Here is a 560,985-nt window from a genome sequence, read left to right on the forward strand (position 1 = left end):
GTACCTGTGAAAGCACTTCCAGTTACAGCACTAACACTGCTTGTGCTATGGGCACACAAGAGCACACACAGAGCCTTGCTCTGCTACAGTTACTGGAGAATTTACTCATGGAAGGAATATTTCAACACGGGAGAACTGTTAAATCCTCACAAAGGAACAACTTCCCCTTCACTGGGCATTACATGCTAATGTCAAGGGCACTGTTGCTCATTCACATTGACCATGGCAATACTAACTTTATGCAGGAGAAAGCATCCAGTTATCCTTTGATGTTTATTAAAGGCTTGTCTGAACCGTGAAGGTGCAGATGAGCCTGTGCTACTTGCACTGAACCAGGTGGCCATGGTTAATGCAGCACCAAGCCCCAGAAGATAAAAGGCAGAGGGCTCTTAAAGCTCAGGGCAGGTGCAGTGCTGACACAGACACAAGACTTGGAGCATGGCAGAACAGACTTGTACCTGTGTGCAAGTCATCCTGTAGATGGTGGTTATTACTTACCAGCACAGAAAAACCCTTAATATGTTTTAAATTAAGACAAGCAGTATCACTTCTTCTGTAGCTCAAAATCAGGACTTCAGGAAATGCATCAGCACTACCCTTTTGGGCTTCCTGCTTGGGGTGAAGTAGAGCACAACTAGATCTAGAGAGAGTCCTCACAGTTAGCAATGCAACAGCTGTAATAGTTTTGAGGTAGATTTTAAATAATGATGCTAATTGCAGAGGTCCCAGAGTGGACGCAATGAACCACACGGAAAATAGAAAAACAAAAAAACAAAACAAACAAAAACCACCCCCACACAACAAGCCTCCAGTTTTCTTTAGTAGTTCCTTTATTAAAGCTACAAAAACAAGTTAAAATTACTACAATATTCACATATGGCTAGCTAGTTTCTAACTTCATTGAACAAAGATCAGTGCCCAAAGAGGTACAGAAAACACTGACCATTTCATAGCTGCTAGCTAGTTTAAGACTAAAGACAGTGTCTCATTAAGATCAAGCACCATCAGAGCTCCTGTGGTAGCTTGGAACAGTTCCTCATTCTGCACTGGAAGAGACAGTGCCCCGATCGCCAGTGCAAATCCAAAGACTTTTTCAAGATCACAGATTAAAATCGTACACCCAGCGTGTTCACAGCTCAGGATGAGGAAGGCAACTGGAATGAGCAAACTGGATACAGCAATTCCACTCACTACAGAAATTCCAAAGAGGAAAGAGCTTTTCTCACCATCGTTCTGGTACAAGACATCCACCCAAGTCCCACCCACACAAATATTTAGAAAGAATTGGACACAATCTAGGAAGAACTAGTGTTCGATTCCCTTGCTGATGCCAGCAGCTGTCAGGCAAACCAGCCACCAGGCTTATTCTGCAGCAAGAGATCTCAACACCTTTTTAAGTCACCAGCATCTGTGGCATTCAAGAAGTGCAGCACAATCCACTTGTGGGGCATCTTACAGGTCCCTCAGTCAACTTCCTCTTTGACAGGGGTACAACCTGAGAAGAAGCTGGTAGTGCTGCTCAGCATTCTCTTCTTTCTCTTTACAAATGGTATCTGGTTCTCTTGGGACTCGTCGTCTCTCATGATCAGGGAAGCAGCGGTGCTGGGCTTCTTGATAAATACCTCCTGGTCCGTAATATCCTTCAGAACCTATCAGGAAAGCAAGGTAGATGATTTTGAAGAAAGCCAACCAGCTTTCACTAAAGCTTGGAGGCAGCACATATAAAATTCCCCTGGCCAATTTCAAAAGATTTGCTGAATTTCTTTACTCAGGTCAAAATCTAAAGACCAATTCACAGGCTGAGCTGGAGGAGACAGCACTAGGAATCAGTATCCTGAGGGTACACAGGAAGTTAATTGAATTAGTTTAGCTGAGGCAAAAACTACTCTGACTTCGCAGCTGAAGTTAAGAACAATAAGTTTAGATGTAAACAGATACAATTCTGTCCTAGTTCCCCAGTTCTGTCTCTCTTTTATTGCTAGAAGGTGCAGCAGGAAAGTAGGGGATGTGAGAGTTAGTGAGATTAGCACCTCGACTCCAATTCCTTTCACACGCACTGCACAGGAAGATGGTGTGCTTTAGTTTTCATACTAAACCTTAGGAGTTCAGCATGCTCAGAACTTAAATATCAGCTGCCCTGAGAGCTGCAGTGTCTTCAGAAGCTCCTGGCAGCTGTTTATTTTCTTTGGATTTTGTGTTCATCGCTAACCCTAAATGAGATGTGCACACATTCAGAACGACCTGTTCTTTCTCTCAGCTTTGAGCAGTACCTTGGTAGTTGGAGTGATAAACACTGGTTGAAAGAAGGTCTCTCCTGCAGTCACTTCAGTGGGGTCTTCTAGTTTGAAGGATCCTTCAGAGTTCCTTGTTTGGTCCTCACACAACGTGGCATCCTGAGGGGCAGCACTATTCTAAAGCACTTTTACAATATCCAGCTTTCCCTTTCCTACCAATAGTCAAAGAAATACTAGGGGTCTAAGTGACCTTCTCTCCAATTTCAAAGCAATTCTTAGAGCATCTGGCATCATCTACCATCAGGCAATTGGTTTCATAGAATAGTGAACAATTAAAGAATTGCTGCCTCTCAGCAACACAGTATGGGAGGTCTCTGCTTCAGATATCCAAGGGCAAGGCAGACCTTTCCAGCAAAACTTCTAGTGATCAGCAGTTGCTCATGAACCATCCTGATGCTACAGCCCCCCACCCTAACTTATTCCTTCCAACCTTTTAAAAACACCTAAAAATGAGTTAAGCTTTTTTGCAATTTGAGGCCAAAAATAAAGCTTTTACTTACTAAGTGTAAAAAAAGACTTAAATTTTTTTGTCCTCAGATTTCTGTCTGACAACTAGCAGTGAGTTATTCTAAGTGATTTGGGACATCACCTGAATTTCTGTACTTTAGTGCAAGAGTTCTGCAGTAGAAAAGCTGGGACTCTATTATCATGAATAAGCCATTGAGTTACCATGATATTTACAAAGGTTTCAGAGAGGTATGTATGATTTAGCTTGACAAATTGTGCATGTATGCTAGTAGCACAATTGCTTATGTATTCACCCAGGTTTGCTCAAACAAAACATAGGGTCTGGGTGCCTAGTGCAAGCACTTTCACATCCACAAATACAGCAGCACTCACCGAAAAGCCAGGGTCTCTGTTTCTGCATTTTGTTGAGTCACAGTTACAGCCTTCGGCGCAGCCCACCTTCTGCCTCCTGCAGCCACACTGTCTATTTCCACATCGGCCTTTGCAGGAGCACTAGATAAGAGAAAGTTTTGTGCAGAAAGAGCTTTGATATTTTATAAACTGCATCTAGATTTCCACAGCTATGAACACGTGAAGCAAGCTGAAGGACAGTACTATCCACAAGCTATCATGAACCTTCTAATTTCACTGTCAGTCTCCCATCCCAGGAGAAGAAATAAAGTCCTCTTTCCACCTCCTGAGCCATCTCTTGATCAAATAATCTCAAAACAAGCAGCTTTGATTTTGTAGTCCCTGACTTCAGGGTACCCAAAAGGAGGCCAGTCTCAGTGTCAGTTGAACAAGGTAACATATACACACAAGAAGACACATCAGTATCGCCATACTTAGGGTCCTCCATCTAGACTGAAGTGACCTGATTTAGCTACTTCATGGCATATTAGAGCAGTGAACCCCTTTGCATGGTCCAGCTTCTACAAGCGGCAGTTCTGCATTGAGAAGTAACTTGCACCAGGGTTCCACATATGGACTCAGAAAAGCAAACTGTTAAACACCCTACTTCCCGCAGTGTGACCAAAGCCAGATTAAACAAACAAAACCCCGCCACCCATACAACCCACCACACAAGCACAACAAACAGCCTCTTCCCCCCCCACCCCAAACACACACCACCACCACCCTTCAGTACTGCAATTCAAAATTCATCACTTCGGACAAGCAGTGAAAGAAACTAAAGTTAGATCTTAAAATGCATAGGCTGCTCTGTGGTAACTCCCAACAAAAGCAAAACATGTAGCGATTTACCCCTTAGTGAAAGGGGAAGAACACGTCTCATGATGGAGGTCTACCTTCATAGCAATTCAAGCCCGAAGAGGGCTGTTAGCTCACATTGACTCATATTCAGCACTTAGAAAGAGGAACCTTGCATATCACCTCTTCTACCCTGGCAGGAACTAATCGAGTGGAAAGCTGAAGCTTCAGGCTCAGCAGACTGATGTGAACAGAAGACAGAAGCTGTAGATTTTGTTGTGGTCCCATACAGTGGGACCAGGGACTGCAATACAACACAGTGGGACCAGTACCATGACAGTTCACCCCATTTTTCCCTTAAAACAGGCTCTATAGAGGGATACAGCAGCTGTTAGTGCACACTTTTGCTGTCATCTAAAATGTCTAGGCCAGTTGTGCAGCCAGAGGCAGTACAATAGAACGCATTTTGCTCATGGTAGAATCTATCTGATGAAAAATCATTTAGAAAAGTGTTGCTGAGACTGTACTTAACTTGCTTTTTCTGCCAGAAGATTATAAATAACCAATGCCAGGAGTAATATCAGCTTAAGACTGCTCAGAAGATTAGTGGAGACACCAGTCTCACTTTTTCCTCTGTACACACACTAGATCCTCAGGGACGCAAGCAAGTGGTTCCCTTGTAGGTAGTAACAAGTCAAAGGCAGACAGTTAGGTAACTGGATCTTACCCCCATCATGCTTTTCTTTGCTCCTCTGACTGCTTTTACTGGAACCCACTCTGCATCCTCCAGCTCCCCTCCAGACTCCCCCGAGTCAGAGAACAGCTCTTCCACATCCATTTCTGGGGTTGGTGCACGGGGTTTTGCTGTCGTTTGCTGGCGAGCCTTTGGCTGCACACAGAAATAAATAAGGGTTGAGGGCTCAGAAGAAGTGACAATAGGTCTGTATTTTATTAAGGTAGGGTTTTCAGAGTCCTGTCAGCCTAGCCCCATTTCCCTCAGACAGCCAAGGGAGATACAGAGTCAGGGAGAAGGCAAATCATCAGACTGGCAGTTCAAACACATATTTGGTTTAAATTGCTAAAGTTTTTAAAAACATAGTTGACAAATCCTTAGCAAATTAATAGATTTGTGTCACAGTCTTGGCAAAATGATTTTGGATCATTTATTCCTCCCAGCACTAAGATTTAGATCTTTTGCAGGGCAGTGATTAAATATTCTATGACAGAGGCCTTGCTCCATGATTCAGAGACTGGAAATGCTACAGAGATAACACCTGGATTACTGAAGAGGATACAGTCAGACATCATTAGACAGAGGGCACAGAGTTTTTAAAAACAGAAAAAAAGTACCAAATAATTCCAGAAATATTTTAAAAATGGAAGCCTTAAGGACTGCCTGAAGTAGAGACCAAGCCTACTTCAGTAAGCAGAACAAGATGCCTTGAAAAAAGCAAGCTGGCAGAAAGAAGCCAAGACTATTGTTAGTAGCCAACGTAAACATCCAGAAAGAACCCAGGCACAATAGAAGCACAACAACTAGTAGGCAGCTGCTCTTTACTTTGGGTGGAACGTAATCAAAAGGAGAATCTGGGGACTCAGATGGCACTTGCTGAATGCGTCGGAGCCTCTGTCCACTGGCAACTTGGAGAAGCAGCAGTTTCTGTTAAGACGGACAAAAGTTAGCTTTGCAATATATTCTTACCCCACTGCCAAGAAGCTCTTATACGGCTTAGGTCTGTACAGCTCTCTACCTGTTTAAGAGTCTCATTTTCCTGGAGAAGTTCTTGGTTCTTCTCACAGAGCGCTCTCATTTTCTCCAGCTCTTCCTCCTGTTTGCAAAACACAAGGAAATCTATAGGCTTACATGGGGGCAGCACAAATAGTTATTTGGGACAGATTTCTCTATTTGGATCTTTCTTTCAATGTCAAAGGGGTTTCTCTGTATTTTCCAACTGGACATCAGCTTTGGTTTCTAGAGCAGGAGAATCATTAGTGCCACTACTTACTTTTATGCATAACATTGTCAATACAACCGTGAAAGGATCCAGTCTAAGTGATCATTTCAGATCTAAAACTTCCTCTATTTTGAAGGCTTATCTCCAAATTAGGGTCACCTAGGACTGAAGTAACTTCAATACAATCACTATGTCCTTCCTCAGTAGCTTACTACATCACTTAATTCTCTTAGCTACAAGGCAAGAGGCAGCTTGTAACATGCTAACATCATCTTATAGACAGTTCTCCTCAAGCTAGAGTTCCTCCACTGCTGACAGCACAGACTGTGCTCAGCAAAGCACTAGTAACAGGGCATTGACTGTCCTAACTAAAGGTGTTCTGAACATGGAAGAAGTTTGCACGAGCTGGTCAGAGTGCAGCAGGCCTCGTTGCTGAAATTAAGTTTATTTTGTCTATGGAAGAAGATGCACAAGAACAAACAAACAAAAACAAAAAACCCCATAGGCTTAGTTCAACCTGTATAGCAGCTATCTCAAACTCCACATAATCAAGCAATCATAGTTACAGACGGAAACGCCCTTAGCAACAAACCCCTTTTGCACGTTCCTCACTCTAAAGCTACTATTTCAAATAACTGCATGTGCAACAGACACCCCAATGAGGAGACCCCAAAAAACCATATCCAAAAACTCTACCTGGAACTTGAGTCGCTCTTGTAGTTGTTTCTCCTGCTCATTTAGTGAATCTTCCAGTTTCTTCTCTGCTGCTTCTTTTTGCTGAAATTGGCTGAGGAGGTACAGAACCTACAAGCAAGATAACAGAGCAGAGACAAGCAAATGCAAATTCTTGAAGAGATATCTGGCAGATTTGACATTGAAGGCCTTGGCAGTTTTCTCAAAAACGTTGTTTTCTGCTATTTCCAGCATGATTCTGTTTCGATCCATTTTAAAAATTAACGTGCTCAGGCACTACAACCTCACCTCAAGCAATATGGAAAAGTTACTGGATTAAAAAAACTTGCAAGGGCCAGAAGATGAATAGGGAAAGTTTGGCGCTTTTGCCATCTATCCTGCAAGAGGCCAAAACTTAAACAGATAGATAGCAACAGATCAGTCTTGTCATGCCACTCTTGCCTTTTTCCCTGAGCAGATACGGGAATCAGAGTTCCAAGACATTTGCACAGGAGCTCCCAAGATTTCTGTCACTTGTGTTTTACCTTTTCCTGGTGCTGCTGCTCCTGCACCAAAAGTTGATTTTGGAACTCAGCCTCCAACTCTGTTACATGGTTTCGCTCTTCAATCAGCATCTTTTGTACGTCTGAACAGCTAGCTTTACTCTGCTGAAGATTGCTCTCCAGCTTGCTTTCCTGCACTTTTGAGGAGACCAGCTGAAAGACAACAGCAAGGAGGTTGCTTGGGTCGACGAGCTCCACATTGTGTAATGTATTTAAGACAGAAATGCTTCAGTGAGAGTAAAACAGTTCTGTTTAGCTTATAACCACCTTATGAAGGGGACCAGCCATCAGCAACAGAGGTAGCAGACAGGAGGTTCACAGCTGACAGCCAGTGTGGGAGCACAAAATGGAGATAACAGGAAATCTTGCTAACAGTTCCTAAATTAATCTCCTTTCCTGCAGCACTTGAGATGTGAGGACTAGAAGAAACCCAGTGAATGCTCTCCCATATTTCTTCCTTCATTCTTTTCCTTTAGTTTCTAAGCATCTGGGACTGCCATGTGATTTTGTCATTAAGTTACTCTGGCCTTAATTCCATATTAGCCTGATCTCTACTCTCTTCTACTCCCAGTCTTCTTCAAGCTTCTCTCATCCCAACATGCATTTCAGTGTTCCCTCATCTGACCTCAGGAAATACTCCTCTTGCTTTTCTCCAGATTGCCTACTTATTCTGGAATTATTTTTAGGTACTTTTTATGTTTTCTTCCACTTCTGAAATTTGTCTCTTCCCTTTTACTGTTCCCAAGCAAGGCTCCTACAAGCACAGCTTTAGCCGATACCGCCAAAACAGTGTCTGTTGTTTCCCTGTTCCCTGTTCTTTTTGGATTTCACTCCCCAAAATGATCTCGAGTACAGGAGAACATTTTAATCAGAAAACATGAAGGAAGTTAACCTAATCCAGTACAACAGTGCTTCACTTCAATTTATCCCTGCTCTCAGCCTATTAGTCACTTCCTTTCATTCTTGGCTCAGAAGGATGAGGTTTTAGCAATGAAAATTGGAAGACTCAGGATTTACCTCTCCAAGGAGATACTTCAAAGCACATTTGGCCTCCAGAATTGTTGCAATGTTGTCCCAACGCTGTTTCACACGATCACCATTGTCTGCATCCAAGAGTTTCTGCTGTAGATCTGCTATCTGAGCACTCCTTTGGAAGAATACATGCATTTGAGATGAAAGCAGACAAGAACCTGACCTAGTGCCTGAGCTAGAACTACCGTTATCAGAATGTTAGACAAAATAGTACAATTTAAAATTTTACTACTTAGTATGGCCACTGGAGTGTGCAGTTCTGCACTACGGACTCTCTCCTCCCTTCTACACCTCCAATTAAAGCAAGAGTACGGTGTTCACCTCATTTGAAGGGGATCACAAACAACTAAGATGAGAGCAACCTTATTTTTGCCTGAGTAGTATCCTCAGCTCCCCATATTTTGGAAATTTTCAAGCCAGGAAAACCACACACTCTTACTTCATAACTTTTTTATGTTAATGTTATGAGCTACTTGCGTTTCTCTTGTTTCACAAAACAGCTATAGAGATGAGGAAAAAATAGAGGTAAGGCACAGGCTGTACACATCAGCTTTGTAGTGCTGCTTTACCTTAGCTCCATCTCAGTTTCCAGGCTCTCTATCTGCTTTGATATGGAAAGGTCCATCTCCGATAACTGCAAATCCGCGATGGAGTAGGTACGTCTCTAAAGAATTGCAGCAATAGACAGAAGTGAACAATGGCTGGAAAAATGTTATGAAATAAACAGCATGCAAGACAGGGCTTTCATTTGTAGACATTTCAAGAGAGGAACAACATTATTATAAAAGCTTCCAAGTATCTTTTAATAGCTTAAATCCTATTGCTCCTTTGCAATAGAATAAAGTCTTCAGTATGGGCTGTGACCTGCTCACACCTGTCAGATTCACTGTACCAACACGTCACACCAGCACCTATGTTCCCTGACGTGCCAGAAGACAGTGAGAACATTAACCCTTACTTCCAGAAAAGGAACCATCTCCATCTCCCTTCTCCGGGGGAAAGGATTAAATAGCAGTGAACTAGACTAAGTTACAGCCAGTGGTTTGGGACAGGGGACACTATTTCCCTCTCTTACCCGGAGCTTTGGAGGTGGGTTCTCCCCAGCTTCTTTCTTCTCTTTAAGCTGAAGGAGCTCCTGTGCCAAGATCTTTCTATCCTCCAGAAGGTCAGCAAGGTGCCGTCGAGCTTCCTCAGTACTAACAAGGACCTCTACTTCATTTGCAAGCCAGCTCTGGAGGAAAAAGAATAAAGTGGTTCACTGTAGTCTTAACTTGGGACTGGCTCCTTCTCCGAAATGCCTTCACAGCTATACTGAATAATTAACACTGCCTCCCTTCATGGTAATAACTCACTCCATGTTCCTTCCCTTTGATCTCCAGCTGTCAAGCCCCAGCAGCATCTAACAAGTTCACAAAGCCCTTTACCTATTTTTTTGTAGGGATGCACAATGCAGTTACCCACCTTTACTCGTGCAGCGACTCCTTCCATTCCCCGATTTTGACTCTCCTTCCGTTTGTCCGCAGCCTCCCGTTGTTTCTGCAGAGCATCCTTTAGACGCTTGTTAGCAGCTGCTGCCTGCAAAACATTTTACACAAAAGCTTAACAATAGTCACCTCACCTAGGAATCCTGCGACAGTTAAAAAAAACAAGACATTCACAATGCAAGCCACTGACAGCCAGTGAGAAAAGAGTGCATAGTTTCAGATTAACACATCCTAAACACAACTTTAGAATTAATCAGGGACTAGAGTCCCTTAGTTTATTTCTTTTGCTGAAAGTCTCAATTTATAAAGAATCTGCTTAGAAATTAGAATGGCCTAATAGCAGAAGAAAACATCCAAAAAAATAGTGTCAGATGTATGTCTTCTCTGCAGCTATCCTGAAATAAATTTGAACTCCAATCTAGCAAATCTATTAGAGCTGATTTTCTATTTTCTAGCTTGGGTATCCATAATAGACAACAGCCTGATGCTCAAAGGGTAATTTATCCTTTAAGGGGCAGATTTAATTAGAATCCCTCAAAGGATACCAGACAGAAGCACAATGTTTTCTACAGAAAGAAAAACGATTATTTCCAGACCTCCAAACTGCTTTTAAGAAGTTTCTGCATAGTCCACTACAACCTCCAACAACATTTTGCAATCCTTTAGAAATTGGTCAGGAGTTTCTAGCATGTACTGGCTCCTTACCTCTTCTGTTTTGCGCCGAAGTACATTAGCCTGCTTCTGGAAGTCTCGTTCTAGCTTAAGTAGCTCATATTGCCTCTTGCGATCCTGCAGAGAAATACGTTAGATAGAAAAATGACACGTCATTTTAATAATTATGGCCAATTTCACATTTCATGACAATTTCACACTTCATGGAACAAAATGGTTGCATAGTAGAATGGCAAGTTTTAGTGCTTCTTGATGATGATTTTGCTGAACATTACAAGGTTAAGCCACATAGTGCCTTTATGAAAAAAAATGGCCATTAGGCTTAAAGCAACTAGAAAGGGCTCCACACTTTCTACCAAGAAAGTTTAGGAACCGGAAGGTTGTAAGAGATTGGAAGTCACAAGTCTAAGACATAGCGTCCCAAAGCATTTAGGAGCTAACTTCTTACAGTAAGAATTTTTGCAAGACCAGAAATCAAGAGGTGCAGATGTCTGCTGTCCATTAAACTTGAATGCTGCAAGCATTGAATTTCATTAACAATTCTTGCTGCTTACTTGCAGATTCAATATTCCTTAATATATTACATACCTCCCACTCTGTGACCAAAACCTATGACTTTAAATACTTAAAAATATTTAACGCTTTTGCCTTTTGCTTCAGGTCTGAACGATGACGACTGTCTTGACAGCTTTAAGATCTCCAGATATAAGCGAGTGCATTTATGACAACTGGTGAAAGGTGGCAACCATATGAGCTAATATTTTGTTATCTTCAAAGCATTCCCCAGATGTTTTTCAGATGCCTGTTAAGCTAAACAAAGCCTTGCAGCAAACCCTGATTAATTGTTTCACTCTTCAGAGGGAGGTACAGTTTGGGGGCTTATTGTTTGCTCACCCGTTCTTTTAGTTGGATCACTTCCTTGTCCTTCTGTTGTTTCCACTGCCTAAATTTCTCAGCATCATCTTTCATCTGGCGTATCAGCTGTACCCTTTGGTTTTTCATTTCCTGAAAAATATGAACAGCTAGGAAAATCGTGCAGTTCTTACTTTCTGGATAGTTTCAACCTACACTGCCCTGGTGTGTGTGGGGAGAGTGCAGGAAATATTACAGTACGCTGCCCACTCAGAGGACATGCCTAAACCCAGGAATTCATCTTTAAAGCCATAAAGGGAAAAAAACAAAACAAAACAAAAAAAAAACAAAAAAAACCCCACCACACACACAAAATCACATGCACAACACACATGCGGAAATCAAAGTGAAGTAAAGTGACTTGACTGAGGCAACAAATTCTCAAAATAGCCTGATACTTTAGACTTCTTTTCTCTACCCAAATCTCAGTGGTTGCCTGCCTATTTCATCATCAGCAATTGCACTCATGTAGGAGTCACAGAGGAATCTTGGAGGGGGGGGAAACGACACCATACACCACACCCTGGTGTTCTCAGTCTAACAAAACAGAAATCATCAGCATCTTCCACCTGGAAGTTGCTCTGTCTATACTAGGACTAGTCTGAAATCTGCATGTCAGGATTATTTACCCTGATCTCCTGGTTCAGTTTAGAGACTGTACGTTCTGTGGATTCCTTCAGCTTTAAGAGCTTTGATTGCTCATTCAGCTTCTTCTTCAGCTCATTAATTTGCCCTTCCAACTCCTGAAGTCTTTTCCGACGCCGTTCACTCAGTCTGTAAAGAAATTCCATTTTAAATACAGACCCCTAACTACTGTCATTCTCAAGCAAATTTAGAGGCTCCTTATGAAAGATGAGACAATGCTGTATTATCGTCTTTCCTACTAATCCTATCACATTTTTCAGCAATTCATTCACCTGCTCTGATATGTTGAAGGGAAGCTAGAGCCTAGGAAGCCCACAGTACCTCACAATTCAATAGCTACTTATCCAAAATTGTCAGGGGAACAGTCTTCTGTAAACTAAGAAAGACTCGGACATAAGCTCAGTTATTTTCAACTGACTCAGCACTAAGAGGGAGTTAAAGCGTAGAACAACCTTGTTGTGACCACAAGGTGGGCAAGAGAGGGCCAGATACCAGCAGAGAGACACTCGATGTTCATGAGGGGTTTAAACAGGATAGATTTAATGAAGGACTTCCACTCCAAGCTGAACCCAGGAACCACAATGGGGGGGTCCCCGGCAGGAGGCTGCTGGAGGCATAGGTCTGATGCACAGGTCAAGTGCCCAGGTGGGACTCCCCCATGTAACCCAAGGGGCTCCCCCCTTTTATCTACTAGAACTATTTCCTTATCTTAGCTGTGCTAACTGTGAGAAACTACTGCCTGGGAAGCAGCTAGACATTGTAGACAAAACAGAATATGCATGCCTGGTTCAGATGGGAACTTGGTCAGTGTGTAGTTTCACATGCTGGGCCTGCTACTACGTACTCTGCCAGTCACCAACTCCTCACCAGATCTTCCATAGGTGTTCTCACTACACTTCTGCTCATCCCTAGTCCTGTTACAAGAACCAATACTTTCCACAGACTGTCAAGAGTCACAACCAAGAGATCAGTGCTACTGAAAGAAGCCAGGGCACAAAGGGCGAGAGAGTTGTCCAAGCTCAAAGCCTACAGCAAATCTAGATTTTCTTTATACTCTAGTTCTTTAGTTATTTTTAATTCACAAGTGAATTGTAAAGGGCCTCCTTTTCAAATCCTCAGAACAGCAACAGCAGACAGGCTAGCCTCCTCCTAGTGTATATACATATGTATTTTGTTTAATGTTTGGAAAAATATACATAGCTGCTCCTTTGAATTGTATGACTAGTCCAGATCTTTATGTCAGTTTAGGATAAAAGTTTCCAACACTCTGCCATGGATCAGTGGTGCAGTGTTCTTTATCTTGTTTGCATCAAAATAAGAACTATTCCAAATGGCTGAAGTAAGGCCAACACAATGAGTTTTCATAGGTGTGTTAATCACAATGATTTTCAGTACTACAAGCCACATAGCTTGTGCAGTCACTCTTACTTGGCTTGGTTGACATCCTTCTTTGCCATATGCAGGGCGAGGATCAGGTCCTCCTTTTCTTTTTGCAAACTGCTAACCTCTGATTCTAGGTCCTTGATATTAGTCTGAAAAGAAGGACAGGAGTAGTAAGCCCCCAAAATAAAAACTTTGAAACTCTACTCCCAGAGACAAAACTTTGAGACAGGGGACCTTAAGGAGTCCTGTTTCTTCCCAATAGGCTGCAAAACACCCTGTCTGAAAACAGCATCAAAAAGGCTAGTCCTCCATACACGGAAACTGTAGTCAGTCCATAGAACCACTGTAATACAAACTAAAAGTTATGACTGAACAATTTCAGAGATGGGAGATACCAGCACAGCTGATGAATAGGGGAAGCCAGCTCAGATGGCTACATGATGGAAGTTAACAATGAAGTACTTTCATTTTGGCTTGGTGCAGCCAAGCAAATCTGAGTTAAAAAACAAAAAAAAAAAAAAAACCCACACTGTTCTATTTCACACAGAACAGCCAGTGACTACTGGCTTATTTCAAGGAAAAGACCATCTTCTGGTAGTAGAGTTGTTTGTAGACAACCAGGAATGTTTCTTCCTCTCCCTCCCCTCCATTCTCCACCAACACTTGTAGCTAACACCCCTGAATCTGCCCTGCGCCCAAGCCAGCAGTGAGTGACCCAGCTTCAGTAAGTGGACATAACTAAAGACATGCTCACAAAAGGATAGATCTTCTTCCTGCTTCTCTCTTCAGCAGGGAAGAGACTGCTTTAATTGGGAAAAAGAAATTGAGCAGATCCTTACAAGAGCCATTTTGGAAAGAGTTTACCTGGTATTGAGACTGAATAGGCTCCAGCTGACTATCGTTCTGCGTCATTTTTTTGGCAAGAGCCTCCTTTAGAGCCAGGGCTTTATTCAGTTCAGTCAGCTCTTTGGACATCTGTGCTTGACGGAGGGCATGTTGAGTGGTGAAGTCACCTGGAGATCTCTTGGTATCCTGGCCCATTTCTGCTTGCTGGAGGAGAGACAGCCATGAGCTAGAGGCACCAATCCCAAGGTCTCTAACTATGCAAACACAGTTTCTGCAGAACATTTCAAATTCATTTTTTACAGAAAACAATTAGATTCTCAGAGATGAGAACAGGTTATTGATCTTAAACTAATTTAATAAAGAAGGGTGCAGAAAAGCAGCACACACGAGTGGCACACTTGTAATTTAAATGCTTGGTAAATAGACTAGTGTAGGGATGCAAAGAAAGGAGAAGTAATATGGGATAAATCATTCCCCTTGGCAAGGTCTATGCTGTTGGACTCCCCTCACTTACAGCTGAAGCATCTTGTTCAGTGTCTGCCATCTCTGCAGCAGCTTCCATCATGGCAGCACTTTCACTCTGTACGGAACAAACAGAGAAAACTTTGGCATAAAGTGAAAGCTAGAGAAGTAAGATAAATTAATAGTGGCGTGTTGGTGCAGGATGACAAAGCCCAAGTTATTCTCCTCTGTCCAAAAAGCTGTCTCTGGAAAGAGACCACCACCTTTCTACTCTAGTAGTGAGCAGACCCCTCCCAGACTGGCTGGGCAAGGCATTCTTTATAGAGGCATACCTTGGAGATACTGTGGGTTCAGTTCCAGACCACCAGAATAAAGCAAATGTCACAATAAAATGAGTCACACAAGTTTTTTGGTTTCCCAGTGCATATAAAAGTTACATTTACACTATACTGTAGTCTATTAACTGTGCAATAGCATTATGTCTAAAAAGAACAATGTACGTACCTTAATTAAAAAAAAACTTCATGGCTAAAAATTGCTAGCCATCATCTGAGCCTTCAGTGAGTCAATCTTTTCACTGTTGGAGGGTCTTGCCTCAATGTTGATGACTGCTGACTGATCAGGGTGGCGGTTGCTGAAGGCTGTGACAATTTCTTAATACAACAATGAAATTTGCCACATCAATTGACTCTTCCTTTCATGAAGGATTTCTCCGTAGCACGCAATGCTGTTTGCTAGCATCTTACCTACAATAGAATTTCTTTCAAAATTGCAGTCAGTCTTCTCAAACCCTGCCACTGCTTTATCAGCTAAGTTTATGTAATATTCTAAATCCTTTGTTGTCATTTCAACAGTGTTCACAGCATCTTCGCCAGGAGTAGATTCCATCTCAAGAAAACACTTTCTTTGCTCATCCATAAGAAGCAACTCCTCATCTGTTAAAGTTTTATCACGAGATTACAGCAATTCAGTCTCATCTTCAGGGTACACTTCTAATTCTCTTGCTATTTCCACCACATCTGCAGTTTCCTCCTCCACTGAAGTCTTGAACCCCTCAAAGTCATCCATGAGGGTTGGAATCAACTTCTTCCAAACTCCTGTTAACGTTGATATTCTGACCTCCTCCCAGGAATCACGAATGTTCTTAATGGCATCTAGAATGGTGAATCCTTTCCAGAAGGTTTTTAATTTACTTTGCCCAGATCCAGAGGAATCACTATCTACGGCAGCTATAGCCTTATGAAGTGTATTTCTTAAATAATAAGACTTGAAGGTCAAAATTACTCCTTGATCCATGGGCTGCAGAAAGGATGTTGTGTTAGCAGGCACAAAAACATTAATCTCATGTACATCTCCATTAGAGCTCTTGGGTGACCAGGTGCATTGTCAATGAGCAGTAATATTTTGAAAGGAATCTTTTTTCTGAGCAGTAGGTCTCAACAGTGGGCTTAAAATATTCAGTAAACCATGTTGTAAACAGATGTGCTGTCATCCAGGCTTTGTTGTTCCATTTATAGAGCACAGGCAGAGTAGATTTAGCATAATTCTTACGGGCCCTTGGATTATGGGAATGGTAAATGAGCATTGACTTCATCTTAAAGTCACCAGCTGCATTAGCCCCCAACAAGAGGGTCAGTCTGTCCTTTGAAGCCAGGCATTGACTTCTCCTCTCTAACTATAGGAGTCCTAGATAGCATCTGCTTCCAATATAAGGCTGTTTTGTCTACATTGAAAGTGTGTCGTTTAGCGTAGTCCACCTTCATCATTATCTTAGCTAGATCTTCTGGATAACTTGCTGCAGCTTCTACATCAGCACATGCTGCTTCACCTTGCACTTTTATGTTATGGAGACGGCTTCTTCCCTTAAACCTCATGAACCAACCTGTGCTAGCTTCAAACTTTCCTTCTGCAGCTTCCTCACCTCTCTCAGCCTTCATAGAACTGAAGGGAGTTAGGGCCTTGCTCTGGGTTAGGCTTTGGCTTAAGGGAATGTTGTGGTTGGTTTGACCTTCTATCCACTAAAACTTTCTCCATATCAACAATAAGGCTGTTTTGCTTTCCTATCATTCGTGCATTCACTGGAGTAGCACTTTTAATTTCCTTCAAGAACTTTTCCTTTGCATTCATAACCTGGCTAACTGCTTGGTGCAAGAGGCCTTGTTTTCAGCCTGTCTCTGCTTTCAACATGCGTTCCTTGCTGAGCTTAATCATTTCTAGCTTTTGATTTAAAGTGAGAGACATGCAACTTTTCCTTTCACTTGAACACTTAGAGACCATTGTAGGGTTATTAATTGGCCCAGTTTCAATATTGTTGTGTCTCAGGGAATCGGGAGGCCCGAGGAGAGGAGGCAAGATGGGGGAACAGCCGGTCGGTGCAGCAGTCAGAACACACACAACATTTATCGATTAAGTTCACCATCATCTGGGTGCAGTTTGTGGAGCCCCAAAACAATTACAATAGTAACATCAAAGAACAGTGATCAGATCACCCTAACAGATATAATAATAAATAATGGAAATTTGAAATATTGCAAGAATTAGCAAAATGTAACACAGAGATGTGAAGTGAGCACATGCTGTTGGAAAAATGGCACTGATAGACTTGCTCGACGCAGGGTTGCCACAAACCTTCAGTTTGTAAAGACTGCAACATCTGCGAAGCGCAATAAAGCGAGGTATGCCTGTAATCTCTCCCAGACTCCAGCACTGCCAGCCAGTTCCTCACAAGGGTAAGGAGTCTAGGGACAGGGAGAAATGTCTAGCAAGGGAGAACAGAAGTTCTCAATTAGACAAAGATTTGGCAACTTCTATTAACAACTCCATGTCTCCGCAATTCAGGCTGCTGATTAAAAATACTGAATTTATAATGCAACTTCTAGCTTCTGGATTGTAAATCCATGCTAATCTCCCAACATAGGTTTCTTTTCTGGAGACTCATTTATTCTCCATGTGCAGCCACTCAAGCACAGGTGGCCTTTCTGTAGCATTAAAAGAGCAGCAGGATGGCTTGCTTTAAAGTAGATATCAAAAGTCATTTAGTGTTTATAAATCCTGGGGCCTTAAGCAAGGTTTCTGCCGAGTGGAATCCACTGCTCAGCAGATTGGCAGAATAGCACTAGGTTTCATTAGTGACCTCATTTGACACACTGTCTTCTTTCCCTGGATTCATTCTTACCTGCAACTGAACCAACACTTGCTGCAGATTGCGAATCACCTCTACGTTTTCTTTGAGTTCCTGATCTTCCACAGTCTCTACCAGCTTCTGCAGATCAAGCTTGCATCTGAAACACAGACACAGGAATGAGTCCACCAGTCTTACATGGCATGTTTGTGTCACACATGTCAATATATAACAGCTTTCCCCACCCTATATACAAATGAGTTCTGGATGAATGAACACAAGTTTTCTGTATCCAGTTCATCCCAGCAAGAACTTCTGATGCTGAAAGGCATTTCCTCAGCACAGACAGGGTGTGGAAACAGACTTACACAGCATGTTGCTGAAGTTGCTCTAGTTTGGCATTCATCTTCTCATTTTCTTGTTCTGTCTAAAAAAAGACAGAATTATACTGAATTGTAGGAAATGCAAGATGAAAATAAGGAGCCAGAAGACACAGAAAATAAGTTATTTGTAGCAAAAGATACATTGTTAGTCCATGGCAAATCTATGCACTGAAACATCTTCCATTATTACTTCCATCAGTTTTAGACTTAACTTTTTTGGTAAGAAAACAGATAAGAATAAGGATATACACTGCAAAGAATCAAGAAGAGAAATAGCGCATGAGCAAGTACTGGCACTTAAAAAGCATTTAAGCAAAGGAAAAGCTGAATGACTTAGGTCAACTCTTCCCCCTGAAGTCACCAGATCTGACTACCTGATAGCTGGGTATTTCAGATGAATGTGAAAGTAATACTAAAGAGATTCTTAGTGTGTCATTAGTACAAGAGCTGCTATTGACTAACCACCAGCTAAGAGGAAAGTGATGCAACTTAAACTCTTCTCAGGTAATTGAGCCTTACCAGAATCATCCTTTCCAATATCTGCGCTGTCTGACCAGCAGCCTCACTCATCCCTCTGCTCAACTTTTCATTCTCTTCCATTAGTGACTGATTCTTCTCCATCAAGGACTGCAGATTCTCTGAAGGCGCCATACTGCTGAAATATCAAGGACCAGCTTGGTTGTGAACATGACTTCGCTAGAGTTTTGCGATGGCATTAAAATTACCTCCAAGTTTCCTAAATAACTTGCAATGAATATAGTTTGCAGCAGTGGAACAAAAATAACTGGAGGAAGTCTAATATGAAGTCAAAATTGCTGAGCAATACAGCATACCAAATGTAGACTTTTGCAAGAAAAAGAAAGAGACTTTTAAACAATAATGCTGGTTGGTTATAGCCAACAGCAGGTCTAGAAACTGCATTTATTTGGGTTTTGAAACATCCTTAAGACAACACCCATGCATGTCACCTTTTCCCTGCATTTTGTGCTTTTAAGGACAATGGAGGTGGATTTGGGGCATGCAGGCAGAAGAGAAGAGGTGGGGATGGGTCTAAGAAACAGATACCTATGTTCTCTCAAATTTCCTACAATTTATTTTTGCAGTCTTAGGGGTTTTGCTACAAAAATAAACAAGCCGTAGATGCATGGAATTTCAGTAAGCATAACCAAAACCCTCACCCTACAGCACTGTCACCTACAGCAAAGATCTAGTGCTTTTGGCAGTGTATGGTGTGTATCAGCTACATTGAGCTTGAATCTACAAAGCTTACTTGATAGACACTGGGAGGGTGCCTCCATGGGCCTGCAACAGTAACACCTGTAGTTGTTGCACCTAGAAACAGAAACAGTTACTACTTGTAAATCTTTCATACAGTCACTATATTGTTGAAGGAATTACTATTAAGGTACTTAGTCTTAATGTGTCACCTGCTCCAGAACAATTGCCCTTTCATTGTTTTCTGGGGAAGGGATCATGTCTCTCTCTATGGTACCCAAAGGAGTTTGCTTCTAAAAAACAAAAGCTACCTCCCACTCACAGAATCAGAGGAGAGGTCTCCCACTTTGTTAGTGCTGAACCAATGGTCCCTTGCTGCCTTTCACACGAGATAAAAAGTCAGATTGCTTTTATTCCTCAGCTGTGTGAATATGTGATTTGGATTTACAGTATCTTAATAAACATTCACTAAATTCTGGTGAAATCTCATATGAAAAACACTTTACTTGCTCCATTTTAGAACCAAATCATTGAGTGCTCCTATGGAGGGTTGGCATGGAAGAGTAAGTATATTATATGCTTACTGCCAAGTGCGTGCAGCAAACCTGGTTTAACTGCCATTGGTAGACAAGCCCTTCAGCACTTCTAGCTTTAGATTTAACCAGTTCATTCCAGTTTACGCAGTTTAAGTCCCCCTGAAGCTAAACCCACAGGAACACTCCTCACTTCCCACTCTGTGCTAGACATAGCTGCATAAAGTGAGCAAGGCAACCATCACTGCTGGTCTGTCCTTGGCTGTAGGCTCATGGGCAGGCAATGATACATTCAGCAGAAGGGAAACGCAGACTGCACTAACATAACCATTTTTCTGTGACCTCAGTGGTTGCTGTAGAATTACAGGAAATATTCAGTTCCCTTCATAGTACTTACACAGCCATCTCAAGAGACAGAGAGACACATACTGAATAGTTTTCATATGTTCAGCAGCTAGACATCCTATAACTTTGCTTGCTCTTTAATGAGCTTACTTCCACAGGGATAGACCTACTCTTGTCACATGAAGAAAGGACCAAGTACCTGTTGCTTTAGATGATGTAACTCAGCTGCCTGAGGATCCAGATTGACGATTGGCTTATTTTTTATTTTTCTTGCCCTGTCAGCATAACGCAGAGTATTTAAAGTTTCTTCTAGATTGGAATCCGCTGGGCTTACACAAGCAATCATAAGAGTGTGGCTGTTACCACCCAGAGAATCTGAAAATGGGATATAATTGATGCTTTGAGAGAGCACAAGAATGACCTAGTAAGGCATCATCATACCTAAGATAACGTGAGTGCATCGCCATACAACAGATAAAAGAAATCTAGCTGAAATTTTCTGTCATTGTCATCTACTTTCTCCTCTGCTCCAGCAAGTGCTAAAGAGCATTCTTTGCTTGTCAAAGTCCCAGAGTTGCGTTTCAGCTCTAAGCACTGGTGATTTCACACCAGAAGCCTCTGAAACATTGTCACTGTGTTGAGTATATGTAACTTCCCATACGGTTCTTTCAGGTTCTTTCCCCTCCCTTCTCTCACACAGCAATAGGCAAGACCTTCATGGCTATCCAGACATCTGAATTCTTATTATTATTTTCCAGTTTAAAGAAATAATGACTAAGAACACATCTGTTCAGATGATTAAGGTGCATGGTGTTTTATCCTTTGTTTTTACACTAACACGTATTTCTAATCAAAAGTTTTAGGTATGCAAAGAGGGCCCCAAACCCAACTCTGCATAGTCCAAGTTCCTTACATTCGATATTTTCAGATATCTAAAATACTGAAGAGTCTAGCTTTTGGTAGCAATTTAACTATCAAAAAACAAACAAAAATCCATTCAGTTGCATTATTATGGCTATGCCCATATTAAAATATTAAGACTAAGTTATATTAAAAGACTTACAACGATTGAAAAATAAGCACTATAACAAACAGATTCAGACTAAGAAATTCTAAACACAAAGATATGAAGTGCACATTTAAGGCATAGACAGCCTGAGCTTCCTTCTGGCTGTGATATCCTCCAGTAAGTAGCTACAATCAGGATATAATAATAGGTCTCTGCTTCCAGACTAAACTTCTCACCTTCCTTCTCCCTACCAAAAAAGGATGCACTAAGTTTATCATGTTTCTTCCCATCACAGAGGAACTGCAGGACCGGAACTTATTTAAGTGCCTGTCTCAGTGCAATTGTAACCTAAAAATCAGAGTACAGAAAAGGTCTAGCTACAGCAAGAAGGGGAACGAAGTCAATAAAAGCAATCACATTGTCAGCAGCAGCCTCCCATTTCAGAACATAGCCGTATGGCTTTCAGTATTTTTTTTTTTTTTTTAAATACTTTGTTATTTAAAATGCCTCTGTAGATTTAGGCTTTATCGTTATCTGGTTCTTACCTTGCAGCAGTCTTGTTAACTTTGAGTCTCTGTAGGGGACAAAACCACCCTTTTTATTTTCATCACCAAGAGCACTAATTACATTCCCCAGGCAGAGAAGACCTCTGTTAATATTGATACCTGCATACAAACAGATGACAATGAGTAGAGCTACCTCAATAGCTAGAAATTGGTTATTTCCTGTCCTTTTATAAAAATGCAAAAAGGTAAAAGAAAAAATGCATTATACCTAAAGAACTGCTTTGCTTCTCCTGACAAGGACTCAATTTACAAACTCAAAAGTGGTAAGAAACACAAGCTATACCTGTCCTCTACTTACTGACCTTCCTTGAGTCGGTCTCCCTCAGCCTTGGTCTTCTTCTGTCTCTCAGATCCGGCAAGATCAACCAGGTGTAGCTTGGAGTGAAAACTGCTGTTCCTATGGCAGAAACAGAGTATTTTACTCTCTCAGGTAAACATGTAGCTAGGAACAGAACAGTCTAGCTGTTAGTATAGTTGAGCTACTGGGCTGAAAAGTACAGTTCACAAAGACAGCCAAATAAAGGAACTGCCTCAACTGTAGCTTGGCTGAGTTCATCCAAGACTAGAATAACAGACTACAAAATTTGCAGTAAGTCTGACTCCTAACTGCTGCTAGAAGTAGCTGTGCTGTCACACTTACTTGTCATTTTTCTTCTTCTGATCAACAGAAATGGTGAAGATGGCATGTGACCGGGAGGACTGGGAGTTCATTGCTGTGGAGGCCACTGTTCTGGAATTGTTCCCTTGCTCTAGGCAGAATACAGTATCCTGGGCACAGGTGACGTTTCTTTCTGTTAACCCTATAATCTGTATTCAGGAAGAAAGCATCATTTATCCTCTCTTTCCTGTTTGCTCCTTACTTACTGCTTCACAAAAATTCTCTCGTCTCAGACTACAGCTGATGAAGCAAAGTCCATGCAAACATACGTTCACACAAAGCAGTCTCATTTTAAGGGAGAAGTTTAGTATAGCTGCCCTAGCAAAAATCTGCTCTGAGCTTCACATCAGTATCTTCTAAATCACATCACCTCTGTCTCACCCCACTCCTGCATACACATACCAAGCTCTTCTGTGCCTGAGAGCCAGCTGGGCAATGGGATGGAAGCAGGGCTGCTCAGTACTCCATGGAGAAACCCACAGCAGCCCTGGGATATCCCCTCGCCCGGCTGGTACCACAGCATCTAGGCAGGGGCTGAAAGCTGTGCCAGTCACAGGAGGAGGAAAAGGAGACTGAATGATGGGGGCAGAGGAATTGCGTGAAAAGCATAAGAGTGGCAGGTATTAGGGACATAGAGGACAGAGGGGACTAAGTAGTAGGGACTAGTAGGGTCTACTGGTCTCTGTTCTTGGCAAGCTTGAGCTTTCCTGAAAAAGCCTGGAAATCCTATCTCCCCGGAACATGATGCTACTACTAACTGCTTAATTACCATACAAGTAGGTAGAGCAAGCAGCAGCATGAGGTTTTTCTGCACTATACTATAAATACACATCTATAGGAAACCGTTAAAAGAACACGGTAGTCATTTGAATAGCTCGTGTCAGGATCCTTTTGTTACACACAATTTCTGCTAAACTGAAGAGCACAATTGCAACAGTGAAATTTGATTAAAGGACCTAAAGTACATATTCGTCTAAATCAGTCTTCAAGAAGAGCCATAAGACTTGCAAACAGCTTTGTCATGAATGTCTAACCCTATTGGTCTTACTTTTTGGGAAAACTTAAAAGCTCAGCAACAGGTCTGTTTTGAGATGAGCTAGCAGTTGTGATGATTTTATACGAATATGTTTATACAGAGAGCAGTGTGAGAACAGTCCTTAACAAGACAGACAATTGTTTTATTGAAACATTTGTCCCTAGCCACGCTGCTTGTGTACCCAGCATGCATCCATTTTTAACACAACAGACCTTTATCCCTTCTTTAGGATCTTCCCGGATACTGATTTGAGCAGACCGTTCTCTAGATGGGCACAGTAGGTCTAGAATATCTTCATTGTAGATCTGAAAATATCAGAATAGCAGCTCAGAATTAGCAGCCTTGCAAGAGAACAGCTTACATAAAGAACAATGTACAATTAGGCTCAGATCGGAGCTAACTTTGCAGGACACCGTACCATTTTACTTTTAGTGGGAGATAAACAGGACTCAGAATTCAGATTCTGAAGACAAGACCTTATAAAATTTTAAGTTTTGATTTCATAAATTCCTATTACCTGAATGAGGCAGCCTCACTAAGGCTCACTTTGCTTACAATTCACAATGTTGTAATATTTTGGGGGGAAAAATAAAACAAAACAACTTTTACCTCTAAATAGGAAACTTTGAGGATGAATTCCCAATCCTGCCTCTGCTCCTTTTCTTTAAATAGCAGTTTGATTACGCGAGGGATGACCCCCACACTAGGTTCATGCTCTTGATTGGCAGTGTAGGTACCTCCCATGGAGTATGTTTTTCCAGATCCTGTCTGTCCATAGGCTAAGACAGTAGCATTATACCCTACAGAAATAAATAATGCCTAGATTAGAAAATCAGGTGGAGGCCAGCAGAATACTTTGACAAACTAAGCAGCATTCCAGTAAAAGTATCCTTCCAAAAAAGTACTACTGCTCACCACCAGTTTACACAACCTTGATGCACAAGTCACAGTTAACAACATCAGAGGAAAAAAAAAAAAAGTCAATGAAAAACACCCCAAAGCATAGATACAATTATTTTTCTAGCTTTTTAAGGACAATGCTACTGCTTTAACTAAAGAGAGCCATAGATACTCTGTCATCCCAACTCCACTCTGGCATCAGTTAAGCTTTCTAGTATAGGATGCTTATCAACTCATCATATTACTCTTAACAAAACTCTCTTACCTTTAGTAAATATCTTCAAGAACCAAAATGACTCAATGAACATGTGTAAATTGTCTTGAAAGCCCTATAGAAACCTACAGGTTATAAACAGGCAAGATTTGGCACTTCTCACTGCAGGCTAGAATCAGGGTCTAGAGAGCAGAGAGTTTTAATTTCCAGGAAGATAGAAGAAAAAAGGACTCAGAACAGAGAACTGAACAGTGTCTTCTTTCACACACTTGAACCCACTAGATACCCCAGCACTTTAAAACAGAGTTTGAATTCAGTCACTACAAACCTTTGAAGATGCCTCGTATGAGAGGAGCAACAGCCGTGTTGAAGACTTCCTCTTGCTCAACCAAGGGATCAAAAACATAGTCATATGTGAATGATTTATCATTGCCTACGATTACCTGCAAAGAAGATGAGAGCGAACACTGCTGACTACACTGCTGTAGGGGCTTGAGGCTGCATTCAGCATAGAAAGACATAGGTATATACATCTATATAGAGATATATAGATACATGTAGGTGTATATATATACAGGTATATGCAAGGCTGACCCGTCAAGCGCAGCAGGCCGGCTCCCCTACCTGAGGCTCCCCCGGCACGAAGGAAAGGCACATCTGGCACCCTTCGCTGGTCTCCTTAGGCACCAAGGGCCGGCAGCGCAGTGCCACACGCACGGGGATCACCTTGTCATCTTCTCTCACCATTTTCAGCTGCGTGGGCTGCCCTGAGGACGAGCAGAGAGGGATGAGGCTCTCCGGGAGCAGCGCCCGCCGCTGCCATTACGGTATTAGCCGGGTCCGCTCAGTGTCGGACCACGCGAGGCCTAGTGCTGAGGCGCGGGAGCCCCGTTACGGCCCCGGAGCCTCCCGGCCGGGAGGCTCCGGGGCCGTAACGGGGCTCCCGCGCCAGGCCTAGCCGATCCGCAGCCCTCCCCAGCCCCGCAGCCGCCTCCAGGCGCCATCCCGCACCCACCTGCCTCCGCCGGCCGTTGCGATGGCGGCTCCCTAACGGCCAACATTCAAATCGGCGGCGGCGCGGCGCGGCGGCCAATGGCGGGGCGCCACGTCACGGCGCGCGCGGGGCGGGGCAGGGCGGGAGGCGCGCGCGGCGTGACGCAGCGCGGCCGCTGAGGCGGGCGCGGCAGCATGGAGGCGCGGCTGCCCTACGACGACTACCCGGTGGTCTTCCTGCCGCCCTACGAGAGCCCGCCCGCCTGGGTGCCGCCGCACGAGGTGAGCCCGCTTGGGCGGGGAGCCGGGGACCGGGGCCCGCGGGGGAGGCCGCTCACGGCGCCTTGTCTTGCAGCGCGTTTATCACCCCGACTACAACAACGAGCTGACGCAGTTCTTGCCCCGCACCATCGTCCTCAAGAAGCCCCCCGGGGCGCAGGTGAGCCCCCCCCCCCGGTACTTTCCTCCCCTTACTGCTTTGGACAGGGCAAGGAGAAGCCGTGCTGCTGCCCTGCCGTGCTGCAAAGGCAGGGGAGGCTTGGTGGGTTAGGCAGAGAACTGCCATAACTCATGACATGGATCCCCTCAGGGACAGGGAGGAGCCCTCAAGGTGGGATGGCCGTAGAGGTTTGCAGGGAGGGAGCGTGCTCACAGCTCCCTGCGCAATCACTGCGGCTGTGACACCTTTGCCCCATGATGGAGGGACACATTAGCAGTAGGCAGAGTGCTGGGCCAAGGGGATGGTCACACTTCGCTGCTGACCTGGTTTCTCACACAGCTGGGTTTCAACATCCGTGGAGGAAAGGCCTCGCAGCTGGGGATCTTCATCTCTAAGGTGGGTCTCTGCTTCTGCTGCTCCCTCCCTGTGTTCTCTGTTCCCTGGCGTGTTGCCGAGCTGCCTGTTGCACGCACAGCTCACAGCCGTGAGCTGCCACTTGCCAAGCAGCAACCACAATCCCACACCTATTCCTTACCTGTGCCCGACCCGTGACTTGCTGCACTGCAGTCCTCACGCTCTCCGTCCCCTCCTAGTCCCACATAAGCGCACTGGATGCAGGCGCTGTGGGGCTGGGCTGTGTGCTGAGGGGAGCCCCAGCGCTGCCCGCGCAGAGGGTCAGTGCTGCTGCGTCTGCTCCTGCGTTCTCAGGTGATCCCCGACTCGGATGCACACAGAGCTGGGCTGCAGGAAGGAGACCAGGTGCTCTCAGTGAACGATGTGGATTTCCAGGACATTGAGCACAGCAAGGTGAGTGCTCCTGCTCTCCGGCTGCTGGGGCAGGGACACAGCTCGGCCTGGGCCCCAGCACGCTCTCACCTCCGGAGCAGGAAGAGAAGGGCAACATGTGCTTGCCTTGTCCTTCAGGCCTCTCAGCCTGCACCAACTCAGTACCTAACTGGCAACCTGCCACCATTGTCTAACAGTTAGGATGAGTGTGAGGCAAGCACCTAGATACCTTCACTGACAACATCAATCTTTTCTCTGTAATTCCCCCTCACCTCATCTGTACAGTAGGCAAAGTAATTCACAGTGCAAAGGGCACATATCTAATTTTAAAGAAAATACCCTCACTGATGAGGAAGAGCAGAGGAACGTTAACCTGGGGGGGCATAAGTCTCAGTGTTCCTCCTGAAACATCTGACATCAGATCCTGTGCAAAACAAGCCATTGCATTGCATAGCTGATGCACTGCTCTTACCTCTCCTCCAACCCAGTGCAGTCACCGAGCAACTCTTTCTGCTTTCAGGCTGTGGAGATCCTGAAGACAGCCCGTGAAATCACCATGCGCGTACGTTACTTCCCCTACAGTAAGTGCCTGCTAGCTTCTGAGTGCAGTGGGCTGGCAGCACTTCTCCTTGGGAAGCAGACTGCCGTGCATCCCTGCCAATTCCACCTGAACTTAGCTGTTTTGAGTCTAAGGTCATATGAGGTGTCAAACTAGAAGCCTGCAGGTCAGAAAGGGGGTTAGATTTTGATTTGGGGTTGAGGACAGCTACCAAGTCAAAACAGTAAGGAATGGCTTCAGCTGCCCACATACAAACTTGTAGAGCAGGGCTTAGCAGAGCAATGCTAAAAGCTAGAATGACTGCTTATGAAAGTGTTAATTTTAGAGCTGCAGAAGGAGCTACTTATCCTCAAATAACACAGGAATTAATTTTGTCACTAACAGAACCATGCTGATGGTGGACACTGCTTGTAGTTTTATCCCTCCCCATGTATGTTCAAATTTTGTTGGGGGGGTGGGGAGAGGGAATAGCCAAATTATTAACTCCAGGTTTCTGCACCCATGAAGTCTGGCAATAAGCAGGGGAGCAGCAAAAAAATTCAAGAAGTCAAGGAAACAAGTATTCTTTGTAAAAATGGAAATTGACCCTTGAATGAAAGCCAAAAAAGTAAAAGTAAGGAGCAAGGGAAGAGATGACTTTAAAACATACTTTTCTTATAAATGCTTTAAAAGAACTTGAAATGACTGGCTGGGATGCTAGCATACTATTTTAAAGCCAGCTGCTCTCCAGGAGAGAAACAAGCACTGCATCTATTTAAGGAGGTGTAAACAGAATTCATTTTGGCTGACTTCCCTCACCATCAGTGACCACTTCTGCCCTTTCAGCCTTGCCGTCTCTTTCCCTTCCAGATTACCAGAGACAGAAGGAAAGAACTGTCCACTAATAAAGAGCTGCCTGCTGGGGCCTCTCCAGAGTGGCTGTCCTGCAAAACTGTCTCCACTACCTTTCCTCAATATCCAAGATGACGCATCAAGTTTCAGCTGTCACTGGAGGTACAACTGTCCTGTTGGCTGCATGGGCACCAGCTCCGCTTCCTACTTGGAGGGACACTACAGAGTCTTAATTATCTGGAAGATGGATGGAGCTTTAGTCTGCACTCCTTGATTTAGGTCTTGAAACAAGCTCTTGGTGCTGATGTGGAAATGGGTACTGGAGGGCAGCGTCTTTAGTGATACCTGTGTTTCTATTCTAGTAGGACTTACTTTCAAAGAGTGCTCTGATGGTTCTGGATCAACCCTTGCTTCTAAGGTGTAAGGCCAAGAACATTCAAGTGTGCTCAAGCAGAGCATGGCCATAGTTTCCAAGGGATCAGCCGGTTCATTTCCTTTCTGGTGACACAAAATCCTTTCCCCCTGCACTGTCCTACCTCTGCTCTAGACTACTGGGTTTCAAGGAAAAGGAGTAAAATCCAGTCAAAGTCAAAGCACATCTCTAGCTGTTCTGCACTGCTCTACCAAGGCATTGTGTTTGTACCTCTCTGCTGGTTAGAGCCCCCGCATTACGGGATCAGGATGCTTGGAGCATGTTTCTAAACTCTGCTGTGGACACTTGGCAAGGTCCCTTCTGATGCACTGCTTGTGTGTTTAAGGGTTTCACCTGCGGGAGCTGCTTCCTTCACTTGGCACAGCCCTGTCTGTCCCTCTCAATCAGAACTCCCTGCCACTTTGCGGGAAACTCCTCCCCTTCCCTGTTCCTCACACACCATATCTCCTGCTGGGGCAATTCACCCACCTGCTATTAAATCGGTCAGATGCTGGCTGTTCTACACAGAAAAGAGAAAGCCTGCTGTGCCCTGTGCAGGGAGAGCACAGATGAAAGAACACACTAGTTACCAGCAAAGCTGGGCGCAAATGCACAGGGCTACACCACTTAGCATATGGGATGGGAACAGCCCTTGCTCTGACCTTCTATGCACTGTTTTCCATTTGCCTGTAATAACTGAAATAAAACTAGTATAGCAACTGGACTTTATTCTGAAAGTCTCTGCGGAGGGTTGGGTTTGTTATCGCTGTCAGTGCTACCCAGAAGAAATGCACAGAGCATAGCTGACGCAAGGACCAGCTCCGCTTGTCCCTGCAGCCCGTAGGAGGAATGTGTTGGACCCATGCCAGCTGCCTTCTCTCCATGATAAGGGTATTTTTCCACCATAACCAGTGGTTCAAGTCAGCCCCAGATAAGCATGGAGTGGCATTTTAACACTGTCAGAAAGATTAATAGCTGCAAGGGAGGATTTTGTCCATTTGTCAGGGCACTAACTTGAGATAGCTAAGAGCAGCAGCCCTAACGTAGCCAGGTTAGCTTAATGCAGAACATGGGGCAGAAAGCTGAGCCAGGCTGAAGTAGAATTAAAGACAAATAATAACTATTTTTTTCGGCCAGGAACAATAAGCACCTGGGAAACTTTATAGAGAGCTCTTATCTTACCTCCTCAATGAGTTACAAATAGAGAGACAGGCCTGCGGGTCTCACACAACATTCACCTCTAATCTCACACCATTCTTCCAGCATTTACCCATTCTGTGGGGAAGGAATACACCCTAGTTACTACAGTGCAACACTTCTCACTACTCTGTCCTCTTCATCCATCTGTTGTGCCCCGACTTGCTGGGCTGAAGGCTCCGTGAGCAGTCCCTGGCCCCACAGCTAGACCCTGTGCTCTGCTGCCTGGTGGAAACATGGCAAGCAAATGCATGCATCGGGCTTTTGGCACGCAGCGGTACTGCTGAGGAGCTAAGAGGTACCTCGAACACTGCCACAGAGGGGACTCGAAGTACAGGCCTGCAATCTGTCAGCGTTCAATCTGTTCATCCTGCCTCAGAGGGGACCCTCTGCAGCAGCTCCAGGAAGATCGGCTGTGGCCGGGGCAGCTTCCTCTCCCTGCCGTTACTCAGAGGGTCGGATGCTCTCAGCCATCACGCTGCCCCCGTAACTGTCTTGCTGTGGGCTGATAGGAATGAGTGGATTCCTCCTCAAGACACATTCATGCCTTAGATTATCCTGACTGACCAAGCAGTAATACGGTTTGCACTGCTCGCTAGAGTCCATGTCATCCTTCTTCCTGAACTGGAGGGAAAGGCTGGATTAATTACTGATTCCTGCAGGGAAAACAACAGGTCCAACAACATCAGATTTTTTTTTTGCTGCTCACAGAGGCAGTCACATGCACTGGAACAGCCTTAGCTTGTCAATGAATAACTCTCCAGTCAATAAAGCAGTGAGCCAGAAGTACTGCAGGTAACTTGACCTTCTGGAGCAACAGTAACCGTCCCAGAACAAGCTGTATTGTGTTAAGGCACAGCAGATTATACCTGAGAAATGTACTGTACAATGCCTTTCCCTGAGCATAACACAGTCAAGACAGTACAGGCAGCCTGTGTGCTCCTGGCCCCATTCAGTTGCTGTACTGAATGGGTCCAGTGTGCGAGGATCCACAGCGCCACTTCATGAGAGGAAAAGCTACCGCCCCAGAGATTTTTTTTTTTTAAACAGTCCCCTACCCCTCCTTTTAATGTAAAGCACGCAGATGAGCCGGAGCAGCATCACATAGTGTTCCTTCCCACAGCAACAGGAGCAGCATCAGTTCTCCGAGCCACTGTGGTCGCCTCTTTCTTCCTTCACTTCGGACAGGCCGCTCTCATCTATGTTCTCCAGCGAGGCGGCACGCTGCAGCACCAGCTCCGACAGCGCCAAGGCAGGAAGCTTGTTCTGCTCAGGATACAGCCAGGGTTTCATGCTCACATTGTGCTGCTGCTTCCAGGCAGGATACTTCACACAGGCCTTGTGCAATTTCTTCAACATCTGACCAGAAATAGGGAAGCAGAGGGGAAAAACAACCATGGAAGCTTAAAAGAGGTCTAGGCACATTTCCCATCTAGCCACTACTAACACCTGATCCGTTTCTTTTCTGGTTGCTTAAGGGGCTTGGGGCCCAATACAGAAAAGGGCAGGGCAGTTAAACTCCTTTAGGGGACCATTTTCTGTTTGCCTAGACCCCCTGAAGACACCAGCTGCTTTAGGAAGTGTGAAATTGAAGATTTCCCACACATCAGCTAGGGACTGGAATCCTCTGGTGTCACAGCAGGACAGAGTGGCAGAGACGCCCTCAAGCACAGCTCTGCCGCTCAGTTCAGGAGCTCCAAAAGCTACTGAGCCTCAGGATCCGGTTCAGATGGAGCATGAACAGTGGGGATAAGGCAGATCATTGTGCAAAAGTGGACCAGAGCTGTGCTATTATTCACTTCCTGCTGGCTTCAGAAGTGAAATCAGTCAGCTGGTGGGACTGGTAAGGCTGGCATAACGTAATACCACACCAGACATTAGCTAAAACACTCATTTCTAGTGCAGCCCTGCCGCAGAGGGAGGCCCATCCTCTGCAGCCCTTTGCTCCAACTGCAGGGGTGAGGCTTGGCACACGCACGCCGGAAATGCTCCACTCACCCGTGGTGCCAGGTACTGGGAAGCTTTATTTACAACCCACTTCGGCAACGACCCTAATATATCGAGGGGGAAAACCAGAAGTTAGTGTGGCAGAAAGTAGCTGTGCTCCTACCAACCACCCAGCAGCCCCCACAGCAGGCATTAACATCAGTGCATGCCAAAGGGGGTCTGGAAGGGAAGTGCTGCAGACTTACCTTTTGGATCCACCTGAGCCAGGTAAGTCAGACTGCAGCTGCTGGGCCCAGTTGAATGCACCAGGTATCCCGTTAAGAGGGATACTGCCCTTACCAGATCCTTCCGTGGAGGATATTTCTGTGCAGACACATTAGACAGTCAGATACCACCTTCCATCTTCCCTGATCTCTCCCTCCCTCAGCTCTAGCACTGAATACACAGGGCAAACAGACTAGGTGAGAGGCACAGAGGAGGTGCCTCAAGATAAGGGCTCATAAAGAAATTGCACAGCTACCTGGGTAGGTGCTTGGAAGTCCTAATATATCCCAGATGCAGGCAGGATCTTGCTGTCTACAGATATCCTGCTGCACTTGTGAGAGGATGGCACTGAGCAAGTGTAGCTCAGCTATAAGTTGTATCCTATTCAACAGGCCATCCTGACTCCTAATCCAGGAGAATTCATGCAGCTAGGGACTAACCAACCCTGGGATGGCATTTTTGTCCTGCACAGGACTGTCCAGGCCCTGTGATCACTGAAACTACATGGCCATCCAGCCCAGCCGGCTCTTCACTCACCGGGTGTTTGACAGAGAAGTTGATGATGGTGTGATACCCATCCTGAACCTGCCAGGATCGCAGTGTCACCACATCCCTGTTCTTTAAAGGCTTTGGGCACCGCCCTGGACAACAAAAGAAAGAAAACCGCCTTATCTTCCTGAGCAAGACATAGGGTCTGCACAGACCTGCAGTCACTCTACAGGCTTCTGCCTTGCCTGAGTGTCCTCCTTTAGTTCACTTATCACTTCAGTTCACTCTCACTGCATCCTACAAGCAGCACCTCTCCCACCCCTCACCAGCCCAGCTGCGGCTGGGTCCTGTAGCAGAGGTCCCAAGGGGTATCCCGGACCCCAGGTGTCTTTCTCCTGCCAGGAAGCCGGGCCAGGACGGGCCTCTGTTTAAGAGGAGACAAGATTCTGGCTGAGGAGGGTCAGTCCCGTCTCCTGTTGCCCCCCAGCCCGCACTCACAGGCGTAGTAGCCCACGTCGGCGTTGGCGGCCACCTGGGCGATGTCATGCGTGTCGATGACATTGGTGTCCCACTTCGGGCGGTACTCGACGTCGTGCAGCACGTCGTACACCGTCTCCGCCGGCACGTCCGGGATGTCGATGCGGCACTGCGGGCGGGAGCGCCAAGGATCGGGACGTGCTCTCCCGCCCGGGGATGGGGCACCTCCGTCAGGGAAGCGGATCAGCCAGGCAGAAAGGCCCCTTCGCGCCCCCGGCACGCTCCAGGCTCCGGTTCCCGAAATACCGCGCAAGCGAGGAGGAGGAAGAGGCTCACCGAGGGCGCGGAGGGGGGATCCCGTCACGCCACTCATCCCGGGGAGCGAGGAAGAAGCAGAGCAAGAGAAGCAGAGCCACCAGCCCCGCCGCCTGCCCCCGGGGCGAGGGGGGAAGCCGCTCGGCCGCCGCCCCGGTGTCGCCCGCCCCGGGGGAAGCGGCCCCCGGCCCCGAGGCGCCTCGACGGCGCGGCGCCGCCGCCCCACCTTGAGCCGGTGCACGTCGGAGCCCGGCGGCGGCGCCTGGATGCAGACGGCGAGGCCGTCGCGGCCGTAGCAGCTCTGCCAGCCGCCGTCGCCCTCGCACTGCTGCCGGAAGGCGCGGAAGGCGGCGGCGTCGGGCACCCGCGCCGGCTCCATGCGGGGCCGCCCTCTGCCCGCCGCCGCCCTGCGCGCTCTGCGTAGGCGGCCCGGCCCTGCCCACGCCCACGCCTCCGCCTCCGCGCAGCGCCCGTCGTGAATACCGCCCCCCGCAACAGGTGCGCGGACGCCCGGGCTCCGCCCCCGCCTAGGCAGCCGCCAGTCAGCGAGCGAGCCCGGGCAGGTGGGGCTCCGCCGCCCGCGGATTGGCCGCCGTGGGTCGGGCCGGCTTCAACGGATTGGGTACGCCGGAAACGGCGGCCGCGCTCTGATTGGTGGGTTTCAAAAACTAGAGGGGGCGCAACGGTCTCGCGGCAGCCCCGTTAGCACCTCGCATTGGCTAGGGCGGGGGGAACGCCGTGCGCGCCACGTGGGCGCAGCAGCGCCGGCAGCTGCCGGGCGGGCGGGGCCGGAAGTGACGTGAGAGCTCCGCCCCGGCGGGGAGAGCTGCGGTCCGGCGCTCCCGGGGGAGCAGCGGGCTCGGGGGCGGTGCGGGGCGTCTCCGCCGCGGACGCCGGGACCTGCGAGCCAGGGCTCCCCAAGACAGGCTCTCACCCCCAGTCGCTGCCTGTCCCCGGTGCTTGGCAGCTCTGTGATGCCTCGGAGGCCAGGCTGCTCCTTTTGCGAAGGTCTCCCTGCTTTCCAGTTCAAAATCAAGATTAAACTTGCAAAATGCTCCAAATCCAAGTAATTAGCAAAAATGCCTATGCTCGAGACTCTCTGGATAGTTCATAAAAACAAAGAAATAGGGCAGTCTGTATTTTCACTAGAACAGAGGTTATGGGCAGGATTCCTGGACCAGCGCTCAGTGAACACCTCACTGCTCACAGTAAGAGAAGCGACCCACACTCCCCAGCCCCACAGGCCTTCCCTTCTGAACTCCTTCACTGCCAGAGCAATGCTTAAATCTGATAAATACATTCTTTTTCTATAAATACACAACATGGGACAGAGGCTTCTTAAATACAAGCAAGCAAAAGCAGCACAAGCTTCCTCTTCCGAAGGAGGACAGAGAAGGCGTTGGTGAAATAACTTTATTTAGTGTGATACACGGCTGTGGTCAGACAGTCCATATTCATATTAATAGTCACACTTACTTGGCTAACAGCTAGGAGACAGCGGGGCCAGAGACACACACTCAATATTATACACATCCATAGAGAAGACAGTGGGAAGTGAACTATTTCGTTTCACTAGTTACCCCCCCCATGACTTAAGGTCTCCCCTCCCCCCCACTTCCCTCCCACCAAAGTCCAGTGACTCCGAACAATACGACAGCAGTGGCAGGGCACATCTGCCTGTGAGAAGGGGACAGCAAAACCTGTTCTACGGCAGACACAGACACACTGACAGAACATCAGCAATTCCCACACAACAGGGAGTATGTACAGAGGAGGGGACTGAACTTCCCACCGCTGTGAGGTTCAGAGGGCTCCAACTACGCCAACTATCTGGGGCGAGAAGGGGGGACACTCCAGAGTGAAATGGGAAACATCCCAGCTTCCTCCTGCAGGCCAGCTCACATGGAGAGGAAGGGACAAGGCTCTCGGGAACACGAGGTAAGTCACCTGCAGCTAAGTAACTTGCAGCAAATAAGTCACCGCGGCCGGAGAGCAGCTCTGGCACCACGTGAGCAGGATGCTCCTCCAGCAAGGACCGCCAGGCGCCAGGTCATTACAAGAGCGACGGTTCCTTCCCTGCTCTGCAAGCTCTGCAGGCTTCAAAGTGCACACACAGACGTCACTGACCGACAAGGCCTCCTGCGAGGGGAATGTCATTAACCTACCAGACGCTGTAGCCCCGGTTTGCACCCTTCACACTGCGCTGCCCCTTCTCATCCCACCAGGATTCCCCTGCCAGCATGACACAGGCCAGGTGATCAGAAGAGCAGTGAACGGCTTAGAACCATCTTACCTATTTTTTTCTCCTGTCAATGGACAAACCTATTGACTTCTGGATGGGAAAGATGGACAAGACCTCCACTACAGTTTCTGAAGAGCTCTGTTAAAGTAGTTAGAAACAAGGGGTGTAGAGCAGGGGAAAGATGAAAGTATTCCTGAAACTCAGAGGTTCAGAAATGACTACAAAAGTCACTTCAACAGTGTACATTCCTCTACCCCCAGGTCTGATAATAAACCCATGTCACTACTCATCTCAGTTTTGGCAATGTTACAGCTTTAACACTATTCCAAAAGTGAAACTGCTACTACATGCTCCCCCCCAGTCTACTACCAGAAGCAAGTAGCTACGACGTAGTATATGATTTCATTAAGTAGCAACCTGGATAGGAAAGTAAAACAGCTGTCACTGACATTCAATCTGCTGTAGCTCTCCTGCTTCATGTGAAGAAATTCCCAGCCTAGGTGAAGAGGAACAGAAGACAGACCAGGAAAGGAACCTGAACAGCACCAATGACGCCCACGGCAGATATTGCCACTAGTGAGGAATTCTAGGGGATTGTTTGCCTTTGCTATCAACAGAAAGGACCCAGGTCCCCACAAACCGCTCCGAGGATCTCTTTCCACTCAACCTCATGCTGCAAGGCCTCCGCACCCTCTCCTTTCCCCATACCTGACAGCCAACATTCACCAAGCACCAACAGCCTCAAGGAAGATGGGAAGAAATTCCAACTGAAGAGAGCAATCTGTGCGATGTCTCTGCCACAGGAATGGGAGCAACAAGGCCCAAGCTATCAGAGTTGAGGGGTTTCCAGTGTTTTGTGTCACATAAGGGGCTGAGTGTAGGGCAAACCTTAGAAGTGATGAGCAAGAGTTAGCCAAGACCATCCGCAGAGAGGAGAAACTGAGCAGCTAGTATTGTGTGCGCCCTGCAGGAAGCAAAGTCTAGAAATAGATCACCTGCACTGTCAAAAAAAAGGCAAGGCCAAGTCAAACTGTGACTAGTTTAAAAGGAGTAGCCTTTAAAAAGAGGAAGTAGGGATGTAGGACAGAAAGACATGGCTGGAGTGGACAGGGAAGTAGTTAAGATGCAAGGCAATGAGGAAGGGGGAAAGCCCACCCCCAAACTTTGCTTTTGTTTTCCCTAACTTGGTGGCTTTTTCATTGCATTCACAAAAAGGTATATCTGAGCAGAGGGGCTCAAAGTGGGGAGAGGGAAGAGAGAGGAAGAGAGAGAGAGAGAGAGAGAGAGAGAGAGAGAGAGAGAAACAGAGAAAGAGAGAGAGAGAAAGAGAGAGAAAGAGACAGAGAGTGTGTAAAGGGCACTACAGTGCCAAAGTGCAACAACATAAAAAAATAAAAATAAAAGACAGGACACTCATTCTGCACTCAGGGCTCATACCATGCAGTAAGAGGGGCGGCCGGGGCTGCTCCCCACCAGTAAACAGGGAGTTCACTTGCTTAGTAGATTGGTTTTTCAGCCCACGAAGTAGGTTTGCCTAGCCAATGAGCAGTGATGTTCTTCAGTGAGACTGGCCGGTTGGGGAATGTGCTGCTACACGATGGGCCTGTTAGCAGGAGCAACCGCTCTCCGTTACTGGCTGCTCAGGAGGTTTCTCTAGTTTGATGTCAATCACTGGAGGAGACAAGTTAAGGAAGTCACCTGGTTCAAGAGGAAAAAAAGTAGAGAACAGGGAAAGTGATCAACTTAGCCTTTTTTGGGTGCCAGAGACAGACACGGGCTTCATACAAAGAGAAGCCAGGCTGACAGCTTCCAGTCAAAAAGTGTACAGATGTTTATATGTCATCCAAACATGACTTTAAACCCAGCCCTGATGACGCTGGCCATAACGTTTGGAAGAGCCGATAGCACTAACTTCTTTAAGGGTGAGGCAGAACTGAAGGGTCAGTTACACTCGCCACTTCTGATACTGGCTGAATTGCCTCAAACAGCATCTGTTCCTCCTGTTCCAGCCTTCAGCTCAGCATATTTTGCCAATTGTTAATTTAAAACTAGCTGCATTTGGAAGTATGGATGCTATGGATTTTATCTAGCCTTTTACACAGGCAGAATATGACAAATTGCTAGCACAATCACTTGTGTGCTCTATTACTAGACGCATGTAGCATGCAAAACTGCAGCAGCATTCAGTGGTTACAATGACAGCTCTGCCCTGTGAAGATTACTACTGTCAGAAGTCATGGATTTGGCTTCTTAGCCTGTTTAGAGTTGGTATAAAAATAAAAAAAGCAAAACAAAAACTGAGCTTAACAGATTCTATTAACAGTTATTTCTCTCCTACAATTTTGAAAAGCTTGTCAGCTGTCCATTCTTGGTGATGGCAGATGCTCTAGCAGAGCAGCACACATCTTGCCTGAAGAGGATGATTAGTAATACCAGTGGACTGGGTATGTCAAGACCATTTGGAGGACAGTTCATTCTGCCCACAAGACAGCCCTGTGCAAAGAGAAGAAAATACCAAGGCATTTTGAAGCTATGCAAATTTTGTCCTTAAGCAGACAAGCTTAAAGAGAGAATGCAAAACTTGCCCTTGCAGTTATAAATTGCAAGGGCATAAGTAGGGTCTTAATTTATATCCATAGGTAAGCACCACACTATACAAGCTGTTCCAGCCGTGTGTCTGCAAAACCCCAATAATGCCCACATTCACAATGTACCAAAGAGTCAGCAAGTCCAACCTGACAAAAAGATAATTGCCAAATCCTACAAGAACAGGAAAGCTACTGAAAAGAAAGCAAGGATACTGTCTTCTTTGCTCTTCTCTGGTGTGCTGTCCATCCCAGGTAAAGCAGCAGCCACACGACGGAAAAGCTGAAAAGTAACAACAGGTAAATGGAAAGCTTGTCAGAAAGAATGCATGTTAAAAAAATAGCTTTACAAGAGAACTTAGAGTCAGAATTTTACAGACTTGTTACTTGGACTTTTTTTTTTTTCCAAGCAAAGCAATGATCAGCAAATGCCATGAGAATTCTACCCAAGATATTTGGGTAGGTACCTGAGATAAACCCAAGGTTGGTAACAAAATGATTACGTTACCAAATGACTACAGACATGAAGTTTTATTTTATCTGTTGCTAGTTAACTGAACATGGCATTTTTCTTTATTAATAACAGTGTTCTAAGGATACACAGAACAGTTCCCTCCTGTGCTCAGTAAGCATGTCAGAGGCTGCAATTTACCATTTTCAGCCTCAACTGGTTTTGTATACAGGAACGTTACACTGCACAACCCAGGAGTTCTGATAAGCAACCTTGCAACACACTGGAAGTTTAAGAGTAAGTTTAAGAATAGCCTAGCTTTTTAAAGCCCACCCTTTAAGTTCTGCTTCAAAACAGTCATCTAAGCAGAATGGCTGGCTCAAGTGAGCTGCATCTAAGCTATGAAGGATTTGCTAAAGCTAGGAAGGACTATCGTATCCCCATATAAAACAGACAATGCTTTCGCATAATTTTTCAAGTTGATGCCTAGAGCTTCTTCTGCTGACACTAATACAGCAGCTAACAAATCAGATAATGCTAGACAAGTCCGGTGGACAGAGCTGTAGAAAGATGTATTTCTACTTGAAAAACCAGAGGAAGGAGACTGATGAGTGCCAGCCAGTGACGATCTTTCTCAAAGTACTTTGGCAAGGGCTTATCATCCACCTCTCCAAATCGTATTACGTGGAAAATCAAACCGTTGAGGTACCAGCAAAGCCCTGCAGTTACTGTCTTCCCTCAACACCTTTAGTCACAGAAGTTCTCGTTACCAACACCCGCATGGCAAATAAAGCAACAGTAAGTTAGAACCAAAGATTAAACTGAATTATATCCATAGGAGTTTAAAAACACTCCCTCTCCCCGCCACAACTAAACCTCCTAACATCATTATGATGACCTCCTAACCATCTGGTGTGCTGCAAACTAAGTTCATGTGCCAGTTGGGTGACTTCCTGACATCAGTAGTACTTAAGCTCCCTGCAAATCTTTGGGCCCTATAGTTGCCTTAATCCCCAAACTCTGTCATGCTTCAGAACAATGCTTCCTGAACTAATGGGGAGTGGGCTCACAAGCTCCTAGGAAGAAGCAATGGGCACAAATTGAAACACAAAAAAGAACTGATCACCAATTTGAAATCTATGATCTCCAGAGGTCCCTTCCAACCTCAACTATTCTACAGTTTTCTATGTTTTTATATTCTATGGTATTCTATGTTTTTTCTGCCAAGCTTGAAAACAGAACCAGGAACATCTACTCTGGTGCATCAGCATACACTATCAGCCTGACTGCTGTCAACACTGATTTTAGAAAACACTGCATTAACTGTTAACAAAAGCAAAGGGAACGTACAAAATTATGTTTGACATGCTGTACTGCAGAGTGACATTCCTATCCCTCAGCAAATTCCATTTTTAGATTCTCCTTCCTTTCAAGGTAGGTTAAGTTTGCTTAGCTTTAACAAGGTACCACGAGCTTGACAGGAAAGAAGCTTCCACTAGATAAAGCAGCAGCACTGGTCATTAAGCAAGAAGGATTTCAGGATCTGACAAAGATAACAGGTAAGTACCTGATGGAGCACAAACTGTAAGCCGAAACTTATTCCTCTCCCTTCAAAGCAGTGAAGTACAGATTTACTGATCTTTAAAACATAACATAGATCTACCTGTTTCACATTGTATCCAGTCTTTGCACTGGTCTCAATAAACATCACATTCAGCTCTTTGGCTCTTTGTTCACCTTCTTCTGTAGTGATTTGCCTGGACAAAGGTGCAAACAGAAGCAGAAAGACAGAAGGGAAAGACAGGAAGAATTAGAGATATCTGTGACTGAGACACTTTTCAATGGAGGTCCTCTTCACCACCCGTTACAAGAGTGCATAATCTACAAACGGAGACCTCTGGACCTCTGAGTTTTTAAGACCCCCAGGTTCCTCATTAGGTTCCAGCTAGAGAAGAAACAACCTCAGGTAAGTAGTTCAGGGAGCGCTTGGACTATGACTATTAAAAAAAGGATCATCAGCACAGGATGAAGTTTGTGTAGCACATCTGAGTCTCATTCACAGCATCCTCAAGGGAAAAGAAGAATCCCCATTAGCTGCACCTAATGCAAAAAGCAGTTCCCCAGAAGTCAAGTTGCAGCAACAGTGCTGCTGCTTGAGAGAAAGCACCTGCAAATGCATCTCTGATCAATATCCTGTACATACCTGTTTCACATTATATCCTGCTTTAGCACTGGTTTCAATATACATCACATTCAGTTCTTGGGCTTTTCTCTCACCCTCCTGTATAGAAACCTGTCTACAGTAATGAGAACAAATCACAGAAAAGAAAAAAATAAAACAAAAAAATAGTCCAAGAAAAAAAAGTAGAAAAACCAGCAACCAACTGAAGCAACATTAGCAAGAAAGCTAAACTTAACAGGCTACACCAAATAAAAACAGTGCTATTAGCAGTTCAATTCTTCAACCATGTTCGACAGTAGAACTTAATTTTCATCATCACTTGGTTTTAACCATAGGATGAATGGTTTCCTGTAGGCTCTATTTAATTTCAGAAAACGTGACCAATCTCAGACCGATCTGTGGTTTTGTCCAGTCTTAAGAGGCCCAGTATTTCAGCTTGTCACAAATCTCTTAAAAGCAAGAATTCATAGGTAAGACAAGGAGGCTTCTTTTAGTGATAGCTTGTGCTGATCAGCACAGCTGAATACACCCCCTAACTCCAAATTCTAGGCTAGTCCAGGGCTACTGTCACTTACATTGAACTTCTACAATAGGAATTTCTGCTGCCACATGAACTCCAACTTTAGCTGTGATGCAAACAAGTTTCTAGTTGCCTTATTCTTACGACAATGCTGGACAAGCTATCCTGCACACGCGCGCACACACACACTATTTCTGAACCATCAAAAATAATCAAAGGCAGCAATTACCCCATTTGGTTTTTCAGTTCCAGAAGAAACAGGAGTTTGTTAGAAATTAGAAAGCCTCAAATCTAACTTCCAGATCAATCAGTTAGGAAGCTGGAGTTATTTTCAGCTCCCAGTAGGGCATAAGAGATGCTAATTTGTCAACATACGGAGCTGTCTTAAGTAGAACAGCTTCTCAAATTTTGCTCAGTTGCTTTCACAAGCTGATTTGCAAGCTGACCAGACTGCTCTGAATTCTTGCCACCTGGATTTCTTAATTCAAGCCATCTATACACATTTATCTATTTGTGAAGCTCTGAGCACCAAATTTTCCCAAAATTTCTGAAGTACATTGCACAAGATACTTCAAATGGCCTGCAAAGGAACTGGGGAAAGCCAAACAGTTATCAACACTAAAGTGGTCCCGCTGGTAGACACAACACATTTCCAAGAGTATCAGCAGCACAAAGACCACACGGCACTCAATATCTAACTTCATTTTTCCTCCGCTTGCTCAAACCACATACCAGTAATAGAACTGTCTCTACTTTTCCTGCTAGGCACAGCAAACTAAAAACTAACAGTGTGGCTTGTACAGAGACAAAGGATGAAGAACAACTCCTGATACCAATTTGTGTAGCCAAAGATGCTGGGTATTATCTCTCATGTGAGCATTTAGGCAACACCAAAACCACAGGGGAAAAACAGGTCATAACACATTTTGAAGCAATATTTACACATCGGGAATAAAATCAGGTTTAGAATTTAAAATGTGACAGCACCCAACAAGGAAACAGGCAGATCCCTATTAGGCCCATCATGCTAAGAAGCAGAGTAAACAAACTGGCAACTCAGGTATTAGTGCAAATTTTTTTTGATAAAACTTTTAGATTCCATCTGTAAGGCTTTTCAGACTGTCTTTCGATCAGAAGTGTGTTATTAACCGCAAAAGGTTAGACTTTTGATTTTGTAAGAGTATTTAACTATGAGATCCAAGTGTTTCCCATTTCTGCCTTTTTTACATGGTTTCTTTTGTGACAGTTAAAAATTCCCATCACTTCAATGCTTCGTATGTTCTACAGATTAAACCATACAGTTTAGAGTAACTAACTGGCATATCTGAAGTGATTCAGTTCAAAGTATTGAATTTGTAAGGAACTGTGTGGCTTATTCCCATCATTCCTTTGCCAACTGTTACTGAAGCTAACCACTAATAGGAAGACTTTTTCTTATCTACACTATTTCTAATGTCCTCATAAAGAATGAAAATCTCTCAATATAAGAAGTTCTACTAATTCAACAGTCAAGAAAAGAAATAGAAATGCAGAAGTGCAAAACTCTGGTCTTCTAAGAAGCTATTACATTGCTTACACTGGTTGCAGTAATATTGTAGGATTATGAGTTTTAAAACTAAAATGCTTTATCTCTCAAAACATTGAATCTCTGTGGTTTTAAAAATTTAATTCATTTTCTCCATCTCTTGGGGAAATCTGTTTTCACTTATCTGGTTTCCCCTCACACTTCCACAGTATCACAGTTTATGCTACATGTGACATGAAATTTATCCTCGAGGGAAACCTTCTAGACTCATACTACTAAAATCTCATGCTGCATCTTACAATAAGAAAAAAAACTTTACTATAATCTTTTAGATTTGCACATTCAGAAAGAGTCACATAAATATGACTGAAAAAAAGGCAGACTTCCTTGCTTTTGAAGATATCTTTTCAGTTTTATCTCAGCACAAAAAGAAAAATTAGACAAAATACACTATGAGAAAGATGGCACAGAGAGATACTTAATTTAAGTAAAAGGAAAATTTTTAGGTGGGTCTATTTTATCCCAAACTATTTGTAGAATAATAAAACAGAATAAATGTGCATATTCTGACATCAGAAATCTGAATATCATTACAAGCTATGTTATGACTATATATGACTTCAAACGCAAGCTATTCTTGCTTTTGAAGACAGAGAAGTCAGCCAGTTCCCTGCTTTTACTGGTCACAGCAGCAGGGCCAGCAGTTCCCCATCATTACCTCTTGTCTGCCAGATCAGTTTTATTCCCCACCAACATGATGATGACATCACTTCCTCTCTCTGTTCGAACATCATCAATCCACTTGGAGGTTTGCTGGAAAGAATTCAAGTCTGTAGGGGAGAAACAAATTGAGAATGCTGAGGACCAAATTTCTTCCAAGTGAGGGGGAATGCTTATGAAACTGGCCGTGCCTGTCCATGTGTTTCTCCAAGTCTTCCCGCACCACATATAAACAACCCACAAATTGTTTTCTACCCAGACAGAAAAATAGGGGGAAGAAAGGAAGAAAACAAAACCAAAAACAAACAGTTTCCAATGTTAATTATCTTTCTGCAGAACTACTGGCTGTAACATACCAGTTCTGCTTACATGTAGTATTTCAAATAATGAGACACCAAAGCATCACTCACTTGTAATGTCATAGACTACCACAGCAATGGTGGAGTCGCGGATGTAGCTGGGAATGAGACTGCGGAACCGCTCCTGGCCTGCTGTGTCCCAAAGCTGCAGCCGAACCTGCTGGTACCAGGCCAGGGAGAGCAGAGAGGCAGCAAGAGAGAAAAGAAAGGAGGAAACTGTCCTTTAGAGAAAAGGCCATTTCTAGAATTCACTGTATGCAGCTCCATCTGAGAAGCTGAGACTGACCTTGTAAACTTGCTCCCAAACATCCAAAGAGCACAGAAGCTGGCTTTGCTGGTTTTCAGTTTATACTAAATGCGTTTTAATTACCTCCTTTGTTTGTCTAGAGATCCTGCCATTCCCCCAGTCACCACATCCCAAAGAGCTCTACATTACAGCTGCTGCCCCAGTTATCGCTGCTAATGGTAGCTAACGAGCAATACTGAGTTGGTCTTCCTTACCCAGGACCATGTATGGTGTCTCCACAGTACTCCCAAACTACACAGTCTCGCATCAAAGCTCTCTAGGCAATTCCCACACGACAGACATGCAGTTTCCTCAGCACAGACACCAAGTAGTGAAACAGCATCCAGAAGGTGTAACAAGGATTTTCACGCAAGATTAAGGCAATCAATAAGTTAAGCCGTAGCAGAAACAAAAGCAAATGCTGCCAACTGTAGGCCACATGTGACACAAAGGGCATTGGATGCGCCCCTTTCAGATAAGCACAAGAATCAGAAACAAGCATCAAATTCTATGAGAAAGAGATGCAGTTTGATCTCCAGCACCAGAGCTATGCCCAAAATACAAATTGAGCTATTATACGATAGCTCTAAAGTCTGCTTTATTTCTCTTCTTTCACCTATCTTCTAATCCACATGAACATCTTGTGCGTATATTAAAGTAATAACAATCATTATGTCCACACAATGCTGGGACTTGCCTATTTGAAACAGAAATGGTCAAAAAATACCCAGCTACCACAACAAATGCTAAACAAAAGCTTTTAACAATGAGCAATCGGGATTGATGCCATTTCCTTCCAAGTTATCATTCCACACAGCTGGCTGTACAAGCAGTGCTACACAGCCAGAAAACAAGATTGCTGTTGACATTCTCAGTGGCCACAAGTTCCATACAAGGGTAGATATTCTCTCCCAAAATAATCTGGCTGGATTATATGAATTAAGTTAGAAGTTCTCACAAAGCTACTCGCTCAACAATGAGGGATAACAGCTTTTTAAGTTTAGAACATCTGTTAATATGAGAGCTTGCAGAAGACTGGCTACAAGGGAGAAAATAGTTTAAGAAGGACCAATAGTTATTTGGCTTAGAAGAGAAGTTTAAACAGAAGCTGGACAGAGTACATGTCTGCAAAGCACCCTGCTACAAGCACATTCAAAACAACATGATACCTACATCAGGATAGCCACACTGCTGCCATCAGTGTTCAGGACAACTAGGGCTTATAGTTGAAGCAATTAGCTCATATGAATTGTTCTCTTCATTTTGGAGACAACCTTGATTACATCAGCAAGAATTGGGGCTCTTCAGCAGCCCAGGAAAATGCAGGGCAATGAACTCCCAGCACTTGGACAATATTACACCAGTGCTGGCAGATCAGATTGGTAATAACAGCTTTAGGCTCTCGCTTCTGGACTACACAATGAGCTACCACAGAGAGTCCCGAGACATTGCTGGTTCACCCAGAAAGTTTACCAAGCTGGTAGTTTAAATACTCCAAGCTTCAGACTCATGATCAAAAATGTAGCTAAAGGAAGTACTACAGACTTGGCGGAAGACTGATGATCTTGTTGTAGCGAAGGGTACCACTGTTTGAGGGAAATCATTCAGCTAGTCTGGAGGTACTGTGAAGGCATCCCTGAAGGGACCTAAGGAGGAAAGTTAGCTACAATATTCCTGTAGCCTCTGGTTTCTAGAGGTCAAAGTTGTACAGCCATTTTTTGGAGACGAAGAGAAAAATACAACCCTCCCAAACAAGACAGCTTGCTAATGACAACACTGGTCTGGAAAGATGAGAGGTTCTCAATCAAGCATTAATCTGAACTCATGCAGAAATCAGCACAAAAGGTAACTTGTTCTGCAAGGGGCCAAGTTGCAGTATACCTCACCATTTTTCTTTCTATAGCCAACTAATACTTCAAAATGCCCAGCAGATTAACACAAGCAATTTTTCTTCTTCTCGGCCCACCACATAACCAGCTAACAGTCTCGTTCTACTGGTTAACATCTTGGCTGGTACTTAGGTATGTCATATGGAGCTGTCACTATTTTACCCTGCCATGATGCTGACCAGCATTAACTTATAGGAGACTCTCTGAGGTTCCTGAGTACAGTGACTACTAAAAGACAATGCATATATACAGCTCTTTACAGGGTAAAGAAAATTAAATGTGTATTCCCAATATTAATAGGGTTCACCATTATCATCACCTCAGAAGTATACAAGCATGTTCCTTCACAAACACAAGAGATTTAAAAGCCTCTCCCTGGCTAAGAACAGATCAAACAGTAGGAAGAAGAAAAATTAAATTATCTGAAAAGATCAGACTATTACCAAGGCATGATGAGATCAGCTATCACTAAATCATTTCTGATAGGTCTGGAAACTTAAGAACAGCCTAGACTGCGACAGATTCTTCAACCTGCCTATGTAAACAGCATCTTTTACCTGTCCCAACAGGAGGACAAAAAAAGTGCCAACTTCTGCAGCATGCCACTCTCTCTCATTTAGATCTGTTCCCCAAAAAAGTAATCATGCGCACGTCTCGTTGCTCCTCAAACCCCAAGCAGATCACTTCAGTTTTATATTTTTATTTTGTACCAAACCAGAAATCCTCCCCAAGTATTTAAGCTACAGGATTGGAATTTCAAAGACCATTTTACTATGTGCCTTCACTGAATAAGAGAAATGGTAACAGAATTTTGTTATTACCCGTTAAGCATTTCTGTTTACCAAAGTGCAATAAAACCCTGATCTGTAAAGACTCACTATAACCTAGAGTTTGTGACAGAATAAGAGTGGGCCACAGGTTTTTCATCTGTGCTTCGTTCTTTACTTAGACTTTGTCTACACAGTATCAGCTCACTGGTACAAATCCTGCGTACATATTTATGCTGCTACTATAGCTTAACTGAAAAAAAAAGAACAAGTGGAATAAATAACAAGGAATTATAGTGAAATAATTATTATATTCATATTGTATTTTATACTAAAACTCTCTGTACAAGAGTTACAGAAAAGTGGCCTCCAAGTTTGTTCATTCTTTAGAAGTTATGGTAATTATAAACTTGCCTCTTCTATTTCAGAAGCTCCCTGGTGGCTCGTATGACCAGCAAGCTCTCATCTTCAATGAAATCAAAGTTCTGAATCCTCACAAGTTTCTAGGTAGCTTTTATTTAAACAGGTGTTGTACTGTTTTACATAGTATGACAATGTTTCATTATTTTTGCATCTGTTGTTGCTACTTTTATTAATTCTCTAATTATCCAGAACAGGGGAAATTTTCATTTCAACGTTAAAAAAAAACAGAAAAAGTAAAAACCTTTACAAAGGCTATCAATCACCAAGGACACACGAGAAGATATAAACCCAGTTCACCTACCTGATAATCCTCTGCATGTCCCTTCCAGTTTGAGTGGACAAGAGATTCCCCAGTTTCTATGTCATGGAATGCAGTTACTACTGGGTGTGGGGTAAGATGCTCAGCTACTTCCCCTCAGTAAAAGCAGATCCATCCATGAAATACCTACAGTCCTGGGGCAGAGGGCCTATCTTAGCTCCTTTCAGAAAACAGCCTTTTCTGAAAACACCACCACTTCCAGTGCATAAAAGGTACATGTTAACAGCAAGGCCTCTGCAGACACCCAGGCTCAATACCTACTTGTAATGTCAAAGACAATGACAGCCACAGCAGAGTCACGGATGTAGCTGGGAATGAGGCTGCGGAACCTCTCCTGGCCGGCTGTATCCCACAGCTGCAGCCTGATCTGGGAAACGGAAAAGTGTAGGGGAAGAGGGAAGGGAAAGAGCAGGAAAAATGGAAAACAAAACCAAAACTCAAGTGAAATAAAAAGAAAAAAATTGCAAGGCAAAAATAACCCAACAAAAGGATAGTTAAAATGGAACAGAAGTATGAAAAGAGCCAACGATACTTCTAACCCCATCCTTGTGGTAGCCTCAGTCTAACACATCAGAGAAACCTCCCTCCCTCCACAAGCTCATTAATCCATCTTGCACACACATGATCAAGCTTCTCCTTTTCAACGGGAGAGCAAGATATTCCTAACATATCTTCTAACACCATCCACTGATGGAAACAAGCATGCATACCTACCTCAGTGCATCCTGCCACGTCAGGATTCTGCCTACAATGATTATACAAGCAGATGGCAGCCTATGTGTAGCTAGATGTGGTCACACCTAGTTGTAAGGACTAGAACACCCAGCTACTAATTAATCCGCTGGAAAGCCTGATGTGAAGTGCTGAAACATCGTAGTGACGTCCAAGCCAGGACAGCAAACATCCTCTAGATAAGCCTATCTTTCACTCAAGCCCAACGAGTCTGCGAAGGTACTGCGACACAGACAAGGAAGTACCATTCAGCCTTTCAAAACTGAGGTTGCAGCTGTGACACAGAACCGTCAGCCTGACAGCCAGGAGTGAGGATGGGGCTTCTCATGGCTCCAATCCACTTAGTGCCATAGCTCCCATTGTACTAGCAAAGTGCTGTAAATGACACACTCACGATTGCAGTCTACCCAGAGCTGATTTTGAAGAACTCCACTCCACAGGTATTTGTTCCTTCTGCTGCCTAGTATGTGCTACTCAAGCCATATTTAGAGCTGAGTGATCTGGCACAGGTGTATTTTTAAGGGAGGGATACATCAGACATGGTAAAGCATACACTGCAGTTACAGGCTTATTCTTCATTTCAAGCATGACAGTCAAAGCCTCTTCTAAAATGCAGCACTAGCCATATCTGAAAAATTACTTTAGTGTCTGAATTCTCCTAGCTTCTATGCTGCTATTTCTCCTTCATCTATAATCAGGACCTCTGTTATTTAACAGGCTTTATGGGCTCTGCTGGACCACTTACATAATGAAGAAGGCTTATATCAGATATTTGAAAGAGAAGGATGTTTTCTGGATAGCACGTGAGTGGGTGACCTACACAACCATAAGAGTTCAAGACTACCCTTGAGAATTACGGACTATTGAAAATGACATACAGGTATTCCAACTTGCCTTCGCAGGTGTCAAGCAGCATTCCCAAGATGGCTTTTTTCTTCTACTACTGCTAGCACAGTTGGAGAACGTTATCAAAGTAGTTTCTTCCATTCAAAGATTAAGCAAGGTCTTTTCTAACAGTGAACCACTGGTAAGATGGCAGAGAAGCGATCAGGAGACCCACCATACTCACTGGGCAGAGACTGCTCCAGAAGCAACACACCAAAGCGACACAAAACTTGCATCACACCTCCGACCCCCAAACAGTTTCATCCTTAGCCAAGGGCAAAACTAGCAAAAAGGCAAGTACTACTGAACATGAACTACTGAAAAGACAAATATTGAAAGACAGAGTAGAGGGATTTGAGAGGTCTCTTTATGCAAAAAGGAATCTCATGCAAGCTAAACCCAAAATTGCTTTATTAACAACAAGCCAGAATTGCGTTACTGACTGAATCTTTTTACAAGGATGAATTCCACCACCACCGGTAATCTTGAATGATTTCAGAACTACCTTGGGCCCATTCAGACCCACTTATACCAACAATCCCAGAGGCAGAGCTGCAAATCCTGTGAGCAAACTATGTCTACAGTACATGTGGCAGACAGCCCACTCCCCTGTGACATGGACATTAGCTTGCCCCAATTTTGCATGAAAGGTTTTGACTGCATTCTAGAAGTATCAAATATTACTAAGTAGCAGAAAACAGGAGACTGGGTCAATGATTTGATTCAAACACAAGAAAAGCATTCATATAGCATGAATTAACTGCCTGAGGAGTCCGGTGTCTCAAAGGCTGTCCCTCTGAAAGCTGCTGTGGGATTTCAACAGCCATTGGAGGAACAGCCAGGCAAAACAGCATGCACAGCAACTGCTGCTCCCATGACTGCAGTTGCCATGCTATCACACAGATGCCTCACTTACCGTGCGATCTTCAAGATACATTGTTTTTGACAGGAAATCAATTCCAATGGTTGCCTGAAAAGAAAAAAAGCGTTAGTAACTGCAACTTGCCTTCCATATCTGCAAACCTGATCTTGCTATGCAATCTCTCAAAAATGTTCACAAACTTACAATTAAGCTCTTCAAGTCATTTCCCTTCAATACAATTAATAAAAAACAAGCAATATAGGTATCTGCACCATCTTCAGTTCACAGCACTCTTCAAACACTTCTCAACTGCACAAGATCCTTTGAGTTTCTGATTTTACCTCTCAAACATTCATGCACCTTAACACATATCATATCAGAACTGGCATCTCCCTTCCGTCTACAGCAATTCAGTCTAGTAAGAATTCTATTAGAAATAACCAAAAGGCAAAGCAAATGTTATTTTGAATACTGCTGAGAAATTACATGCATAAATTGTGGGTGACTGTGCTGAAACCTAAAAAGCGATGTTTATTCAGGGCTTTTCAGTTGAGAATGCGCTTTCCTTTCAGTGAGATTCAAAGGCTTCATTTCCCAGACAGCTCTTTGCAAGTCTCCTCCCATTCACATTCCCATTGCTGTAAAGCAATTGTGGCATGGAGACATATGGAGTAATTTACGAAGTTAGATGTATTAAACATTTCTCTGGCACTTAAACCAAGCAGGTGTCCTAGTCCACCATAACCCAGGGAGAGAAGACAGAATACTGATGTAGCAGATTTAAGTGTAGTATTTTAGGGGCCTTCTATACCCAGTATTATGCAACAAACAGACAGCATAAACACTGGTCTGGAAGGCCTCCATCAAAACACGAACCTGGTAAGATTAGAAGAGACCGCAACAGTCAGTTTCTGTAGCTAGCACTAATTTCTAGGAGCCCTATTTCCTGGAGCCAGGACACAATTTACAATAACTATGACAGCTAGATAAAAACACAAGAGCACTTTAAGAAAGTCAGAAAGCAGAAGAGGATCCAGTTTTACTGAATGACTTATCCTCTAGACACCCATCTTTCTTCCTTTTTTCTATTTGCAGCTTAAAATTATTCCGGTTTAAGAATAGTAACTCTTTCTGTCCTGAATTAAGAGAGAGCACCATAATCTCATCTTCCTGGAAGCCAGTTTGTATTTCCTTGAAGCTACTTCATATTTTCTTGAAATACCCAATATTCTTGATGCAACCAACTCCTCATGAAATCCTCAGTTTCTGTGATTACCCCAATTCTGCATTCAGCCCTCTTACACATCTTTAGCTTTTAATCTGAAGGCTCCTCATCCCTGCCCTACTCACTGTCAGAATTTCCCTGGCTTTTTCTATCTACAGCATTTTAGGTAAAACAAACAAACAAAATCTATGCCAACATCTTGCATATTTATCTATGCACTCTGGACCCAACTACTACTATATACATGGAAAAAGTCTACAAAGACTCTAGAGACCAAGAAGCGCATGAGCACAATTCATCCATTATTGTGTTTCCTGACACTTCTGCATCCATATTCAGTCTTCACCATCACCTTGTGATCCAGCTCCATAGACGAACGGCTTCTTTACCCTTTCTACTCCAGATTCTCACATATCCAGACAGCATCTCAGTCTTGCTGCTTTTCTCTACACTGCATATCCTCACATCATACTAGATGCTTGGGCTTAGTCATAAAGTCTCATCTCCATTTCAAGGCACATTACAACCTCACATATGATACTGAATTGACATCTCACAGAGAAGTGTGTTTGCCCCTAGATCTTAAATGCATATATTTTAATGGCGGGGAGTAGATTTACCTCTTTTTCAAAAAAGACTACCACGTACCTGGTAAGTATTGTCGAAACTGTCATACATAAACCTGGTGATCAGAGAGGTTTTCCCAACTACAAAAGAAGAGAAAAATTACTTTCAAGCAGCCGGGCGGGGGTGGGGGGCAGCACTGCTTTGGGAGTGGCACTGTGGTAGCGCTGTTCATAAGAATGAAGTTTCCCATCTAAAGCTATTTCCCAGCTACTCCCTCCTGTGAAATAACTAGCTAAGAAATTCATTCACAAAATGATAGGAGTGTACTAAGCCAAATCAATTTAAGTAGGTCAAAAATTAATCAAGATGAAAACTTGGTCTGTAATTTTGGTGTGTTGTGATGTACATGACAAAAAAATTATTTGTTTGCTCTTTCTTTGAGCAAGCAATACATCTATTGTTTTACACATTTGATACTTAGAAAACCACCAAGTCTAAGACCTCTAGCCACAAAACCTCAGAGAAGGAGATGATCATGGTCTGGACACTATTTAGCTGCCTCTGACTGGATAGAAAAGCAACGTTTAAGATGTAGATCCTTTCTTCAAAACAAAACTTTACAGACTGCGTAAACTTTGATGACTTGCCTAAAAGCTTTAAACCTTTGTCTGCGATATTATCAAGAGGCACAGAACGAGAAATGGGGACCAAAGATAAGATCCCTGTATTTCTCTCCAAGTTGGAGGAAGCCAAGAAAAATTCAAAGGACATGGATGGAAGAGAACATGGAAAAGGAATAAATTGCCCAGAAAGGTTGTGAAATTGTAAGCATTGGAGAGGGTTAAAAAGGGGTCAGATAAATGTCTATCAGGAGCAAAGCTGATCCTGCTTCAACGAGGTAGGTGAATTAGATGCCTTCTAGAAATCCCTTTCTGTCCTACAGTTCCGTGATTAAGAAATAGGTAACCAATAAGAGATCTAAAAGAGAGTCACAGAGCAAAGCAGACTGCAATTTCAAGGAAAATATACTATTCATCCTTATATTATGAGGGCAGGGAAACAAATGGGAGTCAACCTTCAAGTAAAAGACAAAATAGAAGAGGGAGCACAAAAAGGGTGCAACAACCGTTCTATAAAAATAATACTGCTTTACCATTTATTTTTTCCTTTCCAGTATATGTCATGCACACAGTGACAAGAATAGGGCACAAGAAGAGGTACAACGTAATGGGCTGCAGCAGCAGCGTAAGAGCCAGCATATTCCTCCAAGAGGCCAGAAACGCGCACCTGCCTGGACCGGGCCCCACCGGCCGCGCGCAGCCGCCCAGCACGGCTCCGGCGCACTGCAGGCGAGCCTTGGGAGGAGGCCCGGCCGCCTCCACCGCCGCGCCGAGCCAGCCGGGCCCGCAGCCGGGGGGCCGGCGCGGCCTGCTGCGTGCGCCGGCAGGGGAAGGGGGAACGCAGCGCTTGCCGGGCTCGTGCCTCTGGCCGGCGGCGGCCTAGCGCCCTTCCCGCGGCGAGGAGAGGCCGGGGCCGCCCCGCCCTCGGGCAGACGCCCTGCGACTGACGCCCCCGCCGCCCTCCGCCCCGCGCGGCCGCCTTCCGGCTCCCCAACCCCCGCTACCGGCTCCCCACCGCCCCCGGGGCCTCTCTAACGGCTCCTCACCCCCCCCCCCTCCCCGCACAGCTCCCCACCGGCTCCTCGTTCTCCCACCGCCCCGCCCGGCGCAAGGCCCTACCAGTTCCTCACCGCCCCCCCCCGCCTCCTCCCCGGGCCCCCAACGGCTCCTCCCCCGCCTCTAAGTCGCTAACGGCCCCTCTCCGCCCCCCCCAGCCCCCCTAACGGCTCCTCACCCCGCCCCCCAACCGCCCTAACGGCTCCTCTCCGCCCCCCCAACCCCCCTAACGGCTCCTCACCCCGCCCCCCCCAACCCCCCTAACGGCTCCTCACCCCGCCCCCCCCAACCCCCCTAACGGCTCCTCACCCCGCTCCCCAACCCCCCCAACAGCTCCTCGTCTCTGCGCCCCTAACGGCTCCTCTCGCCCCCCCCCCCAGCCCCCAATGGCTCCTTTTCGGCGCCCCCCAGCCCCTAACGGCTCCTCGCCGCCCCCCCCCAAACGACCGCTCGCGCCCGCGCTCCTAACGGCTCCTTCCCCCCCCCCCCCGCCCCCCGCGGCTCCTCCCCGGCCTCCGGGCCGCTGGCGGCTCCTCCCTCCGCCGCCGGGGCCGCCGCCGCCCCGCTCACCGCTCTGCTCGCCCAGGAAGACCAGCTTGAACTTCCGCAGCGGGTTCCCGAACTCGCCGCCGCTGCCGGGCGCCGACATGGCGGAGCGGGGAGGCCGAGCCGGAGCCGTGACTGAGGAGCAGGAGACACCGCCGCGCGCACCGGCACCCGCCGACCGCCCCACCCGCCGCCGCCGCCGCGCGCGCGTCACTTCCGCCGCCCGCCTTCCGCCGAGCGAGTGACGCCACGGCGCCGCCGGTGACGTCACGGCGGCGCCCGCGCTGCGCCCGTGTCGTCATCGCAGCACAACGGCGGCAGGTTTCGGGGCTGCCGCCCGCGGGGGGCGCCGCGCCCTGCCAGGCCCCGCGGCCTGGGGCCGTGGTGACGCGGCGGGGACACGAAGCGGGTCGTTTCGCGTAGATTTATTTATAAAGGTGCCACAGGCAGGGGACGCGGTGGGGCAGCCCCACAGCGGCGGCCCGGCCCGCCTCGCCCCGGCCCTCCCCGCGCCTCTGCGTCCGGCCGGGGGAGCGGAGCGGAGCGGGCCCGGCCGCTTGGGCCGCACGAGGCCACCGAGGACCCCGCTGGCCTCGTTTTTCTATTGTAAAAAAGTAGAAGAGAGAGAAACGTTCCTCTCTGACACCGTCTTCCGCAATACAGAGGGGGGAGTGACTGCACCCTTGGGAGACGACTGGGTGGGGGTGCGGGAGCAGCACGCGCACCCTCCCAGCGACGTGACCGCTCTGCTTCGCCTTGCCTTACCCAGCAACGCTCGTGCCCAGGAGCTGGGGAAGTCAGGCGGGCTCTCCGTGAGACCCCAGAGAATGCCTCAAATGAGCCGGGTGTTGTCCCTTCCCTTCACAAATCCTATCTTACACTTGGCCTGGGCAAAAGGGGGAGCAGTGAGATGAGACCCACAGGGAGGTAAAACTGGCTCATCCCCACCTCTGAGTGAACGTTGCATCTGTGGATGCAAAGAAGTAGAAACGCCTGGGGTTTCTGTTCTACAGGGAACCGTGATTTCAAATATAATATCATGAGTAAACACATCAGCTGGTTTTGCCGCTGGACTCAGGACTTGGAGTCAGCACAAGGGGTGGTGTTTGAGGGAGGAGGATACACCTACAGGGATATATTACACCACGGGTACAGGACGGAGGTTTGCTGGAATACTTGCACTGCGCTAGCTATACTGGGGAATGCGCTACGGAGATCTGCGTCCCAAATTCTGGTGCACGGGACCGCTTGCTACCATGCTAGCCAGGCAGCTGGTTAGCTCTCTTCTTTGTCAGCTTCCTCCTTCTCGTCTTCATCGTCCTTTTCCCCCTTGAGTTTCTGGCGAGCGAATTCCTCGATCACAATGTCCTCCTCGCTGGAAAGGAGAGCGCAGCGCAGTGAGGTCTGGGGACCAGGCCTGAGCGCGCGTCCCCCCGCCCAAGCCAGCCGGGCCCCGGGGAGCCAGAGAAAAGGGCAAAACCCCTGCGTGCACCCAAAAACACCTGCTCCCACTCGGGGACAGTGCGTGCATCCCGGAGGCGCCCGGCACACGGATGCGTAGCAGGGAGCAATGCGGTATAGACGCATTCCTCCTCCCCGCAAGGGCTGCGAGCAGCAGGTAAAGCCAGAGCAGCCGGAGACACTTGCTGACCAGAATACACAAAATCGAGGATTGATGGCGCCGGGAAGCTCCTGGCACTCGGCCGGCTGCTGTGCGGGTGTGAGCGGAGATGGGGGAGAGCCTGCAACTTCAGGCATTTAACACAATGCTTTGCATTGTCAAGGGGAGAAAAGGGAAGGAAAAAAATAAAATGGAGATTAGTTACCTCCTTGCAAAAGGGAGGACATCAAGGGAGAGCCACAAAGTGAAAAGCGGGAGAAGAAAACAGAAGAAAAGAATCAGCAAAACAGATTCCAAAAGGCTGCGAATGTGAAACGACTTGGCAAATTCTGCGGGGAGCGACGGTGGGGACCGGCCAAGAGGTTTAACTGTCGGGAAGCTGAAATATCCTCCCGGAGCTGGGGAAGTGGGTCTGGCGCGAAAGCCCTGGAGTCGCAGAGCGAGTTTCCAGACTCTGAGTGCCAGTGCTCGTGTCCCCGTGCAGGGTGTAACCAGCCACAAAAGCCGTGTTTTGGGGCTTTGCAGCCAGGGGATGAATGCAAGGCTGCTCGGAGGCCGCGGCCGCTGCCAGGAATGGCTTTGGCACGCGGCGGCGCCCAGAGGGAAGCAGCCCCAGCCCTGTGTTTTGGCTGCAATAAGCCTGTGTCACGAGAGAGGAGGAACGTGACAGCGGCGAGCGTGCCGAGGGCGCAGGCTTAGCCCGGGTGGTCCCGGGGGACGGTGCTTAGCTCCGCGGCTGCTGGCTGCACGGGCTCTGCTGGCGCGCTCTCGCTCGCAGAGGCCTGGAGCTGTGCGAGGCACCGTTTGCTGCACGCTAAATTTTCCTGCCTGTGCTAGTTCATGCTGCCTGCAACGTCGCGGCGATATCGTGCGGCTTGTTTTGACACAGGGGGCACAGGATTTTGAGGTCTGGGTGTTTTGATCCAAGGACAGCACCGTAATTCCAAGCGGGAATGGGGCATCATGTCCATCTGTGATGGATTCGTATAGTTTATTTGTTAGAGAAAATACTAGTTTATAGCATAAGAAATTTTTTCCTTACCTTGGCTTATCTGTAGTCCATTTATAAGCACATCACAGGGAGGCAAGGATTGAGAGAGACACACACGGGTTAATACAGAAATGACATTTCAGCAAGCATCTGCTTCCTTCTCAGATGTTTCTTCTGGAAAGACAGTTCCCCCGCATGAGGCTTTCTGAGGTTTAGGCCATCGCAGGATGGTCTTTGGAGCAGTAATGCGATAACGCAGTCGTGTGATCGTTTTCTGCACACCTCCCCTCCCCTTTGGGACTGTCCCCTGCCACCGGCCTGAGCAGGTCCCCCCTGAGCAGGGCTTGCCCCGTGCCCCCCGTGTTCCTGCAGCGTTGCTCACCCTCCACGGGCTTCGGGTGCATCAGGATGACCGGCAGCTCCACGCCGACGTCGCTGGAAGGAAAAGCGCTTCGGTCAGCGAATCGGCCCGGGTGGCACCAAGCCCCGCGCAGCCGCACGCTGCAGCCGCCCGCGTCGTCCCCAGCTGCGATAGCAGCGTCGGTGCTGCCGCGTCCCCCCGCGCAGCTCCGTGCAGGGCTCCCCCCGGCTCCCTTACCTCGAGGTGAGGTCCCCCAGGATGCTGCGCAGCGGAAGCAAAGGCAGAGGATTAGTGGAGGGAGAGCAAAGCCGGCGTGCGGGGAGCGCTGCGGATGCTCCTCGAGGCAGCGGCTCCCTTCCCGGCCCTGCCATCCCGGGGAGATGGGTCTGGCAGAGCGTGTTGCTGTGTCGAGGGACCCCGCGGCGGGTGCTGCCGGCAGAGACCGCCTCGAGGGCTGGGGCTGGCGTCCCCTGCGCGGGACCCGACACCCACGGCCGATGCATTTCTGCCAGCCCCTCTTTGCCGCTCCCCGGTGCCAGGGAAGGCTAGAAGCGCTTTGTAATAAAGCAGAAGATGCTTTATAGTATGTTAGATGGTGCTTTTTACTGAGGGCGAAGGGCAGGGGATGTGGGGACACGCGGTGGGGAGGGAGGGGAGGGAATCGCCATGCACAGCATGGGCGGGAGAGCATCCCTGGCAGGAGCCGCTCCGCGGTCCCATCCCTCCGGCATCCGCCCGCCCCGGGGCCGCCCGAGCACCACGGGCTCCGCGCTGGGAGCTCCTCACCCTCCTCGGGACACCACCAGGTTGACCTTCACTTTGTACGACACCAGGATCCCCAGCACCTCCTTGTCCATGCCGGGCCTCAGGCTAGGAGGAAAGGGGGAGCGAAGCTGTGAGTGGTGTCATCTCCCCCCCAAGATGGATAAGTGGGGCTGTGTCCACGCCACAAACCCCTCTGCTTTTTCAGCAGCATGGGGTCACCTCTGGCATGGGGACAGCGGGCAGAGGAGACGCACGGATCCTTGCTGGGAGTGAAAGGGGAAAACACCCAGAACAGCGGGAAACGGCAGGGAAGGGGGAAGAGCTGGGGCTGTCCCCATGCTGGCGATGCTGGGGCCAAGCCGTGGGGCGAGGGAGGGTGCCGGGAGCCCGCCCCGCTCTTACATGGTGGTGGAGGCCAGGTTGGTGTCCTCGTGCTTGAGCTTGCCGTCGAGAGCCAGGCCTCGCTTCTCGCGGTTGGCCGAGAGCAGGGGCGTCACGGAGTAGGTTTTGGAGAAGGTGGAGTTGGCCGCCACGTTCTCGCTGCGGGGAGCAGAGGGGAGGTGCTGAGCACCGGCACCGTGCTGGACCGGGGCACGTCCACGCAGCAGCACGGTCAGGGCAGGTCTACGCAGCGGCAACCCGGGCAAGGCGGGCGGCCACCTCCTCTGTACTTACTTGATCTCCTCGTTGCACACAGTCTTTGTGTATTTGTCCAGCGAATAGAGGACCACGTCTGTGATCTGGTCCACTGCAGAGAGAGAAGACGGAGCAATGTTGGGTGCACGGAGGATGTTGCACGGGCGCACACCAGTGCAGAATCCCCACCACCCCAGCAGCCAAAGAGGCAGCGTCTCCCATCAGTGGGCTGGGAGGGAGGTTCCTGCAGACTTTTCCCACCACTGACTTTACCCAGGTGACTACTGAATATGTGATGTTTCACATGGGCTGACGGTCTCATGGTCACATTACCCCACTTCTCCCTGCTGACAACCAACAGCTCTCAGCAGGACACAGACAAGATGCCTGGGCTGCAGCTTCAGCGCTGGCAGCAGGTTTCTTGTGCCCATCAGCATCGGTCAGTGACAGCTCTGCCCCGTGTTCAGGCCACCCCGGGGCGCGTGGGCCCCAGGGCAGGGTGGGGGCCTGGATGTGCCCCTCGTGCCTGCTCTCACCTGAGATCTTAATCTTCTTCACGATCTTGCTGGTGGTGTTGTTGATGTTGACAGTCACACTGATGGGGTCTCCGTGGTAGTAGATCTGCGGTCAGAAGAGACTCGGTTACACAACCGGCAAGCAGGGAACAGCCACGTTTCGGGTGCCTGAGCAATGCCTTGGTGTGGCGAGGGCAAGGACTGCGGTGGGGAGGGAAGGAGCTCTGGGATGCACCAAGGAGTGACAACCGTCAGGTAGCGGAGGGCACTGGGGGAAATGCATCTATGCATCGCACGCGAGACTTTCCCTTCCAGGGAGGCAAGAAATTCGCAGGTCCTGGGGAGGGGAGGAGGGCTGCAGCCAAACCGCGGAGCCCCTGAACCCTTGGGCTTGCAGGGCATATTGCAGGTGGGATGCTGCACATCCCGGGAATCCAAACATGGAGAATTTCCAGTTTGAACTTTGGCTCCAGCCTAAGGTTGCACCCTGGTATCCAAACGGTCCTGGCCAGTTGCAGGCTGCAAAAGAGCTGCGAAGCAGAGCGATCGCCCACGGGGTGCCGCGGGCAGGAGGAGACCCCGGCCGCGGCGGGACGGAGGGAGCCGGCGGCCCGCGCTGCGGCAGCCTCGCCTTGCAGTGGCTGCTGGCTCCGGCGGTGGAGCCCCCGGTACCGACCTCCTTGTCCAGCGAGGCCTCGAGGTGCAAGGGCTTGTCGGACATCATGAACTGCCGCGTGGTCTCCGACTTCGGCGCGGGCCCCATTTTCACGGGCGCGAACTGGATCTTTCGGATGATGAGCCGCACCGAGTTCCTGCGGGGACGAGAGCCGGTCACCCCTACGGATGCAGTGGACCTGTCCCACCCCGCCGGCCCCCTCCTCCCCCGGGCACTGAAAAGGGACTGGAGCCTCTTCTGCCGTCAAAGACCGAATCCGGACATTTCAGAGGCTGGAAGCGGGGCCCGGGATCGGCCCGCGAGCCGGCCCCCGACAAGCAGCCTGGCCGTTGGGCTGCAGGGCCCCGGGAGGAGAGGGATGCGCTGGAAATACCTCTTGTGAATTTTCTCCTCCAGATTTTCAGCGCAAAATCCTTTGACCTCAAAGTCCACTCCGCAGGCCTGCGGGAAACGCGTGGTCACAACGCGGGACGGGCTCCGAGTTCCCTGACGTTCAGGTTTATTCACCTCCTTTTTCCCCCTCATCACCACTTCTGCTCGCCCGGAGAAGCCGGCTCTGCTCCCCAGCATCCCCGTACGGGCAGCCGCTCTCTTTTGGCCCCACTGAATTGATCATCCCTCCCTCCGCGGCCACGGGTCCGAGGCAGCAGCTCACCTTTCCCACATCGTCTGGTCCAGGCTGGAGGGTGACCGAGCAGGGCAGGTTGGTCGCGATCTGGGGAGAAAGGGGCCGGAGGAGACCTTCTCACTGAGCTGCCCGCGCGTGACCCGGACGAACAGGGTGGTCGGTGCCCCGAGGGGACCGCCCGGGGCTGCCGGGGGCATTCGTCACGCGGTGACGGCCACGCCGCGAGGTCAGCCCCGGCCACGCGGTCCCTACCTCGAACGTGAAGGGGTAGGCGTTCTCGCCCAGCTTCTTCAGCAGCTTCTCCTGCAAAGGCGTGAGGGTTTTGGGCACCTGGTCCGGCACCGGAGGGAAGAGCTGAGTGGTCAGGACGTAGAGGTCCTTCCTGAAGGTCAACCCAATGACGTCGAGGTCGTCCCGGCCGTAGCGAAACGCACACGTCAGCGTCACGTACACTGGCGTCGGTGCAGGGCGGGTGGAAATTAGGGGAAGGGAAGGAGTACGGGAAAATAAAAGGCACAGGGGAAAAGGGTTGAGAAGAGAAAGAAACTATCTTAAGGAACTCCAGCATGAAAAGTAAATTCTTTACAGAAACAGAATCAACTCTTATCTCGACCTGGATCTCAGGCGCCAAGTAGAGAGTTAAAAAGACTCATCGCCTCTTTCTTCGAGGCACTGGTAGCTCCAGAGTCAGTGCCCAGGACCCAAGAGGTGGAAGGGAGGCACGAAGCAAGAGGCAGTTCTCCTCTCCGGGTGAGCAGTCGTTGCCCAGAAGTGTGACAACCAGTAGACAACCCACTGCAGTTTTACCATCTCCACAGTCCCAGGTTGCTCGTGGACTTTGCACCAGCTTTTAGCCCTTCCCACTATAACATCAATTTTTGTGTCTTAGTACCTTTTCTGTCCTTGAGGTACTCCGGGTCAATCAAGCAGACACCATCTGCAAAGAAGCAAAGAAGAGCAGGTGAGGTCCATGTCCCTGCAGGAGGGAGCGAGGAGGGCAACATCCTTCCAAAATACAGCCCTGCTTAAAGACACCGAGATCATCTGTGTCCACCAGTGACTTAGGGAGCTGCCTGTCAAAGAGCTTCGATGCCTCCCAAAGTGTCTCCACCAAGAGTGCAACAGGTTTGTTTGCAAAGCCCAGGCTTCGTCCCTCTCCCCAACACCTGCCTTTAAAGGTACTGCAGGAAAACGGGATCTTTGCTCCTCTGGAGCTGCCCCTGCTCCTCCTGTTCCCAGTGGGGAGCAGAGGCGAATGGGGTGTGGAGGCACCAGCAGAGGAGCCAGGTCTCCGAAGCCGCTGGGGACACGCGTGTCCCAGCACCGGGCAGGCAGCGGCAGGGACTGCTCTGGCCGGGGGGGGGGGGGGGGTACGGCCTCGCTCACCGACAGCTTCCACGGACTCCACGTGATCCACAAAGTCTCTCTTCCCCAGGTAGATGGATAACTGGAGGCAGCACGGGGTGAAAAACGAGAAGAAATGGGGTTAGTGTTCGCCATCGAATTGGCAGGAATTTTTGAGCCCCAGTTTGCATCATGGAGACCTTTAGCACCGCGGTCCTTCAGCGTGGCGGACCGCGATCAGATTTAAGGACTCATGTAGGTCTGTTTAATTTCTATTTTGAAAGCAAGCCCCGCGGTGGCTTTGTGGCAGGGTAGAAGTCAGTGGAGAGAGGCCAAAGGGAAGGGAAACGTCCTGCGTCCCCCCCCCGCCAGCGCGGCGTCCCCGCAGCCCCGCTGCAAGCCCGGGAACGAGCCCATGCCACGGACGGGCCGCTCCGCGCCTGCCTTCTCCTGCACGGACTCACCTTGGTGTTGGGGCTGGTCTTCTTGAACACTCTGCGGAGGGAACAAACACAGAGGCGTTGGGAAGCCGCGGAGAGGCTGGGAGCAGCTCGCCCCTTGCCAGGGCGCGCGGTCGGGGAGGGGACCGAGGAGGGGACCGAGGAGGGGACGGGGGCACACGGCCAGGCTGGTGGACCAGGCAGCGCGAGCGAGGATGGACGGACACCTACTTTGCTCCTTCGGCCATTTCGGATCGGTCGTGGTGCAGCGGGGACCTGCAGGAGAAACGCAGGGAGACGCTGGGGGAGCTCGTGGGGATGGGGACAGCCGGCCGTTGCCAGGAGGCAGCCAGGAATCAGGACAAAATCACTAATACGCAGATAAATTAGAGTCCTCAGGCTACAGCTCTTCAGGGCCTTTCATGTCTCCCACCAGCCCAACGTCTAGGCTTTGCAGAGTGCGGATATTCTGATTTTAACGGGGCTTTGCCCTGTTTCCCCGGGACCGTGCGGACGTGGGGACACACGTGAGACGTGTGCTGGTGGCTGAGCTCTCCGGACACAGAGGCCCGGCGGGGACAGCCCGGCCGAGCAAGCCCTCCCCTCCCGGGCCAAGAGGCGACGAAGAGGAAGAGGTGAGAAAAGGAAGAGGCAGAAGAAGTGAGACCGACACGCAAGGCAGGGCAGGCTTCAGAAAATGGAAGGGGAAACCTCAGGGGTCGCTCCCGAGGGAGCGAGCTCAAGGCTGGGAAAGGCAAGAAGAGGAACAGGACAGTGCAGGGCATTGCCGTTTTATGTATTTTCGTGTCTGCAGGGAAGCTGCTGTCACGACTGAGGAGGAGGAACGTGCTCGTTTTGCACAGTCACTCGCAAGGAGAGCGAGGAAACCACAGCCAGAAAGGTCAAGAGCAGTTTGATGCTGGTGAGCTGGCAGGGGGGTCTGAAAGCGCGCGGCAGCGCTGGCCTCCGCGGAGCATCCGTCCCCCGAGGACCCCTTCCTGCCCCAACACACAAAATAATGCCCTCAAAAAGCTCCCGTGCTGGAGGAGCCAGAGTTGGGGACACCTTGGAGCCTGTCGGTCTCCCGTCTGCAGCCGGTTTCTCCGGCCATGGGAAATGCCGGCCCGGCGCTCGCTCCCAGGTGTGGGACCTCGCTGATCCTCGGGCGATTTGCAGGGGGATTAGAAGGGATGAGCTCGGCTTCCTAAACTTAGGCAGCTCGGCCGCGAGCAGGGCTTAAACCGCGGCAGGCTGCTAAGCCCCAGCGGTGCCGGGGCAGCCTCCGGCGCTGGGGAGAGCGAGGAGACCGCTGTCGCAGCGGGGAGCTGATCCTCTTCCCCACTGGAAGGGGACGGATTAGTCCCAACCGCGGGATCTTGGATTGCCCTCTGCCAATCAAAGGTTATGATGGATGGTGACGTTCATATGGGATCTGCAGATGGACGATGAAGCTGAGGCATCCTCCTCATCGGCAGGGTTTCCTGGGCAGGAGGTGCGAAGCCTCCGCTGGCCCGGGAGCCTGGGAATCAGGCGGGGGGCATAAAAAGCAGGAGGGAAGGGAAGAGCCGAGCTCCTCCACTGAGTCCCAAGGCTCGGAGAGGAGGGATTCGGAGACTTGTCCTGGCTTGGCGAAGCTCTCCTGCTCTGCTAACGTGGTACCTCTGTCCGTGCCCTCCTTCCAAACCCTTTTGGCCGGATTCTGGCTCTTCCAGCCCCAAGCTGCCCCCCTTCCAGCCAGGCGCCCGGCGCCGACGTCCCCGCTCTGCAGCCCTTTACCAAGCGGCGGGTCCGCGGCGCAGGGAGCTCGTACCTGCGGGCCGGACCGGCAGCCTCCTCTTCCTCGCCGGCGCCGCCCTTCGTCGCCGCTCGCTGCGGCTCCCGCTCCTGCCGCTCTTATACCCCGCGCGGCTCCGGCGGGGCTTTGCCGGCAGATGTGCGGCGTGTGTGTGCGCGTCGCCGCCCAGGTATTTTCGGGCTGGAATCCTATTAGTTTCTTAATTCGGGAGGCGCTTCGCGAGTAAGAGTGGGCTATAAATGCCGCTCTTGCCGGGGCCCTGCGAAAGCGGCTTAGGAGATCGGCAAAGCAGGCTTAGGGGCGAGGTGACGGTAATTGGGGGGGATGCTCTGCTCCCGGCCGGCGAAGGCTCCGCGCCGGGGGGCTTCCACATGGCTGCCGGCTCACGTGGCGGCTTTCGGGGCCGGGACGCCCCGGGCACCCGCGGGAGCCAGCGACCTGCCTGATGCTGTTCCTCCCTCCTGCGCTTTTTGAGCGGCTGCTGGGGAGGTGGGAGGTGCAGGCGGCTTCTCGCAGGGCCGGTGTGGTCCATCAGCCCGGTCACCTCCAAGCCCAGGACCTGCCACCGCCTCCATCCCTCCAGGGCAGCAGAACCGGAGCGGTGGCCGCGGTCCCGGGAAAGGGTCTGGAAGCACATCCGAGGCAGCGGGAGGGAGGAAACACCCCACTGCGATGCCAATTTGCGGGCAGGGGGGCAGAGGCCCACGGCAGCCTGCGGATGCGCCGAGGAGGGGGGGTTTCGCCTCCATCCGGAGCGGCCCGCGGAGGTCCGGCAGGACCGGCGACCGCCCCACGCCGTTTCGTAACGCCCAGCTTTGGCCTCGCCTGACCCGATTAGCACGTCGTTAATTCAAGGTTTGCTGCTGCAAATAGAAAACTTGAAACTTAACAACCATCACCACTTGTGCACCGACCCCTCCCATACTCAGCCCCGTGCCGCGAGCCGCCGCGGGGGGTCCCGGCCGTGCCGGCCGTGCCGGGGGGGCTTTAGCGATGGGAACACGTTGTCCACGGCTGGGACGTGTGATCTCTTTAATTGCACGCAGCAGAGCGGCTTAGCGCCTAGATTAGCGGGCGCTATTTCTGCCAAGGTCAGGGGACACGCGACCCGCGACCCGTGGGGCGGCGGGGGCAGCGGCGCTTCGATGCCGACGACGCTGCGGCGCTTCCCGAGCGGCAGAGACGGGCGGCCGGCTCCGGCGGGAGCGGGTCTCCGGCGGGACGGGGTTTCCAGCGGGACCCTCGCAAAGACCCTCTCGCCAGGCGGTCGGCGCTTTCTGCTCCAGCCGCTTTGCAGGCGGCGAGCAGCCGGGCCCTGCCCGTCGCGGCCGGGCTCTGGAGGCGACGAGAGATGCAAATGCCGAACCGCCAGCCCAAAATAAACGAGACTGCCGAATTTCTCGGCAGCGCAGCCCACAGCTTCCCCCTGCGACGGCGGAGAGCCCAGGTGGCCCCGGCCCAGGAGGAAGCCCGGGACGGGGGGACGGGGGCCGCGGTCACGTCCCAGCAGCGCTGGGCGCACGACTGGGGCCTCCTGTTTGCCTTTGGGTCCCAGTGCAAAGCAAGGCGGTGCAGCCGGGTGCACAGCAGTGACGGGAGCCAGGTACCTGCCTTGCACCCTGGCTTGGGCCGTGCAAAGAAACCGGCTGGCAGTGGGGAAAAATGCAGGGTGCAAGGGTGGAAAACGCCTCGGTCCTCCTCCTCCGGCAGGCCCTGCGCTTCCCCGGCGCCCGGCAGCAGATGGTGGCTGCTGCTCATCTGTAATTAACCAGGTGCCGTGCGGATAATCATCCCGACGGGGCTGGCACTAGCTGCACGAGCCTCCCCGGTGCTCCCGCCACACGCGCGGCAAAGGCGCCCGCTCCACGGCTGCAGCGTGCAGCAAGATGCTCCGGGGCAGCGTCGCCCCGGGAGCAGCATCGCCCCGGGAGCAGCGTCACCCCGGGAGCAGCGTCACCCCGGGAGCAGCGTCGCCCCGGGAGCAGCGTCGCCCCGGGAGCAGCATCACCCCAGGAGCAGCGTCACCCCGGGAGCAGCATCGCCCCGGGAGCAGCGTCGCCCCGGGAGCAGCGTCACCCCGGGAGCAGCATCGCCCCGGGAGCAGCATCACCCCGGGAGCAGCGTCGCCCCGGGAGCAGCGTCGCCCCGGGAGCAGCATCACCCCAGGAGCAGCGTCGCCCCGGGAGCAGCATCGCCCCGGGAGCAGCGTCGCCCCGGGAGCAGCGTCGCCCCGGGAGCAGCGTCGTCCCAGGGCCGTTGGCAGCTCCCGTTGCTGCGGCTCGTTTCGCAGGCTCGCTCCCAGCAAATGCCCCCGGCTTTCCCTGGACCTCATCCCCAGGAAAAACAGCCGGCGAGGCGCCAGCGCTGCTCTGGCCGGGCTGCTTTCTGCAGGGGGGGTCAGCCGGGTCCCTTTGCTGAGCGTCCGCCAGCTTTTAGCCATTTTGTCCCATCCAAAATCGGGCTTTGCTCACGGCCAGAGAGCGTCGGGAAAGGCCGGGGCCGCGACGGCCAGACCCAGCAGCCCCATCGCCCCGCCGTGCAAACCGCCCCCACCCCGGGCCGGGTTTGCACCCTCCGAAACATCTGCTGTGCAGGCGGCCGGCGCGGTGCTGGGCCCCGGCCGGGGCGGCTCGCCAGCTGCACCGGGGCTTTCCGGGCCGAGGAAGCTCCCGCGCTCGGTCTCGGGACCCGGCCGCGCTCCGGCTCTGGGCCCTGCGGATGCTGCCGGGACAAAGTCCTGCGCCCCGCGGCCCCCTGCCCGGGGGGGGGACCAGCCCCAGCGCCCGCAGCACCCACATGACTGCGCCGCTTCCTCCGGGCGCCGCGGGGGAGGAGGAGCGAGGAGGCTGGTCCTGACAGCGGGGCCAGGGAAGTGCAGCGAAGGAGGAAGCGCGGCGGCGGGGAGCCCGGCGTGCCGAGCGGAGCAGGCCCGGCGGCGGGGCCGGGGGGCCGGGGGTGGCGGTGCCCCGGCGCGGGGAAGCGCGGGGTCGGGGCGGCAGCGCGGCGGAGGAAGCCGCCGTCGGGCCCTGCATCCTCCCGGCTCCGCCGCCCCAGCGGAGGGAAGGTGAGAGCATCCCCGGGAGCCGGGGCGGGAGCTGGGCGGCCGCGGTGGGATGCTGCCTTGGGAATGGCCCGGTTCGCTGATCCGCACCTCTTCCCCGCTCCGGACAGGCCGGCCGGAGCCAGGTGGATGGAGAGCATCTGCACCCGCAGCCGCTCCCGGCAAAGCCCGGTGCCCGGCACCGCCTGACCCGCTGCATCCCTTGCTGCCGCCTGCATCAGCACCCGGCCAGGATGCGGCCGTGCCCGTGAGCAGCCGGCCCGCGGCCGCCGGGATCTGCAGCGCCCGGCTCGCCCTTGCTCCATCCTCATCCTCCCATCGCGGCCGTGGGGAGCCAGCGCTGATGCCGGGCTGGGCCCCGGAGGATGGCGGCAGCCGGCTGGTACCACCGCGACATCAGCCGGGTGGTGGCTGAGGACCTGCTGGCCAAAGCGGGCAAGGACGGCTGCTTCCTGGTGCGGGACAGCGAGTCGGTGTCGGGGGCGTACGCCCTGTGCCTCCTGTGAGTTACCCCCCCTCCTCGTCCCCCTCCGGCTCCCTCTCCGACCCACGGGCCCCGGGCGGAGCGGGCGGCACGGGCCAGGCTGCCGGCGGCCGCGTGGGGAAGCTCCCGGCGATGCCCAGCTCCGGCCGCGGGAGATGCCGTGTCCCGGGGGGCCGGCAGCAGCCCCGGCCGGGAGCCCTGGAGGGATGACCCAAAACTCGCTCCGGCCCAAGGGGGTCGATGCCGGGGGCGGAGGGGGCCGCCCAGCGTTGCCTCTCCATCCCATCCCAAATCAGCAGCATCCGGAGCGCGGGGCGCTGCAAGCAGCGGGATGCACAGCCTCGGGCGCTGCCCGGGGGGAGCACGGCTTGCACGGCCCCCGGGAACGGTGCCGGAGCCCCAGCGTGCCGGGAAGGGAGCCCTTTCTGCCCTTTCCTCCTCCCCGCAGCGAGCGGCAGAGCATCCGTCCTCTCCGCGCTCGGGGAGGCACCGCCGGGGGGTCGCGGAGGGCGGCGGGGGGCTGCCGGAGGCCGCGGCGCGGCGACACGTCCGCACCCACGAGCGGGCGGTGCCTCTCGCCAGGCTGGATGGATGCCGCCCCGTTTCCTATGGTTTTCCTGGCCCGGCGCGTGGTGCAAATTGCAAACACATGGTGCCGAGGAGCGCGGGGCGGGGCGGGGGGGGGGTGCAGGGGACTAACCCGGTGCCCCCCCAGCCTCGCCGGGGTCCAGCGCGTGCCCTGGTGCTGCGGCGATGGCTGGCAGGGAGCTGAGCAGCGGCAGCAGCCCGAGCCGCGGCCCCGCTGCCGGGAAGGCGGCGCGCGTCGCCCGGAGCAGGGAGCGCGCGGGGCGGGCGCCGCTGAGACCTTGCGCGCTCGTGGCAGGTTCCAGCGGCACGTGCACACCTACCGCATCCTCCCCGACGACGAGGGGCTGCTCTCCGTCCAGGTGGGTGGAGCGGGGCTGTGGGGCAGGGGGGCACCCGGGGCGGGGGCAGCTCGCGCGGGCGGCGTTTGCACTTCCAGGCACGCCGGAGCTGCAAGCGAGCGGTGCGGTTTTCTCTTCGCATGAGCCGGCTGCGGCGCGCGGCCCCACAGGATGTGAATTCTCTGCGCGGAGCCTTTTTTGCAGCGCGGCCTCGCAGCGGTTTGCAGCTGCAGCCTGCGAACGCCGGTGCCCGGCGCGGCGCTGGGCGACGCCGCGGCGACGTCCCGTCCTCCCCCTTCCCCAGACCGTCCAGGGCATCCAGGCGAAGTGCTTCCGCACCCTCACCGACCTGGTCGGCGCCTACCAGCAGCCCAACAACGGCCTGGTGACGCCGCTGCTCTACCCCGTGCACCGGGCGCGGGAGGCGGCCGACGAGGACTCGGGTGCGCGGGGGCCGGGGGCCGGGGGCGGCCGGGGAGGAGGAGGAGGAGGAGGAGGAGGAGGAAGAGGAGGACGGAGCGGGCGAGCCGTGCCCCGTCCCCCTGAGCCGTGCCCGTCTGCCGCAGATGGGGACGATGGCCGCGGTGTCGTCCCCGCCAACGCGTCCCCCCCCGGCGCCCGGGCCGGCGGTGCTCCCGCGGGCCGGACCCCCATCTCGCAGCAGCTGCACCTGCGGCTGCAGGAGCAGGTCCACAGCAGGTAACGCTGCCCCGGCCCCCCCGCCGCGGTTCCTGCTGGCGGAGATGCCGCGGGGGGGGACTTCGCACCCGGCCCCGGGGGCAGGAGAAGGCTGCCGCGCTCTCAGCCCCCTCCCGCCCTCGCAGCCCAGCCAGCGACTTCATGGGCTTCATGGCCGAGTACCTCACCCACCACCTGCAGCTGGACCTGGAGGCTCTGCGCAACGGGAACCTGCAGCTGCGGCACCTCAGCACCGCGCTCGTCACCGCGTGCCGGGGGCTGCACAGGCGAGTGGCCCCGGTCCCCGTCCCCTTCCCCGTCCCCGTCCCGGCGGCGGCGGCTCCCGTGCAGGACCGCGGGCGGGATGCACGGCCCCGCCACGCCGCGGACGCCCTGCTGCACGGCTCACGCGCGCTCACGCTCCTCCTCGTCCCTCTGCAGCGAGATCGACTTCACGCTGGCTGGTTTGGAGACGCTGGCCAAGGTGTTCGACCCTCCCGCTTCCCCCCGCAGCCCCGCCAGGGACCAGGTGAGCCCCCGGGGGGAGCGCGGCCGGCCCCGGCCTGGCGCTGGGGGCCGCAGACGCCTCGTCGCGTGCGGGCGAGAGTGGGGACGGCGAGGAGCCGCGCGGGGCGGTTTCGGTGCCCATGTGCCCTGCAAAGGTGCTGCGGGCCCTGCGGGGACGGGGCCCCGGCGTGGTGCATCCTCAGCGGTGGGACCGGCCGGGGAGCAACCCAGCAGCCGGATCCGACTGTGCCGCTCCGAAAGCCTCCGCCGCCAGCCAGCGTCCGTCTCTCTCCCCAGGGCCTCCTGGCCAGCGACCCGGACCTGGAGCTGCTCCTCAGCAAGATCTCCGCTGTCAACCATCTTCTCTCTTCCCTGGAGAAAAAGGTGCCCGATGCGCCCGGCCTCATCGCCGAGACGGGGCAAGGCGCGCTGCAGAGCTGGGGGGCTGCAGACGGGGCAGCGGGACAGAAGTTCGGGATGCTAAGGCGGAGGACTGCCATTCCCAGACCCCCTCAGAGGGGTGGGGGTCCCTCTGCCACCCCCGGGGGCGTCACCGTCTCCCTGCTTCGCGCCCGTCTCTCTCCACAGGTGCTGAGGTCGCTGCAGGAGACGGTGTCCAAGCACAACCTGGCGCTGCCCAGCGTGGCCCCGGCCCCCCCGCCGGCCACCAAGCCCCTGGCCGTGCAGAGCTTCGAGGTGAGGCCGGGCCGGGCCAACTGTGGCCCCGGGGGGGCAGACGGAGCAGGGGCGGGCGCTGACCCCCGCGCGCGTGTCCCCGTGGCGCAGGTGAAGGTGGGCAAGTCGCAGCGAGCCACCCTCACGGTGGACGTGGAGTCGGGCACGGTGGCCGTCACCAAGAAGGGCGGCGGGACCCCGGAAGAGACCATCCCTCAGGACAAGAGTAAGGAGCCCCCGACCCCCTGCCACTCCCCGGGGGACAGTGCAGGGCTGGGGGTTCCCGCTGCAAGGGACCTCCCTGGGACACCCCCCCTGGGGACAGGCCTGATGCTGAGGTGATGGGCTCCTTCCTCTCCGGAGACCATGGGGACAGCGGGGAGCGGGCTGCGCGTGCCCCCAGCCCCACGCGGCCGAGGCCGGGGGGTGCCGGATTGGGGGGGGCACGACTTGGGGGCCCTGCCGTTGCCCCGCTCACGCCCGCGGGCGTCCAGTCCTGCAGCTGATCAAATACCAGAGCGTGCAGAGCAAGGTGAGACTGGTGTACGACCGGGACCAGCACAAGAGCCTGAGCAGAGACTTCGTCTTCCCGAGCGCGCGGGTAAGAGGACCACGCTGCGTCCCCAGGTCAATAGCGCTGCATGTCCCTGGCTCCCACGCCTGGGGGTCAATGTCCCCGCGGCCCGGCCGCAGCTCCGCAGACCTGGCCGTCGGCATCTCTTGTGGTGCCGCGTTTCCCAGTGCCCTGGGTCCTGCGCCGGGGCTCTGGGGACACCCCTGTCTTCCCGCAGAAGCGAGAAGCCTTCTGCCAGCTGCTGCAGCTCATGAAGATCCAGCACTCCAGCCTGGACGAGCCCGACCTCATCTCGGTGTACGTCGGGACATGGAACATGGGTAAGGGGCCGGGAGCGCTCACGTCATGCGGGGAGGCCGTGGTGGCTGGTTGCGTGTCCAGGGAGGGCTTTGGAAGGGGAGGCCTGCAGGAGCTGCCCTGGGACGTCTGGTGTTGGAGCTGCTCCTTGCTGAGACGAGAAGCCTGGAGAAGGTCCCAGCCGGGCCTTTTTCAGCTTTGTCAGTCCTGTCGTGATCCACTGATTTTGTGGTTGTGTGGAGCAAACAGAGGAGCTGGGATACTGGGAGGGTTTTGGAGCGTAGCAGGAAATCTCAGCACAGGTCTGGGCTGTGCATGGGTGGACCGTGTGGTTGACATGATACTTTCCATCCCCCGTGGGGCCTTGACCCGTGCAGGGCCCGGGGCTCAGGGAACCAGCCCTGGAGGCAGCCCCGCGCTGTCATCCCACCAGGAAATGCTGCTTGGTGACCGCTGTCCCCTCTGCCCCCAGGCAGCACCCCGCCGCCCCGGTCCCTCGCGTCCTGGCTGACATCACGGGGCCTGGGGCGCACTCCGGACGAGACCACAGCCTGCATCCCGCACGACATCTACGTGGTGGGCACCCAGGAGAACTCCCTGGGCGATCGCGAGTGGGTGGAGTTCCTGCGAGCATCCCTGAAGACGCTGATGGCCATAGACTACCGAGTGGTAATGGCGTGGGCCAAAGCTCGAAGGGGACACGTCTTGGGGTCTTAGCTGCCCTCTCCAGCCTTGTCAGGGGCACGTCCACTTGACAAAAAGGCTGAAGACTTCCACAGATAGGTTCAGGAAGCTGATTACCCAGTGGTAATTGAGCTGGGGCTCTCACACCCAAACCCAATGTCCTCTTCATCTCTGCTCCTTCACCCTTTCCCGCTCGTCGGGGGCAGCGGGCAGGCATGGGCAGGGGCCGGGCACCCCAGGTGACCCCCGTCCCTGGCCGGCTCACCGCTGTCTCCCGCAGGTCGCCCTGCAGTGCCTCTGGAGCATCAAGATAGTGGTGCTGGTGAAACCAGAGCACGAGCGGCGCATCAGCCACGTGAACACGTCCAGCGTGAAGACGGGCATTGCCAACACCCTCGGTGGGGGCTGCGAAGGGGCCGCGAGTCCTCCGGGTGGGACGAGGCAGGGTGGGCTGTTGTGGTCAGGGATGCCTCAAGCTGGGGTGGCAGCCGGGGGGGGCACGGCGTGGGGACCACCGCATGCCACCTCTGCCGTGCCGTGAGGGAGCATCGTCCCCCCCTCCCCGGCTGCTCAGTGCCCCGCGTGTCCCCGCAGGCAACAAGGGAGCTGTGGGCGTCTCCTTCCTTTTCAACGGGACATCCTTCGGGTTCGTGAACTGCCACCTGGCCTCAGGGAGTGAGAAGACCCACAGGTGATGGAGGGAGCGGGGCGGGGGGACGAACCCGCTGGGGTTGGCGGTAGCAAGGCATAATGGTCGAGGTGGGTCCCTGTTTGGACGGGTCACTTGCAAAGCGATCACAGAGATTTTTGGATGAACCACAGAGGAAACAGCAATAAAACACAAAACAAAAAAGCCGCCCAGTAACAAAGGATATCCTTCCTCATGGGTCTCTGTTTCCTCTGCGTTACGGCAAGCTTACACACAGCTTCTCCGGCCGTGTTTCCCGCTCGCTGCTTGCAAGCGCAGCTGGAAGGGAGCTGGGGTTGCACCCAGGGCCCTTTGCAGGGAGAGAAGTTTTGGTCCCTGAATGTCAGACACTGGGTTCAGGGCTGCTGCTCCCTGTCCCCATCCTGGGTGGGCTGCCCCCACCATACGGGGCCCAGCGGCTGGGTGGGATGGGGCTGGCCCTGGGGCCGGGGCCGGTGGTGGGGCTGCCTCACCCGCTCTGCTGCCGTCCCCCCGCGCGGTGCAGGAGGAACCAGAACTACAGTGACATCCTGCGCTCGCTGGTGCTGGGTGACAAGCGGCTCAGCGCCTTCGACCTCACCCTGCGCTTCACCCACCTCTTCTGGTTCGGGGACCTCAACTACCGCCTCAACATGGACGTGCAGGTAGGAGCGCGTGTAGGATGGGCATGTGCGGGAGCACCGCAGGGACGAGGGGCCGTGCTGGAGCTGTCACTGGGGCAGGGCAACACCAGCGAGGCACCGTCCCGGTCCCCAAGAAAGCAGGCATGGAGGGAAGCCCAGGGCGTGCACTCAGGGTCCCTGCTGTGGCTGGTACCGAGGAGGAACCAGAAAGGGCCCTGGATGCCCGTCAGGATGCTGAAGCAGAGGGAGGGGTGAAGAAAAGCCTAGATGCTCACGGCCTCTTTCCTCCTCCCTGCCCAGGACATCCTAGCCCATGTAACCAAGAGGGAGTTTGAAGCCCTCCTGGCTGTGGACCAGCTCAACCTGGAGCGGGAGAAGAGCAAGGTCTTCCTACGATTCAGTGAGTGCTGGCACAAGGTGCCAAAAACGGGAGGGACCTTGATGTGCACCAAGGACAGCCCCCCCCGGGCAGTGCAGCTGGGTGGGGAGGGAGGCTGGCCTCCACCCTGGCACTCGCGTGCCACTGGGACACAGCCGTGCTGCTCCCAGCATGGGAATGGGGAATGCTGCTCGGGAGAGCCCCGGCAGGACGGGAGCATGGTGGACGATGTCCCCAGCCCGGTTCCAGCCATGGGGACAGCCACGACACCTGCCCTGGCTCAGCTCCGCATCTGGGTTTCCAGGAGAGGGTGACATCTCCTTCCCTCCCACCTACCGGTACGAACGAGGCTCCCGGGACAACTACATCTGGCAGAAGTTCAAGACCACAGGGGTGAGTTCCCACGCTCTCACGCCAAGGCCAGGGCCCCGGATGTCCAGGACTGTGCTGGGGAAATGGGGACAGCAGCTGGGGACAGTGCCAGGCAGGCTGCGTGGCAAGCGCAGATCCTGCTCCATGCTCAGCCCTTCGCCTTTGCCGAAGAGGGTTTGGGCAGGAGGGAAACATCTTTTAGGGGTCCTCGATCCATTCCCTTGGTGGGGAACAAGAGAAAACAACTGGGGTGGGAGAAGCACTGGGTTGGTGGGAGAAAGCAGCCATATTTGAGGACTGTGGGAACACAATTTTTCCCATTCCTAGATGAGGATCAACGTCCCCTCGTGGTGCGACCGCATCCTGTGGAAGTCGCACCCGGAGACCCACGTGGTCTGTAACTCGTATGGTGAGTGAGGTCCCCCAGGGCCCTGCCGGGGACCTGGGGGGAGCTGAGCCGCAGCAGGGCTGCCGGGGGTGCTGGGGGTCAGTGGCCGTCACTTGTCTCCCCCTTCTTGCGTTTCAGGCTGCACCGATGACATTGTGACCAGTGACCACTCGCCGGTCTTTGCCACCTTCGAGGTGGGAGTGACATCGCAGTTTGTGCCCAAGAAGGGTAAGAGAGATGGTGATGGTGATGGTGAGAGTGAGGGTGAGGGTGAGGGTGATGGTGATGGTGATGATGAGGGTGAGGGTGAGGGTCATGGTCATGGTGATGGTGGGGGTGAGGGTGAGGGTGATGGTGAGGGTGACGGTGAGGGTGACGGTGAGGGTGAGGGTAATGGTGACGGCGATGGTGAGGGTAATGGTGACGGCGATGGTGATGGTGACGGCGATGGCGATGGTGATGGCGATGGTGATGGCGATGGTGATGGTGATGGCGATGGTGACGGCGATGGTGATGGTGATGGCGATGGCGATGGCGATGGTGATGGTGATGGCGATGGTGACGGCGATGGTGATGGTGATGGCGATGGTGATGGTGAGGGTGAGGGTGAGGGTGAGGGTGAAGGTGAGGAGCACCCTCTCCGGGAGGGTGATTGCCTCTGGAGCAATCGGGCCCAGGGACAGCTCTCAGCCCTGCTTCTTCCTGGGTTTGTCACCTCCTACCACCCCAACGTGCGGGGCCCCGAGCGCGGTGCTCAGCCAGCTCGCGCTGAGCTGCTGGTGCCGCCCTGCAGTGCCCGGCTCCAGCGCCGAGTGCCTGGCCTGCATCGAGTGGGAGAGCATCGAGGTGATCGTGAAAACCGCCAGCCGCAGCAAGTGCTACATCGAGTTTCACTCCTACTGCCTGGAGGGTGAGCTGGGGCCGGGGCCGGGGCCGGGGCACGGCACGGAGGCACCGGCTCGCCTCCGGTTAGGGCTGGGGCGCGGTGGGGCAGGGCGGTGGGGCGGGGCGGGGGGGAGCGGCCGCCCCTCATGCTCTCCCGCCGGCAGAGCCCCAGCGGAGCGGGGAGAACACGTCCCAGAGCTGCGACATCCCCGGCTTCCTCAAGCTCGGCTGGTCGGCTAAGCACTTGCCCGTGGTGAGCGCCGGGGAGAGGGGGGGGTCCGGGCCGCAGCGGCAGGGCAGGGGCGGGTGAACGAGGCACCCGCTGCCCCTCCGCGCCGGCTCCCGAGCACCCCCGTCGCCCCCCTTCCCTATCCCTCCCGCCTGGGGCGGCCCGGGGCGCTGCCAGCACCCGCTCTGCCCGCCCGCAGCTGCACCCCATCCTCTCGGACCTGGAGTACCTGGGGGACCAGCACCTGCTGCTCGGCATCAAGGGCGTGGAGAGCTGCGAGTCCTACGGTGCGTCCCCGGGGGATTTGGCGGCAGGGACCCCGGCATCCCCCCTCCCCAGCGCAGCACCCGCTCCGGGCTGCTGCTGGAAGGGTTCCCGCGCCGGGAGACGGGGCCGCCCTGCTCCGGCTCCGCTAACTCCTCCGCGCTGCGGGCGCAGGCGAGTGCTGCATCGCCATGAGGTCCATGATTGGCAGCATGGCCCAGCAGTTCGAGACCTTCCTCTTCCACCGCGGCGAGGAGACGGGCTCCATGCGCGGCTGGATGAAGGTCCGCGTCCCCAAGGACAGGCGCAGCACCCGCGAGAGGCTCTACGGTAACGTCGCCGCGCTCTTCGGCTGCCCCCGCTTCGCCTGGGGTGGGTCGAGGGTGGCTGAGCGCTCCCCATGCCCTCCCCATCCCCGGCAGCGAGCGGAGGCCGTGCACGGACCAGCTCATCCTCCGTGCTCCTCTTGAAAGAGGCCAGGACTTGAACATCCGCACGCAGCTCTTTAACGGTGCCCTTTCTGCCTCGAATCTCTTGCAAGCCTTCAGCAGCCTTCTTGTTTGCAGAGTGGATCAGCTTCGAGGAGGAGGATGCCGAAGCGGCTGCCGACGAGCCGACGTGCTCCAAGCCGCCCGTGCACCGCCTCAGGTACCCGCCGCAGAGCCCGGCCCCGCCGCCGGCCCCGCCGCCCCCGCGGCGCTAAGGCCGCCTCGCCCCGCCGTGCGTTGCAGGAGCCGGCCCCGCAGCGTCCCGGACGCGGCCAGCAGCTACACCAACCCGGCCTACTTCATATTCGAGGGGCTGCCCACCACCTGGGCCCTGGCGTCCGGCGGCCCCGCCGCCCTCCGGCGTCCCCGCGGCGAGAGGCAGACGGAGACCCCGCGGCCCCGCGGCCCGGCCCCGCCGCCCGCCGAGCAGGAGCCGTGGGGCGGGGGGCCCCGAAGCGGGGCGGGGGGCCCCGGCCGCGGGCGCCAGCTCAGCCCCCTCCCCGCCGGCAGGCAGAAGCGGCCCAAATCGGCCGTCCTGGAGAGGGAGGCGGCGGTGGGCGACTGCTCGCTGACGGCGCTGCACATGGCGAGGTGCCTCAGCGAGCTGGACCGGGCGGCCCCCGAGCAGCGCGGCCGCCCCGACGGCACCGCGGCCGGCGGCCCCAAGGCGCAGCTGCGCCAGACCCGCAGCGCCCTGGAGCCGCCGCCGCGGGGATGCCCGGAGGCGCCGGGGCCGGCGCGGGATGCGCGGCGGCACGGCCGCGCCACGGAGGTACCGCCGGGCTGCGTGCGGCACCGCGGGGATCGGGCAGGGCAGGGGACTTGGCCTTGGGGACCTGCTTTGGGACACGAGGCCACCGGCAAAGCCTGGCACGGTCTCCCGGCGTCGCTCTGCCGGGGCAGCGGGATAGCGAGGGAAGGCGGAGGAGCAGCAACGCTGGGATCCTGCTTCTTACGGATGGGGGAAGTGCGGGCGGCCGTGCCGTGGTCCTCTGTCGCGACACTGCTGGGTCGTGTCCTCGTTCTTCTCTCCCCAGTGGCCCTGCGACAGAGGGGACCGCTCCCGCAGCATCGGCGCGTGGCTGAGTCACCTCGGCCTGGAGCAATACAAGGAGGGGCTGTACGAAAACGGCTGGGATGACCTCGAGTTCTTCAGGTATCCAGCAAGTCCTGGAGCTCATAGAGGGGCACAGGACAGGCGCAATCGGTCCCCAAGTGCCAAAGCAGTAGTGGAGCAGGTCAGGCCAGCTCCTGTGTCCCCTAGGTCCCTGAGCCCGGAGGGAGGGAGGAAAGGTAGAGTGCAGAAGAGGGGACCATTAGCCGATCAAGCCCCCAATTCCTTCTGGATCCCTGAGGACACTGTGTCCTTGCACCCTCTCATGGCTTCCCCACGGCTGCTCTCTCTCACCCCACCGTGCAGAGACATCACTGAGCAGGACCTGCTGGAAGCCGGGGTGCTGAGCCCTACTCACCGCAAGCTCATCCAAGCCAAGCTCCGTGAGGGCACCACTGGAAGCCCGCAGCAGAGACCCTACCTGAAACCAAACGCCTAGACGCCAGCGTGGCACGTGCCACGTGCAGGTTTCCTCCAAGGAGCTTCTTGGGGAGCTTCTGCTCTAAAGCGCCCGGAGCCCAGAGCAGAAGGAGGCAGGACTGGAGGTCGCAGGGATAAACCTGTGATTGGGAAACACGCTCTTGGCTGGCTTCCTCTGCAGTCTTCACCACCACCGCCGATGTCTTGCTGAACGTGCTCCAGTGACAGCTGCAGCACCCACCCGTGCCATGCCTGCACCCAGCTCCGGACCTGCAGCACCCACCCGTGCCATGCCTGCACCCAGCTCCGGACCTACTGGCCTTGCGGTGAAACCAGCCACGCTGCCAAGCTGCCTGGCCTCACCAGTAAGCAACTGGATGTTTCTCCACTGGAAAGTCTCAGGGAGTTTCTGTGGCCGTCGAGACTGACGCTGTCCGGGTCTCACCCCGTGTCCTTCCTTCCCCAAAGCAACGGAAGGACCATGCTGACCCTCGCCAGCCTGTGGGACAGGGACGCGGGACACGCTGGAGGTGAGGACCATCCACGCTGCACCCCCCACGTGAGCTGGGGCGGGATGTGCCCTGGCAGGCGGGGACACGCTCTCGTGGTTGCCCCGAACGCAGGCGCCGAAGCACCGTCAGGGAGCCCGATGCTGCGGACCTCAAGGCCCAGCTTCTGCGGGTGGTCGCCTGGGCACCGGGAGCTGCCCGGCCCCCGCTCTCGCGGCTCTGGTCCGTGCATGGCCGCAGAGGGCAACACCTTTGCCCAGCACCACTGATGGACCCAAACCGACACCCCGAAACTCTCAGGCGTCCCCAGCGAGAGGCCGGGCCCCGCTGCCGGGTGCTTCCCTCCGCCCTGCCCCGCTCTGCCGTTCCCAAGTGCCTTTTTTCACACCCTTTCGAAGACTGCGTCGCTGTTTCCTCACTCCTCTTGCTGTTGCAATCGAGAATAAAGTCTCAGGGCTCGGACGGTGCCGCGGGCCGTGGTCTTTGATGGTGGCCGCGATGCGGTGACAGCTGGCCCGGGCGGCCTTGCTCCCTCCTAGCGCCCGGCTGCTCTGGCACGTGCCGCTTCCCCGGGCTGCGGGTTTAGGACCTTCTGCTGCTGGGGTGCAAACGCGCTCCTAAACCCACGGCTTTGGCTGGGTCCTCCGCAAGCAGCACTGACGTGTCCAGGCACCAGCCGCCCTTTGCGCCGATCCACCTTCTCCCGGGGAAATTAAAGCCGCCGGGATGCAGGGTGCTGGGGTGCTGGTGCGGAGCAGTATCCTGGTGGGATGCAGGGTGCCGGGGTGCCAGTGCGGAGCAGCATCCCGGCGGGATGCAGGGTGCCGGTGCGGAGCATCCTCCCGGCGGGATGCAGGGTGCTGGGGTGCCGGTGCGGAGCATCCTCCCGGCGGGATGCAGGGTGCCGGGGTGCCGGTGCGGAGCAGCGTTGGGGACACTATGCCCAGGGTGGCCTCAAGGTGGCAGTGGCCACCTTTGTCCCCAGGAGAGGGCTCGGCCCGTGCAAGCGGGTCACCCCAGGGGTGCAGGGTTGGGGGGCAGCAAGGCGGGAGCCATCCCTGTGCCGGTGCCGGCGTCGGGGCAGCCCCGGCCCCGCTGGTGGGGCAGGACGGGGCGGCCCCGGGGGCCATGTGCCCGGCCTTGGGGGGCGCGAGGGGCTGCGGCATGCGGCCGAGACCCATCGTGGTGGCCCTGGCGGCAACGAGGACGGCGTCCTGGGCCCCACGGCGGGCACAGCCCCACGCCCGCGCCCCACGGCCCCTCTCGCGGTCGGGGGGCCGAGGCGGCGGGCGGCGAGGGGAGCTGGCGGCGGTGGCAGTGGCCTCGGGCGCCTGCCCCCGCCTCCGCCCGCCTCCGGCCCTGCCTCTCCCTGGCACTTTGCTCCCGGAGCCGGGCCCCGGCCCCGCAGAGCGGGAGCGGGAGCGACGCCGCTCGAGGGCCCCGGCCCAGCATGGGCCCCGCTCCGGGACCGCAGGTGAGGTGGCAGCGGCGGGGGCGCGGACGGGGGGCCGCGCGGGCAGGGTGTCGGGGGGCCGACGTCCTCGCCGTCACCCTCGCCCCAGCCGGGCCCGGGCGTTCTCCCTGCCGGCTGCAGGGCCTTCATCCCTCCCCACGCGCTGCCTCCTCCTCCTCCTCTTCCCCCTCTCCCTCGCTCCGAGGGGTCGTCCCCTCCGGAGGTGAGCTGCCCTCCGGCTCTGCCTCGTGCTAGGGCTCCCCGAAGAGGCGGGGGGGGGGGGGTTGGGGAAACCCTGACGAAATGGCAAAATTAGTAAAAAAGACGACCCCAGTGTCACCTCCCACCCCACTGGGAAATGGTGTCACCTCGGAGAGGACCCGCGGGCTTTGGGAGGCACCGGGCAGCACTGAGAGCATCCAGCCCCGGCGAGCCCCGGCTCTGCTGGCATTCCTGCAGGGAAAGCGTCCGGCCCCAGCTCTGCTGGCATTCGCGGGGGAGGAAGCATCGGCTCCGGAGGCAGCGACTTGGCGTTCGCCTTTCGGCTGCAGCTGCACTAGCAGCCGAAGGAAAAAGGGATCAAAACGAAATTAGGTCACACGCCCCTTGTGCCAGGGCTTTGGCTGTGCGAACCACGTGGCGATTAGGGACAAGGGTCCTTGTGCGGGATGTTTTGCATAATTTCCCCTTGTTTTGCAATTTCCCAGCGTTTGGGCGAGAAGCAAAGCCCTGCGTTTCCCGCGCTTCCAGCGGCAGCCGGGTTTGGGGCACCCCTGCCCCAGCGGCTCGGCCGCCCCTCTCCGCGATTCGCTTTTCCGTCGGCGGCTCCCAAAGCGCCGCCCGGCCCTGCCCCGGACACCCGGCACGACGGCGCGGGGCAGCCCGGCGTCCCCCGTGCTCCCGGGGCGGCAGGACCTTTGGCTCCCGAGCGGAGTGCGGCATCGGCACCGCCAGGCTCATTCATTTTATTGGTGCCTTTCCGCCGCCCACGTAAACTCGACACGCGGGAGGCCCGGGAAACGCTGCGGCGCGCCGGGGTCCAGGCGAGCCGCTCCGCGTCCTTTTCCTCCGGGGCTTTTCATCCCCCTGACCAGCTCCCAGGCATCTGGCCGGGACACGGCTGAGATGGAGCTCGGAGCCGTGATGGAGCTCGGAGCCCCGCTGCAGCGGCGCTTCCTCCCTCCGGAAAAAGTCCACACGTGGCCAGGGAAAACGGTGCTGCTGAAGTTACCTAGAAATGGGAACAGGCCCGGCGATGACGTGTCCTCAGCGTGGACTAATGTAAATCAGAGCAGCTTAAACCACTGATTTTGATCATGACTAAGATGAGGAAGCAGGAAACCTCAGCTGTGAAGATTAAGAGTGTCAAATGTAGTCGTCTCACATTTTTGTCTTTCGGTTTTCCTGAAGAAAACTTGCTTAGGAACAGCTAAAAGATGTTGCTAAATATTGACTATGCTCAAGACTTTGTATTTTGGGGTGATAGACACCGCGAACCTATGCTCCCATCTAACAGCCCTCCACCAGGCAGCTACTCAGATGTTTTCTCCCTTTCCTTTTGTCTTTCTCTTTTCTTTTTGGTGTTAGTTTTTTTAAATCCACTGTTTTTTTTCTGTTTTCCTCGTCATCGTTGACCCATGTTTCGTGGAAATTGGCTTTGGTCGCCGAATCCTTCAGCATGTCCGGTCTGGTAGGTCTCGTTTCATGCTCCGTTTATTCAGAGGTTAGAAGAGGCAAACAAATCTCCTGGTTCTTCACATCCTCAGCTGCTGGCCAGACCGGTGCAACAAACCCCAGCGACGACGAGAGTCTGGCTGCACCCGAGACAGAGGTGGCTGCTGCTTTCTTCCCCCCCGAGGGGGTTCCAGGTGCTCAGCCCAGGCCTGGCACAAGCTCAGGGGTTTCAGTGCTTGGATTTTCTTGACAGTCCTGCCAGCAAAAATGTACTGAAAATTTTATTTTGTGATAAATTTAGACCGGTTTAATGGGATGCTGGAAGGTGAGTCTTCCAAGGCGCTGTGTTATACCCAGAGCTAGACTCTCCCTGCAAGCCCAGTCCCTCCTTTCCTGGCTTTGCAGGGGCAGAGCAGCCCAGCAGAGCTCTGTATGTTCTGATGGAGTCAGGAAATTCCCACGGACACCCATCTCGGGCCTGGGATTCCCAGCATCTCCCCTTATTTCTGTTCTGAAACTTGCTCTGACATGGCCTTGTGCTGCAGCATTAGGAAAACCGCAGCTGAAGGACATCATGTAATAGTGACTTCCTCATGATCCTGCTCTGCCTGGGGGGTGAAGCCACCTTTCAGGTGCAGACACCTGGAGCAGCAGGGTTTTCCCAGGAGGAACGCGTCACCAGGTCCCTTAAAGGCAGGTGAACTGATGGGTTGATGTCTTTTCTGGAAGGTAGCTCAGTAACTGGATCCACTCTGCAAAGGCCTTCCCCTGTGTGCGTCTCCCTGCCCTTTCTCTAAGGACACGGCTGTCAAAAAGATTCATAGACCCAACTTCAGACTCGACGTGGCTGGGGCTGGGGAATGGGGACCAAGGCCTGCAGCTGGGGTGGGAAGCTGAGCAGACGCCGGTGCGAGGAAGGCTTGAGCACAGATGGGGTATGTGCACGCTCGGTCCGAACCGCAGCTGGGTGGTACAGGCACCGCTTTGATCCCACTGAGCCGCTCCCTGTTCCCTGTTCTCTCCAGAGTATTCGCTGCTCTGCCGCACAGCCACTGCTCAGCTTTGCCGTGCGGGCTCTGGTGGGGATGGCTTTGCTGGCAGAAAGAGTCCGAATCTTATTACTTTCTCAGGCCTTGCGTCTTGCCAGCTACGTGCTTATCAGCTGGTGTTTATCTGTGAATCGTGGTAATCGTCTGAGATGGTCTTGCACAAAGGATGGAAGTGGTAGAGAAGAATAGGCAACTGCATTTCGTTATTAACTCCCTGGCACGCCAGCTTTCTATCCAGGGCTCGTTCTTCTTACCCAAGCTGAGAACATACAATGTTCCACAGTCTTCGTGGGTGAAGCAGCATTATTTGCTCATTTCTCCAGGACAATGAATAACTGTATAGTTGAAGTTGGGAAAAAATATCCAGGCTAGATCTGGTCAGAGACTGCCTGAAATAAGCTTATTAGAAAGGAGGCTCTGCCAGCAGCTTTGCAGCTGAGCAAGCTCCTCAGTCCTCACTACACCGATGGTGCAATTTCGGTCTTCCTCCACTTCCTTACAGGCGTGTCTGGGCAGCAGAGCAGCTGTCCAGGCTCAAGTCAGGATAACACCGTAAAACACACCCAAGAATGCCAAGGGAGCTGGACACACCACCCCAAAACAGCCCGGGGCTGGGGGATCTTCTCAGCTCCCAGACATGTGGAAACTTCTGCCCTGCACATATCTGAAATGTGGCTGATGGACACGGCCCAGGGACGAGACCTGGTGAAACTGGCTAAACTAAGTGGCAGAGACCGTTTGATTCTTGATAGCCCCAGTGCCCTGGGACCTCTCAGATGGGTGTTTTAACCACGTAGGTGAGGGCGACCTGGGTGTACCCTCCTCACAGGATGCCCCACGTCCCCTTCAGCGGGATGCTGGCGTTGCCCAGCAGCTCCTGGTGCTGCAGCCCGTGCTGGCAGCAAAGACAGGCCACTTCCCAAATCCCTGCCACCGTCCTCTCCCAGCACCTGGGATTTCCGTGGAGGTGTTTCTGCAAGGCTGTCCAAGCCAAGATTGCAAGACACAGCTGGTACCAGAGCCCAGAGGCTGCTAGGGTTTCCCATGAGCTGGTTTTATCTCCTGTTTCCGGGGGAATTGACTGAGTTTCCTTTGTTAATGTTTGATCTGGACCTGCCTGTTGCTCTCTGAACTCATCTCTGTAATAAAGCTGTGAAGCAATCTGCACTTTCTGTAACTGGAAAGCAATTGCAGAGTGTTTGATTTGGGGCTGAGGCTCCAGCTCAGCCCAGAACTCAAACAAATGGTGCAGAGCGTGTGTAGCCGCGGAGGCTGGCCCGGCACGGACACCCTCCTGTCTCTCAGCCCGTCTGCCTGCTGATTAATTTATGATCATGACAACTGTAAATCTAGGAATGCCAATCTATCCAGGCAAGGCTCTGCAGAGCAAAGTGACAAAATGGATCAAATCTGACCTGACCCTGGGGCCATGAATGAAAGGGATAAATGGGCCATGAGGAAGAGGCAATCAAGGGAGGAGAGCAGAAGACAATGCAGCCTTCAACCTCGTATCACTGAAACCAGCATCCCATCGGCGTGTGTCATCTCCCCGGACCTGGAGTCCTCCTCTGTCCTAACTTCATCTCCCGGATGAGCCCTGAACCAGCACAAACCGAATGCACACTGCGCAACCCCTGCTGTGAGATGCAGCATTCAGATGCACCCTCAGCTCTCCCTACAGCACGGCAGAAGCCAACTCCTGCTCCCGCTTCAGATTTCCCTGGTTACTCATCTAAGGACACCATGGACCCTAGTCACTTGCCCCCAGAACGGGGAGATGGTGTTGAGCCTGCCCAGAGTCAGTCTTCGTCCTTTCCAGCACCACTGTGTACAGAAGCACCAGCCTCAGGTTACACGTGCAGCCTGCCTTTCCTGGCTCTCCAAATAAGCCCTTGCTTTTGGTTATGTTTAAAACTCCAGGATTCGATGCAGCCCACCGCGAAAATGCAGCTTAGCCTGTGTAACTGGCCAGGCCCTATTACTTTTGAATCTTCTGAAATATTACCAGCAATAGCTTTATATTTTCCCCTTGACCTTTGGTAGATGCCACTGGCCCAGGAGCAAATCTTTACTGGACCCCTATAGATGCACATGCATGAGATAAGAATATATGGCTTTACAATTACGTTTTTTTGAGCATCTCTAATTATGGTTTTAACCTACCAGGTGGAAATAAAAATGGCATATCTAGTGAGAGCACAAAATGCAGTTAAAATGTTCTGGTGTTGTGTCCTTGCTTAAGGTATGACTTTGGCCTGCTGTTAGCAAAGCTGCAGAAGCACTGGCTGGCACCAAGCTTGTGCACCGGGCCAAAGCCAGAATATACAAATTGCCCAATTGGACTTGCAGCAGCTGACAGCTAAAAGAGGATTGTTTTTTTTTTTTTTTTACTCCAGTTTGCTGCTCTTTTACCCTCCATCATTGTGGGGCCAACTGTTGAGTTGCCTCTGTCCACCCTGCCTGTGGCTTCTCCGTCTGCTGCCTTGGCCGATGGAAGCAGCTGCTCTGGAAGTGCTTTGCAAGGAAGCAAGGCAATCTTGGAAGAACTGAGATGCTGAAACGCTTCTGAGACCCAAGGCTTTGTAGGATGTGACAACTGTGGTAGAAGCTCCCTCTTTCTTCTGGAGAAGTGGACTCTGAACTTCAGACATCTTGAGATGCAGATGCAATCATTTTATAGTTTGCCCCCACATTTCACCCTGGGGATTAATTTGCCAGGACGATGAGACTCCCAGTCTTTGATCCTAACAATGTGCAACGGGGAGATGTCCTGCCTGGCTTGTGAACTTGCACTCTCTTGGGCTGGGACTTGGCTCTGTCGCAGCTCCTCTCTGCACCGCTTAGATCACCGCTCTCCTATTGAGAACACCCGGCAGCCGGAGGCCCCTCACTGTCCAGGGACACGCTCTCCCAGAGGCTCCTTTAACAGCCCCCAAGGATTTCTGCAGGCCATAACATCCCCCAGACAAGCCTTTCTTCTCCTCCAGCCTTTCTTCTGTCAAGGACCCCCCCGGGACGAGCAGCATTGTCAGGATGGTGCCAATTAGACTGAGCTGGTTTCCAGCGGCTGTGCTGGCACCGAGCAGGGGGTTGCTGTGGCTCACAAAGGTTTCTTTGTCGGCGGCACGGTGGGTTTGCTGGCCCGGCGGCTGGGGCCCGGCGTGGCGGGGGGGGACGCAGGCCTTGCTGTCTGAGGCGTGCTTCCCGGGCTCTCATGCAGCGCTGGTGTCGCTGCGCGGTGCTCAAAGGGATGATTAACGGGTGTCGTTGTGGGGGCTCCGAAGGGGAGGATTTGTCAAGCCTTTCTTGGCCGAGTGCAAGGCCCAAATGTGAGAGCTGAGAAAAAACAGAATCATCAAAGTGGCTGGACCTCCTGGAGGGGGGGGGGGGGGGGGAATCTGGCATCTTTGGCTCCCTTCCACTCTTTGTGCCTGACAATGGTTGCGATCGACAACTAATGTGTTTTTATTTACTGCTCTTCTAGATCTGGCTTTGTGAACATGGCCACTTCAGCGAGGACATCCCCAGTTGCCCTGTGGACACCAACGCCCGCTTCCTGGCTGGTAGGGAACACCACCGCTGCGGCAGAAGAAAAGTGTGTGTTCAACGAGGAGTTCAAGTTCATCCTGCTACCCATCTCCTACGCGTTCGTGTTTGTGGTGGGGCTGCTGCTCAATTCTTGGGCCTTGTGGATTTTCGTCTCCAGGATGAGGCCATGGAATGCCACCACGACCTACATGTTTAACCTGGCTGTCTCTGACACCCTCTACGTGCTCTCCCTCCCCACCTTGGTCTACTACTATGCTGACCGCAACAACTGGCCGTTTGGGGAAGGGCTCTGCAAGATAGTGCGCTTCCTTTTCTACGCGAACCTCTACAGCAGCATCCTTTTCCTCACGTGTATCAGTGTCCACCGCTACATGGGCATCTGTCACCCTATCCGCTCCCTGAAGTGGGCGAAGACCAAGCATGCGCGCCTCGTTTGCACGGGTGTGTGGCTTGTCGTCACTGTCTGCCTCATCCCCAACCTCGTCTTTGTTACCATCAGCTCCAGTGACAACAGCACCATTTGCCACGACACCACCAAGCCCAAGGACTTCGATCACTATGTGCACTACAGCTCCTCCATCATGGCTCTCCTCTTCGGGGTGCCCTTCATGGTCATTGTCGTGTGCTACTGCCTGATGGCCAAGAAGCTTTGCAAATCCAGCTTCTCCAGCCCCAGCCCCCGAATGCCCTCCTACAAGAAGCGCTCCATCAAGATGATCATCATCGTGCTCACCGTCTTCGCGATCTGCTTTGTGCCTTTCCACATCACCCGGACCCTCTACTACACCTCCCGCTACTTCCAAGCGGACTGCCGGACCCTCAACATCATCAACTTCACCTACAAGATCACGCGGCCCCTGGCCAGCATCAACAGCTGCCTCGACCCCATTTTGTACTTCATGGCTGGGGACAAGTACCGGGGCAGGCTGCGCCGGGGGGCAGCCCAGAGGCCCCACCCGGGGCCCCAGTCTGCCCTGGCCCTGGTGTCCAGCTCCAAGGAGGAGGCCATGGGCAGCAGCCGTGCCACCACCTACCGCATCCGCGACGCCTGAGGGAAAGGGACAACGCGGAGGCAGAGGAGGGGGCCGAGAGCCTGTCGAGGGGGAGCCGGTGGGGTTGCAGCGTTGGTGTCATCCCTAGTCTCTCTGACTTACACCCTCCCGGTGCTCTGGTGTCCTCTACATCCCCGAACCCTTTCCCCTTGCCCTGCCCCTGCCCAGGGTCAGCCTCTGCCTCGGAGCCGGGACTGAAGCAGAGCCCTACAAGTCTGGGGGAGGAAGGATAGGTCTGCAGCAACATGCAGAAGGCAGAACTGGACTAGATAAGGGCGATGAGGAGCTCTCAGCGCATTTTGGGTGCGGTTGGTGTGTGGGGTCTAAAGCTAGGCAATGCTGAGGTCCCCCTTCCCACCAGGTCCAGGGGCCTGCAGACCTGGCCGATGCCCATGCCCAGGATCTTGCCTGAGCTTCACCCGAATGCTGCTTGCACAGGGGAGAGGGAAGTGGGAGCTGAACCGTCCATCTGTCCATGCTCCTTTTGCAGGGTAAATCTTGTAGATGAACCACTTGCCTTGCTTCCTTCAGTGCCCCAAGAACGGCGCGTGGGAGCTGGTCCACCGAAGCCGGGACACAGCCGTGCGAGTGGGGCCCTGCCACCGTGGCAAGCGGGAAGGGCGTGGGACAGGGATGGATGAGCAGCAGGGCGCCCGGCTGACAGCTGTGGCATCCTGCGTGCGTTACAGAGGCTGTTAGAGATGTTCCTGTCACAATATTGTCCTTGGGTGAGGCAAGGGAGTGACCCACTGTGGGGCTGGTGATGCCTGCAGCACCATCGTCCCCGTGCCCAGCTCGGGCAGTGACGGGGAAGCACTTGTTGCTAACCAGCCCACCAATAAAGTGTATTTTCTTTCTCTAAGCCCAGGCCTATTTCTCCCCATATCAGAAGAAATAAATATCAGGTGGTCACATCAGACCACTTGCAAGGGGATGTTGCAGGAAAGGGGGAGCCCACATAGCACTTTTTCCTCCTTCTCCCTTCCCCGTGCAGTATGCCCCATTACTTAAATGATCTTTAAAGGACATTAAAAATCTCTTTGATCTCCAAAGAGCCGTTGGCACAAGCCAAGCCACTCCCTGAGTCTTTACGAGCCGTTCCCATCAAACGAGAGCAGCTCATGCCCAGCCGCAGCCTTGGCCGCGGCACAGAGCGCCTTGCCCGGCAGCGCGGTCTCGTCCGCGCAGGCACTGCCGTTGCAGCCCCACGCCAGGCTCCCCCCACTCGCTTACAGCCTGGGCCAGCAGAGATCCCGCTTTTAGACTGCACATTTTTTGCTGGGAACGGATCCGGCCTGGGAAAGTGTTTCTGAGCGCGGAGGAAAGCTTTCTCCAGCTTTCTTCATGCTCATAACATCGTCTTATCCGACACCGATGCTGACAGAGGCTTGTGTGCCACGTTAACGTTAGCGTTGCAATGGATTTCAAGAACGAGGCATTTGGAGCGGTGAAATACCAAGGTGACGAGTGATGGGAGGTTAATGAGTCCTCAGGAATCTGTTCTTTATGGGTGTTTGCTTTCTAAATGTTTACCCAGATCTGCTGTTTAACTGAGCGCCTGCGTAAAGAAGAGCAGGCCAGAGATGATTATCAGCGTTATTGACTTTCCCCCACCGGCCCATCAAGGATGGCATGTCCCACTTCCTGGGGGACAGGGATGGGGCAGGGCTTGGTCACCATCCGAGGGGCCACCTGCACCAGGAGGGTCATGATGCCTCACGCACCGCCTGCCCCAGGTGGGACCCGGTGCGAGTGCCCCAGCCAAGCCCCGCGCCCCGGTGCACCCCGAGACCTGCAAACGGGCCGGGAGCGAAGCCTCAGGAGCCGCGTGCGTGGGCCGCGGGGGCTGCCCGGCCCCCGTTCCCTCCCTCCCCACCACAACCAGGCAAATCTGGGGGTTGTAAGTCTGTATTGGGTGCAGAACCAGTCACGGTGGTGGGGAAGGCTCATCGCCTGGGGCCACAACCGGCCCCGTCCCTCCAGTAGGGTAACGTGGTCTTAGGTTTCGTAGAGGCCAGTTGAATACGTCCCAAGGCCTGAGATTCCCACCCCATCCCCGCGGGAGACCTCTCTCCAGCCCACACCTCGCACCGACGGAGGGCTGCCCCTAAGAGCTGCTCTCCTTAGCCATTTTCCCTCTTCCTCCTCCTCACTGCACCGGGTCTCCTGCTCGTCGTGGGAGGGAGCACGCCTGGTCCAGCACCGAGTTTGCCCATTCCCTCCTCCCCCTTGCCAAAACACCTTCGTCTGACGGGATGAGACTGTGGAAAGGCCACCGATGCACCCGGCTGCATAAACCCTGTTTGCCAAGGTAAACATCGCGGTGCGAGCCGTCATGCTCAAAAACCTTGGCTGAAAATACTCCCTGGAAGGGACCACCTCCCCCTTGCCCCACGGTGCTGCCGCGGCCTGACGTGCCACCAGCGCGGCCCGGGGGGACATCGCTGCCTCCCGCGCTGCAGCCCCACGAGCCCCCGTCCCGCGGGAACCGCTGCCAGACCACGGAGCAGCGGGGAGGCGGCTGCTCGCCCCGGCGATACCCCGGGGGCCCTCTGCCAGTTTTCCCCTCCCTTCCCCTGGTTTCTCCTTTCCTCCCATGCAACCCCTCCATTCTCCTTTCCTCGCTCTGCCTTTTTCCGTCGTCTTCCTTTCTTAAGCTGCCGTGGAGGAGCGCGGGCTGGAGCGGAGATGGCAAGGTAAGGAGGCAAGGGGCAGCGGTGGTGCCCGGCGCACGGGAAGGGTCTCCGGGGCCGGGGGGTGCCCGCGAGCGCGGGGCCCGTCCTTCCGTGCCCGCCTGAGGGGCGGGCTGAAATCCCCACCCGCAAGAGCCGGCCGCCCTTGCGAGTCAGGACTTGGCCGCCCACCTCGGCCCGCGGCCTCCGCCCGGCCTCGCTCAGGCGATCCGCAGCTCGTCCGTCTCCGACAGCCCGTACTTGGTCTTGTTCTCGTTGAAGAGCTTGAGCAGGGAGCGGACGTACATCTCGTGGTAGAGGTCCACCGTCTCGCGGCTCGGGTCCTCGATCTTGGGCACCGTCACGGGCTCCCCCACTGCCGGAGCCGGCGCGAGGGAGGCCCGTGAGCCCGCGATGAGCCGCTGCCGGCCGCGGTGCCGGATCTCCCCCCGCGCACCATCCCGCCCTCCCGGCATGCGGCGAAGCCAGGGAAAGGGTCTGCCGGCACGGAGATGCTCACCGACAGTCGTGATGGGCCTGGGGTAGGGCAGAAAGCCCCGGGACTGGATGGAGGTGATGCCCCGGCCGTAGAAGACGACGGGGGCGAAGCCCATCATCTTCTGGAAGCGCTGCTGGACGCTCCTCATCCAGCCGCCCTCCTTGAAAACCACCTGCCGGAAGAGGTCGTTCTCGCCGAAGGAGAAGGAGGGCACCAGGTACGCGCTGCGGAGGAGAGGCGTTGCCACCGGACCGGGCGCCCGCAGCACCCCGGGGCCGCGAGGACCGCGCAGCGTCCCCTCGCCCGCGGGCAGGAGCGGCCCTGTCCCTCGCCGCGGCCGCCCGCCCGGCTCACCCGTGCTCCAGGGCCATGCGCACGAAGCCCTTGCGGTTCTTCAGGATTAAGGTGGTGACTCCCGGCTGGCAGGAGAGCGACTCGGCCGCGCCGCCGATGACGATGGCCACGGCGTTCCCGGTGCCGTTCTTGGACAGGAGGTACCCTATGGCCTGGCGCGTCACGGGGCACAGGCCTGGGGAGCAGAGCAGGGAGTTGCAACGGAGACGGCGGAGAGGCGCCTGCCCAGGGGGGAGCTGCATTTTGGGGGGGCTGAGCCACGTCTGGGGTGGGATGACAGGCAGCAGAAAGCCTCCCCGCACTCGGGGTGTAGACGGCACGTCCCGGCACCAAAGCGGGAGTGGGCTGGGCTGGCACCGAGCACCTGCCCAGCGGTGACCCAGGCCGTGCTGCCCCGTGGGTGCAGCCCTTCCTCGAGCCGGCCCGCGTGGGGCAAGGGCAAGGGCAAGGGCAAGGGCAAGGGCAAGGGCAAGGGCAAGGGCAAGGGCAAGGGCAAGGGCAAGGGCAAGGGCAAGGGCAAGGGCAAGGGCAAGGGCAAGGGCAAGGGCAAGGGCCTCCCTGCACAGCCCCAGGCGTGGGGCAGAGCTGGGGGAGCAGGGCAGGAGCGGGGCAGGCAGGGACAGCCACCCCCGGCCCTTGGGACACCCAGTTTAAGCCAGAGAAGAGGAGGGGACCAGAGCAGGATGAGCCCCCCGGGGGGTCCCCAGGGCGGCTGGCAGTGGCCCCCGGCACGCTCACCCCCGCTCATCAGGTACTCCCTGAAGACGGGCAGGCGGAAGTTGCCGGCCAGGGTGGTCAGGAAGGGTCTGATGCCGGGGAACATCTCCGAGAAGCCCGTCGACCCCGTGATGAAGTTGCAGAAGGCCCCGACGCAGAGGATGCCGTGGGGGTGCGAGCCGATGATGTAGTTGTGGCTTGGCGACAGGTCGTGGGTCTTCACCAGCTGCAGGAGCCGGGGGGATCAGAGGCCACCAGCCCGGCCACGACGGAGCTGCCGGCCGGCCGCCACGGAGCTGGGAGCAGACCACCACCCTGCACCGGGCCGTGAGCCCCCCCTTCCCAGCCCAGCTCCTCCACCTCTGCTTTTCTGGGAGGTGGGAGATGGTTCCCGCTGGAGCTGCTCCACAGGGAGCTGGGCTTGCACCAGGGCGTGGGGGGGTCTGCTGGGCGCAGGCGGCACGAACGCCCTGGCCCCCTGCCCGCCCATGGCTTACCTGGACCGGGAAATAGTCCCGAAAGTGCTTCCACACGGGCCATTTCCGCAAGCACGTCAGCCTCCGCCCGCCTGCAAACACACACCCACGGGGGTAAGTAAATCCGCTCCGGGGGTCTTGCTAAACAGCTTGCAGCGCATCCCTCTTTTCTACCTAGATGAAATTTCTGGACAGAAGATGGGCCCCTTGCAGTGGTGGAAAGGTCGTTCGTTGCAGAAGGGGCTGATCGGGGAGGAGAAGACCACAGGAGCAAACAGGACATGGCACGCTCAATCCAATGTGCTGGGATGGGACCCTGTGGTGCATCTGCTCCCGACCAATATCCCTAGACTTACCTTCACCGCAAGTGCAATTAGCTATTCACATGGGTCCCTGCCCAAAATCCAGCAAGCTACACGTGCAGATCGATGCAAAGGCTTTGACATACCCAGCAGCACAAATTACCCCATCCCCTTCCCCTCCTTTCTGCGTTGGTCCCACCACCACGTCCCAGGCGACCCAGAGGTAATTCAGTGACAGGCGGAGAAAAGCGAAACCCCACATTTCCTGGGGGACGTCTCTGTGCTGCCACAAAGACGCAGGAAACGGAGCTGTGAGCTGTGTCCATCCGTACCTTTCTCCGGCGTGTCCCAGTCAAAGATGATCCAGGCCAGATACAGGGCGGAAATGGGCCAGAAGCTGGTGAACACCAGGTAGATGAGCAGAAGCAGACTGACCACCCCTGCGGGAGCCGGGGAGAAGGGGTGAGCGTGCGGCCAGCTCGCGACATCCCGTCCTCAGAGCCACCAGCACCTGGGCACCACTTTCCCATATTCCAATAAAACCCAGCAAACAGCGGGGTTAAGGACAAGAGTGTTTTTCCTAAGCGGGATGGGATAAAGCCTCCACCGAATCCCAGCTGGAGGCAACGTAAAGCGCGGACGGAAACCGCCCCATCCACGGGAGCATCGTCCCCTCGCGCCCTCGGCGCGGCCCCACTCACCCAGGAGAAGGAAGCTGAGGACCCACTGGAGGACGGCGAGGAGCTGCAGCCACGCGCGGATGTCCCGCTGCGAGGGCCACGGTGCCGTGAGCAGGGTGCGGAGGGCGGCCTGGACGCTGGCACGACTCCCTGCAAAGCACGGACACCCGCTGGCCCCCGGCTCCCTCCCACGCGCTGCGACAGCCCCGACCCACCTCCCTCCGGCCACGGGGCCCGAAACGGAGCGAAGCCCGAGGTCGCGCCCCAGCGGTGGCTGTCCCCGGCGGCGGCGGTCCCCGGCGGTGGCCCTCGCTGCTTCGTTGCCCGCCACCTCCCCCTTTCTCCTCCCCGGCCCGCCGACCTTGGTGAACCATTAACCGTCCCAGAGCGGGCCGGGAGCCAGGATCCAAACTCCACGCGCGTCCCCGTCCCCTCCTCCCCGGCACCAGCCCGCCGCGCTTGTCTTGCCGGCCAAAGGTCCACCGCGGGCTGAGGCCACCCGCCTTGGCCGCCACCACCACCACGGGCTCTTTGGCCGTGCGGCTGCAAAATAACCCCAAACCCAAGTGCCGGCCAAACAGAGACCCCTCTACGGAGAGACCCACCACGCTCTCCTGGCCTGGGAGGACCCAGAAGGACGTTCAAGTTGGAGAAAAACCACCGAAACCCAGATTTAGGCCAGGCCAGGATGATGGAGGTTCACCTCTTTCCAGTTCAATCCAAACCAGGAGTGGGACAATTGAAATAACTTAAACGCTGGAGCCATCACCAGCGTTGAAGAATTATTTTTCCTCTCCCTACGCCCCTGAGCAATTTGCTGTGCTTTAAACAATCCCTCCTGCCTGTCCCTGACACGTGCCCCATGACATATTCCCAGAAATCTTAGAGCCCTTGGAGCCCTGTGGTTTTCAACTTTCCAAATCCCAATGTTTTTCCAGTGAAGACACAAGAGCTCTGCCTAGTAATTTGTGCCTACCAAAAAGTTGCTTTTTTTAGTTACTTTTTATAACCGTCCCCCAGAAGCACTTCATGAATTTCCAGACCACAGAATGAAAACCATCAGCTGAGTAATGGACAAACCCCAGTGGCTCTGCTCACGCCCACGCAGGTCTCCGTCCTGTGCAACAGGGACTTTTCTGAAGGCAACCCACCAGAAATTTGACCTCCGCAGCTCGGAAGCAGCAACGAAACATGAAGGAGAATTTGCTCTGCTTCGTAGCATTTTGCAGGAGTAACATTATCTAACACATCGCCAGTATTAATTTAAGAAATTTCATTCCTGTTGAGCAACTTTATGTTTTCTTCTCGTGCTGCTAACCCCAAATTGCTCCGAACACCTCCCTTTCCCCTAAGCAGTCTACAGCAAATAGACAATAGCGACAACAAACATTAATTGCCTGACTAGATACTCGCAACTCCACAGCATTAGAAACCATTCAAACACGCTTTGGAAATTTCTTACCACTACGATTTTGGGAATAGGCTGCAATAATTGTTTTCATGGTGGCAAGAAGTTCTGCTCCAGACTCTGGTTCTGCAGGTTAAAAGGCAAGTTTGGAAATACCGGACTGAGATTGTGTATCCAGCTACTTTAACTGCACCAGCTGATCCAGGATAAACTGTCCACTGCGGAGGGGAGTGGATGGGCTCCGGCCTCAGCCTGCAGCGTGAGGAGCGAAGCTGGTGCTCCTCAGGGGGAGAAGGAGGTTGTGCTGAGCGTCGAGGAGCTGCTTTCATAAAGGGTGGTGTGCTCTTCCTCCAAAGTGCACAATTACCACAACTCTTCATCGCTACCGGAGGTCACTGAGCAGGTGCTGCCATCCCCCCTGCGGGAAATGGTACCGTCCACACTTTGGGTATTTCACAAACCGCTGTCATGCCTTACTGGTGTGACTCCCCCCGGGGCTGCCTGCAGCCGTCATCCCCAAGTCTCCTGCTCTGAGCTACAGGAATGCACTTTGCCAGGTGGATCCCGACCATTAGCCCCACTGTCAAACACAAAATCCCATCCTTTTCCATGGCCACAGTCCAGCGGAGGAGAAAGCACGCTGCCTGAGACCAGGAGAGGCACCAAAGCCAGCGAGCTGGCACCGTTTCCCTAATGTTCTTGAGACTGTGGCTGTTTTTTCCCTTTCACCCTTCTCCCTCTGAGGCTGCTGGAAGTGATAGGAAAGGAGACTGAATGTGAAGCCTAATTCCTTGTTGTTTCAACTCAAGGCTGATCCACCCAGGCAAAAATTTTCCACATTCTGTGCTAGAATAAGATCAAAAATTAATGCTTATGAGAAGATAATCATCTTTGAGGATAACTGGTGAACAGTGATCAGGCATATGGCTATGGCCCGCTGGACCACGAATACTGAAGTAGTGCTCACAGAGGATGGGAGACCCAAAGTATTTTTCTGCTTAGAAAAATCTGCATCAAGCTTCCCTGGATCCTACTGTGAAGGTTGGAGGAGGGTTAGGGTGTGAGACCATCTTCAGGAATTCATTGGAATAGCCTTAATGTAGGGATTCTGGCTCTGGCTGGAATTACAGCTCATCGAAACACTAGCACAGAAGGCTGAAAGGAGGATTGGGTGTAGCTAAATCAAACAACTTTAGGCAAGATTCCCTTGCAAACGCACACAGGAAAAAAAAAAAGCCAACAAACAAACCAGAAGTAGCACAGAAGTATCACCGAGACGTGGCTCCAGGCTAACAATGACAGGAGTAGTAACGATCTGCAGGATCTAATTCACTAGAACTAATTCTCAGATCTACCTTTCCAGAAGTAATCAGTAAGAGCAGGAAAGGCATAAATCCATGCATAAGATTGCAGGAGTGTTAGAGCAAAACACGTTTCAGAGGAGAGATCTGAAGCCCACAAAAATCCACAGACAAAAATCTGTTAAGTTATAGAGATTTGAAACCTAAAAAAAGGGGTATAATAGATCCATTGCAAGCCACGGCTTCACAAATGTGGATTAGCTAAGAGAAGTCGAGATTGCTTCATACTGCTAAGAATAAAACATCTGAACTCCAGCGCAGCCTAGCTGGTCCCTGACCTGTGCCTGAGTCATGTTAACATGAAGGAAAAAATGATAGACCCTCGCTAAATCATCATCCCTAAAGATAAGGAAAAAGCCTGCAGATGAAAACCCCTGACTGAATTTCAAAAGTCAGACAGTAAATACCTTGTGGCCTGCTCTGGATAACACACATGACCACATTAGCAGCTGCCACAGGAATTAGGCTTTGTTTTTTACCTGACATTTGTAACATAGCTTCCATTAGCAGAATGTCGCTTTAGAACAACCTCAGAATGACAGATGTTCACCGTGCCAGGCGAGCCCAGAATTTCCAGCAGCGTTCTTTCAGGTTTCTTACCCAGCAATGCTACTTCCGTGATCCAGGTCAGTGCTAGGTATGGCAGAACAGTCATGACCTCTCTTCTCTGTCAGTTCAGGATTATTACCAACAGCTATTTAAGCCACCTTTAGAGGAATCCAGTCAAGGTTTTCGCCACTACAGGGCTATTCTGTAAGTAGATTTCAAAGCACACCGGCAGTCAGTGCACTACTCCTCTTTTGAACATTGCACAATTTCTCCCAGCGTTAGCCCTAGGACACTAGGTTGGTTGAGCATGCACACAGAATTGATATTATGTATAGTATACTATGTTGTAGCCACAAAATCTCCCTATTAAACTAAGTGGAAGGATAAACGTTTCTATTATGGCATTTGTACTATGTGTATTATCAACACTTCACAACACAGCCCTTGAAATACCTGATCTACTTAACACACAAAAATCCAAAACACTTTTGTCTGCCACTTAGGGAAGAATGAAGGGATGAGACTGTGGAAAGGCCGCCAATACACCTGGCTGCATAAGGCCCATTTGACAAGGTAAATATTGCAGTGCAAGCTGTCATGCTCAAAAGTCTTGACTGAAAATACTCCCTGGAAGAGCCTAGGACAAATAGCAAGGGATTTTACACCAAGAACTAGTCAGGACAAGAGATTTTATTTTGTTTAAAATATAGAGGAAAAATAAATACATCCACCAACAATACAAAGAGCTGTTTTCAAATTCATATACTTTCAAGGACTTCCTCTGACTGGGAGAACAGAGGTAGTCCAATCCCTCAGAAAGAGCTCCACTTGACAAGAGCTCCTGTGTTATCACTGCACATGACAAGTGCACTCTCAGTCTGACATGTACGTAAACCAAAACAAACTGTCCTGTTCACTCCTCGGACCCCGATGACTCCCAGAGAAGTCAAGGATACCTCTGCGTATGTACAGTGCATTTGCTCCTACATCTCCAGGACATAGGCATTCTTACGGGATTTCCAAGCCCTACTCTTTCTGCAGCTGGAGCGTCAGCCCATATTCTGTCGGTTGCCATAGCCTCTTGGGTGTGTATCTTTCCAGTCATCCCAGTTCCGAGCTTTCTGAAGAGCTTCCTCGTCATCCTCTTCCTCTTTTTTCTCCTGCTGCTTCTTCTGCAGTTCTTCATCAGCTACACCTGCTATAGCTCAAGCATAAAAGTGAGGGGCAGTAAGGCAGTGGAAGATCACTAGCCCAGTTCTCAGAATAGAAGTCCATCTGGGAGCCAGTACAGACAGAAAGCAGGAATTAACAACCAACAGCAACCTAGCACTCACAGCCTAATAGGGAAAGTTTGTTCTCACTCTTCATCAGTCAGTGGGTGTTTTGTACCTTGAACATACCCCCGTTCACTCTTCCCCTCGCAATGGTTCCCAAACTCTCTATGCCAAATTTTACTTTCCACTCCATACCTGGTGTTCTCTGAGGGACGCTCTGACCAGGCATGACTCCTTGCCTTCTGCGCTGTTCATACCAATCATCGACTGTCATAGTAGGCACGCCAGGATATCCAGCACCAAACACTCTATGGGGAAAAAAAGTCAGGGAATGCACTTTATGTACCCTTATTAACTAACAGAAGCAGAAAACAATACAGAGAAATACTCTGTACTCCGATCTGTACTGTAATAGAAGACATTCTGTCATGGATAGTTTGGGAACAGATGTATTTCTAGGGTCTGGGCCTTCAGCAACAGGCTTGCCAGTAACCTAGCCATAACAGAATTTAAACAGTTCATCCAGTAAGTTTAGAGAGATAAAGACTGTTCTATTCCAAAGGCCTTGAACCACTTCTTCTATTCAAAGGAGAAAGCTCTCTGCTAGCTTAACTTGCCAAGCAGGCCACTAGGAACTGAATTAGGCACTGCTTAGCTAGATATATTGAAGGCTCAGGACAAGTTATGTCAAAAGCATGACAAGAAACCTTGTTTCTATCCCATTTTGTGCTTTAGCTGCCATATTCTTTAGAAGAATCTGACAGTGCCACAAAGTGTTAAGATCTTGATCCCCTAGGGAGAGCCTTACAGTCAGAAACTGTAAATAACAGGCATACCGTGACTGACAAATCTCTGGTTGGTATCAGATCTTCCCAGCCACTAAGATCACTTATTTGAATTCACTGAAATCTTCTAGAGTGCAACATTAGATTAACAGACACCACATGTGCTTTTCACTACCAGGCTCTTAAAGAGTGAAGAACAATCCTGTTATACCATACAGAGGTTCAGAGGGTGAGATAAGCCTTGCCTCTCCACAGCTAACTAAAGAGCAAGCACATCGTCTAAAAACTAACACGGTTGTATTTGCCTCCTACAGTCTTCTCTCCTGCTACTCCAACAGGAGGAAACAGCATTAACAAAGGATTAACAAAGACACTGCAGCATGCTGTAAACAAAAGAAATTACAGAGAAGGTGGAGGAAATAAATTAGGAGCTTCTGCCATCCCCTGCCCCAGATGTACAAAACATGCCACACTTCTTAAGAATAACCATTGGTTTTCTGCATTTGAAAGAATATCCTAGGGTTGATATGACAACAGAGCACTGCATCATACTGTGTCTAAATAATCAGAAAAACAACATACTTAGCCTGAGCAGCATCCCGGGTAAGAATGAAAGGTTTCAATGGAGCCCTGACTTGCCGAGAAGTACCGTGTGGTGGTGCTGAAGACTGAAGTTGCAAACAATAGTCAAAAGATAATCACGTAGATGGCAGCCCCCTTCTTTCCTTTCCAACCCAAACAAGTTATTAAAGGTCTTGCACATGAGAAATGCCTCTGCTGTCAGAGCAACATCCTGAGACGGACAAATCAGGCCCTAATCCAGTTTAAATCATGAACTCCATCTGTGAGCTTCTACAAATCACTTCTATTTGTGTGTTTGTTATACCAGTTCTGATCAAAGCACAAAGCTGACAGAGCTGAACCAGATCAGCTCAGACGGAAGCATGAAGTGTAGCTTATTTTTTCCAGGGATCAAACAGTACTTTCTGCAGCAAGCAGAATCATCATTCACAATGAGGTTATTATCTGGGCACTACAGAAAAGCAGACTTCTACAGTGCCAGATAATGAACTGCACAGATAAGTCACACCAAAAAAACTAGGCTATGGCACATTTATGCACGTTATGAATTTTTAATTCCAGACAGACATTTAGGTGAGCAGCACAAAGCCCAGAAACACTAGCCTGCACAAGATTTGAAAGTTCATGAGAAGCTTCAATCATTCAGAACAAGCATTTCTGGAATGTTTTGACATTTTCTAAACTAGAACTGCATGCTGGGGGCAGGGGAACAAAACAACCCAAGGTTCTTATTTTTAAAAATCCACTTAGTTCTTTAGTGTTAAGGGACTGGCACAATCAAGCAAAGCGAAGAAAAGCCCCTGCACACAGAACAGACCAGCTTTGATATTCAATGCTCTAGTATTTCACAAGCTCTGACTGTCTAGGACATGTGGTGGCACCAGACAGTGACTAATCCAAAAAACCAGACCACCACTGATTCGGAATTAAACCAAAACCCATCCGTTGAGGTCATATGTGAGCTAGATTTTAATCCAGAACTTCACAGAATAAAACTTACAAAACTCTGCCTCTGAGGTTCATTTACTCACAACAGTGTCCATCATCAGGTCTGAGTATCCACAGACCACAGGACCTGCAGTTTAAAAGAGATCTCGTACCTGTTTTATTGTACCTCTGCTCCTCAAAATGACCATTTCTTGGTCAATACTCTCAACTTCCTCAAGGCTGATGTTGATCCATTTCTGGGTTTGCAGGATGTAAAATTCTCGCATCTGATCCTCATCTGCTTGCCCACTCTCCACAAAGGTTCTCATAGAGGCCAGTCGGTTCTCCAGTTCCTTCTTCTGCTTATATCTAGCTCACAGAGAATGAAATGAGATCATTAAGTAACCCTTCTCTGGCATAACCCAGATACTGTGCTTTCTAAAAATAAACAACTTGCTATTTCTTGAAATTCATTCAAACTCAGTTAAAGAGCTACCTGCTGCCCCAATCCCCTTTTAACCGCTTTTTACAGAGGTGCCAGTTGGTGACCAGTGCTCATCAGGGTAAGCAAATCCCAGACATTCATAGAGCTCCCCATATCTTAGAAAAAATTCCCTGTGAAAGCAATTCCCATTCATTTAACAGAGTAACATTCCTGCAATGGCTCACAGAAAAATTTCCATTATGAAGAGGACCATTGGCAGCACCAGATCATACTGGCAGTTAGTTGCTGGTGACCTCTAAAGTGTAAGCACAACGGTATCCACCCACTTCAATTAGAAACACCTGAGTGAGGATTTAAGTTTTTTAACACAGGAAAAATACAGAAATCAGAAAGGATTCGCTTTACTTGCAAAAGCTTTCAAAATGCAGTCATATACAAACATACAGTGCTAATATCTTTTCCTCACATCTCTCCCATCACTTTCATCTGTCCACTCAAGTTTAGACTTGACTTTGGATCTTTGTTACTTTTTATAGAATGTTTTAACACCATGTCAGGTATTTAAGAAGAGAATGGTGTACAGAAAGGGAAGTTTACTGTTGCAATTTAAAGTAGCTCCTGACTGTTAAGAGTAGTTAAAATAAGGCAGTTAAAATGCCTTTTCTCCCCCCCCCCCTTTTTTTTTGTGTGTGTGCTAGGAGGTCAGCAAACCTAAAACGTTAAGCCTCCCAGGTAAAATTAGGAAAACCTGGCAAGGCTAATCTGCTGGAAGAAAAGGAATTAAGTTCTTCAGCTCCTTCACTGAGATAACCAACACAATATCTATTCTGAACTGTCTCTACACTACATGAAGATATCAAAAAGCTGCTTATAAGGCAGATTAATTCATGAAGAGTTCTGGTCTGCAGAAAACTAAAACTATGTTAAAAAAACACCTGCGATAGGAATTGGAAAAGTGTTTTAGTTATTGGAGGTGTGCGTGTGTGGGGGGGAAATCAGCCTAAATAATACATTTTGTCTAAATGATTGTGTCCAACTTCCTTTCGAGTGAGAAATGAACAGTAAAAACAAAGGACTAGAGAATGACAGGAGCTGAAAGGAGCAGCAGCCTGGAAGAGTCCTGCAGCAGGGCATGTTTGCTTCAGCTTTGAAGCAGGTTTGCTTCAGCTGGCCTGCTGCAACGCTGGCCTGCTCCCCAGGCTGCAGGGCACCGGTGCGCCACACTCATGTACGGCGTGGAGAGCGAGGGCAAGGCAGCCAGGATGACACAGGTCTGGACTAGACACAGGCCTCCTTAAGAAAAGGCGTTCATACAGTCTACAGTTTTTCCTGAAAGCAAATATAATTGCGACTCCTCACCTTGCAGCCAGATCGAGTAACGACCTGCTTCCAGCCAAGCTCACAGCTCCGGTTTTGGGTGGATGATGCCCTGCGCAGCTGCGCTCGCAGGATCACCCACAGCTCTGAGAGGGCCAACACCCATCCCATGTCGCAAAGGCTTTGCTGTGCTGACCCAGACGTCTCCAGCTTGGCCTCCTACCCCAAAGCAGTCATATTCAGACAGCTTTCTAGAGTAGGAAGCACATTTTGCCTTTGCGCAAGGTAAGCACTTTTTGAGCCCAGCTGGGGCCTTTCAGGGCTGCTACAGTAAGCAATGACTTTATTATCAAAAGCCCCAGAGTAAAGCATGAGGAAGAGGCTTCATATCTCTTAGCTAAAGATCTATCGATAAATTCATTGGTAAAAAAAATTCCAGTGTGCAGCTTTACGCAGTTAGCGGTGACTAAGGAACCAATAACGAAGAAAGCTCGTACAATACTTACTGGAAGACTGGAAACCCAAGACGTGCCTCTCCCCGCCGTGACAAAACACAAGACTATTAGGCGGTGCGTGGCAGCGTTTTAAGACAGAGCGAACCTGGTGACGAGGACGGCTATTCCCGAGGCCCCGCACGGCCGGACCTACCTCTCGATCTTGGCCTGCCGGGCCGACGCCATGGCCACCAGCCCGCCCGGGGCAGCGGGGGGCGGCGGGCTGCCGGCGGGGCCGGGCGCCGGCGCGGCGGCGGGCAGGGCGAAGCTGCCCAGGCCGTAGCTCTTGCAGAGCCGCAGGAAGCGGCAGAAGTGGCCGCGGGCGCTTTCCAGGTGCTCCAGCCGCCGGCTCGGGTTCACCTGCCGCAGCGTCAGGGCCCCCAGCAGCGCGGGCAGCAGCAGGTAGCGCAGGTCGGCCGACGCGATCTCCTCCAGGTCCTCGTTCTCGCTGCGGGACGAGAGAGGCGAGCCCGTCCCGCACCCGCGTCCGCACCCGCCGCGGGCCCGGCCCGGTCTCGGGGGGCCCCGCGCGGCGCAGCCCGCCTCGCCCCTCACCTGAACAGGTCCAGCTGCGCCACCATGGCGGCCGCCTGCTGCAGGGCGTCCAGCCCCCGCCGCACCTTGTCCTGCACGGCCGGGGCCGCCGAGGACGGCTCGGTGCCGGCCTCCACCTCCTCCCACAGCCGCCAGCCCGTCGCCAGCAGCTCCGCCAGCCGCGGCGCCTCCGCCCCGGCCCCCTCCGCCATCTTGGGCCGGGAGCGCAGTCGTTGCCGCCGCGCCGCTTCCGGGCCCGCCCCCGGCCGCCATCTTAGTGGCGGCGCCGAGCCCCGCCGCAGCGGCCGTGCCGCCATCTTGGTAGGGGCAGCGCGGGCGCCGATGTCGGAGCGGGGCGCCATGTGGGGAGGGGAGCGGAGAGGGGCGGCGCGGAGCAGCGGCCGCGGCCGGCCTGGTGGGGGGCTCCGTGAGGCGGGGGGAGCCCCGTGAGGCGGGGGGGGTCCCGGGCTGCCACCCTGGGGGCCAGGGCGTCGAGCAGCCACCTTCAACCGCAGTGCAGCCCCCCAAAATCGAGGCTGCGCGCCCGCCTCAGGGAGTCGGCGTCGCCTCGCCCTCACGCAGACCCGTCGCTTGCAAAATCCATCCTGCCCATCCCCGTCCAGCTCACCAGCTCCTCAAATACCGCACGCACCGAGGTGTTAAACCGCTCCTGGCAACGTGGGTCCTACCGAACAAGTGAAAATGATGATAATGGGAGAAATTGTCAGAAAAGGTGCTTTCTCCCTGCTCGGAAATTGATCGAGAATGGCAAAAAGGCAATTGCCATGTTAAAATAGCATAGTGTTTGTGAAACAACATCTATGCTAAACAAATCACTTCAAAATTGGGCTCTTATGAGAATAGAGAGCCCAAAGAATACAAAGAAGACAGGTTATGTGAGAAATTAAATTGGAAGGGACACAGTGAAGTTGAAGATGCAGCCAGCCACTTTTCCTTTAGCTCTGCCGATTCGGCTCTCACCATTACCAGTCATACTGATTTTAATACGACACGTAGTTACACCAGTTAAGGTTGTCGCCATAGCGGCGTTCTGGATCACAACAGAAAATAAGACCTGGTCCAGCTCTCCACAACTTGCAGCGTCTGTAGACAAGGTGACGCACCGTGGGACGAGGGTTGCAAGGCACCAGCAGAGCAACCTGCGTCCGGCAGCAAGCGGCATGTTAATAACACAGTGCTCAGGGAGGAACAGGGAGAGAAAGGGAGCTGGACAGTGCCTTTAGTTATGAAGAGAGAAGCTGAAGGCAGGGCAGAAGAGAGCAGATGACGAAGAGTGCAGCCAAGGTGCCCCAGTGACCAGGAGGCAGAAGGGCATCAAACAGTTGATCGATCCAGGGCAGGGCAATACCACTCCTAAGGCCATCCTCAAATGTCAGCACTCTGCTTGCATGGACTGAGCTGCCATGGAGGACATCACCCCTTTGAAAGACATTGTATTTCTGTTCTCCTTTTAAAGTAAAACACGCTGTTGTACCTGTCTGAAGCAGTGATTCACGTCTTTGGCCATAAGAGGTTCTTCAACAGTGGGGCTACCCTCCCTTGGCCAGGTATAGAGCAATGTCTCACGTTCAGTGTGCTCAAGCAGATGAGCCATGAATATAAAGAGACTTTACAGAGGAAAACGGCAGAAGTTTGTTGCTGTTGGACTACTCTGGTTTTCCCTTCCAACGGATGCTTTTGCTCATGAGCTGTCTTACTTTAAGTGTATCCACATATATAACAGCAGTTCCTCATTGTTTTAGGCGCTGGGTTTTTTTTGTAGATAGCTTTAAATACAAGCTCACTAGAGTTCTTCATCCTAAACCAAGAGGACCTGGATTTCTGAAAACTTGTGTCACTACCTCCCTTTTGACTTTTGCTCCAATACTTGAATATTATTGATTTGGTGTGGTTTTTTTTTTTTTAATATTGTGGGTCTCTTTCCATTAATCTTACCAGAAGAAAAATGCAGTGCAAGGTTGGCATTTGTCTGCATAACATAATATGGTGCTATGCAGCACCAGCCAAGCTGTAATCAAATTCTTCAGCTCTGGAACCATAAGCTTTATATCAGTATGATCAATATTGTCCTGACGAGCACATCGGAAGATCAGGCTAGTTAGCCATTCTGCATCTAAACTCTCTGCTAGCTTTTCTGCATGATGCTCAGCTCCCGTCTCCCAGCGCAGCGGTTTGCGTGGCGGTGGCCTGCACATTTCTGTGCGGCGAAGGTGTTGGTGTGTGCCTGGGTGTGTTTTATCTGTGCGGCTGCACCAGAGGGAGCTAAGTCATTGCTAGCAGCCGGGCCCTGCAAGCCCTCCCTGAAGGCCACCTGAAGTCACAGCAGCTGTGGCAAGGCTGTCCCAGGCAAACGTACAGGTCATCACAGATGGACATACAGGTTTTGCCCTGGGTACTAGAGCAGTTGTTAGCTCTGTGGTGGCAGGTACTGTGTGTGGTCCTCTCCTACTCTTGGAAGAGTCAGGATGACATTAAGCCGCAGAGCACTGAGGCCAGTGCCACAGCTGGGATTCACTAGCGGCTCATACTGGACTGCACTCTTACTGCCTAGCATGGGATCTAAATCTGACAGGCAGTCCAGACAACGCAATGCACAGCATGTCAATACATACAGGCAGTGCAGTATTTTATAAGTGCAATGCCTCCCGTTTCTTCTGGGTTTTTTTTTGAAACAAAAGTAAGACAAAAAGCTTTTCATGTTTCCTTGCTTTTAGCTCCCAAGTCCTTTCTTACAATATCTCTGAAATTAAAATAGGGATACGACAGATAAGAGTTAAAGCTGGACTTCTACAAACTGACATTGGTCCATAAGAAGTGCAGTAAAAATAACTGACCTAGCTGTGAAAAATTTATATGGTGCAACAGTAATGCAGGGTAGGCTTGAAGCAATTAACCTACAAGATTGAGTCAGTTTATCATCTGCTGTATTTGTTTTCTTCATATATACATGAGGAAGCTTGATAAAAAGTTAATCATAAAAAACAGAACAGCTGTGGGTTTAGATTCCTGTACGCTTTGTCCTGAACAGACCCCCAATGGTTTTACTATCCTGTCATCCTCTCTCTGTGTGACCATTTTGCTTCTGCCCAAAAATGCAGACACCAGTACTGTGAGATGTGTAAACAGTTTTACACATCATTATATGGTATTCCTGCATACCAGGCAGGAAGTGAAGAACAACACGCTGTCCAGCAGTGGGAAAATTAATTAATATAATTATTGGAAGCAGAATGGGGCCAGGAATCAACAGCCATTTGTTCTTCACTAGCACAAAACGCAATTACAGCTAGTTCCCTTTCAACAAAAAGGCAATGCCACTATAAATACAGCATCTTCTCCTTACACACAGATTAATTAAAAGTTACAATAAACCTATCAATCATCACCCCTTGTAACTAAGAGCCAAGATTTCAGCAGCACTTTTTTCCTAAGGATCAGAGCAAAAGAGACTGCTAGAGTGAACTCCTTCACCTTTGTGTTATCCAGAGATTCTCTGAGCAGTTCAGAGATCACCTTTCCCATAGGAAATCTCTGTTAAATCGTTAACAAGCATCTCCTCTCCTTTTGAGGCCTTCACCCCTCAGAGCAAACCAGAGCAGCAGTTCGCAGAGCTATAGGCTTGCTCTCCAAATAATTGCAAGCAGCCTGATGCTGGGGCATGGGGCTCCAGCCCAGCTTCCCTTCCCTGAGCATTGCGTGGGGGCCGTTTTCACCCAGATTTCCAGGGGCGGCACAGGACAGCGTTCAGACACACACTATCACTGCTCACCAGACATGAGCTAGACTGAGAGAGGAAGAAATCTGTGCAAGGCCCTGTTTCCTCTGAGACAGAGAAGGCCTTGCCCCTAAGAGCCAAGTGGGTCAGCTCACCTGTTGGCTGGTTGGAAGTTCATGAATTTCCTTGGTAGGAGTTAATCAGCCTTATTTTTATCTGTTGCTCCAATTGGTCAAGAATAGGTTTTACTTACAGAACAGGAACATGAAATAAGTAAGAGCTACTGACCAAAATCACCCACAATCTGCTGGTCTCCAGTCCCAGGATAACAAATTACAAGTACCCGCACATGTTGTTCTCCTACTGACTGAGGTCTGCTTGGCAGGACATGTTTTTCTGAGCTGCCCTTTCCAATTACAGAGCTAATGTTCTTAACACAAGGAAAAAATAAATGGTTCTTTGGCAGGCATAATTATCTAGCAAGCCCCTATTCACACCACAATGAGCCTCAAGCTGGGGACTACAGGAATAGTAGCTGTGATTAGTTCCACTGTGTGTGAAAAGGGGGAGTTCCCAGGCTTTTGACAGGAAGGTGATCAATCTTTTCCACTCTCCAGCTCTACCAAGTGTCTTGGTGTGGTAGGTTTTCAGCATGGAGTTAATGTCTAGGGATCATTCTCACCTCAGGTTCTGCAGTGTCCTTATATTTCCACCCATCATTTCCCAGACATGAAACATGCCCACATGCTTTGCATTATATAGGTAGTAAAACCAGGACTGCCACGGTGTATTCCATTTAATGCACATGTGCAGAACATCTGGCTTTGCACATCCAGGGGGTCTGTCCAGTGCTTCCGAGGAGCACCAGATACATTACAAGTACGTCCAGTTCTCCTGGAAGGTGTTCAAGCTTCTGCACGTGGCCCTACAGCACGGTACACGCAAATAACGCTCCAGCCAGGCTGAAGCATGCCTGGAAATTCCTTACTCTACCACACAGCACATGCACAGTGGTCACAGCTGACACAAACACAAGCTGAGAAAGTCCTCAAAGTCTGAGTGGACTGAGTTCCAGGGTTGGGAGGAGCATGTGTCTGGAAAAGCCCAGTTGTGTGGCAGCCCTAAGGCGGCTCAGAGGCCTAAGTCAGCCTCTGCTTTGGAGACGAGACTGTTCTGCACATCCTTCCCTACTTAACTCACCTTCTGACTGGCTTTGGAGGCAGTTTCTTCAGGAATGCACACAGGGAAGATGCTATTATTTAGTGATTCAACAATAAGGCCATGGCACCTTCTCTGCAATTTGAAAAGTCCTCCACGAGCAACCTCCAGTGCGCTACCCACACTATAAAGCAATGAGTTCAAACTAGGCCCTATTGCCCAGAAAACAAGTGAGAGGGAGAAAAATGAGCTGGTGAAAGGACACCAAGGTGCTTAGAAATGTAGCAGCCCTACTCTCTTCCCAGCCCCTCTGGCTGTGATACAGATACCACAACATGAAGTTGGCCTGTTCTGTCCCCGAGCCAGATGAGGGTTCATGAAGCAGAAGGTAATGACAGCAGTCTACCATACTCTGAAGAGGACTGATTGTGAAACTGAGGCAAAAGAAATGTTGGAGGGAACATCTGACAGGCTGCGAAGCCACAGCCATTACAGACATCTCAGTTACAGGGACAGTGCTACCTTCCTGGTCCAGATCTAATCAGGTCCTGAAGTGGTATCTACCAGAGCTTGAAACATTTGTGGTGGAACAGAAGCTATAAGAGGGTTGGAGAAAAAGCTTCCTGTACTGAATTCTCTGGCAGAAGGCATTGCACTGACTAGCACCGGAAGCCACTGAAGGGTGACATCCACATTCACGTTGTTCCCATCTTTTACCTCAGAGGGTTCTTGTGCCAGCCTGGGCAGAGGGAAAAGGGCTCCATGTTCCTCTGGCAATTTCCTACTGGTATTTCTGTCCAGGCAGGGTTAGAGATAGAAAATGCATTCTGTCAGATGGATCCCCTCAAGTGCACAGTTTATTCCTTCTGGCTCCATCATTAGTATTAATTGCCTTGTTCTGGCTCTTTGTCCCTGGGAGACTCTCCCAGTCTAGCAGATCTCACAAGCCCGGTAATTCCAGATGTGGGCCCAAGATTACAACACCTCCCACTCAAAACATTGTCATTTGACTGTCATCTCCCCACCACAGTCCTTCCTGTCAGCCTGACCCTTTGCATCCTTCAACTTATTAGTGCTTTCCAATTTCCTCCAAGACGTAAATGGAGCCCAACATCTTCACTGCCAAATGACCCCTCCAATCCTTTCTCAATTCTTCCCTGTTGGGCCTGCAGTCAAAATGCAAGAAGTGAGGGAAGGAGAGGACTCTGCATATTCAGCACTTGACCCTGCCTTTTCCCAGGCAGAAATTCAAATAGGACCTCTGTAGGAGAGGATCACACCTCCCCAGGGCATTCCTAGCTATTGTAGCTCTTCTCCTCTACCCCAGGCTATGTATGTTTGTAGTTACCAAATGCAAATCACATTTCCCACCCTCCTGGCCGAATCTCTCACTCTACAATATCCTTCCCCTGTTTTTTCTCACCAGCTCATTTTGCAATGCTCTGCAGAGTTCACAGCCCCTCCCAGTTTCACCTCCCTCTGATCTGGCAATGAACAGTGAGGTGGCTATAGAGAAGGTATTTAAGCAATCCTCCTAATTAAGTAGCTGCATCACCTCTCCACTTAGCCTGGTTCTAGATACAGGAACTTCACCCGTTTTGCAACCTAGCAGCTTGAAGACTCCCCTTTTTCTGAGGAATGTTGGTGACTAACTCCTAATTGCATTTTAAAAGAAAAACTTGAGAGATAGCTTTTTGGCCTCGCAGCTGTGACAGAGACCTTGCAGCTGTGGCTTTGCTGTCACTCTGGGAAGGCTATATGCCAGCAGCCTGATCAAGTCGATGGCACATTAACAACTGATAATGATAGTTAACTCACTTAGTTAACTATGTGAGCATATGCTTCACCCCTGAGCATTTCAACTTCCAGCTCCCAGGCTTGTCTCAAACCACCTTTGACTCTCAGCTCTTACTCACTCTTAATATAGAAACCTGGAGCACATTAAATGGAGGGGACAATTTACAATAAAAGCTTATGAATTGATTCCATGACCCAGCAGAGGCTATTAAGATGATTGAATGAATATGGAAATGAGTAATCTTACAGCTGGACGCAGGGCTGAACACAGTCAATTCCATTCAATGCAAACCACAAATAAAACAAGATGCATGCAAAGCCGCCAGAGTCCCTAGGTCACAGTGTGAACTGCAGGGAGTTGTCTTAGGATTTCAGTCACATTTACCTGTATTCCTCATGCTGTAGGTTTTCTGAGCACGTGTATTTAGACTCATCCTTTCTCTCCAAAGCCTGCATGAACTGGAATCATATTCCATGCAAAGACTTGGCCAGCTTCAGTGCTAGAATAAATCAGGGCAACAGAGGGAAGGAAAAGGTGCATCAGGCTCCCCATCCTGTGACTTCTGACTTCTTGCTGTTCACACGCAGTTAGTCCAGCCCACATTCACAAGGATCAGAAAATAAGCCCACACATCCTCAGTTTCCAGCTAACAAAACTAAACCCCAGAAGGCTGAATTCTTAGCTTGTTGGTCAGAGGCCCAAGGAAGTATTCCACAAGGTTTTCTGTATGTGCATGATAGCTGAGGCTGACTGGCAATAATTATAGGTTAAAGGCAAACCTGGACCAATGAGCAGCAAAAAGAGTAAAAATGTGTTAGAACAGAACCAGTTCTCTGCCATACGGGTTGTGGCACCACTGTGTGAGGGTGCAAAAACAGTGCTTCACTTCCCTTACAGCCTCATTTTCCCTGTGGCCAGCTGAATTCCAGAGTGGAGGAATGAGGCTGTCCTAGGAAACACGTAGGTCTGTCACCAGAAGAGATGCTGTAATATGTTTATTTAAGAAAACACACACCAGAATCCCACTTACATTAAATAAGCAAGTACAGAGACTAAAAGTTCATTCTTATTTCTCTAGGGCCCTGAAGTCATGTCCTCTCTCCAGGCCAGAGTGCCAGCACACCCAGTATTAAGAGGGGTGGTGATGGTGGGAATAAGCTGAATACCCTTGTGATCGCACAGAAGGGGTAGGAAGGACGAGTAAGCACACTTGTTGAATGGGCTTCCATCTCCAACACAAGTTCAGAGGGCAGAAACTACAGGGCTACCATGGTCATTTTCTTAATACAAGGTCAATGTGTGCAGTGTTGCCACACCAAGCTGCCTAGGCAGCCTTCAAGACCCCTCCTGTCCGTAGGCTTGTATGTTAGCATCAGTCACAGATGAAGTCTCTCATTACTGAGGAGCTATCTTCATGCAGATCTTGGAGAAGATTGATGAGTCTCCTGGAGCAATAATTGTTTCTCCCTGTATCCAAACATGGTCTTCATTTCAGATTCAGTGAAAGACACTGGACAAATATCTGCCCCCGAGGAGGAACATTTAGTGGTGCGGGGGTGAGCCCACAGCTGAAACCTGCCCCCCAGAGCAACTGCTCATGACCCCCTCACCCTAAGCAGCAGCTTTCTTCCCCTGCAACCTTCTCCCAGTGGGCAGCTCTTTACTCCCTTTCCCATCCATCACTCCTAGCTTTCAGGCCACTGTCAAAAACCTCCTGCAAAGAGACAATGGCAGCCCCCAGGGTCCCCATTCACCCCTGGAGAAAAGGGTCTGTGCATGCGAAGTGATAAATGGGTTGTCCCCAGCAGGAGACAGAGGGCTGGACACTCCTGATCAGCTACAGAAGGGCAGCCCTTTGTCTCGCTCTGGAGAGATGGAGGAAAGGTCGGCCTCGGGTTTTAGACTCCCCCTCATCACTTGGTTTGTGGTCTACCACGGTAATGCCAGAGTCCAGGCTTCCAGCACAGCCCCCCTCTTGCCATAGCTCAGAGCCTCCCTTGCGGTTGGCGTTCGGTCTCCAGATGCACGCTGAAGGGTACCAGCACAAGGAGTCCTCCCCTCCCGCCGTGAAGCCTCCCGCGTTATTTACAGACGTATCTCTCCACCATCCGCCGGCACTTCTTGCACACCACGTAGCAGCACCAGTGATACTTGCAGTGACACCTCTCCACCACCTCTTCAGTGTAGGTGTTGTAGCCACGGCCGCAGCACATCAGGTTGCAGCCGTCGCTGCCCACAGAGGTCTTGTTGCACTGCCTGCCAACGGGAGGACGTACAAGCGAGGATTCAGAGAACGTACGTGTCCACCCATTACGGTGGCAGAAGAGGGTTCAGGCCACAGCTGTCTGCCCTGGCTTCCTGCCGAAGATTTCTTGCCCATAGCAAGAGGCAGCAAGATACAGGGGGAAAGCAGGGGCTGCTTGTGGCACACTAACTGGAGTTGATTTCTGCTCATGTTACCATGACAGTGCAAACACTGTGCCAGCAGCTGTGACTGAGGATGGACACACACTGTATCATGCTGGTGCAGGAAATTCCAGTGGAGAAGGAAGGGAGGATGGCTAGGACCAGTTACTTCTGTTATTGCTAGATCTAACAGGGATTGCAAGTCACAGCCCTGAGGCAACCCTGGCTCAGCCTTCAGACGATGCTTCCCCACCCTTCTAGTCCAGCCCCGCCCCCCCCCCCCCCCCAAAAAAAAAAAAAACACACACAAATACACCCCAGAAAGAAGACCTCCGGGAAGCACCACAGACTCCAAGGACTGCTGAACCTTCCTCCCCTGGTTACAGGCATGCAGCACCCATAGGTTTTCAGGGCAGGGCGAGATTTTTCCTTCCTGACTCCACTCACTGAAATGGCCGGATCCTGTCCTGGAGCAGAGTGGAGGTGATGGACTATCAGTGCTAGACTCCCAATTGCCTCCGCTCACTCATAGCTCCATAAAAGCAACATCTGCCATCCTGCTCATGGGGCTTAAAATATGCAAAGGCTTCCCAGCAATCCCCGTGCTGTCCACATCCAACTGGCGACTGTCCATCCACATGACCTTCCTAGAGCCTGCTCTCAAACCCAACGGTGCAGGCACTCACAAATGGGCAGGTGTTAGTTTAGGCCACAGAAGGTGCCACATGAGACAACACAACGGAAAGGATGTTCTCCCTGCCCACGTCCTTGGTGGGTCTGCTCATAGTCTGCCTCTGCAGGTACAGGGGGCTACAGAACTTACTACAGCAGAAGTAAGAAGTGCTCCAGTCTGCATAAAGCTATGACAGTTGCATCCCTTTCCAAACTGCTGAGAGACTGCAGAGACTGTCCAGTGAGTATTTCTGGTTACACATACCTAACAGAAGCTCTCTATATTGGAGGCTGATTTATTACATATTTGTAGCAGTTTCTTACCTATCCTGTGTCCCCAGAGACCCCAGCTGGAGATTCACGGTGCAGTAGTCTGGAGAGTTGATTAGATAAACCAAATCGGTCTCTTTCACTGGCCTCACATCCATTTCTTTGGGTATCAGCTGCTTCCTGGGCCCCAGGAGCCGGTGGGTCACCTTGATAGCTGCCAGGTACTTGGATTTGAGGTCAGAGGCAATTTCACCCAGGTTTGATAGACCCTTCCAACAGGTCTTCACTGAACAGGAACCTGAAACACCATGGCATTTGCACTTGGTTTCCAAGGAGTCGCTCAGTACCTGCAGAAGACAGGAAAACAGATGAATTTACTTCTGCTTTCTCCTGGTACTCACCCTACTGATTTATTTACAAGAGCATCCACAGGAGGCTTTGAGAGATGAAAAAGCTCTGCTTTCTGCCACCTGAGGAACTTTTTACTGTTTGAAGGCAAAAGAAAACAATGCTATTGGGACAACAAGAGAATGCTTTCTTTGCAGTGAATATAATGGGGCAATCAAGGACTCAGCCCTTCTTCATTCCCCTGGTGATAAGAATGTAACCTTCGGGAAAATACCAGCTGGGATTTGCAGTGGGGCCAGACACTTCCCTAACTTACATGTGCTGGCCACAGAGATGGCCAAGTCCTCATCTGGGGAACACGACTGCATGAAAGCACGAAGGAATCTGCAGTTCTCAGCACAGCTGACAGCATTCCTTGAGCAGAGCAGCCACGAAGCAGGATGGGCCTCTGCTTTCCATTAGAAGGGCATAAAGAAGTAATGTGAAGTGGCAAGTATCTCCCTAGTTGTGTAAGGGATACAGGAATACACGTGTGTGTGCATCTGCAAACAGATGTAGCTCCATTTTAACAATTTAGTTGTTAAATTGTTGTTAAAGCTCCTCACTTTAAGGACAGCATCCCAACAGCCTGGCCGGAGTCTACAACCTTACATTAGGCTGCCGGCCATCCAAGGTGCATCATTATGTGCCCCGTTACAATCTGTGGCCAGTGACCATACCCACCTGTCGGCCCACGGCATTGTTATGCAGATTCATGGCCTTGACAGCTTGTGTTCTCAGCTTGCTGGATTTTAAGGGACTGTCAGCAAAAGCGGCGCCGAGCTGGAGGCCATAGCGCAGGTTGTCCCCGCAGCCACCCCATCGGAAGTCAGGCCCTGGGACCTCGGATGGGACAGATCCGCACGAACAGAGAGGGAGTTCTCCAGAGGCGCAGGCCTGAGCAATAGAGTGCGTGACAGCAGCCGCAGCAAGAGCGTGGACAAAGGCAGATTCCCTGGTTCCTGCAAAGGAAAGGGGGAAAATGTTGCACCCGCCTAAGCACACCAAGTCACAAACCTTGCAATGCAAAGGGGCTTCCCAGTGCCAGGCAAGTCACCCACGATCACTTCCATTTCTACCCGCTACCAACAGGTGCCTTTTGGAGAGGTCTCAGCACAAAAGCAACTGCACTTCCCCGCACACAGTGGGGACAGGGAAAATGTGACTCGTTAGGGCTGACGCTCGGATACGCTGGGCTGCAGCACGCCATGGCTAGCGCTGCTCAGCCTCAGAAGTCCTTACAAGGCACAACACTGTATGCATGTCCTGCACTGCTTTCCACAGCACTTGTCCCACCAGCATGGATCTTAAGTCCCTGCACCTCTGAAGTCCCCCCAGCACTTCACAGATTTGCTGTGTAAGTCAGCACCAGGCATTTTCTGTTTCCTTTCTCTTTCCCATCTGACTCGATCCGACTTAGCCACCTTCATACCTCTGCAATAAACCCCACCGTATCAGCCTTATGCTCTTTGAGAGACTTTTTCATGTCTTCAATACTGCCTATCCCTGGTAAACACTGCTACATGCCACTGAAGACAGACTCAGGAGAATATTTTCAACGCAAATGCTACTTGCTTTCTTGCAACAAGATAAAGCTTAGGCTTACCACATTTTTCTTGTGCTCCGTATTTTTAACCTGTGCCCTCTATTACATTATCCGCCCACTATATAACCTCTGTTTCCGCTGGATTAGAGCTCTTCCCCCTTTTTCAGGGCCTCTAGCAATTGGTTTTGCCTGAAATCAGAGTTAGTCTGTCCCATCCTGACAGAGCTTCAGCCAGCCCTCTGCAGCATGCTCCGGTCAGGCCCTGAGCTAAGCTGCGTGGGATTAACACCAGCCTAACAGCAGCAAGTTTCTCCAATGAATCTGATGCCCATCAAACGAACAAGCTGTTTGTTAAAGCGCTATTTGCCCCAAAAGCTATGAGAAGCAGAAAGACAGGCACGAAAGCACCAGACAAAGCCTCCTTTACCTTTTAGCAGGTCCGGACCGAAGGCGGGGGCACGCTGGACGGAGGAGCAGTTCCACCGCATGTCCGCGAAGGCTTTCTGGCAGGCGCCCTTGGTCGCGGCGGCGGCCCGGACGATGCTGTGCATGACCTCCAGGTTCCTCCGGCACATGGGCAGCTGCTCGGGCACCGTGCCCGCGAGCAGCCGGCAGTGCTGCGTTTCGTTCCAGGCCACCCGGCCGCCGCTCTCCGTCAGCCCGCTGCGGGGAGGGGGGCCAGGCGTGAGGGGGGGGCACACGGACACCCCCTCCGAGGGACGGGGGAGAGCCGGGGACCGAGGGGACCCGGCTGTGCCCCAGTTAGGGCTGGTCTGGCCCCGAGGGGGCAGCCGTGGCGGGGAGCCATGAGGGGAGCTGCTCGGAGGGGGAGGCAGCCATAGGGCAGGGAAGGGGGCCATGAGGGGAGCCCCGAGGGGGAGAGCCCTGATGGGGGGCGGCTGTGAGGGGGGAGAGCCCTGATGGGGGGGGTCACGAGGGGGGAGTCCACTGGGGGTCCCTGAGGGGAGCTGTGAGGGGGTCAACCCCTGGGGGGGGTCAGAGCCCTGATGGGGGGAAGAAAGAGCCCTGGGGGTCCCTCATGGGCGCTGTGAGGGGGCAGAGCCCTGGGGGGGGGGGAGTCCACTGGGGGTCCCTGAGGGGAGCTGTGAGGGGGTCGACCCCTGGGGGGGGGTCAGAGCCCTGATGGGGGGAGGGAAGAGCCCTGGGGGTCCCTCATGGGAGCTGTGAGGGGGCAGAGCCCTGGGGGGGAGCCCTGGGGGGGGGAGTCCACTGGGGGTCGAGCCCTGGGGGGGGGGGGCAGAGCCCTGGGGGGGGAGTCCACTGGGGGTCGAGTCCTGGGGGGGGGGGGGCAGAGCCCTGGGGGGGGAGTCCACTGGGGGTCGAGCCCTGGGGGGGGGGGGCAGAGCCCTGGGGGGGGAGTCCACTGGGGGTCGAGTCCTGGGGGGGGGGGCAGAGCCCTGGGGGGGGGGAGTCCACTGGGGGTCAAGCCCTGGGGGGGGGGAAGTCCACTGGGGGTCAAGCCCTGGGGGGGGGGGGAAGTCCACTGGGGGTCAAGCCCTGGGGGGGGGGGGAAGTCCACTGGGGGTCAAGCCCTGGGGGGGGGGGGGCAGAGGGGGCAGAGCCCTGGGGGGGGAGTCCACTGGGGGTCGAGCCCTGGGGGGGGCAGAGCCCTGGGGGGGGGGGGGGGAGTCCACTGGGGGTCGAGCCCTGGTGGGGGGGGGCAGAGCCCTGGGGGGGGGGGAGTCCACTGGGGGTCGAGCCCTGGGGGGGGGGGGGGGGGCAGAGCCCTGGGGGGGGAGTCCACTGGGGGTCGAGCCCTGGGGGGGGGGGGGCAGAGCCCTGGGGGGGGAGTCCACTGGGGGTCGAGTCCTGGGGGGGGGGCAGAGCCCTGGGGGGGGGGAGTCCACTGGGGGTCAAGCCCTGGGGGGGGGGGGGAAGTCCACTGGGGGTCAAGCCCTGGGGGGGGGGGGGAAGTCCACTGGGGGTCAAGCCCTGGGGGGGGGGGGGCAGAGGGGGCAGAGCCCTGGGGGGGGAGTCCACTGGGGGTCGAGCCCTGGGGGGGGCAGAGCCCTGGGGGGGGGGGGGGGAGTCCACTGGGGGTCGAGCCCTGGTGGGGGGGGGCAGAGCCCTGGGGGGGGGGGGAGTCCACTGGGGGTCGAGCCCTGGGGGGGGGGGGGGGGCAGAGCCCTGGGGGGGGAGTCCACTGGGGGTCGAGCCCTGGGGGGGGGGGGGCAGAGCCCTGGGGGGGGAGTCCACTGGGGGTCGAGCCCTGGGGGGGGGCAGAGCCCTGGGGGGGGGGAGTCCACTGGGGGTCGAGCCCTGGGGGGGGGCAGAGCCCTGGGGGGGGGGGAAGAGCCCTGGGGGTCCCTGATGGGAGCTGTGAGGGGGCAGAGCCCTGGGGGGGGGGGCAGCCCCAAAGAGGAGCCGCGAGTGGGGGTGGGGGGGCAGAGGGGGCTCTGCCCGCCGCAGGGCGCCCAGGACCCGCGTCCCCCCCCCGGCCCCGCTACTCACAGCCACCGGATGGCCGCCGAGAGGCCCAGCTGGCAGAGCAGCGCGGCGGCGGCGGGCACGGCGGGGCGGCCCATGGCTGGAGCTGGGGCCGGGGCCGGGGCCGCCCCCTTTTATAGCCCGCGGGCGCCGGGCTCCTTCCCCCCCCGGGGAGGGGAACAAAGGCGGTTTCGGGGCCATTCGCGGCTCCCGGCCGCGGGCCGAGCGCCTTAGGGCCGTCGGGGCGCCGAGCCGGCCCCCTCCCTGCAGATGCCCCGGGAACCGCGGCCTAACGGGCGGTTAAACCCGGCCTTAGTCGCGATTGCTCCCCAAACAGCATCAGGGGCAGTCGCTCCCCTAAGGGCCCAGCACCACCGTCGGGGCACGAAGCAGCAGGCGTCCGCCCGGAGCCGTCCGGGCTACGCTACGCGGCAGTTGTCCCCACGGAGTCCTCGCCTGCCACATGCCCCCCCAGCATGGCAGGGCGAGCTGGTCGCAGCGGCCCCCGGCACGGCCGTACCCGGCACCTCCTGCGTGTAGGGAGCATCGCCTTTCGCATCCCCTCTGCAAGAGGGAGGTGGCTGCACCGCAAAGCCAGGCACATCTCTCTGCTCTGCAGATGGGAACTCATCCACGCGGCTGGCTGGCCGGAGCCAGAAGGCGCTGACATAAGTAGGGGACGCAAGGGGCTGGCAAGGGCTGCTCTGATTTCCTGGCTTTTTCTCACTTTCTTTGCAGGAAGCTTTAAACGTTCATTTTCCGCGACCCAGGTAAAGTGAGAGTCCCGGCCATCTGCCCCCTCAGCCCCACGACGAGAGCGGGCTCTCCAACCCCAAGCAGGGCTCCAGACGCAGCCGACCCCCGTGGAGAATGGGCAAAGCCGGCCAGACGTGGAGGTTTCTCCCGCATCTGGGATCCCCCGTGACTCCACGAGTCAAATGCTGTTCTGGGACTGAAGCTGATTGAATGTGGGGAAATCCTGCCCCCGGACATCTCCTTCCCGGCTTCAGCCCTATCCCCCTCTTTTAGCAGACAAACCATGTTATTGACCTACTGTCTCAGTCGGGACATTAGCAGCTGCTAATAGGTTTCATAACTGTCTGAGGGCCAAACTGCAGAGAACTGGGGTGAGCAGAGGAGGACACGGAGGGCTCTCAGCATGCAGCCAGCAAGCACATTTCAAAGTAATCCTGTTAAAATTTCTCCCTCCTGCGGGAAGGTGATGGGCTGCAAAGCAACTTCTCCCTCCTCTGCACTCCCCTGTAAAGCTTTGCACATACAAACCCGAGAAACAGCCCTAAAACTAATTAATTGGTTAAACCATTAGAAATTAATGTGCTCAAAGCAGGAACTAACTCAGCATGGTGCTGTCTTAAGCTTGCAAGCACTGCGAACCCCTGGTCCATGATTGACACCGTTTTTTCTGTTGCCTCCAGCCTTCTCAAAGTGTGTGTGTGGGGGGGGGGGGGCAGAAGGGACACCTAAAGGACTTTGACTTGACTATGTCACTGGGCTTTCCAGACCAGGACCAGTGCCTTGGTCTGTACTGCTAATTCCTTACCCAAAAGTCCTGAACACAGCAGGACCAGGTTCCTCAGCACGTTGCCTGTCCAGGCCAAGAAAATCAGCTTAAAATCCATCACTTATCTCGCAGACAGCCCAAGGAAAGGAGGTGGCACAGCACAGCACAGCAGTGCCCAAAGGGGAGTTTGCCTGGTGGGTCACTCATGTCGGTGAGCCAGCAGTGGGCTGCAGAAGTGCCTGTGTCATTACAGGGACGAGCTTATAGGTGGCAAAAGTGATACAGCAGGGAAAACAGTGCCTCCTTCAACATAAGCTGCCTTGATGTGACGTTTTCATGGCTTGCACGTGCTCACCTGAGTTGTTTTTTCTGGAGGGGAGACAAGGCCTCAGTGAATCTTTCCCTTCAGAAAGTGGAAAACCAGAAGTGACACCTTGCTGCTGTGGAGAGCTTCAGGAATCAGGTAGCCTGATGTCTTCCCGCAGCTGGAGATGACACTGGATAGAGAAATCCGGCTGACCACTTTTCTGAGGCATGCCCGGGGCTGTGGTTTGGCCTAGCAACATCCCAGGAAAGACTTGCAGCAGAGCTTGCTGGCCGTGGGCACTCTCTTTTGGAAAAGGTTGCTTCCTCATGTTTTCCTAAACCACTGTGCTGTCCCCTGAAAGTGGCACCAGTTCTGACCATGTAGTGGGAGGTTTTCTCCATGCTCAAGCTACGCATCTTGAAATGCCCGTGGTGGATCTGTTTGATGTCCCAGCACAAACCATGTTTGAGCAGAGGGACTTCCACTGCGTCCTGTCAGCTGTGCTTGAACCCGTGTTCTTGTGAAATCAAACCGATCTATTTTGGAAATAGCCAGAGGTCTAAGATCTCTACCTGGGGCTTTCACTCCTTCCCTTGCTGTGTAACTTCCCTCCTAACTGGAGGGGGCTTTCCCTTCACAGGACGTAATTAAGTGTTTTGTTAGTACCCCCCGCCCCCGACCTCCCTTTGACTTACTATCATGTGAACTAAAACTATGAAACACAGCTTGAATTTTTGACCTTCCCAAGCTGCTCCCCTGGGATGAGAAGGCCAAGGTGCATTGTGCCTGAGCAATGGCCCGTGAGGAAGGGTCCTACTCGGAAAGGCTGAGGACACTCCCAAATCTCAGGCAGAGGCACAAGGGGCTTAATTAAAAGACAGCAAGAAAAGAAAGAAAGAAACACTATATTATGGCTCTCTGCAATCAGCTGATTCTGGTCCCATTAACCCCCCTGCTCCTGGCCTCTCCTTGAGGACTGTGTGTTGACACCTAAGGGCTCTAAGGTTATAGCAAGCTCTTGCAAACTGAGGAATGATTTTTCAGCAGAGGGAGAAAAGACCACAGCTGGGAGTAGGAAAGATAAAGGAAAAAAGTAAATCCAGCGAGCTGTTCTACAAAGCGCGCAGCTTGGATGCCTCTGCAGAGATCACGTGGAGGCCAGCAAGTACAATCCACTCCAATTTCTGCCTCAGTCGTCCAAGCAGGAAGCCTGTTCCAGCTCCAGATGTGACACTGCCTCTGTTTCCACTGGTCCCTGCTGGAGAGAACAAGGAGTAACCCAGGTCGATATTCCCTAAACAACAAACCCCATGTTTTAGTTTCTGTCTCCAAAATGAGGACTAATCTGATCAAAATAACAACAATCTGCCTATTTTTACAGTATAAGATGAAACAAGAAAGCAATGAGCACTACTTCTCCTGCAGCATGTGCTGCTGCCAACCACTACAGACTGGGCACCAGGTATGTAAGTGTCCTCCAGCACCTCTGGGGCAGCAGGGCTGGTCCTCCCCCTCTGCTGCTCCCTCCAGCCCCAGTTATTGCCCAGGGGAGAGAAGGGGCAGGAGGGATAGAGGGCAAGTCAGACCCGCTGGCTGCGGCTATCAGCCAGCCCTGCTTGTGATCCCCTGCTGCAGGGTGAGTAACCTACAACCTGCCTGGGGGTCAAGCATCTGGGCTGACTTCATCCGCAGGTGCGATGTGGTCTGCTGGCGGTGCACCCAGCTCCAGGGGAAGGGAGTTCAGCAGCAACGGCAATGCCCAGGAAAGCCTGCAAGAAGCAGACAAGCAACCATCAGGACTTGCTGTGCTCTTTCTATCCGAGCAGCCTCTAGAGAAGCTTTCTCTTTCTCTCTGATTCCTATGGGCTGAGACACATTTCGGGCACCTGACCATTTCCACAGTGCAATTTACATTTTTTTGTCACCGTTAGGTGGTAGCTGTGAAATGACCCTCACTTGAGAGACCTGCCCTTGGCCTTGGAGTACGTGTGATGAGATCCAGAAACTGATTTGAGACAGAAGTGTCTACAAGGGGTTAGGGCTGTGTCTTGCCAGGGGGGTGGGGGTCAGAAGTGACGGGGCAGGGTCTCACCAGTATCCAGCTCACATACCCGGTATGATCTGCCGGAAAGACCCACCTCCCACGCTGATCCTGAGCCTCAGTGCACCTTGGCAAGGGTCACATATCAGCTCAGCACTGTAGGGCAGAAGACAAGTTTCTTAGTTTGCTGCAAGCCCCCAGATCTTCAGCCCAGCTCGGTTGCTCCCTTCGGCAGCCCAACATCTCCTCCAGCCATCCCTGCTATTTAAGGAAGCTGAATGCTTTTTTCCCATGTAGGATCAAACTCTCTCTGGGCCATTTGCTCCATTCCCAGATGGCATCTGGCAGAGATGAACCTGATGTGCGACCCTGGTCCTCTTCTCCTGAGAGCTCTGAAATGATAAATAATCTCTGTTAACTCCCTGACATGATGGATACTGAGGGCTGAGGCAGAAAAGTCCTATGAAGCACCTGTCACTGGGGGCCAGATGCTGGTACTGTGTGGGACAGGGTGACGGCACTGCCGTGTCTGGTGCCCTATCGCATCACCACCAGCTTCGTATCCCCAGGCCCTGGGGTAAAGCTGTGCCTGCTGGGGTTCTCGGCTATGAAGTTATTCGTGAGAAACTCAAGTTAAACCAGTTTCACCACCATGACATAGTTCAGCTTTCATCTTTCTTTACTCAGTTCTGTCCTGCTAGTACTTACTGTGCTCTGGAAGTCCCTGATATTTTTTGCCATCTCACCTTCCCAGTATGGCTTTTGCAGATCCTTCTCTTACCTTGACCAGAGATCAGATATGGTGTCCACACTTCTCCCTCATAATGGCCCATATGATCCTTTCACTCCAGCCCATAAGATTTTGATGTTATGAAATCATACTTTCCGTAAGTTCCTTTTTTCAGCCTTTGGAAATGGGGAAATGCCTTGGGCTCAGAGGGGGACATTAAGGGAAAATCTCAACAGCCCTTGGAGGGATTAGGAGTTTTCTGACCAGGAAGAGTAGATTTTGTCCGTGTTAGCAAGTGCTTGGGTGCTTTTCTGCCCATCATGTGCTCAGTCCGTGTTTCACCAAGCATGTGCAAGCCAGGAATTGCCAAGCAAAGGCGAGCTGGCACTGGCCTTCTCAGACATGGGCTGCCACATTTCCTCTCCCGGCAGGCCGCTCTGCCAAACTCGGCCGGAGATGTGCGGGAAGTCCAGCGGCTTGCAGTCCCTCCTGGTTGCAGACACGCGGCCCTGGATTTCTCCGTACACGTGTACCCTGCATCCAGCCTGCCAGGAAGAGCTTCTTCACTTGTTGTTTTTCTAACTTCTCCCAATGCCACAGCTTTGCTAAGGGAGCTGGTGGCGGAGACCCTGGTCTAACGACGAGGCTAACCCTGCTCTGAAGAGGTCCCCATGCCACTGGTGTTTCAGTTACGCTACGACTCCCACCGATGCCAGCACAGCAAGAGCTGCATCCCTGAGAGGAACAGTGGGATGCTGCGGGACAGGGAGGTCCCAGCAGGAACACGGGCTGCCAGAGGAGCTAATCCTCCTTGCATGATTCCTAGTGTTATCTCATTAGCTGCCTGGAACAGCCCCACACAGTCCGAGGAAAAGTGGCCATCAGCACAATTACACCCTATTACAGAGGATTTCAGACAAGAAGGTCAGGGAGGCCAGCAGGCCCCTAATCCCTCCTGAGTGATACACAAAGGTGGGCAAAGTGCAATCCCACTTCTATGCAGGTGGGGAGGAGGAGGAAGGGCCGGTGCTCCAGCTCCCGGGTGCCAGCGGGGCCCTGTGCTGGGGGGTTGTTAGCTGGACGGGCCACGGGGTGCTTCCTCCTGCCAGCAGCTCCTGCTCGGAGAGCAGCATGGCCACGCAGCCGCCTGTGCTGCAGTTTTGGGACCTGCTGCCTTGCCCACAACGCTCTGAGGCTTTCACTGCCTCAGACGAAGGGTGCTGTGGCAGGTCGGAGTGCTCGGGGACAGCGCTGAGAAACACCTGCGAGGCAGAGGCCAAGGTGGGGATGGCCTCTTGCTGGGGGACATCAAAAGCACCGGAGGCGGTGGTGGTAGTATGTGCCGTGGTGTTCACAACGCCAGTGCCCGCTCTGGCTGGCATGGCCTGCAGGCTGAGCTTCAGCAGACGGACATCACGGACGCTCGCCCACCTCTTTGGGACATGGAGCGTTGTCCTGCCACTGCCCGAGCTGTCCCTGCTCTGTAGACACTCTACAGGCCCTGGAGTTACCAAGCCAGCTCTTTACCCCTTCAAAACTTGCTAAAATTAAGCCATTCATACTTTGGCCTGTTCTTCCCCATACTGTGAGATGCCCTTCTGTATACACTGGATCTTCTGCTTCCTTCCCCAGCAGGAATTCCTCTGCCACGTGCTGAAGCTGTGTCCTGCAGGGAGAAGCCAGTGCCATACGAGCTGTTCGTCCCTCGGCTGGGAATGCTGTGCGTGCAGCCAGGCCCCTTACAGCCACCTCCCTGCCAGGGCCAGGAAAGGGCGTCTGGGATGTTCAGCAGTGCTGAGCTGAGCTCAGCATCCCAGACATCCTCTCCTGGTCCTAGATGGCAAAAGGTTGAGACAAGGAGGTTTTGCAGCAGCTGGGGCTGAAACCTTGGACTATCTCACAAAAACAATCCAAAACTCAATCCAAAGCCAGGTCTGAGCTGGGTTAGAGTTTCCAAACCAATATGGACCGTTCCCTGCTCGGGGGCTCGACCCCTTCTCTGGGCTGCTCTGAGCAGTGTCAGGCCCGGGAAGGAGAGCCGAGATTGCCACCTTCTGGCAAAGCCCATCCCTTTCCCGCTGGTTTTGCTCTGAGGGCCACAGTCTCCCTGTTTCCTCCCTGGAGCACCTGCTTTCACCTTGCTCCTGCCTGCCCTGTTGGTGCTGGCAGGTCTCACATTGCAACAAGGCCCTTTTTCCGCGTTAGCTGTGCTGGTTTTAGGCAGACTGCTCAAGGTGTGGCTGGCACCTTATTCCGGGATCTGGAGGCTCTTGGATGAATGAACTGTCATATGCCGTGACGAACCACTGCTGGGATCGGACGGGAAGGCAGGAACACCTGGGTGCCTGAGCAGCCGTTTCAAGGACCCTGCTTCACCTCTGTCCCTCCAGGCCGGGAAGGTGGTACCACAACAGGGTTCACACGCCACCGCCTGTGGCTGCCGCTGACGGTGACCAGAGCTGGGGGCAGAGGTGATTAGTGGCACCCTGTCCCCTCACTCTGGGATGCAAGGTCAAGGCAGGAGCTGGCCAAGCCCATGAGACGCCAGCGGCAGTACAGGGAAGAGTGTCCAGAGATTTCTGATGTCCTGCCCTCAATATCCTGCTAAAATCTGCTGCCTCCTATAAAAGGTGATTTCTACCAGCCCCTCTTTGCAGACAAATTTTGCAATGACTGAGTAGCGGAGGAAAAAAAAGGTTTCCTTTTAAAGCCAAAGCCATTCTTCATTTGATGTCAGTTCCTCTTCTGAGCTTAATCCTTGAAACAAACACAGGGTAAGTGCTAAAAATGCCCCTTCCACTTCCGTGTCAGAGTCTCTCCTGGGGAAGGCGGCGGGTGAGGAAGGGGAATCCCAGCTCAGGGAAAGGCTTCCCTTTCTGGACCTCCCCGGGGCTGGAGAGCCACAGCAGGGAGAAAGTGAAGCGGCGCGCTGCTCGGCTGATCTGCCTGCGGTGCTGTGCGGAGGGGACGCGCATACGGGAGCAGGGAAAGGCCGCTTGGAAAATGTGACCACACGACTCCTCGTCTTTCTGGCAAATGTGTCTCCTAGGGATACGGCTAGGAGAGGCTGCGGTAGGCTAGTCCAGGGAACGCTCGGGGTGGCAACAGCCTCACCGGAGGGCCAAGAGAAGCCCTGCTCCTGGGTCACGGCTTGTCTGCACACAGAGCTTGCTGCTGGGATTAAGCTAAGCATCCAGTTATGCTGAGAGCAGGAGCATTGAGAGGCAGCGTCTCAAGTCAAGAGGACAAAAAGTGATGGCCACAGCAGCAGTGACCACAGCTTGCTGACCACCACACCTGAGCCCAAAGGTCTGGCCTGCGGGCATGGGCAAAACTCTAACTGTTCACCGGGCTGAAGACCAGACAAGGGGTGATGCAAAAAAGAGCCCAGACCCTCCGGGAGAGCCCGTCTGCATGGGGCTGGGCCGTGCTCCCGGGTAAGCTGGAGCCCTTGGGGCAGCGATGGCAGCTGGTGCTTCCTGCGGGACCACGCCAGGACGGGGAGTGCAGAGCAGACCTGGCTGCGGGAGCTGCCCAGGGAGGAGTGTGAGAGGTGTCCTGCGATGCCCCTTTCCCACCCCACAGCGAAAGCTGCTCATTACGCAGAGAGAGGCCAAGGAGGGGGATAGTGGAGGAACATAAACACAGGCCTGGATGTCCAACACTTCGTGTGTCCCGGTATTGTGACTCTGACAGCAGCCAAACTGAACACCCATGAACGGTTGGAGAACAGAGCAAGCACAGGGAGATACCTCCCCCGTGGACCTCCCAGCGCCCAGCTGCTTGCCCCTTTCTGAGTCAGAAGAGGCAGCTTCGTATTTTGTGACTTCCATGGTTTTCTCTTCTATGAACTTGTCCAGCCTCCCCTCAAACCTCTGGAAACTCGGTGGCCTCCCCGTTGCGCTCACTGAAGAACCACATCCTTTCGTCTGGGAGGATCTGACAGCGCTGAGCCGTGGTGACGCAGAGCCCGCCGGTGGCACGCTGTCATGTGATGCCGACCTCTCGGCCCTCCCTCCGGCACAGCTCGGCAACGAGGCAATTTCTGCACCCCGCCAGCTCCAGTGACATCCCCGGGGGTACGAGCGGACACGCTGTGTGTGTGTCTGGGGGTCTCTGCTCCCCGCTGGAGCTGCGAAGGTTGGTGCTGCCTGGTAGAGCCACCCTCGGTACCAGGTGACTGTCCCGCTGCGGAGGGCTGCCCTTCCTTCAGTGGAGTTGTCCTTCCTCTTTCCGATTTATTAGTGGAGTCAGTGATCTTACGACAGGAAAGATACTAAGAAACAGGCTGTGGGAGGTGGTGACCTGCCAGCAGTTGCTCCTATCAGCTGACCTCCTGCGGAGACAGCAACGCAAGACGCTGACTTCCAGCCTCACGTGGTGCTGTGGCTTCCCCGTCTTGCTGGGAAGATGCTCCCTTAGGTCTGCCTGGGGCAGCAGTGATTTAAAGCTGGAAACCGGGACCGTGAGCATGGAGCTGCTTGTGGGCTCGAGGTCTGAGGAAACCAGAATACGGGGGCTGCTGGCGGCAGTGGCACTGTCCCACCGCGGGCATCGCACACGGCACAGCCCCGTCCCCAGGGCACCAGGACAGCCGAGCCGGTGGGTCCAGCGGCAGAGCACGTGGATGCGTCTGTGCGTCCAGGCCTAGCAGCCTGGGACAACACGGGCGCTTGCAGAGGCACCACGGGATGCAGGAGGGATGTCGCAAGCAGGGGAACCGCTGGGAGCTGCTCTCAGTCTGTTTGTTCCCTGCAAGACTGAAAGTCTGAGTGCTGGAGGCTCAAGGGCAGGTCCCAGCCTGGCCAGAGCCCCCCCAGAGAGGAAGAAAGTGCCATGAAAAACACATCCAACCTCGCTAACTTGGACAGAAACAGCTGCCCGGGGAGTTTTGTTGAGTCACGCAGAGCAGGCGGTGGCAGCGAGTGATAGTGGCAGGCGGACCGGGAGGGAAAGGCGGCCTCATCTCCCGGAGGCAGCTGGGGCCCAGCCGGGAGCGGGGAGAGACACGGCCACCACCCTCCGTCCCCGGCCTGTGCATCGAATACCGCGTTAGCTAGAAAGACGTAAAACCCACCCTGCCACGGGGAGCCAGGTTATGATAAGAAGGCAGCGGTTCGTAAGATCAACTGCATTTGAGAACGCGGCAATAGCAGCAAAAAGAAGTGGGGGGAAAAAAAGTGTGTTCCTAATTCAACTTAGCTGCAGAGAAGGTAATTTCCGCATGAGTTAGCACAACAACCAGTTGGGAATTTCTGACAAAATCTATTTTTCTTTGAAAATACAGATTCAGTGAAATTTGAAAGCTTTCCACTGGAAAGAAATAGTTTTGCTGGATTTCTCAACCAGAAAAAAAATCTCCAGAAAATTTGTAAACTGTCAGAGTATTTTAACTACAACTACTTTTTTTCAGACCACGATTTAAACTCATGCTTTCTTAAAGCTTGACGCTAAAATGCAACATGTTGCCATAACCATTTTATTTGTTCAAACTTCACTATTTTACAGCTCTTGTAAGCTCATTTTGGATCAAGGGAATTCTGAGACTTCCGTGGGATGAGGAAGCCGTTTCCCAGTGAACTGCGGTGAGCTCAGGCCCAGGGCTGAAGCAAAACCTGTTCAGCCTCCTCCAGGAGCACCGCCAGCTCCGGCAGCTTCCCCAGCCCCTAGCGAAGCTCCTCCACCTCGCTTAGCCTGTTTTGTGTGTCTCCAGGAGCCCTTGCTGCTCCTTTCTTCCAGCTGTAGTACACGTCCATGGCTCCAATGCCCCAACTTCGACCCACAGGGAAAGCTTCGGGACCCCCCGGCCCCGGAGGGCTCCATCCCTGTAGCCAACCGCTGGGATTTGGCAACCGGCCGCCGCTCTTGCTCCGCGGGGACACGACGCAGCCTCGACGAACGGCACTGGGAAGCCCTCGGGAAACAGGGAACTGCGGCGGCCGACCCGTGCCCGGACGCGGGAGCAAGGCGAGGGGAGGCCGCGTAAGCCCTCGAGCGGGAGGCCCGGCTCCCGCTGCCGCTGCGGGCAGACCCCGAACCCCGCGAGGGAAAATCCCTGCCCGTGACCAGGGGCAGGAGCACCAGGCTTCGGAAGCCGCTTGCCACAGCACAGCTCCGCAGCCCTGCTCGGATCGAAGGGAAACCGAGGCGAGCGGGTGAACGCGGGGCCATCGCAGGCGCCGGCCCGGGCCCCGCCGGAGGCCGCAGAGCTGGGCGGGTACCAGAGCGCAGCAAGCAGCATCCCGGCAGCAACGCGCACAGCATGCGGAAAGCGTATGCTTTACAGCAAAAATGCCCTTTGCTTTGCGGTAAAACCATGGTAAGTTAAGAAAAAAAAAGTTAGGTAATTGGGATTTTAAGTTAGTTCCAAGCCCTTTTGCTCTCACATCCTCTAACGCCGCAGGTGTGTGGACACGTACGCGGCCTGCGCTGGGCTGGCTGGGGACTTTCAAGGTGGAACCAACGTGATAACAGATGTAAGTGCTGCCTCGCGCCTCTGCTTGCTGCAGCCAAGGTCCCACTTCTTTATGTGAAACGCTGACTGTGCACGGCCGAGACGCACCGGGGATACGGCCTTCTCCTGCAGAGCTGTGACAAGCTGCTGCCAGTGTCACCTGCATCTTTCTTGCGGCCGTGCCTGCCCCGGGGGCTGGACGGTCCTGCTCGTCCCCCTCTGCTGCGGATCCAGCCGCCCCTGCCTCCGCGGATTTAGGCGCTGGGGGCAGTGAAGGTGGGGAGGTCCTGCCGCCCGCACACTCTCAAAGAGCTTGTAACCAAGCACCACGCAGGGAGAGCAGATTTTTTCCCCCCCCATTCTTGCTATCTACCCCAATGGTGAGGACAGGACAGATCGCCTTCCTGTACCCTTACAGGTGCCTGGGGTCATTTTAAGACCTGCCGACTCAGCAGCATTGTTCAGATGAAAGCGATAAAGGAAAAGGAGCAAGAAAGGAGCGTAGGGCTGCACAGAAATCCCCTCCCCTCCGCCTGACACACAGCACCGTAATCACCGCTGGATGCCCAGCAGCGCTGGGGCCGTTCCCCCAGCAAGTGCTTCGGCACTTCTCTGAAAAAGCTCATTTTCCTGACACAGGCCAGCCCTTGCCAGGCTGGGCCAGGGAATGTGTTTGTGTGCAGGTATTTAGCCGAGCTATTAAACCGACTTAAAAGGCAGATATTGACGCCTGGGAAAGCTGTGAAATGCTCTAGTAGCACCGATACTCTCTGCTGTAGAGATAATTATCTTTTCACAAGCAGACCGTGATGGACTGAGGAGGGGCAGATCAATGCAAACAGCCCAGGCCCTGTTTTCTTGTCCGCAGTGATGAAAACAGAGTGGAGGGCAGGGCAGAAAACCCACCCACAACTACTTACACCACATGTAATTTCTTCCACAAAATAGAGCAGATGGGAGCCACCTCCATTCTCAGTATGGAGAGGTGCCCACAGAGATCATGACATCTGGCTGGCTGCAGCAGCACGGAGCACAGTGCTGGATTTGGCACTGACAGTTTCTGTTTTATCGTTTTTGCAAATCATGTAGGATATTGGTGACAGGAGGATGCCTAAAATACAATAATTTTATTATTAAAGTTACAGAATCACAGAATGGCTGAGGTTGGAATGGACCTCTGGAGATCAGCTAGTCCAACCCCCCCTGCTCAAGCAGGGTCACCTAGAGCACGTTGCCCAGGACGGTGTCCAGATGGCTTCTGAGCATCTCCAAGGATGGAGACTCCACAACCTCTCTCAGGTTGTGCTCAGTCACCTCACAGTAAAGAAGTTTTTCCTCACGTTGAGATGAAACTTCCTGTGGTTCAGTTTGTGCCCACTGCCTCTCGTCCGATCGTTGGGTGCTGCTGAGAAGAGACTGGCCTCATCCTCTCTACACCTTCCCTTCAGATACTACCTATACGCCTTGATGAGATCCCCTGTCAGTCTTCTCTTCTCCAGGCTGAACATGCCCAGCTCTCTCAGCCTTTCCTCACATGAGAGCTGCTCCAGTCCCTTCATCATCTTAGTAGCCCTCTGCTGCACTTGCTCCAGTAGCTCCATGTCTCTCTTGGGGAGCCCAACACTGACACAGTACACAGGCCTCACCAGGACTTAGTACAGGGGAAAGACTACCTCCCTTGACCTGCTGGCAATGCTCTTCCTAATGCACCACAGGATACCACTGGCCTTCTCTGCCACAAGGGCACACTGCTGGCTCACGGTCCACTTGTTGTCCTCCAGGCCCCCCAGGTCCTTCTCTGCAGAGCTGCTTTCCAGCAGGTCAGCCCCAGCCTGTACTGGTGCATGGGGTTATTCCTCCCTAGCTGCAGGACCCTGCACTTCCCTTGGTTGAACTTCATGAGGTTCCCTTCTGCCCATCTCCAGCCTGTCGAGGTCCCTCTGAATGGCAGCACAGCCCTCTCGGGTATCACCCTCTCCTCCCAGTTCTGTATAATCAGCAAACTTGCTGAGGAGGCACTCTGTCCCTTCATCCAGGTCACTGATGAGTAAGTTGAACAATACTGGACCCGGTATTGACCCCTGGGAGACACTGCTAGCTACAGGCCTCCAACCAGACTTTGTGCCATTGATCACAACCCTCTGAGCTCTGCCGTTCAGCCAGTTCTCAGTCCATCTCACTGTCCACTCACCTAACCCACACCTCCTGGGCTTGCCTATGAAGATGCTATGGGAGACAGTGTTGAAAGCCTTGCTGAAGTCAAGGCAGACAACATGAACCGCTCTGCCCTCATCTACCCAGCCAGTAATGCCATTGTAGAAGGCTATCAGATTGGCTAAGCATGATTTCCACTTTATAAATCCATGCTGACTGCTCCTGATCACCTTACCCTTCACATGCTTAGAGACAGCATCCAGGATGAGCTGTTGCATCACCTTTCCAGGGATCAAGGTGAGGCTGACTGCCCTGTAGTTCCCTGGGTCCTCCTTCTTGCCCTTTTTGAGGACTGGAGTGACATTTGCTTTCTTCCAGTCCTCAGGCACCTCTCCTGTTCTCCATGTGCTTTCAAAGATGATGGAGAGTAGCCTAGCAATGACATCTGCCAACTCCCTCAGCACTCATGGGTGCATCCCATCAGGGCCCATGGACTTGTGGATGTCAAGTTTGCCTAAACGATCTCCAACCTGATCCTCCTCCACCAAGGGAAAGTCCTTCTTTCTCCAGACTTCCTCCCTGGTCTCCAGGGTCTGGGATTCCTGAGGGCTGGTCTCAGCAGTAAAGACTGAAGCAAAGAAGGCATCCAGTATCTCTGCCTTCTCTGCATCCCTCGTCACCAAGGCCCCTGCCCCATTCAGTCGCGGGCCCACATTTTCCCTAATCTTCCTTTTGTTACTGATGCATTTAAAGAAGCCCTTCTTGCTGTCCTTGACATCCCTTGCCAAATTATTATTAATAGAGTTCTGACCAATAGCTACAGCTCCTCCTCCCCAGCACTGGGCTATACTTTCGTAACGCTGTCTGCTGGCCTCGCCTCAACTGTCTTTTCTCTTTCTGGACGGGGTGGCATGACATCCACCCTATTGCTTCTGAAACTCAAACACCCAGGCAACTTCTGTCCTTTCTTCAGAAGGCAGTAAGCCCCATAGCTGAAAAACAAAAGGCTAATCACTACCACCAGCACAGCCAGAGAGCTGTTTCCTTTGGGATGCGGACAAAGCCACCGAGGACTGCTGGTTATCTTGACCGAGAAGTTCTTTGTCTTATCTCGGTAGGAGCAGAGCGTTTCATTCAGGTCCAGCACGCTCACGCTGGTCGCCTGCAGCACATCCAGCCAGGCCAGCGTGCAACAGTTAAACGGGTTTCCAGCAACGGACACGTGCTTGAGGCTGTGGGACCAGCTCGCGAGAGCCAGCTTTTCAAAGGCCATCAGGTTGTTACTGCGAACGTCCAGGCTTTCCAGTGGGGAGCAGAAAAGGCCTGTGGGAAGAAGGCTCAAATTATTGCCTGATAGGTCCAAAACTTTCAGCATGTCCAGACAGGGGAATTCTGTCTGGCCATCACGCATTTGGTTTCCTTTCAGAGAGAGTTTCTGCAAGGAAAATTCCAGCCCCTCCAGAGCTTCTTTGGGCATGAACAAATCCTTGTTCTCAGACAGATCTAATGAGATCAGAGGAGTTTGGCTGAACGTGTAGGGATACAGCCTTGTAATGTTATTCTTACAAAGGCTCAGATGCTTCAAGCTAGGTATGTTATAAAATGCAGTGCAGGTACCTCCTGGGTGCATCCCATGCACACGAGAGCCCCCTCCTGAAATCTCTCCTTTATTGATTTCCTGGCTCTCACAAGGTTGGAGGCTGTTGGAACCAAGATCGATTGTTTCCAAATCAGGCAGAAAATCAAAAAACCAATGTGGCAATAAGTGGATGAAATTGCCGTGGAGATCCAGTGAGCGTACAGACAGAAACGCATGCTCCTGAGGCACAAGCGAGTTGTCACTTTCTGTGTCACCTGTAAGTGACTCCTTGGTTATATTCTGGAGACAATTCATAGCCACACTGAGATTGTGCAGAGAGCTCAGACTGTGAAAAAAAGTAAATGGAAACAGATGCAGCTGGTTATTGCTGAGATCTAAGTCAGCTACCTGGGTCAGACCAGCCACGGTACTCAAGGACTTACTAAGCCTTGCCATCTCATCATATTGCAGTACAAATTCTGCTGGATGGTGGGACCTTGGGACCAGAGAAGTAATAGCGTTGTTGGAGAGGTTTAAGTGTGTGAGATAATGTGCTTTGGGGAGCTCTGGAAAATAGAGAAGTCTGTTATGGCTCAAGTCTAGCACTTGAAGCAGGTAGCGCTCTCCCTCCTCCGAGACGAAGAGCTCCAGGGCGTTGTGGCTGAGGTTTAAAACTCGCAGCTGTGTGAGAGTGAAGCCAGAGATACAGTGGAGGGAATTCAAAGCTAAGTTCAGCACCTTCAGGTCTCTCAGAGCCTCAAAAGCTCCCTCCTCTATTTCCATGATATAGTTGTTGCTGAGGTTGAGCTCACTCAGCTGTGGTGTACTCCAGAAGATACCTGCCGGCAGCCTTGTCATCTTGTTCCCAGACAGATCCAGCTTTTTCAGTGTGGTGAGATTGCTGAAGTACCAGCCTGCCATGTGGCTCTCCAGATTATTTGCTGACAGATCCAGGACCTCTATATTCCTGAGCAACCTGAAGGCCCTCCCATTAGTGAGGTAATTGCGATCGAGGTGGTTTGATCCCAGGAGGAGAGAGTGGAGATGGGGTAGCTGAGCCAGGGTCATTTCAGACACAGCCTCCAGCTGGTTGAAGCATATGTCCAGGTACTCAAGCTGCCCAAACCGAGGCATGCGGCTCTCTGACAGGTTTTGGATGAAGTTGTTGGAGAGCTCAAGGTACTTAACTCCTTGGCTGAGCTCCTTTGGAAACCTGCGCAGGCCAGCACCTTTGCACGACACCTTCGTGGGGCTCTACAAGAAACGGGAAAAGCCATCAGCATGAGAGAAGGTGTACAAACCAGACTTCAGCCAAGTGAGCTGCTGTTCAAGATGTGCATGAGAAGTGTGAAACTGTAGAAATGAGCACCACTACCAATTTCTAAGCCCAGGACAGGATGGGGCCAGTCCATCTAAAGCCAGTCTTTGGGAGACAAGAAGCTTGTCCACAGGATTAAGGTGAACTTTCTGAGACTCTGCTTCAGAGGTAAAGGGGAAACTAGCTTCCGTGGTTTCTTTTTGTGTAAGATGCAGTTCACTGGTTTGCGCTGCTCTACGACACAGTGTCATCTGAGCCAGCAGTGTGGCTCACGTGCCTCTCAGCCTCGCTCCTCTGCCTGCCCCTGGAACAAGGCCAGCGACAAGCAGAGAACAGCAGCTCCTGACAAAGGACCCAGGCTGGTGTCACTCGTGGCTGGGCACAGGTACTGCTCTAGTGACCCGCACTCCCCAGGCTGCAGACGGGTGCAAACTCAAACGGGATCCACAAAATGTTATCCGGCAGCCTGTGCCGTTAAATTGCACCAATGCTTCTTCCATCTCAGCCTCAGCCCCCAGGGAAACGTGCGTTCTGGCAGAGCGCAGAGCGGGAGGGAAACCTCTGGATGGATCTACTCTGTTGCTGCTGATGCCACAGGGAGAAACATCAATCTCTGACCCCACAGGCTGTCCTCACACGCTGCCCAGCAAGCGAGATGGGTGAAAGTGCTGCAAGCACTGATAAAGCTGCCCTTCACCCAGCAGTCTGCTGGGGCGAGCCCAGCCTTTGAAGGGCACTAAGGAAAGACCGGGAGAGCCCAGGGGCTGTTCCAGGAACCTCCCTTCCCAACCGGGCAGAGAAGGGCACCATTCCGGTGGGCTGCGCTTTCCCGCTCCCTCCAGACTGGATCCATAGGAGAGCACCCCAGGGGATCAACTGGGTGGTGGGAGACAGAAACCAGCTGGAGATTCAGAAGTGCTGCTGCATGACCAGGCTCCTGCCTCATCGCATCGGCAGCTGCTGCCTGGAGGTGCACACAGAAACCTGCTCTCCGTCCTGCTTCTGAGTGAACATCTAGAGATGATGCCCCGCGGCAGGGACTGCTGAGAGATGACACCAGCCCAGCAGTGACACGAGAGCAGTGGGGTGCTGGGAACGGCCAGGCTACAGTCAAGCAGGAGAACGGCTTAAAGAGAGGATGACGAAGAGGAGTACGAAGGTGGAAAGAAAGGGAAGGTTAAAGAGATGGAGGCTGAAATGGTATTAGAGCTATGGAGGAAAAGTTTCACCCTCTCATTCTAAACCTGTGTCCTCTCTCCACTGCACTGAGGGATGTTCGCAGACCCAGTGGGGAATACTCTGGCTACTAAATCCCAAAGGATCCTTGGTAATCAGCCTTACCTGCTGGCATGGTAGAGGCTTGGGCCTCACTTCCCCACTAGACTGGGCTTTGAGAATAGATGGGAGCAGCCAGAGCAGCAAACATCCTCGTTCAGCGAGCCGGTGTTCAAAGAAAAGCATGTCGGGCTCCGGGAGCAAGCAGCCCCTTCCCACTCCTCCAGGGCTCTCCTGTAAGCTCGGCAGGAGAAGGGCTTTATATAAATAGGCTTCAGCATGGGATGGGGGAAGGAGATAATACATGTGGGTGTTCGTAGCTACGGAAGTGGGAAAAGAAAGACATAAGCCTACAGAGGGGAAAAACAGTGCCCAAAGCCACAAGGAAGGGAAAGAGAAACCACTGGATAGGGGGAGGAGGCAGTGCTGCACAGGGACTCAGGTGATCGACTGAAACTATCAAGGAAATAAAATCCCAGGAAGGTGAGCCGGTACCTGAGAAAGCCGGGAGCTTTTGCAGGAGTTCCCCTGCTTGGAACTGCTCTTGCTCAGGTTTCCTCCGCCCTGTGCCAGGGCTTTGGGCCAAGTGCCTGTGCGCTGTATGCCAGGCCAGCTCTCGCAGGGCAGCAGCGAGGATCCCAAAAAAGCAGGTGACGGCTCTGGGCCAGCCGGAGCGCGGGAGCTGCTCCTGGCCCAGGGCAGCCGGGCTGCCTGGGAAACACCCTGGGACTTCCGGAGCATCCGGAGGCTGCAGGTGAGCTCAGCACCGAAAGCAGGGCAGCAGCTCTCCGAGAGAGCGCAAATTCCCCGCTCCCAGCACTGCCGCAGCCCAGCTGGCGGGGAATTCTCCCGCGGCACCTGCCCTTCCTCTGGGGAAGGATCGCTCCCGGGGATGACTCACCCGCGCAGCAGGGCAGCGGAGCCTCAAACCCTCCCGACCGGTTTCCAGGTCCCTGAGATCACGCAGGTATCTCTTACAGCAGAGACTCGTGCCCTTGCCTGAAGCAGAAACTTCTCCGCGGGTCGGAGCGGATGAACGTGTCCCCTGGCCTCCGCAGGCAGCAGCACGGCACCCGAGCCCAGGCAGGAGCAAACAAAGGTGGGACCATGCTCTGACCGACCCTCGTCCCAGACGTTCCCAGTTCCCATGAGCCGTTCCCCGGTTCGCAGCCGGCGGGTGAGCAGGTGGTGCAGCCGCCTTCCCACTCCTCCTCCGCAGGGGTTCGGTGTGTCGCCACTGCTGCTTTTAGTCCCAGTGTCCCCTCCAGGCCTGGAGATGGGTGCTGTGTCACCTACTCATCGTGGGGGCTGCAACAAGACGGGGCTTTTCCAAGGGCAGCTCCAGGTGGTATCTGGGCTCCCAGAGCTGCACGCCGCCGAAACGGAGCGTTTTTTGCTGCCACATTCTCCAGGTCCCTGTGCCATCTAGCGGTGACACGCGCCCCGGGGACGCGCGGCTGCCGCCGAGTCCGGCCAGCTCGCAGGAAAGTTCACGGGGCATCCTGCAAAACAGACTCTGTTTTCTTTGGCTTCACGTGTCCGATTTCCTTTCCTTCCAAAGGAGCACCTCTGGACTGCTGCACAGGTTGCTCCAGAACATATTTTGCAGTTGTTTCCACAGGTTTGAATGTCGCTTTATTCCTGGAAGGGTCTGGCAGAAACCCTGCCGACCCTCACGGAAGATGAAGCAGCCTGGTTCTGCACCCTGCCCTGCTGACAGCTAGCCACGACGTTTTTGGCTCAGATACACATTCAGGTTCCCCTCTCAAGGCCAGGGCATCCGTGACAATGTTTTAAACCCAACCTCTGCATGCTCTGCTAAAGACCGTGGATCTGATCAGCCTCGCTAGGTCAGTGGGGGTCTGTTAACAGCCTGGGCCAAAGGCAGCTATTAGAGAACAAACCTTGATTGTTTTCAGAGGCAATCTGAGGATATCGCATCTGTACAGATGTAAAACCATGAAGTCTCTGTCCAGGGAAACACTGACCTCTGGATGAACCTTAACGTCCAACATCCCTGCTCTGTCATCGGCAACCCAGTGAGGAGCAGTGAAAGCGGAAGGAGGCAAGGGAGAGGAACTGTGTAATTCAATTGCTTTGGCCCAGAAGTGCAACTGCCTGGCCCATGACCAGCGCACTGACCACACTCCGGCCTTTGACATCCCGGAGCGTGATGGGGAACGCCGGCCTTCTCCTCCAGGCACTTTTAATACTGAGCCTGGGTCTGCAGAGCAGGCATGGCAGATGAAATCAGCTGAAAGTCCCTGATCAAAATCAAGTTCAGGGACTTCTGTGGAGAATCCCTGGGCGTTTGCATCCCAAGCCTGTGAACTCCCTTGGCCAATGCACATCTGCTTTGCTCTCTGGAAGAGCAAGAGACTTCCCAGAAGCCTCAGGGCAGGCGCGCCTGGCAGAGCGCGATCCGGGTGGGGACAGAGCAACCCGAGGCGCTCTGCAAACACCAAGCGGCATTTCATGGATGGTGCTGAGGACAGAGCAGGCTGCACAGCATGCAATGGGAAGCGATTTGCTCCTGCAAGAAGTGGAGTATGAAATACAGAGGTGGTGCTTTTGGAAAGGATATACACACTTTGTGAAAACACCAGCTGTGTAACAGCCCCCTGGGACAGGGAGAGGATAGACACCCGCTACTAGGTGTCTTGAAGATACAATTTTTTCCCTGTGTTTCTTGCCACTTCTGGCTTCCAGGATGGTTCCCAGATCTCTGCTTTTCAGAAGAAAATGTTTTATAAAAACACCTCTTGGGAGTGCTCTTTTAAAGATGCTCATGCTCCCGCAGAGGTTTCCCGTGAGAGGTCTCCAGGGGAGGTGAGGAGATGAGCAGCAGCACAGAGGCTCCGTATAAAATCAGACAGAGCAGCAGGGCCTGACAACACGCAACGCTCTGATCCACACCACCGACAGAGAGGAGAAGGGAGTCCAGACTTTCTGACATTTTACTAAAATGATCTTCAGGCTGGCAGAGAGGATGACTTGATGAGGGGACCTGCTTACATCTCAAATGTTTTTAGTTTTCTTGTTAAAATGAGTCTGGAAATGGCTATTGCCTTCAAGCCCCTCTCACAAGCCCAAGACGACCCAGCTGCCCTTGAGCAGCCAGGGAGAGCCCTGGGGACCAGACTACCCCTTTTGGTTTGTCCAGAGTGCCATCCCTCCGAGCACAATAAAAGCTGGAGCCCGAGAGAGGCAAATTTGGACCAATTCTGAGCGCATGCATCTGTCTGACAGCACCGCCTGCTCTGATCATTTAGCTACAATATTAGAAGCTGCCATCAGAGCAGGTCCTCTTTAGAGATTAATCTTTTTTCAGCAACCAAACCAAAGTTTCTAACTTCTTTTCGCTTTTCAGGAAAAGAGCCTTGGATGGTTACATGAAGTTGCAGATGTACCACAGTGCAACAGACACATGCTCCCACCCTGGGAATTAAGGAGGCAGAAGGGTATCTGGTTATCTAATTACGTCAAACCTACCTATCTTTCCCAGTAAGTATGGTGACAGAAATGCTGTTTTCTGTAACTTTCTCCTGACTGCAAAGAGCAGCACAGAACTGGAAGTCCAATACTGAACAACTGTGAGGCTGAATATTGGACTAGTGCTTCTTCAATCATGTGAGGAGGCCACAGGAGAGATATACTGAAAACTCCTAGAAAGATGGAAAGATGCCTTGCTTTTCAGCTGTGTCATATCACAAAAGCACAAAACAATTTGCTGTAGTTGTACAGACTTTCCACAGAAATTCCTGCAACTGTTTGTTTGGCTGGAGGAGGAAGTGCCAGGCGGGTCCTCAGCTGAGATACCGTTTCTATCTCTGCGATCCATTTCCTCCAAGGGACAGTCCTCCCAGTCATCACATACCTAGTGATCAACAGGCCAACAACGGCATCAATGGCATACACCGGATTTGGCCCAAACTCAGATACAGGCTGGAACAAAACCTGTATGTCAGCAGCATGGAAAGTACTAGACTGAATTTTGCAGTGTTTAAGAAAGACTTTCATAGTGAGGAATTAAAAAAAACCAATATCTGAGGTCTCAGCACTACTGTGATGTCCACGTGATCTGGACTGAAGATGTAAGACGATACTCTTCCTAAGCAATGCTGGCACTAGAATAAAACTTCTGCCAGAAGCAGAAAAGCAAAGCAAAGTGCCTTGTGTTTTCTCCTCCACCTTCTGCTTCCTCAGAAATCTGGGAGGCTTCCTCTTCTCCTTGGTCCCCGCCATGTGTGGTTGGCCCAGTTCAGGTACCATTCAACCAGCGACCTGGAGCTTTTCCCTAGCAGCACGTCAGTTCTGGAGCTTGTGGCATTACAGATCAGAAAGCAAGACAAACCAGGGGGCCTAAGCTCCTTCACGGAGCAGAGAGCCAAGAACTATTAGTAATAAGCTAAGTCCCCTCTGTCTTAGGGAACGGGCAGGGGCTCTAGGGGATGCAGATTACCTTTGGACGCTCTCGGGACGAGGAGCCTTGGAGGCAGGCATGCCTCAGCGGCCTGTGGTGCTGGAGAGAGAACGGACAGTTGGGAGGGCTGGAGCTGGAGCAGCTTCCCTCCTGCAGGAGCGAGGGCCTGGCACGACAGCAGGGAAAGGACAAGAACCAAAAGTGCAATCTGCAGTTCAAGAAACGCTCCTGCAAAGAGAACAGCTCTGTTTGAGAAAGCAGGGCATTTTCCAAAGAGCTAGTTCATTAACTCCCATCCTGGTTTTGTCCATCTCATCCCAGGCCACGTCTCCCTCTCACTCTGGACAGCAGCATCTCGCCTGCTACCTACCTGACCGAGGCACCTGCGGTCACAGCGCTGAACATCCAAGGACACTGAGAGATCAGGAAAAAGCTTTATTTGCAAAGAAAATATTGACAATTTACATAAACTTACATCCTAATTTATATACATTATGTATATTTTATATACAGATAGTGTCTTGAATAAAGATTTCGAAGCACAAAACAGCATCAGTGTGTCACTGTGCAGTTCAAACAGAGTAACAGGCTTGGAGTTGTTGCCTTTTTTCCCCACAACTCTTCTCTCATTATATTTTTGTTAGGGAGTCTGAGGAACGGCTTCCTCCTAAACCTGGAAATGATGAATACAAACATTGCATGGGTGTGTGTGGGTCAGACTTGTAAATGGACGCAGCAGCAAAACATAACTGCACTTGAACAGGGAAGCACGTACGGTCTGTGAGCCAGAAAAGCTTATCGAGCAGAGAAATCAAAATCAAGCAACCAACCCAAAAGACAACTTCAGCCACACCACAGGCTGAGGTTCAGCTCACAGATGGGGAACGACAGGGGCTTCCTTTGAGCCTTTGTGTTCCTGAACTCTGAGTCAACACTTTTGGAAAAGAAAGCTGCTTGTTTTGAGGTGGGGGTGAGTCTCTGTACAAATGCAGGACTGAATGCATGGAACAAAAGAACTACTTGCAATCTGACTAGATTTCACAGAGACTTGAAAGATGCATACCTGAGAACACCTTCCAGATGTAAATTTACCCCCACACCTTTTTTAGGCCGTAAAATACAAAATAACTTCCATTTTCTCCAAAAGCCTGCACCAGGACTGCGTGGGGCAGCGAAGGTGGAATTCAGGGTAGGTGCACAATTACCTTGAAGTCACTTAGTGGGAAGAACCAGCAAGTACGAGAAAGTTTCTGACTGCCTTCACAGTAATTCTCTGCGCTCCACTTCTTCCAACAGAAAAAAAAAAAGAAGCAAAGGAAAATTAGCAGGAAGAGGGGCTGCCCCACCAGCTGAGAGAGAAATGAACTCACTAACATAGCTTGCTCATCTCAGGGTGCCCCTTTCTAAGCAGCTAACACTGCTTATTCTGTGGAAGGAAGATCCCGAGGCCGAAGATGACCTGGCACAGTGGGCAGCAGGAAAACCACAGCTGGTACTGTGCTCACCTGCGTAAGAAAGTCCCTGGAGAGAAGCAAAGGGCAGTTCTTTGTGGGTAGGCAGACATGACCGAAAAGCATCTACTGAAGATGCTTTCTAGCGTCTATCCTTCAGATGCCCTGAATGTCACAGCAGAGCTGGCTTCCCTATAAATGGTATCTGTACAGAGAATCTTGGGAGGGAGAAGGGTTTAAAATGACAAATTCTACACGGATTAGCCGCTTGCTACATTTCTGCAACTGGAATCCAGCCAAAAGTTGAGCAGCAGATCTAAGGCACATAGGTAAGAGCACAGCTAGCAAGTACCACCGGAGAGGAAAGGCTGGCACGTAAGATGACAACAGTGACTGTTTTCATGGAGGGCTGTGCCAGTGTCTCTGCTACGCAGACATTTGCCTGTAAGTGAAGCACTTCTTGTCAACCAGACTAGAAACTGATATACATCAAAATTAAAAGACACCGGAGGGAAAGACTGGAGCAAGGTCCTGTTCTTGGTGGAGTTTGTTAAAATCTTCCCTAAGCATCTCCCTGCTCCTACGAGCTGCTTCCAGGCCTCTTCTGCTCCAGTTAAGGGAAACCACAGAGGCTCCAAAGACGGTGGCACAGAGAAGGATCCTACAGAAGCTGATCTATAGCCTAGGTAACCTACACTGTAATACTTCATTAATGAGAACTTGTTGCTAGAGAGGCTAAAGGGTTTCAAGTATAAAAGACTCTCCACAGTTGCTACAGGACTGGTGATTCATTCACTCATACCAGTGCTGAACGTGGCTCTCAGATACGAAGGCCACCCCAAGTCAGGCATTCTCCAGCCTCCGACTGTGCTGCGGAGCTCGGGCTGTGCTGAGCTCACCCTTTGGTGTAACACAAACACTGGGAAAAGCACATTCACAACCTGAACACCGTCCATTCCTTGCGATGAGGGAGGCAGGGATCACTTCCCTCCGCTGTCCCCTACGCCGTCCCATGCACACGCCGGAGAGGGAACTTGACGGAGCTGCATGGGGTTTCTCGAGAAACAAGGGATTCTCCCTTTGCCTACTCCTGCTCACAGTCATAGTCAGAACTGAACCACAGATCCTACCAGCGGGGGACAAAGAAAGCGAACTACATCCATCGTGCTCTCAGAAGTCATTTCATTATTTATGCTTGCCCCTAAGTACTGCTGTTCAGACCATATTCTAAAGCAATTCTGTTAATGATTTGCTTCATGTTCTCACTGTACAGTTGTCCTGATTCATTCTAGTCAGAGGAACATGTCCTTCATAATCCATTTTAGAGGAAATGAACCACAAAGACCAGTTACGTGCCCCTAAGGCTCTTGCTAGTCCAACATGTTTAGGCTAGAAAGGAGGAGAACATATTGGAAAAGAAATAGCACGCAATTTTTCATGCAGTTATTTTATAAACTGCACGCCTCCTGTGAATAGCAAGGCTGAAGCCAAAGCTGGGTGCCCCCAAGAAATATTTATCTCCCAATAACTGCAATACTTGGCAAGTGAGATCAGCAGCTACAGATGGGGAAAAGCAACGCAGCCAAGAACACTTCAGCCAGGGTGGATCCGTCTGCGCTCAGACCAGCCGCCAAGCACGGCACTGACTACGTTCGCTCTCCTGTCTCTACAGGTGATCACTGCTGAGCCACCTCTATGGGCAGAGATGAAGGCTACGACCAGGATGTCATTTCAGGACTTGCTCCCAATCCGGCTATTCACATCTGCTCTACCAGCTGAAATTTCACTATCCTCTTTAGTTCAAAAAATACACTCTAAAAAGAAATCCAGTTTTTTTAAAAAACCAATCCAACACAAACCAAGGCATGACACAAAAGAGCAATTACTGTTTCAGCCTCTTCCTCAGCTCAAGCACATCTTACAGCTTTAGATCTCACCAGTTGAGGGGAGGTAATGGGAGAGAGTTGCTCAAGAAGCCAAAAGAAACAATAGCGTCGCAGCAATTCTCTTAGTCACCAGAAATCGAGTTATGACTAGACTCAGCAGGGCTCAGAGAAAAGAAAAAGTGGTGACTTCATGCTGGACCACACTTATTAAATACAAATTTTTGCTAGCGACTCCATCACCACGTATTAGAGCATTTTAGATAGAAGACTGCCAAAAAAGAAGGGGAGGGGGATAAAGACCACATCTTAAAAGCAGGACAGTTGCTATTAAAACAGAAAGAAAATTCCTTTTGAATATTTTATTCTTAAACATGACAAACGTCTTAAGGGTGTTTTCACAAGTACTTGTGTCTGCTCTACGTGGCTCTGTGAAGCCTGTAGAAATGTGTTCCGCTTTGCAAAATATTAATTAAAAAGACAAAAAAACAAAACACAAATTGCTGTAACAGCAGCAGTACTTTAAGGCAGCCCCGTTAGGGCAAGGTACACCTCTGGGGTAATGGCAGGAACTGGAAGTAGCAGAGGCTTTGAACTGTACTTGTCATTATCTTTGGGACTTCTCAATTCATGGAATGTAGAGGCAGTTTCATATGTGCTAAGCCTGTTCTATTACATATACGTTTTCCTCTCAAACTTTCTGCTTTTGCAGCCTGCTTCCAAGCTCTAGATAGTGGCACTTCACCTTCTTTTCTCACGCTCCTGAGGATGAACGTAAACACCACTGACTGTCTTATTCACCTCCTTCCCCGCTACGTTGCCATTCCAGTTAGAACTGAGAAGGCAGAAAAACAGAAACTCCATTTCTTGCTTTCATTAGTGTGCAGAAGCAGGAGTGCCTAGGTAGACTTCTGTCAAAATTGTTCTATCTTCTCCTGCTACTGCCTGGGATGCTCTTGCTAGTGCAACATAAAAGCAGAGACCCACATCATTCTCAACAAGCCTCATGTGAAGATCACAGAGCAGAATATCAGTGCAGTAATACTTGAAATACTGAGACAAGGCAGACACAACAGCCTTTTTTCCTCACAACGCCTTTTCAGCTAGCTTTTTGATCCAAGTCTCCATGCACGTCACAGAAGACACTGTGCTTCCTGTATTCACATATAGGAATAAATAGCTCTGGATCAGTTTTCTTTATGGCCGGATTATAGAACCCCCTGAAATACTGATACGCTTATGAACAGCAGCACTGTGCAGTTCTGTGAGTATCCTTGGACATGCCAAGTTCATCTAGGATGCTGGTGCATCTCCTAGGCGTATGGCCCCAAAGAAAGTTGTGTGCTTGCTCATGTTGATGGAGATGTCAGCATGGACCATTTTCACAGCAATCTTCTGCCTGGCTTTGAGGAGGCAGACCCCAGCTGTATAGCAGGTATTGAAGTTGGTCTTGCCGGTCTCAATACTCCGAGTGCATTGCAGAAAGGGTTTTTCATCCACCACCACCTCATAGCTGGCAAAATCTGTGAAGTTTATGTAGTATACCTGATGTGAAGCAGGAAGAAGAAAGGATATTAGGGAGTGTATTTGTGCACCAGGAACAATTCCACATTCCTTTCAGTGCATATATATGCTTCCTGAGCTAACAGTAGCCTCCTTGGCCCCTCTAACCTCTATTCGTTTGAGGCAGAAGGAGCCTCAGGCCAATCGCATAGAGCAAAACCTTGTATTCCACTTCATACTAACAGAAGCATGCGAGTGTCCATGATTCCAGGTATCTCTAAGGCTGAGCTACAAATCCTCACATACACCCCGTTTATTACAGAAAAATATTACAAACCTGCTGCACAGAAAATGTTAATATAAAGACCTAGCTACAAAAACCTGTAAACAAACCTATCTGCTACAAACAGCCTTTCATCCAACAAGCAAACAAACAATTTTAACTCAAGTCCTCTTTCACTTACCTTCCAAGTCCTGCTTTCTGGGTCCCATGAGCCTCCTTTAGTGTTGACATCAAAAATGCCCTAAGATGTACTGGGAGCTGCCTTCTTTGTGATTGTACTTGAGGTGCTTTCAAAGGCATAAGCTATTACAGGGAAGACACTCTCCCGGTCCCCACAGCTTGGCAGGCAAGTGATCTTATAATATTTGTTTGGAATTTAACACTTGGTTAGCTCTAGTCTCCATGATTCCAATATGGATTCAGTTACTTAACCATCTCTCCCACACTGATTTTGAAGAACTGCAAGACATATGAGAAAGACTGCACAAAGAGATGCAAGTCTCAGGGATCTGCTTCTTCCTGACAGAAAAAAACTAGTCATTTTGGAAGTATCTGCTAGTTCTTAGTCTATAATCTGTGACCACAGAAGCTAAGCAAGACTGATTCTCCATTTTCCTTGATGGACTACAAAAGACGGAGGCTTCAGAGACATGATGACGTAGCCAGCAATTAGCACTATGCGCTTAGAGAAGTGATTTACCTTCAGCCCACGTAGAGTTATTTTTCCTGTCTCCATCCAAACTAGACACATAACCAGTTCCATGGAAGAGCCTCTGATTAACCTGGCATTCACAGCCTGTTTTATCTGACTTGGTACAGGCCCAATGGGACTGCTGACTGAATATAGGTAAATCATGCGCAGGAAATAACATCACAAGCCTGGAGCAAGGTGGTAGTTGCTTAATTGTGATTGTGACATGGAAACCCTCTTGTCAGCTGCAGAAGTGCTAAAATCTGTCCCAGAATCTAGCTGATGTTTCTGTCCACAGGTGACTGCACACCCTGCATGCTCTGGCAGGACTGGGTAGAGCTTAGTAGCCCTGCAGCCACCTTGTTTTCCATGTAGCTCAGAAACTCTGTTCAGAGATTTACAGGAAACTGGGAGCACTGCATTAAATGACAGCCTAGCTCCTATATTTTATTTGAATGGGGAGAGGAAACGAGGTCTTAATTAGCTGTCTACTAAATAATAATAAAATAAAATGTTACTTTATTTAGTACTTTTTACATAAGCAGGTGTGTATATCCATTGTTGGTACTGCCTACTGCAGTTGCTGAGCCATCCTGCTACACAAGGAGGTTGCTGGGCATCGCATCAATCTGAAGCTACACAAAGAAGGTGGAGACAGAATGGAATTACCTGGGCAGGAACTTGGCCAAGCCACCTGGGCTAAGAGTCCTACGGTTATAAACAGTGACACGGGTTCTTAATGATCACAAGTTGTCAGGGGTTTGGTTCTACATCTCTCCTAAAGCACAGAGCCCAGCTTCCTGCCGGGACTCTTGTTCAGCACTGAACTGCAATACGGTGTAGATTTGCTGGTGAATGACTGCAGAGACAATATGGAGGAGAAAAAAGGCACGGATGGCATATGGAATTTGGTTGTGTGTCTGTGCATGTGTTTCAGTAACTAATCTCTTGCAGCCGGTATCCTGGTGAAACATGTGACCTTGCACTTCAAAACTCTAACATCTTCCTCTGATACACATCTCCTAGAGCATGAAGTGGTTAAAAGTACATACAAGTTCTTGGCATTTGCTAGTTGTCTGGAGCCCTCTCGTGGTTCATGCAAGGCTTCCATTGGAACACAAGAATAGGAGTTAGGCCTAGGACCGTACTCACTTCTACCTGACTATAGATGAAGTATGTGCCGTCCACCAGTACCTCCAGCTCCCCGCTGCGGGCATGCAGCTTAAACACCTTGGGGTTCATAGTGATGCGAGACCAGTCATTGAGGACTCCACCTGAAAGATCTCAGTATGAGAAAATGGCAGTCACTCAGTACCCGTCAGAATGAAAAGCGCAGGAGCACAGAAATACAGTTACATAGCAATGTTTCATACACAATGGCTGATAAAGACTAGAGCTGAATAGTCATGTAACTCAATAGTAAGAAAATCCCAGAATTAAAGACTGATGGTGCCTTATTTTTGACTCCTTTCTATGACACTGGCTCTAGTTACATGATCACTTCCTGCTGTTTGAACATGACATCCATTTCACTCAGGGCACAGGACAAGCAATTTGTATCTCTACCTAGCCTCAGTTAGAGTAGTTCTTCTCACCCTTGAAATTCTGTGTATGGCCTTTTATACCATGCCATCTTCAGCTCAAGCATCAGACACAGACGAGCTTGTCTCTTCCTGGCACTAAGCTGATCTTATTATCACACCTGGGTGTTTTACAGGCATGACAGGATGGTCCCATCAGAGTAAGTGGTATCATCCCCTGCTCCGCAGCACAGAAACTAAGGCACATGGAAATCAGTGTCAAAACTCTAAGGTATTTGCTAAGTTTTCTTAAGTCATCTGAGATGCTAGGGTCTAATTTTCAGACTTTTTTTCATGTTCAGCCACAAATCACAAATGACTTTTACTGCAGCTATGGTTGTAACAGCACTTTTGCAAAGCAGTCTCCAGGTGCCTTCTGAAGACGGTATCATTTGTGGCCCTTGTCAGAGTTTCGTTATTGGCAACTTCCCTCTACCACGGAAGAAACTCCGCAGCAGAGATGGGACCAGAATCCAATTCTCCAAGAAAGATCCTCAACTGATATAACTCAGCCATGAGACCAACACTTCTCTTCCTCTAACTTCCATACTTTTCACTTCTCCCTTCGCACCTCTCTACCCAGCTTCTACACTAAACGAAACAGAAGTTACGCAGATGATGTGCTGAAGACTACATCAGCAGATACCTTCTTGAGGACCATAGCAAGACTAGGATGAGAAAGGTGACTCCTGTCCTAATGGGAATGGGACTGTATGTGGCAAATCTGTCTGCTCCCCTCTCTCTGCTGCTGAGCAGGAAGATGCTCTCAACAGTAATGCTGTGATACAGCCTTGACCCCCATTTCAAACCCTAGGATCATGCCTGCAAGAAGACTAGTCCTTGCAGCAAAAGAGACGTGGTATTATGAAAAAAATTCTGTGCAACCATAGGATTAAACACTCTCTCAGGACTCATATGTGCATGGAGGTCAATTTAGGGTTACACAATAAATTTTAATTCTGGTATTCCTTGACTTCTACATTTTTGATTTTGTAACTAGCGTTATTTTAACAAATGCTTTGTCATTACATTTCCTTGGTTAAAAAATAACCAAAATAGCAACAAAGGATGAAAGTGCATCATGTCACACCACATTAATCCATACCAGAGTCCTCAACCAGGTTAGGGATTTGTAGACCCAACACCCAGATCTCTGTCATTGGAGTCAGTGGAATAACTGACAATATTAATAGAGTTTTATTCCCTATATAGGCCAATAAGCAGAGGAGATGCACTTTGATATGAACTGATGACAAGAGGTGTTCTGTAGGTGCCTTGTTTTATCAAATGCAACTCTTTTTCTCCTGGTTTTCAGCTGCTCCTTTGCTACCAGCCCCCCTTTGCAAACCAGCCAGGCTATTTTTTCTGCTCATTGTCAGCCGCACAACATTAATTTTTTAGAGCCCAAGAAAGTCGGGCTCGCTGCAGCAGATTGTTCCCAAGCAGCAGGGAAGGGAAGACACCACTCTTAGAGAGTAGTGTACGCTCTGCAAACATAGAAGGTTCCCATTAATACTGGGATAATTACTCTTTGAACATAGGCAAAACAGTATCTTTTCCCTAGCACTGTTTGTAGAAACAGCTGATTTCCTTTTTGTTTTGGAGAGCTTCCCCCTACTGAAGAAATTCAGCTTGAAGCATACTTTCCTAATCATGAGAAATTTCAGCTCCCAAAGCTCAAGTTTGGTGAAAAAGATAAACAGTCTTTGAATAGAAGTTCTGGCCCATGCTCATCGTACCATATGAGCGGGAGTTAGTGAATAAAGGTCCTGCAGCCCTGGTCCTGTCCCACCAACTGTCCTGCTGGTCATGGGCTGCAGCCTTCTAGGTATGACAGTGGGGTATCTGCACTACTGCTGCCCCTGGCCCTTTCCCGGGAACGAGTGCGCTGAAGCGCTTCACAGGGAAGCGAGCAGGAGCCCGATGACTCAGCCTGGGTCCAGGCAGGGGATAACGAAACGAGCTCCTCACAGGCACAGTGAGACATCATGAGCCGAAAGGCAGCAGCTAATGAATGAGACCCAGCTGTTGGCAAGAAGAGCAAGAACTTAAACAGAAATCGGACAGGGATTTGAGGAGGAAGGAGGACAGCAAAGAACAGCTTGTGGTCATGAAATGGCTTGAGAGGACTTGAGCTTAAACGCTGGATTATAGATGTTGATTGAGGATTGGGATGCACAAGGGGCCATGGAAGCTGCACGGTGCGCACACCTGCAGCAGTGTAATGCAGCGGGAGCTCGTGCCTGTGCATCTGTGTTTCCTCTCAGTTCACACTACAGCTGCGCTTTTCCCTAAAATAAATTATTGGGGAAAATGGAGAATAACACAGGCTAATGGGGCTGAAACAGGAAAAGGATACACGGAAGGCTTAAAATAGAAGAAAACAGATTGTGAAAGAAGGCTGATGAGTCAAGGGGCTGATGAAAATTGATGATATAACAGGTCTGAGGCGGCAGACAATGTGTCTGGCAGTCAAGGAGAAGCTGAGATAGAGCGGGACAGAATTACTGGGAGATGCACAGAGTAGAGAAAGACTGGGAGATAAATATGAACATAGGAGAAAAGGGGATGGATGATGAACAGAAGACTGGTCTGAGGGTGGCTGGGCAACAGAAAATCAAACTAGCACAGGGTGATGCCAACAGCAGGCCACATAGGTAACTAGTGATCAGTGCTATAGGATGGGCGGCTTAAATCCAAGCTACGAAATGAAGGGAGCAGGAGGGACTCTTTACAGTAACAATCAATATCATGAGATCCTTACCATTCTTTACTTGAATTGCTGAGCCTTGGCCTTGAAGATGAACCACAGCTGGCTGCAAATAAAATTACAGGGATTTAAAATTAGCCAGAAACACTGCATCATTTTACTGTAACTTGACATTGCTCCACAGAATTGGCAACCAGTACATAAGCATGACGGCACTCTGAAGCCAGTACTGCTTTTGGTAAACAAAAAAGGAGATCAGAGCAGCTGACAATGGTCAACGACAAGATAATGTTAAAGTACTGGAAAAGAGATGAGAACACCACGCCAGATGAACACTGCTTTCCTCTGAGCAATGAGAAAGGTGAGCTCAGCCAATTATTTGGTTTAGCTATGGTTTAGCACGTACAGGAAGGGATTTTTTTGGTGCTATGCCATCAAATACACCTTAGCAAACATAACTGGTAACTTTTACAAAAATCCAGACAGCCTCAAAGCTGACATTTTCCCTTGAAAGAAGATCAACCAACCTGGATGTCTCTGGAGCCTGCCTTGTCTGTGGCACCTGCAAAATGCAATTTCACATAATTGAAGATGAAGCTTGAAAGAGCTGCAGTAAATACTCCTATGCATAAACCTCCTCTTACCCCTAATAAACATTAAAGAGCCATTTTAACAGGAAAGGAGGAAAATAATAGCTGTATAATGCACAGCTTAATGTTAGAGAGTAAATAAATAAGAAAAAGCTTCATGGACTTTTTCCTATTAATCTGCATTTCTGTCTAATATAATCAAAATACCCCAACTTTATTCCACAAGTTTCCATTAGAAGGAAAAACTGAAACAACTCTTTTCCTGATCAGTAGTGGTAATAGGACTCTTGGCTGCGAAGATTACAAGTTCCACTCTGCAGTAACTCAGGCCATTCATTGCATTCAAGCTACATGCTGAAATCTCTTTTATCTGAGTGCCAAATCTGTGTTAACGAAGAGAAGATTGTGGGCAGCACTCTGGAGTGCTAAGGACCTCATGCTGCTCCTGGCCTGTGCTTTGGCAATTTCTGAGATATAAACTGAAAGTCAATCAAGACTTCTTTTAAGAGCCACACAAGTTATAGGGTAATAGCCTTGATATCTCTGAAGAAGTATTTTCAATACTGGATTGTTAAAATATACATACATAAAACAAACAACATTAATGTTCACTTCCATTAGTCTGTATTTTCAAGAGTTGTTAAATTCAGGGATTTCTGCAAAATAGCGGACACACGATTCCATGGAGAAACAATACAGTGCACATACAAGAAATACAAAGAAAACTGAAAACAGGAACTGCAGGAGAAAAACATTTTCATGACTTGTATGGGAGGCAAACTGATTTGTTTAATGTGATTCCTGAGATCATTTAACACTTATGTTAAGCGGCAACCTTCCTGATCCTGGAGAACTAGGGTTTGTGCTAGTCTAAAAGGAATTAAAGCAAACACCCAACCACGACAGAGGAGAGACAGCTTGCAGGCCCTGTTCCTACACAGAAATCACTCATTTGAAGATTTCAATACTGGTGAAATCCAGGCTCATAAGAAGCTTAACTGTAACTAAGGCTCTGCAGCTCATTCGCACTCTTTCTCAGTACCTATATTTGAATGCTTATGTATTTTTATGTTTTCAGATGGATAGTCACAAAGCTTCTGCTTCCCCGTAATGCTGAAAAGCAGCGTACACATCTCAGGGATTCAGAAAACCGCACAGTTCAGTGGCACACAGAGAAAGAAAATTTATTACTAGAAACAATACCAAGATTTGGAGTCTTGTGCTTTAACCATTAAACTGTTCTTCCTTTCTAGGCGGGACAAAGTAATTGATAAGCGCGAGAGGCAGCCAGGAGCCTGGGCTCCCGCAGCCGGTTTGGGTCACTTTGTGCCGGCGGCCCCTGCAATTCCCTTCCACACGCTCCCCGGGGAACCGCTGCCTCCGGGGAGGTTAAGCAACCTCCTGCTCCCCTCACACAGATGTTCGAGAACAGTACATTAAGCCCTGCTTGGGGATCCTGCATCGCGTTTGGACACTAAGTGGGCTTCAGACTGTGCCACTGTCACAGACAGGAGCGTTTATTTTTTATTTTTTCTTTTTTTTTTTTTTTTTTTTTTTTTTACAGTAACAGTGCCACTGGGATATGTGCCCCATCACCACGGCTTACGAAGGCTCTGCCCACAGAGAAGTGAAACGAAAGCGTTACCTGAAGGACCCTGCAGTCCAGGTGGTCCCTGAGGGCCCGGTGGGCCAGGAGGGCCAGGCGGTCCCATTACAGTTGTGCCGGGGATCCCGGGGATCCCAGGAATCCCGGGGGGGCCCTGGGGCCCAGGAGGGCCTGGTGGCCCCTGGGGACCATTGGGCCCTGGAGGACCAGCCTTTTTACCTGGAAAAAACAAGGTCAAATATTAGCTTCTCTGCATATTGAGCATGACACTGTCTTTTACGTAAAAGAAAGCACCGAGAAGGCACAAAGAGGAAGAGCCACCAACCAGCTGAACCACGGGGGCCACCAAGGCTCAGACACATGAAGATGACGTTGTTGGCAGAATGGAAGCAGGCTGCCTTCCTGCGGGTTCCTTCTGGCGTATAAAACTACATTTAAACACAGAACATGCACTCTACAAGGCCATCTTTGTGGAGTGGAGCGGAGTCACCTGCTGCGGAGCCCATAAACAGGGACCACAAACTTCTGCTCTCTGTTTGAAGCTACACCCTTCTGAAAGGCAGAATGCTTAAGAGGTGGTCAACAGATCAACTGAGTTTTCAAAGCAAAATATTCTGAAAATATTTGCTGTGATAAGGTTAAAATAGTTCATTTTAAGAATCACAAACTACAACGCAACGCAATGGAAGTTGAAATCGTATAAATCAAGATTAAACGCTCTGCAATTTCTCAATTTTATGATGGAAAATAGTTGTAATCTCATCAACCAGCTGTATGCGTATGGATTATTACATAATCTTTAATGACGTGATAACGTCTCATTTGATCTCCGTGTTTGAGGGAGAGAGACTCCTGCAGAGGGCAGTTCGGAGCTAAGCCCAGCTCCTGCTCTCAGCAGCCCTCCCTTCCCCGCGCAGCCCAGCCGGCAAACCCAGGGCCCAAACTTGCGGGTGGGACGTAGCACTTCCCCCCCGGGCTTCCTAACCGTTAAGACAGACAAAGCAGCATGTTTTTATGTTGCGAGGAGGATGCATTTGTTAACATGCACGAAGCAGTTAGAGACAACAGTAAACACTGCCTTCAAATAATTAAATATTCATTTTGGGCTTTGGATAGAGGGATAAGGGAAGGACTAATTCAAACATGAGGATGAAAACGCTGAAGATGGATGGGTCCCACGGAAAACAAGTAGTGCAGCCATATAAGTAAAAATTCTTATAAGGCATATACACAACGGACTGAAGTGAGATCTGCAGGGAAAGCCTAACCTGTGATTTCCTAATTTTCCAGATCCTTGATAGGAATTATATTTGTTTAATGCAGTTTTTAAAATGCTGCTTTGTAATAACTCTTATGCCGAAGAGCTTTATAAACAGCAAAATCATTTCATCAAAAGCTGAAGCAAAGGCAGCCGTAGGACAGACTTCAACAGCTTTTTCAGACAGCAGCAGTTAGGATATGAGATAAAGACTACTGGAATGGTTTCTAAGCACATTTATGTACTTGTTTCTCTACTAAATGTGGATCATTGTCATGGAACAGAACTACAAAAAACCCTGGTGTAGTCAGACAGGACTGGAAGGATCCAACTCTCCACTGGATGCACCATGGCCACCGGCCGTTAACAAGGGCACACCAGTCTCCTTAGGGAAAACTGTGCTGTTTTAGTTAATATGCCACAGCGTCCCTCCCCAAGCTGTCTGATCAAGCATTCACTGTCTTCTTCCTTCATTAGATCATGAAAAAACTTGTACTTTGCCTGCAGCTGGAAGAGACGTTAGTCTCTCAACTTCTTTAGGCAATGGGCATAGACTGAGAGTCATTCAACTGCACACGATTAATCTCAGTGCCTTTATTTCTGTGTGTCTTTCTCAGTGTCTTTATTTCTACATCTAAAGAAAACAGAACGTTATCTTGTTTTTATTTAAAGCAGAAAACTATTTTAAAGCAAGTACAGGTGATTAAAGTAATATTAAAGTAATACTGGTATCCTACAAAAATGGGGCAAAAGATTTAAGGGGACAAATTGTTAACAGCAGCACTTCTGTTCAGGTTAGTGGACATGTGCCTTCAAATCTGAGCTGGCAACAAGCCAACGTCCTTCCACTCCAGCAACTCTCCTCTTCCTTAGGATAACGACATGCTTTGGAAATTATCACCTTGAATTAACATCCTTACCTATCACCCCTAAAGCATACTTAGTAAATTCTTTTCATTCATTACCCCTTCAATCTAGATTACTCTAATGAAGGATCATACGTATTAAGTCAGGATCCTGCTGCTGTCTCTCCTCGCTTTACTTCCCAGGAGGAATACACATTACAGCTGTTTTAACTAATCTGTCTCAGGGATCTGCTCTGCTACTAAATTAGCTGCTATTTTAGCAGTAAAACAATTGCACATAATTCTGAAGCTGCACAGGGACACTTATTTTCTATGCACTCCTTCAAGTAACTCCAATTACTTTGCTGTGTTACTGGAATCCTGCTCGTTAAAGTCACAAGGCAAAAAGCAGTTACAGGGTAAGTATGAAGCTCATGATTCATCTACTAATGAATGAGACCATCCACAGCTAAGTTATCACGTACAACAAATCCTGCACTTGGAAGCTAAGTAGGACTCTTTGGACATTTTTAGTAGGTTATGTGTGGAATGAGATACTTCTCTCTCCTTTTCTCTCTCTAAACTTCTCTAAGAGTCACTTTCTTGGGCAGCACACATGGCATCCAAGAAGTCCTTGCCCACCAGAACAAGCACTTCACCACGCAGATGTGTGTCTGCATTAGTGCGCGCATGTCACTCAAGGGAAGAAACCGAGAAATGGGAACAGGCTGACGTAGCCTCTCGAAATCCAACTCTTGAGAGCATTTACTGTTCAGCAATGAACCAAAACAGAAAGTCGATCCTTCTGGTTAAGCAGATAGCATCTGCGGCGCTTGCACAGCAAACAACGCTCTTATGTAGAAGTTGCCATATCTCATAAATCTACATAGGTTTAAAAGTGTCCTCCGGCAATCACCAGCACCACCACAAAATACCTTTGCAGTGAGTGTCTCGATCATCCAGTTCCTAACTTGCCAGGTCTCTATCCTTAGCCAAATTACTAGGCAGAACCCAAAACTCAAACTTGGCAGAAGCAATATATTTTCCTTAATCATTATATACCAAGCAATAAGCTACAATTCTTTAAAAAAAAAAAGTACCATAAAATTATAGAACTGTACACAGCACTACAGCTGTATATAATACAGTACTATGAGATCCCTCTGCTACTCCAAAATTGCTATGAATACTGCAATCATCACTTGCTATTAATTCAGCTGATTTAACATGGGTTTAGGGTTTCAGAGTTTTGTCAGGACAAATTTTCAGAACATAAAATTTTATGCTACTTTTGAGGGTAAATATAAACTAAGTTTCTAACTATAGCCTGTCTCAGCTTCTCAGCCATAAGTTTTGAGTTTGTACGCAATGAGTAAAAATGATTTGATGTGCTATTAAAGTAGTATAAACATGCAAACAACACAGAAGCTGAGCCGCTGCCTGTTGTTGCATACAATTATTGCAGTCTGGGGTCTATGCGAAACTCTGGGACGCATGGAAATTTCTTTCGAGTGACAGAGCATAACGTAAAGTGGATAAAGAGCTAACTTTTCTTTTAACCAAATAAGAATTAAGTACAGTAGGGCCCCAAGTAATAAGCACAAACTTGACATTAAGTATACGTATAAACGCTTTGTTGCATAGGCTTGGACATTAGCATGTGCTTCACTTAAATGCCTCCATAAGCCACTTGACAAATTAAGCCTTGTATCAGTGGTGAGCTTCATGTGTTTCAAAGAAAGTACATCTGGGGGAGCCCATGAGTTGCACACAGTTTGTTTATGCGTTTCTTGCAACCTATAACGCTTTGTAAGTGCACACCACAGTTCTTAAAATGTACACAAAAGTATACTGATGGTTATGAGGAGCAAAAACGGGCAGTCAGACTACGCTTGTTGAAATCGGTAGCGTAACGTTATTTTGAGAAAAAGTTTATATGGCAGCTCAGATACTTTGACTTGCTCAAGTTCCTGGAAACAAGAGCGTAAGTGTCAGTATTCCCCAGGACCGTTACACAAACAGGGACAACACCAGATACCGCCACTGAAATGCAGACCTGTGTGCCAAAGAACACAGCTCACTGATGAGCATTTTCAAAAGCACTTACGTGCTCCAAACAGCTTGAAGAACATGGTAAGAAAGTCAAAGTATCTGTGGACTGACCAACACCGAATGGACACATAAAATGGTACTTCTGAATTTAATAAGCATCTGGAAGCCAGATGCAGAGCGTATTTAATTCGGAAGGTTTGAACGAGACAGAGTTTGCCAAAGACTGATCCACAGTAGAAGAGTCAGAGACGAAAACTAAGGGCGTTTCACTGCAGAGAGCCTGGCAAAGGGCAGGCAGCTCACGAGACCCGGCACAAGACTCGGTTCCGCTCAGCCGTCAAACTACAGCATCTCGGGGTTTAGCACGTACGTCTGTACGACGCAATTAACTTTCCAGTAGCTTTCAAGGAGAACTTCAATGAACACCCGTCCTCCCGAAGCCCGGCTAGCTCATGCAATCCCGCCACAGCACGGAGGGAGCACGGGAGCACGGATATCCCCCCGTTCAAAAATGCACTTGGACCTTGCTATCCCTCACCATTCACGGAGAGGGGAAAGGGCATTCGTCCGCTCATTCACATTGACCAAAGAGAAGCATAGCCAGGGTAGTTCAACACAGGCACAGAAAGGAGTCATTACAGTAAAATTAAGTTAAAATTCAAACTTACCCTTTTTCTTGTTTTTAACTGAACTTGGACCTACAAAGAAAAAGAAAAGCTGGTGAAATTCAGTGACCCCTTCATCTGAAATAATAAGAAATAGCCTTCTTTTTGGCTACCACCAAAAAGAAGGCTGTCTAGAGCTGCAACAAAATGGGTAACAAAAACGCTAAGCCAAAGATGCACTTTTTTCTGCCATCTACAATCAAATGCTGTGGAGGTAGAAAGAGCCTACCAGGACCCCGGGTTGCTTTGCCTTCACTCAAACCAGCAACCTATGGCCCGTCCGGCTGATATAACGCAATACAGTGAATTTTGGGGCACGCTTCGAGAATGAACGTCTCTCTCTCGCTTTCTGGCAAGGGCAAGTTAAATCACCTGCTTCTGGACAACAGCAAAGCTCAGGTGCCGGAGGCTTCCCCACCTTGGAGTCAGAGCTCTAGTCACTGATAAGGTCTTGTTTTACTGTACGCGTCCGCTGAATTTGCGGATACTGGCATGACAAGCTAAACTTTCAGACAGCAGAAACCCTGAGACTTAACAGATGCCATTTAAAAATGACTCATACAAACTAAGTCATTTTTCAAGTGGATAATGGATTCATTTATGGTCTAAGTAGTGATACATGAATTTTCTGTGTCGTTAAACCTGACTCCAACAGCCCATTATGCACTAGAGAAACTTTTAAAAACCTAAGCTCTTTTCTTTTCCTCTGTGATGGACTTGTAAACCAAACTTTATCTTTGTTCTTCCTAGCCAAGCAACGGACAAGAGAGAGATTGAGATTTCTTCTAAAATCTATCTCCTAAATCATAAAAAGGCTTTGCATTTTAAAAGGCCAGTAACGTCTTGCTGCGGACAGTGTAACAGAAACTTTTCAACATAAAGAAATAGTGTTAAAAAAAAAAAAAAAACACAAAAGTACAAAATTAAAATCCAGCTACACCTGCAACGGCTGTCGAGAAGGTGGAGGATCACCCCGGTGAGCTGCTCAGCACGGTGGACGTCACCGGACAGCTCTCCCAAGACGGGCCAAGACCCTGCGTGCCGGCCGCTCCGCGGGATGGCCTTGGGACCAGCCGGGGGGCTACCACTAATAATTTGCTACATGACGGCATTTTTTTCATCAGATCAATCCCAAAACCAGAACACCAATCTGTTTACAAAATAAAGGTATCAGCTCAAAGCGGCCAAGCTTGGGAAACGGTGGGTCAGAGCCGACGTGCTCTGCTCCACCGCCGGGACGGTCGGAAGGGAGCTCACGCGACTGCTCGCCGGGGAAAGCGCCAGCTCAATGCCTGCAAGCCAAGCTGTTTAGCAGCAATAACAAAATAATAAAAAAAATCAAAGAATTAGTATAAACTGGGTAACTTAAACACTGGAAATACAAGCCTCCCAAAGCAAGAACTGAAAATATTTATAGCAAAACTGAGAAACTACAGGACTTTTTGAGCATCAAAACACCAGTGGAAAGTGAAGTGAGAGACATGTGCTGCTGTTTCCTCAAAAATTAATCAGGGATTAGAAGTAAACTGAAGAAATCCCCAGACACTACCTTGCCAGGGAGGGAAAAGGGTTTATCAGTCCAATGTACCTAAAATCTGGGTTTGAACATACACTGAGGACTGAAGTCACCTTTGCAAGGAGGCATGTATTGGAAAAAGCAAATCAATTTTGTAAGAAGCTCTATTTACTGCTCCTCTTGCAGGGAAGTAGAGAAAAAGGCACGAGGTGCATTCACAAGGTAACTCTGCTTGTAAAACGCTGTAATTCAGGACTCGTCTCTTCCAATACCAAAGCACCATGAAACAAAAGTGCACCTTGTAATTTATATTTGGGCCGACGTTTAGTCAGACGCTAGAGCGTTGAAGAAGCAACGCAACCATCGCTTTCGGCTGCGGCTCGCCGCACGCCCTCGGCCGCGATGCCTTCCCGGCACGACCGGCTCCGCGTGCCCCCACGCGCCCCTCGAGCACGGACCGAGCTGCACCTTTGGCAAAGGACCACAGCGCTTCTGCGCGTCTCGAGTCAGCAACAGAAATATCCAGGAATCTTACTCATGTCTTTTCAACAGCAGTCCTGATTGCCATGCATTATACTATGGTGTGATGGGAAATTTCTGGTATTATCTATATTAGTTTTAATTTACTATGACTTCATATGTTCAAAACAACATGCAGATGGGACACCACAGAGGTTTCCAGTAATGCTAGCACTAATACCTCGCTAAGGTGTAACAGCGAAACAAAACATCAGGACCAGTATAAAAAGGTGAACTGTAAAACCTTTCACGTTTTGCAAACACCAAACGGCTCCTCTCTTTTTGCATTTTCTGAGCTCCGACGCTTCCCGCAATGCGGAATTAGCGACGATGGCACCAGCGATCTCTGCGGGCCCTCATCTCCGGCACCAGCTCGTTAATAACACTTGCAGAGAAGAGAAAAAATTGTCTGGGGGTGTAATTTAAAAAAAATGCCGAGCAAAACGCGAGTGCTGCGTATGTGTCTCTTCAGACCTTGGAGTCACGAGAGTTTATTTCATGTTATATATATCACACCACCAGCGCTATAACCAGAGTGAAAGTACAAATAACTGCGGCAAGCCAAACACATTTGAAATGGATGGAACCAATTAGCTTCAAAGATGAATGGGACGAATGAGAACCACATGCGATGTCAATGTTCACAGTCCATATTACAACAGGCGCATCTGTTCCAGGCACGGCAGAGAGGGATGTTACGGCTGTGCAAGTGGATCTTTCGACAAACACAAAAATACTTCTGACATGAAAAACCAGTATTATTAGCCTTGGGAGCTTCTGAGTCTCTGGGGTTTGCATCTGCTCGTCTCCCAACAGAAGGGGATGGATAATTTAATTGCAGCGGAGAGCTGTAAGATTCATCCGATACAACACAAGATGGAACTTGCCTAATTTTTGCTCAAAAAGGTAAACTCATCTGACCTTCCTGAATTTACTCTAAAATGCTAACAAAGCCTCGCACTGAGTTTGGGCAGCAGAGCTCCACTGCAATGGCAGATGTATTCGTCCTTTGAGACGAAAGGCGCCGAGGCGCAGGGCTTGAACACTTTGCTGTACTTGGTATACATAGCCCAACATCTGCGTGAGGAGGAACAAATCCTTTCTGCCATACTTTGCTAAGGCCATGCCTCAATATTTAAACAATAAAACCAGTTAAATGCTGCAATAGTTTAACGCATATTACCCTTTGGTTATCTAGTTTTATCTATTAGCAATAAACACCAGAAAACGTATGAGCAGCAAAATCAGCCTGTACAGTGTCTGTATTAAAAAACAATCAAGAAAATGCTAGGCAATTTATTTAAAGTATGTGGACTTTTGTTACAAGAGAGAGTGGCAGCATCTTCTGGACGGACGGACGGACGGACGGACACACACACACACACACACACACACACACACACACAGAGTCATCACTGGAAGAGACACAAATGATTCTTGTATTTAAAATATACCCAGACCCACTTATCTTCCAAGTTCTTTTTGCCAAAGGAAATAAATATCATCTCATGAGAGACATTAAGATATTTTCACAGGTATTTGCACAGGCAGTGACACGAGTTTCATGTTACTGTAGTAATTCTTTAATATTTTCTTTAAAGATATTTTAATACGGAAGCATACAGAAAAGGATGATCAATAACATATTAAGAAAGATTAACTACATTTAGATTATTCTTAACAAGCATTTGCCTGACTTGTTCTCCAGGACCTCCAAAGATGAAGCCTTCAGAGGAAATCCATAATCACTCTTGAAACTTCTCACAGTGTCTAGCTTAAATCTCCCTAACTACAATTTTATCATCCTGCTTCATATGCCAGGGACACTGAAATTATTTCCTTACTTCCTCCTTGCACGAGACCTCTGTAACTGAAGACCCATCTTCCCACTCAGTTGTGTTCTCCAGGGTAAACCACCACAGTCCATTGAATCCTTCATCCCAGGTGCCCATTCCAGATTTTTGATCTTTAATAGCAGTCTTCTAGATGCCTTCTGCCACTTTTTGATCAATACATTTCCCGAACTTTGGCGCCCCAAACTAGACGCAGTCCTCTAGATGAGGTCTCATCAGTGCTGACGTACATCTTCTAGGCTAAAGTCCTGTTCATGTATTTCAATATTTCGTTTGCATTTTTCCTCAATATTTGATGTCATCCACTTGTATTCAGGCTTTGACTCAATATAGCATGTGATCTTTTTCAACACAGCTATTAGCAGGTCCCTCCACTCTGTCTTTATGCAGTTGATTAACCTTGGAAGAAACTTAGTGCAGGGTATCATCCTTTCATTTCAGTCTGTTCTCCAATTTGCCAATATTATGTTTACTTTCCATCTGACATCACCTCTGTTCTCCATAAATTTTCACAAGCATCTAGCCTGTCCACACACCTTCGTGCCATACCGTTGTACTTCCTCCTAGTATCTCACCTAGCTTCTCCTTCCACTCTGCATGCTTTCTGCTTGTGTTGGAGGCCAAGGCAGATGCCAAGATTTAGGGAAGATTATCCCTTTCTATACTTCCCGTCTTTCATCTGAAATTAAATCTATGCCTGTGCTCTAACAATCCCTCCTCGGAGGAGCTATCAGCTCTATTTAACCCTTCTATTCAGCTCTTCTTGGCGCAGGAAAGAAAGTTGAGAAGAACTGCTAATACAGAGGAGGACTAGGATATCACAGAGGAAAAAATGTATGGCTTTGAAGAATACCATAATAAGCATGGAACGAGACTCAGTCGTACAAAATGCACAGCCCTATAAATTAGACATAGGGAGTAATAAACATTTCTGTTGTATGGTGGAGCTGCTCAGCTGGAGCCGAGGAAAAAACAGTGCGTATGCAATGATTTTCTCCAATGCAGCCAGGAAAGAGGGAAATGCAATCCTACAAATTATCAGTGGAAATATTTCCAGCAGAGAGAGGGAAATACTGAACCACTTTGTAAACAGGGGTGAAAAATCTGGAGTAATTCATTCAATCCTGATACAAAAATACTGATTTAAATGAGAACAAGATGACAGAATAACTCCTGCAAAGGTCAGACAGACATGACTGCACTGCCTGTCTTCAGAAAATAAAAAAGAAGAGCCTGTCTGGTTAGAGATGCGACTGTCCACCCTGAGAAAGAAATGAGTACTGCTATAAACACATTACCGGGGAGCAGGCAGGGAGGAAGATGACTTATTAAGGCTTAAAGGACAGCTCTGGCACACATCACATGCAAGTTAGTCACAAAGATGGTTAAGCTGGAAATTAGAAGGCTTTTTCCTACCTCCTGAATGGAGAGATCGTGGAATGCAGGGTTGGAGGGCATCTTCTGGCTCAAAGCCGAGTTCTCTGGCATCACAGGAGCTCCTTAAAGTCTCTCAAAAATTTGTCTGTCCCTTTGGAAAGTAGTTATGCTGTTGTTGTCTACTCCTATTGAAAGCCATAATTTCAAAACCACCACTACCACTGCACCTGTGGCACAGTAAGCAGCAGCAGACACCTCACTGAGCTTCGGAGAACAGGTTCTAGCCCCCAGCTCTGCAGACCTAACATCTGCTGGATCACTGCCAAAGTTTTTAGAAAAAAACAGACGGCGATGCAACTCAAAGATATTACATTTGACATGTTTTCTCTTATAAAGATGAATAGAGCTTACATTTCTTTTCCAGTTTTACTTTCTGCGTGCTACATACTGCTATGATTTACTATAAATATAAAAATATCAAAAACTTCTTTAGGACATGTGCTGATACACATAGGATATTAAAAAAAAAAACCTGTGTTCACTCATTAGTTATGTGTGTGGATTAACAAGAAATAGTTCAAATTCCTTCAAAGCAGTTCAAACTAATATTATTGATGGGAACAGATCTCTAATTATGTCTGCTTCATATAAAACCAATAAAAGGTAGACATAATAGGAATCCGTCAAACGAAGGATTAGTACCTGAGAAAGCTGCTGAATTTTCTCCAATTCTCAGCTGCAAAGAGCAGAACGATGTCAGTGAGCTTTGCTAATGTACTCTACCAGCATGCACATTAAATTCAGAGCAAAGAGTTTCTGGGGTGAGGGAAGAATAGGGTTACGCTTTACAGAGAAACTTGGAGAGGTTAAATATCTGACTTCCTCCAAGGTCTGTTGGAGAAAGTTAAGAAATACCCACGCTTTACACTTCAGATGTAATTATAACTATATTCACAGAGCACCAAGAAGGCCGTAACAACCAGTTGGCACAGAGAGAGGCATCTGGGCCATATCTGGTAGATCTGCCAGGTGATTAGCTATATTTAACCACATTGAAACAAAATGAAGAAAATCCACTCATGTCTTTAAGGTGACTTATGTTTATCTCAGAAACCAATTATGAAGAGACACGCTACAAGAACTGTAATAGCATCTATAGACCGCACCAACCCATTTCCAGAATTCACTCTATTTTCACTGCTTGCTCCTGGGATTATTATGACATTCCTTTTCTACCTTCCTAGGCCAAAGTTACCATGATACTATCTTCTCGCCTAAGCACAGTTCTCATTCGGGAGATAAGTAAGACCAGGTAACACAACTGAACCGTTCACATCAGCCCCTGTGAGGGTGGACACAGAGCTCTCCACATTACTGTCCCCCTTCTGCCTTCTGCAGAGGAGAAAACAGAGGTACTGAGAAATTAATCTTGATCCCAGGTTGAAAAGGCAAACTGAATCAGAGAGAAAATCCTGATGATTAATGAGATGTTAGCGGCTTCCAGAAATGTCACTTAACTTGTTTCCCTTCATACTCATTTGTAAAATAAGCATGACGTAACTTCTAGGTGAAATCATTAAGTCTATAGCTACTTCCAACAAGAACATCTACCTTAATTTTGAAGAGAAACATAGAAGCAGGGAGCTCCACATAACTTATCTAATATGTGCATTTTCAAAACTACACCATCTTTGTGAACTGCAAAGAAAATTACAGCTTTTCTTTGAAGTGTGAACGTTTGGCTGTAGTTGGAAGAAGAATATTAGTGACCACTGTTCTCAACAGCTACGGAAATTTGTGTTAACCCTGTTAATCATCTGCTTTAAGAAAGAGCCCACTTGATAAATCTCAGACAAAGCTCTGAATACTGCCCAAATCCACGAGTAACTCCTAGAGAATAGAAAGTTAACAGGATTTGAGTCTAGCTCCTGGACATTAGTTGGGAAACCATTATTAATGGCATTCTGGAAGCATATAAAAGTCCCAGCCGATGCCCCATTTGCACACAAGGATTTTTGTCTTCAAGGAGCCTGGAATCGAAACAGACAAAACGGAGAGTGGGAGAGAGAAGAAACAGAAGCAGAGAGCAACAACCCAGGCTCCACGGTGCAGTGGGCGAGTGCCACAGGATTCACATCTTATTACCAGCAGGCTGTTATTCTGCCTAATAATCCATAATAAATTCCATCTTTCATATAAGCCTCTGACCAGCAAGTGTCTACCAACCTTGAAAGTTTCCACCTTTCCAGGAAGGAAGTTCTCTGCCACTTGAAGCTTTCCAAAAAAATAGCAGCAAACCAACTGTTCAGGTAATTTTTACAATTCCAAGGTCTATGCCTTGTCTAACCAGCCTTGTCAACTTTCACAAACATTAAGACCCAAAAGAACCATCATGATGATCAAGTATACAAGAAGTCCTACCTAACAAGCCTTCTGTCAATCACTTTGTCTTCTATTTGACCAATTTTAAGGCAAAAAGAAAAAAAGAAAAAAAAAAGAAAAGCTGAAGCGTTACTTCAAAGATAAAAAATCCCAAGCAATGGAGAATCTACTACATTCTTTGGTAAGTTGTCTCAAAGGACAAGATCAAACAAATCCCCTTTGTTCAAACCTCTGAAACTCCATTCTTTGGTTTACAGAACTAGTGTAACAATATTTGCTTCATTCACATGGGTATGAGATATGTAACACTTTTCAAATATTTTTAAGTGCAATGTTATTAATGCCAGACTACGGTGGAGCTGGGGAAAGAAGGATGCTAGCTCTCAAACGCATACTTAATCTAGAACATGTGATTTGGGGAGATTTGGAACCAATACATTTTCAACATTTTCAGGAAATTTGGTCTAGCCAGATGAAAGCTTCTTGGACCCTACTGAAATATTAGTCAGTGATACAAATACTGAAACGAGATGAGTTTTTTCCTTTCCCCTAAAAATAAAGTGTTTCTCTACTAATTCCAAAGAACAAGGCAACAGATATTGAAGAGCAGATCAAATTTAGTATTATCACTCCAAAATATTTAGAAAAAATGATGAACTATAAATCCAGGAAAATATCCCATAAGTAAAACACATCATGTATTTCTCAAAACTTCTGGTTTGACTTGCCAGAGTATTGGCGGGGGGGGGGTGGATGAAGAGGGGTAGTCTTCCCTCAAGTGTGGAGGAAAGATACTGTCTGCAATTACAGGCAAAATGGCTGGATCCAAGTTAGGGTCGGAATGGGATGTCCCAGGTACAAGGCTATTACTAACTCCAATATATCTGAATATATTGTATAACTGAACGTGGAGTTCACCATACAAAGTGGAAAAAAAAGGATGAAGAAACAGCAGTGCTTGATATATAAGTACACAGGGCAGAGGCCAGTGCCATTCATTTATTCTCAACCATCACTGTCGCTTCTCTCTCTGCTTTTGCTTCAATTTTGTTTTAAACTCCTTAAAATTCACCTGCGGACACAGTCACCCGTAATTCTCTTTTTCTGGCTACGTCTTAAATTGAGACACTCCATGCTGGCCTCCCATAAAATGGCATACCCTCCTTGTCCTCTGTCTAGTGCTATCCTCCTTCAACAGCACTACCGAGGATTCACCCTACCCTGCTGCTCAGTTCCTTTAACCTCTACGTACAGCAGACCTGCAAGTCCTGTAAGTTGCTTCAGAAGATAATGGTACCCCATCATACTCTAGAATGAGAGGCCGCTAAGTCCCCAAAACTGGCTGGGTGCCAGTTTACAGCTGACACTCTTTGTTTATGATACCTCACCCCTGCGGGGAATTAAACTGCCTAACACTCACAGCCAGTTTCCTCCAGCCCTTGAGATCAAGAAGTTTGCAGCTCATCTTGTAGTCTTTTGAGGCACTCCCTTGGCTACGTCCACTTTTGAAGCTATTCTTCATCTCCTTCAAGGACTTTTCCTATGTCTCCATATGTCTCAAGGGGAAGTGTCCCGCACTGAGGTCTCCTCTGAGACTTCTGGGGACACTGTGCTTCTTGGCCGGAGGGTCTGGGAAGAGTTTGTGTATCAACAGCAGAGGCTGAGAATCATTCCTCTTGTGGCGAGTTAGGTATGAGAGCTGCTTTCTGCTGCCTCGCTATTCTTCTCTTCTGAGCCATCTGTCAAAGGACAAGCCTGCACGCATGTGCCATCCAGATGATCAGATCCTGTTCCAGGAGCTCTGTGAATCAGTAGCCTGCTCTCTCCTTACTCCTCTGATCCCATACACTAGACTTCAGTTTGACCCCATCAGTCTAAAAATGAACAGAGAGAAGTCACAGCTCGTTCCTGCCCAGTCTCCAGGGTCACCGGAGTGTCACTAGAAGCCAGAGTGCCAAGAGCTCCCTTCCTCAGACAGCTTCAGACTATGAGAGATCTCATCGCACAACTGCAGGCTTTATGTTGCTGCTGTTTTTTCCTCCTCACAGTAACCCAGAGAGATTTTTACCTGGTTTGACCACTAAGAAATGGGGCTCTTCACATGTAGGAATAACTCAGCCAAACTCATAAGGAATTTGAGGACGGTTAAATCCCAAAATGCTGAGATACTGGGGGACAGAGAGAGTACGTCGTGATGTATTTTAAAGCGACCCTTAATTACATTAAAGGGAAAAAGTCCTTAGTTAGAGCAGTTCAGGATAATCAGAATGGAAGCGCGAGCAAGAGAGACAAACCTAAGAAAAGATCAGTCAAAAACCTGTTTCATTTTGTCCACGTAAAGGTATCTTGTAGAGCAACCATGCTCTACCCTATTTGGGCTGGAGGAAGGAGAAGGATGACTGTAACTGCTCTCATGCATTGTCCAGGTTTTTCCACCTTAAAAAGGACTGTGCAATTTGTAGACTGCCAGGTGCCATGTGAGGGGGGGACATACCGGAGCGGGCACAGACCCACCCAGCCCTGCACATCTCACAAGGGCTTTTTGGCATGAGGAACAACATAGGTGTGTGGGTCTCAGAAGAACTGGACCAAAACAGCAACAGTCCTGGAGCCATCTGCCACCTTTGCTGTCTTGTCACATGTGTCACAACATTGGTCCTGCTCTGGGGGAGAGGGTTGGACCCCATGACGTCCTGAGGTCCCTTCCACCCTCAATTACTCCATGATCTTAGCTCTGCTTCTCTAACAACCAGAAGAATTCTACTGAAAATCACTACTCTATTTTTTTTTCCTCAGAAAAGCATACTTACCCTCATTTACTGCAACAGGAATTTTAATCACTTTGTAGGACATAAAGAAGGATCAGCTGACTTTAATTTCTTTCCTCAATCCCACTGGATCCACTTCAGCCTCCGGGGCAGAGCTTGCAGTGTTGCTCCAGGAGGCCAGCACGTACTCTGCTCCGTCCCGCAGCTGATGCCTGCCTTCTCCACGAGACCAGAGAGTTACATGGGCAGCACGAGACTCCATCCTCCCAAATGGCTTGAGAAATCCCGTGAAACCTTGCCATTTGATAATCTGAAAGTCAGGGAACTTTGTTTCTTCATTGTGCTGAAGCCTCTCATTTTCATTGCTCTTGAAAAACTGAAAAATTGCAGCAAACTAAAATGAAACACCTCAATTCTGAAGGATTTGAAATGAAACTGAAGCAAGAGAGAGGCACCAGGGATGGCTGGGAAGAACTGAGGTGGGCTCTACTCCTGCATACTTATATATTGCTTAGAGCAGGCAAGATATCAGGACACCCTATCGATAACGTGAAGATTAAAAAACAAAGCAACCCCTCCAGTCTCCACTGACGAGGTGTAAGCACACCACAGTGTGAATGTGTTCATGAGCAAAGACAATATCCTGCTCCCAATTAACTGCAGAGCCAGTGTTGCTGGCTCAATACTGTTGCACTGACTTCTCAAAAAATGAAAAAAACAATCATACATCTCCACCGTTCTTAACTCCGCTCCCACACAATCAATCCCAAACAAGTTCCTGGGGTTCACACCAGAACCCGTGGCCACTGTATTTCGTTTTCTGCACTCCCGCTGGCTGTGGAAGAAGAATAGGATGTGCCTCTGCCTCCAGGCATTTAGGTTGCATTCCAAAAGCTGCATCTTTACAGCAGAACTGACAGACACCACTACTATTTCCAACTCAAGTATCTACAGGCTTTTTTTCAGCTTGCTGGCTGGACTTGCAGGGCTTATTTTCTATACATCACTGCAGCCTATTGCTTACTTTATCAATACCTCCTATTTGAATCTAACAATTTAAAGCCTAGTATTACAGCTGTGTTTTTATTTTGTTTGTTTTACTCAGTTGTTGCTTAACACAAAACATTCTGACATTTTAAGTCATATCCCACTAAGATAAACAACTAACATATGTCATGAATTCCAGCAGAAACGATTCCCAAGTGGTTCTGCAGCAAGGTTTTAACCAAGTGCATTAAAGGCTCTCTTAAATTGTTTGCTGGCGATTTAAAAAACACATTTCCCCACTACAGTCATCCATAAGGAATCAAGGACAGGTGTCAGGGAATCTGTTCAGCTATCTCATCTCTGCAGCAGTTTACGTATGTTTTTCTTCCTCTTGTATGTAACTGTAGAATTGGACTGAAAGCTTCTACGAACATTCCTCAAATACAGTGCCTGCTAAGTAATCTGACAGTTTAATTACATGGAATAGCACAGATGTCTGTCTGAAGATGTATGCGTGCGCATATACGTATACTGACGTTTGCAGGAGTCTGAAAGGAATCGGAGCGAGAGAGCCTATTCTGCTCCTTGCAAAGCCTGGGCCTCCTGCAGCGGTCATGTCCTTAGAGCAGTCATGACAGCGCAGTGTTATTTGGCCCAGCCAGCTCTGAGTTTACCCATTCACGTCATTTCAAAGAGATTAACGTACTTAACAAAACCCTGCTCATATTAATGAGATCAGTTATGAATGCAACAATGTTGCTATACATCACAGCCAACAAAGCCCTAATGAAAGCACCGAATTACCATGTCACATTCACAGCTTTTGCCCTGAATAATTTCCTGGTGGTAGCGTTTTTTAGCTTTGTGCAATACTACACTTCCTTTCTTATAGTTGATGCATCTGGTCTAATATAACTGAGTGGATTTTTAATGTGAGGCCAGAAAGGCACAATTGATCACAACTCCACAATTCCCATCAGCAGAGCAGCAAGAATAAGTTTGTCTATTCAATCCCCACCCCTGCTCCCAAAGACAGAAAAATAAGCTTGTTCTATCTGATCTGCTGAAGTTGGATATTATGTAATGACGACAGCAGACCCCCGAATCTGAATACAACACCCGGGCCCTCAGAAAGGCACGCAGGCTCAGCACCAGCTACACAGCTTTTGTGTTAGAGCCGACCTGCGACCAGACGGACTTGGAGCATGTGCTAAGCAAACTTGTGTCTGCCTGCAAAATACTGTGTAGAGGTGGCCAAAGAGCCAGTTTATTCACAAAAATCAAAGCTCAGCTGCAAACGTTTCAGGAAGACAGACAACAGAGCCTCTCTCATACTGTGGGAAAGAAATCACCAACTACTAGTTTATTTTACCATTTACAGAGCCTGGTACGTGGCATCCGTCATCAGGCATACACAGTTCAGATGCAGTCACATTCCTGCACTGCTGTAGCATCTGTTTTCTTCTCATTAGTACTGACCATGTTTTGTAAAAGAAGAAACTATTTAATATTCTTAAACTTTTCAATACTTGACCTGAGGCATTATATGAAAAGCCCCAGTTTTTAGAAATAAAATTCATATGGAATCACAGTCGATCCTGAAAATTTTGGTCCCTGTTTAAAATGAAGTTTTAAAAAAGTTTAAGAATTTAATTCAAGTTTTAGCAAAGCCTGCTGAAGCACATACCTTAGACCAAGCAGTGGGAATCTATCAGGACAACCCTGGAATCCATCCAAAAGTTCCATCAGCATAAGGAACTAAAAATGCAACCTAGATCCCCCTTCTCAAGCTTTCTGAATAACCCCAGCATCTCAAAATCTTTCAGCTGTGATGCTCCTACATGGCCCAAAGCAGACAGGAGATGAGGGGGAGGTACCAGGATGGGAGAGACAAACACACCAAGGAAGCTTTACAGATAGAGTGAATCTAATCACTGCTTTAAATATATCACGAACAATAAAGTGAGGGTTACTTCTGGAGCAATCCAGATCCAACAGGAAGAGCTGGTGACAGAGGCACACGAAGGTCATATATAGATCAGGGCACTCTGACTGCTGCACTGGGATCTCCATGACCTGGACCAGTTCCTCCCTCTGCTGCTCCTCATGGCTACCACACTATTAGGTTCGTATCTCTCTCCAAGTTGATTGCTTTTAATACCGAACGGCTGAGTTGGGATGCTGTTGGGGCAGCAATGTGCCAACGGAGTAGGATGAAGAGTTCTGGACTCCATTAGCTTTCGAACCCTGGTGCGTTCTTGCTGGCTGAGGTCGTACAGCCTCGTGGAGTCCTCGCCATCCGTGCACGCTGCAGGAATGAGTCCCACCACTCGGGCTGTCAACATCCCGCACTTCCCAGATAGCTGGTTCAAAATCTCTGAGTGGAAATAACAACTATGCTTCAGCAACTAAGCTAACACTTCTGCTTTCCTAACACTCTCTACCTGCATGGAGCTCCCCTGAAATTATGTCTTGTCTGGATATCTACAGGGTCATGCTTTGGGATGATAATTGTTTCTCTATGGTTTCCCAAGATATGCTTCAGCAAAGATTGTTCATGGATACTTCAATGAATTTGCCTTACAGTAATTTCAGTATTGGAAAAAAAAGAAAAAAAAGAATACAGAGTATTTTGAACCAAGGACACTGTTAATATTTCAGCTGTCTGAAAAAAAAATATTTTCTTAAAAGTTATACCTAAAGCAGGAAGATCCCCTTTCTCTAGAGAACCTTCACCTTTAGTTTCACCTGTTTCCAGAAGTGACCTGGTATTAATCTACCACTACTGTAACAGAGCTGAAAACCACAACTTAAACTTCATTCTGCATTTTTAGACAGTTGTTAAGCTCCTTTGGATCTTGTCTCAGTGGAAATGCTCATGAGAAATGAGCACAGACACAAGCCTGTGGTCAAAGATAAGTTACCTAAATTTTTATCAATGTATCTTCATAGCAGAAAAGGGCCCAAAGTACAGGAGCTTACACAAATAGGCTGCCTTATAATTAGCACAGGTGAAAGATATGTGAATGACAAGTAAGGATCTGCAAATAATCTTTAGTCATAATTTCACCACAGTAGTTTTAAGTGCTGACAGTGATGTCACAGGAAAGAGACTGAGGTTGTACATGGAGGTTCACACATCTGCAATGGCATCATCTTAATTCCTCCCTTCTCCCACTTTGGAAGAAATCACAGAGAAATTCTGGGGGAAATCAGAGAAATTTAAGTATTTTCTGGTGAGCCTTTCTTTTGGGACCGTCTCCTATGCTCCAGTATCCAGGAAATGTTCTTGTTCTTTATTTATTGAGTGCTCATCACCATGGTTTCTGAGCACAATGAGGCTCTATCGCCCTTAATACATCTGCGTTTCTGAGAATTCCTAGACTTTGGGGAATTGCATGTGGCCGACACAAAGGAACCAATTGTTCCAGGGCTCTGGAGTCAGATGGATATATCTTTTCTTTTAGACGGAGAGGAAGCAAGCAGGAAAAGTTGCTATTGTGATCTGTGTAACAAAAAGCCCTACTATATCATCAGCAGCATTACGTAAGGAGGGGATAACAGACAAGCACGAAACACGGAGCTCGCAGGACCTGCCAGCTCTGCCCGGGACAGCCCAGCAGAGACGCTCGGAGAAGGGAGCCCTTCTCAGGCCGGGAGTAACCTGGAGGCTTCTCCTCCCGCGAGGCAGAGGGAAACGGGGAAACAAAATCCACGCTCTGGCTGCTGCTGCCTGATTCCTCACTGCTGCCAAAACCATCTTAAAACACAGAAACAAATCCGAACAACAGTGCTCCGAACGAGAAAAGGTTGAAAGACTGAACCCACGTGGTTGGCATATTATTTTCAAAGCTCCAGGTAAAAGCAGGGATCTAGACCAACTTCTGCTATCCCAGTGAGAGGAATTTAATTTTCATTGCAACAAAACCCATTTGCAGCACTAAACCCAATGAGTTCTCATCAAGGACTTTCCTCGGCAGTAAGGACTGCCAAAGTAGTAGGAACCAAATTGTTGTCAGCTTAAGGACAGCCATCTGCTCAGCCTCTTTCCAGCTGCCATGCTCCAAATCTGGGGGTGGATAATGATCATTTATGCTTCTCACCAAGCTCAATGGGAAAAAAATCTAGGAAGGAAAAAAAACCCCAAACCAAAAAACAAAAACCAAACAAACCAGGAAAGCAACACTGCAGGGATCTAACTGGGAACAGAGATGGAAGTAGGAGAAAAAGAAATTAGTTTTTTTTAAAACAATGTTTTTTAAAGAGTCCTATTGACATCTGCTTTGTAAATGTTCTGTCATTATTTATGGCCTCAAGAGCACGGAATTGTCTCTGTAGTTACAACCATGCTACTCCCATGTTTTGGCTTCGCTAGCAAAGACCCGGCAGCGTTTCACACACAGTTTAGTTAAAAGTGGACTAATTTAACATTCTTGATGGTTCCTTTTAGCGCAACTGTTGCTAATTACCAGCTCCAGAATGATCTGTTAATCTGGGAGCCAAAGTGGTTCCACAGCAGCATTAAATACGCCAAGACAAAAAGGAGTGAGGGAAGAAAAAGAAAAAAAAGAGGCATTGGAGAGGGTCAAGTTTTAGTGAACTAAAACGAATTATGTGGCAGGTGGAGTTGGTAATACACAGTACATCCTAAATTGGACCTGTGAAGAGAATAATTCTGTTCCTTGAAAAGTGGAAAAAAAAGGTGACGGTTTGTAAAGCTGTGCAAATGCTGGTTTTGGTGGCACGTGCAGGAAGCTGGCTTGAAACGTGATATATGCTCCTCGGGATCGGGGGAGGCATTAATCTGCGCTCACTGCTCTTCGCCTGCGGCAGAGCGACCCATTGCACAGCAGCGCTGGAAGCTGCCTACGGCGCGGGAGCGAGCCGGAGCAGCAAGCGCCTGCGGTGCCCGCGTCCGCGTAGGAACCTCATCCCAGGACACGACCTCGGCTTGCTAAGTTGGTTCCTGGGCACTGCACATGGAGGGATATAAACCAAAATTAAGCAGGGTGGGAAGAGCAGCACTAGCCCCCTCCGAGGAAGGGACCAGAGTGGGTCGGACCCCGCTGCAGAGGGGGGCTGCCGTATCCCACACTTTGATGAGACACAACTTTGTCCTCAGTTTAACTTGACCTGCCCGAGGTTTTGCCTTTCTTTCCATCCATCTTCTGGAGGCTCTTTTGAGATTGGAGATTTGTACAATTTTCCCATTACAAAAGTCATGAAGAAAGCAGTGTTACCAATGCCACGACATGATTTTTTTTTTTTAAATGATTCATTGGGCCTCTCACAAAATAAGATTCCTGCACGCATACCTAAAACAAACAACAGAAGTCACCTAGAAAAGAAAGGGATTTTTTTTTTTGGTTTAACCGTTATTACAAAGACAACCTCTACGCTGAAAGCTTACAGGTGCTATGTACTGCTCTGCCTAACACAACTCCGTTGGCCATATGGAGGCTCTTGGGCTACGCGTAGCTGAAACCGCTCCAGCGCGGCTCCCCGCTGGGGCTGCCTCGCGTGATGCATACGGCCGGCCGCGCATCACGGGGGAACGGCCTGCGGCTGCGCACGGATGCACGCCAGCACACACAGCTCCACGCTCGCAAAACCGCCGCCGTGGGGTTACCCGAAACCCCAGGGGGAAGCCTGGTCCCGCAACGAGGAAGCAACAGAATCTGGGACTCGGGATACTTTTTCCCACAGTATGTAATCTTGCTCTTCCTTTTTTTTTTTTAAAAAATAAAAAAGTGGTGCACTTTTATAATGCAAAAAATACCTGGTTTTCCCCAAGCTATTTTGAAGACTAAGCTAGTGCTTACAAACAAACTGTCCCACTAATGTCACGAGGAAAATGACCTGCCACTATGACAATTCTGCACATCGCCTTCACCTTAAGGGATCAAAAACCTAATTTACAAGAAGACATACAGTTGGTGGGAATGTGCTGCATTTCTGGAACAATTTGACTTTATTACATTCAGGGAACATAAAACAACTTTGGGAACGCACTGCAAGTTGCTGAAGCATTACAGAAGAATTACAAGTTTTCGTTTAGCAGCAAAGATGATGAGATAGCAGTCTCTACAGCCTGCCGACTTTCAGCAACTACTTCTCACGATAACATAAGTCTCGGCACATCTGCCGCTGTAAAAGCGGTATTTAGACAGCATAACGGACTCGACTGATTCTATCGAACATCTGCCTGCAGCACTAACTTTAAACAGTTCACACACAGCGGAAAGTTGCTACTCATACAAGTGACTTGCAGAGATACTGGAACAGATTTCAAGGAGTCAGTGCAGAAGGATTTGGAACCTGGCTGCAAGTCGTCTGAGCACCAGCCTTAAATTGATTCTAAAAACGACGGACCACATTTAGCTGGAATCACTCAGTGAGTCTGTACCAAATGCATCATACTTGTCAACATTTCGGAAGGAAGAACCCTGGGAGTTTCATGAAGCTATTTCTTGGAGCACAGCCACAGTGAAACATTTTCCACTGTGAAATTGTGATGTTTTCAGGGAACATGGGAAACTCATGGAGCCAGGAATGCTGAAGAGGAAAACTAACGATAGCTAGGAAGATTATAAGCACAGTTAGGACTTGACAAGCTTAGTGGGCATGAGGCCATACACAGACCACTATTTAATTATGTCTCTCTCTCCCTCATATCCTAGATGATGGCACATGGAAGCGGGTCCTCTCCTTGCCTTCAAACAGGACAAACACAGATTTTAACAACACATGTTCTAACAAAACGTGCGCACATTCATTTGGCAGATAAGCAGCTCAAATTTTACTGGTTGAACTTAGTGGTGGGCTGACTGTTCAATTAGCTGCTTTAATTATTTTAAAATTGTTCTAATGCATCTCTTACTCCAAATTCTGTTTTGTTTAAAATAGCAGCTTCTGCTGTTAGGGGAGAAACATCAGCAGTAGCAACAGTTTCATTGAAAGACATGAAGAAAACGCAGTCACCAAGCGCTGAACGAGAGATGCTTCCAAGCGTGGTTTCGAATCAAGGTGAGTGACCTATAATCTAAACTCCTGGGCACCTCCCGGGCCTCTCCTCTGCTCACACCTCTGCCTATTCCTGGGTCTCCAAGGAGAATCTCAATCTCCTTTTCTTCTCCCTACAGAAATTTTCTCCAGTAAGAAAGCTAGCAAGCTCTTCCAAGGACCCTATACAGAAGGTGATCTTCACATCTCAATTTCAGAACTGGAGAATCATGAAAAGACAGCATTTGAAATTCAATTATTAGTGTCAAAAATAGGCAGGATCTGGGTTGGGGAAGGGGCTGAAGGTGAAGTTACAGATTTAATTTTGGCATTTATTACTTATGTTCTCAACAAGAGTTGGGAGTTGTGTTTTTGGCACAATAAAGGTGTACTACTCACCCTAAGTTATACTTTACCTAAATATTTTGGCCCTTACAAGAACATAAAGGTGACATTACATGACCTCAAGCATGATATATAATTTTGGCAACACTCATTTTTAGTTTTAAAACGCACTTTGAACATTCAAGAGTTTCAGAGAACAACTGCTGTGTGAAGAACCAAGCTTTCGGTGTCCAGAATACAATTGTTGGAGAACACAGAAGAACGACGGTGTCAAAAGTGTCGTACAAAATCAACAGTTCAAAGGACATGCCCTCTCTTTCTACTTCCATTTCCCTATAGATACAGTGCTTTTGGAGCTCATAATCTTGCCGTATGAGTAACTTCAAAACCAGAGTAAATTGAGGTTCATACCACTATGTTTCACACATCACGAATGACAGCAATGCTGTCCCCTCCCTCCTTCCTGAAGCATATGGTTTTCTGTCTCCAGTTTTCCTGGCCCGTATCATGCATGTCTTACACACGTGCCAGACCTCAGGATATCTATGGGGGGCTGCGCTTGCAGGCAGAGCATGAACGATCCCCAGCTTTCCCTACAGACTTCCTACAGTCTCTGCACTGTGAAGCCGTAAATGACCCACAAAGCCTGGCTCCCGCTTCCACTACTTTTTTTTTTTCCCCGTAGCATCTCAGCATCTGCGGAATCATCTGAAACAGCCTCCATCTCCCAGACATTTCCAGATTACAGAATAAAGTAGAAATCCATGCTTAAAAAAAAACAAAAACAAAAAAATCCCACCTAATAGATAGTAACAAGGTGCATTTACAACTGCATTATGATAGAGCCCATCAAGAGCTGGATGATGAGGGTGTCTGCCTAGGGAAGGAGTGCTGTCACACCAAGTCTAACCGATTGCAGGGTCTGAAACAAAGAGACCAGACGCAAGAAGAGAGGTCATTTGGCATCTGAGCATAAGGAAACAGGAGACTTGAAGGACAAGGCTCTCCCCAAGGGACAGTGACAGCACAAGGGAAGCGGCAGCTGATGCCCAGAGGACACAACACAGAACCTCCTTCTGTACCATAACACCAGAGAGGTCTAGCAGTCATCCAACACCTATGCCTCCAAGGAAGCCCAAGACGCCTGTGGTTTGAGTCACAGATCCTCATTTTTATATTTATCAAATCACAGATAAATATTTCACATTTTTGGTATTTTTCCACTCTCTTAATACAAGCTCTATACAACTCTCATTCCTCTTAATACGGGCTTCAAATCCATCTGTGACCCTCCACTGCACTGAGAAGGCCAATTACAGTGCGGTTGCTGTTTTGTAATGCAGACATACTCACAGCTGATTTTTAAAACTACTTAGAAAAGCAACTTCATTATTTTAATCCCAGACAGATGCATAGAACAAAAATATAGGTACAAATGTACAAATTACACCCTTAAATGAGCTTAGAGTCTCTCTAATAGAGAAGTAGTCAAGGATAAAATTACCAAGCAACATTAATTTGAGTAAACTTATTAGAAGTACAGTTGCAGAAATTAGCACTACTGGAACTAGTAATCTGGAAGGCAATCAAAGTTAGACAGAAGCTACCACAAGGCACAGATGTCACTTTTTTTTTCCCCACATGCACAATTCTGTATATAACCACGATCTGAAAAAGTGTCAGTCTTCTGCTTGTTTGCGAAAACACAGCAAATGCAGCAGTAACAAGTAAAACTAGAGACTCACCATCAGGCCCTTCGCTACCTTTACTTCTTTTATTTCGACGGACGCGTCTACTTTCTTCTCCAACATGCAACTTTTCTTCAGGATGAAAGAAGTTCAGCAAGGCCAGCTGGAAGAACAAGAACAAGTTTAAGCATCCTTGGAAGCAAACTGGCTTAGCTGCGTATCCTGGAGCGCGGAGTCGGAACACCAGCTCCTCCCAAACGCAACCACTTCCGTTAAACTGGGAGGGAAAGCTGAAGCGAAACGCTGGAGAGCCCCTTAGGAACGCCTCATTCATCTGAACTGGAGCTGCAAGACGCTTTGTCATGTACGATACGTGGCTTGTCACACATGAGCTGTGATATCCCCCAGAGGACTTGTGTTTGCAACCAGCACGTGCGCATCCGCGGTGCAAAGACCAGGGAAGAAGAAACAAGAGCTTGCGAGCTCTAATGTCAATTCTCTTGAACAACACTATTTGGGCAACTTAAAACGTGGGAATTAATAATGCTCTCTGCTGCAAGCAGGTTGTGGTGAATGACAAGGTCCCTGTTTGAACACACCCCGAAGAGTTAAAGCACCAGCACATACACATTCATTAAAGGAAACACCGTAATGTTCATGATATTTAGATGTGTAACACAAAGTGACGGGTAAAGTTGGGAATTTCATGCAAGAACTCCAGCACCTACGCAGCCTGCAGCAGGATCGTGTGTTTCTGTAAGGGAACAGTCCCTCTGCTACCAAACTCCCCTCAAAGTGGGCCAATCCGTACTGAAAAAGTTATTTCTGTCATCCTTCTCAAAACGGCATCCACTTTCCCTAACTAAATAAAAATCACCTTGGAAGCATTGTAAAACTTCTAAAAATTCAATCTTAATAATGAATGTGATCCCAAAAAGCAGCAGCACATTTCAGCTTCGAGTGAAAGCACGTTCCCCACTGAGGGCACACGACCTGACCCAAATGTCTGCAAAGTCGAGAAAACGCCATATCGAACGTACAGCCACGAGCACGAATCACTATAAACACAGAAAGAGTTTCGAAACACGGAGTTCTGTAGTCGCTACCTTGAGGCTTATTTTCAGAAATAAGCCTCAAATTCTGCCCATGTTTCGTTCTCGTTTTTCCCCCCAAGACCCAGCTTGCTTTAGGAACGCAGTTAAAAGAGGACCCGGGAGCGCCGGAGCTGCTTGAGCCCGGATGGCACCGGGGACAGGGACGGGCACAGCACAGCGCGCTGGGGGTGACGACAGCAACGCCGCCCCGAGCCCCCGCACCCCCCGCTGCCGGCAGATTTTCTAATTTCCTGCCGTAGACTGAGTTACTAACACCGGGATTATGGAGGGGCTGGCAATCATCAAAACCCCAAACGTTGATGCAATCGCTTCCAATTCTCTGCAGAACTTGCCCAATCCTTGAGCTCCTTCGCCAGTGCTTACTCACTGCTGGCAAGTTCTGCTCTCCCGAGCTCTCTCCTGCGAGCCTCATTAGCCACCACGATGCAAAGGTCTTCAGGGACCTTTAAATCCAATTCAGTATACCGCATAAATTAACACTTTAAACCTAGAGCAAGTACGTCTTTGTAACATGATTTTTGCCAAGAGGTGAAAATTTTACGTAGTGACGTCTTATCCATGAAAAATGGTTACTGCATTAAGGACACTTGGACAGTTATTAAATAACCATTCCTACCAGAAATCTGAATTTCAGTTTAAAGGCTTTACCAGTCTTCCCAGTTACTCCAAGAAAGAGATGCTCCTCACCCAGCCGCCTTTCCTCCAGGTATTTCCATGCCGTAAGACACACGACCGCGAGACAGACGGATGAGCTCGGGGAGCCAAACACGAGCTCTGCACGGTGCTGCACCCACCGATTGTCGGGGCTGCTTCTGCCCAGCGTGTGATATTCCCCTTTAAACTTGAGACCTTTGACTGCTGTTACTTGATTCACACATACGCACGCAAATCAGATGCACGCGTCTAGGAGAGGAACGGAGAGGCTTCAGAAAAGCAGCCCCACAGGTCACCGACTTGGTTCCTCTCCCAAGGACAAACCCTACGGGATCGAAGCAGCACTCAGACAGCGGAGAACAACAAACTCCTTTCCTGCATCACTAGCTAAAGCAGGGGCTCGTTAAGCTGGAGGTCATGACGGTCCCTACCAAAAGCAATGACCGTTAGCGGCCGCTCTGCTTGTGCCGTGGAGGGAGCAGGCAGGTTGAGGACGAGGGAGTTTGGTCTCCAAGTGCTCTCCGACAGGGCAGTATCGAGACCATTCTGGCACATGCTCTTCTTTCCAACAGCTAGGATTACAATTCACTGTACAGAGGCTATAAACTCACTACACAGGTGCTAAAGCCAGTGTAAAACTTCCAGAAGATGAAGATACCTCACTGCAGAGGAATGCACGATCCCCCGGGGTCGTTTGCTCCTCAGCCCCCAGCTGCGAGCCCTGGGCCGCAGCGAGTTATCCCCTCTGCTGACAGTCTTCTTCCAGGTTGAGAGTGGCACGTTCCTGCTTCTTAATGAACAACTGCCGCATTTGGCACTTGTAGCTTTATTCCAGTTTGGCTTTGAAGCTCATACAAGCCCTGATACACTATTTCACATTCTTCTTTTTTAGAAAAACCTGAACCAAAAGGTTTCCCGGTCCAAGTGGTTGCTATTCAATCCCACCTGTCCACAGGTAGATCTGAATTTAATAAAACTCTTGAGGTTTTATCCTTTGGCTCCTTGCTGCAACGATGCCGTGCTACCAAAGGAAGCAAAATTAGGCCCCGTGAACCACTCGAGGGCAGCCTGGGACCTGGCATGGGTCCCCTCCACCGCCTGAACGCAATCACACTGATAAAACACAGCGAAAAAGCAGTGTCAAGTAAAAGCAGGCACTTATGGACCTAAGGGAGGACTACTTACAGTGCCGGATGGGGAACAATTGCATGCTCTCATTTACACTCAAAGAAACGACGTAACTAAGTCTTCTCAGCCAACTGAGAAGACAAGCCAACGTCCTCGCTGTGTTTTATAGCATCAGGCATCTGAGCGCGCCAGCCCAGACAAAGAGCAACAGCGTGAGTGGAAGGATGCGCCGCCGTGGCTGCTGAGGATATCTCAAAGCAGGAGGCCTGATGAGCAAAAAGACTGAAAGTTTTTTTAAACTTGATTTAAATCAAGTCAAAACACTGTCAACCTAGTCTGAGAAACACATCACACTATAACACAGGTTAAAATGTCAATGAAATCACCAGTACCGCTTTTGGGTGCCATTACTGCTTGGCTCTCCTATTTGAGCTTCACAAAGCATGAACAAATAAAAGCACTGAACATTACATGTTTGTGGAACCAGCATGTTGAAATGTGCAGCTTCACTCAAAAAGAAAAAAAAGAAAAAAAAGAAATCCTACTAACTTCAATGAAGTGACATGAACTGCTTCTGGCACTAATGTTAAAAATGAAATCTTTCATTTTAAGAAAATTTGGACATATGTCAAATCATCATTTTAAGAGTTGGGAGGTGACAAAAGCAGAAGGAAACTAAACATGCCACTAAAATCGCTCAGTGCTGGGTCTTTTTAAAGGTAGCTGAATGTGCTGAAGATTAATTGTTGGGAATAAGGAATCATATTTTAGGCAGTATCTATCCAGCTATGAACTCTTAATGATAAAAGATTATTGGATAGCTTCAGTGTTACTTTATGGGCAGGGAAAAGAAAAGCAGCAGCACTGTTCAGGCTGATATGCTTCCGGTATATTCTTGTCAAAATTCAGACTGTCAGGACCTGGAGACACAGAGAACTTTGAGCATCACTTACTACTAGATAACAAAGGACTCAGCCCTGATTTCTTTTTTTAAATAAATTGCATTTTCTTTTACTTAATTTGATCTCAGAACTCTTAATTACCAACATAAAGAATATTTTCTTTAATTACTTGGTAATGTTCTTCAAGTACTGTTCCACGGTTACCTTAGAAAAAATCCCCCCAAGCAATGGGAAAAGCAACTTAAAATGAAAACGAGAGATTACAGAACGTGTTAACTCAATGCTCTTCCTTTGGAAGAGATGTGAGGTGAGAAAGCATAGCTCACTGTAACTAATAAGAAAGGTAAAAATATATATAACTTGCTTAGCACTCATATCAGAATGGAATAAGAGCATTCTTAAAAGTCAAACACATATAGGTACATTCTTCAAAAGCGTCGCTGTTTTTTTTAGGGAAACATGACATCAGTCCGATGCTTGAGCTGGCACTAAAAGGAACCGGCAAGTTCTCAAAGCTGCAGAGAACTGATTTTCGCCACTTCTGCGTTCGCCGAGCTAGAGACTACGTCTGAGGAGCCCAACAAGCACCTACCTGTTTCCAGAACAGAAGTATTTGCTCCCACATAATTAAGCAATAGCTATGTAAAAGTTTGGAACAATCACTGTTCCCCTCCCTCCAACCTAAAGCCTCAAATTACCTTAATTTTAGAAACACCATGTAAATCTATTATGACTCTGTACTTTCAATCAAGAAAATAAAGTCACTGGAGGATGCTTAAAAGGTCAAAAAGTGAAGAGAAAAATAATCCCAAGGGAAAACATACCTTAAAATAACCTGTAAAACAATAGTAAAAGCATGCCTTACCAGAATGAATCAGTTATACCTTGGTTTCTCTCAGCAAAATAAAGAAAAACAAAGGCCTGCATACAAAAGCACTTATTTTCTCTGCAGCAACATGCCGAATCCTCTCTGGAAATGCTGAACAATAACGCTCCGGAATGTCAAAAGAACACAATAGGAATTACCAAAATAACATTGCCTGCAGTTAGTCAGAAACTAATCTCTTTTGTAAAGAGCGACATTCCACAGTCTACAGAAGTGAGACTAAAGACACTTCACATATTTTTTTCTTAAAAAGTACCATAAAATAGGAAGCTTTCTTCAGGATATGAAACCCAGATGTATCATGGAGTTCTTACTGGATATGCAAACTATGTGCAATAAAACACAACACTGCAGTGCTAAAATAATTGTTACAGTTTGAATATTTAATTGCATCCCTCTGCAAATACCTTAAATAACATGCATCCCTCAAAAATACATTTTATAGGCATGAAGATCCACTGGAAACCAAGGGAACATATTTCAGTGGGCTCAAACAGCATGAAAATGAGAGAGGTGAAAAAACACAACCCAATCTATGTAATCATGTGCAAATGGCACATTTTTTCCTTAAGCAGAATGGTCCATAGGAAGAACTAATATTTTTACCTAAAAGCAACAGAATTGGAAAAAGCTGACAAGCTTTTGGGTGCACAAACCCTAGTCCTGAAGAAACCTTATGCTCCTGCTGAGCTCCACCAACAGCAAGAGCCTTCTGGCTGCGTCACTCTGGATGAGGCTAAACGACTGCACGTGTACACAATTTTGGTTTCCGAAAAGCGTTAGCATGACGGGGCAAAAAAGCAGCTGAAAGGTCAGGTTACAGGTTTACAGGAGCCCCTTAAAACAAAAAGCAATACTACCTGCAGCTTCTGGGTTTGCTTTTCAGATTAGGTAAATTATCGATACACATTTTGGAGTATACCTCCTATGCATTCTTACAATGAGACTCAAAGCAAATTCATTATGTCAAAAACAAAAAAACCACCCTGATCTGCACGCTGTATTTCTTAGAGTTTGCTTCTAATTAATAATGAGAACGCTGCAGCAGCCAGCTTTAGATCTAGTCAAAAAACCTCACGCTCTCCTGCAGCACAGTATCTCAAAGCACCAGAGAACAAGCATGAAATCATCCTCTTACACTCCTGTTTAATGTTATTGTTAAAGTCAAATTCCCTCATTCATCTGCAGTTTTGGAGATTATTAGCATGAGAAGACTAATAACCAAACTAAGCTCTTTAGAGACATTCTTTGCAAGTAGTGCTGTCGCTTTTCTGGCACTCTGAAGTTCAGCAGTCGGAATTTGCGGTTCAGAGTAACAGCAAATTGAGCATTAACCCCATCGTCCTACATCAGAAACACCCCTGTGGTATCACGTGGCGTAAAAAGCCAAACAGATTTTGTATTTCCAAGCAGACTAGAAAAGAAGTTCTGCGAGTAGCTTTGTTTTACTGAAAAAAAGCATTCCACATACTTTAAGCCTTGCTTTCGTCATCGTTACTTTTCCTTATGAAAACGCAAGAAGAGTAAACAATTCACATCTCAGCATGATAAAACAGGACAAAAATTTCCACAAGGAGTCTTGTTTGCAAGACGCCACAGTTCTGAATGCAAAATTCTTGTAACATGATACATATCATGAGATAAAACATGGCCAGAGATAGTAAACAAGAAAGTAACAATTAAAATTTCTATAAACCATAATTCTCAAATCCCATCTTACACCTCCAAATCTTCTCTTTTCAGCCCAACTCCTCTGCACACTTCCTTTCCAGGGGATTTGAAGTAGGTTACATTCGGTCCCCTCCAAATCCCCCACTGGCTTCTTTTCTGCACGAAAGCTCAATACCATCCGCTCCTTCAAGACTGTCCATAACTCTTCCTAGCCCCATTGCTCCATCCCTCTCATCGCTCCCTGTCGTCCTTCCTCCGCGGTGCTCCGACGCCGGCAGACCGCTCTTTTTGCCAGCTATTCACACTGAAGCCTGAGGTCCCAAAGGCACAAAACATTGGTTTTGAATTGATAGGAAAAACACAATTCCCCCCATTCTAATCTGCACGTAATGATCCCGACTGAGGCTTTTTGGACTCAACAGTCATCTTCAATTTATTTTTATTCTTTACGTCCCAAAGCTATGAGATAAAGGGATTCTGTTATCTCCATCTTCTACCTAGGGAATTAAGGCATCGGAGATACCACGCAGCCTATCCAGACCCACATGGGAAGTCTGCGCGGGAGGAGGGCCTGGAACCCTGCCTCCGAGCTGGGGCTGCGACGGCGGAGCCCCCTCTGTCGCAACACTCAGGAGACCCTTTGCAACGAGTGGTGACTCCGTGGCCAGCCAAGCAAGCCTGGGGCAATTATAAAATCGGACACAACCTTGGCCTGAGGGGTGGAACGGGAACAGGTCACCCAACAGGGACCGGCGCGCTGCACCCGCTGCTGCCTCCGCGGAGAGCTAACGCCCTTCTTGGTAAATCCATGGCCACGAACAGAGCACAACCACTTTTAAAAAACAGATCTGAGTTGCTTCTGAGTGTTTCTATCCTTTGGTTGAAAAGCCTTTCAACAGAGGACTGTGCAATCATATCCTTTACATATGGAGCCCAATAAGTCATCTTCTTGGGTCTTCTAGGCACTGTGGTAATTGAAAGTTATTAAACAACGATAAAAGAGAAGGGAGCATATTTTCCTAAGTTTTAATTGGTATTTTGTTATTCAGGAAAGCCACTGTATTTTTCAGCACAGATCATTAAACTGATTCCCAATTTATCAATTCAATCCTTGTTACAGACTGACCAACATAGTGAATTAATAGTCACTAGAGACTACAACGCAACTCAAACTTTCCTTCAGAACTGAACCATTACCAAAAGCTTTACTCTTCATTCTTCCTTTTTATGGGCAGCATTTGTTAGGGAATGGGACAAGACCTTCAGGGAACGCTGGCAGAGCAGCGCGCAATCCTGCCGGAAAAGCATCTGCGTCCAGCTGCCTGGCCCGCAGTCCTGGGCACCGCGAGCCAGAGCCGCTGCCGAGGTGAAGACTAATCCCTGTCCTTGGGCGACCCGGGCAGCACAGTACCATCCTACAGCTCCAACGGGGAAGGAGGAGCTAGTCCAAGAGAAGGCCTGCAAAGGAGAAATTTCTTCATTAATGTAGAGAGCTCCTCCAGGGTAGGAAGCAGAGTAGGAAAAACGGATTAAAAGAGGCCACTTCAGGAAAGGATTTCCCTCTCAGTGCGTATGACCAACTTTACAACGTTAAATAATCCAGAAGACTCCGTCCTTTCCATCTTTTCAAATAATTGCTGGACACCCAAATGTATCAATACTGTCTTTTTTCAGAGAGGACTTTTTTCTCCCAAATCTTTATCTCAGCAGAAAATAAGTGATTTTCTAACTAGAGCTTTTAATAGTAGTCCTGGCTATACGGCAGTCGTTTTGTTTTCACATGCTGAAAACTCCCACAATTACAGCGACCAAGCTTTCACTAGGAAAACTAGTATCCTCTCAGAATGAAAGGAAACTAGAACAAGACTAAATATTTTAAATGATAGTACCTGCTCTCAGCAGTCCTAATTGGGAATAGCAACAGGACTTGGTCTTGGCACTGACTGGAAGCAAGGGAAAGCCGCCTCCTGCGAAGGCTCTCTCTTGGCCTGGGGACATACAGTGTTTACTATCCAAGCTGTGATTGCTCTTCCATATCTCCAGCTGCTGATACACGATTTTAGCCTGGCAAGAGAGTTTCACTCATGCAAAAACCTCAGCCACAGTTTTTAAGGCATGCACTATATAGACACAGCTGAGGAGACAAAACTTCAGAGGCTAAAGTCAGAGCTACAGACTACAGGCAAGACAAAAACCGTTCTGTGACAACATCTAGATCAAGTAGCCTTAGAGAACAACTCCTTATGCAACTAATGTCAAGGTTTCCATTAGCAGCCACCTCTGGGCTGCAGGTCAAAGCATCAGAGCTGTCAACGGTCATGCAGAAGGTCCCCTCCATTCATCTGGAAATCGAGAGCGCTGACTGTGGGCATGGGGCCCACAGCCCCATGTGCGGATGGCTAGCCAAGGGTTTTGCTGGGGCACGTCCAAAGCAGAAGTCAACCGCAAGAGCACTGACTTCAATGAACAACTCTAAGGGTGACTTTCTCTGCACTTAAAAAAAAAAAAAAAGAAAATAAAGGTATAAGCAAAGGGAACACCTGACCCACACTGGAGATAACACTTGCTTCTTACTTTCTGTGAACTCAGGGAAGCTGAAGCAAATACATTTAAACTTTGGAAAGCAGGAACACGGCACCAGTAGCAAACATGAATTTCTTTCACGTGGAAGCTGGGAGGAAGAGTCTTACTTTGGAGAGTGAAGGGTTCTGACATACATTCAATGCAGGCAGAATAGACCATATAAACTCAGGAAAGCCAGTTTTTGTCATATTTTTCTAGTCTTGTCAGTCTTTGGCAAGGTCTTGTATACAATTGCTAGTTCTCCATATAAAATTTGTTTTCAGAATAAAACGGAACCAGTTACAGATTCCAAATTCCTCAGTTACACACACACACGTGCAGCTTTAACTGACTTTGTAAGAGCACTTGAGTACCCGAGACCTAAATTTGTTAACAAAGCAACATAACCTAGAGCCTAAAAGACTGTGGTTTGGTTTACAAGGCTGCTTGTCTCAACACACACTTCTGTTTTGGTCTGTATTTTAGTTGCTGACTCCTAAGTGAAAGCTTCATCCAAGGGTACTATGCTGTTAATGCTCCAACTAGACAGAAACCTGAGGGAATCATATACTACATCTAATATAAAGCAATGGTTTAGTTTTGCAATTTATTACACCTGTTGGCACTGAAAGAGCTAAAAACACAACCCAGATGTTAGGTAAAACAAGGTCAAAGTGAAGTTTAACAGCATATACAAAGACACCTGCACTAAATATTTTAATGGTAGCAAGACTAAGAGATTCCTGCTTGAGATTTCCACATCCTGGTAGACCTGCCGTAAGTTCTGGGAACATATTGGTTAAACTGCTGAAAAGTATCAATATCAGTTTAAGGTAAGGAGCCTAAATCAGTTCCTTTTGTTTCCCAGGGAAATCAGACTTAGCTGTGAACCAGAGCCAGACAAAGATCTGCTGTCTATTACCACAAATTCTCAGTTTTTCACATTTTAATTAGCCTTCATGGTCTTTTTCAATCCCATTTTCAGCCAGCTGGGCTACTTCCCCCTCCATATGTAGGTCACAGCTTCTTCTCTTACATACCCATGGTAATTTTTTTCTTATTTTAGCATTCTATATCATCAAAGCATTTGTGCACTGCTATAAAGCACTGAGCACGCTTGCTTTGGAAGGGGGTGGAGGGGAACACTATACGCTGAAATGTCTCTATTTTAGCCCTATTTCCTCCTTTTGTCTGTTTTTCTCCATCTGTGCCTTTGCTTATGCTTTCTCACTGCCTGGATCTTCTCCAGTATGTCCAGAACAGCAAGAAATCAACAGCATAAACCTCCTTGAAGCAGTAATGCCTCTCGAATGTCCTAACATTAGGCATCAAGCCAGCAAAGAGTTTCAGGGCCTGCTCTGTGCCCTGTGAAACTAGAGACTGGAGTCTCTCAAACCTACAAAAGCTTGTATCCAAGCACAGCTATGTCTTCTCAGGAGGCAATTTCCTTTTACTATGTTTGAAATCTTTTTTTAAGAACACCCGACACGTTCCACTAGCCATGACGGACCACTGAGTCTGTGTTGCCTCCACAACTGAATCCCATCACCTGCAACACACCAGAGAGAGCAGAAGATGCAGTTTTCCCACTCCCTACTAAAGCATGCTTCTCTTCCACTCAATGGCCTCCGTTTGCACTGCCTTCAGGTGTTTCTCCTAAGAGAAGGGAGCTCTGAAGTACTACTATCTCAGACAGTTGAGCAGACTGGCTTCTTGAAAGAATAATGAGTTCTCTCTTTTCTGAAAGCCACCTCCAAAGCAGGTACACCCTGATAGTGATAAAGCCATCTCTTGCAAAAACTAACGAACCAGCAGAAGACGGAAAACTGGATCGTGCTCTGGAGCGTTCCACTGAAGATACAGCTGTGGTACCTGAACAGAATACATTTTTAAGTTTTCTGATATTTTTCCATTTATCTTTCAAAGTTCTACATATCTAAATCCATTACTTGAGTTGCTACTAGTTACAGTGAAGTACCAATTTGGATTTTCTCATTGAGATGATCCCTGAAGTAGAAAGTTACAGGACACATGTCAAACACTGGAAAGTCAAGAGTCTGAGGAACTGATACTTTCTCCGCAAACTTAATCCTGCCCTTGATATCAGAGATCTACTGCTACCCTCTCCTTCCCCAAATGAAACTTGCTGTTTTCTCTGTGAGGATCACAGCTCCAAACCAGCACTCCTCCTCCCAGCCACACGGTGCCAGCCGTGGAGCACAAGGGACGAGGACGTCATCTCCGCACGCTGCACCAGCCTGCGCTGTCACTCCTGGGGAACCGACCGTCTAGTCCGGTGGGGGAAGCTTGGCCACGGCTGCCGTGCCGGGGGATCGGACACCCGTGATATAGGCTGGCTTCCTTAGGCCAGCACACGGGGTAGGGGATGGAAAGTCAGGTGTGTAACTCAGTTTGCCAGTGTTTAAAGTTTAAGGATTATACTCATGTTCTGTAAGATCCTGAACAGTTCATGGCAATACCAGAGTCACATAACCATTCCATATTAATAATTTTTTTTCCTATTTATTCCAGATTAACAGAATTTTGAGAACTTTTGGCTCTAAACTGTTCAGGTTGATAAAGCCTTTATAAATATATGTGTGTGTGTGTATACAAACACACACATTTTTTTTTCCTTGCTCCACAACAAACAAAGACTTCCTGTTAGAGGGCATTTCTATTTTCAGCTCAGGGGTTTTAAAAGCCCATTTTCTAAAACTGGATCTTAAAATAGGCCTTCAACGTGGATTAATTTTTATGAGATTTCATTGAAAGGAGGAAAATGGCAGGGAGAGATAAGGAGGGATTCAAATAGTCCACATGAAACTCTATTACCATTTAAAAAAACAAAACAAGTCTCCTGTAAATACAATGTCCATTAAATAATGGATCCACTATATAAAAAAAATCTGCTACAGCGTAGTAACTGAGGAGAATCTCAACCAAATTATTGCCTATGCATTTCAAATAGTCTTCATATTGATGTTTTCTCAATGAAAGAGCTAGAAAAACAAGAGTAAATTACAGATAGCAACATACTTGACTAATTTTCAATTGCTGATTCATTTCCTGCAGCAGGGCATCGCCGCTCATGCAGGTTAGAAAATGCCAGCGCAGTATGTTTGGACCTGTCAAGCAGCCGAGGCGATACAGGACAAGGACATCAGAGAGCTCACAACCTTGCACTTGAACTGGTGGTGTAAAGCATTCTGTTCCGACTAGGAAGGTTTTGATGCCAATTCCCGTAGCGGCAGGAACTCGCGGTATTGTGGTGGGACACAGTTGCTGCCAATTTATTTCTGTAAAATGGATCGATTCAAATGAATTATGCCTTGTTGCCTAATTAATCAGATCCAGTGATTACTGCTGAAAGAGACTGATCTCATACAAATGTGATCCAGTGCTTTTAAAGCATTTGTTCCCTTCCAGGGCATGGCTATGCAAACAAGTCACCGCAAGGTAGAGCTAGGGTGTGGATTTACAGCATGTTAACGATACCGCTGTAATGGCCAACGTGCATGCCCCTACCATGCAGAGGTTACAAAAGAGCTTATCCCTTAATGAGAGCACTCACTGATGCTGTGCAAACTAGACTCTTCAGATTTTCAGAAGCGAGATCTCAAGTGATTCAGCAATTCTCACACCGCGGGGCGCATCATCTCAGGTTTGTGTTGTGCCTTACGCAGAACAGGGAAAAAACTAGTTTCCACCAAAAAGAAACGAGGGAGATGACCTGTTCCAAGCTGCTGAAGCCACCTGGTCTACTGGCTGCAGCTCCACCTGAGCTCATCATCTTGTACATAAACAGGAACAGGACATAGCATGAGAACAAGGAGAAGGAGGAAACGTTCCCCTGTGCCTCCACTCTGGAAAGCAGAGAGAGCCAAGATAATCCTCAACTCATGGCACCTGGGAAACAAATTATTTCGTCTCCAGATAAATGTAATTCTTGCCAGAAACTGAAATTAAATTGCTGTTTATTTTCCTCCTAGTTTGGTTTCCCCTGGCTGCATTAGCTTAACTGGCAGAAGACGTTTCCTCTGGAAGCCTGCAGAGACGCCCTTGGACACCTCTCCCACACACGCCGAACAGCCCCGGCACACGCCGCTCGTGCCAAAACCACAAGCACAAGGGGGAAAAAAAAACCCAACGGCATTTTACATATGGCTTCCTAAAGAAGTAAAGCTTGTGCTGTCACGATCTCCTGTGCCATCTCGTCACCTCTCCAGACCTAGGAATCCATTGTCCTGTTTTAACCAAATAGGGAAAATAGTTTGGCAAAAGCAAGCAAACAAATCAAACCCTTAAGCTCTCCAAAAGTTTCAAGATAATCAGCAGATACAACAGACACAAAACATAACGCCCCTGTCCTCGAGCGGAAAGCTGCAGCGTGCGTACTCCAACAGCCGGCAGAGCACGAGGAAGAGGAGCGGTGCTCGGACACGCCACTGCCCACGCCGTCCTTGCCCAACGCGGCACACCGCTACCGGCACGGCACCGACCTGGGAGCACGCGGGGCCTATTGGCAAGCGCAAATTAAGAGCACAAGAAGGGAGATACGGAACAACCCCCTGGAAACAGCGTTCCACACATTTCGCTGCTCTTGGAGCAACTTGCCTCCTTTAGGATCTCCGACAGCTCTACCAAGGCAAAGGCTGTTTGCTGCGTTGGCAAACCAACGGGGCAGAAGCAAGTCCTCCTGACCGCGCAACGCGCTCCCATGCTGGACCAGCGCCCTGCCACTACGGATTTTGGGATGTACTCGGCCCTTTAATATGCTGCCTGTGCTACAGAGGTTGATAACGTGAGTGTCGTTGGGTCAATCCACAGATTTCATATGATACCAGCATAAGAAAACAGCAGAAACCTGAGCTTTGAAAAGCTGCTAATGGTTTCCAACCAATCTAAGTAAGAAACATTAGGATGTACTGTAGAAGTGGAAATTCCAAAAAACAATCTGGGAATAACACAGGAACTCTAATTCATTCACATCTAGATATTCCATAAAATACCGTATCTCACACAGCTGGTCCTAAATACAGGCAATGCCACATCCCGAGCCATCCTCTAGGCTGGGCTTCAGCACTGCCAAATAACCCCGTTCCACTTGCTGGAGCCATCATACAGATTCATAATCAGAAAAACAATCTCAGTTTACTGTCCACATAAAAGCAAAGTGACTGCTGGTAATCAAAAGAAAATGCATCAAACCGCCCACTAGTCTGATCAGCGGTCAATCGAGTTCGAGTTCCAGCTCGACCAGTACTTGCAAGCACATTCTGAAGTTAACCATCGTCTTTCCAGCAAGTGAACTTGATTATGACTTTCAGTCTTTGGTTATGAGCAAAACACAGTAATACAAGAAAGGAGAGGTGTTATTATATATTTATATATACATACATATAAATATATATTGTATTATATATCCTTATTATATCCTTTGTGCAAGCCAAGCCTCTCTGTTTTAAACTTTGATGTGATGAAATAGAGAGCATGTCTTTTAAACAGGCAAGATCAGTGACAGAAATGATGCTGCACAAAACAGCAGTCAGCACAACTTTTCATGGCATAAGGGTCCACTAGGTTGTCAGCCCAGCCAGATGTTTCCATCTAGCAAGCCAGGCCAGATGGTGCACAGCTGTTCAAAATCTGTCCTCGTTAGTTCTTCTGTATGATAACGCTGGGGAGGTCAGTTACTTATAACTCTCTTCTTACAGGTTTTTGCTTTCTGAGACTGGAACAATTTGACTTTGTACATGCCTTCTAGTCTGTCAAGATGGGTAAAAATATTTAGGTATTTAATTCTAAGTTTGCATGTGCTACTTCTGGAACTTTGGTAGTTATTTTCTCCATTACACAGATACAGCACACCAAGGCACAGCAAGATTAACTGACTTTTTGAAGGTTAAGAAAATAAGTCACACAAAAAACAAAATATGATTTTTTTCCATAAGCCATTCTGTTCATAACAAATTCCAAAAAGCTTGTTTAATCACTAAGATTTGCAAGCTGGCCTTTAAGTCTTTCTGAATACTACTTACCCCAGTTTATTTCCAATCATTTAAGGTTCAAAATTCAATTTTAAGTGTATGTATAACACAACACAGCTATTCCTTACTTGCTTCTCTGAAATGGACCTCACTGACTCTTTCACAGGAAAATATAATATTGCCTGTCTTTTTTTCCAACCATTCATTTTATCATTATCCTTTTCTCTCCTCCTACTATTTTTTCTTTCTTGCTTAGTTATTCTTATTCTATTACACAGTCAATATTTCCCTCTTTGTGTGTTCAACAGAACCATACACTTACAGCAAACTCACTTCAGAAGGAACTCCCTAACCTTTATTCTTCTAGGAAACAAAAGAAACTCTGAATAATGACCAAACTGCAATAGGGGCAGCTATTGCTAGTAACAAAGATTAACACAGTCTGTCGGAAGGGCCTGCCCCCGTGGGCTGGCAAACAGTCCAAAGCCAAAGCATCCGGGCATCTGCTCAAACTGCACGGTCGGATGTGAGTGCTCTTGCAAAGGAGGCAACGAGAGCAGACTGCGTTGTACGCTACACTAAAATCACAACCTCGGACTAGTGCCCTGGCCCACTCTGCATCTTCACTGCTGAGAAGTCCTCGACAGGATCCAGAACGCCTGAGCTGGGTTTCAGACTTGCCAAGCCAGCAGGAGTGGGCAAGCACACTGAGAGATGAATCAAAGCGGGATTCGCTGCGCCAAAAAGCTGTCACTGGTTGGTAGGACATGGGTGTGTGTGCACACACATGCAATTTAGAGTCAGGCCACTGGAGAGCATCTCCGACGCTCCCGCAGCCAGCACACGTTTCCCGAAGCCTGACCCTTCCTTGCTCCGGTTGCCCATTCCCAACCACCAGCGATGACAGCTTCCCGTGCGTGCACAGCAAGACCTGCCACGCCAGAAGGCTTTCATCCCTGGCCACATTAGAGTGCCAAGCCCTGATCCCAAATCCAAGGCAATCAGAGCTGAGCACGCTCAGCATCTCGCACAGAAAAACTGTTCGAGTACATCTGGGGAACCCACAGCTAACACTAATTCATGACTTGCTCTGTGCTGCTGCATTAGCAAGTACTATGTCAGATCACTGAACGTTCAGGTTTATCATACCCTGGAAACCGTCAGCGGCACATCGAAGCCAGAAGAACTTCTGGGACTACCGGACGTAGCCAGCAGCCTCCTAGCTGACATCTGGCGTTGGAAAATAGGCAACAAGCTGAGCAGCAGAGGACGGGAGATTTGCCACTGTGTCTCACGATCTCCAAACATGCAGCCTGGGCACCCACACTGGAAGCCTCATCTAGACACTGCACACTTGCTATTGATAGAAAACACTGCTGTAGCAGAGAAAATAAGGAAGGGAAGAAAACCAAACCAACCCAAAACCTCCTGCAGCCAGCAGTCACTGCTCCTCTGGGTGAGATGAACTGCTGCACGGCTTTGGGCTCAGTGTAAGGCAAAATGTTGTTTAAAGATAGAATTTTGAAACTATTTTGAACGTCACCTCACATTATAATTTGCCCACGGATGGGGATGAGAAAGCCTGAGCAAACCCCGATTTTGTGCATCCCAAGGCACCGTCCTGGCAGCAAGGCAGGAGATGACGGGCAGCAGCAGGCTCTGCGGAAGCCCCCACAAGCATTTTCGCTTTTTGAAACTGAAGGATGACAGAAACTGTTTAATTTTTGCCAGGAAAAGGTATCAAACACATCCTCACTGGGGTTTTTCGGTCAGTTTTGTTTCTATTTTGGGTTTTCTTTTTAAGCTGAAACTGGCTTTCTAAATCATCCTGGACAACCACCAGGAACATCACACCGATTACATACCCAAACCAAAACACTTCAACCAGCCAGGTTTTACCACAAATTCATTCTGCTCGAAACTCTTCCATTCTTCAGTAATCCACGCTGAATGTGCTAAGAACTGGCCTCCAAGGAAGACAGGGACACAACATGCAAAGCCCAGGGCGGGCAACGGGCAGGGTACGGCTAACGACCCGCACCGCTGCGCTCCCCAGCAGCAGTGGTGCTGGAAACCGGCAAACCAGCAACGCGCGATACCGCCTCGGCCAACTGAAGCTCTCGGGGTGATCTTAGTGTCATTATGTTTTATTCCCTTGACCTCGGGGATCAGCCAAACAGCGGGACAGATCCCCCCATGCCCGCCAAATGAAAGAAGTATTTCACCATAACTTTAAATAAACAAAAAAGCAGAGAAAGCAAGATGCTGCTGGGAACTACAAAAGGCAACTGTAAACGCAACTGCAGATAAAGCCAATGAACGTTCCCAACAAGGTTCTGTGCTGTATAAGCAGAAGGATTTTGCTTTCCAGTTAAGACAGGGGGATGGAAGGGAAATGAAGGTTGTAACTACAGAATTAATCATCGAATCTCAGCAGCATGCAAGGCTCCAAAATAAAATTCTAGATGACAAAAAATATTAGAGTCATGGAAATAAGCTGAAGAATGGAAATCCTGCCTGCATTTTATCCCAAGATTGATCTTGCCCAGACTAGTCATTTGGGAAATTACTGATTTAGCTAGAGAAAACAGAAACTAGCTTAGGAGCTGGAATACTGGCATGGAAACTGTATAAAGGGAAGAGACAAACCAGTTATCCTTAAAAAACTATTGGAAAGAAGAAAGTTTGGTTAAGGATTGATCTTTACAACAGATACTTGCTTTAATAGCTTTGGCGAGTTTGTTGATAGTGTAAAGTGAGAGACATCTGTGATGCTGAGGAAGACCAGAATATCAGACAGCAACCAATGACCGTGAGGACTGCTTTTGCCTTGTTGCTTCTCCTGCATGCCAGTCAACCACCAGAAGACTAGGAGCCACCAGGAAACAAGAAAATAAAGTCTTTAAAGTTTATTAAAGCAGTAAAGGTAGGAAAACCTTAAGTCACTGTTCAAGGAACGAAGAGACTTCTCCATCCTAGTTGTACTTTTTCATTCAAAAGTCAGGAAGAGTAAGGCTCTCAACTCTCTGATGGTAAAAAAGTCTAAGTTTAGCAACACTGAAGAGAAAAAAACTCAAAATGACCAAGAAAGTTTTTATTAAAAAAAAAAAAGTGAAGATTGCTTCAGAGACAGAAATGGGGTTTGCTGGGCATGCTGAATTAGGCAGCAAGCTTTAGGGAGCTCTTTCTGTGGGTCAGTCTTAACTGCAGGCTCAAAGCAAAGATCTCTGCCCTCCTTCACTCTGCAAGGTACCTTCGTTCTCTTCATACAAATTTACATTTTCTATGGGTCTCAGTTACTCTGTTAACAACTTATCTGAGTATTTATTCTAACAAGTGTACGTTGTTCTATTTTATCGTATTAATATGACAAAAAAACTCTTTAAATTAAATACAACACAGGCTATATCTGCCATGATTACGTAATCAAATTGCAGGTTACAAATATTACTCATTTACCCTAAAAAAGCCCACAGCTAGCAGCCAGGAGAGCAAAAACAAGTAACATTGCAATGAGAAAACAGAATAATCAGACACTTATTTCGGCAAGCATGCTAGAAACCCTGATTCAAAGTTCTTAATATACCTAAGGTAAGAAATGATTTTTTGTTTGTTTTTATTAACACTGACATCTATTCAAAATGAAATCGAGAAAAGCTGTCTGGATTGCATTTTAATGTTTAGCTTTTCTTAGTACACAGTTTTTCCCCTTATTATCTCTCCTTTTCTCTTCATATCGCCTCAGGCCTAAAGTCACGTCATAACAATGTTTGCAAACACTTAAGTATTTGACAAATAACACTGGATACCTGCAAGAGGTTTTCCTGAGCTGCCTCATGGAAAGCAGAGAGCACAGCATACCACACCCGGCTAAAAGGCACGAGGCTCCCAGCAGAGCTCACAGCCAGGTCTCTCCTGATCTACCACGACAGCAGATCACGGCCAGAAGAGCGGACAAACCTCCTTACATTTCGGTGGCACTCCAGATTTGAATCTCTCCTCAATGAATCAACCCAGTTCTAACGACAAAACTCAAACACAAAAGCTGTGCCTTGGAAAATCATAAATCACAGCTGCACCACTAAGAAAACCTGGTGCCTCTACAAAATGCAGTCAAGTGCCTGGTGGTTAGAGACCTCCGGATGCTTCCAAAGATTTGGACAGAAGATTCAAAGTTCTCATAACTCTATTAAGAGTTTGTAACTCTTGCAAAGGTTTGTATTCACATTCAGTTCTGTCCCTCCTTAGCCTTTTTTGCACGTAGAGAACAATTTGGTTTCTTATTAGCAAACTGAAAAACTGTTACTTTATGATAGGAAGCACAGTTAATACTTACCAGTGTGAGAAACAAGTTTCTTTTGCTAGATCTTATTGTCCTTATTAAAAAAAAAAAAAGAAAACCCATAAACAAGAAGTAGCAAAAAAAAAGAAACTAATAAAACAGCCTTATAAAATGGATTATTTGGAATCACACAAACATTTAGATTATGGAAAGTTTTAGTAGCAGTAATACACAGGATGCATATTTCTTGGGAATGAAGTTCCTGTCCCGCCTGTGTTACTTTAACCTGCAGGTTACCTTTTGTGATCTGTTTAGCACCTGGAAGCCAGGACAGTACAAGTCAGTTTTCCCAACATACTAATTAACAGAGTCCATTGACCTTTCATGGGATTTTTTGATCAAAACATTTTCAAAAGCTGTATCTGTTATCAAGGAGACACCTGCATGACCCCACGCAGAGCCTGAAAAGCTGATTGCTTTGGGTATGGTAATGCATGCTGAAAGAGAGCATATATCACATTACTGGCTATTGTACGTCCTATTAATCTGAATGAGCTGCTATTTTAATAAAGTACCATTTTAATTATTGGAGATGACAACAAAGATATTTGTGAATCCAGGAGAATCTTGTAAGATCAGTTTAAACAGTTAAAATAATAAAAAGGAGAAATATGGTCAACATCAAGCCAGTAACTCCTAAACTTTCAGGATATGCTTTTTTGTGCCCCCCCCCGCAAAGGCTCCTCTCCAAGGAGCGAGGAGGAGGGTGCAGGAGGGCAGGCAGCTCGCTCGGCTTTGGCACGGGGCGTGCAGACCCCAGCTCTGGTGACAAGGGCCTCTAGTTGTCCACGAGGCCATAGCGTAGTAACTTGGTACGGTGCGCATCATCCTAAACGCCAGAGAAAGCCAGACCATCTGTGACTGCCTCAGGCCAGATTGCTGCCTTACACCTTTTAATCCAAGGAATCCCTGAATATTTCCACCCATTTCTCTCAATTATACCGACTACGTGATCTTCCGCAAGTCTCTCAGAGCCTTTAATCATTCTGGGAGAGCTGCGAAGAAACAGCATCGCACGCCGCTGAGAGCGGGGACGTGCAGCTCACTACCGATTCCTCAGGTCCTTCTGCACATGCATCCCGAGAAACAGCAAGGAGCGGAAAAACCTGTCCTGAATTAGAAGACACTGACATTTTGGGGATTGGTTCTTCTCCAGTTGTAACAACTGAGAGACCCTGGGCAAGGTGGGGGTTTTGGCTTTTTTTAAATTAACGCTCCTTTATTATTGACGAGGATCTGGGGCATTCTGTCTGTTCCGTAGTTCTCTTCTTCCCAATGAGTATCTTCCTCCCCAGAGGCACAACGAAATTCATCCTCCAAACACGCAGCTACTCAGAAAAGGCACTCAAGCACCGGACAAGGTAAATATTTATCTAGACTGAGGTTAACCCTTTTAAAGTATAACTACGCTTCTTACCACAAACTCAATTGACTGAGCTTTGTTGACACCTGATTGTGTCAACAACTGATTGCAAAGCTTAGCCAACATTTAATTTCAATCACATTTGTGGGAAGCAAATGACCTACAACTGTCCTAGGAAAGGAGTGCTGCTCACTCAGGGAGTGAAGCTGGAAGCTTTAACACAAGGAAATTTCTTGATAGCCAGGTGTCAGAGCAACCCAAAATCAGAATGCCAAATACAAGTAGCTAGTCTCCCCACTTTCTGTGCCAAAACCAGACTGAATATAGTCTTTTGTCAGCACACAGAATACCTCTATTAAAGAAGCTGAGTTAGCCCTATAATCAAGTGTATCAGTACAGTGTGATGCTTAGACGTGGCGATGATGAGAACGTACACATACAGAGCAACGCAGAGTCGCAGCTGCTTCTGTCCCAAGACGTTAGGATGAACAGATGAAAGGGCACTTACACCCCTTGCCGCTGGATGAGATGGTATCTCACGTGAGACCAGGCTGACATTTGCAGGGCTGCTGACGCAAAATTTGTACAGATAGCTCAAGAAAGCTGTGACTGCAAAAGAGCAGATGAAGAGCAAAGAAGGAAAAATTCTTCTTTCGGAAGAACAGGAGGAAAGGAAGAAAGGCAAGCTGGCTTCCCTTTTTCTATTAACTATCTCCAAAGATCAGATGAGGTCAAATTTTTAACAGGTGAGCACAAAACAACCCTAAAGATTCTCTGGCTTTGTGAGGGCTTTGCAGTGTAGATCCCCAGTGAAACTGAAGCTTCTTTTCAAGTCAACAGTACTGAAATGGTATGGTGGGGGCAAAGAGGGGGACTCCTGCAAACCACCTTCTGAACTGACCTGGGAGGCGGCACTGCTCCCTAGAACGTGCACACTCGTACCTCAAACGACACAGGAGTCCCAGAGGTATTGCCAGACTCCTTACCTGCCTAGCAAAGTCCAGTTCTTGTTACTTCCAACAGCAGCACAGGGAGAGTACAAGGAAATCTACTGTTAGAACAAGCGCACAGGATCAGTGATCTATAGCCCTTCCAAATGTACACAGTGGTTTTAATCTCAGCTTCACTTGCCAGCAACTTCTGCCTCCTTTTGAGATGTGTATGTTCTCTCAGTAATCCTCAGGACTGCTCAAACCAGAGCCTAGAGTTTCCCTTTCGCTTAGAATTCCTTCGACTGAATAAAAAGGGAACACTAAAGACTTCATAATACTAATACTAATGAAATGACCACTACTAATGCCATACAACAGCCTACTAAAACAAACCAAATACATTCAGTGAGACAGAGGAGACCATATTGTCTTAAATCACAGACGTGAACTCAGATAATGGAATGCATGAATATACTGGACTAATTCAGATATTCTTAGCAGTACAAAAGTATGCACAAACACTTTATGGATTTAACACCATTAATATTATGTTGGAAGAGGGTTTTGAATTCTGTCAAAGTGATGGTAAACAATCAATAGTTCTATGCAGGGGCATATAAAGAAAGCTTGAGCTCTTGGGTTATAGCTGTCCACAGATAAATATATCATCTAGAAGGAAAACTATTAGGAACCTTGCAAATTCCAAAAGGTAGCAAAAAAGTCCAGGCCTCTGTCAGCTTCTGGTTAGCATTAACAACGTCAAGGCGCACAAAGAGTCACGATCTTTGACTGGCAGCTGTACCATCAGATGCCTGCACACAAGACACCTCAACCACCAAAAGTGCACCTCTACCACTTCAGTTTGCTTTGCTCAGAGGGGAGGTTCTGCCCATGATGCTATGAAGCATGGCTTTGCAAACAGACTTGGGTCTGAAATAGGAACACTTTGCTAATACACTTACACTGGCAAGAGACCCTGATGTACACACATGTAATCTCAGTTGCAGGAATTTGGAAAAATTAATAATCAGCCCCCCTTCTTACCGGATGCTCCTATACACCACTTGGAAGGGAGAGCAGAAAGTTACACAACCTTGCGCAGTAAGGTCAGCATTTAAAAGGAGAAGAAACAGAAGCCCTCTTTCAACTTTTAGAGTTGAGAAAAAAAGAGAAGAGGAGAAAGAGTATCTGAAAGGAATGAAATGTGCAGCATCCTAGAAGCACAAATGTAAAATTCAAAGTAACATCAGCTAATTCAGTTAAGAAACCAATTATGCTTCAACTGAAAGTATAAGTCACTCTGCACCTCCTTAACTTGCTGTCTTCTGGGATACTGTGTTTTCTATTAACAAAAGAGAGCATGGATTTATAAAACAGCTGTTTTTGTGCAGACTTGATATCCAACTGCATGTCCCAACACTTACTTGTTCTGTCTTGGTTTATCATTTCAACCACACACCCTTAAGTGGCTCTTTGTCAAACACCTGAGTGTTGACATATCCCATTCTGCAGAATTATGCAAAATGGAAAGCAACAAAAGGTCGGGCTGTACAAGTTTTTGTGGATTAGCTGCTACCATTCTAGCCAGGAGCAGTACTTGTAATGCCATTTATCAAAATAATTCCCTTATACATGCATTAGGCAGAATATCAAATAAAAGTTAACACCAGTTTAAAGCACCGTAACAATTGGTGGCTATTGCTCTTGCGCTGCACAGTGATACAGGACATGCACAGATTTTCATCAACACCCTCTCAAATTAAATGTGCTTAACCTCAACAACTTTAACAAAAAAAGCAAGAAATCACCACACTTATCATATCCAGATAGCTGAAAAACTGAAGGCAAGGGGAGGTGCAAGAAGCCAGTGATGGAAGCTGTTATTCCGCTGTGTTTATGATTTACCTTCTTTAAGTCAGCTTCTGGCGTATCTCGTACCGCCTCACTTGCGCTGCATTCAAACCTAACCTAGTTCACCCATTTTCAGGCATCCCTTCTTAACATGAATGCAAGAGCGCATCTTTGAAGAGAGGTTAGTTACCAGCAGGCAGATTTCAAGCTGCGTTGTCTGTCTGGTACGTGGAGTACTTCCATTGCCGCAGGCAGAATAATCAACAGCTTCTCTCGTCGTACCCTGGGCAGGAACCCTCTGAACCAGGGCAAAGAAAACTGTACCAACAAAATCCCCAGCTGCAAGCCTGAGCAGACCAGAATACAAGATAAATATCAGCTTCCACCACTGCCGCATCCCGTAGGAGTGCCAGAAAGAGTCACTAGGGTCACGTCCCACTGCCTGAAAGCCCTGCAGAAGCCGGGAAGTCTTGCTGATACGGAGCCAGCTCTCTCTCAGGGCAGGATGGGAACGGGACATGCTGTCAGCACCATCTCTAGACAAGCGCAAGCTGGAGATCTGGGTACACATAAGTTTGGATGGTGACGTGCTTGGTCTTTGCAGTTATGGGCTAGCAGCACATCTAGAAGCCTTGGTTAATGCTTACAAGGGAGCAGCATGGTAAACCCCACCAGAGCAGCTGTGACAGACCCAGAAACCACCGGCTGAGGACAGATGGTGCCGTTACTCCCTCCCAAAGACTTCCCAAAGCCTGGGCTCTGTTCCCGCAGGCAGACTGACAGTGTCCCCCAGCTGACGTCCCAGGCACCTGCGGGGCAGCAGTGCCCAAGGCAAACTCAGACAACTGCTAAAGAAACTCAGGCTTGAGGAGCAAAGACTTGCAGATGGCCTATCATTCAAAGGTAAGCTGTTTGCGTAACTGCTATCTTCAAGGAGAGGACCTTGATGAAAGCACTCCCCATCAGGCTGGAAACACTGGAGCCACAAAAGGAGCCTTCAAGCCTCTGCCGGCTCTGAGGCTCAGCATCAGGCCCCGCAGCAGTGTTACGTACCAGCTCCTAACTTGTATGAGGTAGCAGCAGATTTGTCATTTCTTAATATGACCAACAGAACACAGATACATATTTAAATAAACTTCAGACTGCAAATAACTAGGAAACAGAAGTTTAGTGCATTAAAGCAGGCAGAGAGAAGCAAGTAGTTTGGAAGCAGAAAATGTCTGAGTTATGAATAATTCTTTAGTTAATGCCCTTAATAGCTACTCTACTCCCAACTTCACTTCTGCCGTTTGCCCAGACATGCACCAAGACATGTGCTTTTCACAACACAACGTTCAGCACAGATTTAAGATGATGCTACAAATATTTTGTCTAATATTAGGTATGCGTGATGTGGCACATCAGGTGTGCCGCTGACAGCCATGGACTGCTCAAGGACTCCTGATCCCAGGACCGAGGCTCCATTGTCTGAACCAAAGGAAAAAAAAAAGAAAAGAAAAAAAGGCAAACAAAAAACCTCTTCACAAAGTTGTTACTGAATTTTCATTTCTAAATAATGGTGCCACTGGAAAAAGTCAGAGTACCTCACGGTGAAAGTGTAGAGCAACTGTTAATAAAAAGAAAAAAAAAAAAAGCAGCCCCCCCAGCCCTCTGTGCCCCCCCCCAAACCACCCGCACACATAGTAGGAAAAAAACCAATCAAATGAAAGCCCTGCGTCACTGAAGTATTCAGCGAGTTTGTCATGGATACAGGATACATCTCTAACTTCGATTTTTTTCATTATCATCAAGGTTAAAAAAAGTTGCAAAAAACCCCCCGCATCATCCAGGTAAGACTATTACCATCAACATTTTAGATTTCTAAATGTTTCAAATATTTCCCAATAGTAACAATTCTCTTTAAGAACCTCCACAGCACAAGGCAGAATAAGGGAGGGAAAGGGCTTTACATGTTTTTTAAAAAACCCAAACACTATTACCAGCATAAAAGCATTAAAGCATCTCCACTAGTTTCACAACTGTCCTTTCCTTAGCAACCGATTAAGAGACTTAAACCCCAGAACAGAAGTCTAAGTGGCTCATTACATTAAAAGCAAAACCAAACAAGACAGGGAAAAACCACTTTATTTATGCTTTTTTTTTATTTATGCTATCACATGTGCACAACAATGAGTAGTTTGAGCATGAAAATCCTTCTTATTACCGTGAAATGTGCTCTGTTACAGGGGACTGTCCTGGTTAGTGTGGCGCTCATTCCTTTTTATCCAATTCAAACAAGTTGTTCAAAACTAATTTTTATTTTCTGGAGAGCAAACACTCAGAAGTAACATTACTCATCTTCTAAGGGCTGTCTTCCTCCTCACACATCAACCAAACCGCAGAACTTAAAGAAGCTCATTTTTTTCCGTTCCTTCTTAAGAGTTTGAGATCATCTTCCCCTTTATTCTGCAGAGGCATAACGCTCATCTCAAGGGCACTGGGTGTACGGGACACTCAGCAGAGATTAAACAGAAGTAGAAAGGCAGAGAGATTTTTCAATTTTTTATTACAGTGAACATAAAAAAAATTAGCATTGGAAGGAAATAAAAAACTTATGCAGACGTAAACACAAAACCAGTTCTGTTGAGAAATCTGCATCCTTACGAGACGAAGTGAACGGAGCTGCGGGAATCTTCATTTCTAGGACCCTCGTAGAGCCACCACTGGCATGAGAAGGAATTGTGTACTGCGTTTGAACAGTCTTAAGTAACACTCACCCATGAGTAGATTTACAGTGCTATTACTCATTTTCAAGCAGAGACTAGGGAGCAATGTAATTCCAAGATTCTTTAAAATTGGTTTAAAGAAAATATACATATGGGTTGGAAATGTATTTACCCAGCTTGAAGTCATATGTTGCCTAAGAGAATTTACAATATAATCTGGAGAAAGAACACCACATAAATGCAGTGCCTACATAAGCACAGAGCCTCAAAAAAAGTCACAATATTCTCTGGCAAGATTTGAAAGAGATTTAGCAACAACTGACAATCTTTTCAGATTAACACAGATAATACCAGCACTGATATTTGAACTTTAAAGACATGTTATTTCTAAAATAGCAAAAAGCAATCATAAGCCTGAGAAGCAACATAATGTCAATTAAAAAAAAATTAAAAGGCAGAAGAAACCAACACTAAAAGGTACCTGCTTCAAAGACGAGACTAAAAACGCAGTATCAAAAAATTTACTGTGTGTGACATGCCCGTGAAAATCTAAGCTCTAATGCCATTACTTGAGACACGATCACACTCCAGAGAGGGATTTCGGCTGGGACCCATACAAGTTTGGCAGGCGCCGTGCAGCTCCCAGCGAGCAGTCCGGGAGGTACACGTGTGGCGAGCAGAACTCAAGACGCTCCTTCCAGCTGCTCGAGACAATAAAGAAAAACAATGCACACGCACAGGCACTCCTGCCAAGCTTCCCTTCCCACAACTGAGCCATGCGTTAGGAGCCTATCAAGAAAAGAGTTTCTCAAAATGAAAACAGCAGTTCCTGACTCATCCAGTAAAATGACGGCTAATACAGTAACACTGCTTTGGGGGGAAATGAATGAAATGCTCCCGAAATCCTACAGGTTGTTTAAGTAGGTAAGAGAAGAGAGCTAATGAGGAGAATGAAAGCCCAGACTACTGCCACGGTATTTAACCACCCTGACACCGTCATAAAGCATTTTCATTTATCACAACTGTATTTTAAAGGTACAAGTGCTGTAATTAAGCTAGCATAGCAAAGAAGATTAAGCAAGATAGTATGTAGAGCTAGTGTACGGTTTGCCAAAGCTCATCACTAATTGCAAATTAGCTGCATGCATTTAAAAGCACATTTGCATCCATTTTTCCTAGGTAATGGATGGGCAATTACTTTAGCTCATTTTTTATAGCTCAGTATTTTCAGGACACGTGCAGTGTCATACAGTTGCCTTAGCTAAATTACTTACATTACGAGGATTCTGCCAATTCTTTGGATCACGGCCACCGAGCTCACTTTCTTCTGTTTGGATCCTATAATACTGTCTGTTAACTATACAATTAGTGTACAGAAAAGCAACCTGAGGCTATTCCTTTTTTCCTCTGGCTGCCATTATTTTTCTTGCTGCCGTGTCAAGCCTTCATCTACAGAGCAGATTGGCAAAAAAAGCATTAACATCACTTCCAACCCAGTTCAGTTAGAGCCACCGCAAAATACCGCGGGCTCAGAGACACCACCTTTCCTTGGAGCAGGCACTCGTCCGCACCTCCCCTGCCGTCCCCTCTCGCTGGGCATCAGCCCGCAGCGACGTCCGACACCCGAGCCAGCTCGCAGCTTCCCAGCTACAGAAGCAAAGCCGGGTCCTGCCTCCCCAAAGACAAGCAGCCAGACGCTCGCATTGAAGGGGAAGAGAACCGCAGAAGAGGCTACGAGCATACTTCATGACCAGGTTTTTGTAAAGATTAAAATAAGCAGTGAATCAAAGAAAATTATCATCAAAAAGCAGAAGTTAACAGCATAAATGAAGCAAACTGTCATTAGAAAAGCTGACTCACCTGCCTGTTTGCTAAACTGTAGGGAGGCCACCATCTAATCAAAAGAAATCCAACATATTTTTGGAGAAAATTTACACTATCTTGTTCAAGTAGCAACTGCAATTAATCTGAAAAACAAGTATTTATTTCTACCTGTTTGGTTTTATTTATTTATCTATTTTAAAGTATGTTCATCACTGCCTCTGTACAAACAGGACCCTTGCCATGTTGTTTTTCACCCATATAAAGAAGACATTTTTCAGGAGGAGATACCATTCTAAAGCTGCCAAATTGCCAAGGAATCAGGAACATGGATAGACATGAAGCTTTCAATACATTTTATTAAGTGCCCCAATTTTAATCTTACTACGCACGAATCTTTGGGACAGACCTCACTTCTAACTGCTGCAACTTTTCAAACCTAAACCTTTTGCCAGATATCTTCCAGAGCAATACTAAAGTACGTTCTGAACAAATATCATCAGGTTTCCAGAGCTTTTCCCCACAGCTGCAAATTGTTAGCCAAAACCACCCCTTCTTGGTCAGCTCACCATCACAGAAGACCTGAGGAGAGAGAGACATGCTCACTACGTACTTTTTTTTTTTTTTTTTTTTTTTGACTACCAAAACTTTCTGCCAGACAGACTGGAACAGTCCCCGAGAGGTCTATAAACCATAAATCACAGCAGCCCTAACCCTGGGGAACACATACTCACCCATTAATCTTTGCAGCAGCTCAATACCAACACATAGACAAATCAGAGCCTTGGTCCCAGACGGTACAAATTAGTTATAACTATGCAAATCGCAGTCATAAAACAAAAAAAAAAATTCAAAACAATAGAAGAGAATCCAAACCTTACCAAGAGACCATTTTCTCGCAATATAATTTCTGTCTAAGCTTGCTCTATAAATTGGAGCAGAAATGGTCTGGTTTTGATGACTTCATTTGAGGACAAATATGTAGAAGTGTCTTCTAGTCCAAAAAGACTTTTCCAGAATCACCTTACATGTTCTGCAGAAGGGGGAGACTTTTTATTGCAGACACGCTTTTTACTGGTCTTTCTGTATCTACCACCGCCTCCAGTGCCCTGGGAACGGCAGAGAGAGGGTACAGTTTCCATCTCTCTGTGCTCAGGGATCGGCTTCTCCCACCCCAGTTAAAAGGCTGGTTTCCCAAACGTATTTCCCGTCTCCACTGAACAGTCTCCCAGAGGTGCAGTCTAGACATGGCAGAAATGTGGAGACTGTCTGAGGGCTGGCGCAAAGGCAAACACTGCAGAAAAGCACACAGCCCAGAGACAAATGGTGCAAGACGCCACAACAAAAAATCTCTTCCATTTAACCCGATGTGATGGTTTACTTGAGGCACAGGAGCAAAAGTCTCAAGTTCTCAAAAAGTCTCAAGTTCAGCTAAGTCACGTCCCCCCTCCCTGATGAGGGCAATGACCATGACTGCAAGCCGAGACTCGACGGAGCAGAGGCGTTGCTCATCCGATAATGCGCTGATCGGGTACTGTGCTGACACATTCACCAGACCAAAAAAATCCTGAAGCACATCCTGCTTCATGCTAGCTCCGCTCTGATCACCGACTCACACACCTTGACACAGCCTCCGCTGGACCCTGAGGGCGGAGGAAAGTCATGACGTGGTGCTGGTATCTGGGGAATGACAGTGAGAGCGCGCTGGGCTAGAACCTGCTTTGAAACACGATGCAGCCCTTGCTCCTGCACAGATTTGAATCGGTGGTATCTTGGTCCTACTTCATACTGCTTGTAACACCAACTCCTCCCAAACAGTTGCTAGATCAGGGGGACTAAAGCAAGGCCTAAACCCAGCCTCAGCACTCTCAGCATTACCAGGGGGGCTGGTGCCGGCATTCAGCCCCTGGGCACATCCTGAGGGGCAGATACTGACAGTTCTCCACGGTGTGCACCTCATGCACCCAAAACAGCTAAGCTTCACTTCAACCAACTTCTACAAGTGAAAGCTCAGTTCTTCCTCAGGCTGCTCTGGCAATTTGTGGTATATTTTTTTGTTAAATAACTCATTCCAAGTTGAGAGCTTTCCATAAGTTTAATTTGAGCTAATCACTTTCTTGCCAAAGTAGAAAAACAAATCAAAGGTTTATTCATGCTACTGAATTCAATGCCTGTAAATTTAATTTCTATCTGTACTTTTGTTTAAACATTTTACAGTGTTAATTACAACAAGCAATGCAAATTAGCTTTCCAGCACAATAAAAGGCCTGTTATAACGGATAATAAACAGCTTTGAACCATAAACTCTCTGAGATGCTATTGAAGTGTGTTCTGACTCACAGGTCAAGATCAAAATCTTCATTCTAAAACCAGGATGAGGATCTTTGTGGCAATTATAAGCTGCAAATACTGAAGTGCAGAACATCACATTCCTTCCAAAGGAAGATTTTGGAGCAATCTAAGTGCCTGAAGTCCAAGAAACAAAACCTGAAAACCTAGAAGCCTGAGTGTCACTGGACTTTGACTAAGCTACTATTTTAGACAGGTACTACAACGTGCTATTCACTATTTGTTCTTATTCATGACCATTTAAACACTGAGTTTGGTGCAAATAAATCATTTTTATTGAAATAGCTGACATTCTCCAAGTTATGCAGCCTTAATCCTCTTTCTTAGTTCTTGTAGAGAAGGAACACCTGAAGTATCAAATAGATTTACTCCTTAGCAGTATCACTGGGACAAGATCAAAGCCTTTCTGGTCTTCCACATGGACAAACTTAAGGTCTTAAAGCTCTTACCTTAAACTCCTCTCAGTCTGCAGCCCAAGAGAAAAATACTGACGGAGAAAAGGCAGGGGAAAAATGGAGAGAAGCACATGGGTCTGTGTTACACAGCGCCAAGAACGCATGGTAAATAATTGCCAGGAGGGAAAGACTTTGCAGATGCTCCAGCAAACACCTCACCCCCGCCCTGCCGCCAGCAGCGCTCAGGCAGGGGTAGGGGTGATCCCGCCTGCTTTCCTTACCGAGGGACTCGGCAATACAGGGACAGAAGGAAAGATTTAAAGTAGCTTCTGTCTTTATGAGAACTGAAAGATGTTCAGCAGACCTGGACACAGAACTGAGCGGTGAAATTTTCCTTGCTGGACTCCAAGCTAAACAGGCTGGCTATGAGATAACTACAGGATATGGAGGATTTTGAGGACATCTGGTTGATCTTCCACTTGCTATCCAAAAGCCTGAAAAAGATGAAGGCTGTCTGCCAACACATTTACATGCCTGATATACTGCTGACATGAATCCAGAAAAGACTTACCACTTCCAACAAGGAGCAGGTGATCACTTCTATGATTCGTTGATACGAAATACAGCAGTGCTGCTGCTAACCAGTACTTGCGTGTGATGTTTGTCTATATGGGGCAGAACCTGCTAGCAGCCCTGAGCTGTAACACACTGATGGTGTGCATTTACTTCCTCCCATGACCACTAGATTCAGAGCTACGAAGAGGCTTATCTGAGCATTCAACCTGTCGGGAAGCAGCTCCAACTACTCACCTGGACAGAGAAGTGGGGACATCTGAAAAGGCATATGCTTGAATACACATTCAGTGAGCAACCTTACCCTGAGCGGCATGGGTGACTGGAGGAGGAACTGCCGCTTCAGCTCTGACTTGATGGCATTATGGACATAGAAAGCCCACAGCTGAAGGGTTGCAGAGGCAAGACAAAGCACGCATATGCTTCCACATGCCGTAAAACGGTCAGCCAGTCCTAATACAAACATGCCTGTCAACTCTCTCATTTGGCAAAAGAGACTGTCGACAAAGAGCTAGCTGGTCTGACAAAAGTAGGCTGAAATGGAGTTCAGTCTAACGAATTCCAGAGGCTGAGACTTCAGGCCTACTAGTGAAGTGCTGAGCAAGCCACGGTCTGCTGAGACCCAGAGGCTTCTGAACAGTCCTGCCACCAACCAGTCATCCAAATAGGAAAATAAAGAAACAAAGTGGCCACTGCTACTCAAAGAGGCTTGACCAGAAAATCAAAGCAAAGCATTCAAAAATTCAAGTGTTACTGATAATAAGCAAAATCATGACATGAAAGCAGGCAGCTTGCTGGTCAATAAGACAATAACCAGATTCTCCTTCTGGACACCTTAACCTGAACTTGCAAAACTTGTGAACTTCCCAAATCCACACAGTAATAAATCCCCTTCCCATTTTTGTACTAGAAAATAACTGTTGTATTGAAAAACTCTGAGTTCGATGACAGCCTGCTCCGCAAGCCCAGGACACAGGAAGCGAGAACATCCTGAGAGCCAAGAACGCCAGCTGTTGTTCAAATATGACAGAAGAAGCTCCCTCCACCCATCAGAAACCACTAGACATGGAGAAACGTTTAAAAGAGGAGGACAAGCATTTCGTTTTCAAGGCTCAACCACCAACCCTGGTACCAAGATGCAGTGAGTACATGCTGATGGCTCACACATACCTCTGAACTTGTCAAGGGCTGGTTAAACATGAGCGTGGAGATCCTGCCGGTATTCCTTCTCCCCTCCTCTCTTTTAAGAAGGATACCAGTCCCACTGCTAGATACTAACAGTATCCTCGTCCTCTTAGCACCTTTTATGGGCCCAGCAGTAACACAGCCTCAGTCTGAAAGGAACTCCCTTTCCTGTGCTCAGCATTGCAGGGCGTTACATTCAGAAAAAGAGGCTGTGGAAAAGATGGTTCATCTTTTTCTCACTGATGACTCCCAGAAGACTGGATACCAGTGAGGGACTCCAAGATCACTGTTTCGCTTTGAAGGAGGTATGAAAGTTGTGTGCTTGGGGTGCTGGCTCAGCCAGGATGAATAGCTTTGGTGCGCAGAGTCTGGTCCAAAGGGTAATTATACCCTCCTCGCTAAACAGAAATTTTTTTTAGTTCAGAAAAATCACGGTGACTCAAGAAAAGCCTATTCTTACAACCATTACCGGATTCAAGCAATCTCCTATCCAAGGAAAAAAAAATTTAGAGAACAATCCTGTAACTAATATTAAAGATACAGCTTTTGCTGAAATGTCAGTGCATTGCTACCAAATGCTGTTGTCTGATCTGTTTTCCTGTCTGCTTTGGCTCAAGCGTTGGCTGATAGGAAAATTTATCACAGAGCAGACCACCTCTCAGTATCTCCACGGTCACCATCTCCCTCCTTATTTTTCTTGCCTAAGAAAAGAAAGCCTGGACAAACAACAATCAAACACTCAGCACTCGCACTGTTACGAAGAACGTGGATTTTACAACCAAACATCTGGCACATCAATGGCTTTCGTTTATTCCTTCTGCATGGTGCAAATGACATCAACTCATTGATCTCATAAGTTAATATAGATTTAAAGAAGACACACAATCAGGTGTTCTCTCTGTCATTGATCTTTTCTCTCTATTTTAAATGCAAGAACCAGAGTTTTAAGAAAGTCACACAGGTTTAGCTGGAACTGGTGGCATGGTCTAATAGCACATTGGGCTGCATTTCAAGAGCTCTGGTTTCAAAATTGTTGGCTCAGTCACACGCTTCCTGTGTGACCTTTGGCAAACAAGTCTAGCCCGCACCTACCTCTTCTATTTATAAAACAGGGACAATATTTTCCCCAATGCAAACAGTATCCTACTGCCCTGTAGAATTTTTGCAAGGATAAAGCTAATCCATGCAGCAAACAGTACTCAAAACCAAAAGTGAAGCCTGTATTTGAACATAAAAAGGAAGAGTCTTCATCAGACTCTTTAGGTATATAAAATAACCTCAAAATGCAGAGGAAGATGAAGGAACTGTGACTTGCAGAGAGAAAAAAAGAAAAAAAGAAGAAAACAAAGTCAAAACCAAATAAAAATGTTCAAAAGTGAGAAGCATAGTAAAGGCCCGAGTTTAGCTTCAGGCACTTCTCTGAAGCATAGAAAAAGGCCTGAAGAAGGGTAGAATGGTTCGATACAAGTGTGCATGGGTACATGTAAGAGACAGGGATGGGTCTAGCTCGCATTTGTTTTAGAAATACAAGTCTTTATTCTTCCTGGAAAAGTACAGCAACTAGAGAGAGATCCAGTAGGTTTACGCTATAAAAAGAGAATGGTAGAACATAGACAAGAAGGAATTTTCCATTCAGAATTAATTTGTTTTCATTAACACCCAATTCATTCACTATTAGAAGAAAAGCTCTTCTGTTAAAATTTGCAGGGGCTAAAAGGCCAGTGAAGGCCTGAAAATGCTCCTCCCCATAACAATGAATTTGCTATGCGAGCATTTCCCACAGAAATATCAAGCTTCATATTCACGATTTTTCTAAGGTTAAAAAGTATATGGAAGCCACTTAAAAGCACAGTTTGGTCTCCTTCAACCATAAATAGTAAAATTATTTTGTTTTCAGTCTCTCTGGTGTTTCATTTTCAGCCCTCCACCCCAGTAAAAGCAGTGTTCAAGCTTCATTTGGACAGGGGAGCTTGCAGAGCCTGTCTGGGCCACGCTGCGAAGCAAATGCTGCTGAGATGCCCCGGCGGAGGCTCTGCCCACACAGTGAGGGGCTGCTCTGCCCACGCTGGCCGGGGGTTCACGCTGGTGACCGCCAGTGTGGTCCCACCGCCCTTGGCGGTCTCTGGCTTCAGAGGCATCCTTCAGCCCCACACTGCCTCTGTGTTTTGAAGGTTTTTTTCCAGTAAGGATGGAGGAACCAAAAAAAGCATCGATACAGAAATCCTACAAACCCCAGAGAAAAATAGCAGCCACATAAGGATATGAACATCTGCCTTAATAAGCTATTTCTGCACTTCAGGACCCTTACCAGCATTTAAAGATACTGTGCTGGGAAGACAGGAATATAATCCAACTAAGGTGCTGGAACGAGGAAAGAAATCTAGTAGAATTAGATTAACTTGGAAATAAACAGAAAGATGATTTGAGCAACCTTCTCCCCTGAGGTGTAACATTCAAACCAAAAAGTGAACAGCAGCAGAAACACCAAGATGCCGCTGTAGGTAGAAACAGAAATAAAAATCACTTAGGTTGCAAAATTAGTACTTTGGTAAATTAATGCATGTAGTACAGATAGAAATTTAGCATTTTACAGATTTGATGCAAAACTCTGGGAAATCCAGAATCAACTGCAAATTTTAAAAGGAGAAAGGAAGGAGATTCACAGAAGAGTAAAGGAATGCGAAAGGAGAGTGAAGAAAGATTCACAGAAGAGCAAAATTCTGCAGAGCTGGAGGAAGTGATATAAAAAAGCTTTAGGAAACTACACAAAATGAACTATAAGCTATCACAAACTACTCTTATTTGACTGTTCACATTCATTTAAAGCACTTTCACAGTGGATTCTAGATTTTACAGTAATTTCTAACGGAGCTGATGTAAAATAGATTTAATGCAGCTGCAACTCGATCCACGTCAGCGTGGCAGCCCTGCAGCTCCCTCTCGCCGCTCGCCCGCTCCTGCCTCGTGTGCATCCATGCGGCCGTCTCCTCGCGTGTCCCCTGCTGACCTCGAGTCACACTGACGAGATGCAGCTCTTACTTAACTCGCAGGGCACAGACTTTCTGCAGCCACGCGGTCCAAGCCGCAAACTTTGGCATTACATCCAGTGGTCCAAAAAAGGCTGTTGTGTGCCGGCGCGTGCCAGCCCCTACCTCTCCCAGCGCCGAGGAAGCAAGCCAGGGCTCCTTTCATCTTCTACGCCAGACGAATAGCTGCATAAAGGGATTTCTCCCCCCTTCCCCAACTATAGCTGTTGACAATATCACATTAAATTAGGGCTATAACAGCCCTGGGTTTTACAGCCAACAGATCTGCAACTGCATAGCTCAGCGAGAGGCGGAGAGAAGCAGAGCTCTTGGAAACCTGCTCGGTGCCATAAACGCGAGGAGCCAGACTGCCTCGTAACACGGCCCGGCACACAAGCGGGATCCTGGCTGCAGGGTCCAGCGCTCTGTCCGCATTTCAAAATCCAGAAGTGGTTTTGCTTATAAAGCAACCTAGTGTCACTGAATCTCAGGTCACAGTGGATAGCTTCAAAGACACGGATAAAACAACAGGCAAGACAGACGGAGACTCAGCAGCCAAGAAGCTGTGAGAAAGAGAGCAGAGACCAGGAAGGAGCGTTGCCAACTAAACACAGTGCATTTCATCACAGCCACGAGGAAAAAAATGTAGACAATCCAGACAGGTTTGCTGTAACCCATGGCAGGACTATTCTCAGCGACTGCAGAGGAATTCCTTGGCAAGGTGCTCACCACCTCGCCCGCTGCAGTCAAAGCGATAACGAAGCGGGAGAAGGTTTCTTCTAACAAAGACGGCAGCACTAGAACGAAACAACGTGCCTGCTCTTGGCCACCTTCCAACCTTTCTCATGCTATTTCTCTTTTTCTCGCCCCCTTTCCTGTTTTGGTCGTTACAGATAGCCCCTTCCTAAAGTTCAGCTTCTGGTAGCAGACTCGGATAAGACTGAAAGATGAACTTTAGTGTCAGAACGTGTAATAAAAGATGAAACAGAGAAATAGGTGACATTAGCATTACCGAATGCTGCCACGCATGAGTTTGCGGTTATCACAACACTTTACGACAGACTTCTGAAAGTGAGATACAGCAATACTCAGAGACACTCAGCTGCTTGTAAAGAGCCTGGAAATAATGTCAACCCTGACCAAAAAAAAAAAAAAAAGAGTGGCCAAAGCACTTGCAGCAGAGCTCGTTATTCTGCAGTGTGCAGAGGACAAAGCTTCGTGCATGGAAGTGCCCTACTTCAGCACTAACGCAACCTGATTGAGGCCACCAGCACGAGCAGCTCCCCTGCTGCAGACCACGTCGTGGGGTAAGCAAGGACCATCCTGGTGGGCACGACCGCTGCAAACTGGGGATCCTTCTCCTTCGCGGAGAAAATGACTTATCCGGTCACCGACACCAGAGACCCACAGAACTGCAGACACAGGTATCGCCATCCTCCCTGAAGTTACGGTAGAAAGTCTTACTCGAAAGTGTCCTAGAGAAGGGCGGGCTGGATGCGGATCCCTCAGCGAGAAGAAGGAGCTGGCCAGAAGGGCTCCAGCTGGCAGGAGAGAGCATCAGCCACCCCAAGAATGCCACTGAGAAAGGACAGGGATGTATATGAAATATTTCCTGGAGCTGATGCAGAGACAGAAAGCTTTGCTGGAGAACATGTTTCCACATCGCCCCACAGCTAGGAGCACTAGCACAGCCCAGTCACGTCTGGCAGCCCGCTGCGATCTGGCAGCAAGAGCCCTCCACGACTGCTGCTCGGGGCCTTCTCCTCCGCTCCCCGGGCAGCGAGAGCGCCCAGCTCGCCGCCGCTACCTTCGGCCGCCCGGCCCTGTGGCCTTCCTCACGCAGAGGGAAAGCACACGGGCAGGAAGCTTTCTCCTCCGCTCATTTATCATTGGCAGATTCCACATAGATGTGCACTTAGCTCTGGCTATGCTGTAAAGTCTGAACTGTTCTTTGTTAGATTTTTCTTTTTTCACTATGTTTAAAGTTGTATATTGTTCCAAAGTCTCCTTGTTTCATGTCATTGTTTGTTACTCTGTTTGAAAGTTGGCACATATTTGTTCAATTAAAGATTTATTTGCACTATTTGTTGAATAAAGATTATTCTTGCTAAAAGCTAAATAAAGTTTCATAAAAACTCACACATCCCATAAACAAAATACAATGTCCTTTCCAAAAAATCATTGCACAAAACATTTCAAAATCACTCAATTCATTATACAATAAATCCACACACAAAATAACAGGACCTTGCCAGAATACATCATAAAATCTCATTACAACACTTTCAGACCTTAGCTTCAAAGCAGGAACACAAAGCCTCCACCAACCTCTGGCCCTGAAAATTGCCAAGTGAGCGGTTACAGACTCCCCCATCAGTCCTGAGAGCCTCTGCAGCTCTGCCATCAGCCAGGGTGACGGTTCGGTGCCTCTCGGCTGTTACCCGAAAGGCGGCAAGCTGTTAGACGCCCGGGGTGGGTGCTGCTCCGCAGCCTCCAGCCTTGCTACGGGCCTTCTCCAGGGGCTCTGAGCTGCAGCCGCTCCTGGCTGTAGTGGAGATGCTCCCTCACGGTCTAAGCATCAAATAAAAGCATTCACAAACCACGGACACAGGTGAGCAGGGTTTCCAAAAGCACAAGGAGGAGTCAGCACAATTTCCACACGGGTCCCGAAAGCAGAGTTCCGTTTGGCACGAAAGAAACAGTGGAGAGTTTCTACAAATCATGGATCCTTCCAGACCACATTACACTAATAATTAGCCCGATGACTGTTAAAAGTTAACTAATCTTTGCAAAAGCATTTGAAAAAGAAAAAGAAAGTCCTTTTAAGTTTGTAATGAAGTCTGGGGCAAAAGCCATGTCGCAATATGCTTAGGGAAAACCAACCATGGAAAAACACCCCCAACTTAGTGACAGTCTTCAGTATCCTTTTCAAGACAAAATGGCAGCCCCAACTTATGTGCTTACAGCCCATTAATCACTCATGTTAAGTGCAGCAAACTTGGAGACAGCAAAGGCCCCAGACTTGGGCATGCTGAGGGTGTCCTGCCTTGGCGGACTGCTGCCAAACCAGAGGAGAGCAGCACTTGCCAACTGGATATTCTGCTGCCAACCTGCATCAAAGTTGGTTTCAGTCTGCAAACTTCTCTTGCAGCCTGGTTTCTTGGGTAGGGGGTAGGAGAAGTGCTGCTGCAACTGATACTAACCAACGGCTAGCTGCTTGGTAGCTTTGGCTGCAGCAGCAACACGACCGTGTAGCTTGCAAGACAGTTGCAGCATGACAAAGTAAATGTGCAGCAAGATTGAGGACATGTGCAACTGTCTCTGTGCATTAATTGTCAGCATCACAGTGTATTAGCAATTTTCCATCTGTGCTGGCTGACAGATTTTGAAAAATGGCCTGGCTCATTTAAAATTCTAAATATCCACGATTCTCTTAACCAACCAGAGTTTTGAAACGGGAGAGGGTTGTTCTTGTTTTTTAAGTGCCGTAAGTTCCCAAATGCACAGTACTTCGCAGAAGGATAAACACCACGTAATGCTCACACAGCCTGCAACACACTTATTCAAAAAAAAGGAAAAAAAACCACTTTATGGATGCACTCACCTTCTTCCCTGCCTATCCCTGAGTGACTAACAGCTGCCCATGTGGATTCAGTTATTTGAGAACAGCTACTCTGAAACAGTGTTCACAAGAAACCCACTGCATAGCAAAGCCCTAAGCAAATATCAAAGAGTTAAGAAAAATATGACAGATTATGGAAGTTAACACCAGTGCTGAAAAATTGCTTAGCCTGGTGTGACAGGGTTTTCAGACTCAGCTGAATAAGGACAACTCTAGACTAATGCAAGGAAAATCCTGCTGAAAAAAGATTAGGTTATGGAATAACTTTCCAAGAAAAATGGAAGCAGAGTTGGCTGTGATACCCAAACAGTAAAATGGAAATTAAAAAGCAACAGAACATAGACTACGGTAGGCAGATCCTTCTTACGAAAATGTAGGTCATCACCTAGACTAGATCCTTTTATTTATAAAAATTAAGCTCTTAGAAATCCTGCCAAAGGCTGGGGGACAGGGGCGAAACACTGCTAAACAAAGAAAATAGCCAGAAAGGTGCTTAGTAAGAAGAGCAGGGATCGGCTACACAGCGGTCACCGACCCACTCCAAAGCGCGGAGTTTTGAGCACATAATCACTCGCGTTAGTTGCTAGAGACGCCTCCCTCTGAATTTTTTGTTTAATATACTGTTTAACCGTGCAGAGAGGAGCATGAGCTCATAGTGGTTTCCCAATCCTGACCAACAGCTCTGTGAGCTACTGGCAATGCATATAATATGTTATTATGCAAATAAAAACTGGATGCAGCCAAGTGAAATACGCTGGCTCTTAAAGTCCCATCTGCCTCACAGCAAGGATCTCAATGAACTTTAAAATACTTATTGTCACCACAATGGGCAATATTATATTCTAGTTTGGATCTGTTCCTTCAGAGCATTAGCTCTCATTTGTAGATATTTTTAGATTTTCCTATCCCACTCCTCATTATGAAACACTGAGCTGCAGATTGATTTATTTCTTAAAAGCAAGTTGCTGTTTTCCCAATAACAGATTTAACAAATTTGTTCCACCTGTTCAGTTATGCTTCCCATGCCTTTTTTGTGGTTTCATTGAAGTTTTTTTTAATCCAAACCTCAAAGACTCTAAACTCAGCATTAAAAGACAAGCTCAGCATCATCACTACCACTCACAATTCAAATGCTGCTCCAAATTACTGCAAGCTTTCATTCGTAAGTCGATACAGACAGCAAGATTATTAAGCTTAATGGCTGTGGGCACAAACACACGCTCTTCGGAGGGCATTCTCCTACCGTAAAAACATACCTCTTCGTTATACAGAAGGTTGTTACGTTATTCTGGTCATTTTTCTCCTGTTACCTCAGCTAACCTCAGCCCTGGTCCACAAACAGAGAGCTATTCCAAAGAGAAAGTCCTATGCGCATTCATTAGAGTCACTCAAGTCCAGCAAAGGGTTTGTTTCTTGTTTTATGGCAATGCATGTTAACATCAGTGTGGGTCAGAAAACAGGACACGGAGCTTTTGGAAATGGCTTATATGAGACCTCTGGGGCACGAGGTGATATAACTCAATAAACACTGCACTTTATCTCAAGGTGCATGGCTGCAGTCCTAAAACTTGAAAGAAAAACTTGTTGCTGCAGTATTTCATTAATATAATCACACACAGCTTTCTTGGATATCCAGCTCACTAAGGCACTTTATGGGTTAAAAACTGTTAATAGCAGTAGATGTGTGGTCAGCTTACAGTAAGAAACTGCCCTTATGCTAACTCTTCCTAACTGGAAAGATAACTAGCTTTTAAAATTGCTGTAACTAGTCCAAATAAAAAGCAACTATTTCTTCCTTCCAGTGGTAAATCCGAGAAGGCTCTTTAGAGATTTATTAACAAGCCTGAGATGAACTTAAGTCTTCTCACACCATCCACGAAGAAAAAGTTTCAAATGAACTGGGATTTAAGATCTTTTTTTCCTTCCTATCCCCCAATGAATTTTTAAACACTTTTTTGCTACTGCAGACTTCATTGCCAGTTCTAAAAGATGGAAGTAAAAACAGGGAATGACAGGAAAATCCAGCGCACTTAGCCTTTCACATTAATACCAAAACCCCATCCTGACATTAATTATGATTAAGATTAATTATCTTGCGAGATTTATTTAAAAAGTTTAATCCAGGGAATTCTCCGTTACCAGATATCACTGCAGTGAAGAGCCTCAAATAAATATAGGGAATATCCATCCATACGGGTAACAAGGATGCTCAATGCAAAAAATAAATGGCCTAAAATTAGAAAAAGATATAAACACTTGTTCTTCAACAATTCAAGACAAATTCTAGTTGTGCATGGAAAGAAGTGTGCTTATCAAAAGCTAAATTATTTCCTAACTAGCCAATTCTCTTTGCACCTCACCCTGGATTCTCCGGTCCCGGCTTCTGCTACGCTAACTCCCAAACGAGCCGCGTCCCTGCAACAGTCACGCATCTTAAATGCATCACTAGCAAGGACAGACATCACCGCTTCTTCCACGCTCAAAAGTCAGTCTGAAACACATGCTTTCTTTAACTAAACATTACACACTTGGTTGTGGTTTTCCCCATTTATCTTACTGTATTTATGCCTCAAGGCTTTTTGCTAACATCTTGCACGTCTGCTGTTCTGTCCTCAAGCAGGTGGTAACGCCAGCAACAACTTGCTGGGAGAGGACTGAATGGCAGGTACACCTTTTTCTTTTTTTTTTTTTATCCCGAGTCAGCACTGTATTATGAAAACAAAGTCCCCTGAAAGCTAGCATCCGATACCAAATCGGACTTTTTCAGTATTGAGCACATACTACACTGGCAGAGCTAAGACACAGCTTTAAGCCTTACTGGCATAATACACACAGCACTGGGATGAAGGGGCACCGAGGACACCACCCCGGAGAGCAGCCTCCCAGCTCTGGCATTCAAAGCTCTCGCTACCTCCCCGGTGGGGCAGCGTCCCCCCATCACAGATCGGGCTTCTGCTCACAGCGCTACGCAACCATCCTTGCGCTTCAAAGGGCCACCAGCTTGTACTGTTTTATTCTGTATTGTCTGTTTCAGTAAATTCAGGTATAAAAGGACAAATCAAATGCTGTTTTTAAGAACTGAAACAGTTTAGTTAAAGAATACCCTATTTGCATGTTACACTGATTCACAAATGACCAAATAAGAAGTCCAAAACTGTAGTTTTTGGATGTGATCAAGGGAAAGAGCCGTTTCAACAAGTGCAAGCAACAGTTTCAGGATCTCAGCTAATTCTTTCACTGTTACCTCTTGACAATTGGATTCCACAATTAAAGAAAGAAAAAAAAAATCGGTATTCCCGAGTAGCTTAGGCGTTAATAAAATCATTTTTAGATTTCAAAAATCATTCCACAGCAAGTATTTTAGAAGTAACATTTAACTGCAGCAATTTATTGGCAGAGCATATGAGTGCACAGGTGTGCAGAAGAGCAGGCCAAAGAACTCTACTTAAATTATGTGCAAACAATTGTGCTATGGAGCTATCACGGAGAAAAAAAGAAAACTATAATTCTATAATGTAATGTAACTATAATGTAAGAAATAACCCAAGTCTGTTTACCTGAAAATTACGCCTGAATAGTGCAATTATAGTAGAAATCTACAAACCTAAAAATAATCTTTAATTATTCATTCTTAGCATGAAAAACGGAAAAAGCAAAGTATTTTATTCACCAAAGGGATCCTCAAAGTTTAAAATATATAGTGACATCTTTCCAACTAGGATTGCAAGGGAATTTAAAACTTTAATCAACTATACATGTCTGATTTTAACCTAAAGCAAATTTTTAAAGATCACGTGAGACTTAATATGATCGAAATAATACCCAAGAGACCCGAGACGGAACCAAGAATCAAACGTTTGTCTCTGCACTTCTCAAACCTCCCTCAAATTAATTTTGCAGAAGGAAAAGTTTCATTCACCTTGCAGCTATTAACATTTACAGGTAAGTGTTCCAAAAGCTGACGCTAAGAGCCTGAAAACCTCAGTGTACTTCTCTCCTGTATTTGCGGAATTTCAAACCCGCCTCCCACAAAAGTACATGTTACCCTGAGAAGCTACCGAGCGAGCTGGGCTCTGCATGCATCTGGTGGATAGCAACGCACTAAAACCCTCCCTGGGGCAGGGACCGGAGCTCAGGTGTTTGACCATCCAGGTCAGGGGTCTCCACGCCAGGCCACCAGCCCGCTCGCCACCCGTGCCAGAAGTCCCCATGTGCAAGGTCTGTCGTGAGTGGGGCAGCACATCAGAGTTGGCACCAGCACAAAAGCAACGTGCTCGGGTCCAGCTGGGTATCTCCTCCTTGGAGACAACCGTGGCAAGGCTGGGGCAGTCCAACCGTCTTCAGGCTCCTCCTGGGAGCTGGCTTGCAAGCGATGCTGACCCTGCTGGGTGTATGCAGGAAGGAGCATCTCCCTTTCACGCCGGGGTTGGGAAATTCCCCCTTCTGCCTGCAAACCTAACCCTTTATGAATTTAGCTCAAGAGTTTTGCTTTCACTAGACTTCCCCACCCCGATGCAAAGGAATTCTCCTTTTCACTCCTTGAGGCATGGGAGACCTTGGTTCAAAACGCTACTCTTAATCAGACAATCAAATTTAAATCTGTTCTGCTTATCTCTGGTACTGGCCTGAGCTCCTGAAGTAGATTTCTTATTTAAAAATTTGGTTCTAAACAAAATCATTTTGGATGTCCTGACAAAAAGAAAAAAAATTCTGCAAAGGCCTGCTGCACTAATGGAAAGATTCTGACTTTTGGGGGGCTCGATGTAGCCTGAGGGCTAACCAAAAAGCTAAGGGCAGTAAACAGACTCCCACCAAAAATCATTTAATCAGGTTTTAGGAGAAAACAGGCAATACAAGAATAGCACAAGGGAAATATTGCCACAGACATAAAATCCACACATGCACTTACTTGCTTTCATCGAACAACTAAAGCAGGAGACACTCACCCCCAACTGCTACGCAGCCTAGCCATTACCAATTGACTGACAGTTTTACAGGCCTCAAAGCTATTTTCCATAGTGAATCAACAAAGCAACACAGCCTGCACAGCCCAGACACGAGTCCTAAATGGTACGTACCCAGAGCTGTCAACATCCCTAACTGATATAAGCAACTGAAAATGTATAGAGCTGCCTGGAGAAAATATCCACCCAACCAGATTATACACTCCACTGCCTCTAACCGAACAAAAACAGGTTTTAAACATGCCAGAGTTCAAGAACCTTCAAAATATTAGTTCCCAGCTGCAAAACAGATCCATGCTGCTTCACTGGGTAGAAAAGCAGCAAATAATACATAATATTATTAAAAAGAGAAGTATATCCATTGAAGTAGGTAATCTTTGTAAAAGTTTGACGTGGATAGTCTCTAAAAGATCTAATAGATCCTTCAAGAAGCCAAAATTTTATTATGAATGAATCTCCAGGCAAAAATCCCCTTTGGTTTTCATCAGTCTAGGTATCTCAAAACTATTGTTTTCATCAAGGCTTAACATAGGCTACTTTAGCTCTCCTAGGAATCACAGCCTTAGGCCACCAACAAGAGCGAACCTCCCCCTGGACCTCTCCCCAGCCTCAGAGTTGGAGCTGACAGCCCAGACCTACAATGTCTGCCATCATTCCCACCCAAAGACTTCAAGCTGTGAGGCCTTCAAATACCAGGATCCATTGCATCTTGACTTTCTTCAATGAGATGCTGAAAGATGCAGTAAAACACAACATGTCATTGAAATTTCCCCACCAGCAAAGCCTAAGTGTGCCACACCTCTGTAGATGTGGCAATCAGCACTTCTTGGACCCCTCCATCTTCCCCATGCACAGCAAACCCAGCAGACTGCTTAGGAAAGAAATCTTGCTTAGGTGAAGGGCACTCAGTCCAAATCAACTACCTATTTGTTACTTCTGAAATGAGTGATATAATTCATTTTACCTACAGCTAAAAATGAACACTACACAAGCACGTTGACTATCCTTCTTTCCTACAAGTCAGGCTGTTGAACACATCTTTGCTAGCTTTCAGTCAGCTTCCTACATCAACACAGCTTTCTTTACCAACTGTTCCTAAATCACCAGTCTGAAGGTTTTAAAGCCATTAATACACCAAGACCAGCTACATCAATCAGCCTAAGCAGCACCATGGCAGCAGCTGCCCCGGATGTAGGACAGAGCAGAACACAGGGCTCTGGATAACAGCAACATGAGCATAGTGTCCTTGGCCAAGTGGAGCCTGGGACAGGAGAGCCTCCAGGCATGACTGGAAAACTCGGAGGCTCACCATCTGTATGAAACACTGCACGTTCCTCCTCGGAGGAAGTCCTTCCAAGAGCAGTATCACTTACAAGTATGAACAACCTCTTCAATTCTCTAGATCTCTAGTAACCACCATAAATTTCCCCACAAAAATCCAAGATACTCAAACTCAGATTACTGGCCTTGAAAAACTAAAAGCCAGAAACACCAAAAAATTACCAGGGACTTTGTGATTGTTGTTATCTGGCAGGCACTCATCAGACTGACAGATATCAATATCAGAGCCAACAGACAAACCAACAAAATGGACTATGTGACTACCCAGGAGATCACCCCATGTATTCTGTTGCTGTCGGACAGACTTTTCCTCAAAGCACAATTCATCTGTGTTTTTCCTTTCGCAACCAGATAGTTTATTATCAGGAACTTTTAACCTGGGATTGTTTTTGGTTAAGTCTGAAAATAAAAACCAGGGAAAGACAAGAATTTCTAGAACAGCTATAGCTAACTCAGTTTTGGAGGCGTAAGGCATATTTCATGTTAACATGTCATTTACTAACATTAATGCTAACAGTGTCATTTGCCCTTCAGCTAGAAGAAAGGCATGTAAACAACTCTGACTAAACTAAAATTCCCCAAAAGAAAAGCACTTCTGCTGGTAGTAGCAACTGGAGTACCATGCTTCTTATGCCCTTCTTCGAACAATATCCCCACAAGTCCATTCTTAGGAACACTTTTATTACTTCATATTATACATGCCAATGCTAACTGAGCATCCTAGATGCAGCCTGAACCAACTTCAATGTCAGTAGCTTTCTGTATCATGCAAAGTAGTGTTGAAAGAACGGGAAACAGCTGGATCAGAGCTAATGTTCCACTACTTTATAACCTGAATGGTTATTACTGATTTTTCATGACAGAGTGTCACCGTTTTTCCACAAATACTCTTGCTTCATTCCCCAAACAAGCAAAATTACAGAGATAGATAGTGGTGATATATGAATGTATTACATTGCAGCCCATCTCATTCCACAAACATTTAAGGCCAATTTCTGTACTAGCACAAGGCTGAGAAGCCAAAGCCAAGGTGGTTAACGCTGAAAGCAAGCTTTTAGGATGACATTTCAATAGCATAGCACAAGCCCAAACTGGAAGTACTGCAGAAGGTATTTCTCTCCTTCCTTGTACCATTTTCAAGCTCAACCTTTTACTGTCCAAAATGCATTTACTGTATTATTTGCACTGTTTCTAAACTGCTACTTTGCCCTGCCTCTAATAGCCTCCTGCACTAAAGTTAAAAAAAACTTTAAAGTAATGCAAAAACTTTGCTTTCAATTCTAGTGATTTTTCTTTTTGCTTTGTTTAACTAACTATAGTTGGCCTCATTATAATTATCTACTAACTGCCAAATAGTTGAACTACAAGCAAAAATCATTTATCTTGAAGCTGCATCTGCTCACAAGACCTACAATGTTTTTGTTGCTATTGTTCTTGGGATTTGGGATTTTTTGAGAAAGCATACCTAATGATAACAAAATTGCTAGGTAAATATGTCAATGAGACCTTTCCTTTCAGTCACAGCCTTAGGGGATGGTTTCTGTACACAACATAAAAATCTTTGCTATGTGCCAGATTTCATATAGAAAACTTGGACCCACTAGCAGATACCTGTCATTGCTTTTGTACATCAAAAGGAGGAATATTTAACTGGTTGAGTACCTGATTCAGATAAGAAATTTGAAGCCAAATTGGATGTCCAGTCTAGAGCTGACTGAGAATTTAACTTCTCAAAGCCTCCCCCCCACCTTAGAAAAATGCTGCTATCGTTATCACAACTACTGAAACAGTTTCTGGCCAAAAGAGAAGTGCCCAACACCAGAAAAGTTAACAGTCTAAGGGGACGGAGAGAGTACTAGCCTGGCAGTCAAAAGACTTTGTTTTGAGCCTAACTGCAGTTACTCATGTGCAGACACATCTGGTTTATTTTAAAAACAGGGTATCAACAGGTCAGGTTGTGTGACAGTGTAAGTGAATTCTTTAAAGTCTTCATTAGACAGGAACAGTTTCTTCAGTCAGAGCTAGTTAATATTTTAGCCCAAATTCCCCCTTGAATACTTTGGCTCAATATTTAGGTAACGCAGGAGAAGAATTCAAGTTATTCTCAACTCGATACAACACGGTATCCTTACCCTTGCAACAAGTTTGCAAAGAAACTCAACAGCCTTTGAAAATGCTGTAGCTGGGGCACTGCAGAAGAAAACAGCTTTGACTCTAGGGGAGGTGGGAAGAGGCGGAGGGGGGATGACGAGACACCTTTACTGAATTAGGGAAAGCATCACTAGGAACATGAAGAATAGAAAAACCCTAATATTTTAATCACTCCTAAATATTGCAGTTCCTTTGAAAAGAGAGAAAAAATAGACTGACAGACTAGAGAGGAAAGAGTTCACAGCTATTTGTTATATCTAGCATAATTTTCTTTGGCAAATTCAGCCTGTTAGAAATGCGTGCCAGACACTTGGATCAGCAGAGTTGAGCCTGCAGGAGCAATGCTTTGTATTTAACACTTGAAGACCTCAACTTCCGAGATCTTATCCTACCATTTAATACCAGCGAAAGCATGAAGACAGCACATGCAGTACTGACTAAGATGCTTGATGCAATGACTACAAGTTGTCCAAGTTTTGCAGCCGCGCATAAGAGAGCTAACAACAACTGTGCAGCACACATTTGTTGGAAGTCCGATCCTCCCATTACAGGCATGCGGCTTTAGTCTTCAGAGCAGTGCACTGGCTTCTGCTGTCCTCTACGCGACTTCAGCATGCCCTGTGGCACTTTGAGACAGCGTGCTGCCAAGGCAGCAGAGCCCATCTAGAGATCTGAGTGCTGCTTTCGACGGTGTGTGCTACCGGCACAGCACCCCTCCCACCAGGGCACGGCTTTGCTGGGCTCTCTCTGCCTCGTGCAAGTGGCTAAGCTTAAATGAAAAACAGTCACCTCAATCTGCACTCGAACATGCACGCACAAACAACACTCACGGCAAAGCACAGGAGGGAAGCCACAAGCTTTATGGTATTTGATTCGACGTGGAGCATTTACAGATTAAAAATCCCAATATCCATTCAAATACTGAACACAGAGGTTCCTTTTGTCTCAGAGAAAAAAACCTCTGTAAAAACAACACTGTTGCCTGGTGTCGTTTTTCTCAGTGAAAGGTTTGATATTTCTCATTGATCCAATGTCTTGCCAGACATAACAGCAAAGGGCAGCTGAGCAAGACTTGTGCTGAGCCTCTGTAGAAGCCTCACAATTGACTTTACCGAAGGCTTTAGTTAAACATGTTCTCAGTATTTTTCACGAACGCATCTATGCAGAAATCATACCAATATACCTTAACCAAGTCAAAATCAGACTTTCAGAAATTGGATACTTCTGGCAGTGTCACTGTAAAGTCTTCTGACCACCACCCTGAGAGGGACTTTTTTTTAAAGCAATTAAGATATCATGGTAGTTACTGTACTGCAGTGCAAATTCCTGCCTGTAGAAATGGAGTTAGAGACAAACAACATCCTAAATGATCTTTGTATTTTACATAACAATAAACTGCGGCAACATTTTCCTGAAGGTTTTGAGAACCATATTCAAGTAACTCAGACCACTGTTCCACCATGCAACATCAACACAATTGTTTCGAAAGCCCCGGTTATCACTGGTAGCACTGGTAAAGCTTTTTGCCTAGAAAGTTGCAGCAGAGAGAGAGTTTAATAAAGTTATGAAGAATAATGACAACAACCCAGCATTTTCTCATGCTCAGTTTTGACCATCTTTACCCCAGAATGATGGAAAGCAACCCATTTTAGAGCCACAAGTTGTTTTGAAGTAATCCCGGAAGCTACTTGCAACTTTTTTTCTGATTTACACATTGCCAGACTACAGTGCTTCTTGTCCATCATTTTCCTTTCATGACATCGACCTTGTCTGTGCCCTCGTTTGCCTATTCGCAATGCAGGTATAGACACTAAGAGGGATATAAGAGGGTGTCATTGCTTAAGGTAGCCCTGAGAAAGAAGCACTGCCAAAAAACATTGTGTACTGCTTCCAAATCTTCTCAACTCCAATTTGCTCTCTGTTACAGTTCAATTACAAAAACAAGCAAGTCAAGCTTGACCTGTAACTTCTTTTCAAGGACTGACAGGTTGAGAAATGTAACATTTCACCTGAGAGCAAGTTAGAATTTTTTTCTGTATTAAGACTGCTGAAAGCCCAGTAAGCTTGCACTAGGGACCACTGTCACATATGGCTTAAGGCCTTCTGACATCACCAGTATGACACTGTTCCACAAAGATATTACAGATGAGATAAACACCACAGACTGCAGATGTTTCCAGGTCTTCCTGAACTGGTCAGTTTATCAGAAAAGTGTAAACAACAAGGTGATTTTCTTAGCACATTCCTCTAGAAAGTGACATTTAAGTGTGTTTCAATCAGTAACACCACCACAGAGCCTCCTCCTAGTCTTCAAAGTCCCAACACACAATTACATTCAAACCTCCTGACAGTACATGCCTGGCATTGTGTGGAACAACTTAATGATGCTGCCGACACTCACGTCAATCTGGTTTTTAAGCTCATCAGTATGACTGAACAGACACCACCAAGAGACAGTACAATGAGCCTGTTATTCCCAACCTTTTTATCCAGTAGCTGGGCCCACTGGGGAGCAGAAATAACTTTACATAGCACCAGCATATCTGCAGAGATCCAAACACGCAGACTGCATCACTCATCTTTGATTTGCCTACCTGACAGAAAATAAAACCATCCTCAACATCCTTCAGATGAGTTTTTCCAGCTAGGAATTTCAGTGAGGGATGACTAGGATGCTGTAGGACCGCTTAGGCTCTCAGCCCTCCTGTCATTAATAAAAGTGTCTGGACGTATCACGATGTTGAAGGTCACCACAAATTCTTTCTTTTTTATCACAGTATAAGCTGTCTAACTACGTACAGGTGGTGTAAGTAATTTTTAGGGATTCTTTTCTTTTGCTTTAAGCCCCGAGAAGAACTAACTGGACTGTTCACCACAAACCCTCCTCTTGATGCCCAGAGGAAGCACGCGACCGACAGGCACCCCTGATCGGAGATGAGCTGCTGCACGCGAGGCTGCGTGGGAAGGCACCTACCAGAAACCTGCCCGTCTTTACTGCCTTTTGTTCACTACGGAACAAAATCAGAACCACCAAGGATAAGACCAACATCAAACTGCTGAAAACGAACACCACGATAAGGTAGACATAGCCCATGGGAGCAGGACTACAGCCACCACGTCGCCCAGAGGTGACTGCACTGAGCCAGACTGGCCAAACTGAGCCACTGGTTCTCAAAAATTAAAAAAAAAAAAAAGAAAAAAAAAAAAAACAGAAGAACTTTTGGTGGTTAAGAGAAGAAACACGTACACAGCCAAATTTTCTTCTTGTTTGAAACTCAACACACCTTTGTTCAGGCTGTGTCTGTTGAAGGTTGATGACTTACCCAGCAGAGAGTGGAGCCAGTAATTTAAAGTTCCACCCGGGTACCAAAAAAAAAAAAAAAAAAAAAAAAAAAAAAAAAAAAAACCAAAAACAAACAAACAAACAAACAAACAAACCCCACCACACCCAAGGAAGTCATACATTACTTTTGTTATCCATGGAATGAATACCTAGATGGTCTTCAGCCATTTTTGAGATAACCACTGCATAAACATCCTTCAAATGAACACTGAAAAGCTACTTCTATGGTCTCTTGTTTCGTTGCAGCATCGAAAGGAATTTTGAGCCAACTAATCAATATCGTGTCTGCAAATACTGACTATTTTACCATGCCCTTGCTGTTTCCTCACTTTAAGCTTAAGTTGGATATTGATACTGCCCAGCCAGTTTATCAGACTGGAGCTTCATCTTCCCGTGAAGTCCTGATTTCTGCTGGCTTCGATCCAATCCGGAATCCATACAGTTTGAGTATTTCAGTTACTGCCTTCAAAACATAGCAGTTTTAAGTTAATTCCCCTGCTCAGGTCTGAATGCATTCATTTGACCCCAAGCAGCTCACATTTCATTTTATTACTAAAAACAGTAATTTTTCTTTGTAGAGATTTAGTCAATCTGGACTCAACACTGAAGCTGTAGGAAAAACACTACTAAAACTTCAGAGAAGGGTCCTCTTGTCACTTACAGATTATGCTACATCGCAAGGAAATCATCATGGAAGTTATGGTGAGCAGCAGAAAAACCTGAAGTCATTGGAGCAACACTTGTTAAATCTTGTCCAGAACAAAAACACACAGAAAATAAGATCACACCTTTCTTGGAAGTAGAGATTAAAGAGTCATGAGCATATATAAACACCAAAACCCATTTAAAAATTCTTCCACAGGAACAGCATTTTTATATAGTGTTGTTTCTAGTGTAGCTGCAGTCAGTGAGCATGACACGCACTTCCTCAACTCAACTAGTGCAGAAGAGAAGAGTCAAACACATTAGAACATACGTACCAGAAAATGCAATAGCCATCTAGTAGTTTACCTTAGAAAACTATGCTTTTATATTTAATACCAGCAAATTGTTATTAAGAGCTATTTTATGCTATAAAGTTTCCTTACACCAAGCAAAAGGCCTGTAAGCAACTTAAACACTCTTTAAAATGAGGTGTCAATAAAATGTGCATAGTAAAAACAAACACATTATGATACCTAATTTAGTTTGATTTTTACATCTCCCTTGACCCCAATCATTAAAAGATATCTGCATGGGCGCGTGTGCATGCATGTTAAAATTTCTGCATTTATAACAACATAAATGTAAAATAGGGAGACTTGCAGAATCAGATTTCAGTGAACTTCTTTCAAAAATTCTTTCAGGCCAAGTCAAAAGCAAAAACATACCCAGCTACTCCTGACAGGCAACGGCCATGCAGCTCACAGGGGCCTGCGAGACAGCAGGGTCCATGCTCTTGCTCAGCTCAGTTTCAAGCTCAGTGATGTTGTCGCTCTCTTACAATTAAAAATCCACAGATTTATTTCCTGACCAGCTTTTTCTGTGTACATTCCTTTTTTTCTACCTCTAAAACGACACAGCAGCATTACTACTTTTGAAGAACGAGCTTGATGTTTTACTGATGGAATGGTAAGAAAACACCTGCTACAAATTCAAGCTCTGGCTTATTTAATCTTTTGCTAGAGAAAAATCAAGAGAAAACTCATTCTTGAAAAATACATTGTCTATAAAAGGAGCATGAAGAAGGAAGGAGGCTTGCCTGCTTTTTCTTTGAACAAGGGAATGTCTCCATCCTCTGTGCAGGGCTTTACTGTCTGAACACCCTGTTAGCTAGAGATCCTATACACTTAAAATAATACGAAGTTCGGGGGGAGGGAGGGGGGCAGTGAAGATTAACATGTTAGAAAGTGAGTATGCTGGATGTGGCTCGCTATTAGCAGAAACAGCTTCCCTCTGTGTGGCACTGACCACCACTGCCACAGCGCTCAGGTGAAGTAAGCTTTCCCCAAAGGACTTCTACAACATCAGTACAAGCAGCATCAGAGGAAAATGATTTTTGGTTACTCAGAGTCTGATATAACAGGCCTACTTTCCCCACCTTCCCCCTCAAAAATATATCAGCAGCAGCCAGCACATACACAGCTTCTGGCTACATCTTGTTGGTGATTACCAGCCAGCCTTGAACTTCTCACATATAGTTAACTTAAGTCTCCAAACCTGCTTCTAAACATGCCTTAGAGAGCACACAGGCAAACTTCCCCTGCGCGTGCGGTTAGCAGCTCGTCAGCAACAAGCCACAGGGAGAACGAGCGTCGGCTAGGATGCTGTTCTCACGCATGTGGTCTACCAGCAGCTAATACTCAGGCAAAAAAAGCTTGGAATGCCCATTTCTTTTTACTCTCAGTGTTGTGTTATGAAACACTGGTTACCTGACTACCCAAACTAGAACACAACCTGGGAGGTGCAGATCACAAGGCACTGCTTTTAAAAGGTTTTGGTATCTCAGTCTTCCCTATCAATCATCTCAGCAGCAACACTTGTTTTACTGTCACTGTTACGGCACTGCCTTCTCCTCTGCTACACAAAAATGTACAGTTCTTCAATCGTATTTTGCACAGGTGGCCGCTATCACCAGATCCAGGTGTGTACAGTGCCTGTAACGTTCCTAAGGCAGTTTGCAATTTTTTGGTCAGCACATACAGCCCATCTTTGTGTACAGTAGTATCCCAGGACTTAAGCTCAACACTACTGTGTCACAAACATTTTCCTGCAGAAGCATGCCATGGAAGCTAATGCACGTGAGTTTTGGCTCAAAAAAAACTGTTTTCTCCTGTTTACCTGTTCCTTGCTAACACCAGAGTCCAGAAGGTTGTAGCAAAGCTGCAAAATCACTGATGCCTAAATGCAACCTCAAGTCTTTTGCATGTAATTTACTGACATGTTTAGGCTTTCAAAATTAAGTTATACTATCTGCAAAACAAAAACAGGTTTGTGAAGGAATGCGGATGGGTCACACAGTTCTGAACAATCACAATAGTATAATAATCCTTCAAGGTAAGCAGAGCAAGTCTGGAAAGGCAGACTACTCACAGCACACACCGGACTGTGAGAAGAGTAGGAATTAAAGCTCAGCAATATCAGTAAAACATCTGCGTTTTTCACATAAGATTATTGTGTTGAATAAACCTGAACTGAAGCTGAAGTTCTGCATAGTTTAGGAACTGGCGCACAACCTACGTTCGTTAAACAATTCCTTTCAACAACAGAAGATATAGTGCAGGCAGGGTTAAGACAGAATTACAACCAATATAAAATAAAAAATTAAAGTCACAGGTTTGTTATCCAAGAACTCCAAGAAATAAGGAAGATCATAAATTATGTTAAAACAAAATTCCAAGCCAGCAATAAAGATGTTATTAAAAAGAGGATACAATAACCATTTAAAATTGACAAGAAGCACCTTTAAAGTTTACCTTTTACCAGCACATAGAAAAAGTCTCCTTTCCATCTTCAAAAGAAAAATGTTCCCCACAACCTGCTTCAGTGACACAGAGATATAATTCAACTCCTCGTAAAAGCTGGTGAGCAATATTTCCATTCACTTCAGTAGAATATGGATCTCTAAAATGGTATTACTATAATTCCTAGTAAGAGTTAATCATACAAAAAAAAGTTAACAAGCATCAACAAGTCTATACATAGCTCAAAGGAAGTGAATACATTAATTTAGTTCATTATCACTAGAAAGGCAGTAACAGCTGCAGTTCGAAATGAACTACTTTCTTCACACATTTTCATCCTGCTCTCTAGATACACCTTATCAGCTGCAAATCCAGAAATTCATATTTCGATCCAAGTTTTCTGCCATAAGTATGCTTTATGGAAAAGTCTGAGAATTAAAGCTTTCCAAGTAGAAACAACACTCTTCTTCACCCTTGCAATCCCAAGTTTCTCACGTCCTCACGAAAGCCCTAGTGAACAGGAGGCAATCGTTCTAAGACGCTAACAGGTAGAGCGAAAGTCTTACAACTACAGTTACACCAACAATCTCATTTATGAAGTTGAACTGTTTTCTAATCGCAGTGTCACAACAGGTTAGTATAGCAGTAGTTCAATGTATCAGCTCTAAATGATTTATCCTGTTTTCCTATCTCATAGGAAATTAAAAAAAAAAGTGCTGGTCAGATTTAGCAGTAGCTCAGTAGCGCATCTGCAAGGTCTAAGGAAACAGTCATTCCAAAATTATTTCCTGGATTAATTTCATTGAGCCCAGCATATGGAAAAGATTCGCAGAATCATACAAAGTCTGTTCGTGCTATTAGCACCTATCTGTCCTGTGCCCATAGCACCTTCTACTTACTGCAGTGGGGCGACTAAGCCGCTTTCCCATGGACATGAAAGGTCACTTTTATTTTACAGATCAGAAAACACAAGGAAGAAGTCTCAGTATTCTGCTGTTACACCAGACAAACTGCATTTCTGTCTTCTGCCCCTTAGTATTTTGCTTTAGGATCACAGAAATACAGCTAACCAGGTCTTTGGTGCATATCTGAAAGCAGGATATTGTTTTACCTGCTCCGACCAGTCCCCATTCTTCACTGAGGCTTCTCCTGAAGACAGCAGGAGAGGGGGCACACAAGGGTCTTCAGACAACTTGGCCTAAATATTTGTTATTTGCTCCAGTGTGGGGAGGTACCCATCAAGAATGTGTCTTTATCTTTTCATTGTTTTCAAGAGCTTTGTATTTACATGGAAAAAAGCAGGCACGCAGACCTATGGTAAAGTACTTAGTGTAATGCAGACTGGAAATTGAGTTGCTCTCTCCCCACAAAAACTCTTAGCCAAAACAATTAAAACAACAAAAGTCTCAAAGAGAATCTGTTAGTATAAAAATCTTTCCCAATCAAAAAAGCCATAGCATGGCTATGATGTAGGATCTGCTGAACAAAATGATGGCCAGAGGGCCCAGAAGCCTCTCAGAGTCCCTCTTATCCCAGAATTAACCCAAGATCATGCCGAGTTTGCCTTTAATCCTCTCTCCCCTTTCCACCTCCCAAATGAAAGAGTGCCTTGCACTGTTTTAAGGGATACGTAAATTCAGAGCGAGTTTACTCAAAAGGGGAAAAGATTAGAGCTTGCATCTTGCTTTAACTTGAGGCTTTCAACTTCACCCTTTACGGGGCAAAGGCACATGGGGGCTGGCGGCCTCTCTAGCTGCAGGAGGGCTGGGAACGAGCACAGGCTCTTGGAGATGCTACTTACCAGGGAATTTTAAAACTGGAGTTGTTCAGCCTAAGCAAGGCAAACTGAGAAGAGACAAGGCAACACAGAAGGTAGTTAAAAACTGTTACTACGAGTAAGCAAATAGCTGCTTATCTAGAGGACCACCACGGAGGAGCTGCAGCACCATGTTTAACTATTACTGGGGCAAGGGAAAAACACTTCAGCAGCTTAAAAAAAAAAAAAACGCAGCACCTGTCTGGTCTTTGACCAATATAACTTAAGATTACAGAGATATTATATGCTCTGAGGTAGATTTTACTTCAAGCGATGGCTTAAGAAACCATTTCATTGCTTTCCTCTTTCCACCTTGTTACACGGTGCCTCCAAAGAGGTTGAAAACACAGAGGTAATAGGAATTGCAAACGGGGCATTAAGAGAGGCCGAACAAAGCCGGGGGCACAGGGACGGGGGCAGCTCCAGCAGCCACTCCAACACCCCCACGCTCAGAGGCGCATTAGGTATTTAAGCCTGTTCTGTGACTGATGGCCTGCAAGGACTTTTGGGACATCGCACCTATTGCAAAAAGGTAAAAACAGCAGAGAAAAGAGAGGACCAGTGTTACAAAGTCACACTTTCTCCTGGCACCTGCATTTTGGGCCGGCACCCTCCAAGCTCGCCCAAAGTGGGGCTGGTGGCCCTGCACCCGGAGGGTCAGTGACCGAAGGTGGCACAGGCCCTGCGGGGAGGCCACCTTCCCCCCTCCCTCGCCTCGCCACGCATCTCCCACGCTACCAGCCATTGCTCTGCCAGTCGCTGCGTTATCGCAGTCCCTCGCTGCACAGCAGCTGATCTTGTTTCAGGACCAGAGAAACGATGATCTGTGCTCCGGGAGGGCCGAGTTCCCAGAAAAGAAAGTACACAGTTTAAAAAAAGAAAAAAAAAAAAAGATTGTTTTCAGCTCCCCAGCCCAATTCACCTTGCAGACAAGCAGCTGCGCTCGCACACGCTGCGGAGAGCCCTGGGGCGGGAGCGGGCCAGCGCCTCCCGCAAGCTGCAGCGGCCCCCGCCGCCGCAAAGCCCTCCCCAGCGAGGGAAGGCCGCCGCTTTTCCAAAGCCGTTAACATCTCCCGAGGGAACCCGGCTGAGGGGAGAGCAGCGGAGGTAGGGGCTCAGCTCCGCACGCTGTGCCGGGACGGGGGCACGGCCCCAAGCCGCGCTGCGCACGCTGCCGAGGGACGGGCTGCAGCCGAGGGGCAGCTCCGGCGGCAGGATGGTGGCACCGGCCGTTTGGGATACATTATAACACTGGCATTTCATCAGTGCAATCTCGCATATTTAGTGCTTCGCACTTACCACGGGATTTTATTTCGGCTTATGGGAAGAGCTCGTTTTAATACGCACGCATCTGTTAGTAATTATTTCTGCTATAGTAGCATTCGGGCCCAACTGGCATCAGCACTATTAGCATACGAACACAGCTCATTTCCCCAAGAGTTTAACGAGATAGTACTTACAACTGTAACGTTTAAGAGTCTAGGCAAGAATTTAATTTTTCTAACTTATAAAAGCAGTTAACCATTTTTAAATGACATCCAAATCTCACTGTAATTCTGTATTTGCAGATAATGAATTTTGACAGATGATATCTCTTCAGAGACGTATTTACACTTACTTACTGCACAGAATATTATTTAGTGCTTTGCATTTACAAAAAACCCACAGCCTCTCAAACACAAGTTACCTTTTGCAGCCAGACACCTCTAAAAATAACATCATCTTAAAGTGTTGAGAGATATTAAAATACAAAGTCATTAACATATAATAAGACTGGAATGAGAGCTTTGCATGCTCTGAAGTTCTCAGGGTTTGGCTTGAGGTCAAGAAAAATATATTGGATTAGTATGAGCGCAAAATTAGGATAGTGTGCAGTTTAATTAGTATTACAAGATACTACACGTGTATGGGAGAGCAGAGTAGATTTATAGTATTACATAGTAAGAAAATATCATGAAAAGGTTAAAATAATATCAGTTTGATAAAGCACTACGTACTCTGAGGTTACGAGGACCATAACTTTAGAACACCACTGATATTCGTAAAAATGTAATTTTAAGTATTTTCCAGTTAATTCATCTAAAAGTTCTGGGGAAAAAAGGAAACTTTGGTCACATGTTGGTCAAATTTATTTCAGAGATAACAATGTTCCCTATTGACTAATTCTAACAAAAGCTGATAAAAGCTTCCAAGTTCTTGTATAAAAATGCAGTATTTATTCTTATTCACAGAATGGGTAGAAAAAAAATATATATACACGCAAGACTAGTATTGGAATGCAAGATGGATGTAGAGTTAACGGCAGCAAACTATGGCTATACCACCCACAGGAGTTCAAAATTTTACTACAGAAGTTGCCTTCTCAACCTAGCAGCTCTCAGCCCAGGGGAAACCAAGCAGCCCTTGAAGAGCATTCCCAGCACGTTCTGCTCCACGGAAAGCCGGCACCGCATCTCCATCCACCATGCTGCCTCACGTTCACGCTGCCCAGACTCCTTGGGACATAAAGCAGTAACACAACTGCATTCTGTTTGGCCGCAAGCCTTCTCTGGTTGTTTGCTTATTTTTTTTCAATTATTTCAACATCATCTGCATTTCTGTATTGGTATTAGCTTACAAGGATTAATGAAGGAAAATATGACCATCTGTTAAATACAAAATTATCACTTCTGCACCACAGAGTCCCTCAGCAGCAGATTCTTGGTGCCAGGAGAGTAGACATCTTTTATCTGTTCGATATTCTCGCCAGCATACCAGAGAGCTAGAAAGTCTGCTTTACCGACAGTTTCTTCCTTTCAAAACAAGAAGTCCTAAGCTCAAGCCCTCTACGGCTACCCAGTTTGGGGGTGATCATCTCCAACAGCTCAGTTTTCAGCCAATAAAATGAAACACTCAGCTTCACGTACAAGAGTCAGGAGGCAACCAGCACAACGTGAGAAACCGTGTCTATGCAACCTGCTTTGTACAGCACTACAAGGATGGAAACTAAAGATAACAAAAAGCACCAAATGGCAGAGATCTCTGTAAATAAGCAACCCAGGAAAAGCACCAAAAGCTGAGTACTCACAGCAGCACACATCTCCGCTCAGCCTAGTCTAATGTATTCGCGTGTGTGGCCAGGGAGATTTCCATACTGTCAAACTAGAACATTCCTACAAAGGAAACGTTCCTACTCAAGCTAGGAAATTTAAAGCTACAATATACCACGGCACAGACATACTTCAGACTCACAAGCCCATTCTCAGGCAGAGTAGCATAAGTATGTTTTCTATTTGACATCAGACAATCGCCCTACGACCCTCTCTTGCAGGCACGTACCCCCCAAACCTCACACAACCTCAGGAATGTAATTCTCACTGTTGAGGGAAAGGCACAATTAAAATGTGAATGAAGGTTACCAAGACGTTAAGTGTGATTAGTTTGACAGTGCACTGTGGTCTCTCTTTACGGCCATGTAAGAGCTTCCTTCAGCTACAATTAAGGTTGCCAAGTGTAATTCAAGGGAAAACATGCCATTAAACACATCCTTAAACATTATCATTCTTCTGCTTAATGGCCTGCCCGCATGAACCAAATGTTTACATAACCTCAAATTAAAAGTAATGAAACTTTGAAGCGTGAGCTCTGAATAGGTACTTAAACGTTTATAGCCCCTTGAACTGCACTTAACGTCTCTTGGACTGCACAGTTTAAGATTTCCTACTTTTGAAAGTTATGCAGTTACATTTTGAATATTATCCTTGGAAGTCACGTTAACCATTTCAGAGGGAAATGACAGATGCCACACATCCTGCGGACCATCTGTTACCTGAATCTGAGGTCAGCGGGAGGGTAGAGCATAAAAGACTGGTTTCAAAAGAAACTAATATTTAAGTGCTTTTGACAAGATCTCTGCTGAAAGCTTTCAGCACTCTGTCATGTTTTAACTCTTCGTTTCTCCACCCTGCACCAGTATATCATCCCTACTCAGTGTGGGAACTTCAGGGTCAGAAGCACTTCACAACTTCTCGCCACAATTCTTGCAGCCTTTTGGCACTGGTATTAGCACAGTCCATCCCAAATATACACGTCTACGAAACTAAAGTTTGAACTACGAGTTAAATACTCATAAAAGTATGAGTTTGAAGCACACTGAAGGAGGTAGAAATCTCTGAAGTAGCCTTCAAGTCTTTAAGGCCATCTGATGGCTTGTTGTGTACATTGTGCCTGGATTCTATCTTGTATTCTGGAGCTGGAATCAAGATGAAAGAGCAAGAAATGGTATTTCACAGAAGTAAGGGTGGAAAAGGATACGGTATTTTCACTACTTCAGAAGTGAAATGCAGCAGTTAACTTTTCTACATAATTCTCCACTCATACACACAAACTGCCATTCTAGATCTAACCAAGAGGCCGTTTGTCCAAGTGTCCTGCTTCCAACTGTGTCAGAACTAGCTGCTTTCCAGGATGGGCCAAGAAACCCCATGGAAGACACGTACAGAACTATTGTTTTTGTTTATATACACCTCATTTATTTGTGACCACCTCAGAAACTTGAAAGGAGAGGTTTGAAATCTTATCCAAACATATTAACGAGTTAGATCAATGCAAATAACCAACACCCCACAGCACAGACCTTCTGTATAAAAGTTCCCTCTTCTCAATGTACTTGTACATCCTACATGTTGTACAACCAGTAAGGAAAATCAAAAGTGATTACATTTTACTGATATGTTGTGTACCCTACAGTTTAATTTTAATTTACCGGAAAAAGCACACACTGATCATTCATACTGTTCTAGTACTCTAGACTATAGACTAAATGTAAAACATAGTTCAACTACAGGGAGCTTCTTCAATGAGAACAGTCCAAACAGAGAGGGGCACGCACAAAACAGCTGAAAAAGAGTGGCACAACTCCATAAAGAGGAAACCTAAAAACGTTAGTATGAATACTGAGTAAGAACAGCTCTCCACCGAACCTGATGAACATACTTTCTGGAAGAAGTGTCTAGACTAACATTAGCCTTCTGTCCTGTATAGCCAATAGCTCTTTCCCATCATAAGTTACAGAAAGGCCAACATACAGCAACCCTTCTCTAGCAGAAATTGCCCAACCGATTTATCAAAAATTAAGTTGACATCATATCCTTACCAAAAAGATAGAAAGACTATATATCATTCCCTAAGTCTTTTCCTTCCTCTCACAAATAAAGCCAGTTATTCATTTTTACTAAATAATACAGAAAACAGTTTTCCATGTGGATAAAATGAACCCTCTCTTGGCTTACAGCAAGCAGTAACAAACAGCGCCGGAAAGCATCGATTTGCAGAATTACACTTTCTGCAGCCACTGCGTTCTAACGTTAGCAAACCAAGGTTTGTAAATAGACGTGATGATACAGCTGCAAAAGAGAAAAGAAACAAACAAACAATTTGGGGGTTTATCTGCCTTTCTTCAGTGGAATCGCAAACACTGGTGTGTGCTTGTATGGGGAGGGTGATCATTATGTCAGTCATGCTGATGTAAATCCCACCTGAGAGCAGGTACATCCCTCATCAAAGAAATGATAGAGCTAGTGATCTACCAAAAGGATATCTTTCAAGGTGATGAAAGTAAATACTGGTAACTGAATTGCTGCTCAGCACATTTTTCATATGACTTGCAGCAGCCCCTGGCTATGACAGAATAAAAAGCCTCATTTAGCAGCCACAAGTGCCTTAAGAATTGGCTTGATGTGATATATCTGATGAATATTTGATTTTATTCCAAGAAGCAGACTCGAGAGATTTTTTTTTAAAGCTTGTCTTAGGACACTTACAAGGGCACTAGTTTCACCCTGTGTTTGCTATAAACAAGTTTTCTGAGAAACATGGCATGACACATGCTTATTCAAAGGCTATTTACAGAAAACATACAGCAGCTATCAATTAAGACAGAACTCAGTGTTTAGCTAACCTCCAGAGCAATCCTGATGCCTAATTCTCTCCATGCTGTTACTTCTCCACCAGCACCCTGGCTGCTTCAAACGTGCCCAAGGCACTCTGCCTAGTCCAGGCCTTGCACCACGAGAGGCATCACCAAGAACCGGCCCCACGATTGAGAAGTTCCAAGAGGCAGGTACCTTGTCACAGCATCACAGCCTGTATTTAAAACAGCTTATGTTATTCCAGAGTTTAACTTCAGTGATGCTATTCCATATGCCCCAGGGCACCTTTTTCAGGCATACCCGTTTCTGCTCCGTAACGGAGCGGCTCGGGATCTGCACAGCAACGCTGCAGCCGGCCCCGGAGGTGAGACTTAATGCAGACTAGTGACTGTGCCGGTCAGAAAACACCCAGAAACAGAATTCAGCGTATTCCTTGAAAAATGCAGCTTTGCTAGTGCAACACAAGGCTCAAATATTACAATAGTCACTTTTTGACAACAAAACATGATCTAGTTTAAACATAAAACATTTTAGTAAGTTGTGCATAGTATCCTGCTGCCTATTCTCTGAAAACAGACCCAGTAACAAAGCACCTGCCAAACTAATGAACACATTGACAGAATCACTTTTGTATTCCACAAGCACATAAAATATAAATAATCTCTTCAAATAAATAACTTCAGTCAAGATGGATCGTACCACTGCGGTACCACGGCCATCACTCAACAAATCCTGCTACTGGATCTCAGAGTCGCGGCAGTTTAAGAGTCAAGGAATTAAAGCAGCATTAACAAGCTTCTAATCTAGAAGCCAAATTGATGATGCAACACCAGGCAGCTTCTGGGACAAAGATGTGAACTACAATGCCTCAACCTCTGCCATGAAAAATTGCCCTTGTATCTTAAATTAGTTACATATTTGAATACCCTGTAAGATAGGAAAGCAGAATGTTATCAAGCTGCCAAATCTCACTCCTGTCATGAGGTCATTTCTGGCTCTCGGCCAAACATGATTTCTGCCAAAATATCTACACTGACCATCACTCCCAGTTCTTCCCTCTCCCCTCCCTCAGGTCAAAAAGGAGAAAAAAAGGGGGGGAATATTCTTAGTTTTTAAATCAACTTCTACATTTACTTCAATACATGCAGCAAGTATTCTGCTGCTTTGCTGAAGACATCTATCATACTTTAAAAAGTCAAAGGCATTTTTGTGGGTTCACAGCACATAGTTTGTCAGGATGTTAAATCACTTCACAGTGTTTCTTAACTATCAGACCAGTCACCGAAAGTTACATTCGAGAGCTATGTCATTGATCAGAATCTCTTCTGTAACTCTTTAAACAACTATTGTAGTAATTCCTGCTTAATTTATGTAAAATTACGCCTTGGCATATAGTTACATAGCGCAGCGCCTCACACTTAACAGCAGCACAGTTTGGATGCTATGGTTTGGAAAGCAGCTACAAATCATGTATATTATTAAGTTTTTATTATTCAACACTGTTGATATCAACTTTTTAAGTAAGGCTGTTTGCCAATACTTTGTTTCATTGTTTTAATCACAAAATAGATGTATTAACAGGACACTCGGACGTAAAAGTGTGTGTGTGTTTTAAGTTGTATGTAGACTCAAGCAAGTGGGAAGGCAGAAAAGTCAGTGAGAAATAGGGGAAAAATTAGTAGAAACAATATTAATTACATGTTGTCAAAGCACTAAGCTCCAAATACGCTGTTTTCAATCCCAGCGGTTAGGCTGCAAACTGTATGCTGCCAAATTAGTCTTAGAGTTTTGCATGTTCTTACTACTAGGCAACTTTCTCTTACAAGCAACTTCTTCAATATGTCCTAAAGAATTATTCATCTTATGCCTGACAGATCAGCTGTAAAATAAATAAATAAAATTACCTTATCTGGAGTATGTCAGCTGTGGAGAGCAACATTTGGATTTTAGATAATTTGTCTCTGAATACGAACTAACACCACAATTTATGAATGCCTGAACTATTCATTCTGGTATTTCATTAGACATGTGCTCAAAGAAGAGCTTTATAAGACTAAACAGATTCAGTATGACAACATGAGAGGAACTTCAGCCGTATACTATTACCAGACAATCTAAGAATTCAATCGTGACATCGAGCAATTCAAGTTCACTCTGCACTGAGGCTGCTTAAGTACCGAAGGGGAGAAGAAAGGCGCAGCTAGCAGAGGTCCTTTTCAGTTCAACTGCTTTTTAGATTTTATTATTTGAAGCTACAGAATCCAAACATCCACTTGAAATAGTGAATCTTTCTCAGATGAGAACAGCAGAGCAGCAGAGGCCTGAACAGTGGGATAGTTGCCTACTGCCAAGTGAGAGGAAAAGGTTCCAAACTCATAGCTGTATCAAAGCTATTTTTGTTCTGTTTTCTCCCTATATTGATAACTAGGAAAGCAACAACTCCCATGGGAACCGAGGCAGGGCTTTGTGTTTGTCACACAGTGCTTCCTTCACACTAATTCCCTCCCCCTGAAATTCAGTTTCTTATCTGGATGGGAGGATCGAAGCTGGAGCTCCTGATCTGCAGGGACTGCCGCTCCACCTCCCCGCGTAACCACACACAACTGATAGGGCAGAAAACTCCTTTCTCCATCTTATCCGGACCCTGGTCCCAGGGAGGGTCTCATGCCTGGGAAAAGTGAGCTAAGTTTGCCGAAGAGAGGCCTCAGCTCCATCCCTGCTTTCCCAGGGGCTCTGGAGACAAAAGAGCGCCTGGGAGGCCGCTGCTCCCAGCAACTCGCTCCACCAGCGGGAGAAAAGGAGGTAGAAATCAACCTGCTCGACACACGTCTGACTTGAAAGCTCACTGGGGTCAAGCAGCTACTAGCACAGCAATTAAGTTCTCCAGCTCCATTACTGCAAAGGCAAACACATTTTGGCTGAAGGACAGGAAAAAATATTCAAATAATCAAAAACACCCCAACGGGATAGAGGAAAGAGCAAGATGCACAAGGAACAGGATTTCCTCCACCAAACATTCCAGGATAATGAGAGGAGAGGTAGACAAGAGAAATGACTTTAAAACTCAGTTTAAAACTAAAGCTGTACTTCGTGTGCCAGCTCAGTGGAAATATTTTCCATTGATTCTGTGCAATGATTTATATGCACACTAGTGTCTAATTGACACCAGTGTTACAGGAGTTAACAGGTTAGGAACACCGCTTTGAAGAGTTTCGCTCTACCAGACACAAACAAAGCACTTTCCCCAGGCAGCGCAGCTCTCAGAAGACAGAGCTGACACCAGGATACTGTCGTAAAAGAACGAGCAGAAAAAACAGCGGCAGACCCCCAAAAGCAGCAGCAGACTGAGCAGCAGGTGTAGCATATGGGAGTTCCAACTTTCCTTTTAGAAGACTGATCAGACCCTTCGAGTAAAGGCTCACTCTTTACACTGCTGCATAATTAGTGGCATTAGACGAGGAAAATCGAGTTCTCTCCAAATTTAAATCCCTTAAGTGGTGGGTGTATTTTAGGCTTTTTTTTTTCTTTTAAATAGAGACAAGCGAGACAAAAACCCCAAAGCTTTAGGGAGGCTACACGGCTGGGAAAGACACGAAGTCAGTGCCCCAGGCAAAGCGCACAAGTTGGCACCGCGAAGGGGGAACCCGCGGAGCCGCCGACCCGCCCCGAGCGGCCCCGGGCGCTGCATCGGCTCCCGGCGACCCGCGGCGGCGGCGGCGCCCGCGACAAGTGCAGCCACCGCCGCCGTCGGGCCCGGGAGGCCCCTCACCTGCCCCAGCCCCGGCCCCGGCCCCCGCCCCGGCACCCACCTGCTGGCGCCGCTCCGCGCCCTCGGCCGGCCGCTGCGGGCGCCCTGCGGCCGGGGCGCCCGGGGCTGCTGCCGCCGTGCCGTCGCGCCGCGGCGGGGCGGCGGGCTGCGGGCCGCGGTCGCGGCGCAGCTCGGAGCGCAGCTCCAGGTAGCAGCCGAGCGTGAGGACGTGCAGCGCCAGCGACAGCGCGAAGAAGCCGAGGAAGAGGCGCCAGCTGCCGCCGCCGCCGCCGCCGCAGGAGCAGCCGCCGCCGGCGCGGGGAGCCGCGGCCGCCTCCGCCCTGCGCTCCGCACCCATGGCCGGCGGTACGGAGCGGCGAGGCGCCGAGCCGCTACTGCTCCATGCTCGGCCGAGGCGCGCCGTGCCGTGCCGTGCCGCCGCGGGGCTGCGCGGCCGGGGCCGCCCCAGCGCCCCGCCAGCGGGAGGGGCCGCGCCGCCGGGGCGGGGCCGGGGCTCCGCGGCCGGGGCGGGGCCGGGACCGGGGCTCCGCCGCTCCCCCGGCCGAGCAGGCCCGGCCTCCCGGGGCTCCGCCGCGCCGCGAAGCGCGGCCGCGGCTTTAACTTCCCCCCCCGTGCCGCGCAAAGCGAAGGCAGAGCTGCGAGGGGAAGAGGCATGTCAGCGGCTGTAGCTGTTCCCGGGGCGATCTGTATTTCTGCAGTCACATCACTCGCTGCGGGGTGAAGCTGCAGAGCTTCTTGACACAAGATGTTGTAAACGCTAAGAGTTCACAGAGGTTGAGAGGGGTACGAGGCGCCCTACAACCATGGAGGTTTAGCAAACACAAAGACCTGGCCTCTGGCTCAGGAAATGCCCTGCTGTAGCTCTCGACAAGAGAAGCACGCTCGTGTACCTCCTCCTGCTCACAGACATCCTCTTTCAGCTGGCAGCAGGGACCGAATCAGATGTACCTTTGGTCTGACCCAGTACAGCTTGGTCTCTAAGCTTCTTCCTCCCTTTCTTTAAGCAAATAAAGCAAGTGTCAAGGAGTTGCAGACCAAAGCCAAAAGTAATCAACGGGCTGGACCGCTGAAAGCTCACAATAGGTTATATGACACTAACATTGGAAGCAAACTAGACAAGGATCCAAACCAAAAGCTTGCGTAGCGCTAAGGGAAGTCCAATACAGCCCTCTTGGAATTGTAAACACCTGAGAGTCTGCGCTTACTCCAGGAAAATATTCTCTGAAAATTCATTTCACTGCCAGACAGTTGCATGTGTGAAGGATCCTCTCTAACGAGAAATCACAGGAGGATTTTGGATTTTAGCTAGCTGCTCACAAAAGCCCAGACCTCAGCAGCCACACTTTAATTATATAGGCATGACCGGGGAAGGGAACGCAGCTGAACACGGAGCACCCAGCAGGTTTCTGGAATGTTTTGGTGCTTTGATAGTTGCCTTCTCCAGCTCCTTTTAGGTTTTCATTCTGACTACTAGAAACAAATTGAAGGTGGAAGGCAGCTTGGAAAAAAGTAAATCGGGAAGAATTGTGGCTTTTGAGAAGGACAACTGTAAACTTCAAGAAAGCAGACTTCAATAAATTGTGAGTTTTGGTAGGTTATATATCTTAGAAAAGAAGCAGGGGGGGGAGACATTCAGGGAGTTGCCAGTTCCTTATTGGAATTAGAGTAATGGCACATCTGCAGACCATCCCAATGTAGAAGCAAGATAGAAAGAATAGCATGAGATCAGCTTGGTCATCTCAAACACAGTAAAGAACACGCACAGAAAGTATAAATCAGACCAGTTACTGAGTATGAAAGAATAGCATGAGCATGTAAGGACAAAGCTGGAAAGACCAAGGCACTGAGGGACACACAGCTAGCGAGTGGTATAAAAAGATAACAAGAAAACATCAACAAGTATGTCAGTAAATAAGGAAAGAAAGGCAAATGAAGAGTGGTTCTGCTCAGCAAGGAGGAACGCACGCAGCTGCAGTGGCAGCGAATAAAAGGTTTGGGACTATTTTCTTCTTAATTTCATTTTCCGCTAAAAGTCACATTTCAGTGAGATCACTGCCAACACCAGCAACAGATAAAAATGGAGAATGGACAGACTGTATAAATAGGAGCATTACAACTTTTGCAAATAGCTGGGCCTAATCAAGTTTATTTTATCCAGATCATGAGGGATTATCTTTGAGAATTCATGGAAACAGGGTGAGCCTAGAGGACGGGAAGCAGATAACAAAATGCCTATCCTTCACATGGTAGAAAGCTGGGAACTAGAGGCCAGACAGCTTGACTAAATACCCACAAAATACTGAAAATAATCAAGTTGTTTATTAGCATCTAGACAACAGCATGGAAACAAGGACAGCTAACCTGTATTTGTCAAGTGTGAACTTGCCAAGACAATCTGATTTCCTGCGTGCCCAGGTAATAGGCCTTCACTTTGTATTGTGTTCAACGATGCTTTCACATTCCCAACGCAGATCAGCTCCCTCATCTTGGTTCATCATATGGCCCTCCAACCCTTTGCTCTAGCAACAGCAAATGGGAGGAGGAAGGCAGGAACAAGCAGCTGAACAGGTGAGACTACTTAAACGAGCATTTACACTTTAGGGAGCAGTTTATTAATAGTTACCAATCCAGGAAATAATGTATCAAAAGGAGCTCTGCAAAAGTCTCTTCTGATCCTACTATCAATCAATGTTTTTAGTAGACAATGAAATAGCAAGATTAAAAGTTTGTATATGATACATATGATACCAACATGACACAGGCTTCAAGCAAGCTGGAATGCAGAATCAGAATTAGAAATGATCTTAAAAAATTGGAGAGATGGCCTGAAGAAAACAGGATGCAAATGAAAGCAAATGCAGAATTCTTAATACAAGTACAAATGATCGGCTGAATTTGTACAGGGTGAGGAGTGAGTGGCTAGGTAGCACTACTGTTGAAAACTTTCAGTTGGTGTCAGTGGATCAGGTGCTGAACCTGAATCAACAGTGAGATACTGCTGGAAAAAAAAAAAGAGAGCACTACACTGGGATTATCCTACACAGGACACGTGAAGCAATCCTTGCTCTGTGTGATGCTGCTAAAGCCTCAGCAGCAATACTGCGTGCAGTTTGGGGCACCACGCTTCCAAAGTCACCCCAGGGAGCAAAGATGATCACAGGTTTAGAAAACATGACTTAGACAAACGGAGACCTGGAACCATTCATCTGTCTGGAAGATACCACTGAAACATAATAATAATCATCAGATACATGAAAAGGGTAGCTGCAATGAGAAGTATCGCCTAGCAAGCCCCACTAGGTGATCGATGCCAGCGATGCCCCTGATCTCTCCTGTGACTTTAAAGCTGTGGCTCTTTGTCCTTTACCAGATGTTTCAGGAAGGTGTTGTGTGCCCTGTAATGCGCAGGGACATGTTGTGTGAACCCAGACTCACCTTCTGCTGAGTGCTTGTCAGCAGCTGTTGGGGCTGGACTCGATGAGCTGAACGGTCCCTTCCAGGTCTGCGTTCCCGTGTCTGATCCTGTGGGGAGAGTAAGTTTTACATTAGGAAGGCTTTCTACTGAAAAGGACAGCCAAGTACTGGAATGCACTGCCTGGAAATTTGTGGGGCCTCCATCACTGAGTATTTCATAGACATCTACAAAGAATACTGTAGTTGCTGTTTATCCTGCCTTTGGGCAGGAGGATGGACCAGACCTCTGGATGGACGGACCTCTTTGTAGTCCTTTCTAGCCCTGTTTTTCTACAATAGATTTTTTTTTCCCCCTACAAGTTCTGTGTTATAGTCATGGAATTATATGGGAATCTCTGTTTTCATTTAAGAAAGAAATATTTCCCTAATATTTGTGAAGAAAAAAATGGAAGCATTAACCCGTACTAATTCTAACAAGCAAAATACAAATAAAAGTGAATAAACACTCTTTATATAAAATCCTATAATTATTTTAGGACAGACTTTAATTATTTGAATGCTTAGAGTTGTTCCTATTTTTCAAGATCAAGATCCAAATTATTTAAAGGCAATCATACACTGGCCCACTTAAACTTGCAATAGCCTACTTCTATTTTCAAGAATCATTTATGTTACTTTAAAGATGAAGTTTAGAGGTCAAATAAGTTCAGAAATCCCTGAAATACTTCAAACTCTATATATTCTTTGCGCCTTGGACAAAGGTCTGTATTGCCAAGGTCTCAATCCCAAGCTGTGTAAGTGAGTCAAATCAGCTATTATTATTTTGAACTGTTCATAAGAAGTGAGTTCACCACTTCTACTGGGATTTCATTAAGGACTATTTGCAAAATAATCAAAATAAAGTACTTATGACTCCTATGGCAGATGATTGTGCAGCATCCCACCATTTAAAAAGAAATCCCATCTGATGATATAATTAGTGTGTGTCATTCCAGACCTGAGAGAGGTCCTCACATGTTTACCATGTGGCAGTGGCCCAGCCTCACAAACTGAGACATTATACTGTTTCTCTAGTGTTTCATTTTAATTTCTCTTGTGCTAAGTGTTGCTGCAAGCTTTAGGCTTAGGTGAGAGCATATGTTGGAGAGCCTTCCCTTGCTGCTGCAGATGTTTTCTTTCTGAACCATGAATCCTCTTTCTCTGAAGTAAAAAGTAAAGTTTCATCACTTTTTACTAGATCATCCCTGATACGGTTTGTGACATGAATGAAGAACCTCAAAGGTTTAAGTGATCTTCTCTAGCCTAGTCTAATCACACCAAGAAATTTCAGCCCAGGAGAGGCAGAAGAAAGAGGACAGAAAAGCCTTCCATTCAAAAATGGGGTTAGTCTGATACAGACATTCTTAACGCTTGGATTGGTTGATCAATGACAGGGTCCATGATGAAAAATAAACAACAGTTCTTGTTAATCAGAAAATAGTATTATTTGTTTCACGAGGAGGGGCTCCCCCCACCCAAATTCTGCCTCCTTATATCTGCTGGAGTTTATTTGGCCCAGCTGCCCCTGCTTTTCTTCCTTGAACAATGGAGAGAAATCTAGGAAAAAAGGAAACATTCCAAAAATAATGGCATTGTTCCTTCCAGTTCATGCTGTGTGACAGAAAGTCCTCTGGAGGATGGGTAAAGGCTGAAGAGAATAAGAAAGCACAGAGACAATGTCTCTAATTCCAGCTGACCTTTTCTCTTTTGATTCCTGCACTTGCTATTATGTCCGGGCTCACAGTTTAACGGAGCCTTCCGGTCCAAGCAGCATTTACCTGAAAGGTGGGAAGGAGAACCTGCTATAGCAGTTTTGTCAGTTTAGAAGATCTCCCTTTCTTTTGGGATGGGTAAAACTCTCTCAACATAACACAGGAAACATTAGTGGCAGATCTCATGCAAGCTGCCATGAATATTTAACAGATTAGTGAATCTCTTAGAAGGATGTTGTAAAATAAGATTTTAGCCCATTTCCCATTTACATTTTGGCAACAGCTGTAATATTTACAGCAGCAATAGAGTAGATTTTAACATGTGTGACCTAAAAGCTTTGGAATTCATGACTTTCCTTTGAGGAAAGCTCCACTAAATTGCAGTAAAGCCATTTCTTTTACTCTCAGTGATGTTAGCAACAAAATTAATGCAATAAAGTCTCCTGAAACCTGAAGTCATAGCATACTGAGAATGTGTCCTCAGTCCTTATGTTTGTAAGCGCTTAGGACAAAGGATCCTGGGTTTTATAAAGCCTCCATATATTACCGCAATTATAATTATTTTTCTTCAGAGAAAGCTATTATAAAACATCTGGTTTATTTAATATTGTATTTTCAATAGCTATGAGTTCTGCCTATACAGTAAAAGTAGTTATCTGTATCAGGCTGCTTTCATGGGTGCATGAATTAAATATTATATTCACATTTTAAGAGCAGCATGCACTAAGTAACTGCATTCACACACATGCCTTCTTTCCTAGCCATTCTTCTAAGACTTTCCATCTCTCGGGTCATCAACATCTATCTTTGATCCCTTGTCCGTCCCTTTCATCTCACTTGGTGAATTCTTACAACTGTCGTTTAAAATGACACCTACAGAACTTCTCATTCCTTTCCTCAGACTCTCGTGCACAAGGATCATCTCACTTTCCCCGCATTTGACTGGGGGTCAATGTAACAGAGCTTGTCCTCTGCATCTCACCCACAAAGCTTTCAACACGTGAGATTTCCAAGACGGATTATGATCAGAAAACACTCAGTATTGCAGTATCAGATAAAGAGCCATTGCATTTTAAGCCAGGAAAAAAAAAAATCTTTTCTCATAAGCACTAGGCAGTGTTTAAAGAACACAGTGTGCACAGGGTCAGTCAAGGGTCTTAAACTGCAGGCTTTGATTTCTTACTCCACACAACCATGCGTTTAAAAGCAACAAAAAATGACCGTTACCTCATTAAATGTGAAAAGAAGAGACGCAGGAACTACCACCTATTTATTGACAGATTGATTCTTCTCTCTGAAAAAGGACTTGAGCACAGTTAACTTTTTAAAAATTATTATAATTGCATATCAAAGAAAAAAAAAGTGTTTACTGATTTCACGTGTGCTTTCCACTGTAATACTGACTTCTAAAAACTGGTAGCAAGTTGAAATCTAGCTTCCCTGTATAGACAAGCCTTTTTTTTGCTTTTTGTTTTAAAGGAAGATGGAGGCCTAATTGCTTAGCCAGATTTGCTATTTCATTTCACTACAAAGTATACAACAAGGAAATTTGGCCAAAGAATGCTAAGTTAAGCCTAAACACAGCTTCTTCTAGAAAGGGTAACTAGGATATTACTCTTAGTTCTGTTGTATGTTTATTTATATGTTATTTGGTGATAATGAAAAACAAATGTCAGGAATCTGTTCAGTTCTTAAACTTTTATAGAGTTATTGTCTTTATTTTTCAACCGTGCAACTGTCTCTCCGCCTCCCCCTCACTCAGCCACAGGGAACTGCAGTCAGCGACCCAGCGTCAGCTGTTCTCTTAGTCATCCTGGCCGAAGCAGCAATGTTCCACATCACGTTATACAACCACCTCGGCACTCGCTGCCGTCCAGCCCCGAACCCCTCTGCTCCCCACATCACAGGTCACCCAGACTAGTGGGCCAGGAGGATTCTTCCAAGTCCTTGTCCTTAGGTGTCCGTTTCAGGACTCACTGTTGCAAATGAAAATGGGAGAATGATCTTTGCCTCAAGAAACATACCTATTATATGAAAAACACCCTTTCACAAAGCCCAGGACAGAGCCTCACTACTCTTACCACTACCATTGCACTCCATCATCAACAGCCCACATTAAAACAGTGGGAAGGAGATGAGAAGTACACCCCTAAATTAATACTCACGCTTGACTAAAGAAAGAGCTAAGAGAAGGAGAAGGCCTCTCCTCAATGCCTCTCACTGCCTGTTGCTGCAGAAGGACAGCAGTTTTCACCCAGACCCCAGCATTTCTGGCTTATGTGTTTGCCTAATCTTTCAGCCAGAGAGCATGACTCCGGATTTGCTGGTCCTTCCTCCCTAAGTGTTCTCAGCAGCAAAGAAGCCCCTCGTGGGCTGTAGAAAGAACCTCCGTCCCCTTAGTGTGGGTAGGGGATTCTTGAAGCGCACCCTTTCCCACGCGAAACAAGCAGAACCAGATGGTTCTTATGGCACACTTGGCTCATACTGGGGCTCAAACTGTGGCCCTGCTCCATCTGCAAATGATTTTGGTCACTTGATATTTGTCTCTGTTAATGCATGGCACTAATTACCTTTTTGGAGAAGCAACCCTGACTAAATTATTAACCACAGAATTTAAATTTCTGAAGCAAGAAGCACAAGCCAAAGGCACATGCTGCAAACCCAAGGTAAGAGGGTTTCCAGGACATCTCCTGTCAGGTTTTTGGGTGACTGAAGAAAAACATACTGTGGTCACAAAACCTGGACTACAACCTGCTCTGTGTGGATAAATCTATACACAAAATACAGTACTGTGTTAAGGGAGTTAATTCTAAATGATGTAAGCTCAATTTCCATAATGCATATCAGCTCAAATACCACACTATGCTCACATGTCTTTCCTCCAATATGAGCAAGTTTGTGCAAGGCTCTTTCAAGTGCAGCTGTACAGCCCTGTATTGTCCCGTTTTGACAATCCTGTCCGTTATGTCACTGTAGGTTGACATATCTGTAGGTGTGTTACCCACTTGACTAAACCTATGTATTTTCTGCTCCTAGAAATAAAGCCACAGATTTTTTTCTTCTGTGTCTGCAGTTCCTCAAAGTTGTCCTAGAAGTCCATCAGAACAACAGCTGCTGACACGGCTCTTTACGTGCTTTCCTCCCAGAAGGCAGGAGCTCTGGGTTCCCTTGTGGGTCTCTGACAAATGCCCTATGTCCTACATGTTAAACCTATCTTACAGGGCAGTGACTTTCAGAATTGATGGCCACAGGCTCACATACAACCAATGTGCACAAAACTGCAACCAGCCACATGCTGGTGGCCACCACAGTGCCCTCTTTATAAGGGAAGCACCGTGGGCTGCAGCGTCTGTCTTTTGTTGCGCGGCGAGACTGTCGCACACTCTTTTGGTCCTTCCTATCACCGGCTCTGTTCCCTCTCTCCCAAGATCACCTCTGGACCCACCAGCACTGGGTACCTGTGATGAGTGCACATCTTGGCCTTCCTCAGACACACTGCCCTCCACCCATGCATCTTCCGCCATCTGACAGGTATGTACACTATGTACAGGGACTAACAATAAATCACAATCATATAAAAAGCCCAGGATCTCAAGGAGGCCTCTAAACTGCCCTCCTTCCTCAGGCGCCTCTTTGGTCTCTAAAGTCACAGTCATACAAACCATGTAGGCTGCCATAAGTTGGCTCTCCTAGGATAAGAATTAAGTGATATTTTATCCCAGGAAAAAACTAAGCAGTATTAAACAACAACAACAAAAAAAGAAGAATGAAAAATTACCCACACTGCAATTGCCTTTTTGCACACAGTGAGCAGTATGCCCTTGCGCCTGATCCACACATGACTTGAGTTGGTGTTATCTCCCAGCTGCATGACCTTGATGGTTAGTGCAAAGCGCAGAGGTTTTGGAGAGTCCTGGTTCAGCCCTTGCTCTCAGCCACAGTATTGCCTCATTCTTCCCCTTAAGTCTGGGGTGCAAATAAAGCTGCAGGGTTGCAGCAACGTAGTAAAGCAAAGCACACTCTCTTCCAGGTTCCAGAGTTCTTGAGGACCTATCACTTTTCTCACCCCACAAAGCTACGCCTGCAAAGGTGCTAAAGCAAATGCAAACTGTATGAACTGTTCCATTTTGACCCACTGTTTAGCGTGGGTAAGAAAGATTAATAGCTATGGGAGCCAGGGACCAAGTTTTCCTATACAGTTTTGGGCTGAAAGTTAGTAACCATCAGTAATAATGGGGAGACAGACACGCTTCTAAAGGGCAGTTTGACTATCAGGTGGTGTCTCTCCTGATTACTGAAGAAACTTATGTTTAGCCTAAACTCCAACTTTCAGGCATCTAAGGTAAGGTAGGGCAAGTCCAGGGTAAATGACTGAAACCCTGGTTCTGAAGAGGATAAATCTAAGGCATTTACATCAAAGCAAGAGCAATCATAAGGAGGACATATGGAATTGTCTTTTTCTATTCATTTCTTAGTTATTGGAACCTACTTAGCTAAGGCCTTGATCTGGCTAGGAGACCTCCGCATAAGGGCCTTAGTTTCCAGGTTACCTAGGACTTCAGTGATTTGCAACCTTAAGACTGTTAATATTATGTGACAGCAATAACCAAGGGATGGAAAACTTGAGTATTTGCTCTTAGATGCATCCCAGCAGTCACAGATTTAAGCGAGGAGAAAGATCACAAGGCTCAGACGTAATATCCTATAGCAACATAGTCTTAAACCAGCAATTTCCTTTTTGGACTTCACATCGGATCAAGCTTTGATAAAACACACCATTTGGAATACTAGCTAGAGGATTTGGAAAGAGGCAGTAGCCATTTATTATGGTATGAATGGTAATAATTATATTGCTTATAACAGAGGCATATTTCAAACAGCTAACAGATACAGTTCTAATGAGCGCTGTTTGCCTTCCTCTCTTTTATTACAGGTCCAGCAGTCATGGTTCTGTGAGCTCTGGATTTTTAGCTTTGTGGAATGCCGTGTTTCTAGACTAAACTAACCTATATACACGTGTTTCATCTCAGAACAAAAAAAAAAAGATTGAAAAATGGCAAATCATGTAATTTTTGAAATGAGTAATTCATTCCTGAATTTAAATAACATACTTTTGTATGTGAAGGCCAGTTCCTCTGGTTCAATTGGGTGAAGACATCTGCTTTATTTCAAAGAGATCTGAAGAGGTAAAACTTGACAGTTCTTTTGTGAAATCTTTGCTATCTCTTTTGTGTATCTAAATGACATGTATTGACATACAACACTGACATCTTTGTAATACTTCTAAATCTCCTAACCTTCTGTTCCAAATTCACAGTCTTCCACGACTTAAGCTATTATTATTTTTACCAGTCCCAAGGGTGTGCTAGAGTCTTTTTGGTACAAATTAGAAAGGCTTTTATGAAAAACTTACAGTTTATGCAAAAGAGGTTCTTTCTGGCTTCCTGACTCCACCATCACTAATGCCCACGTAGTAACAGTTTCTAGCGTAGACTCACCCAGAATGGGTCAACATGACATCTGGCATTTTAGCACTAATGTTAGACTTATTCACAAGTCGACTCAGAGGATCTGAGATGGTGTTAGAAACAGCAGCAATTTTCCCCAAGAGGAAAAAAAAAAAAAAGTTGACAGGCTGGTGAATACAAATGTGTCAGAGAATATTCTGACAGCAAAACTTTCCTCTGTAAGTTGGTTGCAGATCTACCTGCTGCTTTACCAAAGACTGGATGCTAACCAAGGTTTAGCAATAGCAATAGGAGAAATGGTTTTGGGAGGACAACATGCTAGTTTTGCAAGTAATGAATGCTGGGGTAGAAATGATCTTTGGGAACAGGATTCCTGGAACTGTGTAGAGAATGTGGGGGGCCAACACTCACTAGTTCTGGAGGAAAGCATAAGTCTCAGGGAAGAAGGCTGAGTGAAACAGAGGGAGACAAAGTGGGAAGAAGCTAAAATGAAGGATAAATGCACATGACTGGGAGGATGGGAAAGACTAGAAGAGTGCAATAGCTTGCTAGAGCAAGTTTTGGAAAGAGTGACAGAGCAAATGTGAAGAGCAACTAGAAAGCCCAAGAGAGGCAAAAAGGCTATAATCCCAATTATTACATATACAGGCCTGTCATTTTGTACCAAAAGACATGAAAGGGGCTGTCAGAGCAAGGGAACACAGAGTATAATTGAGGTTATGTGCTACAGACAACACAAAGACAACCCCTCCCTAATGCTGGGTTGGCACATAGTAACTTGCTTTAGATCTCCATTGCCTTGATTTTTCACATTAAGACAAGGAAATCTGATATAATTTGACATTCCTTGGCTTCATCAGATCTGAGAGAGGCTTTGTGATGTTTGCTCATACACTTAACACCTCCCTCTTTGAAGGGAAAAAGGACTCTGCACACTCTTCCACACAGGAAGCTGCCCAAAGGGCAGTGCGAGGGATCCCAGAGCACCGAAGCAATGCTGGATGGCAATAACTGAACACAGGGGGCATCCTGGCTATGCAAGGAGGCACGGCTGCATTGCTTCCGTACCACAACACCAAATTCGCCTCTAGAATCTCGTTCTGTGAACTCTCACCTTCAGCACATAGAAACTTGACTGCTCTCACCAGGAGCAACTTTTCCCAATATACGGCTGATCTCGGGACAAGAATTAGATACCTGTAGAAGACAGAAAAAGGAAACTGATCTGAGAGTCTGTGGTTGCAATTGGGCTGCAAGGGGAAGAACTCCTGGTGTCCAAGAGAAGCAAGGGGGTTGGCAGGGAGTAAAACACCTGCGGATCACCTATAAATACAGCCATATTGTTGGACAGATAATACTGTTGGACTAGAAATAGCTAATAACTAAGCACATCCCACTTTCCACATCCATTTGCTTATTAGGGCAAGAGGAGGGGGACCGTGCCAGTCCTTCTCAAACCCAGCCTAAAATACCCAGCCTAACCTAATCTGTTCTCCTCTGCCACTATTTAAAGATAAGTCGCCAGGATGCAACCAGCACATATCCTGATGACCACTACCTAATCACCTGTGCAGCATAGGGGTCTGTGCTTCTGGGGACTCCAGGAACGTGATCACCAAGTTCATCCCACTTCCAGTGCTCCACTCAGAGGCTTTTTGAATATATTTTTTTTCAAAACACTGAGACCTACAGTTTCATCACACTCAAGATGTGGTTTTATAAGCAGAGGCTGCTCAGCCCTACAAAGGCATCAGCAGTGCCAACAGCTAACAGAGGGTTTTCAGATAAACCGCTGGCTCAGGGCAGTCTCACGAGAGAACACATTCATCCGAGTCTCATGTGGTATCAGCAACACCTTCTGCTCCTGTGCCACCCCTCTCCTTGAAATATCTGTGTCCCTGAAAGTCCACAAATACAGACAGAAGAAAGGAGAGGATCCTTTCCTCCTGAATTTACTTCACATGAAGGCAGAAAACATTCCCCTTCCCAATCCTTTCCTATCAAGGGGTCTAGGTTCAATACAATTAAAGCCGAATTAATAAAGGCAGATGTTTTCAGTGGAGGAAACCTGTCAGTATGACCTAGATCTTCCTCAGTTACCAAAATGGATCTAACAGAATGCTATGGCCATTGTGTGGTGTCACAGTCATGATCTACAGCGGGCAAAGGAGAGTCCAGGAGAAACAGAGCGGGAGAGAGAAGTTACGCAATATCATATAAAACCATCTTCCACAGTCCATCCCAGCAACTTCTGCTCTGCTATGGCAAAGGGGTTGCTAGTGAAACATAAATTGTAAGCTCTTACTTAACGCAAACTTTAGACAAAAAGAGAACAAAGGAATCCTCCAGGCAAAAATTGTGGAAAATGACAATCATTAATAACTTCTTCAACTCAAACTACAAGACTTTCATCTGTTTTCTGATGAGACAACGCATTAACTTTCCAGTCACAAAACCCATATATCTACAAAAAGTATCTGTTTGATCAGACATAAATAAACCAGGAACTCAACACTAGCATCACCACATTCTCATCTGAACATTTTCAGTACATACAGATTTTGAAAGGCCTGGAAGTATCTAAGTACCTTTAAATAACATGGCCTGAAACTACATTCTTATATTGAAGGGCATGATGGACAATAAATGCACTCACCCTCTCTTCAGGATTCTTAGTCTTACTCATTCAAATGTGGGTGTCAAAAAGGCCCTCAAGCACTTATTTAGATACATGGCAACAAGTTGCCCGCTTTTTAGAAGTTCTGGGCACTTACAACACCCAGTGATGACAAAAGAGGCTTCAGGAGCTCCGCAATTGTTTGTATGCTTAATTACACAATTTGCATGATTTCTACATGCATACGCCTAAGCACTACACTTTTAACTTTTTTTTTTTTAGTAAGACGGAAAGCAAAAACCTGTGTGTAATCTATTAAACCAGATAAATAACTAATGGAAGCTCCTAATTCCCAGAACATTCCGAACAGGTGAGCTTTGAGATCTGAACCTCATCCGATTTCGGTTTCCGTAGCAGCCCATCTCTTACCTCAAAGTATTTCGAAGTCTGAAGCTCGCTTTGGGCCCGCAGCACTCCTCACTGTTTTCTGTGGGGTGCAGCGCTTTCCGTGATCTTTACAGGAGATTTTTTTCTTTTTCACACTGTCCATTTCAGTTTTCACGGAGTCATAAGAAGAATTTATAGCTGAGAAACTTCTCTTTCATCCCGCATCACCTTCCAGCTTTGAAGTCCACAGACCTAAAGCACAGAAATTTGCATCCGCTTAAGTTACATCAACTTTAAACTGCTATTAATGAAGTGGCGCGAGCGCACGCTGTACGTTCCTGCGCGGATTTCAGCTCACGCTGAGCTGAACCAGCACCGGGCAGGTTCACGCACACAGGCCGCACCCGGGCTGCCGGGGCTCCCACCCCACCCGCCTAACAAGGAGCCCCCCTTCACCCCCGAGCGGATCTCCCGGCTCGGCCTAGGCTGGGCCGGGGCCCGTCACGCCCGCTGAACGCGGCAGTTCCGGGGACCGGCCACCGCTAGGCCCAGCCGCCAGCAGGGCCGGGGAGGGCCCTCTCCTCTCCCCCCTCGCCGCGGGCACCCGCGGGGCCCTTCAGGGGCGACACCACGTCCCCGCGCGGGCTGCGCGGGCGCGGAGCCGGGCGCCGAGGCGGCGCTGCCCCCTGGCGGGCGGCGCCGGCAGCGCGGTTCGCGCGCGCCTGGCCCAACGGTCGCCGCGCGGCGGTTGGGCGGCGCGAGGCGAGGCGAGGCGAGGCGAGGCGGCGCGGCCCGCGCGGGCTCTGAGGGGAGCGGCCGCGGCGCCTCAGGCCTCGGGGCGTAAAGCCGCCCTCAGCGGCGGGTGTTACACAGCCTGCGCGCGCGAACCGCGCTGCCGCCTCGCCCGGGCTCGCCCTGGCCGGGGGAGCGGAGACGCTGGCGGGCGGCCGCAGAGCGCCCTGGCACCTGAGTGCCATGCGGGCTGCAGGGCTGTTCTTGCCAAGGCTGCGCCCGTTAGACGCTCCTGGAGACCCCCGTTCCTCTTGAAATACAAACACAAGTTTCTCACTTCAGAAAGCTGCTTTATTATTATTATTATATATATATATGTATTTTTTTTAATGCAGGCATTCTTTTAATCGCTCCTGTTCCTTATGTGCCCAGCCACTCTAGCCATGGACCAAGGCCCCTTTTGCTAGGCGCTGTGCAGTCATTAAGACTGTCCTCTGTGCTTTATCCAGTGACTAGTTCATCGTAAGTTCAGAAACGACATTGGCTACTCACCAGGCTCGGCAGCCATGTTCCTTCCTGCCCCTTTTTTCTGGCCCCGTGAATCTTGCATTCCTTCCACGCAGTGGCCAAGCCTCAGCAGGAGTTGCCCTTTTTCAGCACATCCCGGGGGCAGAGAGGTGGGGTGCCCTCGTGGTACCTCTCTTGTTGGAAAAGCGACAGCCAAGGGGAGAGGTGACTGGGGTCCACCGAACCCTGAGAGGCCTGGAGACTGCTATTCCTCAGATGCTGAGACATAGGGGACATCAAAAGGAGTCACCAAGAAGAGCAAATACCTTTTCAAACACGCACCATTAAACTACACAATTTACTGCCGCAGGAGGGTGGATGCCAGAGTAAATAGCTGAATCCAAGAACACAGCTACACAAATTCAACAGTGAAACATCAATCCAGAGCTATTACATAAAGAGATACCAGGAAATCCCTTGCATCTGGCTTAGAAAACTCATAATTGCAAGTTGCTGGAAGGATATTTCAGGAAAAATGTTGCTATATGCTTCTCCTACACTGCCCCTAAACATCTGCGGCTGTAACAAAAACAGTAGACCCTGAGCCTGGCCCAGCAGAGTCCGTGCTGTAGTGCTAACTCCTGTGGGCTCAGCAAGTGGCTAAACCTGCCTCTTCCACCATTTGGCTCAGCATTCTCCCCCCTAGGCCAGCGATGGCCAGATTTTTTTGAAGTCTGGCAGCAGGTCTATATTGAAAGGCCATTGCTAGCACCCAGCCAATGCCGAGCATGGCAGAGATGCCAGTGTTTTGTCATCGCTGTATTAGGCTACAGTTAGCAATCAATGGTGGCACAGGACCTGCTCGGGACCTGTCTTGCTGGCAATGTTCCAGAAGGAAAAAGCGATCCCAGACACATTCTCTGGGAAGCCTGATTCTCAGCACACAGACAGCATGTTTACCAGACTGAGCCCTTCACAAGGCTTAGATACCTCATTTCTAGGTCTGAGCTAAGGTACAGAGCTGCTTGGACTGGGGCAGTTCAGGACATGCCCAGGAGAAGAGCAGTAGTTGCCTAGAGTACCTTAAAGGCGAGCAAGGAGGTGCCTAGAGAGATTAGGCAATGCCTGTATTGGAGGGTGTTACCTCACAAGATTGGATTTAAGTGCCTACAGCAGGATTTATAAAGAAATTGAGACATCCAGGTGGTATTCTGGATGTAGCCTCTGGTATATGCTTTTCTGCTTGTCTGTGTGTCTGAGCATGATCCCCAGCATGCAAATAAGAAGAGAAAATCCCTGTTTCCATTAACTGATAGTCATACTTCTACACTGGAAGTTCACGTTCAGTCTTCATCCTGGAAACCATCTTGACTTTACCTTATTTTTATACTTCAGGGGCACCAGATGTGATACTCTCTATTATACTTTTTCCTCTGTAGGAACAAGCTTTTAAAGAAGGGCCTGTAAACCCAGTTTTAAAAAACCTGTGCAGCGTATAGAGTGAAATGTTCCTTCCCCTCCCTAGCATCTGATTTGTTTCAGGTATCTGATACTGTTAATCTAAAAATCACCTGAAGTTCTACACTGCATTGCAAGTCTTGTTAATGAATGCACAGATGCTTGCATTAGCAAAACTCTTACCTGGTTCAGCAACTAGAAGAAGAGATGGCCAATTCTGGATTCTGTGGGCTCCCACAAAGCCTATCTAGATCTGCTAACAGTACAGCCAAACATCTGACTAAAAGCAGTCCTCAGAAGCTGCGCCATGTCTCTAAGGAGCCCTGGGGAAGGCTCTGCAGTTTCCACTCAGTAAAAGCAGGTGGGTACCCTCAGCCCATCCTACCTGATTATGCACTGGAGTTTTCACCTGCACCCATCCAGTTTCCAGCTTTCTTCTAAAAAGCAAAACAACAGGCCTAGAACAAAACAGGACAAAGGGTTTTTAAAAAAAGGAGCCCACCATCTCTGTCTTGTGTTGTCAATGCTTCTGTGCATCATCTACACTATTCCCTGGCTTTTCTACCAAAGCTATGAAGATTACCTGAGAAATTCAGTGGGAACTCACATAAGTATTGCTTCTGGGGACCTCATGAGAGATGATAGGCGATTTTCTTCTTCTAGCACACTGAGAGGGGAGTCACCCTTGGGACAGATTTATCAGACAAGATCAGTTTCTTGCAACTGCGTGTATGAAGTAATTTTAACTCTTCCCTAATAACACTTGCATTTCTCTCTGAGTTTCTCCCCAGGCGTAGATGAAGCAGCTCCAGCGGTCACTGCCCTGTGCCCTACTGTAAGATGAAATGTCCTAAACTCTGATTTGAGGTCTTCCTAGGAGCTCAAGGCATACAGCTTCTCCAGGTGTCCTAGCTGAGCTCCTGTTTTACTCCTGACCCTCTTCACTGTGTGTTTGCTTCACAAGTCCTGGCCTGCAGCAGGCAGAACAGCTGTGTTTACTGCTTGCCAATTGTGCCAACAGCAAAAGTAAAATCCCATGAACCTGGCAATAAACAGCTCTTAGGAGCATACAGGAAAGGGTTCTGCCTCTCAGGCTGGTTGCAAGAGTATGCTTCTCACTGTTGGGTCAGTTAATTATGAAGTATGAAAAGCAAAATTTAGACAAGTAATATCACTTTGCAGTACAAGCAAAACAACGTGGGGATGACGCTGGTGCTGGAGCTGCTGGTATGGGCAGTCTTTGTGCTCCAGGATACCTCTCGGGGGGTATTTCTTTGGGGTCAGTACCAGGATTCTGCTGTCAGGGTTTCAGTATTGCCCAGTGTGTCTGCGATGCAGTAAATATAGCAACCTTTGAGGCCCACTTGCTACAAGGCCAGTAACTTATAAAACAAGCAGCATGATTTCAGTATAAAATGGGCTGGGATATGCTGAACTCATGTTGCCCTGCCTGGGAGTAACGCCAGGAGCCTCCCGACAGGTTGTCCCAGTATCCTGCACCTCCTCTCTCTGGATTTTGTGGACAGAAACACAACCAGGCAGTTGTTTCAAACAAACTGGCTCCCTCTGAAAGGAGATTTCGTATTATCTTCTACCTAGCAAGTGAACGAGCAAAACACTGTAGAAATGAAAATCAGGTACCAATCCATCTGCTAACATTGATGGTGAGGGAAGAAGCGTGTGTCTGCGCTGGTGCACGCGTAGCCGCATGTAGAAGCATACATAGGAGCGGGCTGTTGGCAAGGACTTGCAGCAGCCCTGAGTGCTCCCGATTTTGCAGCCGAAGAGCTGAATGTGTATATTGGCTGTGAAGCAAATAGGAGAGAAGAGATGAAAGTGTCTCCCTAGGAGCATGGGCCGGGAAAGGTAGAGCCCAGCAAGAGGCTAGGTATCTTGTAGCCTCAATGCTGTTACTGCCACATGGGAGCAGAGCTGCAGAAGACAAATTTCTGTTCTTCCCAGCTGAGGTATGAGGAACTCGGCCTTGACACCTGGGAGGAAAAAACTTCCAGCAGACGCTTTCACTGCCCTTCAGTTGTGCATATTGTGGGGTTAACTGTACTGTTTCAAGAACTCTAGTGAATGTATTCTTTTTTGTTTTTCATTCTCTCTGAGTTACAAAGAAAACCTGCCTCTTGTAGAAATGATTTTGTTTCAGCAGAGTGGAACAAGAACCTCACAAGAGGCCAGGAAATGCCTTCTTCAGTTCTAACAGTGACATATTCCTCTAATTGTTTACTTACACAATCTTTTGCGCATTTTACAGAATATACCACATGCCCCACTCTTGGTTCTGCTCACTGCCTCCCCTCCTGCACTCTCTACCAGTTCTTTACTCTCTTTCTTGGTTTTACAGCAGAGCTCGTTGTCTTCCAGCACCCTCCTTCTCTAATTCATCTTCTGTACAAATCTGTTTTTTTTCCCTATCTCTGTCCAGTTTCATTCCCTTTTTGCTGTCTTTTCCTCATCTTCCTTCCAAACTCAGAATTTTCAGCTCAGGGTAGGAATGGCCAAAATGTAACTTCAGAGTTTTATTACATGGCCTTTTGGAGCCTGGCATGCAGCATTCAATTTGGAGCGGAGTGTCCTAGCTCTGTTGCATGCCGAGATCTGTTGTCCAGATGAATTAATTCCAGATTATATGTGGGTGTTGACTTCAGCTGGGCAAAATTTGGATACCCTGGTTTAGTCATTATTCTCTGATGAATCTCTTGGTGACAGTCTTTTCCCCTATTGTTCTGAGGTGAGCCCCATGGCAAAAAATGTGAAGGGAAGAAACAAAAGAATATAAAGAAAGGTTACGAAATCAAATTCAGCAAGGCAGGGTTATTGTCCCTCCGTTCTGCCTCTTCTGTCCTCCATCTGAGATTGGATTTTGTAGGAAAACACCCGTAGGACAGACATACCAAATCCACTGGACTCTTCAGCCCGGCTGCATCATTTTTCCCCAAGTCTTGATTCGAACGGTGCTGGCGGCTCCGTGGCACAATCTGCAGGGTCAGTTGCGATGGGCAAGCAGAAATACGAGAACAGTCTGTACCCGGGGCCTGATGAGCTACAGTCCCACCTAATCTCCCTGGAATATGAGAAGCACAGTGGGAGCTACACATCCCAAATTAAGCAACAGAGAAAGGGAGGAGGAAGTTATCATCAATTCTTAACATTTTATTTCTTTACTGGGTTAAACAAGGAGCGGAGAAAACCTCTGCCCCAAAATACAACAGAACTGAAAGCATTACAGGTACAGAGACTATTGAACACAGAGAGTAGTAGGATAATATTTTAATACAACTGAATTATAGCATGGTTTTGTGTTTTTGTTTTTTTGTTTTGTTTTTTGTCAAACCATTTTGGAAAATAAATGTAATAGGAACTAGTGCAAAAAAGTTCTAAACATGAAGCACAGTGTATAAAATGGCATAAGAAAACTGTCCCCTCAAGGACACAGTCACTTTCTTATGACAGAGGGGAGAAAGAGAGAAACAGAAGGAGGGTGGGGAATAGAGAGGGAAGGTTAGGAAGGCAGAGGAAGAAGAAAGCTGGAAAGAAAGAGAAACTGGGCAGGGGGATTAGAAAGAATATTTTGACTTCAGCAGTATGGTTTTTTTTTCACCTCGCCACCATGTACTGTAAAAGGACCTTTTGTAGGTCTGAGCTCTGTAACCACCAACATTTCACAAGCACTTGAGAAGGGTTCGGTCACAAACAGCCTTTTCCACGTACACGCAAAGCCATCCCACAGGGGCCCATCCGATTCCTGGGGAGGTTCCCCCTGCACTCCTTTGATCTGCCAGCTCGTCTGGACCTCAAAGTGCCTGTCCCTCACCATCAGCAAAGGGTCAGAGAGGACGTGTATGGTCTTCCAACAGCATCTCCCAGGCTTTGAATCGAAAATGGCTGGAGGGCAAGGAATGCTTTCTTTGGGGCTCTCTTCTTTTCAAGACACTCCTTTAAACTGGTTATTATTGAAACGTGATGTTTGCTGTTCTCCCTTCATGCACACTCACTTTGTGGTATCCCTGCTGGACCAATGCATTTAATTTCTTCAAATTCAAACTCCCGTGAACATGTGGGAATATCTCTGGTTTTGAAGGCTTCCCATAACTGTGATATCTGAATGGACTGGAAGCTAGAAGAAGCTGGATTCATTTCGGTTTGGAAAAGAAAATAGAGCTTGGTTAAAAGGCTAGCTGGGGGCATCCAACACGGAGTGAGGTCCTAAAGAAAAAAGTGGTGCTTCCCTGCAGACAGCAGTACCTCAGCAGCAAACCACGTCAGGAACAGACACAAGCAGTTCTCCTGGGCTGAAACAGCCACGGTAAAACGGGAGACTCTCCGGTTTGCTTTCACCACTAAGCTGCTCAGCCTACTGCCCCCAAGAAATCGGCTGGATGCTATTTTAAGTAGAGCTGGTTGGAATTCCTTACAAATTGCTATTCTCTTAGACTACGCAGCCACCAGTTCCAACTGTGTGAGCAGAAAAAGCGTGATTGATTTTTTTCATTTTATTTTTTGAAAATGAAAGGGTTTGTGGGAAAGGGCTGTTCCTGATACATTCCTCAATTTGAAAAAAATTGGTCATAATTATCAATATGGCTTGTTTTGACAAGTTTCAAAAAAAAAAAAAAAAAAAAAAAAAGCAGCCTGGCTTGAAATGGCTTTTTGTTTTGCAACTCAAGCACATACAGTTCCCAAATAAATACATTTAAAAATCGTAAAACCAACCCCAAATTTCTTAAGCCAATCCCAATTTTGTGTGTGTTTTGGAGTTTCAGTTTACAACAAGAAAGTCGTAGCCTTCCTGGTCTGAAAAAGGATCATAATAAAACTCCATAGTACCAAATGTTAACAGGAGAGGAAACTACTCTTGACCTTGTTTCAAATAAATAAACTAGATATACAGAAAATAAAACTAAGCTGCAGGAGATGTTATTTAGTAATTCAGCCCATCTCCTGTCTGGGAGCAGCAAGTCTTACAGGCAGTGGCTTATGCTGGGATTTGGCAAAAAAGAAGGGCACTGGAGCTGGGAGCAGCATTTGCAGTGAGGCTCGGAGGTTCCTCGCAGCGGAGCTCTGCCACGTATGTGGCACAGACACCTGATCAGGTGGTTTGTGTGTCCTGCAGGACTGATTTGCAGAACGACTGGTACTTTGTTCCTGAGGTTGGGACATGTAGGATGAAGTTAACTGGAATATCCAGAGTAAAAAGCAGCAAGAGATACTCATAAAGTACCGAAAAAGAAAAAAAAAAGGAGAGAAGGAAATATAGCTATTGGATTTGGAAAAGACCCTACAGTGTGAGTATTTCCTTGCACAGCTGCTACTGCCTAGTTCTGCAAGAGCTATGGGGAGATGTGCTTGGGTTTGTAAGAGACCAGAGGACCCAGCTACTCCCCTTGGGTTTCCTCCCTGGGGACCGTATGGAACATTTGCTACACTTTATGTGCTAACAACTTAAAAAATCCCAGAGAAACGCACACCACAATGTTTCTGCTTTCTCCTAAGAGGAATACCAGCAGTTGTCCTGGCTCAGGGAGTTTGATGCCTGGTTTGTAACTCCTGCCTACATGTGTTGTTAGGAGGTGTGCAATGGAGCAGGTTAGAAACACAGAGAAATTAAAAATCCAGCAGCTTTTAAAAGGAATCATTTTCTTAATGTCCCTAGTTGAAAATGATTTATCCTTCACATATGGCCACAATATTTCCTGTGCTCCCTTCATCCCAGAAGGGAGTCCTGGAGAGCAGAGCTGAAGGTCCCTTAGAGAGCTGCACCAGATCTAACCCAGTGGCATCTGAAGGCCTGCGACCTCCCTCGCAGGTCTCAGCGCAGGGCTGTGTGACCTGGCTCTGCAGTGAAACTTCTCCTTCACCTCTGTTCAGCACTCCCCACCCAACAAGACGGGCGTCCCGTAGTGACGTGACAACCTGTGCCAGGAGGGGACAGCTACACAGCCTACAAAATCCAAACTGCAAAAGGCCAGAGCAAGTGTGGTCAGATGCACCTGAGACTCAGCCAGCAGCAACCCTCAGATGGTAGAGCAAGTCCAGGCTTTGAGGGCTTCTCTTCTCCATTCAGCCTTGGGGAGCAGGGTCAGTGCTGGCTTCGTCAGCTACACATTGAGAGAGGCCACTGCCTCTCCGTGGGACTTGTGGTTTGGAGCTGCAGGAATGGTATAAAATGCCTGAATTTGCAGCATTCAGGTCTCGATTCTTCACTCCTGCTCAGGGTACAAATAGAGCAGGATGATCATGGTGTGAGTGAACGGAGAGAGCTTGCAGCAACACCGCTGCTTTGGTGGACAGCTACAAAACCTGTGGCTGCTCCTTGCACTGCGACACAAAGTCCACCTGTGCGCAGCTACACAGCATCCTCTACGTGGCTACGCAGCTTCCAGCCACCCCTCTCACATTCTTTAATACCCATTTCCAATATTAAAACTTGAAATAATAACTCCTCCCTAAACAAATCCCCACTGCTGTTACAGGCCACCAGCACGCAGGTCTGCATAGCAGAACTTCACAGCGTTTCTGACCAGGACAGTAAGCAGTGCTCCTGCCTTCCTCTACCCCCACCCTCCCGCAGAGCACGGGAATGAAAACATTCACCCAAAGAGCCCCACAGGATGGAGAACAACCAAAGAGAGCTGCTAAAAAGCTTCTCCCCTGAAATACAGCATAAGCGATGCTTGGGCCTGGGAAAAGATGGACCTTCAGAGCTCCCAGACCTGCTGCTGCCCGGGAGCACTACTCAAAGTTCGCCTGAGGGGGAGAACGGATAATCGTGGGTTTGGGTAATTTAGGTACCTCTCTCATCCCACTGGAATGCTTATGAACTGACTTTGTTTGACAGGCTGAAGTAAGTTGTTATCAACATCTTGTCTAAACATTAGAAATTGCCCTTCTTAACCTTTCAAATATGATTTAATAGAGATTTATACTCCTGCGGATAGAAATCCACAAGGCAGCCCAAAAAGGCTATAAAAAATTGTCAGACATATTGCATAGATTTTAACAGTGATTTTCAAAAAATCTGAGTATATTTCTGTACAACTCCCCTGAATTTGTCTCTATTAATTTCTATATGCATTCCTTTCTGGGGTGGTAGCTAGGTATCGTGTTATAATTTATTACAAGCTGCTGCATGACTTTTTGAGGGTAGAGACTTAAACGAAAAGCCTGAACACAAACTAGTGACCACTCCCAGCAGGGTTCCCAGTTTCACCATCAGTGCAAACAGCCCCGCTCTTGTGCTGTAAATCACCAATCTCCATTTCAAATGCAGCACAAGTAGACCACGCTTGCCAGAAGACACGTACAAAATTTGGGAAGTGCTATCACATTGCTGATGGGGATCCTTCCTTGAGATCAGCAGATATCAGAAAATTTCTTTCTTTTTTTCCTCCCTCCATCAAACGTGGGGCAAACGAGCTGTCTCCCAGCACTGCCTGGAGTCCTGAGTGGCAGTGAATGAACTGCCCTGACATCTCCTATTGAAGCAGAGCAAAATGTGTTGAACAAAAACCATTTCAAGATGTTTTCTGAGCGTTGCCAAGTTACTCAACATGTTCTGCTTTAGTTGTCAGATGCTTTCAAAGTGATTTCCCTAACTCAGAGCACGAATGGTGAGGGCTCTCCCTGGGAACCTTTTGCCTGGGGCTACCATGGATCTGTATTTTCATAAGAAAAAGGCTCAACTAGTGATTAATCTTCACCAGAGGAAGCAGGGCCTTTCTTTGGGATTTTTCTTCAGTTATTTTTAATTAATTTGTACAACTGGCAGTTACATTAAAGTGCAAAACTCAAGACCAGCACTCCAGACAGGACATGACTACCTTTCCTCTCGCAGCGTCAGCGGCAGAGCCGCAGCTGGCCAGCTGCATTCCCTGCGGATTCAGCCGCGGCTGGCTCCTCTCGCGTACAGCTAGCAACTCTGGCAAACGGCACGACGGCCAAGCAACGGGAACGCGCCCAGCGAAGGGGCTTGTGATCTGCCGCGGGGTCATCAAGGCATGCACCGTCCCTGCCAGCTCCCCTGCGCCTCGGACACGTGGCCCAGGGGACAGAAATCTGCTTGCTTCAGCGGGACCATGAGGAATCCCTGCTCTGGGAAGGGGGGTTTCCTCAGTGGGGAGAAATGTAGTCATTGAAGGGAACGTTTGACTTTACAAACCAATCCTAACGCACGGCATCTTTCTCTGGGGAGGAGAATCCAGGTCATTCAACTGAAAAAGAAAGGAAACAGCACCTGGGTTTTAGATTTGCTGTGTGATAAATCCTTTTGGGCTTGGTATGTTCCAAGGTCCCAGGCGGCTGCATCAAGAGCTGCTCTGGAAAGGGCTCCCGGTCCTGGAGTGCACGTTCGCACTGGGGTGCGATGGGGAGCGGACTGGGAAGCGTACCTGCATGCACTGTGCAAACAAACCCTCTCTTTTCTCTCCTTATCCCAGGCTAATTCACTCCAGGGCTAACAGCAGCATTCTTGTAATAAAAATAATGTCAGTGATACTAACTGAGACCATGTTAAAGTCTCCTTTCTGGACTTTTCCCTTGTACAGCAAAGAGAGAGCTAATATAGACAGAGGATTATTAAGGCTGTAATGTCAGACCAGAGAGAAGATTTTTATCCAATGGCCTTATAATGACGGACTGCAACATACACCGCTTCCAGCTGCTCCGTCCTGTTCTGTGAACAGCCTAGTCTGGATCCATTTAACTAGATTGGCAAAGTGTTGAATACAGCATATGGTGCCCTAAAACCACAGAACTTATTGACAGCAGCCTAGACTTGCTAAATAAAAGAGCTCCTTCCAAAAGCCTTGCTCTCTGAAGACTCAGCACTTTCTTCTCAGTCACACTAGGTAAAAAACACAGCCATGCGTCTGCCAGCGAGTCTCCATACCGTGCGCATTCACATCACCCTCCGTGCCAGGAGACACGGTGCCCTTCACACTGATACAGTGAGTGATGCTTACGTGTGTACCTTGTGGGAAGCTGCAGCTTGGAAAATGTTTGGATCTCCTTTAGTTAGAGCAGAAGAGCCCTGCAGAGCTTCCCTGTGTGCTGTGTACCTGCATCATGTTCAGCTGATTAGGCTGATGCAACTACACTGCCTCAGTAATTACACTGAAGACCCAATCTTTGAAACTGCTCAGCTTTCAGATCATTCACTGGGATGTAGTAAGGGATCTCTGCCTCATCATCTGATATTAGTTATGATAAAGACATTTCTCACAGCTCTCAGGTTATTTCAGCAAAACCTATCCAGCCTCCCTGAGCCCCTCTGGATGCCCATGTAAGACCACCTCGGCTATTCGACTTCATTCCTTCAAGCTCTGCAGCATTCACTCCTCTCCTGACATCCCATAGTACCTACGCTGGCGCAGAAGCTCTCTGTGCCCTTACATTCAGGGTCACAGGAGACTGTACGAGTCCGGATTCTCATTTACGCTACTGCACGTGTACCTTGCTCTGGTCTCTGGCAGTGCACGAGAGCTTCAGGGTGGGCACAACGGCACTTGCCCCTCAGGGATGAGATTGGCACTCACTGGATCCGTATGATACGGCACACACATGTGGGGCAAAACAGAGCAGCCCGGTGCCCTGCTATCCGTGGCAGAGCAGATTCTGGGTCCTGCACTGTCTCATCGGAGCAGGCTCCACAGCAGACAAGGAACAGGGCCAGTGACTCAGGGCCACTTGCTGACGCATCACACTGGGCGATTCCTCTCTCTCTAGATGAGTTGTTCAAAGATTGGATTCAGCCTATCTCTGAAAGAGACGCCTGGAATTAGCTTAACTCTTGGCAGTACATGAAAAATCTAATTTCCTAAAGAATGGACTGGATCTGGTTGTCTTGAGACAGGAACATGACTGTGCTCCCTCCTTTGGTCTAGCTGTATGCTTTTGCTATTCATCAAAGCAGCTACACAACGGATTTTTTAGCAACAGAACAAACAAAGTCAGATTCCTATTTGCTAACCTGCTGCATATACTGGTTCTCGGATCTGTGTAAACTAGACTGAAAATATATGGATGCTGTTATGAATATTCAAACAAGAATGGTCCTACCTATTCTGGGTAGCAACAACAATAAAATCTGCTTGGGAAACACTCTCTGCATCTTTCCTGAAACCTAGTTATATCAACCTTGCTACATCGTGCCTGATAACCAACGGACAATGAGTTCACGGGCTTTGTATCTGCAGGACTTTGGTAACACATAACCGATAATGTGTAAACATTACCCCAAAGCTCTGAGATTCAAGTCAAAGCAGAAGTCAAACATTCAGCTGCTTTTCAGAGCCTCTTTGGTCTGGAAATGGGCTGGAAGTTTCAGGAAACCAGTCTTTCCCATGAGAGTCCTGGTACTTCCCTTCCAGCCAGGTAGGAAGTAGCTTTTCTCATGGTACTTTGCCTATTTTTGCTTCACCTCAACAGACCAGAAAACACAAAATATTTACAGTCCTGAACTTTGTGACTTCTTTGACCCTCACAGGGATCTGGGATTGGTTTGAGATGCAGCAAAATATTGTTCTTTGCTTGGTCCCTGCCTACCAGCAGGACCACAAAAATGCCAATCTGTGCTCTGCTGTAGGTACCTGTGAAGAGGCAGTCTAGAAGTAGAGGAAGAGTCACACTTTCTCCTCTATAAGAAATGACCAGGTTTATATCCATATTGCGATTTAGACATTTTGCAGCTGGCTGCGGCCTGCTTCCCCATCTGCATGTACTTCACCTCACACCACTACCACAGTGTTAAAGCGCATATTCATCTTTTCCTTCACCCCATATCCAGAATGAACTCTCTTTTCTCTAATATCTGATCCTTAGTTCTTTCTTCATTCCCAATTTAGTTCATTTTCCTGTTTCCATCCAGGCCTCTCACAGTATCATTCATTCTTGCTAGATTGTACCAACTTATCACAGTACAATAACAAGTGACTGAGAGAAACTGCCTTGAAAACAGGCCCCACAGGAAGAATCCCCGACCACGCAGGACGCACAGTGAAGTATCCCACACGCCACCTTCCAACATTATTCCGAGTGTAGTTCCTAGTGGGTGGATGGAGGATTTGGAAGTCCCATACTAGAGTTGGGATCTAATACCTGTTTGAGGCTGAATACCTGGATAAACTGAGCTCAGGTAAAAAAAGTGAGTCAATTTAGGCTGCACCAGACAGCACCTTGCCCGTCTCAGTCCAGCTGTCCCAGCAGGGCTCCTAGAAATTTCCTGATCTGGGAAGTAGCTCTTGATAAAAAAGTGTTCATAAATACTCTCCTCCCCAGCTGGGGTTCATTAACGCCTGTTCTCTGTGTGGGAGACTAGATCTCCACAAGCCAGATTTCTCCAGCCCTTTTGCCCAGTCCTTATGCCATCTCCTACATGATTTGTACAAGAAGCATGGAAAGATGCCTTTTGAAGCCTTTTATCCAATTGTTATTATTCTTGAACCAACCACAAACTTGAAGTCTCCCTCGGCTTAGCCTGTGCACTGCTAGAGTCACATCTGCCTAACTCCTCTCTGAGACAAACCCTTCCATAGAGGAAAGAAAACAAAAAAGAAAAAAAAAAGTTAAATGAAATCATCAGGATACATTGCAGAGTGGAACATTAGGAACCCTGGGAACATCCTTGCCTGATCCACCCCACCCTCTCTCCCTCTCCACCTCTGTACAAGAGAAGAGCGGGAGAGCCAAGCTGGAGGAGGAGGTAAGGACCTGACCGAGATGAACCCCGCATAGGACAGCGTTTCGCATTCGTAAACCCCAGCTCCTCTCAGCAAAAGGACGAGCCCGGGCCCGGCTGTCTGGGCAGCAACGGCATGCTGAGGGCTCTGCGCTCTGCCACGAAAGATGGGGACTGCCTCTGAGCTGGCATTTTTTTTCCCAGATAGGAGAGGGGCAAGGACTTGGAGAGAGGTGCTGCTCCCAGGCCCCCCCGGCAACTGGGGACGGCAGGATGCTGGGCTTTAGAGACCGAGGAGGAAAAGAAACAGGGGTTAGGTTGATTTTTAAACTCTTGGCGTTTAGGTGGCAGGTGAGGTGGGGGCCACGTGGCACATCTGTGGGGCGGCTGGGAGACCCGCGGCAATCCCACGGGGAGACCTCTTGGGAAGGCAGCCCCTCCGTTCTCCCTGCCCCTCCGCCGTACCTTCCTGCGCCGGCACCCGGCGCCTCTACGAGGCCGGACGCGCCGAGCTGCCGGGCTGCTTCTGACCGAACCCTTCTCAACGCCGAGTCCCGCAGCCCTGTGCGCATTAGAGACTCTTCATCACGGGGATGCCCCGCGGCGAGCAGCTCTTGGGGGTATGTGCGGGGGTGTGTGTGTGTGCGTCACCCCCAATCCCGTGCCTCCCATTGGAGGAATAGCGTGTGCCCCCCTTAGTGGAAAAAGATCTGGCATTCTTCTTGGAGACCTCCTTTCCCCTCCGCGTCACTCGTCTCGCGTCACGCTCTCGTCCACGGCGGGCAGGGCCTCCAAGCCGAGCCCGCCGCCGGCCGCCCCGCCGCTGCTGTGCACGCTCGAGAAGGACACCATGGTGTGCAGAAGCATGAGGACCAGGACGCACAGTCTGAGTCTGCTGTTGCTGAGGCGAGACCCTGCGGAGACTGGCAGCAGCGATGGCGGGTGGGGCTGGTGGTACTGGTGGTGGTGGTGGTGGTGGTAGAGGTGGTAGTGGTTCTGCCGCTGGTGATGGAGGTGGGGGTCGTGGTGGCGGTAATGGAGCGACTCGGACGCGGTGGATTTGGGGGATGTGTTGTAGTTGCTGTCTGGCGGGCGGTCGCAGGAGTCCCATTGCACTTCGCAGCACTTGGCCTCCTCGTCGGGCAGCTGGTTCTCTAGCAACCCTGGCAAAACAGCGGGGAGGGGCTCAGCGGGCGGGAGCGAGCCCCGGCGCCCAAGGGCTGCCCAGGGGAACGTCCCGCCGGAGGACCGGGACACGGGGACACGGAGGCACCTCCCCAGGCAGGTCCCTCCCGGGCCCACGGCCCCCGCGGCCGGTGCACCCGGAGACACCGCGGTCCCACAGCGCTTCTCGTGCTGGCTGCGAGACGGGGACTCGCCAGACTCCGCGCACAGCAGGTCAGTGCAAGGTCCCGGCCACGCTTCAGTCCTGCCACCTTCAGCCCCTCTAAACGTTTTCCTCAGGTTTCAGTTAGAGGTAGGGCTTTTGGTGCCCGTGCTAAGCTGTCAGCCTGTTGCTGCATCCCTATTAAATGCTTGCACTTCACCCCCAGACAGCTACATTTCAGCAGCCGGAGAAGTGCTTCGTATGTCTCCACACTGTACCCTCCTCCTCCTCTCTCCCCATTCCCCCCAAAAAGATTTCCAAATCTTCCGTGAAAGCGCTCGATGCTTCACCCGCTGGCGCGGGCTGGGTGATCTCCTGGCGCTTCCCGCACCGCCCTCGGGGCGCAGGGCCCCGCGACCGCGCCGGGACGCCTGCCTGCTCCCGGGACCTCCTTACCCGTACAGATGAAGCCAGGCAAACCTCCATAGATCAGCTCGTCATTGTCCGGCAACACGAAGGGGCACCTGGTCTGCACCTCCAGGCAGTATTGCTTGCATGGGATCCGGTGTCGGCACTGTTGTTGTGTCACGTTGAAATACTCGGAGCACAGCCAGGCCTTGTAGACAGCCTAAAGGAAGTCACCGAGAGGGAAACGTCACCGCCGCGAACCCCTGGGCAGCCAAACCACCGCAGGAGCTCGGTGTCGAGCAGGGGTGAGATGGAAGGAGAGAATTCCCGAGAAGGGAAGGAGAGACTTTCCTCTTACCTCACTTTGCTCACCGAAGAAGCATTTCTCAGTACATCTGGGTTACTTACTGTATTAAGTATTAAAAGAAGCCATCAAGGGGTTAGATACTGCGGAATTCATCTAACAACCTCGAACCATCACAAAAGTAAAGCAAATTAACACCGTGGACTACCGTCCCCCACAGACGGGCACCGGGGCATCACGACAGACCACAGCAACTGCTGGGACTGGAGGCCCAGGAGCAAACAGTTCTACATGAAAAATTCACTTTCTTTCCTTTCCAAGACCACCAGCTGCACTTTTCTCTTCCCTGAGGCTGGGCAGAGGAGGAACCTCCAGACGGCTAAGCGATACCGTCCGCTGGGCACGTGCGAAACCTCCAGCGCTGCAACACGCAGCACCGGCAGGGACTTGCAGAGACAAGGACGGGAGCCCAGGAAGCCAGACAGGACCACGGTCTCTGCCGTTGCAAGCACCTCTACAGCAAAACGGCAACCAGGGGAGGAAACGCAGGCACGTGCACTGGTGTAGGCAAGGCCAGTGTCTGCTGTGCCCCAACCGAGGGGATGCCCGAGGCTCTCACGTGGGGACAACCTGGCTCTGGGCTGGGGTGACCTCTCCGGGTGCTGCACACGCTGGGGCAGGGCGAGGATTTCATGCTTCCCTACTGGTCACCATCAGCTGTGAACACCGAGCGCTGGACTGCAAAACAGACCGCAGATTAATCTTTTTTGGCAGTTTCTAAAGCTCTCTGACTACTGGAAAAGCTGCCTGTCAGAAGCATATGGGCACTGCTGGGACGCAGCGAGCTGCTGTGCCGAGCTCTGGTGACGAGAGCGCGCTGTTGTTACGGTCGCCTCGGATTCATCCTTTTCTGCCACCAAATAAAATCCTTTTCATCTTCTGCACCGATCTACCCGGTTCTGGGGGGAATCCCAATTCACAGAAATCTTGCACTTTTTCCCACGCCATTTGTTCTGGCTCAAACAGGCAGCTCTCATAAGGAACACTTCATTTTACAGGCAGATTTTGATAGCTACATACACCAAACAGTGCGTTACCCAGCGCTGTAAGTGCTCCTGTGCTCTCCCGAAACAGAAAGTTGCACTCACCTTTTAGCTGGTCAGAGCTGCACTTTGCACAGTTTCCAGAAATAAAAGCTACCTCCGGGCTAGCCTGCAACTTAGGGCTGGAGGAGGTGGCACAAACTCTGCCCGCAGGGCTGTCGGCTCTGCCGTCCCTCCTCTCCTGGGGTCTCGCGGCGCGGGCAGGGACACCACCGCGCAGGAGCAGGGCACGCCAAGCCCCTCCGTCCGCAGCAGAGCCAGGTTGCCCTTCTCACCAGGAAAAACAAGTTTTGAAGAGCAAACGGAGGCACGTGGAGGTTGTGCCCTTCTAGCTAAGCCCTGGGGTGGGTTGGCGCCTGGTTTGGGGATCAGGCTCTGGGGCTGCCCGGCGAAAGCCCGCCGACGGCTCTGCCGGGGCCGTGTCTCCGGCATCGTCCTGCGCTCCCGAGAATCACATACGGGGAAGCGGTTTGTCTTCAAGTGATCTCTTGTTTCTCGTGGTGAGCAGTCATTCCTCAGACCGCAAGAAATCCATGACAACGATGGGAAGAAGAGCACCCTCCGCGGCATTTCCAGCTCATCTATGAATATATCTAGGCACTAGCTACGAAATTGAGGTCACATGAGTGACCACATCCAACTTCCTTTGAAATCAAGTAGAAAGAACTCCCTGTGAGTCAAGGGGAATGAATTTGCCTCCTCAGAGCGCTTGGAGTAAACCCCGTGCTTCTCCTTCCAGCTGGATTTTTATTTTTTGAAGGCTTTAAAAACATCTCTTGTTTCCCTATGTTTAGCATAGATCCTTATCATCATTTGTTTGGCCCATGGTAACGTCTCAAGATTAAAGCTGGTTGGGAAATTCTTGGCAGGTTGTTCTCTTAAGTCTTTTTTTCCTTTCGTCCTGGAAAATGCCAATTCATGAAAACCAGAATTTTCATGGAAGCATGTTAATTTTGGTGAAACTTTCATCAGGAAAAAGTTTAATCGGGACCAGGACACAATCCATGGCGTAAGCTTTTCAGAGCAGTTAATAGCCCTGTGGTCAGGGCGTCCCTCTGGGATGCGGGAAATTCAGCTGCAGCTCTGCTTTTTCTCTCTGTCCCGTTAGATCTTAATTATTTGGACAAAGTGAAATGGCTCCAGAGAAGGGACTGACTCTGTAATCAGACTCTGAGGACACAGCGGGGAGAAAGAGCTTCAAGGTCTCATTCTGGATGAGGACCTGCCTGAGCTTATTTCCCCAGGCCGTGGTGGTGGCCCCAGGAGGAAGGGGAGATGGGGGTCAGTGGGGTGTGCTCACCTCCCGGACCTCGTCACCTCGCTCCTTCCTAAATCCCTTCTCCGCCTGCCATGGCCCCAGCAGTCCAAAGCTACTTCCATGCAGGAGATGCCCCTGAGGTTCCCGCTGGACATGAGCATGGCCCTAGGTGAGCCAAAGGCCCCGTCGAGCCCCGCAGGCTCTTGGCGTCTTGCAGAGCCTGGGAAGCGAGGCCACCACCTCCAGAGCTGCAGCTAGCAGCAGCCAGGCATGGCAAGGCCTGGCCCAGAACCACGAGGGGAAAACAGGGGCCTGCAAGCTGGCTTAGAGGGACGGTTCCTGCTCTGCAGTAGGACAACCCTGGGGCAGCATTTAGGATGCGCTGGAGGTTTCCCAGAGGAAAGACTGCAGATAGGCTCCTACCAAGCTTCCAAATTAGCATGGGCTCCAGCAGCAATATGAGCTCCCTTGGTGCCATCCAACCGCGCTGAAGGTCTATTAGCTTGGAGCCTGGGGCGGTGCTACAGGCTGCATCATCCCTTTGGCTGAGCATGAGAGAGAAGCAGCAAATGGATACACGATGCAAAACTGCACAAGGCATCCCTCTGCCACCAGACACAGCAGGGGCAGGAGGAGCTTGTAGGTGAAGTGACCCATTACAGCCTAACTCGTTACAGCTGAGCCTGTCAAATTCACTAGCAGAACCATAACTGCAACTATCCTCAACCCAGCCTGGAGACCGGCCAGCTCCATCTGTACCCCGTGGTGCTGAATGCACCCAGCAAATCCACACTCCTCACCTTCCCTCCACCACCAGCTACAGCAGGCTGATGTTTACCCCTTTGTCCCCCGCCTTGGGCAGGGAACAACACATTGCAGGTGAAGCTGTGGGACCAGTCTCATAGACTTGAAGACAAGGTCTGCTCTTCTGCACGACCTGCACTCCAGAGACTGCCACAACTTGAGCTTTAACATGCATCTTCCTTAACGGCCTCTAGTCCCTGGGAGAACAACGTGAGCAGCAACAGGGCAGCAGGGAGTCAGGAGGATCCTCCTGAAGAAGGATCACGCAGCAGGGCTGACACATCACACTTAGCAAGTGCAATTAGTTTTTCTCATTAGAGAAATGAGTATCCATCATTGCTCTTCAATGGGACCTTAATAGGACATAAAGGAGGGATAGATATGTCAGTGGATAATGATGCATTACAATAGATGAGATGGAAAACCAGAAGATATAAAAAGTGCTTCAAACCATCTGCTGACTATAGAAGATAAGAAGAGCTCGAAGAGCTCTTTAATCCTTAACTAGATGGGATGCATCTTTTCTCTGGTCCAGCCTGGCGAGTCCCTGCTTCTGTGCAACACTGTTATTTATGTACATCTGCAGGTCTGTGTGTAGTCTGGAGAAAAACAGCGAGATCTCCACCCCAGAGAGCTTGCTGTCGAAGAGGCATGCCCTACAATAGCCATAAAGGATGGGAAGGGTTGGGGAGGGCTGTCCCAAGGATGCCATCAACTGAGATAAGTAGATATAAACATGCATATACAATCAGCTCCGCTCTGCTTTGCTCCCCCTCACACTCTGTAAGAATATAGTGCTATAACATTTGGTAACAGCCTCCAGAGCGAAACCCTGGATTACGCCTGCTGGGGCAAGCAGGGAATGCAGGTGAGAAATGGACGCTATGGAGAAATCCTTGTTGGCAACCAGCTCTAGAAAGAGGCCATATGAAGGGTCCTCAAGCAACAACAGAGCTTCCCTGAGAGTTTTCTGGGAACAAAGCATCCTGCCCTGCCGGGAATTTCTGTATTGGATAGCCCAGGGAAGATGCATTCTCATTTTCCCCATTAGAGGGCACATGCATCCTACTGCATCTCACTCCTCCAGAAACCTGCAGGGGCTCCAGCCCTGCTACCGAAGCAGAGGAAGAAGGAAAGGAGCAAACACCGGGATGAAAGCAGAGCAGGAGGGCAGAGGGAAAGCGTGTGCTGCTGCACAGGTTCTGGGTTCAGAACCTGCCCAAGTCACAGCAGGAAAAGACCTGCCCTCATCAAAAAGTCCTGTGGAAACCAGTATGAAATACATTTTCCACAAAGGTTTTAGCTCTATTGGAGTTTTACAGCATGCAGGATGGGGTTAATTTACCTAATGTTGATCTTCTAAAAATTAGGGCTTCATCTAAGTTATTCAGGCTGCTTTTATAGTCAACAAAGAAAGGGCAATCTGAGGACAACAAATCCCTCCCAAGATGAGTACCCTGACCACCCCAACCGTGGATGGGGCTGGGGGTGCTGCCCTCTTTCTCTGTTGACTGCAAAGGATTTTTGACAGCTAGCTTAGATTAGATGCCTGAATTTTAAGTGGCTAAAGTTGGATGAGATGAATTCTGCCCTAAGTTACAAAATTTTCAGGATTAAAAGCTGGATGTATTAACTAAACCATAAGCAAGATGCAGAATTCACTGGCTAAAATTCTATGAGATGTGTCAGGCCAAAAATCAGTTTAGAAGATCATAAAAGTCCTTTAGACTTAAAATATCTGTAGTGGAGACGTTTCACAGAGATATAATGAACGAAACAGCTGTAAAACATTAGGGAAAACTCAGACCCTCCACTGTATTCTTTAAGCTTTCACAGCACCTGCTTCAAGACCCGACTGCTTTATGCCCAGGCAGTTCCCCGTGGGCTGTTTGTTGACATTAGATGATCGCTGCACAAGTTGACATGTGTCACTATTTGTGTCTGCTGTTTGCTAAACCAGTCAGGGAGACCAAGAGCTGCCCTGAGTCCTCAGCAGATTCCTCAAATTCCTGGCTACCAGCATGTTTTGAAGAGCAGCATTAATAAAAGCCCCTGCTGCGTGGATGCAGTCGCAGGCTGCCGGGCAACCCCTGCTTTGCGGGGGTCCCAGTCAACAAGTCTGCCAACCATGCAGCAACAACAACGCCCTGTCCCTTCACTCTCTCTCCTGCACACACTCTTTGACGTTCCATGGTTATGAATAATAAATAGCAAATAGGTTAAGTGGATAGTTTATAAACAGCTCACAGGGTTACGTTTGCTTCCAAAAGTTCTGCTGCAATCCCTAAGTGGTAGCGCACACAATGGCAAAACCCAGCACCCATCCACAAACAGTTCACGAGAAGGAAAGAGGTTAAATTTGCAACAAACACGGTCCAAAGTCAATAAATTGACCAGAACCAATACTGGGCATTTCCCTCTCCACCAGGACAAGCAGCCGCTGCAGGGCCTGGATATCGCAGGCAGAAGGCGAGACCCTCAGCGCAACCCTCCAGGAGCGTGCGGAGGTGCAATAAACAGCTGAGCAGCAGCGCAATTCCCTGTTGCACTGTTTCCTTCTGGGTTAAATTACTCGGCGGTGCCAAAGGGACGTGGAAGCGCTCACAAGAGTGGAAGAACATCCGCAGCGTCACTCTTCCGCAAGGCCGAAGCAACCCAGGCAGCGCTGCCTGCAGCAAGTCCTCCTCCCGTCCTGCCGCCCCAGCCGACCTGCCCCAAGGCCCAGCCTGGAGGGGAGTACGGCCTGCGCCGTCCCGCCTGGGGACCACCGCGAGGTCCAGCCCCGTGCAAGCTCTGCGCCTGTCTGCAGCCCACCAGGCCTGGGGAGAGGTGGAAGGACCACTTCGGAGACACTGAGCTCATCCCTCGTGGCCAGCTGTTGCCCTCAGCCTGTTTTTCAGGACCTCATCTGGCTTCGTGTTAAACCTCTCAATCAACGGGTAGGTTTCCTCGGGAGGCTGTTTTACCGCTGAGAACAGCATACCTTGCTGCCTACAAGTTTTCCTTGATATCTGACCTACATTTTCCCATCCAAAAGTTCATTCCTTTCAATCATTCCATAAATCATTCCTCTCCTTTCTTTGTGTTTACACACTTCTAATATTTGCAGATGTATCATACTCCCCACTTAGTCATAACTTAGGCAAGCTCGACTGATTTACTCTCTCACATTTCCTGTAAGTCTCTCTCCCAGCCCTTTAATCATTTGCATCTCCTTTCTAAGCTCCCTGGCTTTGTCACCTACTGCCAAACACAGACCCCCAGAGGACGTGACAGTCGGTCCTGGCTTGGAAGGGCAGGACACTCTCCCCCGAGCCGTAGCTGTCCCTACAGCTCGACCAGCCTGGCTTCCCCAGCCCCAGCTGGAGCACTGGTCTGACTAACGCTGGCTCCCGCAGGTCGCCCAGAGCCAGCGCCTGCCGCTGAAGCCGGCCGGGCTTCCCGCAGGAGACGTTTGCCGGCTGCGGGACGTGCCCAAGGAGCAGCTGCAGCCCATCGGGGTTCCCAGAGCCCGGGCCCCATACACAGGGTTCCTGCCCACAAACACACGTAATGCAGCGATGAGCAAGTCCCACACGGGCCAACTGACAGAGCGCAGACAGATTTATGAGGCCTTGGCTTCTGCCTGGACTGTCACAGATGAGGCTTTCAGCTCTAGCAATCAGGGTTCGGTCCCACAGGCCAGAAAAGGCAGTTGTCACAGAAGACTCGGGAGAACCTGGTAGGAACAACGCTTTCATCCTGGTTTCCTGTGGAAACACGGCCTGCATACGCACACTCCGCATGCATTTGTCTGCCTTCCCCCTAGAATATTTCTGCCCTGCTGGCTCACTTCAGGCACATTTGGCAGATGGTTGGGGTCTCGGAGATAACGTCATTCTTACGAATTTAATGAAAATGGACTGAAAGGCTGCTGAGAGCTGGCAGCTTATTAAACGACAGTAAATCCTTGCAGGAGAGAGACCTTCGTGAAAGCTCAACCACAGGAGCGGGTTGAGCAGGAGCTTTCACCTCCCTGGACACGGCAGTCGCTCACCTTGTGCCAAAGACCCACCGGTCCCAGTCAGCCCCGTGCCGTGCTCCTGCCCCTGCTCCTAGAAACTCCAGTTAGGCACTGGGATTTTCCATGCCCTTCCCTTTCCTTTTCTTGGTTGCTCATTTGCCTGGAGGGACGCATGAGACCCACACGTGCTGACGAGGTCCCATCCTGCCCCGGGCTATTTAATGCTGCTGGCCCACTTCGGTGGGGCCGCACGAGGCAGCTGCTTCGCCCCTCGCACAGTCCTGTTGCACCGTGTGACCGTCCCCGTCCCGTTGCCCCATTTCTCCTAGGCATGAAGCATCGTCCCTCCCGGCAGATGCCCGGCGCGGCTCCCGCAGAGCCCCAGCCACCTCACCTCCCAACAGGGACGCCAGCGTTTTCCCGACCAACATCACAGGTTAGCAATGAGCTCCCAGCGCTGTTTCAACACAGGGTCTTATGGCTCCGGTTTTTCCACAGCTTTCGATACCTTTGCACTCGCTCCATGCAACCTGCTTCCTCTTGCTATTACAAAGGACCTGTCACAATTCAAGACAGTAAGAAGTTTATTTTCTGCTTAAACCAACAAGGAAAGCTCACTGATTTTCCATCATTGTCCCTCACGGTTTCTTCAGGAAGTGCATTTGGGTATAATCAGTGTTTCTTCCCTTCTGTTTTTATTTCTGGCCAATCTCCAGCAAGGCCAAGTAGGTATAATTGACCTGAACTCCCCAAAGCTGTTTCAATGCCCTCGCCCTGCATTTTCAGCGCAGAAGACTCACTAGATGACTCGGAAAAAGCACAAGGAGTTTTGCTGCCTAGGAAAGGGGCCAGCTTCAACGATACCCCATTTACCCGTGTCGAGGAGGACAGGCAATCTATCCGTGCTCGGTTTTGCAGGGATGCTAAAACACCACATCCTAAAGGACATCAGGAAGAAGCAAAATGAACCAGATTTCCAAGCGCTCCCTAGTTAAGCCACCTGCCTGCTCACATTTCCAGGGTGCTCCGGAGTCATTCCTGGTATTTTTGCATGAAGCAGCATATTCATTTTTAAAAGTAATTTAGCTGTTCTCGTTGCTGCCAATATTTTATAGCCAGCGGCATGGTTTGCAAACCACCCCAGGTGACCCTGGCGAGACGCTGGGGACGGGGGCGGGAGGGAAGCGCCTCCGCGGGACTCACCCCGCGACGCCGTCCGACAGGACCCGGCACCGGGACGAGCTGCACATCCGCTGGGACGAGCGGCTGTAACTTAACAAGCCTCCGTTTTCCCATTAAAACAGGAAGTAAAGCTTGGGAATTTCCCCCGGGAAACCCTGATTGTGGCTAATCATCCGAGGGGGCCTGGCCCAGCTGGAACAAAACCCGTCTCCTTAATTAGAGATGGGCTCTGGCAAGGGCTGCCATGGCAACGGGGCCGAGCATCCGAGCATCGAGCATCGCTCCGAGGAGCACGGGATGCGGAGCCTTCGAGGAGGAGGCCGAGGAGCGGTGCAGCGGGATGGCCGGGCAGCGCGGAGCTCCCGGGAGCGCCGCCCGGGAAGGGGCTTTCCGGGAGGGGGGAGCAGGAATAAGCAGCTGTGCCAGGTGCAGGCAAATTGGATGCTTTGAGACACCAAGCATGAGCTTCTGGCTTGGCAGAGCCGCCTGGGGCAGCGTTTAATTGCGATAATACTGGACTCAGCAGACTCATCCGAGAAAGCGTTGGGGTCAGTTCTGGAAAACGGCCCAGGAACGCGCTCGGGTCAGTGGCTGGGGGTTTGTCCCGGGAGCCGCTCGGCTCGGCTGTCACGCCTCCGCCGCGGGCGCAGCTGCTCGGGGCTGGGTGCCGCTTGAGGCGGCCGCGGCACCGCGCCAAATGCTGGGTCCTCTCCCTGATTACAGGCTTGAAAGGACAAAACCGGCTTTTGGAGCATGGTCGTGGCACGGAGGAGCCAAGCACGGCCCCCGAGCTGGAGCCGCATGGCTCTGCCGGCCACGCTGCCGGCTCCCAAGGAGGACAACCACCCCCCCAGCTCCTCTCCCAGGGAGCCCGGCTAAAAACCTCCCTCCCGAGGTGGCCGCGCTCTGCATCTCGGCCGCATCCGAGCTCACGGAGCTCCCACGACCCGGCCCGGCCGACCGAGGCTTCCCGGGAGCCGCCCGGCCGCCGCGAGCATCTGGAGCGGTTGCGCCTCATTAATCTCGGACGCAGGGAAAGGAGCGCTGCTAACGAGCCGCTCGGGCGCCTCTCCAGCCCCGGCGCGGCGGGGAGCGGGTCGGGCCGGGCCGAGGAGCCCCCGCGCCGGCCGCGGGGCCGGGGGAGGCTGGTTGTCGGCCCCCATCCAGGAGGAGTCACACACACGAGCTACAATGTCCAATTACCGCCGTATTCAATTACCGCCGCCTGCAACTCCAATGTTAACGACGCCGAGCTTTTTAATAGGGTTTTTTTTAATTAGCTTTGCTATAGGCTGTTTTAACATCATATCTGTAGCAGCTGGTTTTGGGGTAACTCCTCTGATTTTTGCTTGGAGGGGGAGCTGTGTCCTGCCTGTGCTGTCCCTGCCCGGCTGCGCGTTGGCCACATCCACATGCTCTTAAGAAAAACTGTGTGGTCATCATTATTTTTGCATTGTTTTTATTTCTATTTTTTTTTTAATAATCATGACTTTTGCCTGGCGATGACAGTGCTGCAGCCGCGGTGCCTGTTTCACGGGGGGGGAGCGGAGCCCCGTCCTGCCGCCCTGTCCGGGCTGTGCCAGCGCCCGGCGCGGGAGGGACTCGCTTTAAAGCACAACCTACATGTACGTTAAATGCTCAAAACCAAGATCAGCATCCTGCTGCGTTAAAACTGGCAACACTGGGTACCTCGATGCTCTGGGACACCTGCAGCCGGCGAAGGACGAAAAAACAATCCGAAACTGCAGGTCGGGACCCGTCTGCACAAACACGCGCGTGTTTAAAACCTGCGGTGTTGAACCCAAGCAGGACCCACGCCAGAACGGTGCTGCTCAGCCCGGACAGGCCGAACCGGAGCCGAATCCCGGTCCAAGCTGAGCGGCCCTGACAGAGCATCGGGAACAGGGAAACCCCTTGCAGAACAACTTTTTCTTCTTTGCAGCCTTGCAAATGCAAAGGCCCCGGTTCCAAGCCCGCAGACAGAATAGCAACATTAATAATGAATAACCAATCTGAGTATTTATAGGGAAATAAATAAATAAAAAGAGTCTCCTCGGCTGTTCACAGGACCAGGCCGGGCGGCAGGCGACGGTGCTCTCCGCGCGGGAGCCATCGTGTCCGGCTCCCGGGGCGCGGGGCAGCGCTCTGCTCTGCAGAGAACGGGTACCGGGAAGGGGAGGCGCGGGGAGGACCCGGGGGGGCCGCGGGAGCTGGGAGAGCAGAGCAGCGCTCAAAGCCCAGCGACTTCCTTGCATTACTCACAGCCGCCAGCACGTCTCGAGGAAAACACACACCGAGGAGCAGGGAAGAGCCCTGGCCCTCCCCCAGCGCTCAGAGGAGGCCGGAGATAACCGGTGGGTTAGTTAGTCACCCAATTATTATCAGACTAATTAGTTAAAAAGTAATTACAGACAGTTATGAAGTTGAAGATGAATACGACAGAGTCAGGACAGACAGAAAAATCCGGTCCCTGCAACCTATTCGAACCACTCGAGGATTTCGCTCCCATTAGATGCTGCTGCAGCCAAGAGCTTAGCAGGATTCGGGAGTAGATTAAACATTTATACAGATAATGAGAACATCCTGTTACATTAGATAGGATATAAAAAAATAAAGGCCAGACGCTCCAGTGCCACAAGCCATAAATTACCCACCAGCTGACGGGGTCGGGGAGAAGTTTCTCCCTCCCGGCAGAGCGGGTGTCTCCCACCTCTGCGGGGAGCGGCGGATCCGTTTCGGGGAGGGTATTGCCGAGTCCGGCACGGCTCCTGCTCCACGGGGCACCGCGGAGCTGCCCGCGGCACACGGCAGGGGCACGGCCCGACCCCCCCGAGCGGCCACGCGCCCCCCGGCCTGCCCCCGGGGCCTGCACAGGGCAAGGGGCAACCCTTCACCGATGGGGACTGCCGCTAGCGATGCAATACAGGGTTTACGCTGCAATGCAAAGGGCCGAATGCAACCTGCTCCGGGTGATGCTCGTCACGGCCCGCCGGGAGCCGAGGCGGCAGGGTCTGGCACGTTCCCCTTCCACCTCGGCCAAGGGCAGAGCAGCGAGTGCCCCGTCTCGGCAGCACGGCCCCTGCACACGTGCAAGGCACCTCACGCGGTCGGACAGACAGACGGACACCCGCCCTACCCCCGGCATGGGGCGGCTGCATGTGCCTATTACACTTAACCGGCGCGCAGAGGTCCCTGGAACTACAAATGCAGGAAAAACAATCGTTTCCTAAACATTTACTGCTGGTAGCTTCTACGGATGGACACGATGGGACTGGACACGGCCTGTGTCAGTCCCGAGTGCTGGAATCCTGTTTCCACGCCGGCCGAGCGCTGCCTGGGAAGACCCACCCCCCCCTCCGGGGGCCCCGGCTGCGGGGGACGCGGGGGCGGCAGGCTGTGCGAGAAGCAGAGGTCGGAGAAACCCCGGATCCCGCTCCGTTTCCATGGTGACCGGCAGGCCGGAGAGACACCCGGCCGGCACCACTCCGGCTCCGCCGGCATCGGGGATCTGCATCCTCCGGGCAGGCAGGGAAGCCGTGCCCCGGCACAGGGGAACGGCCATGGGGAGCGCGGCACCAATGACACCGTGGAAGCGTTATCCTACGGTGCAACCGGACAGCCATGAGCCCTGGGATCTCCTAGGCAGGAGAAAGGATCCAGCTTTGCATCTCTCCCGCAGCAGAACAGCCCTTGAGCTACCGCGGCTCGGAGCAAGGGTCTGGGTCCGACCAGCCCTCCGGCCGCACGGGGCCACCAGGGAGGAGGAGGATGGGACAAGCCTGCGCCTCTCCCTGCCGTGCCACCGCCTGCTTCCAGCGCAGTGGATCTCCGCAGCAAATCAGAGGACTCCTCAGACCACGATTTCCCCTGTCTGCTTAGTAACAGCATGGAGATTTCTCTTCCGAGATCTTGTCCAGGACCCCCGAGCCCATGTGAGCTTCCTACGTCCACAACATCCCCTGCGAGGCGTTCCCGACTCCGGGGCAGCCCTCCTCCGCTCGGAGGGCTCAAACCCAGCTGCTCATCACAGCCGGCAGCTACTGTGGGAAAAGGCAGCGACCAGTCACCCCCCAGACATCTTCTCTGGGCCACTCACGGTCTGTACACCCTATCGCAGCCCTCTTGTCCCTCTCCCAGGCCGACTGGCCCATCGGGGCCTGCCGAGACGGGTATTTATAGTCTTCAGCACGGGAGCAAACAGCATCTGGCAGGAGACTCACGCCGCTGAGAACGGGCAACGCTGTGGGAAGCCTGCTGAGACACCTGCAAGGCTGATGCGCGTGGGACGCAAGCGCTCTCAGACAAAATCTCCACGGCTTGAAGCACTCAAAGCTAGGTGAGGTCAAAAGCATGCTTGGGACCGCTCCTGCTTGTCCCTGCAATACGAGGAGCTGAACCAAGCAGCCTTCTCCTTCCGTGACAACAACAGCGCAGAGACCTAAACCTCCGAAGCGCTCTATGAACACCAATTATCTATTTTGATTACTGGTGATATATCCCAGAAGAGAGCTAGGGAGAGATGTCCGTCAAGATGCCGCTGCGGCTGACACAAGATCTAGCTTTAACGCCTTCGTTAATCATTGAGAAGAGGAGGTAAACAGCCTGTTAATGACATTTGCAGATACTGCCGAATAAGGAGGTGTTGTGAGCTCCAGTAGGGACAGAGAAATAATATGAAGGAACCCACTGAGGTTAAGCATATGGTCAAGAAATAAATGAGATTCATCCTGGAGGAAATGCAGTTCATACGCCTGGTTAAAGCACTATGTGCCTAATCAGCATGTCCAACGTGCCTGGCACTACCAAAGGGAGGTGCTTCGCCTGCATTTCGATAAGCGAGAAGTGTCCAGAAAGCCAGGCAATTCCTCATTCTCCGCTGGGTTAATCGCTGCCTTCGGCTTTGGGATCCCGCAGCGAGCGGGGGCAGAGGCAGGGCCCCGGAGCTGCCCCAGGGGCTGGATCTGAAATGCGGGGCTTGGTGGGAAGAGGGAAACCACTGCGGGAAGCAACAGTGCATTTCAAGCTGCTCCTGGAGACCCAGGGCGAGAGCCCAGATCTTTGCGGTAGGAGAAGCTGCCAGACGAGAACCTCCTCCTCGCAGAAGGGTTTCGGTGAGGAAGCACCGAGCCATCTGCAGCCCCTGCCCGGGCTTCCCTTAGCACCAAAGGTGATGAAACACCGAGCAAAGAGCTGCAGCAATGGCTGTGAAGGTGCCTTCGCGATGCTCGCAGAAAGCCCGGCTGGTGCAGAGCCATGGCTCGCACATCCGCCCCGCTTCCCGCGGCGAGCGCTCGACGCCCGGGCTCCCCGGCGCAGCAGGCTGCCGGCTGGGCGCGTGCCGCGACCTTCGCTCCTGACATCCTACCTCTATTCCAGGCCTGGTTCTGCTTCCCAGTCCCAAACCCCATGCGAACCAGTAAGGTTTTTACTGAACTCCTGATTATTCACAACTGGTTTTGGACTCTTTGCTGAGCAAACCGCGCTGCGAGTCCTTCACAGTCGCTATGTCCTCTCTGTCCTGGGCAACGACTACTGTCCCCTGGTTCTGAGACAAACTCCTTTTCACCAGGAGAATAATGAAAAACAAGTAACACATCACGGCAAATAAACGCAGCTTTTGCACAGGCAGAGACTCGTCTGAACGTCACTTCACAGACACCGGTGCAGAGGTAACGGTGGGAAAATGGGCAAAGCTGCAAAAACACCGTTCAGTCAAGCAGCTTGATTTTGCAAGCACTTTCTCAGGTATATTTGCCACGGTTCCACAGATAGACATATTTTCCAACCAGTTCAGTATTGAGCTATAAAGCTCTAACTGCTTCGAATCGCAGGTACCTCAGAGACCAGATGTCTCCTTGTGCTAGACGGCAGCTGCCGAGATGAGCCGAGGTGCTGCTGGACGGAGATGTTCAGGAAGGTGGTCTTGCACAGCACCACCCGCTCTCGCTGGAAACGGGTGGGTTTAGGGCACAGCGGGGGGAATTTTTGCAGCTTGCTTGTTTCTGAGCGAAACGGCATTATGCAGAGTTACTGGGGCCGTTACAAAGATTCAGATAATTTAAGGATTTATAGATCAAAATCGATCACCCAGAATTCCCCTGGAAACTAAGTGGCAGGCAGCAGGAATCACAGGACTTTGGGGCTGCATACGTCCTACTTGGGATACTTCTTAAAAAGCAGGTGTGTCCTGCACCCACCCCACCCCAAGAGTCACCAGCACCAGGGGCTCCAGAGGTGATGCTGGAAATCCTGCCGTGATGACTGAACTCCCCAGAGTGCAGCTCTCGTCTAACCCCAGGCCGTCAGCAGCTGCTTTGTACCCTCAAGCATGGAGATTTCTCTCCTAAAACTTACATCTTGCTTAAATGGTCACTCTTACTGCCTATCATTCAGCTCCACTGGAGATCGCACTGGCTTTTTCAGAGTTACGTTGCTGTTCTGTTGCTCTGAAAAACAGCGCATCAACCCCAAGAAATCTTTAGAAAAGCACAGCCTTCTTGCTTCAAAAGTCAGTACTGTAAATGAACAGGAGAAACCACCAGATTTCGGTACAACTCTCGACACTGGGACGCGCTAGGCAGTGACCCAAGCCCAAGGACGGGCCTAACCTTGTTCACCATGAACAACCGTGGGAAGAACTCGGCTCCCACACGGAGCAAGGGTCCTAGGGACGAGTCCGTGTGAGTCAGCCAGGTCTGGCGGGGGGCTGAACTTAGCACTCGGATTTCGTTAACAAAATCACCGCTCCCCCTCCCGCACCAGCAAGCCCCTGAACCGCCCTTCCCAAACTCCAGCTGTTAAGAAACTTCCAAGGAAATCCCAGCTTGTCTCATGATGAATGAGAACATGATGAAGTGACCCAGCAGTGGAAAGAGAACTAGACATTTGTCCGTAGCGAGGCCGCCGAACGGTCTGCCGCGACCGGCAGAGCATGGACAACCACGCAGTGGAGCCACGCGGGAGAGAAGATGGCTGGGAAACGGCGTGAGCAGAAGGTGCCAAACTCACCTCTGAGCTCCCCCAGGGAAAGAGCCCACCAAAAGGCGGGTTTGCCAGACCAAAGCAGCTCTGCTTTTCCGGCTGGAAAAAGGAAAGCCAGGGAAACTTTAGGATGGGCATCCGAGATCCCGTTTCAGCAGTCTATCGCTGGCTGGTCTCCGGGGTGCAGCCAGACCACTGGAGTGCTCACTTGGGGCATTTTAATAAGCTTCTTCATCTGAAGACTACATGAAACATCTGGAGACCTGGTGCATGAGGCTCCCCACCCTGCAGAAACACCGGCACCGGCGCAGTCCTTGCCCGCGAACCCTGGCACAGGCCATCGACTCCGCTGGAGCAGCCCCTGCCTCTGCCGGCCAGGGAGCGGGATGCAGGAGCCGCTGCTCCAGAGCTTCCCTCTTCCAGCTCTCCTTGGCTTTTTTCATAATAGCTACGGCAGAAAAAAACTTTAAAGGCTGCCACCTCCGTTTCTAACTCATCGTGTGCATCCCGCACCATTTTCCAGGGATTACCGTGGCAGAACTTCTCACGTGGCCATTTGTGCAGCAAAATGGTCCACCTCGCGCTGTGCCCATGCTGCCGGGGAGCGGAGTCCTCTCAGAGACGCGCCTGGGCTGCATCGCCCGGGGCAACGTGGTTTTGGGGAGCAGAGGTGCCGGCTGCTGCCAGCGCAGCCCTGGCAATAACCTGTAATTACCGTGTGAGAGAAAAGTCTTCCCACGCTGACCGCAGAGCCTTGCACGGCTCTAAGCGTGCAGCCTGCGGACCTGCTGCCCGGGGCAGAGGCTTTGCAGAAGTGGCTGCGCAGAGGTGTCAGCTACGGTGCCCAACACTTGCATCTTTTATTCCCAAGGGAATGAGCAGCGTGGGAAATGCTTCTGTCCCCGGACGGCGCCGGCAGCACGGGGATACCACGGCTGCTCGGACGCAGCTTCGGAGAGCTCACGGGCGACGCTGCCTTTTCTGAGACACCCCGTCGAGTGCCCCGGTGTCCCCCCAGCCGGACCGCTGCCTCCGCGCGCTGCCGGGCCGTCGCGGCGAGCATTCTCCTCCCGGGGGGCCGCGGCCAGCGTAGGCAGACGGCTACTTCTTGCCCACCCGGCCTCTGCGTCTCGTTCACAGATCCGCTGTCCCCGAGTCACTGCCCTTCAAATGACAGCAGAGCCGGGCTTCCTCTGCGCAGAACCGGCCACGCACTGCATCCTGATGGCACCTTGGGGACGGGGGCAGCAGCCAGCCGTCCCCTCCCGGGCCACGGGCCACGCTGTCCCAAGCCCAGCGCCGTCCCCGGGAGCGTGACAACGGCTGCGTGCAGCGAGGCGGCACCGGGAGGGAGGTCGCTGTGCTAGATCACTGCGAACACCGCTTGCCGATGCCGTAGCATGTTCTGCTGAGCTGATTGACTGCCCCAGGCCGCCGGTAACCCAACAGGCCCACGGCGCGTGGGATGCTCTCCGATGGGCATCGCTAGCTGCCGAAGTATCGCTCCCGCTGGAGCGGTGCCTGCGTCTGCCCGGACCCTGCTCCAGCCCTGCTGGGCGAATCCAGCTCCGCCGAGACCCCGGCCCTTCCCTGAAATGCCGCCCGAGTCGCAGGCACCGGTGCAACAGCTCAGAGGGTCCACGCCGAGTGACAGCCACCAGCTCGAGGCCCCATTAAAGCTCCACCTAAGGAAATGCAGAGCATCGACCGCTAAAACCGCTGCTGCTTGGTGTCCTGTGCATAGCACGCAGCCCCGTTCCGGGTGATGGGCACGCACGGCACGCATGGAGCGGGGAACGGGCTCCTGCAGAGCAGCTGTGCTGCAGAGCATCACGACCTCGGACCACCGGGCAGCCCGGCACAGAACGGATGCAGCCGGGCGCCAACCGGCACCAGATTTACACGTGTTTGAGTTAGAGGTTTGGCCTCTAAGCCGTGCTCCCTGCAGCCCTCCCGAGCACGGTGGGTGGACGCTGGGGCTGTCGGACACCAGCTCACAGTGGGCAGCCAAACCCCACCGCGGGCAGCGGTGAGCCCCGGCACGGCGTGCCCCACGCGAGCAGGCTGTGGGGATGCTGGTGCCCACCTCCGCCGGCCGCGGGCTTTGCCCCCTGCAAATACACGGCTCTGCCCCTCGCCACGGCGCTGGAAGGAGCCGAAACAAGGCCCCCACGGCACGGCGGGTATTCGGGGTGGCTTGAAACGCCCCAGGGGCTGAAGCTCGCGGGAGCTCGACGGCGCTGAGCTGGGGCTGCCTCGATGGCGCGAACGAGCTGTTTCCTACACTGCAAAACCGCTTTATCGCAAAGCAAACTCCTCTGATCAGCAGATCCATTTTCAGCTTTTGTTTTCCACTCAGAAAACTGTTGCGATCTCTGATCTTTGCTTTAAAGCGCCCAGGTTGCGTCTCACCGAGGCAGGAGCCCTCCCTGCACGAGGGGCTGCGGCCGCGGCTGCAGCACATGTGAAGCTGCAGATCCCCGTTGTTCAGGTGCTTTATGCAATTTAATCGCATCCTTGCACAGGGCTGGAAAGGCTTACTGCTGCCGAGACAGACCCGGCGCGTCGTGCCGAGCCATGCTCTGCTCCGTTCCCGCGTGCGGCCCAGCCAGAGCTGCCCAAAGAAGCATCGCGCTGACCCACCGCTTCCTCGGGGGTTTTTCACCTCATGAAATGCAAGTAAAACTTTGTGCTGGCAGCGGCACGGTGCTCCCAGGGAAAGGGGAGCTTTCCAGGTGCACAAGGTCGAGCAGCATCCTGGATAAACCCTCAGCATCAGGCAAATCCTCATCCAGGGACGCTTTTGGGACGGTAAATCATTGCTTTGGCTCCTCCGGGAGGGCCCCCAGCCCGCTGCCCCCCGTCTCGAGGGTGCCCGGAGGAGACGGCCCTCCGAAACCAGCGGGCTGGCGGAGGCGCCTGGCTGAAGCCCCCGGGCGCGGAGGCGGCGGGGAGCAGCCAGCCGGGGGGTCACGGGGGAGCAGGGAGGCTGCAGCACTGAAACCCCGGCAGCTTCCCGGGGAGCCGGGCGGCCGCCCTGCGCTGGCTGCAGGGTCCCTGCCGCGGATCTGGAGTTTCCAGGAAGATGCTCTGCAGGGAGCGAAGCTGAGCAGAGGCTCTGCTTGTTTCTGGTTAAACAAGAATAAGAAAATAGGACCCTGGAGAGTGTTTAACCCAGGGCATCAGCAAATTTGCTCTGCGCTGTTCCCATGCCGGCTGCGCCCTGCACGCCGCCTTGCCCCGGGGGTCCAGGGCCAGACCTGGCCCGAACCCCCCAGAGGTGCCACCAGCGACGTCCAGGCAACCGAAACACACGGGCGCCTTGCAAACGTCTCCGGGGTGAAATTCTGCCCCACCATGTTCCCACAAATGGGTTTTTCCAGTTAAACAACATCCCTGCATGGGGAAACAGAGGTAGAGAAATGGAGAGACCCGACCAGGGCTGCCGTGGGATTCAGGAGCCACAGGACCAAGCACACGGAGAAACCCTGATAATCCAACGTGATCCGTGATGCTACAGGTCCTGCCCAGCTCTCCCTCCGGAGCAATGATCCTGCACTAACACCGGTCCTGCAGGGCCCTGCTGCCAGCCTTGCTCTGTCCACAGCTTTGTTTCTCACAGCATAATGAGTCCTTAATTCACCAGACTTTGTCCCATAGATCTTTATTTGCCCTAATAACGGTGGGGATTTGCACTTTTAAGAGAGCTCTCGGAATGGCTATTGGTCGAGGGAAATGCTATAAATACAGCGCTCTGATCTTAAAGGAACAAACCTCTAATTACAGAGGAGCCGAGCTGGAAGGCACACTGCTTTCTGTCTGTCCAGAAAAAGACAGCAAAAAAGTACAAGATGCCTCTAAGTGTCACGCAGGACATAGTTCAAAGGAACCGGGATCTCCTCCTGCACTGAGTCCACCTTTACGCCGTGCCACCATCTCCCCTGCGCTGAGCCTTCACCTTGGAGTGAGAGCCCACGCAGCGGGGAAAAGCCACACGTGCCAGATCTGCTGAGCCCTCGTCTCCCCAGGCCTTTAGATACCACCATCACACAGGAGATGACCCCGGGGATGCAGCAGACCTTCCCCGCAGGTCACGCGTTCTGGCCTTAAAAATGGCTGGTACTGAAACATGCAGGATTTGTCACCGTGCTTGTCGCGATCTGGGTGCTGCGAAAACATGCAGCAACTAACACTCCACACCGAGGACCTCACAGTTTACAGGCAGAGCCTTGCAAAAACGCAGCCGACTGCCTGCATGCTGCGCAGGCTCCCACTGTCCAGGATCTCCCCACGGTTGTAACACTCAGAGGCACCTGGGCACCCGACCTAATTAGGCCCCTTTGAACGATGCTATCAATGTTATCACTACAATTGCTCCGTGCATGACGTTCAACATGTCCTGCAGCAAGAGAGGGCACAAGTAACAGGGGAAAAGGGGAGCCGGAGGTGGCAGCCAGCTAATTGCAACTTACATGCTCATTTAATGAATTTTCCTTCTCACAGGCAGAAAATACAAATGGTTCCTGCCTTTTCTGTCCAAGCCACCACTAACTAGCAAAGCCGACACCATCAGCTGAAACTCAGGTCTTCACTGCAAGAGGTGAGAGCTGTTTGGGACGAGGTACCCAGCAGCGCACACCAGGATCGCGCAGCCACTCAGGGCGACCGCCTAGGACAGCGCCTGGGAGGAACCGCGAGAGCGACTCTCCACAAAATCCTCCGAAATGTAAAATGCAAACAAACGATAAAACAGAGGAATGTATTTTCATGTTTCACTGTCTTTCTGCTGTAGGGATGTTTGGTGTTAGCTGCAGGAGTAGTAAGTAAAGCATTTTCAGAGGCTAATGGTTCTGCACTGGAACAGCAATGATGCATGCAGAAACCGGGATCTGCCCATGGATTACTTCCCAGCAGGAAAAAAAAGGTCTAAAGAATATTATAGCAACGAGTGATCTAAGCAGCTGAATTCCTTACAGAGACCCATCACCGCAGGGAATTGCTCCCTTCCACATCTGCCACCAAACAGTCACCGCTGCGCAGACTGCACAGGGAAGTCCGCAAAGTTTGTAACTTGGGGCAAACCTGCTGCAGTGAAGATCAACGGGATACTCCGGTGGGGCTTCTCCTGTTGCTTTAAAGCAGATGCAACAGAGACCTGCCGTCACTGGGATGACTTGGCTGCCTAAGAGCTTCATGTGTGATGTTTATTGAGCTGCATTGCTCCTTGGGGACTAAATTACTGATGGAGTGGGTGGCTCTGCCGAAGGACTGGCCGCTGGAGGATGCGTGTGGGTGAGCTGGGATTGCTTTGTTTCCCAGCCTTCAATTTTCCAGCTTTTAGCCAGGGAATAGGAAGGATTTGAACGAGAGGGAGGGTCAGGTCATTTACTGCCTTGTGCCAGGGTCCCTGGTGCCTGCTCTACACCCGTCCTCCTCGCTCTGGGCTCCAACACTCCCAAACTAACCCCTCGAGAAGCTGTACCCAGAGCAACGTCCACGCAGACAGAAACCTTTACACGGTAGGTCTAAACACTCTCCCTTCTCGCAAACTCACCCCGTCCGAGAAACATAATTTAACAAAGAACTGCGCAGATAGGATTTGCCACCCTCCGAGCCCTTTGCAGCCGGGATTTCTGCAGAAGCCACACATGGGTTGATCTGATCTGTTACATTTTCTTCCACTTCTCACGGATTTTGCTGTTTGTATCATCGAGCAGCAGCTCTCTGCCGTTGCTCATAAGCAGGTATTCACAGGAGCAGCATTCAGCCAAAAGTAACATTACAAAATACAGTATTATTCAGCATTTGGATAGGATTTAACAGATTCAGGTCGCTTTAAACATTCCAGCAATCAGGTTTTCCAAAGCAGTGAGTAACGGCAGCCCCTGCCGAAGTCAACAGGACTCACAGGTCCTCGGCTCCTTGGAAATCAGGCCAAAACTCACTAATCAACACAACACTGGACGAGTTTGGGATTAGCCTCGTTTCGCAAATGGGGAACAGTCGCCAAGAGGGCGAAGTCAAGATTGGCAACTGTGAGAGTCTAAAGTAAGGCACCTACATATGCATCGAAGCACCTGAAATAAGTGGCCTGATTTTCAGGAGACGCTGAAATGAGGGGAAGCTGCAAGGGCTCCGGTTTGTACGTACAGCTTGAGGCACCCACACTGGAAAATTCTGGCCTGGGAAACTCCTCACAGTTCCCCAGGCAAGGGCCTACGGCTTGGACGTGCTGCTTCTGCACGCCTGTTGCTCCCCAGGGCGTCCTGCTCTGCCGCAAAGCCGGTGCTCACGGATGCCCTAAGGCTGCAGCCGTAAACGTGACAACATAGCGAGCGAGGAGCTGCAAGTCTTGTGGCTGCTGCCTCGAGCCCCACATCTACCAAGCCCGTGTCCCGCTTTCCCACTGAGGATGCTAAGCCCAGGGACACCTCAAGAAGACTCATCTAAGCAAGGCTCCATTTCAAGAAGACTCATCTAAGCAAGGCTCCATTTCTAGATGCTCCATAGTCAATGGTAACATTTCCTCACCCAAGACCCCAAGACAATGATTTTTGTTGTCTTTTTGTTTGCTTCTCTCTCAGGCTCTCTGAACCAGGAAGCATAAACAAAGTTAGACTCAGCGGAGAAGGATGCTAAGCTGTGGTCAGCCTAGAGGACATGTGTGCTCCTCGCCCCACAGTCCTCCCCCCGAAACGCGCCTTGGTTCCCTCCTGCTCCGAATCCCACCGACAGCTCCTCCGTGCGAACCCTGCGCAGCTGGCATCCGGCTTTCGTTACCTCTGTCACCCTGAAGGATCCTCTCGTGCTTTCAGATTACACACGCAGGAAACACCAACACCTCTGCCACTACCAGGCTGCCCACACTCCCACCGCGTTGAGTCAGCCTCGACACCAGCGCACGTACTCACCATCCCGCAGACGCCCTCCTGCTCTCTGCCACGCTCCCCCTCCACGAGGCAGGCCGGCAAACACCCCCGGCACTTCATTTTGTTGGTGTTCGGTCAGCGACGCCCTCCCCGCTGCGTGACACCAGGTGCAAGCTCCACCTGGTCATGGTAACCAGAGGGGGCTTTGGCCGCCTTCACCCCATACTCTTCCTCTCTTAGCCCTGATAAATCAGCTCCCGTGAAGGAGCATCAGAGTTCTTCTGAAAAGCCACTGACTTTTCCCTCCTCTACATTGTCCAAACCCAAAGGTCCATTTTTCTCTAAACAACAGTGGAAAATGGCCGGGCGAACAAGACAAGGTGAGCAGCTGGGGGAACTGCTGGAACCAGCTTGATTTATCATATACAGATTTGACATAAAGACTTCCTCAGTCGCTCTGACATGTGTGAGGACTACCAGTCCACGCAGCCACGCGTCCTTGTCCCAGCCCTCTCCTTTCCTCCCACTCCTCCTGCCCTTTGCTACGTCCACCTGGCACGTGACCACGAGCTCTCTGGGGGCAGAAACCATGACCGTCTCTACGTGCGCAGCGGACGTGGCACGCTGGGGCTCTACTTCTGCTGGGGCCACCGGCAGTGAGGGCGGTGGAAAGGCAGGCAGCGCTGAATTACTTCATTCACCGCCGAAACGCAGTCACGGAGGCAGAGCAGCAGCACCAGAGCACTTGGTGCAGGCTGAATACTATGTACCTTTGAAACCGCAGGGGGAATTTAGGCAAGCAGATTGCAATTACCTGACTTGGACCCGGCCCAGAACGCCGCCACCAGCTCCCTTCCAGAAAAGGTTCCTCGCAAAAGCAATGCAGAAACCTGGTCGTGAGAGCAACGGCCAGGCTCTCGCGGTTGTGCCCTTGGTGAAAGACACCTCCTCCAGCAGACCCGGCGTCCCCAACGCCGCACCGGGCTGCTGCTCCCGCGCTGTCTACAGCCGAAAAGCACCGCTCGGAGCCGCCCGGGCCGGGACCGCAGCTCCGAGTTTCCCTCAAAACTCTCCCAGAAGCCGAGCAGTGTCCCGGTGACGGGGCGAGCTCTGCCAGTGCCTCTCCGGGAGGATGCAGGAGCAAACGCACGGTGCTGCCTCCCCCCAGGACAGCTCTCTGGGAGAGGGAAGCAGGTTTCATTATCAGGATCATTACGCTTCCTGGAGACAACATTCGGAGGCGACTACGTAGGTGAGCTGAGCAGATCCCTCGGCTTTCAAACGTGCCGAAACTCCAGGGGCCGCGGTGCCGGGATGAGACATGGCACCTCCACCACGGGAAACGGGGGGGCAGCTCGGCAGAACCGACGCGGGATCTGCACAGACGTGCAGCTACAACCCTTATTTTTAAAAACAGACGGCACCGGGCTGAGAAGTTTAATCCATCCGGCGCTGAGGAAGGAACCCTTTAGCTTCCCGAACACGAACCGCTCCATACATCACTCCCCGTTAGCTATACAGCAACGCTCAAGCGACTTAGACATCTCACCTCTTGAGGCGGGCGGGCAGGAAGGCCCCCGGCGGAGGCCGGCCGGAGGCTGAGCGCGGCGGTAGAGCAAACCCCGCCGTGCACACGGGCAGCTCTAGCTCTACTTCCCCCTCCTCAGCAGCGCGCTAGGCCCGGCCCCGAGACAGTGCCGGGGCGCGCTGGGCACGCGCAGAGCCCACGCCGACCCCCGCCTGGCCCAGCCCTGGCCCCCCGGATGGAGGGAGCGGCGATGCTGGGGGCAAAGTGAAGGGGGGAGGCAAACCCACTTCCCGTGGGTGAGGGGGCCGGCAAAGCGCTGCTGCCCTCTGCTCGCCCGGCTCCCTCCACCTCCTCCTCCGTGGGGGCAGAGCTGGCGGGCGAGGCGGGGGGCTCCTTCCCCTTGGTTCACCTCAGGTCACTGCTCGCCCGCCCGCCCCGTCGGGCACACGGGCACAGCCCCCGGCTGCCCCAGTGGTGCCGACCCGCAGCAGGCCAGAGGCCACGGTGAGGGGCCCCGCACCTGCTGCTGCACACGGGGGGCCGAGGGAGGCACACGCAGAGGTGCATGCGCACGTGTGCAAGGGTGTGCAAGGGTGTGCACGGGTGTGCACGTGCGAGGGGGTGCATGAGCACGCTGGGTGCACCCGCGGGGAGAAGGGGCGCCGGCACGTGTTTGGGGGCCGCACGCATGCTTCGGCAAAGCCTCGCGCTTCGCGGGCACCGAAGGGAGGGGAGGAGCGCGGCTGCGCAGGGTGCGAAGGCCAGGAAGTCCCGAGCATGAGCCAGGGCCTCGGGGCCGTTCCCGGCCTCGGCCCGGCCTCCCCTCCGGCCGGGGTTTTGCGGCTCGCCTCCCCCGCCCGGCGCGGGGCCGGGGGCCCCCTCCTACCTTGCAGTCCCGCACGCAGGATCGGACCGAGTACTCTTCCGACTGCAAGTATTTCTCCAGCAAGAGGTCAAACTCCTCATATTTTTCCTGAGCGTGTTGGTCCAGCCGCTGGTAGGCCTGGACGCAGCTGCCGCACGCCTCGCCGTCCAGCGCCCCGGCCGCGGCGGCCACCAGGTCCAGCACGAGGTTGTCCAGGCTGCAATCCAGGCCGTCGGGGCCGGCCATCTCCCGCAGCAGGTCCCAGATCGTGTAAGTATCACAAAAGGAGAGGTTGAAGTTCCGAAAGTGGCTCTGCAGCAGGCGCCGCCGCCAGGAGGAGGAGGAGGAGGAGGAGGAGGAGGAGGCGGCGGCCGCCCCAGCCCCGACGGCGGGGCCCGGGCGCCGCGGCAGCGCCGGCAACCGCGCGCACGCCCAGGCCGGGTCGCCGCGGGCGGCGGCGCAGGGCGGCGGCCCCGGGGCGCCGCTCAGGTTGCCCAGAAAGGCCTCGCAGGCGGCGGCGGCGGCGGCGGCGGGGGGCGGCTCGGCGGGCAGCAGCGCCCGCGGGCCGCGGCCCCGCGGCCGCCCGGCGCCGCTCCGCTCCCGCGCGCGCAGCTTGGCCCCGGCGCAGAGCCACAGATGGTCGGAGAGGAGCACGGTGAAGAAGAGCAGCGAGGCCAGCGAGAGGCGCCATTTCTGCGCCCGCTCGGGGTCGGCCGCGGGCTTGTCGCTGCGGCGCGGCGCGCAGCACACCGCCCCGCCGGCGGCGCCCCCGCGGGGGGACATCCAGGCGCCGCGGATCATGCCGCGGGGGCGGCGCGCGCCTGGCGGGGGGGCGGCGGCGGCGGCGGGGGGGTGCGGGGGCCGCGCCGCGCTGCCGCCAATGTCACCTGCGCCCGCCGCGCCCCGCCATGCCCGCGCCTACCCGCCGCCGCCGCCGCCGCCGGCCGCGGCATGGCGCGGCGCGGGGGGGAGGAGGCGGCGGCGCCGCGCCGCCCGCTCGGCCCCGGCCCCGGCCCCGGCCCCGGCCGCCGGCATGCCCCGGCGCCGCTCACTCGGCTTTCCGCTTCCCCGTGGGCTGCGCCAGCTCGCGGGCCGCGCCGCGCCCGCCGCCGCCGGGCCCCATGCCCTCACTCTGTCGCCATCTTCGGCCGCGCCGCCGACACCGCGAGGAGCCGCGCCGCCCTGCGCCTGCGCGCGCCGCCCCCCCCCGCCCCGCCGCCCCGCGCCGCTCCGCCCGGCCCGGCCCGGCCCGGTGCTGCCCGGTGCCGCCCGGTGCCGCCGCGGGCGCTGCCGGCGGAGCGGGCGCGGCAGGTGCGGTGGTGCTGAAGGACAGCTCCGCGCCCCGCGCCGCCCCGCGCCCCGCTCCGCCCGGCCCGCGCTGCCCGGCGGCCGCGGGCGCTGGCAGGTGCGGTGGTGCTGAAGGACAGCTCCGCGCCCGGCCCCGCGCCCCGCGCCCCGTCCGCCCGGCCCGGGGCTGCCGCGGGTGCTGGCAGGTGCGTGGTGCTGAAGGACAGCTCCGCGCCCGGCACCGGCACCGGCAGCGGCGCAGCGGGACGGGCCCCGTCGTGCCTCCCGCCGCCGCCCCCGGGCTGCCGCCTCGGCCCTGGGCGCGCAAAGCCGGTGGGCGCCTCGCTGTGCCCGCCGGGGCGGGTGGCACCTGTGGGTGCCCCACCGCAGCGGGCACAGCGCACTCGGGGTCACACCGCTCTCCCACGGCTCTACCGACATCTGGCCAAACATCTGGGGAACACACCCTCTCCGGTTCCCCGAGGCCGTGATAGGTGGTCGCCGCCGTGCAGCTATGTGTCCCGGTTCCCCACGGATGCTCTGCCGCAGTCAGAGCGACACTAATAAACCGACATGGGCCTTGTGGGCTTGCTCGTGCCCACAGGGCAGCGATCTCTCTGGCATCTCCCCTGGGTGCCCCCCACTGTTTGCCCCCAGCCCTGATGGCCCCAAGGAAAAGCCCCCACGCATTCAATCCCTGTGTCGCTGGGCGTGAGCTCTGACCTGGCGCTGAAACTGGGCAGGAGGCTTCCAGGGAACACCACGTTGTTTGTGTCCCAGCCCCTGCTAACACCCCACTGGGGGATTCATGGGCTGGTTAAACAAGAGACTATTTACCAGGAATGAAAAATAAATAGAGCTCGGCAACACGAAACCCTGCTGTTAGCAGAGTGGCAGGCGGCGCCCGCTCTGAAGCTCCTTCCTCACACATGGATCCATCCTCACCCTCGGGCACTAACCTGGCTTGTGGGAACTGGTTCAAGTGTTCCTATTTCTGGGGTTTTCATCAAGCCGTGTCCCCGGGTGACCCAACCCTGTTGTGCCGCTCAGCTGTGCTGACAGCCCTGCGGCAACAGAGGTGCTGGAGCCGGTCCTCCAGGCCCTGGCGCTTCCCCTCCCCGACGCCAGGTACAGCGTGAGGGAGGAGCAGCAGGGACGGGCGATGCCCGTGGGGCTGGCACTCCAGGCTGGCCTGCACAGCTCCAGCGTGGGATCCTGCTGGCACAGGGAAAGTCACCCAAGGGCTCTGTTCCCCCCCTCCCATTTGTCAGCCTCACCTGGGCTGCCGACGAGAACGTATCCATGCAATCCCACCTCGGCCCTGGGTGACATCCCAGCAAGCAAAATCGATGGGCAACTTGACCTTCGGCCACCTCTGCCTCCACCGATGGTTTGCAGGACCGTTCCTCACCTGCCACACGTCCAGCCGCTCAGCCCAGGCACTTCCTAGAGGTCTGGGCTTCACTTCCTCTTCCCCAGCTGCTCTCTTCTTCCTTCCCTTCTCTCTTTTCCCTCATCCCGTGCAGGACAAGCCTTGCTGGCATGTGGGAGCCCTCTGGGCACAGGGCTGATCCTTGGAGAAGGTAACCGGCACCGTGCCCGAGGTGCTTGGCCCCTCAGGGCCCCCCTGCTGCCACACAGCTGGTCTGGCGCGGACGGTGCCTTAGTTAGGAAGGCCTAACTGCACTGTCTTGTCCGCGCTGCACCTGCTCCAACAGGTAGCTGTGTGCAAGCCGAGGCACCGGGGCGAGGAAACAGCTGGTGAACAGCCAAGAGCGGTTTTACAGCCAGAACGAGCAAATGCTGAGCGTCCCCGCAAGTGATATAAGCAAAACTGCAGCCCGCGTTGGAGGCTGAACTTCTCCGAGTCACAGAGGACTGTGCCACTCGTGGCGCCACGCTGGGCTCGGAGGCAGCTTCCCTCGGCTCCTCCCAGCTGTCCCTTCTCTCCCTGCTCGCCTGCTGCAGCCCAGCCGGGGAGGAGGCCTGTGCGACGGCTGGAAGAGCTGTTCTTGCAGCCCTGGGGTTTTCCTGGGGGGTTTCTTTACCACGACTGTCTGCACATGCCTTGGCAACACGCAATTATACCATGGGCTGGGGCACGGACAAGTGGTGCCGTTATTTTGGACACAAATACGAACTTTGTTCCCTCTGTCTGTATCTGCAGAGAAATGTGCCCTGATAGCGCAGGCACAAATGCCCCATTGTCAGGGAACGAACTTGAGCAGGGACCTCTGTGCGCGACCTGACCCTTGGGGCTCGGACCTCAGGACAAGGAAATGCTTGGACGAGTCTCTGAGAGGGGGAAAGAGCAGCACTGGGATATGGCCCTTGGGGAAGACAGTGCCCCTGCCACAAGGAAAAGGGTTGGGTGGATCCTAACATGCAGAAGCAGAAAAGCTCATCTTCCCTTTCTGCGGTGAGTGTGAGAAATACCCCCGCTCTCGCGCGTGGCCTTGGAGCATCGGTCGGCGGAGGGGGAGCTGCGCCTGGCGCAAGCGGCTGTGCCGGGGGCCGCGGCCACCTCCGTCCTCGCCTGCCACACGTGTGAGCGCGGGCAGCTTCCTGCAGCTCCTCACGCCAGGAGCAGAGGGCAGGGATGGGGCCAAGCCCGCCCAGCGCAGAAGCCCCCGTCCGCCAAGCGTCCTGCTTTCTGCTAGGAAACGGAGGCCTGCACAGACGGAGGGGTCGGTCTGCAGGGCGCAGTGCCGTTTCCCCCGGGAGGTCGTCCATATTGAGAAAACATTAACTGCTCCTCCCACTCTCCACTCTTTTATTGCAAAAACAGGGGTTTACACGTGTCCCTTCATGGGAGAACTGATTTGTTTGCTTGGCCTTCCTGGGGTTTCTCTCCACTTGCTGCTGTTTTTCGAGGGGTGATACGGTTTGTTAGCGTTACCCTTACGCCAAGCACAGGCGCGCGGGCCGGCTCCAGCACCGGGGCCACCCGGCTGGGACCGCCAGCACCGGGCCAGCCTCCCTTGGTGCCTCCCCGGGAGCGCCTGCACCTGCGGAGGTTTCGGAGGCTGCTCATCACGAGCTGACGCCAACAACCGGCACTGGGGACTCCGGGCTGGGATGAGCCGGCCACGACGTCACTGGTGGGGTAACGACAGCGTTTTCTTTCCAGATGCTGCAGCCGCCTGACGAGGGGTGGCCTGGTCTTCGTGCAGGCCCACGACGCGCTGCCACGGGATCTTGCTGGGAAAGGCAAGTCGTTGAGCGCAGACAGGAGAGGGCCCTGGCGTCCGAAGAAGGGACGTGGAGGGGTGCGTGGAGGTGCTGGCAGACCCCGGGACAGGCACATCCCAGGCGCTGGCAAGGCGCTGCCACGAAGAGACTCTCCGGGGCCAATGGGCTGGTGCTCGGCAAAGCTTCAGGTGGGCACATGCAGCAGGACGTGGCTGCAGGACATGGGCCACACCGTCCCCCGCTGCCACCAGGGCTGCGAGCCCCGCTCCGGCCTCCTGCCCGGCACAACAACGGTCCAAAGTGGCAGCAGCCCCGCTTGCAGCCCCCCCACCTCCTGGGACAAGAGGGGCAGCAGGACCGAGCTGTCCCCGGGCACCGCCGCATGCCAGAGGCTGCTTTTCCCTCAGCGATCGCCCGGCTCGACAAGGCAAGGCCAGCGCGGGGCCGATGCTGCTGGCGCTGCACATTGCGGCAGTCTGCAGAGTTAATCTGGGAATTTAAAAAGGAGGAAAAAACCTGAAACCGTGAATGGTGATTTATAGCAGTGAGTGCCTACCGCAGGAGGGCAAAGGATGTCGAGGGTAATGCAGGGCAACTTGTAAATCCTGTGATTAAAATAGGCTGGATAAGAGATGCAGCCTGGCTGGACACCAGCTCCTGCCAGTGCCCCACAGGTCCAGCTGCCACCCCGGAGGGGATGGTTGGGTTGGACAGAGCGTGGCCAAACCCAACCCTCCTCCGGGCCCCAGGAGAGGAGGTGGCTGCTGCGATCGGCGTGAGGCGACCTGGCCTGGCACGTCACCTCCAGCCTGGTGGGGCTCAGGGAGGATCTGGGGGGCTGGGGAGTGTCCTGGACGAGCTGGTCCGGGGGGGACCACAGCTCTGAGCCCTGGCCTGGGGAGCTGCTCCTTCCCATGAGGCTGAGCTGAGCCCGGGGTGGGCAGTCGAGGCTGGTGGAGCCTGAAGGCTGTTATTCTCCCTGCAGGTGCAACTGCAGCTTGGTCACCGCCAGAGAGGCTGGACCACCCACACCTTTTGCAGAGCAAGCCTGGATTTCAGCAAGAGGAGCGGCAGGAGGCAGGAGGCCCTGCTGGGCAGCTTCGCCCCTGAGCAGCCCTGGACGCACGTTTTTGGTGGTCCTGAGACCGTACCTGAAGCAGAGGGGGACGGCCTGCACCCGCCCCACGGCGAGGTGCCTGCGCCGGCTCGTGCACCGGCAGCTTTAAAAATCAGCCTGCTGCCAGTGCAGACCCACATGAATCCCACAGCACCGCTACGCATCTCGTTAGCGATCCAGTGACGAAGCCAGCGAGTCCTGCTGCTTACCGGCACCTGGCCAGGAGAACTGGAGGACCCGGAGACCTGGAGGGAGAGGGGGCCGCGCATCTCAGCGAGGCTGGGGAGGGGAGCAGGCGATGCCTTGGCTCTCGGGGGCTGCTTGCTCGGGTGTTGTGGTGCTCAGCAGTCCCCAGGCCCTGCATCCGGGCTGTGAGGCGAGGACTGCCGCGGTGGGGCAGCCCTGCCGACCCTGGCGCGGTGCCGCCTTTGCAGCCGTGCCCAGGATGATGTCGGCAGTGTCAGCCCTGCTGCTCTACTGCTCCCCCGGGAGAGCCTGCAGACTGCAAGCCGTGCTCCCAGCTCAGGGCTGGGCTCGCCTCAGCTGCCCTAGCCAGCGGGAGGTTTCGGGGCTCACAGCCGGCCTGGAGCAGGCACGCTGCGCTTGCATCGGGCCCACGGCTGCTGCCGCCCTGGCTCCCTCCCGGGATCGGGCCACGCTGTCCCTGGACATCCATGCAGCCCCCGGGAAGGAGCCGCCTTGCAGCCGGCTGTTTTGGGGCCGCCGGAACGCACAGCCCCAGCGGAAGGGGAGAGCTGCGGCGAGCAGGTTTCCCCGGGAGGCCGCGTTGCTGTGGCAATGTGGCCGGGAGGTGAGGCGCCAGCGGGAGCAGATGCCGAGCTCCACGTCAGTGCTCGGAGAGCTGGCTCTCCGGCAGCGATGCCTGCGTGGCTGGCTGGGACGCTCGCCAGCTGCCAAGACCTGGTGCACTCGTGCCATGCCAGAGCGGAGCCGCAGCAGGCTGGGGAGGAGGGCGAGGTGGGCATCTGCTGACTGTCACGGGCTCCATCCCCACCATGTGCCACCCAGCTCCCCAGCTGCTTCTCTCCCAGTTCAACCATCCTCTCGCTGGAACTGGGTGCTGGGAGCCAGGGCCTGGAGAGCTGTGGCAGTGGAGCACAGTGCTACCCTGCTCCCGCTCCGTGCTCCGCGTCGCTGCCGGCCGCGGCTCCATGCTGCTCCCAGCTGCGAGCGCTCGGAGGCGGGGAGGGGAGCCGGCAGCGGGTTTTATAGCCCACAAAAGCAGATGTTGCTAATTGAGCCTTTGAGCTCGGTGCCAAGCCGTGGCATAGAGGCTCTGCCCGGGTTTCAGAACGGCTGCCAGGTCCCCGGCTTTGAAGATCATGGGGGTGGGAGAGGGGGCTGGCGCGGGGGGGCCGCACAGGCATATCGGGTTTGGCACGTGGGGCCGCAGCCAGGCCGATAGGTCCGTGTCTGCGCAGGCAGCCGCAGGGCTGGGACAGTTCATCCCGCTGCAGAGCAGACGGGCGGCTCTCTGCGCCCCGGCCTCGGCCACGGCCGGGGTTAGGCGAGGTTCACGCTCAGCGATGCGGGGAGGTAGCACCCACAGGCACCGGTGTGGCACCGGCCAGGGCCCCACAGGTGAAATATTTTGGCAAGGAAGAGTCCACCCCAATGGGGAGGCTACCGGGGGCCCCCACGAAGGGAAGTCCTGCTCATACGCATCTTCCAAAGGGAGTGGAAGTGCATTGGGTTGCTCCCCAGGCTGGGACAAGGCTGGTGGATTTGGCCTTCTCCCTCTTTCCCTGTTTCCGCCTGGTTCACACAGCCACTGCCCCTCCGGACCGAGCCCGTGTCGGCGCTGGAGCCCTGACACTGTGGCAATGGTGCATCATGCACCTCTGCACCTCTGCCCGGCTCTGGTGGAGCGGATGCGATCCGGCACACAGACACCGGCGTCACCTCGGGGCTGCGGCCCCATCCCACCACCAGCATCGCGGCCACAGACCCTCCTGGCTGCTGGCAAGAGAGAAAAGCCCTCAGCGAGGAAGGCCGGGTCTCTGTCCAGGGGGACCAGCGGTGGCCAGGGCCCCAGGGATGCCCGCAGCCCGCCAGCTCACCGCGCTCACCTCTGCAGGCTTCCTGCTCCACGGAGCACAGTGGCAACGCTCTTCGGGACGGCAACGCTCTCCGGGGTGCCAGTCCCACAGGGAAGAGCTGGGAGCTGGCAGAGTGGCGGAGGGCACCCAGCCTGGGCAGTGCTGTGCCGGGGTCAGGCTGCCTGCGGCGGGATGCTGCCCAGCCGCCTGGCACCCCTGGCTGCCCCTGCTCCCTGCCCCTGCTCCCTCCCTACCTCTGCTTTTCCCTGCCTCTGCCCTGCTCCCTGCCTGCTCCCGTCCCCTGCCTGTCCCCATCCCCTGCTCCCTGCCTGCCCCCATCCCCTGCCTGTCCCCATCCCCTGCTCCCTGCCTGCCCCCATCCCCTGCCTGTCCCCATCCCCTGCTCCCTGCCTGTCCCCATCCCCTGCTCCCTGCCCGTCCCCGTCCCCTGCCGCCGCCGGCGCGGGGAGCCCGGACCATCCCCGTCGCTCTGCTGCCCCCGCGCGGCCGCGGCCCCCCCTGCGCCCGCCCCCGCCGAGCCGGGCCGAGCCGCCAGCGCCTCTCCCCGCGGCCTCGGGCCTCCCCTCCCGCCCCGTTCGCAGCACATTTCGCACACGCACGTGCTCCCCGGCGGCGCAGCGCACCGGGTGTGCAAGCACGGCCGTGCCCGGCGCCGGCAGCGCACACGCTCCGACACGCGTGTGCACACACGTGTGCAGGCGAGCAGCGACCCCGCACGCTCCCCTCCCTCTCCCGCGCACAAGCGCCCAGCCCCAGCACGCTCCCGCTCGCCAGCGCATCCGCTCTCTCGTTTTTTCCCCCTCTGCCGTGAGCGCTGCTCTCTGCCACCCACGCGTTTTCGCCCCACTCCCACTCGGGCGCGTTCGAGGCTCCCTGCTCTCGGCGCCGGGTCTCGTGTCTCCCGCCCCGCTGTGGGCACCGGGTCTCCGCGTGCTGCTGCACCGTGGGACGTCCCCCGCGCTGCCTCTGCCCGGAAAAGCTGCTCCGCAAAGGCCCCCAGCGCTGCCCCAGCCCCACGGGGCCTTTCTGCCTCTCGCTGTCGGGGGAAACAGCCCCAGAGGGAAAAGCAAGAGTGAGGCTCTCCCGCAGCAGGAGGACGGCGCTGGGAGCGAGGCAGAGGCCTGGGGAAGGCAGCGGGGTGAAGGAGAAGGGGTTGCAGCACGTGCGATGGGGATGGGGGGAGACTTGGGAGCCCGGCTTCTGGCTCACACCGGAGAGGCGGCGGCTGCTCCCCAGGGAAGGGGAGCCGGCAGCCGAGGTGGCCCCGGCACAGGCAGGGCCTCCCCGACCGGTGCCACCCCACCAGCGCGGAGCACAGCCGCAGACCCGGGTGCTCACAACAGGCCCCATGGACAGACCTGGACACAGGAGGCAACGAGCCAGGTCCAGGGCCCATCCCAGGAGCCCGGGCAGGAGCAGGAGACAGGGCCGGAGACAGGGCTGGAGACAAGGCTGCAACACAGGCGCAAAGTCCCTCCAGGAGCCAGGGCTCAGCCAGGGCTGCAGACAACCTCCAGCGTGCGACCAAGGGGTCCATTCAAGAGCCAAGGACTCACACTGCAGCTCTGCAGCCAGGCCAGGGCCAGCGCTGGAGCCGTGCACACCTGCAGCCCAGCCTAGGGAGAGAGCGAGGGCCCCAGGCTGAGCTTAAATGGGGCCCTGGGGCCATGGGCAGGGTGGGTGGAGGCCCCAGGTGAGGCTGCTTGGGGCTGTTAAGGTGTTTTGGTGCCCTCCGAGGCCAGACAGCCCCCTGCTCTGCCCGTCTCTCTCCCCTCCACTCCCCTCCTCCTCCCCGTCTTCCCACCACACCGCCGTTCCCCATCCCGCAGCCTCTGCCAGCTCCCCGGGGCTTTGCAGGCTGCTGCTGCAGCCCGGTGCCCGCCAGGGCCCTCGCGGTCCATACGTGTGTGCACGGCCCGGCCCCGCGCGGCTGCACAGACCTGCCCCGGGCGGGCACCGGGCGGATCAGCGGCACACGCGTGTACCGTGTTTGCACACCTGCGCACACCGGTGCACGCACCCGCACGCCCCTCCCGCAGCTCCGCCGGCCCTCACAGGTGCCGGGGCACAGCGCCTCGCCTTCCCTCCCCTCCCTTTCCCAAACAACCCTCACCTCGGCGGGTTAGGGACGGAGAAAGGCAGCGGAGCACCCGGCCCGCTCTGCCCCCGCCTGCTGCCCAGCGCTGTCCTAGGCGGGGAGGAGAGGGGTTGTCACAGCCCATGGCTCGGGGCGGGGGGCACCGGCGGGCAGCGCCGTGCCCGGGGGGGCCAGCAGAGGGGAGCCTTCAGCCTCCGCCGAGGAAGAGCTCAAGCCTGGGAATGTGGGATAACGCTGCTGCCGCCTCTCGGCTTGGCTCCGGCGCTCCAACCCGCTTCCCCAGCAAGCCAGGCTGGCAGGGAGCCCCTGTGCCCCTGCGGGGGAAATGGGCTGGAAAGGGCAATAAAAGGGCCATCTCGTACTTTGTGCGCCCAGTTAAGGCCCTTGTAGAACAGGCACCGATGCGGAGGGTCCCCAGGGCACGGCCTCAGTCAGGCGTGATGGTCCGGGGGGCCCCGTGGAGGCCCAGCGGTGCTCGCGCCGGCGCTGGGCTTGGGGTGCCGGTGCTGAGCCCGGCAGCGCCCCGGCGTGAGGATGCCGCCTCCCGCCCGCCAGCAGCCCGGGCGAAGCCTCCGCGAGGGCCGTGGCGAGGGTGCTGCACGCTGGGCTCGGGGAACCCCGGCCCCCAGCCGCAGGCGATGCCAGGGCTGCCTCCTCGAGCGGCAGAGGGGAGCGGAGCTGGGCGTCCTGGCTGCACCGGGACCTCGCTGCCCGCAGAGCCCTGCCGAAACTCCCGCCACCCCCGGACGTGCTGCCTGACTCTCGCCCGCTGGCTGCTGGGGCCGGGGGCAGAGCCGGGACAAGGGGGGCCGTGCCGTGCCAGACCACGCCGGGCTGTGGTGGGCCGTGGTGTGCAAGGCTGCACCATGCTGCACCGTGCTGAGCCCTGCTGTGCCAGACCGTGCCGAGCCCACGCCGCACCGTGCCGTGGTGCGCTGGGCCGTGCCGTGCCGGCTGGAGTGTCCCATGCCGGGCTGTGCCGTGCCGGGCCATGCTGTGCTGTGCCGTGCCGGGCCATGCTGTGCCGGTCCGGTCCGTGCTGTTGCGGCGCGGCGGGTGCGACCCAGCCGGTGCCGTGGAGCGGCGCGGGCGCTAGGGGCCAGGCGAGCTCCACGCACCGGCCGGCGGCGGCAGCGGCTGCTCCGCCGCCCCGGGCCCGGCCCGGCAGCCTCTGCCGAGCCCCCCCGCCCCTTGCACCCCCATCCCAAGCACCGTCGTCCCTTGCACATCTGCCCCTTGCCCATCTGCCTCTTGCACCCCCGCCCCTTGCACCCCCAGCTCGGGCGCCCCAGCTGGACCCCCCTGATCCGAGCGCCCCTGCAGCCCCGAGCGCCCCGGCCCCGAGCATCCCCGCAGCCCCCAGCACCCTGCAGCCTGGGTCACCACCCAGCCCCCCCACAGGGCTCCCAGGCCTCCTGGCCCCAGCCCTCCTTGGGCCTCTTGCTGAAACCCTGCCGAGCGGGTCACGGCTAACGTGAAATCAGTGGGGATTTGGTACCTCTGCTGGTGCACGGCGTTTAGATGAGTTTATTCAAACGCAGAACTGGGAGCGTCACTCTGGGGGAAGCAGCCGAGACGGTTCCCATCGGCCGCTCTGCCCTGGAGCTGATGCGGCTGCATAGCAAACATGGGAAACGTTTCATGTCTGCTCAGCTTCAGGCCAGGCAGGGTGGGGACCTCTCAGGGCCGGGGAGCTGCAGCAAGCGCTGTGCCAGGACCTGCTTCCTGCATTGAAATCAAGGAGGAAGAAAAGGATATGGGAAATCCCAGATGCAATGAGGTGCCTGGAGCCACCGTCTCACGGCTGCAATCTGGCTCTGCTGCCTGTGTGTGTGCGTGCACACACACGTACACACACGCACACACACACACATACACGTACACACACACACACACACACGTACACACACGCACACACACGTACACACACACACACACAGGCTGAGTGCAACCTCGCAGGTCGGGGGGACCCGTAGCGTCCGCAGGTGAGTCCCACCGGACCCATCGCCCCAGCAACACGAGCTAACACAACCTGCTCCCGGCGCTCGGCAGGGCCACGTACCAGCCCCGGGCTGCAGCGTGAGGGAGAAAAAGAGAGAGAAATGCAATAAAAAGAGATGTATCTGCTAGGCGGGGGGATGGGAGAGCTCTTCACCCGACAGGGCCGTGGGCATCCCGCTGCGCACGGAGCCGCAGCTCCCCGCAGGAGCCCGTCCTGCCGCCCGGACCCAGCGGGAGCTCCAAAGCATTTCCTGATGCTCAACCTCAGCCTCACCCCGGCCTCCACGCGGCCGCAGCCTGCTGCATCCCCGGCGCTGGCCGGAGCCCCGGCCGCATCCTGCCGCCTCCGCTCCCTGCAGCGGCTCACGCTGCTCCCCGCAGCTGCCCTGGCACCAAACCCTCCAAGCTGCGGCTTTCGGGTCCCAAAAGTGAGGTGATAGCCGAGGCCAGCCCTGCCTGCCGGACCCCCCCGGGGTGGCTGCTTGCTCCCGCGAGGGGTGCGGGGCTGTGCTGCAGCCCAGGGCTGGGTGCCCGCCGCGGGGCCGGGGCGCGTGTGGGTGCTGCTCGGGGCCGGAGGAGCAGCTGTGTTTACTTTCCCCCCACTGCAGGGAACAACAGGGGATTTTTTTCTTTTCTCCTTATTTCATTTTATTTTTTCAAGGCTTTGTGTGTCTTGCACCAGGCAGAAACCCTGGTGTAAACATCCTGCCGGTTCACCGAGGGGAGGGAGCGTGGCGACGGAGGCAGCGTCCCACTCCCCGCTCTGCGAGGCTGCTCCCCCCACACGTCCCCCCCGGGCTGGGTGGCACGGGAGCCCGTCACCTCCCCTGCTGGGCACTCGTGCCTCCAGCCAGGGCTGTCCCGGTGCCGGGCTTGGCTGGTGCTGCCCGGCCGGGCCGGGGGGAGCCAGGGCTGGTGCCCCCTCCCCTCGCGCTGGAGGCTGGTTTAGACGAGCTGACGCAGATGGTTCCCATGGTCTGTTTTGGGGGCCTGGCTGCAGGGCGTATGGGGGCTGCAGGTTGCATGGGTGCTGCAGGGCATATGCGGGTGCTGCAGGGCATGCATGGGTGCTGCAGGGCACGTGCAGGTGCTGCAGGGCATGCATGGGCGCCGCAGGTTGCATGGGTGCTGCAGGGCATGCATGGGTGCTGCAGGGCACGTGCAGGTGCTGCAGGGCATGCATGAGCGCCGCAGGTTGCATGGGTGCTGCAGGGCATGCGTGGGTGCTGCAGGTTGCATGGGTGCTGCAGGGCACGTGCGGGTGCTGCAGGGCACCACTCCAGCCGGCTGCCGACTCTCTCGGCATCCTCTCTCCGTGGGCAGGGAAAGCCGGAGGCCAGGGCCAGGCAGCCCCACGGGGAGCTTTGCTGCGCCCCGTCCCTCGGCGCTTCCCGGAGCTCGGCGGCGATGCTGCTTTGCCCCGTTTATGCTGCAGCTGGGCTGCAGCTGGCGTTTGCTGGGGTCAGGCCGATCGGGTCGTTTTCTGCACTTTACAGTTTCCTACGCGGTGCTTTAACAGGCGCCGGGGCGCCTGCGGCTGCGGAGAGGCATTATTTTATTTTCGAAATGGAAGTAAATAAGGAAATACGTGCATGGGGCGGGGGCAGCCTCCTCGCACCCCTGCAGTATGTTTTTAACGAGGGCTGTTAATTAGCCCAGGCCCTGGCAGGCTGTGCGGCTGCCCCGCGGGCCTGGCTGGGGCTGGGAGCGGCACGGGGGAGGCTCGCGGTGCCCCCGGCACCCAGGTCCCTCCTCACCCCCCTCCGCGGCGGCAGCCGGGTGACGAGGTGCCGTGGTGCCGTGTCCCAGCCCCGCTCCCGCTGGGCCCGGAGGACAAACATTCCCGGCATATTTGTCGCGTTCGGCTCAATGCAGCATCCTCCAGAGGAAAAAAAAAAATCAAATAAAAGAGAATCCGGTTCTTCCACTGTTCCCTGCAGCTTTCGTCTCCACTTGAGCTTTTTAATTGCGGCGCGGAAGAGCCCTGCTCACAGGGAGCCCCGCAGAGCCGCGGCCGGTCGCGGCGAGGATGAGGAGGGCGGCTGGGGTGCTTCACAGTCGCCCAGCCCGCAGTGTCCTCCCCTCAGCTCCGTCCCCCATCTGCTCTTTTTCACCCTGTTCCTCTCTCTCCTGCCACCTTGCTTTTATCCTTTCTTCCCCCGCAGCTCTGAAAACGCCGTCCTGCCCGGTTTTAAGTGCATGTGTTCAAGGCTGGGAGGAGGGAGCCTTCCCGGCCCCCCGCTTCCCAGACCCCTTCCTTTGCTGCAGGGGTTTAATGGCAAACGCAACCGTGCGCGGCCGGGTGCAACCCAAGGGCTGTGCCAGGACTCGCTGCCTGCTTAACACCCGGGGCTGCTCGGTCGTGGCGGTTCCCTCCCGGATAATGAGCATTTTTAGTGCTCTGCTATAGCGAGGTGGGTGCCGAAGGAAGCCCCGCGCTGGGGGGAGAGAGGCGGCTCTGCCCCTTCCACCGGCTCCGGCTGGGAGCGCTGAGGCCGGGGGGGACGGAGCTTCTCGGACTGTGCTTGGCTGCGCTCTCGGTGCAGCGACTGCTGTTGATGCAAATCCCACGGCGCTTCGCTCCAGCTCGCGAGGCGGAGGCAGGATCTGGCCCGCGGGAGCTGGGTTGTGTCTTCTCGGGTCGCCGAGCTGTTCCCCCCGAGCCCCCTGCCAAGGGGAGCTGAGCTCAGCCCCGAGGGAGTGCGTGCCGGTCCGGGGCCCGAAGCCCGCAGCGTTGCCTCTCGGGTTGGCCTGAACTCTGGAAACCTTCCCCCGGGAATGTGACATGGGGACTGCGCCCCAGCGCCTCGCCGTGACTGTGGCCCCGGCGTCCTGCCGTCGGAGGGAGCAGCACAGCCACCCCGCAGTGCTGCTGGCAGCGGCAGGGCCCGAAGGGGACAGCGCGAGCAAACGCTCGTCCCCTTGGCAGGGTCCTGGAGTCGTCCTGCTTTTGCAACGTGCAGCACAGCGATGCAGCACGGCGATGCAGCACAGTGATGCACTGCACTCGGTGCCCACTGATCCCTCTCGCTCCCGCCCCCCAGGAGCTGCAATTCAGCCTTTCCAAGGGTTCGGGAAGGTCAAAGGCTTTTTCCAGTGGTTCCCATGGGGCCGCATCCTCCCCCTGCCGCATCAGTCCGCGAGGCTCGGCTGCACCCTCCGGGCCCGACCCCGGTGTCACTCCCTCCTCGGCCACAACGTCCCCTTCCCGCTGGCGTCACGCGTCTGCCGCCGCTCTTGCAGCACCCGGAGGCAGCCGGGCTGGCGCAGGTGGGAGGAAAGGCCCACGCCGCTGCCGGACACCCGGACACGGAGGCCGGGGAGCCTTGGGGGGCCGCTTGCCCGGGGGGGCTGCAGGGCAGCCGGGCAGCAGGATCCGTCGGCTCGGGGGCTGGAAGAGCTGCCGGCCCCGCGCGTCGAGCCCAGGGGAGTTTTGGCGCGGCCGGGAGCCTTTCTTGCGAAGGCAGCGCTCGAGCAGCGTGAGCTTAGGTTTATTTTCCCCTCTAATAAAAAACTAATAAAGGAGAAAATGAAAAAATAATTTTGAGGAATTTGGCTGTGTCTGCCCGGTTTCCTTTGTCCGCTCAGCAGGGGGGAGCATGTGTCAGCGTGTGAGACGCAGGTCACTGCCGCGCGGGGCTCCTTCCCCTTCCCCATCGCCTTCCCCGTTGCCTTCCCCAACCCCATCCCCTTCCCCATCTCCTCCCCCATCCCCATCCCCTTCCCTTCCCCTTCCCCATTGCCTTCCCCATCCCCATCTCCATCCCCTTCCCCATCCCCTTCCCCTTTCCCTTCCCTTCCCTTCCCCTTCCTCATCTCCTCCCCCATTCCCTTCCCCATTCCCATCCCCATTCCCTTCCCCATCCCCTTCCCTTCCTCTTCCCCATTTCCTCCTCCATCCCCATCCACTTCCTGTCCCCTTCCCTTTGCCTTTTCCCTTCTCCTTCCCTTCTCCTTCACCTTCACCTTCTCCTTCTCCTTCCCTTCTCCTTCCCCATCTTCTTCCCTTCCTCTTCCTCATCTCCTTCTCCTTCCCTTCCCCTTCCCCATCCCCTTCCCCATCTTCTTCCCTTCCTCTTCCTCATCTCCTTCTCCGTCCCTGTCCCCTTCCCCATCCCTTTCCCTTCCCCTTCCCTTCCCCTTGCCTTTTCCCTTCTCCTTCACCTCCTCCTTCCCTTCCCCATCCCTGTCCCCTTCCCTTTCCTCTTCCCCTTCTCCTTCCTCCTCCTCCTCCTCCCTTCCCCATCCCAAGCACGGTGCGGTTCCTCGCTCTGCCCCTGGCTCCCCTCCAGGCCCCGCTGCCGGCGGACGGGGCTGGGGTGGGAGTCCCCGGCCCCCCCGGCCCCCCCGGGCCCCGTGCAGCACACCAGCCTCCCCGGGCTCTGCTCCGTGCCGCTGGGGCCTTTGTGTTTCTCCGAGACTCGAAAACCGCCCGGCGTAAATCTCTGCAAACAGCCCATCCTGCATTATTTATGCTCGCAGCGGGACCCTTTGCGCTCTTTTATCCTGCCTCTTTAATACAAACCAGAGATTTTTTTGGCTTAGAAAAAGTCTGCCGCGCCCCCTTGGCCCCCCCCCCTGCCCAGCCCCACTCCTTGGAAGTTGAGATAAGGAGAGATTTATACCGGCGAGGAAGGAGGCGGGGAGCAGGGGGTTAAGAGAGAGTCGCTTTTGGGGGTTCTTTGAAGATAAATTTAACTTGTTCTTATCTGCGTTTGGTGCACGCGGGGAGAGGCGAGCGCTGGGGCGGGCTGCGAGCGCGGGGGGGGGGGCTGCGAGCGGTGGGGGGGGGCTGCTCCTCGCCGCGGCATCCGTTGCTGCCGGCCAGCGGCTCCCAGGTACGCGGCTCCGGGGGCGGCCGCGGTGGGAGATGCCATGGTGGGAGATGCCGCGGCGGGAGATGCCGTGGTGGGAGATGCCGCGGCGGGAGATGCCGTGGTGGGAGATGCCGTGGCGGGAGATGCCGTGGTGGGAGATGCCATGGCGGGAGATGCCGCGGCAGGAGATGCCCCATTGGGAGATGCTCCAGTGGGAAATATCCCAGCAGTGCTGCCGTGGGAGTACCGTGGCCCCAAGGGGGATTTTGCCCGCTGGCTCCGTGGCTCCTTGCCCTCACTGCCCCATGAGCCGTGCAAACCGGGACCAGCCCCGGCCGCTGACCCCGGCCGCTGATTTACGCCCAGGGCTCGGCCTGCCGCGGCTGCTTTAGCTCACCGCCAGCCGGGAGGGCAGGTCTCTCCGGTCCGGCCGTATATCTGCCCGGGGTTATCTTGGAATTTGGGCCCGGCTCTCCCCGCTGCCTCGGCCGTGCCCTCCGCGGCCGGGATCCTCTCTCGCCGCACGAGCGCCGGGCCGGCGGCCCCCCGGGGCGCTAAGCCGGTGCCAGGGCCTGGGAGCGTTTCAGCACGGGGCACGGCGGGGCCGAGCAGCTCGCGCCTGCTGCGTCCGCCTCCCTGCCAGGTTCCTCCGTGACGTTTTTATTGCCCCTTTGCAAATGCACCCGGCTCCACGCGGCTGCTCCCCACGCAGGAGGCAGCGGTGGTGCAGGGACCGCGATGCTCCCGCCAGCGGAGCCGCAGCCACAGCCGTTTGAGGCCTAAATAGAGGAAAAAGGGTGAAACGGAGACTGGAGGTAGTGGGAGCAGCATGGCTTTTCCTGGCGCAGGTCTGAGCACCCCAAAAGAAGGCAAAGAAGTCGGAAGGACAGCGTGGAGGCAAGGAAGGACTCCCGTGCGCCCGGCCTCTCCGGCAGCATCCCGCCGAGGGCACTCTGCGGAGCGGCCGGCACGTGGCGAGGACGCCCAGCCCTTCCCCAGCCTCGGGGAGGAGGCAGCGGCTCAGCTGCGAGACTAAATAGATCCGGCTGCAAACTGTCTGAGGAAATCGTTTTTCTATTAAAAGGGCCGATTCATCAACTTCGTTGTGAACAGATCAGCACTGAGTTTTTTTCTTTCACCGCAAAAAAAGGGAAAAAACTCTCCAAATTAGCGAATGTTTAGTTTTTCTGCTTCAGCTGTCCTGAAATTTAAGCTAATTGTAGAAAAACATATTTAGAAATAAATGGCAGTCATAACTGAAACAAAAGCTTATGAAAATATTGGGACAGTGTGTTTTGATTGCCCTGAGCTCCTCTTCCAAGCCGCTCTCGCTGCCCCTGTTTCGTTTCTCTGAGCTCTGACCTCTCCGCGCTGCTCAGGCCGGTCGGTCCGGCCGTGTCGGAGGGACGGCGGCGGGATGGGTCCGGGGCGGTGGGAGCCACCGGCCCTGCGTTCCCGGAGGGGCTGGGATGGGACTGGGATTGCATCGTGGCCGCTGCCTGGGGCGACCTCGGTGGTGGCCAAGGGGCAGCGAGCGCCGGGCTGTCCTTGGGGCGAAGGGGAAGAAAAAACCCGTCGGGATTGGCGTCAAGGAAAGAGGGAATTGGGCATTTCTGGGGGGAAAAAAATGTTTCCTATGGATGTGATTGCTTCTGGGATGTACGTAACTGCGGAGCCAGCCGGGGACCGACACGTGTTGATACCTGCAGCTCAAATACAGCTGTGGATGGACGCGGCAGCAGCAGTGCTCGCGGGGGGACGAGCACCAGCCCCCGCTCCGGCTGCACCGGCAGTTTTGCAGCACTTCCAAATATTTCTAAGCCAGCGTCGGAAGCGCTGGGCATCCTGCTCCCGTGGTTGTTCAGAGGGGAATCACAGAGCTCTTCGAGGCATTGCTAGGTGTTGAAGTTATAATGAATAATGTTTTAATTAAGCTCATGGTCCCTAGAAAATAATACCTCAGTGAAAGATTTGAGGAACACTGCAGGGGAAACATCCCCCGTCCGGACAGTGGGGCTGTGCGAGACCAGTAATGGCTCTAGCAGAAGCTCTCACTGCTGGATACAAAGTGAGAAAAGACGTCTTAATTGCTCATCCAGAGAAGATCAGGGCAATGCCTGCAACACCCCCTCCCCGGTGCAAAGCACGGCTGCAGAGGGGCCTCGGAGGGGTTAGTCACAGGACAAGTTCAGGCTAAATATATAGGGGAACCCAAATGCTTGAGGACCGCTGGGCACGGGGCCACGTCGCGCTGCAAGGGGAGGAACGAAAGATGCCCTGAGCGAAGCCAGGCCGGGCTGGTTGGTAAACGTGGAGCGACCGGCCGCTCGCCTCCCCGGGAGCGTCGGCCGGGCGGTTTCTGTCCGTGCCCTGGCAGGAGGCCCGGGGAGGCGAGTGCCCCCCGTGCAAGCGAGCCCTCTTTTCCCTGTTCTGACCTGAAAGAGTTTGAGTAAAGGGGGAGAAAGTGCCTGAAAATGGAAACTTGGGGGAGAGCTTTTTTCCAGACTTTGCTTTCTGAGAAATGAATTGCTGTCGCCCGCCTGCCCCGCCTCTCTGCTGCTTTTGCAGATGGGCTGTTTTCCACCTTTCTTCCTTATGTGGGGGAGATGTTTGCCGTTTTACGACCCGTCCCACCACCCCTTTCCACCTCATTCTTTTTATTTGACCGAGTCGCCGCTGCCAGCGGAAAACCCGCCAAACCCGAGGCGGAAACGGCGGCTTCAAACGCGCGCTTGCGTTATCGCCGCTTAATGAGTTACCGCGTGCGGGCGGGGCTGGGCCGGCCCCGCGTTCCCGGCGAGCACGAGGCGGAGACGGAGATGGAAGCGGTTTCGTCGCCCGAGATGTCGGCCGGTGGATTTTGCTCCGTGTTGGCCGTGCGGCATCGAGCCGGTGCAAACCCGGGCGAGCTCAGGGCGGTGCAGGAACCGCGGCGGGTCCCTAGCGATGCTCCCGGGGAGGCGGTGAGCGGGCAGCCCGTGCCGTGCAGCGCCGCGTTTCCCACGACCTGCCCCTCTCCGAGGCCGGCAAAGCTCGTTGCAGCCCCCGGAGCCACGGCAAAGCGTGCCACGGCGCGGGGAATGCCGTGGGGCCCGCCGGGCCATGCAGACTTTGGATACGCCGGCATCTCCATGCCATGGGGCTGAGCTCAGAGCAAACACCCGTAAAGCCTGGGGCCAGGGCTGGGCGCAAAGAAAACAAGGCGGCGCGCGGGGCGGAGGGAGACGGGGCTCGGCGGCTCACCTGGCCTCCTTATCTCCGGCGTCTGTTTGCTCCCGGATTAAGCCGGAGTCTGCAAGGTGCAAAAGTCCAAGGGAACGGCGCGGCTCCCGGGGGGTCCCGCAGCGGCACCGTGCCGGTGCTGCCGTGCCAAGGAGCTGGCAGTCCGGCTGATGGCGGTGGTTGATTTACGATTCGTTATGCCTCATTGCGAGGACTCGTTAATGAGCAGCGAGGGGCCAGTGAGGCTCAGGGCTGCACGGCAAAGGCGAGGGCAGGCCGGGGGCACCCGAGGGGCCACGGGGAGACGGTCGTCGCTGGCTGAGCTGCAAATCGCCTGGGGCTGTAGCAGCTCCGGCAACATCTCCGTGGTTGATTTGCACCTCGCGGTTTGCATTAGGGCAGCCCCACGCCCCAGGGCCCCAAAAGCCAGGTCCAGGGCCCATCCTGGGAGCCCAGACAGGACAGAAAGGAGACAGGGCCAGAGACAGGGCTGGAGACAAGGCTGCAACACAGGCGCAAAGTCCCTCCAGGAGCCAGGGCTCAGCCAGGGCTGGAGACAACCTCCAGCGTACAACCAAGGGGTCCATCCAAGAGCCAAGGACTCACACTGCAGCTCTGCAGCCAAGCCAGGGCCAGGGCTGGAGCCGTGCACACCTGCAGCCCAGCCTGGGGAGGGAGCGAGGGCCCCAGGCTGAGCTTAGATGGGGCCCCAGGTGAGGCTGCTCAGGGCCATTAAGGTGTTTTGGTGCCCTCAGGCTCTGAAAAGAGCTTGAGGGCAGCTCTATGTGCAGGATAAAGCTGCTGTGTGGGAGGATCTTGTTCCTGGGATGTGCTGTGTGCTGGAGCTGGGGAGCTGGTGGTGAGGAATCCCGCGCCTGCATCTGTGCATTCCTGCAATGGGATGAGCACCACCTGCATGAGGAGCAGGACCCTCTGCGAAGGCATCATTTGTCACCTGCGTGGGCTGGAGCAGCGAGATCTGCCTCTCCACGTCCCCCATATTTAGGGAAATGGAAAGAAAGCCACGGTGAAGGGATTGAGGGTCCAAGTCTAACTTAAGTCAGTGCATTGGGCCAGGGGCTTGTGTGGCCCGAGGAGCGGTGGCTGCAGATGGGGCCTGCTGAAGAGCTGCTGTCCCAGCGGGCTGGGTGCAATGAGTTATAATTAATATCTGTGAGGAATTAGCCAGGATTTGGAGGGAAAATGCCCTTGGTTTAAATCAAACAGCGATGTGATCTCAGCCTCATGAAAAAGCCGCTTTTGTGAATGGCTGGGTTTTCCCTTGGTTACAGAAGCTGCTGTCTAAATGGAGGAGGAAGGAAGAAATAACGGGGGGAAGGTGGTGAGCCCTGCTTGCAGCCCGCATCTGGGTGGCATGACCCGAGGCGTCGGCACACGGGGAAGGGCTCATGGCTCACGCACGGCTGCCCTAGCGCTGCCGAGCAGCCGATTCTAGGTCCCCTCTAAAGGGCCAGTGGGATCCTTTCTTCCTCCCCAGGGATCGGATATCAGGGGAATTACGGATGAAACAGGATCCAAATCCTTGAGTTCCTCCCTAAGCTGCTGCGAGGTGCCTGCTGCTCAGCAGAGCGGCCAGGGAAGGTGAGGATGCCGTGGGAAGCCCCGGAGCGCCCGGTGCGGGAACCTGTCCTGAGCCCATCCTGGTGAACACCCTCCGTGTAAGCAGTGCGAGCGTCTGGGGGGGTCTGCCCACCTGGGGGTCTGTCTGTCCTGGGGATGCCCATCCATCCCGGGGTACGCTGGGCCTCCTCGGGGCATTGCCCCTCTTTGGTGTCCCACAGTAAACTGGGAACCTGCTGCTTTTAGGGCATCGGGGCGAGGGGGGGCTGAGGATGCTCTAAAAAGAGAAAAGACTCAGAAGGATGAGTCTGCTCTGCAGCAAGGGAGCCCGTGCTGCCTTTCAGGCCCCTCTTCCACCGAGGGGCTGTGTTTGCAGCGTACAGCCCGGCGCAGGGGGCTCGCAGGTGGCTGGAAAACGGGGCGCTGGGGCGGCCAGCGGCTCTTCTTCCTCCTCACCCCGCTCCTCCATGTCAAAGCCACCACCCCCCCAGCTGCTTGCCTGCGGTGCTGGCAGCCCCCCCACCCCGAGCTTTAATCTGCAGGTGGGAAATAAGTAACGTCAGAGCGATAAACAGAGCAAACACGGCCCCAGCTATTGCATTTTGGAAAATATTTGCCGAAGCCACGCGCTCGTCCCACCCGGTGTGAGTCAGCAGCCGGGCAGGGAGCGGCGGCGGCGGAGCCCCACGGTCCCCCGTGTCCCCAGCGGTCGGGGACTCGCAGGGGGATCCCGGCGAGCATCGGCCTCCCAGCTCCCCTCGGCCCCCGTTGGGGCAGGATCCCATCGGCGATGGCGGGTTGTGATGCTGCAGGGATTAATAAACACTGTTGCTTTTTCCTGCTTAACTCCCTGGTCTGTTCACGCTTTTATAAACCGCTGTCACATCTGGCTATTCCTCCCCTCACTCTTTCCCAGGCCGAGGGCTCCCAGCCCGTTCGAGCTCACTCTGCGCCGATGCTGTCCCAAACTGCTCAGCAGCATTGCTAAGATCTTCTGCACCTTCCCTTCTGTTTTCCTTGTGGGTCAGTTGGAGCCAAGACGCAGCGACTCCGCAGCTTCATCCGCAGGATGAAGGAGTAATGACACTTCCTCCTTTGTTCTCCGCTTCTGCTTTAAGAGCTCTTAATATTCCACTTGCCTTTTTTGACTCGCACTAATCGTTGCAAGGATGTCTTCAAAGCGCTCTCCGCAACGTCTCCGAGATCTCTTTGGAGAGCAGTAATTGCTGATACGGAGCCCGTCGCTGCGCGCGTGCGGTGGGGGTAACGCTTTTGATGTGCATCACTTTGCAATTATGAATAGCGAAGTTCATCTGCCGTTTTATTGCCCTGTTACACGCTATCATTACATTTCTTTGCAATTCTTCAGTGTCAGCGTTAGATTTGACAGCTTGAATAATTTGGTGCCACGCACAAGCTGCCAGCTTTGCTACGCCGTCCCCTGTCCCCGATGGTGTCTGTAGGTGACCAGCAGAGGCCCCAGGCCAAGGTCCTGTGGGACCTTGTGGCAAGTCCTCTCCCGCGGCAATAAAGGACTGGTTCCTCAGATCCTTGGGGTTGGAGCAGACATCTCCAGAGGTCCTTTCCAAGCCCAGCTGTACCGTGACTCTGCAGCCTTTTGGTTTCGGTGAGCGGCCTGGAAATGCTGGGAAAGGTGCCACATTCCTGGTGGTCTGTCACGCAGCTTCGTCCCACTCGGAGCGAGCTGGGCGCGCGGGAGCCAAGCTCCCACTTCTGACACCTTCCAGCAGCGGTAGCACAGGAGCAGCAGAAGGGAGAGGAACACTTTCCACATTAAAAAATATTTCTAGTGCAACAGGCCGTTCCTTTGGTTGGAAATTGTTTCTGCTGGCAATACTGGGCCTGGCTGAAGACCCCCGTAGCTGCCGTTCGAGTCAGAGCTGGTTTCTCCACCGGGGAGGAGCTGCCCGATGACGCCGGCTCCAGCGCAGCCTTCGGTGCATCTGGGCACAGGGACCGGCGCGCTCGTGCTCGCGTGCCTGAAGCTGGGCATCCGCTCTGCGAGGCACGAAGTACTCCAGAGTCCTGCCAGGGTCAGCGGGAAATGCCTCAAACCCCTGAGGGTCCCTCTGTGCCCGCTGCTCCCGTTGTCATCTTTATTTTGCATCTCTGTCTTCGCTGTCCTTCCTTTCTCTGTGCGTGCCTTCTGCTCCGGGTCCCTCTTCTCCGGCTTCCCGGGGCTCCTTCCAGCTCCTCCACCCCCTGCTCTGCTGCGGGGTGGTGGGACGAGCACTGCCGGGCACGTGGGTGCCCGAGACTCGCCGTGAGCTCGCGGCACCCCGTGTGCCCCCTCGCCGTGCCCCCCGGCCCTGGTTCCTGCATGGGCACGGCTGCCAAAAGGCTGCATCAAAGCTCCTGAGATGCTTCCTCCAACGTCAACGTTACCCGCTCCTTTGGCCAAGGTCGGGCAGCAAGGAGAAAAGCGTTGGCTAAAGGGTCTCTTTTCATCTTTTTCTCTCTTCTTTAGTGAGGTGCTAGGCCAGGAATCAGCCTAAAGTAAACACAGGAAGATTTGGCGGCCGGGATGGTAACGGTTTTGCAGAGCTGGCAGAACCGCCGAGGTTGGCCCTGCCACGGGCAGGGAAGATTAAGCGTGGGATAGTTAGCCGGGGTTTCCCAACGCCATAGGATGTTAGTTTTCAGACTTCATCAATAAGATTCTTCTCCTGTGGCTCCCAAAGATGTTTATGAAAGAGATACAGGAAGGGAGGAAGATCAAACCTGCCTTGGTGAGGCCTTCCTGGCTTTATCTGTAGTTTATGAGGTGACCAGACCTTGGCGGCTCTGTTTTAACTTGTTTTGAAGCCTGGCTGTGCTTTATGAGTATTTTTCTGAAATGTTTTGACAGCAGCGGGCCTCACCCGTCTGGGCTGCTCCGCGGGAGCCCCGTGTCCCCGGCCGGGGAGCGCATGGGCCACGCAGGCGCCGGGCTCCCTCCCGGCCGCGCGTCCCCCTCTCGCGCGGGATGGACCAGCCTGCACCGAGCATCTGCATTTAGCTCCATTTTCTTGGGTTTTTTTGGCCAAACACCCCGGTTCACGGGCCGGGTGGGGAGGCACGGGCCAGCTGCAGGTGCGCGGGGTGCAGCGGCTCCGGGGGGACGTCACCCCCCATCCCAGGGCTGCCGCCAGCAAAATGCACTGCTGGGGCAGCGCAGCCCCGTGACCCCCCGCCTGCCGTCCGCTCCCGCCTGCGGCCCTTTTTGATGAAGGATTGGGCTTTCAGGAACTTCTTTTTTTTACAAAAAATGTCTTTTGTCTGCATGCCTTTCACACACTTTTCAATTAAAAGGACCTGCAGCTGCAAGCTGCATTTTTTGAATTAAAAAATCCTTTGCTTTTGCAGTGAAAATGGGAAGTTTTCAAAAACCACTTCCACCTTTATTTAACTTTGTCATGGACAATGCTCCAAGATGCTAGTAGAGCTGCTGGCTGGTTTTGGAGAGCCGAGAGATTTAAACCTAAGCCGGGAGAACTGGGTGAGGTGTGCTGAAGTCTGAGACGCTTCGGCGAGCGGCTGGGAAACGGCCGCGATCCCACGAGCGGCGGGGCCGGGGCCGAGCGCGGTGCTCCGGTGCCCGCCGTGACCCGGAGCAGGAGCCGGCGATGCCGCATGCTGCAAACAGGCAAGCACAGTCCGTAGCTGCGTGTTACCCATCTGAGCAATACAATAAATCCCTGTGATGGCTAAATATGTTTCCAGCTGCCAGGACGGGATCCCGAGGGGCTGGAGCCATAGGGAAAACAAGGTTCGTTGCACTGTCTGATCAGCAAAGGTTGCTCGGCTCATCGGGCAGCAGCTCGGCCCAAGAACGGGGGATGACGGCAGCCTTGCTGAAACGCAGATGGGGGTGACCCGATGCCGCGGGCGTGTGAAGCCGCCTCCTGCTAATCCATGCACTTTCCCATCCCTCTTCCCCGCGTTGCTGCCCGGTGCCACCACAGCCCAGCCCGGGGCTCGTAGACCCCAGCGCGTGCGGGGCCGGGACGGCGCTGGTCAGGGCGGTCGTGTCTCTTTCTGCCATACATCGGAGTTTGCCATGTGCGTTGCTCGGTGAGTCTCCCCGAGGAGCCCCCGGCCGCCCGTATTGCGCTCGGCGTCGCTTCCCCAGTGGCGGCTGCGGGGCGATTGCGGATCGTAATTGCCGTCTGCCTCGCAGATACGGCTGCCTTTGATCCGCTTCATTGAGAAAAAGACAGCTCTGCCTCTCGCTTTATTTCTTAAACGTCGTTTATGGCAAAGTGGGACCTCGCAGTGGAGGGGTGTGGGCCGCTGCGAAGCCGGGTTGCAGCAGTGAGCGCAGAAACCAGAGCAACCCCCTTCCCCATGAAACCCTTCCTGGAGCCCCGGGGATGAGTGGAGGCTCCGCTGCTGCTTTTTTTCTGTTTTTTCGGTTGCTTCATGGGGCTCCAGCGAGGATGGGCGGCTGCTCGGCCCCTCTGCACCCCCCGGCTCGAGGAGGGGCGAAGCCGCTCCGGCGGGATGAGCAGCACTGGGGCGCGCGGGCACTGCTCCCTCCTTCCCTCCCTGCTCCGGGTTTGGGGAAAGGGCCTGTCCCGGCTGGACACGCTCTAGGAGCACCGCTGGAATGGATGCTGCTCACTGAACCCCTTAATTGTTTCTAGTTGTAGCGTTATTAGGGAGCAAGATTTAAATGTCAGGGGAAAAAAAAGAAAGCAGTATAAATGAGCCGAAGGAGGTATCAGAGCAGCTTCCTTTAGTGCTGTGATTTCCTTCAGTGCCGCGATGAATCTCAGCAGCAGCAGAGAGCTACAGGCAGGAGGCCGGGACAGAGGCCGGGCGCGCGGCTCCCCCAGCTCTGCCTTTCACAGGGCTGCGGGTTTCCTATTTTTCCTCCAAATCTGCTTCGCATTTAGGCAAATACTCTGAAGGTTGCCCATGAATAGTCATGCAAGAGCTGCCTGTGCTTGCGAGCTGCCTGTGTTTCAGCTGCCTTTGCTTCCCGCAGGTATCCCAAAAAATGAGTTTCCTGGCAGAAAAGAGATGAGAAAAAGTACAAGATTTTCCTTGAATATGCCTTATTATTCACTTAAGAGCAGTTGGGCTTGCAGACACTAGTTAGTGCTTGCACTGAAGATCTGATATGAAGAGCAACATTTGCCCAATTATGGAATGGAAATGATGCTGGGGGACTCGCAGCCAACTGGAGCAAGTGCTCTTGGTTAAAACGGCAAAATGCTGATACAAAATACCCCACCAGCAAGGAACGAGCCTCTTTGAGGCTAAGCATTATCCTCTGGTTTCTCTTGGCAGAGCTTTTCTTTTTGTGTGGGTGTCTAAATCAGAGAAAAATCATGATTATCTGGGGGAAGTCCAAGAGCAGAAAGAAGCCAGATCCTTCGGAAAGCTTCCCTTGATCACCACTCAGCACCCTCGGAGGGTCTGGGAGGAACGGAGGAATTACGGGCGCGCGTTGACTGATCATAACATCCATCGTAACCAAACGTGCTGAAAAGGGCATTAGAAACAGCGCTCATTATCTCCTTCTCCAGAGTGCTAATTGGGGTCACGGAGCGATTTTTGGAAACACGGCGCTACTTAAACCCAGCGCGAGCCAGCTGCTCTCGGCGCAGCGTGCGGCCACGCCGGGGTGGCGGGGTGCCCCGGAGGACGACGGCGCCCGGCGAGTTTTGCAGGCTCCTGCCGAAAACCCCTTTTTCTGGGCAGAAAGGCAGAAATTGCCATGCCGGCACTGAGCTTTGCAGAGCTTGTCCTGCATTCCCGGCCGGGCGCGGGAGCCCGGGGATGCGGTGCACCGCAGCCCTGCCGCGCCTGGGTGAGATGCTGCCCGTGGGCCGCGGTCCTGGGATGCTCACACGTGGGCACCTTGCACGAGGTCGGGGCCTGTCCCGCTTCAGAAGTGGATATATTGGTCTCAGACCCCCCCTTTCCCTGTGGCAAATGGGGGCTGGTGCCCGGCAGAGCCGTGGCAAGCGGAGCGGCGAGACAGCCAGATCGCTCGATAAAGATGTAAAGCGCGATGGAGGGTAAATACAGTAATCTCCAGAGCTTCCCACCGGGGTGTTAGCACTGAGGTTGTAAATACGTTGAATCAAAGACTCATAAAACATGCAAATGGCTCCGTGTGTGTCTGTCTGTCTCCTTCCCATGTCTTTGCCCCTCACCCCCACCCTCTGCCCTTCTATCTTTCTATCTCTTCTTTCCATGAGCTCCTCTCCTCTCCCGAGGAGCTCGTTAGGGCGAGGGAGGGATTCTTTAAAGACATTTTTGTGGTTCTGGGCAGCAAGTCAAAAAAATCTGCTTTTTCCCCGGCACCCTGCCCCCTCCTCCCTTCCAGACTCCGGGACACGTCACCCCGAACCGACACAGCCATCCAAATAAACAGCAATTAAGATACTTTCAGCGATGTTCGGTGTCACAAATTACCAGCCCCACGAAAGAAATGCTGCTGTGCAACTCCTCATGGAGTCAGTTTATCCCTTTTGCGATCGCCGAGATAAAAACGCCTTTTCTCCCGGTTCCTGTTCTGCCACTGCCCCTCCGGCGCTCGGGGTGCGGAGGAGCTCCGCGGGCCCGTCAATGCCGCGGGCAGGGCGGCCGCAGCCGGGGAGGGAGCCGCGGTCCAGAAACGATGCGATGCTGCGTTTTAGGGGTGCGGGAGGCTGGGGCATGCGGGGTGCCAGGGTGGGAGCCGGCTCCGGCGGGCCGGCAGCACCGCGGCCCCGCGTGCCGAGCGCGCACAGACTCTCTGGAGCCTCCGACGTAAGTGCCAGCCAGCGCCAGCGCTTAGCTCATCCCCGTGAGATCACCCGGGCGCTCGCGCGAGTAGGGGTGCTGCGGGCGCTCTCCCGGCACCGAGCCGCCCGGCTCGGCCTCGAATGGAGAGGTGGGAAAAGCCGGGCCTGGCCGGCTGGATCACCAGCGGCTCCCGGAGCTGCCCGCGGGCTTCCACGCTGGAGCAGCCCCGGAGCCGTGGCGGGAGGCAGAGCCCCGGGTGCCGCAGGTCGCGGCGAGGGGAGGCTGCCCAAGGCCTCCTCCCGCTCGGGCATCGCCCTCGGTGGCTTTTCCTCCGGTGTCAAAACCCTGCGGCACATTTGCATGGCGCCGCGACTCCCTGTAGGCACCGCTGGCCGAAGGAAGCCAGGTCGGTGTCTTTGAGCATCTTTTGCATATTTTTCCTCCAGCTTCTGCTCCTCGACGGGGCTTTTCCTTCTTGCAGCGGAGCAGTGACCCACCTTTCCTGCCGGTGCTCTCGCTGTGACCGTCTCCTACGCCTCGCTCCCCGCTCAGACAAGTTTTTAATCACTTTGCTCCAGATAGGTTAGATTAGATTTTTCCTAACAAAAATCATTAAGTTTCTTACACATGTTTCCAGCCATTTAGGCGCCTTTCATGTTTCCCGGGCTGTGGAAATATGCACAACCCCTCACATCGCGGTTTCCTCGGGAATTTCATTGACAAGCTGCTTATCTTCTCTGCCAGGTCATTAACATGCTGTTTATGCGTTCTGCCAGGTCATTAAGGAAGATGTTAACGAATGACCTCTGCCGTGCCCCGTTAGATACGCCTCACCCCACCTCCCAGCCTCCCCAGTGAGCTCTGCTGCAACTGGATAGGCCGTTACTTTATATATATATTCCCCTCCTATCACTATTTATATATATTTCCATTCAGCTGAGGACTGCTTGTGTTCCAGCCAATTTGAGTAATTTTCAGCGTGTTTTCTGCAATGTTGTTCGAAGAGCTAAAAATAGCTCCCTGCCATTTCTCACCCATTGACACTAACCTTCGGGAAAGCAAGGCGATCCGCTCCTGGCAGGGACGCGCTGTTTGTAAACCGATGTCACTGTAACGCACGTTTCCTTAATTTCTGGATACTCGGCATCGCTCTTGCTGCCCTCGACGCTCGCTCGGCTGCGTCGGGGGAGAGGCAGGCGGCCTGTGAGCGGGCAGCATCGCTCGCGTCCCTTCTCGGCAGGCCGGCAGCTCCCTCGCTCTGCCCTCCCAGCCTTCCCCCTTGCCTGGAGCATAACCCACGAGACGGATCTGTTTCCAGCACTGTGGAGTGGGGAAAGGGCTTTCCTCGCCCCGAGACGCGCGCCAGGGCCAGCGGCAGCCGCGAGCCGCCGCGCCGAAGCGTGCTCCTTGCAGACGACGCCGTGAAGCAGCGAGTTCAGTATCTCTCACGTGTTTCCGAGGCCTCATTTATTTAAGCCAATATTCTCTCCTCCCCAGAGGTCCTGATGAAAGAGAGCAGCACTACTGAAGATGCTTCAGCATTAAGCCTGTGCTCGAGCTCCATTAAAGAGCCTGATTAAAGCGGTGAATGCCTGGACTCGGGACAATGCTAAGTGCTTTCCTGAATCAGCTTCCCTGACTTCTCAGTGCCTTCAGCTGCGCTCTCCGTGCCCCAGCTTTCTGCCTCTATTCTTCCCCTGGAGCCCCTGGCTGGACCCTTGTTCGGCTCCTTTTACATTTTCTCTTTCTTGCATGGATTCTTTGTTTTTTAACCTCAAATCCGTGAGTGGCCACTTCTGAAGTGACAAAAATCTTATTCCTCGCCTTTGTTTTTTTTTTCCAGGCAATTGTAGCTTACGACACCTTAATTATCGCGTCTCTGAAAACTGCTTAGAGATTTTAATACTTCCTTCCACGGCCCATTATGCAGTAGACGTCTCAGCCCCATAAAATGCTCCTCCTGGAACCCGATCGCCTTGCGCGGCTGCATTTCCCCACTCGCTCCTGACTCCGATGACTCAAGTGCCTCCAGCTACCACCTTCCTTCTTCCCTCCCCTCCTTCCCAACACCTAGAGAAGATCAGAAGTGGCTTTTCCCGTGGCTGGAAGCACTGGGAAAACTGGGAATAACGAGCAAAGGACTGTGGGTTAGGCTTTCCAGCACCTCCCCGCACTTGCTGTCCCGCGGTGGAGGGATGCGACCTGCTGGGTGACGAAGACCTTGGTAAGGCTGCACATAGTCCTAGCACATTTTTGGTTAGAATATGGATGTTTAATTTACCTCATATTACACAGCTAGTGAATACGTTGCATCACTTTAATCAACCGGCACATCTGCAGAAGGTGCAAGTTTCCAGGAGTCTGAGCACAAGAATCATGGTATAAATCACGGCAAAGGAAGATCCTTGACATCACCTTCAATTTTAAATTTGATCTTCTGGTTTAGCAGCATAATGTTGGTTTTCTGGCATCTGCTTTTCCTGGCTGTTTCGTAGGTACAAGGGCTGTCAGAAAGCTCTGCACATCCACTGTCCTGGTAGTTTAAGGATCCTATATTTTTTTAAAAAGGGTTGGATTAATCATGAATTTTGGCCCAAATTCACCTGCTCTCGGCTGTATACCCCATCCTGCATGGTGATTTCTTGCTGGAAAAGCTCTCTTCGGGGACAGGGGCCATGAATCTCTATGCAGGGCCTGCAAAGCAATCTGGGCTAAATGGGCTGCATGAATTCAGCCGTGTGAGATCTCATGCATTTCATCACAGAAAATAGGGGAAAGAGCTGCCAAGTCCCATAGTGCCCATACCTTTGGGACAAGTGAAGTTTATCCCCTACCGATTTTTATATAGGTGGGTTTTAAATAACTCAAACACTTCCCTTGGGGAACCATCCCACAGACGAATAGATTGCAGGACTAAGCAGTTTTTCCTGGTGTTCAGCCTAAATTTTCTTTTGCTCTGTTTTATCCCATTACTCCTTTGCTATAAAATTTCTCAGGTAATTTAAATATGAAGTGGCTGTGGAATACGTTTTGCAATGCAGATCACTTGATGAAGGTGTGATTGGACATGACAAGACGCCGCGAGCCACGGGACGCTCAGGAGGAGGGGCAGCGAGGCGCAGAGGGCAGAGCTTGTGGGTGATGCTGGAGCTTACCAGAGGGGTAAGGCAATTTCCTTCTCGCCTCGTCTCCTTAGAATGAGACGAGACACGTCAGGCATAACAAAGAAGTAGGTGGGGGTGAATCTCCCAGATCACCCCCAGAAATTGCATTATCACTTTAGATTAGATTTAAAGGGAGATGGAAGAGGGGAGAGATGAAAGCGAAGAGACCAGAGCACATGTGCAGGAAAGAGCGAGAGGAGAGGGGACAAGCTGACGCATGTAGGAGGGGGACAGTGTGATGTATGGGTGCAGGAAACACTAATGTGCGTGTGCATGCGATACTGCAGCACAAGGCGAGTCCGAGGCCCCAAACATATGAAGAATGCAGCAATTAAATGATACCCTTTCTTCTCCACAGCCACCCTCTGGCTATATGCAACTTATCTGGACAAGCGCCAAAGCAAGTCTTTGGACCGGCTTGGAGACCCCCTCAGCTGGGAAGGGAGCCTTGCACCGCATTACACACTTGGCAGCCAGAGAGTGCGGCTGAGGAGGAGCTGAGATCCCCAGAAACTTGTGACACCCGGAGTCATTTAATATGTCGGCCAGCTGTCCCTCCTCAGAACATCAAAGGCAGCAAGAACAGCCCTTTGCTGCCAGAGCAGGGGAGCGCCGGCCAACTCCCGCATCACGGCTTTTGTATCCGCAGCACAGCCCAGCGCTGGGCCCGTGCTGCGAGCCTGCGTTTCGGTCTGCTCGCCGCGTGTGTTTGTGTCTTGGTGCCACAGAAGAATGCCTCTTACAGCTGGGCCCGGGTCTGCGCCGCATGTGTATTTATATTTGCCCCCCACGCCTGTGCGCACATACATGCCCTTGGCGTGGGATCTTATACGGCGTGTGAATCCTCCTGGCAGGTGGGAGGGGTCGGTCCGGCACGGCGGGAGCCCTCTGATCTCCTGCAGTCCTGGCAAAGTGTGTGAGCTTTAGCCATTGCTCCTAGCAGGTGCGCCTGAGGCGTGCGCGCTCTCCCTGCCCGTGTGCTCCCTGCACTGGTCCCCCTGTGCACACTCTCCCCGTGCACGCTCTCCCCGTGCACACTCTCCCTGCGCACACTCTCCCCGTGCACGCTCTCCCCGTGCACACTCTCCCCGTGCACACTCTCCCCGTGCACGCTCTCCCTGTGCACGCTCTCCCTGTGCACACTCTCCCTGCGCACGCTCTCCCTGTGCACGCTCTCCCTGTGCACACTCTCCCTGCGCACGCTCTCCCCGTGCACACTCTCCCTGTGCACACTCTCCCCGTGCACGCTCTCCCCGTGCACACTCTCCCTGTGCACACTCTCCCCGTGCACGCTCTCCCCGTGCACACTCTCCCTGCGCACACTCTCCCCGTGCACGCTCTCCCTGTGCACACTCTCCCCGTGCACGCTCTCCCCGTGCACGCTCTCCCCGTGCACACTCTCCCTGTGCACACTCTCCCTGTGCACGCTCTCCCTGTGCACACTCTCCCCGTGCACGCTCTCCCTGTGCACACTCTCCCCGTGCACACTCTCCCTGTGCACACTCTCCCCGTGCACGCTCTCCCCGTGCACACTCTCCCCGTGCACACTCTCCCTGTGCACACTCTCCCCGTGCACGCTCTCCCCGTGCACGCTCTCCCCGTGCGCGCTCTCCCCGTGCACACTCTCCCTGTGCACACTCTCCCTGTGCACACTCTCCCCGTGCACACTCTCCCTGTGCACACTCTCCCCGTGCACGCTCTCCCCGTGCACACTCTCCCCGTGCACGCTCTCCCCGTGCACGCTCTCCCTGCACACGCTCTCTGCCCGCGCTCTCTCCGCGTGCTCAAGGCAGGGCGCAGCAGCTGGCTGCTGCTGGAGTGATGGGCAGGGACCGGGGAGGAAGGCACCCGAGCAGCCCCCAGCCCCCCCTTTCGCCCTTCTTCTGTGTGAGCCCATGAGCGGGGGGGGCTCAGACCCGAAGCTTCACACCAAGGCCTTGGCCTGCCCCTGGTCTCAGCCTCACTCCCTGCCTCCAAATTTGTGATGCGGGGCCCTCCGCGTCTCCCCCGGGAAGGGCTGGGGTAAGACTGCGTGAGGCTGGGGTGCAGCGCAGAAAGGCCGTCCGTGCCAGCCCTGCCAGTGCATCGGGCAAGGAGAAGGGCAAAAAAGGAGGAAGGATGTGAATTCCCGTCTCCACCTGGGTGGACAAGTGGGAAGGGGCAAGGCGACCGCTTCCTGGCAGCTTCTCTCCCACCTCCAGCTCCTTGTCGAGCGTGAGGCGCGCTCACCGAGGCTGGGTGTTTCAGGGAAGGATGGGGAGTCTTTTCCTCAGCTGCACCCGCCCAGCTAACGCTCGCCCTGCAGCTGCTCCGAAATCCTCCTCGGCCTCTCCCGGGGCAGCAGGCGCTTCCTCCTGCTGCCTGCGCTGCGCCCGTCCTTCGGATCACGTCGGATTTGTCTGGCTAGCAGAAGTCACCGGTGCAGCTGAGGTTGGGAACCATTTTCCGTTCAGTTTATTGTGTTTTACTCAGAATTTTCTGAGGACTCATCCTTGTCTGGCATCACAAATTTCCGTACTTGATCTGAGCTGGAAAAGCGGGGTTTTGTGTTCTTCGGGTGTTCTTTGTTGCGGGAGTGACAGTGGAAGTGTGTTTTCCTGTTCTTACAGACTGGCTTCCACCTCTTCACCCAGCTGATGTGCCGACTGCTGAGCTTTGATGAATGAAACTTCTCCCTGAGCCTTGATGCCTTTCCCACGTTAGAAGTATTTGATTTTCTTTGTGTCTGTTTGTCTACTGAGAAATTCCAATACAGGGAGAAACAATAAAAACATGAACTTAGAGTGGATATTTACTCAGCATACAAGCATACAGCTATACCGGTGTGTCAGGCATGTACATACCATTTCCATCTGTGATAAAGGGGCACAGGATGACCTTTGGATGCTTATTATTGACATTTCGTATCTTAAACTTGTAATGAGTACCCACAACAGCCGGCACTCGCGTTGCCCAGGGTGCTCACACTGGTCTCATAGCTTTGTTTTCCTTCATTCTTAGGATGCACCAGCACTGATAAGTGCCAGACCGGTCTCCACTGGTCTGGTTCGAGGTGACGGAGACCCGAAAGACACAGAGACAGTGCAGCATACAAGGACTGATGGAAAACAGGTTCTGGTGCCTTTTCTCCTCTCTTCTCTCTCTCTCTCTCTCTCTCTAAAAAAAAAAAGAAAAAATCACCTGAAATACTAAATGCAAAATATTGTTGTGCATTGCAGGTTTGAATTTGGGTGTACCGGTTGCAATATTAACTTTCCTACACAGGTACGAAAGCTGCCACTGCTTTACAACCGCGCGATGTTGTACGTGCTGCACGCATTGCTGAAGCAGCCTGCGAGCCGCAGAAGCTATGAAGCCCCGCGGAGCCGCCAGGGCTGCTGGGGGAGGCCGTGCCCAGGAGGGGCGGCTGCGCGGCGGGGCCGAAGGAACGGATTCTGAAATTATTTTGCTTCGGTTTTTCTCTGTCCATTATTGATTTATTTAGCACAAGGGACATGTGAAAACAGTCTGCTCATTCTTAAAAATTCCTTGGTTACTTATTTCCCACCTGAGACGTGCTGCTGTTGCACCAGGCGTCTCCATGGCGACTAATCGTGATGTCATTTGCAGAGATTATGGGTCAGGAATACTCGGTAAACGGCTGCGGCTTCCTCCTGCAGGCCGGCAGAAAGGGCAATTCCCAGTTTACTTCCCCATTTCTCAGCAATGGGGCATGTGAGCAAAAAGAGCGCCAAGACAGGTAGCCCCTACCTGCGAAAGGTGAGCTGTTTCCTGCCAGGAAGCGCTAAGGGGTTATTAAGGTTGTTGTGACTTGTCTGATAAAATCTTTTGGCGCTGTGTCGCTCTGTTCTTTATGTTGTGCTTCATTTTCCGACTGGAAGAAATGACGGGAGACACAAGAGGGAAGTCACCGATGCTCTAATGCAATTTTCAATTCCCCAGCCAACTTAGAATAATTACCTTTGTTGCAAGATAATTCATTATGGTAAATTCTAAATCCTCCCACCTAAAATGAAAACAATTATTTGCTTCTTCCTCAACTTTTTTCTTCTCTTTTGAATTAAGGTGCCATTGGAAAAGCAATTAATAAACTCATTCACTTAGCTTAAAGCAAACTGACAATTGTCTTCAGGCTCTAACTATGTCTAAAATGCCCAATGTAACCTAATTTAAGCAGCCTGAGAATGGGTTACACAAGACTCTGCTGTGTACTTGTGCTTTCAGGAAAGCATCTGCACAGCTTCAGTTTAACAACATATTTAATTCCAGATTTTAATTTTTTTAAACACAGATGCCTAATAAACCTCAATCCAGATTGGATGGGAAGGTTTTGCCATTTAAGGTGCCAGAGAAGAAATGTGTGAATAGCCAATTAAAAAAGAAGTAAAGGACACAGTGTTTCAGGTTGTTGCAAAACAAGTTTTTTTTTTCTTTTCTTAATATAAAACAAACTGAATCTAGAGTCAAATTAAATGTTTTATTCGATCCCAAATGTCTCACCGAAATTTTTCATGGAAATTCATTTCAGCCTTTTTCATTGTTAAACGTAGGTACGTTGCATCTTAAGACGTAATTAAAAAAGAACCCCTAAACCTGAGAGAGTGTTTATTGAAAAAATGATTGAGACGTTTTGACTCGCAATCTCCCACCTTTGTTCCCCCCACTATGTACGTGCACACAAGCCCTTTTAAAATTTGAATACAGCTATTTCACGCAGTTAAGCAGAGCGAAGCCTGATATGCAGGTCTTTTACATTTAAAGCAACGACAAGCAGCTTCTGTTTTTGGAAACAATGCCAGAAGTGCCAGCTTTCACATGCCTAGGTTTGCCTGAAAGGTAGTTAACAATTTGCCTGGGAGGTAGTTAACCGCTCTGCTTGCGGTATTTTCGGGGCGAGGGGAGGAGGGAAAAAGAAGTGAGGGCATGGGGGGGGCGCCGCTCTCAAGGGGCTTCCCGCTCCCCAGCCGGGGACGTGGGGGCTCCGGGTTCGCGGCATTTCCCGGGGGAGACCGCCCGCGGGGGGGGCGGCCCGCCGCCCGCAGCCGCTCGGCGCTTCGGCCCGCAGCGGGGGGGCCCGGCGCGGCGCGCGTGGGAACGCGCCCGCGGAATCCGGGCGAGCCCCTCGGCCAATGAGCGCGCGGCGCCCGCGGAATCTCGGCGAGCCACTCGGCCAATGAGCGCGCGGCGCCCGCGGAATCTCGGCGAGCCACTCGGCCAATGAGCGCGCAGCCGCCGCCGCGCCGCCGTCGAGCGCCGCCAGGGAGCGCTGTAGCACCGCTGTTGGAGCGCGCCGGGGCCGGGGCCGGGGCCGGGGCCGGGGCCGGGGCCGGGGCCGGGGCCGGGGCCGGGGCCGGGGCCGGGGCCGCTCCGCACCGCATCACCCGGGGCCCGGGCCGGGGCCGCCCCCGCGCCGGGCAAAAAATCGCCGCTGCCTTCTCGGGGCAGGGCGCGGGGGGCCGCGGGGAGGCAGGGGGGATCTGCCCGCCGCCCCCCCGGGGCAGGGGAGGCACCGCGCCCCGAGCCCCACGTGGGAACCGCGCTCGGCCGCCCGCGCCGGTGCTGCGCGGGGGTGCGGCCGCCGCGGCGAGGACCGTGGCGTCGGGGCTCGCAGCCGCACCCCCGCTCTCCCGCGGGCGTGCGGGGCCCGCTCCGGCTCGGCCGGGGGAGGCGGCCCCGGCGGCGGGCACCGGTCGGGGCAGGTGCGGGCGCCCCGACGGCAGGGAGGCGAGGAGGGGGGTGGCGGTGATCGCGGCCCCGCGCGGCCCCTTTAAGAGCTTGGCGGGGCGGGAGGGGGGGGAGGCGGCAGCTCCGCCCCCGTCCCGCCCCCCCGACGGCGGAGGCGGGGCGGGGGGGGCGAAGGCCCCGGCGGGGCGCGCGGCGATTGGCCGGGGCGCTCGGGGCTGCCCGCGCGGGTGCCTGCGCGGGGGAGTAGAGCGGCGACGGGGCGGGCGGCGGCGCTGTGCGAGCCGGGCCGCCGGAGGGGACGCGCCGTCGCCGCCCGAGCGGAGCTGAACCGAGCCGCGCCGAGCCGAGCCGAGCCGAGCGGAGCTGAACCGAGCCGCGGCCGCAGCAGCAGCAGCGGGGCGCAGCCCAGCCCCGGCCCCGAGCCGGGGGCGCGGCGCCGATGCGCGTCCCGGCGGCCCGCCGCGGCTGAGCGGCGATGGGCGCCTGAGGCGGCGGGAGGCGCGGCGCGGCGCGGCCCGTCCCGCCGCCGGGAGCAGCAGCGGCGGCGGCGGCGGAAGATGGCGCGGCCCCGCGGCGGGCGGTGGCTGCTGGGCGTGCTGCTCGCCCTGTGCCGCCTGGCCGCGCCGCTCGCCAAGAGCCTCGAGCCCGTCTCCTGGAGCGCCGGCAACCCCAAGTACGTGCGGGCGCGGGGGGCGCGGGCGCCGCCGCGCTCCGGCCCCGGCTCCGGGCGGCCCCGGCGGGGCCGGGGCGTGGGAACCGCTTCTGCGCGGACGCGGACGGCGCTGGAGCACGGAGCGCGCACCGCCGCCTGCCTCCCTTCTGCTGGAGCCTCGCAGCCCGCCTCGCCGCCCCGCTGTGCTTTGGGGTGGTTTTTTCTCTTTTTCCCCCCCGCGCGGGGCTCGCGGAGCGCTGCTGCCCGCGGGCGCGGCGCGGGCGGCTGCCGGGCTGGATTGTGCGAGACACGAAAGCTCTATCGGGCTTTTTTGGGTTTTTTTTTTTCCCCTCCCTCTCTCAAATCTGGCTGCCGAAGAGCTCTGTCGCTGGTGGGGCTGCGGATGCCGGTCGGGGGTTGCCGGCAGATGGCTTTCAGTTCACACGCTCGGTGCAAACTTGGGCTGGAGGCGAGCAGACCTGGAGGTTAATTTACCAAAGCCTCAGCGGATCTGGTTCCGTCTTATGCCAGCGCGATATTCCCGCTGTGCGTGGAAATCCCGTGAGAACTTTATTTTTGGGGGGAACGCTGTGAAACTTGGAAAGTTCCGACTGCTCTTGCGTGTGCGGAGGAGACCTAGGATTGCCTAGAGTCGCTCGCAGCCTGCAGTTACCGGCGTTGCTGGATGCGCTTTCCAGACCGTCTGGGGCCGAGCGCGCCCGGCCGCCGCCCGCAGCGCTGCTCCCGGGCCCGGCCCGCTCCTCCCCCGCCGCCCGCTCCTTCGCCGAGGTCTTGCTAGTAAACCGGGACCGACGGGCGGCTGCTGCGACCTGAGCAAACCCCGGTGTGCGTCGCTTACCTGAGCTCTGCGAGCCGGGGAGGCGCTTCTGCCTCCGCTCCTCGTCCCCGCTGGCTCCAGGAGTCGGTAGCGAGGGATATAAATTGGCGTCGCAAGCGAGGACTGTGAAGTTTGGTGCCAGCCTTTATTTAACAGGGCCTCTGTCTGGCACCCGGGAGCGCATATTTCTTTAGGTGACCCGGGGCACGCAAGCGTGGTGAATGCATTAGACCTAGCTCTAGAAATCTTGCTCTTTACGTGCGGTGTAATAAAACACCGGAGCTGCTCGTCTGCCCGCTGGTGCGCGGAGCTCCTCGGAGTGTCCTTGGCTGGAGAGAGACTCGGAAATGATGGGTTTTGGAATGAAAGCAGGTGCTTTTTTGGTGCTTGCCACGTTGGTTGCTAAGCGTTTTGTTTTTTCTGGGTGTGTGAAAGGAGAGGCGCTCCCCCCCCCCCCCCGGCTCTGCGAACGTCGGGGGCGGCTCCGCGGGGCGCCCCGTCGGGAGCGCCCGGGGCCTCGCTCGCCTGCACCGGGGCCGGGACGCGGGACCGGGCCGCCCCCCGCGCTCCTGCGCCCCGGGGGCGGCGGTTCGGTGGGCGGCCGCGGTTCAGGGGGCGCCTCCCGTCGGGGGGGGCGCCGGGGCGGTGCGAGCCCCCCGCCGCTGCCGGGGCGCCGCGCTTGCGCCCGCTTCCCGCGGCCCCGCTTGTAGCGTGGCCCTTAGGCTCTGCCTGGAGTAAGTTCAGTCAAGTCCCAGCACCCAGCTGCGCTCCCGGCTTCAAAACACGAACAATGAAACTCGCTTTCCCAACATGTCTGGAATTAAAAAGTAACTAGAATCTTTAAAAGATCTTTAAACACTCGACATGGTCGCTAATGACCTGTAGATGTTTTGGGACTGATTATATCAGGATGTTTTTGGTAGCCCTCTTGCTGGGCTTTATCTTGTAAATCACGGACTGTTTGTTTATCTTACCCCCTTCTCTTCTTAGTTAAAAAAAATCCTGCTTTTATCTTGATTATTTCCCCTCTGTGTTCCTGTAAAGAGGAAAAAAACCCAGTGGTATGGAGAAAACCGAAACAATTCGGCCACATTTTCCAACTGGACGCTCAAGTTCAAGCCAAACTATTCTTTTTGGGGGGGGGAGCAACTTTTCTGGCACATGCATGCGCACATGAATGCGTGATTTCTACTTCAGCGCGTTAGAAAAGCTGGGGAAAGGTCCCTTGTGGCTGGTAGATTCCTAATAAGTGATTTCTCTGATTTCCCCCAGCTCCCCTTTTGGAGATATCTGTGTTAGCTTGGAGAGGGGGGAAAAAAAAATGTTACCCTTAGGAATTGATCTTTTGTGTTTATAAGTCTGCTATGTCAGCACGAAGGAGGGAGGGGGGGAAGGAGAAAGCAAATTGGTTCCAGAAAGCACCACCTTTTTTATTTTGAAAAGGGCAGTTGGAGGTACAAATCTCCTCGACTTCATGCTGTGAACTCGGGAAACGTGCGGGTAGGTGCGTGTGGAGCGGGACCGTTCGCTCAGCGCTGCGCGTTGGGCAATCGCGTGGTCCCTGCCCGGACAAGAAGGCCGATTCCCTTTGCCGAAGGGGTCGGGGTGCCGGGAAGCTGCGCTGCGGCTCGTCCCGCAGCTGCGGAGGCTTTGCCAGATGAGCCGAGCCTGGCTGCTCGGTTTGCTTTGTGAAACTGTGGAGGCCTGGGGATTTGGGAGGAGTCGACAGCCGCGGTGGTTCTGCGGGCCTGGAGCCGGATCCTGCTCCTTGTTGAGGTCCCTCTTCCCCCCCCCCGCAGACCCCGCGCTGGGGTGCGGGTCACCCGCTCCCCGGGCTCTCGCGGACTCTGGAGCTCTGGTTCTCCCACCCAAACTCCCGTGAAGTTTTCCGAAGCGGAGGCTGAGCTGGTTTGCACGGAGCCGGCTCCCATGCCACGTTGTCCGGCCATGGTGGCGGGGGCACTGGAGCCCCCGGGCCCCCGCGTCGTGGCTCTGGTCGATGGCCGCGTGCCGGGACCGGGGGGGGTCCGTCGCTGGGATGAGGGCGGTAGGGGATCCTGTTTCTTTCTCAATCCCAGTTTTTGCAAATAACCCGCGGGAGCGGTGCTGGCTTGGAGGGGATCGAGGCCGACTTGCGCCTGGCTCGGGAAGGGCCGTGGGAAGCGGCCGCGTTGCCCTGCCGGAGCGGCCGGCGCTGGGCTGTTGCGCTAGGCCCGAGAAACTCTTATTTTTCTCCGACACCGCGGTGATATTTCTGGCTAGAAAAGCTCCGGGAGCCGGCGAGCTTTGCCGACAGCGTGGCCCTCAACTGGAGCCCGTCCTCGTGCCGCCGTGCCCGGCGCATCCCGGCTCAGCGTGCGGGCAGCCCCGCTCCGCTCCCGGCAGCCAGCGCTGGGGCTTGCGGGCTGCTGGGGGCCAGGCCAACTCTTCTCTTCTTTTTTGTTTTCCTCCCCTTTATACCTTGGTGCTTTTGCCTCAGTTTCTGCAGGTTGCGTGGAGTTAGGCCCCCTCTTCGCAGCCCCTCTTGCCAGCAAATGCAATCGAAGCAGCGAGCTTTAAAATAAAGGGTTGAAACCTGCAGGCTGTAAAAAAAAAAAAGGAGAAAAAAAAAAAAAAAAAGTCCTGTTCCGCTTTGCCCCAAAGCCCTGCTCTTTGTTAGCTCGGGATTACTTTCCCTTCGCAGATGTGTTAGAAAAAGCCCCGCGCGTTCGGCGTTTCACGGCCCCTCGCGCGCGGCGGCGGCTCGGCACTGCTGGGTCCCTCTCTGCCCGGCCGCGCCGGCGAGCGCCCGGGTTCGACGCTTGTTTTCAGAATGGAGCTAAAGCCTTTAAAAATAACATCGCTAAGTGGAATTTTCCAGCAGACACAAGGGGAAAACGTCGTGCGTTGGGCTGTTTGGCCTTGATAGTGTCGCTGAAAAGGATGAAAATATTTTTCTGTCCGCTTTTCCTCTGGGCAGCTTGCTGCTGTTCTTAGCCCCAGCGCGTTTGCCACCGGCAGGTTTCTGGTTGTTCTGGGGTAAGAAATAGCTTTGGTGTTGAAGGGGCCCTGATTAAACATCTGAGATAAAGAGCAATTTCCTAACGTTTTTAAGAGAGTCAAGAATATCTTAGTCTTTACTTAAAATGGCATTTAGTTTCCACAGTGTTGTACTCTGGGCTGGGGAAAAAGTTTCCTTTTGGTCTCTAGGTGTGTGTTTGAAGGCCAGAAATGAAATTGTTGCTATATTTGTATTGCGAAAACCTCTGGGGAGGATGTGTGTCTTTAAGGAAAAAAAAAAAAAAAGTGCTTTCACTGGATAAAAGGTTATAATTTTCCCGAGCCGACGCTTTGGACAAGTTCAGGCTCAATCAGCTCTGCTTCGAGCGCGCTTTCCTGGGATGTGTGCAGAGCCTCTTTCAAGGGGTCTTGGCGAACCAATATGGTTTTAATTTTATTCCATCATGTCTGAAGGGGGCTTTTTGGAAACTGCGCTCTGCGTTTGCGGGCGGGGGGGGCCCAAGTGTGGTTTCGATGATTTAATCAGCCCTTTTGCTACTTAGCAGTTAGCGCTGGGTTGCTGGTTGGGGTCTGCTATTGTGAAACAACCCGGAGTCGCGCAGAAAGTTCTGACTAAATCTGTTGTGAAATCCCCTGGCTATAATTTTGGAGAAATATTGACCCTGGTGGGCTCCTGTGCCGCACGTTAAAAGGAAGCATTCCTAATAAAATATGGTTTGGAAAATTCATTTCAGACTGGAATTCGCCTCTCCAGAAAGCGTTTTAATAAGGAGGTGGGGGAAATGGGACACATCATCCATGCAGCTTTTAAGAATCGGTCATTTCAGCTCTGCTTTTCTCTGCTTCCCTCGTATAAATTTTACTCGGATCTGCTCGCTCGCTAGCTCTGCGGGGCTATAGAGCAACTTTCTGAAAACAAAATAAATGCATTAAAAATTGGGGGTGGGGAGAGGGGAAAACCAGGCGCAGACAAAAGTCTAATCCTTTGTGGTATTTTTATTCTGTCTTTAATGACATTACGGTGTCCTATTGAATTCTGCGAGCATTGAGTTTGAAGCCTGGTGTCTCTTTGCTTTTTTTAATGCCTTTTACGAGGGACAAAGTGCTTGCGGGAAAGCTGTTTTCGACGGGAATCGCTGGCCTGGAGCTCTGCATCAGTGGGCTAACACTTGTCGGAGCAGATGTAATTTAATTACCGTACTAGTGGGTGCGCGAGGCGCTCCGCGGTATAAGGGCTTGGGAAATATTGAGAACGTGCTGCTTATTTTTAATTAAAAGAGGCGTTTGGCTCGCTGGGCCCTTGGAGAGGCGCTGCTCCGCCGGAGCGGTCCCGGCCGGCGGGGGCTCGGGGCGTCCAGATGGCAGCGTAACCGATCTCATGGCGCGCGTGCACCTCTGCCCGCCGTATCCGAGCGGCTTTTCCTAATCTCCCGAGCCTGGTTTGGATTAAGCAAGCCCGGACGGTCTGGAGCGGGGTTCATGTTTCCCTCTGCAAGGAGGAGCCGTTCCCGGCGGGAAGGGCCCCGCGTGCCTCCGGGAGAGCCGGTTTTCCGGGGCGTCCCGTCGGGAAGCGCCGGGCCTCGCCGAGCACGCTGCCCGGCCGGCAGCACCGCAGCTCCTGGAACGTCTTCGGGAATGGTTGCATTAACGTAAATTAAAAAAGAAAAAACAAAGTGAGGGCGAAGCCGCGGCTGTGGCAGTAGCGGGGTAAATACCGCTGGATTCTATAAAACAGATTTAACTGCTTCCTTTAAAAACAAGCGAGCGCTGCGACGGGGTGGCTGATTGATTGTAAAAGGAGCTGGAGCTTTCCACGCGGCGCAGCAGCTGCCGCGGCTCCCGGAGCCGTGTCGGGAAAGGCGGCCGAATTGGGGCTTTTGTGCCGTTTTGAACCATTACGGCCTGGCGGGAGGGTGGCGGGTCGCCCGCTCCCGCGATCCTCTGCGGCGGCGGTGGCTTTGGTTCGGGGTGATTCCTCCTACCCGGAGTGGCCCCCGGGCCGTTCCCGCGGGCAGGGACCGGTGCTCGGCGCTGCACGTCCTGGCGACGGGTCCTGGCCCCTCGCACGGGCACGTTGCAGCCGGCCGCGCGTCTGCCGAGGTTTCGGTGCCGGCTCCGAGTCCCGGGAGCCGGCAGCTCTCCCTGGCGGCGCCCCCGGGCTGGATATAGCCGCGTTCAGGTGTCGGCGGCGAGGCCCCGCACGGAGCAGCTGCGCTTCAGAAATGCCGGCTATTTTTAACCCCGGCCGCGCTGCTCGGGAATAACCTCCTGGCAGCGGGGGGAGGCTGTGCCGAGCCCCCTCCCGGGCTCCCGGCCGGACCTGCTGTGGGATGGGGAGGTGGGAAGGACTCGCTCCTCGACGCCTCTCCGCCAGCGGATGCTCCGGCCCCGTCGCGCCGTGTGCTCCTGCTCCCTTCCCGCAGGGAAACGTGGGCGCAGGGGTGGGCTCGCACCCCCCGCCCTGGCGAGGATGCGCAGCCCTCGTGCAAGGGCCCGGCACCGCGGCGCTGCTCCGCTCCCGTCACGCAGCGGCCCCCGGGTAGGTGCTTCAGAAAGAGCAAAACGGGGTATTTTCGCTGCTTTCCAGCTATAAATGCACCCACACTGTTAATATCCATCCCTGGATGCTGCTTTCTGCGAGGCGGCCGTGCTGGCGGTTGGGCCACATTAGTTGCAAGCCGAGGACTTGGCGTTTTATTCTCTCTGCTGCTGGGTTCGGTGTTTTGACGGGCTTGTAAGAGGCGGGCGCACGGATGCGGGAGCGTGCACGCAGATGCAGGAGCGTGCGCGTGCACAGGGGAACATGCGTGCATGCAAGAGGCGAGGCGTGCACACAGGGGAGCGTGCATGCAGATGCAGGAGCGTGCATGCAGACGGGGGAGCGTGCATGCATGCAAGTGCGAGGTGCCCCAGCGGCTGGGGCAGGCGGTCGTGGGTGCCAGGGCGGCTGTACACGGTGGCAGCGGTGCTGCAGTCGTGCAGCTGAATGCGAGGGGGAGGCCGCTGCCCCCCAGGGACTTCCAGCCCTTTTCCTGCCAGGGTTTCGGGGGGGCGCGTTGCGGCTGCGGGAAGGCGTTCCCGGGTGGTGTATGGGGAGGCTCTGCAGGGAATATCCCGAGCCGCTCTGCTAAGAGGCCACTTGAGCAGGGGACGTGGCTGACGCGTCCCAGGCCTCCCTCGGCCTTGAAAGAGCTGGAGCTCGCCTTTGAGTCTGAGGATTTATGGCCCTTTTAGGCCTCTCCAATAAAAGCAAGGCTCCCTCCGCAGACGGAGCCCACCGTCTCCCTCCTCCAGGCTCGTTATCCCGGGGATTTGTGCCGCTTTCTCGCGCGCCCTCGCGCTGCTGCCGCTTCCCGCAGATGTAGGGCCGGGTGTCCTGCGGTGCTGCCACCCCCCTGTTCCCCCCCCCCCCCCGGTGGCCTCGGCGTGGGGACAGCTGAGCTGGCGGTGGCTTCCCGTGGGGACGGCTGCCGGCGGGGCCTGGTGCTCGCTGCCGCGAGGCTGCAGCCTGCAAGGCGAGGAGCGGCGGTGCGAATTTTCTCGCTGCCCCCGAAGAACAAACGTGTTGGAATTAGGCAGCAGGTTACGTTTCCCCGATGCTGAGCAGCAAATATGTTTTAAATTTGGCAGCAGGCAGCAGAGAGCGGGTGGGAGAAATTTTCCAGGTATTGCATTACACTTTTTTCCCTGGAAGGGGTCTGCGTTGGTGCCGGGGATTACAGGGGGGCGGGCGAGAGGGGGGCAGCCGGGGCGGCAGGGAGCCGCTTTGCCCATTTCCTCCTGTTTGCACAGGCTGGCAGCAGCCCCCGGGGTGACGTGGGTGACGGCGGGGGTTAATTTGGGGCTTCCTCGCTCCGGGCGCAATGGGCGGTTTCCACCCGGTGCGGGGCAGCGCCCGGTCCCTCTGGCTCGCCGGGTGCTGCGATTTATCCTAATCTCCGGCTCTGATGTATTTAATAAACGCTTCATGCAAGAGCGAACCTGGAATTCACTCCGAGCACGGAGCTGGGGTTTGGCCAATTAGTCAATTATTTTAGAATAAGAATTAAAAAAAAAAAAAAAAAAAAAAAAGAAAAAGCCTCCCATGCTGTGGGAGGGGATGATGTGGCCAAGGCCTCGGCGAGCAGCCCTTCCCTTGGGGCAGCGCTGGATGCGGACTGGAGTCCCGGGCAGGTTGTGGTCTGGACCGCACATGTGGGCAGCCGGGGGGTTGCTTGGGGGGGCTGGATGGTGCTTTGGGAGAAGCTCTTGCGGGGAGATTTGGTCTCCCAAATTGGGGAGCAGCAGGGCCTGGCCGGGATGCCGTGTCGGGAAGCAGTTTGGAGGTGCAAAGAGCTGGAGCTGGTGGGATTTCCCCTTCAGCTGTGCTTGCTTTTAAGCCCGCGTTATTCTCGTTTTGCTTGGACTCCGTGGAGATGGCGCTGGGCTGTGCTGCCGCGTGGGAAAGGCAGGGGAAGGATGCAAACCCAGTACGCACGCTAGCCTGCTGGCTTTACATCTTCATTTCCCCCCCCCCCCCCCCCCGGATGAACTAGGGACGCAGGGGCTGCTCCTCCGTGGTTTTTGCAGAGCCCGGCTGCTGCCGGGGCGGGGGGCGGCGCGGGGGCCACGTGCCGCCGCAGCTCCGGGTGGCGGGAGGCCGAGCGCCTCGGCGCGCTTTTGATCTCCGTCCAGGCTCGGTTCGTGATGGGAGCTGCTTCCCTAATTACCCTTTTTATGCCGCGCTGTTTTGGTTGTTTGTGCTTATCCAATATCTCTCAGGGGAAAAAAAAAAACCGTCCTGCCAGGGCGTGTGCCGGGCGGGGAGGGGAGCATTGCACAGGAATCCTGGAGCACCCTTCGCGTCGCCCCGGGTGCTCCCACCCACGGCAGGCCGCTTCGTCCGCTCTCCCGCTCTCGTAACGCCCAGGGCTGGCACGAGGCTCCCCGGGGTTTCTGCTTCTGCTCCTGCTGTCTGGCCGAGGCGAGTCCCTTTCCCTCGTCCTTAGTCTTCCTTTTCCCTGTGGAGGTGCATGGATTCCCTATGGAGGTGCGTGGTCTATGCCGTGGCGCTTCCAAGAGTTAATCCCCGCCTGCAAAGCACTCAAGGTCCATGGGTCATAAGACATGCAAGAAAGCACTGACGTTGCAGCTCTGTACCGGTGCACAGATGGAGAAAAGAAATTTCTAAATTTCTTTTAAAAAACGCTGTTTTTCCTTAAGGCACCTCGCTGCCGGCGTGCACCCAGCTCGCGTCCTGCGTGCTCCAGACCTCGCAGGAGACACCTCACCCCGCAGCTGCCTCCTCCGTAGCCTCTGCCACCTACTTTTTGTTGGGGGAAGGGGGAGAGAGTCACTTTCCTAGTTTATTAAAGATAAAGAGATTTGTTGATAGTACAAATGGTTTCCTTACACGAGTATTAAGAGAGGGTGACAGATACAAAAGTAGTGGGATAATTGCTTCCAGCTGCTCGCTGCCGTCCCGCCTCGCCTGGCCACCGCTGCCGCGTGTGTTCCCAGCGCCGGCGAGGAAACCTCGTGAGTCAGCCTTGAAAGCACGGCCGGCTTCGGGGGTTTTAAACAACTTGAGACAAGGTGGCTCTTGATTTCACTGTCTTTTGGAGACCAGAGTGTGTCCGAAAGGCTGGGGCGTTGCTCTGCGCGCGTGGGAGCAGGGCGCCTCGCGCTGCGGCTGAGACTCTGAGCTGGGGCTCCGTGAAAAACGTCGAGCGCTGCGGGACCCGTGATGAAATCCAGAATTGGCAGCGCTTTCCCCATTGTCTTCTGCAGGCCGGCCCCCGAAATCCGGAGCGAAGGATCCTGCCTGTTCTTTCCCGGCTTCCCCGGAGCGCTCGCTGCCCTGGGATGTTTGCACGGTGCAGCGCTGTTTTTGGCATCTGGGCTCCCTTGTCCAGAGCATCAGTTCTAGCGATAGTATTAATGATTATTTATTGGTTCTTAATGCCGAGTAATGTAAACATCTGGCTAATGCAGTGCAAGCGTTACGAGCGCAGTCGAGCACGGGCTTATCTGCGGGTGTTTAGCACATGGGTCCCTAAACACTTCATGAATTAGTCGAAGAAGGTGGCCATTGCCCTTAAGGATGGTGGCTGGTTTTGGTAAACTTTCCTCAAGGTAGAGATTCGTGAGCTGTTTCACTGCTGACCTTCTGGTTAACTCTTGCTTTGCAGCAGTGAGAAAATGAGCGGAAGGCGAGTGGTGATGGGGTGGTGATGGGGTGGTTGTCTGATGTTCTCAGCCCAGCCAGGGCCCTGCTAGGAGAACGTCCCCTGTTTTGCAGAGGGACATGGTCCTGGCCTGCATTGTTACCGAGCTTTGCTCCCTTTTTCCCCTTGCTTGGCGAGTAAGAGCCTCAATTCATAAGCCCAGTTTTAACCTGATAGTTCTGACCTTGATTTACCCTGGCAATATACCTACTGATGCGATTTTTTTCGAGGTAGCTGCTATAGAGGAAGTCCAGCCCCATGGTAAAGGCACTGGAGGAGAAAAGGGAGCAAAATGGCTTGCCATGGCGGTGCTTGCTGATGGACGTAGGTTTTACTTCTCTGCAATCTCCCTTGCTTTTAGGCCTAGACAAAGCGTGGTGGGAAGGAGAAAGGAAAATGCAAACGGGAAAAATGTCCTGGTCCTCTGGTTTCCGTAGCGCCTCTGAAGGTGAGAGTTGAGTCACTTTGCCGTGTACAAGCTCAGCAATTTCATATCGTCCCCGGAGAGTTGCCGAAGTCACGCAGGGAGAAATAATGCTCGGGGTTAAAAATAGACACTCGACAATAGGAAGGAAGGACTGAAAAAGCTCCGCGTTAGGGGAAGTGGACAGGAGACTGGTGACAAGCATCTGGATTACGCTGTACTGCTAGAGCTTAACTTTAATGATTTAGACCTGAATTAAACCTAATTTGCACTTGTCATCGTCTGGAGTGGATTTCAGTTCTCGGGTCTGATGTTGATCAACACGGGAGAACTGCCCCGTTTTTAAGGGTCTTGCAAAAGTTTGCTTTCTCCGCTGGTCCCCTGTTGCTAGTTAATGCTGTGCTCTGCGTCGTGCAGGATACGTCCTCGCAGGAACCTGGGCCCGGAGAGGAAAGAGATTCATTAAATCCTAATTGTTCGAGGAGGGCAGGTGGGAAACAGCTTCCCCTGCCAAACGGCGGAGGAAAATATGGCGCAGGGAGAAAACGTCGCAGCCTCTCCAGCGTGCTTTTAGCATGGTCTGGGGAGGGAGGGATTCAAATCGAATAAGGTCCACCTGGGCTTTTCCTCTCCAGATGTGTTTCGCAGTGGTGCCTGCGCCGGACGAGCCGTTTGTCGGATGTTTTGTTGCTGGGGGAGTCGGTTTGGGGGCTGCCCCACGGGATGGCACGGCCGGCGGCGGTGGCCTCTCCCTGGGCAGCGTGGCCGTGTCCCGCAGCGGCTGCGGGAGGAGCAGGCGCGGTGAGCGGCCCTGCACGAGATGCAGGACTTGATGCCGACCCCCTCGCTTGAGGCTTTTCTGCAAGCTCAGTAAAACCATCTGCCTTAAAACCCACCAGAGCCTGCCCAGAAAGCCGGAGCGGCAGCGCGGACCGCAGCGCTCGGTCCCCGTGGCAGGGACGCGGCCAGCATCGTCCTTCCAGGGGCCACCGCCGGGCAGTGGCGGCCCCCCTCTCCCCCAGGCTTAGCCGGGGGGGGTGGGAGGAAGAAAGACGAGGACTCTTGCTGGAGAAAACCCAGGAGTGATTCCGGCTCCTTGATTAGTTCGGAGCTTTATTCTTTAAGCTCTGTTTCTTTAACTTTGGCAGCTTTCTTGGCCCTCTGCGCTGCGCGAGATGCCACAAGCGCCGCGCGAACAATAGTGCTCCGAGGTGGGGAAGGAGGGTGGAAAGAGATGAAAGAGGAAAAGTAAAATTGAAGCATGTCTGGAAGTGCATTTTGATGTAAATGGGACTTTTTGATGGACTTTGAGAGACACCGGCAGAAAGGGCACTGGCCCCCTTCACTGTGGAGAGCTCCCAGGGCTCTCCGCTGCGCTCCGGCTCTTTCATGCCACGCGGAAAAGGGCGCTTTTTCATCGGTGAAGCGGGCTGTTTTGTTGGGCGCACCTCAGACGGCCGAGTGCCGCGACCGGCAGCTCCGACCGCTTCGATGCCGGCGGTAATGGGATCAGAGCCGGTCGCGGCGCTCGCAATGCGGAGCCGGCGCTGGGGCCTCACCCGGGAAAGGTGCGGGCAACCCCTGGCCACCCGCCCTCCTCCTCCTCCTCCTCCTCCTCCTCCTCCTCCTCCCCACGAGGGCTTGCCGGCAGCGCGGCAGATGTCTTAAATTTAAGACTTGGTTTGGAGAAGTGTTTTGTTTTATTTTTTTTCCTTTTTTCTATTGCGAAAGAGAAAGGGCAAAGGTGCCGAGATGGTTTAACAAACTTGACTTTCCTCCCCGGAGGCCGCCGTTCGAGGCAGATGAGCCCACGAGAGCAGACCGGCTCTCCAGCCAGCCGCCGCGTTACGGGTGTCACCGACGGGGTGGTTGTGGCTCTGCCCCTGACTCTCTCTCCGGTGTCGCCTGTCCAGGAGCTCGGCCTCAGCTGGTTCCTTTCTCCAGGCTTAAACTCTGTCCTTGACCCCCGTTTCGGTGGTGCGATGCCCGCTCCGTGCGCTGGCTGGTTCCGCAGGTCCTGCGGGCTTCGGCTCCAGGCTCCTTCCTTTTGGGACCTCGTGGCTCGTGGTGGGTGTGTTGACCAAGCAGCTTGTTTTGTTTTATTTTTGTTTTTTTGAACACTAACACACGCATGCACAACGCTTCCTTTTCAGGCCGGGCTCTTCAGCTGGTGGCCCTCAGGGACGAGGAGAGGGGTCAGACCTGGGCAGAGCCCACACCCTCTTAAGCCAGCTGAAGTAGCACAGTGTTTATCCTGTCTTACCCCTTTTTAAAGAAAATGGATGAAGAGCCTTGTTCAAAGTATTGAAATCGTCATTAAATCTCTGGGAAACACAGCCTGCTTTGAACCCAAGCAGGCAAAGCATGGGCAGCCGGGAGCGTAGACCTGCATCTTGGCCTTGCTCCTCTGAACAGCTCCTGCAAACCTCTCCCCTGTTTGAAGAGGATTCAGTTTTAAACTGCCGTCATTCCTTTGATCTCCTGTGATCCCAACCCTTGTCCTTGGCACTGTCTCAACAGCTCTCAAGTGTTTTTGGAGATGTGGTGTTGCCATGAGTCATTCTTCCTTTCTGCTCTTTTTTTTCCCCTTTTCTTTCCCCCAACAGACCCCTTATTAAAAGGAAGCATGTTCATCCGGTAAATAAGAGCAAAATAAAAACAGTGTTCATAGTTTAAAAGGCATCTCCATCACAGTTGTCATTACTGTTTGAGAAAAGGCAGAGGTCAGGGAGAGAGGAGAGAAGCAGGTCAGGATGGAGGAGCATCTCTGGAGGTGCAGCGGGCTGTGAGATGAGCATCGTTGCTGGAGGGAGGAAGCAGCAGGTCAAGGAACTGGGCCTGTGGGTGAAGCTGGCCCAGGCCTGGCTTTGCAGAGGATTTGGGGTGCTGGCACGGCGTTGCGGTGGTCCTTCTTGCTCCTTCCCCTTGCTGCTCTGGGAGGTCGATGCGGGAGGCAGCGGACTCCTCTGAGCTTTGCCTCCGCCGCTGTTGCCGAGAGCCAGGGATGGTGGTTGGTCTCCCGGCACCTTTCCACGTGTTCACGTGCTTCTGCTCGGCAGCTGCTGACCTTGTGAAGACGAGAGGAGGAAAATTAGGGCAGAGGAGCTCCCTGGGAGAGAAATTTGACAGGCTGGGGTGGGGGAGAGATGAGAAACCAGGAAGGTCAGGCAATTTGAGTGTCCGTGTTTCTGCACTGTCTAGAGCAATCATTAACTAAAGCGAGGACTGACCTGTCATTCCCTATATATCTTGTCGGTGAGCCGTTAGTGCTCCGCTCGTGCTTATTCCTCGTATCTCCCAAATGCCCGGCGGACTCAGGACTGCGTTTTGCGGCTGTGCTTTAATGAAGCTGTTCTGACGGCAGCTCCCAGTCCGAGGCAGTCTAATGTTCTGCTTCTTCATCATGTAGCTGTGATGTTGTATGTGGTGATGCTGCTGATTTTGGGGTCTATTGCTGCCCTGTGCTCCCAAGCGCTGCTCGGCGAGCAGGCGATTTTGCACAGCTTTCCCGGGAGAGTCCTCTGCGACACGGAGGAGCAGAAGTTTGTGCTGCTGCTCTGTGGCTTGTTGCAGCTTCCTGACTCCGCATTGCTGTTGTGTGATGTGCTTGTTTTTCCTTGTCACAGGACTTTCCCTTCTTATTACACTGAAACGCTTGAACGTTTTCCACCAGATGATTATAGTTAGGCTCCGATCTTTCCTTTGGTTACTGCCAGCTCCCAGCTTCTGTCAAACTGCGTTTTTCTTCCCTGTTCGCACGATGCGGGCGCTGCTTCCACCTTTCTTAAGTTGTTGTCGTTGCACAACGAGTTGTCGACAGTCAGAAAATTTACTGCTAGTATAAAACCATCAGAAAATGAACTGTTCCTAACAGTTGCTAAAATATCACAAGGCAATTGCGGGCAAACTTGTTTCTTTTCTCTGACGTAACATCTGAGTCAGTCTTTTAATCTCTAATCTAGGTTTATGGTCATCTTTATTGAAATGCTGGGCTCTGTAAAAAGTTGACATGTATGACCATCATAAAACAGGAGTTATAGGAATCCAAAATTGCCTTGATAGTCCAAGTGTCTGCAGGAAGCACTTTTAAAATTTGTAATCAGGATTTATTGGTCTTTGTGGCTGGAACTGTCAGTAGAAAATAAAATAATCAGTCCAGGGTGGATTTTTTTTTTTTATTGGGATTTGACTCCTGTTCCACATATTTTTAAATCACTTCATGTCCTGCCTACATGCCTAATCCCTTTTTTAGCTTGGGGGGCTCCGGGTGACGGGAGGTGGGGGAATTCCATCTGGAAGACTTAATCCGTGTCCTGCTTCCTGGCTCCGCATCGTTGGCAGCGGCAGCAGGTTGCGGAGCGCCCTTCCATGACGGCACGCTTTCCTTCCTTTCCGTGCGTTCGGGAGATGGAGCGTGTTTTCCCTGGTTGACTGTGCCTCCGTGTTTTTCCTGCGCGCGTCCATGGCAGCACAACCGCTGCGGAGGGCTGAAGACCTTGGGGACACGGAACAATGCAGGAGACCGTGCAGGATCCAGGATCTCCCTCCTGATGCAGGGTACCCGCATCCTGTAAATGATGGTGCCAAGTGTTTTTTTTAGGGATTTATGTAACCCACAATGTGTATGTTTGACATGCATCCTTCTCAGGCCGGTAGGAAAAGGGAACAGCAGAGACTTCTTGCGTCCGCTGTGCTCTTCAGCCCTCGCGCTTGCCCCGAGATGGACTTGTACGTGTGGTTCTCCCACGACAAGCTGCCCTGGAGACCTGTCGTGCGGGTCTCAGTCCCCTGCGTTCTGGGCCGGTTGCTTTTCTGGTTCTGAGGATGAAAAGCCGGGGAGCACCTGGGGGCTCTCCAGCTGCCTCTGAGTGGAGAGGTCCTTGGCGTTGCCAGCCGGCGGCTGGCGGCTTTGTTTGGCTTTGAGAGGGTGCTTCAGCGCGCTTGGCTCCGTGATGGGCTGGAGAGACGCAAGGGCTCTTCCAAACAGCTGCGCAGAAATGGAGACTACAAGGACGTTTATCACTCAAAACGATTAGATTTCATCCAGGTACAACAGTACCGAGACCAGCACGTGAGGCCAGCGTGCATTTTTCTAAAGACAGCCAATCTCTGTTCCAGAGCCCCAAGAAATGGAGAAAATGCAGCTTTTTCTGGGTGGCTTGCTCAGCGTTTAGCTGCCCTCGCGTATGACTTCTTTAAAAATATGAATGTGTCTGAGGTCAGGCTGCATCCTCTGGCTCTAGCTGCTACTTTTCTGCACTATATTAAAGGAAACTCCAGTGCCCCCCAGGTTGCTCTTGGGAAGGTGCTTCGTTGTTAAATCTCTTTCATTCTTTTTGACAAGGTAAATTGACTAAACCTCTTCCTACTTTTTCCCAATCTTGGAATAATTCCTATACCTTGCACTCATTCACTCTCGTTTTCGAGCAGCCCCTTGCCTGTGCACACACAGGCTCAGGAGCATGTCCTGTACCCTGGTTTCTAGAGGTAACACTTGGCTCTGAGCATCTTCCTGGGCTGACCCCAGTTTTTCAGCGTTCAGGTCCCCAATTGCCTTGTCCCCCTCTCTGTTCATGCTTCTGCTACCCTTCATGTTGTGTGGAGACAGGATTTTGTTCGGAGTGTAGTGTGCTGGAGTCTGCACGTCTATGCATTTACCTTTATCAACTAAACATGTAATTTCATCACAGACGGATGTCAGGTTTGTCAAACAAATCTATTCTTTGTAGAGACATGTGGGCTGGAGTTAATTGGCATGCGCAGAAATCTGTTTTAAAGGGTTTACCTGAGACTAAGCATGCTTCTGAAATTTTTTTCGAGTTAAAATTTGGAGTGGAAGTTGATGATCTTTCTTAAGGCTGTAACTTTGCTCTAAAACTTATTTCTAAAATAAATGGGTGTAATATGTTTGCTGATGAAGATTTAAATAATGTCTGCTGACATTATTTAAAAATAAAGTGACTGCTGACTTGAGTGAATTCACTGTCAGGCACCTGGAACAGGAATATGGAGTGATTAAACTGTTTTTTGACAACGTTAGGCTCTGCTGAGGGCACAAGAAGGATGTTTTTATATGGGTTTATTCTGCTTAATTCAGTTCAACTAATTCATTCCAAGCTGAGAAACTGTGAGTTGAAACAAATAGAAACAAGTAATGTGTTTCTATCTGTCTTGTCTGCAACTAAAAATTAGACACAAAGATGACTAGTTTTGAAGAACATTAGCTAGAAATAGTTTGTCCAATTTGTTAAATATGGCTATTTCCTTTTTGTTTAATGAATATCTTCCATAATGGAAAAGCTTTTTGTTAAACTTTCTTATATTATCATCACACTTATCATGCAGGGTGACTTCTAAAAGGACTTTTAAAAATGCCAGTTTTTATCCAGGTCTTAAAATTGAAATTCATTTTTTATCCAAAAGCAGGATAGAAATGACTCTACTAAAATTAGATTAATCCTAATAAGAACGTCAGTTATCACTTCTGAATACATTAAAATATTTTTTGAAATTTTCCATGCCTCTTTAGCTGTAATTGCTAGTGTAATTTCTTACACAGACATAGCGTGTCCTCAAGGTTGACAGAAATGTTTAATGTAATGTTAACGCTGTGGTAGGTTCTAAATTAGTGTGTTGCAGTTGTTACAAACGTCTTCAACTTTCTCCTTAAGTCAAAAAAGAAAAGGCCCTCATGCAAAACAAGATTAAAATGCACTTAGATTGGTGTCCGGTACCTCGTTTAATCTGACGGAGGTGGTGGCACTGGGGACAGCCCCGTGAGCTCTCCACCAGGTTCTGGACGCAGTTTGGTGTTCCAGCTTCTGCTAACATGACCGTGGCCAAAGAGCCGCTCGGCTGCTGCTCCTCGGTGCTGACTCTCCAGGCCTTCGGACCTGCTGGGATTGGTTTTTCTGGGTGTATATTTGACTTTTGCTTGTTTTTGCTGAAAGGCTGAGAAATGGTGCGGGGCGCGCTGGTTGACCCTGGAAAGCCAGGCAGTGGTGGCACAGCTTGGATCTGTTTGGGGCAAGGGGATTTTCCGGGGCCTGACTTTCCGTCCAAGCACCGGCTTGGAGTCTGAAGAGCGCGTTTTGGCCGGCTGTCTTGGCCTCTTCGTAGAGTGAACTTCCAGCCCCGGATCTCCGAGGATCCGTCCGGCGGGGTTACGTGCGGGTTAGCTTAGGCGGTGGCTGAGCGCCGGTGCCCTCGCGAGCTCCGAGGCGTTTCCTTGGGGGGAGCTCTGTTTGGGACCCCCGCTTCAAGGCTTTGCTTGCGGGAATCTCACGTCGAGGGTCTGGAGATGGGGACCCCCGGCTCGCTTGCCCTGGGGGAGGCTGGGGAATGCGGTTCCCTTTCGCTGCCGACTTCTATACGGATCTGGAGTAATTGGATGCAAATTGGAACTGTTGGAGGCTGCGAGTCCTTCAAAAGGGCCTTTCATGAGCTGCGAGAGGGAGCCTGAAAGGGGGAGGAAGGCTGCAGATCCCAGGGGGGAGGAGACGGTGGTTCGGGGTGCCGTCACTGCACAATCCGAGGCTTCGCGTGGAGCAGGAGCGGTCCCGTTCTGGGCCACATCCCGAAGAGCTGGAGAACAAAACTTTGGGTGGTTCTTCAACAACAGCTCTGCGCTCGCTTGTTTTTTCAAGGCACAGTAAATACAACTCAGTTCCTGATGAGTGTCCCGAGACGCTTGCTGCCTTTGCGCGTGCGTGTGTGTGTGCAGATGTTGGTAGCAAGGTGGGCTTTGATCTTTGTTTGCTTTCAGAGCTCCCGTTGCTCTAAGTGCTCGAGATCCTTGTTCAGCATTTTGGGGTATGTTTGAAGCGCTCTTGAGGAAGCGTGCAACCGAGCGTGCCGCCGACCCGCGAGCCCCCGCTGTCGCGTGTGTCCCTGCGGCGTCCTGGGGGTGACGTGGTGGCCAGAGTGGACCGGTTCCCGCGGTGGGGCCGGTTCCCGCGTTGGGGACAGCCTGGGGCCACCGCGGGAGCTGCGCTGCGATGGCAACGGTGCTGCTTTGGGCAGGATGGCCGGTCCCGCAGCCGGAGGAGCCGTCTGTGCTCCTCGGTGGATGGTTGGAAGAGGCCCTGGTTGTGCCGCGCAGGCCAGGACGGCTTCCCGGCATTGCGCAGCTCTCGGCGCGGGCGCATCCCTGCCGCTGCCACCTTCGAGAAGCCGTGTCTGGCCCTGGCTGTGGGACTTCCCAAAGAGCTCCACTTGTTTTTCCTTGTTACCTTCTCCCGTCTTGAGTCTTTGCTCTTCCTGGCTGACGGACTATCTTGTCCCCAACCGCGGTGGGGGACTGAGGGTGCTGACCCACGGCGAGCTGCTTCGCGGGTGCTGGGGGTATGGGATGGGATGTCTCCTAGGTTAGCCGTGGGGCCGGGCCGTGGTTCCCGGGGAAGCGGAGGGGAATGCTGGCAGGCCGTAACCAGGAGAAGAGCTGTCCTGGAGCGTGAGGACACGCACATCCTCTCTCTCACACCCTCTCTTCTGCCCTCTCCCCTTAAAGCAAATAGCAAAAGGCTCTGCCAAAGAGAACCGGTGGCTTTTGACTCCTTTGCTATTTGCCCAGCAAGGCGGAGGAGAGGCCAGCCAGCGGGGTGAGATTTATGGTCCTACCCAGTGTGTCTGGACTGATACAGCCCTTTTTTTGGACAGTAAAACTGTTAAAAGCCCTCCTCAGACTGGTCTCGGACATGAGATGACACAAACTGACCCTAATGGTGCCAGGAATCTTGCTCAGCCGTTGTGATTTGATAGAAATAATCACTTACGGCAAGGCTGAGGCCAGCAGACTCCTCTTGCTTCTGCGGTCACAAATCCTGCCTTAAAGAAAGACCGGCTCGTCTGCAGTCTGGCCTGTTATTGAGGTGGAAGCAAGTACGTGGAGCTTCTAATGACATGTCTAGAGCTGATTTTTGTGGTGTCGGCCTTGCTAAAGAAAGGGTTGCTCCTGGGTTTGGGTGAGCTTTCTTTAGCCTGTTTTTAAAAATCCCTTTTGATGATACGCTCTTTTGTTAGCGAGGGAGGAATTCTTGTTGCAGCAGCTTTGGTCTCGCTACCTGTGCCTCTGCAAGCGGAGCGGTTTGATGCTGAGCTCTTTTGGTCGACCCATTTTGATCGGCGGAAAGCCAAGGCTTAGTTTAGCTGAAATTTGTACTGGGGTGGTTTTTTGGGTAGAGGCGCATGGGGCGGCGGGAGGGAACAGTCTGCTCCCTACTGTGGCTGTTGGAAAGGACCTGGGGTTTCGTGATGAGAAGGGCCTGAGCAGTGAATGCTTCCAGGGTTTGGTCTGGCCAGACGGTGCAATTGCAGGTTTGCAGTTTTAGCACCGTAGAGAGCCCACGGAAAGCGAAGTTCTGGGATGGTCACCTTGTTACTGGTTAAAATAATCCCCAGAGAGTCAGGGCACTGAAACGGGAGAAGTGATTTCTCTATTTAAGCACTGTAGAGCTTGGGAAGCTATTCATATGTTAACGTGAGGGCACTTCCTGCGGGCCTGGGCACAATGGTCTGCCCTGAATGCACCCGCTCCCGCAGAGGAGGGTGCGGAGAAGGGCCCTGCGCGCTCCCTCCCTCCCGGCACGCCGTTCTCCGGGACTCTTCCCTTGGAGATGGGCAGAGAGGACAGAGGAGCGCGAGTCCCGAAAGCTTCGGGTCTGGCAAGTCTGCGGCTCATGCGAAATTAATGGACTTTCTTGTTCCTCTCTTGTTGCTCATATTCCCAAAAGGAGGTTGTACATTTTATTAAAGTTCAGCCGTATATGTATCTAGCCTAAAAATAAAAGCAAGAGCCAGATCTTTTTCAGGAAGAGGAGTTTAACAGTGACGCTGTGGTGTATTGCTGGCTCCTCTCTTGGCCTCCCTTGCCGTGTGAAGTGATGCTTGCTGCTCCGCGCGTCCCTTAGCTGGGGACGGGCTGGGGGGCGGCCGGTGGGTTCACAGCCGGTTCCCGTGGGGAACCCTTCATGCAGGTCTTTCTCTTTGCTGCAGGTTGTGGACACGCAGTAAATTGGGGCTTTTACATCCAAATGGGACCCCTAAAACGTAATGAAGGAACGCGGGCAATGCTAGGAAGAGATTTTAGGGAGGAAGAGGCAGTTTTCCTCCCTGCGGAGTGACTTTCAGGAGGATGACACAAAGCGGAGGCTGGATTTATGCTTTCTTGTGGGACTTGCTGGCCAGTCTGTGGTGATCTCTTGCATATTTTGGGTGTGTGAGAAAAGAATGGGAAAAAAAACCCTTTTGAGCTCTTGTGAGTCATCTCTAGCTCTTTCTGCTAAACCAATCCAACTCAGCCTGTGTTGTGGGGCCGAAAGTCCTGGATGGCCAAGTGCAGTATAAGGATTATAGGGCTGATTCAGAGGTTAAGAATATTGTGTGACCTGGTTACTCGGGCAGTTGTTATATGGCCGTAGTGGACGGTCGTTATGGTTATTGTATGCATGCATTTCGTTGTAATGGGGTGGTTAAGAAAGGCTTAATAAGTTATAATGCAGGCTCCAGTCGAGCCAGTTCCCGGTAATGACAGGAGGGCTCAGCGAGACGGTGATTTACAGCTGCCTGGGAAGATGTTCCTTCCAGATTTAGCCCAAATTACAAAACTTGTTTTGCCGCATCTGGGAGTCGAGAGATCAAAAGGGCTGCGGAGTTAGTCACCGGGCAGGAGGGGAGCGACGGTCGGGACGCCGTTCCTGACGAGCAGGCTGGCAGCCACCACCGGAGGGTCTGACGAAACCCGCGGGACCTGTCGGTGCAGGGGAAGAGCATCGAGTCACGGAGATGTGGGTAACCATTTGCAGGGTTTTCTCCTCTTCGTGCCTGGTTCCTAATGCTGAGGTGAATCTTCCAAACCGCAGCATTGCTTCCCCACGCCAGGTCCTGGTTGCGGTTGTCCCGGGGCCTGCTCGCGAGCGTGGTTGGCACATGGGTCACCCAGGCCCAGCCCTGGCCGGGAATCCCGAGAATCTCTCCCGGGGGAGATGGAGGCACAAGCCCTGACGCACCGAGGGTGGTTCCCTGGGCGAGGTGGGACGAGGAGGAGGACAAGGCTGCTCTGCCGGGAGCTGCTCTGGCACCCGGGCCACCGCCGCAGCCCTCGCCATGGTGGCACCCCGGACGTTGTCCTGCTCTCCCATGGGTGGTCTCATGGACTTACAGTGGGAAGGGGTTTCCCGGGAACCTCGCCGAGGCGGGAGGCCCCGTGGCTGCTGCTCGGCAGGGTGCAAGTGGGTTTGGTGTTTGTGCCTCTGCGCGTTGGTGGAAGCCCTCATAAAAAAATTAAGTTAGACGAGTGGCTGCTCCGCTGCTGCCGAGGCGGCCGCGCGGTCGGGAGCGGGAGCTGAGTCACCGGAGCCCCTCCCGTGCTGCCGGGCATGCCGGAGCGGTTCCCAGCGCTCGGGATGCGCCGCGTTCCCGGCGCCAGGCCGTGCCGAGCCGGAGCCAGGGGGGCTGCGGCGCGGCGGTGCCCGGCGCTGGGGGACGGAGCCCCGCGGAGCAAACGGGCTCCTCTTGCCCGAAGCGACTAACCACGGTGTAACCCCATCTCCCCGCCCGTTTGTTTGCAGTTCTTAATTTTTCAGGCGGAATTTGCAGCGGGCGGGGGGAGCAGGGCTCTTCGGGAGATCGGATGACCGAACGCCGCGCTCGGCGTCGGATCTGGGGCCCTGGGGCGGCAGCAGGGCTCTGCTCCAGCCGCTTCCCCGCCGGGGCCAGCGGGGCCGCGTCGAGGGCGCGATGTGCCTCCGCTCCGCTCCCCTCCGCTCGCCGGGGATTCATCTGCATTACAATGAGCGGGCTTGGCTGGGAGGTCCCGCTCTTGGGTTCCTCCGGCGCGTTGGTGCCGCTGCCATCTTCCCTTCCAAGTGGGCGCGCAGCCGCTGCCGCGTCCCATGCCAAAGTAATTCTTTGCTTTGGAACCGGGAAGCGAAATCTCCTCCGTCTCCTTTCTGAGAGGTCGGAGAAGAAGTGGGAACCCCGCTGATCAAACCTTGTTCCCTTTTAACCTGTCCCCCCCCCGCCCTTCCCCATCCTGCAGATGAATGGAGAAGGAGCGGGGCCGCAGCCAGAGCCCAGGCGCGGGCGTTCCTGGTCCTCCCCCAAACCCGAAGCAAAATAGAAAAACAAACGGAGCCGAGCGGGGAACCTGATCCGCTTCCGTCGGATCATTTCATGTCTGCAGCATCCAGGCGCTGGGTTTTCGGTTCATGCCGTTTCTGATGAATTCTAGCTTTTGAAATGCCTGGTGGTGAGCGGGGTTTGGCTGCTGGACGTTTTTTCTGGCCGGGCTCCTGCAAGAAGAGCCTCGAGTGCTGGGGGGGGGCAGGAAGCCCCCTGGCCCGGCGTGAGCTCTGCCCGTATCGGGTTCTGCGGGCCGGGCCGGTGGGGCTTGCCGGGGGGCAGGGACCGCTCCTCGACCAGGTGGTCTCCTCCAGCCCTGAAGCTCCAAAAGAGCCTCTCCATGCTCTGCTTCTCACTGCTTTCTGGTTTGCTTGGACGTGTTTTGGGGGTGTCTCTGCTCTCCTGTGCTCTGGCTCGAATCCCACCCGTTTCCCCCTTGCTGCGGGGAGCGCTCTTAAGCGAGGCCGTGAGCATACAGCTGTTGACCGCTGTAAAAGCACCGATGGAGAAACCCGATGGGGGGGTGCGGGATGGGGGCGGCCGGCCGCACGCCGGAGGAGGAGGTGGGTGCCGGCTCCCCCCGGGGCTCCCCGGCTCTGCGAGCGGCCGGGGCCCCGCGGCCGCCCGCGCCTCATTGTCTCACTTCTGCCTGCGTCCCCGCGCCAATTAAGGAGCCGCGTCGCCATTCAGGGCCCGTATGGTTTTGTTCGGTTGTCCGTCAGCTCTCGTCGAGCGCCGTCCCCTCCCCCTCCCCCCCGCCAAAAACAAAACCTCTTACAAACCCCGCTTTGAATCGCCTCTTACCTCACTCGCAGCATGGGGGCCCCATTGATGGCGGGGGCCGGGGGGGCCGGGGCCGCTCCCCGCCGCTCCTTTGTGGGGCGGCCCGGCAGCCCCGGTGCCAGCTCACGTGCTGCGCCGGGCGCGCACCGCCGCTGCGTGACAGCCTTAATTAGATAGCTCGGGTTGTCTTTATTTCTTTAAGGGGAGAAAATATGGCTTTTTTTTTTTTTTTTTTTTTTGGCAAAATCCTTCCTTTTGCTCCTGTCACGGAGTTGCTTGTTGTGCCGCAAAAACAATGAGTTTCCAGGGGCGCGTGTTTGCGTGCGTGCGCGTCCCCCTCGGGTTCAGCGGCGGCTGCAGCTGGAACGCGTCTCGCTGCCCCGGTGGAGCAGAATCCTGGGCAGAGCCGGGATGGGAGCGGGGGTCTCCCGGCCCCTCCGCTGGTGCCCGGAGCCGTGCGGGGATGGGGGTCAGGCCGCCGCGCTTGCTTGCGAGGGAAGGGGATTTTGCGCCCCGGGCCTGCGTCGGTGCAGTCTCCGTGCGAGAGCCCGCGGTCCCGCCGGAGCTGCTCTTTAGCAGTTGCTGAAAACGCTGCAGGTGGCAGTAGCAGCCTGCGCGAGTGATCTGGCCCCAATTAAATCTCCTCCAAACCGCCTGAATTGTCCGCTTCCCCCCCCCCCCCCCGAGTTCAGACTAATGTTATTTGTTTATATGGTTCACGATGCAACGTCCTTTGGACAGTTTAATACATGGGCTGCTGCATGGTGATGGGAATAACAAGCCTGTTTTAGGCTTTTTTCTTTTTTTTTTTCTTTTTTTCTTTTTTTTTTTTTTTTTAACATCAGAGACTGGCTCTGTGCAGCCTTGCTCTATGCTTTCCTTGTCCCGGGCATTCAAAGGCAGTGATCAGCAGTCATCCCATTAAGGAGTGGGCAAGTGCATGAGCTCCGAGCGGACGTTCTGGCTCCCCTTTTGCCGTGCGAAGGAAGTGCCGCCTGAATGCTGCTTTGCTTGCTTTCGGGTAGCAGCTCGCTGCTTCTGCTGTTCAGGACAGAAGTCTTTAATCTGGCAGGAGATCGTGCTTCAAAGCTCGGGAGAAGTGCTCTGAATGGCCTTGGCACGGCGCTGGATTTGCTTTGGCTGGGGTTTCCTGCTCTTGCACCACTCTAAAAATGGATATTATCTTGTGATATTGATTTGGTGGGCAGTTTAGCCTCTTTTGTAGTCCCCATCACCTTTGTCCAGTTGTTGTTACAGCATAAACCAGGAGCTGTAGAGCAAACTTTGCCTTTGAGGAGAAGTCGGCATGGGAGCAGCCCAAGTGGGCGAGAGAACAAAAGAAAACATTCACCTTTTGTCCAGTCTTTCTGCCTTTGATCGTACCCGGACCTAGTCCCGGCGCTGGGCAGCTTGCGAAGGCGGTATCCCTCGGGCAGGGTTGTTTCTCCCCCGTCCGGTTTCTGCCACGCAGAGGGATCACGGGATGCCCACAGCCCAGTGCAGAGCTTTTCCAGTGATGGGAGAAGCTCCCCGAATGCCCAAGCTTAGCAGTGGACATGCAGGCATTACTTTTCTTTCCAGGCTGACTTTCTTCACCGCTCCGTAACTGGAGAGACATCACTCGTAGCAATTTCACAGAGGCAGGAATGGCTTAACTGTATGTAGTTATAAATAAGCTGTTTCAGACAAACGCCTTTGTGTAGGCCGGAGTTAGAAAGCGGCTATAATACGTAACAGAAGCTTTGAGACATCTAAGCAGAGTGTGCACGTGGTCAGTCCTGTTTCAGCTACAGCTAATCAACTTCGCAGCTTTTCTGGAAATTAAACGAGTGTATCAGATGAACACCCAATTTGCATTAAAAGAGCAACTGTTGAAACAATTATAGCCCACGTGTCCCCCAGCTCGAGCACTGCAGTGTAGCCAAGTGTGGGTACGGGTGGGACGGAGCTGCTCTGTAGCTGGAGGAAGCCCTCCTCCAACGCGTCCCAGGCATCAGTGGTTTCTGCGGTGACCTCCACTATCGCTTCTTGCCCACTCTGACCTCAGTGGGCCTCGGTCTGAAGCCACCCAACCTCCGTTGTATGTTTGTGGGCAGTCGATGAGTAGCGGTTGGGATGGGGCAGGAGGAGAGGCGGTTGGCAATAGCAGACGTGCACATTGTTGCCCCGGAGGGGGAAGCCAGTGCTTTCTCCTCGGGCTCCCTGTCTGACTTGGCTCTTCAGTGTCCATCCGCGGTCAGCCAGCAGTCAACCAGAAGTCCAGAATGCCGTAGATCTCTATTGGTTGCTCTCTTTGGTCTCTTCAGGGCTCCCAGGCTTAGGTGTGCTCCGGTTAGCGTGCATCTTTGCCGCACTTAATTACTTGAGCAGCCTGGGGAGAAAGCTGTTCCCACAGCTGTGCAGGATTGCTGTGAGTCATCTGGTATGAGCCCTGGCTGGAGGCAGGGCACGGGCTGCGGGGCCGGGAGCACGATCCCATGCAGCATCGGCGGCCGCGGGCAGGGCATAGGTGTTCGGAGGTGCGGCTGGCACCAGTGCAGCCTGCCAGCTACTTGGGTGGCTGTTGCAACTCTCCTTCGCCTTAGCAACCCTCCCAAACTCTGAAGCCTAGATTGCCAAGCTGTTTTCTTTAGCATTCTTTATGTTAAGACCACTGGACCCCTATCCTACTTGTTTTATCCTGCTGGTGATGATCTTGGCACAAGCACTGCTGGAAGCTCACAATCTGCAGGCGTTGGGGGAGTCGAGGCAGATAGCTGCGCTTGAGCGGGAAAGCCTGCTCAGGAAGGCAGAAAAAACCCGGAGCCTGTGGGAATTGCTCTTTCTGGCTGATGACCTCTGTGAGTTGATCTGGACTTCCTCTGCCATGTCTTCTGATACAGTAATAACAAAAGAATCTGCACGGAAATCGGAGGGACTACGTTGTTTGTTGAAGGGTGGCTTTTTTTGACCAAGGGCACCTTCTCTAATGAAAACGTGCTGGACAATGGCAGTGGGTGAAGTTTGGATTCATCAGGCTGCCTGTTTTTAGGAGAAAGGGGGTGTACTGGGAAGAGGGGAAACCAGACCCTTTTCCAAGTTGCAGTTTTGCAATGGTAATCTGGATCTTCTGTTTTGTTTTCCATTGCAGAGAGACTATGAAGTTGTGTGTTTCTATGTTAAACTAGGTTCTGTCTGGTCTTTTGTTTGCCTATCAGGTACAACAGGGCCTGAGGGAAAAACAGTCTCCTGTTTACATTTTGTAAGTGCTTGGTTTTCAGAATTATAGCAGCAACTGTGCGACTTCTGAACAAATCTGTTGTTGGTATTTATTAGAAGGCTGTTGTCGCATCTAGTTGCTGAAATGCAAAAAATGTCCATCATGCTTAATCTGAGGCGGACTGGTTTCCTGTTGGGTTGGCTTGTATTTGACACTTCTAATCATGCTTTTTGGTGTCTGTAGGTGTTCTTGGTGAGGACGTGGCTTTTGTTTTGGGCTGCGGAGGTGCCCAGAGCAAATTCAAAGCACCTCTGTCAGGACATCCCACAGCTAGCAGTGGTTTAAGAGAATTGCAGTTGAGGGCAGAAGATACAGAATTTATTATTGGCACTGAAGACTGGGAACTGAAACGGAGGGTGTGGAGCCGTGATGGGATCTCTTTTGTTTTCCCACTCAGGACACACAGCTTTATGCTGGGTAAGCAAGATGCTGCTTGGTCTTAAGTGGTTAAAGCTGGGTAGAGTTATGTTTTGAGTCCCTGAATATGAGGCTTATTGTTGTTAGACCTTTGGAGGGGTCGGAGAGGTCTCTTGGCGTTGCAGAAAAGGACAGCCGCTGTCTTTCCTGCGGAGAAATGCATGGGATTTCTGGCTCCCGTTTAAGGGAGGGTTGGAGATGGTCTTTGAACAAAGACCGACCCGAGGGTGAGGGTGGTAGCGAGGGCTGCAACGTGGGCAGCGGTGGGAGCGGAGCGTCTAGGTGAGGGAGGGGTTGCGGCGACCCGGGGCCCCTCCGCCTGCCTTGCCCGACAAAAAGGTATTTGAGCTGCCTTGCTCGGCCTCTCTGCGCAGGGGGAGGGCGGGGGTCCGAGTGCGGCGCTGGGGAAGGGGCTGCGGCTGCGGCGGAGGCTGCGCGGCGCGTTCACCGGGCAGCACCGGGCGAGCATCTGCGCTTTTGTTCCTCTGCGGCTGCGGGGCCGAGTGGCGGCTGCCTCCTGGAAACCCGATCCCTGCGCTATCTGCCGATCTGGATTACCCCAGCACTTTCCCCCATGTTTAATGTTAAAACCTCTTTCTGGGAAGTATTAGGGGGTTTTTTTTGTTTTATTTTTCTCCTGCAGCTGGTGTTTACTCAACTTCTGCTTACATTTTAACTTTGGTTTGATGATAAACTCCAATCAGTCATTGGTGCAGAACTTGCAAGGGATTACATATATTGGAGAAACATTTACTTAAGTAGCTTCTAAGTTCATCTAAGAAAATGTCTGCTCTTGGGAAGGGGGGTGGACGGACCGGCTCCTGCAGTGCTTGAGCAGAGCTGACAAAGTTCAGCCCGAGATGTGGATCTCTCATAGTTCTCGGCTAATGGTTTTAGCAGAGCTGTGGCATGCGTCCCCCGTCCACCGGCCCTCTGATTTGTTCGCTGCCGGCGGGCTCAAGTGCATACCAACTTCTGCTTCCCTCCGAAGGAATGCGCAGGTTAAATATAGCTGCTGATTTTGGCTGAGTTAGTGCTGGCTTTAAACTCCACTTGATGCTGTTTGCCGGGATCCATATATATTGTGGTGACTTTGGAGTGCTGCATCCAGTCAATTCCAAATTGCTTCTCAAGTGGATTAAACTGACCTGGAATGAAGCATTTTTGGCTCTGAATATGAGTGATACCTGCAGCAATTTAGGGATAGCTGTTGTGTGTCTTTATAATTTATATCCACTCTGGATGTGAATTAGCTTCCAGGTGTGGACAGGTCTCGTGGGTGTCCAACTCCTCCAATCGCCTGGCTAGTCTCAAGAGCAGCAGGGTTTTGGCTTGGTTCGCCGGGAGATCTGACTTCAGGGTTGCAAGCTGCGCTTCGCCTTGCTGATACGAGCCTACCGGGAGGGAGGCAAGCGAGTACCGGTGCCAAAAGGGGACGGCGGGATTTCGGCCTCGCCGCGCGGCTCTGCGGCTGCCCTTCGGCGGTAGCGCTCTGCCTCGACGGTGGATGTTGGGGGGATGCTGTCCTGCCCCAAACGCTGGTGTTGCCGAGGCGAGAGACCCCCGAGCAGGGTCGCTGGCACTCCTGCGTTTGGGGGCTGCGAGAGACGGGGGGTTTCCTACGCTGGAAAGCGCGTGTCCGCGGTGGAAGGGTCTCCCTGAGATGTTGGGTCTCCTGCTCCTCGCGGGCTGTCCCACCCCGGCAAAGGTGTCCATGGGACTTGCTCCTTGCTCCGGGAAGGAACGAGCCCCCACCGGGGGCCCTCCGAAAAACGGGACCCGCGTGGGCAGGAGCCTCCTCGCCGCTGCCGGAGGGCGAGAGGGAGCAGGAGACCCTTGGGGGGGGCCCGGTGCCCCTCGCCGGCGTTTGGGGGCGAGGCGGGGGGCCCCGGCGCTGCCGGCGCCAGGCAGCACAAAATGGCAGCCGGGCGGGAGGGAGCCGCGTCGCCATGGCGACCCGTTTCTGCCTCACTGATGCGTCGTGTAAATCCGTTCCCCAACGAGAAGGGCCTTTTGTCTTTGGGAGGGCTGAATGGGCCTCATTAAACCTGAAACGTGGAGAAACGGCCTTAAAGCGTGTCCGGCGGGCGGGAGGGGGGAAGGGGGCCCGGTCGAGTGGAAGGAGCGAGGAGGACGGCGACAAAAGCCCTCGAGTCGCGGCTCCCGCTCCGTTAACGGGGGCCGCGGCCCTGCGCCGGGCCGGGTTTCACCCGATTTCGTTGAAGGCCGCGCGGCCCTGTGGGGGCTTCGCTCGGCGGTTCCCACACCCCCGCCGGCCCCTCGGCCCGGGGGTCTCTCCGACCCACCAAGGAGGTGGCAGCCCGCAAGGACCGCGGGCGATGCGACCCCCGAAACCTCCCGGCGAGGGGATGGGGACGGGCTGGTGGGAGCAGCGCGGTGCCGAGGAGCTGCTCCTGCCGTGGCGAGGGAGGGGAACGGGGCAAAGTGTCCTCCTGTCCCACTGCAACCCCCCGGCTGGGCTAGCAGAGCTCTTCTGTCCCAGCCCTGCCCCCCCAGCGTCGCCGCCCTCTCCGCGCTTTCACGAGTTATCTATTTATTTTCTTAACGTGATAACGCTGTCCTTACAAAGCACTCTGCACCTAGGACACTCAGCGCTCCAGCAGCGAGAGCAGGAGTCAGCCCCGTCTTGCAGCGGGAAGCCGCTGTCAAGCAAACGGCTCCGAGCCGCGCGGCGAGGCGCCGCGAAACGTGCAAATGGCGCCTTTCTGCCCGTGTAACACGGAGCTTGCACCATGCCACCCCTTACGAGCACGGGCAGGCGCGTGTCCTCCCTCCGCAGAGCTCGCCGCGCTCCCGGTCCCTCCTTGCAGGACATTTTGCCACCAACGGTGGGTGGCTCTGGGAACGCCGCCGGCTCCGTCGTCCCTCGTGCCGTTAACGGCCGGGTCCCGGCGCGTGAGGTTTCCCCTCTGTCTTTATTGACATCTGCAGCCCAGATTAGTGTTTATGAAGCTGGGCATGAAACCCAGGGGGGTCTGAGTCGACCTCCTCCTCCTCCTCCTCCTCCCAGCATTGCTGCTGTCCCTCAAGGGGTGCATTCCCAAGGCCCTGTGGTTATGCTAATGATGCTGATGAATATTCAGGCGATTGCCGCAAGCACAGGGTCGCCTGCCGAGCGGAGCTGCAGCTTGGGTTGGGTTGTGGGGACATTAACTTGTGTGGGACTGAGGGATGGAGATAAACTATCTGTGGAAGGAAAAACTGACGAAGATGGATGTGAGGATACAAGCTAAGCGGGTAGCTGGGCTCAGCCAGCCACTGAAGTGCGTGGAGGGAGTATGTCCCCTCAGCAGGATGGGGAAAGTGGGAAGAGAGGCAAAAACATTACAGCCTTCAAGCAGTTTAACTCAAGAATGGCGATTCTGTTCATACAGTCCCAGCTGGTGCACTTTTTATTTTATCTTCCAAGTTCTTGCAAGACTGAGAGGACTAGTTGCGTGGGTAGATATTGTTACCACCGTTGTTCTGAAATGGGAAGCTGCTGAGGCCAACAGGGCCATGGGGAGTAAAGGGACCATAGGAATAATATTGCCAAAAAACTACATTCCTCGTTTTACCTGCCTTTGTGCTGAAAGATGATGAGGTGCTGTCAAACATGGTGATCAGAAAAGGGTCGTCGAACACTGTTCTGGATTAAGCTGCCAGTCAGAGGGACCAGGTGGTATTCATCCAAGGACTGACTGCACTTACCCTTAAGTGGCTGAGCTGCTAACAAGACGTAATCCGTCATTAAAATCAAATGCTGTATCAGTGGTTGGCAGGTAGCCAATATTGTGTTTACCATTAAAGGTATTAGGAATGATCCTGAGAATTATAGACCAATGCGCATTACTTTAGAACCAGGTAAATAATTTGATGAAATTGGCCATGAAGATTAGTTTGCTATGTACGTGTGGTAGAGTAGGAACTAACTGTCATAAGTTTTGGTGAAGGAAGGAAACTAGGGGGAAGAGCTAACTTTCTGCATGTGAATCTCGGGCTAAAATGCAAATTTCATGAAATGTCTCCCAGGAATCTACTAAGTAAAGTCTGAGGAGATGAGATTTGTCTTAGGACGTGAATTGACTAAAGAAGGGGTAGAGAGGTGAAATAGTCAATTATGGTTATTATTCAGGATGACTGTATCCTTCCTATGTCGATGCCTTTATGACCTGGAGGAAAGAGCGAGCAGTTGTGAAGGCAGAAACTGCAGAAGTGAAGGTGGGTTTGGGAGACTGGGTGACACGGCAGCAGGTGAAACGTGCAGAAGACAAGAGCAAGGTAACGCACATGCATAGCAACTGTCCTAATCATTCATGCACGCAGACCTGAGATTAGCTGGAGCTCCTGTGGGAGAAGCTGTAAGCTGCTGTTATGAATAGCTGAAAAATATCTCTTTGAGCAGCTGAGGCCAAAAGAGTGAATGAGATATTAGGCTTTTTCAAGAAAGACTTACCTGAAATTGCTGCATTCTGTTCTGATCGCCTCATCTCAAAAGGGATATAGCAGAAATAGAAGAGGTCTGTAGCAGGGCAATGAAAATAATTATACACAGATTAGCAGGAAAAAAAGATTGAGGGCTTTTTTTTTTTTTTTTAAGGCAACTAATAATAGCAGGGGACATGAAAGAAGTGAGATCATGAAACTGTGGTGAATTGCATGCTCCTATTTACATTTTCTGTCGGTGAGGAACAACTTGACCGAACAAATGAGAAAGCCACGGATACTGATGGGAGGTGGGGGAGAGAGGGAACCTCTTTATTCAATGTGTAATTATCTTCCTTCCGTAGGATATCTTTGTCCTCAAGAATTTCACAAGAGTCAAAAAAAAAAAAATCAGATTGTAATAATGCTAGTAGTTACAAAAGGATGTTGTATAAGTCTTCCTGCTGGAGCATGTAAGCTGGCCTCTGGAAATAGCGGGTAGGAGCATGATTTTCTCATGCAAGCCCCCTTTCCTGCCTAGTCCCGCTGGTAGTTTGCTCCGTTGTTCTTGCACCTCCCTTTGAAACAGATCTGGGCACCGTCGGTGTGCTGGAATTGGGAGGGCCATGGGGTTAGGTAGGTACACAATTGCTGTGCGTTAATTTTACTTGGCTTTTGAGATGTAAAGAAATGAGTCGCAAGGCAAGAGCTGCTAGCTCCGGAGCTAGGCTTTGTATCCGCTGAGCCAGTGGGCACTGCTATCAGCGTAGCTCTATTTTAGCCTGCAGGTTATTTTATAGCACAGAAGAGCCTGTCCCTTTTCTCCATAAAAAGGGAAACGTGATGTTCTCGAATCAGGCTTATAGCTTATTGTACAATTGTTCCCATGTAGCTTGCTCTTAAATTTGTTAGTGCTGTTTGACTTATGCCACAGCAGCAGTGGTGCAAAGGTACCACTAAAGAAAGGTTCCAGTATTTGCTACCAGCCCCTTGATTTATCTTACTTGGTGAAAATAAACGTTCGTCAAGATGGAGAAGGCTGGGCTTTATGGTAGCGGCTTTGGAGGGAGCCTTTGTTAGTTAGAGATTTAACATTTCTGTAGCATAAGGTTTTTGGAGGATTCCTCCAGGGATAGGATTAATTTCTTTCAGCCACTGGCTGTACGTCCTGGGCAGAGGGAAGTATTCTAAATGTGGAAACTTGTGTGAAATATTAATGTTAGGTTCCAGAAGAGTAAATAAGAATGAGGCAGAAGGAGGAAGGCTTTTAATTTTCTGGCTGTGTGGTTGGACGTCACTGAAGATTTCACAGACCTCATACTTCTCAGAAACATTTTTCAGAAGAACACACTGAGCTTGTGCATGGAGGCTTCTAGTTTTATTTACTGAGTCTTTTTGGTTTATGCCACTATTGGCTCTTTCCTTTCTGTTTTTGATTTTTTGCCATGTGGGGCCTGTTTCATAACCGATGTGAGCTTTGGCAGCTTGCAAGAGCCATATTAATGGTGTAGGATATTGAGTATTAGGCAGTCACCTGCGTCTGGACGTTGCGGTAGATCCGTCACGCTCCTGTGGCTTCTGATTTTGATGTTTCCAATTGAAAGCACTGATATACTTTGCTGGAAAATCCTGTGGTTTGTGCGTAGTGTAGGACGTGAAATCTCGAGGACTGTCCGGCACTCTTCACCTGTACGTTTGCAGCTATTACACTCTTAATAAACTGTCTTATATTTGCTCTTTTTTCATACTTTGAGAACTAACGAAAAGAACAAAACTCTGAAGTAAGCTAATGTGCTTTATTAGTATAGCAAGCTATTTTAACATTGTCTTCAGCTGCTGGAACACTAGAAATATGCCTAGGTTTTGCATACTAGAAAATGCCATATGTAAACTGGTTATTGCTGTCCTCCTTTCGCAATGCATTGCTCTTCCAGGCCTCAAGCGTCTGCGCAGCCCTCACTGCTAAAAGTAGATGTCCTGCATGTAAGCTATAGTTATTTTTGGATTTCTTTGAAGAAAACAGCGTTTAGCATATGTCATCTTGTATGTATGTCAGAATTAATGCTTTAGAGTACCTTATTCAAGGAGGAGGTCATTGTTGAACATTGTTCTATTTTCTGCACAGCCTGAAATGCAGTAAGATGCACTTTGTTTTTCAGGCATGGGGAAACGTGGTGCTTGCACCAAAGATTCGTGTAGCTTACATGATTCACAGTGTGTCTGGGTTAGGGAGATAGGCTGTTTGAAAGTGTGTTAACACATTCTTTTAAAAAATATTTTCAAACAAGTTGCTGGTCGTGTTCTCCCTAAGGAAGAGCTGAACGACTACTGAAGTGTCTCTGAAGGTGCTAGATATCTTATCTGCACAACGTGAGTGTCTGAAACTAATGTTTTAAATGTATTAGCTAGCGCATTTTAAAACATGACCTAATTTGCTAGTCTGTACCTGCCCACACAAAGAGAGACGTCTGCGCTGCCTGCGTGTGCGGAGGAACAGCACAAGCAACTCGCCCAACGCAAGTCTTTTGCTCAGCCTGACTTCCATGGTCTTGTTTTTTACTCCTTGTTGCTGGGTTTATTTAGCTTTAGCAAGCCTGGGTCCTCACACGAGTTAAACGGGACGTCCCGCGTGGCTTGGTTCAAAGCCTCACGTCCGAGCCAGGCACGCGGCTTGTCCGAGGCCACGAGCTCCGCTGTCCCTTGTGGTCTGCGTGTGATGGAAACCCCGATGGCTTGAGAAGTTCCTTGGTGGGGAAGGTGCGATACAGGCCACATCTGGAGGGCAGAGGACTTGCGTTTGTGCAGGTGGTCGGCCTCGGTCCCCACCTTCTCCTCCAGCCTCCCGTAGGGCTGGTTCCCTTTGAAGCTGAGGCTGGAACTCAGCTGCTGATGGAGGGTGTCGTCTGCCTCGTTTGCTCTGGTTCCCCAGTGCAAGAGCGTATTTCTCCCTTGCATTGCGGCTACCTGGGAGGGTGCAACTTCTTTCTGCCTCTCTCCACGCCAGGTTTCCCTGTCTTCTGTACGTGGGGCCTGTCAGGAGCAGGTTTGTGCTCCCCAGGCTGGTGTGGGACTGAGAGGATGGAGGCAGCAAGCGCTGCGAGGTTCATCTTAAGTCGCTTTAGGAATATGCTGATGCTGCAGAATCAGAATTGCTTAAACCCTTGCCTAGATTCAGCACGGTAAAACAAAGGGTATGACCCATCATTTAATTCTCCCGGGTAGCCCGGCTGCATATTTTGAGGGATTATCCCGGTTCCTCTCCCATCGCATGGCCTCGGCGATGCCAGGCCAGCCGCGGCGAAGCCCGACACCGGGCGCTCGCGCAGCCGGGGGGTCGCAAAGGCAGGCTGCCGGAGCACGGCAGCCCCCGGGCCGGCTCCCCCGCACCGCCGGGGCCTCGGGGCTCCCTGGGGGCAGCGCCGCGGGGAAAGGCTGCGCTTTAATTTAAGTTTCTCCGCTCAGGCATCTCCGGCTCCCAGAGGCCCGCTGCCAACAGAGCTCTCCTTGTTTACCCAACTCGGAGGAATCGGTTTACAAGGCTCACAAATACCCTTTTCACCTTTCCCATCAGAAAACACCTCCCGAAACAATGAGGAAATTGGACGCTGCCACCCGATAGCTCCCGAGGAACCTGCAGAGCGAGGAATTCGCTAAGCAAACAGGCTTCTGTGCGCGGGGCGCCCCGCGCCGGGCCGGCCTCTGCGGGCGGCGGGGAGGCCAGTGGGGAGGCTCGGCACGGCCCGGCCTCCGCGGGAGGCTCTGCCCTGTTACCAGGGCTGCCCGAAAACCATCTCTAGGGGCTTCAAGCGGCCGGAGCTGCCGTGGGTGGAGGCCGCGCTCCAGCAAGCCGGGCAGCCTCCTGCCCCGAGCCCCCCTCGCAGCGCGAGACCCTGGGGGTGAGGAGGTTTCTTAGCCCTCTCTTGGGGTTGCGAGGCTCCATCTCGAGATTTTCCCGATAAAAAGGAGGGCTGGCCGAGCAGAGCGCGGTTCCTGATTCTCAGGGGTTTTAAGTGCCTGCCTGTTTTTGCAGTGACTTGGACTGTTTCAGTTAAAGCCTTAAAACCTGAGGGTGGAAGCAGGTCTGTTTGTGCAGCACCCCGTGCTTTCACGGGCTCTTAAGCAAGTTTGGCCCCAAAAAGGGTCCGAGGGGCTGCACAAGCAGCACCCGACAGGCTGGGGCCGCGTTGCTCGCGGTGGTGGTGACTGGAGGTGGTAGGTGGTCAGCGAGTGTCCGCGCCGAGGTGCGTGCGGACGGGGGGGAAGGCAGGACGCCGCAGCCCTCCTTGCGTTCTGCCCTCGTTCGGTTCGTGGGTTCGAACCTCCCTCCGGCCGCGTCGCAGGAGGTTGCTGCTCTCGTCACCTGCCTTCAGCGCCGGCAAAGCGGTCCTCTGCGTCTGCGCTCTTCCCGCGGCCCCGCTGCTGCCAGGGAGGCTGGTCACTGCGGGTGCAGGTAAACTGCCAGCTCTGCTGCTCTTTCCCCGTGTGCTGAGTGTTGGTGTTCACCTTTGGAAGGATTCCGAGATGAAGGATGCTGCAAATGGAGAGCTGGTGTCTGTACGGCAGTTCCACAACGTGGTCTCCTCCTTTAAAGAGACCCCATTGCGGTTGAAGAAGACCTTGGTGGGAGGACCTGCGTAAGCAGAAATAGCCAGAAAATGCTGCACTCGTCTTGCAAAAGATTGCTGAAAAATTTGTGTGACGCTACTTGCTCCTGCGGTCTTAGGAGTAAGAGCAAGCGAGCGGCCTGCCAGGCTGGAGCCAGGTGGCTTGGAGGTGCTCAGAAGCCATCTGGACACCGTGCTGGCAACGTGCTCTAGGCGACCCTGCTTGAGCGGGCGGCTGGACGAGATGCTCTGCAGAGGTCCCCGCCGACCTCGGTGGTCCGCAGGCTCCCTCGGGGCGCTGGAGGGTGCCGTCTGCCAGCGGTGCAAGGGGGGACTCGCAGCGAGAGGCGCCGGGCGCTGCGGGTGCTGGGTCCCTTCTCGCTGGGCGCCAGCTTTGCCTGCAAGGAGCCCTGGGGACCGGCTCCTGCGTCTCCCTCGCGCCGCGTCCGCGAGCGCCCGGCCGCTAGGAAAGGGTCCGGCGGCCCCGCATGCACGGGGGGGGCAGCCAGGGGGCACTCGCGGCCCCGCGTGCCCTCCCAGTCCCTCCCAGTCCCTCCCAGTCCCAGCAGCGCCGGGGCAGGAGAGGCTCCGGGGGCTCGCTGCCCTCTCGGGGTCAGGCTCTGTCAGCGGCTCGCTCGCACCTCGGGAGCCGGCTTGCGCTTGCCGGAGCCGTCTGAAATGGGTGTTTAAGCAGGTTATTACTTCAAGCAGCAGCCGCCCCCCTTCCCGATGCTCTGCCGGTCTGCCGTATCCTGATTTAAGTCGTGCATCAAACTGTGCCCCGAAGTGCTTCAGCATGCAGGTGCCAGGCACAGCTTCCTCGTTAAGGCTGAATTGCGTTTTGATTCCCCCCTCCCCGCCCTTAAAGCAGGGAAATCAGCTCCTTTGTTATATGCGAAGAACAGAGCAGATCCTTCCCCGAACTGCGCGTGTGCTCCTAGGGCACAATGAATTTCCTGATTAATTTGGAAGTAGATCTGTTCATTCTTTCCAGTTAACATTAATTTGAAGATGTGTCCTTGTAAAGACAAGTCACCTTGTGTCAGAGCGTAATTTTTTTTTGCCTTCAGTGGTCCCTCTGAATCGAAATTTCCCGTACATTAAAACGTGCTGGTGGTGTACGCAGGCTGCTTCTGGAAGTGTTTGGATGCTGCCTTTTCTCTGCTGCTGTCGTGACGGATGTTTTCCACCTCCCTCTTCTGTTCCTGGAGAAGCGTCCTCTTTGGTGACGGGGACCGTGTTCAGTCTCCTGTAGGATGGTGGTCACAAGCCATTGCTAGTGATGAAACAAAATTTGGGGCAAAAAATCGTGATGTATGGTGAAGAGTTCAAAGAGCAATGCAAGATACTTTGACGGCGAACACTTCAGGAGTCTCTTATCGTTGCTGATGCCGTACACCCTTTTAGCTCAGAAATGGCCCTACTTTTAGAGAAGAGGGAGTGCAGCGAGGGGGAAATGGAGGAGAAGGAATCAGGGAACTGGAGGACAAAGGGTGGATGTGTGCGCAGGAATGCTGCTGGCAGGAAGCCGCGGCTGGAGGGTGCGCGTTGTCGAGGCTGCGGTGGTCAGTGATGCAAAGCAGATACCAGCCTCGTCCTCCTAATCAGCGTGTCCTACCGGGAGAGTGGGCTGTGGGCAGAACTGGGAAGGCTGCTCCTGAAGTTGAAAGCGTAAGAGCGTATCCAAAACCCCCCCTTGGAGCTGGGTGTCTGCGTGTCGTGAGAAGGGCTGCGTGCCTCGGCTGATAGCTGTTTCTTGCTTGAAGCTCACGTATGAAATTTGAAAAATGCTCCTGGGCTAATTCCCAGGCAAGAAAAACTGTGTGCTTGTGAAGTTAAGGCTAAATGTTCATAGAAGAAAATTGGTTTATAATTTTCTCCTCAAAATAAATAGAACACACACAGACCTTGGTTCTGAATCATACAAGATTAAGAAGTGCCAACAGGATATAGTGTTTGGATGTTCCCAGCTGTGTTCCTGTGACTGCTTTATGTTCCCTCCCAACCCCATGTTTTTCCAGTCCTCCTATGCTTAAAAATCAACCTGGCCTTATCCAGGACCACACGGACTATTATGCCGTGAACGCTGGTTGGCGTCATGTGGACCGATAGGTTTGCGATGGTTGGAGATGCCCCGTTGGCCAGAGCAGCTGCGATGGCTCTCGCGGCGTTGAGATGGGAGGTGGATGGGAGCTTCCTTTGCTCGCCCGGGAATCGCGAGACATCTGCTTTGCTCGCTTGCGGCTTCCTCTTTGGCCTCCCTCGGGCAGGAGGGAGCCAGCGGAGGCCGAGGAGGGAATTTGAGTCACTTGGGAGTTCTCTGCCAGAAAACGTCTGACTCAGCCCGACTGTGGAGCAACGAACGTGGGATTCGGCCGCCTCTCGGGGTGGGAACCCGTGAGCGAGCGTGCAAGCGTTCGCCTGTGCGGCGTGTCTGTGGCCTCTCTCAGGGCGGGGACGGTGAGCGAGCGCAGGGAGGGGCAGGGGCTTCTCTGCCTCTCCTGCCCAACCTCTCCGGCGATTGCGTCAGGGCTCAGGTCGTGGGTGGGGGAAGCCTTTATTGCGTGTAACGCTTTGGAAACGGTGTTTTGGCAAACGGCCAGGTGACCTAGTTGGTAGCGTAGAGGCAGAGCGCGGCTCATCCGCCAGAAGCGCTGGGCAGGAGCGGGGCTGCATCGCGCGCTGTGCGAGCGGCTGCAAATGAGCGCAATGAAGTCGTTTTGCTGCTTCCCATTGTTCTCGGAGTTCGGTCTTCGCAGGCCAAGAGCTCGGTCGCTCAGGAGTTAAGTCTCCTGCTCTTTTATGAGGTTACTGTATAGCCTTGTTCCCAAAGTCGTGACTTTTATGAAACTTAATTACTTCCCGCAAGCTTACATGGCCAAGGTGCAGCTACTGAGCTGGTACGTGCTGCTGGTATCGAAACGGGAAAGATCCTATTCCCCTCCCAGCCTGGAGCCCGGCGGAGGCGGTGGCTTCCTTCGGACCTGAGCGGTGCCCTCGGGGCCGTGGCTGACAGGTCCCTGCTCGCGCTTGCGGCTGAGTCGTGGCTCCTGCTGCAGGTGACCTGGCAGGAAGGACTGGGCAGATAACGTATCTGAATTGAACTCCCGAGTCTGGAGTGGTGTGGATGAAGGCAGCGTTACCTGCCGTCCCTGTGTCTTGCTTCATCTTGCTGAGCTGGCTGGGGGCAAGAGCTAGGGCTGCTCCACTCTGACCCACTGGGCTGGAGGAGAGGTGCGGGTGATGTCTGTGCTGGCTGCCTCTTCCCGTACTACAGCTTAGCCCGAACCTTAGAGTCCTTGCCCAGGGCATCAGGGTGTGCGTGGGCTTGGGCCCCACCTCCCGTGCCTGTCGTCTTGGAGCCTGCTGCGTAAATCTGGAGCTCGTGCAACGAGAGGCCTGAAGCCTGGGCTGCCTGGGCTCTGGTTTCAGCTCCTTGGCTTCTTGCTAAGACTTGTGCGAGAGCCACGGAGCAGGTTGGTCTTGTGTGTTTGGTCTTGTTTCCTTGGTGCCTGTAGTCTCAGCCTGCGCAGCTGCCCCTGGGGAGAAGAGGACCCGGTGGCTCTGCTCCCCAAGAGCTGAGCGTGGTTACTGTTGGAGCGGGGTGATGTGGGGACTGGGAACGTCTGAGGGAGGAGGAGGAGGAGGAGGAGGAGAGCCATAGCTGTACAGCCTGTTGGGGCACGCACTCTTCAGTCTTCACAGTGCCCAAATTATGTCAGAGAGCTGCAGCAGAGATAACTTTGCAGTAACATCCATTCCCACCCTGTCTTGCCTCAAGAGTGCGTTACATTGCTTACATCAAAGTAGATACTCTGCCACTTTCCTCTTTGTTGCCCCAATTCTCTATGTCTCACTGAAAAAATATCAGTGTTGCTCTACAATAATGAAATCTGAATGTAATTATCAACATATTGCCTTCCTTCCCTTCCCTTAGTAATGCCCTGCCTTCCAGCCCCAAATAGCTTTCATCCCTCCTTGCTCTTCTCCATCCGGTCCTCCCACGCTCCTGGGCATACCGTTGAGCTGCGGCAACCTCTGTGTTGGTAAAAGTTGTCCTGCTAGATACTTTCTTTCCCTTTCCATTTAAGGACAGGAATCCTACGGGTAACTGGGGTGTGGATGGGATCCCTCCCCACCCTTGGGTTGTCAGGACTTCTCCCTGTGCCAAGTCATCTCCTGTCGCTGCGGGAGGCCCGTGACCTAGGTGTCAAGCATGGCAGCTTGGGCGGAGCGGTGTGGTTACCCAAGAGCCCAGGTTGCGGCAGCCGGTTTTAGTGAGGATGGCAGTGGGAAGATGCGATTCCCTCGCAGGCCCGTGTGCCTGCTAGCTCGGGTTGGTTCCAGGCGTGGGCCTGGGGAAGGTGATCACCTTCGTAGCAGCAGGAAGGTTGGGGAGCAGGCATGAATCAAGGGAGCCCCTTTTTCTGCTGATCTGCAGCCTGCGCCGGCCCCTTGTGCATCCAGTGATGGTGGAGGAAGAGAAGAGCTTTCTTCCTGTGTCAAAAAACATTTTGTGGAGGAAAAACAGAGTTTCTGCCCGAAACAAATCGTGTGAAGTCGGGTAGCACAAAATCGGGGTTCGGCGCGGGGTGAAACGTGGGGGTGTTGCGCGACCTGTGTGGTTGCTGCCCGCACAGCTCTGCTGCCGCGTTTGCATGCGTGCACAACTAACGTCTTGCCCTCTCCTCTCCTTCCAGGTTCATGACGGGGAAAGGGCTGGTCATCTACCCGGAGATTGGGGATAAACTGGACATTATCTGCCCCAAGGCGGAGCCGTCCAAGCCTTACGAATATTACAAGCTGTACCTGGTGAGGAAGGACCAGGCAGATGCCTGCAGCACCGTCATGGATCCCAACGTGCTGGTGACTTGCAATCGGCCCGAGCAGGAGATCCGCTTCACTATCAAGTTTCAGGAGTTCAGCCCCAACTACATGGGCCTGGAATTCAAAAGACAGCAGGATTACTTCATTACATGTGAGTCACCCTCCTCTTCCTCGCCGTCCCGGGGGCCTGGAAGACGGGGGGTTTCCCGGGGCCGCGCCGGGCGCGAGCCGGCCGCCCCGCGGGAGGGTGCCCCGGCCGCCTGGACAGCGTCGCCAGGCACTTGCTGCTGCCTCGGCTGGTGCTAATAGCTGACACGTATGGAAAATATTTCCCTGCTGGATGGGAGAAGGGGGAGGGTGGCTGGTGCCAGGGGAGGAATCCAGGGCAGGGACAGCGAGGAGCACGGCCCTATCTAGCCGGCATGCCGTGCTCCTCGCTGTCCCTGCCCTGGACCCCGTCCCCGCACAGCTTACGGGAGCAGGGAATGCTTTTTCCAGCTTGGATTAGACCTGGCGTGGAGGAGGAATGGATTTCTCCATGTCTGAAGCATTTTTATGCTGTTGGAGCTTACATTTGATACCAGCTTCCAAGTTTAGAGGTTATATGGGGCCTTTCTTCTAGAGCTCACCCTGGAATTGGGAAGATCTTGATGTAGCAGTAGGAACCTGGCGTAATAGTGACAAATTTACCGCTCAGCCTTGCTCCTCCATCGCCTCCTGCCTCCGCGGCTCCCTCCGTGCCCGTTTGCCATCCTGTGCCGCACGCTCGCCGATGGCAGCCCGGCGTGTGGGGGGGGAGCCGAGTGCCAAGATAGGGAGTCTGGCGTGTTTTGTGCAATAACCGGTCTGTTTTAGCCCAAAATCTTTGCCGGTTTTCGGGCAGCCAGGACCTCTCAGGCAGCTCCAGCTGCGGTGCCGCGGCTGCGGGGCAGAGCGATGCCCTGGAGATGCTGCCGGCCTGGGTGGGTTTCCCGAGGGAGCCGTATCTGGAGTTTACGATGTCTGGGTTTATGCCGCGGTGTAAACCGAGTAAACCTGGCACTCGGAAAAGGCACGAACCTCCTTACGGATCAGCTTCGGAGCCCAGTGCGGGGTTGGTCCCCAGCAGGCTCCTTCCTCCCGTCTCCGGTGCCTCGTGGCCCCGGCGGGGACGGAGAGCCCGGGGAGCCCAGGACCGCCTGTGCCTGCCGCCGCTCGGCCCCTGCCGCCGCTCGGCCCCTGCCTCGGCCCGTTTCTGACTCTAATTCCTCCTGACTGCCCGGCGCTTTGAAGCGGGCCTCCGCGGCTCCGGGGTTGCGCGGCTGCTGCGAGCTGAACTTTGGCCCCTGGGTGGGCTGAAGATGCTCCTGTGATCTGGCCGTACCCACTGCCGAGAAACCCCAGGAGCTCTTTCTGCCAAGAAATAAAATAGCCAAAAAAACAAAGTCAAAAGTCTCCTGCGCGGACCACCCACGTGCTGGGTTTTTCTCCTCCTCCTCCTCCTCTCCCCAAGCTTGCCTCGACACACAAAAGGTTTTTTCTTCCTTTTCACTTGCTGGCGGCTCTGAGCCTCGGGGAAGCTGTGTTCAAACGGGAAGGAGCGCGGGCAGCGGCGGGACGTGTGCCGCTTGGCCGCTGCCTCCGCGGCCGGCTGGGGAGCTGCACGGCTGGAGCGCGGCGCTTCCTGGGGCGCATCGCGGCCGGCTGCTCCCCCTCGCCCCGGCCGTCGCGTTGCATGTGCCGAGCTGCGTGAGGGCTGCTTTAATCACGCAGGGGCTCTGCCTCGGCTTGGGCCGCATTAGCAATGAAAAAGGCCTTTGAAAGCCAACGTAACCTCTGCATCCTCTCTGCATCCTCGCACCGAGCCCCTCAGCGCCAGCTGAAGGCTTTCATTAAAAGCATCTTTTCTCCCGGGGCTGGACAGGGAGAGGGGAGTTTCCTTTTCCGAAGCCTTTTCCTAAAGAGCCAGGCGCGAGGGCCCGTGGCTGCAGGTCCGTGCCCGGGACAGAGGCTCGGCGGGGCTGCCCACCGCTTCGGGCACCGTCTCCGGCACAGCCCGGCAGCAGCACGAGCTGGGCATGGGGGAGTGGGGTGTTTTGCTCCCGTGTTGATCTGAGAGTGCTTCAATCTGCAAACTTGGGTTCAGGGGAGTCTTTGGTTTCTCCCCTCTTTGGTAGAAACAGAGGGTTTAACCCTTTGGTGTCTGCAAGCGCGTGGCACGTGCCCAGCTCCTGGTGTGTGTGCAGAGGGAGCTCCCTTAACCAGAAGCCTTTTGTCCCCGGTGTCCTGTCCTCTCCGTGCAGAAGCATTTCTGCTTGCATGGAGCAGCCGTACGCAAACCCGTTCTTGCCCTTTGTAGTTTTGGGAAGAGTTCACTTTGTGGCTGGGCTTTCTTTAGAGGCCTCTTTCCATAGCAGCTTGGGGTGCGCACGCAAGACGTGGATCTGTCTGAACGTGTGTTTTGTGGAGCCTTCTCCTCGCCCGTGGTGACTGTGGCGTTGCGGTGAGCTGGTTTTGCTCTGGGTCAGGAGGAAAGTCTTCGCGCGGCTGTGATCTGCGGCAAGGCACGTTTCACAGCACCGGAAGATGGAGTGAAAAACGGAGCGTCCTTTCTGCTGCGTGGCTCCTCCTGCTCCGTTGCACGGGAGGCGCGAGGGTGAAATTTAACAGGGATGGAGTCTGTCTTTCTTCTTCTTCTTTTTCTTTTTGTTTTTTTGTCCAGTGAAAATGCTCTTTTGGGGGTTCATCTGCAAAGCACAAAGCCAAGCCCTTGGGCAGACTGAGGAGGTAAAGGAAGGCTTTCGGGTAGTTTTTATTCGGAGAGGTACATGCATAGAGGTGAATGCTGCTGCTGTTCGCTGGGTCAGCAGGGAGGTTTGGATTTGCAGCGTCCGTATCAAAGTAAAGTTTCTTGCTTATTAACAGACATAAAGTTACTCTTCCCTGCATGCTTACAGAGCTGTTAAAGAAGCTGATTGCTCGTGAATGGTTGAAAAGGGAGGGAAGAGTGTGATTTGTTTAGAAATAAATCATCCAATTGCTTTTTGGGTTACCAAGAGCAAAAAGCTGTAGCAAGAATGACATTGGCCCTGAAGAATGTTTTCTGAAGTGTGCTGTCCTAGAGGTCTTGGCGTTGGTCCGGCTTCCCACCTGCGGATCATCTGCTCCATGGTCTGAATGCCTAACGATAAAATAACATTTCTGTTCAGCCTTAATTTTTCCCTGTTGCCTGTGATTTGCTCTGCTTTCTCGCATCTTCTCGTCCCACTCAAATAACCTTCCTCCCCCCTTCGGGTGCCTGCGCTCTTCAGATGCTCACGGGCAGTTGTGGCTTCCCCATCACTTATACGCTTAGCCAGCCCTACAGGTTCAGCTCTCTTCACCTCCCTTCATAATTCACTCCAGCTCTTAATTGTGTTTGCTGCTATTCTTTGAACTTGCTCCAGTTTTACTATCTCTGGTAATGAGGTGCCTAGATAGAGATATATGAATCCAGATGTACTGGCACCAGGACTGCACGAGGAGGAACTCCCAGCCCTGCTCCCTGGGATGCAGTAGCCCTGGATGCCGTCCAGAAATGCGCTCGCTGCTGCTGGTGCCATATTGCTTTGGCAGGGAGATGGCTTGGATGACGCGTTTCCTCAATCTGACACTTATTTTATCCTTGGACATGTTTATCTAATTTGTTTTCTATCATCATCACAACAGTATTTCAATGATGACGACGGTCCCTGCAGTCCGTTCTGTGTTTGATTGGGTGCAGAAGAGTCAAGGTCCTGAAGCCAAGTCTTATTCAACCTTTTAATACTCTCCAGGTAGTTATTTATGATTCCAGGCAGACACTTGAGGGGCAGCGTGCTGTCCAAGGAGCACTGGTCTGTTTTTCCAGACAGGATCTCTCGCATACCCCCTCCTGAAGTCCCTGAGCACACTGGTGGTGGTTGACCTCAGTCGTATGAATCACCCCTCCCGATCTAGTATTACTTAATGCAGCTAATAAATAGCCTTCTTTCTCTTCAAGTTCATTCGATGAAAATGCTAAAATAAAAGTGAGGCCCCAGTAGGTATTTGCCTCATAAATCTAGTATGTTTGCTGTTTATTGTTACTCTTCAAGTTCTTCAATCACTTTTGACGTAATAATGTTCATAATCTAACCTAACTTTTTTTGGCAGCAAGATTTAGTGAGACCAGATACATTACAAAAAGAGTGTTTCTTTAAACCTCTTGTCTTGCATTTCTGTTTTTGGATGCAATTAGACTTGTCTGGCAAGAATTACTTATAACCTATTGCTGCTACAATGTGGGTTTCGTCCGTGGGCCTTTCTTCCTGAGCAGTTTTCTGTAGCTTGAGCTTTAACGTGAAGAAGGGGGTTACATATGTGTGCCAAGTACCAGAACCCTTTTTTCTTTTTCTTTCTTTTTTCTTTTTTTCTCTTGAGACATGTTGCCATACTTGCTTTACTTGCTATACTTCTGCCTCTCCAGCTTCTGACTCTTCAGAAATAGTTGCCATTGGTCTAAAAAGTCTTTAGTCAATGCCAGCTATGAGTCGGAGCATGTGTGAGAGCGTCTGCGGAGCTGCTTGAATAATTTAGTCCTTTCTGCAGTCCTGGTATTTAGTAATTTCCTCCTTCATTCCTTCTGTCCTAACTAATGCAGCGTCGGCTGGGCCTCTCTTTCTGAAGTGTTGCTCTATCTGATGCAACGTTATCTGCGCATCCACGTTGCGGGGAGAGGACTCCTGTTCTGGGTGCCGGCCGTAACCCCCAGGGAGTGACTTGTCAGCGAGCCAGGTCTTGGCTTGGTTTCTTTGCTGATTGCATTTGAATGTGGCCGCTTTAATGTGCTCTTCATCTTCCATCCCACAACTTGTTTGGTGAAGATGAGTTGAAAGCAAAAGTGCTTTTTGATGCCATGATGAGAGCTATGAACTTCTGCTGATAAAAACCCAATTAACCAGCTTCCTCATTCTTCACCCAAATGGGTCGGCGCGCCACAAATGCGGAACACCCTTGTCCTGCGGACTCGTAACATGCCTTTGAAGACACTGAAAGTCTGGGCGAAACAAAGCCATCCAAAGCACCGGTGACATAATCGTCTGGTTTCAAAGATTGGCTTGTCTTCACTGATACATGGGCTGAAGGGAACTCTGAGGCTGCTTCTATTTTTCTCCTCTAGGTCTGTGGAGACCAGTGAGTCTCCCAGTGTGAATGACTGTGGCCAGAGCTTGATCTCATCCCAAACCAGCGAGCTGGTAGCTGGAAGACAGCATCAGCGTGGTTGCCTGTACTTGCCATTTCGACTGCTTTTGGTGTAGCTGTGGCGGAGTGGAAGTCTGCGATGGCTACAGCGTCCGTCGGAGGTGCTGGGTTAACGCATCGGTGGTTAACGCGTGCCGTGCTTTGTGCCGTTGTGCCCTGCTCGCTACGCTGAAGCAAGCCATGACGCATCTGCGCGAGCTGCAGGGGAGGCAGCAGCAGCTGCTCGTGGCGTTGGTGGGATTCAGCGGCAGCCTTTCCCACCCCACCGGGAGCTGCGGCAGGGTGGAGCAGGAGCGACGGGTCGTGAGATGCCTCCAGCCTCGCTCCCCGCAGGAGATGCTGCGGGTGATGTGTGGGAGCTCGCGGGCCTGCGTTGAAGACAAATGGGCCTCTAACAGGGTCTGTCCCAGGACTTCAAAGCCCATGCACTGGACGTGTCAAACCCAAATAATGGCCGTTAGACAACACGCGGTTACTTGTCTTGGACGCTTGTCTGAAGACCGTGACCAGAGTAAATGCGATTTTGTTGAGCCCTGTCCCTTAAGCCTCTGCCTCTTTTCTCTTCTCCTCCTCCCTCCTGACCTTTTCGGCTCAGCGTTGTCCCCGTACAGCCCCTGGCAGCTGATCTCATAGCTCAGCCTTTCATGGCCCTAATAGGGATGAAAAGCCCTATCAGAAAGGGCCTGTGTCCTGCACCCAACCAGGAGGTAAATACGCAGGACTTTGATCTGCTCCTGGGCGCAGGGGGAGGGAGGCCCTGCCCGGAGCAAAGGGCAGAGCAGAGCGGGGGAGAACGGTACCAGTTTAACTCTGTGGCTGCTGGCAGCCCCGCTGGCTCCTGGGGCTCCCTCCGTGCCGACCTGCCCCCGGAGCCGCTCTCCCGGAGCACCTGGGTGGCTGCCGGGTGGGAGAATCCCTCAACCTGCCCCGTTATCCCCGGCTCTGCAGCAGGAACCAAGGGGGTTATTGCCAGGTTCGGGCTTTCTCATGCTGAAGCCTTCCCTTCCTTAGCAGAAACTACTTCTAAGAGCGTCTTCTTGAAGCTGACCTAATGCTTTAGCAGAAGACCAAACCTGCTCGGTGCTCCTGGGAAGGGAGAGGGCGTGCGGCTCGGGTGCAGCCGGACGGGCTGCATCTCCATCCCTGCGCCCCGCCGGGCTGCTTGCCGCTATTGCACGCCGTGTTTCCGAGGGTGCCGATCCGCGTGCCTGGCTCTTGCGTGACTCGCGTGCGTCTCAGAAAAACGTGGTTCCCCTTGCACCTCTGGTGATAGGGACAAAACTGAAGCGATCGGTTTTATTTTGTGGCATCAGCTGAGATGCAGCCTGCTTCACGCCTTCACCCCCGTGCTCTTCCTCCCCAGTTTCCCCGTCCCCGCTGTCCCCTCCCAGCACGCTTGGAACAAGAGCGCAGGGACCTAAGTAAAGCTTCAGAGCTGCAAATGCAACAGGGTTTTTAACTGTCGTTGTGCTTTGTGGGCTTTTCCCTAGCAGCACAGGGAAGGTGCTTTAATGTGAAAACTCGGAGGCTCCCTTCTCTGTCGCAGGCTGTGCCGGGGGGACCTGGCTGGATCCTTCAGGTGACTTCAGCTCTTCAGCGGCACTGTGTGCCACTCCGAGAGCTTCCTCAGTAACGGTGGAAAACGTTAAAGCGTGACTCTCTGACTAAATTTTTAGTAAACAGTTTGTAGGTTTGAAGAGGCCTTCAGCTTGAAGATTTGGGGAGGGGAAAAAAAAATCCCAGCATGTGGGAATTTCTGGGAAGGGTGCGCAGTAAATAAGCGCAGGGAACTCATTTCTTCTGTGTTTTGTTTGTTTGTTTTTTTAATAACTGCTTCTTTGGCAAGACCCTCTCTCGTATGCTCTTCCCCTGGGATCTCCATTGTAGTCTCTTTATTTTAACTTTTTCCATACCTGCAATTCTTTCTTGTCTCCAGGGAGCTGGAAAAAGGTCATCAGAGGAGCTCAGCTGGGTGCATCCGAACGGGGCTCGCCTCTGCAGAGACCTTTTGGCGAAGCTGCCCGTGCAGCGGAAAGGAGCCTTTTGCTGGTTGGGCAGTTGAGGAGTTGGGGTACCTGGGAAGCTGTAAATGCCGAAAGTTTAGCTTCCCGTGAACTTGCTCAGTTGTGATGGCTGATGCCTTTGCCCAGAACTCGCACAGGCAAAGCAGGGAGTTTTTTCTGGTGTCAGCCTTTGGCTTTTCAGCCGTGGGGCATGTCTCTGGTCCCTAGGTCTTGGATGCGTAGCCTTAACTCTGACCTGCAAGTCCTCGTGTGGGCTGGCTGCATGTCGTAGTTTCCACGGCCAGTTGGTCTGCTGGGCCCTGGCTGAGGGTTTCTCTTAGCTGTGGATGTTTGAGCGAGTGCCCAAACGTTGCTGTCCCCGGCTCTGCGGTGGGAATGCAGCACTCCAAGCAGTGTTGCCGCACAGGGACTGTGAGCCAGGCAGCGTGCAGGCGAGTCTGGCGTGGGTGTGATGAACCATGAACATAGTCCTTCTCCATCTTTTAATTTCCAGGATCTGGGTTTTGACATCCTCTTGAACGGCCTGTGTGTGCTGGTGAGGATTGCCCAGGTTGTGCGCTGTGCGTTTGAAAGCTTGCCTTTCCGGGGAGAATTGGTTTGAGTTGCTATTTGAAGTTTCTTTGCCCTGGGAGTGATGATTTTGCTGCTGCTGCTGTGTAATGACGGTGCTCTTTGATCCCGCCTTGCAGCACAGAGCTGGTGTTAACACAGTTAATTGAGCTCCAGTTACGGCGGCGTTGCTCGGCGCAGAACGGCAAGGCTGGTGGAGCAGCGGTGACGGGCTCCCATGGGTGGGCTGGCGGCTGTCCCTCTCTGCGAGCTGGTGCTGTCAAGTCAGCCCTGGTTTGGGCTGGTCCTCAACCTGCTTAGGTGCTTATTTAGCAAATACCGGAAATCTCCAAATCCTGTAACTTAAGGAATTCCTGGTCCATATGCCGGTGTCCTCCTGGAGCAGAGCACTGGGACCACCTTCCCGGAGCATCACGTGTTGGCTTTGAGGACTCTCGGCTCCTGCAGCGTGGGTGCTGCTCGTGCTTGCTCAGCTGGGCAGCCCGTGTTGTGGGTGTTGCTGCACGGCGCGTTGTGCCGGGGGTGTTGGCGAGGTGTTATCAAGCTACCGCACGAGCTGACACGGGATGAAGCGTTGCGAGACTTGTGAGTCATCTGTTGATCCTGTTCCACCCCCAGGATCAATCCGGGCTTGCTTCCAGCAGAGCAAGGATTAATGCCCCATTGCTTGGTGAGCCTGAGGGTCACTCAGCCCAAAGCAGATAAAACACCTGGTGTAAAAAGATATTTGGACTCATTTCTGTCCCGTTTTGGGGTTATTCGCCTCTGTGCTTGGGCCAGGAATTGCACCAACGTAAACCACACTGCTGCCAAGAGATTCCTGATGTTCGTGCCGAGTTTGCCATTGAGTTGCAGCTAGGCTTCCTCCTGGCCGTCCCACCACGCGCCCCGACTCCCGTCCCTCCCCGCTGCCGAACGCCCTGCGTGTCTTCGGACGCTCTCCCTCACTCGTCGCTTAGCCAAGCCAGGCAGACTGAACTTCTAGAAAATTGCACATAAATCAGCTTCTCCGGTCCCCGATAACTTGGCCGGTTCTCTGAACTGCCTCCGGTCTGGGGTCTTGGTGGCGAGGAGGAGCTGGAGCAGCTCCACTGCCGCAGCTGCTGGGACGTCCGCGTCCCCCTCCGTGCGGGCTCTCACGCGGCACAACGTACCCGGGGCCGCGCTGTCCCCTCGCGGGTCCTTTCCGCTTCCCTTAATAACAGATTTCTTATTCAGAGTCGCAGATGTTTTGCTACCTAACCAAAGAGATTTACACCCTGTTAAAACTCAATAAGTGCTTTCCTCCTCTCCTGCTCCCGGTGGGACCCGCAAATGACTCTGGCAGAGCATCAGGTGCAGAATTACGTGGCACTTTGTTCTGATATATAACGAACTGTTTGGGGCTACCACGGAGTTTTTGCAAATAATCTTTCTCTCGCATTGATACCATCTTTTTTTTGGAAGGGGGATGGACTTCAAGACAAAGGCTTTATTTTGTGCCCTGGTCCCACCAGAGCCATGGAGTAAATGAGCTTGCGTGGTGCTCCGAGGCACAGGCAGGGGCTGGGGACAGGGATTTCTCCAAGCTTCCCTACAGGGGCTTCTCAATAGCGTTTGATGCAGAAGGGCTTGCAACAGACGATGCAATCAGAGGTCTTGCAGCTGGTAAGAGGAGTCTTTTCTGGCCTTGATGAGGTTACCTGCGATGTAGCTGTGGCTCTTAATTACGGTGCTAATTGGGACTGATTATAGTTTTTTCCATCAAAAAGCTGTTTTTGTGGGAAATTAAGTTTTCAGTCAAACCTTACTTGTGTTATCTTTCTCCATGGAGTGTTTCAGCGTTGGCTTATTGTTCTCCTTCCTCCCAAAAGCGCTCTAGATAGCCCTAAACCAGTACTTAGATCGGGAACGGTGCCGCAGTACATGCGAAATAGCGTAGGCGTGTGATGTCCTCCCTTTTACCTATTTACCTGGTTGTAACACAGCTCGTAGCTGCTGCGTGGGCCGGAGCGGCTGGGCTGCGTGGGGAGAGGAGGAGGGCGATGAGCACCTGGGCTGCGGCTCCCACGGGGCACATCTGCCGCTGACGCAGCGTCACGGCTGAGGAAGTCAATGTGCGAGTCAGAAAATTAAAAACTAATATTTTGTTGTAAAATTAACTCCGCCACATTGAACGCATTACACAGTTTGTGGTTTGCGTGTAAAAGTGGAACGAGTGTCGAGTGAAGGTGAGAGCCGAGCAGCGAGCCGCGATGAAGCAAACCTTGCCTGGCAGATCGATGCCGTTCCCACGTTTTTATTTTCCTAGTCTGTGCATTTTCTTAGCCTACCACTGCAAGCCCTGAGCTTCACAAACATAACTGCCCATCCTGTATAAAAAATGAGGTTAACTTTAAAATTCTAATTTATTGCGTTCAGTAATATTTCCAGACGCGTGTCTGAATCTTTGCTTTCACAGTGCGAAGTCTTTGCAGTTTGCTGAAGCAAAAAATTCTGGCTAGGGAGTCCGAGTTCCCAGAGGTGTCCAGCGTGTGATCTGTCCTTCACGTTCACTCCGGCTTGCTCCCGTTTGCCCGGTGCTGGGGAGGAGGAGCGCATCCGAAGCAGGAGAAAACATGCATTACAAGAGAGGAGCAGCCCACGCCCCGGCCCGCTCGGCAGACCTCCGCTTTCCCCGGCCGCGGAGGAACGAGTGTGCCTTGGCCCTGGCTCGCTGGGAAATGGGCTGGAACCGCAGAACAATCGCTTCCTTCAGCAGTGAAAATTTTTAGGGTTTTGCGAAAACGCAAAATGGTTAATTTCTCCGATTCGGACTGGAATCAGCAGCATGAGGTCATTTCCTCCAGCCTTGCCTGGAGAGCGAAGCAGAGGTTGGCAGGATCCGCTTTCTCCCCCCCGGTGGAGGGATCCGATCTGATATTGCAGCTGGAACAAAAGGCCGAAATCGAGGCTCGCGCTTCCTTTCCCAGCGCCGGTGAGGTCCGCGGTGCCGCGGCCGCCTCCGAGCAGCAGCGTGCCGGCGCATCCCGGCCCCCGGGAACAACCTGCCTCCGCCGCACGATGCAATGCCCGCGGGTCCTGCCTGCCCCACCGCCGATTTTAGAAGCTGCTTTTTTGAGCCAGGTCCTTCCAGGGCTGAGCTGGCGTCGGCGCTTCCCTCCCTGCCAGCCTGCGCCCCGGGCTTCCCCGCAGGCCGTGGTGCTCCTGGGTGCCGAAATCCCCTGCAGGACCCGCTGCAATGAAAGGTGCCTTTGTGTCAGCCAGCAACTGGGTCGGCCCCGCGTCCCCTCCCTGCCCAGCTGACACCCCCTGCTCCCCCTCGCTCCGCTCCGGACAGCTGGAGCCGCGGGGCGATGCCGGGGGGCGGCGGGGGTCTCTGCCCCAGCAGATGTGATCCCGTGGGAGCGGGGCCTGGAGCTTGCCGCTCCGCCTGTGGCTTTGCCGTGCCAGGTGAAGCCGTAAAGCAGCCCTTGCTGAGGCTCCCAGCTGCTCCGGGGCTGATGCCGTTGGCAGGACCAGCCGGCTTCGTAGCCGCGAGCCGGAGGGAGCTGCCGAGGCAAACTCTCTGCCCGCATCCGTGGTCCGAACGTGAACCGCTCGGGGAGGGTGGCTCCCTCCTTGCTCTCCCGCGTGCCCTGCGGGCCTTGCCGCCAGCTCTGCGCCCGTCTGGTCTGCAGCTCCCACCCGCGATGCTGCGTCTGGAGCTCAACGCTGCAAAGCCACTGCCTGATTTCTGCCAGCAGACTGAGGGGGCCCCTGAAGCCGCCGGCGTGCACTCGAGCCAGGATGCGTGCCGCGGTACAGCTCGGCGTGCTGATGCTCCTGTTATCCGGTGCAGACTAGCATGGGTCCTAGCGCAGACGTCCCATCTCCATGCGGCTGCTCCTCCAAATGCCGTCGTGTCCTGTCTCGGTTCGGTTTGGGTTAAACTGCCGGGATCCTCGTTCCTTCCCTCCGGAGGCAGAGGCTCAAATACATCAGCTCTGCGCTTGCGGTTGCATCAGTTATTTTCCCCTCGCTAATATTTGCGGTGCTGAGGCTGGCTGGAGCTCGGGCCCGCTGGGAAAAGCCGCGCGGGCAGGTCGAGGGGAGGCTCCAGGCGTTGATCCCTCGTTCCTCTCCCTCCTCCGCGTCCTCGGGCTCTCCTCTTGCAGCGCCTCTGCCGCGGGGTCTGCGCGGGCGGCTCTCGGAGGGGACGGGGAACGGCAAACCAGTTACGGGGAAACAAGAATGGTTTGTCATTGTTTCTAAAAGCGCAGCTTCTGAACTCCTGGGATACGCTGTTTTCTAGCGAATGTGTTCTTCCGCACGCGTGTGCATGAGACGCTGAACCGTGGCGGGACGAAGGCGAGGAAGCGAAGCGCGACGGCCCGGGGCTGCGATGCCGGTGGAACTGGCCGGGGCAGCGCCGGAGGAGGCTGCAGCTCGCCTTGGCCCCCCCGCATCCCCGGGGCTTTGGGGCCCCCCCTGCGGCAGGGCTGTCTGCGGGGTGACCAGGTCACCCGCTGCCCCCGCCAGCCCCTGCGCCGAGCGAACCCCCGTGAAAAAGTTTCCCGCGGGGCAGCGTAATTTTTGCTGCTCCGGGTGCTTGTGCTGGGGAAGCCGTGGTGGCTTCGGCGGGCTGCTGCTGTGCCCGGTCCGTGGCGGGGCCTTTCCGGGGGCCGGCTGGCTCCTCCTGCGAGCTGCCGCTCCAGGGCGTCTCTCCGCGAAGCATCGTCCTGGCTCTCCTCCCTCTGCATCGCGCTCTGCCCCGCTCCGGCGCGACGGAGGTCCCTCGGCTCCGCGTGCTCCGCGCGGCCCCGGAGGCGGCGGGGAGGGCTCTGCCGCTGCAGCTGCTCTGCCCATTAGCCATGAGATCAATGGGAGCTTAGTGCTGGGGAACCCACTGCTCGCGTCTTAGCATCTGGCCGGATAATGGGCTCTTTTCTTGGAGAGTAATTACCCGCCGGCTCCCCTTCGCGAGCTGCAGGACCACTTGTGTCTGAAGGGCCTCGTGTTCCTGCGCTTAGAGCTTCTCTTAACCTTTCCGAGGTGGAAGCTTGTCAGATCTTACGTAAACCCGGAAAACATGTCCCATGCAGAAGAAGCGGAGGAAATTCGTGTTACGGTAAGCAGAGGTCCTAAAGGAAGGCTGCGAGATAAAATGTCGAAACGTGAATGTTGGATACTTCTGAGGACGAGGGAAGGATTACAGGGCTGGAGTCCATGCTGTATCCATGCAGCGTTTGGCAGGAGCTGGAGCTGGAGCTGGAGCTGGAGCTAGGCTGTCGTACACAGATGGAAGAGTAATTAAGAATAATAAAAGGAAAGAGACTTGGATTTGCTACAGTCTCAGCACATTAATTGTGCTTTGGGGTCCAAATCATAACGGAGTCCTGCTAAAGGGAATCCAGAAGAGAAACCAAACCTCTTACTCTGTCCAAAGTTGACCATTTAAGAGGCCCTTGCCTTTATCTGCTGCCAGGTATTACTTCCAGGGTTTCAGATCTGCCAAAACCAAATTCTTGTTTGAAATATTTTTAGGGGAAGAAGAAAAACTATAGTGACACTCTTTAAGTACTAGTGGTGGGAAGGCAGAGCATGATGAATTGGAAGTAAATACCTGAGGGAGCTCCAGAGAGCCTATGGAAAGCATACAGCGCTGCTTTGCTGCCGGGAATGGAAACATGAGGGTTATTTGGGCTCCTCTCTCTTCCCAGCAGAGGTATCTGTACCAGTTGGCTAGCATGTGTCATCCGGACTGGTACTTAGCATTTCGCTGGTCTTGTGCCCAAGGCTCGCGGTGCGTTGTGCCAGCAAGCTGCGGTCCTGCCTGCGCTTCCATGCGGGATGAGCATCTCTCCTGGACTGACAAGCAATTACATGGTTAATAGTATCAATGCTAAATCCTCATCACTCAGCGGCCTGAGGCTTAATGCTTCATTAAGGCAAAGGCATCTAATAGCTCTCTAGGCTGGGAGCTGCCTTTTCTTTAAGGCCAAGTAGAAGTCGTTTTGTCTCGAGGCTGCTTTTGTTCTCCCAGTCCTACGGAGGAGCTGCAAGTCCCTCCAAAACTGAAGAGGATACAGGAAAATGTGTCTGCAGGCGGAATTGTGGCTGCCCTGATCGAACCTCGCTAATGCGACGGAGCTGCGTCTGCGCCCGCGGGCTGCCGCTGCCTCCTTGGCGTGACCGCGCTGGTCTGTCCAGCCCGGAGCTTCCCCAGGGGTATAAACCTGGCTCGTGCAGCGTGGCCCTGCCCCGGGACACCCTCCAGCTTCCAGCACGTGGTGGGTTTGTGAGCTGGAGGCTGCGTCCGTGCAGTCGGGTAATACCCGCCCATGGACCAGCCCCTCGAGGCACGTTGTCCTTTGCGTCCCCGCTGGCTCATTCTCAGCCTCCCCCGTCCTCTGCAGCAACCAGCCGCACGTGCTCCGCACGGCCCTTGGTTTTACATCCGCCTTTTCCTCTCCCATCGGATGTGCCCGGTTCCCTGTTTATCTTCTTCACTCATCGTTTTGCAGATCTGCCTCATGATATCATCCTGCGGTCATCTCCCCCCGGAGCCCGCGTCCGCGTTTGGCGTGTCCTCATCTGGAAGCCATCGCGTTTCTCGGGCCACCCTGCTCTCCTCCTCCTCCTCGGTTCCTCTGTGGCTCCTTTCAAGCCGGAGAAGCGGGACCTGCGTTCGCGGACGGTGCTTTGAGGCGCAGGTGCTCGTGGGTTCGTGCGCTTCCACGGATCTGCTTCGTTCTGCTCTTGATTTCTTTCCTAGTCGTTTCCAACTTTGTCTTCGCAAGTGAGCTGACATTTTCAGAAAACTACCCATAATGTCTCCAGCGTTGTCTGAGCAGCAGTTCTCTCATTCGAGCCTGCTGTTGTGTACATATAGTTAACCTTTTTCTCCTGTGCATTACTTTGCATTTGTTAACGTTGGATTTCATCCGCTGTTTATAACCAGGAGCTCTGTATTTTGCAGCGCTTCCGCAGCTCTTCGGTTTGCTTAACGGTTGCAATCGCAAATGCTTTGGGATCGTTTGAGAGCTTCCATGTCGCTGCTCGCCATGTGCTTTCCAGATCGCTCACGTAGGTTTTGAGCAGCACAAGTCCCACAGCAGATCCTGTCCCCTGTCATGGTGCTGATAAATCTTTTTCCACCATGAAAACAGGAAACAGCCCGAGAACAAACAGTCCATCTTGAACTGGTTATGCCTCTGTGAGACGGCCTTTCCCTTCTGCTGCAGCTCAGTTTTAAGTGTACTTGATGGAAGGACTTTTTCCACTGGAATATCTTGATTTTCATGTTTGTCTTCCTCAAAGAATACTAATAAACTCGAGAGAGGACTTCTGAAAAGTTGCACTGTTTTATCCCCTAACATACAGGATCTATCCGCGTATACGCTAACTTTGTGTGCCGTCCTTCAACCGCTGTGCTGGTGCCGACGTCTCTCCTGGTATGGAGCTCCCAGAATTATGTCGGGAGTCTTTAAGACTGACATGTCACTTGTCATTTTACGTGATAGTTCAGAGCTTCGTATCTCAGTGTTTTTCTCCCCCTAAAGCCCTCTCTATTGACACACTGATTTGAAACACTTTGTTTTGGGTGTCTCGCCATTAAGAATGACTCTCATGTATAAACATCCTGCGCTGCTTTATAATGAATAGTGATGAAAATAATTTGTTTAGCTTTTCTGCGGTGCCCTTACTCGCTTAAGTGCTGCTTCTGCCTCTGATTGTTTATAGGGCCTCCAAGGCTCGACCTGGCTTCCTGCTCCTGATGGCTTTGCTTTAGATTTTATACTGCAAGTTCCTTCGCAAAAATATTTTAGTTTTACTTCACTGTTTGTATAAACTTTCCAAAAGTTATACTCTCTCTTTTACTAATTTGGATGTGATTTTAACTTTTTGAAGTACGGTCTTTTATGCTGAAGATCTTGCTTTGCTTTGGTTTTGGCCTATTCAGGCTATATATAGAATTTAGTAGCGCATGCCCTTGTTTCACGTCTTTGTTTCAAGAGGCTATATTAGTGGCTATCTCCATGGTTTTTGCAAGCGTTTTACCCTTTTAGCTGTCCCTTTTCATGTTCCTTCAAGTAGCTTCTTCATTTATTTTTTATGTCGTTCCCCTTTCAAAGCTCCTTTTCCCCCTCGTAATTATCCTGACAGATTGAGAGGCTTTTCTGTAGGCTTCTTGAAAAAGTCTGCTGTGCTCTTTGGGAAGAAGCACTCTGCACTCTCAGCTGAGTCCTCTTTAGCCCATTCATGTGATTCTTCATCTAGAACTTCTTCATGTTGTTTCATCACTTAGTATTTTTGTCCTATCCTCATATAATGCTTACATGGTTGTTTTGGAGAAGTTGCAGTCTCCGTCCTGTTCTGCCTTTGCAGAATCTCTAATGGTCCGTAGCAGCTTTGCGGTGACCGGCACCGTGGACACGCGGAACGAAGACATGGACAACGAAGAACCTTAGTGCTGTGCTTCAGGCACTACATTTTAATGCATACATTTTTTGATATAATTAGGTTACTATCTTATTTATAAGATCTTGCAAGATCTTTCACAGACTGGTTTTTACAAGCGGGTTTGCTTTCCTCTGCTTTATCGACTGGGATGACTTCTGCTGGCAGGAGGTGCTGCTTTGGGGAACGGGGCGTTGGGAGTGGGGCGACGCGGTGGGGCTGGACCCCCGTGCCCGTGCCGTGGAGGGAAGCGTGCGTAGACCAGGGCTGTGGTGCCCCGAGGACCAGCCAGGTCTGTAGCAAAGGCTGCTGTTGGGTGGCCCGGGCTGTCCCCATCCTTTTGGGCGCTGAGGGCGCTTCCCAAGGCAGGAATGGGGAGATCCGGACCTGGCACGTGTTCGCTGTGGCTGAGCGCGTTTTCTGGCAGCAGCTGCTGCCTTGGCCGCGGTGGTCTGCAGCTGCACGTGCCCTCCTGGGGCCCGAGAGCTCCTGCAGCACGCCGGGCCAGCGCGTGGCACGCAGGACAGCTTCGGGCAGGGGCAGCGCGATGCATCCATTGGGGCTTTTTCCTGCTGTTCCCACTGCCTCGCTGTCCCTAGACCGTCCTGAGCAGGACCTGGTGACGGTGCACGCCCCGGTTGCTCTCATATGTGTAAGTGCGTGAAGCCAATTAGCGATGGAGCATCTACCACGCGCACGTGGCGTGCTGCCCCTGCCCCGTTTCCTCGCAGCATGGTGCGAGGCTGGGCAGCTGAGACGCTGGTCGTGAAGCTGCTCCAAACTCTGCCCTGGAGCATTATCAGCTCCTTATTTTATTCCGAAACCAGGGCATGTGGAGTGGGAGAACAAGGAGATCTTTTCCAGCCCAAAGATATTAGAGTCAGGTCTTCTTGGTCCCACCAGTAGTCACTGTTTCTCACTCCTCCAACAACGAGGAGACGTATGGGAGGAGGATGCGCAAGAGCGTGTGCTTCGGGTGGTCGTGAGCGGTTGTTGTGTGCTGTTTCTGCAGCCGTGAGCGGGTCTGCCGCCCGCCTGTGCCGTTCCCTTCGACAGCCTGGGACGGTGGCATCTGCCTGGCCCGCGTGTGCTGCAGGTGACGTCCCTCTTCCCGGGAGCCCCGTCGCTGCCGTGGGGGACGGACGGTCCGTGGCGGTGGTGGGCTTTGCTGTGGGAAGCCCCCGCGGTGGGTCTCGGCTCGGAGGGGCCGCGAGCGCGGGGCGTGCCGGAGCCGTGCGGTAGGATAATAGAAATGGTAATTGAGGAAATTTTGAAGCTGATTAAAGGCTCGACCTGAATGTGTTTGGGAGGAGATGGAGCAGCTTGGATCTCCTCCCACTCCAGAGCTGCCGCTTGTTCTGCAAGAATTTGCTCCCAAAGAGCTTTTCATGAGGTTTCGGCGTTCAGGCCCCGACTCCTGCTCGCGTTAGGGAGCGTTCGTGCAGTCTTCAAGGGGACGTTTCTCCAGTTTCTCCATGCGTTGAATGAGGATTTATGCTGACACAGGGCTTTGGTGAAAACTTAGGCCAGCGAATCCCAAACGTGCGAATGCATGAACTCGTCCAGCGAACAGTTGGCAAACGGAGCGGCCGCCGCCGGAGAGGTGATAACTCAGCACATGTCCGAGCAACTTGCTGATTAGTAAAACATTTGCTGGCGTTTCACGCTGAAGGCTCATTTGTGCGGAGGTACGTGGGAACACCTCTGATTGCCAGCTGACGTGCTTTGACTTCACATCCTCGCCTAATCCTTCGAGCTCGCATCCCAGCCTAATCCAAATAAACCTTCGCGCGCAGACGGGGCCCGGGGCAGCAGGCAAAGCGCCCTGCTCGCTTCGGGTCGCCGCACGCTCCTCGTGGGCCGGGGCCGGTCCCGTGCCCCTCGCCCGGCGTTACGTGCCGGCTCGCCGCGGCGGGTCGGCGGCCCCTCGCCGTCGGGAGAAGGCTTCCCGGCGAGCCGGTCCCTCTCCTTTCCCGGTGGGAGACGGCGGGTGGCTTGCTGCGCTCCCCCAGGACCGAAGGGCTTTAAAAAAAATCTGTGCCGGCTAAAGAAAAGAGTTAATGCGACTTTAACTGACTTCTGCCCTGCAATTAAAGCCATCCGAACCCACCGGGGCCCTGCGTTTACATTCTTTGCTGAGGCACAGGGTGTAATTATATATGTATAATTTAAGCTGTGCATATGCAGGCGTTCCTGTTACACAGCGCGGAGCAAAGGAAACTGCCCGGGGATTGAAGGGGGGGGAGCCGGGAGGGCTGGCCGGCGGCGGGGGCACGTCTCGGCCGTCGCGTGTGCCCCGCGCCAGCATCGTCCCGGCGTTCACTCCTCGCGTGTGGCCGCGGCGAGGGGCTCTGCCGCCTTTCGCCTCCGGAGCGATGCGGTTAGCAGCTCCCAGGCAGCGGGATGAAGCTTCGCTGGGCCGGAGGCTCGGGAGCGAGTGGGGCCGGCGACGGCTGCGGAAAGCCGGAGCTGAGCGTGTTGAACGCCTGCCGTGGGCTCCGGAGCGGAGAGTGAAGACATCCCGGGATGCTGTAATGGGAGGGCGCGGGAACGGCGGAGAATGAGCCCCTGCGCCGAGGGGGGATGCGAGCGCTTGTGGGGTCCCCGATAATCCCATGCTCCAGCTGTGGGAGGTTTTCCCACTCTTTGATCTCAGTTTTCTTTTACCTTTCATCGTACTATGCCGTGACGCTTATAAACAGGATCCCGAGGTGGGAAAGCGAGGAAGCGCACATTCCCCCTTGGTCCTGGGGATGTTTGTAAACTAGCCCGAAGCGACTAGCGCGGACTAGAGAGCCGGAAAGGCCGCCTCGCTCCCCACCGAGGGAGTCCGGAGCATCCAAATTTCCACGGCACGCAGCTATTTTTGGCATTTTCTCCTGTTAGATTATTTGGCTTCCCACTAGATGACTCAAGCCACCTTTTAGGAGGTGGCTGCCCAAGCATAAGCTGGGGACCTGCCTTGCACCTCTTGAATGCTCTTCGTTTCTCACAAATGCTCTATAATATTCTCTCTCTTCCTTGCAGCCACCTCTAATGGGACTCTGGATGGCCTGGAGAACAGAGAAGGAGGCGTCTGCCAGACACGCTCCATGAAGATCGTCATGAAAGTGGGGCAGGGTGAGTAATTCTGCGCCCTAGGGTTTCCCATCAGACATAACACTGAAACGTGTTATACTTCCTTTGGTGCCGTAAAATTCAGCATTGCAGAAATGTGCTGTTCAGCCCTTTTTAGGAAGTTGGCAAAGTGCTGCAGGGACAGAAGGTCTGAAACTCCTGGAGGGACTGAGTTGGCAGAGCTAAAGACTGACTTTTTGCTTGGTTTTATCCTGGGGCAATGATCAACGGGGAGCAGAAGAGTGAGGAGCTGGTTTTGTTCCTTGATAAGATTATCAATTTGAATTGATTTTTTTTTTCAATAATACATGCCAGAAGCCTCTAGCTCACAGCACGCTATAACATATCATTTCCAGAAGGATGCTCCATTTTTCCTCTGTACGTATCAGAGGAATAGAGAAACCCTCCCAAGTCCTCCTGTGTCCAGACATCATTGCAGAGCTGCTTCTTGCACTTTCTTTCCAGTATCTCCAGACTCCTCATCCTCCCCACCCTTGAAAATGGGAAAATGTGTCCTCCAAAAAATGCTTAATGTCATATTAGGTGTGGCAAAGCATTTGCTCACTGCAGTTTCACAACCAGTCGAGGCTCTGGAGCCGGATGCGCTTGCAGGTAGAGCCCTTAGCTGCTCTAATTGCCTAACGAAACGTCCCCATCAGGTTGGCTTTGCTGCAGGCGGGTGAGGAAGAAAAGCAGTCGGTATGAGGCAGAACTAAGTGGATTTGGAAGTGATCCTCAAGTTGCTCAACTTCTGTGATGCAATTTCCAACAACTTCATCTTATGGCAGCCTTTCTCTTCTCTTGCGGATCTGAACCAGGGCCCATATTCTGGCATGTTGTTGTTGTTTCTGGATCCTCGGGAAACTGAGGCCCGGCCAACTGCTGCTCTGAGCCAGGAGGGCTTGAGGACTTCTGAGCTAATTCAGCAGAACTTCATTTTTAGGATCTTTCCTTTTTGGTCGATACTTGGGCACGTTTAGTGCCTAAACGTAATAATTCTCAGTTCCACCTTACCTTGTGCTTTATGGCCGAGCTGGAAGCTGGTCGTGTGAGATCAGCGGGCTGTGCAAATCCGTAGAAGCCGGAGCAGCTCCGCGTAGTCCTCTCCCTTTACGGAGGAAGGTGTTTGCCCTGCTTCCCGTTCGTGGCAGAAGGAAGCCGTGACCATCTGCGGTCGACGATGGGCTGCCTCGGCTTTGCCTTCCCTCGAGCTGCGCGCAAGGTGCGAGTTTGAGCTGCCGCCGTAGCGTGGCCGTGGCCGTGGCTTGCTGGAGCCCTCCGGTCCCGCTGGGCAGGGATTTTCCTCTGCTGGAGAGAAGCTCCCTGGAAGCTTCCTTTCCCGGCACTGCGGAGTTCCTCCCGGCTCCGGCGATGCCACAGCCTCCTGCTGCAGCCGTCTCGCATGCAGAGCTGCTGGTGGCTGCTTTTCATTATTTTGTTTCCACTTTGGGGCCAATATTTGCAATAAACAAAAGAGCTGGTGCTGCAGTCTTGGCAGGCGCGTTGCCTTTGTGCTCGCTCTGCTGCTGCTGGTGCAAACTTGCTCGGACCCACGCGTGGGACTTCAGAAAGAGTAAAAAGAGAGGGGGAGTGATTAGGGTGGGGAAACTGTTTCCCGCAAGTGCTGCAACGTCTTGGCTTTGCTTTGCACCCCTCATGCCTCTCGCTCGGCTCCAGGCGCTCCGCTTTCTCCCTTTTGCAGCAGGGCCGAACTGAACTTCGCTTTGCTGCTTGCTTCTCGGGTGGGTGCTCGTCGGGCAGAGGCAGCCCCGGGGCCTGTCCCGGAGAGCTGATGGAAAGCGGGAGCTGGGGAGGGGGGCGGGAGGCGTGCTGACCCCGTGGGCTTTGCGCGGCACCCTTGCTCGTGCTCCTTTGAGGAGCGCCCTATTTGCTGCTATTTCGGTAATTCCTGTGGCTGGCTCTGTCCTTCCCACGCTGGGTCGCGCTTCCCGGGCCGGGGGATGGAGGAACCAGGCTCCCGGCTGCCGCCGGCTCCCTGCGTTTGGCCAGTCCCCCGCGGGATTGCTCCACGCTTCGTTTCGTAACTGAGTCACATCTGGAGAGCGAGGGAGATGTCTGGTCCCTGCGAGCGGGCGCCCGGCGCGTTTGCGAGCACGTGAGCGGCCGCCGCGGTCGGGGGGAGCGGGGGAGGCAGCCCGCAAGCTGTTTCGGATGTGGTCTGCTCTCCTTCGGCCCATCCCAGCTCAGGAGACCCGTCTCGCTTGGTGGCACGTCTTGAAGGAGCTCCTGGCACGGCTGACCACTGAAAACCAAGTGTCCTTGGGTGCTGGACGTGGGCCTGGGGTGCTGCCTTCCCTCTGTGGTGCCGCGAATCCCACGGCCGAGTTATCCCGGAGGGAAGGATGGGGCTGCGGTGTCGCCTCCTTTTCCAGGACGGGGCCACCCAAGAGGGCACAGCCAGCAGCACTGTCCCTGCCTCTGTCACGTTACTTCACAAGCAGATGGGAGTTTGAACGTCCCGTTTGCCACAGAGTTTGGAAGTTTCCGGATGGCATGTCCCATCGCTGTGGTTGGCTCCATCACTTGCTACCAGCGTCGTACTGGATTCAGGTGGCTGCTTTGGTGTTTATGGTCCCGTGCAACTCTGTCGTCGTCTAAGACTTGTTGCAGGCCGTGGTCTGGTGTCTTCTCGTTCAGTCCCTGCTTGCCCACGGATGAAGAGTCTCGCGTCTTACTCGGGCGTATCGTTGCTGACCCTCCCAACCCCGCAGCTTGATCCTCCTCGTTTCTGCCCGGGCCCTTTGCGTGGTCCCAGACAGCGGTTTGCACCACTGCCTCGGCAGCCCCGCCTCGGTCCCTGTGTGCCTTCCTCCCTCTCCCTGCCGTCCTTCCAGCTCTGTCCAGGGCTCTTCGTTCGGACGGGCTTTGTGCTTCCTGCTCTGCGTGTTCCTGGCATCGTCCCGTCGAGCTGGGAAAGAGCAGTGCTTGATAGCTGCACTTCTGTCTAATTGAAATGCCTCCGTTTTTGGCACCACGCTGCAACGCGCTCGCGCTCCCTTTGCCGTGCGCCTCGTACCCGCAGCCCCTTCCCGCAGCGCTCCGCGGAGCTTTCCTCCGCTCTCCGCGTTTGTTTGGCAGCCTTGGGATTTGGTGCGATTCTCTGGGCTGCTGCTGCGCCGGTGGTGGCTTTCCACCGCGGAAGGGCTTAGCCTGCTCTGGGCAGGGTTTTTCCCCCCCCTCCAGCGTGTTCCCACCAGCGTTTGCTGTACAGGAGTCCTGGGGGGTACAGGACCCTCCAGGAGGTTTTGGACTGAGCCGAGAAACAGCAGTTTGTGTTCCGCTGGTAGACAGTGGTCTAGACGTGGAATATCGCCCGGCTGGTTTGGAGGGAAGAGCTGCCGTTCAGGACGCTGTCTGGTGGGTCGGGAGCTGTGCGTGATGCCCAGAGCTCCCTTTCCTCGCCCGGACGCGCGCGTCGCTCCGCGGGGTCCCTGGTCTGAGCGGGCAGGACAGCAGCCTTGTGCAAATGCCGATGCTCTGCCCGAAGCCTGGAGGAAACAGCGGTTCTTACGCTGGTGGGGGCTTGGGGGGAATTGCTGCTTATATGGGGGAAAAGCGCTGTTGTTGTCGAGTTTGAACGGAGGTTTCTCATCTGTCCCTTCTCTTTTTCCCCAGATCCGAACGCGGTGATCCCAGAGCAGCTGACGACGAGTCGGCCCAGCAAGGAGTCCGACAACACGGTGAAAATCGTCACGCAGAGCCCACGCAGCAAGGTCCCTGCGGTGGAAGAGCCTGGGAAGCCAGGTAGGCTTTGCTGAGGACATCTTAGGGGAAGGGGATGGGGCCTCGGTGTGCCTGCGGGCCCGGGAGGCCGGCCAGCACCCGCCGTCGATAGGACAGACCCAGGTCTGGCTTGTTTGATGTGGGTCCCGGGGGATACGGGGCATTTTGGAGCAGAGGTTTAGATCTGTAGCTTGTAAACACGGTGCAGGTTTCTGCAATCTCCACTCCGCTCACAGCTTCCCTGTCCTGTAACTCTGCATTTTTTGACCGAGATGCTGCTCAGTCTGTGTTTTGGGGAAGGCGCAGGCAGCAAGGCGCTGCTCAAGTGCGGAGCAGCTCTGGGAAGGAAAGTTCTTGGATGTGTTTTCCCAAGGCCTGTCCGTGCAGGCATGGCTTGGCAGAGGGGAGTGCTGTGCCTCCTCTCTCTGTTACCCATCTGTTCTTCGAGGCAGAAACGAGAGGGTCTGGAGGAGTCGAGGGCCTTGGGTTTTTGAGCTGAGCTCGTGTGAAAGCCCTTTGAAGGTGGTTTCCTGAGTTCCTGACCCTGCTGAGAGAAAAGTGAAATCAGATGAAGCAGGGGAAAGTTGCTCTTTTCTTCTCCTGCAACACAGACAGTCGAGCGGCCTCCCCTCAGGGGCCTGGAGCTGCCGCGGAGCGGGGGTCAGGAGAAGGTGGGGGGTCAGTAATAGGATATTGCGGGTCTACAGGTATCAGAACCCACTTTCATTAGAGCATTCACGTCTGTTGAGGAGAGCAAGGGCTCCCGGGGTTCGTTCTGATTATAGGCCGGATATGAACAGCATTCTGTCTCCTGCCTGGGCTGGAGACTGTGAAGAGAGGGAATACCAGTGCAGGGTGAGGGAGAGGACAGCCGCAGGACCGGCTTTGTGGCTCTCCAAGGTTATCTGCCCTGTGATGCCCAAATCCTGGAAATCGGGGTGAAGGGATCTGTAGATCTGGGATGGACCGTGTATGAAAAGGGGTAGGAGGGAGCTGAGACACTGATGTCTTTGTAGCATCTGCTCTTTCCTGCTCTTTCCTGCTCTTTCCTTCTGGAGGTGAGAGACTTGCTGCTCCCCTCCTAACCCAGAGCCGGGCTCGGGTGCGCGAGTTCGCTCTGCACGAGGAAGCTGTGTCGCTGAGCCGAGGGAGGGAGAGGGCTCCGATCCGTGGCTTTCATCCGCTCCATCACGTGCGATCCATGTGCAGATACAGCATGAAACCGAGCTCGTTCTGACCGGCTGTTCAAAGCACCTTGTAGATGTGAACAGCAAACCTCCTCTTTGACCCGCAGTCCACGGGATCCTCCTCGCTGTGAACTCCTGCTCTGCTGTGTCTGCACCAGAGCAGAGGGACCGAGCTGAGACTCTCTGTGTCTCCTGGGGCTGCTGCAGCAGAGAGCTGCTCAGCCTGTGTCTTGTCTCACTGCCCTAACGCCCGTCTCCTCTTCCAACGCAGGTTCTGTCAACCAGGACGGGCAGGAAACCCAAAGTCCCAGCGACGGGTTCTTCGGCTCCAAGGTTGCAATCTTCGCTGCAATTGGTGCCGGCTGCGTCATCTTCATTCTCATCATCATCTTCCTCGTCGTCCTCCTGATCAAGATCCGCAAGCGGCACCGGAAGCACACGCAGCAGCGGGCCGCCGCCTTGTCCCTCAGCACCTTGGCCAGCCCAAAATGCAGCGGGAACGCGGGCTCGGAGCCCAGCGACATCATCATCCCCTTACGGACTACAGAAAACAACTACTGCCCTCACTACGAGAAGGTGAGCGGAGACTACGGGCACCCCGTCTACATCGTCCAGGAGATGCCCCCCCAGAGCCCGGCCAACATTTACTACAAGGTCTGAGGAGCAGCCTTGGCACCCGCCGACGCAGGAGCCCGAGAGCGCCGGGCGCCCCGGGGCAGCCGCCGGGTCCCCCCCGCGCTGGCTCCGGAGGGAGGGAGCGGAACGACGCCCGCGGCAAGACGCGGGCAGCGCCAGGGTCTGGCACCAGATAGCGGATCGCTCGCTCGCACGCTCTCGCTCTGTTTCTCCCCTTTGTATTTAGTTTTGTAGTTCTCAGCTTTTGTAATCCCGAGACTCGAGGGTGAGCCTTCAGTATCCTCCTCTTCTTCTCCAGACTGCGTCCCGGCTCCGGTCGCGCCGGCCGGGCTGCGGGCGCCGTGCCTTTCCTCGCGCTCTGGACGCCGCCGGCAGACTCGGAAACGCCACGTCCCCTTTTGCGCTTTGGGATTTCCCTCTGTCACCGTACGTCACCGCGTTAAGCACCCGCCTGTCTGGCGCTGCATCGGCCGTCGCTTCGGGCCGGGAGGGTCCCGGGCGCCGAGCGAATCCGTGGAGGAGAGCCCCGCTCCGCGCGGAGCCAGCAGCTTTGGCGGGGAGGAGGAGGATGCTCTGCCTCGGTGCCAAGCCGCAGACAGCTGTGCAGGGAGGAAGCTGGCAAACCCGACTTACTACTACTACTATTATTATTATTATAATTATTTTAATTTTTTGTAACATTTTTATTTTTGTGAATTCTGGTCCAGAGTCCCACCACTGCCGTCAGGCGCCCGCGACTGCCTCCCTCCGCCGTGCCGTCCCGCCGGCCGCCGCTGGATGCGGACACAGACTCCCACCTTCTCCCGTTGCTGCCGTTTTAAACCTTTGTGTTCGTAGCTGTTGACTCTTGTTTTAGTCTCTTTATAAAAAGAAAGAAAGAAAAAAAAAGTTATATATACGATGTCTCAAGCATTCAGTGCGCGAGAGCCCAGGCGCTCGGCCTGCCCCGCGCGGGGCCACCACGTCGTCCCGCCTGCGGCTCCCCTGGAAGCTCCCGGCGGCTCCGCTGCCCTCGCTCCCGCGGACGAGCGGCCGGGCGAGGGCGGAAGAAGAGCGTTTGTGACTGCGGGACGAGGGGGGCACGGGGTAGTTGCACGTACCTAAGCGGCAGGTTTCGTCCCAGAGCCGTCGCTGGGGCAGGGGCTGCAGCGGGCTGGGTCGGGCTCCGGCCCTGCAGCCTTTCTCCTTGGAAGGAAAACTGGAAAACGGTTGTTTTTGATCCGAGCTCGTGTTGGTGGTGGCCCGTGGCGTTGCTGGAAGCGAGCGCGTGAGCCGAGCCGCCGGCTCCTCTCCATCCCGGTGGCCCCGTGCGGCGGCAGCCGGCCGAGCCGCGCCGTCTCCGGTGGGGATTCCGCCGGGCCGGGGCTTCGCCATCCTCACGCCCCGGCCGCGAGGGTCGCGTGCTGCCTCCTCCGGGCAGGACCGTTCCCGGCTTCCTCCGCTCTCGCCGGCGCCGGGATGAGCACGGTGACCCTCGGTGGTGCCTGCGGCATTCCCGCGCTGCAGCATCCCCATGCCGTGGCGTTCCCGCGCCGGCACACCGGGCAGCCGCCCGCTCCTTCCTTGCTTTCTTTCCCTGTCGGAAGTCGCCGCTTTTGCTCGGGGAGGAAGCGCGAGGCCGGAGCGGGCAGGGGCTCAGCGCGGTGGCGGGGGCACCTCGGTCCCTCTCCCCGGGCGGCCGGTGCCGTCGCTCGGCTCCGCCGAGGTCGGGAGGTGCCCAAAGAGCGCGAGAGCTCTGCAAAAGTGCCTTGATGAGAGGAGGGCAGGGGGGGCGGCCCGGGGGCTCGGCGGGACGGGGGTGCGCGGGGCCGCGGCGGGGAGCGGGGGGGCTTGTGCTGCCTTTTCTTTTATTTTTTTTTCTTAAAGCAGGATGAAAGAGGAGTTTGGGGGGGAGCAGAGCAGCGCTCCCCATCTCTCCGGCCCCGGCCGACGGCGCTGGGATGAGGACGCTCCCCCCGGGGCGATGGTTGCTGCTGCCTTTAGACGAGCAGAGCCTGAGCCGGGCACCGCGCATCCCTGCCGGGTCCGGGGGTCCCGGGGGTCCCTGGGGGTGCCAGGCCGGCGCGGCTCCCCGGGGGTTTTGGGACGGGCTTGGGCACCCGCGGGAGAGGGGCAGCGGCTGCTCGCTGATGCTCTCCAGGAGTTGGATCGTGTCTCGGAGAGGATTCCCCTTTCCCCCTTCCCGCGCGCGGAGCGGTGCCCGGGGCTGGGGGAGCGGGATGCCCTGGCCCCCGCGGTGCATTTGCAGGGAGTTTCACCCGGCGGAGCCGGCTCGGCTTTGGTTTCGGAGGGGAAGAGCCGGGTGAGGGGGTGGCTGGTGCCGAAAGCAAGCGCGGGGCTCTCCCGTCCCCCCCAGCCCTGCTCCGGGCTCCCGCTCCCGGCATCGCTGGCGGGAGGGAGAAGGACGGATCCACCCACCACCGCGGCAGCTGAGCGGCCCCCGTTGACCCAGCGCCTTTCGCTGGGGGCAGCTGGAAAAGCTTGTAAATATGTGAAGAAAGGGTGAAATCTGAACTCTGGATTTTTTGCTGAGCGCCGCGGTCTGCCGGGCCCGGAAAGGGAGCGTCCCCGGGCTCCTCTCGGTGAAGGGAGCGAAGGGTTTGGTTTTGGCTTTTTTTGTTTTGTTTTGTTTTGTGTAAATACTAGTCTTTTTTGGAAGAAATAATGTAAAGATGTTTTGTATAAACTCCGAATTATTTTCTGGTTGCTTTTTCTTAGAAAAACAAATGAGAACTAAAAAAAAAAAAAAAAAAAAAAAGTTTTAACCACGAGAACGGGTGTAAAACATTGTCATGCTGCGAGCCGAGCCGCGAGCTGCCCCACGGGGCCCATCACGTCCGTGCGGTGCCGGAGGGCCGGACCCCAAACGCCCTGCGGCGGGGGCCGGGGGGGAGCCGCGGGCATTTGCCTGCCGTGGGTGCAGGCGGGGGGAGCTTTCCCCCATGGCCCGGGCACGGGCTAGGCGCTCAGCAACGGAGGGTCGGCAAAAAGAGCCTCAAGCTCATCTCCCTTCTTTCTTTTTCATTAAAAAAACAAAAAAAACCCAAAAAGCTCATGACGTTTAATTCATTGCACCATTTTGCAAAAAGCCCATGATGTTCAACTCAATGCACCTTTTTGCAAAAAGCTCATGACGTTCAACTCATTGCACCGTTTTGCAAAAGGCTCATGACGTTCAACTCATTGCACCGTTTTGCAAAAGGCTCATGACGTTTAACTCAATGCACCATTTTGAAATCGAGATCGGTTTTTCCCCGAGCTCCGTGGAGCTGCTCTCGCTGCAGACCCCCTTCTCCCACCGCCCCTTTCCCGTCAGAGCCGGAGGCTGGCGCGAGCCGCAGCTGGCAGGTCTCTCTTTGCCGTCCCAGTTGCTCCCAGTACCCAGCCAGTTGCTGACGCTCCGCGTTACACCCCGCGGGGCAGCGGGTGTTGTTTAGCCGGTGACCTTGAGCCAGGGGCGTTGCTCCCTGCACCGGCGGAGCAGCGTGCTGGTGCAGCCGGTCCCCCCCCCGACCGGCGTCCCACGATGGGGACGGGGCTTCGGTTGGCGAAGCCCAGAGGAGCAGCTGATGGGCGCAGGTGGCCTTGGGGGGTCCTGGGGGCACGGGGCGGGTGAGCTGCCCCTTGGGCTGCTGCACGGGGGCCTGGGGGGGACGTTGGCAAGGGGACGTTCCCCCCGGCCCGAGGGCACAGCAGGGCCGAGCAGCTCCCGTGCTGGTTGACCATCCCCGGCTCCCGGTCGCGCTCCATCACCGCGTCGGCTCCGGCTCCGGTTCCGGCTCGGCTCGCGGTCGCGCTTCCCCGGGTGACGTCGTCTTCTGTTCCTTCTCGTCATGTTCCGTTTTTATTCCTTTTGCCTTCTACACGGCTGCTTCCGCCCCGTCGCATATCACCGCCATCGGGAATCGATACCGTGGAATCGGAGTTCCACGGAGCCATGATGGAGCCTGATATATTGTTAAATAAAAGATTTTTTCCTATGGAAACCTGGCCGTCTCCTGCGTGCTTTTTTGCTGCCCCAGGTTCTTTTGAAATCTCAGCCTGGCTTTGGAGAGATCTGGGACGAGTTAACTCATGCGTTTCATCGCCGGCTTTTCAGCTGCCGGTATTCGAGGGAGCTGTTATGTTTGTTTTGATGAGCATTAAAACCGGTGGATTTTTACATAACGCTTCTAGCTGTGCACGTCCAACTCTCTGCAATGTTGAAAGACCTTCGTGCTTCTCCTAGGGCCAGGATTAGAGTGGATTTGGTCCTGCGACTGAGCTGCCGTTACCCGCTGGAGCGTGAAGCGGGGAGCAGGACGGGGCGCGGACGACCTTCCCGGTGGGACTCGTTCAGCGCATGGAGGGTCTGCGCTGCAGCCCCCGCCGGGGTGGGGGGTCGCGGGTGTCTCGGTGTGTTTCACTGCGTGTTTCAGTCCTTCGCAAGTGTCCTGCTTCCTTTGCACCCGAGATCGACGCTGCCTGTCCGGCCTGTGACGCGGAGGAGGTTTCCGTGGCCAGCATCCCCCACGGGACAGGGGCTCGAGGGTCTGCTCCTGGGCTCGAGTGGCCAGAGCCTCTAGGGAGGCATTCGTGGATGGCACAGGACAGGCACGTTCATCCCATTTAGTGACTGATATTTACTTAGTCATTCCCTCGATGTAGCTTCATTTAATAAGTTATTAAAAAGTCATTGTAGGAAATGGAATGGTAATAAATCCTTAGCAGATGGTGCTTTAACCAGCTCCAAGATGGGCTCCACCATGGTCATTGCTCTTGCTCTTTATGACCGGCTTTAATACGGTACTTTGCATTACTGTAGTCCCCCACAACACGATCAATTATGAATGAGAGAGAAGTGGGAGCTGGATGGGGAATGCGCGACGGCGTTGCTCACTTGCGTTGCTCAGCCCGGAGCCTGCGTTTCCGATTTTGCTGGACTTTGGACACTTTCTAGCTGCAAAAACGGACAGATTCCCTCCGCCCTCCCTGCGCTGGTCTCCCGGGACGCCCAGGCGCAGGACCGCAAAGCCCTTGGTGCACAGTGACGTGTGTCAGAGCCTCCGCAGAAGCCGTCGGAGGGGACGTGACGCCAGACTCGTCTGCTGGAAAGGAGCCTCCGTGGGGCACGTTTAGCAACCCGGGCTCACGCGTAGGCGACCTTCCCCTTGCAGAAGGGACAGAGCTCTGTTTATCCGTCCAGGCAGGCAGATCTCAAGCCGAAATCGGGGTTGCTGACGCAAAGCTGCGTGCGTGCAGCGGTGCTTTGGGGGCTGCTTTTTCTTCCAGGGCACTCGGTCGGCTCAGAGCCCTGCAGCGGGACGGGGAAGCCTCCGGGGTGGTGGAGGGTGCTGGGTGCAACGGCCCCGGACCCACTGAGGGGCCGGCAGCTGGCGAAATCCCACCGGCACCAGGGAAAAGCGAGGAGGGCAGCAGGGCACGGCTTCTCCTCGGGTTTGCCCAGCGTTCGGGAGCAGACGGGGGATTCGGACCCTGCCCGTCCCTGGGGCCAGCCCGGCCGCCCCGCAGCGGGTCACGGAGGCTGCGTCCCGCTGTCCCGGGTCTCGGTGCTGGGATGTCCATCGCAGGAGGAGCTGCGCTGGAGCGCGGGGGCTCCAAGGAGCAACGAGGCCGAGGAACCAGGCAAGGTGGGACGGGGAGATCAACGTGGCCGGGGGGTTTGGGGGCACGAGCTTAGGCACAGCCGGGGACGCGGGGACCTGCCAGGCCACCGGCGCGAGCCTTCGGGTGGGACGGACGCGCTCGCATGTGGTTCTCCGGCTTGAAAAAAATCCTTCTCCTCCGAACGCTTTGATCCCCATGCGAATTAAATAACGCTTCTAATTTTAAACAGCTTCGCTGGTCCCGGGCGCCCAAAGGGGAAAACCGTAAGTGCCAAACTTGCTCGGACCTGCCAGAGGAGGGGAAAAGCGCTTCAACAGGTTCCCGAGATGCCGGGCCGGGGAGTGCATGTCTCCATCTCCACCGGCACGCGCGGGGCGTCGAGGAGCTGGCGGGCTGCGTCGAGCCCGGACGCGGCAAATGCACCGGGGGCTGGAAGGGCCCCGGCAGCACCCGGGGGGCACGCGAGCATCCTGCATCCCGCTGCCGCGGGGCCGGGGCACCCCCGGATCTCGCCCACGAGCCTCGCCGGCTGGAAAGCTCATCAGAGCCGCTGATGCTTTTGGATGCCCATCAGGAGCGGATAAGTTATTTTAATTATTTAACATAAAAGAGCTTTCTGTCACGTTTATTAACGTGCCCTTGGCCGGCTCCCGCCCGGGGCTGGAGCGGTGACAAGGCACCGGCTCTTTGGAGAGGCTCCGGCCGGAGGGGACACCGGCATCGCTGCTCGGCACCGGAGCACGGCACGAAGCCATGGGGTGCTGGTGTCTCGCCCCTTTCCTGGGCAGGGCCGCCCTTCCCGGCCCCTTCCCAGGGATGGCGTGGCTCTGTCCTCCACAGGGCCAGTGGTCCAGGCTGCCACATCCCCCCGGAGCCCGGCGGAGTGGGCAGCTTCACCACAAACTCAGTAATTTCTTATTTATTAACAAGGAATTAATGCCCAAGGAATTAATGCAAGGAATTACTTCAGAGCAAATATCACCTAATTAAGTGCAAGTTTTTAATGCTACTAAAGCAAAATGCTTTGAGAGGGTCTCTGGGCTGCTGCCATGGGGTCTGAAGGAAACACAGACTTTTTTCTTCTTTGGTCCCAAATGAGGATGAGATGTGAAGGGGAGAGGTCAGTGGTTCCCGCGGTGCCAGGGCCCCGCTCTGGCCCGGGCTGCAGCGGGAAGGACGCGGGAGTCTTGGGTTTCAGCGGGGCCTTTCCCCCCTCCCGATTCCTGCGCGCTGGCGTAATCCTGCCGAGCGCCGGGCTCTCGCTGGAAATTGGCTCTCGCTGCGGCTCCGGGGCCTTCGTGCCGTCGCTGAGCCAGAAGGAAAAGTGAGCCGGCGCTGGGGAAGGGAGGGCGGCTGGAAGGAGCCCGGATGCTCCGGCTGCGGAGGGCCCCGGGAAGCACCACAGCTGGATCCAGCAACGGCGACGAGGTGGGGAAACCGGGAACCGGCTCTGCCATGAGGTCGAGAGCAACAGGGAGAAATGGGAAGGGGATGGAGGAGAGGGAGGGATGCAGGAAAATCCGGGGGGGACGAGGAGGGCAGTAAAATGGCTGTGGTTTACCGGAGGCGGGAGCACCCGGCCGCTGGCCGCGGGTTTATTTTCCTTGGCGCTAGCGAGGGGAAAGTGCCGGGCGGCCGTGCTGGCACCCGCGCGGCTGGCAGGTGCCTGGCACCGAGCGCCGCAGGGGGGGCCTGGCCGGGGGGGCCGTGTGCCCCTGCCGCCGAACCCCCCCGGGGCAGCCCCGTGTCACCGGTGGCGTGAGCTCAGCTCCGGGACAATTTACACCCAGGCAGCGGTGCCTTGCAAGGCGGGACCTGGGGCTGGCGGGCAGCGCCGGGCCCTGCATCCCTTCGGATCTGCTCCATGCACCAGGCAGACTGCAGGAGCAGGGCGTGATGAGCTCCGGCCTCCTGCTGCTTAATGCAATAAGGTGTCGGCAATTAATTAGGTGCTTAAAAGGCAAATGGGTGAGGAGCCTTGGGAGTGAGTGGGGTTGCTGCTGTGTTCCATGGGGAGAGCTTTCCCAGGGGATGGATGGGCTGTAAGGAGGTTTATCCCACTGGGAGAAGGCAGAGGTGGGTGTGTGGGGCCCTGGGGAGCTGTTTTGGACCCTTGCCGCTGAGGGAAGGTGGGATTGGAGCTGGAGCACTGGCTGTGTAAGGTGATACTGTGCCAACAGCCGCTGCCGTGAGGCTGAACAAAGCCGCCCTGTCCCGGCCGCCCATCGCCCACCCCGCGGTGACAGGGAAGCGGAGCCCGGCCCGGGCTGGCGGGGTTAACGAATGCTGAGTTTTGCAGACATCGGTGCTATCCTTCCCCAACTAACAGAGGGGTAATTAGGCCTTAATAAAAGGGGAAAATGAGCCCAGGCTCCTTTGGGTGGGCGGGAGCTGAACAGGGTCTGCAGCACCCTGGTTCCCGTGCCGGCGGCTTGGGCCGTGCGGTGAAACACCCCGCGGGGCATCGCTGCCTGCAGCGCCCGCTCCAGGGAGGGCAGCGAGAGCCCGTGGGGCGGGAGGGTGGGCTTTCTTCCATGGCCTGCAAGGGCTTATGTGCACCAGAGGGGTGGGGGGTTCCCCCCACCTTGTTTGGAAAAACTGTGTGTGGACACGAGGCACCAGCGTGGGGATGGTGCCGGCACCGTTGGGATGCTCCGCTCCTGTCTGCCTCTCCGGCTGGGAGAGCAAACGCAGAGCATCGCTCCCGCTCCCCCTGGCTCCGTGGGGTTTTAAAGCACTGCTTTGGTGTTATAAATCACCTATATTGCAATTTCCCACCAGCTCCTCCCTCAACTGTGTCACTGCCCAGCTCAGCTCGGGAAAGCAGAAAGAGCTGCGAGCAGCCGATTTGCTTCCCGGCGTTGGTGCTTTTGGCTTTGCTTCTCTTCCTCTCGCAGCTGGGACGACGGAAGCGGCTTCATCGCCTTCGTTCTTGCTGCTGGAGGAGCCGGGTGAAGCCTTTCTGATGAATGCTTAGCTCAACAAAAATACGCAGTTTTGGATCAGTCTAAACTATTCACATGTTCTGCGTTCTTGGCCAAAATAATGGATTTTTAAAATATGAAAATGTCTCACTTTGACATTTTTTTAAAATAAAATATTTTGGCTTTGCCTTTGGAGACAAAACGTTGAGATCAGGTTAAGTTATATGGAACACTTCTTTAAAGATACCCCCCCCCCCTTCCCTAAATAAACTTAGCTTTTCTTTGGCTGTATTTAAGGTACTTTTGTTTGTTTATCCTTGTGAAGACAAAGGCATTCTCCTTTGCAGTGTTTCTTGTTTGCTCTGGATCTGCTCAAAATTATTTGTTTTTTATTATTATTTGGTTACTGGACCAAAAAAAGAAAGAAAGAAAAAAAAACCCTGTAATTTGCAGTTATTGTGACAGTCAGGTTTTTCTTCCACGTTCTCCTGCAATAGTTTATTACTGCCTGATTTAATCTGCAAACAGGAAAAGCTGTTTTGAGCGTTGCTTGCTATGGACTGTTGTTAGGGCTGGTTTGTTTTTTTGGAGCGTGGCTGGACGCGTGGTCTTGCTGGGCAGCTCGGGATGCACCTGGGTGCTGGCGGAGGAGGTTTGCTGCAGGCCGGGAGATGGGGCGGCGAGCAGGTATTTCGGTCTCTGCTGACACAAAGTCCCTGGTGAGCCTGGGAGCTGCGTGCGGAGGGACGGCGCGGGGGGCACCAGGACCGGGCTGCACCTGCCTCTGCCACTGCCGTGCTCACTGCCCTTGGTCATGTCACTTAACTCCCCCCGCCTTGGTGCCGGCTGCGGGGATTGCTAGGACACGGGGCCCCCGAGGCGGTGGGCAGTGAGGAGCAGGCAGCTGCGGCCGGGGCCTCGCCGCCACCCCCTGCACGGGTGCCGCTGCCTAATGCGAGCTGGCAGCAGCCGCCGCCTCCTCCCCGGGGCAGCGGCGGAGCCGGCTGACGAGTCGCGGCCTGACGGCCCGGCTGCGTTATATAACGGGGAGGTGCGGGAAGCGCTGCCCACATCCCCGAGTGCTGCTGTGGTACCTGTCCTGCAGCATGTCCCCCCCATCCCCGAGCATCCCCGGGGTGCCCGTCCCACGGCGCATCCCCTGCATCCCTGAGCATCCCCGGGGTGCCTGTCCCACGGTGCATCCCCTGCATCCCTGAGCATCCCCGGGGTGCCCGTCCCACAGCGCATCCCCTGCATCCCTGAGCATCCCCGGGGTGCCCGTCCTGCGGCACAGGGCTCGGAGACAGCCCTGGCGGGTGGCTCAGGAGAGGCCCCACGCTCTCCTCCCTCCCGCTGCCCGCACCCGTGATTTCTGGGATGTTTTCTGTCCCGCAGCAGCAGCAGGATGATGCAGCGCCTGGCATCTGCCTTGGCTGGCAGCGCGGCTCCGAGAGGCCGCTGGCAGGCGAGGGGACCGGGCTGGGCTTGGGGCAGTTTGGGTGGCCCCGGGCTCCGCTGCAGCACCCAAGCCGGGGCCGAGGCTCGCTGCCGGCCTCACCCCCTTCCCCGCGGCTGCTTTCGTGACCTACTTTTAATCCAGGGACTGGGATGAGTTAGAGGCAGGAAAGGCCTGGGAGAGGTTTTGCTTGGCCTGTTTTTCCTCGGCCCTGGGCAGTGAGTGCGGGAGCTGCCTTGGCTCTGGGAGGGTCCTTCCCCCTGCTCCGTGCAGGGCTCCCGGGGGCAGCTCCGCTCCCGGCCTCCGTCGCCGCGACGAGGCTCCTCTCCCGCCCCAGTGCCAAGGCCAGAGATGGGACTGCGCTGCAAGGGGGCCGGAGCTCTTCCCGGGCCCCCGAGAGTTGCGGGGCTTCAGTAGGGGGATTTTTGCAGCCTGTGGTCAGAAAATCCTTTACCTTTGTAGCTATAAAGTACACTTTCAGAACCTGTTTTGCTTGAGCAAATTAACGTGAGCGTTTCGTGGCTGGCGCCTGAGCTCTGTTGATCTGCTGAGCTGCATCGGGGCGAGAAGGGCTTGCGCCAGCGTGCAGCCCCCATTGCTGTTGCCGCTCCTGCCTGGCATGGGGCCGGCGGTGCGGGGTGGGAGGGAGCCGCTGAGCCCCCCCGGCGGGGGATGCGCCCCACGCGCCGTCTCCATTACGTCTGCTCTATTTCCCCCGCGCAGGGCTGAAGACGGAGCCGTCGCTGCTCCACGTGTTCCCGCTGCCCAGCGCCGGCTCGGGAGCGTGTGCCGGTTTGGGGGCAGGATTCCCGGGGCCCTGGCTCCTTGTCCCGGGTTACACGGGAGCCGGGGGCAGTGCAAGCCCAGCAGTGGGGTCTGCAGGAGGGGAAGGGGGCAGGCGAAAGCCTCGGGGCCGCAGCAGCAGCCGCCCATCGCTGTTGAGCCGTGTCGCGCTCGGAGCCGCAGCGCGCCTCGCCGCGGGGTGCTTGGCCGCTGAAGCGCCCAGGCTCAAGGAGCAACCGGACAAAATCTTCCCCCGTTTTGCCGTGCATGAGTTGAGTGCAGCGCTGCAAACGCTCCCGCTGCAGGCGATGCGCGGCTGCCCCGGGGCGATGCGCTGCAGCCTTGCAGCCCCTCCGGCCCCGTCCGCCGGTGCAGCCGGGAGCCGGGCAGCGTCCGCGCCGCGGTCGTGGTCGGGGCGAGACGGCCTCGGGCGCGGGGCGGGAGCGGAGCCAGCGCGGGAGCGAGTGTGAGAACGGCAGGCTTTGCTCCGGGTGGGGAATCACCCGGGGATTAAAGGTTTAATAAGATCAGAGGGACGAAGCAATAATTAGCTTAAACTATGCTGTAATTTAGGAAATTAAAAACAAAGCCTCTAATGTCGGAGCAATAACTGCGCTGGCAAAGGGGGGAAAGAGCCCAAGAGCAAAGGGGGCCGCGGCAGCAAGGGGGGGTGGTGGCGGTGGGACCCACGGGAGGGGACCGGGTTGGGGGTCTCGCCTGCACTGCATCTGCCCCCCACCACGAGACCCACGGCCGGGCAGCAGCGGCGGTGCTACGGTGAAGGGGCCGGGAAAGCTCCCCGAGGCCGGAGCGGCATTCCCACCGCCGCTCGGGAATCTGCCTGGAGCGGCAGTCAGCTCCCCCCAGCCTCAGCTCATTACAGTAACATCAAGATTAAACGGGATGTAGAAACATCTGTCCTAAAGCTCCTTAAAGGATCTGAGCAGATGTAACAAAAATAGATTTGCATTTAATTTATAAAGTTTTTTCCTCCCTTAACGTTTGGATCGTTTGGTTATTTTAATAGTGTTTTACCTCCACCCGAGTCTCCCCTGTGGGGCAGCGCAGGGAAGAGCCCGTTTTGGGTGCCTGTCGCATCCCCGGGGCCAGGGTAAAACCCCGCTGCAGCCTCCCCTCCGGGCTCAGGTGTAACTGCGTCGGGTGCAGAGGAAGGTGATGCCCAGAGAGGACGGCTGCGAAGAGCATCTGCCTCATCTTCCTCAGGACGAGAGGTGAAAAGCGAGCGGCTTGTTCAGCCTCGCCAGATGCAGGCTGAGAGAGGATGTAATGACCCTTAATAAATGTGTTTGGAGGAGTAAATGCTAAGGAGGGAGACAAACGGTTTACAGCCCGGCTATGCTGTGTGTGCGCTCCCCTGCTCTTGCAGCTAAATCGGAGCAGGAACGCAGCCCGCGGCCCTTGCATCCGGCACGGAGCCCTGCGGAGCCGCTCGCCTCCAGCCCCGGGCCGGGCTGCCCCTGATGCCATCCCAGGCACGGTCCTGGCATCGTGCTGGTGCAAAGCAGGATGCTTCTGTTCGCCCTTGAGCTCCCTTGTTCATGTGTTTCTGGTGTCTGGGACCTGCTGGCGGGTGGTATTTAGGCAGAGGGGCTCCGCTCGCTGGAATACGACAGTGTACGTGCGAAGGTGCCGGAGGGCTGGGGCGTCGGGACCCCCCGGGGCAGCTCCTGCCAGCACCTTCCTTGGATTTCTCTTGCTTTCTCTTCCCTTCACTGCCGAGGCTGCGTTTTTCCAGCTCTTCCCTTTGTCTCTGCCCCTCTCCAGCCCTTCTCCCTCCCTCTCGTTTCACTCCCTCTTTGGAGGGGGTGATTTTGCTCGCCTGTCCTCCGTGTTTATCGCAGGCCCAGCCGCTCTCCTCGGCCCTTCGATGGGACTCATCTTTCGCTGGAGGAGCTGCCGGGTAAATTGCTTGGATGGGCCAGGAGCACCTGGGCTCGTTTTGGCTGCCGAGGCTGCGAGCTGGTAACGATGCGGGAACGGGGCCACCGGGAAGTGATTTCTTGGGGGGAGGAAGGAAGAGATGGTCCAAGACCCCGGTCTGCTCAGAAGCCCTTCTTCCCCCGCGGCCGCAGCTGGGGGTTGGGTTTCAGCCCCATTTCCAGCCCCTCGGGCACCATCCGACGAGCCCCCGCGGGTCCCGCGTCCCCCGACCGCAGCCTGGCTGCGGCTCCGCGCCGGGTTTCCGGAGCCCGCGGGCTCCTGCCGCCGCGCAGCGTGCGCCCTCCTGCCCATCTGTCCCCGCAGCGGCTTCGGCTAATTTTAACCGAACGTGGCAGGTCTCCCACGCACGTCGCTCCGGCGGGGTTCGCGCCAGAGCGACCGGCCGGGTCCCTCTTCCTCGCCGCCGCGCCGGGGGCAAAAGGGGCTCTTGGAGAAGGAGCAGGGGCCGCGGCTCTGCCGTCTGTCAGCTCCTCTCCCCGCGCCAAGACGCTGCTCAGCGCCAGCTCTTCGGCGGCAATGACACGGCCTCTCAGCCGGCCGCCGGGGTGACGGTGACCTTGTGCCTCCCCGCGGGGCTCCCGCGGCAGGAGCTGAAAGACGGGGAGGAGGCCGGTGCCTCCGGCTGGGGCGGGAGCTGCTCCGCGGCCGAGGCACCGGTGCTCCCAGGGCTCTGCCGGCAGGGATGGAGCCGGGACCGCGGGATCTGCTCGTGGCCTTCCTCCCGCCGTGCCCCTCTTCCTCAGCACCGCCTGCCCGTCCTGCCCTCTGGCACCGCTGCTTCCCGGTGCATCAGCAGGGATGTCCGCAGGGAGACCCGGCACTCGGCTCGTCCCGGCACTCGGCTCGTCCCGCAGCCGGCGGGTGATTCAGGAGTCAGCGGCAGCTTCCCCTGCGTCAGGACTGATTCAGCGGTGCCGGTTGTGCTGCTGGCGGCATCGTCTTTCGGGCATCGTGTTTTCCTTGGAAACAAAGTTTTTTCCAGGAATTGTCTTTATTTGAAGCACTGATCGCTTTTATGTTAGAGAGGGAGCGTTAATCCCGGTGCGGCAATACTCCTCTCTCCATCCGTGGTCTCCCCCAGTGATCACAGGGCCGTTCCTCCCTTTCCGATGCCGCATCCCGCTGACTCCGGAGCAAAGCCCTTCGATTTGGGGAGCAGGGATCCCCGGGCGAGGGCCGGGCCTGGCGCGTGCTGCCGCGCTGGAATGCGCCCGGGGCGGGACGGTGCCGGGCCCGGGGATGCCGCCGGGGCGGCAGGCGCAGCGCGGGGACGCGGCCGCGAAGCAAGAACGCCGCGTGCAATAAAACCCCGCTTCAAAGGGCTGCCGCGGCTCCCGTGATAAAAAGGGACTCGACTGTCTGCAACAGTTTTAAATCCATCACCGGGAGATTAAATTCTAAAGGGATTTTAGCTTTCAATATAAACAGCAGATTCTTAAGTACCTCTTCATTTTCTGCATTTGTGAAAGACAGGGAAAGGCCTGAAATCCTCCCGGATCCCGTGGCATTACCGCAGCCCGGAGCGGAGCTGGGCTGAGCGCTGCTGCGTGTTGCAGCGGTCGTGCACGGCTGGGAAGCGGCCCACGGGGAGCAGCCGGGAGCCCCGATGCTGCTGCGCCTGCGGGGACCCGGCTCCCCGGCACCACGGAGCATAGGTTACTGCAAACTGGGGCCGGGACTTTGCAAAAGGCATCACCGGCTTTCACCCGGCTTTCGCGCCCGTGGCAGGACCTTCCCCGTGCAGCCGGGCCGCTGCCCGCGCTGGGGCTGCGACGCCGAGGCTGAGCCGCTGGACCACCCGCCCGGGCAGCGGGAGAGCTGGGAGGTGCCCGGGGGCAAAGCCGCACCAGAAACACCAGTTTTGCAGCTGCTCATCGTGTTTGCCCGTCCAGGGAGGACGAAGGGAGGCCTGCGGGAAGGGCCTGGACACGGTGCTGAGCGGCCCTGGGATCCAAGCCATGGCGCCGGCAAGCTCCACTTGATCCCAGCCTGGCCGCTGGCGCCGTGGGAAGCGGGAGGAGCAGGCGCTGCCGGAGCTGGGGAATTTCCCAACGTGCTTGAGTGTGAAAATATCCCAGCCGATGAACAAGCAGCCACGTGAGTGCTGCAGGCTCGCTCTGAGCGCCTTTTTCCACGTAGCTCGTCCTGCGCGTCGGCCGCGAGAGCAGCCGCAAAGAGCAACTGTTTGGTGGTGTAAAATCCCACAGCCGGGGCCGGGGTCCAGGGCCGGGAAGCCCCCGAGCAGCCTTGCCGCCGCCCGGGCTCCGGCCTCTTCCAGGCTGGATGCGCCTCCGGCCCCCGCGTTGCACCGGGGACACAACGGGGCCGAAGCGGCGATGCCGAGGCTGGAAGCAGCAGCGGTGGCACCCGCGGTAACGGGAGCTGCTCGCCATCAGCCTGCGCGCCGGGGCCGGTGCACACGCAACACCTTTTGGGCAATTACGAAGAGCGAGCAAATTAGTAAAGAATCAGAGTCTGTCCATGAACAATTCACAAGCAGGAAGAAAGGAAAAAGAGCAAAATGCTTTAAATAAATTGTTCACTATAAATAGTTTGCCCGGTTCGACGAGCGAGCGACAAACACAGAGAAAGCGAGGAGAGTACATCACAAAATGTACTTTGTTCATTTATGTGACAAGTGTAGCTGAGTTTTAATTATTTATGATTATACGTCGCAATGTGCTAGCACATGTTCTGAAGAATATTTCAGCCTCGGTAATCGGAGCCTGCGCTCCGGCACTGTCCTGGCTATTAAATCTCCGCTGCTCAGCGGGGAGAGAGGACGGCTCACGCATGGGGATGCGGAGCGTGGGAATTAGCGGAGAACAGATCGAGTCCGCAGTAACCCAGGTAAGCAAACGCGTTGTTTGGAAATGCCAAATTGCCAACCTGACAATATGCCTTTAATCTTTGTCACTTCACATGCAAAATCCCAGAAGTGCTGAATTATTGAGTCTAAAGTTCCAAAATAAACTCACACTTGGAAGATTATTTCCATATCATTTGAAATTTCCTGCTCTAATAACTCTGCGCTCTGTCTGTCTCTCACCCTAATCCCGTTTCGAGCGGCTGAGCCGGTCCCGGGCAGGCGCGGGGCCCCGGGGGGGGTCACCTTCCTCCTCGCTCCCCAGACAGGCCTTCCTCCCCCAAACTGCTGACGACTTAATTACTGCACGGGGTGATTAGCAGGAGGAACCAGACTGAGGCCTCTCCAAACTCGTTTCACGTAGGAAATCAATCCGATCCCTCCCAGAGGGCTCCGCTGCCAAACTTAATTCCAAATAATTTAACGGAAAAGTTCTTTAGCATTTCCATGGGGTAAAAGCGAGGAGCTCAGGACCCGCCCTGGGTGCATTGGGGACGCGGCGGGGGGCTGGATCGCGCCCCAGGGACGGGGCCAGGCCGGGCAGGAGGGTGGCACAGGGGTGGGCACGGGGAAGGACGGGACCCAGGCAAAGCTCTTTTTCACCATGAAAAGGAAAACCACGTCTCTGCTCCCTGGATGATATATATGTATGTTTTTCCCTCCGCAGTAACTGGAGAATAGAAATAAAATACTGAATTATTAACTCTAATTACCCCCAGAATTACTTCAATAACTGTGATTTCACAGCCGGCTGCTGCGAAGACAATGAGCAGGGATGAAAGGAGGCAGAGAATCTGCTTCCACCGCAGGAATGTTTGCAATTTATTATTTTCACATTAGCCCTTTTTTTTTCCCAGTTTCCCCATCTTTTCCTTAGCGGTGGTCAAATTTCAAACGCTCCGAAGCATCATGGCAGCGCGCGGCTGCATCTCTGCGGCACCCCGACCTCGCTGGGCCACGCAGGGAGCTGCGTGGGGAGGGACCGCGGGGGGGGGGGGGGGGGCGCAGGACCGCCTGCCTCCCGCTCCGGCAGCCTTTCCCCGGGAAAGCCGAGGGGCGCCGGGCCCCCCCGTCCGACCGGCGGCATATTCGGTACGGCTCTTCTGGGCCTGATGCTTCAGCGTTTCTGGATTTTGTTACAAATTCAGAACTGATCTTGTTTAAAACCAATTCCCTTTTGCATGCGTGGTGAAGAAAGCTGCTCCAAGCTGATACAGGAGCTGCCGCTGCTCCCCGCAGGTGCAGGTGATTTTATTTTTATTGGCTGTGCGTTTGCGTGGTTTTTACGAAGTTTTCCAACAACCGGAAAACTTTGGGCACCTGAAAAGATTCAAAGTTAAAGGCTGTGAGATGCCTGCTGGCTCTCACAGCCCAGCCGCGAAAGCCGGTGCTGGTTCCATTGCGGCAGGGACAGAAGAAGCCAGAAGAAACTTCCCTGGGTTTCCCAGCATTTTTGGAGGTGGGAGTGCTGCTGGCTGGAGGTTTTATTGATTGCCTTGGGGCTGGAGCAGTGCTTTCCCCTCGGCGAGCCAGAGCTCGAGCCCCTTTCCCTGGCGAGGTCACCCGAGCCGCAGCGCGGGGCCGCATCCTCGGCTTCGCTCGAGCACCGAATCGAGGGGCTCGGGGGGGCGGCGGGCGGGAGGAAAACCCCGCGCTTTGCACGGGAACGCGCCCAACGCGGGTAGCTGGAAGCAGCGGGCGGCCAGCGGCAAGCGCACAGCTGGCGAGCGGCCTGCCGCGCTGGCACGGCCACGGCGCTGACCTGCCAAGAGCCTCTCGGTACCGCAAAAAAGGAAAAAAAACCCCACTACACACAACCAAAAATGTGCAGACTTGGAGCGCAGCATCGCGCTGCGCTTTCCGCTCGGTGCCGGAGGCTGCGGGGCCGGGAGCCCCGTTTGCTGCAGCGGGACAGCGATTTCAGCGGGCACCCGGGGCGCGCGGTCCGGCCGGCGGGCGGTTTGGGGGCAGTTTGGGGCAGGGGACCCGGCAGGCTCCGGAGGAGCGGCAGGCTCCCAGGGACCGCCACCTCCTGCCAGGCTGTGGGGGACGGAGACAGGGATGGGGATGGAGATGGGGATGGGGACAGGGAGGCGGGCTGCCGCAGGGGCTCCTGCCACCTAAATCACCGCGTGTCACTCCCTGACCGCGGGAACGGGCTCTCTGCGTGGCATCAGGCCTCCTTTTTGGGGCTGCCCCTTTCTCCTCTGCTCTGTCACCCCTCCCTTTCTGCCTGTTTTACCTCCTCAGCATCTCTTCTGGCTCCTGGCAGGTCTGAGAGCCTCGGGAGGGTGAAGCAGACGCAGGGACCGGGGCAGGCACTGCACGAGGGCAGGTCGGGGCGGCTCGGACCGCTCCGGTCCCGGCTCCCGCCTCGCTACGATGCAGGGAGGGGAGCAGGCACGCTCGCACCCCTCGCCGCGTGCACCGCCCTCGCCGGTCTCTGCATCCCTCTTTCCAACGAGCACTTCCGCGGAGCGTACCCAGCTTTCCCTGGGGAGCAGCCATCTCGGCTGGGACCGGCAATTTGTGTGGCTGGCTTTGAAACGGGGACGGGAAATCCCCGCACTCCGGCAGGCTGCTGCGATGCTGCCGAAACTCGGCGAACTCTGCACTCGTGGTTTTTCATGTACTCTCGCTTTTTCTACATTTTCCTCTTCATCTGCTGGCTAGCAAACCCTGCTCCAGACGACACAGGCGGAGCTGGGAAGCCTTCTGCACTGAAAGGAAGACTGTTTTCATTTGATCCCGGCAGCAGGTCTCCCTCTCTGCGTCCCCGCTGCCGGCGGGGGATTTTGACCTCTCCTGGCCATGGCCCTGTGCGTGTCCCGCGCTCGTCCCCTCCGGCAGAGCCTCCCTGCGCCCCGAGTCACGGCACTGCCTCTGCTCGTAGGGGACTTTCCCGTGAGCGTTTCCCCGCTGCCGGTCCCCAGAGAGGGAGAAGAAGGTGCGGGGGGCCGGGCAGCACAAACCGCTCCAGCACCCGCCACCTTCTCCCCCTCATCTGCTCCCTCCGGGTCTCACCGCCCGCTCCTCCTCCCAGGCCGGGCGCTGCCCCCCCGACTCCATCCACCCTGCTGCCTTCCCCAAAACCCACCCAGCCCCTTCCTTGACTACTCGTCCCCCTCCTGCGTCGCTGGGTCTCCTGGAAGCAGCGGGTGGCTGCTCCCACCGTGTCCCTGCTGCCGGGAACCACCTCGGCGCTGCTCCGGCTGCTCCGGCCGCTCTGGCTGCTCCGGCTGTGTGGCCTCATCGTGGGGGGAAGCCAGCACAGCCGGGGCACCGCGTCCCACAAGCCCTGACGGCTTCCACTTGCTCACCCTTCCACCACTAGCAAATCATTCTGCTCAATACTGCATTAAGGTGATCGTTATTTCAGTGCTCGTACTCGTATTTCCCCCCCTCGTGTTTCTGCCAGGCTTCGAGGGAAGCTGAAGCAGATCAGTCCGTGCTTTGGACAGCTGCTGCAGCTACGTCTTCCCGTGCTGCTGGGGACCTGGTGGATGCTTTGGCACCGTGACCCCCGGGCCCAGCAGCACCCGCGCAGGCTCCCCGAGGAACGGTGTCTCCTCCGCCCGGGCAGCAGATCCACCTCCCCGAGCCCTGCCGTCGCGCAGCTCTGCCCCGTGGAGCAGCAGCGCGTGGGTCCAGCGTGCCCGCTTGGCTGCCACGCTCTGCCCCACCGCCCTCTCCAGGTCTGCGGTCCTGTGGTGGGTGGGAGGCGGTGGGAATGGCAGTGTCTGCCCAAGAGCCGCGAGGTGCCCTGAGATCCATGAGGACCTCTGTGAGATGTGATGGGATCTGTGAGGATCTCCGTGAGATGCCATGAGCTCCGTGAGGATCTCTGTGAGATGCCGTGAGATCCGTGAGGATCTCTATGAGATGCCATGAGATCTGTGAGGATCTCTGAGATCTGTGAGAACCTCCATGAGATGCTGTGAGATCTGTGAGGACCTCCGTGAGATGCCGTGAGATCCGTGAGGACCTCCGTGAGATGCTGTGAGATCCGTGAGGACCTCTGTGAGATGCCGTGAGATCCGTGAGGATCTCTGTGAGATGCCATGAGATCCGTGAGGACCTCTGTGAGATGCCGTGAGATCCACGGGGATCTCTGCGAGATGCTAGGTGACCTGGACGGTGGTGCTGGTGGCAAGCGCAGCCGTGCCATGGAGCATTCCAGCCGCTGGGAAGTGCTTGGGAAGGGGACGTGCACAAAGCCCGAAGGCGCCCAGACATGACAGCACCTCTCCCACGGCATCCGCTGCCTCGGAGTCAGAGGGTTCAATGGGATCTTTGAGCCTTTCTTTCTCCTGCCCCTTTTGCTGTGCCCTGCAGCCAAGTCAGACCCCGTCTTTGTTCACATTTTTTAAAATAAATCATTTTGGGGGTGAATTTCATGCCGGCAAACAATGCGGTTGGAGCATTGCAGAGAGTAAAAGGACTCCGTTATGCGCAGTGGATGCCCGGCACGGCTGGGAAGGCCGGCTCCGTAGGGACTGGCGCTCTGATCCTGCGCGTCCTGCCCGCCCAGGGCACGGGGGATGCTTGGCCCAGTGGGGGGACCGGAGACTTCGCTGCGCGGCTGCTCAGGGACGAGTCCTCTGGGACCGGTGCTTCACCAGTGCTGGTGCTTTACTGGAAATGGCTGGGACGCACTGGAGGGAGGACTGGGAATAAGCGGCAGGACGGAGCGGGAGGAAGAGACCCAGACGGAGTGGGGCCCATTCCCGAAACGCAGATAGCTTTGATAATTAGCCAGGGCTGTGAAGGGAAATGATGAAAGGTAAAGAGGATTTGTTTAAGCACGGCATGTTTTATTGCTTTCCTCCCTCTTTAAAGTGGTTGGAAGATTTTTGCTCTTATTTTGCCTCAGATGTTGAACTTTAATTACAGCCAACGCAGTGAAATACCTGTAGGATGAATAAACCACGTAAAAGATTTTCCCAAGGATTCCCATTGTCCTGGGCTCTGCCGAGCCCCGGCCACACGCAAGGGCTCTGCCAGGGGCTCCAGCTCGGCCTCGCGGGATATTTGCATGTCTAAATACCACTGTGGAGCCTCCCAGGCTCTTGCCTATGGAAAAGGAAGGAGGAAGGGCAGGTAGGACGCGGGGCAGCACCGTGGTGGTCCCGGGCCGGCACCGTGACCTCCCGCGAGGAAGGAGCTCAGGCTGCTCCAGGCTGGATTTGCCAGGGAGACACGCTACCAGCGTGGCCGATCTGTCCTGGCTCCGCGCTGCCCCGTGGGGCCGCGGGACCGCCGGGGCATCGGCGCTGCGCTTGGGCGAGCTCACGCGAGCGGGTGCAGCCCGCAGGGATGCACGGAGCTCCTGGCACCGAGCCGTGCCCAGCAGGGCTTTCTGGGCCTGGTCGGCCTCTGCACAAAGTCTCTGGGTGTCTGGATTTTTCCAGGGTATCTCAGGCTCCTGTTCCAGGAAAAAGTACATCCATTTGAAAAACACAAGATTTACCTTGCTTTTAATTGGCTGCAGATTGCAGGATTTATATTTCTTAATGCAAAACTGAGCAGCTTTTAAATGTGAAATGTGTGCATCACCGTGCTAATGGATATTACGCTTGCAGCGGTGTCTGCAGGTCCACATGGGCTGGTGGCAACCAGGCCAGCGAGCGGCTGCTCCAGGGCTCCGTGTGTCCCCAGGGCACACGCCGACAGGGACCAGGGGCCCCAGGACAGCTGGTCTGGGAGAAGTGAGCTGAGGGGCTGGACCCGCTCCAATTAGCTCGTAGCTAATTAGCTGACTCATCCAAAAGGAAGCTCACGCTGGGGCAGGGGTGTGCTGTGGCCATGGGGATGGCTGGGTGGCAGATGGGCCTGGTGACGGTGCAAGCTGAGGTGTTTGCTTTGGAGAACGGGCCTGGGAGCGTGGTGCGAGCTCCCAGGGAGAGGTACGGGATGCATCCTGGCACGGGGCGATCCCACGGGACAGGAGCTGTGGACCTGGGGAGCTTCAGCTCTTACTTTGGAGCTGCTTTCTCAGAACAGGGGAGATGCTGTAGGAGGTTGGATAGGAAAGAGCCCAATTAAGATAAAATCACAGGGAATTAATTAATAATTAGTAGGTAATTAGTTATCTCTCTACCATCTGGAGGGCTGAGCATGCTTGCGAGGAAAGCCCCGGTCTGCTGCCGTCTCCATCGGCTGGGGCTGCTGTGCTGTCCCTGCTCAGGGAGCAGGCAGGGATGGAGGACGCAGGGTAAGTGCTGTGGCTGGGGACAGGAGATGTGTCCTGGACTGGGGAAACTGGGGTGAGGGGATCCCATGTGCAGGTGGAGCTTGCCTTCCCTGTCAGGCCTTGCTGCCCTTGGCCTCCCAGCTCTGGGGGTCTGGAGGAGCTGCTGTTTGGCACTGCCGCAGCTCTGTTGCCTGGGAGGCTGCTATTGCCCGAAGGCTGGGGCTGCTGCGGGCCCTGTCTGTCCCCATTGCTGCCCTTCCTGTGTCACCTGGAGCTTCTCTGCTGCTCGTCTGGGTCTGAGGACTCTCTAGTCTCCTGTGGGTGCTCCCCGGGGAGTCCCAGCTCTCCTCTGGTGTGGGCTGCGTTGTTTCCACGCACACGAGCAGCTGCAGGCACGCCTGAGAGCACCCGGGCACCGGGGAGGTTACCCAGGGACGAGGGAACCTGATCTCCCTCAGGGATGTTCTCGGGGGGATGTGTGTAACAAACATCATCAGTGCAAAACCCCAAAGCTTTCCTTGAGGAGCGGGAGCTGAAGGGCTTCGAAGAGGCAATGGAGACAATCGCCATCTGCAAGGGTCCAGGGGGGACCGTGAGTCACAGGGCACAGCCCATATCCCACCCTCCGTCAGTGGGGCTGGGGATATAACCCGTAAGTGAAAGCTGGTAGGGCAGGAGGGGATTTACCTGCAGGGAGGACTTGGGGCTAAGGAAAGCTGTAGTTTAACTATTTGTCTGGCTTAGTCTGCACCCTCTGCCTCTCAGACAGGGGACGGAGACCCTCAGGTCACTGTTCCCTGGCCTTGGTTGGGGAGCCTTTGCTGAGGGTGGATGAGTCTCCCTGGCAGTCTTGTCCTCTGGGGTGGGACTGGAGGCTGGCAGAGCCGTGCGTTCATCCCTGCTCGTTCCTGAAGCCCTGACGAGGTTTGGTTTCAGGGGCTGCTGGAGAAAAGGCGGCTGTGAACGGGGGCCGGGGAGTTTTCTTTGGCTCCCTGTGCGGTAGCACCACGCTGGAGAACCTGTGGGCTCTGCAAGACCTTCCCGGGGTTTTGCTAATGAAAACTCCCCGTGACACACATCTCATCATGAAGCAGACTGAAGCTGTGTAAGCCCACAGAGAGGGATTTCTGCTGCTCCAGAGACTGCAAAAATGTTCACATGTAAGTGTGTGGTGGTTTTTTTTTTTTCTTTCCTCCTCCTCCTCCTCCTCCTCCCCCTTCCATTTGGAGCCCAAAGTAAGCTCATGCCTCTTATTTTCTGGTTGGCGAGGCTGCCCCGGGCAGAGGTTTGGTGTCTGAAGATGCACCTTGTCTTTGTTCTGGGAGGAAAACAGAGGGGAGCAGCTGACTTGCAATTCTGAGAAAATCAAAGCCCTACCAAAAGGAAGGGAAAGGGGAGAGCTGTGCTTCCTTTCTCCCTGGATCAATCTCTGTTATCTCTGTGTCTCTCATCCCCGCGTACCAAAGGCCCTGCAGACATCCCCAGACGAGGCACAGGCTTTTTCCACCACCAGTCTGCCCACAGCAAGGCACGTGTTGGCTGGTTGATTACATGCTCCATGTCCTCGGAGATCTGGTGCCCCAGTTTGAAAAAGAGCCTTTCAGCACAACTCCAGCAGCGCAATGAAGCGTGTCCTTAGGCAGGCAGGGCTGGTCAGTGTCCTCCTGGTGATGGAAACTACGACAGAGGCACATTAGCCTTCCCAAACTTCCCAGATCATTTTGTATCCTGCTGTTTTAAATCCATGGGCTCCTCCATCCCTGCCCATCGCTAGTGGCCCCTCTCTCACAGCCTGCAGCGGTGCCCCTTTCTGCAGGGCCTGCCAGGGATAGACATCCTCTTCGGATGCCCCTCGTGGGGCGATGGCGAGAGGAGGATGCCCTGGATGCCTGCACAGACCCCGTGGCAGGGACTCGCCTCCATCTTCCCCCACGCTTATCCTAAGGAAGTAATGGAAACCTTGAGTATTTGTTGCTCTTCTTCTCTCACTTCCTCCTCTTCTTTTGCACCCCACTGTTTCCAGGTGTAGCTGAGGTGGGATTTAATACTTAGCTGAGTCCCACACCGTTCCCCTGTGGCTTCCTGGGCTGGAGTCAGGGTGTCGTGTCCCGCAAGAACACGCACATCTGCTCCTGTGCACAAGCACCTCCCTTCTCCACAGCAGAAATCATCCCTCGCAAGGTACTTCGAGGTGGATGCCTGAAAAGGTGATCCCACGCCAAACACCCCTCCTGCTCCTGCGCAGGCATGTGCAGATACATGCAATCGTGTGTCCCCTTCACAGAGCCCCTTCCCTGCTGAGCAGTGATTTTCCTGTCCTAAAACCTGCTGATATATCCCGAGCTGTAGGCTTTTCCTGGGATTGTGCATGAGAAGTTTATTAGCACATGCTCAGAAAATGGCCACTAAACACTTTACTCTGGGGAAAACCAGCTGAGTCTTTGGACAGTAAGGACAGAAGAAACTTTCTGTGAGGCCTTAGGTTTGAGGAAGGAAGAAAACCCCTTGGGCTCCCCAAGGGCCTCCATAGCTGGCCAGCGCTTTGCTAATTATCCAGCACCTTCTTCCCCTCCACTTGATAAGAGATGGTCTGTGAGGGGACGTTCATGGACCCTGGAGATGTACTTTAATGCAGCACCCTTGGTCCCAGAGGGAAAGCGAGGTGGCCTTTTGCCATCTCTCCCCTGGCTCCTGGACTTGAGGAACATCCCCTTGAATGTGGATTTCTGTCTCCCGACAGGGACATTCAGCCAAAGCAAGAACAGCAGAAGGAAAGAGGCTGAGGCTTGGTTTCAACGCTGGGCTTTGAGGGAGCTGTGATACAGGCACGAAAGGGAAGGGTGGTGGTTGACCTGCCTCTTCTGCAGTCTCTGCTTTGATCAGCAATGTGATCATGCGACTTTCCGCTCTGCTGTTAATTTCTGCTGTTCGTAAAATCTGAGTAATGCCAGAGTGGTTGTGAAACTTAATTCATATTTATTACTCCTTTTGAAGGAGAATGGCTGCATGAATACTGAATATTACCAGCTCGGAGAGATGGACTAATGCCACCAGCAGTCCCTTGTTCAGCAAGGCTGGAGGTTGCAAATGCTCATTTGCATGCTGCCACACTACCGCGAGAAATGTTCTCATATCGTTGAATTTCTGTGCCTATGCTGATATGCCTCTGGGTTTTGGCTCTTGCTTTACCCCAACTAGGTTCTGCCCTCTGCAAATAGAGCAGGGCAGAGCCAAGAGCAGGTGGCAGGGCACTGGCTAAATCCATCGAATAAATGGGAAATTTCCTGCGAGCAATAGTGAACCTGGGCTTGAGCCAGGTTCTTCTGTTGATATTTTAATGACGATAAATGCAATTAAGGATGAGAGAGAGAGGAGCATTAAATTAAATAAAGTATCAGATGCTTGAAGATTCTTCGCTGATGGGGTCATAACTGTCTCTTGGGTTTCTGTATTCAAGCGGCAGGTGGTACTAGATTGCCTTCCACCCGTAGGGCTGTAATCCTGTCCTTCCGTCTGTCTGCCGGCCACCCTTGGGCAGACTGAGTAATCCTGACACGGATCCATACGCTCTTCAGAAACCGTGGGACACCTACGACCAAGCTTGGACGCCCAGCACAAGGTAAGAACGTCTGCCAGCATCACGCCTTCCTGGGGGGATTATTGCACCCTGTGCTGGGTCTCGTGGCCGAGCACTCTGCCAGCTGCGGAGCTGCAGCTGATAGTGGGACGTTCAGCAACCGGCCACCGGCAGGGCCCTGCGAGCAGGCGCTTCCAGCAGCTTGCTGGCTGGGGTTCGGTAGCTCCTCTCCATCGGTCCCTGCAGAGCTGTCTGTCCGTGGGCCCTGGCGATATTAATGGCCAACATTATCAACTCCTGGAAGAGCCAAGTAAAACCAGCGCCCAGCTGGAGCGGCGATGGGCCAGCATGAGTGTTTTGTAGGGGAACCACCCGCGCTGACCCCGGGCTTGGCAGCTTGGCGTGGGCTGGGTCTCCCTGCCGTGGGGGCAGCTGCCGGGCGTGCGAGTGCTCCCTTGGCGCGGGGTGGCTCTGGGCGTGCCGGCGTGTCCATGCCTCCTGCTACCTGCATCCCTCTGCCTCGAGCTGCGTGTTCTCCCAGCTGCGTTATTGGGTCCAGCTGCTCTCCTGCTTCCCTGCAGCCTGGGGAAGGCGAGCTCCCTCCGCTCCCCTCCAGCGCTGCGCCTTTCCTCAGGAGCACAGTGTTCCCCCAGCTCCTACGGGGAAGGAAAAAGCCAAGCTGAAGTCCTTCCCGAGGACCGCAGCAGTTGTCCTGCAGACTCCAACATCCTACATCTGCTCCTTTAGCATTACCGAGGGGCGAGGGCAGCAGTGAGGGCTTTTTGGTGGGTCCCTGCTAATTGCCGGGCTTTGCTCAGGCTGGTGCACGAGCCATGCTGAGCGGCGGGTTTGCAATTATCCTTAGCATTCCTAATGAAGTCCCTTGGGCTTCCCACCTTCCCTTGCCCCCTTTATAACACTCACTGCTCCTAGAGACTTAAAAGCACCTTTTGTTAGGGGCTAAAAGCTGCCTTAAAAATATCATTAAAAATGGAATTAAATTAATTAAAAAGAGAATCACTCAGAGTCGGTTTTCTTCCAGCCCTGACAGGTTTTCCATCTGGGTTTGCCTCACCTTAGGCGGGCCACTGGGTTGTGAGCCTGCATCGCTCAGATCTGGAGCGGGGGAAGGTTTCTCCGCCTGCCTCCCGCAGAGCACGGTGAGGACGAAAATCTGCCTGGGAGGATGGCCCCTGTCCCCAGGCACGAGCCCTTTCCTCCTGGCCGCTGGCCACAGGGACACAGCGGAGCAGAACGAGTCCGCGGTGGTGGCCGTGGAGCATCGTACCTGCCGGGAGCGCTGCTTGCTCGAGTCCCGGCTTGCCGCTGCCTTCCCGGCGTGGGTATTTCTGCCCTGGGCAGCAGGACTGATCTCCATCTGCTGAAGATCTGCATGCAGAACCCAGTGTGGAAGGTAATGAATGCATCAGCCGGGTCCTAAGTTAATTTTTGCCCGTGTCAGAAAATTAAAGCACAATTCATAGATTTCAAGGCCAGAAGGAACAATTATGACCAGCCAGGCTGACCTCTTGCATTCCACAGGCCACTGCCTTGGCAGCAAACTCATAACTTTTGTTCAAGCTGAGCCATATTTTTTTAGAAAGATACTCGGTCTCCATTAAAAGACTTCGAGTGATGGAGATTCCACTCTATCCCTGGGGATTCGTTCCAACGCTTAATTGCTCTGACTGCTAAAAATGTGCTTCTTATTTCTAATCTGGATTTGTCTTGTTTCGGCTTCCAACCAGGGATGTTGTAATGCCTTTTCCTGCTAGATTAAAGAGCCGTCTGCTATCAGAAATCTCTTCCCCATGCATATGCTTGTAGACCGTGAGCAAGCCACCTCTTGGTCTCCTCAATAAACTAAACAGCCGGAGCTTCTTTGCTCTGTCACTGTAATGCATATTTTCCACTGCCTTGACTCACTCCCAGCTCTTTTCTGAACCCTTTCCAAGTTTTCCGACTCTGCCTGGAAATGCAGACAAGAGCCCTGAACGCAGCGTCCCTGCGCTGGGCTCCCTCGTGCCATGTGGCCAGGTAACAGCATTTCTCTCTCCTCCTTTGCATAAGCAGCCAACAACTACGCTCATCCCCTCAGCTAGCGTGTCGTGCTGCTCATGCTCTGCGTTCGTACCGCCGCTCGGCAGCGTGGCCTCCCAGGACGCGGGGGACAAGAGCTGAGCTCTGTCCTCTTGGCTCTGGTCTTCTCAAACGTGAGCAGCTCAGACCGGCTCCTCTGTGGATGCACATGTGCCTACCAGGTCTCTACACCCCTCCTTTAATGCTCTCACTGTTTTTGCTTGTTGGCTCTTCCAGGGGAGGTCGGGACCTGCTGGACCACGCTGCCAGCTTCACGCCAGAGCACGAGCAAGGGGCAGGGCTACTCCAAGGCCTGGCTGGATGGAGGGCTGCCCAACGGGGGAGAGGAGAGGGGACCCGGCCACCCGTTCCCCCCTCCTAGCTCTGTCCAGACCCTGCACTCCTTCTCCTAATGCGCAAGCTTTGGTGATGAAATGAGGTGGGACTGACAAGGGACACGTGCAGCTCGGCGCGGTTCGGTCAGGGTGGCTGCGGGAAGGGGGGAGGCCTGGCTCTCGTCCAGCTCTTCGTTAAAGTCAGCGTGGTGGGATTCGCCCGCTGGCTCGTTAGCGCTAGGATTCCTGCAGCTCTTGGAGCTGGGAGAGCGGCTCCCTGCGAGATTAATCATCTGTGACCCATCAGGGCTGTGTTTTGGTCTCCTTGCTGAAGCCCATCCTATTCCCGTTCCCTACCCACAAGCGGAGCTCGGATCGAAGCCGGCCAGAGGTCAGAATTTCTCTTCCTTTCAGAACAATGGAGCCATGGACGGAGGCGGCCGCGGCAGAGCAGCGTGCTGATGGCTGCCAGCTGTGTTGCCTTAACATCTTCCCATTATCTCCGTGCTGCTGGCTAGCTCCGTCGTGGGGGGAGCTTTGTCCTGACTTTGGCAGAGGAAGGAGTCTCCCTCCCAGCGTGGAAAGCTGGCCCGGTGCTGGCTCGGTCTGTCCTGAACATCTGCCGCTGGCTTGGAGCGAAGCGGGGCTGCACGCTGGCGCTCGGGGCTGCTCGGGAGCACCCGCAGCACCGCTCGCCCGCGCCGCACGCGGGGCCGGGCAGCTGGGCCGGCGGGGAGGGGGCCGTGCCGTGCTGCAGCCCCCGCGCGGGGCCGAGCTGGCGGGGACGTGCCTGCTCTGCTATCTGCACCGAGCAAACGCTCCCCCGCGCACATCCTCGTGTGCGTCTCCATCACACGCAGACGTACGCTCCAGCGAATGTTAGCAGCCACCTCTTCCTGTCCCCTGCCATGTGCATTGCACACGTGTGCGCACACACACACACACACACACACACACACACACGCCCCCCCCCCCACCCACCCATCTTCCTTGCTGGTCATGTGTGCGCATAGCTGCAGGACTGAATTGCTCTCTGGGTGCACAAGCTGCTTTACATCCAAGAAGAAAGAGCTCGAGCCTTGAGTAAGTGCAGACAAAACCTTTTTTTTTTCCTCTTCTTTTTTCCAAAGGCCTTGGTGGTTTTGGGTGTGTGTATTTCCTCCTGTTACTTTCTCATGACTTGTGTTGCTTTGTGCAGACTGGGAGCTGGTCGAGGGAGGCCGAAGGATGCCAAGAGCAGCCCTTTCTTCCTGACGCGGACGCCTGCACAGCAGAGGGGCTCACTCCACGTGCAGGTAGTGGGGTGGCCTTTGGCTACGGGAAAGCTGCTCGCCTGGAGCAACCCCCTCACCATGTCCGGACTGTCCCCACCGTGCAGGAGGGACCCAAGGGTTTATCTCAGCCCCTTGGCAGGAGCTCTCCGCGTGAGAGCTGGTGTGCTCTGTAAGAAAGGGCCAAGACCTGAGCTAGCTAAGGAAGGAACTGGGCCTCCTGAGCTCATCACTCCTGCTGCTAGTGTCGTTTGCTGCTTAACGAGCACCAAGGACGGGTTGGGGTCTGCCCAGGTGGTGCAGCACCAACACGCCGACATCTGATCTGCGTCTGCAGACGAAACCCCGCTTCCCCCAGGGCGGCCGGGCCAAAGAGCTCCAGAGACGCGTCGTGCTGCGCTGGGGCTGGGCACCTCCCCGCCGCGGAGCCCCGGGTGCTGTCGGTGCTCCCGCGCCGGGCGCGTGCCGGGAGGGCGGCGCGGAGACGGGACAGATGGGCATCGCCCGCGTGGCGACTCCTTACGATGCGCACAGGGATTTCGTCTGACGCCGCGAGATGCAATATGCTTCGCCAGGCTGTAAGCGGTCCTGGGGCTTGAAACGCCTTTTTGCAAAGACGCCGGGTGCTCTTTGTGCTGCGGGGGGAAGGTGCTGCCTCCGCTTTGCAGCACGGGCTGGGAAACCTGCCCACTCACTGCAGGCAGGGGGTCGGGGGCGGGATGGGGTGGCCCCAGCCCCTTGCCCGGCGCCAGCCTTGATCCCGCTCGCGGTCGAGATTAACGCACCAGAGCACGTCGATGCCTCGGGACGCGGCGTCTTTCCGGGGCGACCGGCCGGTGGAGGGGCCCCGCCGCAGGCTGCAGCACCAAAGAGACCCAAATAACTTGAGAACCTGCGTGTCTGCTGCTGCTCAGGTTTTGCGAACATCCTTAACGGAAACACGTGTGAAACGCGCTCTCTGCGGATCAATCCGGGAAGCCTTTTCCGTTTTTGCTGTGTTAGCAAACTGCAGACGGCTCTTTCTCTCCACTGCGAACTACTGAGCGGGGACCCTGGACTCGCTGCTCCATTTTCATGCAGAGCCTCTGCCAGCGTCATAAACCCAGTAAAACGTTATGGCACTTTGCACCCACTGGGAAACCAAATGTATTTTAATGTATATTTAATAGATTTCAGGTCCTTCTGTTATTAAATTTGCCTTTCATTCGCCCCCTCCCCCTCTCTTTGGTGCATGAGAGTCAATGGGAAATTTTAAGTGTATTAAACCAGCATCTCGCAGAAACAAATCCAGATGGCCTGGTACAAATCAAAAAAAAAAAAAAAAAAATCACATCAGAATCTATTAGAATCTCAGCCCAAATGTAATACACATTTCATCAGCCGGAGAGCTGCCCCATTACTCAGCTCCTTCTAAATGACAGCGAGGAAACATGTGCTTTCTTGTTTGGGCTTCTTGGGAAGGTGATGGCTTTGGCAGCCCGGGGAGCTGCGGGCTGGAGTCCCCTAAGCGCGGCCGTGTAAATATGTGCTGAACTCAAGGGAGGTGCTGTGGGTTTTCCCTGCCGTAGCCGGGGGCTGATCCGAACCCGCAGGCTCTGGGCTCGCAGGAGGGGAAGCAGCGGGGCGAGCTCGGCCCCTCCAGCGTGATGCCCCCGTGGGTCCTCTTCCCTCAACATCTGGAGGAGAACAAACCTCAGGTCCTGCCCGTCTCCTCCACCCCGGGCCAGCAGTCTCCCTTCCCACCGCTCTGCCACCCTTAAGGCTCGGTTTAAAAGACTTGGACTCCGGGCTGTTGCTTTCTGTGTAGCAGAAGTGCATCAAAGTGGAGATACCCCACCAGGAGCGTTGATAACCTTCTCAAGGATTCGTCTCCCCGCTTCCTCCCAAGGGCTTGGCAGCGTATCCCGACCTCTCCAGGCTCCTTCCTGCCAACAGTTGCCCTATTAGAGCTTTGCAGAGGGACTGAAATACAAACTGGCTTCAGGTGTCTCCGTAAACTTGGCAGAAATGAATCCAAGACAAAAAGTTCATTGTTCTTTTCATTCCTTGTGCGCTCACCGAGGGAAAAACCTGAGGCCTGGAGAGGAGGCGTGCATCTCCGCGGGCCTCGCTGCCTTGCACTGTGCTCAGCTGCCAGCAGCAGACAGTCTGCAGCGCGTTTCAGGCCGTGCTCTCCCGATAGACGTGTCCCAGGAGTGTGGGGTGCTCTGGGGTATTCACGGGGACCGGGTTGACAGCAGATGCTTTGCAAGGTAAATACGTTGACTGCTACCCTGCAGTAACTCTGCATACTTTATTAATATTAAAACCACAACTTTTTGTGTTCTGGTTAGGAAGGACAGCCTAGATTACCAGGAGAAAACAGTTTGTTTTTCTTTTTTTCTGGAGTAAATGCTGACAGATAGCGTGGAGGAGAAGGACGGAGTGGAGACGAGATCTTGGAACAGGCATGGTTATTTACGGCATTTGTGCTGACATTTCTAAAACGCTCCTTGGTGGAATTTCCCTGCAATCTTTGCACCCATTCCTTCGGTGCATTCAGCCTGGCTGCTCTCGTGCCCCTTCTCTGTTTGCCTTCAGTTAATATTCAAGCAAACAGAATGAGTTACTAGGCGGAATGTCCATGGAAACAGTGAATTTTAAGGCACTCTTGTAAAATATTCATAGAAAGCAAATTTTGAATTAATACAGAATGTGTGCACTGAAGACCCGGTGCAAAGAGTCATCTACTCAGGGAATGGAAATAATCCCAGATGACCTATATGGCCAATAAAGCAGCTTGACTTTTGAATTCTTGCAGTAAACTGCCTGTGAACAAGACACAGGCCAAGAATTATTTGCAGAAATTATTCATTAAGAGCCTAATCCAAACCCCAGTTAAGTCAGTGGAAAGATCCCCCCTGTGTTAGGCCCCAAATAATTTTGGATAATGAATACATTTGAGAAAACGGTGATCCTTTCCCGGGTAACTCACCAACCAGAAAAAAAGAAGCAAACTTCCCTGGATAAAGTTGTGGACTGTAAATAACTGGTGGAGATGCTCTTGCCCCCGCTTCATCTGCTCCTCTCCTGCAGCAGGAGATGCGCTGGGCACTGGGGAAGCACGATGCAACCGGGGGTCTGCAGCTGTGCTGGTGGTGACGGCGAAATGGCATGTGTGGGACACCCTCCCGGGGCAGCGCTGCCCGGCCCCCCACGTCCGACGGCCCCTGTTGCTGCAAGGGGCTATTTCAGCTGCGTCCGGGAGCCCCCGAGCCCTGGGCCGGGAGGCAAAGCTGAATTTTGAGCTTGCTTTGGACGCATTGAGGTGACGTTCCTGGCAGCGCGTGGGACCCCGGTGCCCCAAGGGCTTCCTGGCGCCAGGGAAGTGTGTGGAATAAGGACAGATCCTAGATGTTCACTGCTATAGTTCATCCTGCCCAAATCACGCCTAAGAGCTGTTTATTTTTTGTGGCTTCTCCACATATCTAATTGTAAAGTACCTGGGAGTGTCAGGAGGAACAGCACTGCAACAAAATATGCTATTATTGCTATTGCTATTGCTATTACTATCGCTATTACTATTATACCGTGGCAGTAATTCCATCAGCATGTCGTGGCGACACTGTAAAACGCAAGCGCCAGGCTGGAAATTGCTCGAAGCCCTCAGAGCCGGAATGACACCATTAATAGCTGTATAGTTTTATTGCCACAGTTAATATTATACATTAAAACCCACAAATCTGGCCGTATTATTACATGTTTTCTTTTTTATCCCGCTCTGGTTTGTTTGTTGTTCGGGACAATGGGTGGATGAAGCTGGCGCCTGGGGAAGTTCGGTTCGCCTCGGAAAACCGCATTCCAGCGCTGGCAACGAGCAGGGGATATATCCGGTGCCTGGAAATAGCAGGACTGCGAGAACCGCTGCTGCCAAACCAGTCCATGCCATCCAACAGCCCGGCCAGGCCCCCGGGGGTGCAGGAAATTGTTCTCCGATTAAATTGTCCCAGCGGGAAGGATTCGGGGCGAGCTGGGGAGCCGAGCGGCGGGAGGGGAATCGGAGACGCAGGAAATGCAGCACAATAGAGACTGACGGGGAAATGGATTAAAAAAACTCGCCCCAAACAGCCCTGCGCTATATTTGTAAGCTATCTCTATAAAACATATCTGCAGCCAGTATCGGTGTAATGGGAAGCCAGTGTCAGGGAGTGTGACCCCGAGTCCATCTGGATGCAATTCTAGCTTAACATCTGAAAATCAAATACATATTTTTGAGGCGTATCAGACAGAAGGGGCTCTTTCTTCCTTCGCCCTCGGTGTGCGTGCGCCTGTGATGTGCGCGTGTGTTAACGGGGTTATTGCAATAGGGGTGTGACACAGCCGTCCGGGTCAGCCCCGCGCCGGCCAACCGCTCTGCCCCACGGCGAGGGGGAGAGGCTGCCGACTCCCGCGGCCGCTGGTTTAGCTATGGGTTCACACGCAGGGCAAAGCACCCCGCCAGCTCTGCTCGGGACCCAGTCCTGGGAAAGGTTTCCTTTATTTTACTTGAGGCCATGGATACGCAGCAAGAGTGGAAATTCACGTTTGGAGACTCCCTTGTGCTCAGTATAGCTTGGAAAAATGTGGAGGAAGAAAGCTGCTCCGGTTTGCAGGGTTGGCAAGCCCCCCACATCTTCTCTTCCAGCACTGCCCCCAAATTTTACGGGACCTCATGCATTCGAATTTTTACAGAAATTCGTGTTCCTTGCTCAGTGCACCGGGCGGCTGACTCGGAGGAGCGCCGAGAAGAGCAGAGCGAATGCTACGAGCAGCGGGAAACATTTGCAGACGGCGGATGCTGCACTCGTGTGCGAGCGCTCACGCTGAGCCGCGCTCCGCCAACCCGGGCACGGCACCGGCACCACGTGGCCCATGGCACGCCGCCAATCAAAACGCTACGGTACATGAACTACAAGTAAACACAGCTTGAGTTTCACATGTCAAATATGCTCAACAAACTGCTGGCGGATAATCTACAGGCCAAGAAACCAGACATGAAAAGTAGATGATGAATCAGTTGCAGCGATGAATAAATTAGGGGCTATAACACTTTGCCCATAGGCTACTCGGAAAGGACAAGGAGGAAAAACCCATCAAACACAATTCTCCTGCGAGCTGCTTGCCCAGAGCTCACTTCTACGTCTAGCAAAACGTCTCCCTTGTGGTCCCAAAGACGTGGCCAGGCCCCGTTCCCTGCAGAAGGGGCCGGTGCTGTGTGCTTGGTCTTTTAGCCCTTTAGATGAATGCAGAAAAGAGGTGGTTTGTGCCAAATCAGTGGTGACTCCTGTGGTAGGACCGAGCCCTGACCACAGCCTGGGGCCGCGTGCGGGGGCCCCTCGGGCCGGGGAGACAGCATCGCTGCCAGCAGCAGCCGCGACCAGCCTGGTGCTGCTTTCGTGTCCCCTTGGCCGTCCCGCTTATCGGCCGACCTCGTTTATCCCAGGGCGATGCTGGGCTCGCAGAGGCATCCGCACAGTGCCGGCAAGGACGGCGACGCCGGATGCACCGGCGGTTTCCCAGCCGGGGCGACGCTTCCAGCCCCCGTTGATTGAACTGGCCAGAGCTGCACATGGCAGCTGGAAAGAAAAGTTCCCATCTTCCAAACTCAAACAGGAAGATTCATTAACCGTAAAAATATACAGAGCCCCAGTCCTTCAAAAGCCGGCAATTTATTTTACTCAAGGCAGCCAAACTTTATATAATCCGAGATGAATGCGGGGCTCAGGGAGCCGGCGGGGAGGAAGGGCGAGGAGGGTGAGTGGCGGGAGGAGGCGGCCGGGACGGAGGTGGCCGGGGAGGAGGACGACGGCTCTTAATGACACGGGGCAGGGAAGAGGGGGCTTTGCAGGAGGACGGCCAGCATGGGGGCAACGCTGAATGATTGATGAGCAGGCGAGCCTGGTAATCAACATGCCACTTTATCCAGCCAACAAACCTGGAGCCGTTGGTATTTATACAGGCCCCAGCGTGATTATTATTGTAAGGGCGATTTCTCTAATCAAAACTCCAAAATTACACACAGGCCGTTCTGATTAATATTACACGATAACAGGAATGGGGCACATCTGGCAAAGGAACCACGATTTTTGCACTCTGAGTGTCCATTTATTTGCCTGACGGGAGAATAACAAATGCCTCCTCCCGCGCGGCTGACGCTCCCCGCTCACGGGTCCGGCTGCACCGCGTCGCTCCGGGCTCGCGCGGGAGCTGGAGCCGGCTGGGATGTGCCGGGCCGAGGATGCTCTGCGGGGTGGGGAGCGAGTCCCAGCGGTGGAGGGCAGCAGGTGAGAGCTCAGGAGGAAGGATCCCAGTTTTAGCGGAGGAGCAGAGCAGCGGCAGCGTGTGAGCAGGTTTCACGTGCCGACTCCACCTGCCTCCGTGCTGCAGAAAGCATCCGAAGAGCAAGACGTTGGTCGCTCTCTTGACCGATGCAGCTGACGAGGATGTTGCTGCCAGTTCTGGTTTCTGTGGACCCGCCACGTGCGCGGGGAACCAAACCACCCTCCTGCAACCAGACCTCTGCTTCGCTTCCTAATTGCACGCAGACAGCCAGCACTTCCTCGCCTGCCCACCTGCCAAAACCCAGCCTGGAAAAGGAGCTCGCTGCGGCTCGTGTTTCCACAGAGGAGAGCTGCAGGTTTGCGTCTCGGGCGCGTGCTGGGAGGGGGTCCCTGGGACAGGCCCCCATCCCAGAGCCGGGGACGCGGTGCTGCTGCCGGCGCGGCACCGTGGGAGCACCGGCCGGGCTCTGCCCCGGGCGCAGCTCGGCTGCACGTGCGTGCACGCTGCCTGTTCGCAGGCTCTCCGGTTTCGGGAAGTTCCTGTTGAGCCGTTTGCAGGCTGCGTCGCTCCGCTCGGCCCGGCTGCGATGCACTATCGATGCTAATGTGATTTTTTTGGAAGCCGGAATGGAAACATTCTAACCTCATATTAGAAAAAACAACAAATACGTGCAACGCGGCAAGGCAGGAAAGCTCCGTCTGGGGCTTTTGGGGCCTCGCGCTCCGCTCTCCCGCTTTGCAGTACAACCAGAGACGCTCGGTCCGGTTACAGCCCTCGCTTTGCACTACACGACTGTTTATCGATGGTCCTCGTTAGCAGATGGCGACGGCAGGGCTGTGGCTGGCTTCTGTGCGAACGCGGCGCGAAGGGGAGGCCCCGCTCGCGCGCCCCGGGGAGGCAGCTCCCAGCTCCTCGCTGCTGCAGCGCGCGGGATGCCGAGCTCGGTTTGGGCACGGAGCGCTCCGCTGAAATGATTTGTTAATGAAGCTCCATATATCACGGGTAGCGAGAGATGCGTTTATTCCTGTGAAGGATATGTTTTTAAGTGGCTTGGACTGAAAAATGGAGATATCTTCGCTTTTACTGCTTTGCAAAGGAGGGTCTTGGTATACATGCTCTGCTAAGTTACTGAAAAATGAACATAAATAATAACTGGTGCTTATGCAAATCATGACCGTCCTGTACTCCGCTCGTGATAGCAGGAGCAGCTCCGTGCTGGCCCTGCCTGCGCGTGCCACCGGACCGTGGAGGAAGGTGCGTCAAAGAGGAGATGCTCCTCTTCTGCCCCTCCAAAGAGCACGTGGGAGATGAATCCTGTTTTTTTCCACATGGAGGATTAAACCGGCCTCTTTCTTTTCTGCACAGGAGGCTGTAGAGCAGCAGTCCATGAGCAGAACTGGAAACGCCTGCATGGGAGGCAGGATCTGATGCAACGGGAAGTCTCAGAGGATTCCCCGCTCTGCTTCTGCTTCTGCGGCTCCACCAGTGCCGAGCCAGCCTTGCGTCCGCTCCAAGCCACCGGCCTCGCTGTGGTCACCCACACGTGTCCACAGGGAGCAGGAGCTTCTGCCCTGCCCTGTGGGAACGTCTCTGCCCAATTCTGCTTTCCTGGGCAGTGCTTGGACGTAGCAAAACACGATCTTCTGCCACCTCCACCTGGCCTTCATGCGCTGGGGTTTCAGTTCACCGGACAATGAAGAACAACGGCTGTTTTGAAGCATTTGGAGAAGAAGCTCAAGTCCTGTTTGGAACAAGGAGGGAGGAGGGGGTCTACCTCTAGATGAGAGCCCAGGGGGACCGCAGGTGGACCGGGTCCAAACGGGCTTCTGCTGAAGGCAGCCAGGCCTGAATTAAAACTTGGCTACTATGTCACTGTTGCCTCTGACCCAGGGCTGACCACACGCAGTAAATGACGAACATCATGCCACAGAAACGCACAGCTCGTCAGAAAGGGCGGCTCCTGCTCCATGAGCCGATGGCTAGAGAAACAAAGCACAAAGCACAGGAAAAGGGTTACTAAGCTGAAAACCCGGTGAGAAAAGTCTTTGCTGGGGAGGGTCAGGGCAGACATTTTGCTCTGCCTTTGGGTGGAAGCCCCAGACTGGAGCCATGTGCTGCCCAGCGAGGGACCAGCGTGGGGATCAGCAGGGAAGCAAGTGTCCAGCACAGGCAGGCTCCTTCCCAAGGTGGTCTGCTTACTGTGACCACAGGGAGCGGGGTGGCCTGGAGCCATGGAAAATTTAAGCTGAAGATCGGGAAATTTTTATTCATCTGATGGAAAAGCCTCCTGCAGGAAGGGGTCGAAGGCCCGCAGCTGGGGAGGATGAGGAAGACTAACCTGCGACAATGCTGGGCAAGGGCTTGGCTGCCACGTGCTGGGACAGAAGGACCCTGGGGGTGGATGGATGGACTTGATAGGTCTTTCCTCTCTCTGATTTCCACATTGCTGCCAAGTTTGGTTCCTCTCTGAGCTGAGCTACCTGGAGCTGAGCTGCAGCCAGTGTGCAGGTTATGCGTTATCGGAGATTTATGAGGCATGATTTATGGGGGTGGTTGCTCTGCTGGTGTTACATACCCTGACTGAGGAGTCTAATTTTATGCATAAACTCTATTCTTGGATCATTGTACCTCCAGAAAAAAGCACTTTGCAGTTACTCACTGTTCCCAGGGCCAGGGAGTGGAACAGAGTCTGGTTTGGTGCCATCTCACAGGCTTTGGTGCCAGGAGGACATCCCACAGCTCGGCAGCCAGGGCAGCCCTTCTGGAGGGGAGAAGGTGCAGGGTCAGCGTTTGAAATCAAACAGTGGGTTTCTGTAAGTAAAATACATCTGCCCAAGCCTGGGCTTTGCTCTGCAGACAGCAGTCCTGATCCCAAGACCGCTGCTTCTCAGACGAAAGAGTCATGCTCAATTAGGTTTGGGCTTGGGCCCATGTTGCACTGATGGTCATGGTGCCACCAGCAGAAGGTGGCCATCGGGGACATGTACCGTGTCGCTCTCCAAAAGGAGCTATGGAGGCTTCTTTCTGGGCAGAGACGTTGAGCAGGAGGACGGCAGGGAGAGGAGCACCGGCTCCGGAGGAGCTCCCGGCCCCCGCACCGTGCCGGGGGTCTCGGCCGGCCGGACAGCGTGTGCACGCAGCCGTGCCCGACCCAGGGCAGGGGACGCAGCCCGGCTCCCGCGCGGGCTGTCCCGAGGCACCGCGTCCCTCCAGCGGGACCTGGTCTGCTGCGGCGGGGGGGCTTTGAGGGCGGGTGTGGGGTGATGCTGCTCCGCTCCCACCGCCGGGCAGCTCCCCCGGCAGCTGCGCCCAAGCGGAAAGCGGATCCCGGTGCGCGGTGCCGGGGCGAGGGCTGCGGGCCGCTCCGGCTCTGACTGACGCGGACCATCTGTCCCTGGGCTCGGCATTCCAGCGGAGCCGCTCCGCCTGTCTCCGGCTGTGACCTCCGGCAATTTCGCGTGTCCTGCTGTCGGTTAGGAAACGTGCCGTCGCCTCGGGACGCAGACGCTCGCGGTGCCAGCGCCCGGCCCGGAGGGAGGGCGAGCCGCGCGGGCCGCCGCGGCCCCACACCTGTTTGCACTCGCCGGAGCCGTTTTGGGCGACGCGGGGGCGAGCGACGGCTCCTTTCATCCCTCGCACGGGGTCACGCTCGCAGCTTCGCTCCGGAGGGACCGGGTCAGCGCCGGCGGGGGCACGGCCACCTGGTTCCCATTAGGAGGGCTCCTTTCTCCGGAAGAGCGCTGCGTCGTTCCTCCGCTCGCGCCTGCTCCCGGGGCGGTTTCTGCCAGCGCCGTGCGAAGCGGCCCCCGGCGCCCCGCCGCTCGCTCCAAGGCCCCGCGCGGGACGGAGAGCGGCTCCGGGGTCTGAAATCAAGTAGGGATCCTGAGGCGGACGTGGGGTTTCACCGCGTTAACCCCTTCCTGCACCAGGGAGGCTGAAAGCCCAGCCGCGGCAACGGCAAGCCCCGTCTTCGCCCGGAGCCTCGGCCGGAGAGCGGCGGCTGCGGGAGGCAGCTGGTGGCTTTCCGGAGACGGGGAGAGAAACCGCCTTCTGCATCGCCGATGCTGCTGGTGGACGGAGCTCCGGCCCCGTCCTTGGAGAGGGAGGACAGCGGGGAGGTGCGAAGCCGGGGAGGGTCAGCAGCAGCGTCACCGAGCAGCCGAGCGATGCTGAGGTCTCCCGCTCTCCCGCTCTCCTCTCCTCAAGGGCTCGGAGATAAGAAAGCATGGAAAACGTTAGCAATTTCAGCATCGATCCCAAGGTCTGTCCTCTCTGGGAAGGTTAGGTGGGCATCCCGGCGAGGATGGTGAAGGGTCAGTGCTCGTTCTTCCTTCCTGGGAGCAGGAGCTGCCCGGAGCCCCGGCAGCGCAGCGAGCTCCCGGCCCGGATCCGGCGGAGATAAAGCTGCTCGACTTTGGCGGCAGAAACCAGCCGCGGGCCGCCGGGGCGGTGGGACCCCGGGGCTGCAGGGCCCCAAACTGGAGCAACTGGAAGTTTGGACGATTCACGACACGGAGACTGGGACTATAAAGGGCGCTGAGGAAACTCGTAAGGAGGTGTAAATTGGAACAACATGGGCTGTGTCGTGTCCTGATTTGGCTTCGGGGAATTAAGAGCTAATCTTTTCCCTGAGACCGGGGTGGCTGCAGTTGTGCACACAGCAAACAGGGGACGTTGTGGTCGCTGAACAAAGCCAGCGAGTGGCAACGCGGGAGAGGCAGGACCGAGACTTTGAATGATGAGTTTCACATTTGGGCTCTCTGTGGTTATCAAAGCGCGTGTTTAGGCGCAAGCTCCTTGTGCGCGTTTGCTTTTTCGATGAAGGAAGCCCATGTGCGTGCAGGTGAGAGGAACGGGCCACAAATCGGTGGCAAGAGGCTGGAAATCGGTGACGGCAGGTTGCAAACTGGAGGCATCTATGGGCCTCACATCTGCAGCGAAGCAGTGGCCGTGCTGGGACAGCGGTGCTGGAGGGCGGCGCGAGCCCAAGGTGCAAAATCGGGGACAGGCAGGAGCTGGAAGGGGACCCGGGCAGCGAGGAGACCCCGGGAAGCAGCCAGGGGACCCCCGTGGCCATCTGTGTGCCAGCACCAGGTGATGCCATCGACCAGCTGGGGTGGCAGAAGCTCGTTTTTGGGACTCGGCCATTCTGCCATTTCCCGCAGAGGCGCCTGAGAGGGTTGTGCGAGGGCGGTGACGGCTGCGCAGGACGTTTTTGCCAGCTGAGCCCTCTGCTCGGTGTAAGAAGCATCCCCACAAGGCAGGCTCAGAAACCTATGGAAGATGTTAATGGTGCCGGTTTAAACCCCAGCAGGAACCAAAAGCAAAAATTTCAAAAATGCTCATGAGGCAAAATCAAAAAAAAAAAAAAAAAAAAAAAACCATTTAGAAGCGGTTTAGAAATTGTTACTTAGTAGTTGTTTGATTTGGTTTTGATGACTTCAAAATTAAAATTTGTAACAAGAAGGGTTTTTTTTTCGAAATTGCCCCCTCCATCTTTCAATTTCAAAAACATGAGAAAATAGGATGTGGAAAAGCAGGGGAAGGAAGTGACTGGCTCCTCGGGGTTCAGGGAGCTGCACTCACTGGCCCGGACGCCGGGGCCCTGCACCCGCCCCCCCCCCCCCCCCCCCCCGTGGCACCCCCATCCCTCCTGCCCCTGCACACACCCCAGGACATTAAAAAGCCCCAAACATCACTGCAATACCAGCACTAAAAGAGCTGGTGTTCGAACCTGCACCACCATACCGACACGGAGGCCGGCGGCAGGGTCGCGGGGCCCCGCCGCAGCCCTCCTCTGCCATCGAGCTCCTCTATCTGGGTCAGAGACGAGCGAGTGCAATAAAAAGGAAAAAAAAAAAAAAGAAGAGAGAGAGAGCAAGGAAGGAAAAGCCAGTGTCGTTTTGTTCATGCGGACGTTATTTGCTGCTGGCGATGGGAAAGTGATCCTTCTCCTGTGCTCACAGCACTCTGGGAGCTGGAGCTTGGAGGAAATGCAGCGAGAGAAGGTGCCCCCGGGGGCAACTTGATTAGACTTTCCTAAGTGAATTGTGTGCAGAGACCTCGCCAGCACGCGAGGAAGGCGACAGCCACCCGTGGGGCTGGCCAGCGGGGCACCGGGGTGGCCAGGACATCGGTGTCCCCATGGGGACCGGGATGGCCAGACCTGCGCAGCTTGTTGGAGCCAGGCGAGCCTGAGCGTCCCCCTCCCTCCCCCCGCTAATTCCCCTTGGTTAAGATTCTTTAATGACCTTAATCACCACTTCATTCAGAGCAGCCACTTTCCCCACCGCAGCCCTCCCCCGGCATGGGAATAACATCTGCTACCCAACATTGCCCCTATAAACTGCTCCTATTTCACATCGCAAAAACTATACAGGGCCCTAAACTAGGCGCGTTTTACGGGGACCTGTCAGGGAGCTGCACGCAGGCTCTGACCTACTTAAAAGCTGTCCTAACCAGGGCAGGCGTGTGCGTGTGCTGGGTTCCCATCGCCGCTTCCGCGTGTCGCTGCGGTGCCAAGGACGGGAAATGGAAGTTATTTACAGAAGGAAAGAGCCACGTTGCGACAGAAATGGCTGCAAGAGAGCAATTCCTGCGTGTGTGTGTGTGTGTGTGTGTGTGTGTGTGTGTGTGCAGGAGCCTCCGGTCTCGGCTCCTTGGTGCGAGTGACCTGCTGGATGCAGCACTGGGACCCTCCTGTGCCAGGAGCCCCCATGCATGGACACCCCTGCGTGCACGGACACTGCTGCATGCCTGGAAACATCTACGTGCCTGGACACCCCTGCACACCCGGACACTGCTGCGTGCCTGGGAACACCTCATGCCCGGACACCCCTGCACACATAGACACCCCTGCATGCACGGACACCCCTGCACACATGGACACCCCCACGTGCCCAGACACCCCGCGTGCCAGGCTGCAGCGAGACGGCCACGTGGCCACCTCCCCACGTGCCGGAGACGCTGCCCCAGCCGTGCCGTGCTGCGGGGAGCCCGGGCAGGACGGGCAAACGCTGACACACCGCTCGCCCTCCCGGCATGTCACCACAGCCCAGAACACGTCGGGAGACAGAGCAGAGGGTAGGTCCTGACTTCTTCCTGGGCGTAGGGAAGGGAACGGCCCCATCCTGCCCTCCGGGCGCTGAATCAGCCCCCTCTCCGGCGGGAGCCTTCCCAGCGCTGGGGCACCGGTGACTCTGGGCCCTGCATTAGCGGGGTGCCGAGTGCCGGGGCGAGCTTTTGGCCAGGGCGCCCGGCGAGGCGCCCAGCCCCTAGTTAAACCCCGTGCAACATTCCTCTCCCCTCGCACCTCGTAAAAGCGAGGAGCCGCGGAAAACGGGCCACGTTGCACGGGGCTGACGGTGCGGCTGGGGCTGCGGCTCCCGCGGAGCAGCGGGGACCCTGCGGGAAGGGGTGATCCAGGCATCGCGGGGTGAGTGGCACTTTCCCTGTTCATCGCTTTGTGTTAGCACAGTGCAAATAAGCAGTAATCCACCATAATGAGAGCAAAACCCTGGCGATCTGCAAACGTGCCCCCATGGGAGGGGGATGCGTGACGGAGGTGTGAGCTGCACCAGGCAGGCTGCGTTTCGGTGTCACCTAAAACAGGCACACAGCTGGGCTCCGCAAATGCTGTGCTCCGGGGGCTTCTGGACTGGCGGCTTGGTGAGATGTGAGAGCCCATTGCTGTGGTTTCTGGCCTGTCTATTTGCTGCCGTTGCCAGAATTGAGCACGGGAACACGACAGTCTTCAGCACTGCAGAGAAGCCGGGTGACAGGAATTCACAGGGTGATACAACATGGTGATTACAAAAGCAATTCTGTAATGTGACCCTGCGGGTGCAGAACTAAAATCTCCCATTTCAGAGGCCGGAGCTAGACCGGGAAAAGCAGGATCCTTTCTGCTCCTTGCAGACACGGGAGACCAGGGGGGATTTTCCGAGCCGCAGTCGGTCCCCTTAGCCCAGAGCATCCCCTTTCCCTTCCTGCTCGTCCCGCTCCGGGCAGGTGCTGCCTCCCCCGGAGATGGCCACGTTTCAGTGAAGCACTAAATACACTAGCTGTTAAGCTAATGTAATCATTTGTTAATCACTTGTCGAGGCCCCGTCCCTCTTCCTCCCCTTGGCCTGGGGATGCCCAGCTCTCGCCCGGCCGCGGAGCCCCCCTCGCTTTCCCCGCGGGTGCTCGGCCGCGTCTCCGCACGGCAGGAGCCGAGGGCTCCTCTCCTCGGGCTGTTATCCACCGTCTCCCTTTAATGCGTTTTACACATGTGATGAATATCCAAGGAATTTGTTTTTTAAAGCCCGTTTTGATTGAAATCGCACACAAAACCAGCTCGTGCTTGGGGCCTTCCTGTGAGTTATTATTATTTTTTTCATTTCGAAGGAAGATTATGTTTCTTAGGCAAACAGGAAAAACAACAGGGCAAAAAGCCGCTGTTTGTTTCTTTAGCTCGGAGCTCGACGTTGGAGCGGGTCCCCGCAGAGGGCCGGCGGCGTGGGCAGAGCCGTGACGCCGGGGACCCACCGCCGCCCGGGGCTGACCGCGTTCCCGTTGCTCTCCGCGGTCCACGTCGGCAGCGGGGATGCGGCGGATGCGGGGTCTGACGGACGCGGGTCGGAGCCTCGTGTCGCAGGCTGGATCCTGCTCCCATCGGGGAGAAACGACCCGGCTGAGGCGAAGGGAGGATGGGGCTGGCCTTTCCCTGGCACTGAGGGCAGCTCCAACCCGCCGGCCCTTTGCTGAGTTTGGGGGAAGCGAGGTCACGGGGTTTTTCTTGGAAAGAAAAAAGTGATATTTTACCTGCTGCCACCCTTAAAATATGGGCAACCTCACGGGCACACAGCTGCCAGCACGGCAAAAAGAGGTTGCCCTGGCCTAACCCCGTGGGAACGCGCTCTTCGGAGGGGTGACACCAGCAAAGCCCATGGCTGCATTCGGGTTTTAAGCAGTTTTTTACAGAGATTTTGGGCCCAATGCACTTGACCAATCGGTCTTTCTTTTCAGTGGCCAGAAAGACACGGTTGCTGGTCAGCATTGCTTCTCCTTCTGGGCTTGAATCGCTGGCACGGGGTCCAGGCTGGTCTCAGGTTCTCTGCTTTGAGCAACGTGCGATGACTGCTTGTGGTCTGGGTACGTGGACGTGCCGGCCATGCCCCTGCCCTCCCGTCACCCGTCCTCCTCCCCGCGCTGAGATACTCGGACCAGCTGCGCTTCGCTGTGCCAAGGACGTGCCTTCACGCCAGAAGCGTTCCTGCAACAACATCTGAAAGACCATCCAGATATCTCCAGCGCTTGGGCCAGCGGGACTTGGCGCCTGAGCACCTGGGAGATATTTCCCTCTCTGCCTTTTCCTTCAGGACAGGGAGGGAGAGGAGGAAGCTGATGGAGGCCCAGCTGGATTCGGGGAGTGCAGGCAGCAGCCCACCTCTTAACATGGTGTGAGAAAGAGGCTGCTGATGGGAGCAGGAACCCCTCTTGGTGGGAACGAGGAGGCGTTTGCAGGTCATTTCAGCATGTTGTCCCAGTCAAATATTTGTCTAGTTAATAAATATATTGTTGGCTTTTTCAGTGAGGAAATGAGGAGACTGCAAAGAAAAATAATGAAAGGCCTTTCTTGTGCAGTCCTGCTCTCCAAGAACCTGGATCTGGCCCTCCTCCTTCTCCTTGGCCCTCACGCCATAAGAAACCCTGCTGCGGATTTCACAACGGCGTGATTGACAAGATTAGAAATTATCTCCCCCTCTCTCTACATATAAGGTTACTGCCGCTCCAGGCACAGTGTGAAATTCCCCTTGCCGGAGCTCATTAAATGGGTCAATGGACGCGTTCCAACTTCTCTGCAGTTCACAAAGGGCTGAGTCCTGGCCACCCCACCAAACTCTGTCCCAGGCTGTTGACGAGTAAGTGCTTCCATATGGCTCACCTCAGCATCTCCAGAAAGATAACAGAGAGCTAATGGCTTGCAGATTCCACGGATACTCATTGTAAAACGTGAAAGGCACCGGGGGCTCTGGACTGCGTTCAATCACAGCTGATTGGGACGGAGGGGACCAGCGGGCTCGGTGCCAGCGTTCATCCCCCGCAGACCTTCCCCGTGGGCTGGAGGGCACCGGTAAAGGGCAGCGCGTTCACACAGCCGCTTTGGGATGACCGCTCCCCTAAACGAACCGGGACCCGGCAGGTGAGGGCAGGGCTGAGGATGGTACCCCTAACACGTAGCTCTGAGATGACAGTCCATCGTCACAGCCCCTGGGACAAGCAAAGACAGGTATTGAAGAGTGGTAAGATGCTTTTCCTATCCTGAATGCACTCAAGAGTCCTTCAGGTGGCTGCAGGCCAGAAAGCCACCTATGTTGTTTCGGTGATGTGGAGCTGGGGAAAAATGAGGAGTCAGCGTTTCTTCCGAGATATTTGCCCTTTCCCCCTTCTTTTGTTTTTTAATGGCACTTCAGTGAGCACATCACTTCTCTGAATCGTATTCAACATTAGGAGTGTTTTACAAATTTCTTCTCAACGTTCCTTTCTGTGAATCTGCCTGCAGACCACATGCTTCCAAGTTCCTCTTGCAATTCCTGCTCATGTTGGCTGGCCACATGCATTGCCTGCTATTTCTCCATTCCCCCAACCGGACGGCTTATGTCCCCTACCAAGGAGGCACAGATTTCAAATGCAATCGAATGCACCGTTCAAAATGCGCTTATTGAATATTTGAGTATAAAATTTATATTTAATGAGCATGAGTGCTGGGAAAGTTTGAGCGCTGGCATTATTCATGCAGAGCAGACACAATGGGGTCAAGAACACGGGTGAATCAGAGATGTCTCCGAATGGGAACAAATACCCGTGGGATTCAGCTCCCGCTGTTCAGGCTGCTCTGCAAGGCCCCTGGCAGCGCTGTGGCCCCATCCCTCCCGCTCCCCTGCAGCAGGGAGCTGTTTGGAGGCAGCTCTGGGATGTGACCCCCTCCGGGCTACGGCAGCAAATATTCCAGCCTTGGAAAAGCAGGGTCTGCTCAGCCCGTGCATCCGGCGGCCACCCGAGGTCCTTGCCTTGGTACTGAGGATGGAGGAGGAGAGCGTGCGGCGTCTCGGACCGAGGGGGCCCCAAGGAGCGCCTGCACGCGGCCCGGCCACGGCATGCCTCGGGGAGCATCGCGGGGCTCGTAAAGCGGGGAGCGAACGCGCTGCTTCAGCAGCGCTGACCTGGGCGGTTTATGGCCTCGTAATTACCCAGCTCAGCACCGTCGCCATCCAATTAGGTCCCTGCAGCCCGTGGTATTCGTGTAACTAAGAGCCAATTAAAGCCCCTGCTTGCGGCTCCCCGCTTCCCCGGCGCTCCGCTGTCCTCGGGGTCGGATCGCGATGCGCGGAGCTTGCAGCGCCTGATGAGCAATTGACACCGCTTCACCGGCGCCGTGTCCCGCCGGGCCCCGCCGGCCGGGTCTGCTCCCCGGAACCGCCGCTGCCCGCTCCCGCGCGGCCCCCGCGTCTCCACGGCGGAGTCGAGCTATCGCGGTTATTTCAGCGGGGGGAACCGCTGGAAACCCCCCTTCCCCGTTTGCTTTGCCCGCTGGAGCTGAAATAAATGCAATTACCTTTAATTATTCTCATTACTTTTCTTGGGAATGCCGGAGTGAAAGGCAGCATTTAGCGGTGAGCTACAGCAGGGCTGTGCCCTTCCTCCTGCCCCGGCGACGCGGGGAGCAGCCCCCTCCCCGGCCACGGCCAGGCACCACGCGGTGCCGGGGGGGGGTGCGGGCCGGGGGCTCTGCTCTGCTCGGAGCCGGGGCCTTGCCGGGAGCTTCCCCGGGGGTCGGGATGCTTCCCTGGCCCCAGCGGCTCTCCCCGAACGTGCGACCGGCCCAGGTGGGCTCATCCTACCCCCCGGGCACAAGCAGCTTCCGAGGGAAAGTGGTGCCTCCTGGTCCAAGCGCAGCCCCTTAATCCCTTGATTCCCGGTCCTTTCTCCGGGTCTGCCTTGCAGATCCTGTCTGAGCTCGGACAATCCCTGCAGCTCCTGCTGCCTCGGTGCTCCAGCTGGGAGAAGGGCTGGATGCGTTTCCAGTGAGAGGGTGGCTCATTAATTTCCAGTCCTGGTGATGCTGGAGAAGAGCTGCCAATTATTCTTCGCCGTTTAATGGTTTCCGAGCCTGCGAGTGCCTTAGCTCGGTTACGTGCAGCCTGGCACCGTCCAACAAGGGTTTGCTGGGGTATTTATGGACACGGGTGGGTCAGGCTGGACCCGGAGAGGCCGGGCAGTCGCAAGGCTTGGGGCGGCTTTGCTGCCGTCCTCGCGCGTGCACCGGAGCGCAGGGCCAGGGCTCGGGACCGCCGCGGTGCTGCCGCTGACCCACATGCCGCTCGGCTTCCCAGAGCCCGGCTTCCCTCCGCATGCGTCTCATCCGCTTCCTTAGCCTCCGGCTTGCGAAGGAGACGCCGGGCTGCGGGCCACGGCGGGGAGAGGAGGGAGGAGGAATCGGGTGCTGCCCGCCTGCCCCCACCTCTGCAGCATCCCCTCCATTTCCAGGCATGGAGGAGGAGGAGTTCCCTCCGCCAGCGCCTTCTTCCCAGCAAAAGCACAGGAGAGAAAACCCTCGTGGTGTCTGCGTGGACGGCGGTGCCTCCCTTCACCTCCGGCGTGGCTTCCACCCAGTTCATGCCTGAGGGGGCAGAAAGAGCACATCCACCCCCGGCCCCGCGGGACCTCCCAAAATAGACCTGCTCCGTGCCAGCAAAGCCCGGCCAGCAGCCGAGCAAGCGCTGTCATCCGAGCAGCGCGGAGGAGAAGTGGGGGTGGAGGAGCCCGGTCCCAGATGGACACTGGGCCATTCTTCTGGAGAAGGTCTTGTTACCCCCCAAGGTCAGACGTAAGTGACATTGAAACCGCCGGGACCTTTGGGAACGAACGTTGAGACACGTTCGCTGTCAAATGGAATCTATTAAAAGGGATTAGAAGCTTTTTTCATCAATACCCCTGTGACACCATGATGGGCTGAAATTGCTGCGAAAACATCATTATTAAAAATGGGCCTATTAGTATTAGAATGGACAGAAGCTCCTCGCTAATTTTAGCGCTGGCCGCCGGAGCCGGGATGGGAGGGGAAGCAGCCGAGGCCGCCCGGGAAGGGGCTGTGCGGGGCACGCCTGGGCCCCTTCCCCAGCAGCCCGCCCCGGCGCGACGGCCGCAGCAGAGAGCAAGGGGATCGCTCGGAAATATCGGCTGGGTTTGCTCCTAAAAAATGCAGTTTTATCAAAATCAAAGTGTTCGCTGGGAATGTGTAGACTTTGACAAAGTTTTTGAGGGAAGCGTATCTGAACAAATCACTTCAGCTCTTCTGTTGTATTTTTCAGGGAGGTAAAAGTAGCTCTTTGGACCTTCCTGTGATATAAGCACGATACAATACAATTAATCTAATATTTATAATAGCGTATAATGCGTTGGCATCGTCAAAATGAAACATTTAGCTGTTGACAGAAGGATTCAAAAATTCCCTTTCATGCAGGCAGCCAGCCTTCTCACGGGCACCGGCGCTGAGCACCGGGACTTTCTCATGCAAGCAGAGGCGGGTTTTGAAGCAGCCTTGATGTGAAGAGCAGCGGCGGTGGGAACAGGCGTGGGCGGTGGGCTGTGCGGGCGAGCTGCCCCCGTGTCCCGCTCCCGGCACCCGCCCTGCGGCTCCCCGAGGCCGGTCGCTCCGGCGCTTCCCGGGCTGCCGCAGGCAATGCTGTGCGGGGCCTCGCGTCCAGCCCCGAGGGCAGCTGGGATCATCAGGAGTTAAACCTCGGCTGTGCACGGGCCTTTTCTTTCCCCTTCTTTCTCTCTCTCTCTCTCTCCCTCTTTCTTTCTTTGCTTTCATTCTTTCTCTATCTCTCCTTCTCTCTTTTTCTCTCTTCCTTCAATGCTTCCTTCTTCCTTTTTTCTTTTTCTCTCTCTTTTCTTTTGTTCTTTCATTTTTTCTTTCTCTCTTTCTCTCTCTCTTTCTCTCTCTTTCTCTCTTTCTCTCCTTCTCTCCTTCTTTCTTTCTTTCTCTCCTTCTCTCCTTCTTTCTTTCTCTCCTTCACTCCTCCTTTCTTTCTTTCTTTCTCTCCTTCTTTCTCTCCTTCTTTCTTTCTCTCCTTCACGCCTTTCTTTCTTTCTCTCCTTCTTTTTTCTTTCTCTCCTTCTTTCTCTCCTTCTCTCCTTCTCCCTCTCTTTGCTGTTCATCATGGGCCCTCGCTCTGCCAGCAAGCGTGGCATGAGCTGAATCCCAGGACCGTCCCTTGCTGGGCTGCAGGGACAAATCCTGCCGCCCAAGGGAGCCGCTCTGCCCTGAGCCGGCGTTGGGAAGGCCTTCGCCTGGGATGAGCGGGGCTCGCACACCCGCGCGCCCCTGGGCACCGCCGCCTGGTAAAACAGGCTTTTTAATTAACCGTACCAATAAAGCCATGGACAGTGCGTAACCATGGCGACGCGGCGCCGATCCCAGAGGATCCCCAGCCAGCTGGAATATTTGCTGGATGGCAAAGCTTCAGACCGACGTTTAGTGGTGTTCGGCTCTATTCGGGGAAACAATTACATGCTCCATTTTCAATGGAGTCAGCTGAACAATAGATTAAATGAAGCAATTTAGACAGCGGCTTCTCCGGACAGGACTGCCGTCCGATCCCGGCGGGCCGCTGCCGCCCTTGGCAGAGCAGGACACGGCAGTCCCACCGCCCGCGCAGGGCCACCGCGGGAGCCGGCGAGGCCCCCAGCACCTTCCTGCGCTTCCTCGTGTCACCTTGGCTAGCGGAGAGGCGGCCACTTGGGCTCGGCGCTGGTCTCTTATCTTGGGCAGCATTGGGTGGCTGCGAGGAGGCCATAAAAGCTGAAAGCTCCCCAAGACTGTGAGCTTACCTGGTCCTCTGACCCGGAGCTCTGCTCTGCTGATCTTCTCCCAGCTGACTCTGGTGTCTCCCGGACACCTTCCAGATTGACTAGCACTCATGCAGCTTGACGCCCAAATCTTGCTCCCTGCACATACTCTGCTGCTGCTTATTCGTCCCTTGCAGAGGTTCCCACCCACACAAGTGGCACCCCGCGGTGTCTGCTCCGCAGGTGGCCGTGTCCCACTTCTCATGGTCAATGGGGCCGGGCCACGGGGCACGGCGGTGGGCCATCAGCAGCCTTCCTCCTTCGTGAGCAGGCGGCTCTCGGTTTCTCACCTCCCTTTCCCACCGGCGGCTGGAGGACTCGCCTTTTCGCAGCTCTGTGACCTCCTTTCTCATTCCGGAATATCCTGTTGGTGTGCTGGTGTGTCACAGCCACGGCGTGGAAACCGCTCCACGGAAAGGAGACACGCAGTCAAGAGAAACGCCTTTTAAGGCATGCAGGGATTGAATTAATTATTGCCTGCATTTTAGCAGTACAAAAATGCAGGTCTTTAAAATATTTTATAGGATGACATCAGTGTCTTCAGTTTAGTTTGGATTTTACTGTTATTATTTTAGCTACTCAAAATATGTCAGGAATATTGGAAGTCAGTGACGCCTTCCTTTCTGCCACGCCTGGCTTAAGCTTGTTTTCCCTTCTCCTTGACCTCGGTATACCACTGGCACGACAATCCACGCCAACCTTCCGGATTATGTCCTTTTTTAGCAAGCAATTGGTCTGGTCCCTTGATGGTTCAGCTTATCAGCCCCAATCTGATACCCTGCAGCCTTCCTGCTCCGCGGTGTTCGGCAAGGCTTGTTCCCACCCTCCTCTCCAGCTAGCCGCTTCCCCTCAGCCGTCTCGCCTCCCGTTTTATAACCTTGTGCAGGGCTAACAGTTTAATGGACAAGTCTGTTCCTGCACAATTACTCCACGAAAATGTTTCTTGGCTTTGCAACGAATGTTGGCCTGGCAGTTGAAAAGCAGAGGTGCATTTTCGGCGCCCATCTCGAGACCTTTTAAAGCCATCTGATGCTGGGAGGCTGAGCACGCAGAACTGATTGCTCTCTAAGTGCCATCAAGTTGGGCTCACAAAATCGCTGGCTGTTCTTGAAAATGCAGGCTGCTGTTCGTCTGCGGATGACTCGACTAACACAAAACATTAATGGAGGAGTGTGATTAGCTCGGGTTACTCAACTAGGTATTTATCCACATGAGAAGAACTCTTCCTCCTCACTCATCCTTTTCTGTGTCTTTTGTCAAAGCAAGTGTGAGGGTTTAGTTCAGATTCCGGCATGTTGTATCTTGCAGAGAAAGACTTGTCCGTAGGGCAGGAGGAATCACTCCAAAAGTCACCTCCTCCACGTCTTCTCCTGACCCTCCCCTCCCTCCTCCTGCCTGCGGACCGGTGGCACCACCTATCACACACCTTCCTTGCCGTGCCGTGCCGTGCCGTGCCGTGCCTTGGAGACATGCTGGAAAAGAAAGCAAAAAAACAGTATTTCTCCGAATTTTACAAGTTGCTGCTGCTGCTTCTTCCTCACCCGGGCCCTGCCGACGGCACCACGCTGGGGGCTGCGGAGGTGGCTGCGATGCCGCCCGGGGGGACGACGGTGACAATCAGGACTCGGGGTAGTTCCAGGGCTGGCACAACCCCCTAAGTGGGAGAACACCAAAAAATGAGTCTGAACTCTGTTTCCATCAAGGTATCTCAGTAGTAGAAACAAAGGAGAAAGAGAGAGTGAAGAGCTGGGCAATACGTAAGGAGAAATTGTTTATCCGTGTTTTCCATGAGGCATCAGCAGTTCTTTAAAGAGGATAAAGCCAGAGGGACATTAAAGAGAAATCCTTATAGGGGCTACGGTGGTGTAATTAGTTTCTATATTTGACCAGTGTAAAAGTTTATCTTTAAGTCTCCTATATTTTTTAAATATGACATCAATGCATTTGGCTTTGTTTGGATTGTCCTTAACTACCAGGTTTTATTATTATTATTATTTTAAACTATTCCAAAAAATGGAGAATATTTATCCAGGACATAAAAATACCCCCAAATTCTGATGTCTTTGGCAGAGAAGTGGCAGTCCCATTTGTTTTGCATGTGATAAATGCTCCTGCTGCCACGTTAATCCCACCACAAATTCGACGATTGTTTAATTTTCAGTCCAATTCTTAAAAAAAAAAACCCTAAATGTTCTGAGCAGAGTTAATGTTATATTAATTTTTTAAACCAACAAGGCAAACCGGCTCGTAACGTAAATATTTTACCAACCATTTATAAATATTGTGGCTGCTAAAAAAATAACACAGTTGGTCAAAAAACTTCAGAGACTTCGTGCTTTCTGCGAGCGTGCGGGAAGCTTCCCCGGAGGGGAGGAGCGGCCGGCCGGCCCCCGCGGTGCCCTCCGTCGTAGCCGCTGCCGTGGCGGAGGGAGAAGCCCAGAGCCCGGCTCCGGTTGGGATTTCTTTCCAGTCCGACCAGCAGCTGTGGCTGGCCGGGTGCTGGCTGCGGCAGGTATTGACTGTGGCCATCACCCTGGCATCGGGCCTGGCGGGACCTTCCCCCTCCCTGGCCAAACCGGAGCTGGGCTGGTGGGGAAGCAGGTGAACTGGGACCCTGGCAAAAAAACCCAACCCAACCCAACCCAACAAACAGCCCTGGCTCCGGGGAGGGTGTTTTGAGACCTGCTTTTCCCGGGTGAAAATCCTCCAGGAGCGACGGCGGCATCGCTAGGACACTGCGAGGAGGCGAGAAACCAGGGCTGGAGCAGGCGGAGACGCACGGGGGGGGGGGACAGACTTTGTAAAATTCACTTTCAAACAAGAGAAAACAGCGTTAAACAAACATGTCGCCTTTTGTAAGGGAGGCTAATCCCTCCATTCAGATGTTAACATTAAGGAGTTATAACAAGGCTTTAGCTGTTTTCTCTCCGGAGTGGGAACAGTAATTCTGTAAGTACATCTTGGGAAGACTTCCAAAGGGTCGGGAAGTGACGGTAATAAAACCGGACAGGTACCTTTGAAAGAAAGCAAAGATGCCAACGGCCGGAGCCCGCGAAGGCCGGGCCGTGCTGCCCTGCTCGCCCGCCCAGCGCCGCCTCGTCCGGGACGACCGAGGAGCCGAGCAAGGCAGAGATGCTGCAGGGCAGGATAATGATAATAACAAAAAGGATGAGGCTGAAAGCCTTTTCTGCACCAGCCAGAGCTGCAGCCCCAAGGGTCCGGGCAGCGGGGTCGTTGCCATCAAGGGACCCGCACGCGGTCAGCACGCCGCGGGGAGCGGGACGGAGATGCCCCGAAGCGCCAGCGCCGGGAGGGGGGCGAAGCACAGCGATGGCAGGAATGCAAGGGAGGGACCGGGACCCAGCGCTTGGAGTCTGACCAGCGAGATCGAAGAAGCCAAATCTCCGTCGCTGGCCCTCCATCTGCTCTCCTTGAACTGGAGGCTGAGCTGATCGTTCGCTGCTCTGCAAAAAAAAGCACCAGGGAGGCAAAGCCATTTCCTCTGCAGATTGAGTGAATTTAGGCTGTTTGCATGTTTCCCAGCTTGCTTCGGCCAGGAGCCAGCCTGAGACCTACCTGGAGAAGATCCCCACCTTCCTGGGAACGCGTGGGGAAAGGGACCGCAGCTCTCCCTGCACGGTGCTGCCAGCGGGTTTTGCTGTTCTGCTGCGAGCGGAGAGCCGGCAACGGAGGGACCGATCGGTCCGGGGTTTCTCTCCAGGTGCTGGGTGAAACGGCAGCGTGCAGGCCCCCTCCGCGTCCCCCCGCCTCTGCTCCGCACGTGCATGACCCATCTGAGAGGGCACGTGCGAGTTTGGACTTCACCTTATTTCTATCATCCCGTTTCTGGGCATATTTTTAATGCTTCAATATTTTTAATGCTTCACTCCCCAGGCTTGTCAATGAAACGCCTTTGCCATCGCTGGCCTCGCGCAGATGTTCACCCTCTGCATCATTGAACTGTGGGAAGCGAAGCAGCAGCCGGTCGCCCCAGGAGGGGCGCAGGGAAGCTGCCCCCCCGTGCGGAGCCCTGCCTGAGCCCCCCGCCCGCTGCACGGGACGCGGCACGGGGACCCGCATCCAGGACTCTGCGGGAGACCTGCCGCAGGGCGACGGGGCCCGGGGACGGGGAGCGCGCGCGGGTGGTCGGGAGGGACAGCATCCAGGCGTCCCGGGGTGTAAACACCAAACACACGCGGCGTTGCCAGAGGAGATGGGATGAAATGAATAATACGGGCTCGGGACCAAGTTCCCGGGGGCAAAAGGCGTTCGGGTCTAGCCCGGCGTCTGGGCAGATGCAGCGGCGTGCTTGGAGGGGTTGGAAAACACGTGCAGGGACCGGCACGCTGCAGCCCCGGGGAGCGCGTGGCCGTGGGGAGCAGCTCTCCGCATCCGACTGGAGCGAGGAGATGCTGCGGGAGACGAGCTCTGCGATGCTCCTGCCAACGCGCTGACAGCCTGCCAGGCTCCCGCAGAAACGTGGCAGCAGCCGGGACCAGAGCAGCCAGGGCAGGACCGAGGCTCCTGCTCGCTCACAATAGCGGCGCCGGGGCCAGCTCCCGCTCCCTCCGGCGTTCTTCCACCCCATCCTCCCAAACATGCCGGGACAGCGGTGCAGGAGGCCAAGCCTGCATGTTTCCTCTCCGCCTCCCTCCTCGCTCCCACCCCCCCGGCCCGTCTTGTCTGCATCCGACGACGCTCCAGTGAGTATTAATAGAGCTGCAAAGTCTGACGCTTCCAAGGAAGCCCCCGGTGGGGGAAAAATCCGCTCCCAGCGCTGGGCGTGGGGCTGGCACATCGCAGCCCCGGCCGCGGCGGCGTTTGCACCGCGCTGGGCTCCGCGCAGAGGCCTCCAGCCGCAGGCAAAGCAGCGGCTCTGCCGCTCCCCCCCGGGCTGCTCTCGGCCCAGGGCTTGGGCTTTACGGGGCTCCTGAATCTAAACCTAAATTATAGATCCCTGTGCACCGGATCCGTATATTTAAGCATTTAATGGGGTTTTACGCAGGCTATTTTTACAACTTTAATGCACTTAGCACTAATTTGGGGAAGTTTAATGCAAAACACATAAATGTTGGATGGGAGACGGCCGAGGTGTTTTACAGCCTCTGGGAATTACACAAAGTATGTGGGGCTCATTTCAACTTCTGATATCACTCAGCACAAAATTACCTTTGCCTGGCGGGGTGCCAGGAAGGCCAGGCTGCGGCTGGCAAGCGTGATGTATTGCAATGTCACTCTCAGCGCGGCGACCGTGGCCGTATATAAACCTGAGACCCAGGCGAGGGCTCAAAGCCTCGCTAATGCCTTCCCTAATCTGGCGGGATCAGGTTTGCCCGACGCACTCGGAGCCGCTCCGGCTCACATCCTCTGGTTTGTGTGGTTGGCGTATTACGTGCTGCGGGGAAGGTGGAGGCATCTTTGGTGCAAAGAAAACACCCCGCAGCGTGGGATAGCTGGGAGGTGGGAGCATGCTGAGAGAATGGAGCAGGACACCGGAGACCACGGCGCCGGGCAAGTTCGCATCGTGTCTCTGCTCCTTTCCTCGCACCTCCATCGTCACCACCAAGTCACATCTTCACTGCCTTAAGGTCCGAAGCACAGAGACTGCTGTTGTCACTGCTTTGCCCTCTACACAGCGGGTGTCTCCGGTGGCACGGTGTTGGGCATTGCTACACCATCGACACCAAAACGAGAACTGCAGAGACCCCTGAGCTAACGTTAAAGCACCTAAGTTGGGTCCTGGGACCTTTGTACCTGGAGCAACATGGAGACCAAGCAGTACAAATCCACCTGACTGAAATGGCTTCCCGACAGGACACGCAAAGCCTGGGGGTAGGAGAATGCGACCCACTGCAGACCGTGTTCAGAGCCTCCGGATGAATTTTGAAGGAGTGTTTTAACAGTTGCTGCCTCTTTTGATGGAGGGATTTTGCCATGGGTTTGAACGAGGCATGCAGACTCTCACTCATCAGCCTCTGAAATCTCCCTCATTTAAATTGTCACAGCTCGAGTGCCCTGGGAAGCTTTATGGCAAAGCTAGTGGCAGCTGGGGAAAAAGATGGCTTGGAAAAAGAGGCTATAAAGCGCTTCCACCGTTACTAAAGAAAACTAAGTGATCCTTTTACTCTTTCCCCTCTCCATAAAAGGCACAAGCCCCCACTGTTAAGGCGGTGGGGAGGGCGTGCTGGCCCCGGGGCCGGCGGGGAGCTGTGGCTTCTCACCTGCAAGCTTGGTTGGGAGCCCACCCAAGAGAGGGGCCCCGTTGGCGCAGGTGGCTGGAAACAGATTTCCGAGCCGCTCACGGGCTTGCCAGGGGCTCTGCAAGGAGCGGGGGGAACTCGCTGCCCGCTGGAAGGGGGGGCTCAGCCCGCTGCAACACCAGATCCCTGTCAGCAAAGCCCCTGATGGATGTCTCAGCACGGGAGCCAAGGGGAGACCGAGCTGCGCTGGCCAAACCGCTTCCTCTCGGAGCGGGCGGCTTCCCCAGCGCGCGGCTGTCGCACGTTGGGTAGCACGTCGCAGGAGCAGCTTGCGTCGCAGATGCTCTGCTGTCCTAGGCAAGAAGACGATCTTCAGACACTATGTAGGAGGAATCACCGGTTCTTACGTGACCCCCTGTACCTTAGATGTAGCATCACAGCTCCTAGTTTACGGTTGGTTGTGAAAACACCCTGCATGATTTGCCCAAAGTGCAAGCAATTAGCAGGGTAATTATCGTCTACTACCAAGTGAGAATGTACTCAAAAAAGCGGAGTTTCTCAGTTAGTGCTTTATTTTTGAAAATGAGCCACTCGTCCCCAGCCTGGGCAGTCATTCCCGCCTTCCAGTGAATCCCAAGGGAGCTGGTGTGGCTGGAGGGAGCTTTCTGCACTCTTCCTTTCCCGATACATGCATTAGGAGTGAGAAAAATCTCATCTTTTTCCAACCTTGGCCTTGAGGCAGCTACCTTGAATGAGTCCAGCAGACACCAAACATTAACTAATCAGGTCGTGTCCATTAGGTCTACAGTGCTACTTCCAGTCCTCAGAGGACAAGCTAAGAGACAAAGACATTAAATGTCTTACTTGAGGCCAGCAGCAAAGCCACTCAGGTCACTTGGGCCGTTGATTCATGACCTGTGCCGAGTCCATACGGCACGGTAGCTCTTGCTGCAAAGGTTGGAATAGCTAAAATAATGAGGCAGTTTAAGGCACTTAGGAGTGAGATCAAGTCTGGGGTCTCTGAAAGCCAAGCCTTGGTCAGACGAGCCGCAACGGCGCTGACCTGTGAGAGCTCGGCGGAGGTACAGGAGGTGGCAAGGCCAGTTCGGCCAGCCAGGGCCTGAGACGAGACCCGGGGACGCCGGGGAAGGAGCGGGAGGGAGAAGAGAGTCCGGGCTGGTGGAGTCCCTGCGGGGGGGCAGCAGCCTCTCGCCCGAGGTGAGGCCCGGCCTCGCCACCCGGGAGGCTCTGAGGCCGGTTGCAGGGCAGCCCACGCGGGGCAGGACAGGCAGGGCCACGCGAGGCCGACGGGGAGGATGCGCGGGGAAGTGCTGCATTGCATCGGCGCGACCACAGACCCCTCCTTGCACCTCACCGCTGCCAGGATGGGCATCCTCCTATGCCCGTGCTGGAGCCACCGGCTTCAGGGAATGGGGCGTGGGACGGTGCTGAGCTGCCACCATCTCTGCCCTCCCGCGCGGTCGGAAAGGTGTCGCTGGTCCCTGCGCATGTGCATGGCTCCGGGCATTGCAACGAGCTTTCCCCGCCTTTCTTTCTGCTCCAGCTGAGCAGCCGCTCTGCCTGAACAGGCCAAGGGGTGAATCAGATCCAGGTCTCTGGTGCAGCACGGTGCTCCGCTGTCCCCGCACAGCCTGGTCAGTCGAGTTATCCTGCAACCAGGCAGCTCGGCTGCTCCCGGAGCGCAGCCGGGACCGGTGCTGCCCCAGCCCAGCCGGGGGGAAGGAGGGTGGTGGGCTGTGCCGAGACCCCAGCCCCAGCACTGCTCCCCAGCCCGCAGCATCCCCGACGGCTGCCGGAGCAGGACAGCTCCGCCGTTCCCAGGGGCCGTGCCAAATTCCAGGGAACCAGCCGACCTCGCCGTGAGTGGAGGGCCGCGGCGCACTGAGCCCGCTGGTGAAAAACCGCTTGTATTTAATGGGAGACGCTCTTCAGCGTATTGCAGTGCAGCTACGCTCTCCCCGGGGAACTTCCTCTCAGTCTCTGTAATTCTTCTTTTAATTTTTTGCCTTTTCTTGCTTCATCACTTTTAATTACTTGAAAAGGACCCAATAATGAAATTACCTCAAGTAAATTCCCTCTCCCGGGAGAGCCCCAGGAGCTGTGCGGCGGCAGGGGATGCCGAGGGACCACGGACCACAGACCGCGTCTCTGGACAAGCACCCCGAGCGGTGCCAATCCCCCCGGGGACTCAGGAGGGTGACAGACCTCTATTTCTCATGGTGGCCGAGCTGAATTTCACACCCGGCAGCCCTCTGGTCCGGAGAGGTTCCCAGCTTGGCCCCGGTGCTGCAGACCCGGCTCTGGGGTTTTCGGCAGCGCTGAGTCCAGCCCTGCCAAAGCGAGCGCAGCGTTCGGTGCCGGCAGTGCGATGCTCCGTCGCCGTGCGCAGCCGCCTGCTTGGCAGCCGCTCCGCCTTCCCATGCCACCTGCATACGAATGAAGGGAAAATAGGACAGCAATTACTCTGGTCAGAGATGGAAACGGTATTTGAGATGGGCTGGGAGGGCCCCGGGTGCCGTTCAGACACACCTCCAACAGCCACTTAGCACAGGGGAGCAAAACGCTAATTGAACGGGCCCGAAGTTACAGCCCCGCTCCCGGCGCTCCAGGTGTCCGATTTCTCTGATGGGAGGAGAAAAGGCCACCAAATTCCCTGCATCGCGGCTGGTCCTGGTTCCCTGGGATGCGGTGCCAAGCTGGGGACGCGCAGGCGAGGGCCCTCACGCAGGACTTGGCTCTGCTTTCCTCCAGGCAGCTGGGGCTAAACGAACCTGCTAAAGACCGGGATAATCCCAGGATGGGCAACGGAGCAAGGAAAGACGGGACCAGCACCCCGGCGTGCAGGCACAGCCGATCCGCAGGCATGTGCAGGGACACAAGGCACCGGGCTGCAGCTCAGGTTTGCAGCAAACCTTGGAAACGGCGCGTTTCTGTCCTGCAGGAAACCCCGACACCTCCTCTGTCATTCCAGATGAGAACGAGGGGTTGAAATGTTGAAATTTTGTCTAAACAGAAAATTCTACAAACCCCCCCCTAAAAAATAGGAAATTATCTTGAAAAATTTCCTCCCAAGAAGTTTGGAAGTGTCTTTTGAAGAGCTCAGGGGTCAGAGCATTTTGTTTTGACTTTAGTGTTTCAGCTAACAGAAAAAATGAAAAAATTGAAATGAAACTCCTGGACCTTCTAGTATGTTTTCATAATTATTCATAAAACATGTTGCTGAAATATATATTTCCACAAAGCCCCTCTAAAGCGTGGAATCAGCATTTTTTGGTGACAGCTTTCCATTGGAAAGTCTCTGGTCCGCTCTCAGCAATGCCTGCGCTCCCAAGCAGCAAGAGGCGAACGTGCGGGGGGGTCTCCGGCTTGTCCCTCCCTGCCGGGGTGGGCTAAGGTGGCACAGAACTGATTCAGGGGCTGAATAAATGCCACCACTTAAGGACAGCTGTCTCCCTGTTAGACCCAGGTTAAGCCGGTGCCAGTGACAGGTTGCAGCTTTGCCCGTGGCCACCCCGAGGAGCTGGTGAGGGGCTCAGCGGGGAGGGGGCTGCCGCTGAGGCTCTGCGGCAGGGACAGGGGCAGGGATGGGGAAGAGACCGGGACAGGATGGGGCAGAGACAGGGATTGAGCAGGGAGAAGGACAGGGATGCGGGAGGGATGGAGAAAGGACAGGGGCAGGGACAGGATGGGACAGAGACAAGGACAGGGACGGGGCAGAGACAGGGATTGAACAGGGAGAAGGACAGGGATGCGGGAGGGATGGAGAAAAGACAGGGGCAGGGACAGGATGGGACAGAGACAAGGACAGGGACGGGACAGGGACAGGGATGGGAAAGGACAGGGGCAGGATGGGGCAGGGACAAGGACAGAGATGGAGCAGGGATGGAGAAGGGGCAGGGCCAGGGATGGGGACAGGAATAGGGGTGGGGATGGGCAGGGACAGGTACAGGGACAGGGAGGGCAGCTGGATGTGATGAATAGCGCTGCATGCCAAGAGCACCAGGGCCCGGCGTGGGCGGCAGGACCCACCTGGAGAGCGGCCCCAGTCCAGCGCCGGGGACTCGTTCCCAGCCTCGAGTGGGGCCAGGGCAGGGAGCGCGTGAGGGCAGCCGAGTCTGAAATTACAAAAGCAGAGCAGCAACGGGACTGCTCGTGTTTGTCAGCACAGCCCCTAAAAATAGACCAAATGTGGTGGACTTTGAGCGGGTGCTGGAATCCGTGTGGTTACGTTTACATCCATACTTGCGCTGGCTTTGTCTGAATCACCACGGAGCATTCGAATGCTCCAAGAAAAATTCAGATCAGAAGATTGCAGCATTTTGTGCTGATTTAACCAAACTGGTTTGACATCAGTGCAACTTAAAACAAAGCAACCTGGGCGTGTGGGCGGACAAAATCCAACGGAAATCTTTTTTCCCCACAATTAAGGCTGTCACCTGAAGGCCTTGACCTCAGAAAATAATTCCCCCAAATGGTGAGGGGGCAGGTAGGACTGAATTACACGGGGAGGATAAGATCCGCCGGGTTGCAGTCAGCACAAAGTGTCACCTCGCAGCGCGGTTCCTCTTGCGTCCCGGTCCCTGGTGCCGCGGCGAAAGGCCTCGGCTCAGGACCTCACGCACAAGCGGCCGCAGGGAAGAGCTGCCGTTGGGTTGGCAGCTGCTCCACGCGCGCTTTGGGGAAACAGGAGGGCACAGGGGCAGGATAACGAGCCCCAAATTCTGGCTGCAGAGGAATCAGAGTGCGATGGTCTTACAGCTCCGAGGAAGGGCACCGGGAAGGCCGGGAGAGCTGCCTGTGCCGGCGGTGGAGCCGGCTGCTCGGCGAGGGGACGGGCACTCCAGCACTTTACTTACAACCGGGTGGACACAGACTCCGGGGCAGAGCCGGCGCGCTGCTGCTGTGCCTCCCCGTTGGGGCAGGTCCAGACGAGCTGATGGCTCTGTTCCGCCTTTGCTGTCTCCGCTCCTCAGCTCCTTTTTATTTTTGCATTAGCGTGTGTCCCTCTTCATTCCCACATCAGTGGGCACGCAAGGGTTGCGGGCTCCGCTGAGGGTCCCAGATGGGCTTCGTCGCTGCCAGAGCCCTGTGCAGAGCAGAACCAGGCTGGGGACCTCAAGGGCAGGTCTGCTGCTGCCGAAAGCGCTTTTCTGTTCCCTCCTTCCACTTACACAGCAAGGGCTGGGCTGGAATGAGCTGGGCAACTTTCCTGTCTTGTTGGCTTTCAAGGGTGATGGGACAATCAGTTTAACCTCCTAAGGGTGTTGGCTCATCCTGCTGTCCTGCTATGGGGAAATAATGGAGAACCTTGAGGGAACAATTTTTGTCTCCTTTATTGCCAGGAAGCAGAATTTTCTGGGGCCACTCCCAGGACAGGAGACTCTTGTCTTGCCCAACCATGCATGCTCAGGCTCCTCAGCGAGGAGCATAAATGTGTCCCTCAAAAGCCCTCGGAATATTACACCATACCCAGTCAGAGGCCTGGCATCCTCTCAGGTCTTGTTTGCACAGGTTGCAACAGGAATCCAGTTTGTTGGCTCCGTGGGCAGTGACCAGACACAGGCTAACGTCAGGATGGGCGAAGCCATCCTTGCTCTTGACAGCCTTCCAGCAGCAGCCTCTTCTCGGGGGTGTGGTCCCCCCCAGCTCACCCAGGACTCACCAGAACTGAAGTGCTGCAGCCTGAAACACTCACAGTCTCCAAAACTCAGGCCCGCTTGACCCTCCGGCCTCCAGGGACATGAATTGGGACCCTGCTTCCCTCCTGGTTTCTTGGACAGGAGACAGGAACAGCTTAACTTTAGCTGGTGGCGGGACAACCGTTGGTGGTGCCCTGGGGTGTGAAGAGGTGGCTCCATGGTGAAGCTGGTCTGTCTTCTTGCACCTCAGGTGAGAAGTCAGAGGGTGTTTCACACACATCTATGAGCGCAGTGGAAGAGATCGGAGAGGATCAGCGGACCACATGGAAGTCTTCTGAACATCATGGACAGGCGGAGACAGCTCCTGCAACATGCCCCAAATGCACTGTGTTCCCCCTCGGAGGCCAGGGAATAGCTGTGGTTACTGTAACCAGGCAATGTGTTTATGTTTGGGTTTATTGCTTGCATGGGATGGGAGAAGGATGTGACCTCATGTACGGATTGTGGGGTATGTCCATAACCATTTCCAGCAGAGCTGCACCAAACACATCTATTGAGTTAATAAAAGCTATTACTAACTTGGATACAAAACACAATGAAACAAGAACATGGTAAAGTTTCAAAGTGCAGAACTAAGACTAGGCCCTATAAGCCCTGCTCTTGGAAGGGTTTGTTCCTGGTACTGGGCAGGACAGCCTTCTAATTAAGTGGGCTGAAATGGCATGATGTATTTGTGACATTTTGCAGGCCGCTGGAAGGTCAGAAGGGCAGTGCGCGCTGTTTCTGAGAAGTGCTCCCTCCACAGCTGTTTGCCTCTGCACCGTCTGCGTCATATCCCTTCGCAGGGCCAAGGGCTCCTTTGCAGTCCCTGGAGACACATCAGGACACGGTTCCTCCACAGCTCTCCCTTCATGGCTCTCTGTTGGGATGAATTCAGTGTTTCCTGGAACAGACCCCTCTAGCTTCTTTCTTTCCATCTGGGGACTTGCCAACCTCTTTACCTGGGCCACGGAGTTATAGGTGCTGAGGGAAATTGGAACAAGTGAAAATACTGATTGTCCTGCTTCGACTCTTTGTGCCAACAGAGCAGATAATTTTTTTTGCCCAGCAAATCTGGAACATCATTCCAATCTTCTCTTCCCACTCTGGTAGCTCTTATGGAGACGTTAAAAGGCTTTTCAAATTACTTGCCCCAGAAGAGGGATGCAGCAGGGAAAGCTGTGCGTGCAGCTCGTTGGTTGGCTCCGTGTTGCTGAAGGGATACGGGGGATATCTTGGAGTGCGACGGATGAGGTGAGTGGAGGAGAACAGCTAGCCAGAGATCTGTGGGCCATGCCCAGACTCTCATGGAGCAGTCTGGGAAGGATGTTTCTCACATGGATAATCCTCTGGGGCCAAGGAGCAGCATCCCTGTACGCTGCAGGTGTGAAGATGCTTTGAAGGAGCAAAGCTGAGGACCCCCAGGGACCGCAGTCCCCTCGAAGGGCAGATGTGACACTGGGATCCCAGCTGGGCAGCAGTGAGGATGTGCCTCAACCGCAGCCCAAAGCTTCCCTGCCCCGAGGCCCATTCCCAGCTCAGCCTCTTCAGGGTCCCTCGTGCCAGCCTCAGGCCAGTCACTCTGACCGTCTATTGCAAGGGGCCCTTCATGTCCTCTTTCTTCCCCTCTTTTGCCATGATTACTTCTCCTTCCCACCAGCCACACTGGGACCAGTGGCTGCGCTGGTGGTGCCCAGTGCTCAGCGAGGGCTGGGCATGTGCTGGCACCGTGAGCTGGGCCATCCCACCTCTGGGTGATTAATTATCCCCTGAGCTGGCTGACTTTTTCACCTCCAGCCATAATTCAAACTCTCCGAAAAATCCGTGTTTTTCTTCTCCCTGTACCATTTAATTAGTTACACATGTCCCCAGGACTATATTTTTCATGGTGCACTCGGAAAATTAAAAGAAAGTGGTGATAAGCTTTCCTCATTACCTGGCGCTCTTTGTTGCGAGGGGCCGCTGGGCGTCTCGGCGCGAGGCGGCAGTAGACGGCTCGAAGGCTGATCCGCTCCTCCCGCGATGCCGTCCGCTCCGCCGAGCGCTGGGAGAGGAACCGGGGAGGCTCGCTGCCGAGGAGGGGGGACCATGTCCCATCGTGGCTGCTGGCAGGAGGGGCAGCGCCCTTCGCCTTTGCGCCTGCGCGGTCGCTGGAGGATGGTCACAGGTCTCTCCGTGGTGGTCACAGGTCTCTCCCTTGGTGCCAGCAGAGCGAGGTCAGCCCATTTCGGAGCCGGGCCTTGCCTCGGATGAGGCCCCTGCAGCACTGGGAGGTGGTGGCTGTCATCAGCTCACAGGTGGCTGGAGAGCTGCTTTGGGGCTATTTCTTTTCCCCTGAGCTCCCGCAGACTGAGCACCGCTGGCCCGGAGGGTGCAGAGCACGGCAGCATCCATCCAGGACGCGCTTCTCCATGCCGTGTGCAGGCACAGCGCAGGAGCCATGGCACTGCCCCATCCCGCTTCCCTCCCGGAGCGGCCGATCCCGCCGGACCCCCTCAGGGACGCACGCAGGCTCCCAGCGGCACGCCGGCCCGTTTCCCAGGGAGGACGGTGCAATCCGCATGGGAAGGAGCGGGGCCCGAAACATCACATTGCTTTGCAGCCTGGAGCCAGGACCAGCCGCAGAGCCGGTGTCCTGCAGCGGTCGGGGTCGAGCGAGGGGGACGTCACGCGCCAGTGGGATCCTGCTGTCGTCCCTGCCAGGACGCCTGTCCTCACAGGAGCAGGTCAGGGAGGCAGAGTGGGGTCATCCCGCTGCACAGCAGTGTTTTTCCAAAAAGCCGACAAGCGCTGCTCCAAGCACCGCGGCATGGCACCTGCGTGGCCGGGCCACAGCACTGCCCATCCCACAGGGCTTCCGACTCCCTCTGGAAGTTTTTTTCCCCCCCCACAGCCACCCAAATCAAAACAAAGCAAACCCCTCTGCCGTGCTGCTGCCATGATCATCATTCCCCCCGGCCCATGGGGACGTTGCAGGGGGGGTCTCGGAGCCCGCGCTGGCCCCGCCGGCGTGCAGCACCCTGGGACACTGACCCCCAGGGAAGCCCCGCTCCGCCAGCCGACCTCGCTCTTCCCGCGGGTCCTTGGACAGGACAGCATCCTTCCTCCCACCACCGCCGATGCCTGGTACCCCGGGGCTCGGCCGCAGAGGCGAGACGGGCTGTGCTTCGCCAGTGCTTCGAAGGCTCCAGCTCCCATCCGAAAGCAGGAGACAAAACACAAACGGGGGGAGCAGCGCGGGTGCCACAAATTCCTCCGGCGTGAAATCTCTGTTTAGAGCTTCCCTCGCAGATCATAAACGCAGGAATTTGGCCTGCCAGGGCGAGCGGTTCGCAGCGTCCCTGCAAAGGAAATATTTGCTTTACGCGAGCAGATCAAAGCCCCCCAGCTCCCCCGCCTCCCCCAGTGCCCACCAGCAGAGCCAGGCCGTGCCAAGCAGCTCAGGCGCCCGCTGCGGGCACGGGGCACCGCACAGCCCGGCCGCACAGTCCCTTCCTGCGCCAGGCAGCTCATTTTTTTTCCCTGCAGGGCTGCATGCCTGCACCCAAGCCGGTTTCAGGTGCTGACAGGTGAGTCATCCAGCCTTTGCAGCTCTCTCTGCTGTGAGACACAAGCAAAAGCCATGCCCAGCCTTAAAACCCAGGGGGTGGAGGGACCCCGATGTCCCCCACTGCTCAGGATCCCCGCAGGTAGCAGCGAGCATCACCGGGGGCTGCGCGCCAGGGACGCAGCACCAGCGAGCTTAACTGGGAGCTCAGGGAAACAGCTCAGGTTTTAAAGTCCACCTGAGCGTGGCTGTGGCTCTTTAAGGGGGGGGGGGGGGAAAGGAAGGACAGACCTTTGCTGTTGCAAGATTTGCTGATTTTCTTTTCCAGTGTCTTAGTCTTTCTCTTTTTCCCCATCTGCTTGCTGGGTCTTGTAGGAGAAGTTGACCTTGTTGGGAAGCCGCCTGTTCTCGCACCCTGCTCTGCCGAGCTAATGTTCACCCCCAGCCAGGCTCTGCTCCACATCCCGCATCAGCCTGCTTGGGCAAAGAGAGAGAAAAGGGGCAGAAAGAAAGGCCCCCCCCCCAAGACGGGGATTTATGGTCACCGGTGACAGGTGACAACGACTCACCGAGACCTCCAGGTTTTACAAGCAGCAGTTTCCAGTTGACTGGCTGCTTAAATAAGTTTGCTCTGATCCCGAGCACAGTGTATCCAGCTCAAATTGGAAAAAGAAGACATTTCAGCAGGAAGAGAGAGGGAAAAGGGGAGCATAAAACACTTTACATCACATCAGAGGAATATGCAGTTTGCATGCAGAATATGCAACATCATGTTAAAAAAACACTGGAGGCAGCTAGAGAAGTAGGGGGTGAAGTGAAAGGGGAGAGAAACAAGCAGAAGAGGTTTCTCCTGAGCTGCAGAAGTGCATTTCCTCCCACAGCGGTGTTAAGGGCAACAGCCAGGCTGGAGTCGGTACTGGCTGGCTCCCCGCAGGGTCCCAGGAGGGGACAAGGCTGAGAGCCAGGTGCCTCTTTCCCTTCCCCAAGAGGTGCTGGGAGCCTCCACATCCAGCCATACCTGCAGGAGAGATTTCCTGGGGAAACTACAGGTCCTTCTTAAGCCCCTGTATAAGTCTTTTCTTCTTGTCTGCAAAGGAACTGGAGCTTGCAGGACCCTTCCCAGCAAGACCAGTGCCTCTGTCCCTCCCTTCCCACCCAGCACACCTGGGGAGGGGGCACGTGGCACCTTTTTAAGGCCGAGGCAGCAGTTGCACAGCTGCTCCTCGCTCACCCGCCGTGGGAAGGGGGTATAAACCCTCCCAAGCAGCACCTGGGGGAGCAGCTTGCTGAGGGGGTGGTGGTGGCAGTGGGTTTGTGGCAGGGACTTTAGGGCCTTCCTGGGGGAAGGGGTTTCTTTCTCTATCTGCTTCCCCGTAAGCACTGCTGAAGCAAGGGCAGCGGGTGTTTAGGGCCTTGGTTAGAAGAGCAGCAGCTCTGGCAGGGCAGAGAGCAGCCGGAGGCTGTGCCACCCTGGCCTCCCCTTGACGCGTGGTGCTGCTGTGCCGAAGTCTCGGTAACCCCCTCGTCCGTAATCTCCTTCCTAGCAGTGCTGCGTGAAGTGCAATTAAAAACATGCTCTTTTCTCACCGTTTCCAGCAGCGAGCAACCAGCTGCTTCCCTCCCCGCTGCTGACTCTGACCTTCCTCTTCTCCGACTCCCCTCCGCCACCTCGCAGCCCCGAGGTCGTGACGTGGGGGCAGCAGGATGCGGGAGAAGCGAGCTCCGTCGGGATGCAGGAGAAATGAGCTCCATCACGATCCGTGCTGCCGTGTGGATCCCAGTGGCTTGCAGGGCCTGCCGAGGTGATTCCAGGCGCAGCGCGAGGGATGCGATGTCTGGATCCCTGCCGCACCGCCCGGATGCAGCGTGGCCATCGGCGGGCAGATGCAGGTCGAACGAGCCGGTCCCCCGGCAGACAAAAGCCGTGTGCCTTCCCGGCTCAAGCAGTGTTTGCTTTCATTCACCAAGGTCTCTCGCCTGACTTTTGCGCGGCAGCCCGGCAGCCTGAGGCTACCAGGAAATTTATTAGACTTGTAAAACTTCAGGGCTCAAATCTAATTGTCTCCATCTCCTCCAGATCCCTCGAGGGAAGCGCTTTGATTTAAGCCCCAATTCCAGAGTGAGCCAGCGAGTCAGCAGTCGGCACTTGAAGTCAAATGAACAACTTGTGCCAGGGCCAAAGGATAATTGCGGCCCCCGTTGTTCGGAGGTCTGAATTCCAGGGAGCAACGTGGGGCTCGCTGGAGGTGTACCTGCGCGCGAGGAAATTGGTCCCTCCTGTCTGTCTCGCCTGCCCCTGATGGAAACGGCCCACTCGGAGCAGAGCTGAGAGAAACCTGAGTTCGCGGTGACGGCAGCCGAGGGCAGGGACACGGAGCTGGTCTCCTCTAGCACAAGCATCGCGCGCGAGGAGAACAAAAGCCTCGTCTTATTCCAGCTCTGTTCTGCGGTTCCGAGTCCCAGATCGCAGGATCACAGAAACAGCATTGATGGGAGCGAAGCTATTTTAATCTCACAGGGGCTTCCCGCTGAGCAGGGTTTTGCTTAGCGATAGGAATCAACACCCGCTGGGTGGGAAGGGGAGCAGCGGCCAAGCACGGGGCGCCTGGCCGGGTGCGGAAGGGGAGGCGGCTCGAAGGCAGGACCTGGAGGCTCCCCGGGTCCTGCGTGGTTTTGCTCCCTGCGAAGGGAGGCAGAGGTGGGGAGCTGCAGGTGCGCTGAGGACGCTGCCTTGCAGAAGGGGACATTTCTGGCAGTCAGCTCTGCTGCGGATCGATGCTGAGGCCATCGCGATGGAAAAGCAGCCTCAGGAGGTAGCCGGGGGTCTGGAGAGAGGTAGGGTCACTGCCAGGAGGGAGTGAAAGGGATATTCAGGAAACCACCAAAGAAGGGGGAAAAGAGAGCAGTTGGTGCAGTGGGGGTTGAAGGTGCCCATATGGAGAGCAGGGCACGCAGGACATCTGAGCAGCCCTTGGGGCAGGGACGTTTCCAGCTGAAGAGCAGCGAGTGCCCCAGGCCCGCGGCGGGGAGGATGCTCTGCTGCAGCCTCGGGGCCTGCCAAAACGCGATTGCTACTGCAGCTCTACAAATCCCCCTGTTCAGCCCACGCGGTTCCCTTCCCCACCCTGCTGCATCTCTCGTGCCGGGTGCCTCCTCCACGCTGGTTCACGGCCGAGCGATGCTGCCGAAGCTCGTCTCCCTTTGCACACCCCGCATGACAGCGTGTTTGTGCTGATGGAGCGGCTTCTCTGTGTGAGTAAATGTATTTGTCTGATCCATTGACTGGAAAAACCATCCTGAGCTTGCTAAATCCTTGCAGCCTTTCTGACGTCTGGCAGCGGCTGTGCGCGGACTCTTTAGTCCATCAGTTTTTGTGATTACCTTGCGGGTTATTCTGGCGGGGGACAGGGCTCATGGACGGGCTGTAATCCTGCGCTCAGTGTCCCTGGCCCATCACTGGCTCAGTCGGCTGTGGTCACTGCGGGTTTGTTGCCTGAAGCAACTTCATCACAGCAAATTGCAAACTCGGGTAGGTTTTGCAGCTCTGCCTGTGGCCTGCCTGGCAGTGGGAAACATGCCTCCCTCAGCAGTCTCTTTCTTCCATCTTTTATTCTCTTTTTAAAGATGAACTTTGCTTTCCTGCTCAGCAACGGCGTTTTGCATGAGCAGCACTGGGCCTGGCGCGGCTGCCGAGCCGAGCACGTCCAATTCCCCGAGCGCAGCAGGTCTTTCCATCCACCTCCATCAGGGCTTGCAAACGTCCAGCCCTCGCGGGAGAGGCGAGTGGGGAGAGCCTTGGCTGGAGGGGGGCACGGTGCAGGGCAGGCCCGGCCGGCCGCAGGGCCGGGTGCCCCGCGCAGCACCCCCAGCCCAGGTCTGCGCCCCGGGGCTCGGTCACGCTCCGTGTTTGCCTCTAACCCGCCCGGGTACTTGCAAGCTGCTCACGGGCAATTTGCAACTTTTTGAGTTTAAATTCACCTAGCAAAACTAGCCGACTTCTGGATTTGCAAGCTCACCATTCTCCCATTCACAGGTGGCTTAAAAAAGAAAATACAAAACACAAGGAAGTTTGCCTGTGTATTACAGTAGGTGACTCCTCGATGGTCCCCGTGGTCCGAGCTGCGGTCCCCAAAGCAGCAAACTGCGGGGAGGTGATAACAGCACCTTCCCGGGCAGCTCTGGCATGACCATCCGCGGCGTTGCGCTCTCTCCGGTGCCTCTCATTAGTGGAAATAAATGGATGCATTGCAGGGAGGGGATCAGGGTAGATTTATGGAGAGGGATTAAAAGAACTAAATATACATAGTTTAGTGAAGAGACGTTTAAGGGAAAGGGCATGCGTGTCTAGGGAGGGAGCGAGAACTATAATAACAGTCTATAAATATTTGAAGGTGTAGGCACCAAGAAGCAGATTGATTTATTTATGGTAATGTAAACGGGATACAGTTAAGTAAGAGGGAAAGATACATCACGGGAAGATGCCGTGGACGTTTCCCTGTGGAAGGAGCGGGGACCCGGTGTTCAGAGTCGCGGAGGAGGTGGCAGCCGGGGCACTCGCTGCCGGCGCTTGGCCGCGGGGGCTCTGGGTGCTGCAACAGCCCTGGCTGCGGGCTGTGCCTTCAGAGGGGGTCCGGGCCCTTTATTCCCCATCACTCGGCACCGTGAGATTTTCCTGTTTTGTCTCTTCCTTAATGGAGCTCGGATGATGCCCATGTTTCTCCTCCTCCTCGTTGTGCCAAGCTGTTCATGTGTCATCCTCGCATCTCGGGCAGGACTCGAGCTCCAAGGCCTGCCCGCTTTGCAGCCGGCCCCCTCCGCTCCCCGCTTCCCCCCGGGGTGTCATGTTCTCCCTGCTGAGCGTGCCACGTTCGGTGGCGAAGCCCGGCTGGCAGCGCCACGTTCCCCGGTCCCTGTTCCCAGTGCAAACGGAACAGATGGGCGCGAGGAAGGCTCGCTCCGCCTGTGCCAGGGTGAAACTGGCTCAGCTGCAAATGAATATTTCCAGAAACCTCGTCTTCCTTGGTTTATAATTATGAGCAGATTTTCTTGTGGATAAAAGGGAGGCTGGTTTCAAAAAAGAAATGACCCTGTGTGGGAAGAACTGATTCTTCTTGGAAAATATGGTGCCTCGAGCAAGTTTAACTCTTCTGGTTCCTCCAGGCATGAACAGATTTGCTGCATTCAAATTCCTGTCAGCCAGCTCAGAGTCTGAGGCTTGGCACGGGAAGCTATTTGGTGCAGGAATCAAAACCTATTTTGAAACAACAAGTTCCCCTGCGCAAGCTGCACTCACACACCTCTGAGATCTGGAGGTTGTGATTTCTCCGTAAAGCCTTTCCCCGAGGCTGCCAGGCCCCGGGGCATCCGCAGCAAGCGGCGGCTCCCTGCACGGAGGCCCCGGGCCAGGAACTGGGATGCACTGGGGCGAGCGGCTGGACGGTGGTGTTGCGGCTGTGGGTTTGGGGCTGGGGAGGCCGATGTGGCATAGATTTGTTGTATTTAAGCCCCAACATTTCCTCCAGGGCTGATGGCATTGCTCGCTGCCGCCCCGATGCGTGCTGCGGAGTCACTCCGCGTCCCTGCCCTGTGCCCCATCCCGGTCGCGGCTGCATCTGTGGGCCCGGAGCAGCCCCTCAGCACCTCCCGGCACGAAGCCGCCGGGGATGAAGCCGCCAGAGACAGCCCGCGTGATGCCCGCGTCGCGTCCCGCCACTGCCCAGCCTGTTGCTCTGATAACGAGCGCATCACTATTTATTATTACGACTTCAGCAGCGAGCGAGTCAGGAGGGCTGGGAAAGAGAAATCCCTTCATTTTACCAAAATTATCTTTGATATGTCAAAAATGGCAAGGAAAATTTATGAAACAGACGTGAAAGGCAAACAGGTCCTTGGAAGTTTTCCCCAGCGTGAGAGAAGCTCTTGAAGTTTATTCGTAGAACAGCCACCTTATTAAAGAGCTTCTTGGAGAACTTTGAACAGCATTCTATATGGAAACAAATCTGCCTCTATAGCAGCGGTTTTCTGTGTTTCTTTTGATAACGATAATGATCTTACATTTCTGTACCGCCTTTCATCTTGCCGGATCTTAATGAGCTTTACAGACAAATGTGCAAGCTATACGCAAAGATCAATTCGCCCAACAATGACAGGCAGCCGCTGCCGGGGTGGGATGTGGCAGGTGTTTACACAGCCTACTGCAAAATCATTTCAGGCAGGAGTGGAAGAGATTGGGTTTTGTTTTGATTTTTGTTATTTATTGAAAATGCAGGCAGCATTTTAGAGAAGCAGAATTTGGCAAGCTAGAATTTGGCCAGGACAACAAAGTTGTCTCTCTGTATTTCCTTTTGGAGCTGTTCCTCTCTTCAATGCATATTTCGCCCTTCTCTGTGCCAGGGAAGGGATCGCTGCCCAATGACTAAAACTCCTGCCTGGCATGGAGGAGGCCCGGTTCAGGTCTCTGCTCCGCTAGATATTTAATATTTTTATAGGCAGAGTTCTGGTGCCAAAAGCAGAGCTGTGCCAGAACAGCCCGTAGCCCCACGCCTGTGGTGCTCAGCTGAGCAGAAAGGCTTGGACGGAGGCACCACATCCATCACAGCTGCCCCAGGCCACCGGGTTGCTGCGGGTTGGGCTCTCATTTGTTCTCCCTCTTTCCCACTGATGCTTCGAGCAACAAAGTGGGTCAGGACCCGGTTCCTCCTCATCAGCCTCTGTCCTAGGCAGGATATTTCTAGCAATCGTTGTGTTCAAGGGTAGAGGCATCACCTTGAAAGCGGGGCTCTGTGTCCCTGCAGCCACATCTGTTCCTAGCCTGAAGTCCAACAGACCAAATTTGACGTTGCCGGAAGGAGCGGTGGTCCCCAGAGCTGCCGTGTGTCCCAGATTGAGCACATCCCCCTCTTGAGTGTCATTTATTTCCTGCCCATAGCAACATGCTGGGCAGTCAACCTTAAGCGGAGAAGAAAAGGCAAGAGCTGGGAGCATCCTAAATGCCGCCAGTTTCGTTTTTGAGCCAATGTACTGAATAATAATCACAGGCCAAGGGGAAAGCTGCTCCTCACTCAGATGTTGCTGGAGTCTGCGGCCTCTTATGTACCTGCCTGCCTCCTCCTCTGCTCAGTCTAAGGATAGCCTTCTTCTTCTTCAGTTTAAGCATCTTCTACTAGGAAACAGGCTGCCGCCTCCCAGAGCACCCAGGTGTCGAGGGCTGTGTCCGTGCGGTGCCGTCGCTGCCTGCCTCCAGTGCGCACGTCACCTTGGGCAGGCTGTGGCCCTTCTTTTTGGCCTTCGGTTTGCAAATTCTTTCAGCCGTTTGGGGTTTCTGGGGAAGCAAATTCCTCTTCCCTCCTCTGTCTCTTTTCCTCTCAAACTGACCCCTCCTGAGAGCCCTTTCATCCTCCTGCACCTCCATTTTCACCTCTTTTCTGGGTGTGGTTGGGTTAACCCTTCCCTTGCTGTGTGGAGCTTGCCAAATTATGCTGGCTTAGGATGCTTTATTTGAAAAGCAAAACAACCTCATGCCTTTTGACTGCATCAGTGCAATGCTCGTTGTTAAATGTGCCATGTGTCTGCTGCGAGGGCCCTTGCAGGGTGCCTGCGGGATGCTGCTCTAGACTATCCCAGCCTGGAGATTTTGCACACTGTGCCTCATTCTCCTGCTCATTCATGAGGATTTCAACTCTCTGCAGAGCAAACAAATGAATCTGGGCTTAAGAAAAAAGTGAGCAACCTACGTGCCTCGTAGCAACACTTCAAAGCAGTGGGAGGCTCCAGGCACCACGAGGCCTCTTCGGCTCGACCTTCTCCTGCCACCGGAGACAGGGTATTGCCGCGCTGTGCCTGGTCTGGCGGTGCCTGCAGAGGGGAAGCGCAAGCTCCGCGTGCGGAGCAGCTGCAGTTGGCTGGAGAGGACATGCCAAGACCAGCGAGCAGCTCGGGTGCTCCAGCTCGAAGCTCATCTGCTCGTTGGCAAGGCATCGTGCTTCTCGCTCTTCTTGCCTCTCCTGCTGAAGTGGTGGTGCTGGCACCGCGCTGCTTCCTGTATTTATGGCAGTAAAACTGTAATCTCCTTCGATCCTCAGAAACTTCCAGGAGAGATTAATGGAAGCTCAGGTCAGCCATTAGTGACCGCTGCATAAATCACCCTCATTAGCCAAGCTCCCTTGGCAAGGCGTGCTGATATATGGACCCACTAAGTCTGTGAAGCGTGAAGAAATCATGTCATGACCACATACCTGGGACAGCTGAGGATCCCTGCTACACTGAGCACCTCGTCTGGATGAGAAAGGGTGGATTCTCCTTCTTGGCTGTCATTCTGGTGTTTGCAAGCTTTTATCCCTGCCCTGAACCACTCCGTGCTTTTTGTCAAGTCCGGACTATGTTTTGGGTTGGCTACTGAGATGATTAGCAGAAGTGAAGGGGAACCCACCTGGGGTGGCAGCTCTCAAGGAGAGGACGTGCCCTGAGCTTGCCCAGACAACCCTTCAAAGAATCAAAGGTGTCAGAGCAACTTATCCTGAGAGCATTTCCCTATGGCAGAGCTGTGGATATTCTCTGGCTTTCAGCTCTTCCTGGTTGTCTGGAGATCTGAAACAGCAAACGCTACTCAACCCTGACGTACATGGCCATACATATGAGCTGGTTCCCTTCCAAAATTTGATTTGAAGCTGAGATGGAAGAAAATCTGGGTCTTGCTCTGCGAGGGAGGTTGAGACCTAGGCCCAGATAAAACGTGTAAATGAGGCTGGAGGGTTGTTTGAAGCTGCAGCAGTCCTGGCTGGCAGCCTGGGAGATGTTCTGGATTTGCTGGCTTCTGCTTTCGTGAAATTTTGCCAGTGAAGCCCTGGAAACCTTTCCATATGTGAAGCACTCATTTAAGAACCTGTGTCTTCATCCTACTACCTCGTGAGTGGAAGGGCTAAAATGCAGTGGGCATAAACCAGTTTTGTTTTAAAGGAGTGAGGGAAAGGCTCTGGAGATAGCACGTAGGAAGAGCATGTTTTGTGGACAAAGGGAAACCATAAGGCACATGGGGAGCTGAGCTAAATACTGTTTGTGGACATCTGCCCAAATAGAAATTCATCCGTCAGAATGCTGATAGACAGCAAAGAGGACAAAATACTGCTCCTGTGACTGCTTATTTAGCATGGGAACGCTGGAGTGGTTATCCAGGGCGCCCACGGATTTGGGAATCATCCAGCCCAAGACCGTCGAGCTCAAGTGACTATTTGTATGGCATTCGGCGTAATTACTGCTGGGAAGAGTCACCGTGGCCCTATAGCTTCTATGGATTTCCTGTATTTGCAGCCACTGACTCATTCTGAATAATGGGCAATGGCATGAAATGAGGCAGTTTGCAGATAATTTAGGCACAGCCAAGAGCACCATATTTACAGGATGAACTGTCTGCTGCCCTAAATGTATATGTTTTGGAAAGTATGTGTAGCATTTTAAATTGTGACATCTTTCTAATTAGAGCTTTGAGTATTTACTCAGGCAAAACTCCCGTTGACTTCATGGCGCGTTTAGCCTGGGGAAGGACTGCGGGGTTTTGCCTTCGATGTCGGAGCTCTGGGTGAGGAAGCCTGACTTCCTCCCTGCACACATGGCCCTGGGCACGTTGTTGGCATGCGAGAAATAACAGTTGCTTTTCTTTCTGCTCACTTCTATCGAGACGGTTGATGCTGCTATGTTTGTGTCTCCAGCACTGCAGAGAAAGCTGAAATCTTTCAAAACCTGTTTTATTTGAGAATAATAAAAAAAAAATCACGAGAAACGCTAGCAAAAAAAGACACACAGAACCAGATCGAGGAATGTTTTTATTCATGTCAACTTTCATAAAGCTCCTCTCTCTCCTTCTGTTCCTCCACCCACCAAATCTGAATTCTGGGCCTCAGCAAGTGTCCCTTATGGTGAAAATTGTCTGTAGGAAGAAGCTGTGCACACGGGGCATATCTGATTACAGCCGAGGGCTTATTAGAGGCGGCTGCAGCTGAGGAGCGAATCTTTCTTTCCCCTGTTCAGCTAGGGCACGAGGCCTTGCGTGCCAGTGTTGGGTTAAATGTCCAATTAGTCTCTCACACTTCACCGTTAATCGCTGCTGTTTGTTGCTGAGTGAGAGCCGCTGGGATCCATTAACTCCTCGCCTTCCTTCGGCTGGCCAGCTGGCTTGGGCCGGCTCCAGGTACGCTTTTGGGGTCTGCCGCGGCGGAGAAATCTGGTCTTTCTTTGCCGAGGAAACATCGTGTTCTCTTCTTCTCTGCTTCCATGTTGATTGATAATCCTTTCTAGGCTGAAGAGGGGAGGCACAAAGGGAACCGTCAGAGGAGAATTGCAGGAGAAAGTCTAATCACACAGCTTTTTACACAACAGCAAGTCTCAGGCAGAGATGTAAAGGTTTATATAGAAATATAATTAATAATCTAGTAAAAAGCTGCCTCCTAGCTAGTGTGATCATGCAAAACAAGACTCAGGGACTCTGGTTCAGCTTCTGAATGCATGAGAAAACAGGAGATTCTGAGAGGTTTTGGAAAAGTTATAAATTTAAAACAGGAGATTCTGAGAGGTTTTGGAAAAGTTATAAATTTAAAAATGTTTAGTCTATTTAATATTAGTGCAAAGCCAGCCAGTTTGAAACAAAACCACAGTGTGTGCCTGCCTTTGCAAATGTCCTACATTCCCCTGTTTTCCTCCGGGAGTTGGTTTTTTCCGCTGTGCTCCTGCCCAGGCTGGCGGTCCTGCTAGGACAAAGCCTGAAAATGGCAGCTCCCGCCGAGAGAGGCCAAAGCATCAGCCGGAGCAGAGGAGACACCGAAGAGCGGCGAAAGGGCTCAGAAGAGCTGCCTCTGCATTCGCAGCGTGGTCGCGCAGCTCTGTCTCCTTGAGTACGTTGTTCTCTGGTTGAGGTTTCATAACCAGCCGTGGCAGCTGAGTCCTAAGGGTCGCCTTGTCCTGGTCTGTGCTCAGAAGAGCTACCAGCTTTACTCAGTCCTCTCAGTCTTCGGTCAGAGATGGGTTAGCAGAGAATATCGTCAGTGCTCGGAGCCCTTCTCCGTCTCCCTGCCTGCAGGCCAGGCTATTTCTGTTGACACAGAGCCCCTTTCTCTTGCTCTGCGATGTCCCTGGCATCCTGGCGCGGACACTGCTTTCGCTGTGTAGAGGCGCCAGTACTTGCCCGTTTGCAGATTCTTTCCAGGGGCTCTGATCGGAGACGCTCGCACGGGCTTTGTCCCATTAGCGTTATTTTTGAACCAGACTGGAGCAAGACAGTTAAAGTGAAATAAAAGCAGGAGCCAAGTGGACCTGATTCGCCGGCTCTGGATGGGCTCCCATGGCCTTTCCAAGGACACCTGGGGGCACTTTCAGATACTCTCTTCTACCACCATGAGTTTTAACTCTTTCAGTTGCATCTCAAGCGAAAAGGGTTCAAAAGGCCGGGACTGACTGCTTTAACGGGGTCTACCCTCGCGGCAGGCTCTTCCCTTTGATCGTCCTTCCAGCTCTTCCCGAGGCTGGACGGTGGAGATTGCCACCTCCCCACGCTCCTCGGGTGGTGGCACAGCTCCCTGAGCCCGGGTGGCTGTCGCGTGGCCCGCGGGTGGGTTGAGAGGTGGCCGCGGGCCGGGAGCAGACGAGCCTCCTTGCCCGGTCTCCGGAGGAAGGCACGCCGCACGGACCGCGGGGGAGTTCCCGCTGCGTCTCGGCAGGTCCTTGGGCATGGAGCACGGAAAAGAGCTGCTCTCGCATCCACCCTCCGGGAAAGACTGGGAGGAGGAATCTATTCATTCAGCTGATGAAATAATCCATTAAAAACTGACTACAGAAGTAGAGGATTTGGTTGTGCGCCTCGCCCTGCTGCCCACGACAGGCGAGCGGAGGGGTGAGGACGTGGCGAGGGCTGCGGAGGCGGCTGTCTGGCACGTGGAGCCAGCGGAGTTTGGTTCTGCTCCCGGAGCAGAAAGGCCGTGGGGAAGGAGGCAGCGTGGGAACACGTGGCCCAGGGCAGAGGCTGGGTCTCGGGGGAGGATCTCGGCCAGGGCAGCAGCAGGGAGAGCCGCGAGCAGCCGCCGCGGGCCGTGGGGTGACGAGCGGAGCCAGAGGGGCTGGTGGCGGCAGCACTGGAGTCTGCCGTGGTGAGGAGCCTGCTAGGAGACAGCTTGCTGCGTTACCTAGGAAGAGCTGTGGTCTCAGGTGAGTTAGTCCAGAGGCAGAGCCAGCGCAAGGGACCAGAGATAACGAAGCCTGGGTGCCTGCAGACTCGCTGCTGAGATGCCGGCGCTCTGGGTCTGGCTCCGTGGAGGCCCAAGCGTCAGCACGCTTGAGCTGCCGTCTGGGTTGCAAGGGCTGCTTCTGCATGTCATTGCAGAGAGTCATCCGGCGAGATGCAGAACCGGCCCAGCTGGGCAGGGACCAGGCCCGGGGCTCCGGCACGCTGCCGGCAGTGCTGCGTTTCGGTGTCCTGCGTCCCCTCCGGCGTGGGGCCCAGCCCCGGGAGGCAGGGCACCCGGTGTCCCTCCTACGCCAGGCTCGCATGCGGTGACGAAGGTGTTTCCCTGAGAGGTGGGAAGGAGCTGAACCCAGCCCTCCCCACCTCTTTATCCCTGAGCATGAAAGAGCAGTACCTGTCAGCTCTTGCAGCTTCCTTTTAAAGGCGTTTTGTCAGATCCTGGTCCTTGCCGTGCCTGTGCGAGTGCTGCGGCTCATGCAGCCCCGCAGGGAACAGAGCTGTAAATGGGGGTTAGGCTGGATATAGGTGCCAAATGCTTTAGACCTCTCAAAGTGGGGCTGCCTCCCTTTCACCCTGGGCTCCATGGCAGTGCCTATATCATAACTGGATGTAGCCCACAGGCACGTGGGCTTTGCCCACCCCAGGAATAGCAGTCGTCATAGTACGAGTATTTATAAAGCACCTCTCGTCCCCAAGCCCTGCACTTGCGGTGCCACCTGGTAAAAATAGCACAGAGCTCTTCAGGGCTGCCCATCTTGTAAGGTGGCTAATTCAGCCCAGTAAATGTTCTCATCCCCATTTTACAGGCAGGGAGGGAGCAGTTGGCCCGCGGTGAGTCAATGTCAAAGCGAGGGTTACAGCCCGGCGAGGCAGCCCGGCCTCTCCTCCCTGCAGCCAGCGGCAGCTATTTCTCTCCAAGCAACATCCACGCTGTGTGAAACCGGTGATATAAAGAACAAATAAAACGCTGTGCCAGCCAAAGGAAGCGGCATCATTTAAAAATATGCACAAGGTTAACAGACACAGGGAGGACACAGCGCGTGTGGATGGATGGTAGGAGACCTAGCCGATGAGACCCAAAGGGCTTCAGAATATAAGGCAGAACCTGCAAAATCGTCCAAGTGCATAAGCCACAAGCAAATCTGGCTTCTTACCCTGCTTAAGCGGTGTCCCAGGCAGATGCCTATGGACTCAGATTGACTTAGCATTGCCATGCACCCGAGGGATTGATTGATTGATTGATCGATTCTGCAGTGCTGCTCCGTGGCCCTGCACACAGCTTCATCACAAGCAATTAGCCAGGAGTGATGTGCAGCTCCGAGTGACAGCTGGGCTTGCTCAGCTGAGATTGGCTCCATCCGTCCCCTGGTACGGTGGCACATCCCCAGCTGGATGAGACCAATCAGGGGAAGCACTTGAAGACCCTCCCGGGGCTTTGAGTCTCCTGGGGAGAGGGAGTAGAATTAAGGGATTTTTAGAACATTTAAAAATGTTTGCTTTCCTAGCCCCGCAGGCGCGGCCTCAGGCATGTTGCCTACTCAAATTAGGCCAGTGTCAGGTTTGTTGGCTGAGTGCAGAGTTTTCATTTAATTTTCTTCATCACACTCACTCAGAGCAACCCCGTGCGGATAGCAGCACCAGGACGCAAGGCATCTGGGCGGCCTTTTGTCAGGCTCCCTGACTGATCTGTTTAAAACTGATTTCTCATGAATATTCAGGTATGTGAGAAGCAGCCAGGATGTTCTTGTAGTTAGGGCCGAAGGTGTCTGGATTCAAACCTTCGCTCTGCCGGTGGCTTCCTATGGTTCCTTGGGCAAATCTCTTAATTTCTTTGTGCCTCAGCTTCCAGGTGAATAACCCAGTAGATGGGTGAGCAGATGACTTGCTCCTCTGCGCAGCCATGCGTGTAGAGTACTGGATTAAGGCTTGGCATGGGTGCTAGCCTTGCTTTTCTCAATCACTTGCTGTCTGACTTCACTTAGGTCAGACTTTCCTCCCCCACCCCTGTTATCCCCTCTGTGAAATAGAGCTGATGATATCCAGGTGGTTTCCAAAAGAGCTGTTGTGCTATAAATAAGGATCAACCCTGAGGAACAAAAAGGACTGCGGGTCCTCAGGGTCTCCTTGTGTGTGTCAGAACTGCTTGTCGGAAATATTTTGCCTTGGCCACATTTACAAAGAAGAGTTGTGCGAGGGGAGTGAAACGCATGCACGAAACTGCAGGTGAGCACCTTGGAGGAAAAGGATCATTCAGCAAGGGAAAACATTCGTAGAAGTGAATTCAGATGAGTTTCCCTCGCCAATGGTATTTGTTCCCCCCAAGACTAAAATGGGCAGGATCCAGCCTATGTCATCAAAAGCTAAGCCTTCAGCTTGGCTTGGGTAGGGTGTCCCTGAGCGCCCGTTCCTGGAGCCAGCGCTGCCTTTGCCACAGAGGGGATAAGATTTCCATCCCAGCCTCCTCTGCACAAACATTGGGGGCTGACGGGCTCGAGCTAACTGCTGATTCTGTGCTCCGAGGTCCTCGGTTTGTGGCTAAAAGTTTGGCAAGAAGGGAGATCTGGGGGCAGGGAAGGCCCTTGCGGAGTGATTGATGTGTTTTATCCCTGAGAGCGCTGTTGCCTGGCCTACTGCTTTATTACAGCCTGGCGAGGCCTGGTTTCCGACCTCGCCCCCGCTCCCAGCGCACGGGAACAGCTGGATGGAACCAAATTTTCACTTGCCTTTGAAGAACCAGCAGGTCCCGTGGCCAGAAAAAACATTTACTGAAAAAATAGTAATAGATCTGTTTCCCTTTCGTCAGGGTGAGGAAGGGAGCTCTGATGTTGACGTTTCTTACGCGAGATTCAGAAATAGCTGTCTTTTAAAATGAGAGCCCAGCGTGTTAGCAAGCTGGAAGGGCATCTGACACCTATCAGTCCCCTGGAAGCAGCCCAGGGCTTGCGGGGAAGGCCCTTTGCTTCCTTGGCTGTGATGGGCTTTGAATGGATATTTCTCTGAAACCAGTGCTTCTGTTTAGTGGTTTTCCCTTAATAAAAGAAATTTTCCTGCTGCAAGGATGTCATTGCCGAGGAGTTATTGCTGGGCCTGGCCTTTACATCTTTCAAAACTTGTCTGGCCTCGAAGGCTGTTTACATGAACTTGTGAGTTCACCCTCTCCAGGGCAGCTGCAGTAGCTAGATCTTTCCTGAGCTGAGATTTACCCCGGTTGAGAAGCTATTTCCTTAAATGAGGGTTGTTTCCTCACTGGAACTGGCTCCTGGCTAGAGCCTGACCTCCATCACAATCTGCTCATGGTTATCGTTCCTTCTCCTTTGAAGGGACGGGTCCTCTTGGGGTCCTGAGGGCCTTCCCACAGCCTAGCTGGGGCTGCGTATGACCTTGCTAGGTCTAGGAAACATTGAATGAGAAAGACCTACCACACACAGCTCACTGAAACCATCAAAGCTGCTACCTAAGAGGAAAAATGAAACCTCTTGTCCCATGAGATCTCCCTTTCTTCCAGGGGGCCATGAGTTGAGATACGCAATGGCCCAGGCTTTGTTTTCTGCATTAGAAATGAGAAGTTACGTCCCACCCTGACTGTGCTATTTGCCCTCTCCCCTGTCCATGCACAAATACCACACCGGCTTCCACTGAACCTCTTTTAGATGTAGGTATTTTTTAAGCCTATCATTATTCTTGATCAGCTAGATGCTCGGCACTGGGGCACCTTTGTTCCTATCGGCCTTAAACCACATTGTTCCTCCTTCTCCGGAAACTCGCCTGACCTTCACGCTGGGCTCCGGTCGGCCAAGCCCCATGGTGGGGGCGGGGGGGGGGGGGTAGCTGCTCGCCCTCCATCTCACATTTCTGGGCCACGGTGGGGAAGGGCTTGGGGGAGTGCAGTGTCCCATGGTTTGCACTACATCCATCCATCTGCCCCGTTTTAGGCCTCCGTGACACTGGGTTAACGTCCTCAGCTCTCTGAGTGTATTGACTCGGGCGTGGATGTCGACTCCAGCAGCCGCTGGGCACCGTCGGTGGAAGTGGATTTTCACACCCATTAATCCCTGGCTAGATTTGACTCCCTCCGTCAGCTGCTTTTTTCTGGGAGCCTCAGCCAAGAAAGAGCTCGTTGCTGGATTTGCAGGGGCTTGGCAATGGCTCATAAACTTGGGAGGCTCCTTGTTCTTCAGCCTCACTTGCCTTGCCCACCCTTCACCACTTCATTTTTCAGAGCTGCCCATGTCCTTTATTTTTCCTTTTTCTCTTGTTTTCTTTGGTTTTTATGTAGGTAGGCACACAGGAAGGGAAAGTGGTTTCCTCCCTGTTTTTTACCCTGGTGCAGAGAAGTGGGGGAGGAATATATTGCTGATAGGAGGTAGAGGATGGTTCCCCAGGGAAAGGGGAGGAAGGTCCAAAGCGCAATGCAGGAACACTTCTGTGCGTCTCCGGGTCAGAGCAAGGCTGCCCTGCAGCAGTGTCCAGAGCCATGTCCAGATTTCTGACATATAGAAAAAATTCCTCTACTCCCTCAGCTGAGGGGATATTTCAACCAGAACTTAGACTGGACTAAGCCATGGTCTGGAAGCAAGGGCACAGCTGGGTTCCTCTAAGTCTGAGCGCACAGTGTCTTGCTTTTCCACTGCGTTTCCATTGTCCCTCTCAGAGACCAAAGCGAGCTGCTCTGGAAATGCCAGCTCTGGTGACCAGCAAGCAGAGTCAAGGAAGAGGATTAGAAAATAAGGTGCAGAAATGAAGAGTGCCACGAAAATAATTTGTTGGTGCCACAGCTGAGGAAAGAAGGAAAATGAAGGAAAATATTTCTGATGACTCAGAATCCCTTCCCTTGCCCCAGGCTAGGAGCAAGACAGCTTGGCAAGTGTTAAAGCTGTCAGCATGCCATAGTAGTTTTCCTCTTTTTAAGTTCTCGGTAGCACCAGGTGAGATCTGAAGTGTTCCTCTCGAGAGCGGAGGAAATATTTCTCTCTTGCAAAGAGAATCATCATGTTGTGTTTTGGGTTAAATGAGTCACCGAGGGTGGGCGAGCCCTCGGAGCAGCTGAAGCACGGGGTGTCCAGCCCTGCCGGGAGTGTTTCCAAATGCCAGCGCATCAGGAAAGATCCAGCCTGCCAGGTGTGGAGATCCCGATGCGGTTGCAACACCAGCACTGGGGAGGAGGCACCGCGGGAGCGCGCGAGGCGCTGGCACGCACGGCGGGCAGGCACGGAGCGCGGGGCTGGCGGCACCCGGGAGGCTGCTTGGGGAAGGAGTCAGCGTGCCGTGTGTGCAATGGGTGAAACACGGCTTCGGGTTTGTTTGGCCAAAGCAAAACACAGAGAGGAGGGAAAAAAAACAAAACAAAACTCCAACGGAGTATTTATTTTTGTTTTTTGGTGATGTCATTGTTGCTTTGGCCCCCTTCCCTCTCTGGAGAAGAACCAAGTGCAGAATGAAAAGTCCAAGCACTTCATGCTGGAAATGCCCCACTCAGTTAAGTGTGATGAGTCTCAGCCGAAATCTGTAAACAGTTCCTGTCTCCCTGAAGCTGCTGTTGCCAGTGAATGGCATTTTCACTGCCCAGTTACACAGAATCCACAAACTGGATAAAGGAAGATGCTTCCTGCTCTTCCCTGGTGTTGTTTTGCAGTGAATCCACCCTCCCTGGAAATGTTTAAGTCAAGAGTGCATGCTTTTCTGAAAGCCTTGCCTAGTTCAAACAATGGATTCTGGGAAGTGCCATGGCACATGTTCTGCAGCAAATCAGGGTAAATGACCACAACGATTCCCTCTGGCTTCATGCTCTATGAAGCTATTGTTTGCAATGTGTTGCATGGGTGTTTAGCTTGGCCCAGCATGTCATCCTCTCTCCACTCTTTGAATAGGCTCTGCTGGAGAAAATGCCTGGAATAAGCCTGTTATATATTTGCTTTTGCCATTATTTTTGTTTGTTTGTTTGTTTATTTCTTAGGAATTATTTTAAGGACCTCCAGGTCCCCACAGCAAGAGGGGCAGGCCCAACACATGTGTTGCACGGCTGTTCCTCTCCTCAGCCGCTGAGAGCCCCAGCACTGGTGGCAGAGAAATGGGGGGAGCTGATGTTTGCCCGACTCCCTTTACCTTTTAGGTGGAGGTAACTGAGCTTGCTTGGCCAAGGGCTGGAAACCGGCCCCTGCGGCGGAGCCGGGGCGGGAGGCTGTGGAGGGTCCCCGCGAGGTCCGGCCCCTCCGCCTCTGCCCCACCGAGCTGCGGGACCTCCCTGGGAGCCGACCTCTCCTGCCGCCGGCCTCTCGCTTACGTGGCCCTGCTCCAGTCTGGCCTTATGCAAGGAGCAGATTTTGGCAACCAGATCCCGGCTTCTCCTCGCCAAAGGACATATGGGGAGCACAGGGGTCCACCCGTCCTGCCCATTCCCCTCTCCGACGCAGGACCAGCCCCTCCTAGACTACTCCTAGCAGATATTTGTCTAGTGCTCCTGTAAAGACTTGCAATGTTGGAGAATCTGGCACTTCCCCAAGCAATCTGCTCCAGTGATTTGCTATCCTTAGAGAGGCTTTTGTAAACGCCAATCTGGATCTTTTTTGCTGCAATTTAAGACTATTGTCATTTGTCCCATCTACACAGCGATGGCTTGTTTGCTCTGATGTCTGAAGTGCTGTGAGAAACCTCAGGTCTGAACAACATCTGGTTCTGCATGTACCCCCGCGGGAGGTCACCTCCCGGGACGCCGTCTTCCCGGGCCCGGCGCAGTCGCCAGGAGGAGCGGGGGGATCCTCCGCTCTGCCTTGAGCGAAAAGAAACCTAGATTCAGACAGCTGAAAAGAAAGTTCACGTGTGTCAGCAAGTCTGTGAGCTCCCGAACAGACCTGAGAGGTTTCCAAACCTCCAGATCTCGGCTGACGGCGGTCACATATGGCCAGACCGGAGTTATCCAAGCCGCAGTTAGTGCCCGCTCCTGAGGGCAGGAATATTGCTGTCTCCTCCTGACCAAGTGCCACGAGCAGGGAGTCCCTCTATAAATAGCAAAGGGGAAAGGAAGGAACAGATGGGGAAAAGACAAGGAGGAGCATGAAAGAGAGAGTGACAAGCGAGCAAGTGGATGTGCAGGCAGGAGCTGGGAGGAGGGAAGGACAGAGAGGGAGCTGTAATTAGGGCAGGTTTAGTATGCATGAATTTTGCTGGGTTTGCAGCAGGAGGCTTGCCCGGCAGCTGCAGAAATGATTTATTACATGCTCACTACATTTGCCCTGTAGGAAGGTAAATAGAATGTACACACTGTCCCATTTACTCTGACAATCGAGGGGATGTGACCCAATTTCTGTTTCACTAAAATGTTTTCCTCACCAGGACTGGACCCCCGGGAGGTGCTGGACTCCACAGCCCCCCCGCGAAGCCGTGGCGCTGCGCTGGAGGTGCATTTATCTCACGTGCCCTCGTTGTCAGGAGGAACTTCGAGACGCACATTTAGCACGTCGATCCCTCGCGCTGGGCCCGTGCTCAGCCTGTCCCCGCACGGCTCCTCCTGCCTCCCCCCGGCACCGGCGGACGGTGACAGCGCCGAGCTTGCGGGAGGTGCCGGGCCAAGCGCTCATGCGGGAGCGATGGAAAATCCGCTCGCACCATCTGCCCGTCGGATTAGGCGATGCTTTTTCTCTGATGGCGAGATGAGAGGGAGACGGGGACCACGAGCATCATCTGGCTCTCACATCTGCTTGCGCTGCGCTGGCTCCGCACAGCTGGCCGCGCCGGACCGCGGCGGGGTGGGCGAGGGTCCCGCGGCCCCGGCTGGACAGGACCGAGCCCGGTTTATCCAGCACGGCTCTGCTGTGGGGGGGGACCCCGCCTCGGGGGGAGCGAGCTGAGCACAGCCCGTGTGTTTGCCCAGGGAAGTCCAGGCCACGACTCGGTTTGCTGATACCCAGATATGCATTTGCTGAATGTGCATGTTTTGGCAGCACAGTGTCTGACTGCTGCTGGTTTTTTCCTCCCCGATTGTAATTCTCCTCCGGCCTCGGCAGCCCCGGGGAGCTGCACGCGGGTGCCCGGCTCTGCCGTGGCCGTCGGCCGGCGAGGGTCAGCCAGGCACCGTGCTGCTCGCCGGGGCACCGGTGGCACAGGGTTAAGTGGACGCCGGAGCTAAATCCCTCCTCTTGGGATCCGTTTTGAGGAGTTTGCATTGGAAAGGAAGAGCCTGCGCATCGTGGGCATTGCCAAGTCCAAACTCACTTCAGACTTTAAGCAAATAGTCACAGGAAATCGGTTCTGCTCTTTGTTTGGCTCTGTCTGGAAAACAGAGCCGTGTTGTGCTTGGAGCAGCCCCTCGGCGGGGTGGGAGCAAGGCTGCTGCCGGCAGAGCCCGCTGGAGCCTCCCCGCGGGAAGCAGCGCTCCGCACCCGGCACCCTGGGACGGTTGTCCCCAGGTTCGGCCCCTGCAGCCCCCTTTTCCCCGGCGCTTTGCTCCATGCGGGCAGGATCCTGCTCCACCGCGGTGGCATCAGCGGGACAAGGCTGTGCCCACTCGCTCGCTGCACCGCGTCGGCGTGAAATCCTGAAGTAGATGCCAGCCTCGCTAAACGGCAAGGCCACGAGCATCCCTGCGGAGCACCGGGGCGGCAAAGCTTCCCGCCAAAAGAAATTCCCGGCCAAGCCTGCTGCAGGCAGGGGTTTTTCTTAGCTCCTCCAACCGCTCTCTTCCCCTCATTTCCCATCTTGTACTGGTGATTTTATTTTGTGCTGCTGTCTGTGCAACCCGAGCAAGGCAAGCGGGCAGTTGCTCAGCACTTGCTCTGCCCCTGGGCCGGGACGAATCCTGCCGCGTGGGGTGCTATCCCGCCTGCTCCAGGGGGCTGGAGCGGGACGCGCTCGCCTCGGCACGCTGCTCCGTCCATCCGTTCCCTGGGCTCTGCGCGCCCGCCCGCTTCGCACCGCACTTCCCTCCCGGAGACTGCAGACAAAACCTAATTGCATGGCGTAAATTATCACAACTGTCCAAATAAAAGTCCAGGAAAAAAGACTGTGGCTGGAGGGACACTTGAGGGCTATTGGAAGATGCATAAATTCCTTTGCTTAGGTTTTTTTTTTATTTTTACATGTCTAATCACAGTGAAAGGAGCCTTTCAAGGGGAGCTCAGCTGCCAGAGCGCTCAGCAGCCCCTAGCAACTGCAGGGAGAAGCAGCAGCAGGCTCGACTGGCCTGGTTTACCTTGGAGAGAGCCTGGTGCTAAGCAAATGCCAAGTGCTTGGGAATAAGGCAGCAAGGGAATGCTCATATTCTCCCACGTCGTCCCTCAGGGCGTGTGATAAGCCTGTTCCCTGCTCTCGGTCCTCCAGGACTTTGATCGGTTGTAAGAGGAAAACTTCTTTGCCATCACCACCCCATCGTCTCTGCTGCTCTCCAAGCATCTTGCAAACGTTAATTAAATAAATACGCCTCCGAGGAGACCTCTTGGACCCCCACGTTAAAGACAGGCTGACTGAAGACATGAAAACGAGCAGCATTTCTGAGGATGGGTCCGGAGCCGCCGGCCCGGCAGCGGCGCGGGAAGGGGAGGAAGACGGAGGGGTCGGAGGGCAGGACCCCGGTGGGGCCGGCGCGGCCGGGCGCAGCAGCCAGCGCGTGACGAGCCACGGCGATAATTAGGGCCGATTTATACTTCCGGGTCAGGGGGTCGCTCTGGCTTGTCATCGATTTTTAGGTGGGTGATAAACTGCCTGGAAAGCAGGGCTGCCAGGACCGCGTGAGAAACACCTCACTAGCGAGGAGCTCCGGAGGCGAGGGCTGCCGGGGTGGCCCTGCCCGGCAGAGGGGACATGGGACACGGGACCCAGCTGGCACTGGCCAAGCCGGGGCAGCCCTGCCTTCCCCTGCCCTGCGGGAGCAGAGGTGGGTTCGCCAAGTCCGATGCATTTAGGGTGCTCTTTTTTCTCTGCTTTGCCCCTGGACTGGATTTTTCCTTGCTTTTTGGCCTTTTCATTTTTTTCCCCCTTTCTTGTGCTTCTTTTAGTCCCACAACCCTCTGCAGGGTGCTGATTCCCTCCAGAGAGCTGTGCCCCCCCCCCCCCCCCCAGGTCCCTCCGTCCCTCAGGCCACCCAGCTGGCACCGTCGCTTGCGTTGCACTCCTGCTCCCGAGTCTTTCCCTCGCTCTTTGCTGACCCCCCGTTGGGCTGCTTTCCTTCGCTCTGGGGTGGAAAAGGGGGGTGTTCACCGAGGCTGGTTGCTCCGATGAGCCAAGCGTCAGTGTTTTCCAGGAGCGGACCCGAGCAGGCCACCGCCACGTCATGCTCTCAGTCTCGCTCAGAAAGGAACCCAGTGCTTGGGGCCACTGGTTTTTCTGCACGTGAACCTCAAAAGAAACCCAGGGAAGTTTGGTGCGTGTTCGTTACACTTGTCACCGTCTTTTTAGCACCAGCTAAAAGCCTTTGGCTCCTGGCTCTGGATCTGCTGGGCTGTGCCGTTCACACGACGGTCTGGGATCCCAGCTGCGGCAGTTGAACATCACGGATGCTGGGGCGTGCGAGGCCTTGCTTCGCTGTCAGCTTCTCCTGCTCTGCTCCATGCAGCACCGGCTGTCGCGCCGGTGCCGAGTGCCAAGCCCGGCAGGGCGGGCGGCGGGCCGAGGACGGCGTCTGGAGACGTACCGCCTCGCTCTCCTACCTGCGAAGGGTTTCTTCCTTGGCACGCCGCGCGCTCTGCTCGCAGGGGCAGATTCAGCTGCTGCTGGCAAGCACAGCAGGAGCCTAAATACGTTTGCTCCATCCCTTTTTTGAAGACTGGTAGAAATGTTCCCAGATTTATGCTTCGAGCCAAAAGAAAGCAACTGCCGGAGGCAGCTAAATGTACCCTGAGCTCTCCCACTGGATGCAGGGGAGGACAAGCCCAGCTGCTCCTCTCGGAGAGGCAGAAGGGCAGTAGGAGCTGAACACACCCTGCCCACCCGTCCTCCAGGCACTCCCTCGGATTGCGCTCAGATGATCCCACTCCAGACACGTTGCTCATATCTGGAACCTAGTTCTCCTTCCTGTAATTACAAGGGTGAAGCTATGGCACAGGCTGCATTCAGCGGGTCTATGTTCTTCCTAAGTACATTAAATTGTCCAGGCCTGGGAGTGTCGTGAAATTACAGTCTCTGCGTGGTGAGGGTATGACCGGGCTCTGAACTTCCTCGTCGAGGAAGTGCCCTGCTCTCTCATAAACAGGTCCAAGCCGAACAAAACGTGACCCAGCTGAGGGCAAGCATCAGGGCTAGGGCTGGTACTGCTCGGCCTGTGGGTCTGGCCCCTGCACCCTGTTCTCTCTGAACATGCCACTAAATAGCAGATGTTCAGCCTCAAGTGTCGCGTTTCTATAGGGGAGATTGATGTCTGAGGCACAGCAGAAGACGCTGGTTGCACTGGTGATGCCCCCCATGCGGTCATTGGCACTTCAGGGGTCTGTGTGTGGACCCCGTGGCAGCTTAGGCAGAGCCAACACTCCTGAACGTCCATCCTGAGTGGGGTCCTGGGACCCAGTGTGCCCCAAACAGGCTGGGTTCTGCACGTGCATGCTTTTGTAAGCTTATCTGCTGGTCAGAAGGAAAGCAAGAGCCCTGGGATTCCTCCTGTAAGCAGCTACGAGGCTTGGACATCCATCCGTCCACGTTGCTTTAGGTGACTTCGTTCCCTTTTAGGAACAATCCCTTGTTCTAGCTCGGACACAAGCAAAAGCTGTGACCCACCACTTCTCACCAGCAGTGGAACAAACAGCCTGCAGGCAGGCCCGGAGCTGAGGCAGGTCACAGGAAAGAGCATTTGAAGTAACAAAGAATTTCCTTTAAAGAAATCCACGCTTGCAAATGGGAAAAGCAAAATTCATCAGATAAATTATTTGTTCACCCAGCTGCAAGTGAGGTGCCCAGGGGAGCCTCAGCGTTTGCGCCTGTGCGCGCTCTTGCCGAAATGCAATGTTCAGCAGATCCCCCGCTCCGCGCGCTTAGCTAATCTCCTCCGCAGTGGCATATTTGTGAAGATGTTCCTGTCATGTCATTAAAAAAAAAAGGTGTTGCGGGGGGAGGGCTGCTGTCTGCATGATGGAAAAGTGACTCTGCATCACGGAAAGCCACCTCCGAGTCCGGGCATGGCTGCTTCTCGCTCAGTGCTGCCCTCGCAGCAGCCAGTCGCTGGGTGGTCTGCCTCTTAATTACAGGGTTAATGCGATGTTACTATCTGGAGAAGTTTCTTAACCTGATAATGAGTAGGAAGCAGCTGTAGCTTGGAAAATGTAATAATTGCAGAGTGGAGCAATGTAATTATAAGGTGTGTATCAACTGCCTCCATGTTTACTTAGAGAAGACTAAATCCCCTCAAAAGCAGCAGCCGTAGCAGCAGCCAGCTCTGTCTCATGCAGGGGAGGGCAACCGCGCAGGGGAGGGCAGAGCAGAGGCAAGCTGGGGCCTGTTCTCCTCCAGGGCTGTGCATCGCGCTGCTATCACCTGCACCCCTCCGAACGGTTCGGGGGGATCAGAGAGCAGCAGAGGTGCGTCCGTGCCATGGAGGAGAGGTGACCCCAGGGCAGCAAGCGTGGAGCCAGGAGCAGGAGCCAGGCTCGACCGCTTCCCAGCGCGCGGGGACGTTTCTGCCCCGAGACCACGCGGCCGCCAGCTCCATACGTGCCTTGTTCCTAGCAGCTCCCCAGGGAAGGTGAACAGCAAAACGTCCCTCCCGAGCCCTTCATTTTCTACCCCCGGAGCAAACGTAGGTGCGTGTGTGTGTCTCACGTCTAAATGCGTACCAGCCTTCTCCCTAGACTCGCAGACCTCTCTCATTTATTTCCCACCTCACTTACCTGCATATGAGGCAATTTTTACGCTGTAGTCTCCACGCCAAAGAAAATTTCTATTAGGTGGGGAAGCTGCTTCCGTTTCGTGCCCTGAAGGCAGAATAACCAGATGAGTAGAGGTGTTATCCCATGCAGAAAAACAGCATTATGCTGATTCTTTCTCCCACTAAACACAGATCATTACTTGTCTTTTGTAGTCGCTGGTGTAGACAATGGAGTACGTGTGCCTGAACACACGTGTATATATAATAAATCGCTCATCGGAGGCGGGAGATCAGCTCAGGCACGCCGACACAGCAAGACCATCACTCATTCCTGCCGCTACAGCTACCAGCCAGTGCCTGTTAATTTGTAGTATGATCAGGGTTTATAACTTCTGTCGAACAGTCGCTAAATCAGGGCAGAACTTACCCCCGAGGGTCCAGCCATCAGACGGAAGAAGGAGCCTTTAATACCACTGGCTACATGTTACGAAGGTGCAGCTGGTTTTGTCACACTGAGGTTTTGTGCAAGTTCCTTGCAAGAGCACACGCAAGCACATACGTGTGATCACGTGTTGGCATGTGTGTGCCCAGTTCTCCCACATTCTCATCCTACATCTGGGAAAAGACTTTTGTCAACTATTTTTTCCCCTGAAAAATAAAGATTTTGCTCAAACAAAACATTTGGTGTATTTTTGCTGTGTGCGCTCAATTATTCCCCTTTGGAGAAAAAAAAGATAAAATATGCCAATATGGAAAATAAAACTGGGTCAAGTTTTAAAGGAATTGTAATAATACTGATTCTGAAGCACAAACTTTTTCATCAGTTCTGTACAATGCTCTCCTTGAGATCCAGGCACAAAGGCACAGCCTCTCCTGAAACACGTTTCTGGGCTTCATTGCCTGCGCAACCTTTGCAAATGTCTTTCTTTGATCTTTAGTAATTACCCTGTGCTAATGCTTTTGTGATGTGATGAATGAGATTGAGAGGAGCAGAGAAGGGTGAGAAGAACCCTTACCTTTCTCTTGTCGAGGCCCTTTAGTCAGGGCCTGTGATCGCTTCCAGTGCCTCCCGAATCACAACCCGGGCTGCAAAACGGCTTATGCATCAATTAGGTGGTTGGATCAAGGTCCCGTCGCGCTCAGCGATGCCTCCTCTTGAGGGAGAATCTGCCCTCTCCACTCTCTAATTAATGAGAGGAAGTTCTGCACAACCTCGCAGGCCTCCCAAATGCTCCCGCCTGTTTTGGGGAGGCAGAGGAGGGACCGAAGTGCTTTCCAGCATGCTGTTGGCTAGGAGGAGCTGGCCAACTCTCTAGCACAAACCCCTTCTGGGTGCTGGAGGAGTAAGAGGGGAACAGGCCACGGAAAGTGGCCAAGCTCATGTGCTCGCCCAGCTCGGCACCTACCGACACCCTGGAAAGGCAACGCCAGCCGAGCTGGACCGGCGGCCTGGAACAGTGGGGCATTTCTTACACCCTCGTGTCTCGTTTCCTGTGAGGACAAGCTTGGAAACGTTATTTCTGATTGTGCTCCCTGCGCACCGAGAGATGTATGCGCGGATTGCTTGGATGGAGCTCACTCAGTACAAACCTTCATGGCAGATATAAATTCTGCTCCTTTTACCCGGGACTAATTCCCCTGGAGCGGCTGGAGTCCGAGGCAGCAGGTTGGGCAGCCCCAGCGCCGGGGCGGGGAGCGACGTGGGGAGGCAGCAGGGCTGCGTGGCAGCGCGTGCGGGAAGGCATCGCATGGCAGTGGGGCAGGCCGTGGGGCAGGCGGCTGCCGGAGCAGCAGCCCCTCTGCAGCCGTGGGCCTGGAGGGGGGCCAGAGCGGGGCTGTTTCGCCACCAGCGCTGTGGCATCCTGATTAAAAAATTCCAGCATGACTGAAATGAAAATTGTTGTGGCTTTGAACGTCCTGACAGCGCTGCAGAGCTGGACGGGGATTAGTGCAGACTGCCTGACACGTATTTTTAGAGAACGTTTAATAGTGAGGCTGCAGCTAAGGCTGGGGGTGGGGGCATAAGCAGGAGATCCAGGAGGAGAGCGGCTGGGATGAATCACCAGCCTGGGGAAGGGCAGGTCCCTCCAAGCAAGGGCTGTGATGGGACCGTGTCAGCCCACAGCTCCCTCTTCCCACCCCTCCTCGTTCCTCCCACGTCCTCTCACCCTGGGTCGCAGCAGTGGGCAGGACCCGAGGGCAAGCGGTCCCGCTCTCGTGCCGCTCTAAGCGCGAGCTTAGGTTCCCTCTCCACGCAAAGTCCCCCGTGCCTGACGCCTTTGCCCTGGGGCAGGGGACTCTGATGCTCTGCAGGAGCAGCACGGAGCGAGGGCAGGTGTTTTCTCGGGAGAGACGGGACGGAGCGGGAGCTTGGCCCATGCCAGGTGGCAGCTCTGCAGGCAGCCGGCCAGCGGCTGTAAGGGAGCAGGTCTAGCTAATGACATCGGGTACCTGCAAAGGCCTCGGCTGCTGCAAAGGGGTCTTCCTCTGGCTGGCTTCTGCTGTACAATCTTTATTCAAGCAGCTTCACTTCCTGGTGTCTCCAGTCCCGCTCAGGCCCCACGTGCTGGAAATCAGCAGTGGAGATTAAAGCGGTGTTTGCAAACGGTTGGTGCTGCTAAATCAAAGCAAGAGGATTAGCGAAACCGTTTGGCTTCTCAGTTCTGCTTTTCTGCCGTGACCACGGCAAACAGCCCAACAGCTCCACTAATCCACACGCCAGCCCCGTTCCTGGGAAATCAATCTCCTCTGCTTGGGTGAATGGGAGGCTGGCACGTGGTCCTCCGGGGGGGAGCAAACACCGGCCCCCCAGCTTGCTGCGGGCACTGCAGGGCATGATGCTGTGTTAGGGGCTGCAGTCAGCTCCTCTCGGATGGTAAAACAAGCAAGTTGTTCATCCCATGTACAAAGACCTGAAATTTTCCTTCCTTCTTGGTACCATCCAAACTGAAGGTTTGTTTTGGACAGGATATGAGAAGAGCTGAGAGATCTGTCCCTTCTCCATCATGCAAACACTGAATGCAAGTTGAAGGAAAATAATGAATGAGTACTTAAAGTTTGCCCAGAACTTTCTTTCCTTCTTCTTAGTTAAAATAATTTGATTCATATATACCAAGGGTCTCAAAGTTCATTCTTTACAGAGCGAGTTGCTTTATAACAGCCTCATTTTTACATATACCAAAGGGAATAGGAGTAGCAAGTCCTCTAGTTACGATGGCTTACCATTTCCCATTACCTGGCTCTGATTTTAAAGGCTTAAAACAATATTTGCCACATTTTCAGCATCCAGGGTGAAATATTCTGAGCTGAAGTTTACTTCCAGCTGATTTGCAGAAATTTCCATGGAAAAACAGTTCATTTGGATTCTGAAGGAAACAAGTTGAGGGGGGAATAGCTTTGTTTTTCTCATACTGAAAACAGCAAGAATAAGTGATGACACTGTTTCAATGAGGAAGACTGACCGAATGCAAAGCACAAAGGGCTCAGGACTTTGAGGGACAGAGGGCATCAGAAGGTGCCTTTTGCCATGCCAGTCAAAACTCACCCAAATTTATCCAAACTATAGGCCTTTACATAAATCTGAGTTGGTACCTACACAGTTTGGTGCACAGATTTCATGCTGAGTCTGTCCAGGGAACAAACACCCCCAGGCCTCCGGGTTTCTCCGTGCCAGCTGGAGGCCTTACTTCATCCCGGGAAGGCAGAGCCTCCTCCCCGCGGCTCGGGGCCATGTGCTGCTGCTGGAGAGAGAGACGTTTTTCAACACGTTGAGTCAGAAGAGAAGTAAGTGTGATTCTGTCATGGAAAATGGTGTAAGCATGCATCATGAGAGGATGCAGTGAAGATTTCAGAAACAACCTCAGTGCTGTACTTTTCCAAGTGTGCTTGCCTGATTTTACCATCTTAGCTTGCTGTTAGCAAAGGGATTCTTTGGTTGTAATGGAAATGGACCCTATGACCTCATCTGCTGAGGGAATTTGTCTTCATTGCAGCCTTGACATGGGGTACTTCTGAAGAGCTCCAGATATAACAGATCTTTATGTTTTCTCGGCTGTACCTCACTCGCATGGTAGCACAGCGCCGGGCTGCTGGAACAGGGACAGATTCCCCAAGCAGAGATCATCTCAAACACAATTCCCTGGCTAATTGCTCAGCACGGGGTGCTTCAAGTCAACACTTCAATCCCCGTTAGTCACGCGGGCCTGCTAACCGCAGGGCTTTCTGGCATTCCCGGCGCCCACTAAGGTGGGGAGAAGTCGTGAATTCACAGTGAGCTGAAAATACGGTGAGCTGCTTGGGTACCCCTGAGGGTACCTAAACGTGAGGATTTCCCAGAAGCCCACTTCCGAGGGTCAGAGAAGGGCAGCTCTTTGAGGCCGCTGTGGAAATGCCAGCTGAAGTGCCAGCTTTCAGGAGCAGTGACCTGGAAGAAGGTGCCGCTTCATCCCACTGAGCGTTTACACCGTGCTGTGAATTAAACTCCACCGCCCAGCTAAAAAGTGGGAGAAAATTTAAGAATGGAGAAACTGAGGCAAGCTAAATAACTCAGCCGCAGCCACACACCGTATCGGGAGTGTGCGGGCCAGAACCGCACCGCAAGGCTCCGGCCTCTCCCTGGCTTCCACGTACTTTCTCCAGCTCCCTCCTCCGTTGCTGAAATCTGGAGAGAAGCTTCAAGCCATCTCGTTTGCTAATGAATGGCAGACGCTGTTTGCTGGCCAGCTCTTTTCCTGGCGTGGCGGAGCACCTGCTGCGCTCTGCTTCTCCTTCCTGCAGCAGCAGCAGTAATCTCAGCACAGGGCATCTGCAAGGTGAACTACCGAATCCATCCTTAGGTTCAGCCCAGCCAGCAGCTACCTCTAGTCAGTGGTAAACTCCAAAGAAAGGCCCTTTGCTTCAGCAGCTAGTGCTTGTGAGAGTGCTCTTGCACTAGGCCTGTCTTGAAACCGGTAGCAGTGCCCCTTTCCCCTGGAAGCAACAGCAATCAGCCTCTAACACACCCAGCCTGCAGCAACCACTTGCTGGCTATCAATACATGTATATCAATACGGGAGTGTGTTTATGTATATATGTAGAATCAATAAAAAAGTAACATTTAAGAAGCTGTAATAGAGTCTGCGTCATTGTCAGGAAATGCAGCAAGTGTTAAAAGCTTAATGGACAGTGGAGGAACAGATTTAAGTGAGTTGTTTGCAGACTTCAGCATGCAGGACGAGAGGGAAATCAAGGAGAGAGAGAACAAGAATTTAGAAGGATTTGGAGATGCTGCCTCCGGAGCTGGTAATGAATAAGAATGAACACACTGAAACACCAGGCTGCTTCCAGAACACAGCTCTGGCACGCGCTCTGGCACCCGCTTTAATTTTATGCTGTAGTTACCTGTTCCGACCTCAAATAAAACAACGATTCCAATGGGAATGTTGAATTAAATCAGCTGCTCAGCTCCCTGAGCCTGGCGCTTTCTTCCTCTTGCTTTTCTTACCCTGGAGATTGTAGCGGTGCAATTTAAACCTTTGCAGGCAAATCTGGGAACTCAAATGGGTTCCCTGGGGAGGAGGTAGCTGCAGGATGCTAGACAGAGCGTGATGAGGTGTGTGCGACAGGGCTGAGCTGTCTGGCAGGATCAGGCTTTTGCAGAGTCTCAGTTACCCTGCTGCAGCCATACCCCTCCTTTTCCAGGCCCCAGGTGCAGCATGCGAGCAAGGAATTCTTGCTCCTTGAGGAGGCAGGGAGCAGGGAAGCGGCCAAGTGAGTTGGCTGCCACAGACCAGCTAGGAGCAGGACCGGGATGGCTCCCCTGGGCCCTCCCTTCGCTCCGTAGGAGGGGAAATGGTCCCTGGGAGGCCGCTGCCAAAGAACCAGCTCTGTGCTGAGGGAGGAGCCGTGGAAACGCAGCTGGGCTGCTGCTCCCAGAAGTGCAGGACAACATGACAGGCTGTCCTGGGTCTTGCATTCCTTTTTCCACTCCTTTCCCACCCTGCCTTGGGAGGCCTTATGCACTGCTCTAACTCCAAATACACCAAAAGGGAGCCTGCAGAGAACTGCTACCATCTTCTCAGGCTTTGGAGGCCCTGCCTTGCCAAGGCTGTGTGCACAGCTCCTGCCTTGTCCAGGGTCTGTGTCTTTAGGCCCAGCACAAGAGCTGGGCATTGATCGTAGGACACAGGACATAGCCGTGTTGCTGCAGGTGCCACAGGTGCTTGCCACATTGCTATGGCACTCCATGAAGATGAGGCTGGACCACCATGGATATTTAACACCTCTGTTTAGTGCCAGGAGGGAGGAGGGTTGGCACAACGTGTGACTTCTCTGAGCATGGTCCATTCAGAGAGCAACGGCTCATTCAACCCAGGCCTTGGCGAAAATGCTGGGGCCGGTGTGCAGCCACAAATATTGTTGAGACTTTCAACTTGGACACCAGCTTACAGCCACCACGGCCTGTTCCTTGTTTTTCCTTGACCCCTCCTTCTCTCACCTAAACTTTTACCTCTGCAAACTCAACCAGTGCCCGAAAGATCCTTTTTCACTTGCCATTAGACATGGTCAAGGGCTCATCCTCCCCATACTGCCAGTGTGGAAAGGGTTAAAAGCCTGACTCCCCTAGAGGCTACGCTTCACTTGATAATATCATCAGCTTGTGACAGTGTTAATGTGGGGATCAGGTGCACAAGGCGGTCTGCATTACCCTGGAGAGAGATGAGTTGTGTCCGGAAAAGCCAGAACTGGATACGTGGCATAATTGCAGCAGGGCCTGATGATGGCTTCCTGACCCTTTCCTCTTAATAAACCATTAGCTGCCCCTTCGACGAAGAGCCTACTCTCGCCTCTTGTTGCATGAGCCTTTCTCTCTCCTTAGTAGCCGCATCCGCTGCGTGTGATCCTGCCCGGCTGCTCCGCTCGGCTCTCTCCTGCCGACCCTCCCCAGGGCCGCTGGCTCTGCACCGCCGTGGGAAACCTGTGCGTCTTCTGCCCAATTACATCACTTCAGATGTAGCAGAGTGATAGATAAGCAAACGGCACCCGTCGCAGCTGCCCCCACCCGCGTCGCTCGGCCTCCGCGCGCTGTCTCCCTGCTGCCCTCCTGCGTATTTAACGCACTGGGAAATTTTTCAATATATATTCAAATCACCGCAGCTAGTAGGGAGCTTAGGCTGCCGTCCACGGCTTATTGCTCCCTTCTGCCCTTACTGCTTCCAGCCGTCGGCAGGGAGGGGAGCGCAGGGCCTTTTCCTCTTCCCAATGCCGAACGCTGGGCGAAGGAGGGTGTCCCCAAGCTGCTCACCTGGCTGGAGGCTGCAGACCGATGACGGTGGCTTCCTGGCACTTCTCAGGACGTTGAACAGGGCCGGGAGTTCACCGACTCGTGCAAAGCCGGACCCTCCTGCGGAGACCGGCCGATGCCCTGCCCGGGGGGGGCTGCCGCCTTAGCCGGGGAGCGGGGCAGGAGCAGCAGCCGAGCAGGACCCCCGTGCAGGCGGCACTGGTTTCCCGGGGAGAACCGGGGCAGGCGAAGACCAGCGGCAGCAGAAGCGCGGTGCCCACCCAGGCAGGCTCTGCAGGGGCCGGGGAGAGGGGGGACTGCACAGCAGGGGGGCTGGAAAGAGCATTTCTGCAAATCATTGCTTTTAAATAAACAAGTAAAAGACAAACAGGAATGGATTGGGAGGGGGACTATTTCAGATGCATTTTCCTTAAGTGTTTGAGTACACAAGCCAGACCAGCACAGGGGGTGAGTGTCTATCTTCCATGTTCTGCATCTTGCCAATAAACATATCTAAAATCACTGTGCTGGGTAGAATCCCTCAGCAGGGCTCTGTCAGCTGAACTTTCCACAGCTGAAAACTTATCTTGTCTCCCTGTTGCTGGCTATTTGTATGCCACTGGTACTAGAAGTGTTTGCCACAGGGCATGGTAAGATACCTGCCTTGCCTCAAATTTAAGTTACTGAAGGGAAAAATAAGCTTTTCCACACAGAGGAAATCCTGTGCCACAGGATTTAAATGCCAAAAGCAGCAGAGGTTGTGGAGGAACCTGTCTGTGGGTGACCTGCAGTCTGGTCGTTCCTCACGGATATTCGCAGAGAAGTGGCCGTAACGAGACGAATGGACCTGGGCGTTTTGCCACTAGCCAGGGAAGGCAGGAGGAAGGATGGAAGAAAGAGAGGAAGCTGGAGAGGTGCCCCTCGGTCAGAGAAAGGGCAGGAAGGGTTTCTTTGCCTGCAGAGAGCAGACACCGAGGCTGCTCTTGGCTCCAGCTAGACTAGCAGAGAGCCCTGTGCTGTTAATGCTCTGCCACCGCCTTGGCCGGACTGATGCACCTTCGAGGAGAGGAGCACCCACAACCTGTGTGGAGTCACACCTCTGTGGTCAGAGGCTTTTCCACCTGAGCAAGGAGGCCACATCCCCTTCCTGCAGCTAATGCCACCCACGCGTCGCATCAGTCACGCCTGGCTCAGCCACGCGACGCCCCAGCGCGTCCCCCGGCGTCACTGCCCTCCGGGTCACACCAACGTCCTCGCCTGCCCGCTGCCTTCTGCCTGCCCAGCGTCCCCCCCCGCCTACCTGTCCGCAGTCACTATGTCCCCAGCTTTTTTCACGGCTTCCATGTGCCCAGCTGAAGTCCTGAGTGAGAAACACAGGCCAAGCGGGCTGCCCCCGGGGCTTGTCCCCCCAGCTCGAAGAAATCGGGAGCTGAACTCCCCCACGGTGCCCAGCCCTGCAGGGAGCTGCTGGAGCAGCCCTGGCCCCTCCCGCCCTCGCAGGCACCAGTTTCCTGGGAGGAGGAGGAGAAAATGGAACAATGTTGCAACTTTGTAGCAACAATGTAGCCACAATGTAGCGACTTTGTAGCAACAATGTAGCAACAATGTAGCAAAGCCCTTACGAGGGGAAAGCGATTTTATTTAGCAGCAGAACTGACTTCACCCGCCCGCACTGCCATTCCCGTGCACCCAGCACCACGGTGCAGCGGGCTGCCCGCCCTCAAGCACCAGCACTCACAAGTCCCAGTGGTCTGTCCAGCGTCACCTGGAGGGTCAAGGAGGACAAGGGGCGCCAGGTACCGAAGCCTCGTGATGTCTCCTGGGCTCTTCTTCAGTGGCCAGGTGGTCCCGATGACTGGCTAACCTAGGTGCCATGCACAACTCCCATCCTTATGCCCTTCCTGCTGCTTCTTCTGATGTCTCCACACCCAGGCGGTCCCATTCATTCCCCAGTCAGACAAACCTGAACGTTTCTATTACAAAACTCTGCAAAAAAAAAAGCTGTCATTTTCTCTGGTGCTGCTTAGCACTGCTGGGTCGTGCATGCGATAGCAGCCGTGTGTCTGGGCCATTCACAGAGCAATGAAAGCCGTCTCTGCCCATCACCCAGCCTGGCAGAGAAGCTGGGCCTTTCTCTGCTTTCTCCAGAGGACAGTCATCTCTGTGGGCTGAACCCACTCTCTCCCCAAGTCCCACTGTGACAACAGGTTAGTTGGAGGGGGAGATGCACAAACTGAACTTCTGAGCTTGGAAAGTGCTTCACATTCAACCAGGCTGCCCTAAAAGCCAGACTCAAGTTGTTGCAGCTTCATGGCTCTTTTCACGCCAGCTAGTTGATGTAGCTGTATCTCAGCTCCACTGAGGTGATGGAATTTTCATGCAGAGAGCAGGACAGTTAGACTTTAAATGAGAGACATGTTTTGCTCCCACCAGCCTGCTGGTTCTCCTGGGGTCTTTCCCTTGTCACCTACTACTCCCAGGACATTCTCCCTGCACAAGTGTGTCTTATTCTTATCAACCTCTTTCAATGCTGTCTTTCCCCCATCTTTTCCCCTCCCTTATTTGGCTATTAACCAACTAAATATCTTGGAAAAATCAAGCTCGGAGTCAGCTTTTTTTTTTTAGTTAAAGTTTCTGCTTTTTCACCTAGATCTGTAGCAGAGAGGATAGAGCTTTGCTGATGCTCTCAGCCTCCCGAGGAGCCCCAAGAACCAGCTCTACACTGCAACATAGGACCCCACACAATGAGCAAACCCAGTGATGCCCAAAACACCCCCAAAGTCAGGAGGAAGCAGGACAGACACTCTTTAGCTCGTTCCCTGCTTGGCAGGTGCTGTTGTATGAACATTTCCAGGCTGCTGCTGGAATCGAGTGTTTCCTCGTTTCGCTTCCCCTTGGGGCATGACTTGCCTGGAGCAGACTGCCCAGGGACCTCAGCGCCGTGTCCGCGGGGCCGCGAGCACCCCCCCTCACTGATATCCTTACAGAAATCCCCATCTCTCAGCACTGCGGTTGGCCCTGTGACTTCTCTAGCTGGCTGCTCTTTTCCCCAGTGAGCGGCACAGGACCATGAGCATTTCAGATTGAAGCTTTGGGTTTTCTCCTTATACCACCACCTTACCCACCTACATTTCTGCTCCTGTTTTCTCTCCCATGCAGCCTTTTGCTGGCTGTTCCCAAGCCTCAGCCTCCGCGCGCTGCTCTAGGAGCGGCCGTCGCTGGGTCCCACACTCCCTAACACCTTCGTATCCTTCAGGGCTCTTCGTTTGTTTTTGCCCCTTAGCTTCCAGCTTTTGCAGCCACTGCTGTCTCGGACAGCTGTGATGTATTAGTGACAAGCTGCCTTTGTGTTCTGCTCTTGCACAACAATAGATACTCATGTCTGTTTATACAAGTTTGAATTTGTCCATATAAATACGCTGTGGAAGAAACAGTAGACTATAGATTGCACACTGACAGCTGAAAGATTAAGGGAATCCATTAACTAAACCAACTGCCTGGAAATCTTATGCAGAACATACACCTGAAAGCTATTATTGCTGTGCTGTCATACTACTTTATCTCTTTATTTAGGACCCTTTTTGTTTGGTTGAGGGGTTGGACTTCTCTTTCTTTCCTTTTCTTTTTTTATTTTTGGTCTAATAATGTAAACTTGTTCTGGAGTAACAGAGGAGTCCTTGATGAAGTATCTAAGTATTTTCTGCTGAAGAATTTATGAACTCTGAGCCAGCACTGTCCTTGCCAGATCCCATGGAGCGTAAGGGGAGGGGGCACTTGCCTGTCTCCGAGCTTGTGCTGTGAATGGCCTTGGATCAGGTTTCCTTGCAATGAGCTGTTTGCATTGCTCTCAGGGGCGACTCTGTCTCACTTAAATATCTGGCTGCACTTAACCTTTCTTCACCTGAATTCTCTCCACCTTTTGAGCACTCCCTGCCCCTACCTCTCCCACCACCTCTCTGTTTTACAATAGCAGCCCAACACCAGGTTTGCAAGCGCACGCCGCCAGCCTGGCTTCCCGAGCGCCTTGGAGGATCCTGGCCATGACGCTGCGGAAGTTTCTCTGTTCTTTTCTGCTCAGAGTTCGTGCGATGCTCGTCGCCATAGTCCTGTGCAAACTCCTCGCTCTCCATCAAGCAGTGTCTGCTCCTCTGCCTGCTTGTCCTCCCCTGCGTCCTCCCAGGAAGAAACGTGTGCAGTGGGGCTTGGGGGGGGGGGGTTATATCCACCTTGCTTTAGTGGTGGGGAAGGCAAAAGCAGAGATGTGCAGCCTGGAAGGGTTTCGAGGAAGGATGCATGCTCCCCGGCGCTGTGCAAGGCTGTAAGGCAGGGCGCAGCGAGACTGCCCCTCCTCAGGGGTGTCGGGGCTGGAAGCGGAGCAGCGTCGGCCTCCCAGCCTCGGCTCGCGGGTCGGGGGCCGGGCAGGCGGGAGGTGGAACCGACATCCGCAGCGTGAGGGACCGGTGGAAAGCAGAACTGCCCGCACAGTCGTGATGCGGCTGTCCACGTTTCGGGACTACCCTGATGTCATGGAGCAACCAGAATCCAATTTAGGCAGTCTTTAAGTTAGGAGTCACTTCTGTCTGTGTATGTGTGTGTGTATATATATATACATATACATGTATATATGTGTTATGTGTTCCTCAGCAATCTAGAGTCTGGGGGAGAGGCTGATATCTTGACTTGAAAAATAGTTCTCTTAGTGTGAAAGTCTTTGCATTCGAGCAGCCTCTGGTCCCTTATTGACAGAGCCCTGAATTACGGCCTGTCTGGGCTGCCGGTTGCCTTCCAGCGCAAAGGGTTCACCCAGAGGAGTCTGTAAAGCTGGGGCTATGTTTTCAGAAGCTATTTGTCTAAGACAACACCCATGGGTCAAAACCTTGTCTTCCCCCTTTTTCTCATCCCTGCTTTCATACTTTCCTTCCTTCTCTTGAACAAGTCTTGCCAGTGGCACTGCAGCAGAGCTTTATTTGATTTTGCAATTACTCAGATAATATTTGCACATACGTGGTCAGTCCGTGCTACATGCCTCAGATGGTCATTTTGAGTATGTGATTTCTTTTACTGTTATTGCTGATTGTTTTCTTCTTCTTTTGAAATCACAGGGTGGGTGGGGTTTATTTGGAAAAGTGAATATTACGGTTAGTGAAAATACCGTCTGCACAAATGTAAAACTTTTCTGCAAACGGGGCTGTAATGACTGCAAAGTTCTCTGTGCCTGCAGCAGCACTAAGCTGTCCCTTAGAGTGGGAGGGCAAATATCACCTCCGACAGAGCCCCGTTTCTCCGGTGATGTGTGAGTGATTCATTCTGTCCTGAATGAAGAATAAAGTTTCAGTCCCTGCTATTGTCAGGGGAACGCCGCTGATTCTCCTCCCCGCTGCACAGATAGTAACCATGGCATCTGCTTTTCTAATGTGCCTCATGCCACCCGGACGCTCGGCAAATAGGATATGTTAAAAGCCTTAATACTGATTTGATGGCTTATGGTCTGAGATGTAAATTCACATTCAGGCCCATCTCCATGCTGAAACTGTTACTGTGTTGCTGAGACGTGAGGAATTTCGAAACACATTTTTAAAAGTTAGTGCAGCTGCTGTGTTGCAAACTCACTACAAGTGGGTTGTTTTCATTTTTCTCTTTTTTCTTCCTCTCACAAACACCTCAGGATCTGCCTAGTTTCTGAACTAATCGCTTCACTTGTAAAATGTCAGCAGAACAGGACTGGCCGGAGAGAGGCGAAGGGCCGAGGTTTGGGGAAACGGAGGCGTTCGGCAGGGCCCTGGCCAGTGCCTTGCTGGGGACGGATCCCGGCTCCTGGGCTGGGAACGCAGCACTGCTCCGGGCTCGACGCCCCTCTGCTCTGCCCCACGGGGCTCGCAGCTCCCGCGGCGCCTGGCATCGCTGTGCAGCCCCGCGAAGGCAGCGAGTAGGTCTGGTCTTTGGTTCCCATCCTTTTCCCCCCCTTGCACCTCGCGGGGCCCGGGGCTGCTTTCGGGGCGTCGCGCGCGCTGGGACACCTCGGCGCTTGGAGAGTTTGCTGCCGAGCACGAGGTGCGGGGCTGCGAGCGAGGACAGCCCTGCAACGCTGCCTTCGTGCCCCGGTGGGAACTGGGGAGCTGTGGGAAAAGGTTCAGGGACAGGGAGTTGGGAGTGAGGGAGAGCAGGACCTGGGGAAGTTGCTGAGCAGTTATGGAAAATCCTTTGCACTCTTACGGAAGAGAAACCACCTGTTTCAGGAGGATCTCCAACTCCTGCGGCTCAGTGTAAGGAATTGTGTCCCAGACTGGGGCTCTGCACAAACGCCAGGGACCCTCCGGGGCAGCTTTCGCTGCTCACCTCTGCTGAATGCCGCAGAGGACTTCAAACAGCAGCACGGGGCCTGGATGAGCCCCGTGATACCAGAACACATTCAAGCTCCAGCTTTAATGCTGTCCATGGGAATTTTCCAGACAGATGGATGTGTCTGAAGGCTCCCTCAGAGCAGATACTAAACTTTTTAAAGTTTATCCTGGTGAAACCTGAGACCACCTCAGCTCGTCCCTTGCTGCTCGGTAACCTGGTGGGTCGGTTTCTCTAGCCAGACACCTGCACTGAGATGCTCTGGTGATAGGATGATTACAGAGCTCTTTCCAAAGGCATCCAGTGATTCAGTCTCCTGCGCTGCCTCCCTCTTCCCATGGGCTCTCCGGGAGCAGCCTGTGGTGGGAAGGGGACGCTCGGGCAGGCTGCGCTGGTGGGAGGCGCTTGCCACCAGAAAGAAGAAAGGAAGAACTGGAGCTTCGGAGATGAGAAATGTGCTTTTGGAGCACTTACCAAGTCCATGTAAATCAGCTCGTGATTGTGCCTGCGAAGGCTCCATGCGGTTTGAGCTCATTTGGGCTAGGCTGGGGGGAGATGGTAGAGGTCGGGGAGAGACAGTGTTGCTAGGCAACATTCCCCGTATATTAGGAAGATAAATCCTGTAATAATGGAATGAACTGATACTTTCTGTGCCTGTTGTTTATTTCTTTCTTTTGCAGTGGTTCTGCTCTCTTGGATCCCAGCTGCTGCATCAGGGAGCAAAATGACCTTTTAATGCCCCGAAGGACTAAGGGCCTTTATCCTCGCTGATGAAAACAGTGTGATGTGGTGCTTTTCTGATCCCTTGCAACGAGGGCTTTATTGCCGGTGGTACAGTACTGGGCAGGAGGTGAGTCTGGGGTGAGAGTGGGAGGTCTGGCAGAGACAGGCACACCGTGGAGGTGAAGCCCGGGTTTCCTGGAGGAAAAAGGACTGCAGGAAAGGCTAATGCCTTATCTCTGGACACATCCCACCCATGTACTGCTTGATTTTGCAAACATTTGTGTATTTGAGCTTTACCTGCCTCACAAGAAAGTGTATTTCAGTCCCTCCGCCAAAGTGGCTGTTGAGGCTGATGTTTGGATTTGCATGCATTGAGTATTCGTACTGGAAGCGTTCCTATGTTCAGCCAACCAGCGGCCAGAGACAGCACCAGGTGACTTATCTGATCAGCTGTGATTCCAGCTAAAACACAGCTTGAATACTGAACACCCACAGGGAACTGTTTGCAATCAAGCCAAAAAACAAAAAGAAAAGAAAAGAAAAGAAAAGTCTGCTTCCCAAATGTGTTTAAATACTTCCAAACAACAAGAAAAACTGGGGGAAATTGCAATGATTAAAGTGATCAGAAATGTAGGTTTAATTTGTCAGATATATCATTTGCTTTGACTTGTTCACCCAGCTCTACTATTTTCCATTAATGCACTTCAGGGTTGCAACTGGGACGGGGAGAATTGACAAAATATGAGGAAGGCTTGTAGGATTCCAGCTCGACAAGCATTTGCTGAACATCCAGTCTGCCGTAACTAACTCCTTCTGACAAACAGTGGCCATACACCGGGGCCTCAAGGATTCGGCTGCAGGAGCTGCCATCATGTTATCCCTTGCTGCCCCTGCGGCTGCTTCCTGCAGTCCCTGGGAGGAGGTGACGAGGAAACCGCAGTGACTGCTGGCCTCTCTCATCCCACCACCTTTCCTCTCCGCAGTCCGGCAAGCGAAGGAACCAGCGCAGCAACTGTGGCCTGGAGCCGCCGGATGCTGGTGGTGCCGCTTAGCCTATAACACAGGCACTTTGTAGTTTCTGTATGCAATTAGCTTACAGCAGCATGGTAAATATTTCATACCTTATAGCAAAGGTTGTTTAATTTTTTATTATTTTAAAGCTGCTCATGAATGTTTTACAGAGATGATCTCCTCTGGTGGAGAATGGAATGGGAAAGTGCAGGGAAGGTTTCATGCAAAACAGTTTTGGAGATTGTTCTCCAGTCACCCAGTGCCTATGGTAGCTGTTAGTTTATCCTGCTAATGAGTATAGCTCAAGAAGGATGTTGAGCAAAGCATATTTAGTGAAGATGTCACTGGGTGAAATAAATGCCTATTTATTACAACAGTACTTAAATTGCCTTTTATGCCATGGACTCAGCTACACCAACTCAAAAGAGGACAACCACCCCCACCCTCTTATTTCATGGCACTTTCTGCATTCAGTTGCTCGCTTGGAATTCCACCATCACTGGGAAGTGCAAAAAAGCCATTGCCATCAGCTTGTTGTTGGATGACTTTTATGAAGGGAGTTTTCTGCTTCTGACCAAACCCAGGAGTCATCCTCGCAGAGTCTCTGTTGCACCACTGACTTTAGAAGACAGCCGAATCTCTCTGTGCCATCTAAAAGTTAGATGTCTAATCTAAAGTTAGGTGAGGTGAGTTTCTCTGCTGGTATCGTGACATGCAATTCCATTTCATATGAAATGATTGGCTGCTGGATAAGATGTTGATATAGCCAAACAGGGAGAGGCTTCTTTTACACCATTATTTCAGTGCGGAGCCTCAAAAAAGTCCTTCAGGGACCAGCTCCTCCCACGTCCTTTTCTCTCAGATATTGCATTAGCAATCTTTCTGCCACTTGTCTCTAGAATGACTACCTCGTTTCTCTATTTCTTTTTCTATAAGAAGAAAGCAAAGAGCAACTTTGCTTGGGACGTTTCCTATCCTGGCTCTTCAGTCTGTATATGTTGGGAATCCCCTTTAACTCAGAAACTTGCTTGTCCCCCTGCAGAGCAAATTGAGGGCAAAGTTGGTTGTCTGAACCCAAATTAAGTCTTCAAGAAAGGAATTGGGACTTTAATCACAGCCAGTAACTCAACCATGAAGTATATACTCACACTGCAGTGTCACTTAAATCTCTGCTTCTGCTCTCCCCCTCCTGCCCAGATACTTCGGCAGTTTAATAGAAACAGATTTCCCAAAGCCTTAATCATCTGTGAGTCAGATCAGCTCCTTCTAGTTTTGTTTTGTTGATCTGTTATTTGCTGCACAGCCAGGGTTGAATGCACAGGGTCATGGCAGGTAGTTGTTTTTCAGAGGGTGTTCCCGGAAAAATCTCCTTTCCAATCTTTCCTTCACCACTACTTACGGCACCCCTGCGAAGGAAAAGGATGCTGGAGGTTCCTGAGGTTACCGAAAGCACCAGCCTTTCCCTGTGTCTCCCTCTCCTTGCCTAGCTCCCCCAAAGGCATGACTGATAGACACCTCTAACATTTGAAGTCTCTAGAGCTGTACACACACAAAAATCCTTTTCCTGTAGAAAAAGGAAGGAATTCACATGCTAAAGGGCAATTACTAGGGCAGGCCAGCTAGGGAAGTGCCTGGGATCTGCTTGTTAGAGGCTGTCGTCTTCTTCATTCAACTTCGGTTGTTATAGATCTTTCCAACTAGATTCTCTATACTTCAGCTCACATACAGATGATCTTCACGTGTGGTGGGACAACACCACAGTTAGAGGTGGCTCTGGCAGTTTGCTGTGATGTGGGAGTCTTTGGTCAGGTTTTGTGCTGGTTTTCTCATGGAGCTCTAGTGGCTAGGACGCTCTGGGGTGAAGGAGTCACTGATCTGAGGAGTTACTGCTATACAAACCAGCAGCTCAGATCTGCTGTTACCACATGCCTTACCATCATGCAAGCCACGGTCTTCATGAAGAAGTGTGATCAAAATCTTCATGGAAAGATTATTGAGGAGATGCTGTAGCTGTGATGCACTTTTCTGACCTTCTCCTGGTCCCTTGGAAAAAGTGTTTGGTTGTCTATAACATACGGACTTTTGATACAATTTTCTGGTGGATTTGCCTGGAGCACTTGAATCTCTCTTGGGAGGAAGGTGATAGCCAGAGGGACTACGGGAGCATTTCCCCCCTTCTGCACCACCATCCTGATCCCCTCCGGATTTTCCTCCGAAATATGGCTTCCCTCCAGGTCACCTCAGGATGAGAGAAGAGACTCTTTGAGACACTCGCCATCTGTCACCTTTGCGATACTGAAACACCACACACCAGTGCCTGTGCTCCGCGGACACAACCTCATCTTCATGCTTCCTTTTCCCAGATAGGCAACTTCATGCTCATCTCCATGTTTTAAGAATAGCCATGTATGTCCCATTCAAAGAAGCTATGGTGTAAGTTGCACTTAGCCTTAGATGGCCACTCTTTTCCCTGGGGAGTAGTAGGTAATAGACCCTGAAGCCCTAATGTACTCTGAGCTACTCCCGTGTTTTGAGCAGCCTGGGCTGTGTGCGTTAGGACACACTAATGTTCTTTCCCGAGCTAATTCAGAGCTGCCCAGACGCAGGATTTCAGGATGCAATCAGGATAGCGAGGTTTTCCCCCCTCTTGGAGGGCAAGCACGTGGAGGCCAGGGAGCCTAAGGAAGGACAAAGTGAGGACTGCCAGCCTTTCCTAACAACCCCTTAGCTCGTGCCAGTGACAGACAGACAGGGCTGAGTCAGACCTGGAAGGCAGAAACACCCGTACTTTGGGGAGACTGTGGCCAGAAACTAGAAAATAATGAAATCACAGTGTTCTACCTATTTTTCTATCTGCAACCTGAATTGTGTGTGGTTTTCCTGGATACATTAATTATGGGGTATGTGTCTCTGAACAATATTAACAAATCGTCATTATGCATTTGTCCCTGCTTCCTGTAAATGTTCAGTATTTGAAAATCTGATTAGGATTGGTTGATTCTAATCAGAGAGCTAAGGAACATGGTATTCCTCTCCTTCCTAGCTGCTGAGTGATGCAGGCACACATGCTCGAATTCAAATTCAGCTCTCCATAGTCATTTCCTGGAATTTATAAGTACCAGGGGTGTGAACTTCTGCTCAGCAGAATGTCTCCCGGGACACAACAGAACAGGGCATGTGATCCAAAGATCCCACCGAGAAGTTTTGGAAGCATTCAATTCAAGCTGTTCTTGGGCAGCATGCTATGAAAAAGGAGACTAAGACAACAAACACGAGGACAAAATACTCTCCCAGGCAGTTAGTCAGATGTATCTGGTGATCTAGTGTGAGTGGTACCCCCCCCCAAAAGCTCTAGCAACACATAAAGCTTCTGAACCATGTGTCTTCTATAGGTGCTTGTTGAAATTATCTTTATCTAAAATGGCATCGCAGAGTTCATCTGATGAGATACAAACACTGATCCAGACCAGATTTTTTACTTAACCTCCCCTTCCTGAAAATATGCTACTAACAAAGTGCCAGACAGGGAAGAGACTCCCCTTTGTCTCTTCATTCACGGGGAAGAATCCATCATCCAACACTTTTCACCTGTGTCAGTCGCAGGTAAATCCCAGACCAGATTTTTTTTCATTCAAACCCTGCATGCTTCTTCTCACCTCCCAGAATGAAGCAAATAAAGACCAATAATATGCAGAATCCTGATTTTTAGAATTCCTTCCACTCCAAGATGTCTTCTGGCAAGGAGCCTTCTGCAGAAGGGATGAGCCCCATCTGTGCCAAAATGCAACTCAAGCCCTCGCTTTCAGCTCTGTGTCGGATTTTTATCATAACTTCACTTTGAATACATATACGTGCATAAAAAAAGGACATTAAATTTAAAAACAACAGCTTTGATATGTGAGCTAGGCCTGGCCATTGCACTGCAGGCTGCTGCAGAGAGACCTCGCAGAGGTTCCCTCCTCCCGGCACTCCCAACCCGGCCCGGTGCTCCCTGCCCCGTGGAGCCTCTTGTCTTTTCAGCATGCTGGGACTGGGGGACAGAGGGCCACTTCCCAGAGAGAAGGGATCTTGTGTGGAAGAAAAAGGGGAATTTTCTTTTGCTTTCTTGAAAAATAGACTTTTTTTTTTATATCTGTATAAATGCTGCAATTCTTTGTAGGTTTTTTTTTCCTTCTCCCATAACAAATGCTGCTGTGTTTTCACCAGGATAAAAGGGTGGGGGAGGGAGAGGCATGATGCCCCCCACCCACCTCCCCCCAAACCAAGAACATATTTGCACTATTTAATTTAATAGAGAATTGATACCATTAACTGATTAAATATGCCAATAGCCCTAACGCTCAACATTAATCCCACTAAAGCAGACTGGGATGTGCACATCTATCATATGCTGACAATTAAGTGAGAACAAGCCGGTTCGGGTGACACAACACGCATTGGCACAGTGGCGTCCAGCGTCCCAGCGCAACCCTGCACCGCGTAAGGATGTGTGCAGCCCAGGGACAGCATCAAACCGGTACGTACGGGCTGGCTGGGGCCCTTCCAGCGTCACAACTGGGCAGAACTAGAAGGATAATCAGGAGAAATGGCTTTGGGCTCCTTGATTTTGCCACACCTCAGTTTTCTTATCTGTAAAGTGGGCATAAATATACTGATCCAGCATCTGCTGAAAACTCCTGATGAGAAGTGCTCCAGGACAGAGAGAGATTAATGAAGGTATTACAAAGAGTCAAGGAATCAGTGGGCGCCTACAAGAGGAGACCGGGGAGGAATGAGGGGGCTCTCATGCCCATCAGCACTGTGTGTTTTGATACTTGTCCCCATGCAGGTCACCTGGGAGGAGGTGTGAGTGTGTGTAGGGGACGCAGCTGTGCATCCTTCCCAGATAGCTGGGACTGGCTTTTTCTCCTACAACAAAACTGCATTCTGCTCTCCCAAACAGCCTTGCTGTAACCACCGCACTGGCAGAGCACCAGCGTTGCTAAACAACCCTCCTGCAAGAAACCTGTGTGGTTATTGCTGTGAGCAAAGGCAAAACATCAAGATGCTGCTTCATGCTGCTGAGTGCCCTGCATGCTCCACTCCCACTCTGTGATTCTGCCCTTTTGCCAAGTAAACGAGTGTAACTTCCCTTTTCTAGGCTTATTCTCCTCTGCTACCCTAATACCTTGATCCAGAGCTGTAGCACTGGTGGCAGTAATGCAGATATCCAGATATCCCTTGCTCGGATATTTACCCCTGCTGGAGTCATTGCCTTCCATGATCTTTAATGCCTGCTTTCACATGATGAACTCAAGCCTGTGAGAACCTGTTCCCCCATCACTGGTGGAAAATAGGGCTGCTTCCTTCCCGCTGCTCCTTTTCTCTCTAGATCTTCAGACAAGCATGGGAAGCCACCTTGCATGATCCCACAGCTCTAATAAGTTTTTCCCACGTGGAAGATGTCATTGTTGGACAGTCCTGGAGGACTACTGTCCTCCCTCACCTTGCTGGCCCTTGCAACCAGTTCTTCTCCTCACCCTTGGGGGTCTCAGCACCTCGTCTCCAGCACCACCTTACTCCACGCTGGAGGACGAGCAGAAAGCCGGAGCCTGTGACAAGGAGGGGAAGGGGCCCGTGGTGTTTTGGATGAGGTGCTTTAAGGAATGGGTCATGAGAAGTAGATTTGCTTGGAAAAAGTACCAAAAGGGAAAGTCTTCTCTTCAAATAATGCCTTTATATGCACGTGTTGTAAGGGAGGCTGCGGCAGGGAGTGTACCTACACCAAAATGTCGGAAGGGGTGGGGGCATAGGGGCTTCCAGGGTGTCTGTGGGCTGCTTGGGAGGGCATCACACCTCAGCTGGCTTTGCTGTTCCCTTGAAAACTCAAGACGGGTTGGACGGGCCTCCAAAGTACAGCTGAGCCCCAGCATGCACCAGGTTGAGAGAAGGGAAAAGGGAAAGGGAAGGTGGGACAAAGTAGAAGGCAAGAAGAAAAGTGAGGGAATGTGAGGCTGTAGAGGGAAGGCCGAGCGTGGAGGTAACATGAAAGAAGTGCAGTGTGAGGGAGAGACTGGAGCGCAGAGAGGAGGGAAAGAGGCCAACAGAAGCGTCACTGGGGCCGGTCAAATATTTCATTTTTGGCAGCTGTGCTCCAAAATGTTCAAGGAGCCAAAAGAAAAAGAAATAAAGAGAAACCACTTCAATAAGCACTAAAAATTACAAGAGCCTTTTATTTTAATATGATTTGCACAGTATTTTTGCTAGCGACTGACAGGATTCCCTCCCCCTCTGGTGAGGCACCTGGGAGAGGGGAAGGGATGAATAGAGGAAGGACTAAATGAACAATGAAGGGACGCTGGCCGCGCGCTGCTGGCAAGGTGCCACTGGCTTCAGCGGGGCTCAGTCGGGAGAGGATTTGGCCCACTGCTGACAGTCTGCAGAGAGGCGAAAGGGGAGAGGAGATGGTGGGGGCACCGGGGTGGATGCACTCTCCTGCAATCCCTGTCTGCAGAGGTTCCTCTTGGCTGCGTGCAGCAGAGCGGTCGCATCCTAATGCCTCCCTGATCCAGCCCCAGCTCCATGGGCCTCAGGGTGGAGCCTGGGAAAGGGGGTCCTGCAGTACCCGGGACACTGCGCTGGGTTTCCGTCTACGTGTGGAACAGAGGGAGGAGGTTGGGGTGAAACTGTCTGGCCTGGGCCGGACTTAGCAACGAAGCGCTTTGGCTTATGGATTGCAACGGTGCTCTGAGACCCCTCCTGCTCCTCCGCGTGCAGGGACCGAGGGCAGCCGGTTACCTCCCTGCGGAGCCACCGGCCCAGCAAAGCCCATGCCCTCAGAGCCGCCCTGCAGCAAAATTCCTGCTGATAGCAGCAAGGGCCCAGGCTACAGGTCCGGACAAGGAGAGTGCAAACCATCTCCTCGTCCTGTGCCGTGACCAACCCAGCTAGCGCCCGGCACTCTCCAGGCCGTCCTCAGGGCAGCAAGGGCTCTTGGACGTGTCACACCTTGCAGCACGTCCCCTGCTATGAGCCAGCTCACCCGTCCTCAGCCCGTGCACGGGAGGGATGTGGGAAGCCCCAGCAGCGGCAGACGGGGACGAGGGGCTCGGCGTGTCCGGCAGCACCCTCACACCTCCGCAGCGCAGCTCTGCGGTTTTGCCAGCAGCAGCCAGGCATCCGCGTCCACCTCTCCCGTCTGGATCTCCGCTTCCTGGATTCCTCAGCCATCCTGTTTTACATTATGCACATTAACTTTTGGACTCTTAATCCCATCCATTGAATAAATCACTCCTGCTAGCCTGATAACTTTTCTTCCCCTTAAGCTATCATCCTGGTCTTTCATTCCGTGCAGGATTTGAGACTCTCCCTGCTGTCTGCAATCAAGCTGCATTCTTTTAGCAATTATTTTGTGTCGCTGCTCTCCCCTCTAAAATTTCTGGGGCTAGCATCTTTTTTCGCTTGCAGGCTTCCTGTTGCTGCTTATCTCCAGTGTCTCCAGCCAAGAGGTCCTTTTATTCCACCTCTGCTGTCTGACACTAGCCCTGAATATGGAACTTGGTCAAAAATGCTTTCTCAACACATGTTTGTCAAGATGGAGAGCTTGCATCTGTGCTTGGCAGCGCAGTGTCATGTTCCCCGTCAGTGGGGGGATGTCAGGGGAGTGGGACTAAGCTAATGGACTGTATCAGTTTCTCTTTGCTGACAAAGATAACAGAAGGAAGCTGTACGTGTGAGAGAGGGAGAAGTGGGGAGGCAGGAAGGAGAGGGGGTGGGTGCTGGGGGAATTCATTACTGGCAGGACAAAAATGCACAAACGAGCTTCTCCTAACTTCTCCGGGCTCGAGGGCCAAGGACAAACTTGCCTCCAGCGCCTGCTCCGAGCTGTGCTCTGCCGTGGTGAGAGCCATCACGCGCGGAGCGGAGCTGCACAATGCAACCCAGCCCCGTTTCAGGGGACCTGGAGCTGGCGGGATTTGCCAGCCTGGGAGATGATTGCCTTTCCTTTCAGGAGGGAGGCGAGTCAGGAGCGCATTCAGCAGCGGTGGCAGCTCTCCCTGACCCAGTTCACAGAGTGAGGGACACAATTAGGGTGCTTGTTAGGGAGGCTCTGCCTAAGTGACAGCGGGCGGTGATCAGGGCATGGAGCGGTGCCCATGCGGCAGCCAGGCCCTCAAACGCGCTGGCTGCATCATTCCGGGAGTGCAGACCGCAGCAGAAGTGATCAGATCTCATGATACAGGGAATAAGCTGATTTACTCGGAGGTCAGGAGAGAGGTCATCTACCACAATGCATGATTTATCTATTTATTTATTGCATTCTTCAAAGTGCCGGGCAAGGCTTCCACCAGGGGCTCGGCAGAAGACTACGGGGCCAGCGGGTCGATGTGACGGGGCAGGGGCTGCGCCCAGGCAATCCATCCATCCATCCATCCATCCATCCATCCAAGTTATGGTGTGTGGCACCGTGGCACTCACCTAACCACAGTCCATGGCTAGGGACCCTGAACAAGACACTGGTTTTAAAAAAAATAATAAACTCAGAGAACAAAACCATCCGTTTTCCTTTGTTTTTGTTCTGGGTTTGGATGTTCCCGTCGTCTCTCTTGGAAGGAATTTTGATCATAATCATTTTCATAAGCCACCCACGGTGCTGGTCCCCCCACAGCAGCCCTTTCCACACACATGCTCGGCGAGACGGACCCTCTGACACACACTCGTTACAACGATTCAAACCTCAAGATTGCTCTTTTTGTTGTTGTTGTTTTTTTCCTCCTCTGGGTGGTGGCAAGGGAAGAGAGACACTATTTTTACACTATTCCGTTATTTTAATTATTGAGTAATGGTTGAGATGGCAGTTGGGATGAGGGACATGAGAGATGTAGACTGGTTGCAGGTAGGTCTGGCTCTTGTTTGGGATGGTCCAGAGCCACGTGGGGAGGGTTGTCCCCATGATGTTAGAAGCTCAGGCAAGGATGAAGCACGCGGTGAAGGTCACTCTGCCTCCAGGCACCAGGACAGAGAGGAGGATGCTCTTGGGTGGGAGATGGCTCTTACGGGGGTGCTGGGACGCGAGCACGGGAGGAGCCCCCCTGCCTGTCCGCGGGGCCTGGGGACACGCTGCTGCTCAGAGGAGCCCGTTGAAGTCACCTTCAGCTTGGGGCTGGGCCATGCCAGGGAGACGCTGCGAGGAGGGTGTCCTGACGAACGCAGCCGGTCGATGAGTATCTAGGCTAGTATTACATTTCCTGGGAAAGGATTTCTCGGAGCGAAGCAGGGAAAGGCTGCTCGTGAAGGAGGGGTCTGCTCAAGCAGCTCTGGGCCGGCACTGCCACATTCAACCTGGGGCAGGGAAAGGTCCCTGCAGTTACAGATCTGAAGGGTTTGGGCTGGTTGTGAGACGGTCCTAAGAGAGAGTGGCCCAGGCAACGAAGCCTGCCAGACACCAGCAGCAGCCTAGCTTGGGGAACAGGGATGGAAATAGGTGCTGTACAGGAGGAAGGAGCGAAAGTCAGGAGAAAGGAGCTAAAGTCAGGGTCCCGCTGGAGGGGCAGAAGATTAGGTGGGGACATGGAAGCCCTGGACTCTCTCTGCTCATTGTTGCAGCTCAGTAAAAAATAAAATAAGAGTTGTGCCTTCTTCCAATAAGGGAAGGGGGATCTCGCGTCAGCTCACTGCTGGTCGGGTGGTCAATAAATGCTGCAGCTGAACCGGCAGCGCTGACCCGTGCGGGGTGTTCCCACCGCCTGGGCGTAGCCGGTGCTCGAGCAATGCAGCAGATGCATCTGGCCGGGGGGTACCAGGGCCCGTCGGCCCCCGGCGAGGAGCGGAAATCCACAGTCCCTGCAGCTACAACAGCTCCAGGGAGCCCAGGCTGAGCACAGCTACCCATTAAATCAGTACGGGCCGCACGGGGCACCCGGGGAGAGGCGGTGATTAGCAGGCCTGGCGCACGAATAAATCTGCCTCTCCCAAACTACGCGACATCGGAGTTAAATTCAGGAGGATGAAAATCCCTTTTGGAAGGAGCACCTGGCAGCGGAATAAACCTGCTCTCCGGCAGATTTACTGTGCGCTGTGGTTATTTGTTTAAGATGTGTCCTGAGTACTCCCCCCATATTGTGAAGCCCACTTAAGTAAACACTTCACCTTAAGCATTAAGTGGTTACCGCCGTGTGCAGTATTTACTGTGCGAGCATTTCTGCCGGCGCTCCAGCCGCTCGCTCCCGCGCACACGCACACGCACACACGCCTGGGTAATGTATCCATTAAATTCAGCTGCATTCCTGAGACTACAAAGATAGCAAGAAGTATAAAAAAGGAGCCCCTTTGTTCAGCCATTTCTCTGCTGCTGTGTGTGAATAAAACCGTCTCCTACAAGTGCATGACAGAGGAATTAAACCTGAAAAGAGGAAAAACATTTCCCATGAGCTCTCAGGCTCCAGTTTTTGTCCATTGAAAAATGTTGCGGAACATTAACACCGAATACTCCAGGATCTCCGCTGCTCCTGGGCAGACCTGCTGCCGGGGTGCAGTGCGAGGGGAGGGGGACGGTGCGAAGGGTTTCGACGCCCCAGGTCTCTGCCTCTGAACGGGTGCAGGCGAGGCGAGGGGGGTTTAAGAGCACAGTCCTGCTTGGACATGTCGTGCCTGCGAGGGTCTCCGGCCCAGCGCTGGCTCCAGGGTCTGGAGAAAGCCGCCGCTCTGGAGCAATTAGGTGAGGCGAGTATGTGACACAAATTCGGTTCTGTCTCATCACGTTAAGGGAAACTTTTCAGCTTAGCAGGTAGCGCATTGGCCTTGGAACTGAAGGTTTTCCCCGGAGCTGCAGCTCGGGGCTGCTGATGATCCAGCAGATCCGAAGCCACACACACCCCTGCTGGGCTGGGCATCCCCCAGGCTCGCTCTGCATCCGTCGCTTGTGCCGCATCCATCCAGGCTGGGCCGGGCAGGTCCGGTCGGGAGCCATCCCTGTCCGGCACCCCAGGGAGACGGGAGGGATTTGGCCCCCGCAGTCTGTACCTGGTGGCCCCCCCTTGCCGATGCGGGAGCTGCTCGGGGTAGCTGCGTATCGTGGGGTCACCTAGAAGCAGCCGGGCAGCCGTCCGGACCCCCCGTCCCCGCTGACTGCAGCCCAGCCCCGAGCTGCACGGCTCCTGGGAGGGTTACTGGGGGTCTGGGACCACTTGCATAACTCCCGACGGTGCTTTCGTCAGGGCCCTCAGCTCCAGGGCCTCAGGCAGCTCCGCAGACGGTGACGTGAGGATGAGCTTTAGGAGGGCTCTGCCGCCCCGACCCCTGGTCGGCAGCAGGACCCGCTCGGACGGGGGGAGATGCTGGAGCTGCAGGACTTCGCTACCGGTGGGGCGGCACCAGCTGCGCGGTGACAGCAAGGAGAAGAGCAGCAGCTGCTGGGTCTTCAGGAACCTCCCCACGGAGTGGGAAGAGGCTGTGCTAAAACAGGAATAACGAGCAAAACCTCAGCGTCTTGGTGCAGATCATTTTAACCCCAGATGAAGCTCTGGTCAGAGCACAGGTTCAGCTTGTAGGAGGGACTACGGGGCCATGTGGCATCCCCTGACACCCCGGAGGGGACCGGCACACGCGCCTGGCCCGCACGGGCGGTGGAGGCACAGCCGCCTGCCCAGCAACAGGGGCTGTTCGCCGGCACCTGTGCAGATAACGCCTTCCCGTTGCAAGGGACTTCCTGGCCCCTCTCCGCCTTGAAAGTCGATACCGAAGGCAGCGGCTGAGGATTTCAGCTGCGAGACCCAAGCCAAACCACACCGACATTGTATATACTGTTCATTATGGTAATGGTGCAGAAAATCCCCCCAGAAAGCAGGTAAGATATGAGCTTTCCCTACTGGACTTTTAAATAAACAACTGCACAGAGCCAGGGCTAGGAGCAGGAATGAAAGTAAAGGGAAGCTGGAATGAAATCCTCCTCTTTTCTCCATCCTCCTCTGCTTTTTTTCACTGATGACATTTACTCTGCTTAATAAAAAGAGAATTTATGTTTGACTCCCGTAATGGTGCCTTTTAATCTCTGAGACCTCGATACTTTAGAAGTGTGTGTGTGCGTGTGTGCGCAGAAAAGCCTGTCTCCGTCCAAGCTGGGGGAGGAGAGGCGACCAGGAGGGGGGCAAGGGGAATTGCCGCTGTGAAATGGAGCATTGCAAACAACTTTATGAACCGCAGTTAACCCCTTGCAGCCAGCGGGCCCGGGCCCAGCCCCGGCCTGGAGTGCTAATTGCAAAGGGCTGGGACGGCTCAGCGCGTTTCGGGCATCTCTGGGTTTGAGCTTCGCAGACGGCTTCAGAGAGCTGCTACTGCTCTGAGTAATCGCCGGGTCTCTGCAGGCTGCCCCGAGCGTCTCTCCAAACTGATTATCGCTTCTGGGAGGAGGAAGCGACAGAAGCCCCTTTAAATGCAACATCGAAGTTTCCATTAGCGACATCCCCGCGCTAGCCGGCGCTGATCGGCTCCAGATGGGATGTCAGGCTCCAATTATTGCCTCTCGCCGCGGAGGGAGCGGGGGGCCGGCGGGCCGGTGCGAGGCGCGGGGCCGGGGCTCGCGGGGCCGCCGAGGACGGGGTGTTGCAGGTGGAGCGAGGGCCCGCGGACCACCGCAGCCCTTGCTGGCACCGGCATCAGCACCGGCACCGGTACCGGCCCCGGCGGGCTCGGGGTGCACGGGGGGAGCGAGCTGGCTGCAGGGCAGCGCACGAGCCCTCGGCAGCCAGCGGGAATGCCGCAGTGCTCCGCAGCCTTTTCTGCTTAAATATAAAAAGGAACAGAGTTTACTAGTGATGCCTGTCCTAAGGATGCAATTCCGTTCCTATCTTAAAGATTAAGAACTAGGGCGAGGAGGAGATTATCCCACCGCGAGCCAGCGGCAGTGCGGAAGCTGCATCCCTGCCCCTCTGCAGCGCCCGTTCCCCCGCTGCCGGTGGGATTTTAGCAGAAGAGAGATTCAGACCCAGCTCTCCTCCGAAGCTGTCCCAGAAGCGATGCTGTCCCGGGGCAAGGCCGAGCTTTGACATGCCGCGGGCGGCTGCCCAGGCTGGTCCCAGCCTGGGGGTGGCGGGTCCCTGGGCCGTGCTGGGGCTCCTGGGGCCACGCTGATCGATGGCTCTGCAAGCAGCGCTGACGTCCCCCTGGAAAAGAGAGTTTCCGTTTACTCAATTAGAGCTAAAAATGTTATCTCATTTATTCTGGGGGTGGCAGCATGTAAGAATTAATTTTCCAGGGTATTTCCCGTGGCGTTTTCCCCCCAGGGCTGCTCTCGGAGCGGCTCTCGTCGGGCGGGACGCATGGGCGAGCGAGAGCAGGTCTGGTGTTTCTTGCCGAGGTCCCAGGCGCGGTGTTTTCTTTGGCTCTGGGAACCGTCCATTTAAAGTGGATTGTGGCTGGAGAATGACAGGGGTCCAGTGACAAATTTTCAACATTATTTAAAAATTAAGGCAGCAAGCGAAAAGGTCAAGTCCTAATGCCGGCGATGAGGGAAGCAGCAGCAGAGGGGGAGGGATGCCACGGGTGCTGCTGCTCCCACGTGCTCAGGGGCTGCAGAACTGGAAGGAAAATTGCACCCAAGCTCCTCCGCTCTCTCCGGAGCATCTCGCGGGGTAAATCAGGGAGCTGGGATGGCAGGGTGGCACCGGGGACGCTGGCGGGCAGCTCCGCAGCGCAGCAGCCTGGTGTCGGCACAGCCCGGGACCGGCATTGAGGCAGAGCTGCTACCTCGTCTCCAAAGGTCAGCAGAGTTTTGGGGGGGGATAATTGATGAAATGAAAAATAATTCAGCTTGGATCACTCCCAAATTTCTGTTTTTTCCATGCTTGGTGGTGCTTTGCTGTTATTTCATCCCTTTTAAACATTTTTCTTCTTTCTGAGATGTGCCCTCCAATTTTACCTGAAAAATGCCACCTGCGGGACAGAAAGCCAGAGGGCTTTGCTCCGGCGATGCGAGGCGAAAGCTTCTAGGTTTTTCTGAAATGCAGAGCATTTTCTGGAAAGGGGTCTGCGCGAGAGCCCCCCGGGAAGGCGGCGTCCCCAGCAGCTCGCGGGGACGAGGGGACCCCGCAGAGCACGGCTGCGTCCCCGGGGGCCACAGCTCAGCACCCACCTCCCGCCGGCCCCGCGCTGCCTCGAGCCGCACCGACCCTCCGCCGGGACCGACCGGCCGCAGCCGCGCCGGGTCCACGCCTGGAAGGATTGCGGGCAAATAACCAGCTCGAGCCTCCCCTCGGGCTCCCGGGAAAGTTCAAATAAACTTTCTGGTGCTCGGGGAACTGCTTTCCCCACGTGCAGACACGGGCTCCCCTCCCTATCGCATTCACAAGGTTTTCTGCATTTTACAACATGCCCCTCTGTAAAAGGAGAGAAAACAAGGCAACTCGCCCGCCAGCTCCTCCGGGGTTCAAGAAAGGGTCCGTGGCCAGAGGCCGTGGTTCAGGCCACCCAGCAGCCCTCTCTGCTCCAGCTCCCTCCGACCCGTCGCGCCGGCCGAGCTGCTCCGCTCCCCCTCGCCTCCCCTCGGCGAGTCCTTCGGGATGGGAAACGCTCTCTTCCTCCAGCTTCGGCAATCAGGATTACGAATGTTTTTCCTGACACCTTTAATTCAGAGCCACAGACAAAGCAGGTCTGATGAGCCCCGACGAGCTATTCAAGAGGCTTCGGAGGGTCCCGGGGAAGCGTCACGCCAAAAATTTCCATGCCTCCACCTTCGGAGGGCAGGAGGGGAGGAGTCCGAGGAGGCCGCTCGTCGCAGCTGCCCCCCTGGGAAGTTCAGTCCTCCCGACTCGCCTCTTTTCTGGCCAAGTCCCGGCCCTCGTCCTCTCCGTGCACTTTCTTTCCTTGCAATCAGGAGAGGCGGGTAAGCAAGCGGAACGCAGTTACCAAGCGTTACGATCCTTAGCAGTGCTCTGAGCGCTGTGTAACCTGCAGCGGGTGGCCAGCTCTGCTGCCGCAGACGCAGGGACGCAGGGATGCAGGGACATGGGGACACAGGGACGCAGGGACACAGGGACACGGGGACACAGGGATGCAGGGATGCAGGGACATGGGGACACAGGGACACGGGGACACAGGGACATGGGGACACAGGGACGCAGGGTTGCAGGGACATGGGGACACAGGGACACGGGGACACAGGGACGCAGGGATGCAGGGACACAGGGATGCAGGCACACAGGGACGCAGGGACACAGGGACTCAGGGACACAGGGATGCAGGGACACAGGGACACAGGGACGCAGAGACATGGGGACACAGGGACACAGGGACGCAGGGACACAGGGACACTGGGACACAGGGACACGCGCTGTGCCCGCTGCTGCTGCAGCCTGGCCACTGCTGTTCCCACGCGCAGGAACGGGAGTGAGAGCCCGCTCTGCCGATGCCGATGCACATGCACGCATGGAAAATGAGCATGCAGACCGCGCCGAGCGCGTGTGCACACACGAATGCTTCCACAGACACATTGCCTGGGCAATAATCCCCCCCCCCCCCCGTTGTTTTCTTTCCTTGATCAAAGCCCAGACGTGAGGGAAGTCCATCTGTGAAAGATTGAGCCATGCGTTTTTTGCAAAGGTATATGGGCTGGCAGCGAAATTTCTCTGACAAGTCCAACCGGGAAAAATGGAGAAATGAAAGCCTGTAAGATGTGTGCATTTCCCAGATGACTGGTGATGTGTGTGGGTAACATATGGGCAGTCTGTGCCCACTGTCCCACAAAACATGCTGATTTTACACTTGGATTTCTCAGATTCCCTGACAGCTTTGCAGACCGGCTCCGACAGGCGGGTATTAAATTCCGTTCAATTATATTGCTGTGTGCGCCGGGCGCGGAGCCGGTGAGAGGCAGGGGACCCTCGGCACCGCGGGGCCGCCGGCGTGGGGGGCACGCTCCGGCCGGGTGCTCCGCTCTCCAGGAGCTGGGGAAGCGGGGGAGCCACAAGCATCGCATCCAAACTCGAAACAGCTTGCAGGAAAGTGAGTTTTTTGCTTTTTTGCTGTCAAGTATTTCTATTTTTCATGGATTTTGCAGTTCTTGCTGGGACTGAAATAGCACAAAAGTTGCTTCCCCTCCAGCTGCCAGCCTCGCTCTGCAGGCTGCCAATAAGCTCTAGGACAAGAGAGTGACTTGTTCCTGGGGAAAAACTGCTCCCTCTAAGCTGTGCTACTCATTTCCACCCCGGCATTTTTATCTTGGTGCTGGCAGGGCGGGGGAAGGATAAAGATATCGCCAGATAGCAAAGCGTAAGTCTCTCTTTCTCACCTGCTGGGCTGCTGGGAGCCAGCCTCCCCGTGCCACGGGGCTGCCTCCCTGCAGCGTGCCTTGCTTCTTGCTTTTTCGAGGATCACAAGCCCAAGAAAATGATATTACTGGTGAGTGCCCAGGCCTGCCTTGCCGCCTCCCCAGGCTCTCACAGGGCCGAAGGCAGATTGTGAGGTAATAGATACAGAAATCACAGGGTAGGATAAGCTTCACTCATTTGCCCTCTGATTTAGGAACTCCCTGAGCAGCGATAGCATCCCGAGCGCTGCATCTAACCGCCGGGCTGGACCCCCTCCCGGGGACCTGCCTGACACCTCCTTGAGCCTCTCTGTAGCTGTGCCTCCACATCCCACGGCGCTGACTTCCGAACGGTGATCTCACCTTTCTGGGAAAAGTCACTTTATTAATCTTCAGGGCCTATAGAGAAAGCGTGTGGCTTACGGGCCAGGCACAGGGCAGCGTCTTGCACACCTGGGCTCGTCCTGACACGGGGAAAAGGAGGGTTTTGTGCACTGTCTTTGTACCACGGTTTCTTGCACTGCAAAATAAGCTTGCTTCTGACCTAGGAAAGGGAAAACAGAGAAACAGGGCTGGCAATATTTTTGTTCCCTGTTTCCCCCACCCCTGCAAAACCAGTACCATATAGGGAACCATGAAAGTGCTGAGACCCAGTAAGATGAAGTAAATTGGCCAAGCTCATACTCTGACTCAGGGGCCAAGCTGGGATCAGGTCCCAGGGACTGAGTCTAAGCCCTAAGGACCATGTAGAGCTGATGCTCCCCTGGGACCCGCGGCACGCTCCTCTGCCCCGGCACGCTGCCCAGCCCGCGCTCCCGGGGAGGGGAGCCAACGCGGGGCGGCTGCCCGGCTCGTGCCCAGCTCTGCGGCCACATGTTCCCCAGCGCTGTTCTCCAAGGGGATGGCACAAGTGCCGCCTGGCTTTTCAGTCCCCAGGGATTTGGCTCGCGGTGGCTGAAAGGCCCCCAGTGACAGCGCGCAGCGTCTCTCCATTTAGTGACACTCCACGGTGGCTGGGAGCTGCAATCTTCACCTCTGTGACTGCCAAACCGGCAGGTCTGGGAGGTGAGAAGCAGTTCTGCCTGGTGATATCAAAGTTTCACATGATCAAGGAAAGTGCTGATGCTCTTCCAATTGCTTGGAAGCACAGAAGCAAAAAGCTTGCAGTCAAATTACCAAGAAAGTATCTTACAGAGACACTCTCAAACTGTTCCCTTGAGTGCATCCATCAGAGGCTGAAAATTTTGAGAATGGGGAAATAATAGTTGCTTACTCTAGTCTTACATTAACTTGCTAATTCTGGGTATTTGCTGGGCCCCAGGTGGAACTAATGCATGTTCTCCCTATATTTATTATTATCTGCATTGTTAGAATACGTACACTAATCCAATGAATAAGCCTAATTGGGGCTGGCTCTGAAAGGTTCTGCTCAGCTGCGAGTCTCATTTGCTTCTGTAGCTGCTGCGACGGGGCGAGCAAACCAGGTAAAACAGAGCACCAATAGAGCTAAGTGGCCTGTTAAGTGCACGTTTCTCCATTTACACATCCCAGTGCCAGCACCAGTTTAACGTGAGGCTGCCCACTCTCCGGCAGGGAAGAGCCGCGCTCCCGCGGGCTGTTTGCTGGGGGGGAGCCATTAGCCCGCGCCGTGGCTGTCCTAACCCCAAGCCAAGGGGCTGTGAGCTAACCGGGGTGGTCAAGCGGTGCCGCCTGCTCCAGGGAGGTTCCCTGCAGCTTGCACATCCCTCCGGTCTGAGCTGCCTCAGAAGTGCCGAGTCTCGGAGAACCGCTGCCGCGTTTCTGTGCGGAAGCTGAGGCTGCATGCACTGCAAATGCACAAAAAGAGCCTTGGGATCCTTCTGGTGGGAAATGCTGCAGAAATGCAAGTTGTTGCTATTATCGTAATAGGAAGCTGGTCATTTTCTTGGTGATCAGCATGCAACGTGTGTGGTGCAGCCCCTTACTGTGTACCAAACTCTATTTCTATACAGAAATATGTTTTTAATACTCCGATGATGGTATCTAATACACAATAATTATTGTGGCTCAGTTTTTAAGATGCACTTTAGATTTCCCAGAGCAGTTATTGAATGTGAGTGTGATGCAAATTAAACATTAAAAACATATTTATGGTGGGGTTAGCAGCAGCTACATAACATTACACACAGAGCAGGCCACAAGAATCAACTAGCCGTCTGGGAGACCTCCGGGAGGATTTGTTGTAAAAGCAATTGGCACATCATTAGCCTAGAATGCAAATCCTGTTAGATGTGAAGGAAGTGCATGATCAGGCAGATTCTTCACATGCTAAATCCTAAGGGCTAGGTACCGTCTCCGAGCAGGAGACGTGAAGCTGATGCTGAGGAGGTGGAGGCTGAGAAGTGGTACCAAGCTGTTGACTGCCTTCTTGGTATGTGCAGAAGCTGGTGAAATCCCCTCGGAAGGTGGAGTGGGGTTACTCAGCCTTCACCTTCCAGCTGCAGTGTACCATTTAAGTACGGAGCAGGCTGAAGAAGGGAGCGGGGTTAAGCTGGAGTAAGTATGAGCTATTCTGAATAATTTTAATCTTCACTGAGCTCAGCATTAACAGTGAGCCTTGAACAGGTGGATTTGGGAAATTCAAGCCTAAATTTTGTGGCTAGAGCCCACTGTTGAGCTATAGAGCCAAAACGTGACTCCGCCATGCTGGGCATGAGAATAAAGACAGAGTACCAGCCACGACGGAGCTCTCTCCTTCCCTCTACCCTCTTATTGTCTCTGATCTGCTGTGGCCTGACCGAAGTCCAGTGAGAGGAAAGGCCCCAAGGATGGGTTGGTTAGTCAGTCCCGGTGGGGAGTGGGGGCCTCTAGAGCTCAGCAGACCCATGACCAGAGACGGAGGCGCTGGCCGCTGTGGGTGAATGCCATCGGCAACGCAGCAGCACGGCGCTTGTTGGGATTTCTTTCAGTAAGAGCAAGCCTTTTCTCAAGGCTATGTCCTTCGTAGCTATGTATGCTGGAGCGGTGGAAATCTGCTGCGTGGGCATAGCTGGGAGGCCAGGGCAGGGAAGGGAGCAACCTCTCGTCCGGCAGCGCTTGTGCCTCAGGTGTGAGCTGAAGTCCTATTGATTTCTAATCAGTGAGCTCCTATCCCCCGCGGCTGCGGTGGGAGAGGGTCAGCGGCGGAGAGGAGGATGGAGGAAATCAGCAGTTCGGGTGGTCCCCGCGTGGGACTGACGGAGCCGCTGACAGAGGCTGAGTTATGGCTCCGCACTCGCGGTGCTCGGGAGATGGTTTCAGCGCACACTCACGGAGCCTCTCGTGTTATCTGGCTGAGTGCCATTCTGGGGGAACCACCGGGAGAATAAAGCATGAGCCATAAAACATGTTGTTGTCTTTTAATGAACAAGACTCGCAGGGGACTAGGACTATTTTTTACTCCATCATTATTCTTTCCTCAGCTCAGAGAAAGTTGCTGAGTGTTGTGTCTGCCAACTGCAGGCCAGATGCTACAGCAGACCTAGACAGTCATGTCCTGTCCGGTCTAGCCTAGCCCAGCCTCACTGCGAATTCCCCAACTGCTTCTGTCCTGCCTCAGCCCCACTACATCAGGACTGTGGTAGTGCGAATGCAGGCAATGGCAATAGCAACCACCAGTGCTTTGGTGTTCGAGAGGTTCTCAGGAGACGCGGGCTATAGCCTGCACTGGCCTGATGAGAAGCCATGTGAATACAACTGCTGAAGGAAGAGCAGTAGGTGCTGAGATCCAAGCTTTGGATGTTCTTGGAAGAAAAGAGAATATATGCTGTGTCTCCTGAGTACAAAGAAAGCCAAATGCATGAAATGCACTGGGACGTCATTATCTTCTTCCTTATGCAAAGCTGATCTGCAAGAACCCTCTTGGGTGTCTGTATGAATGGTCACCGAAATAATGATTCTGCGCCTCGAACACAGACTGTGCAGAACCTATTCTCCTCCTGCAGGACCTGGAGAGCTCACGCTTCCCTTTTCTTACCACTCCATTAGTAACAGGGAATTACTCCAGAGGCTGAGGATCCCCTGAGAAAATAAGGAGGAAAAAAGGTCTAAATCGACATCTGGGACTTTAGTACTCCTGGCAAACATTTGCTGAAATGTAACTTTAGACTTTGCTGCTTAGGTTCTACAACATTTCTGAGGCCATAGCTATGAGATGCACAATGTGCAAGCAGGGGAGCCGGCCTAGTCTGAAGACACGTGTGTCTTACACTGCTGTATGCTGAAGTCTGCCTGGGTGTCCGAGGGCGGGCTAAGTTTCATGCTTGCCAGGAGCACTGGAGCATCCTGCATGAAAAAGACAAGCGGTCGTTCTCCCAGCCAAGCACAGCCTTTCACCAGCCCTAAAGGCCCATCTTGCACTGAGCACAGAAAAGGCACAGGTTGCCTAAAAGGTATCCATGATCCCTCATCAAAGTGCTATTGTCTCGGTTCTACTTGCTTTTCTAGCAGCATTTGCTTAATTGCAATGGAAGTGCTTTTCTGTCATGAATTCCTCATGGAAATATTTCCACTTTATTGAAACAAAGTGATATTGCTTCCTGGCACCACCTTCCTTACTAAAACGTGTGTGAAATGGTGTGTCCCCGTGAGCAGTGGGTGACGTGCTGGTATGGAGTAATTCTGGTTTCTGCAGGACAATGTGGCAGGGATGAAACCGGGTCTGGTGCAACCACTGCTGTTCAGTGTCTTACCCTTCACTTCCACTGCTACCAAGCCTTTCTGGAGCCAGAAATGCTTCCGAGGCCATGCTGTCTAGGGCTCTGGGTCTGAGTGCAGACCCATGGTAAAGTTTCCTCGTTGTGGGGGAGGTTTGTGGGTGCATGGAGGTCACCAAACCCTACGGCTGGAGTACAGGGCCGTGTTAAATGGGGACCATTTCGTGCTCTGTGTTACGACTCATCCCCCTCGTTGCCCACACTGAAAATGCAGCCACTCAGAGCGCTCACACGGGGCACATTCGCAGTGACGTGGAAGGAGTTTGAAGATGACTATCAGTATTTGCACGTGCGTCACTGCGTCCCCTTTGCTTGGTGCTCTGCTGCCCCGGGAGCAGAGCTCAGGGGCAGGTTCCCCTTGCTGATGGCCCTAGGGACATGCTGGCAGCAGCAACCCGGCACGCTCCGGCTCTGCTCCCCGCAGCCGCGCTGCTTCCCAGAGGTGCCGCAGGGGCAGCAGGGACACTGACAGCTTTATTAGAGGACGAGCAGAGTGTCAAGCCAGCGCCTCGGGTCCGGCTCAGAGCAAGCATGACTCTTCCGTGGGGATCGATAGGTCTCACCCTCTGGTTCTGCCCTTTTTCTCTCCACATTGAAGGGACGGAGAGGCGGAGGTGAGGGCTGCTCCCTCGCCGACTGGACACGGCCAGCCGGTCCCGAGCAAGGTGGCTCCAGGAGACCTGGCTGAGCTGCACCTGTGGAGGTGGGACAAAGCGGACGCAGAGGGCCCCTTCCCTGGCCGGGCAGCAGGGACCTAAATCATACGGATCTGTCCCCTCGACAGAGACAAATGACATTTTACAGCACAGGTGGTTTAAAAAGAACAATAAATTGTAAGCTCTTCGCTGAGCTCAGCTACGGGGTTAGGATCCCCTTTCAGAGAGTATTTTAGGACTCAAGGCACCACAGCTGCTTGTGGACTAATCCCTCTGCCCTCCTCATCAACCTCAAAAAGGGACTTTGTAGACCCACTTAAACTGCAAATAAATCAGGAAATGGCACTTTGTCCTTTCCAGAAATAGGCCGTCTCTCCACAGCCCTTTGAACCAGCCATCCGGGCCCGGCAGTTGCTCCAGGAAAGGCTCTGCTGCAATCAGTCTGCTGGTGGCCCGGAGAGATGCCGCCGGCCCCTGGCCCCACCTGGCAGATGCACCCACACCGGGGCTCCTGGGGACACCGCGACACACCAAAGCGCAGGTCCTCTCTGCGTTAAACATCACTGGCAAAGCCGTCGTTTGCCGTCCCGGGGCGCCAGGGGTGCTCGGGCGGGTGGCAGCGTTGGCTCCTCGCTGCAAGTGTCCCGCCTGGCCGAGACCTCGACACCCACTGCCATGGGCTAAAGGCACCGTCAGCAAAAGGGGGGCTAAAAGACCTGCCGGCTGCAGGGGGGCCGGGCAGCTGAGCGCGCGGCGGAGGATTTACATCTCCTCGCTGCATGAGTCACGGCAGCTCTCTCCAAGGCTCATAGCCCCGAAATGGGCTGCACCGGGAGAATTAAGTGAGGGAGCGAGTGTCAGCACTTTGAAGCCAGTGAAATGTAAGGCCTGTAAAAGCTGTCGGGAGAGAGTAAAGGTCTGTGCGATGCCCCTGCCTCAGTCCTTGCCAGGTCACTGAGCAGAACATTGCTTTTTCCCCAGCTGAAATCCGTGCAGAAACGGTGCCTGTGCCTCCCCAGCGGGCACCCACCCCTGGCTGTGCTTGCAGCGAGGAGAAGAGGACGCGTTTTCCGGGGGATTTAGTATGGGAGTTAATAGCTGAGCCTCAACCTGCATCCAAGCAATGCTTTGTGGCAGTCCAGGAATGAGACCCAGTAAAACAAATCCCTGCAGGCCACTCCTGCTCCTGAAACGAGCCCGGGGGCGACAGTCCGTGTCCTGGCCCCACGCTGGCCCCCGTTCGGGGCTGGCACCCTCCCCTGCAGGTACTTTTTCTGCCCCTGATTATGGGCCTCTCATTTTCCAGCTTTGAGACCAGCAAGGCAGCAGGGTATGAACGGTGATAAAACGAGAACCTAAACTCTGTGACCAGCACAAAACCGTTCGGGTAATAAATGGCCGCTGGGAGCAGAAGATGCCCTGCACTTTTCTCCTCTGCAGAACAATATTTTCAACACGTTTTAAGCATCATTAAACAGATAATTAAACATTCCCTCGCAGTTTAATATATCTCAAACACACGACCCAGCGTTGCCCATTTCAGCAGTGCTATTTCGTGCGTGCGGACGGTGCCCGTGTGCCGCAGGGGCAGAGCGCTGGCAGGGCACTTGCGCCGTTGCGTCGCACCTCCTTGCACCTCCTCACCCGGCGTTTGGAAGGATCTGCTGGGCTTATCTGCTGCCGCCTGCTCCGGCTAATAGCATCATGGTCTCATCCGGGATGGCTCCCCAATGCCAGGCTTTGGAGGGGCACTGGAAAGCCCCTCCGCAGTCCCCATGGACGCAGCGCTGGGAGCCACCGAGTTAACCGGGTCCCAGCATGGAAGCAAGGCTCTGTCCGCGCTGCCGTGCCGGGCTGGGGCAGAGCTTTTATTCCTCTTCTTGCTTTGAGTTTTCTCCCTTTGAACAAGGGAGGCCTCTAGTCTCCGCTCACACAAAACATGGCTTTTCCGAGTTTAACAGCCTTTTGGTCTCTTCAGGGAGCTCGCTGCAGGGCACTGGGCTCAGCCAGCCCCGGTGCCGGGTGGGGTGGACGCTGTCCCCCCCCCCAGTACCCTCCATCGCGGTGACCGCCGAGATGTGCAGCAGAGGTGCATGCAGAGGCGAGGAGAGGCTCGCGGCAGCCGACCCGCCTGCCCAGGGACCGGGGAGGCAAAGCAAAGACGAAAACACCCCCGGGGATGTCCCCTGGCCCTGCGCAGACCCTCCCGCAGGCAGAGCTGCCCACGCTTCCTCCGGGCTGGGGGAGCAGCGGCTGCTCCGAGGCGGCGTGCGTCACCCCCAGAGCAAGACGCGGCGGTGGGAGCGGAGCAGGAAGGGGCCGGCGAGCAAATGCCAGCAAAAACTGGGTCCAGGCGGCAAGCTGATTTTGAGGAAAAGCAATGGGTTCCCTGGCCACCCTGCTCCTACAGCACAGAGCAAACACATTTCCCGAGTCCAGAGTAATTTGCAATAAGGATATATCATACCAGCACATCGGGGGACCACAGGAGCACCCGGCGGAGGTCACTGTGCCCATGCAGCGACTGCGGGGGTACCCTGCTCTTGCCTTGTTTTATTGATGTCCTTTCTGGAGCTCAGTTGAGGGTGATTTTTTTAATGACCCCTCTCCAAGGTGGTCTGAGGGATTATTGTGCTGGCTAAGCAGGAATCGCTAATAAACTTCTGAACACACTCCTCTTGCAGTGAACAAGGAGAAAAGGATGAAGTTTGGCTTTTTGTCTGATGCTCCAAAAATATTCCCTCCTTTGTCCTCCGTGAAGGCAGCGGGCGCGTGATGAGGAACTGCGCTTTGCTCCCTGCTGTTTGCACGGCCCGTCGGTGCCATCGCTGCGGGCACCGTGGAGCAGGACTGCAGGACGTGGCCCTGAAGTGATGGCAAAATGGACTTCACGGAGCCGGGCAGGAGGCAGGGGCCCATCACAGCTGTGTTCAGACGCCGTTGCCTCCCCGCTCCCCAGGCCACTGCCAATCTGGGGATGACGCTGCTTTAACAACCCTGGCAAATATTCACAGTAAATTCCAGATGCAGGTTTGGGAATGAGAGTTTTGAGGGAGGATGTGAGAGAGGTCTGCCCAGGCCAGCGGATGGGTAAAAAGGACCTTCATGGAGGAGACACCCTGACCCTGAAGGCCCTGGCTGCTAGACATAGACCTGTGGCACCGACCTCTCAAACCCTGGGCAGGAGCCAAGCCGATCCCCCAGCCTATTCTGTGATGTGTCTGCATATTTTTCTGCTTGAAATGTAGATGTCTTTGCTTGGAAGCTGGCTGGGACTGCACCAGGCTTGCACTCACCACCAAGAGTCAATGAAGAATCATTATTTTGATTCATTTTCCCAACACTGTTGACGTAAACAGGGATTTATAGTCAGCATTGGCAGGAAGCAGAGGCTCCCTCCCAGCGATGTTTTAAAATCAAAGTTAGCTAGTTAACCCTGCTAATAACGACGGCTGCCAACCATGGTAATTAAGGGGCAATAACAGGGAGCAGCGCAAAAGAGTATCAGCCATGGGAGGAAGTGTTTTCTTGGCGATATCAGAGGCCGACAAGATTCCCGCACACCTCAGGTGTCTTGTTTCAAACCGTTGGAGCTGCAACTCTTTAAGTGTGTCCCTACTTCTACAAAACGCTTCTTGTTACAGGAGGGTTTGTAACCGCCGGCTAATGAGGCTCCAACCCGTGTCATTCTAGCAGGTACCTGCCTGGCTGGAACTGGAGCTTTCCAGATGCCCTCGAACATCCAATTATCCCAGGAGCCTTGCTGAGAGCATCCAAGGGAAGAGTGGGAGGGAGAGATCTGAGAGCGGAGGCGCAGGCTGGGAAGGCGACTCGGCCATGCTCTCTGTGGGGATTTCAGGAATTAAAAATGAAATTACAGCCTTAATCTATCAAAATATTTTTTTTTGTTGTTGGCATTTTAGTGCAAGCGCGTCTAAACAGGAGAAGGCCTATCTCACTCCTGCATTCCCGGCCTCACGCTCTCTCTGAGGTTATTTACTGGGTTGCTACACAAGCTGTTTTTTCTTCTCCCCTTTTTTTTTCTCTTCCCTTTCTTCTCTGCTTTTGCAAATTGAATTATTTAAATGCATTGTTTGGCAGCCTTAAGCCCAGCCATTTCACTCTCTTTGCCCCTCGGCTGCCATTTCTTTCTCTCCTTTTGGCTCTTGTATTTTCAGGATCATTTACTGCGTTGTTCCAGTGGCATTTATTGAAATTTACACAAAAAAAAGATCTTTCTTCAATGACACTATTTCAACGCAGGCAAAAGATTTATGGGTGCAGGAAGACATCCATGGCAGGGAGTCCTCACGGCAGAAAGAAAGGAAGGAGGGAAAGGAAAGGAAATGCGCTAGAAAAGCGCAGGATTTGCAGAGCAGGGAATGGAGAGCAGCTAGGCGCTACAGAGGCAAATTGCTGCGGATTGTGTTGGCTGGAGAAACAGGCTTGCTCCTCCACACGGCAATGCATGCACCGGCACGCGTTCGCATGGGCACGGGCACGGGCATCTGCCCACGGAGGGAGGGAGCTCCCAGCCCTGCTGCCCGCCGTGCCGCTGCCTCCGGAGCCGCCCCGGACCCAGACACGTGCTCCCGGCGGAGGGACGAGCCTGGGATCTCCAGACCCTTCCAGGACTAGGAGTCACCTCTGGGGCTTGCTCTGGCCCGGCCGCGCCGGCGCCTGGTGCCGCGGCTGCTCGTCGTCCCCGGGAGCCGCTCTGCAAACGGCCCCGGCGGCCGCGTCCTGGGCTGACTCAGGCTCGCGCGGAGGCAGCGAGAAGCAGCTCTTACCGAGCATTGGAATAAGCTCTACAAGAAGCAGCGCCCTTGATTTTTCATCTCTAATCCTGCTTCAAAGCGCTTTCCTTTTATTTACATATTGACGTATGATTCATTTAATTGACTTTCTTGCCTTAGAATTGTACTTACTCAATTAATCTGATTACATTTCTGCTTCTAGTTAAAGAGTTGCTGTGTTCTGGCCCAGAGGTGACTGCGTGGCTGCGAAGCGATGTGACGCTGGTAGATCTAAACCGCAGATAGGATCTGCAAAGCGTTTTGGGGTCCTTTGGTAGGGGAAGACAGGCGAAAGACATGTAAAGTGCTGCAGCAATTTCCATTTTCACACACGCAGCATCTTTACTGGTGGCAGAAGTAAGACACATTCCCAGTCAGTGGGATTGAATTATCTCCATAAATTCATTACATTTTAAAAAATATGATAATCAGCACGGAATGAACATCCCGGGGGATACGGAACATGTACATCTCAAGTACTGCTAATAATAAGCCTTTAATTTACAAATGCCCAAGGCTGACTCAGAGCCTCCCATACCGCGGTGCGAAGCCCGGCCACGGAGCCATGGGGAGCGCGTGCCATGGGCTCGGTGGGTCCCGCGGCTCCGGAGCCGTCGGCACTGCGGGCACCGCTCCGAGCGGGCCGGGGGCCGGCACCGCGGGGTCCTGCCACCTGCGCGGCGGCTTGGGGCGCTGGGGGTCTCGGGCCCACCGCCCAGCCCGCGGCATCTCCGGAGCGCGGCCGCCACCTGAAAGCGCAAATATCAATATTTATGCAATGATTAGTGCCTGTTTAATACACAATTGAAGCAATTAGCAAGCCTGCTCGCAGCACACGCTGTATCCATTTGCAATCATACAGTATTCATGGGTGCTCGGCGGCTGGGGGTCCGTGTGAACCCCAGCGGGTCGGGGCCGGGGGGCATACGGGGGCCACAGCGGCCCGCGCGGTGGGGACAAGCCGCGAGCCGACCCCATCCACGTGCCTTTTGCAGCGGTCGGTCCCGCAGCCCCGAGCTGCCGAGTCCAGCAAAACACAAAAATCGCTTGGACCCCATCATCATAAACTTTCTCTCTTTATTATTCCATTTCAGTGGCTCCTGCGCTCTGCGTTTGTTAAATACTAATTAATTATTAAGTTATCCATTAACTATTAATAGCTGATTTCATGAGTGTTAACGACAGTCATGTGCTGCGAGATCTGTGCCTGCTGCAAACCTGTTAGACCTCGGGGAATAAATCCTCGATAATCAATACGGCATTTGTTCCATTTACAATTCTTGTCTCATTTGGGCTACATTTAGCATGCACTTAAATGTATTTTATACAAATGTAAAGGCAAATTTTACAGCTGGTGGAGATTGCCAGCTCACGGTGATAACGGCAGAGTCTCCTGCTTGTCTCCCGGGCTGAAGGGCCCCTGTAACGCCGGGGTGGGAGATGCACGTTCTGCCTCCCCAAAGGACCCTCGGAAATTACTCTGGGGAGTAAATGTTTACAGCCCCTTGCGTCTCCGTTGCCCCACAGGCTGCTTCTGTTATTTGGGTACTTTCTCAAAAAATGCAGGCAGCTCCCAGTCAGCCAATGCACCAAGCGCTACCGATTCAATTAAAAGCGAAGGGTAACGAGAACCACATTGAGGCTGGAACTGGCGAGAAAGGGGCAGCGGGCCGGGAGGGGAACGGGCCGGCGCTGGAGCTGTGTCGGGAGCGAGCCCGAGCGGCAGTGGCCGTCACCGCTGGCTTGTGCCCCTGCTTTTGGCCGCAGGGGCAGAAAGGGCTTTGCTCTCGGCTCACCCATGCTGCTTCCAGCCCTGGCTCCCGCTTCCCAGCGCTCCCTTCCCTCCTCTGCTGTAAAAGACATTGCTCAGCCTTGTCCCCCAAGATCTGTGGCACGGGAAAAAGCCACAGGCAGAAACCGTAACAGGACAAGAAACCCCCCCTTGCCCTCCCTGCGGGAAGGTGCCTGTGCTGCCGGGCAGCCCTGGGCCTTCCTCGCTCTTCCTCTTCCTCGCGCGGGTGCAGAGGGGCTCGGCAGCGCGCTGGGGAGGGCTGGCCTGGACGGGAACGGGGGACCCCCGCGGCAGAGAGCCCGGGCCAACGCGGGCAGGCGGCGAGCTCGCGGACGAGCTCCCTTCTGGCATCTCAAAACGCGCGTGCTGCTCTCCGAGGCCCTCATGGTCCCCTGATACAGTCCTGGGGACTCCATAATGTGTCGGCGGGGAGAAAGAAGGGTGGGTTTATTTTTCTTGCAAAATGTCTCTGTTGCTTTTACACCAGTAAGATAAGGCTGTTTCTAAGAATAACAAACTGTGAACAATCAGCAAACAAGCGAGCGCCCGGGGAAAGCGAGCTCCTGCCGACAGCCCCTCGCCGCGGCGTCCTCCGGGGCCCGGGGCGCCCGCGCCGCCTCCCACCCTCTGCCAACAGCTTCCACTGCCTGCGACAGCGTTTTTCACGCTTTCCCTCTCCCTTGGGCCCTTTTCTTCCCAGCGATTTTTGGGGTGGGATGGCCCCGGGCAGCGCAGGGCAGAGCGCGAGCTGCTCGTGCCTCCAGGATGGCACCAAGCAACCTCTGCGGCCGGGAGGGAGAGGGGGGCGAGCAGGATGGCTGGTCCTCTGCTCCCACGGGATGAAGGGCGGGATGAGGAGCTGCTGGCGAAGGCACGTGCGTGGAAGAGGCTCGACAAGAGACTCGTTTTGGAGGCAGGGTGAAAGGGCAGAGGATCTTGCACCGGCCCCGGGGGCAGCGTGAGCAAGAGGAGACGCGGTGCCAGAGGGAACAGGAAGGGGAGCGGAAAGGGATGCGGGGCTGACGGGCTGGAGCTCGTCCACAGGGAGTCGGAAAAACAAGTGGCCACAGGCATCTCCGGAGCAAGTCTTTTGAAGCCGATGGCCTTGCCCCAGGGAAGAGTTTTGGCCAGGGAAGCGTTATTTTGCCTGGTCCATTCGCACAGGCCCCAAAAGCAGCGCTGCTTTTCAGGACGCCCTGCGAGGAGAAGCATTGCTCCTCAAGGGAGAAAGCGGCTTGGATCATTTTCTCATGTCAATTAACGGCGCTTTCCAAAGGAAACCCAGGCTCCTCTGAATCCAGAGCTTGGGACCCCAGCCAGGCCGCTCCCCCCGAGAGCTGGGGCAGGAGGGAGAAATCAAGGCACTTTGGCCAGGAAGCCACTGGGCTGAAGCCAGTGAATAAAATAGTCATAACGAGGCCTTTTGAGATAAGTTCGGAGGCTTCTTTTTTTTTTTTTTTTCTTTGCTGTTAAAGAAACTGCTTATCACAGGGGAAGCGGCAGCAAGCTCAAAGCAGCATCACTCTGCAGGGCTCACAACAAGATGCGTTTTCCCCTCCGGAGCCACCAGACCTGCTTGCTTTCCCCTTGCGAGGTGCCTGCCAGACTGGTGAGCTGGTCCCCTGCCCGGGTTTCCGGGACCGAGCCCCGTCCGCGGGCTGCCTCCCGGTACCGGAGCGAGCAGGTGCCCCTCAGCGCCCCGATCCCTGGGCCCGGCTGGGCACTGCTGGCGGGGGGGAAAGTGGGGGCTATTTCAGCGGCAGGTTGCTCCGCTGGCACATCATCCCTGGTGGGTTTTACACGGAGCACTGAGGAGATCGTTCACCAGGAGCATGGGCTTCGTGGGCACCTCGCAAGGCTGAGGGGACAGAGAGGGGCAAAGCGGTGATGGCGAGGGGGGGACATGGGGGTCGAGCAGACGGCGAGGGGCCAGCACCTCGGCCCCATAGCCAGGCTGGCGTTTGCTCTCGGGTCCCCGTGAAATGCAGCACCGTGGCCCTGCGGACGCGCAACGAGCCAGGGCCAGGCTGGTCCTGCCGCTGCTGCCAGCCGAGAAGAGGAGGGAGCCGAGCCAAGGCAAATGAAGGGGCTGGCTGTGTGCAGTTGTTCGGGGCTGGGAGAGGGCGGCTGGTTGCGCGCGTTGGCACCGAGCCCTGCAACTTTCAGCCTTCAAGTTTTCCCTGCAAACACGCTGCCGTCAGCGGGCTCTGCGTTTGGGGAGAAACACGGGCGACTTGCCCTGCTCTGCATGTGCTGGCCGCGCGCGGGGCCGGGGGCGAGGAGCAGCGCGGATGTTGTTTGAACTCTGCAGCCCCGCGGTTCAGCCGCGGGTTACAGCTGCCTCCCGCGCTCCATCGCTCCAGCTGTTTTCCCAGAACAATATGGGAGCCCTCCAGCGGCCACGGAGCAGGAGCTCGCGCTGCGGGGCTGCCGGCACCCCGGCCGCGGTGAAGTCCCGTGCACTCCCCCGGGGATGGGCTGCGATCCGCCAGACGTGGTCGTTTCAGGAGTATTTCCTCCTCCGAGGCTGCAGGGAGTGAGCAGAGTCTTGCTGCTCTCTCGAAACGGGCACGGCGACCCAGGTGAGCCCCGGCGAGTGGAGAGCCGAGCTGGAAGCGAGCATCTTCGCCACCAAAGCCTTCCCGACCCTGTGGAGGGTTCTTCCAGTCCTGGGTGACTTCAGACTATCCATGGAGGTCAGAAAAATGCCTTTCAAGCGGGGAGCAGCTGCCAGCTGGCATCGCCCGAGGCGGCGCGAAGGCCGGGCCCAGGCAGGGGTTTCTGGCCAGAGCTTCCAAGGCACGCTGCTGCTCCGATGGGAAATGCCATGGATTGTCCACGCCTGGCTGAGCGGGAGGGGCTCGGGCTCAAGGTCTTTCGAGGGGCTCTCCACAGCCTCACAAACAGCTTGGTTTAAATCTCTTTCTTTGGAGACCATCGAAACCAAATCGCTGGCCTGTAGGGAGACTCCCAGTGCCAAGCCATCCCTCCTATGTCCGGTGGAGCGGCTGAGGCAGGAAATTTTGGAGCACTCCTGTCTATAAAACTGGCAGCTGGGTGTCATATTCCGATGGAGAGGATGGCTTCAGCTTATTCCAGGGGGGAGACTGCGGAGAGTGAGCCGGCATCGTGAGCCCGGCGGAGGCAAAGGTGGGCGCAGAGCGGGGAGACCCCAAACCCTCCCGTCACTCCGCACATGCCTTGGGCCAAGCGAGCAGGAAGGTCAAAAAAATGAAGCCTTTCCAGTAAATTTAAGGAGAGCTTTACCAGCACGTTAGGCCTGGTCTGTGCCCTCCTGGGCCCACGGCCAGGGGCTGCCGGAGGCGTTGGATAGTCCCACACCTGACACTGCTTATAACACCACCGGTGCAAACGGTGCTCTCCGCGCTTGCTACAGTTAAGCCAGGCTTAGAAGAGACAAAGAAGGGAGAATTAATGTGTCCCAACCCTTCCAAACACATCCATAAATGTTAATAAATAGCACTGATACTTTGCACTGAAGTACTGCTTTAAGCTACTGCTTTTGAGTACGCTCCCCGCGCATCCCCTCGCCGGGTGAGCACCGCGTGCGGAGCTGCCGAGCGGCAGGAACAGATGAGGCCACCTCCGAACGCGGCTCAGAGGAAGCACGGTGGTCCCCCCACCCCCTCGCCACCCCCCAGCTGCACGGGGGGAAGGAGAGATGCTCCCAAGCCTGCGAGATCAGAGGGCCGGGAGGGCCTTGAACCCACCCACGTCGCCACAGCTGACGCCCGTCCTCCGGGCGAGCCTGGGGCGGGAGCTGGCTCCCACGCCGGGAATAAAGCCGTTCCGGAGAGGTGTGAAGTGTCCCCCACCCTCCCTGCTCCTCTGCTGGGGGTGGTGAGCCTGTCCAGCCACTGCAGAAGACACTGTTTGCAGCGGATTTGCAGGAGGGTCCCGGGCAGGGGCTGAGCTGGAAGTCCGTCCGTCGCGGGGGTGACCGGCCTGGGCTCCTCTGAGCTTTGTGAGGTCCCACCTCTCCTCCTGCCCCAGCCTCGGTGCTCCCGGGAGCAAGCCGGGGTTAGCAGAAGGCTTTTCTGACTCACCGACACCTCCCTTCTCCCCGTGGTGTGAAATACGGCACGGGGGTAAGAAGAAAGGCATCTCGGCTGGCAGGAGAAATCCTCACTTGAAAGACGACCCGGTTTAGGGTTTCAGACCAAATGGAGCTACAGATAGGCTCAAATCAGATTCCCTGAACCCTCTTCCTGCCGCTGCCCCCTGATCGCAGCGAAACCTCTGATCTCTCTCCAATTCCTCGCATAGCTCTGAGGCCTTCGTGGCTCTGCGCTGGGGCTGTGAGTCCAGAGACATCCACGGGGGCGGCCGAGCTTTGCATCCGCCCGGCCGCCTCCGCTCCGGCTCGCTGCGGTCGGTGACCTCCTCGAGTCAGGCCGTGCGGATCCGTAACATCCTGGCGGGATGAGCTAAGCTTGCTGGATGCAGCAGCGCTGTGCGGACAGCTTGGAGTTCATCCGGATCAGCAGTCCCTGGGAGAGGGGCTCTGCCGGGCTGGGATGAGAAAGGAAAAAATGTGCAAGCCAGGAAAGGGGGAAGTGCTGGGTTCGACGCCGTCCATCCGCATCCCGTCTGAATTACGAGTAAATGCCTCTCCGGCCTCGGCTGGTGCCTCCCGGCCGGGCAGCCGTCTCCGCCGGGGCTCCGGTGCCGGACAGGCAGAGGGGAGAGCAGAGCGGCCTCTTCTCCCATCCCGGAGCGGGCAGGGCAGGCCGGAGCTGGCTATTGGAAGCAGGTGTGCTGCCCTGCCAGGCGATGGGAGCCATTACGGGGAAAGGCTCTGAGTAAAATTTACGTCCGTCTCTCCTCACCCCTCTCTCCTGAAACAAATTACGCCACGGTCCTGCCCCGCCTGGGGAGACCCGCTGGGGCTCGGCCCCCTCCCGGGCCGCCGGCCCCCGGGACGTCCCACCCCTCCGATAGCGGCAGGGCAAGCGGTACGAAGAATAACCAGGCTTTCCTGGCGGCCCTGTAATTCATCTCCCTGGGAGTCCGTCGGAAGGGATCCCGCAGCACCTGGGCTGCTACTCGTCCCCCCCCGGCCGCAGCGCTTGGCAGCCGCGCGCTCGCTGGGAGGGGGGAGCAGGGGGACAAAGCGGCTCCCCCCATCCCACCGCTTACCCCGAGGTTTATTATTACACAAATGTGAATTCCAGAACCGGCATCTGGGGAGCAGCTGCTGGGAGTTAACCCTTTCGTGAGCCGAAGCCGCGAGCCCCGGCCGGGCTCGGAGGGGACGTGGGCACGGGGCCGGCACCCGGGACACCCCCCTCTCGCCGCGGCGCGGCCTGGCAGGTGTGAGGGGCAGTTGTTTCGCAGGAGCACGTCTGTGTGTGGGGATGGGGAGGTGGGTTCCCCTCTCTCTCACTTTTTTTTTTCTTCATACACACGCTTCTGTTTCCATTCAGAGGTTTTACGCATATTCGCTTTGCCTCCTAGGCAAGGTCTGAACCTGCAGTTCGCTTTGGGAAGCAGCTCCAAGCGAGGCTGCACTTGGCTTCTGAGGAGCAGCCTGGAGATAAGGGGCAAAAATGTGATGCCAGCCGTCTTCTTGAAAGAGGGCACTCAGCTGAAAGTGGTTGATCTGGTTAGCACGTTTTGATTTGAGACGGACACTTGGGAACATCCTTACAAAGATATCGGGTCCTTACACCCTCTGCTCCCCTGCTGACCTTCACAGCATCTTTGCAAGGCTTAAAATGGTTGGTCAAAACACTAACTTCTGTCTCTGAATGTCCCCTTGACTCGTTAAGCTCTCGCAAGAGCCTGGGGCCTCCTGACCTCATCGCAGGTCGTGGATGCTGGGGAGATGCCTCTTCCCTCTGCTTTGCCGGAAAGCTGTGCCCCGGTCTGCGCTGGGATCCAGGCCCCCAGTGTCACAGGTGCACCGAACCTGCGCTGGCCCCCGCCGCAGACACCAGCCCGCTCCAAGGCCGGGGCGCGCGGGGGGCCCAGCTCAGGCGTTGGAGACCTGCCGCAGTGCACGGCTGCAGCTCCTCCGGATTATGGATCTCTTCCAGGCAATGACTCACTGGTGGCAGCTTTCCCTGTGCAATGAGGAGACTCCAGCTCCAAAGCTGCCAGTACCCTGGTAGCGAACAGCTTCTCTCTGCCAGGCCCATTAGGGCTTGACAGGTCAAAATCAGCTCCTGAAATTTGACCTTGGAGTCTAATAGGAAGCTGATGCCAAGGGAGGTGGTGACATAATGTCTTTCGCACAAGGCAGTTTGCTCTGCTCTGCACCTCCAAGGAGTTTCCAAATTTCGAAGCGTGTTTCCCCAAGGCAGGCATCTTGCAGGGGCTGTCTCGGGAGGTGGGGCAGGGAAGCGGTGGCCTGGCGAGAAGCAGTGGTTGCCGGACAGGGACAGGAGGGAGGCCTTGCTCAGTGCGACTGCAGGACAGTCCCCAGCCGGAGGGGAAGAGGCAGCAGTTCCCTCTTGCCTGGCAAGCCCTGGGCACAGGCGTTGGGACCGCGCTCTTGGAGCAGCACTGACGGTGCCTGGCCACCACGGCAAGGTGCCCAGCACCTGGCACTGCCAGCACGGTCCCAGGAAACCTGGGGAATGCGATGCAGCACAGACTGGCTGTGCATAGCACCAGGCAGCTTAGAGCAATTTGCAGTTTTCCCCTCAGATTAGCATTGCGGGCTTGAAACAAATCACTGACAAGTGCAGTGATTGCAGATTTCTGGTAGGGGCCGTGGGAAGCCTGTTCCCTGCCCCAGGAGAGGGGTTTCAGCAGAGAAATTGCCCTCTGCTCCTCAGGACGTGTGCAGGTGCTGTAGCTCAGCCCTGCATTTGGGGGGAGAAAACGCAAGGATCGGGCAGGGCAGCTGGCAGCAGGGATGCTCAGGCCAGGCAGCTCCCCTGGGCGATGGGGAACGAGCCGCGCGGCTCAGCCCGAGGGATGCTCTGCTCTTGACTCCCTCCCTTCGGCAGGGAGCCTGCTCTGCCATTCAAACCCCCGGTTCAGCGTGCTTGATTGGCAGCTAGAGGTAATTTCCCAGGACAGGAGATTTAAGTGAGTTTAACAATCAATGGAGCCAGGCATCGGTGTGCTCACTTAGTGCTGGCAGCTCGACACGCGACGAAATCTCACCAGGCAAAGGTCAGGAGCAGACACGGTGACAGAATCTGTCAAACACAGCTGAGCCTCCTGCCTGCGCGCTGGCTGCTCGGCGCCGTGGCGATGGGCAGAGCATAGGCAGCAACAAGTATCGTAAAGGCCGGGAAAAATTTTGGAGGCATTTTAGTGCATGCATGAAAACCAGCTGTGAATCCTGCTGCTGGGCTGACACAAGCGCTGGCCGTGGCTGCTTGGTCCGTGCGGTAAGAAGGGAGAAACGTGAAGCGCGGTGGCTCGCACAGCCTCGGCGAAGCGGGAGATGGCCCTGGGAGCAGTCAGAGAGCAGAGCTGGGGTTTTGCAGTCCAACTTGCTCCCCGGGTCAGCGTTTCATTAGTGATGTGTCCCGCTGCCACCACCTCGCCCGACCGGCTGACCTGCTGGGATGGGTGCGAGCGTGGAAGCTGTCCATCCACCTGCCTGCTCGGGAGGAGACCAGAAAGCAGTGGGACAACTCGTTCAGCTGCGTCCCTCCCTAACTGCAGGCCTCCTGCCCCCAGATGCTGCTTTACCCACAGACTCCTTCAATCGTGACCCGTACAGCTCCTGACACCAAAGTGACGCTGACGGGGTGACTTGGCAGGCAAAATAACAGCAGCCAGAGCAATCGCTGTCTCCTGGGGAGGTGTTCATAATGTGAAGACCCCCAAAGGGATGTGACCAGGAATGGGAACAGAAGCTCCTTTGCTTGAGCTTGAACTCAAGCCTGTAAATCTGAGATGGAGCCAAGCCAGCAAAGTTGCCTGGTCCTGCTGCCCATGGATCCTGTCTCCCAGCTCCTGCCCCAAGCAGGAGGAGTGAGAAACGGAGCTGGCATGAGCTCCAGCAGCCCTGGGAAGCAAGCAGTCCCCCTGAGGACTGTGAGTTACCCAGAAAAGCCTTCTCGGTCAAATGCCTCATCTCTGAATCCAGCTCCAGCTTCTCAGGAATTTCTCTTGCCCATAAACCTCATCCTCTTCCCTGCCTGAACTCCTACCTGAGCCCACGCAGTTTGTTTTTCTGTTTGCAAGATCTGTGGGGCAAGGAATGAGCCTCCCTCCAGGTTTCATAAAACAACGCTGTGATGCAAGTGGGCTTTACTTACAATGAATCACGGTGTGCGTCCGGCCGGGCCGCCCCTGCATGTTGCATCTCTGCTCCCTGCTCTGCTCATAGCTCAGGCAGCCTGGAACGGACTTGCTTTCTCCTGCAACAAGCTGAATCCCACTAGGCAGCGGGGGTAGGATGACAAATTGTTCTGACTAATAGTCTAAACAATGCGAAACAATGGAAGTCAGGGAGTAGTATATAAAATATGCAGCACGCAGGGGGCTTGGCTATTTTATTTGATTATCAGATGGATATTCCAGTGGCCAGGATCCATCAGGAGTAGAACAACACATGTCAAACTCAATAACAGCTCAAGAGGGCTGGCGGTGGGGGGCTCGAAAAGTTGCTTCTCCTGGGTACGGTTGGGAAGTCTAACTTTGAGTCAACTGCTTATGAAAATCAGACACCTCTCCCCACCCCAGCACACACATACCTACTCCCTTTTTCTCAGGGAAAGGCCTGGGGGTGGAAGGGCCTGATCCTGAGCTCAGGTCCACAGAAAAGGGGTAAGAAAGGAGCGTCGGACGCCTGCCCAGAGGCTGATGTGATTGAAAAGCCGGGCGAGGCTTTCTGTCTTCTCTTTGAAATTCCTCTTGTGTTTGGAGTCATTCTGAAAGTCAAAAGCTGTTAGATTCTCCAGGACTCCCAGGGAGGGATATTGACTGGGTTTATTCTGATGATATTTCTCTGCACAGCTGTTTGTGCCATCAGCAGTAGGGTTTCTCTTTAAAAAAAGATATTTTATCCATTAAAAAGAAATCCATAAATGATGAATATGTATTCAGTCTAAGACTGAGTGATGAAATCCTCTCAGAGGTGCAAGGATCCAACTATCTATCTGTCTGCTAGTCTTATGAGAGACCAACGGTGCATTCTCTTGGAGGCTTCTCAGGTCTTTTGAAAGTCTTTGGGTCTGTAACACTGTGCAGGGCTTTCTCACCAGGAAGTTTTCTCTCCCGAGACTCCTTTTACTTCTCGTGTCTGAGCACGGCAGGAATGCTGTGAGAACGACCATTCGCAAGTTGTTTTGAGACTCGCACTTCCAGCTGGAACAGAAAGTGTAGGATCAGCAGAAGGAGGGAAAAAAGTTGGTGGGGAAGAGTAACAGGGAGAACTCTCCTCTCTGTCCTCCCAAAGAGGCCCTGCTCCCCACATTCCCATCTGGGAGCAGACCAGCACAGGCTATCGTGTGTCTGTGCTTTCCTGGGTGAGTCTTTGAGGCCTGCCCAAGAGATGTTCACCCAGGATTTCTGACGACCTGCAGCCTGTTAGGGAAGTAGCTGGGCAGCAGGACACCTGGATCTTCTCGGCATTCACCAGGGCTGGTGGTCTGCCCGGGCATGGCAAGTCTGCTCCCAGCACGTCGGGTGCTGCACACGTGCTCGGACCAGCAGCACCCGAAGGCCGCGGGGTGCAGGGTGGTGCATGTACACGTGGGCTCCTCTCCAGCGCCCGTTGCTGCACTATCCGACTGTCCTGTGGAGACTGGCAGTGGGATGTGGTGACTTCCTCTCCCTCATCCAGAATGGTGCTATTGCATTCCCAGTGCTGTAGCTCAGCTCCTGCAACTATGATGCTTCCTTCATGGGATAAACGCAAGTGATTTGGACCTTCTCGGCACAATGACTTGAACCTTCTCGGCACAATTGGTACGTGTCATCTCCTTCCCTGTTTTACACGTTCTGGGTTTTCATTTATTTTTGAATTAGGTCGTTGATGTTGTATGGAAAGTCTTCCCCCGGAGCTGGCAGAAATGCCAGCTGTACTCTACATGCCCTGCTGTTAGCACTTGTGCCAGCATTCGTGGTGGCAAGAACAACTGAGGTGACTCAGTTTAATCAGCATTTCATCCTGCTTCCACATCTGAAAAGACAGAGATTAGATGTGAGCACCACAATTCCCATGTTTCCTCCTCCCTCCAGAGCCCGGTTGGCTTTGAAGAGCATCCACACACCTTGTCATTCAAGTCCAGTAGGAACCCATTTTATACGGTCGGTAAATACTTGTCACCTATGATCCTGGGTGGCATTCCCGTCACCCCGTCAGCTTTGCACCTATAATACCTGGCTGATGGCATCCGCTGCCATGGCCGGTGGGAAGATGAGATCATGCAAACCGGAGCCAGCTGCATTGCTGAGAGCTGAGGATCTCATTACGCTGCAACCGCACCTGGAGCTCCTGACCATGCTCCGTGGCTGAGAGGCCCCTGCGCTGGAGACAGCCCGGGAGCACCTTTTTCCCTCTCTAGCTCACAGTCCTTCCTAAACAGACAATGGACCTTTTTTTGTTTTTCTTTCTCGAAAGTGTTGCCATGGCAGAGGCAATGGGAAGAGAAGGCAGGGAAAGAGGAGGATCAGGAGAGAGGCAGACAGAAAGAGAGGGAAGGAAAATCCTCGAGACCAGAAGGGAACTTCTTGGCTGGAATTGGGAGCAACGGCTCAAAGTTCGTCACTGTCTGCACCTGATGTAAATCCATTTGCCAGGGGATGCTGGGTGTGAAGAGCAGAACCTCCTGATTTCACAGCTTTATGTCGCAAATGGGAGATCCCAGCCACAGGTAAAGATGGGAGGGAAACTAAAAAGAGAGCAAAAACAACCATATCAAAATAACGCAAGTAGCCCTCGTCCTGGCAGTCTTGGAGAGGGAGCGCTCCCCTGAAAAGGAGAGAGGCAGGCAACATGGCTCAGCCAAAATGCTTTAAAAGCCTCCCTTTTATATGACATTTGTTCTTCAAAGACATTACGGCTTGTAAAAGAGCCCTGCCTTTTACCTCTGCCTCTGACATGTTAATGGTTGTATTTTTGAATCATTAAAAATTGAAATGTGTAACACTTTCAGCAGCTGCCAAACCTCTCCACAGCCCAGCTCTCCCCCTTCTGCTCTCCTCTGTCAGCCTTTTCTCATTCTCTCTGCTTTTCTGGTGTCTCCTGATGCCCCCTTCCATCAGTCTCCATCTCCTTCCCCTGTCTCCTGGTAGTGCTCTTCCTCCCTCCTTTCATCCGTGCTTTTCCCCCAGCCCCAGCTCTCTCTGCCGCTGCAGCTACCCCACAATATCCCTCCTCATCCTGCCTCTGTCAGAGTTTTGCTCTGCAGAAAGCACTTGCTAATCTGCTGCTTTACTATTCTCACCTTGCCATTCTCTTATTCAGGGGGACTTGGCGAATTAGGACATGTATTTACCTAGGTACACCGGAGAGCAAGAGAAACAAAGAAACCACAGGGCTTTTCTAACGAGGAGTGACTAATACGACCCCCAAGAGCCTGCCCACTTTCTAGCACTCCAATTTCCTCAGGTTTTGCATCCAAAGATAACACTGGCACTGCCAGTGGCAGCGACGGGGCACCTGCCAGCCTGCAGCTACCGCGGGCACTGTGGTCCCCGCGGGGCCGGTGCCGGCTGCAGGGAACGGCCGCGTTTGCTTTACCTGCTCCTCAGACGGGATAACCTGCTGCAGCCAGAGCAACCCGTGCACAGCCAGCAGCCACGAGAAGTTCGAGGAGCTGCTGTTTCTCTGGTGACTGCTTTGCTAAAGGCGACTGCACCACTGAGAAGTTCAGGTCCCCAAATGTGGCCTGCTCATGGCTAGAACGGGGCCCAGCTGCCTGCAACCTTCCCGTAGCTTTGAGCAACTGCAAAAACACTTGTATTGGGAAGGAAACAGCCACAGGTGTCCTTGGGACTGTGCCCATGGCAAACGCTTTCAGGGCACTGGTAATGGCCTCTGAGCGCGCTCAGCTAGCGTCACGTGCTGTGGGCCCAGACGGTGCCCAGCTGGGCTGAGGAGCCTTGGGAGACGGGTCCTGGTCCAGACTGTAGCTGCTGCAGGTATCTAGGACAGTCCCAGCGCGGCGGTGTGACGAGGAGTGCTGGGGCGTCGCAGCCCTGGGCCGTGGAAGGTCCTTATCCTGCTGCAGGCGTTACTAGAGCCGGCAGCCCTGGGCGCGAAGCCATGGGGGATGCTTCTCAGGTTCACGGAGGAGGTTTCCGAGGGGGACTTTCCAGGAGGATTTGCTGTTGGAAGGCACCGTTATGCAGAAGGGTGATGAGGGCCGGGTGTGCAGGGTGGCCCCATGGGGCCAGGGCGAGGGGCTGGTGGTGGGGAGCCGGCCTGGGGCAGGGTAACCATCCATGGCACCCATGTCCCCAGAAACGCACTGCCCCGCCTGGGCCCCCCACTATCTCCTTCAGCCTCCTTGCAGAGCTGAACCGCTGCTCTCCAGTCCAAATCCAGTAAAACAGGGGAAGTGGAGGTGTTACGACTCTTACACCCGCCTGAAAGAGCCACCAGTCTCTTTAGTTGTCCCCTTTCTTATCTAGAGAGAGCAACATCATTTCTGGCTCCTTCCTTTGTGTCTGGAAAGGCAATGCCCATCCTCCCTACACTGCCGCCGCGGGCTTGCATGGGCACACAACGCGACACCTCCGTACTCCCCTTCGAAGCACAACCTGTCCAAGAGCAGAGCATGGTCACACCGACGTGGACGGGCTAAATGTCTGCTCGCTCCGGTGATCCGTCCGAAAACAGACCCTCTTCCTTCCAGCTGATCTATTCAGCTCTTATTTTGCACCGAATATTTTTGGTGAGATAGAGAATATCTTGGGTTTTTTTGGTTAGAAAGGATTATTTAGGCCAGGATATTTGTTTTCTTTTTATTCAAAACCAGGAGGTGGGATAAGATTTACTGATCTGAGGGTGACACAACTCATTTGTGGGTTTTCTTCCTAAATAGAGGAGCGAATGTGGTTTGGTGGGCACAGACAGGACAACTGATTCTGCAAGAGTTTTGCTTCTGTACTCTAGAAAAAATGGAGGTTTAAAGCTTGATGACTGCTGCCTATAAATACATCAGGGCAGCAAACATCAGGGAATGCAAAGAACTGTTTTAAGTGAAAGGACACTGTTGGCATAAGCACAAATTGGTAGAAACTTGTCATGAATAAATGTCAACTAAAAATTAAAGGTTTCTCCTAATCATCAGGCGAGGGAGTTTATAAAATAGCTTTCCAAAGGGGTAATTGAGGGAAGAAATATAACCAGTTCAAGATGGGAGTCTGACACATTTCTGAATCTCACTTTAGGATGCGGCTGAATTTGACAGTCTAGCATTAGACTGTCTTAGTCCCTTTCCAGCCCAAGATTTGCTGGGCTTGTACAAGATGAACAGCCTGTCTCGTTCCAGAGCCTGCTTCGGAGCCCCACGGTCACCTCTGGCTCCTGGCAGGACCTGTCTGGCCCCTCTATTTTGACGGGCGAAGGGGCAGCTGGGATGCTGTGGCTGTCCACACCGAGCTCCTCGGGATGATCGCCTGATGGGATGGTCACGTAGGAGGTGTCACCTTGGGAGGAGGCGCTGGGGACTGTCGGGGAGTCCCGGCACAGTTTCAGCCAGCACGGATACGCACACGCACCTGGACCTTCTGCTTTCTTCCCATCTCCGGACACGAACCAGCCTCTTCCTCCCCGTCCAGTCACGCAGACACAGGCCACGTGCAGTCCTACACTGCGTGTGCACACACACACACACACACGGACACACACACGGACACACATACGTCTACACACCGCCTCACCTGTCCCCGACACACGCGCTTTTCTGTTACTTAATGAGCTATGACATGCCAGACACTGAAAGTATGAAAATTGGCCAATTTTTTAATATTTTAAACCCCATCACATATACTTTACCGGTCTGCGCAAAGCGCTTTGTGACGCCTCAGCAAGTAAATGGAGACTCTTGTTGTGCATGATCTCTCCGAGCTGGATTGACCCCCGATCTCCGCCAGACCCGTCCCCCTCCTCGCAGACGTGCTCCTCTGCTGCTGGGGATGGGGAATGCACGAGGAGGAAAAGCGACAGCTTCCTGGGAGGACGGCTAAGCTCCGGGCTGTAAAAGGGATGAGAGATGGGTGTTTTCCTCAGTTTCCCACTGAAAATGTTGTGAGATGCCCATGTATTCCCTGGAAACTTCCTCTGGGCAGAGGCCGCTGGGCTCACCTCACCGGTGGCACTCGGCAGGTCATCACGCCGATTTTCCAGGACGTTTAAGAAAGAGACCTCTGTGCCTTAAAGGTGGGGAGGAGGAGGAAAGCATCCTACCCCCAGGGAGATGCAGGGGAAGGAGGGGCAGAAACGCAGACGTGTCTCTTTGCACCGCACTCGCGGCTTCCTTCCTCCGCCTGCGCCTCTGTTTACCCAGCACCTTCCCGGGAAAGGTCCCCACGCGAAGGATTACGGTTTAACCAGGCGGTGGGCAGAGGAGGGAAGGAGGACGGGCTGGGCAGGGCGGAGGGACGGCGTGTCAAGCCCGCGTGCTGCCCCACCTCTCGCTTCGCGCTCATCTCCACGCGGCCGCTCCATCCCCTGCATCCTCCGGCTGGCTCTGAGAAGGGGCTCGGCGAGGTACAGCCTTCAGCACGGGCTCTTTTTTTAATTTAAATCAGAAAAAGGTATTTTTTCTTGCTTTTATATCAGCCCGAGCGCTGTGCTGTAGCACTGATGAAGGAGCAGGAATTCCTCGCATTGCTCTGGCTGTTTAGTGGGGCTGCTGCCCTCCTCTCCCCTGTCAGACACTAATCTCTCCTAATATTTAACAGTCCCAGTAGGCAGCAGGATTTATCCTCTGGCCTTTCTACCTGTCATTTCATCCCTTCTCACTAAGGAGCCCTTTGATTCCCTTCCGAAAAGAGGTGCCAGGACCCGCGTGATGGATTGGCTCACGCTGGCAGTTTGGGAAGCGGCTCCATTTTTCTCTGTTCCAGCTGTCGGGAATTTATCTGGGGCAGCTCGGCCCAGCTGGGAAGGCCGTGTGCTCCCCGCGGGGAGACGTGGGGACGGGCAGGCTGGCCGCGCGGGAAGGTGCCGCGGGTGCTAATGCTCCGGCTCCTGCAGGGCTCAAATCCAAACCACAGGCTCGAGCTGTGGACGTTTTACCTCCCGGGCTGATCTGGATCTAATATGATCATCCATTTCGGGGAGGAATTCCCCTCCCGCCCCCCCCCCCCCCCAGGCTTCCTCATTCCTTCTCTTTGCACTGTCTCCACATGTTCCCCTTCCTCGGCATCTCAGCCATGGTCTCCTCAAAAAACCTGTCAAAAAAAACCGTAGCAAAACCTGAAGGATGGATGCCTCTGGGGGAAAGAGGCTTGCACTGGGATCGGCACATCACCGCGTGGGCTGCTGCCCCCGGACGCGGCCCCTTCCCGCAGGAGCCCTTGTCCCAGCGGGACACGGGCTGGCGCAGCCGGAGGCGGTGGGACCCCGGATCGTGCCGGCAGAGCCGGGCGAGACCCGGCACGCGGCAGCCGCTGCGGCACCAAGCACCTCCTTGTTTCCCAGGCAGGTGCTAAGCGGTCCCAGGGCTGGAGGTGCCGTGGCAGCACAGTAGCTCTTTAGAGCAGTAACGAGCCCTTTGATTGCAGCTTCCTCCGTCCTGGGGTGGGAAGTCATTAGGCTCCAACCTGCCGTGTCCTCTTCCCTCGGCTCCGGTTACGGGGCCGGGCTGGGGCTGGGCGGAGGTGCGGGCTGCTCCGCAGGGGCATCGGGAGACCACGGGAAGGGCGGAAACTCTACCCCGTCGCTAATGACGGTGGCCACTGTCACCTGCCATGGCAGACTGCCACCTCAGGGCCCGGTAAGCAGAAGCAGGCCTGGCCCGGGGACCCGCTGCGACGGACGGCGTTTTGGGACCGCGGCAGAGGGAGAGCCTGGCGCTGCCGTTGCCTCCCCCCGTGCCGCCCGCTTCCTCTCCCCGCGCTGTCTCACTCTGCTCCTTGCTATCGCGTCTGAATAGTGGCAACTTTAGAACTCGGCAGGGCACCATTAAAAGACAGATGATACTGCCAGAGCACAGCTGTCTGCAGCCATGGAAAACACGCTCCATACAGGCTTTCCAAAGGGGCATGTGTTTAACATTGACCTGGTTGCACAGCCCGCAGCCGGCCTCTCCCGTACGCACAGGCCGTTTCAGACAGGAACAACGGGGCCGAATTCGGCAGCCCGAGTGCCGACTCGGCTCCCTGGCAAAGGGACCAGTCGGTGTCTCTTGCTGCCGTGGCTGGGGTGAAGGACGGTGAGGAAGAGGACCAGGGTAGGACCGATCCTGCTTGTTGGCAACTTCTCGGTATGGCTTAAAGAGCAGTTGCACAATAATTATTGTGAATAATCTCACAAAAAAGGTTTCAAGGTGTTAAAGCCATACATGCGATTGGCTTTTAGGGTTTAGAGAGGAGCTGGAAGGACTCTCTGTACACCTCCTTTCCGGGGAGGAAGCTCGCGTCCTGGTGAGACGTCTCCCGATCTGCTCTTCCCTGGACAGGCCCCGAGGAGGGAGCGAGAGGCTGACGCGCTGCACCACCGCCCTGCAGACCGTGTCTGCTCGAACCTGCCCTCCGCCGCTTGCACACCTCTCCGCCCGCCTGCTCACCGCCCGCACGCTTTAGGGGCCATCCCGGGCTCCAGACGGTCTAGTCACATGTGCAAAATCCCCGTGGAAAGCCTCCGAGGCAAGGCGAATAGGAGCCTGTGCACAGGCAAGCTGTGGCTTGTGGGTTGGAGACAGCCCACAGGCATCAGTGGAAGATCCCTGCTCTTGCATGCGGAGGCTGAACACTCACAGGGTGAGAAAGGGGTGTGAGAGAGCTGCGGTCATTTTCCCTTGCTCATCTCGCAGAATGGGAGGGAGTTTCCAGCAAAATCTTGGCTGGGAGGAGAAAGAGCTTGAGGACTTGACTGTTTCTCGTTTGGAAATAACTGAGAACAACTGTAGGTGAAAGTCTTCCAAGCCCTTGTAGCTCATACATCAATACAAAAGTGCAAAAAATTAGTCCCAGGTGGGAATGAACTACTGTGTTATGACTGGAGAGAGGGAACCCCGCTCCTGCGAGCTGGCGACCGATAACATAGAGAATGTGTATGATGAAAATATGAAGTCCACTAGCTTGCATCGGGTTCCCATGATCAGTTTTCAGGCTGCTGAGCCAGGAAATATTAACTCTGCTCAGAGTGGACAAGAAATAAGACAGTCAGCCGTGGTCCCACGCAAAAGCTGCAGCGTGCAGCACTGGGAGGGACCTAGCTGAGTCCCTCGTGTGCCCATAGGTACGGCCTCAGCAAGCCTGTCTCTCGTGTTTGCTAATGCTCTTCCCTAGGAGTCCATAATATCAAACACACCAGTCCTGTTTCGGCAAGGGGTCAGTTTGGGGGGTCTCTTTACCTTCAGGGGTCTGTACGTCTCTCCTCCCCCTCTCACTAAGGTCTCCTCTCCCCAGATGACCACGTGTGACCAAAGAGTTGGAACCTGTCTCTGAGGAACTTTGCTTTTGGACGAAGCTGCTGGACAAGCAGATTTTGGAGGTTTTGGACCCTTCCTCAGTTCCAGCCTCACTGGGACACGGGATCCTGGAGAGTGGCATCACTCCCTTGATCCCGCAGGACCCGTGGCCCCCGCCGCCGCTCATCCTCTGGCTGGGACAGGGTGAAGGACATAGCACGGCACCATCCCCTCCATCGCCCTGGCTGGTGAAGTTTTTAGTGTGAAAACAACCCAGAATTTTTCATTTAAAAACAAATACCCAACCAAGCCACAAGGCCGTTATTTGTCTGTGAGATGGTTGGGTTTTATCCTGCAACACAAAACATTTTCACATGAAATGTGGGATGAAGATGCTTTGGATCTTTCAAATAAGTGTTTCTTAAAAAAGAGAAAAAAAATGCAGAGATGGTAACGGTTCTCCATTGCCAAGCAGACGCCTTCTTTCTCATGCATGCTATGCTGTGCTGTATTTCTCTGCCTGGATGCGAGCCCGTTGCAAAGACCTGCGTGCCACCTGCCCCCAGTCAGAAAAATGCGTCATTTCCTATTAATACCATTTCCCTCGCATGCTCACCTCTCTCCCTTATTTTTTGGTCCATGCCTAGCCAGAAGGGGACCTTTATTCCTGTCATTTTGGCAAATGCAAATAAACCAGCCTTGGGAAAGAGACACGAATGGGAGCTTCCCCCGCCGGTGGGACCCACCCACCGCTGGTGCGTCGCACTCGGACGGGTGTTGGCCAAGCAGCTGGATTTTCCAGGGGTCACAAAGCAGTCTGTGGCACAGCACCTCTGATCGCAGCCTGCCTCCTCGCTGCATCGCGCTGGAGGAAGATGCTGTGTGCATCATCCCAGGTGCTGAGGATGCCAGTCGTACAGCTCGGAAAATATCCACGCGGAAAAGAGCTCGAAAGAGTCAGTGTTCAAATATTCCACCCATAGTGCCAATGGGGACGGAGAGCGAGGATCCCGGGCTGCCATGCGGGATTGCCAGGAAACCTGAGGACGGCAGCCTGGTTCGCAGGGAGGAGGTTAATAATCATTACTTTTGTCCCGAAGTGCAGCGCCGTAACCGCCGCTGCTCCACGCCGATCAGGTTTAAATCCATGTGCGGACAGCTGGCAAGCCACACCGCGCAGCCCAAAGCCCGTGCTGGCTTAGCAGCCCGAGAGGGCCCCTTCGCAAAAGTCATTAGTGAGGCTTTCGGAGGAGGAGTGTGCACAACTGTGTCAAGGCACTGAGCTTGTTTAAACAGCTTCAGCGAGAAAGGAAAAGCTCCCTGGAGGCCTCGTGGGAATGTTTCCGGGAAGCTCGAGGAGGTTTATTTGCTCCAAGCTTTGGCTCCATGTTCTGCCTGCTCGCAGCGAGGAGCTGAGGAGGCTGCTGCGCGCCGGGGATCGCTCCGGGTGCCCTGCGGAGGGGCAGCTCCGCGTGCCCTGGCCTCGCCGTCGCCTCCGGCATCCTGCCCCTCGCGCGAGCACGCTGCTGCCGAGGGCGGCCGTGGGCCCCGTGGGGCGGCTGCACTGCGGCGGTGAGCAGCTGCGGCCTCTCCCCCCCCCCGGCCTCCCGGGTGCCCTCCAAGAGGCCGAAGCAGCATCCGCCGCCTCTCTTCCAGCACGCGGAACTCCACGGCCCTCGTTGCGGAGCGGCTGGAGTCGCAGCTTGGCTCGGTCCGAGCAGGCACCGTTCAGACCGCGGCTCCCTTCGCCCCCCCTGAGCCCCCCGGGCTCGGGCCGGCCCAGCCGAAGCGGCCCTCGGCGGGATTTCTGGAGCGGCAGCGGGAGCTGGCAACGCGTCCTCCCTCCGCGTGTGCCTCCTCCTAAATCCCGGGGAGATGCTGGCGGCGCTGAGAGCACGGAAACATTCCTGAAGAACATTACACTTTTATGAATCTCCAAGTAGGCTTGGTGTGAACTTGACTTTGTGGGGTTAAGCCCACCATTATTGGATCCAAACTAATATGTTTTTCACTAAGAATAAACTCCTGGCCCAAGGAACAGGGCTATCTCTGCATTCCCCTTAGCGCAGCTTCGACATCGGCCGCGCAACGCTGTCGGGTGTCTCCCGGGTGCTGCCGTGCCTTGGGAGGTTTGGGAGGCCGAAGGGAGGTAGTTGGGCAGCAGCGAGGCCGCAGAGCCCAGCGTCAGGAACGGGGGCTCTGCCTCTGCTCCCGGGGGTGACCGGGGATGAATCAGGTCTAATCTCTGTACCTCGGTTTCCCCATCCGAAAATTGAGGATGAAAGACGTACCGGGAAGGTAGTGGCTCCAATTAACTGCTGTTTGCAAAGTGCTTTGAGATCCCTGGGTGACCGACACCAGCAGTGCGTAATTGCCGTGGCACCATGCAATTGCCCCCAAGGGCTTTGGCGTGTTGAATAGGAAAGGCTTATTTACTGGAGTTAGCAGTAGATATATGCTCACACGTGGACGTTTATTACCGGCTACACGGCCTCGCTGAGTTTGTAGTAATCACTTGGAATTTATTTCGTATGCAGGAACGACCCAGTTAATTGCAAGTTACAGCTGCACTTGAGCCCGGCCGGGGAACGGCAGCCTCCTCTCTCCGGCGCAGCCCTGCCTCGCGCTCCCCTCTCCTCCTGCCTCCGAGCCCGGGGTTTCCCTTCAGGCTGCTCCTGGGAGGCAGCAGCATTCCCAAGAGCAGTGTCCAGGTCCCGGGAAGCCGGAAAGCCCCTGGGCCGCACGGCCAGGCCGGGCCAGCAGGCAGGGGGTGAGATGCCCTGCCCTGCGCCCAGGACCGGGAGAGCTCCCGCGGTGAAAGCCGTGACCTCGGGGCTGCTGTGCCAGCGGCTGGACTTGCTGCTGTGGAAATTAGCAGCCGATGCCTTCGGCAGCCGTTTCTTCTCTCCCTCGGTGTCCCTGTGCATGAAACGCTGCAGCACGGCTGGGCTGGGCATTGCTGCGGGGGTGGGAAGCCCCTCAAGACCGCTGTGGCCATGCAAGGACCATCCTGGCTCTGCAACCCCGACAACTCTCGAATTTCCCAGCCCAGCTCCTGTTGAACCCGGCCCTGCGATACCGCACCCCTCGCAGGCGTGGAGGATGCCACCGCACTCCTCCTCACCCCCCCAGCCGCGTCCCCCCCAGCTCCGAATTTCCGACTCGTGGCTCGCCTCTCGCGCAGAGGAGCCCCTGCCTCTCCCTGCCGCCGCCCGGAGCTGCTCCGTGATGGATGTGATTAATATCTGCTCGGAGAGCAGCCGATCCTGCCACGCTCGCTTTGAACCTCTGATCATTAATGTCTCCATATGGGCACCATTTTTCCTTGTCACGCTGCAGCTGTATCTGGGGAGAAAGGCAAGCGGGGCCGCTTCCGAGCAGCAAACCCCGAGGAGCCACCGCCGCTGACCCCGGCCCACCTTCGGGAAAGGGCAGAAGTACCAACAGCGGCTGCCGAGAGGTCCCGGGCACGGCGTGGGCACGGGGATCGCTGGCGGGTCCCATGGGGAGGGTTTCAATAGCCCTTTTCTGCCTGTTTTTGGACTCTCTCGCCATTCCCCTCCGTTCTCCGCTCTCTCCCCTTCCATCGCTCTCTCTTTTTACCTCCCTCCTGCTCATTTCATTCTTTTGAAGGGCTGCAATTTCTTCTCAGTTTTATTTCTCATTAAAAATAAATACCATTGCTATAATTTACAGTGAGTTTAATTAGAAATGAGTTACGTGATCTAAGCGTTAGGATTTAATTGCTCGTTCCTAAAACAATTTTCTCATCTGAAATGTCCCCAGTTAATGATCATTCATTAAATAGGATTTGAGTCTCTTAAGTGGAGTTATAAGGGCTGCCGATTCCCTCTGATCGCTGAGCCGAGGCCAGCGGGGCACCGGGGGAGCGGGATGCCCCGCGGTGCGAGCGAGGCTGCAGGGCCGGGGAGAACCAGGGCATCCCGGGCGCAGCCTCACGGCCGGACGCCGAGCTCCGCGGCGGAGCCGGCTGGGGCATCTCCCTGGGGCCCCCGCGAGGCTCCTGCACCGGCACGGAGCAGAGATCGGCAGGGCTGCTGCCCGCCAGCCCGTTGCCTCGTGCACAGCGCGCGGGGGAACGCGGTCGCGGGCCTCGTTTGCCCGGCGATGACCCCCCTCCCCTGCTCTGTGGCTGGGGCAATCCTGCATGGCTCCAATGGGGATTTTTTAAAGGCGGGGGGGGGGGGATGATTTTAATGAGGAATGTTGATTAATCAAAATGGAAACGTTTACAGGAAGTGTATAGTAATGTCAGCGAAATGGTTTTGTGCTTTACTTGCTCATTTTTATTCCAAAAATTTCTAATCAAAACCACATCTGGAGAGAGCAGCCCTGCGCCTGCCCCGGGCCGGTGCCGACAGCAGGTCCCCGGGGCCGCCCCAGCGCGACGCTCGGTCGGGCTGCGCGGGGTCCCGGTGGGACGGGCAGCCCCTCGGGCACGGCGGTGGGTGCAGGGGCGCGGGGACGGGATGGGAGCCCACTGCGTCTTGCTTTTCAGCTTTGACCAGAAATTCCTGAAAAGAGTTAAGCCGAAACTAGCACATTCCTGTAAAATGATTTTATTTTGACAAATCAGCATTTTCCTTGGGAAAAAAAGGAAAAAGTCCGGCGCAGCTCCTGCTCTGAGCTCTCTGCTCTGCTGTCCCAGGCAGCACGGGAGGTTTTTCCTGGAAAGCTGCAAGCAGACCTTCGCCCGTCAGCCCGGCTGTGCTGCGTGCCAGCGGCGCGTGCAGCTCTCTCCCCACTCATCCTCGCCTTTGTGCGGAGAAGTGCCCTCGTCATTTTGCTATTTACACTTTGCAGAGTCGCTGCTCTCTCTTCTTCCTCGTCTCGCTCCCTCCTTCCTCTCCCGCTCCCTCTATGTGCATCCTCTGACTGTGCATTCCTAGAAGGAACGATCTCTTTCCACATTGCCTGTTTTAGGGCTTTATTTATACGTACGTATTTATTTTTTCCACAAAGCAAGGAAATTTGAGGAACGAATTTGGAAGAGGAACATGAAGAGCTCCTTTTTCACTGAGGCAGGATCCACACCCGGGGAGGAGGACGGCTCCGCGGGACTCGGAGCGCGCGTGCCGGATCCTGCGCTGGGACAGCCTGCGGAGCACGATGGCATCCCCAGGACATGCGAGGCTGAACGTAGCCCAGAGGCAGGACAGTCACCTAGCAACCAGTAAGCAATGACTAACACTTTCTTGGGTGTCAAACATACCATATCACAGATCTCTTTCCAAGGAAGTATAAAATGGGGAAGAGCAGGATCTGAAGAGAGAGAGAATGAAAGAGAGAGACAGAAGTATGAGTCAGCCCCTGGATGACCTTGAACGCGTTAACAGATGGCTAGGACCCAGTGAACGATGTTTTTGAAAGCGCCACCGCTCAATCAACAATCCTTGTTTTCTGCGGGGGAAAAAGAAGAATGCTAAAGGGAAGCCGCAGAGCTAGGGTAGAGGGGTTTCTGATTGCATTTCGAGGGGGCAGCCGCTTCCAGCATCTGTCAGTGCATGGCTTTCAGGAATTTATATATATAAATAAATGCAATGCACAGGTCCCCAGTTCCAGTGAAAGGAAATGATTTTCTCAAGTGATTATGGGCACCATTATGCAAATAGTAGCCAGGCCAACAAAGCAGCCTCATAAGGAAAGGGAGACAGAGCCAGCAAAGGCTGCTCCAGGACCTCCAGGTGGGGAGAATGAGATATTACCCCATCCAGTAACATAGCTGGTTAGTGTGGTGCTACCCACAGAAGGGACCGAGTCTGTGAAAGAAGCTATCAAGACACTTCCGATGTGTATGAGTGATTTTCTTGATAGCGATGAGAAAGAAGAGAGAAGAGAAGAGAAGAGAAGAGAAGAGAAGAGAAGAGAAGAGAAGAGAAGAGAAGAGAAGAGAAGAGAAGAGAAGAGAAGAGAAGAGAAGAGAAGAGAAGAGAAGAGAAGAGAAGAGAAGTCCCTGAGGGTTTTGGTGTTCCAGCACAAGAGAAACCCCTCTGTACATTCAGGCTCTCCTTGGACATGCGCTAACTGGTGATTTCACAGTTGAGGAAGCACGAGCTGCCCAGGACAAGGACACTCTCAGGACCTGTACGGTGGAAGTTCAAAAGCTACAAGCTTTGATTCAGTCAGTGCTTTACGAGGCTGGTCCACCACGGCTGATCATAACGCTGCAGAAGCTCACGTCGCAGATATTGCTGCAACTGCTAGAGCTCGCCGTCCGCCCAGCAGAGCTCCACTGTATTCCTTTCTTCTCTCTTTTGCAAGCATTTAGCGGTAGCAGATAAATAAACTGACATCAATCATCTGTGCATAGCAGCATGATCACCTTACGGGACTCATTTCCTCTCAAAATACACAAGTTTAATTTCTATTTAGCTTTCCCTAAATTTTAATGTCTACTTTTGACATAAATATTTTAGCATTCAGGGAGGGATGAGGTGGAAACGGGTGATAGGAGATATCATGGGACGTTCCCTTGGGCTGCAGAGCATGAGAATCCGTATGTTTATTCCTAAACTAATGGCAGACGCCGGGGCTGAGGCCGGGGCCTGGAGACTTCCCAGAACAGCAGCCCCTCTCCGCACTCGCGCTGATTTGTAAAACCAGCGACAGCTGGGGAAGCGCGAGCCGTGCTGCGTCGCGCCGGGGGACACCCTGCCCGGGGGGGTCCTTGGTGGCTCCGTGTGCCCGGTGTTAGAGGCACCGTGGGCCAGGGCTGCCTGGGAGCGGACAGAGGGCTGTGCCAGCACGGGGGCTGTGGAGAGCCACCAACCACCGCCGCTGGGGCTGCCCAGAGCTGGGGACAAAACGAGAGCACCCCAGCGATGCTGCACTCCTGCCTCTGCCCTTCAACCGGGGGACACTGGTGCTCTGTGAGTCTGCAGCAGGAGAGCTCGTACGTGTTGGCTTTTCTTCAGCATTAAGCAAATCAGCTTGGCTCATTATTTCTGCAAGACTTTTAAAAAAGAACGACCTCCGGCCGCAAAAGTCAGCTGCAGGCTGAGTCTCGGCAAAGCCTCACCAGGTCCCGCAGGGTGAAGGAGGCCGCCCCGGTTTGCCCGCCCGCAGCGCCCGGGCAAGGAGGGTTTGGAGGAAGGTTTGGGCTCGTGGAGGGGCAGCCGTCGCGACGGGTGTCCTTGGGCAGTGCCCCGCTGCGGCATTGCACCCTGCCCACTGCCAGCGGCTCTGCCGCGTCAGGGAGCCATTTGCTAGCGGTGACATCCATAAACAACGAGGACGCGGGTGCTGTAACTCCTCTGCCGACAGGCAGCATTCCTGCCTCCGGGCCTGCGCCTCGTCTGCGGTGTTTATGTGCGGCTCTGTAAACTCATCCCAGCGATTCCAGGGGGTTCGCTCAGATGGTTTCTATAGGTCAGTGACAGTTTATTTCCTTCTGGAAATTTACATTCCCTATTAGAAAAAGCGGAGATAGGAAGAGAAAAATAGGCTCCGACCTCCTTCCCTCTTCCCCTTAGGGCAACGGGGCGCTTTGCTCGCGACGCGTTCCTGCCGCTGGCTCTGGCGGGGCGGAGAGGGCTCGGGTCCCGCTGCCACGTGGGGCACCACTGCCGTTAGCCCCACGGGACGCCTCAGCCCCACGGGACACCTCAGCCCTATGGGATGCCTCAGCCCCACGGGATGCCTCAGCCCCACGGGACACCTCAGCCCCATGGGACACCTCAGCCCCACGGGACACCTCAGCCCCATGGGACGCCTCAGCCCCATGGGACACCTCAGCCCCACGGGACACCTCAGCCCCATGGGACGCCTCAGCCCCACGGGACACCTCAGCCCCACCGGACACCTCAGCCCCACGGGACACCTCAGCCCCACGGGACACCTCAGCCCCACGGGATGCCTCAGCCCCTCGGGACGCCTCAGCCCCACCGGACACCTCAGCCCCATGGGACACCTCAGCCCCACGGGACGCCTCAGCCCCACGGGACGCCTCTCGGATGCCACCCAGGAAAGGCCAGGCTGGGCCATCACTCCCCGGAGGCCACATCGGTGAGCTCTGGCAGGACACGGCAGTGTCCGGCTGGGGACTTGTGCGTGGGCTGGGGTTTGTTCCCTGGGGCATCAGACCACAAAGACCCCTCCTGCTCCCCCAGCTCCACAGGGGTCCCGCAAGCCAGAGGAGAGAAGACCAGCCCCAGCTGGCCCAACCTGGAGAAGCCATGGAGAGCCCCAGCTGCCCCGGGGACCGACACGGCTTTCACGGTGATTGATTTCTACCCGCACGCTTATGCACAGGCTCGCTTCTCCATCACTCGGTACCACGTGTTGTTATCCGTGGTGGAAAACAGGTGTGGAACGCTATCGAATCCATATGGCAACTGCTCAGTCTTACTTTGCTGGGGAATAAATTATGGCAGAAGGAGCAAGGCAAGAGAGATCCAGGCCCAGCCAGGCCTATCGGTTTGGAGGTTTTGCAAATCAGCTAGTTCCAGCCTGGAATCTGGTTGCACCCTGGCCTGTTCCCGCTGTTATTTCAGGGATGTTGTTTCCCTCAGCCCCAACAGAAATGCCAGCCTCCGTCCTCATCACCAATATCCCAAGACCACTGCCCAGAAGTCCAGCCCTCAGCCGGGAGCCATTTCCAGGGGTAGGTGACACCATACCTGCAGGGTGGAAAGGACCTTGCTCAGGGAGAAGAGGCAGGGTGGCTGTGGGGGCACAGCCTTAGCACAGGCTGTTTCATGCTGCTTCCCAGCCTGCGTCGGATGCTGCAGCCGGCTCTTGGAGGAGGAGCGAGCTGGCCTGCTCTCCCCACGCGGCACCGCGCTGGAAGCTGGGACACCCTTGGCACACCATGGCACGAAGCGGTGGGCTCCACGCACAGCTCAGAGGTGATCACATCTCAGGAGGAGCAGAGCAAACACTGCTTTCATCACTGGCGCACGGCCCCTTGCTGTGATTAGCCAGAAACCCAGTGCATTTGTCTGCAAGGACTGCCTCGCTCATGAAATGACCACCTGAAAATGAAGCAATTTGCATTATAACTTACCTGGGGGAGAAGATAAATCCTGAAGCATATGGAGACCTCCAGCTGGATGCCATCAATCCCCCTGTCAGAAGAAATTCTCTTGGTGGTGCTGCTGCGAGTGACCGATGCACTGACCAGTCCCTGCATTGGTCACGGTATATAAATAAAGCGCTGTCTTAACCAGCCTCTAGCAACTGATAGGCAGCACTAGACTTGACAGGCCAGGACAGATTATCCATCAAAGCTACTA

The 560,985-nt window shown here is 53.0% G+C and overlaps 13 protein-coding genes, 3 long non-coding RNA genes and 1 pseudogene across 36 annotated transcripts; 5 read left to right on the top strand and 12 right to left on the bottom strand.

Annotated features, from left to right (window-relative positions):
* Positions 1-807: 807 nt before the first annotated feature.
* On the bottom strand, positions 808-25,652 carry KIF4A (kinesin family member 4A). Of its 3 annotated transcripts, none has more exons than XM_026096038.2 (31): positions 25,572-25,652; positions 25,181-25,323; positions 24,885-24,999; positions 24,052-24,242; positions 23,655-23,747; positions 22,389-22,555; positions 22,051-22,145; positions 21,728-21,847; positions 20,373-20,548; positions 19,351-19,412; positions 18,600-18,732; positions 18,066-18,124; positions 17,752-17,857; positions 14,629-14,694; positions 14,133-14,318; positions 13,314-13,417; positions 11,870-12,014; positions 11,223-11,333; positions 10,362-10,445; positions 9,634-9,747; positions 9,248-9,403; positions 8,742-8,836; positions 8,158-8,287; positions 7,123-7,293; positions 6,602-6,709; positions 5,702-5,779; positions 5,509-5,610; positions 4,678-4,839; positions 3,135-3,254; positions 2,271-2,393; positions 808-1,649 (listed from the first exon to the last, which is right to left on the bottom strand). In XM_026096038.2, the coding sequence occupies exons 1-31, from the start codon at positions 25,615-25,617 to the stop codon at positions 1,464-1,466; spliced, it is 3,747 nt and encodes a 1,248-aa protein (XP_025951823.2). In that variant the 5' UTR covers positions 25,618-25,652; the 3' UTR covers positions 808-1,463. The 3 variants fall into 3 exon arrangements, with proteins under 3 accessions (XP_025951823.2, XP_025951822.2, XP_025951824.2); XM_026096037.2 differs by having other exon boundaries at positions 18,600-18,735; XM_026096039.2 differs by lacking the exon at positions 2,271-2,393 and having other exon boundaries at positions 18,600-18,735.
* A 20-nt stretch (positions 25,653-25,672) lies between these two features.
* On the top strand, positions 25,673-29,300 carry PDZD11 (PDZ domain containing 11). 3 transcript variants are annotated; one of them, XR_010391127.1, is made up of 6 exons: positions 25,673-25,831; positions 25,905-25,988; positions 26,328-26,384; positions 26,660-26,795; positions 27,295-27,355; positions 28,183-29,300. XR_010391127.1 is itself a non-coding variant. In XM_026096049.2 (6 exons), the coding sequence occupies exons 1-6, from the start codon at positions 25,745-25,747 to the stop codon at positions 28,215-28,217; spliced, it is 423 nt and encodes a 140-aa protein (XP_025951834.1). In that variant the 5' UTR covers positions 25,673-25,744; the 3' UTR covers positions 28,218-29,300. The 3 variants fall into 3 exon arrangements, 2 of the variants coding, with proteins under 2 accessions (XP_025951834.1, XP_025951835.1); XM_026096049.2 differs by having other exon boundaries at positions 26,697-26,795; XM_026096050.2 differs by lacking the exon at positions 25,905-25,988 and having other exon boundaries at positions 25,677-25,831; positions 26,697-26,795.
* Positions 29,301-30,560: 1,260 nt separating this feature from the next.
* LOC112980850 (START domain-containing protein 10-like) lies at positions 30,561-33,786 on the bottom strand (annotated as a pseudogene).
* Positions 33,787-34,664: 878 nt separating this feature from the next.
* Positions 34,665-54,264, bottom strand: RAB41 (RAB41, member RAS oncogene family). Of its 7 annotated transcripts, none has more exons than XM_064518465.1 (9): positions 54,051-54,188; positions 51,886-51,944; positions 50,067-50,120; positions 47,795-47,900; positions 43,901-44,006; positions 43,489-43,600; positions 40,207-40,300; positions 38,309-38,375; positions 34,665-37,178 (listed from the first exon to the last, which is right to left on the bottom strand). In XM_064518465.1, the coding sequence occupies exons 2-9, from the start codon at positions 51,909-51,911 to the stop codon at positions 37,114-37,116; spliced, it is 630 nt and encodes a 209-aa protein (XP_064374535.1). In that variant the 5' UTR covers positions 51,912-51,944; positions 54,051-54,188; the 3' UTR covers positions 34,665-37,113. The 7 variants fall into 7 exon arrangements, 5 of the variants coding, with proteins under 5 accessions (XP_064374535.1, XP_064374534.1, XP_064374536.1 ...); XM_064518464.1 differs by having other exon boundaries at positions 43,901-44,009; XM_064518466.1 differs by lacking the exon at positions 47,795-47,900 and having other exon boundaries at positions 43,901-44,009; positions 54,051-54,264.
* A 559-nt stretch (positions 54,265-54,823) lies between these two features.
* On the bottom strand, positions 54,824-62,251 carry ARR3 (arrestin 3). The gene is made up of 17 exons (XM_026095987.2): positions 62,235-62,251; positions 62,028-62,058; positions 61,606-61,666; positions 61,112-61,156; positions 60,472-60,671; positions 60,247-60,306; positions 59,965-60,032; positions 59,592-59,727; positions 58,937-59,021; positions 58,440-58,512; positions 58,167-58,304; positions 57,786-57,869; positions 57,237-57,260; positions 57,021-57,073; positions 56,690-56,699; positions 55,853-55,855; positions 54,824-55,401 (listed from the first exon to the last, which is right to left on the bottom strand). The coding sequence occupies exons 1-17, from the start codon at positions 62,249-62,251 to the stop codon at positions 55,302-55,304; spliced, it is 1,188 nt and encodes a 395-aa protein (XP_025951772.2). The 3' UTR covers positions 54,824-55,301.
* Positions 62,252-66,604: 4,353 nt separating this feature from the next.
* On the top strand, positions 66,605-78,505 carry LOC112980832 (phosphatidylinositol 3,4,5-trisphosphate 5-phosphatase 2-like). Its single transcript, XM_064518477.1, has 28 exons — positions 66,605-66,862; positions 66,970-67,361; positions 68,227-68,290; positions 68,574-68,712; positions 68,836-68,968; positions 69,094-69,234; positions 69,389-69,476; positions 69,752-69,838; positions 70,043-70,150; positions 70,241-70,355; positions 70,624-70,730; positions 70,921-71,023; positions 71,473-71,669; positions 71,965-72,082; positions 72,279-72,375; positions 72,878-73,016; positions 73,296-73,395; positions 73,679-73,767; positions 74,074-74,155; positions 74,273-74,362; positions 74,928-75,044; positions 75,184-75,272; positions 75,448-75,535; positions 75,687-75,842; positions 76,079-76,160; positions 76,244-76,772; positions 77,038-77,156; positions 77,421-78,505. The coding sequence occupies exons 2-28, from the start codon at positions 67,225-67,227 to the stop codon at positions 77,551-77,553; spliced, it is 3,447 nt and encodes a 1,148-aa protein (XP_064374547.1). The 5' UTR covers positions 66,605-66,862; positions 66,970-67,224; the 3' UTR covers positions 77,554-78,505.
* A 919-nt stretch (positions 78,506-79,424) lies between these two features.
* Positions 79,425-87,817, top strand: P2RY4 (pyrimidinergic receptor P2Y4). Of its 2 annotated transcripts, XM_064518468.1 has the most exons (3): positions 79,433-79,517; positions 84,616-85,347; positions 85,704-87,817. In XM_064518468.1, exons 2-3 carry the CDS (start codon positions 85,253-85,255, stop codon positions 86,818-86,820), a joined length of 1,212 nt encoding a protein of 403 aa, XP_064374538.1. In that variant the 5' UTR covers positions 79,433-79,517; positions 84,616-85,252; the 3' UTR covers positions 86,821-87,817. The 2 variants fall into 2 exon arrangements, with proteins under 2 accessions (XP_064374539.1, XP_064374538.1); XM_064518469.1 differs by lacking the exon at positions 84,616-85,347 and having other exon boundaries at positions 79,425-79,517.
* A 339-nt stretch (positions 87,818-88,156) lies between these two features.
* On the bottom strand, positions 88,157-96,382 carry LOC112980802 (diacylglycerol O-acyltransferase 2-like). 2 transcript variants are annotated; one of them, XM_064518470.1, is made up of 10 exons: positions 95,890-96,382; positions 93,983-94,346; positions 92,542-92,670; positions 92,173-92,280; positions 91,560-91,630; positions 91,084-91,288; positions 90,346-90,520; positions 90,013-90,215; positions 89,685-89,868; positions 88,157-88,378 (listed from the first exon to the last, which is right to left on the bottom strand). In XM_064518470.1, the coding sequence occupies exons 2-9, from the start codon at positions 94,020-94,022 to the stop codon at positions 89,714-89,716; spliced, it is 1,086 nt and encodes a 361-aa protein (XP_064374540.1). In that variant the 5' UTR covers positions 94,023-94,346; positions 95,890-96,382; the 3' UTR covers positions 88,157-88,378; positions 89,685-89,713. The 2 variants fall into 2 exon arrangements, with proteins under 2 accessions (XP_064374540.1, XP_025951751.1); XM_026095966.2 differs by lacking the exon at positions 88,157-88,378 and having other exon boundaries at positions 89,204-89,868.
* A 128-nt stretch (positions 96,383-96,510) lies between these two features.
* Positions 96,511-102,444, bottom strand: IGBP1 (immunoglobulin binding protein 1). 2 transcript variants are annotated; one of them, XM_026096054.2, is made up of 6 exons: positions 102,218-102,444; positions 101,817-102,110; positions 99,580-99,775; positions 98,480-98,565; positions 97,308-97,420; positions 96,511-97,036 (listed from the first exon to the last, which is right to left on the bottom strand). In XM_026096054.2, exons 1-6 carry the CDS (start codon positions 102,406-102,408, stop codon positions 96,888-96,890), a joined length of 1,029 nt encoding a protein of 342 aa, XP_025951839.2. In that variant the 5' UTR covers positions 102,409-102,444; the 3' UTR covers positions 96,511-96,887. The 2 variants fall into 2 exon arrangements, with proteins under 2 accessions (XP_025951839.2, XP_025951840.2); XM_026096055.2 differs by having other exon boundaries at positions 96,511-97,042.
* Positions 102,445-109,907: 7,463 nt separating this feature from the next.
* Positions 109,908-116,715, bottom strand: LOC112980852 (protein Wnt-11b-like). Its single transcript, XM_026096052.2, has 5 exons — positions 116,642-116,715; positions 114,597-114,832; positions 113,308-113,585; positions 112,291-112,583; positions 109,908-111,144 (listed from the first exon to the last, which is right to left on the bottom strand). Exons 1-5 carry the CDS (start codon positions 116,713-116,715, stop codon positions 110,970-110,972), a joined length of 1,056 nt encoding a protein of 351 aa, XP_025951837.1. The 3' UTR covers positions 109,908-110,969.
* Positions 116,716-128,783: 12,068 nt separating this feature from the next.
* LOC112980844 (transforming growth factor beta activator LRRC32-like) lies at positions 128,784-138,839 on the bottom strand. 2 transcript variants are annotated; one of them, XM_064518472.1, is made up of 3 exons: positions 138,791-138,839; positions 134,064-138,648; positions 128,784-132,658 (listed from the first exon to the last, which is right to left on the bottom strand). In XM_064518472.1, exons 2-3 carry the CDS (start codon positions 134,301-134,303, stop codon positions 130,670-130,672), a joined length of 2,229 nt encoding a protein of 742 aa, XP_064374542.1. In that variant the 5' UTR covers positions 134,304-138,648; positions 138,791-138,839; the 3' UTR covers positions 128,784-130,669. The 2 variants fall into 2 exon arrangements, with proteins under 2 accessions (XP_064374542.1, XP_025951825.2); XM_026096040.2 differs by lacking the exon at positions 138,791-138,839 and having other exon boundaries at positions 134,064-138,764.
* Position 138,840: 1 nt separating this feature from the next.
* EDA (ectodysplasin A) lies at positions 138,841-242,193 on the bottom strand. Of its 4 annotated transcripts, none has more exons than XM_064518476.1 (8): positions 241,823-242,193; positions 176,032-176,137; positions 155,541-155,570; positions 150,757-150,936; positions 149,049-149,083; positions 148,576-148,627; positions 145,390-145,505; positions 138,841-143,299 (listed from the first exon to the last, which is right to left on the bottom strand). In XM_064518476.1, the coding sequence occupies exons 1-8, from the start codon at positions 242,117-242,119 to the stop codon at positions 143,048-143,050; spliced, it is 1,068 nt and encodes a 355-aa protein (XP_064374546.1). In that variant the 5' UTR covers positions 242,120-242,193; the 3' UTR covers positions 138,841-143,047. The 4 variants fall into 4 exon arrangements, with proteins under 4 accessions (XP_064374546.1, XP_064374545.1, XP_064374544.1 ...); XM_064518475.1 differs by having other exon boundaries at positions 145,384-145,505; XM_064518474.1 differs by having other exon boundaries at positions 145,390-145,514.
* A 1,886-nt stretch (positions 242,194-244,079) lies between these two features.
* Positions 244,080-256,068, bottom strand: LOC112980847 (uncharacterized). 4 transcript variants are annotated; one of them, XR_010391129.1, is made up of 4 exons: positions 255,876-256,068; positions 255,462-255,671; positions 253,530-253,612; positions 244,080-245,304 (listed from the first exon to the last, which is right to left on the bottom strand). It is a non-coding gene; the product is annotated as an uncharacterized LOC112980847 (long non-coding RNA). The 4 variants fall into 4 exon arrangements; XR_003258529.2 differs by lacking the exon at positions 255,876-256,068 and having other exon boundaries at positions 244,080-244,780; positions 245,218-245,304; positions 255,462-255,822; XR_010391128.1 differs by lacking the exon at positions 255,876-256,068 and having other exon boundaries at positions 244,080-245,005; positions 245,218-245,304; positions 255,462-255,822.
* A 5,192-nt stretch (positions 256,069-261,260) lies between these two features.
* Positions 261,261-297,235, bottom strand: NALF2 (NALCN channel auxiliary factor 2). The gene is made up of 3 exons (XM_026096020.2): positions 296,456-297,235; positions 271,586-271,757; positions 261,261-270,965 (listed from the first exon to the last, which is right to left on the bottom strand). The coding sequence occupies exons 1-3, from the start codon at positions 297,233-297,235 to the stop codon at positions 270,550-270,552; spliced, it is 1,368 nt and encodes a 455-aa protein (XP_025951805.2). The 3' UTR covers positions 261,261-270,549.
* A 33,273-nt stretch (positions 297,236-330,508) lies between these two features.
* LOC112980845 (uncharacterized) lies at positions 330,509-335,443 on the bottom strand. Its single transcript, XR_003258526.2, has 4 exons — positions 334,932-335,443; positions 331,486-331,609; positions 331,283-331,388; positions 330,509-330,891 (listed from the first exon to the last, which is right to left on the bottom strand). It is a non-coding gene; the product is annotated as an uncharacterized LOC112980845 (long non-coding RNA).
* EFNB1 (ephrin B1) lies at positions 333,644-403,901 on the top strand. The gene is made up of 5 exons (XM_064518478.1): positions 333,644-334,093; positions 374,849-375,126; positions 394,259-394,351; positions 397,985-398,113; positions 399,551-403,901. The coding sequence occupies exons 1-5, from the start codon at positions 333,978-333,980 to the stop codon at positions 399,937-399,939; spliced, it is 1,005 nt and encodes a 334-aa protein (XP_064374548.1). The 5' UTR covers positions 333,644-333,977; the 3' UTR covers positions 399,940-403,901.
* Positions 403,902-423,642: 19,741 nt separating this feature from the next.
* On the top strand, positions 423,643-428,387 carry LOC135329520 (uncharacterized). Its single transcript, XR_010390953.1, has 3 exons — positions 423,643-423,887; positions 425,164-425,325; positions 426,326-428,387. It is a non-coding gene; the product is annotated as an uncharacterized LOC135329520 (long non-coding RNA).
* Positions 428,388-560,985: the final 132,598 nt, after the last annotated feature.

The sequence above is a fragment of the Dromaius novaehollandiae genome, chromosome 11 (assembly GCF_036370855.1).
Source record: "Dromaius novaehollandiae isolate bDroNov1 chromosome 11, bDroNov1.hap1, whole genome shotgun sequence".
NCBI lineage: Eukaryota > Metazoa > Chordata > Aves > Casuariiformes > Dromaiidae > Dromaius > Dromaius novaehollandiae.

Coding starts and splice junctions, on each gene's coding strand:
- EFNB1 (XM_064518478.1), top strand. CDS start 333,978: ATGGCGCGGCCCCGCGGCGGGCGGTGGCTGCTGGGCGTGCTGCTCGCC. Junction 394,352..397,984: donor CGTCATGAAAGTGGGGCAGG/GTGAGTAATTCT, acceptor CTTTTTCCCCAG/ATCCGAACGCGGTGATCCCA. Junction 398,114..399,550: donor GGAAGAGCCTGGGAAGCCAG/GTAGGCTTTGCT, acceptor CTTCCAACGCAG/GTTCTGTCAACCAGGACGGG.
- LOC112980802 (XM_064518470.1), bottom strand. CDS start 94,022: ATGAAAACAATTATTGCAGCCTATTCCCAAAATCGTAGTG. Junction 92,671..93,982: donor CTATTCCCAAAATCGTAGTG/GTAAGAAATTTC, acceptor CGTGCTTTGCAG/GGAGTCGTGCCAGCGTCCAG. Junction 91,631..92,172: donor CTGGGACACGCCGGAGAAAG/GTACGGATGGAC, acceptor GTGTGTTTGCAG/GCGGGCGGAGGCTGACGTGC.
- LOC112980844 (XM_064518472.1), bottom strand. CDS start 134,303: ATGTATTATCTCCTTCCCCCATCCCATGCTGAAGCCTATTTATATAAA. Junction 132,659..134,063: donor AGCCTCTACCATGCCAGCAG/GTAAGGCTGATT, acceptor CGTTTCTTGTAG/AGCCCCACGAAGGTGTCGTG.
- LOC112980852 (XM_026096052.2), bottom strand. CDS start 116,715: ATGGGCCGCCCCGCCGTGCCCGCCGCCGCCGCGCTGCTCTGCCAGCTG. Junction 112,584..113,307: donor ACAATGCCGTGGGCCGACAG/GTGGGTATGGTC, acceptor TGTCTTCTGCAG/GTACTGAGCGACTCCTTGGA. Junction 111,145..112,290: donor TCTCTGGGGACACAGGATAG/GTAAGAAACTGC, acceptor TCCCGTTGGCAG/GCAGTGCAACAAGACCTCTG.
- PDZD11 (XM_026096049.2), top strand. CDS start 25,745: ATGGAGGCGCGGCTGCCCTACGACGACTACCCGGTGGTCTTCCTGCCG. Junction 26,385..26,696: donor TGGGGATCTTCATCTCTAAG/GTGGGTCTCTGC, acceptor CTGCGTTCTCAG/GTGATCCCCGACTCGGATGC. Junction 26,796..27,294: donor AGGACATTGAGCACAGCAAG/GTGAGTGCTCCT, acceptor TTCTGCTTTCAG/GCTGTGGAGATCCTGAAGAC.
- KIF4A (XM_026096037.2), bottom strand. CDS start 25,617: ATGTTGGCCGTTAGGGAGCCGCCATCGCAACGGCCGGCGGAGGCAG. Junction 14,319..14,628: donor CTGAACAAGATGCTTCAGCT/GTAAGTGAGGGG, acceptor TCTCTCCTCCAG/CAAGCAGAAATGGGCCAGGA. Junction 8,288..8,741: donor GAAACTGAGATGGAGCTAAG/GTAAAGCAGCAC, acceptor ATTCTTCCAAAG/GAGTGCTCAGATAGCAGATC.
- LOC112980832 (XM_064518477.1), top strand. CDS start 67,225: ATGGCGGCAGCCGGCTGGTACCACCGCGACATCAGCCGGGTGGTGGCT. Junction 74,156..74,272: donor CGTGGTCTGTAACTCGTATG/GTGAGTGAGGTC, acceptor CTTGCGTTTCAG/GCTGCACCGATGACATTGTG. Junction 75,273..75,447: donor CGGCTAAGCACTTGCCCGTG/GTGAGCGCCGGG, acceptor GCCCGCCCGCAG/CTGCACCCCATCCTCTCGGA.
- NALF2 (XM_026096020.2), bottom strand. CDS start 297,235: ATGATCCGCGGCGCCTGGATGTCCCCCCGCGGGGGCGCCGCCGGCGGG. Junction 271,758..296,455: donor CCTGCGTGCGGGACTGCAAG/GTAGGAGGGGGC, acceptor GACTTCCTTTAG/GCTGTCTACAAGGCCTGGCT. Junction 270,966..271,585: donor GCCTGGCTTCATCTGTACGG/GTAAGGAGGTCC, acceptor CTGTTTTGCCAG/GGTTGCTAGAGAACCAGCTG.
- ARR3 (XM_026095987.2), bottom strand. Junction 60,033..60,246: donor GACCAGACGATGTGGGAAAG/GTGAGCTGCTGC, acceptor CGTTTCCCGCAG/GCCTGCGGAGTGGACTTTGA. Junction 57,074..57,236: donor CTGGGGGACCTCACCTCGAG/GTAAGGGAGCCG, acceptor TTTTCCTTCCAG/CGACGTCGGCGTGGAGCTGC.
- EDA (XM_064518473.1), bottom strand. CDS start 242,119: ATGGGTGCGGAGCGCAGGGCGGAGGCGGCCGCGGCTCCCCGCGCCGGC. Junction 145,515..148,575: donor AGCAATTCAAGTAAAGAATG/GTAAGGATCTCA, acceptor TCTCATACTGAG/ATCTTTCAGGTGGAGTCCTC. Junction 143,300..145,383: donor TCATCTATAGTCAGGTAGAA/GTGAGTACGGTC, acceptor GCTTCACATCAG/GTATACTACATAAACTTCAC.
- IGBP1 (XM_026096055.2), bottom strand. CDS start 102,408: ATGGCGGAGGGGGCCGGGGCGGAGGCGCCGCGGCTGGCGGAGCTGCTG. Junction 97,421..98,479: donor CGGGATGCTGCTCAGGCTAA/GTATGTTGTTTT, acceptor TTTTCCCCATAG/AGTGTTTGGTGCTGGATATC. Junction 97,043..97,307: donor CGTCCCTCAGAGAACACCAG/GTATGGAGTGGA, acceptor TTTATGCTTGAG/CTATAGCAGGTGTAGCTGAT.
- P2RY4 (XM_064518468.1), top strand. CDS start 85,253: ATGGTGCCAATTAGACTGAGCTGGTTTCCAGCGGCTGTGCTGGCACCG. Junction 85,348..85,703: donor GTTTCTTTGTCGGCGGCACG/GTGGGTTTGCTG, acceptor CTGCTCTTCTAG/ATCTGGCTTTGTGAACATGG.
- RAB41 (XM_064518466.1), bottom strand. CDS start 54,129: ATGTCGGCGCCCGGCAGCGGCGGCGAGTTCGGGAACCCGCTGCGGAAG. Junction 51,945..54,050: donor CTTCCTGGGCGAGCAGAGCG/GTGAGCGGGGCG, acceptor CTTCTTTTGTAG/TTGGGAAAACCTCTCTGATC. Junction 50,121..51,885: donor GTTTCGACAATACTTACCAG/GTACGTGGTAGT, acceptor TTTTCTTTTCAG/GCAACCATTGGAATTGATTT.